Source organism: Pleurodeles waltl, chromosome 10 (genome assembly GCF_031143425.1).
Source record: "Pleurodeles waltl isolate 20211129_DDA chromosome 10, aPleWal1.hap1.20221129, whole genome shotgun sequence".
Taxonomy (NCBI): domain Eukaryota; kingdom Metazoa; phylum Chordata; class Amphibia; order Caudata; family Salamandridae; genus Pleurodeles; species Pleurodeles waltl.
Window position 1 is genome coordinate 1,012,667,634 of NC_090449.1, and position 417,176 is coordinate 1,013,084,809.

The 417,176-nt window shown below is 44.7% G+C and overlaps 1 protein-coding gene and 2 long non-coding RNA genes across 4 annotated transcripts; 1 reads left to right on the forward strand and 2 right to left on the reverse strand.

Moving 5' to 3' along the window:
• Positions 1-4,544: 4,544 nt before the first annotated feature.
• Positions 4,545-262,055, reverse strand: LOC138262134 (prostatic acid phosphatase-like). 2 transcript variants are annotated; one of them, XM_069211912.1, is made up of 11 exons: positions 261,469-262,055; positions 160,465-160,560; positions 149,257-149,343; positions 136,430-136,582; positions 85,066-85,164; positions 80,967-81,065; positions 58,814-58,946; positions 43,134-43,216; positions 22,207-22,313; positions 17,779-17,954; positions 4,545-7,499 (listed from the first exon to the last, which is right to left on the reverse strand). In XM_069211912.1, the coding sequence occupies exons 1-11, from the start codon at positions 261,583-261,585 to the stop codon at positions 7,378-7,380; spliced, it is 1,272 nt and encodes a 423-aa protein (XP_069068013.1). In that variant the 5' UTR covers positions 261,586-262,055; the 3' UTR covers positions 4,545-7,377. The 2 variants fall into 2 exon arrangements, with proteins under 2 accessions (XP_069068013.1, XP_069068014.1); XM_069211913.1 differs by lacking the exon at positions 160,465-160,560 and having other exon boundaries at positions 261,469-262,047.
• On the forward strand, positions 232,972-248,626 carry LOC138262138 (uncharacterized). Its single transcript, XR_011199204.1, has 4 exons — positions 232,972-233,030; positions 233,231-233,323; positions 233,412-233,487; positions 248,037-248,626. It is a non-coding gene; the product is annotated as an uncharacterized lncRNA (long non-coding RNA).
• A 131,193-nt stretch (positions 262,056-393,248) lies between the features above and the next one.
• Positions 393,249-398,195, reverse strand: LOC138262133 (uncharacterized). The gene is made up of 3 exons (XR_011199202.1): positions 397,098-398,195; positions 395,555-395,657; positions 393,249-395,031 (listed from the first exon to the last, which is right to left on the reverse strand). It is a non-coding gene; the product is annotated as an uncharacterized lncRNA (long non-coding RNA).
• Positions 398,196-417,176: the final 18,981 nt, after the last annotated feature.

The following is a 417,176-nucleotide window of genomic DNA, read 5'->3' on the forward strand; positions in this document are numbered from 1 at the left end:
ATTGGCCTTGGGTACAGAGAACAGAGGAGAGGCTGCTGGAGAACACAATGGTCTGATTAGATTATTTGCCAAACATTGATCAAGATATTCCCGTAAATATTGATTTTCTTTTTCTGAAAGAGTGTAAATTCTACAATTAGGAATTACTGATCCTGGCATTAAATCGATTTGACAATCATAAGGCCGATGAGGTGGTAACGCACTAGCTGCTTGCTCACTGAATACATCTGCGTAAGGGGTATATTGAGAGGGTAATGTTATTGCTTTTTCTGCAGCTGTAGCTATTTGTTGAATAGGCTGTTCAATGGACAGGCAAGTTCTGGAACAGTAAACTGATGAGAAGGTTAAAGTATTCTTTATCCAATCTATGTGGGGATTATGTAATTTTAACCAAGGCATACCCAAAATGAAACCATATTGTGGGGCTCTGATTATATCAAATTGTAGTTTTTCTAAATGCCGATGACCATGAGAATTGTGACATGCCATTTGAATTGGTAAAGTGTTGGAGGTGATTGGACCCCCAGCGAGTTCACTGCCATCAACAGCCTGTACGCTTTCGGGTATTGTCTTTTTTTTACATTCAAACTGTAATCTTTGCGCCATCTGATAATCTACAAAATTACCTGTAGCTCCTGAGTCTATTAAGGCAAAAGCCTCTTGCCATTTATCCAAAATCAAAAGCTGTACGGGAATACGAAAATGTCTATGATGTTGACTTGAGCAGGAATGTATAGAAGGGATTGAAAGAATACCCAAGGGATTCCCTTCTCTATCTCTTGGGTTCATTAGTTTTCCTTAATACTGTCCACAGAAGCTACCTGACTTTTGGTACTAATGAAAGAATCTGTTTTGTTTTTGGGTTTGACTGCACACTCTCTTACAAAATGTCCCTTTTTCCCACAATATAAACACAGACCTTTGCGATGTCTTAGCTCTTTTTCTTCTTTAGTGAAAGGTTGACGAAGTGTACCAATTTCAATGGGTTCACTAACAGTATCCGAAGAGGTGGAAGGAGAGGGGCGATATTTATCTTGACGCCAAGTACTAGGATCTGGTCTTTTCTTATCTCCTTTTCTTTCAGAGAGCCTATGATCAAGTCTTAAAGTTAGATTTATCAAATCTGTACATGTTTTTGGCTGAGGATCGATTTGAGGAGACATGGTGACTGCTCGTCGGTCAAAAACCTTCTCAAATTCGTCTACAAAACAACGCCAATTGTAGAGCAAAGGACTATCTTGTCTCACACGAGGAACTGCCCAATTGGCGGCATCACCAGATAGATAGGAGATCAGAAAGGCAATTCTAGACTGTGGGTCTGGGAAAGCAGCTGGACGACAAGTGAAATGTAACTCCACTTGGGTAAGGAATATCTGGACTTTGTTGGCGTCTCCAGAAAACCTTTCAGGAGCGGCTAAAGGAATCTGCGTAGGAACATTAACAGAAACATTGGTAGGAGATGGAGGCAGACGTGGCAAAGGTATACCACTTTGGGTTGTAATTGAGTGACTTTCGTGACTAGAGCTGCAGTGTCGTTCCTTGAATCCTGTAACTCCTTTTGTAATTGCGTTAAAGCTTGCATCACAGCGTCTAGGGTAGCCATCTCGTCAGATATCGTGCAGATCAAGAGAAAAGAAAACTCGTGGGCTTCCTATTCTGTCAGGCGGTCCAAATTCTCGGGATCTGTACGATGCTGAGAAATGACCCCACTTCCAGGCAACACCAAGTCAGATGCCATTATGGCGCTGAACTTTGGAGGGGCCCGGCCGCGTGAAGGGGTAGTCGGGAAGGATCAGCCAGGAGGGAGATCTGAAAAGGAAGAGGTTAATACAGAATATACAAGTATACAATAAACGAACATGCAACAAGAAGGCACTTTCTCACAATGATCGCACTAGTTTCAAAATGTCAGCAACAGAAACAAATATCTTATAAAGAAATTATAGAATGAAGATTTGTACTATTCTTAGATCAGATTACTAAAGGTCACTTAATAATGCGTCTCTAAAAGCAAGAACTCTAAATCAAACGAGAACCTTTCTCAATAGAACTTGCTGGTTTCTCTTTATGGATCACTAAATACAAACTGAGAACTAGAGTTTCCTTCAAAACCTCCCGCACAATGAAAAATTAGTAAGTAGTCCTTTTGTTTTCTGGCTGAGAATTCCACAAGAAAATCCTAATAAACAAATAAGAAAACAAAGCTTCTATGTTACTTTCTTTCTTGGCAAGAAACAATGTTTTTGCTACTTTTTAACTTCACAGCTTGAAACAGTGCACTAAGGCGCGAGGCAAACAATAGAGTTCACTCAGCAACGTAGAAATCCAAACATTCATGTAGCAGAATTTAAAAGAAAGAGCACGGAAAAATCGCTACTTTGAATCAACAAACAACCAATTGAAACGATGTTGCCAAGCAACACAATTGGAGCTTTTCAAATATCCAAAGACTCCGAATACGGAGTTCACGGTAAGGGCAGGAAAGCCCAGAAAAGGAATTATCTCACCGCCGCGAGCCGGCCACTCGCAAAGAAAGGCAAGTCTGACGGACTCACGCAGCAGCACAGGAAGACAAATGCTCACGGTAGAAATCCGGAATAGGAAGCATCAGTTAAAGGGTGTGGCAGGTATTTATAGCCTGACCACACCCAAAATGGCTGTCATAGGGAAACCTGGGAAATGAAGCTCCTCTAACTTCCTGATAGCCTTCATTAATGTTCAAAGGCAATTTTGATAGCAATGAAGCCACCAATGGCCCGATCGTCTGGGCAGGTGACTTTTACCGCAAAGGGAACGCGGTTTTTCAGATATTGCAGCTGCAGAAAATGAGCGGTTGCGCCCACGCGCTGGTGGGGTTCTGACAGAAGGCTTCCTCCTCCTTTTCAGTTTCTGCCCCTGACTTGATTTGGATTTCCTTTTCTCCTCAGGGTTACTCTCTGCTGTCTCTCCACTCTCTAGCAAAGGGTAAGCCCAAATAGTCTTGATAACCTCTTCACTCCACTTTTTCTGTCTCTCACCATCCTGCACATTGATCCATGAGTAAGTCTTTTTGCGGATTTTAAATGCAAACTTCTCCATTTCTTTTCATTTGCCTCCTGCTTACAGAGAGTTAGAACCTCAAACTGTGTGGATCGTGGTTCAGGCTTCAAATCATACATTCTCTGTTTCAAGTTTTCTATTCTAGGAATATGGAAAGTTCCGCTTAGTGGGAACCGTAGTTCTTTTGTCTTTGGACTCATATGTGTGCCATTGGCTTGGCCACATACACATATGTAACCCTTTCTCTGCATTTCCCTAGCTTGTGTGACTTTAGGAGGGAATTTATCTTCCTTATTTATGTCTTTTTTTTAAAAAAAAGGGATTCCCAATGTTGACACACTCAATCTCTCTCTGCTCCAATCTCACATGCTCTCTGTGCTGTTGTGTTCACAGCTTGCCCACCAATACCAGCGTCTCTCTGTCAAAGTTCACACTATAGCAGCGTAGCTTAAGCAGCCAACAGCCAATCGCTGGACAGCACAAAAACGATGCGATGCCCGAATTCAGCCAGCATTCTCTGAACCACTTTTCACTTCAGTTCTTCATTTGTCTGCTTGGTCTAAACAGAATTCTCCATAACAGCAATAAGACTACCTACTTTCACACAACAGTAGATACTCAACCTGCAAGAGTCCCCTTACCCAGTGCAGTCCCTTCTGTGCACTAAAGATGCTACAACCCTATCTTGGTGTGACTCCTAACACCTCACAGTCACCTCACCTTACCAGACAATTAACAATTCAGTACTCTAACTTGAAGTATCTCTCTCCACTTTATACCATACATATAACACCTCACACACTTGTCAGACTCAAAAGTCAAAGAATGTAATCAAGAACGCAATAGGTACCATTCCCACAAATCCAAGAACTAAAGCCACATAATAATTATTCTCAAAATCCATCCAGTGCATTACACCATAATACAGTTACTAAAGTTCCCAACATGTACTGCCTTGCAGCTCATTTCTCATTCTATGTTTGTGTGCGCACAGAGCCATATTGATACTCACGTTGTTCTTCTCCAGCCAACTCATTTTCCGGAACAAGAATCTGGTTGGGACTGGTCAATTTAAATTTCGAAGGACAACCGTAGTGACCACAAAGGAGCAGTAATTGGTTCTAAAGCCAATTGGGTTTAATTAGTACTGATCAGATCCAGTCGGAACAATCCGCTATGGTATCAGATCTGTTGACGCGCAACTCTGTTTCACATTATCTTGCCAAGTGCATGTCAACGGTTTGGACTGTGGTGGTGTAGTCCCTATACGGACTTTGGTGCACTCTGATTGGAGTTGTCTCTAATTTCAATGGTTTCAAATCAATAGTAGGAGTGATGACATTCTCAGTGAGAATGACAGACATGGATCAGGATTTTAAGGAGTTTATATAAAAAAATTATTCATGCATGAAATCTATCATAAGAATGGTTTGCAATAAAGAATACAGATCAAAGGTACAAATAACTCAGTAAAGTTCAATGCAAAAATCCAGCATAGAATCGCCTTAAAAAGTGGCACAATAGGGTTTTTTATTACAGAGGAAAAGTATGTCATTTTATAGGACTTTAGATAAAGGATTTTATACATTATTACGCATATTCATGGCTCTCAGGATTTGCACCAATAAGGAAAAAGCAAGAAGAAACATTTTCTACAAAATACATTTAAGTATTCTCTCATCATATTATTGCATTGAGTTCTTGCAGTTTATTCAAGCACTATAATTGACATATTGTATGAACGATAGTCTGAGACAGTTGAGATGCCCTTGGTTAAGTATAACATGCTAGGAAGCCTCTGGGAATACTCACCGTCTTCTAGTGTGACACTTGTATTTATTTAGCTACAGCGAAGAAGTAACAACAACAACAGTGATCACGTGGTGTGGTACAGCATCATTTCAATATGGAAGACAGTACATCTTTGGTTATGTTAGCACAAGTATGATTTCAAGCAATTTTAGAAGCATAAAGATGAAACAACGTTCACCCTCACAAACTCACAAGACAGACAATGTGATGTTCTGCTTACTCCCAGTCCCATGCTTGCAAGTTACATCTGCTTATTGGTACGCGATCATAGAGTACAACTGTGTATGTGTAAAAGGATTTTGTCTACCAGGTGTAAATAGAGCAATTGTTTTGATGATCTGCAGATTACATTCAGAATTAGTACTTTGGTGATGGAATTTGATTTAACAATTGACCAAAATCAATATACACCATAAAACACTCTTTTTTAGATGGAAGGAAACATTCAAAATGTCAGAATTAGTTTTTGTGCTTGCTCACCTTATGTTTCCAAAAGTACCTGCTGAAGAATTACTAATTGATGACATCTCCTTTGTGGAGTCCCTCTTAATTCACCTATTTTTGTAATCCTGTTTTACATTTATGGTTACCCAACATTGGCTGGAAACACAGATCTAAAGACTGCAGCGTTTCCACTATAGGAGTGCTAGGTTAAACCTGGCTCTTGCAAAGAAGGTGATATACAGACCTCAAACCCCATATTACCAACTCTGCGCAAGTCTTAAAATTAACACTCAGGGCAAGGTGTTTGTACTGAATGCATTTTCAAGCCAGGTGGCCTCTGACAAGGGAGCAAGAGATCATCCTGCCTTGGGGTTGATCTGCAAGGCACACCTCCTCAGGGGACAACATGCAGCTGTTGGTAGCTGCACTGGCAGAATCCTTTCACCTGCCTTTGGTAGAAGACCCTTAGCCCTGTTATGCATGCTTTCTACTAGGGGGCACATTAGAGAATTGACTTGGTAGCGGACTCAGTATTACTGAAAGTGGTCACCAGCTAATTTCTGTAATACCACCAGGGCAAGAAGTCTTGCGCAAACTTAAGGAAATTACTGCTACACATTTTGAAGTAATTCCCTGTTATATTTTCTGAGGATCACCAATTATTAATTTACTAATGAACAAATGTATACATAAGTAAATAAATACAAAGCCTCTCAGATTCTCTTTGTATAGGCAATGATAAACTCAAAATGATTCTTTATTTTAAGCACACCGGTCAGATTTAATAAAACATTTTAATTGTGTAAAACTTTTGTATAAAATAAATGGCTGGTCATTTGTACAATAGAATCAAAATTGCAAACAAAATTGTGATTTTTCTGGTAAATACAAGGATATTTGTGTAATATTTTCTGAACAAGGTATGAAACATACATTTATTGTTTAAGAATAGTTCTTATGGTGCACCAGAAATGTATAAAAGCTTCATAGGGAAGAAGATCTAATTGCATATATCCCAGGACTTACATCTTGTAGTCAGTCATGCCACAGAGAAAACCATTAATGGTGGCCAGAAGAGGACCGTGGGTCTGATGGTGATTGCCAGGAGAAAGAATCTTTTTTGTTGATGAAACAGTGGGTTACTCAGCATATAATTATTTTACTTGTGCTATACGGTTCAAAACTACTTTTGTCTGCTATTTTAATTTTATTTTAGTCTAGTTTTTGTGCAGCACTGCATGCATTCTTCCAATGGCCTCATAGTGCTTTCCAACGGCCTCATAGTGCGTTCATAAAGCTGATAGTTATGGGTTTAGTCCTTAAGTCTTTGGATATTGCAATCTTCCAAGAAACCTTCAGTTACATTTGCCAGTGAAGAATTGGTGCCGGGTCCTTACTGGTTGCTAAGTGTCCAGTCATCAGCTGCTGGACATTGATTACCTGGGCACATCCGCTCGACTCTGTGTTTAGGGCACAGCAAGACCCCCTATTTTGAGATCAATGCTGGGTTTTCAGGCATTTTTAAAACTTTCTTTAATTTTAACTCAGGCCTGGGTGTCACAGTGATGGGGCTCAAGTGAGTGAAGCCCTGACAGCATGAAGACTTACCCCAACTCATTATTAGGTTGTCCCGAAAGTACAAACCCAAAAGTCTGTTTCTTGTAATGCATCGTCCAGTGAAACATCAGTTCACGAAGTTAAAAATCATCATTGCACGAAATTTGTGCATAGGGAAAGGTCTAAAATGGGAGCACTGTACAAGAAAGTCGCTCAGACACATTATGCTGGACAGAGTGGAGACAAGTCTTTCTCAAATTCAGTGGTTGTTCTTCTTACAAAGAATGCCAAATGAAGATGCAATTAAAAATCATATATATATATATATAATTGAGATTAGTTTTTTGTGTGGAGTACATTGGGTGATTACAGCCAAGTCAAAGGTTGCCACAATGTGCTCATAACTAACAGAACAATCCATCAGAGGGTCTTTATATGTCCATCCTGAGGTACTTCTAGAAGCTCACTATGTCCCTACAAAGATGATGCGATGTAGTTTCCCTTCTGAGGTTTCATACCACATTTTCATGCTGTTGCAGTCTGACATCTTGAAAGGCATTCCGGGCTCTTGCGACAATATAGGATGAGCAGTATGATGATAATGAGTCCCATCAAGCTTACAGTGACTGCCAAACCTATAATTGTACCTGAAAGTAAAAATACAATACCTTTGTTATGTACGTAAAAGTGCTCTCATACCTACACTATTTGAGCGTCACTCAAAAAACTTTGTCCGGGTCTGATGCGACTTCTACAAGCATCAACTATACTCAGATGTAGATCCTGCAAGAACTGTACATGCTGTCTTGGCAGTAAACCCCTTTGAGGCAAAAACTGTAGGCTGCTAACTCAAGGTACATGACTGACACAACAGTGATGATCTTAACAGTAAATCAAAGAAAGAAGCTGCCACACAAATTCTATGGAGGCAGAATAAGATCCAGAAATGTTAAATCTATAGAAAAGTGAGAATGGAGCACACGGAAGGTAAAGTCCCTCTATTATCAATAGTCAAATAGTCATTGCACACTTAATCATATAAGGAAAACATAATATAAATTTCCACTAAAGTGGTATCAGTGCAAAATGTAATCGTTGCAAAGTTCAGAAAAGCAAAAAAGAATTTTAATAGGTGAATCATAGACATTGAATTTGATGTAAAAGAAAGTTATTTCCATAAAAGATTAATGACAACAAAAACTAGAATTTTATAACAAATAACCTATACACATATATACAAACATTCAACCGACATAGAACAAAATTGCATGTTTACTCAACAAAAGAGTGGTTTATCCCATAAAATGACCATTCAAAGTCCAAAAGAGAGAAAAAATGGTTATGGGGTAGAAGTTGTCCACTCTGGAGATTAAGACAACTTCTACCCCCATAACCATTTTTTCTATGTCGGTTAGTTTTTGTTGTCATTAATTTTTTATGGAAATAACTTTCTTTTACATCAAATTCAATGTCTATGATTCACCTATTAAAATTATTTTTTGCTTTTCTGAACTTTGCAACAATTACATTTTGCACTGATACCACTTTAGTGGAAATTTATATTATGTTTTCCTTATATGATTAAGTGTGCAATGACTATTTGACTATTGATAATAGAGGGACTTTACCTTCCGTGTGCTCCATTCTCACTTTTCTATAGATTTAACATGTTGGCACGGGTATTCCCTGTCCCGATACGCATGCTGGACAACAGGCATGTTTTGAATGTATGAGCACCCAAACAATACTCGACACTATAGGAATGTGCGGCAAGTCTTAGGCTTTCTGTTGTACAATTCCTCCAATAAGATCCAGAAATGCTTGGACCCTTAATAGTTAACATCCACTGTATCAAACACTAGAAATGATAGTGGAAATGTTACAGAGCCATTCTGGAACAGCAGTGTGGTAGAAATGAAGTGAAAGGGGAACTCTAACATCTCAGTGTCCATGCCATGGACTTTGGATGGGATGGCGTAGTCAAGCATGTGACAGTCAGTGGCCTAGAATACTGGAGCCTATTCTGCCACAACAATTTACTAGTGAACTACAGAGAGAGGTACTCCGCTTTTTTATGCTTACAATATAGGTCGGCCGGGCGTACATACATGGACCACTTCAAATGGATGTCAGCTGGCAACTTATTGTACAATGCACTAAGGTCACAACAGAAAATGGATTCCCCTTTGTACGTTTTGAAATCACAACAAGAAGGTGCATTTAGTATCTGATTTGCTATCATTTCAAATAGATTATTTCTGTTGGGAGGTGTAGGATCTGAGGGTTAATTAAACACGAGGATCCTGAAGCAGAAGATGACTCATTATTGGAAGGGAACCAGTGCACATTCTAGGAGGCAGTAGTCAACTTAGAGAATCATTTGTTGAGAAATAACATGGCCATAGAAAGACACTAATTCTGTATATGGTACTAGGGCAAAAACGCAACTGCATGTATGTATCATTACCCTGGGTAGTAGGGCAAAAATGCAACTCTGTATATGTATCATAACGCAACTGTGTATATGTATCATTAACCTGGGTTTTTATTGCCATGAGTTGTGGTTTTTGCATTAGACAAGCTTATGGCAAACACATACTGTAAGACAGTCGTTCCCAACCTGTGGTCCGGGGAACCATGGGGGTCCACGAAGCCTCCTCAGGGTGTCCGCGACTGCTTGGAAAATTAAATAATCTTGACACATTAGGTCCCCAGCTTTAAGTAATGACTCAGGAGGGGGTGTACGGATTCCAATAATGATTAAAGTGGGGGGGTCCCTGGGTTCCGGTAATGATAAAATGGGGGTCCACAGAAGTCACAAGGTTGGGAATCATTCTGTAAGAGGTTTCAAATAAGATTGCTGCTTGTGGGAAACACTACTTTTAATGAAGTATTCACCATCGAGAAATCAACAGGAATGAGTTAAAGGCACCACGAAGCTGAGAAAAGATTACCCTATTTTTTACAACAAAGGGGAAGAGGAAAATGTTGGATTATTTGCAGTTAAAAGTTAAGGAGACTAACAAAACTTGAGTAAAGTGCAGAAAGGATAAACTGAAGAAGTTGTGGAATGCTGTCAATGTGGCCAGAATCATAAAGTGTGCTTCAAATTGTGCCTACAGCTTTAAAAGGCTGGTACATGGAGAATATAGTAAACAGTGGCTATTTCACCAGAATTTGTAGGCTGAAGCATGGCAGAGGTAGAAAGGAGGAAAAGGGCTGCATTAGTTGTGTGGGAAACAAGAGGGATCATGAAATAAAGAGGCATGAGCTGTGGTGCTGTCTGTGAACAAAGTGGGGATGGATAATGATATTCTAACTTGCAAGATTTGGTTGGTAGGTTGTGATGAGGAGTTTTCGGTGGATTAAGAAGTTTCTTGGGTTACTGAATGAAATGTCCTCCTACACAAATATTGCAGCTTATTTGTCAAGAACCCAAATATTATGACGGTAAGTATGTATAGATAGGTAAGTATAGATGTATTATTCTTAACTCCACATCGATGTAACTTGAGGATGTGTGTTGTCAAAATATATATGCAGAGTCAACGCTTCTTACATTCTTTTACATACTAAAGGCCTGATTTAAGGAAAGTGGTGCTGCACCCCGTGTAGCACCACTTTCCTTGCGCCCCTTAGCACCCCACTTATGCCACCATGTGTGCGCCGTATCTAAGAAATGGTGCACCATGGTGGTAGTTAGGGAACCAGCGTCAAAGTTTTTGACGCTAGTTCGGAGCTTTGCAAGATTAGCATAAAAAATGTTGACGCTAATCCTGCAAAGTCCACTGAGGCTCATTGTAAACAATGGTGTGCCTCCTTTTAACGCCTGCTGTGAGCAGGCATTAAAAGTGCCAAAAAATGGCACATAGAAATCAAAGAGATTTCTTTGCGTAATTTTTTTGCCCCCGCTAACGGGGGAATGCCCCCTTTGCATACATTATACCTGGTGCAGGCATAATGTGGCGCAAAGAGTTACTGTAGGAAGTTGTCTCTGTATATACTATCTCAAAGTGAGAGATAGTGTGCACAGAGTCCAAGGGTTCCTCTTAGAGGTTGATAGTGGCAAAATTAGATCATTCTAAAGCTTTAATTTGTGGTAGTGTGGTCGAGCAGTAGGTTTATCAGAGGGTAGTGTTAAGCATTTGTTGTACACACACAGGCAATAAATGAAAAACACAAACTCAAAGACTTAACTCCAGGCCAATAGTTTTTACATAGAAAAATATATTTTCTTAATTTATTTTAGAACCACAATATTCCAGATTTGAAGTAAATACATAAAATGCAAGGTACTCCACACAGGTAAGTAGGGAACTTTGAATTAAAGCAGTAATATACACAATATAGGTTAAAATAGCAATAAGCTATTTTAAAAGTGGACACTGCAAAAATAAACAGTTCCTGGGGGAGGTAAGTATTGTTAGGTTTCTCAGGTAAGTAAAGTACTTACACAGCCAGTCTCCAGGGCATAGGCAGCCCACCTTTGGGAAATCAAGGCAACCCCAAAGTCACTGCACCAGCAACACAGGGCCGGTCAGGTGCAGAGGTCAAAGGAGGGCCGAAAACACATAGGCACCTATGGAGAACAGGAGTGCTCCGGTTCCGGTTTGCTGGCAGGTAAGTACCTGCGTCCTCGGGGAGCAGACCACAGACAGGCACACAAAACACACCCTCAGCGGCACAGGGGTGGCCGGGTGCAGTGTGCAAAGTTGGTGTCGGGTTTGCAATAGGAAGCAATGGAGGGAACCGGGGGTCACTTAGACGATGCAGGCAGGGCACAGGGGGGCTTCTCTGGCCAGGCACAGACTGGGCTAGGAACAGGGCCGCCTGCTTGTCACTCCTGCTTTGGAGGTTGGTTCCTCTAAGTCCTGGGTGCTGCAGGTGCAGTGCTTGGTCTAGATTGTCGGGTTCCTTGTTACCAGGCAGCTGCGGTCAGGGGGAGGCTCACACTGGACCGACCACAGCTGCGTCCACTTCACATTCCGACGCGAGACCTCCCACCTCCGCACTCAACCCATTCCTCATCGACAGTGGAACAAGATCCCTGAAGAGCAACTCTTCTCCGCTCTCGCCGCCAACCAACCCACCCTCACCACCGACCCCAACGACGCAGCTCTCAACCTCACAAACTGGATCTCCAACTGCGCTGACAACCTTGCTCCCCTCAAACGCACGCATCGACAGACCAACACCAAAAAACCTCTCTGGTTCTCTGACACCCTCAAAGAATCAAAGAAAACTTGTCGTGCCCTTGAGAAGGCCTGGCGCAAGGACCACACCGCTGACAACATGACCGCCCTCAAGAACGCTACACGCGAACACCACCACCTGATCCGCACTGCCAAAAGGAACTTTTTCACCGACAGACTAGACAAAAACAGCCACAACAGCAGAGAACTCTTCAGCATCGTCAAAGAGTTCTCCAACCCCAGCGCCAGCGCCAACGCCGTCACGCCCTCACAGGATTTGTGCGAATCCCTCGCCACTTTCTTCCATCGCAAGATCAGCGACCTCCACGACAGCTTCGGACACCAGACCCAACCATACACCACTGAACCCGCTTCCCCGGACATCACCCTCAACAACTGGACCCACATCAACACGGAAGAAACCAAATCCATCATGAACTCTATCCACTCCGGCGCCCCTTCGGACCCCTGCCCGCACTTCATCTTTAACAAAGCCGACGACATCATCGCCCCGCACCTCCAGACCGTCATCAACTCTTCTTTTTCTTCTGCTACCTTCCCCGAATGCTGGAAGCACGCTGAAGTCAACGCCCTACTAAAAAAACCTACGGCTGACCCAAGCGACCTGAAAAACTTCCGCCCCATCTCTCTTCTACCTTTCCCAGCCAAGGTAATAGAAAAGACCGTCAACAAACAGCTGACCACCTTCCTGGAAGACAACAACCTGCTCGACCCTTCACAAACCGGATTCCGAACCAACCACAGCACGGAATCCGCCCTCATCTCAGTCACAGACGACATCAGAACCCTGATGGACAACGGTGAAACAGTCGCCCTCATTCTCCTCGACCTCTCGGCTGCCTTTGACACCGTCTGTCACCGCACCCTAATCACCCGCCTACGCTCCACCGGGATCCAAGGCCAGGCCCTGGACTGGATCGCCTCCTTCCTCGCTAACCGCTCCCAAAGAGTTTACCTCCCTCCGTTTCGCTCAGAACCCACCAAGATCATCTGCGGCGTACCTCAAGGCTCATCGCTCAGCCCGACACTCTTCAATGTCTACATGAGCCCCCTCGCCGACATCGTACGCAAGCACGACATCATCATCACCTCCTACGCCGACGACACCCAACTTGTACTCTCCCTCACCAAGGACCCCGCCAGCGCCAAGACCAACCTACAAGAGGGTATGAAGGACGTCGCAGATTGGATGAGGCTCAGCCGCCTAAAGCTGAACTCTGAAAAAACGGAAGTCCTCATCCTCGGCAACACCCCGTCCGCCTGGGACGACTCCTGGTGGCCCACGGCCCTCGGCACTGCACCGACCCCCGCAGACCACGCCCGCAACCTCGGCTTCATCTTGGACCCTCTTCTCACCATGACCAAGCAAGTCAACGCCGTGTCCTCCGCCTGCTTCCTCACTCTCCGCATGCTCCGTAAGATCTTCCGCTGGATCCCCGCCGACACCAGAAAAACCGTGACCCACGCCCTCGTCACGAGCCGCCTGGACTACGGCAACACCCTCTACGCCGGGACCACAGCCAAACTCCAAAACCGCCTGCAACGCATCCAAAACGCCTCGGCCCGCCTCATCCTCGACGTACCCCGCAACAGCCACATCTCCGCACACCTGAGACACCTGCATTGGCTCCCAGTCAGCAAAAGGATCACCTTCCGTCTTCTCACTCACGCACACAAAGCCCTCCACAACAAGGGACCGGAATACCTCAACAGACGCCTCAGCTTCTACGTCCCCACCCGCCCCCTCCGCTCCGCTGGCCTCGCACTTGCTGCCGTCCCTCGCACCCGCCGCTCCACGGCGGGTGGGAGATCTTTCTCCTTCCTGGCGGCCAAGACCTGGAACTCCCTCCCCACCAGCCTCAGGACCACCCAGGACCACTCCGCTTTCCGGAGACTCCTAAAGACTTGGCTGTTCGAGCAGCGATAACCCCCCCTTTCCCCCCTAGCGCCTTGAGACCCGCACGGGTGAGTAGCGCGCTTTATAAATGTTAATGATTTGATTTGATTTGATTTGATCCTCTCTGCAGGCTTTGCTGTGGGGGTGCAGGGGGGTCGACTCAGGTTACCCACGTAGTCGCAGTCACCTGGGAGTCCTGTCTGCGGTTTTTTGATTCTCTGGAGCTCAAGCCGGGGGCGTCGGGTGCAGAGTGCAAAGTCTCACTCTTCCGGTGGGTTAGAGTGAGTTCTTTAAAAGTTGCTTCTTTGTTGCAAAGATGTTGCTGTTGTTGAACAGTGCTGCTGTTCTCAGGAGTTTCTTGGTCCTTTGGGTTCAGGGAAGTCCTCTGAGTCCTCAGAGGTCATTGGTACTTGTCGGATGCGTCGCTGTGCAGGTTCTTTGAGTCTGGAGACAGGCCAGTAGGGCTGGGGCCAAGTCAGTTGGTGTCTCCATCGTCTCTGCAGGGCTTTCAGGTAAGCAGTCCTTCTTCTTTGTATAGGTTGCAGGAATCTGATTTCCTGGGTTCAGGGTCGCCCCTAAATGCTGAATTTAGGGGTGTGTGTAAGTCTGGGGGGCAGTAGCCAATAGCTACTGTCCTTGACGATGGCTACAACCTCTTCGTGCCTCCTCCCTGAGGGGAGGGGGCACATCCCTATTCCTATTGGGGGAATCCTCCAAAACCATGATGGAGGATTTCTAAAGGCAAGGGTCACCTCAGCTCAGGGCACCTTAGGGGTTGTCCTGACTGGTGGGTGACTCCTCCTTGTTTTTCTCATTATCCTCTCCTGCCTTGCTGCCAAAAGTTGGGGCAGTGGCCGGAGGGGCGGGCATCTCCACTAGCTGGGATGCCCTGGGGAGCGGTAACAAAAGGCATGAGCCTTTGAGGCTCACCGCCAGGTGTTACAGTTCCTGCAGGGAGAGGTGAGAAGCACCTCCACCCAGTACAGGCTTTGTTCCTGGCCACAGAGTGAAAAAGGCACTCACCCCACGTGGCCTGAAACTTGTCTAGCTGTGGCAGGCTGGCAGAAACTGGTCAGCCTAGCACTAGGAGTTGGACTGGTATTCAGGGGGCATCTCTAAGATGCCCTCTGGGTGTATTTTACAATAAATCCCACACTGGCATCAGTGTGCATTTATTGTGCTGAGAAGTTTGATACCAAAACTTCCCAGATTTCAGTGTAGCCATTATGGAACTGTGGAGTTTGTGTTTGACAAACTCCCAGACCATATACTTGTTATGGCTACCCTGCACTTACAATGTCTAAGGTTTTGCTTAGACACTGTAGGGGCATAGTGCTCATGCACATATGCCCTTACCTGTGGTACAGTGCACCCTGCCTTAGGGCTGTAAGGCCTGCTAGAGGGGTGACTTACCTGTGCCACAGGCAGTGAAAGGTGGGCATGGCACTCTGAGGGATGTACCATGTCGACTTAGTCATTTTCTCCCCACCAGCACACACAAGCTGTGAGGCAGTGTGCATGTGCTGAGTGAGGGGTCCCCAGGGGACCATAAGCCAAGCTGCAGCCCTTACAGACCTTCCCTGGCAACAGGGCCCTTGGTACCAGGGGTACCATTGACAAGGGACTTATCTGTGTGCCAAGGCTGTGCCATTTCTGGGAACAAAGGTACAGTTTAGGGAAAGAACACTGGTGCTGGGGACTGGTTAGCAGGGTCCCATCACACGTATAATCACAAATTGCATCAACAAAAGGCAAAAAGTCAGGGGGTAACCATGCCAAGGAAGGAATTTCCTTACAGTTACAAAGTGGCACAAATTGGTGCGTTGAGTTTTGGCCTCGGGCCACATTAACGTAAAACAAAATGACACTAATGTGGTGAAAGGAGGTGCCAGGAGCTCTTAAATCTGCCCCTTCGATTTACAAGACGACTAAAGCAGTAGATGGGTTACGACATTTAAGAGCATAACTAGAAACACATGAGTTGGAATTTGTGGCTGTGTTAAAAAAATTCTAAGACAAAAGGTAAGTTTCTGTGTCCTGAGACACTTTATTTAAAATCATGATAGTTCCGTGTACACCTGATTACCCAAAGTTTACTAAACTAAACAGATGACTCAATAAGTTAATGCTCCCCACTGACATCTGTGGCGATCTTGCAGGTAGTGAGTGTAAATCCCAGTAGGGGGAACTCAACCCAGTAACTTTGCCAAGTTAGTAAATTGAATTCAATTAAGTTGGGTAATAGCAACATCTGTGCTGATGCGTTTTACTCTGACAAGATAATATGGCAGTTTTATTTTAATGTGCAGAGATTACGTGTAGGTGTTAATGAAAAAGAGATGCAAAAATTGTAGTAGGAAACCATATTTACTCGTACCTGGCCTGAATAGTTAAAAGAAATGTTGTCTGGGGAGCTGAAACGACGAAAGAATACTAACATAGCACAAAATGTTTATTTCTTGACCTTTCCATGGACATGTTTTCCATAATGAATAAAAGTGGCATAAAATATTTTCTTCTAATTCTGCTATTGTTTCTACTTACAAAAAAAGATCACTGTGTATTAACGAATAGAGATTTGTTATTTAGTGAGGTAATTAAGAATTTCACACAAGCGGATGCAACATTTCTAAGGGAATGAATCATGAGAAATCTAAGGACATTTTATTTGAGAAGACATTGTTTCATTTGACATTGCCATCAAAGTGCCTGATTTACATATTGGTGGATAGGTTACTCCGTTACAACGGAGACAGATATCCCGTCTGCCAAAATCTAAATCCCACAGGAAATAATGGAATTTAGATTTAAACTGACGGGACATCTGTCAGTGTTGTGACAGAGTAATCCATCTGCCAATATCTAAATGAGGCCCTAAGATCTATTGTGTTCCTGGTGACAAGACTTGGAGTGATCCTGTTCCCAGGGAGGTTATAAAAGATGATTGGATAACCTGAAGAAGTATAAGCAACAAGTTACAAAAAGCTTTAGTTTTGTGTATCTATAATAATGCTCCCTCTAGAGTAGATGTGCGGTCCCCTGCTTACTTGCTGGCTGGCTATTATTTACATTTTCCCACTTATCCAGACACCTTTGTATTTTGCTGGAGATTCTCCTGAATTTCTTGAACCTCTCTTCATGAGAAGTTGTGATTTAATTGATTGTGAATTATTGAGCTGACTTTTGATGTTGAAGGTTTATGCTTATGATCTCTCTCTCTCGAATCAGAAAACTTTATCTATTTTTTTAACTGTCACCTCTTCATTTCCATTCCTAGAATCGGGATTCTTTTCTTTATGGAACAGGCTTATTACATTCATTTATGATTTATTGATTGTTTATTGATTATTTGAATTTCAACTGAACTCTTATAAACTGAGAGTAATAACATTTCATTCTGTAATCTGAATAAAGATGATCTATTAAAACGATTTGAGAAATAAAACGCTTTAACTCATGCCAAACTCTCATTGAGGACTAATATAGGAAAATTAAATGATTTATTGATTAATGTGATGTGCAGCTCCTGGTTAATCTCAGCCAAAATCAAAGATCCATCAACCTGAAAAAAAACAGCATGGAGTTTCCCTGAGGAGTGGTATCCTTCTGTAAACCTGATTTTAACTGAGATCCCCGCTCCAGCTCCTGTTATTTACAGTGCTTAGAAATTCCAGAAGTTACACTAAAAGAAAAACCAAATTCCTACAATTATATTTATTAGTGCAGTTACTGATGGCTAACAGATACTATTTTGAGCAACTGTGCGGTACCCAAAACATGCGGACCTAAAAGGAAGAACAGAGAAGGTGAGCATACCGTTTGTACAGTTTCCATCTTGAATCCCACACTCCTTCTTCCAGTCTTTTACAATAATTGGAGACACCAGGTCAGAAAACCGCTGGAGGGTGCAGGGTGTTCCACAGCCTGGCAGAAGCAATGCATGGGGGTTTGTCCCCGTGTGATTGCGATAAAACATGTCAATGCTATATTGCCTGGTTTACAGGAAAGAGGAGAAAGTTAGAGCAGGCAGCAAATTGAAAGTATGGTTGAAAACTTAACCACACTTGTTCCTTGATGACATCAACAATAACATCATGTTTGTTATATTGATTACATGCGCTTGAAAGACTGTCTTTCAAGCCATAAAATTGCAGTACCAATGAAAGTTAACAGATGTCACTTGTGCATTCAGTTGCAAGCTAGACCAAACATGCATGGTTGGAAGTGTGTCCAATGCAACATGGCATCTAAGGGAGGAGGCTAATGCCATGCCTGAGGATCTAATCAATTCCATGAAACAAGTTGAATCATCTGCTCATGGAGCAGTTCATATGTATCTGCATCTGAAGCATTATTGCAGAGTTCTACATAGTACTAATATGTTAGTTTCAGCCCCTAAGTGCTGTTTTGGAAGAAAGGATGCACCTCTACAACCAATTATCTTGTGCACTGTCACAAATTACATGCAGTGAACAGGATGAATTGTGCGCATGTAGTCAAACAGTTCAAGTACCATTGAAGGTAATAGATGTCTTCATAAGTATGACATGTAGGGGAAAGGATGCAAGTGTGCGCACGCTAAAACTGATGTCCTCACAGTAATAAGACAAAGTTGACAAGTGCTGTTTCATTAACATGAAATAGGTGTCCATATATACAGGGAGTGCAGAATTATTAGGCAAATGAGTATTTTGACCACATCATCCTCTTTATGCATGTTGTCTTACTCCAAGCTGTATAGGCTCGAAAGCCTACTACCAATTAAGCATATTAGGTGATGTGCATCTCTGTAATGAGAAGGGGTGTGGTCTAATGACATCAACACCCTATATCAGGTGTGCATAATTATTAGGCAACTTCCTTTCCTTTGGCAAAATGGGTCAAAAGAAGGACTTGACAGGCTCAGAAAAGTCAAAAATAGTGAGATATCTTGCAGAGGAATGCAGCACTCTTAAAATTGCAAAGCTTCTGAAGCGTGATCATCGAACAATCAAGCGTTTCATTCAAAATAGTCAACAGGGTCGCAAGAAGCGTGTGGAAAAACCAAGGCGCAAAATAACTGCCCATGAACTGAGAAAAGTCAAGCGTGCAGCTGCCACGATGCCACTTGCCACCAGTTTGGCCATATTTCAGAGCTGCAACATCACTGGAGTGCCCAAAAGCACAAGGTGTGCAATACTCAGAGACATGGCCAAGGTAAGAAAGGCTGAAAGACGACCACCACTGAACAAGACACACAAGCTGAAACGTCAAGACTGGGCCAAGAAATATCTCAAGACTGATTTTTCTAAGGTTTTATGGACTGATGAAATGAGAGTGAGTCTTGATGGGCCAGATGGATGGGCCCGTGGCTGGATTGGTAAAGGGCAGAGAGCTCCAGTCCGACTCAGACGCCAGCAAGGTGGAGGTGGAGTACTGGTTTGGGCTGGTATCATCAAAGATGACCTTGTGGGGCCTTTTCGGGTTGAGGATGGAGTCAAGCTCAACTCCCAGTCCTACTGCCAGTTCCTGGAAGACACCTTCTTCAAGCAGTGGTACAGGAAGAAGTCTGCATCCTTCAAGAAAAACATGATTTTCATGCAGGACAATGCTCCATCACACGCGTCCAAGTACTCCACAGCGTGGCTGGCAAGAAAGGGTATAAAAGAAGGAAATCTAATGACATGGCCTCCTTGTTCACCTGATCTGAACCCCATTGAGAACCTGTGGTCCATCATCAAATGTGAGATTTACAAGGAGGGAAAACAGTACACCTCTCTGAACAGTGTCTGGGAGGCTGTGGTTGCTGCTGCACACAATGTTGATGGTGAACAGATCAAAACACTGACGGAATCCATGGATGGCAGGCTTTTGAGTGTCCTTGCAAAGAAAGGTGGCTATATTGGTCACTGATTTGTTTTTGTTTTGTTTTTGAATGTCAGAAATGTATATTTGTGAATGTTGAGATGTTATATTGGTTTCACTGGTAATGATAAATAATTGAAATGGGTATATATATTTTTTTGTTAAGTTGCCTAATAATTATGCACAGTGATAGTCACCTGCACACACAGATATCCCCCTAACATAGCTAAAACTAAAAACAAACTAAAAACTACTTCCAAAAATATTCTGTTTTGATATTAATGAGTTTTTTGGGTTCATTGAGAACATGGTTGTTGTTCAATAATAAAATTAATCCTCAAAAATACAACTTGCCTAATAATTCTGCACTCCCTGTACATAAAACAGCCAGCACTCCACTCTAATATGCAATGCTCTTTATAAATCTCAAATCATAAGCCAATGCGTTTCGACCCTGCCACCGGCTTTTCTCACTGCATCAGTGAAACAACAGAGAAAAACATTAACGTTTATTAACATGTCATAGAAACAAACAAAGTACAATACTAGAGATAAATAAATTACTATATTTGAAAACAGAAAGAAGGATGCAATGTTAATAGGTTGCCAGTACGGGACTTAATCTTGTCCTTTTACAATAGATAAAGTACATAAACAATATGCTATTACATAACTGATTTATGATGTTCATTTTATGAACCTTGCACTCAAAGTATAAGACTTTTGCCATTTATTGACACTGATTAATCAAAATACCCTCATATGGGCTACATCCATCAATTGTGAGGTCCACTTCTATATCCTATCCATAGTTAAGTCTTGTACAATGTTAAGGAGCTGTTTTTGTCAACATACCATGTTACTTATTGGGCCTAATCATTGTTTGAAACATTTTGTAACATCATACAGACAAAAAAAGTACATGTGGACTATTCAATTAAGCAGTTTTTTACCTTCAAATCATTTTGTGCATTGGGCCTAAGTTACAAGTCTTATAAAAGTTCCCCAATTGGGGTACTCGAGAAGCCTTTACGTCCATTTCCAGCCAATATAACTGCCTTTTCTGCAAGCAAAGCCCCAGTGGGCACATTACACAACGCCCACACTGTCGTAGCACAAACCTTCACACATTCATAATGTCTTCTACATTGAACTTATAATAAAAAAATATTATGAAAACATCTCAATATCCATTCCTCATCATTTTAGCAAAGGTATTTAGTCCAAGGACAAGTAGCTCTATGTTCCCTAGTATACCTTCAATACAAGTACCAAGGAATAATATCATCATGTGCTGTGCAGTGCTTGTTTCATTTCCATGAGGCATTTGAGAAACAACTCTGGGGCCCCCTCATATTAGATTATTGAAAGATTTAGGACATGGGCGCAGAGGCCCCATGTCTTGTAATGGTGGCCACAATATTTCTGTTTGAATTGTGCCCAGCCTACCAAGCGCTCAGTACCAGTCCTGCAGGACCGAGATGGTCGACTGGAATTAAAATCCTTCCCAGCCAATCTGATTGCTTTATTTTTTAATTTGTGGTACCGCAGGACTGCTGTGGTACTTCTGCTGGACCAACCATCCACATATCAGAAAAAGCACATTTTCTAAGTGAAGATTAAGCATCCTGCCAAATTTGATGCAATTCTGTTCAACTCTTTTTTCAGTATCCCTTCCCAAAATCCCTAAGGTAATTTTCTATGGTAAAATAAAATTTTAGGACCCCCCCCCCCTCATTTTTCTTGAGGCCTGCTGGACAGATCACTTCAAAACATTCCAGGAAGATTTTGAGGTGGATGAGCTATTCTTTTTTAATGTTTTGTGAAGATTCAGTAGAAGGTGCCAAAGTTATTATCAAAACAAAAAACAAGGTTCCTATGGAAACTCTGACCTAACTACAACTACACAATGGCGAGCGCCACCGTGTAATTTATGTTTATTGTGGGTTACTCCTGATTGTGGTTGGATCTGGCAGAGCGCATGCTATTCCTGTGCTGTACAAAATTAAACTGTCAACTTTATTTATGTACTCTGGAGGTGTTTTGCAAGGTGCAACTTTATTTTTACCAGTGACCTGATCAATCAATCTATATCTGTCTGTCTGCCTGCCTGCCGGTCCGTCCGTCCATCCATCCATCCATCCATCTATCTTATCGATCTACAACTAGGGCTTCCCCAGTGTACTAACTGTGGTCTTCCAAATGCCATAAGAGTTAAGAGTCACAGATAACATCATTGTTTACATCACTAGTTAGTTCACATATGACGTTGCAAATTTGTTATTACTTATGCCCCTTTCACATTCAACAAATTTACATGATAATGTTACATACAAGTTTTAGATGTGAGTTGGTATGCAGTGTGCACTATATATAAAAAATCTCTTTGAAGATACATACCCGTTGTCTTCCTGATGCAACTCAAATATGTGGCAAGCAGCATATGGAGGAAGCTGGTCATTGAAAACATTGAGCGCTATCTGGAGAGCTAATAGGGTTGTGTCGTGCTGTAGAAGTAGAAAGGGATACAAATTCAATTTGTAGACTTGGAGGATGCTTATTGTGACATGGAGCCACTCTATGCACACATGTCCTCTTCCCTGATCGTGGTTCACATCTCTGGAGGCCGTCTATCCACGCCATAACAGGTTGAGCCTAACTGCTACATTCAACCTTGTTTGCATTTTAGATGTTTATTTTCAACTTATATTCTAAACCTTTATGAAAATAATAATTGTACAGTAAAGAGTATATCAAATATAGATTTTGTTAATGCTCTACCAAACCACATGATGAGCACACACTATAGAGAGGAATATATCTTAGGTAAAGACGGAATTCAAATATCAAACAGTGAAGTTATTCAAGCTGAGAGAAGTAGAAGTACCATGCCGATACATTGAGCATCTCAAACAGAATTAGGGGTACTTCAAATTTGCCTCAGAACATGTTTTAAGAAAAGATGGGTCCAGCTGTGTAAATCAGTTGTGATCGGGCGAAGGTGTTGATTGTGAAAGCTCTTAACTTGTGGTATTTATAAGAAATCACCATCTTTTGCATGGTACACCTCCTATTGTTTCCTATCTGTATTTGGCAGCTGTAGAACTCTGTGCACCTCATCCCTGCTAACCATTAGTTGTAAAGATTCCCTTTTTAGCATGGGTAAACTGGTATACTTCTCAATGCCATATTTACCATACCAATAAGTCCCTACTATATGGTACATGGGGTACCCAGGGCATTCAAGTTAAATTCCATTAGTGGACTGCAACAATTTGACATGTCAAAATAAACCCATTTGCAGGTCAAAACCTTCCTTTCAATTGTTGAAATGTCAACACTATGTAGGCGTTATAGCCCATAAGGCAGGGTGCATGGTATTTCTAAATAGGATATGTAGAAGGTTAATGTCAAACATATCCTTACAGTGACTGGCACCTGAAATCTACTTTCACTGTTGCAAAGCAGGCTGTTCCACAGAGAAACACTGGAGTGCACTATTAAAATTTTATAATGCTATTGTTGGGTAGGAAGCAGCTTGAAACCTCATTCCAGGACATATTGTAATATCTGTTAGAAAACCAATTACATTTTTATTTCAATTTTGTAATAAATATTAAGGAAAATGTATTTTTTTTTAGAAAATGACCTATTTTCTGCCTACTAAGGATAATTTACATTATCCTCCAGATGCAGCCGTCTGAGTGCTCAAGCCCTGAATCAGGTATGAAGACTGCTCCCAGAGCAGAGGCAAAGACCTGAGTGTGGGGAGCTATCTTTTATTCCTCTGGCAGAATGACCGTTTGGTCTGTGCTCAGGAACTTAATTTACTTCAAAAGTCCTCCTCTGTCAGAAGCAGATGTCAGAAGACACCTAGGCAGGCCCTTCTTTTGTTCCCTCACTGAAGTAGGCACCAATCCCAGTGAACTATCCCCAGAACCGGTTTAGAGTGACCACAGAGGAAGAGTTGGTCATTTTGCTGACCACACCTCTAGGGAATATAATATAAACCACAGAGGGTAACCCTGCAAAACCCAAGAGGGGCTGGGTAGAAATTAATGTCAACAGACTACATTGCCCACTCTTGGATCAACTCTAACACGAAGAAAACATTAGTATGTACATGCAGCATCATAAGACAAAATATAGATAAACTTCTTCTATTTACATACAGAATTGAATTGCAGATACACATCCAAATACCCCTATCAAAAAAATATTAAAGAAGGACAGAAAAAGTGTCAAAAGAACAAGTGCTCGTGTTCAAGAAGAAAGAGAAAAAAGTCAATCTCACACCTAACCAAATAAAATCTGGATTTGTAGGACAGCCTGTTGGTTCAACTTTTAACACATTGAATCTTCTAGTATAATTGTAGGAGTATTAAATCCTCAATATAGTCCTTCTTGTATCCTAAAAACAAAATACACATCCAGGCTCAAAACATCATCGTCAACGTTTCGACCCCCTCTGGCTCTAGGGCTAATTCCGGGCTCACATACGGGTCTTCATCAGGACTAAAAAGATAGGGGACCACTAAAAAATGATCCAAACAAAAATAATTAATCTAAATGTGCCATTGATTCAAAAATTATAATGCTGCTGTACAACTATATACAATCATACTTAGACTTATTATAATTCCATTCTTAGGGCCACAATCCTCTTCAGTTGAGTTTCACAACGCCTCATATCTAAAACATACTACCAATAACTCTATAGCAAAAGCAATTTTTATATATATTATTCAATGTATTTGCATACCATGACAAATCTCTTACCCCAATTATTTTTATTTGGATGTGTATATGCAGTTCAATTGTGTATGTAAATAAAAGAAGTTTATCTATATTTTGTCTTATGATGCTGCATGTACATATTCATGTTTTCTTCGTGTTAGAGTTGGTCCAAGAGTAGGCAATGTAGTCTGTTGACACACACCTCTAGGGAGGGCACACAGGCTCTGCACTTGGCGAAAATGGTTTCGCAATCTTGAATTTAGGGATAGATGGGCACTGTGGGATTGTTTGCAGTAAGGCGTGCAGGAGACGCTGCAATAGTGTGTAGAGTAACTCTTAGGAACTTTGCTTAGAGAGGAGACAAGAGTAGCTTCTGCCCACAAGCTGGTGCCAGGCATAAATGTGGGCTTGCCAGTACCCTCCTTGGAATACAACTAGAACTGAGGAAGATCAGAAAGACTGAACCTGCATCCTAAAACTTGAGACCTGTTCAAGCTACAGGGACACACAAGCTACAAGAGGCCTTACCAGCAACTGACCAATTCCAACTTGATTAGGACTACACCCTACTGTGAACCTCTATCGTAGTTAGTCCTGACCCTCATGCACTGTTCCTGAGGTCCTAGAAACCTGGACTGTGTCTGGATGATCTTCTACTACTCCTGAAAACCTTGGATATAAAATGTTTTTGGCTCTACAGACCTCTGGAGGACCAGGACAAATCCGCATTTTCATCTGCTTTTTCCCAACATCAAATCTTCATTGGCAAGTTGGCGCAGAGATGGTATCCATCCTCATTGAGCCCTCTTTGGCTACAGCCTGCATCCTAGCCCCACTGGAGGCATCCAAGCTCCCTCCAAAAAGTGACTAAATAAGAACAAAGAAATCTTGACCGGGTGCAAACTTTGAAAGTATCTGGCCAGGTAGGGGAGTTTTCCTGGGCTCAAAATTCGAATTTCTCCTGCTCTGAGCTTTTCCTCCAAAAACAACGCCTTCAAGGACACCTCATCCAATGGCTATGAGGCCTCATTTGTGTTGAAGTTTTTTGACTTCCATTTTTTAGACTAAGGTCTTCATTACGAGTCTGGCAGTCACTAGACCGCCAGACTCATGGATGAGTGCCTCATCACAACCCTGGCGGAACCGCCAGCTACACCGGGGTTGGAGATCCCGTGGTCTGGAGGTGGTGGCAGTCCTAATCCGTCTTGGGGATTATGACACCCTTCTCCGACAGCGGTTTCATGGTGGTACCACCGCCATGAAAATGCAGGTGGAGAACGGGTGCAGAGGGCCCCAGGGAGGCTCCTGCACTGCCCATGCACTTGACATGGGCAGTGCAAGGGCCCCCCTTACCAGCACCCTGCGCTCTACAGCATTGCCGCTGGCTTGATTATGAGCCGGAGACAATGCTGTAGGCTGTTTCCCGCAAGACCAGCGGGCAGAAACTCAGGCATCCGCCCACTGACCTAGCAGGAAACTTTTAATGGGGCCGACGGGGAGGTAGCCAGTAACTCAGAATGAGCTCCTAACTCTCAAAGTAAAATCTCATAACAGATTGAACCTGGTTTCTCTGTCCAAACCACGTTTCATCTCTGTCAGCCTCAAATTGGAACTAGGTCCCGATCTACCATAACCTGATGACCATGGTTGCCACTTAACAGTTTTTGGCACAATTTTCAATTTAAACTTTGAAAAATGCTATCACCAGTTCTCCTTTTTGATTTTTTTCATGTCGTTGTCATTGTATTAATTACAATTAATTTATTCTATTTTTTTTAAGTTGGATTCAGAGTTTTGATGTGTTGTGATTGAACTTTATTTCTGCTTTGGTACTGCATACATAATTTACACACTGTCTCCAACTTGAGCCTGGCTGCTCTCTCCCATAGCTACCAGGGGATTGAGCTCAGGTTAATTTAGTGACTTTGTGGCTCACCCTGGCAAGGAGTGTGCCTTTTATGTAAGGGAAGTAGTCGCCCCCCCTTTACTAATACCTCAATTTCTTAGATATGTTTTAGTCAGTTTGATGCTGCTAAGGGATGAATTATAACACATTGGCTTGAAGATAGCTTGTAACTAGGGCAAAACCTTCTTAGGTCAAACTATTGTATTTTTGCATCTCTATGAACATTACTGCTGTAAGAATGTTTATATTCATCTGAGTCAGAGGGTTCTGTAGTTGTTTATACTGTCAGGGTCTTTGTGGCTGCATCATACTTTTCTACTGGAATAAACCTTTAACTACAATCCAACCAATGGAGTCTGATCTGTGGCACACAGATTGTTTTAGTGGAAACGAGGGACTGGCGATCAAAACTAAAGAACTCATCTGTAGCTTTTCCTTTTGTGGATTAGTGATTGTGAATACTATAGACAGTGATGCCAATCTCTTTGTACAGATTGATCTTGTTATGAAGTATTTATTACAAGAAAATATTACAGCCTAAAACCAAAACCTTAAAGCTGAAATTCATCTAAAACTTGTAATTAGATTAGCAATTAGATTGACTGTAATGTCATACTCACAATCCAACTGCATGAACTGACTCTCATTGCTGCTCAATAATGCAGAACCAAAAGTGCTTTATTTCCAAGTGTGAAATAATAACGCACATCACCCCTGGTGAATCAAATGTTCAAAGTGAGCTGTGAACGATGCAATGAAAGCCGAACCAGTAAATGTGATTCACCACGATCAATCACGACTAGATTCGTCTGCCCTGTGGTTGTGGAGTCTGTTTCTGTGGTGGACTTTGGGATATGTCATGAAAATAGTGAAAGGACTAATGAAATCTGGCCTTGTGCTACACAGAACACAGTAATAAAAATGACTATTTTTTGCATACACTAAACAACAACAGTGGCTATGTTTTTTTTTTTTAAATAACAAATTTGAATTGTTTTTCAGCCTCAGAACAGTTCAGCATACAGAGTATAAATCAAGTAGGTCTACATATATAACAAAATTGTGATCAAGCGATCTACTTTCCAGACCTACATATGTGTCTGAGCATTTTTATAATATTTAACATTGATGATGAACAACAAAACCCTATCCCTCTCTGCCCTCCTCACTCCGCTTCCGTCATTTAATTATAGGAGTTAAGCAATATGGGTCGCAGTTAACAATGAGCTTCTCGGGAATACATCTCCTTGAAGGGAGGGCCGACGTATGTAATCTTCTTAAGAACAAGACCTTGCAAGACCTATGCAGGAAAGGTGAGGATGAAAGCTCTTTAGGTCAAAATATGTTTAACAAAACAAAAGGATGATGGACTGAGAGTTGAAACTTTTCAAACACTCACCCCCAGTCACAGATCTGGGTTTAATCCATTGTTCTTTTGTTCACCATGCCACCCCAGTTTGGACCCAGCCATATGCAAATAAGTCTTGACCCGAACTGCCAGGCCAGGTCCTCCCTGGACCGGAAACAAGCATCCTAGGACCGGTTTCAGGGTATCACCCTTCATCAGCCAGGCTAGCTTGAATCCAGTGGCAAAGTGAGCAAGAGACCCACGTCTGGGCATACCCTTCAATAACAAACAACAACCCTACCCAAAACACGGTCCAGCATGGACAACTGTGTTCGACCAATGCAACTAATACAATAACACTGTATAAACATGAAGGTAGCAAGGCTTTCGCTAGTGGGGTGCCGTGGCTCATATGCCAAGCTATATATCTGCACTGCAAACATAACACATAATAAAGGTCCGGACCCAGGTGTCATCAGTAATTAGTTACTCACATAAGAATCCCCAACTTCAAGCTGATAATACAAGGATATCACACGCAGATGGTAAAGTGCAAATGTAATGACGGTTGATAACCACAAGGCCATCAGAGAGGAATCAGTGTGGCGATCCAGGCTACAGTGCGGTGGGATGGACGTACCCTCCAGCATCGTTCACGGGATCCCTGAAGTGGAGACGAGCAACGATAAGGGCAGCCCTTTGTATTTTCATAATTCATTAGCGGTCTGTGGCGTAACAGTGGGAACAATGCTACACTGCCCTCAGTTTCAGATCCGCCAGCTATGGATGACTCCGTGCTGGACCTAGCAAGTTGGATGGCCTCCAGCTGACTTTTACACGGCTGCCGTGGGGACGGGCTTCCTCCACCTCTGTTGGCGGTGTCCTGTTTACGGTGGGCACGCCGATTTCGATGGTCCGAGTTCTGTGATGTAAACTCCTGTTGTTGGTCACTCCGTGTACCCTGAAAGTTTTGATCTAGCCATTCTCTGGCTACCATTGGAGAATCAAAGAAATGAGAGCGTTGTTCACATATAACTTTCAACTTCCCTGGAAAGATGAATGCATATACAAGGTGGTGTGCTCTGGGGTGTTTCTTAACTTCTTGGAAGGTGACGCTGTACTAAGATCGTGTAATCTGGATAAAGAGATACTCTGGAGCCATCAACCGCGATCGGCATCCGTGCCCACGCAGCCCAGAGTAACATGTCTCTGTAGTTCAGTAATTTCACCATTACTGGCTGCGGCGGGCCCCTGTGATGGGTCTCTTGGCCCGCACACAGTGCACCGGGTCTACTGTGAATTGGGCGGACAGGCCATCAGGCACCACCTTCGACTGTAGCCAGGTGTAATGAGTGCGGTGATCTCGCTCAGTGACCTTTGGGATGCCCACTATACAGATTCCTGTGCGCTCTGCCTTCAGCATCCTCGGCTCGGTCTCGTAGTTGTCTGCACAGTTGTTTCAACATTGAGTCATGTTCTGCTTGCGCCGGTGCTACGGTGGCCAATATTTGCTTTGTCTATTTGACTCTGTCCTCCAATTTGAGCTGGTCATCTTTCAGCAGATTGAGGTCTGTAGTGCTAGCACCAAGTCTCTGTTCTCTCTGCTCTGGAGTCACGGATTTCCTGTAAAATAAGATCTAGCTTGTGCCCTGATGTCTCTGCCCTCATTGAGGAACACATTCATATAGCGTGGAGGCAATCGAGTCCTCTAAGGGTGGGAAGCGCTGCTGCTCATATTCCTCCAACCTAGGAGGCTTGGTTTTGTTGCACTCCATCTCGATGATGAACTGTCCCTGTAAGGTCAGGGGCCCCCTCATTGCTCCAGATGTTTACCCCCTAACATTTTGTATAGGACCAGCTCCTAGCAGCGTATGACAGTTCCCAGTGCATTCGTCGTCCCTTCAGGGTGTGATCGGATTGAGCCAGCCATAACTTGGGTTGGGCTCTCTAGGGCAGGCAGATCCGGTAGATTCTGGGATTCCACTGCTTGCTACAGGTCTCCGCCCCTTCTAACGTCTCGTTTCTATGACTGATCGGGTGCTAGCTTCCAGGCTGTTCAGTCCCTCTTGTCCCTAGACGTGGCCACTGGTTTCTGCTGCCGGGCCACCCCGTGAATCAGCACATTATAACCTGCTATAAGTCTCTGTACCGCAGCGCAACCCCACACGTCCCACCACCGTAGCGCCATCTCTCAGCAAACCCCGCGCGCTCACCTCTGCTGCTTTTTGACTCAGATTCAGTTTGCTGTCTTGATTTCTTCTGCATCACTGGGTCATATTCAGGCTCCCCCACAGCCCCTGCTGCAACCTCAGTGGGCCGTGCCAGGCAGCAGACCCTCTGCCAGGCCTCAGTTAGAGTTCCATTCCAGCCATCAGAGTTAGCGCCAGGCCCTCCTCCAGGCATTTGGGGCAGGCAGCCGCCGCCACCCCCAGGCGATACAACAGGCCTTAGCACACCGCGCATAGAGACCCACGCCACTCAGCGGGCCTCCCGCGCGCTAGACCCGTCCACACGGGCCCCCGCAGGTGTGCGGGCACTGCTTTCCTCCAGCGTTTCGAGGCAGTTGGGCACCATGCCTGGCTTCCACTAGGCCCGGCCTCCCCCGTCAGTTACCAATCCGCATCAGACATCCCGATCCCCCACGGGTCGCTCGGCGGTAGGAGGAAGCAAGTATTTGGCGGGAGGCCTCGCCACAGGCCGCCGCTGCCCACTGCCTTCACCGTGCAGGTACCGCCACTCCTCAATCTGGGCGCTGCCTCTTGCCTAGAACCTCTCTGGCTCTCTACGGTGTGCACTGTGGCATCTCTGCAATGTTGGGGACGGATCACGGGTAGATTTTACGACCCAGGTCCAGAGCCACTGAATTAGGTGTCCGCCATTTGGACGCTTGGCCACACCCCGTCACAGTGGCTATGTTAATGTAGGAAATTGGGTTGTTGGTTGACTGGGGTATGACTCCAATTAGCTGAGCCAGAGAAATTGAGTTTTAAAGTTTTTAAAGAAAATAGTGCCAAAAGGCATAGTGCACCAACTGTGGATATCTGGTTGCACCATTTAGGCCGACCACAATGGAGCGCAAGCTGGATTAAGGGACCCAGTTAGGCCCACTAAATAAAGGTACCATCAATCCTGGTTTGCCGAGATTTGTGTGGATCCGCATTGAAGCTGCGTTGCGCAGCTGAGGTGATGCATCGGTTCCGGGGTGTGGGGAGGCCTTGGTGCAAGGTTCTGTTGTATCAACATTGAGGACCCCATCGATGGGGGCTTGCAGTCCGGAGTCAGGGAAGTGTTTCGCAGTCTGGTAGATGCATCGGTTCTAAGGAGCTGCAATGCAGAGTTTGTCATTGAGGCTGCCGTTCAGGAGTTATGCGAGGGCCTGCGCTGGGGATGTGTCACGCAGCAGCAGTTCTAAAGGTGATACAAGTTGCCTCAGCGATGGAAGTCTTTGCGATATGTCCAGTCCACGCTGTGATGGCAATGCATCAGTTCTACTCAGGTTTGCACCACGCAGCAGAGGAGATGCTTCTGTTCTGCTGGATCTGCAGTCTGGCAGAGCAACTTAGGCCCAAATTCAAGGGTCCAGGACTGGGATGGCACCACTTGGCTGGGCAGACTCACAGATGGCAGAGTCTAGGTGTAGTTGCAAGGTGGTTGGAAGCGTCTTATGTCCCTGAGGCTTCAGACAGGGAGGCCAGCCAACTAGCCCTAGGAGTCACTCTGGGTTCTAGGATCAAATGATGCAGGTCCACTCCTTCTCATCCAGGCAAGAAGGCAGCAGGTCAGCACAGTACAGTGTACTGAAGTGGCGGTGTCTAAGGCCCATCTTTTAAACCCTGGTGTTTGTGTCCCGGAAGTTGGGAAAAGCTTCTAGACACCTTCTAGACAGACAGTGGTGTTAAAGTGCAAGGAATTCCCTGCCTTCCCTGCCCTAGCTTCAAGCTGGCTGGGGAGAAAATGCAGGGTTGTGTGGAGGCAGGACACAGCCTATTCAGGTGTAAGTGAGGCTGGCTCCAGTTCCTCCCTCCTATCCTGCCAGCGATGGCCCATCTGGTCACACCTCTGCTCCCACTGTGTGTGGGTGTCTAGGAGGAATACACAAATTCCAACTGCCAACTATACCCAGTCATGTGACCAGAGACAGGCTGCAGGCACCAATTCGCTAAGTCAAGAAAATGCCAACTTCCTAAAAGGGGCATTTTCAGAATTGCAATTTAAAATCCAACTTCACCATAAGTTAGGATTTTAAATTGTGAGTCCAGAGATATCAAAATGAACCCTTATCAAGAGTTATTCCCCTATCAGAACATGTCAAACCTAAATGTACATGTCCTACCGTTTAAATACATTTCATCCTGCCCTTTGGGCCATCCAGTGCCTTCACTAGGGGTGACTTATATGTGTCAAAAGCGAAGATTTGGGCCTGGCCAGAGGTTTATTTTGTCAGGTCAAAGTGACAGTTTAACTCTGCAAACAAGTTCTACAATGGCAGGCCTGAAACATGTTTAAGTGGCTACTTAGGTGGGTGTCACAACCAGTGCCGCCGACCCACTAGCAGCATTCAATTTACATGCCCTGGGCACAGGCATTACCACTTTCCAAGGGACTTATAAGTAAATTAAATATGCCACTTGGGGATGAGCCAATACTACCATGTTTAGAGGAGAGAGCACAATCACTTTAGCACTGGCTTTAGGGCCAACAGAGTTGGGTGTTAAAGATAACTGGCTTAGGGTCAGTTTGAGAAGAGCTATTCTGATTGTATTCACTGCTCTTGTGAGATCCAATTGTTAACTGACTATGGATTATTTACTGGCAGATAATCCATCTCCACATTTCTTATTAGTTGCTGAAAAATTTAATAAAGCTGCCAGGGATCTGATCAATGAGAGTCGGAGACCTGTAAGGAGCCCTTGCCCAGGTTGGTTTGACAACTCATGCAGAGCTGCCAATAAAAGGTTGCTCCTGGCACTTAGTTGCAACCCGAGGAATAAGGCTAATGTGGCAGCTGCTAGACTTGAATATAAGGAGAATTTTAGAAATAGGAAGTCAGTGATCAAGATGGAAATGTCGAGAATCTAGTTGGGGGATATGAAAGAAAAATACTAAGAAATGTTGGGATATTGTGAACAAATGAAACCTTAGCAATGTAACCACACAGGGGTTAGGGTCCAATATTACCCCCGAACTTTGGCCAGAACACTTCAGGCAGATCTACTCCTATAGGGATAATATGGGGAATGATGAGAGGGCCGACACTCCCCACTTTCTCCTACAAATTAGATTTTAACTTGAAGAAGTGGTAATGACCATCAAGGGCAGTCCATCTAATAAGGCACCTGGTCCTGACAGGGTACAGATGGACCTCTACAAAGAAAATATTCCCCTGTGGGCACCCATTATTACTAATGTTCTCAATGCCACGGTCTCCTAGAAAATAGCTGCTTCATGATAGACGGCCTAGATAGTACCTGTTTTTAAGAAAGGCAACAGGATAGATTCCCCATGTTATAGACCTATTTTACTGTTGGACTTGATGGTCAAGACCGTGGGGCACTTATTTTACACACAATTGAGGGTTGGACCCAAGAAATAAATAGTCTCAGTTTTGTGCACTATGGGTTCCGGGAAGGGCTGGGAACATAACAGCAGTATTTAAATTTACATCTCTTAATAGAGATATATACGATTGCTAAAAAGGGATCACTATGCCTTGCTTTTATGGACCTTAGCCATGCCTTTGACTGAGTGAATCACTCTAAACATACATATCTTACATAAACTAGGTCTGCCGCACCTGATAGTTGAATGTTTACAGGTGTTGCATAAAGGGGTCAGGGCATCAGTCAGATATGGTTTGGAGGGGGATTTCCTTGAATCTTTTAATCTTTTTAGGTGTGTTTGACAGGGATGTTTTAGCTCCTATTTTATTTCTTCTGCACATTAATGTGCTGTCCCCTCATTTGGTGTCACAAGAGAAGAATCTCCCGAAAGTAAAAACTCAGTATGTGTCAGTTCTCCTATATGCAGATGGCACGGTCCTTCTTTCGCAAACACCTAACGGACTGTGGAGTTTTAGTGAAGCTTTTGTTAAATATTTGTATTATTTAGCTCTTGAAGTTAACATATACAAAAGTGACTACATGGTGTGTGGTAGACCTCAGTGTAAAATGGGGTCTATGGTGAAAAAAGGACAAACTATCAGGCGAGTGAATGAGTTCTCCAATCTATAGGTAACTTTTGACTCTAGCGGTAGTTGGCTGTGTGCTTAGCGAAGTGCTGTCATAGTTTAATACTTCCATGGGGGCTGTATTTGGGCTGGCATCTAGAGTTGGTTATAAACGGATCCTGCCCTTACTGAAGGTGTATGAAGTTATGTGTTTACATATCATAACTTATGGGGTTACCAGGACAGCCCTAGTTCAGAACAGGAAGAGAAATGTTTTTAGAGACGATTGCTTGGGGTTGGTCCCGGTAGCCTCCATTTCCTTTTACACGAAGAATTGGGCATGGGTTTTGTAGAAGATCACATCAAGCTTGCCCCACTTCTTCTCTGGATTGCGGTGTGGGTGAACGCACACGCTAAATTCAATAGGGAGATTATGGCCCTCATTACGACTTTGGCGGTATTTTTGTAAGATCACCAAAGCTACGGGTGCCGGAAGACCGCCAGGGCTGGTGGTCTTAAGACCGCCCTATTACGACTGATTTCTGAATTCCGCCTGAAATCGAGGTAAGTGGATCGTCCGACAGGAGAGGGGTGTGTGTCTGTGTGTGTGAATGTCGTGAATGCGGGGGGAGGGGTTTGTGGGTGCGTGTCTGCATGTGTGAGTGATTGTGGACGGAGTGAGGGGTGTGTGTGAGTGTTTGTGGATGGGGCGGGTGTGAGTGGGGTGAATGCGTGTGTGAACGATTGAATGCGATTGAGCGGATGGAAGGGGTGAGTGCGTGTATGCGGTGCAGGGGGGAGGGGTGTGTGAATATATGTATGCACTGGTGAGAGGGGTGTGTGAATGTATGTATGTGCTGGGTAGAAGGGGGAGTGAATCCGTGCCGTGAGTTCAGTGTTTGTGTGTATATATACATATATATTAGTGTGAATGGGGCTGTATGACGCTAGTGCGTGGGCGAGTGTTTATGTGTGAGAGTATGTGGGTGCAGGTGTGCAGGTATGTGGGCGTGTGTGCTAGAGTATCCTTGCCACAGGAATGTTTATTCCTGTCGCCAGGATGCAAGACCGCCAACTTTTTCTGGTTCTGCGACCGCCAGAAAACTGCTGGCAGTCTCCCACGTGGTAATACCGCCAGCGGTATTACGGCATCCGTTGTGCTGGACGTCCTCACCTCCAGCCTGGCGGACCGCTGAAAAGAGGTGGGACAGACAGAGTATCAGCGGTTTGGCTTCAGCCAAACCACAAACTCGTAATTTGGCGGTCTTCATCGCCAGCTCGTCTGATTGCTTGCCATTTGAATTGTGGCATAAAACCCCATGGGTAAGGTATATTGAGAGCACTACGGCCGGAGTTGTTTTTCTCCTCATTCGCTGAGTAAAACGGAGGCAAGCCTAGCTAACAAGGAATATTTGAGATGTGCATCTGCTGCTAGAGAGGCGAGGGAACTAGAGAAACTTTCAATCAGTGTTTACATAATGTTTAAGACATGCAGGGAACTGAACTCTATCTCTCACTGGTCAGTAATGTCTGGGAAAGATCACTTTTGTCCAGGTTTTGGCTAAGCTCTATCATATGCAATTTCTGTTTCCCTTTGGGTCAGTTTGATACAAAACCTATCCATGTATGTCCTTGTGATGGCACCTCCCTTCAGACATGTATGCACTTTACTCTCTTCTGTAAGTACTTTGAGCCTTTTAGACATAGATTTTTATGACCAATTTTGAAAGTTCAGGGCTTTCGATAGTGTATGCCAGCATTTTATTATCTATGTAAGTTGCCTGACCCTGACGTATGTTTATCTGTGAAGGCCTTTTTCAAAAATGCAAAAAGTTGGCGTAATGCTGTGATTTTTTAAGTACTATCACATGTATTTTTTATTTTTTTATGTTGATGTTTTATCCTGTATCCTATTGTGTGTTTTATTTGATGATTGTTCTTTTATGATTATTTATTAATAATCAAATAAAGGTGAACTAACCGACGGGTTAGCAGTGGTAAAGTGTGCACAGTCCTAATACCGGCATAATGAGGTCAGAAAAAGTGGGGGAGGAAGGCAAAAAGTTGGGTATAGGCCACCATATGGCTGACAGGTCTAAAAGTTTATTATTTTAATTTGTTGCTTATTGTAATTGTCAATTAACAAAAAAATATCAAAATCAACAGCGCTGACTACTTTGTTTTATACTAAATTGTCACTGACACACTAACTACAAACATTAAAGTTGTAACTGACACCAATGACTAATTATTTTAATTCCTTATTTATCACACAGGTGTTACCATACTTATCACAGACTGTAGAGTTATTTTCCTAAGGGTCAAAATTTACACTAATGACTACTTTTATTATTTATCACACTGATCCTGCATGCAAATATTCAACATTGTTGCATTGCTAATTTTAAGACATTTTGGGTCTATTATCAATTACATTATTGGTGTGTTATACAAATGAGGGTATTGTAGCACCTACAACATTCCTGCAATTCTTGGAGAGACAGTAATATAATGAAAGGATTAGTGACAGGCATTACAAACCTATTTAGAAGCTATTTATGAGCAAGGATTTGTGGCACAAATGAAGTTAGCTTTACTAAAACATAATTTGGGTGTGGAAGGAAGAAAGCTTATCAAAAATGTACCCATGCTATCTCAGATAGAGGATGCTGATATGGAGTTGCAAGAGAATGATGACTATGAGAAGGCCTTGAGAGTTTTAGAGGAGAATTATGGAAAAAAATAAAATAAAATGTGGTGATAGAACGTCATAAGTTGTTTTTTCCAGCATTCAGATGTCAAGGGCATACATTTAACATTCTGTGGGACATTGACATTTGTTAACTTCTACTTCTGGATTTAAAAATTGCAGGAAGAAATTGTAAGAGACCAACTAGTAAATCGGACATCAAATTTAAAAATTCAAGAGTTTGAGCATGAAAAAAAAATATGTGACTGTTGTTAAGAGAATTAAAAGCATGTAGTCTTAAAAGTATTTAAACCCAGATATACTGTAGAAAACCAATATGTTGGTGTGTTCAAGGAATCATCTAAAGATATAAGTGCTGTGCCCAGTATGAAAATGGCAATCAAAGTCATACATTTGCTGACACTTCTGATTCAAAAAACAAGGTACAGTGCATTAGATGTGAGAGTTAGAAACACGTAGGGTCTGATTTGAAGTTTAGTGGAAGGGGTTATTCTGTCACAAACATGACGGATAGCCCATCCGCCGTATGAAAATTCCATTACTCCATATAGAACTTGTAATATCGCAGACAGGATATCCGTCATGTTTGTGACTGAGAAACCCCTTAGCCAAACTCTAAATCAGGCCCATAGTGTTTTCTAATGGTTGTGCTGCAACTGGACATTATTCATGTGTCTGCCGAAAGTTCTGATTTTAAACTTAAAAACAAAAGTGTGCAATTAGTGGAATAAGATAGTAGTGAGAGTCATGAAGTCTTGGTTGTGAGAGTCAATTTGACTATATTCTATTTGGAGGTGTACGAATGAGTGTGTTGCCAGTGCAACTGTATACACCCCCCAAGTGTACTGTTTCAATCAATGGTGTGGAAGTAAACATGTGGGCAGATTTATTATTCCATACAGCAGCAGTCAGGATGTGTACTCCGAAGCAATGCACAAGTTAATCCTGCAGGGAAATGTTGAATCCAAGTACTGAGTTAGTTTGAATTGGAATTAAGTTGCAAAGGCAGGGAAATTGTTGTAGTGGTTTATGTAGTTCAAAAGGTAAAATGTTATTGGGAAGGAGAGAGCAGAGGGGCTTAGGAATCCACCTGGTCCTAAGAATCCTGAACAGGTAGTAGTTTTAGAAATTTTGGATGTGGAACAATGGAAATCAGAGTTTTTTAAGTGTTCCAACTGGGTTTAGTTAAAATGGAGAAGTTTTTCACACTGTATTAGTTTGAAGAAAGGCTCACTGCCCAAATGTACAAAGTCAGGTCACTACATTTAACTTTAAAAGATTTGCTTAAGAATGAGTTGAAGTTGTTGTACGAGGCGGGTGTGGTTGACCCAATAGAGTCATCAGACTGATAATCTCAATAGTTGTGGCTCAGAAGTCCAATGGAAAAATGTGTATGTGTGCTGACCTACTAAATTTGAATTAATGCATTTGGGTGGACCCGCACTCGCTCCCTGACATGAGTAAAATGATGAGTACTTTGGCAAGGGGGAAGTTGTTTTCTACTTTAGATTTGTCTAGTGCATATCGTCAGACAGAACCTCAGGTGCCAGAGGGGCCGTTTAGGTATAAGAGCATGCTGTTTGGATTGGTCTCTGCATGAGCGTTTTTTCAGCGCATTATGCAAAGGGTATTATCAGTAATGAATAGAGATATGGTTTTTAAAGATGATATTCTAGTGAGTGGTAGAGACACTTTTAAGCCTGATTGTGTTCTGAAGGAGGCATTCGAAAGGTTGAATAGTTTGGAATTAATAATAGATGCTGAAATTTGGAGTTCCTGAAGTGAAATATCTTGTTGACATAATCAATGGTGAAGGCATTAAATCAAAATTGAAGCATTTAAGGGTTACTGAAGATACTCCCAGCCAAACAAGCAAGGACCAGTTGAGGTCATTTTTGCCTCTTGTCAAATATTACAGCACATTTGTAGATCAATGTAGTAAAAAATAACAAAATAGGTGAGATTTGAATGGTTGGAGAATTGTGAAGACATTTTTGGACATAAGGAGAAGTACTGCACACACTGATGTAATTAGATCAAGGTCATGGGAGAGTACTGAAATTTGCAACCAGGACGCTGAAAAATTCAGAGGCTTGCCTGTGGAGGATTCAACAGTGTTGGACATATTTCTGTGGCATAAAGTTTAAACTATAGACAACAAAACTGTATTGGACATTTTTACAACAAAGGAAGAAGAGAGGGCTACACTTCGCATACCAAAGTGTCTTTTTCAGGTTGCAAGAATTCACATTTGCAGTTGAGAAATTGCAAGGCATAAGAAACATAAGTGCTGATTGTTCATCAAGGTTCTTATAGACAGAAGGAAGAGAGAGGAGAGCAACCTTCAAAATACCTCACTACAGTAACATATATACACACCAAATTCTGTAGGTTGATCTGCAGGGACTTCTAAATATGTCTGCTTGTATATCACAAGGATCTCATGAAATTGGAAGAGAACACCTCAACCACATATTTTGTGGCATGCTTCATTATCCGCATCCTAAATGAAGTTCACAGCAGGTTGACATCTATGAAGACTAAAGCTAGAATTTGGGGAGGTGTGTGAGAGAGTGTTTGGAATACATGCAGAGTGACAAATCATTGAGAGAGTGACAGTCAAGGAGTCCCTTATTGTACCTCTTAGATTTTCTGGCAGACCTTGGCAAAAGGATGCTGTGGATATCTGTCGACTTTTTGGGTACAGAGGGTTGGGGAGCAAGTTTTCAATAGTACTGATGAACTATTATTTAAAAAGGCCAGAGGTAAGAGTTGTGGATGATTTAAATGCTGAAATAATTATTTTGTTTTTAGGGACATGTTCATTAGAGAACGGATCCCAGAAGATATAGTCACAGATAATGATTCCCAGTTTGTGTCTGCAAAAATGAAGGAGTTATTATTTGTTCCGGGCAATAAACATTGCTTGCCGCCGTTGTATCATTGGAAGGAGCACATCGAAAGGAGAACAGTCTAGTTGGAAGGTTTAATCACGTTATGGGAGGTTGCTTACAGATGTCTGTGAGAAATGCAATAAATTTGAAGGCACAACTAAAAAAGTGCTTTGGAACTACTGCTCTAAATTTCAAACACCTTTTTGTGTTATTGCTGGAAAGGAAATTGAACATGGATATTTCACTGGGATGGATGACAAAATATGCTCAGAATAATAGTGTAATTTATTGAAATGTGTAGAGATGAGGCAAAAATATTATTGTGAAAGACCCAACAGCTGAATTCTTGCGATCAAGGTTGGCGACTATGTGAGTGTCAGAGTGGGTGGTATTTTATCAATCAATCATTCAAAGTTTTCTGAGATCAAAGATACAAAACCTGTGGTAGGTTATACTGTGCTTCTGGAAATGGAGAAAAGTGGAATATTCAGAGATTAGCTTATTTCAAAGTTTCCTTGAAAAGCAAAAAGAATTGAGGAAACAGCCCATCCAAAGTGGTTACAGAAATATGTTGCATGGCTTCTTATATTATTCATTCAATATGTTATTAGTGTTTAAGTAGTGTTCATTCTACCAGTATTTTAATATCATTCTTGATATGTACTTGTCTGTTTTTTCAGTAAATATTTCTTATTTGGTTTACTTTTAAAGAGAGATAGATGTATTGTACTCCTGTGTCTTTTAGAATTGAACATTCTTACACCTGTAAGAATGTTTAGCTTTATCAGGGTTGGAAGGTTCAGGTGGTGGTTATTCTGTTGGTGGCTATATTGTACTTTCCTACTGGAATGAATGTTTAACTATACATCAGCCTGTGGAGTCTCATCAGTTGGACACAGACCATTTTACAAACCTCTTCAGAGTGACGGATAAGGACTCATATCCAGGCGGTCTAATACGTTAAGCTCAGTGACCACAACAGTGCTTGATCAATGGACTCTCTGCATCTCACAGCATCATTACAATTCTTCAGCAGGTGGGGCAAATGGGGGCTGAAGATGGATGTTGGATCTCACATCTCCCATTTTACTGTTGGGGTAGTGATAATAGCTGACGTCTCAGAGGCTGAAATTGCTGTGATTGTCCTGTCATCTTATTACCCTCTGGAGATTGGAGGAGTGATGGGACAATCAGAGATCAGACAGCCTCTACCAGGGAAGAGTGACCTGAGAAGGGGAGTTAGCCAACTTTGGCCTACTTGTTTGTTTGAACTGATTCTCTATTGCAGCCTCTCTGATTTCCTTTCACCCCTAGGACCACCATGGGCTCGAAGTTCTTGGATTTTGTTTTTCTGAAGCAGTGACTTGGTGAGGTATGATTAAAAAGGGCTGAGTTAAATATTTTGAATGTATTACAGTAGTTTTGAGGTGATGGTTTTTGCTGCACTGTGTTTTCTTTGTGATGGATATTGCCAATAAAAATATTATTTAAAACTAAACTTTTTGAAAATTGCAATAGCGATCTAGTTAAAAGACATGACTTATTAATATAACTTGAGTGCACTGCACCAAGCTCAGCCTTCCATTCATTTCCTTTTCATTCATTCATTTGTGTGTCTAAATAGAATGCTCATCCTAAAGTCCTTTGTATTTGCAGAGGTTGAAAACACTAGTTACATCACAACATTGTTGTGCATCAAAATGTGCTCTTCTTAGCACCTACAATACTTAGCTTTATGACATTTCTGTTGGTATTGCCTTTGGAAAACACGAACAGTCAATTTGTGCAAGCATTCAGATCCCCAAACAGCATAATGGTTAATGATATCCTTGAACAAGATGATCACATTTTTGTTGATTCAATATTGCATATGACTGCAATGAACATGACTGTCAAACATTTTCATGTGGCTAAATTCTTACGAGGGAGAAAAAAAAAACAGAAATCTGCAGGTACAATTTCTAAGTCCGGAGCAACAGAATCAGGTTCTATTGAGATTTATATCTACAGGTGGAACCTTTCAGCTGGGGAAAATAAGCTAGTAGCAGTGCCGGCTGCCGCCGATCAAGGGTTGTGAGGCGAGGGGGTTAACAAATAATATATTTTTTTTAAACGTACCTGCCTGCCACTCCTGGCCGCCTCCGTTGCTCCTCTTTTCCCTGCAGTCACTGGGGCACAGGCTCCCAATCCGGATGCTGCTCTCATGTTAAAGCAAGCGTGAGAGCAGCACTGGGATTTGCCAGAGCGGGCTGCTTTGACACTTGCTCAGGCACAGGAAGCCTGTGCCATTTCTCCATCCCGGCTGTGTAACACAGCTGGGTTGGAGAAATGTAAGTATGCATGTCGGTTTGGCCAACCTAAGATGGCTGGCCAAACCGACATGGACACTTTACAGTGCCCACCCCTCCTCCTCGGCTTGGCCCCACCCGGCCTAGACATGCTGTCAGACAGTGACAAATAAATGATAATAAAATTATTTTATTATCATTTTATTTGTCACTGCCTGTCTGACCAGGGGGGTGACGCTTCTCCACCATTACGGAGGAGCCACCCCTAGCTAGTAGGGTATATTTTCCATTGCAGAACATTAGAGACAGGATGGGTGCCTGGAACACCACCAAAGCAGGAACTTTTGGGCTGATACTATTTTGATTCGCAAATCAGGGATGCGCAATTTGCGCACTGACTGGTTTGCAGATGGAAATGCAAATCACAATTTGTACATTCGCCTAGGAGTGTAAAAACAGGATTTCTTAAAGCACTCTGTAGGCATTAAATTGACCAGTGCTGTTTTTAACAAAAGGTTTCCTGTTTGGGACCACATTGGGGAGTGCTGCAGTGGTCCTAGGGACCACTGCCTACTTTGAGGACACCGTCATTTTTTCCAAACAGGAATATGTACCATGGGCACTACTTCCCTACTTGCAAAGTGTTGGTATCTAACAAATGGTTTGCGACCGTAATTGAAGTGACAAACCATTGATAATTTTCTATCTGAATCGTAGATTGAAGGGGGATGCCTCTTTCATGCCCTCTCCTATTTGTAATTCGGACATGGTCACAAAAGCCCTTATGTGAGTCGAAAATGCTTCTCCAACTCATTCAGGGCTTAAGTAAGTAGTAAAAAGGTACTTTACAGTTGCACAATCTATTATTTTGTGAATTTCAGCAAAAACGTGTGCATCACTTTACAAACATTTTGTAAGATGATATTCAACCTGTAAAACGTAAATAAATATACTCTACATAAAGGGTTAGCATATATGTCTTTATATGGTGGGAAAGGTAATGAAATACTCCCAGAATTACGGAAGTTCAAGAAAAGAACTTTTTTCTTGCAGAAAAAAGACCCAAAAAGTTTGATATGTGTATTCATAAATCTGATTATACTTATATGAGCAATTGTACAGAGCAGAAGTACTCCATGAAATCTACAAGTTCTAGTTATTTCCTTCAGTTTCTTGTAGACATTTGCAATGCCCTATAATTCACTCAAATTGTTGGCATAGATTTGTGACTTTTAAAATAAAATTTCTAAATCACCCCGATAGTCAACTTATACTTACGGCTGAATAGATGATCATTTTCCTCTTGGTGGGTGTTGTGACAAAATCTGTGAAATTTTTCAAAATGGCATCCACAAGGCGTCCTGGAACAAGAGAAGAGAAGAAAATGATCAGGCAGGATCCGTGTACAACTTGTGTGCAAATTGCACACTGACTTTGAGGGTTTTCTCTGCACATTTTTTCCAGGTATAACGTGGTGTAACAAAGTCAGCATTCTGAGTAATGCACCTCAGAATGGAGCAAAGCATGCAGTATTACTGAGTTACCCCTAATTCGACCTGCAGAACTCTTAATGATGTGTTAAAAGTGCACCATGTAAAACAAATAAAAATGGCTTCAGTAATATACTGTAAGCTATTACTGCATTGTTTTACTGGGGCCCTCCGAAAAGGCACCCTTGTTCCTTTGCACAAACCTGTGCAAACTATAGAAGAGCAGCTTTCTATTTCAGACTTATTTAAATTACTAACATATAATTTTAGGGCGACAATTATACAGTATTTGGTGGATTTTGTAGTACATGGTTTTTACACTTACAATTGGCCTTTATTCTGCATACTTCCAACTAAGATTTTGTTTTGAAGGAGAGTTTTTATAATTAAATGAAATTGCAAAATGATAGACAACACTCAGAGCATTGACAACATGCACTGACTATTTTACCAAATGAAAGTTTACATTTTCAAAACATATTTTTCAGCTATGTTATTTCAAGAAAATAAACTCTTTCACCAATATAGGAAGGCAATAAAGGATTGATATTCTGATCTGATATTGAGTCAGTTATAAAACGCAGATGACAATCACCTTCAGTGTCAGTCATATTTGGCATGCCTACTCATTCCTTATCTGTAGACCTCCGGATGCACCTATCCAGTTTCATACATTTTAAAATAAAGGGCGCAACAGAAGGGGAGCTCAAAAGAAAGAAAAACCCAAGACAGCCTATTTATTATTATGGTCCAGTATACTTCGCTTTTACAAATAGTGCACTGCAACTTTAACTTCTTTTTTGTTAAGAAAAATGAATCGGAATGCGGTGCTCAGAGAACTAGATATGGAATAAGAGGGATATAAAATTAAAATTCTGCTACCGAATGTCACCTCCTGCATCCCTAGTCTGATTCAACACATCATTTTAGATTCCTTGATGAAAATTGAATTTTTTTACACCTGTCAGGAATCCACAGCTGGATTTCTCAGAGGCAAAAATGGTTTTACTGCAGCAGATTTCTTTGTCATGAGTGTGTACAATTTGTATCAAGGGCGGCCCCTTTGTTATGACGGAGGAGCATCTACCCACTGCTGAAAGGCACCAGAAAAATAAAATGATAATAAAACTATTTTAATATTTTATTTTTCACTTCTCCTCGGCCAGTTTGCTGAGTGTAGGGTGGGGCGGGCCATCCACATCACCAGGGGGAAGGAGGAGGAGTGTGCACCCTAACTGTGCAAGTAGGTTTGGCCGTCATTCCTAGGCTGGCCAGACCCGGGTGAAGAACCAGTGCAGGCTCCCAGTCCCCAACTGAGGAGCATTTCAGCCCGCTCACACCAATCCAGGCACTTCTCTCACGCTGGTTGACAGCATGAAAGAAGCGTCTGGATTGGGTGGGGAGAGAAGGAGTAGAGAAGCGCTGAGGAGGCAAGGAACACAGAGGATTTTTTTTAATTATTCCCCCTCCCCTGTGTGAAAACCCCTGCTCTGAGCTCCCCCCCACGCAAACCGCCCCACTGAAAGTTATTGCCAGAAGCCGCTGCTGATTTGTATCAATGTTCATTTTTCATGCTAAGAACCGGTTGTAAATGCAATGGTGCTGCAACAATTTGCTGTCACCAATGTTATGTCACGGAATTTATAAGGACACTGAAAATTCCAAACGTTACACAAAGAACAAGTGTAGCAAAGAAGCAAGGATCATACAACAGAAGACTGGTAGGGGAGTAGTAATGTGTTCTGTGGTACATTTTAGAGCACATTGATGCAAATATATGACTACAGCACGGAACGGCAGGGTACTGAATTTAAATCATCACATTTTCCACTGAAATCATCTCTTGATAAGGCCACTAAATGTGCATCAGACATGCAGGTTTACTCCTATATATACAGTGCAGAAACAATAGAAATTTGCTTTATACAGCGTTTCCTACATTGTACCGATATGCAAAGCCACGAATTTCCAAAGGTGACAGGGAATAGGAACTTCACAACTATGCAACTAATGTGCCTATAATTATGTTTCCATTACCTTAATGAGGCCACTTTCAACTATCCTATTAACACTGCTCAATTATTCAAGCTTTGTCAGACACTTTGAATTGTACACTTATTTTGTTATGTTTTGCTATATTGATTAGTATAGCGCACTTATCACTGGTGCTCAGGCAGGTGGGTAGGTTTGTGGTCCCCAAGGTGCTTATAGGAAGAGCCAGGTCTTCAGCTGCTTGTGGAACTCAAGAAGTGAGGAGGCTCTGATGTGCTGAGGGGGGTCGTTCCATGTCTGAGGTGCGAAGTGGATGCAGGGAATATGTGTAAGTGTGAAGCAGAGCGTAGGTGTCTGGTGGGGTGGTGAAGGTGTATGCGGCTGTTCAGGTATTCTGGTCCTGTGTTGTGTAGGGCTATGTATGTGTGCATGAGAAGTTTGAATTGGTTGCGCTTGTAAATGGGGAGCCAGTGAGGCTTCCTTGGGGCAGTGTGATGTGGGTGCAGCGTGGGAGATCAAGTATGAGTCTTGCAGCAGTGTTCTAGATGGTTTATAGTCTGTGTAGGAGTTGTGTGGAGATTCTGGTGTAGAGAGTGTTGTCGTAGTCCAGCCTGCTGGTGATGAATGCTTTTGTGGCGTTCCATCTAGGTTCTGAGGCAACCATTTGAAAATCTTTTACAGCATGCGTAGGATGTAGAAGCAGGAGGTGCACGCTACATTGTCTTGAGCCGTCATGCTGAGCTTGTCGTTTGTAGGTGTGGGTGTTGTTCCTAGCTCCAACAGACACCAGGGGGGTTATTCTAACTTTGGAGGAGGTGTTAATCCGTCCCAAAAGTGACGGAAAAGTGACGGATTTACCACCAGCCGTATTACGAGTCCATTATATCCTATGGAACTCGTAATACGGCTGGTGGTATATCCGTCACTTTACCGTCACTTTTGGGACGGATTAACACTCCTCCAAAGTTAGAATAACCCCCCAGGTGTTGTCCCAATGGGAGGTCTTGTTGCCGAAGACCAGTACTTTTGTTTTTTCTCAGTTTAGCTGAAGGCAGTTGGTTAGCATCTAAGTCTGCTAGCATGTTAATGAAGTTGGTTCAGGCTGTGCTTGTTTTGTCTTTCATGGAGAGAATGAGGTGGGTTGTCATCGCCATAGGAGATTATGGTGAAGTCTTGTGATCCGATGATGTTGGCGAATGGTGTCATGTATATTGTGAAAAGGGTGGGGCTGAGCGACGATCCCTGTGGGACTCTGCATATCAATTTCTTGGTCTCTGATGTGAAGGGTGGCAGGGTGTCCCTTTGGGTTCTTCCCATAAAGAAGGAACAGATCCATTTGAGGGCAGAACCTTGTATGCATATATCATGGAGTTTTTTGATAAGGGTGTTATGGGAGGCAGTGTTTAGGGCTGCAGAGAGGTCGAACAGGATGAGGGCTGCTGTTTCTGCTCTGTCTAGGATTATTTGAATGTGGAAGGCCGCTAGGTGTGCTGTTTCGGTGCTGTGGTTCTTTCTGAATCCTGACTGAGTGTTGCCTAGAACATGGTGAAGTTTTAAGTTTAAGAATTTTGAATCTGCAAATGTCCAAGCGTCTTTTGTTTTGAGTAAATTTCTGACTTTTTTGGAATCCACAAAGAACTCTAGGAGTACTCCTAGGAACCTGTGACTGTTAAGGAATTGTGGTAGTACTCACACACCTAAACATGTAAGCATGTGGAAATGTAACAAATCTACATTTAAACATTCGGGAACACAACATAGAAGTGAATATGCACTGCTCTGTTCACATGGAGTATATAATTTCCTTGGCAGAAATCCTTGCTCCACATCTCCATAGATTTGGGAGGTATTCACTCCCCATTTCCACCCTGAAAACTGATTTACTCCTTACTCTTGACAGGAGAACATATCCCCATTTCCAGGCTTGAAAAATACCAGGAAAAAGTATGTAAATACCCACAAATTTGAAAATTTTGGATATTCATCAACTGTTGCAGGTATAAACGCCCAAAACCTGCCCCAAGGAGGGATTTCACTGAAAATTCAGGCATCAGCTTAGTTGTACAAACATGCCTTTTGTGAATCAGTAATTTGAATTTGTACTCATAAATGATGATATTTGCACACCCAAGTGACACATGGGTTTGACAGTGATCCTACATTGCTCTTTCCACAGTTGATAACATGGCAGTCTATTTTGTACAGCACTTCTAACAATGGCGCTGCTTGTCCTATGTCCAATCTATTCCAAAACTACTGATGGTGCACTTAGAAGAAGATCACCCTATGCTTCTTAAGTTCAGTGACTAATCACTGATAATCACTTGTACATGTATAAGGCCCACATCAAACATCCAGTCCTTTAAATCAATGTCCAGATTTTGATTCCATTATTCAGCCACAATTAAGTGTTTCTTTATTATTTGAGTCTTGATTGTCCAATTACATGATATTCAGTCATTGACCAACATCCAAACCCTTTCTTATTTGAGTCTTGATTGTCCAATTACATGATATTCAGTCATTGACCAACATCCAAACCCTTTCTTATTTGAGTCTTGATTGTCCAATTACATGATATTCAGTCATTGACCAACATCCAAGCCAACACGTGTTTCGTCAGGGTTGTACCCCATGACTTTCTCAGGGCTGTAATTAATACATATATATGCAATTATTTATACAGTATCGTATAAACCACAACAACAATAAAAAAATAATTATTATTCATGTTCATCCCTCATGTAAATAGGGTGTACATACTCATTTCTCAATCCATGTCAATTTTACAGATTACAGTGTGGTACACCCAATGTGCAAGTATACATGAATAAAAATGATAATTAGTATTTACCAAATGGTTAACTAAATGAACTGACAAATACATTAATAAACACTACTACAGAATAAAGAAATATCTGAGTAATAGTGATACTGAATATAAATAAAGGACAATCCTCCACCTCACATTCAATACCTGCTTGGTCTATAATTATAGTTCTCTTGAGTTTCTTGTAGCTATCGATCGATGAGTCCTAAAAATAAAGTCAGTGTGAATAAGTCAGCCCATCTGTATCCAAAAACCTAAGAAATCTGTGCTTTGGTATATACAAGATCCATTGCCCACTATATTTTAATGTATGAGAAACCCATCTATTGATGTGCAACCACCCCTTCTCTACACACCGCCTTCCGTTACTAAACCTTTATACTATTCTGTCCTTCATATTGTGCCTCCCATGTTCAGTAAATCGGTAACTCTATGCGGCTCTCCTCATAGTTCACTTCCCCGAGAGTCCACTCTCAACAGCACGTGTGGACTATTAATATTAACAAGCTGCTATCGAATTACGAAACTCCCCACACGTTTATTACCCAAGTTTTTACAAAAACTTTGTTTGCCCAGCACCAGTATCTTGCGTGTGTCTACAATCTTAAACACACTGTTTTGCAACAATAATCGCGAGTGCGCCAAGTGTTATTATTTTCTTTCCATCTGGACTGTTAACTCGACCGAACCGCTTTCAATTTACAAAAGCTCTCCGCAAACCTGTTTCACGCTAAACTAAAAACACACTAATTTTACCCAATATCGATGCCTGGGAAACCTCCCGTATACCTTCGTCTTTAAACACGCTAACTTAGAACAATATAAAAATAAATAAGGACACAATAATTACAAAAAAACATAGATTGCTTACCGCATTACCGTTATCGTCGCGAGTACGCTAGTGTTATTTCTTTTAGTCCGTTTTTCTAATATCCCTTTTTAACGTCTAGCTCCAACATCGACATAGAAATAGGACTGTCCTTCGACCATACTTATCATCTGCCATATTACTGGTCCAAATTTTGCTTTCACAGTGTGTTAATTCGATCCCACATTTTCCGAGTACATTTACTATAATTCTAACAGAACAATATAATGTAAATAAGGACACAATGATTACAAAAAACTATAGATTGCTTACTGCATTGGCGTTATCGTCGTGAGTATGCTAATGTTGTTTCTTTTAGTCCGTTATCTAATATCCCTTTATTATCCTCTAGCTCCAACATCAACATAGAAATAGGACTATCCCTCGACCATAACTATCGTCTGCCATATTACTGGTCCAAATTTTGCTTTCACAGTGTGTTAATTCGATCTTACATTTTCAAATGAAAATGTCACTTACCCAGTGTACATCTGTTCGTGGCATCAGTCGCTGTAGATTCGCATGTTTTGCATAGCTCGCCATCTGGTGTTGGGTCGGAGTGTTACAAGTTGTTTTTCTTCGAAGAAGTCTTTCGAGTCACGGGACCGAGTGACTCCTCCTTTTGTCTCCATTGCGCATGGGCGTCGACTCCATCTTCGATTGTTTTTCCCCGCAGAGGGTGAGGTAGGAGTTGTATTGTAGTAATAGTGCCCATGCAATGGAGTGACTAAGTATGTACCTATTTAAGGTTAAAATAATATATACAAATAGTTGAAGGTACCTTCCGAACTGCTACTGGCTCCCGGGGAGGCGGGTGGGCACATGCGAATCTACAGCGACTGATGCCACGAACAGATGTACACTGGGTAAGTGACATTTTCAGTTCGATGGCATCTGTCGCTGTAGATACGCATGTTTTGCATAGACTAGTAAGCAGTTATCTCCCCAAAGCGGTGGCTCAGCCTGTAGGAGTGGGAGTAGTCTGAAACAATGTTCTTAATACGGCTTGACCTACTGTGGCTTGTTGTGCGGATAACACGTCTACACAGTAGTGCTTGGTGAATGTGTGAGGCGTAGACCATGTGGCTGCCTTACATATTTCTTGCATTGGGATGTTTCCTAGAAAGGCCATGGTAGCACCTTTCTTTCTGGTTGAGTGTGCCCTTGGTGTAATGGGCAGTTGTCGTTTAGCTTTAAGGTAGCAGATTTGGATGCATTTAACTATCCATCTGGCTATACCTTGTTTTGATATTGGGTTTCCTGCATTAGGTTTTTGGAATGCAATAAATAGCTGTTTAGTTTTCCTGATGCTCTTTGTTTTGTCAATGTAATACAGTAATGCTCTTTTGACATCTAAAGTATGTAGTGCCCTCTCAGCTACGGAATCTGGCTGTGGGAAGAACACTGGAAGTTCCACTGTTTGATTTAGATGGAACGGTGAAATAACTTTTGGTTGAAATTTAGGATTAGTCCTTAGGACGACCTTATTTTTGTGTAGTTGTATAAAAGGTTCTTGTATTGTAAACGCCTGAATCTCGCTTACCCTTCTTAGAGAGGTAATGGCGATGAGAAATGCAACCTTCCATGTTAGGAACTGTATTTCGCAGGAGTGCATGGGTTCAAAAGGTGGACCCATAAGTCTAGTTAAGACAACATTTAGGTTCCATGAAGGAACAGGTGGTGTTCTTGGTGGAATAATTCTTTTAAGGCCCTCCATGAATGCTTTAATGACTGGTATCCTATATAGGGAAGTTGAATAGGTAGGCTGCAGGTATGCAGATATTGCTGCAAGGTGTATTTTAATGGAAGAGAAAGCTAGGTTAGATTTTTGTAAGTGAAGCAAGTAACCCACTACATGTTTTGGGGTTGCGTGTAATGGTTGGATTTGATTAATATGGCAGTAGCAAACAAACCTCTTCCATTTACTGGCATAGCAGTGCCTGGTGGATGGCCTTCTGGCTTGCTTTATGACTTCCATACATTCTTGGGTAAGTTGTAAGTGTCCGAATTCTAGGATTTCAGGAGCCAGATTGCTAGATTCAGCGAGGCTGGATCTGGGTGTCTGATCGTTTGGTTGTGTTGTGTCAACAGATCCGGCCTGTTGGGCAGTTTGATGTGGGGTACTACTGATAGGTCTAGCAGCGTTGTGTACCAGGGTTGCCTTGCCCAAGTTGGTGCTATTAATATGAGTTTGAGTTTGTTTTGACTGAGTTTGTTTACCAGATAAGGAAGGAGAGGGAGAGGAGGAAAAGCGTAGGCAAATATCCCTGACCAGTTGATCCATAGGGCATTGCCGTGGGACTGCCTGTGTGGGTATCTGGATGCAAAGTTTTGGCATTTTGCGTTCTCTTTTGTCGCAAACAAGTCTATTTGAGGTGTTCCCCAGAGCGTGAAGTAAGTGTTCAGAATTTGGGGGTGAATTTCCCATTCGTGGACCTGTTGGTGATCTCGAGAGAGATTATCTGCGAGTTGATTCTGAATTCCTGGGATAAATTGTGCTATTAGGCGAATTTGGTTGTGAATTGCCCAACGCCATATCTTTTGTGCCAGCAGGCTCAATTGCGTTGAGTGCGTCCCCCCTTGTTTGTTTAGATAATACATTGTTGTCATGTTGTCTGTTTTGACGAGAATGTATTTGTGAACTATTATTGGTTGAAAAGCCTTTAGTGCTTGAAAAACTGCTAGCAGTTCTAGGTGATTTATATGCAGTTTTGTTTGATGTACGTTCCATTGTCCTTGTATGCTGTGTTGATCGAGGTGTGCTCCCCACCCTGTCATGGAAGCATCTGTCGTTATTACGTATTGTGGCACTGGGTCTTGGAAAGGCCGCCCTTTGTTTAAATTTATATTGTTCCACCATAGAAGCGAGAGGTAAGTTTGGCGGTCTATTAACACCAGATCTGTAAGGTGACCCTGTGCTTGTGACCACTGTGATGCTAGGCACTGTTGTAAGGGCCTCATGTGCAGTCTTGCGTTTGGGACAATGGCTATGCATGAAGACATCATGCCTAGGAGTTGTAATATCATCTTTGCTTGTATTTTCTGTGTTGGATACATGCGTTGTATGATGTTGTTGAAATTTTGAATTCTTTGTGGACTTGGAGTGGCTACTCCTATTGTTGTGTTTATTATGGCTCCTAGGTATTGTTGTACCTTGCGCAGCAGAATGTTGGATTTTGCGAAGTTGACTGTGAACCCTAGTTTGTAGAGGGTTTGTATGATTTGATTTGTGTGGTGTGAGCACGTTATTAACGAATGGGTCTTGATTAGCCAGTCGTCTAGATACGGGAATACATGTATTTGCTGCCTTCTGATGTGTGCAGCGACTACTGCTAGACATTTGGTAAAGACTCTTGGTGCGGTTGTTAAACCAAAAGGCAGTACCTTGAATTGGTAGTGTATTCCTTTGAATACAAACCTTAGGTATTTCCTGTGCGATGGATGTATTGGTATATGGAAATACGCGTCTTTGAGGTCTAATGTTGTCATGTAGTCGTGTAGTTTCAGCAATGGTAACACTTCTTGTAGTGTGACCATGTGAAAGTGGTCTGATTTGATGTATGTGTTTAGTATTCTTAGGTCTAGGATTGGTCTTAGCGTTTTGTCCTTCTTTGGTATTAAGAAGTACAGTGAATAAACTCCTGTGTTTATTTGTGTGTTTGGTACTAACTCGATTGCGTTCTTTTGCAATAGTGCTTGAACTTCTATCTCCAGGAGCTCGGAATGATGTTTTGATAAATGTTGTGCTCTTGGTGGTATGTTTGGAGGGAATTGTAGAAATTCTATGCAATAACCATTTTGGATAATTGCTAGAACCCAAGTGTCTGTAGTGATTTCCTCCCATGCTTTGTAATAATTACCTATTCTTCCCCCCACTGGTGTTGTGTGGAGGGGGTGAGTGACATGTGAGTCACTGCTTAGTTGTAGGGGTTTTGGGGCTTTGAAATTTTCCCCTATTCCTAGGGAATTGCCCTCCTCTATATTGGCCCCGAAAGCCTCCCCTGTACTGTCCCTGGTAACTGGATGGTGTTGCCTGTGAGGTGCTGGCTTGTGTGGCCTGACCCCGAAACCCCCCTCTAAAGGGTGTTTTGCGGAAGGTGCTGTAATTTCCTCTGCTCTGCGGGGAGTAGAGTGCGCCCATGGCTTTAGCAGTGTCCGTGTCCTTTTTAAGTTTCTCAATCGCCGTGTCCACTTCTGGACCGAACAGTTCTTTTTCGTTGAATGGCATATTGAGAACTGCCTGCTGAATCTCTGGTTTAAACCCAGACGTTCGTAGCCATGCATGCCTTCTGATGGTCACAGATGTATTTATTGTTCTTGCAGCGGTGTCTGCTGCGTCCATGGAGGAGCGTATCTGGTTGTTTGAAATGTTTTGTCCTTCTTCAACCACTTGCTTTGCCCTCTTTTGTAGGTCTTTGGGTAGATGTTCAATGAGATGTTGCATCTCATCCCAATGGGCTCTGTCATAGCGCGCAAGAAGTGCCTGTGAGTTAGCGATGCGTCACTGGTTTGCAGCTTGTGCTGCGACTCTCTTTCCAGCTGCATCGAACTTGCGGCTTTCCTTATCTGGGGGTGGTGCGTCCCCAGATGTGTGGGAGTTGGCCCTTTTCCTAGCTGCTCCTACAACGACAGAATCTGGTGGCAGCTGCGAAGTTATGAAAATAGGGTCTGTAGGAGGCGCTTTATACTTTTTTTCCACCCTTGGTGTGATTGCCCTACTTTTGACCGGCTCCTTAAAGATGTCTTTTGCGTGCCGAAGCATACCAGGGAGCATAGGCAGGCTTTGGTAGGAGCTGTGGGTGGCAGAGAGGGTGTTGAATAGAAAGTCATCCTCGACCTGTTCTGAGTGGAGGCTTACATTGTGGAATTGTGCTGCTCTAGCCACCACCTGAGAATATGCAGTACTGTCCTCTGGTGGTGATGGCTTTGTAGGGTATGCCTCCGGACTGTTATCTGACACAGGGGCGTCGTATAAGTCCCATGCGTCCTGATCCTGGTCACCTTGGCTCATGGTGGTGTGAGCCGGGGAATGTGATGGAGTTTGTGCTGGCGAGACGTGAATTATAGGTGGAGGAGAGGGTGGCGGAGTAACCCTTTTCACCATTTTTGTTTGTGGTGTTTGGTCAGTTTGAAATTCCAGTCTTCTCTTTCTCCTAATAGGGGGAAGGGTGCTTATCTTTCCTGTCCCCTGCTGTATAAAAATACGTTTCTGCGTATGGTCTACATCGGTGGATTGCAGGTCTTCCTCAAACCTATGCTTTCGCATTTGGGAGGTCATTGATTGCTCTTCGGTATAAGAGCCTGAAACTGGGTCGGTTGCAGGTTGTTTCGGCACCGAAACCCTGTCTGCATCTTTTTTCGGCTCCGAAGTGGCTTTTTTCTTTTTCGGAGTCGAAACATCTCGGCGTCGATCTTCATCGGTGCCGCTGTCTCGGCATCGAGCCGTGTCTACACCGCTATCTCGGTGTCGATGTATGTCTCCAGCACTTTCTCGGTCCCGAGAAGGCTGCGTGCCGGTGTCTCGACCGGAGTCGGACGGTCTCGGCACTGATTGGGCCTTTTTCGGTGCCGACGGTCGGTCACCGAATTTATGGGTGGAGCCATGGCCTGGTGGCAGTGGCGTCCCCTGGGCCTTGACAATCTTCTTATGAGTGCTTTTCGACGTCTTACTCACGGTTCGTGGATCGTCGAGTTCCTCGGAGTCCGATTCGTGTATCGAAAAGGTTTCTTCCTCTTCCTGTACCTCGAACTCTCGGTGCGCTGTCGGCGTGGACGCCATTTGAAGTCTTCTTGCTCGACGGTCTCGGAGTGTTTTTCGGGACCGGAACGCACGACAGGCCTCGCAAGTGTCTTCACTGTGCTCAGGTGATAGGCACAGGTTACAGACCAAGTGTTGGTCTGAACAGGGGTATTTTTTGTGGCATTTGGGACAGAAACGAAACGGGGTCCGTTCCATCGGCGTTCTTCTACACGCGGTCGGGCCGAGCAGGCCCCGACGGGGATCGAAAACTACCCCGAAGGGCTCCGGAGCTCTTCGATCTTCGATGCGGTGTTGATTCTGACTACGCCAATCCCGAACGCAACAATACCGATGAAAATCTTCCGAAATTTAGCTGTTTTTCCGTTCCGAAACTCGGAGCGACAGGAACACGTCCGAACCCAATGGCGGAAAAAAAACAATTGAAGATGGAGTCGACGCCCATGCGCAATGGAGACAAAAGGAGGAGTCACTCGGTCCAGTGACTCGAAAGACTTCTTCGAAGAAAAACAACTTGTAACACTCCGACCCAACACCAGATGGCGAGCTATGCAAAACATGCGTATCTACAGCGACAGATGCCATCGAACATATATTTACTATACATCTGACAGAAGACAAATTGTAATACCAATCTAAAGAAAACAATAATGTGAAACTAAAAGTACAACTATTCTAATTTGCCTACCTCCAATAATTATTTCGTAGATCCCATAGTTCTCATAAATTAAGTATTTGCATAAATGCAAGACATATGTGTAAAAGGTTAACAGTCCAGACGGGCAGAAAATAATAACTCTTGGAGCACTCGCGATTATTGTTGCAAAACAGTGTGTTTAAGATTGTAGACACACGCGAGATAATGGTACTGGGCAAACAAAGGGGCATATTTATACTCCGTTTGCGCCAAATTTGCGTCGTTTTTTTTTACGCAAATTCGGCGCAAAACTAACGCCATATTTATACTTTGGCGTTAGACGCGTCTAGCGCCAAAGTATGAGGAAAGAGCGTCATTTTTTTGCGTGAACGCCTTCCTTGCGTTAATGAGATGCAAGGTAGGCGTTCCCGTCTAAAAAAATGACTGCAACGCAAATGCGTCGTATTTATACTCCCGGGCAAAAATCACGCCCGGGAGTGGGCGGGGCAAAAAACCCCGCATTTGCACCTCTTTTTAACGCCTGGGTCAGGGCAGGCGTTAAGGGACCTGTGGGCTCAAAATGAGCCCAGAGGTGCCCTTCCATGCCCCCAGGTCCCCCCCCTGCCACCCTTGCCCACCCCAGGAGGACACCCAAGGATGGAGGGACCCATCCCAGGGACATTCAGGTAAGTTCAGGTAAGTATAAAAAAAAATATATATATATTTTTTTTTGGCATAGGGGGGCCTGATTTGTGCCCCCCTACATGCCACAATGCCCAATGACCATGCCCAGGGGACAGAAGTCCCCTGGGCATGGCCATTGGGCAAGGGGGCATGACTCCTGTCTTTACTAAGACAGGAGTCATGTAAATGGCGTCTGGGCGTCGTTAAAAATGGCGCAAATCGGGTGGAGGCGATTTTTTTGCGTCAACCTGACTTGCACCATTTTTAAGACGCCCTAACGCCATTTTTCCCTACGCCGGCGCTGCCTGGTGTACGTGGTTTTTTTCCACGCACACCAGGCAGCGCCGGTCTGCTAGCGCCGGCTAACGCCATTCAATAAATACGGCGCCCGCATGGCGCTTCAGAATGGCGTTAGCCGGCGCAAAACTTTTTGACGCTAAACTGCGTTAGTGCAGTTTAGCGTCAAAAAGTATAAATACGGGCCAAAGTTTTTGTAAAAACATGGGTAATAAATGTGTGGGGAGTTTCGTAATTCGATAGCAGCTTGTTTCAATTAACAGTCCACACGTGCTGTTGGGAGCGGACTCTCGGGGACGTGAACTATGAGGAGAGCCGCATAGAGTTACCGATTTACCGAACATGGGAGGCACAATATGAAGGACAGAATAGTACAAAGGTTTAGTAACGGAAGGCGGTGTGTAGAGAAGGGGTGGTTGCACATCAATAGATGGGTTTCTCATACATTAAAGTATAGTGGGCTATGGATCTTGTATATACCAAAGCACAGATTTCTTCGTTTTTTGGATACAGATGGGATGACTTATTCACACTGACTTTATTTTTAGGAGTCATCGATCGATAGCTACAAGAAAATCAAGAGAACTATAATTATAGACCAAGCAAGTATTGAATGTGAGGTGGAGGATTGTCCTTTATTTATATTCAGTATCACTATTACTCAGATATTTCTTTATTCTGTAGTAGTGTTTATTAATTTATTTGTCAGTCCATTTAGTTAACCATTTGGTAAATATTAATTATAATTGTATTCATGTATACTTGCACATTGGGTGGACGACACTGTAATCTGTAAAATTGACATGGATTGAGAAATGTGTATGTACCCACTCTTTGCATGAGGGATGAACACAAATAATAATTAATTTTTGATTGTTGTTGTGGTTTGTACTATACTGTATAAATAATTGCATGTATATGTATTAATTACACCCCTGAGGAAGTCATGGGGTACACCCCCGACGAAACACGTGTTGGCTTGGATGTTGGTCAATGACTGAATATCATGTAATTGGACAATCAAGACTCAAATAAGAAAGGGTTTGGATGTTGGTCAATGACTGAATATCATGTAATTGGACAATCAAGACTCAAATAATAAAGAAACGCTTAATTGTGGCTGAATAATGGACTCAAAATCTGGACATTGATTTAAAGGACTGGATGTTTGATGTGTGCCTTATACATGTACTAGTATTTTGTAAAGCACCGCTTTATGCTGAAAGAATTTTATGTTACTGATATCAGATGATTATTGTTACTAAACTCAGAAAGGTGAGCTGAGAAAGATGAAAAGCTAAGGAAATGTACAGGGACCTGCACATGAGACTGCTTGGCTAAGCAATGTCAAATGTTGTGGATGCAACCAGACAGGTTCATTTTCTTTTTTTGAGAGACTGTCTTCTGATTTTTTCCCTGGTGCTTCTCTTTCCATTTTCAGAGGTTTCGGTGTATTGGCATACGTCGACTATGCTATTGCTAAGATGTTTGCCCATACTGTTTCTTGATATCCTACAGAGACTCTGCCCAGTTGGCCAGGGCCCTTTATCTTCCCATGGCCTTCCCACCATCTTCACTGATCACTGAATATTTTATGCAAAGACACAACAGATGTGAGCAACATGAGTCCTGTGGACTTCATTGTAACATCACAAGTATTTGAAGGGGAGGGACTTCATCAAACCAGTTACTGCACCAATTTGAGGAGCAATATCATAAGCAAGATATCATAAAAATCTTCCATTCCTTTACGATAATTGCATGAGCGGCTTGCGGTGCTCTTTAGGGGTGGGCTGATGCGCCAGGGGGGCGGGGGAAATAATGAAAAAATGGGGAAAAAAATACTTACCTTGATCGTCGCCACCGCCGCCACCACTGCACTGCCTCTCTGCTGCAGGCACAGGCTCCCCGCCTGCCCTGTGGCCAATGCTAGTGCTGCTTAGAAGAGCGTTAGGATTGGCTGGGAGCGCCCAGCCAGAGTGCTCCCAGGCACAGTGGGAGCCTGGGCCTGCTCTCTCCAACCCGGTAGCACAGTGCCAGGTTGGAAAGAACCCTCTGCGCATGTGTGTTTGGCTGGCCCGAGACAGCTGGCCAAACATACATGCACATTGATAGGAGTGCACGCCCCTGAGTGCTCGTCACACAGCCAGTGGCCCAGCCTCTTTTTCTACAAACCGATAATAAACAGTTTATTATTGTTTTGTAGTAAAAGGTTTGCAGCTGCTGCTGGCTGGGTCTGGGGGGGGGGGGGGGGGGTGTTTGCACGACGCTCCTCTGCCCTTGTGGAGGAGCCGCGCCTGGATAATTGTCCTTCTGAGCCATAGCGTGTGCTTCCCTTACTGATGATACTACAGGGTATATCACTGGTTTGACACAAATACATGGAACATGCAATAACTTACCTCCTTGTAGGCGTGATTTCTCCTCTTGCTTGTAAAGACCAAATAGGGCCTTCACTAAGATTTGTGAGACTTTTAATAATGTGGCCCGAACGTCTGGAGTAGCCCACGTTGGTAAAGCAAGTTTGTGTATCTCCTACAAAAAGGGTACAATAATTATGCTTTGAACTGCTCAACAGAGGTCTTTAGCACTATTTCCCCACAGTACAAAGAGTGACATAGACACTTTAAAATATATACATAACATTTTATTAAATTGCCTCTTAACAATAGTTGAACTCTAATAGAAGCAGTAAAATGTTGACATCAATAATGAAAAATGTATTTTGAAATTTCTCCAAGTCCTATAAACATTTACAGAAACACAAACCCAGTCTGGGGAACATTACAAAAGTGTCCAACTAAAGGGTTAACATTACAAAAGTGTCCGACTAAAGGGTTTAAGGCAAGAGTCACAAAAAAACTTGTAAATCTATATTCCTACACACAGGAGTAGATTGGTCACTTTTGGAAGTTCACAAATATTTCATGTAGTGTGCCTGGAAATCTGTGCCCAACACAGTTTCACATGTGTAGTACTGGTAATGGTATGTAACATTTGGTGTTATTCGTAAGGAAGCGTTGTACACAGGGTACAATTGTACATTGAGCAACGCAGACTCCTGTGCAAAATTGAATTGGTTTGTTTTGTTTTCTTTTTTCCCTTCACATGGAAATCTGTTTGTTTTGTCACAAACTTTGTGAGTGTGGCATTCCCCTTACCACCTTCGAAGACGACTTACTCCAGCTCTCTGCTGGTGTAAATATCCAGCTATTTAAACGTAGGAAAATGTCAGAGGTAAGGTTGAGAATATTCACAAACTCACCAGTTTGTAAGGGATCACAAAATCTCACAGTAAACCATGCTGAATCCACCCCGCAGTTGTGCGTCAAAAATGTTAACGCCGGCTAACGCCATTCCAAAGCGCCATGCGGGTGCCTTATTTATGGAATGACGTTGGCCGGCGCAGCTGACTGGTGTGCGTCAAAAAAAATGACTCACACCAGGCAGCGCCGGCGTAGGAGAAAATGGAGCTTGGGCGTCAAAAAATGGGGCAAGTCAGGTCTGAGGCAAAATTTTGGCCTCAACCCGATTTGCGCCATTTTTTTAGACGCCCAACCCCCATTGAAATGACTCCTGTCTTAGCAAAGACAGGAGTCATGCCCCCTTGCCCAATGGCCATGCCCAGGGGACTTATGTCCCCTGGGCATGGTCATTAGGCCTAGTGGCATGTAGGGGGGCAAAAATCAGGCCCCCCTATGCCACAAAAAAAAAAAAAAAATAATACTTACCTGAACTTACCTTAAGTTCCCTGGATGGGTCCCTCCATCCTTGGGTGTCCTCCTGGGGTGGGCAAGGGTGGCAGGGGGTGTCCCTGGGGGCATGGGAGGGCACCTCTGGGCTCCTTCCGAGCCCACAGGTCCCTTAACGCCTGCCCTGACCAGGCGTTAAAAAATGACGCAAACGCGGCTGGACGTCATTTTTTAAGGCCCGCCCACTCCCGTGCGTCATTTTTGCACGGGAGTTTAAATAAGGCGCACATGCCTTAGAGTCATTTTTTGGAAGGGAACGCCTACCTTGCATATAATTAACGCAAGGTAGGTGTCCACGCTAAAAAATGACGTAAACTCCAAGATCTTTGGCGCTAGACGGGTCTAACGTCAAAGTATAAATATGGAGTTAGCTTTGCGTCGGATTTGCGTAAAAAAAAAAACAACGCAAATCCGGCGCAAACAGAGTATAAATATGCCCCTTTATGACCACAAGTGAAAGAAGACGTGGCAAAGCCAATAGGTCTGGTACTGGTCCAGGCCTTTTGACTTGTCAATGTTTGTTTTGTAATGGTTTTTGCACAACATCATTGTTGGAGCGTCCCTCACCAATCATTTTTTTATTTTTTTAATCAATCATATTTTTTGCCTCAAAATCATCCATTTCCATAGTAGTTCCTGCCACTGAAGTAAAAAACTTTTTTGTGTGTATTTGGTCCTGGTAAAAGAGCAGAACGCAGTCACTCACAGTGAAGTTAGCCAGTGGCTGAAAGCTGTATGCTCTAGTGGGTGTAAGAAAAATGTAAATGGCATATTATTATGTGTATAATTGTAGTAAAATCAAAAGTCTTGGCTAACGCTAGAAGAAGAATGAGCCTGTTTCCTCTTTCGGCAAAACATTGTGAAAAACTTCATTTGGTCATCCCAAAAATCTGAAAAGCACTAGATTTAAAAGTTATGGGTCACACTTCATCCTGAACCACCAAACCGTTGTGAAATGAGAACAAATGTAATTGGTTAACAACACTGTTTTTTAATCTACTTTCACTAGGTTACATTTAATACGGTTTATTCAGGCTGCCTAACCAAAGACACCTCTTGGGAGAAGATAGAGGATAGAGATCAGCAGTGAATACACTGCACTGCAATGCAATGCAGTGAGTGAATGAATGACGTGTAACAGGGGTAGATGAAACAAAAATAAAAACAAAAGGATTCACTTTGGTAGCAGTATAAAAGATTTTATTAGCAGGTGTTAGGAAAAAATGTGGTCTTAATTGAAAAGGGCAGTCTTGTGGGTCAGTGGACTAATGCATCCCCTGCAGGGATTTATATTTGCCCCTAAAGTCACACGTTCAGATCTCAGCCTTTCATCCTTCCAAGGTTGATAAAATGAATAATATTGAGTTGGGCAAAAATAAACACCTGCCAAGAGGGCTTCTTAGGGGTGAGTGTTGCACCCTCTAAAATGTTCATGTGAACTGACAGGCGATGCTCAAGATTGCTTTCCCCTGCTTGACGGTTCAGAGGCTTCATGAAGACAGGCCCTTGGTTACCAGACACAAGCATCTGTAAAGGCATGGCTGCTGATACAAAGACAATAAGACAGGGGACAATGGCATGATCTCGTCCTGTATGTATGTGACACGAAGTGCAAACCTAGCTACAAAGCAATGAAGTGCTTTACGTGATGGTGGTTATATAGTGGGTAAAAGCAGAGGTATAAGTGAGAGAATTGAGGGGGTACTGTTTAAATATATGGGCTCACAGAAAAAATAGAAGCGGCTTGTTAGGGCTACAAGAGGGAGCTGTGATACTAAGGGCGTATACAACTGTTGTTTCTGATAAAATATGAGATATAAGGGTCCACTTTCTTGTTCGGAACCAGGTGTGATGACTTTTGTCGGTATTGCTTCGATGGTTGCTAAGGTGGATTTGGGAATCTCCTTTAATATTGGTTTGAAAGGTAGCAACCATAATATGTATTAGTATAACAAACAAAACATCCTTAGAAGACTGCTTGGTTTTTCTTTTAACAAACAATTTGCAGTTCTGTCTAGCAGATAATATATCTACTCATACATTTAAAAACATCGTTGAGGATATTCTAAGCGCAAAAAATGTACAATGCTTAAGTTCTGAAACTGTTGGAAACATCTCCCTGACAATGCTGCTGCCAAAACGCAAAGCAATACACAACTTGATTACATTTGACGATAACAAAGTTGTAACAACAAATATAACCACTAGATGGCAGTGCTCAGTAGGAGGTTTCAGGGCCAGATTCGCAAAGCTAAAATTACACTTTTTTGTATGTTTACAATTCACAAAGGATTCTTTTTTTTTAAGATGTTTTTTATTGAGTCAAATACCAGAACATTAACTTAACATTGCCAGGACAGAGATATGCTGTTGTGAATATATGTGTATAAAGAATATTGTACTTATAAATGCATATTAAACATGTAAATGAATTAGGCATATACAGCAATATAGTATCAAAGACTCCAAGTTTGAATAAAGAAAGAAGAAAGAGAAAGGGAGAGGGAGAAGAGGTATAAGGATAGAAAAGGGAATCAAGTGATAGCCATGTGGAGAGAGAGGTAATAGGCATTAGTTATAGTGAATGTAAGATGAAATAAGTATATATAAAAAGAAAAACAGGAAATATATTGACATTTTTAAAAAGGAGGAGAAAAATCAATTTCCTTCGCAGTGCGTGAGAGATAGTTACTTAATGGCAACCATAGCTGATGACGTTTGAAGAAAGTTCCTGTTGAATCAAGCTTGTAACTGTCAAGTCTATGATGATAACATACAGAATTCCACCACTGTCTGAGAGTAATGTTCTCCGAAGATTTCCAGTTAGAAGTAATAATAGAGATTGCAATAGAAAGCAAAAGGTCCACCAATTTTCCAAGAGGCCTGAATGAACTCCAGATATTGTGTATGCCACCCAAAGACAGTAATTCATATGACATTGGTAAGGAGATCTGAGCTATTGCTGAAATGAGAGACCATATTGAGGACCAGAAAGTAGATAGAGATGGACAAGAAAAAAACATATAAAAGTCAGTACCCTGCTGAGTGTGGCAGCGCCAACAGTTGTCATTTTGTGCAAGTTTGAGTTTTTAAAGGCATACAGGAGTGTAGAGAAGTCTATTATAAAAAAAATATAGGGTCTGCGTGAGGCTTGCAGTGCGTGCAGTGGAATGTATCCTATACCATATTCTATCCCATAAAAGAGTTGGCCAAACAACAACAAGATCTGATTCCCACAACGTCTCAATAGGTGATTTGAGTCTAGGTGAAACAGACGTTCTTAAAAGTTTATAAATTCCAGCTGCCCTAGGATAATTAGAAGTTACGATCAGGTGTGGAGATGATGCAAGAGAAGAATGATTATAATGTATAAGTTTATTGAGGGCCTCTTGGACCAAAGTAGAAAGAATGATATATTGAGATTTCATGCGAATAGGGAGATTATAAATTGCTGCGAGAGTAGTAAAAGGGACGAGAGAGTCTTTATGATATAATTGGGAAATGAGAAGAATACCTTTAGTCATCCAAGCCTTCCAACACAAGGTTTTAACTTGTTTCCTAAGAGAACTATTGTGCCAAATAGGACTGTTAAAGAATTGATTAATGGGGGTAAGATGCAAAATACAAAAAGGTTTCAGTAAGTTGACTGAATGGGAGATAATGCTGGGCAATCAGAATTTTGGGGGGTTAGACATAAATATAATGTGTTTATGGGAACAGGGAGAAATAAATGTTTCTTCCAAAGAGAACCATAGCTTTTGAGGGCCATCATTTTAGAGTACTATCTTTAAGGTTTCAGAGCCTCCACATGTAAAAAGATAGTGCTGTCCTGTATTTGTGAATGAGGCCCCCAGTAGTGAATCAGCACAATGGACGTCGTTAGAAAGAGAGGCAAGTTGACTTCAAAGACAATACATTTTTAATGTATATATTTTGTATTTATAGCACAGACATTACCCAAAGGTGTTAGAGCACTTTACAATAAAACAGGCTTTATTACAAGAGATACAAAATTACTAACAGTAGCTAGTTACGATCATTACAAAAGGCACAAAGTGGTGGGTAGAAACAAAAGGATATTTTCTTGTTCTGATTTTTACAAAGGATTGTGCCATGAACCCTTCCTCTGTAAAGTTCAGAGGCTCTAACACCATAGCTTCAGCATTTTGCGATGGGCTGGTGTCTCCCAAAAGCTTCTGTTTGTTCACTGGGTAGTGAGGAGTGGATCTATGCAAGGCCTAATGGGTGATACAAGAAGTCTTACATATCATCCTGGCTTCTATCGGGAGTCAGCGAAGAGTGATAAGCATAGGTGAGATAAGGTTGTTTCTTTTCACCCAATGCACAAGGCGAGTTGCTGAATGTAGAACTGATTTCAGAGGGGTGAGGTTAATCTTGGAGAGACCTGTCAAAAGAGAGTTACAATAGTCGATTCTGGGGAGAACCACTGATTGAACAAGAGATTTCAAATCTTGGTCAGCAACGTAGTGGCGCATTCCCCAAAGAAGATGCAGTTGATATCGTGCATTCCAGACTATGATGCTAATTTGAGTTTGAAGGTTGAGCTTTTTATCCGGAGTGTCTTCCAGACATTTGGCACTGTCAACGATGATGAGTTTGCCGTTATGTTGAGTGTATCCATCCAGGATTGTACAGGGGGGTGCATTCAGAGAAGAAATGGGGAGGAATTCAGTTTTGGAAGGGTTCAGTTTTAGGTTGTGAGAAGTCAGCCAGTGTTCAACAGAGTTTAAAGTGGTGGGAAGAGGAGAGATGTAAGTTGTGGATGCAACTTTTAAGTGGAGTTGGATGTAATCTGGAAAACTAATGAAAGAGGATCCCAACCTTTCTAAGTACGACACCTAGAGGTTCGATATCACAGTTGAACATGGTAGGAGCAAGGATAGAACCCTGTGGCACTCATTGATTGACCGCCTTCAGTAAAGAGAGACAGCTGTCAATTTTAATCTTTTGTGACCTACCCCGGAAGAAGGATTCAACCCATTTTAGGACCATACCATCATACCCATTCGATTTTTTTAGTGTGCCTAGAAGCCTACAATGATTTACTGTATCAAAAGCTCCCAATAGGTCAAGAAGAATAAGGAAGCAGGAGCTGTCTGAGATTAGGGCTCGGAGAGCTTTTTCCACTACCTGAAGCAGTGGTTTCAGTGCTGCACCCTTGATTTTATATGAAAGGGGGTGGCAATCTGATAACCCCTCTGATGCTAGGGCATCTATAATATATAAGGTGCTAACAAGGGGATTACTTGTGAGGTTATTCTGACTTAAAGTTACTAAATGGCAAAATGAGTTAATCTAACGTCTAGCATGCATTATTCATTCAATAGGAGAAAACAGAGAGAAAAAGAGTAACAGGCGTACACAAAAACTTACTACGACCAAATCATATATTGAGTTTGCATTCAAAGAAATCAAAGTTGTAGGCTACAGTAAGATAAATAAAACCTGGCATACAATCATCTTGTGTCTCAAAACAAAACACTATCCAAAATTCATAGATTAATGCATGTAATGTCCACTCTCTTGATAACTTAGAACAGTCCTTATTCCATATCCATCAATTCAGAGATCCAGACAGTAACAAATCAGAGGTGGAACAGCGTGGACCTTTTAATCTCCTAAGTCATGAGTACGTAAGACCATCCTCAGGAACATATATATTAATGTGGTTTCACGATGACCAAAAGCAATACAAGAATGTTACTGCTGTATACCAACTTAACCCATATAACATTAAAGTGGCATGCTTCATCATTGGGTTTACTCCCGTTCTGCTGCAGAACGGGGCAAGCTACAACCAACGGAATATGTGGGAGCACTGTTGTAGTTCAATCAATGTGAATACTAGGAGGGTTAGGAGTGGTGGGGTCTTAGGTGAGTTAAAAATACCTGCCTCTCGATGGTATTACTAATTTAATATGTCTCACAGGGGTGGTATGGTTAAAAGAGGTGCGTTGAAGGTGGGGTATATTATCTACCTTACCTCCTAGTCGTTCAAACGTTTCTTCTTCCTCTTTGTTAGTATACCAACTAAACCCAACACTTATTAATTGGGCAGAGTGACTACATAAACGAAAGTCTAATTACACGAAAAGTCACAAGGAAGGTTAGTGATAAGTAAACAGAGCTCTGTCGAACGATCAAGCATGAGTGAATCCTTGACTGGAGCCGGATTGGAATTTGGCCAGAAGGTTGTTGTCTTTGATGTGTTGGGTGAGTTGCTCAACTACACATCTTTCAACGATGTTTGCAAGAAAATGCAGGTTGGTGATAGGGAGAAAGTTATTGAAGTAATTCGCATCTGCTGAGGGTTTTATAAGAAGTGGAAAGACTTGACCAGTTTTGAGGGAGTTGGGAAATGATCCTTGGCTGTGAGAGTGATTCCACAGTTTTTCATTCCAATAGGAATTAAAATTGCTTCTTTGGAGACATAGGAACACAGCACTAAATATGTTTTGACACAGGGCCAAAATTACTATCAGTAGTAATGCAAGAGGAAAGGATTTGGCCATCACCAAAGCTGCAGACTTTGGAACAGGGGAATCCAGTTCGAGTCTCAGCGTCGACACGGAAGGGGATACTTCGTCATAACGGTGATGGATATCCTGTCTGCCTAAATATAAATCCTATGATATCCTACTGTGATGCGGACGTTGCTGCCGGGTGGCTGTTGGCAGTTGAGCGAGGGAAGGCAGCCGCAGTCGCTGCTGAAGGTGCCGAGCCTCTACAAGGGGGCTTCAAGGCGTGGCGGTCCCCAGCGGTTCCCTGATTTGAGGGTGTACAAGGGATCTGCGTGGTGCGGCAGTGGCTGTTGGCAGTCGAGCGAGGGAAGGAGAGGGAAAGCAGCCACAGTCGCCACTGAAGGTGCTGAGCCTCTACAAGGGGGCTGCGAGGCGCGGCGGTCCCTGGTGGTTCCCTGATTTGAGGCTCTACAAGGGGGCTGCGTTGTGCGGCAGTGCCCAAGCGGTCCCCTCAACTTGAGGCACCGCTGAAGGTGCTGTTGGGCTGCCAAGCGCTACAAGGCCCCGGATTTGAGGCACTTCAAGGGGTCTGAGAGGTGCAGCAGCCCGAGAATTGAGACTCTGAGACGCCTCGCCAACAGGAGATTGAGGCAGCAGATCTCAGCTGACCGTGACCTTGAGTTGGCCAGAGGGGGACGGAGTTTGGAGTAGGCAGGTGGTGTCTTGTGTCCTGGGTCCATCATCCAGCAACCAGTTGCCTTGTGGTCGTGCCCCTGTGGTTGATGGCCCTGCTGCTCTAAAGGCAGGAATCCAGGATGGTGTCTGGACTGGGACGCGCTGGCGTTGGTGTTTGTTCTCGGCATCAGCGTTGGTGCTGCAGTAAAGGAAGAGGAAGCGGGCAGCAGTCCAGGCCTCTGAAGTGAAGTTTAGGAGCCCGGGAGTCCAGGAGTTTACAATGGGCCAAGCAGCAAGTAAGCACTAACCCTTTTTCTGAGAGCATTACTGGCCTACACAGAGTCTACTAAGTAGGTCCAAGTTAGTGGGGAGCAATGGCAGGCCACACTTAACAAGCAACAAAATAGCAACTCGGTGCCTGGTGCTAGATGATAGGCCAGGCAAGAGGGTATGAGTTCTTCAAAGGCATTAGGCCGCAGCTCGCCTTTTTCGTACGGAAGCAGCCGGTAATAGACCGGTGCAGCTTGGGCTTAAGGAAGCTGCTAAACTCCTCTATACCAGCACAAATATCTTAGCATTGATTGAACAGCTCTGACACAAGGATGGATATCGGCCAAGAAGCAAGGATGACACTAACTTAGGGAGGAAAAAAGCAGCAAAGAGGCACAGACAAGGTTTCCTAGGACCAACAAGGGAGGATCTGATTGAGCAATGGAGCGTGTCTACCGGGAAAAAAGCCCCCATAAAACCAGCAACCTCTAAGAAAACCTCTCTAAAAACAGCAGGCCAGGACAAGAAAGAGGGATACAAAATCACTGACTTTCTGATAAACTAAGACAGTTTAGAATCCGTTTGTGGCCTTGAATGGCCCTGTGCCTTCCTTCCCATTGTTGGCCAGCGACTTCGAGACAATTTCTGCACAGGTTGCGAATCCCCACCAGGATATGGAAAGGCCAGGTGTGGGCCCGGTTGCCAGCCGCTCTTTAAATCCATTTTCCACTAACCCAAGCATTACAACTAAGGCGGAAGTCCATTACTGCTACCAATTCGATTATTTTTCCACTTTAAATCTCAGTAACTGGAACATTTGGAGTCAGAGCTCCCCCTTACATCTAGTTCAATCACCACAGGGCGGAAATGATACTAACTGTTTAATGATGGAGGACCATCCATTAACCGACCTTTCAGAGCCTTGCTCAGATACACTTTTAAGTAAGAAGGTAGCCAGTGAGGGACCGATAACTGCGGGTCATAACTCAAACACCCATGCTAGGCAAGGAGGGGAGGGAGGTTCCGAAATCCTAAATGTCATCTTGACCTAGGGTATTACCCGCAGTAGTAGTTCACAGGTAAAGCCAGACCCCTCCATCAATATAAGGAGTCTTAGGAGCTCAGACACGCAGGTAAGCAACGGACACTGCATCGGTCCGTCCAGAGGAAACCAATGTTCAAGCGATCCCTTTAACAGGAGTTAAAGTTAATGTGAAACTGCCAGCAGCTGGAGCTCTGTGGAGGGCTCTTTTATTGACCATAGACGCGATGCCTGCAGCTATTCACTTTCAAACCGACAAACAGGACACTCAGGTAGAGTTACTTAATATCTTGGCAGTGCACGTAGTGAGTATCAATAAGAAACTTCAAGTGTTGAATGATTTGATAAAAAGGGCCTGTAAGGAAATGCCTTCCTTGGCATGGTTACCCCCTGACTTTTTGCCTTTTGTTGATGCCAGTTATGAGTGAAAGTGTGCTGGGACCCTGCTAACCAGGCCCCACAACCAGTGTTTTTTCCCTAAACTGTACCTTTGTTCCCACAATTGGGACAGCCCTGGCACACAGACACGTGCCTTATGAATGGTACCCCTGGTACCAAAGGCCCTGTTGCCAGGGAAGGTCTCTAAGGGCTGTAGCATGTCTTATGCCACCCTGGGGGCCCCTCACTCAGCACATGCACACTGCCTCACAGCTTGTGTGTGCTGGTGGAGAGAAAATGACTAAGTCGACATGGCACTCCCCTCAGGGTGCCATGCTCAACTCTCACTGCCTGTGGCATAGGTAAGTCACCCCTCTAGCAGGCCTCACAGCCCTAAGGCAGGGTGCCCTATACCACAGGTGAGGGCATAAGTGCATGAGGATTAGGCCCCTACAGTGCCTAAGCAAAACCTTAGACATTGTAAGTGCAGGGTAGCCATAAAGAGTATATGGTCTGGGAGGCTGTCAATTACGAACTCCACAGTTCCATAATGGCTACACTGAAATCTGGGAAGTTTGGTATCAAACTTCTCAGCACAATAAATGCACAATGATGCCAGTGTGGGATTTATTGCAAAATGCACCCAGAGGGCATCTTAGAGATGCCCCCTGAATAGCAGTCCGACTCATAGTGCTAGGCTGACCAGTTTCTACCAGCCTGCCACAACCAGACGAGTTTCTGGCCACATGGGGTGAGTGCCTTTGTCACTCTGTGGCTAGGAACAAAGCCTGTACTGGGTGGAGGTGCTTCTCACCTCCCACTGCAGGACCTGTAACACCTGGCGGTGAGCCTCAAAGGCTCATGAGTTTTGTTACAGCACCCCAGGGCATCCCAGCTAGTGGAGATGCCCGCCTCTCCGGCCACTGCCCCCACTTTTGGCGTCAAGGCTGGAGGAGATAATGAGAAAAACAAGGAGGAGTCACCTACCAGTCAGGACAGCCCTAAGGTGCCCTGAGCTGAGGTGACCCCTGCCTTTAGAAATCCTCCATCTTGAGTTTGGAGGATTCCCCCAATAGCAATAGGGATGTGCCCCCCTCCCCTAAGGGAGAAGGCACAAAGAGGGTGTAGACACCCTCAAGGACAGTAGCCATTGGCTACTGCCCCCCCAGACCTAAACACACCATAAATTTAGTATTTAGGGGTGACCCTGAACCCAGGAAATTAGATTCCTGCACCCTATAAGAAGAAGAAGGACTGCTGACCTGAAAGCCCTGCAGAGACGATGGAGACGACAACTGACTTGGCCCCAGCCTTACCGGCCTGTCTCCAGACTCAAAGAACCCGCACAGCGACGCATCCGACAAGGACCAGCGACCTCTGAGGACTCAGAGGACAGCCCTGACCCTAAAGGACCAAGAAACTCCAGAGAACAGCGGCACTGTTCAAAAACTGCAACAACTTTGCAACTTTAAAGCAACTTCCAAAGAACTCTCCCTTCCCGCCAGAAGCGTGAGACTTCACACTCTGCACCCGACGCCCTCGGCTTGAGTTCAAGAGAACAAACACTGCAGAGAGGACTCCCAGGTGACTACGGCGACGTGGGCACCCTAAGTCGACCCCCCTGCACCCGCACAGCGACACCTGCAGAGAGGATCCAGAGGCTCCCCCTGACCGCGACTGCCTGGTAACAAGGAACCCGACGCCTGGACCAAGCACTGCACCCGCAGCCCCTAGGACCGAGAGGAACCACCTACCAGTGCAGGAGTGACCAGCAGGCAGCCCTCATCCTAGCCCAGTCGGTGGCTGGCCGAGAAGCCCCCTGTGCCCTGTTTGCATCGCCTAAGTGACCCCCGGGTCCCTCCATTGCTTTTAATAGCAAACGTGACGCCTACTTTGCCTACTGCACCCAGCCGCCACTGTGCCGCTGAGGGTGTGTTTTGTGGGCTTGTGTGTCCCCCGTGCTCTACATAACCTTCCTGGTCTGCTCCTCGAGAACGTAGGTACTTACCTGCTAGCAGACTGGAACCGGAGCACCCCTGTTCTCCATAGGCACCTATGTGTTTTGGGCCCTCCTTTGACTTCTGCACATGACCGGCCCTGCGTTGCTGGTGCAGTGAGTTTGGGGTTGCCTTGAACCCCCAATGGTGGGCTGCCTATGCCCAGGAGACTGACTGTGTATGTGCTTTACTTACCTGAGAAACCTAACCAAACTTACCTCCCCCAGGAACTGTTGATTGTTGCACTGTGTTCACTTTTAAAATAGCTTATTGCCATTTTAACCTAAACTGTGTGTACTACTGTTTTAAATCAAAGTTCTCTACTTACCTGTGTGAAGTACCTTGCATTTTATGTGCTACCCTCAAATCTTGAATCTTGTGGTTCTAAAATAAATTAAGAAAATATATTTTTCTATATAAAAACTATTGGCCTGGAGTTAAGTCTTTGAGTGCGTGTTCCTCATTTATTGCCTGTGTGTGTACAACACATGCTTAACAGTACCCTCTGATAAGCCTACTGCTCGACCATACTACCACAAAATAGAGCATTGGTATTATCTAATTTTGCCACTATCAACCTCTAAGGGGAACCCTAGGACTCTGTGCACACTATCTCTCACTTTGAGATAGTATATACAGAGCCAACTTCCTACAGAGCCCAAAACCATTCTCATACTCAGCAAATGTCATGTCAATGCACCTCCACAGGCGATAACTCTCTCAAGGCCACAGAAATTTTAAACAATATCTTGACAGAAGTAAGGACACAAGCCCTCAGAACTCAAGATCACCTCTGCAGGGATGACATGGTGCACGGTAACCCTCCAGATAAGAAAGACACCCTCTGCTAAGTTGAGATACTACAAGAAAGTGAAGAAAGCAAAAACTCACAGGATAATCATTCTCCAGAACACAAGAGGAATCGGTGTCTATTTGAGTGTAGCCCAGGCACCAGTACCGAAGAGACAAGTTTCGCCAGGGGAGGGAATGTGGAAGAAGTTACCAAGGAACCCGCAGTGAACGAGGCCTCTCTTACGAAAAAAGAAAAGAAACAGCAAAGGAAAGCACAAAAAAAGTTTAAGGGGATCCAGCAAAACTGCATATGGAAGTATTTTGCTAAATCCATTGGCACGCTGGGCAAGGAACCAGAGGGGATAGACAAGGGAAATAAGGCGGAATGTAGGTCAAAGTCCACACGGCTGATGGAAATGCAGCATGACAGTCAGGATAACCCCGTGATAGCAGCTTCTGTACTCAGAAGTCATTGAAAACAGCAAAATCAGTTATTCAGGGAAAAAAGTATAATTATTAGCAGCTGTGGGGGTGGAAGCCCAGATCAGCGGGAGGTGGCAGTAAGCAAATCCTTGGAAGAGGAACCCAACAACTGCCAGCATCCAGGCCAAGGCAATCAATGGGACAACGCCAGGTTGGAAGCCAGTAACTATTGGGAAGATAACCCAAAAATTGCAGAATTGTCTGAACTCTCAAAACCATTTGTGGGAAACAATATGCTGATCATTGGCAATGAACAACACCCTAGGCCAGAAAATTATTAAAATAGCCTGGCATTAATAAGATCGCCAGGGCACCAGATAACGCATCATAAAGTGGCTCTGGGAGATAACAAACTACTCTTAATCCCTTGTTATAATTCAAAGGGGTCTTTTGATATTTTACAGAGAGGAACAATAATCAAACTCATAAACATAATTCAGGCAGGGACAAATAGGCAACTCTAACATCTTGGGCCTCATTTGCCATTGTGGACCAAATTCTGGTACATCAATATACATTTAGCTTATGGGACATCGAGTTACAAAGACTAGAACCTTCTCCATACCCCAGTACCTTGCTCCCAGAAAAAAGGGGGTCTCTGTGTTAAAAGAAGTGGTTGGAGCTGATATCTCCCCAAGCAGACGGGAAAATCTACTATAGTAAAGCGCCAACGTATGCTCCGTCAGGGCATGATCCAACAAGTATTTGTTGGCAGGCCTCCGATCTGCAAACAGACAGAAAGGCAATCTTTAATCCACTACTGTAGCAATCGATTCTGACAAAAAAACAATAAGGCAAACATCAGCAGATGACAGCATTTATATATATAACTCCCACGGTCTGAAACATATGGTAACCGACGCGGAGGCATTGATGTTTCTACAGCAGTTTGATATTATCATTGTAGGAAGCTGGCCTGGTGTGTGGTGGGTACCTTATACCAGGTATCCCCTGTGTAGGCAGTGCCTAGAACCAAGGCTCTCTAGAGGTAGGAGACATGGAGGAGACATGCAAAGCTCATGGAATACCACTACAGTCACACAGTACTTACACACAAGAAAGAAAACACTTGGTTGTACAAAAATAAAGGTACTTTAATTTTGGAACACAGTATCAGAAAATACTAGAGATGCAACCCTCCAATAGGAGGTAAGTAAATACACTATATCTATATATAATATATGTATATATATATATATATATATATATATACACACTAATAAACAGTAAGAGGCATAAAAATGTTGGAAAAAAGTGTAAAATAGCAATAGTAGCCCTAGGGGGAGCCCAAACCATATACTAAGAAAGTGGAATGCGAACGCAGGGCCCCCATCTAGGTAAGTAAATCGTGTAAAGGGGAGCATTGAGTACCAGGAAACCACACACGTAAGTAATGCAGTACCCCCCAGCGACCAGGAATGCAGGAGTAAAACACTGGATTTCCACAAAACTACTCCAAAGGATAAAAAGAAGAAAAAGAAGACAACCAGAACAGCCTGCAAGAAATCAACATAGGATTATCGAAGATTGAGACCCGTGGAACGAGGTGACCACATCCAGAAGTGCCTGTGGAGTCAAATTCGCGATTGGAGGAAAAGAGGTGCTGGTGGGAACCAGCAAGGCCCAGGAGGACTCTACCCAGGAGGGGTAGTCACAGGGGAACCTCTGCGTCGCCCACAGGCCCACAGGAGCAGAGGCAGCACAACAGGTGTCCCACAGGACAGGGACACAGAATTTGATGAAGCAGCCCACGCAGCACAACAGAAGTTGCTCCCACATCGCCGGAGGACCACACAGAGGCCCAGGTCTTGCAGGAAGGAGTGCTGGGGCTGGAGCTACACGTTGTGTGAAGTTCCACTCGGAGGTGAAGCAAACAGGCCTTGGCAGCTGTAAAGGATGCGGTGCACAGGTGTGCTGTTTTGCATGGAGTGTAAAGGACTTACCACCACCAAAGTGTGACAGCTGGTAGGGAGGACCGAGGGGACCCCTCCGGACCACCACCCGTGATGCAGGATCCACACCACTCAGGATGAGGGGAGATGCACGCAGCCGGCTTCTTCTTGTGCAGGCTCAAGGGTCGCAGCCTTCTGAGGATGCACGGCCGAGAAAATGTTGCAAAGCTGGCAGGAATTCTGGATACAATGTTGCAGAAGAGTCTGCAGCTTGTATGTTCCTGGAGGGTCCAGTCGCAGTTCCGGAGGCCAAAAGTCGAAGCAGAGGTTGCAGAGGAGTCCTGCTGGAATCTTGCAAGCCGGATCTGAGGACCCACCCCAGAGGAAGACCCTATGTAGCCCAACGAGGGGGCTTTGTTACCTAACCAGGTAACTACCTATCAGAGGGTGCCTCTGACGTCACCTGCCTGGCCACTCAGATGCTCCCAAAGTTCCCTGCCAACCTTGGAATCAGAACCCAGGGACCCTCAGGAGGAGCACTGGGCACCACCCATGGGGTGGTGATGGACAGGGGGGTGGTCACTCCCCTTTCCATTGTTCAAGTTCGCGCCAGAGCAGGGACTGGGGGTCCCTGAACCGGTGTGGACTGATTTATGCACAGAGGGCACCAAATGTGCCCATCAAAGCAACCCAGTGGCTTGGGGAGGCTACCCCTCCCAAGCCAGCCACACCTTTTTCCAAAGGGAGAGGATGTTACCTCCCTCTCCCAAAGGAAATCCTTGGTTCTGCCTTCCTGGGCTAGATCAGATCACACAGCAGGAGGGCAAAAACCTGTCTGAGGGGTGGCAGCAGCAGGGCTGCCCGGAGAACCCTGTAAGACTAGTGGTAGCAATGATGGGGGTCCTCCAAGGAGCCCTCAGAGTTCATGGAATCTTACTTGCAACAGTATTGGGGTATGATTCCGACATGTTTGATACAAAACATGCCCAGGTTCGGAGTTACCATTATTTAGCTGGACATAGGTAGTGACCTATGTCCAGTACACATATAAAATGGCGTCCCCGCACTCACGAAGTAAGGTAAAAATGTGGCTGGAGGTCGTAGGGGCACCTCTGCTAGTGTAGGGGGTGCCCTCACACACAGGTACCTGCACCCTGCCCTCTGGGCTGAGAGGGCCTACCACAGGGGTTCACACAGACTGCAATGGCAGGCCTGCAGAACCCTTTGCATGGGCTCCCTATGGGTGGCAGAATAACTGCTGCAGCCCACAGGGATCCCCTGGAGCCCCAAGGCCCTGGGTACCTAGGTACCTAGGTACCATATACTATGGTTGGGGCCTTCCCAGTAGTCTGTTGAACAAAATGATGGATCTATACTCGGGTACTTGGCCGCAAGTTAAAATTGGAGAGGGTGGCCAAGTTACCAACAGAATTCAAACTGCGAATTGACTAAAGCAAGGATGTGTCTTAGCCCCTATGCTGTTTAATCTATACCTTGCAGACTTGGCAGATGCCCTTGCACCGGTAAATAGTCATCCGCCGGTTTTGGCCCAGGAAGCAATAGCATGGCTACAGTATGCAGATGACATAGTACTACTCAGTCAAACACCAGTTGGACTGCAGCACACCATTGATTCGCTTACCACTTATATTGTTAAGCAAGGTATGAATTTGAACTTGAATAAAATAAAAGTAGTCCGGTTGCTTGACTCAAAGTTCAAATCATTTGAGTGGTTCATTCATGGAACTCAGGTGGAGGTCGTCCCTTCATACTAATACTTGGGTTTCATAGCGGATCATCACTTGACCTTTAAACTTCACCTTGCTGCCGCTCAAGCCACGGCTCAATCCTTGACCTATGGATTTAAGTTATTAAAACAGAGACTGAGTTGCCGATCTTATAACCATCTACTCTTTGTAATGTCAGCACGGTTAATGCCAACTGTCACTTACGGGGCTCAAATAAAGCTGGGCAAGGAAACAGCTTTTTACAACCAAATTCAAACGAAGGCCTACATAACAGTGTTCCATATTCCAAGCTCAGTTTCACCAGCTCAGGTACGCTTGGAATTCAGGCTGAAAAACTATGAGTATCAGAGCAAAAGTGCTTACATTAAATTCTATTGGAGGCTGTGAGCAGAGGAGCCTAGAACCATCAACAATCTATGTTGGATTGAAATTGAGGAGCAACAGCGTTGTAATGAGAACAGCTCATGAAGTCATTGCCTAAACAACTCTTTAAAGGAACTAGGCTTGCAAGTTGCATGGAGCATGAGCTTGGGTAAAGTGGAGTTTTACTGGATGGCAAATGCCTCCACTTGGTTACAGTCCTTAATTACAGACAAAAACATGCTCTCCACAAGACGACATGCCTGGCCCATATTGACATAATACAAATCTCTATGGGCTCAGGAATATGCAGGATATCAACATAGTATACATTTACACACAATTCATCTATACTTGAATCATTTATATAGTCAGTAATTATCCAGGGCACCTCAGTAATGTAATAAACTAGGAGATGCTACATCCCTTAAGGAACTTGAGTGTACCTGTAGATATATCTACTGCACTTAGTAGTTTGCCATGATTTATCTAGTGTTTTATCTATTCAGGCCAGTGAGTGAAAGAATATCCACCATGTTGATTCATTCATTGTCACTAACAACATTCCCTACGACAGGCCATAACTTGAATGATGATACGTCTTTAGAAACTTTTCTGAAAAGCCTTGCCCTATTTTTGACCAGATGGTCAATATGTTGACATGTGAATGCCAGCAGACTGCTTGGAAGTACACTAAGGGCCTTATTACGAGGCTGGCGGTCCAAAGACTGCCAGCCTCGCAGTGGCAGTAACTTCCGTGGCTGTGGCGCTCGGATTGCCACATTACGACGTAGGTGGACAGACCTCCCAACCTACCGCTGTCCCCATCAGGATGAGTGATCCTGATGGGCTGACAGTGGTCCTGGTTGTAATCAGCCAGAGCGGCGCTGAACTCAGCGCTGCCCTGCTGATTACAACCTTGTTCTCCGCCAGCCTTTTCATGTACGTCTGACTGCCATGAACAGGCTGGCAGAGAACAAGTGCAGGGGGCCACAGGGGAGCCCCTGCACTGCCCATTCCCATGGCATGGGTCTCCTATGTCTATGAAAAAGGAAGTAACTCATTATGGGCCTGATTATAACTTTGGAGGAGGGTGTTAATCCGTCCCAAAAGTGACGGATATCCTGCCCACCGTATTACGAGTTCCATAGGATATAATGGACTCGTAATACGGCGGGTGGTATATCCGTCACATTTGGGACGGATTAACACCATCCTCCAAAGTTGTAATCAGGCCCTATGTCTTTTCCGATCCAGTAAGGACTCCTCTGCTAATATGTTATCTGTGAGTTTCCATTCCATCACGGCAAATTAACTGCCTGTGGTTCACTTCCTGCTTCCTGTCTATTTTCGTTCCTTGTGCCTCCCTGTAAGAGGAGTTGGAACCATCAGTACCATGTGTCACAAAATCTCGGGTATCTCTTGCACTGTGTGTTCTCTTCTAGTTAAGTTGCTCCTTGTTTCCTGTTTTTTCCTGCAATTAGGACTCTGGTTATCTTAAGGGATTTCCTTCAACTACATCTCCTAGAATCCAGTTCCAGTCAGACAGGCCTTCATCTACTCTGGTCCAGGTTTTGTGAGCGCATCCAGTATTTTTTACTTAGATTGTTGCTGCCCCCCTGTAGCGGTTACCGCCATGGTCATCTGCCACTTCTCCACTCCGACCGCCAGGGTGGTGACGACCGTTGGGCTGGAGACTTCGGTCTCCAGCCCGGCAGCCATCACCAGTCCGCCGGCAGTATCAGGACAATGCATACCGCCATGGATTTCGGGCGGTTTGGAACCACCACAAAATCCATGGCGGTAGGCACTATCAGTGCCAGGGAATTCCTTCCCTGGCACTGATAGGGGTCTCCCCCTCCCCCACCCCGAGTCCCCCCCACACCCCTGACCCCCCTACCATCTCCCAAAAGTGGCAGGACCCCCCTCCCCACTCCCACCTCCAACAATATACACCCCCACCCCCAACATCAACATACACCCCCCCCACACGCACACATACACTACAACAACACATACCCGCACACATACAAACAGACATGCAAACAGACCGATCCGCACACATTTTCCAGACACACACCACACCCCTGCATGCATACACGCACTCACACACCCCCTCTACATACTCACACGCACACCCCCATGCACACACACAACACACAACACCCCCCTCCCCTAACGGACGATCACCTTACCTTGTCCGGTGATCCTCCGGGAGGGGACAAGATCCATGGGGGCTGCTCCGCCGCCAGCTCCCTGTAACCAGAACACCGCCACACCGAATCCTGGGTTGGGATTCGGTGGGGGGTGTTCTGATGATGGGGCGGTGGAGGTGGAGCAGCCTCCACTTCCCCGCTGACCGCCAGTATGGGTGCTGGCGGCTCTCCGTCCGAAAAAGGACGGAGGGGTTCCGGCAGTCATGATTCGCTGCATGGAAAACCGCCTGCACTGGCGGTCTTCAGCACAGCGGTACCTCGCCGGTCTTGGAAAAAGACCGCCGAGGTTGAAATGAGGCCTATAATGTTTAAATACATTATTGGACAAGCAGGGTGCATGGGAGGGGCCAAAGAAAGAAAGCACAGTATTTTGTAAAATAACCAATATTTTTTAGGGCTTTCAAAACAGAGAGGGAGAGAGTGTGTGTTTTTGTCCAGGCGTGGCTCATCCGCTAGGGTGGAGGAGAGTCGCCCCCCGCCAGCACAGGCTGTGACGAGCACTGAGGGGGGTGCACTGTGCACTCCCCTCAATGCGCATGTACGTTTGGCTGGCCGTCTCGGGCCTGCCAAACACACATGTGCAGTAGACTCTCTCCAGCCTGGCACTGTGTTGCCGGGCTGGAGAGAGTAGGCACAGGCTTCCAGTCTGCCTGGGAGCACCCTGGTAGGGTGCTGTCAGCCAATTCTAATGCTGCTCTGAGCAGCGTCAGGATTGGTGCAGGGCAGCCTGGAAGCCTGTGCCTGCAGTCGACTAGAGGATGGCGGAGTGGAGCAGTGCAGCGCCGAATTAAGGTAAGTTTTAAAAAAATATATATTTTATTTTATTTCTTCCCTCCACCTGCCGTGCCGCCCGCCCCTTTTCCCTCACAAAATATGACTGACATCTCACAATACCCGACTGAAAAAACAGGTACCCAACTATTTATCAGAACATTTATTTATTAGGGGGGTGTAACACCCCAGACACACCCCTTGAAGTTACCCCCCTGGATGGGTGGATGGATATGTTGGTGGGTTGATGAAGGGCTGAAAGGATGAATGGACTGCTAGATGGACGGAAGTGTGGACAGGTGAACAAATCAATGGATGGATGAAAAGATGGGTGGAAAGGTGGATGGATAAGTGGACGGGTGAAGAATGCATGGAAGGGTGAGGGGCTAGCTGAGTGGGTGACTGGTGGGGTCAAAGGACAGGCCACAGAAGGTAGGGTGGAGGGGTGAAAGAAAATCTTCTTGGAGACAACAGCACACTCCTTTTGCTCATTCGGTGCCATTAGGGTACAGTTGAAAGAGGCTAGAATTTTATTTTTCTATCTTCTCGTCATTATTGTACTATATAATAAATGTAAACAAGGTGCGTTTATAATCCTGCTCTTGCTACATTTCATTTTTGCTTTATTATTTCCATTTTGTTTTCTTTTTATAATGAACCACAAATGTTTCACAATAACACCCATATACAAGTCTTATGCTGGGCCATTAGCTCAAGGAAGATGTCGATAGTTGGGTAAGCCCAGTGCTAAATTTGTAAAAAGAGTGCTGGTGCTCAAAGCTCTGCTCAGGAGCCCACAGCCATGCAATTAAACACTGGTGCATCAAATACTGAGGCTGTTAGCTCAAATCCACCTCTGGCTCTTCCATCCACTACCAGACACTCCCTGCCCCTTTATGTTGACTTGTGCAGGTTCCTGCTTTCTCCTTTCTGACGATTTTTCCATCTTTCTCTTCCTCCATTTTTCTATTTTGTTTGTTTTTCCCTCTTTAGATCTAGAGAAATGTCTGGTGCAGAAAAATAAGTGGCGTTCCCAAAAAATAAGTGCCGGTGGTCACCCCCGGCAACTACCGGGTCAAATTAAGCACTAGTTAGGATGATAAATGTGAAGGGACGAGGTGCCACATCTCTCTGACTACACTTCACCTAATCGCTATAAATAATTGACATTTCTCCATATTATTTCCGTACCTAAACATAAACCTTGCCCATTATTTGGTTGGACTACATTGCTTGATTAGTGCATGCTTCATATTATGTTTAAATATTTAAGGCGCGTTTACTATCCCGTAAGCCTATGGAGAGGTGCTCTTGTGTTAAAGCAAATTAACTCAATCTTGATTGGACCTATTTCAGAACAGTACTTAGGGGACTGAGGTAAAATAAACCTGGATACATTCGTCTAGTAAATAAGAATCAGTGCCAACAAATGCAAAATGTGAAGCCAATGACCCTAATTTTGGTTCATGTGCAATCACAAATGTTTAAATTTCCCACTCCGTAGGGATGTGATGATAGTAGAAATTTCAGTGGCTTTTTGAGAGCTTAACACTTACTCTTGAAATAAGAGGATTTTTCATTACCAACTAACTTTAAATTAAACATGGTGTTGAATTCACCCCAACTCCTCGTTGAATTCTCAAGATTTTTTTTTTTTTAATAAAGTCAACAATGATATGATATGGTAGAAGTCATACCTCACAGAGTAACGTGTCATACACAATCCATAGCTTGCCTTTACTGATCAGGAAGTCCTCAGAATATCCTGTGTCATTGATAAGCTTCTTAATAAAGTCCTGAAATACGAAAATAAAAGCATATGAAAATTCCAACTATCATAAACAAATAATTTATTTCAAATTTAAATCCCCCGTCTCTGAATTTTAATAGGTAAGACAGGTAAATCACATTTGTTGCCTGTTCCCCTGGATATCTTTATTTCAGATTTTGGTGGATTTACAAAGCAGCAGCGCCCTCTGCAAATGTGAAGGAGTAGTGTTTTTTTTAGATAACCCTGGCCAGAAAACACAAACAATAATACAAAAAAGAAGCCTTGATGGTTTCAGAACTTTAGAGTGATAAAGGTTAAAGGGTCAAAACTAATCACTGCTGGATTACTACTATAATGACGATGATTCACCACCTGGAAAAGGATCCTTGTGTGAAGGAATGCTTGATTTTCCTAAGAAAAGAATGTAGAGTTACTGACTGAATGATTTCTGCTCTCTCTTGAAAATAATCTTTCAAGAGCCATTCTCAGAGCCAGGAGAGATTTTCCGTTGAATACCACAATAAAATGAGGGGACTCAGAGCTTATCACTGAAATGCCAATATTGCTGATCTAATCCTTGTACAGAAAATCAACATTTCCAAAGGGACTGGACATTTTCCTGTGTTCCTCAGTAGAGAGAGCTGAAAAGCCAATTTCTCAATCAAATCTATCGTTTTTGACCTCTAAAAAGAACAATATCTTGAAGTTGGAAACATTTATATCATCAGGATAGCAGTCACATAAGTTTTTGCTATGATTTCTGAACATTGAGACATTTACTTTCAAAAGGTTGTTCTGAAACATGAATACTGGCTGCACGTGAGGACAACTGTGTTTTTAAAGAGACATAGGCCATCATTACAACCTCCCGAGGCTGCGGGAGACAGGATACCGCCAGTGACGGTGGTATTTCTGGCTTCCTATTATGACTTTTCTGCTGGGCCAGCGGACGGTAACAGTGTTACCGTCCGCTGGCCGAGCGGAAAAGTCACATCAACATTGCTGCCAGCTCGTAATAGAGCCGGCAGCAATGCTGATTTGCAGCAGGTGAAGTAGCACCCGTCGCGCATTTCACTGCCCGAATTTCGGGCAGTGAAATGCGCGACGGGGCTATGCCTGGGGGCCCCTGCACTGCCCATGCCAAGTGCAGGGGCTCTCAGGGGCACCCTAAGTCCCCCTTACCGCCAGCCTTTCCATGGCGGTGTTTACCGCCGTGGCCAGGCTGGTGGTCGGGGATTATGACCGCCAGGCGAAAGCCTGGCGTTATAGTAGAGGGGCATGCGGTATGGCCATGGCTATTGCGCCACAGTCACAATAGCTGGAGTAACACCGCCAGCCTGTTGGCGGTGTTATCTGCAGCTTACCGCAGGCCACCAGGGTCTTAATGAGGCCCATAATGTCTTTCTCTAAAAACTAAACTGCTATAAAACTCTTCTCGGTGTGCATTGCCGACTCCAGCACTCAACAAAAAGCACACTATTGACGCTTATGGCCATTGTTATAATAGTACAGTCAAGTCACTTTTGTAGTGAAATTCATACATCATACATGCTTTAAGTGCAGAAAACATTCAGAATTGTGTTTGCCTATTTCCTCACCTCTCCTTCAGATTGGCTTCGTTTTTATGGCAGGTTAACCATTAATGTGTTATTCTTAAGACTAAATTGGTTTGAGAATTGTAATGTATTTACTGCTAATCTTTAATACTGCTTTCTGTGCCTGGATACCCTCACGGGTGACAAATAGCGCTCTACAAATCTACTGACAAATCTATTGATTGACTGATGTTCATGATAGTCATTAGATTGTTTAACTGACTCGGAGATCAACCATACAGCTCATGTCAAGACTGAGGGCCCTGGTTTGAGTTTGGCCGTGGAGGCCACCTGCCAAACTCATTCGGTTTTCTGCTCGCTGGCCCTATGATGAGTTTCCCGCTGGGCCAGCGGGCGGAAACGGATGGAAAACTGCGAGTACGGTTTCCTGCCTGCTGGCCCTATGATGAGTTTCCCGCTGGCCCAGCGGGAAACTCACCACAACACTGACGCTGGCTTGTAATCGAGCTGGCGGCAATGTTGTGGTGCATCAGGTACAGCAGCGATGCAAACAGTGAAAAGTGCGACGGGGCTGCCCATGGAGGCCCTTGCACTGCCCATGCCAATGGCATGGGCAGTGCAGGGGCCCCTGTGAGGCCCCCAGAGACCCATCACCGTAAGCAATTACATGGTGGTGAAACCACCATGTAACCTCCGGTGGTGAGGGGACTCGTAATCCCCAGGGCAGCGCTGTGTGAATGTCGACCAGCAGCAACCTGGCGGTCCTTATGTCGTGGCAGGCTGGCAATTTGGCAGCGGTCCAACCACGACCGTGACCCTGGCGGTCTGGTGGCACCAAGGTCATATTAAGGCTCTGAGTCCCTGTTCCCCCTTAGATATCAATCCAGTTCCCTACAGGGATGTATAGCAGGAAAGGCACATTGACAGAGGGACTGGCCTCTCCCCAATACACCCGGATCTTGTAGCCAACTTTGACAGAGCTGACCACAAAATCCTATTCACCTAATTGTATAAAGCCACAGGAAAACATCATATGGCACACAGATGGCTTTTATCTTACCTGAATATCTGACATTTAGGCCCTCGTCACATTTGTCCCATTCTGTTCCAATCCCTGTGCAAATTCCTGTTTGTGTTGAGGTCAGAATTACATGTTTTGCAGTACCTACTGCATCCTCCCCCACAATTTTTCCCAAGCACATTTGAGCCGGTCAAACCTGCTGATTTTTACTGCGGGAAAGTGCCAGGTAAATGCCAGTGCATATGAAATTTGGTGCAAAAAGCACCCAAATATGCACAAGATGCCTTGTTTTACAGCGCTTAACTTGCAACAGGTAGCAATTATTGTACTTGTCAAATTCCAATCCATGAGGGAATTTTGATGTTAACAGGTGGGATCATTTTGGCACCTCTGAGCAGGCCATTCATAATGCAATCCTAAGCAGGGATCATGGGAGACAGCTTGTGTAGCCCTCAATTTTCTTCTCTCAGCTCAGTGTAAATTATGATTATTCAATGATACTGACATATACTTAACTTTTATAGTTGGCTCCACGGTCTCCTTCATGTTCCCTCCTTGGATCAAATACATCTCTAACGGATATATTAACGTTGACTGTATTTGAATGTGAAAACTCTGAAGGACATTTGTAAATGCACCCACCCTTTCAATTTCACCTTTTAACCCAACTAAGTACAGAGCTCTAGCCACACAGCGCGTTGTCCCCAAAGATAAGAGTCACGGGAAATTTTTTAATCATTATCTTTCCTTCAAGCCTCAGATCATCAGCGATCAAATCCACAATGCTAAAACTCAATTTGCTGACAAACTCCCACCTGTCGTCAAATTCTGCGACCACTACCCAACCTGATGACCAGAAAATCATATTCTAGCATCTATAGAAAAAAAAGGTGAACTCATCAAAAACTTCATTAAACCCTCTGGGCCTCACCCATACAGCAATCTGTTTTCCCCTCATGAAAAAGAGGATCCATTTCATGTTCATCTGCTTTAACACACAAGACTGGGTCTAAAAAAGGCCTCTCTTTGTACCTTAAAAGTAAGGATAGCCTTCTGCTTTGCTCTTTCCCTATTTCTAAAGGACCTAGATGGCAGACTGAGTCTTGATTCCCATGAAGTACTCCAATGAAGAGCTCATTTCACAGTACACCAAACCCATACGTCATCCAATTGCAAAATAAATTAAATAACTGCTTCTTCCATGAAGCCCTAATTGAGTCTTAACCCGTCCACATGTGGTGCATTATTAACAAACACGTACTGTATTATCTCAGTTTTGCACATCTGGGTTAGTTGATGCTGAGCTCCCTTTCTATCACTGCCAACAGTTATTGCAGGAAGGCTGATACTTTATGAGGATGAAACTACTCATGCTTAGGTAAAGCTGCCCAAACATAATCCACAAATGGAGGAATAGGAATCCTTTCATATGTCCATAAGCCACTTACCTGGTAGGGTTTGATTAGAGTTTGAAATTGTGTTGATTTTACGGTTTCTTTCAAGAGTTCCTCGAAGCGGGGACAGTTTCCAAGAGTAAAGTGCAAAAACTGAAATAAAAATAAAGGTACACTCAGTGTATTAAATAATAATAGGTTTAGGGATCACATACAAAGTCCTTATTATGTTCACATTAGTATTGTATTCTTAAAGTGACAAACAATGCTGTTGGATTCTATCACTTTTATAATGCATCATGTCTTTTCAAAAAGCAGATGAACTGCAGCGTACAGGCTTCTGGATTGTTAGAGTCACATCCTTAATAGCATAATGGCAAAAAAGATGGCATCAGCAACAGAAGAGATCTGACTCACCAACATTACACTGTAATGCAAAGTATGTGCCCAGAATTTACAGCACTCTAATTTGAATGTGTGCAAGTGTGTACTTAACAGCAGATCTATGTCACTCTCCCTAGATATTCAAATGTGATTAGTGCTTTAGGTAGGGATAACCACATAATAAAGAAATTCACATATTCATAAATAAATATATTTCAGTCCTTGCTTGTGAGTGCAGATGATGTTAAATGCATCGAGATCACAGGGAAGGCACACTATTCCTATATATTTTTTACATTCTTTTGTGAACATCACACCCTGGCTGGTTTAAATGTTTGTCATGGACCTCAACTCCTTCTCAAAAATTATTTTACATTATTTTACCCTGCAAAATAATTGAGGGTCTTCTGATAAATCAATGCATGCTTACTTTATTATTTGTGTATTTCTGAGCTACATAAGCTTTGCTTTGCTCATAGGATTATTAGCAAGAAGCAGGGACATGTATGTTGGGGTCAGCGTAGCCCCAGTACCACCAGAAATCAGGCCTACAGCCAGATGTGGCGATAAGAAGATTTGGTACTGCACATATGGAGTGAAGGCAGGATGCCAATATTGAAATGCATTTGCAGGGGTGGCAGGATGGCTGCACACCAATGCCACTGAGATCCTGCAAAGATGGAGAGAGGCAGCATGCTGGCACTACTTCTAGAATCGGAGCAACAAGGACGTAAGCGAGCACAAAGTCTGCCAATATTTAGGTAGGAAAAGCCTAGGGAATCATAGGAGATGGAGTTTTTTTAGGAATATGCGTCAAGGGGTCGGGGAACTAAAAATGGAAAAAATAACAAAGTGAGGTGAATCGGATGCCAACTGATGAACTGTTTTAACTTTATCAAGCTGAAACAATTTAAAAGACAGCCCATTGCCTGTGTGTGTCTTTTATTGTTATCTTTCTTTAAGGGCCATCCTCAACTTAGAAGTACCTGTCCTCCATACTCTTCAATAATCTGAAAGGAGTGTCTACATGGTGATTCCCATGGAGAAGGTGCTGTAGTTGTGCGATCTTTTCCAATTTTCCTGCCAACCCACTTACCCCAAAATCCACCCATCTGGATCTTGTGTTTCTTCAGCTCTCGAAATCTTTCTGAGGCATCATATCACTTCCATGATTTTAAATATCGGTGCTGATCAAAACGGATACAGAAGTCCATGACAGCTTCTACCTTGGACTCTTGAGAGCCAGCAACCAATACTTGAATCAGTGGTGTTCCTCCTTAGTTACAGCAGGTTTCATTAGGGACACCTGGAATACAGAGTGTATCTTCCAACTCTATGGTAATTCACGTTGCATAATAGATCATCTTGATAATCCTAAAATGGAACACGGCCCAACAAATTTCAGGGAAACTTAAGATGGGGCCCTGACGTATGGAGCTACTTGGTGGGCAACCATACTTTCCTTCTTAATTTGTACTCAGAAGCAGGCACCTATGTTAGAGTTTGGCAGACACATTATTCCATCACAAATGTGTTGACTATTTCATCCACCTTATTACAAGTGTGGCATATCATATGACACTTGTAATAAAGTGGATAGGATATTCAACACTTTTGTGATGGATAATCACAACTGTCAAACTCTAAATCAGGCTCCAAGTTTGCGATATCTGCCCATTTTAAGTAAGTACTGATATGCCTTAAGAATGTACTGATATGCCTTAAGAACGTAATGATATGCCTTTTTTCTATTTCCCTGATGGGCTTAAAGGAGATAGGTGGCAGAGGGGAACTGTAGTAAGGGAAAGATAGGCAGAAAAGGTGGATGGGTGTATACCCTAAAAACGATGGAAATCAGAGGTTTCATGGAAATGATTATGAATTTACTCTGCTATGGAAATCCAGTTTCTTCACTCTTCATTAAGAAGCAACAGAGATATTGTTTAACGGCTTGGTTTAATCTCCACATCTATCCTTCAGTGTGTGGATGATAGCGCTATTGAAGGAAAATGTTTACCGCCAGTGGTCTTCATTAATTCCTTACTTTAATTGGCAATTATTTGTGATCCTTGGCTTGTGATAATTACATCAAGTAAGCCACAAAGCTTAAATACATGGCCAAGGAAATACTGTGCTAGAGCTACAACAGCTACAAACAATGATATGAAATGTCACATCTTAGTGAAGTCATCCACCGCCACCAAAAGTGTGTTGAATCCTTGTGACAGCAGTAATTCCACTACCAAGTCCATGGAAATCGTGGCCCACGGCTGAGTGGATTTTGGAAACGGATGCAGTACTTCTGTAGGTTTTGCCTTCTATTTTTTAGCCAGTACACAGAGCATTGTTTACTGTATTTCTGTGTAGACATATTGGGTCACCAAAAGTGTCTTTTTAACAGATCTTGCATCCTCCATTGTCCAGAATGTCTTGCAGTTAGAAATTCATGAGAACATTTCATTGCTTGCCATGGCAATTCCTCTTGGGGAAAATAAAGAGCTTCTTTCTTGTACAGGAGCGGTCACAGAAGTCACTTGTCATTGTCTAGCTGTCCCTGTCTAATGATAATCTCATCAATAGGTTTGTTAGCATTATCTCTTTCCTGAAAGATGGCTAATAGGATATTAGGGTCTACCCTGGTCATCCCCATTATTCACCTTGTTGGTAAAAATCATCTGGTTTGCTGGGTCAACCTTTGGGTCAAATCAATTCAAATCAATCTTTATTCGGATTTTACTCCATAAAAGATAAACAATCTCTTTAAAATGGTAAAAATATACAATAAGATACTTAAAAAAAAACATTACTGATAAATAGATAAATAAATAAAAAGCCTTTGCTACTACAAGTTGAACAGTTATTCATTCTCATACCGGAGATTTTCTAAATACAACAGCTTTTTCCTTTGTTCTATGGCATTTAAGATAAATTTTATCACTGCATCACATTTCTCATTGGTATCCAGTTTACATAGGTAATTAAAAGCTTCTCTACAGTAAAACAATTTGTTAATAACAAATAAAGGTTTTAAAAATTGCTTCCTAATATCGTGATAAAATTTACAAGAAATAATAAAGTGCATTGTGGATTGTGCAAATCGTCCCACACAGGGGCACTTCGGTAGGCTTTTAATCCAGATCCTCACCTTTGGGAAAGCTACCAAAAAGTGCAACATTCTAAAACGCATTCGGGTCAGATAAAATCTATCCTGAGTGTTTGCTACTGTCAGCAAATAATTTGGCATTACCTCGTTATTTTCAGTCATATAAAGTGCTACTGTTGACTTCCTACATTCTCTATTTTCTCTATCACTAACCCTCCATGCCATTAGTTGATTTTTCAATTCTTTCTTGCTAAATTGGAGGATAATACCTGGATTGTCCAAATTTGGAGCTAGATTTATACCTTTCAACAAATCTTTTAAATGCACGAACCATGGGATTCTATCCCAATATTCTAGTGTAAGGCAATCTTTAATAATCTTTTGGGTAAAATGTGTCCCTTCTTTAGACCAAATGCCATGCCAAGCTAACAGCGCATTAGTATATATTAGATCTTCCACATAAGGGCAACCCAACTCCTTGTGTACCATAAATGTGGAGGTGGTATTTGGCACTGCAAGTAGTCTGCAAAAAAATGTATTCTCTAGCACTTGTAATGAATGGATCTCAGGCATCAAACCCCAAAGGGCAGAACCATACATAATGCTGTTAATTGATTTGCTTTTGTAAATTTGCAGCATTTCCCTGAGGGGTTTATTGCCAATTGTTTTAGAAAATCTAAAAACAGCCTCAGTAGTCCTAACATACTCCATAAATTCCACAAAGCCCTCAATTAACCGCTGTAGCCCATTTGCAGTTTGTGACAGCAGTACTGCATCATCTGCGTATAGAAGGACTGGGATAGAGTATTCTCCTATTTTAGGAGTATCAATTTCCATATTTTTTAAATGGGCATCTACTCCATTTATGTAAAGGGAGAATAGAAGAGGCGCCGAAACACAGCCTTGACGTATTCCTCTCCCTATCCTAAGACCTGGGGTACACTCGCCATTTCTTCCATATCTCTCCCGCGCTGTTAGATAATTATATAATTGTGCCAAGAAACTTATTATATCTAAGGGCGCACCCATATCTGTTAAGACTTTCCACAGCTTAGCATGGTTCACCAAATCAAAAGCACTGCTAAGATCTGCAAAACAAAGGAACATATGACCCTTCCTTGCTATTGTATATTTGCTTATTATTAAATTAAGGTTTATACATTGTTCTAGAGTACCAACCCCAGGCCTAAATCCCAATTGAGCCTCTGTGAGTATATGGTTTTTGGTTGCCCATAATTCTAGTCTTTCTAGGAGTAATTTTCCCAGCAATTTGACAGAGGTATCTAGAAGTGAAATTGGCCGATAGCATTTGGGGTCACCTCTAGCTCCCTTTTTGAAAATAGGAACAATTATGCTTTCAGTCCATGATGTTAAAATATATCCCTTTGTCACACTCAGAAAGACTTGGGTCAAAATAGGGCACCATAGGTCGATGTGTGTCAAATAGGCATCTACTGGCACCCCGTCAGGGCCTGGTGCCTTCCGTTTCAAGCATCTTCCCATAGCAGATTTCACTTCCCCTATGCTAACTGGGTTAAAAAAGAGTGGCTTTATCTCAATTATCTCAATATTTGATGTGTGAATAATCAGATTATCTGGGTTAAAAATTGACCCAAAATGAGAAAGCCATTCTGATGATGGAACGTGTACTGTTATTTCGGGTACATCATTATTTTTTAGGAATGGTTGGTTAATTGTTTTCCAGAATAGAGTACTATCTCTTAGTGTCGTTGCTTGCTCCAGACTAGCCCATGCCCTAGCTCTCAATTGTGCCTTCCTGGTCATTAATGCATATTTGTAGTTAGAGCGTTTGATAATTACCTCTTCCCTATTTCTTGGTTGAGCCTGTAGGGCTTGTTTTAATTCCTGGCTTGCTAATGAACAATTATGATCAAACCACCCCACTTTTTCACTCTTTTTGTTCCCCGATGTTCTCACTAGGCTTCCTGCAATGGCATTTCTAAGCTAGTTAAAGGATCCTAGGATCTCATATGGGCTTTGGTTATATTCTGTACATGTGAGAATTTCTTGACGGTGTCGTGTCACAACTTTTTTCATCACATCTATTTCTATTACCCCAGTCCATTTAATTACAATACCATTTTCCCTTCTTATTCCTATATTCATTGCCAATCGTTCGCCTATATTAAATGGTTTAGCCAATCTCATAGTTAATAACAAGGGGTGATGATCACTATAGATGGTTGGCTCAATCTTTAGGGACTCGACCATATCCATATTACTCTTAGACATTAATATATGGTCAATTATTGAGGAATGTCCTCTTCCTACAAACGATGGAAGCTTCGTTCCTTTAAGCCCGTCTTGTTTCATCAATTCTAAATCATTTCTTTTTTTTTTTTTAATCTGTTTATTAATCATTATGCACACACAACAGTACATTTTGCTATTAATAATTTTGCAATCTGTTTACACACATTTATAGCGCAGTGGAGTGCTAAAAATACAACTTGAAACTGTCCGACAAGTGATAAGTCACCTGGTGCTGGCTACACCAATTGGAGGGTGGGGGGGGGAGAAAAAGATACAACTACTATGTATGGGGGGCCGTGGGGTCGTAGTTGAGGTATGGGTTGTGGGGCAGGAAGAGGCGCGGAGCCAATGGAATAATGAGCAAGGCTAGGCATGGGTTACATAAGAGCATATCCGTAGGAGAAGCACCCTGAAATGTTACGTTGTTGCATTAAGGAGGGAAGTGAGGAAGTTAGTACCGAGAGTGAGTGATGGGGGGGCAACTGGGAGTAACGTGATGTAGATATTGAACAAAAAGATAATACATATACCGTTGTTAGTTTAGGGGGGGTATGTGTCATCCCTAGCTTCTATTGCTACCACAAAAGTATCCCAGACTTTGGGTCCATCTTGTAGTAGGCCTTTATGTTGTAGTAAGCGTAGTGTCTGAGCTTCGGCTTGTGAGCGACTATGCAAGTCGCGGAGCCAAGCAGAATGCGATGGAACGTGTGGGGCCTTCCAGTGCGTAGCTATTAGGCGCTTAAAGACGACAAATGCTAGATCGATAAATCTATGTGTATGTTTATCGCTTTTGGTTCGGTGATGCATGCCAATGAAACAAGAGTCTGGAGTGGGCAACAGAGTGTGGGACAAAATGTCTGCTGTGACGTCCGTAACGCGGTGCCAAGCCGAGTTTATTGAGTGGCAACTCCAGACCATGTGGTAAAAGTCTGCTGTCGGAGTAGCGAATCTGGGACATGTCGGGTTTGTGCTCGGGTATATTCTTTGGATGCGGGCCGGGGATAGATATGAGTGGTGAATATAATTGAATTGGGTGTAACTCAATCTGGGATTGTGGGATATTGACTTAATCATTGTGAGAGCCGCAACCCAAGTTTTTTGTGATAATGGTGAAGGGAGGACGGAATCCCAGCGTGCTTTAGCGGCAAGGGAGAGCAGATTTCAGCTAGCAATTCTTTATATAATTTAGTTATGATGCGTTTTGTGCTACCTATGGTAAGGATAGTGCTAAGTAACTGGGACTCGGGTGGTTCACTGTTGCCAGAGCCCCAGAGGTTATTGAGTAGCCGTTTAATGGCGCTATACGTCAAAAAGGCTCCAGTGTGCATAACACCAGCGGCCACTAGTTCCGCAAAGGTGCGCATAGTGGAGCTAGAGTAGTAATCGCCCACATTCAATGTACTTATGTCACGTGTATCATGGTGTAATGAGAGTATTTGGGTGCCCGGCAATTGAAACAGCGGTAACAGAGGGGAATAAGGCGGTGAGAGAGACTTGCTTTGAATGTATCTACGCCAGCAGAAACAAGCTGCTTCCAACAATATGAGTTTTGACGATAGGCGGTTAGTGCCGGATAAAAGTGAGGATAATATAGTTTGCGGGGCTATATATGCTTGCAGCATTATGCATTCGGGAGGAGGAGTTTCCCTGAGCCATGTGGATAGCCACAACAGCTGGGCAGCTGTGTAGTATATTTCAAAGTTAGGCATGCCCAGTCCAACCGCTTCTTGCGGATATTGTGTTATAGCTAACGCTACTCTTCGTCTGTCTTTGCCCCAAAGCAGGTCAGTTAACAATGAGTGCAGTTTACAAAAGAACAAGCGTGGTAAACATAGTGGAAGGGCAGTGAAATAATATAAGAACCTGGGAAGGATGAGCATTTTGGCTATTGCTACCCGACCCATGGGGGATAGGGGAAGTGAACTCCAGAACGACAATGAGCTGTGGGTAGAGCTGAGTGCCCTGTCAATATTACCTTCTTTCAGATCGGCAATGGAGTGATAAATTTGTATCCCGAGATATTTAAAGGTGGTGTGTGACCATGGCAGTTTATATTGTGGTAATACCGTGTGAAAGACGGTTGGTATGGGGGTAAGGGGAAAAATACTTGACTTGGACCAGTTGACACGTAGACCAGAGGCAAGAGCAAAGGAGTCAAGCATTAGTAACACCCCTGCCATGGAGGTGGAGTGATTACGCAGGTATATCAGGGCATCATCTGCGTATAAGGATATAATATGATGTGTGTTAGATTCAGTGATGCCCCATATGTGTTCGTAGCTGCGTAGCTGAATTGCAAATGGTTCCATGGCTATAGCGAATAATAAAGGGGATAATGGACAACCTTGTCTGGTACCTCTGCCTATGAGGAATGCTTCTGAGATAGCACGACCATTTTTAACTCGAGCTGTGGGTTTGGAGTAGAGCGTTTTGATCCATCTAATTAAACCAGGGCCGAATCCAAACGCTTTGAGTGTACGTAGAAGATAGTCCCAGCTCAACGTGTCGAACGCTTTTTCAATGTCTAGGGAGAGGGCCACCGCTTCCGATTCTGTATTGCTGTGCATTATGTGGATCAGTCTTCTAATATTTCAAAAGGTGCTTCTCCCTGGAATAAAGCCAGACTGATCAGAGTGTATTAAGTTTGATAAGTAAGGGAGTAGCCTATTTGCCAATATTTTCCCCAATAGTTTGCAGTCTCTGTTGATGAGAGAAAGCGGTCTGTATGACTTGATGTCAAGAGGATCACGGCCCGCCTTTGGAAGGACAACTATTAGGGCTTCACTCATGGAGTCTGGCAGTTGTAATTTATTACACGCTTCATTGAATACCTCTATGAGTGGTTGTAGGAAGTGAGTAGCATGGGAGTTAAAATACTCTACTGGTAGGCCATCTGAGCCAGGGGTTTTGCAACGTGCCATTTGTGCCAGAGCTGAGCGCAATTCTTCTATAGTAATGGGACCCTCTAAAGTGGCGGCATTGTCAATAATATGTTGGTTTTGGGAGACAAGTGATAATATGTCAGCTAATTGCTGCTCCGATGGGGGGGAGAAGGCGTATATAGGGCACGGTAATATGTGGAGAAGGCATCATTAATTCCTACTTGGGTGTTAGTAAGGACGTCGGAGTTCAAGCGTCTCGCACCAATGGGTGATGATTGCGAAGGTTGGCGAGTCAGCCATGCTAACAGTCTACCTGATCTATCCCCCTCAGCGTGTTGTCGTGTCATGTAGTGTCTGTAATCATGCTTACATAGTCTGGTGTCTACTTCTCTATGGGCAGCTCTAAGCGAATTCAGTGCTGCTAGTGTGGACTCGTTTCTGGAGACCTCAACCTCTACTTTGCGGAGTTTAACCTCCAGGACTTGTAGTTCTTTGGTGAGTGTCCTTCTTACCCCCACTGTGGCCGCGTGGCATTGTCCGCGTATTACCGATTTGTGGACATCCCACTCTATAGCGCGAGATGATGTTGTATTTTTATTCAGTGAGAAGTAATCAGCCAGTCTCTTGGACATTTCTGCGTGAAAGAGGGGTCTAAGAGAGCTTCTGTCTGTAATTGCCATGTTGGTATGCGAGTGTGCATGTGGCCCCATGCCATTATTGCGCAGAGCGGGTTATGATCTGATATGGTGCGTGCCAGGTATTCGGTCGTGCACACTTTCTGGATTACGACTGCGGATACGAAAATCATGTCTATTCTGGTATGTAACTTATGCACAGAGGAGTAATAAGAATATTCGCGGTGGGAGGGGTGACCGACCCTCCAGATGTCTCTCAAACCGTTATTGGAGGCCCAGTTTGCTAGTGCTTGTGAGGCACGATTGGATGGAGCCGTGGCGAGTGGGGGAAATGAGCGGTCTATTTGAGTATCTAGGACGCTGTTAAAGTCGCCCCCCCATATACTCTAATGTGGGGTCGCTAAGATTGCCAGTGGTGAGCGGACTCAGGAAGTCGCATTGATTTGAATTTGGGGAGTGTAGCGCTACTAGTGCTAAGGGGGACCCGTCAAGGATGCCTTCTAGTATCACATATCTACCATTTGGGTCGCATTGTGTACGAGATGTGTTAAGTGGGACCCCAGGAGCAATCCAGATCGCCACCCCACGAGCAAAGGACAAGGAAGTGGTACCGTGCAATTGTCCTTTCCATTTTGAGCGTGTGCTTTCCAACGTGGATTTAGAGAGGTGTGTCTCTTGTAGTAGGGCTATGTGTACCTGATATCTCTTGAGAAATGTATGAATCATTTGCTGCTTACGCGGTGTTGCCATACCTTTGATATTCCATGTGAGTTTCTTATATTTCAAGATACCTTGTTGAGTTTGGGAGGCCATGAGGCAATTTTAGATTTAACAAAACCGGAGAAATGAATGCCCTCCGTCCCCATTGTGGAAATATTGTGCCGTTTACCCTCCAAGGCTAGCCAGTTAATATCCTTAGTGTTGTTAAATGTAAACCTATTGATAAGGTAGATGTGACATGCGCATTTGTCACTGTGTTTACGATTAATTAGCGTGTGACAAAACCAACAACAGAAAAAAAAGCACCCAAGAACAATAAATAACATCAACTGAAATAATGAAAAATGTAAAAAAATTCCAGCGATTGCTGGCTTGGGAGAACAGTCCATATGGAGCAGGGGGGTGCCGAAGGACATTAGTTCAAAGTCATGGGATTACCCTGCCCTAGTTACTCACGGTGCGGAGTTTGCCGCCCGAGACCACAAGTGGGCAGCGCGCTACGATGGAGGATCAGTGGGGCCGCCAGGCCATTTCTGAACAGCTTGGGGAGGGAGGCCATATTATTGTGTAGAAGGAGCGGAAATAGGTGGTGCTTAATTGTCCTAGCAGATATCGTCTGCTGTACGCGGCGTGAGAGTGGGTCCCCATGCAGATTCTGCCGAGTCAGAGTTTACGTTGTGATCTGGTTCCCCGTCAGTTTGAGTGGACAGGGCTGTTGGCGACGTGTTAACAAATCTAGATGTGGCCTGCAGGAGAAGAGAGCGTTCAGTTTGTGACTGTTCAGGTGAAGGTTTAGTGCCTTGTTTTTTGCGTTGCCTACGCCTTTTCTTGGGAGAGGACCAATTTTCACCCGGAGTGCCTGTGTCTATCAGGTCGGCGAGGCCCTTGGCATGTAGCCAGGTCCAGGCGTCTCCTGGTGTAGTGAAGAAAAGTACTGTGTGTCATCTTGTACCCGGAGTCTGGCTGGGAACATCAGCGTGTACTTGATGTTGTGTTTGCGAAGGCATTCTTTAACACTATAAAAAGAACTCCGCTTACTCTGAACGTCTGCTGTAAAGTCTGGATAAGCTGTGATCACTGCGTTTTCAAAGAGTAGCGGGCCAGATTTGCAAAATAACTGTAGGATGAGGTCTCTGTCACGATAGTTAAGGAGTCTTGCTATCACTAGGCGAGGCTGTGCACCAGGTGGAGGGGGTCTACCAGGGACCCTGTGGGCACGTTCGATGGAGAAGAACTTTGGGATATTGTCTTTAAGAATCGTGTCCGTGAGCCATTGTTCTATGAATAATTCTGTGCTGGGGCCTTCGACACGTTCAGGGAACCCCACCAAGCGAATGTTATTGCTCCGGAACCTTCCCTCTGCATCTTCAGCTCTTGGTTGTTAAATGAGACAATTGCGATTGGAGATCTTTCACGGTCCGGGGGAGGGTTGCAGAGTCTTTTTCTAGTTCAGACACCCTGTCGGCCAATGCGTGTTGATCCGTACGGAGTATGTTGAGGTCTTCTGTCACCGAGCCTATTTTGGCTTCCAGGGTGGACTTTGTGTCTAGAACGGCTTGCAATATCTTTTCAAACTGTGACGTGTGTGATTCTAAGGTAAGTTCCATTTTCTGCAAAGCCAGTTGCATGGTGACGTGGGCCCTTAGAGGGGAGGGGGTGACGGGGTCCATTCTGCCCGGAGGTGCGCGTGGGGTTTTTGGTTTGACAATTTGACAAGTGCAGTTCCAAGTGGTCACTAACGAAGCAGGACCAGTTGGAGGCGATGCGGGCAGGGCGAACAAAGAAGCAAGCTGCGGCGTAGTACAGTCTCAGTTCCAATGGGCTATGGATTACTGTTGAAGGCCAGAAGCGATATACTAGAGTCGGTAGAGTGTTTAGCGAAGTTTGGGAGACGTCACCCCCACTTCCAGGCCAATTATACAGCGACCAGACCAGTGCCTGGTGGTTAGTAGAATACTTTAGCGCTTCGTCGTATGCCTACCACGCCACCCGATTCCAAACAGCAGAGGAGCCAAGTGTGTTGTGTACCTATATCCACATAAAACAGCGAAGCCCAGTAACCACACAGGGGCGACGGAGCAGTAGAGGAGCAGGAAGAGTCAATGAAGAATGATAGGTAATGGTCTAATATATTAGCAGTTTCTTGTGCGGTTTGGAGGTAGTTGCGCTGATGGGGGGTTATGTGTAGGGCCTGGAGGGGCAGAGGCAGTACCTCATGTGCCTTGTTGGGGCCCTTCAGCAACTCCGTGTGACTTGGTCCGGAGGGAGGTGGACATCACATTTACGCACTGCGACTCGATAAATGTTGCCGAAAGGCTCACCTCACTTTTACCTTCGCTTCAACTTCCTTCCGCGCCCTTGTCCTCTGTCTTCATTCCTTTTACTACACCACTCCTGTGGTGAAGCTCAGACTGGTACCAGGCGAGGCCTCAGGTCTGTGGAATCATTGATAGTGATTCAGGCCCAGGTACTGGGCTGCAGGTCCATTGCACGACTACTTCAAGGCCTCTATTCTGAGAGGCCTCAACCAGGCAGGCAACGACTTCCCCAAGCCTCGGGCACAGCAGGGCATCAAGCGCGCCTCCTCCAAGTGAGCGGGGGAGCCGGGGCGCGGATTTCCGCAGCAACAGCCTCGCTCGAAGGTTGGTGAAGATTTAAGCCCGCTCCAGCAGGCATCCACGGGCGGGGCGCAGCGCCGCGGCGGGTCAGCTCTGCATCAGCGCCGCCACCCCGTAAAGCAGATAGGGGCAAAGCGCCCGCCTCGGCACTGTTCGTGGGGCCGGAGCTCCTATGTCTCGGCCTCCGGTCCGGGTGCAGGTCCGTCACCCGGCGCCAAGCCCCAGGAGGCGGCTTGCGGCTCCGAGCGGCGAGCGTGTAGGCCTCAGCCGCGGAGCCGGCAGCACAGCGGGCCGCTCACTGCCCAGAAGGCGCCCGCGAGCTCCGGTATGTAGACGCGGCCGCCAGTGTGAGTCCCGGGCAGCTGGGTGGGCGACGCTTGTCACCTTTAAGGGAGGTGCAGGCGCCGCAAACAGGATATTTGTTTGGGCCAGGGATCGGAGCTGCAGTTTCTGCTGCCGCTCCGGTCCCCATGTTGGCCACGCCCCCAATTCTAAATCATATCTAAATAATATTTCATTCAGTACAATTCCATAATTATTATGCAAAAAGTGCAGTTGTGCACTCCCTCCATCGTCGACAAATCCACATGTCTTTTCTATAGTATTCTGGCATGTCCCAATATGAAAATCTCCAACCCATATTATTATGTAGCTTGAAGTTATATCATTTACAAAAGTCTGTAAATCTTCCTCAAGAGTCGATGCCACTACTCTATGGGAGCCGTCAAATTTATTATTGTAGTAGTTTATTAAAACAATTCCTAAAATTCCATCTATCCGAAAATATAAAAACTGATAGTAAGGGGCGTCAAGGGAGGATTTCACCAACCTTTGGGTCAAAAAGTAACTTTGTACTGCAACTGATGGAAGAATAAGTACCATCTTTCACATTCAAACACTTCATTGTACTGGAACTGGCAGAAGAATAAGTACCATCTTTTACATTTAAACACTTCATTGAACATAAATAAAGAAGAGTTTTATGGACTGCCCAGACCGCAATTTCGTGCTTGGCCCTTTCCAAATAATGTTTCCACTATCTAAAAGCCTCTTTAATCAGTAGGCATTCTTTGTCATCGATTGTGTAGTTACGATGTGAAGTGGGGAGTGTTCTGGAGTAATAATCCACCGGGGGGACTACTTCTGTCTAAGGGTCCCTCTGCGACAGAGGCACCTCAGTAGTAAATACTGAAATGTCTGTTTCTTCAATGAAATGCAGATGAATATTAGCTGTCTGAGAATAAGAGATGTTGTATTTATCAATTGCACATGTGTGACAAAGTCTTTAATGAAATGTGTATAGAAGTTTTCAGAACCCAAGTATCTTTGGACTGTCTCAGGGGCTGCCCATTCTAGTACAGGTCTGACATTTTCAACGTGCATGCTTATACTCTTCTCTGACATTTGAAATCTAAGATAGGTGACATGGTCTGTTTCAAATATACATTTTTTTCTGACTATGTATACGGAGAATGTTTTCTTGAACAAGACAGTACTTGAACATGACCATGGTTATGGTTTGGATCTTGTGAGTATGTAACATTTCCAGAAGATCTCAGAAAATGTAAATCACAAAATGCTGTAATGCAGCATTGACATACGTTGAATGCTATCACTAAGTACTTATGATGACCACAGTGGGTACTGGACAGCGTTTCCACTCCAATCTCTCAGTTGATTGTAGGCCCCTCTGAAATGCAGCTTGGAAAATGTCTTGGCCTCTTTAATTTGGTCTAGCAGCAGTGATATTGGGGGAGTGGGTATCGATTTCTGATGGAGTTCTCGTTCAACAAACGATGAGCAATGCAAGGCTGGTATTCACCAATGGACCCACGATATAGAAAAAGTGGGGCTCCTGGAGTCAACATGGAATAGCAAATGAACCCCTTTTCCAGCTTTTCTTAGAAAAATTGTCTTAAAATGTAATCTTCTTTCACCCCAAGGGATATATTCTTCCAAGGAGAAAGAGCGTCCCACGTAATAATTCTACGGCATTGTAATTTGGGTGATGTGGTGGAACAGTGGCTGCTCCTTTATGACAGAAGACATATTTGAAATTCTTATAAGTCTCTGGGATCTTTGTCTCTTCAGTAGTCTCCCCTGCAGATGAAGTACTGATTTCCCTCATTGCTAGCAAACAGTTTAAGGTCTGAGTAGTATTCACCACCTTTCAGGGAAAGCAAATGTTAGTACAATGTTCTGAGGCTGAGAGCAAGACGTTCCTAGTCAAGCTTTGAAATATGTTGCATAAGCCAAGAGGTTCCCAGTATTATGACGAGAACTATGACAAAGCTGGAACATCAATAACGTCCAAAATCACAGCCTTCACATGGATAGATTGAAGAGGCACGATCACTCTATTCTTTCCTTGCACACGGCTTCTGATGTGACAGGTGTTCTGCTGATTCCTTGAATTTCTTCTAATCTAACCTCATCCTGTATAGGAATATCATTCCTTTGTTGAAACTTTCTATCCATAAAACATCAGAGTCAATTAAGGCATAAATATATTTTTTTAAACCTTAGTTGTTGAAAGAACCACATCAATGTAAAAAATGTCCTGTAAGTTGATAAACAGATTTGCCACAGTTAAGCTCAACCTCTAGCTTTCCTCTAAGGGTGAGCTTTCTTGTTTCCTGACAACATTGAACATATCATTCTCAAACATCACTACTTACTGTAGTACAAAACTAATCCCTTTTACATCTCTAGTCATTCTCTTCAACTGAAAAATTTATTTTTAATCCACCCAATTGTGCATATTCTACTTAATGGTTCTTGCTCTCAGAATCTTTCACATGTGTGTTCCATTGCACCTTCTCTGGACCTTGTTGCTTTTCACATTTATGATTGTCTTTATGGTCATCAGTTTGAAGGGCTAAATCAATGAGTGCAGCCATGGTTAAAAGACAGTTAACAACTAGGGACAAAGCATCTTTCAGCTCTTCCTTTGATCTGTTGTTAAATGCAGCTGTTTTATCTGACCACAAGGCGTCAACTGAGCGATCAAGAGCCTGATTTAGATTTTGGCAGAGAGGGTACTCGGTCACAAGTTCACCAGAGTACTCTCTCCGCCAAACCCTCAGTACACCTGCTATGGATGATCGATTTTCCCTGATTTACAGGCAGACAAACCTAAAGTAAGTCAATGATGGAGGCTACTTCAGCACCATTGCTGAAATTCTCCGATGACTGCCCGAAAGAGTATGGGCCATTAGAAGTTTACACACAACACCATCCGCTCCACTGGACTGGATTATAGGTCTTTTTTTGCTGTTCAGCACCATTAGGTAAAACCTGGTACAGTACAAAAATAACGACTCTCACACCATGAAAGATAGCTCTTATGGTGTAGAGGTCATTAGTTTTTGCTTTCTTAAAAACAAAATCTTGCTATAGGACTTTGTTTTAAAAAAAAGCAAAACCTTGTTAATAGTTTGATGGGGGCTGTCATGTTTGACAGAACTATTCATCAAACTTTTAACACACTGACAAGAATCGTCATAACGGTAGTTCGTGCCAATAACTAGACATGTCCACAGTGATAGTGGACATCTCTAAATACGTAGCATAGCTCCTCTGTCAGGGTGATAGAGTATTGTACTCCATTGCTCTGATTGAGTAAATACTATACTCCACACCTTAGATCAGGTCCTAAGTCTTAAGTGCCCTGTTGAAGTGTTAATAGCCCTACATGGGGGTAGTTGTTTTGTCTCTTCAGACACCATCTGGAACTGTTGGATAAATTGGTCATAAGCATTTAGCCAAGGTCTCCGGTTTAAAACAAGCGGAGTGGGCCATATTAAGGCATCTTTTATTAAGTATTATAGTTTAGAAGTTACTTTGGATGTATTGGTCCAAACGATTTTTGCCTTTGTTTTAACATGTAGTCAGCACTGGGCTAAGAAGGTTTGGAGCAATCAAGATTCTATAGTGAATTTATTAGGTGGCGCTAATCTACTCAGACCTGCAATTTTCATGCCTGTATCAATTCGGAGAGCAGAGTTTGAAACTACTCCATTGCTTACGCCTTCTGTGGTTGTACTGGCTTCACTATGGGGCATATAGGTAGTATCAGTATCAGGAAATGATCACTGATGTATCTCATTTGATGAGAATTTCTTGTCTTGTCTAGTGGTTTCTAGCTTGCTTTTGGCTTTAGAGATGATTTGAGCCATGCCCCATTACAGATTGGGAGCAGAATCTATTGTGGGGTGTGTTGAAAGGTGGATTATTGGTAAGGGCAGGTAGGTACCTAAACCTAGCAATAGGCCACAAACCCCCACTTGGTCCAGTCAAAGTCTCAGTACATTAATCCTTGCTGAACTCTTGGTAGCTTGACCCATGAGCAGTTAGGCTTAACTTAGGAGATAGGTGTGTAAAGTATTTAACATGAAAAAAACAGTAAATAAGTAAAACACAACACAACATAAAAACCCAACACCAATTTATAAAAATAGGAAATAGTTTTATCTTTAAATGACCCCAAAATGACAAAAATCCAATGGAGGGAACCGGAGATATGAATTTTTTAAGATTAAATTAAAAAAAAGCTTTCTAGCACCTAAAAACCAAAAGCGCCAACTGGGGACATCTGGTGGCACTCAACTGAGGGAAACTCAAAAGTTTAGCCCAACCGTGATGGAGCCCTGCTTGGATACACTGAGCAGGAGGCCTTGTGAAAGGTTTACCTTCACACTTAGAAACCTTTCTGGAGCTTTTCTTCCTCAATGCCATGCCGTCCCCCTCAGCAAGTCGATGCAAAGTCGTCGGATTGCCTTTCCGCGAGCCCCTGGTGAAATCCTAGAAGCCTGGTTCTCCGGAGCTTTCGGCGGGACAAACCTGAAATTCAGGCCGGGTCGCAGTTGAAGGTAGCCGGCTTGACTCTCAACATCGGGTCGGTCCAATTATAGAGCTTTTTTTCAAAGTTGCTCCAAACTTCTGGATCTTCTTCCAGAAGTCCTTTTTGGGTCCTCAAAGTGTCCACAAACTTGATTCAAGGTTCCAGAAGCTCTGAGTTGCTCTTTGGAAGCTGGGACTACCGTTCCCAGAATGCACCTGGTGAGAATCCTCAAATGGACACTGAACGCTGGTCAGTTGGGCTATTCTTGCAGGACTTGATGCAGGGGACTCTGGTCAGCTCATTTGTACCTGTAGCTTGCAGGGAGTCCACTCCTGGAGTTGCAGCAGCAAGGCAAAGTCTTTTTCTTGTTGAAGCCCAAAGTGTCCAGCTGGTGCAGTCCTTGTGGGTGCAGTATCCAGGTGCAGACCAGGGGTCCAGCAGGGAAGTCCTTCTTCTCCTGCATCTTCTTCCAACAGGGATCAGAATTGTGGGGCAGCTCTGCCATATTTATCCTTGCCCCGGGGGGTGGGAAGCAGGGGGCGTGCTCCTGTCAAATAGAGTGCAGGCCACCACCCTCTTGGGTGACCACTTCTGGTGAAGTGTGGCAAATATCAATCCCAGGGAGCAACATTCTCTAAAAATCAAAGATGGCAAAAATTCATCCTTAGAAGTTAGATCTGGCTGAGTCCACCCGCTGGTGTGGCTAAGCCTCTCTTGACAGACCCCTTCCAGCCCCTCTCCTAATCTAATCAGAGGGGCTCCCATGTGTCTGTGGGTGCAGGAAATGGGGGAGGTCCAGTTTCTGTCCCAAGTGGCTTTCCCAACTTTGAAGACCAGTTCGGCTACTCTTCCCCCACCTGCTCTGCCATCTGCTGCAGCAGTTCTCCGGCCACCAGACACTTCTTTTGTGTCAGCCCATGCCACTAAATACCTCATTAAGGTAGCCTGGCTCAGGCTGCCAGAGGCTGACAATCAGGAAAGGGCACTACAGAGCTGAATTCGGTAACTTTCAGAAAACTCTTTCCTTGTGCTAGTTATATTAAAACCAACATTGGCAAGTTGTTGGATTTATTAGAACATTTAATTTGGTACCACACTTGCTATATTTAGCTAATCTCTATGGAAAATAAGACTTTGGGCCTGAATACTACCTTGGTAGAGGGGTTTACTGTGTCACAAACGTGAAGGATATCCTGTCTGCCGTATTACAAGTTCCATAGGCTATAACCCTCGAGGTGAGCTCCAGAGAGCGGCATCGCTGGTGTCGGTTGCGGAGTCGGTGCTGGAGTCGTCGGGCCCTTGAAGTCACGCGTGTTGCAGATCAAACTCTGGGCTGATGAAGACAGGAGCGCTGGCGTGGACGGCGTCGGGCTGCGGTGTGAATCGGGACAATGAGACGTGCGGTGCCCACAGGTCACGGTGCAGGCAGCGGCTCAGTGACAGGGTCCAGCTGCGTCGATGAGACCAGGGCTGCAGTGTGAAGCGGGGCGAGGCAGTGCATAGTGTGGTGTCACCAGGTCACGGTGCAGGCAGCAGCTTCGTTGTTGCTGCAGCGCTGTCATTGGTAGGCCCAAGCCAGCGATGCAGGATGGGATGGTGCTTTGTGACCCTCACAAGAGATGTCCACAAGCCACGGTGTAGGCAGGGAGGCCTGATGACGATACTGGAGTCGATGGTGCTGGCGTCGGTGGACTGGGGGATGGGACGGTGCTTTGTGTACCTCACGAGCGGTGTCCACAGGCCACAGTGCGGGCAGCGGCACTGGTGTCAGCAGGAGCGTCGTCATCGGGGAGGCCCATGTTGCGGTGTGAGCAGATGATGCCCGAGTGCGGGCCCACAGGTCTCGGTGCGATCAGCGGCTCGGTGAAGTCGTCTGATAATGGCGTCGGTGAGACCAGGGTCCCGGTGGGAAGCAGGGCAGTGCAGCTCTGTGCGGCATCATCAGGTCACGGTGCAGGCCAGCGGCTTCGTTAGCGGTGTTGCAGTGGTTTCTCCTCTTGAACAGCACAAAACATGCAATTCCCAGTGCTGGAGGTCGAGTAAACTGAAGTCTTTGGTGTCCCTGAGACTTCCAACAGGAGGCAAGCTCTACTCCAAGCCCCTGGCGAACTTTCTCAAGCAGGACCCACAGCAAAGTTCACCCTTTGCCCTCTTTGCAGGCAGAAGCAGCAACTGCAGGCCAGTCCACCAAAGCAACACAGCAAAGGGACAGTACTCCTCCTTCAGCTCTTCTCCTGGGTAGAGGTTCCTCTCGATTCCAGAAAGATTCTAAAAGTATGTGGTTTTGGGTCTTCTTCTTATACCCCTTTCTGCATTTAAAGTAGGCAGACTTCAAAGCAAAGTCTTAAGTGTTGGTAACATTCTTTCTTGTCCTAGCCAGGCCCCAGATACACACCAGGGGGTTGGAGACTGCAGTGTGTGAGGGCAGGTACAGTCCTTTCTGGTGCAAGCGACTTTTCCTCCCTCCACACTAGCTCAGATGACCCATCAGGATATGCAGGCTACACCCCAGACCCCTGTGTGTCACTGTCTAGAGGGAATTCACAACAACCCAACTATCAAACTAACCCAGACGGGGAATCCACAAACAGGCAGAGTCACATAATGGTTTAAGCAAGAAAATGCCTACTTTCTAAAAGTGACATTTTCAAACTCACAATCTAAAAAGCAACTTCACTAAAAGATGTATTTTTTAATTGTGGGTGTTCAGAGACACCAAACTCCAAATTTCTATCTGCCCTCAGATGGAATCTGAGCTTTAAGGTTATTTAAAGGCAACCCCCATGTTAACCTATGAGGGAGATAGCCCTTGCAACATTGAAACCCGAATTTGGCAGTATTTCACTGTTAGGACATGTAAAACACACCAGTACATGTCCTACCTTTTAAATACACTGCACCCTGCCCATTGGGACACATAGGGCCTACCTGGTTGAATTGGCAGTTTAAACCGCACACACAGACACTGCAGTGGCAGGTCTGAGCCATGTTTACAGGGTTCCAACCGATCCATGAGCTCATCAGCTCTGGGGATGTGGTGGGAGTCCGTTTTGGTGAGGGCATTGAGCCCCCAGGAGTCAACACAGAACTGAAGTTCTGGTGTGGCACCAGGTACAGCAGGCTTGGGTACTAAAACCACTGGGCTGGATCAAGGCCTGCTGGAGCGTGCAATCACCCCTAAAGCCAACATCTTGGAGACCTCCTCCTTGATGCTGGCCTTCACTCGGTCAGCCAGCCTCTAAACCTTGCTTTTCACAGGCAGGCTGTCCTCCGTGTCCACATCATGTGTGTATAGATGGGTGCCACATGGAATGAGTAAGAACAGAGTGTCAAAGTGTCCCAGTAACTGGCGACACTCACTCTGCTTTTCTCGAGTCAGAGAAGGGGAGAGGACTACGCCTTCTACTGACCCATCCTGCTCCTTGACAGACAGGAGGTCACTCTCCTCTTTCACCCCATCATCAGTAGCCAGAAGCATGGTTAACTCAGACCTCTCAAAGTGGGGATTGAGGCGGTTCACATTGAGAACCCTCAGGGGAATCCTTGTAGTCTGCAAGTTCACCAGGTAGGTGACATCACTCTTGTGCTACTTCACCTCAAATGGCTCTGACCACCTGTTGTGCACAGCACAAGGCTCTACCAGGGCCATAATCCAGACTTTCTGGCCAGGCTGAAACTCACCAGAGTGGTATTCTGGTTTCTGAAGGCCAGCATGTAGTTAAATACATCCTGGGGTGGCTTCCTAGGAGCTTGCTCCAAGCCTTCATTCACCAGACTCAGAGGTCCTCTGACCGGGTGCCCATACAGCAGTTCAAATGGGCTAAAGCCAAACCCCTTCTGCGGTACTTCCCGGTAAGCAAAGAGAAGGCATGGTAAGAGGATGTTCCACTTATGCCTCATGGAGTCTGGCAGCCCCCGAGTCATACCTTTCAGGGTTCTGCTGAATCTCTCAACCAACCCGTTACTTTGGGGGTGGTAAGGAGTGGTGAATTTGTAGTTCACTCCACATTCCTTCCACATGGCCTTTATGTACACGGACATAAAGTTGGTACCCCGGTCAGATACCACCTCCTTGGGGAACCCCATGCGGGTAAAGATCCCCATCAGAGCCTGGGCCACAACAGGCGCCATCGCTGTCCTCAGAGGGATAGCTTCCGGGTACCGGGTTCATGGTCCACCAAGACCAGGATGAACCTGTTGCCTATGGCTGTCTTGGGGTCCAGAGGCTCCACTATGTCTATGCCCACCCGCTCAAAAGGGGTGCACACAACAGGAAAGGGTTTGAGGGGGGCTTTACATTTCCCTCCACTTTTGCCACTTGCTTGGCAAGTCTGACAAGATCTGCAGAACGCATCTGTATGCTTTCTCATTTGGGGCCAATAGGAGTGGGGGACAAGCCTGTCAAAGATCTTGCCCTGCCCCAAATGTCCTGCCAGAGGCACCATCATGAACCAAACCAAGTAAGAAGGTTCTGAAGCACTGGGGTACCACCAGCACACAGGCTGCCCCAGGCTCAGCAACCTTAGGCTCGCTATACCGGAGATCATTCTCCAAGTAGATCAGGTTACCCTTGGGCTCAGCGCCAGCTGCCTGGTCCTCGGCCTGCCGCCTAAGACTCACAAGAGTATGGCACACCTTCTGCTCTGCGCGAACTCCTCCCTGGTGGGACCCCCTTCTTGCTGCCACTGAGTCAGCTCAGGTAGTTCTCCCAGCTCGGCCACTTGTTCCCCTGTAGGTGCCGGGGCCTCCCCCTTGAGGTCAACCTCCTCCCGGACCGTAGGAACCTCTGGGGCAGGTTTCCCGCACACCTTGCCCTTTCCCTTGGTAGTCACCTGGGCCACTGTTTCAGTTTCCAGGTTTGTCTGATCACCTTGTCTGGCTGCCATGGACTGAGTGATCACGCATGTCCACTCTGGCAACCCCAACATCCCCAAGTGTGACCTGAGCTTCACCTCCTTCCAGGTGGAAGTCTCCAGGTCGTTGCCTGGCAGACAGTCAACTGGCATGGTGGGACTCACTACTACCCTCAAGGAACCTGAGACCCCTCCCCACTCAAAGGGAACCTGCGCCACCTTACACTCTGAGTTGTCCACTGCAACTACTTGATGGAATGCACCAGGGACTATTTGCTCTTCAGACACCAGGTGACACCGGACCGTTGGTCACGCTGGCTCCAGTATCTCTAAGAGCTTCTACCCTCTGCCCATTGATGGTTACTCACTGCCTGTATTTCTTAGTGTTATCAGGCATTAGGTTTCTCTGGACCATCTCATCGTCCCCTAGTGAGACAAGGGTCATCTCTGTGGGATCCCCACACCCACCTGGGGCCACCTACTCCCCAAGCACTACAGTGGCCAACCCCTTGGTCTTCCCACTGCTGGGAGGCGATGTCCACTTGGGACATTTGGGATCTCCCTGCCTGGTCACATGAAAAGCACTTACGGTGCCCTGCCTCTGCAGGCTTTCCTGAAGAGGCCCAGGGTTTCTTCTCTCCTGGAGGGTAGGATTTCTTACCCAGGTTACTAGATTGGGGCCCTTTGGAATACTCCTTTTGTTTACCCTTGTCTTCCCCACTCTGCTGCTGGGAACTCTACCCAACTTTGGCAGAATCTCCCCATATAACTTCTTGTGGACTCTGGTACTCACCCAGCAGCCTGCCTCCATAGCAAGCATCCTAGGGTCAGTCAGCTTACTATCAGTCAGGAGCTAGCACAGCTCTGCAAAACACAGACTAGACAAGTGGTCCCACGAAATTAAGTTGTACAGTCCCTGAAAATCTGTCACACTACTGCCCTTCACCCAACCATCTAGTGATCTGCAGGAGTCTACACATTCTAACCATGTCTGGGAATCAGTTTTCTTACTCTGGCTAAATTGATCCATGTACTTGTCAGAAGTGAGACCATACCGAGTGAGAAGGGCCTCCTTCATGTCAGCGTAGGTGAGGTTGTACCCCTTACCCAAAGCTAGCAAAGTGTCCCTCATCTCCTCTGTGAAGTGGTGCCACAATCCTGCCCCCCAATTCTTCTCAGAGACCACATTCATGTGGATGGATGCCTCATATCCCTGAAACCACCTCTAGAGGGTATTTGTTTATATGTTGTATAATTAGTAACGTTGTGTAAATGTAATTTCAGGTGTTATGTTTAGGTGTAATAGGGGCAGTTTGTCTCTTTGTCTCTTTGATTATTCCTGTCACTCTATTTAATTATATATGAATAAATACGACAAATAAATAATTTTTCAAAGAGGGTATTCATCTCTTCTCTTTTTCGAAAATAGAATAATCAATCCCGGCCTCTTGACCAATTCTGTATTATTAGATGCTCTTGACTGATACATGATATCGTTGGAGCTCACTTGAACTCATGATCAAAAATAGGTCAAAGAAAAATAAATCAAAAACAAAAATCTGTGTGTGGTACTTAGTGGTCTGCGATATAGAAGGAGTGTATACCAACTACTGTAGCTCATCCATCATGTAGCTTGCATGTTGCAAATGCAAGTCCTATCCTCACCGCTGACAACATATGTTAGAAATGGGGTCTTTACTTGGCATTTGGTTTGCACCATGTCCAAGTAGGGACCCTCACTCTATTCAAGATAAGGGAGATACCCGTTCAGATAACCCCTGCTCACCCCCTTAGAAGCTTGACACGAGCAGTCAGGCTTATCTCAGAGGCAATGTGTAAAGCATTTGCACATAACACACAGTAATAAATGAAAACACTACAAAAGGACACCCCAACAGTTTTAGAAAAATAGCCAATATTTATCTATATAAAAAAAAGATCAAATAGGATGAAAATCCAACATACAATAATAAAAATATGAATTCTGCAAGATTTACTCAAATAAACAGTTCCTTGAAGTCAATAGCTCCACCTGGAGCTATCACAGCGTCGTAATTAACAAAACCAACGGTTCATGCCAGCCGTGCCGTCGAGGGGCAGCTACGGTGTTGGGAAGACCCGTAAACAGTACCTTTGGAATTGCAGGGTGTTGTGATCCCCACAGAGAGCTCCGGAGAGCAGCGTCGCTGGTGTCGCGTATCGGTTCCGGAGTCGGTGCGGGAGTCATCGGGCCCTTGAAGTCACACGCATTGCAGATTGAACTCCGGGCTGCTGAAATCAGGAGCGCTGGCAGGGACAGTGTCGGCACTGCGGTGCGAAGTGGGACGATGCGACGTGCAGTGGCCACAGGTCACAGTAAAGGCTGCGGCTAGGTGACAGCTTCCAGCAGCGTAGGTAATACCAGGGCTGTGGTGTGACCCGGGGTTGTGCAACGTGCGGTGTCACCAGGTCACGTGCAGGCATCGGCAGTGTCGTTGCTGAAGCGCTGTCATCGGTAGGTCCAAGCCAGCTGTGCAGGACGGGACGGTGCTTTGTGACCCTCACGAGCGGTGTCCACAGGCCACGGTGCTGGCAGGGATGTCTGATGATGACACTGGAGTCAATGATGCTGGTGTAGGTGGACCAGGGCTGTGGTGCGGGACGGTGCTTCGTGTTGTTGTGTAGCTATTTTAGCCATGTTTTAGACACGTTGTTTTAGCTAACTAGGCCTGCAGCTGTGCACTTTAATGCAGTTACATTTAATTTAGAGTTGCTTTATTTAGCTAGCAATAGTTACTTTAGCGGTGCTGTTTTATTTTCTCTATCTCGTTCTTTCGTCTAGGAAAGCATCACGTTCTTAGTAGGACATTTATTTCACTTTGTACTTTCTTCAAGGCTACAGTCAGATAGGATTGCCGACAAACGTGGTATGCTGTGTCTCCACCATTCACGTAAAAACACACTCATACGTGGGGACCATTTCTTAGAATGTTAGTTGTTTTATTATTAAAACACCCCTCTGTCCCAGATATGTTAGAGGGAGATTCCAGCCAGATGACCACGACTGTATGCTGATTGCTGTAAGCTTCACTACAGCTACCTGCTTAGACAACCGAGTCCTGATCCAGATGGGGACGGTGTCTCTTTAGACCTCAGGCCTCTCTTTCAGGTATGAGGGATAAAATTCTCCCAGGGAAAACCCAAAGGGTCGATTGGGCTTAGTATGCTTTGCTCATACTTAGTGTAGGCGAGGGACTATACATAGATCCACTCCCCTGTTTAGACAGCATGGTAGGACTGTTTTTATGTTTTACACTTTTAGGCGGTCATTCTGACCCTGGCGGTAAAAACCGCCAGGGCCGTGGTCCACGGGAGCACCGCCAACAGGCTGGCGGTGCTCCTTTGGGCATTCTGACCGCCGGCTTTCCGCTGCCCAGGGGAATCCTCCATGGCGGCGCAGCTTGCTGCGCCGCCATGGGGATTCCGACCCCCATACCGCCATCCTGTTCCTGGCGGTTTCGGCCGCCAGGAACAGGATGGCGGTGTGGGGTGTCGTGGGGCCCCTGGGGGCCCCTTCAGTGCCCATGCCAATGGCATGGGCAGCGCAGGGGCCCCCGTAAGAGGGCCCCACTTAGAATTTCAGTGTCTGCTTAGCAGACATTGAAATTCGCGACAGGTGCTACTGCACCCGTCGCACCCCTTCCACTCAGCCGGCTCCATTCGGAGCCGGCTTCCTCATGGAAGGGTGTTTCCCGCTGGGCTGGCGGGCGGCCTTTTGGCGGTCGCCCGCCAGCCCAGTGGGAAACCCAGAATGACCGCCGCGGTCTTTTGACCGCGGTACGGTCTTCTGGTGGTTCCCGCTTGGCGGGATGCCTGCTCCTATTGTTTTTCATCATCCTCTAGGTGAGGGGCTATAGATCCACTCCCCTGTTTAGACAGCATGGTAGGACTGTTTTTGTGTTTTACACTTTTAGTCACATGCCTGCTCCTACTGTTTTTCATCATCCTCGTTATTGCTATGCATATGCTTCTATCTAAGATGCATATATTTTAATAAATGTTTATTTAAATATAATCTGCCTCTGTTGTCTTTACCTGAGTGAGATCTTGGTAACTGAGAGAAAGGGATGCGATCTGATGTACCACGATTCCCTGGGGAGTCTATTTTACCATGAGCCCGGTTGCCACAATTATCTCGGTCAGAGATGGGGCGCTACTAGTTAGCCGGAAACCCCAGATTAGGCCGACAGGTGTCCCCTGGTGTGGAACTGTACTCAGTACCCACAATCCAGGCGATCCTACCACCCAAATCAAGTAGCCTCATTACCCTAATGAGAGCCTCCGCGACATGGCGCCACCAACGTTTGGTCAGGCACGAAAAATTAGATCCTCCTAAGTATCTCTGTCTCATGGAAGGCTAAAGACACCTTGATTCTATATACGGAGACGTCCGTGGTATTGATTTCCTCCTCAGCTAGGTAGGTGGGACCTATCCTGAGCTGTAGGTTGTTCAAGCTTGAACCATAAAAGGATTGATCCCCAGTTGGTATCCTTATCTCTGAATGCATAAATCAGTAATATGGTGAACCCTCAATGGGTGGTAATAGCAGTAAATATGAGAGTCCCCTCTACTGCACACTTATTGGCAAGTGGCCTAACGGCCTAGGGAGGTCCACTTACATTTGTTGTAGAAGCACATGCAGCCTACAGAACATAATTTTTATATTCTTGGGTCACCTTTCCAGCAGTAGATGGGAACACAAATAGATTTCATAACTATACACATGTAAATGTGCCTGCACAATACAGAGCTTATGTATACTTAGAAATACCTTTATCTAATCAAGACCACAACAATTGGCTTGATGGCGCCCTACCCCATACAATTTTACCTGTTAGGTTAGGTTAGTTGAGTAATGCTGGCCCGACCTGGCCTTTATTGGCTACATATACACCACGTCCTGATGCAGCAAGCTTGGCGGTACCTGAGGTCCGCCACTTATATACAGAAATAATAACAATATATAGATTGTTAGTACAATCTGTTATGCAAATATTAAACACAAACCAAGGGCGAGCTGCTCCAGCGCAAGCACATGCTGCAGCACCAGGCATTAATCCTGCAACTGTACATTCAAGCATGGGTAAAGTACCTGCCAAACGGGAGAAGATTCCGTTATGGTTAGCTAAAAAAATAAATGCACTGGAAGCAGTCTTTCCCCTTACGGGACCTCAGGAGAAGAACAGAATTTTGACGTGTTGAAACAAATCCAAGATGAATACGGGGCTGCCCCAGCCCTAGATTTGGGGATACAGTTAATAGGTAATTTTGCCACTGTATCTTCAATAATATTAAGTAACATTAAAGGGTAAGCAGTTGCACTAACAGTGCGCATGCGGCTCCGTGACGTTCTGGCACAGGATCAAGAACGTGAGCTGCCAAAGATTATCGCTGAAACATACTCCAATATAGGTCGAGACATCTGGGAGCCAGGCCAACTAAGCCAAAAGTGCAAGGTAGATCTAATAAGGATGCTGGCAAACAAACACCTGAGGTTTCTAAAAAATGCTGGGATAAAAAACAACAAACACCTAAAAAAATGGGGGAGAATCTCTACATTCGGAGACCCCACAAAATAGATACAACCTTAGAAACAGGGATTATATAAAAATGCCTGATAGATATCAGTATACTGATACACGCCAATCTCGTTCCTTTCAGAACTCACCGGAAAAACGCAGTGAGAGAGGTGGGTGGTCAGATCAGCGGACTGAGTATGTGAAACCGAGAAAAGACTCACAAAACTCGTCAGACGTTTCTGTTAAAAAAGAAGAGAAACTTCCACAACAGAAACCACAATCAAAAAAGAAAAAAGTGGAGGCAGTTGCAATATGACATGCCACTGAAGAAGAGGGCTTTACTAAAGGACAAGAAGTGGGCGCTGGCACTGCTAGACAGTGCACCAGAAGTCACGATAGTTTGCCGGGATCTTCTAGAGCATCTGGAGATGAAAGCAACTGATGACTATCTACAAGTAGAGACTGTGGGCATGAGTGTCTCCACACCAGGCAGGGTGTATAAAGTAACTATTTAGTTAGAGGGGGACATTGAATGCATAATAGACGCCAACTTTTGGGATTGCGTCATCTCTATTTATGATATTCTGCTAACCAAAAAATATTGCCCACCGGTAGTTGTCCGCGATTTCCCATATGGTGAGGACATCATTAAAAAAACTTTTTCGCCCCTTATTCTGAAAGAGCTTGTTGAAAAATACACCATTGATTGCGCGGTGGTGCAGGCACCTGCACTATATCACAAGCATGTAGGGTGGGAAAAAGATTCTCCCTACCACATAATACCAATAAAATCCCAACCTCAATATCTAATTAAACACAAGGCAAAAGCCCCAGTGAGGACAATCTTCATAATTAGAGTACCCAGGTGTCATTGAACCCTCAGACTCATCAATGATCAATCCATTATTACCAGTCGCTAAACCCGACCACTCATACAGAATAGTGTTAGACTATAGGCATTTAAATAACCACACAAAAACATATGCTATACAAAACGCACATAGTACAGCACTAATGAACAACACTGTGCAAAGAAAATACAAAACAACCCTGATATATCCAATGTGTTTTTCTGCCAAAACATAGTGCTTGAAAGTAGGGACTTAACAAGTTTCAGCACTTCAGGCTCTCAGAAAAAAAATTGCAGACTCCCACAAAGCTACAAGAACAGCCCTGGACTGTTCTTAGCTTGTGACACATCAATATTACACAACATAAACCCTGAGGTGTTGTCCTATGTGGATGATATTTACCTCACGGATGATGATCTCATACAAAATTTAAGATGGGTAGTCTGCGTTGTTGTAGGACTCGCCGAAATCAGCTACAAATTTTACTTAAAAAAACAAAGATAGCCTTTCTCAGTGTCCTGTTTCTGTGATATGAGTTGTCGGATGAAGGCAAGAACATGGCACCCCAATTTTTAGAAAAATGTGCACAACTACAACCACCAAATATAAAAAAAAAAGACCCAATCAGTGTTGGGTACCTGAATTTTGGCAGAATTTATATTGCAGATTATGCACAACGCATTAATCCATTTTATGACCTAATACGTCCTGACTTTCCCAATAAATTCTGGACAGTTGAACACACACATTCTCAAAGCACTACAAAAAGACATACTTGAAGCAAAAACATTTGCACACAAGGGACAGCAAAAAGCATTTGGTTATCAGAGTAATTGCTGGTGCCATTGGTTTCACCTATGTGACTTTCAATGAGGGTGAGACCGTCCCAATTGCATATAAACCACACCTATATTCTACAGTAGAACAACACTTTGCTCCCACTGAGAAAATGTCACTGCTGTTCAGATGGCGGTCCTTAAAGAGAGACCTCTGGCCCAAGGGAAACACATTATTGTCGTATCCCCAGTCCCCACCCTTGAGGCTGTTACCAAAGCAAGCGTTCCAAACGCTAAAGCATTACATCCATGTTGGATTCAATGGGCAACGTCTCTGATGGCCACTGATGTTGATTATCCGTTTGATTCCAAATTACAGGCCCAAGAATTCCTACAGTACACACTTTAATATCCAGTCCCAGCAAATACACCACCTATTGAACAATACAAAACAATATTGTACACTGATGGTTCAGCACAATCTGCTATAGATACCAAACACCAATACTCAGCTGCTTGCACAGTTGTGAGTGGGTACATGAAGGATGGAAAGTTCCATCCAGAAAAAAACATACAACCAGACTTTAGGGGACTGTGCAGCACAACTCACAGAGCTTAGGGCTCTGGTGATGACACTGGAACATACGGATCCTGAGCCGATGACTCTGATTGTCTGTGATTCATACTACTGTGTCCAGTCCTTCAATGAATACCTGCATTACTGGCGACAAAATGGGTTCAGAGATTCAAAAGGCAATACCATAAAACACAGACTTAAGTGGGGGAAGGTAGCAGATCTGAAGGAAAAACTACCCAATGTCCATGTTGAACATACACTAGGACATCAATGTGTTGGAATACATGTTGAAGGCAACACTTTGGTTGATAAAGCAGCAAAGTCGGCAGTCGCAATGGCTTTGATCATGGCAGTAACACGCTCTAGAACAAGAGTGGATGATGGAACATTAGCAGTTATAGGAGCAACGGCTGAGGGCACACCTATGCCCAAAGCCTATCCTACTAAATATTCCTACCAGATGGGAGGCATGCTTGACTCAGAAGTAAAAATTCCAGGCGTAGGGGTCAGGGTGATTCCCAACAAAGACCTAAGACAAGCGTTAGTCAAAGCAGCGCATGAGCGAGTTGCATCTGCACATGCTGGATTGGCCTCTACAATTTCAATATTGCAATCACGCTATTGGTGGCCAGTTCTTTAAAACAGGCCAAGCAGTATGTCCTTTATTGTGACATACACTAACAAATAAAAGGTTTGAGTGTTAAGCACCCACCACAGACACAACCGTCTTAATTTCTAACAAACCTTTACAATGTGTGTACCTGGCCACAACGCTCTGCTGACGCTCAAACTGTTATTAAAGATTTGCAAGTCTCTGTTGGTACATATGCTGTTGGGGCTTTCCATTCTCACCGGGGCCCTGCTTTTGCTGCATGGGCTTACAGGGATACCATGGCTTCGTTAGGGGTCCAACTGCATTACTCGTCTCCATTTCATCCCGAGGGAAATGGTGTCATGGAGCGACGGAACTACAATCTAAAGCAATCCTTAACATCTAGGGTATTAGGCATGGGTTGTAGTTGGCCTACACACCTGTAGGGAGTTCAAAGAGCACTTAATAATCTACCTAGAAGGTCCCTAGGAGGGCGTGCTTCATACGAATGCCTGTTTGGAACTCAAATGTGTGTTCCAAATCTTAATGGTCCTGGCATGGAGGCAGCGGATACCCCTTTTGACATAAATGAACGTGTCACTGTCTTGCAGGAGTTACAACAATTCTGTGATGACATCACATCTGCCAGTGCTGCCTCCTCTGGAATTAGGGATGTACCAGTAACATCTACCAGCTGGATTCCCAAGCTAGGGGATCTAGTACATGAAAAGATTGCTGTGAAAAAGGAGCATGGTCCTTCTTATTGTGCACTGGTCCCAGTCCTGGGAATACACGGTACCAGAACTGTCATTCTACCACCGCTGCCTGGTGCGAAAGAGAATCGCTTTGTCTCAATCGCAAAGTCAAATTATACCATGTGGTCAATCCTGCACAGCAGACCTAGGAGACTCCAAGGTAGTACCTGAATCCCTCGCACTACTAACGAGGATCTTCCCCTACAAGTCATCATCAACAAAACTGATACCTCTCCGAGCTTGGGGAGGGTAGAAAATGAGCTTTCATTGGTTCCACTAACGACTACTACTTCATTTATTTCTGATAATTTGGGGCAATCTTCTACAAATTCCAAACAAACGGATGTTGCAACAAACTACACACCACCGAGGGAATCTTCAGTAGCTTCTCCTCTTCCAACTACACCTCCAGCATTTGTTTGTACAGATGATGGTTACTTCCGCGATGTGGACGGCTTTTCTTCGGACCCATTCGCCTCAACAGTGACTGAACTGTTAAGAGCACGTAAGCGAATACATTGGCTAAAAATTAACTATCTCACTCATCCATGGAACTTTCTATGGTTATCGCTGACTGTGGTTGGCTTTTTTTCTTTGGATTGGGTTTGTCATTGTTATCTTTCTTCTTATACATGGTCACTACCTTCCCGATAGCTCTACAGTTGAACTGGTGGATGAAGCCTTAAAACCACATTTTCTTCACATAAATAAGCACAGACTTCTCCCTAGTGAACGTTACAGCAGTGCCAATTCCTGATGGGATTGTATGGCAAAGTCTTATTCGACATATATGGTCCTACAGAGATCATTCAAATTCCTTATGTGTTCAAACTTTCATTAACTGGTGTAATTACACCCTGAGTGATTTCTGAGGACTGGAATGTAAAAACAGTTGATACTATGATGTCTAATCAACAGTATTATACTTTCGAAAATGATGATGTGTACCAATTTAAAGGAAATTATGGATATGTTCTGTTATAATTATTATGGACATCATTTCATTCACAGAGCTAGTACCCCAAAAACTGTTCTTAATTATGCACAATGGGAACACTGCCCTTACACATTACAGGGTGATTCCAGCCAGGGAACCACAACTGTATGCTGATTGCTGAGTGCATCGCTACAGATGCTAATGCAGACCACATGCCTTTGCTCAGGTATGGGGGTTGATGTCTTCCCAGGGGAACCTGAAAGGCAGAATTAGAGCTTAACATGCTGTGCTCAATTACAACGTAGATGGGAAATAGTCAATCGATCATAGTGACAATATGATAGCGTTGTTTTTATGCTTCACTCTTCTAGTCACAATTTTAATACTGTCATGTTGTGTCGTCCTGGTTATTGCAACTCACGCTTTGCTATCTAAGATGCAGTTGTTTTATTAAATTCATTATTGAAACATATACTGCCTCTGTTTGTCATTTATAAATGAGACTGAATTGTAAATGAGAGAACCGGATGCGACCTGAGTGACCATGACTTCCCTGAGAAGCCTAGAATGTCATGCGCTCGGCTGCCCGATCATCACTATCCTTTGCTAGAGATGAGGCACTGCTAGTTAGCCGGAGCAAAATCCGGACTGGAGCGACAGGTGTCACCTGCAGTGGGTTGGATTCTGCCGCTCAAAATCCAGTAGTCTCATTGTAATAATGAGAGCCTACGCGACAGGGTGAGAGCCTTTGTGCTCTCTGAGGCATCTCCCCCTGCAGGAACTATAACACCTAGCAGTGAGCCTCAAAGACTCAGGCTTCATGTTACAATGCCCCATGGCACTCCAGCTAGTGGAGATGCCAGCCCCCCCAGACAAGCCCCCACTTTTGGGTGGCAAGTCCAGAGGGATAATGAGAAAAACACGGAGTCACCCCTCCAGCCAGGTCCACCCCTAAGGGGACCAGAGATGAAGTGACCCCCTCCTTAAAAAATCCTCCATCTTGCTTGGTGGATTAGGGCCAATAGGGATAGGGATGTGCCCCCTCCCCAAAGGGAATGGACACAAGGAGGGTGTAGCCACCCTCAAGAACAGTAGCCATTGGCTGCTGTCCTCTAACCCTAACACACCCCTACATTTAGTATTTAGGGGCAACCCTGAACCCAGCTCTTCAGATTCCTGGCGACCTCAAGAGAGAAGACGGACTGCTGAGCTGTTAACCTCACAGAGAAGATAAGGAGACAACAACTGACTCGGCCCCAGCCCTACCGGTCCGTCTCCTGCTTCAAAAAGCTGCAAAAGACAAAGCAACGCATTCTGCAGGACTAGCAACCCCTGAAAAGCCCCCAGGGGACTGCCTGCATCACCGAGGACCAAGAAACTGCCGTGGATAGCGAACCTGTCCAACAAGAAGGAAAGAAAGCCATCTTTAAAGGGGCTCCCTCCTCACTCCAGAAGTGTGAGTCCAAAACTAATATGCCCGTGTCAAGAGGAATAAACCAGCCCGAGAGGATTCTTAGTCGATCCCGACTCCGTGTCCACCCTGGGCCGACCTCTCTAGACCCCCGCGATGACGCCTGCAGAGGGAATCCTGAGGACCCCCCTGACCGCGACATCCTGGGACGAAGATATCCGTCACCTGGAGAAGCACTGTACCCGCAGCCCCCAGGCCCAAGAGAAACCGACCACCGGTGCAGCAACGACCAGCAGGCGGCCCTCACCTTTGCCCATTCGGTGGCCTATGCAAAGTACCTTTCATTTAATGTACTTACCTGCAAACTGAATCTTGTTGTTCTAGAAATAAATTAAGAAAATATATTTTTCTATATAAAAACCTATTGGCCTGGAGTTAAGTCTTTGAGTGTGTGTTTTCACCTATTGCTTGTGTGTGTACAACAAATGCTTAACACTACCCTCTGATAAGCCTAACTACTCAACCACACTACCACCAATAGTGCATTAGTATTATTTATTATTGCTTCTGTCAAGCCTCTTGGGGAACCACTGGACTCTGTTCACACTGTATCTCATTTTGATATAGTATATGCAGAGCCAGTTTCCTACAGTTATGAACATTGGGTTAATTCAACTGATTTAATAAGTGTGTGGGGAACAAACAAATTGCAAATTCGAGGTACAGAAGCTTTATTTATAGCTTGTATGATTCCTGTTCAGATGATATTCTTAAATGAAACAATACAACAAACTAGATGTTTTGGCTTAGCAAACAATAAAGAACTAAATGCGCCCAGTATTCTGGTCCCTGCAAAATTTAACAAATGGCAAAAGTATATAAATGCATCTGAAGATCAGCTTAATGAATGGGTACAAAATGGGACATATAACACGTAATTAGCACATCCTGGTTGGTGGTTATTGTGGCCTGTAGACACCAGTGGGTGCCATGTGCATTTTGTAAACTCCTTGGGGGGTTTTAGAACTAATAGGCTGGACCCTCGCTATATATCCTTAGAACACTCGGGTATTGTGACAACATATAGGGGGTGATTCTGACCCGCCAGGGTCGGCGGGAGCACCGCCGACAGGCCGGCGGTGCCCCGCAGGGCATTCTGACCGCGGCGGTTCGGCCGCGGTCAGATGCGGAAAACCGGCGGTCTCCCGACGGTTTTCCGCTGCCCTTGTGAATCCGCCGCCATGGGGATTCTGACACCCCCTACCGCCATCCTGTTCCTGGCGGGTCTCCCGCCAGGAACAGGATGCCGGTAGGGGGTGCCGCGGGGCCCCTGGGGGCCCCTGCAGTGCCCATGCCAGTGGCATGGGCACTGCAGGGGCCCCCGTAAGAGGGCCCCACCTTGTATTTCAGTGTCTGCACTGCACCCGTCGCACCTTCCCACTCCGCCGGCTCAATTCTGAGCCGGCGTCCTCGTGGGAAGGATGATTTGCCCTGGGCTGGCGGGCGGCCTTTTGGCGGTCGCCCACCAGCCCAGGGCAAATCCCAAAATACCCTCAGCGGTCTTTCGACCGCGGAGCGGTGTTTTGGTGGGGGAAGTCTGGCGGGCGGCCTCCGCCACCCGCCAGACTTAGAATGACCCCCATAGTGTAGGGAAACTATGCCAGCAATGGATGAAGGTCTCCTCACTAGATGCTGTTAAAGAATATCTTGGTCTCCTGTCCAATAACACAGATTTACAGGACCTCCTGTTAGGCCCCAGAAGACAATGCAGAAACGCTTCATATATGAAACATATAATGAAATTTGGAAACTTTTCCACCAAGAAGCGGCTGCCCGGTTAAGGCAAATAGATCAGGAAAACTTACAGAAAGCATTAGCCGTCGTAGATAATGGAATTAACACCTTGTCCGACCGCATTTACACCCTAAATAACATTGTGTCTTCTGCAATAGATATAGTACAGAGTGATGTGTTGTTTCTACAGTTAGGTTGTACACTACAAACACTGAAGGCAGGTCGCGTCCCCTGGCAAAATGTGCGCGCAAGGGAGATTTTTTCAACATTTAATTGAACGCGACAGCAAAAAATGATGGGTAAGAATGAAGCAACATATATCTTGTTGAGAATGGAGAAATTAGAAAAGTTGCCTTTTACTGTGGCTGAGGTACCTTCTGCTGAATGGTTAATAATCTGCTAGTTCATATCCTGCAGATATGAAAGGCTGGGAGATAATTACGTACACAAGGTGTGGGAGCTTCCCTTTTCGTACAAATGTTTCAGTGGCATAAAAGTTCCTAACAGGAAAACGAGCTGCACTTCAAAAAAAACGAAACCTTTAGTTTCGGTTTTTTTTCAGGGCAGGGAGTGGTCCCTTGGACCACTCCCTGCCCTGAAAAAATAATTTGGGGTCCAGTCACAAACTGGAAGGGGTCCCCTGGGGACCCCTTCCAATTTGCGAGTGGGTTACCATCCACTTGAAGTGGATGGTAACTGCGACTCCATTTGCGACCGCGTACGCGGTCGCAAATGGAATTGCATCCCACTGCGAGTCGCAAATAGGAAGGGAACACCCCTTCCTATTTGCGAGTCGGAAATGCATTTTGCGAGTCGGAGCCGACTCGCAAAATGCATTTCTGAATGGCAAAGTGGCTTTTGCGCCTCGCAAACGGCGATTTTCGCCGTTTGCGAGGCGCAAACACTTTGCTACATCTGGCCCCTATATGCCTTATTTTTTATAAGCCTTATTTCCGCATTAGCTTTGAACCACCTTTGACCAGCAAGGGGAGGGTGTTGTGTAGCTATTTTAGTGATGTTTTAGACACGCTGTTTTAGCTAACTAGGCCGGCAGCTGTGCACTTTAATGCAGTTACATTTTATTCAGCATTGCTTTATTATTCTAGCAGTAGCTAATTTAGCGGTGCTGTTTTATTTTCTCTATCTCGTTCTTTCGCCTAGGAAAGCACCACGTTCTTAGTAGGACATTTATTTCACTTTGTGCTTTCTTCAATGCTACAGTTAAATAGGGTTATCGCTAAACGTGGTATGCTGTGTCTCCAGAATTCACGTAGAAACACACATACATAGGGACCATTTCTTAGAATGTCAGCTGTTTTATTATTAACACACCTCTTTGTCCCAGATACGTTAGAGGCAGATTCCAGCCAGATGGCCACAACTGTTGGCTGATGGCTGCATGCTTCACTACGGCTACCTGCTTAGACAACTGAGCCCTGAACGGTGTCTCTTTAGACCTCAGGCCTCTGTTTCAGGTATGAGGAAAATGTTCTCCCAGGGAGAAACTCAAAGGGCAGATTGGGCTTAGTATGCTATGCTCATACTTAGCGTAGGTGAGGGGCTCTCGATCCACTTCCCTGTTTAGACAGCATGGTAGGACTGTTTTTGTGTTTTACACTGCTCCTATTATTTTTTATCATCCTTGTTATTGCTTCATGTGCTTTTATCTAAGACGCAGATATTTTAATAAATGTTTTTTTAAATATATTCTGCCTCCGTTGTCTTTGCCTGAGTGAGATCCTGGTAACTGAGAAAAAGGGATAAGACTGATATACCACGATCCCCTGGGGAGTCTATCTTACCATGAGCCCGGTTGCCACAATCATCTCGGTCAAAGATGGGGGTGCTGCTAGTTAGCTAGAAACCCAGGATAAGGGTGACAGGTGTCCCCTGGTGTGGAATTGTACTCAGTACCGACAATCCAGGTGATCCTACCGCCCAAATCCAGTAGCCTCATTACCATAATGAGAACCTACGCGACCGTGTACCTCACGAGCGGTGTCCAGAGGCCAGGGTGCAGGCAGTGGCGCCGGTGTCAGCAGGAGCGTTGTCGTCGGGAGGCCCAGGTTGCGCTGTGAGCAGGCGATGCCAGTCTGCGGGGCCCACAGGTCGCGGTATGAGCAGCAGCTCGGTGAAGTCTTCCGATGATGGCATCGTTGAGACCAGGGTCGCAGTGCGAAATGGGGCAGTGCAGCTCCGGATGGCGTCGGCAGGTCACGGTGCAGGCCAGCGACTTCGTTGGCGGCATCGCAATGGTTTCTCCTCTTGAACAGCACAATACACACAGTTCCCAGTGCTGTAGGTTGAGGAAACTGAAGTCTTTGGTGTCCCTGAGACTTCCAACAGCAGGCAAGCTCTACTCCAAGCCCTTGGAGAACTTTCTCACGCACAACACACAGCAAAGTTGACCCTTTTCCCTCTTTTCAGGCTGAAACAGCACCTGCAGGCCAGTCCAGCAAAGCAACACAGCTGTCATTCTTCTTCAGCTCTTCTCCTGAATCTTTCTTCCTCTTGATTCCAGAAAGATTCTAAAAGTCTGGGGTTTTGGGTCTTCTTCTTATACCCCTTTCTGCATTTTAAGTTAGCAGACTTCAAAGCAAAGTCTCAAGTGTTTGCAAAATCGTTACTTGTCCAGGCATGTGTGAGGGCAGGCACAGTCCTTTCAGGTGTAAGCGACCACTCCTCCCTCCACTCTAGCTCAGATGACCCATCAGGATGTGCAGGCTATCCCCCACACTCCTTTGTGTCACTGTCTAGAGGGAATTCACAACATCCCAACTGTCAAACTAATCCAGACAGGCAATCCACAAACAGGCAAAGTCACAGAATTGTTTAAGCAGGAAAATGTCTAATTTCTAAAAGTGGCACTTTCAAACACAGTCTAAACAACAACTCACTAAAAGATGTATTTTTCAATTGTGAGCTCAGAGACCCCAAACTCCATATTTCTATCTGCCCTCAAAGGGAGTCTGCGCTTTAAAGTTATTTAAAGGCAGCCCCCATGTTAACCTATGAATGTGATAGGCCTTGCAACAGTGAAACCCGAATTTGGCAGTATTTCACTGTTAGGACATGGAAAATACATCAGTACATGTCTTACCTTTTAAATACACTGCACCCTGCACATGGGGCCACCTAGGGCCTACCTTAGGGGTGCCTTACATGTACCAAAAGGAAAGGTTTGGGCCTGGCAAGTGGATACACTTGCCAGGTCGAACTGGCAGTTTAAAACCACACACACAGACACTGCAGTGGCAGGTCTAAGGCATGTTTACATGGCTGCTTACCTGGGTGGCACAATCAGTGCTGCAGGCCTACTAGCAGCATTTGATTCACAGGCCCTTGGCACCTCTGGGGCACTTTACCAGGGCTTGCAAGTAAATTAAATGCCAATTATGGATAAACCAATCAACAGTACAATTTACCTAGGGAGCACTTGCACTTTAGCACTGATCAGCAGTGGTAAAGTGTGCAGCGACAAAGAAACTGCAAAAACGGAGTCCAGTAAACCATAAAAACAGGAGGTCAGAATGCAAAAAGACAGGGAAGACACACCAAACATCTGCCAGGTCTAACAATGCCCTACCATATACTACAGGTAGGTTGTCAGAGCCAATTATAATTAGGTCTAATTTACATTTACCATTTTACACAGAGCACTGGCCCTGGGACTGGTTAGCAGTGCTCAGGGCACAGTCAGAGTCAGTAACCATCAGTATCAGTCAAAATGTTTGGGGGTGGTGTGGGCGTAGGGGATGACTTTCCCACAGGGTGGCATCACAGCCTGGCAAACAGTCAGGATCTGAGATTAAAGGTAAAGCTTCAAAAGGAAATAGCTGGCAATACCAGTTGTCCACCTGTTCCAGCCAATTTGTAACACCTGAGACAGGAACTCAAGGTAAATTTGGTGGAGTGAAAAGACATCTGAGACACTGGTTCCAAAGCTACCAACTGCAGCCTCAGAATATCAAAGAAGCACTACTCTGTAATATTCGAAAAGAGAGACACAAAGAAACAATATGAAATTAGAATAAACAAAACATACACACAGGCTTGGATCATGAGTTTGAAGGTACTATGGTCTGGTACTGTTATAATGAGGTACATCTGCCCAGTACTATCCAATTACCAGTTAAACATACTGGAATGGCGAATTACCTTGTGGGTCAGATTGTCATAGTTGTAAAAACCACAAAGGAGTCCCAATGCCATGGCGATTAACGCATATATATGCCACCTGCTTTGAGCAGGTAGCAAATGTAAGTATGGACCTCTGAGTGGTAGGGGGAGGGGGTAATGGGCGGAATAGGGGAGGGAAGGGAAAGGTAATTTCTTGTGAGAGGACCACTGGGTGCTCCCTCCACCAAACAAAAATGGAGAATGAGGCTCGGCTGCAGCTAAAGTCTCATGTGTTTTACCTGCCTGAATTTACCCCCTGGAAAAACTGGGTATGGTGTCCAATACTGGGAAAATACATTGTGGAATTACCTAGAATAGTGGTTCCCGACCTTTTGACTCCCGAAGACCCCAACCGAATATTTACTGGAAGCCAGGGACCGCCAAGCAATTTGTACGATTTATATTTCAAAAGTTAAAGCAATAATTTGCAAAAAATACATGAACAAGTACACACCAAACAAATACTCAAATTACTAAAGATATAATTATTTTAGATTGAATAAATATGCAAAAATTTTAACATTTTAATGGGAAGATGGTGCTGCATCTTGGAGACTAACATTTCAATGTTTAGTTTTATTTAAGAAAGCTGAATCCTCAGGTCAGATTCAACATTTCCCAAGCAATTTCTGTTTTTATACTTTAGGTACAACATTTTCACATAAATATGTGGTGGGGAAAGGAAGTAAAACGATAAGGGCCTCTCATCTCTCCATAGCCTCTCTGTCACATGTAATTCATTTGTTTTATATTACCTCTCATACCAGTGTAGGGTGTTGGAGCACTATGCTATGAACATAAAATATTGTTCTGTGTATGATACACGTTCTTTGCAGCAGGCATATTAACCAACTGTGCTAACTTTGAGTCAAAGCTGTCACTAGACAAAACTCCCATCTCTCTCCAGCAGCTACATTAATCAATAGAGTTACCTTGACTTTTTTATTTTTGCATGAAAGCTGCTAGATGTACAAGGAACTTTGCAGTGAGTTTAAAACTGCTGCACCAACTAATTATAAATATTAAAACAGAATGTGTTTGTCAGAGGTACAGGTGGAGAAGTGCCTTCCTCCCAACCAGGCCGGCGAACCCCCTGGGAGTGTGTCACAGACCCCAGGGGGTCCACGGACCACAGGTTGGGAACCACTGACCTAGAAACGTATAAGGAGGCATTGCAGAATTCCAAGAGTTACTTCTGCTCCACCTCACTTGTAATCAGACCCATACATGGACGTCATTTGAGACGCCAAGGGTCGTAGGTGCGACCCCTGGATTGCCCCTTGAGGCCACTGTCACTGTCTGCGTGACCCCTGACCTCAGAGGTGACAAAATCAGTGCAGGTACACAGGGGCAGCTCATCCTTACAGACGTCAACTGGGGCCTCACTTTCCTTGTTTTTTGTCATTCTTTTATTACACTAATGGTGAATAATGATATATTATTCATAATTAGTGTAAGGAAAATAGAGTTCAGTTAGCTGGAATATGACCCTCCCTGGGACTTGGCATAAGCAAAAAACGCTTTTAAATGTATGATGTTTCTATGGGTGAGAGTGTGTTTTTGTGAGAAGGTGTGTGTATGTGTGAATGTGTGTGTATGTGTAAGCAGGTGTGCGTAAGTGAGAGTAAAGGTCAAATGGCTCATTTGATGTCGCTTCCGCTAACCCTGGCATTTTGGTGAATTTACGTCAATGGACCCATAGCATCTAACACGTGGTTATTACAGGGAGTGCAGAATTATTAGGCAAATGAGTATTTTGACCACATCATCCTCTTTATGCATGTTGTCTTACTCCAAGCTGTATAGGCTCGAAAGCCTACTACCAATTAAGCATATTAGGTGATGTGCATCTCTGTAATGAGAAGGGGTGTGGTCTAATGACATCAACACCCTATATCAGGTGTGCATAATTATTAGGCGACTTCCTTTCCTTTGGCAAAATGGGTCAAAAGAAGGACTTGACAGGCTCAGAAAAGTCAAAAATAGTGAGATATCTTGCAGAGGGATGCAGCACTCTTAAAATTGCAAAGCTTCTGAAGCGTGATCATCGAACAATCAAGCGTTTCATTCAAAATAGTCAACAGGGTCGCAAGAAGCGTGTGGAAAAACCAAGGCGCAAAATAACTGCCCATGAACTGAGAAAAGTCAAGCGTGCAGCTGCCACGATGCCACTTGCCACCAGTTTGGCCATATTTCAGAGCTGCAACATCACTGGAGTGCCCAAAAGCACAAGGTGTGCAATACTCAGAGACATGGCCAAGGTAAGAAAGGCTGAAAGACGACCACCACTGAACAAGACACACAAGCTGAAACGTCAAGACTGGGCCAAGAAATATCTCAAGACTGATTTTTCTAAGGTTTTATGGACTGATGAAATGAGAGTGAGTCTTGATGGGCCAGATGGATGGGCCCGTGGCTGGATTGGTAAAGGGCAGAGAGCTCCAGTCCGACTCAGACGCCAGCAAGGTGGAGGTGGAGTACTGGTTTGGGCTGGTATCATCAAAGATGAGCTTGTGGGGCCTTTTCGGGTTGAGGATGGAGTCAAGCTCAACTCCCAGTCCTACTGCCAGTTCCTGGAAGACACCTTCTTCAAGCAGTGATACAGGAAGAAGTCTGCATCCTTCAAGAAAAACATGATTTTCATGCAGGACAATGCTCCATCACACGCGTCCAAGTACTCCACAGCGTGGCTGGCAAGAAAGTGTATAAAAGAAGGAAATCTAATGACATGGCCTCCTTGTTCACCTGATCTGAACCCCATTGAGAACCTGTGGTCCATCATCAAATGTGAGATTTACAAGGAGGGAAAACAGTACACCTCTCTGAACAGTGTCTGGGAGGCTGTGGTTGCTGCTGCATGCAATGTTGATGGTGAACAGATCAAAACACTGACAGAATCCATGGATGGCAGGCTTTTGAGTGTCCTTGCAAAGAAATTGGTCACTGATTTGTTTTTGTTTTGTTTTTGAATGTCAGAAATGTATATTAGTGAATGTTGAGATGTTATATTGGTTTCACTGGTAATAATAAATAATTGAAATGGGTATATATTTTTTTTTGTTAAGTTGCCTAATAATTATGCACAGTAATAGTCACCTGCACACACAGATATCCCCCTAACATAGCTAAAACTAAAAACAAACTACAAACTACTTCCAAAAATATTCAGCTTTGATATTAATGAGTTTTTTGGGTTCATTGAGAACATGGTTGTTGTTCAATAATAAAATGAATCCTCAAAAATACTACTTGCCTAATAATTCTGCACTCCCTGTATTAGCTCACCTTTCACTCCGCGGGAAAGTGCTGTGTCATGTCCCATTCCTACCAGAAATCAGGCCTAGAGCCGGATTAGCCAGTGAAGGCAGCATGGTGATGTTGGAATGTGATTCAAGTGGTAGCAGGATGGACACAAACATTCACTGCCTCTGTACTGTAGAAATGGAGAGAGGTAGCACAAGTGCAGTACTTCTAGAAGTGGAGCCACAGCGTGGTAAGGGAGCACAAAGTTAGGAAGAATAGATGAAAGAAAAACCCAGGGAATCATAAGGGAGACAGAGTTTGAAGGACAGGGAACCTTAAAAAAGGCACTAGACCATGGGTTAAAGTTAGACAGTGGCTTTGTCCCGCTTCCAGTCTCTTAAAGGTACAATAAGCACTGACTGTGCAGTTTTTCTTCCCCAAAAAAATGAGTGCCTCATTTCCTTGGATTCTCTCCTCTTCCAGGTCTCAGGAATGACAGTCCAAAGAAGGCAGGTCATCTTGGGCCCCTCTTTGGCTTTGTGAGGCCAGCAAAAGGCCAGATTCCTTTTCCCACAGAGAGTAGACTTTAATAGGAACTGCGCTCGGTCCTTTCCCTGACCGACAGGAATTTTCCAATAGTTGTCTTCTGCTTCTTTTTTCCTCAGATTACAGCGGCTCTCAGAGTTGTGAGTGGAATCAACAGTGGTTTTATAAGACTGAACCAGTGGTTGAATTCCATTCATGAACCTAATTATTTCCAGCACAAACTGCATGTCTCTTTTGTTGCTCCAGTGTGATCAATTCCATAAGACTCATGAGAAGAACACATTCCACACGGGCATATTCCATTGTTTTTAAAAAAAAAATAAAGAGGGCCCTTATCTACGGTTCCTTTTCTCTGCTTCCTAACTCCACACAGCAGCTTACCCCCGCCAGGCCTTCATGATCAAAGACATCCAAGCACCCCTATATTATCTTCATCATGGTAGGCTCACAGTTGTCTATGTGAGGACCAAAGTCTAAAAGAGTCTCCTGTGCTTCTTTCCTGCTGACATCTCTTTGTGAAACAACAGGTAGGATACTTGTTGAGAGGGCTGGTCTCCAGCAGGTGGAACATTTCCCATGCCACGAGATTTCCAAATCGAAAGACAAAGAAAACGATCACTTCTTTGTCACAGCAAGCCTTTCATCATGGGCATTCTGATTTGACCGAGAACTGCCAAAAGCAGAAGCACTGGTGTCCAGAAAGCTCAATGTCTTGGGAGAAACCTTATATTGATAGGTCTTTCATGCCATCTCATATGTAATTATGTCCTAGCTGCAGGGATCCAGGCAAGCAGCAACACCATGCACTACATTCAAACTGGATCTATAAAAAACAGACTGTAAAACCCATCTAATAGGCATTCTTGTGAGAGATAAAATAATATAGAATAGTAACTAATGTGTTTCAATCATGTCAACTACTTCGGCTTGGATCATGAGGCTATGCGGATGCTTCCCAGCCCATGTGCTTTGTTTCTGCCCCCTGCAAGACTGGTGAAAGCCATGCTAACAGCTGACATGAGGTGTTCGACTTTCATTCAATCTGAGCAGTAAGGACACGCTTATGGTGGGCTTATTCAAAATTCAAATATGAAACATGTAGGCAAAATAGTTATGTTTAAGAATGGCACATGTACTGATAGCCGTTTGTAGCCTCACCTATATCCTAACATATATTTAGCAATGTAAATTTTGTATCCTAAGGCCTGGGGGCGCTCCTACTGCAGTCTTTTAATTTCATAAGAGGATTATTTCTGATGCACAGCAATACTACCTGCCCTGCAGAGTTCTTTTTTTACCCCCTGTGCTGCAGAGTGCTTATTTGAGCAGAGGCATAATGCAAGCATCTTTACTCCAGTGATAAAGGTTGGCCATCCTTCAGGCCAAACCCAAAGAGCCTGAGGGACTGTTCACTACTTTCACCGGGGGTCCCATCATTTTGCATTATGCCGCTTAGTTTGAGTCCTTCCTGCCTGTGACTATTTCACAACTGGGACTTGAGATCAAGGTAAATAAAGGCCCTTCACAAATCTGGCTGGACGAAGAACCTAATTTAAGAATGGAGACGATTACTACAGGGCGTCATTTGCCTTCTTGGCTTCAGTAACAATCTAACTACTGGATGAAGGGTTTGGGAGGATGAGGTTCTGGGCATCCACTAGGACATAGAGATATATTTTCCTGGAAGACATACATTGTGTTTGAATTAGAGAAGTGGAGACATGGCTTAGAAGAGGTTTTAGTCTCCAGGAGACACGCCTGCTGTTTCTGTTTGGACAGGATAGGAATAGTGGCAGTTTTTGACAATATTCTAAATCTAACAGGTCTTGGACTACATCAGACTGTACTGTAATTAGGGGGTCCCCTTCAATAGCATCCTAGTTTGACTTCACAATAAACGGGTATGTTGAACCCATTCTCCCTGGTACAAACCTTCAGAATATAACAAGGTAAATATTCCTCCTTCCCTTGTGCTACCCTAAGGACTTGGTTACATCAGCTAGCCTCCTGGTGGCCTTCCATGCGAGCCCGTGGTGTTTGCAAACCTCTGCTAATGCCTGCCATTCAAGAATAGATTTCTTAAGAGCTGGGAGGTCCTGGATTCCAGGAGATTTTACAGCCTGCTGGCTGCCCTCATGGGAACATCATAAATAATTTGTTGCAGTTGTCCAACTAGTGGTCTTTTTCCAATAGTTTTTCCAATAGTTATGCTGTATTGTGTGTGCTACACCTAATGAGTGTAGATGTAGCAGAAGCCCCATAGGTAGATACTGTTGCTTTAGGTGGAGCACAATATTGTTGCCACCAGAGAAAAGTTGATTTCTCGGTACCAGGAGCAAGGAAAACCAGTTGCCCTCCTCTACGGACCAATAATTAAATTTTTATGAAATCCATCTACTTGAGAGCTGTCCATTGTGTGCCTCTACACCCCTAGCCTGAGGCTGTGAAGACCTAGTGAGATGCAAGTGTCTGCATTGTCCTATGAAAGCCAACATCCCTGCACTGCAATATGGATCTTGGAAGAGACCTTCTAATGTGTTCTCCAACATTGTGGAAACATCGTCGGATGAAGCCTTTAGTTTCACTCCACTCAGAAACCTTAAGGCACATAAGAACAATTAAGTCAGATGTAGAATCTTACACCGATACAGCCCTTACCTCATTCAGAGCAGGTTCACTCAGGGATCAGTCAACGAACCCCCTGAACAGAATGTGTCATTGTTATAGGATATTTGCCTTTTCCTACTGTCATGAGAATAAGAGTGGTCTACACTTGTCTTATCAGGTGGGGTGGGAGCTCGGACCCAGCTGGCTAGCTCTCCATGGTATGCCATGCAGACTCCCAACAGGAGGTTTCATTAACGTTTGAGGATACCATTGGAAATGACCCATTTGACAGCAACTCGCTCCTTTGCATTGTAAGATCTTTCTTAAGGTGGGAAGCAGTGTTAATATTAAGATCAATGTGGTGCTGGTTGAGTGATTAATAGCATTAATAACACAAAATAATTCCTGGGCCAAGTGGCAGAGAAGAGGCAGTGCCACCCACCTTGCAGCAGCGAGTAACTCCATTAATAACAGGAAAAGCCTGAGCAACCAGTTTTGCTTACAAACTATGACCTAATTTACAGACTGGGTGATATTTAAGACCACGAGAGGCCAAGCCTACAGAGTGCTCTCCTTCAGCTGTAAAAAGTGCATTACACACCTTGGAACCCACACGGCCTGCCCACAGGCATGGCACTGTTCACTGCCCTGGGGAAACAAAAGTGGTGCCATGTGTGCTGTGACCATGGAGGCCACCTTGTATTATCTGAGTGAAAGAAGACAGAATGTTGTATTCAGTGGAAAGTCAGAGAACCATTAGGGTCCAGATTAGGCATGTCAGAAGCATAACATAACATAACATAACATAACATAACAGAAGTAACATAACACCCCACACCACAAGATAACACAACACAAAATAACAAAACATAAAACACCACAAGATAACATACCACGACACAACACACTACAAGAAAACATAATACAACACACTGCAAGATAACACAACACAAAATAACACAACACACCACAAGATAACATAAGATAACGGAACACACAACAAGATAACATACCATAACACACCACATGATAATACATCATAACATAACACAAGACAGCATAACACACCACAAGATAAGACAACACAACACACCACAAGTTAACATAACATAGCATAACATAACATAACACAACACACCACAAGGTAACATAACACAACAACAGACTTACAACTGATGTGTGCTAGTTTGGAGGAGCATCCTGCTTCCAGCATAGCCTTTCGAGGTCACTGTGCACCGGGAGAAGTGGTCCTTACAGCTAGTGCCAACCACAATTTGGGCAGTCCCATGGATTATTGCTTTTAAAACTGCTCAGTTTAAATTCAAGAAGCCCTAACAGAAGGACATTACTGTACTCAGTTGTGTTAATAACCTTGAATTGTAAGACATACTATAAGGGTAGGTCCCACTGGCCCTAATATGAGTTTCCGGCTGGACCAGCAGGCGGAACAGCGTTTTGCCCCACTGGCCCAGTGGGAAACTCACCACAACATTGGCACCAGCGCATCATCGAGATGGGGACAATGTTGCGTGCGTCGGGTGCAGCAGCACCCGTTGCGCTTTTCACTGTCCGCTATTTGGGATACCGTTTGGTATAGGGTATTGAGGAGAGCGGTGGCTGTGTGTATTTACATCTGCCTTTTCTGTATAGGATTTAGGAGTATATTGTGGTCTATAGAATTTACTGTTATGGAAAGATTTTCCCCAGCTTTCTTCTACAGACCGAGAACAACATGTAAAGTAGCAGTTTGGTGCAGTGGTCTTCTTTGAAGCTAGATTGGAGGTAACTTACTAGGTTGCTCTCCAAGATGTAGTTTTTATTTTGAGCTTGTTCCCAGGTCTCCAGTAGTTTAGCCATAAGTGGAGGACTTGTGAAAGCCATGTAGTAGTTTGGAACACTCGCATCAACACCTGTTTTTTTTTATGTAACCTTTAGATAGTCTCTTTCAGGGTGTGTGGTACCCTACTTCTGGTTAGGAGAACATTTATGATGCTAAGCTAAATTTCTTCTTGTTATTTATTCAGCTAAGAACAACAGGATGGTGTCATCTATCTATGAAGTAGGCTTTGTGTCTCCTATCACTTTGTGAAAGAAGAATCTGTCAATATCTATAAAAGACACTTATTTAGTTCCACATTTATGTTTGATTTCAGTTGTTGATGTTTACACGTTCAATAAATCAATGTCTACTCTAATATTCTTTATTTTATCTGAGGAAAAAAAAAACTCCCAACTTTACTTAACCATCAGTTGAAGCTGAAGTGTTGGGATGTATCTTTTTTGGGGTCTTTATTTGGTGTGGCTGATTTGGTTGTTAATACCTTTCTCAAATATATATTCTTTTTTAATGATTTCTTACTCTCTCTAAAGAAGCGGAGATTACACACAAACACACATTTTTTTTTTTAAGCATGCCACTCCAGTCTACTTATTTATTTTCTTTGGGTACCTAATCATTTGGAATAACATAGGACTGAATGCTTAGTTTGCTTTCCTTTCTTCTTCAGAGGAACAACAAAGTGAAGGGCTAAAATCAATCGTCGATATTGTGTGAGGCTACATACATTGTTTGTTGAGCACCTGGAATTGTATTTTTTGGTGATCACTGATCTCAGTGTCACTGGATTAGAGAAGTGAATGTCCAGATATAATATGTCTTTGATTGCGTCCTGACCTTATGGGAATTGAAATATGATGGGGAACTGAAATAATTTGTGATTGGATTACCTAACTTAAAGGGGCTTTGAGGCCTGAACTCTGTCTTTGTTGATTATGATAAAATCCTAGCTACTGCCCTTCATAATCGTGGGGTATGAAGAAAGTTGAACAAGAACATTCACTTCCAAGACCTTTCTGATACAAGATATATCTGGAACCTTTTAGCATTCTCATTGGAGATTGGAAGTATACTTAAAGGTCTTTTATCCACCAAAACGCCTCAAAATTTCAACTACGAAATACCCAAGCTGAGCTGTATCCAGTGATTGCCTCAAGGAATCAATAGGTTTTTCACTTTGTTGCTGGCACTGCACATAGAACAATCCTTGTGGGAAGGGGCAAGAATAATGGCAGCCACCAGCCAAGCTCTTTTACTACCATCTACTTGTAGTCCCTACAAGAATAAAGGCAGTAGTTTAAAATAAGCATACCCAAAATAAGGCAACCAACAATGGGACCAAAACAAAGGCTTAACACATTGATAAGGGGAGTCGACAAAATAAGCTGCACAGCACAGCATAGTTTATGCCAATCATGGCAATAGCAACCATGAGACAAAACTTTTGGAGTATCTGTGGATGAATTTGGAGCTGGGTTGGAGTTAACATTAGGTCCTTTTTGTTTCCTGTAGCAAAATAAATTGAAATTGCCCAATGTGGTTAAAAATATCTTTAGTGGACAAGGGGCACTGAGGCCCTAACATGTTTCACGAACTACATAAATTCGATTTGATTATCAACAATGCAATCTATATCTTGGCAGTCAATAGTCTCGTTGTGCCCAAAATATTCAAGCTTGTGCAGCCTGCCTCATTATCCTGCAGAAATCAGCCTCATACTATCATTTTGTCCAGTTACATTTAGGTTCTGTTTGTTAATGAAGTGGATGCTTAGGGTCACTGTGAGAGACTTGAAATGTCCACTTCAATTTCAATGGTGATTTCATATTTAAATATTGATTGGAGTTGTGCAAATGAAATCATCCTCAGGATCTTTTATATAATGACTCAAAGCTGAGGAACGGAAGACAGCATTTACAATAATTGTGAATAATTAAGTGGGTTCAGTATTTTTTAATGGAAGAAACAATGTACTAATCAGTACTGACTCAGTATCAATTATTGTAACACAAACGTTTGTTCATGCCCTTCCGTACATGTTCATTGATATAATCGCCATCATTTCAGCATGATAATATAGGTTTCCTTCAGGGGTAACCAATTCCTCTTTTCCAGATGCTGGGCAGATTTGATATCAATAATTTGTACCATTGATTTATTTATTTTGATGGAATGTTTATAGCCCAGTGAAGTATTAAAATGCTCGATCGCTGCATATATTTTTGGAGAGGGGAGATTGTCTTACATTGGTGTTTCTTATTACCACCATCAGGCATTGACAGGTGTTCAGTTTGGCTTATCTACTCCTCGCTTTGCATTACTTTTTTCAGGGCGTTAATATACAGAGGGAGCCAGTGGCCCATGCACTGACTGTATACATGGTAAGCTAAAGACATTTTCATCAGTTTTGCCAACATCTAAGTGATCTTTAAGGAGAATTGCAGAAGTCTCCAAAATATTGAAGACCGGTTATTGCACAGCATATTGGTCTTCTTAGGATGCTGATTGTCATGGCAGTGGTTATGTTCATTAGACACCACACTGATGTTCGTTACTTGAATTCTCATCAGGAGTTGCATTGGGTGGTAAGACTTCTGATTGGTTACATTTAGGTTGAGGGAAGGGTGCATTGTATCTACTCTATCTTTGAAATATAAGATCAAATTTGGTTCTAAATTGCTCACCAATAATCATTTATATTTCCTACTCCTTGGCCATAGATAAAAACACAAAATCCAATGGTCTTGAGGCACTTTAGGTAAAATAACCCTGTTGTTATTACTGCCATTGCTAGCATGGATCCTACCCTGACCAGGGACCACATATGTGTCAGTGCCTATTTTAACAGGGAAAAGAAATGTGTACATACATCTCTTTAAGGTCATTGATAGTAACTGAGATACTGATTGTCGCAAGATAGTGGCCATTGATAGTACATGCTCCACTATTGTTGCAAGTGAGTGGCATGTGTGTTCATTTAGTCAGTATTATTATTTCCCAATTTGTGTTGTTGTTGACTCGTATCAGTCAAAAAAGTCTCACCTCTTTATCACGGATGTCGTTGTTCGCAGTGAGTCCAGACATAAGGCTCCTGTCGTGATTGGCTCGGTGTTAGTGCTACATTGAATATTTGGTGCTTGGAGTCTGAATGTTGGGTAAGTAGGGGCAAGATGGCAAGGGAAATAAGCCAAAAACCTAATGAGTACTAGTACCCCAATGTGACTACTTGTGCCCTTCTACTTGTAAGTTTTTGTCTTACTGCAAAGACAGTTAGAAGCAGGGTACCCATGGTCTACCTCTTAGCACAATGCAAATACATAAACAGAAATAACTGGAAACTGCTCAGGAGCAATGTACATTCCTTTTCATTCAAATACACATGGACTCATGCAAAGGTTGCATATTATACTGAACCTGTTTTTGAAGCAGCCACCACACTCACCTGCTCCTCAGACCATGACACACTATGCACTGGTATGGGCTGCCAAAGTAGATTTGGGTTCCAGATCTGCTTCCCAGTAGGCGGATACATTCCTGCCAGGTTTGTCTCTGCACTCATCAGAGTTCGATCCAAGTCCGTGCTGCACACATATATCTGCGTCCAGAGTATAAATAATGTGTTAGTAGAGAGCCTGTCATCTTTTTGTTTTTATTTTTGATTAACGCTGTAGGTAATTTACCCACAACATTTAAGACTGACACAGCCTGGACCTTATTATTACATGTTTTAAAGCAAACTCAAAACCTCGACTCAACTCAAACCTCATCCTCAAAGGGTTTAGTGTCTGATTTAGAAAATTGTGGTAATGTAAAGTCCTCCAAAAGGCAGTGGTACATGCATCCATATGTGACGAAATAACCACGGTGATTTGGATTGTACTACCTCAAGCAATGAATCCTTCCGTGGTAATTATACTGGATGAAATTATGTCAACACTACTGTTTAAAGGATTAAATGTCACCTCACTGCAGCTAACGTCTGCTTTACATGGCCAAAGGCAATAAGCAGTGGGGACTGGATGCAAGTGAAGTTGGGTGCAAGCAGTGGTTAGTGAGCAGGTACTGCAGCCAAGCCCTGTGCTCAAGGCAATGGCTGTGCACAGTGGGGGATTGGCAACACAAGAAGTTGGGAAGATAGTGCTGCCATCCTCATTTACACTTAGCTGAAGGCTGTGCATGCTGTAGGTTGACAGCAAAGGAAGATGCCTACAGAGTCTGGTTACAGGCCACATCCTACTGCCAACCCAAACTGTGTACAGCTGAAGGCTGTGTCCAGTGAGGGTCTGCTTGAAACAGGAGGTTGACTGTAGGGACTAGCTGCAGTCCAGGCCCTGTGGCTAAACCCACTGTGGAAGCCTAAAGGCTCTGCAGAACAAAGTGGTTGCCACAAAGTGAATCAGTCACAGGATTGCCAAAGGTATGGCACATCAGGTGTATGATGGTGGTTGTGTTTGTGTATGGTGGTGGGTGTTTGTGCTTATGATGGTGGATGAGTGGCCATATTATAGTGGGTGTTTTGGCCATTTCAAGTTGGGTGTGTGGAATGTAAATGGCAACTATGATAGTGGCTGTGTGGCCATATTAATGTGGCTTTGTTGGCATATCATTGTAGTTGCATGGTAGTCAAATACTGGCTCTGTGGATCTATGACTGTAGGTGTGTGATCATATATAATGGTGAGCTTGTGGCCTAATGATGATGTGTGAATTGGAGTTTGATATGGGTTGGTGGTGTGTTGTCTTCCTATGGTCTGGGTTTGGGATGTCTAAAGGTGGGGGCACAGACATTTGATGTCGGTGTGTTTGTTTATGATGGTGGGTGTGTGGGCATGTCATGACAACTGTGTAGGGGTATGATGGTGGGTATGTACCCATCTAACGATCACTAGGTGGGTGTATGATGGTGGATGGGTTACACTATAATAGTTGGTGTGTTTTGGTGTATGGTGTTGACTGTATTGATATGTGGTCGTATATGATAGTGATTCTGTAGCCTTATAATGGTGTTCATGTTATGGCAAAGTATGTTGGCTCCGAGGGCCTCTGATACTGAATGTGTTAGGGGTGTGAAGGTGGTTGTGGGTTCTACGAACATAGATGAGTTGGGATCTCATGATGGATGGATGGGGGTGTGTGTGGTAGGTGTGGACCTATGATCATAGATTTGTGATAATCTTATTGCAAGATTGTGGGCATATTATAGTGGCTGTGTTCATGTATGGTGGTTGTATTATGAACATTGTATGGGTGTATAATGAATGGTGTGTGCACATGGCGAGTAGTGTGTGGGTGTACGTTGGTGGGTGTATTGGCATTTGATGGCATTTGATGGTGGTATTATGTGAGCCTGATGGTGGACATGTGGGTGTATGATGGTAATTGTCTGGAAATGTAATTGTAGGATTAAGGAAATTGGATGGTAGATTAGTGGTCATATGATATTCGGAGGGTCGGATGATGGGTTTGTTGGTAACTGATAGTGGGTGAGTGAGAATTTGATGGGAGAGTGTTGGCACAGGATAGTGGGTTGTGTATATCTCTTTATGCTACTGTTCTTCATGCTGTTCACCTCTCTTTGCCTCTCTTACTAATACTGTGTCTCTGTTGCTCACTCTGATCCTGTCCCTCTCTATTTTGCTCTATCCCTCATTTTGTGCCCTTCGGCAACTGTCCCTTTACCCCGTCCACTGTCCCTGCCTCTCTAGCTCTCTCTTCTCCCACTGTTACTTTACCCCTTACCTCCATCCTCTCTCTCTACGTATGTTGCAATCATCCTTTTCATGTCTCTTTGTGCCTGCCCAGACGCTCTGCCCTGTTCCTCTGTTTCTGCCTCTGTTCCTCTATTTGTGTCCAAGCCCTTCTGTCACTCTTTGCATTCATTCATCTCTGCCCTATCCATGTCTTTGTCCAGATGTTCATGTTACTGAGTCTATCCTTGTCTCACTCTTACTATCCATGTAATTGTGCTGGTGATGGTAGCATCTTTGCTGAGATTGGAGTTTTGGCAAAATTGTAATAAAAAAGATATTAATGCCACTCCCCTTGTACATAGTTGGGGTCTGTTTCCCCCCTCCACCTTTATTCAAGTCAGGAGGGAGTCAATTTTTTTAAAACTCTCCCCATATTATTCCAATACCCCCACTTTGCCTAGAGAACGGACAGTACGGGTCCTCTCCACATTCTGGCCATCGAGGGGGTGTATGTAGTACACCATCTCCTATTTGCGCAATGACAAGGACAGTGTGTGCATACTTACTCATCCTCCCACCTTGCTTAGGGTTGGTGTAGTGTACTTTACCAGCTACCCATATCTTGTATGTGTGAGTTGGGTAAGTGTGGCTCCCTTATCCTCACTACTTTGTCTAAGAGTGTGGGGGAGGGATATCAATGGGCTCTCCGAGGGCCTGCTAGAGTTACCTGAAAGTAAGCTGAGATTTTCTGAAGGACATATGGGATATTTAAGGGTGAACAGAGGGATGAGCAAAGTATCTTATGACCGAATGGGGTTATCTGAAAGCCAACTGAGCCTTTTGGGCATGCTGAGGGCCTCTGAGAGCAGGTTTTAGGTTTTTGAAGGTGAGACAAAGATGTCTGAGAGTTTGAAGGTTGTTTCTGAGGCCACACCAAGTGTCTTGTGCGCATAGCGGTGGGATCTCTGACAGCCTGCTACGAGTGTTGGAGGTGATGCCAAGGGTCTCTTAGCCTTGATGCTATAGGACCATCTGTTAGAAATGGGATTTCCAGTTGGGTAGAGTAGGCACCTAAGCCAGGCAGAATGCACCACTCTAATCAGGGTAAGGGAGCTACACACCCAAGATAACCCCTGTTCACCCCTATGGCAGCTTGGTCAGAGCAGTCAGGCTTATCGCAGAGGCATTGCCTAAAGCTTTTGCACAAATCAGACACACTCCAGTGACACAATAAATACACCACAAAAGAGACTCCACACAAGGGTATATGAAAAGAAACTGTATTGCATATAAAATATAGACCAAAATGACATAAACCAATAATTACTCTGCAAATGAGGCAATTGTCATGAAAAATCTCACACTGTGATCAGAAGAATTTACTTTTAGGTCGCAATTAGCATGAAAAAACCTTTTTGTACATACAATGCAGTCCCTGAATTAGTACTCATTATCCTGTCAGTGCAAAGGTAAAGCAACATATATATAATCACATCAGGGCACAAAACGAAAGCATATAGATTTACCAAAGCATACCCCTGTACACATCAGTACCATACAAATCACCATAACATTATAGGGCACAGTTCTCCTGTGCTCTTCTTAGCACAGAAAACAAAATGTGGGGCCAGAGGTATCCGGGCTTCTACTAGGTATTATGCAGTAATTTAGATGCCCAATGTAGGGCACTACTATTAAACAGTATATGGTAACCCAACAACAACTGAAGGGCTCCAAGGCTCCTGCGTGCCTATTACATGTACCACATACCTAGGGAAAATCCAGATTCTGACCTCTGTGAGGACTCACCCTGCCCTACCACCGAAGTCCAGTGGCTCTGAGGTATGTCCAACATGAGGGAGTATGCCACACTGTAAGATTCGGTTGGAAGACCTTGCTGGGTCCCCGTGCACCAGGCCAAATCTCCACAACCTTCCTCAGTCTGAGAGGAACTGCTCTGGGGCAGCAGCATGTCTGGAACTCTCCGGGGCCCCCCGGACTGCGGCTAATCCACAATTGAGCCCGCAACAGAGAGACCTCCTGGAATCTCCTTCTCTGGGACCACAAAAGTGTTGCTAGTCAGCTGCCTGCTACATTGCGGCGCAGCAGTCGCTCCTAGCGCTCTCCTGCTCAGCCATGCTACCCTCCGGGGGCCTGAATCAGGGACCCCAGGCCAATGCTGCAGCATCGCATTGCTCGCTGAATATGACACAATGCACACTTCTGGCTGGGGAGACGAAACCAGGGACACGCTGGTTCTGAGAGCAGTTCTTGGATGGTCTGCCCGTGTAGGGAGGAGGGGGGCGTCTGACGAATGAGGCCCACACTAGTTGAGCATTCCCCATGCACCTCTTTGCCGGTTGTGAGAGACGCTCTTCTCACGGCCTTCCTTTTTGGTTCCATACGAGGCTGCAGAAAAAAAAGTGCTCACCACGCACTTCTTCCTTGGCGCAGGCTGGGATCATCATGGGGAGAATCTCCAGTCTTCCAAAGGAACAGGGGTGGGGGGAAGCAGACCACCGACCCTTGGAGTGCAGGTTGGGGGGGAGGGGCACCAAGGCAGGAAAACAAGCAGCAGGCCAACACGTAAGGCAGCAAGGCAAAGTGGCAGTCACCTCTGCAAGCCAGCAAGTAACAGGCAGCAGACCAATTGCTCAAGTCCAGCAGTCCAAATGGTGGTTCCTGCCTGGCAACACAACAGTCCCAAGGTGCACATGTAGAGCACAGCAGGGTCTTGCTACAACCATCATGCAGTGTCTAAAAACATGGGGCTACAACCCCTGGACTTATACTCAAAATGTCTTTGATCTAGGGGGCACTTCAAAAGAACCTTAGAAGTGCACAACACCCTCTTTACATCCCAGCCCTGGTTGCAGTCATCAGTAGTGAGTAAACATGCCCTTTGTGTGAGGGCAGGACAAGACCTATACAAATGCAAGTGCACCCGCCTCCCTCTCTCCCAGCCCAGGAACACCGCTCAGTATGCAGATGTAATCTTGCTACACCTCCACCCTCCCTGTGTGATGGCCCTCTGGAAGTGTGCACAAAGTCCAGCTGTCTCTCTACCCTAGACGTGGATTGGAGTCAGGCTGCATCGCACCAGAGTTATAAACACAGGGAAATGCCCACTTTCTAAAACTGCTAAAAAACTGATGGATTAAACAGAGATCTGTGACAGGGGGTGAATGTTTGATTTGTTCTGCATTCCGTCCATCATCTGTTGTTTTTGCACATTCTAAAATTGCAATTTCTAACACAGTAATGAAACATTCACCGACACCAGTAGGCATGACTTTTCACTACCATTCCAAACATGACAAACATGCCCACGCTATTCTTCACAGACCAGACATTACCAACTAGACATATTTAAGGGAATTCTCAATACAAATCTTAGGGAGGAGCAGCACTCACAGCAGTGAAAAACGATATAGGCTGTTTGTCACTACTAGGACATTTAACACATAACCATATATGTCCTACCTTTTACATACGCAGCACCCTGTCCATAGGGCTATCGAGTATCTAGGGCCTACTATAGGGTCGACTTAGGTGTATTAAAAAGGGAGTTCAGGCCTTTGCAAGTAGTATGACTTGCCAAGTCAATGTGGCAGTAACACTGTGCACACAGGCTCTGCTGTGGCAGACCTGAGACAGGTTTGAAAGGCTACTTCTGTGGGTGACGTCAGCTGTGCTGTAGGCCCACTACTTGCATTTACTTCACTAGGTATATAGGATACCACTGTAAAAGGGACTTATAGGTAAATTAATTGTGCCAAACAGGTGTAAGCCAATCATAGCAAGTTTAAAGGGGAGAGCACATGCACTTTAGCACCGAGGAGCAGGGGTAAGGTGCCCAGAGTCCTAAAGCCAACAAAAAGAGGATCAGAGAAATAGGAGGAGAAAAGCAAATAGTTTGGGGATAACCCTGCAGAAAGGGCCTGGTCCAATACCATCTATGTATGTATGATACACAGTGAAGGACCTCTGACATGAGACTGGGGTTTCTAGGGAACTAAGGGTATTTGAACCTCTCAGTGGACAGCCCCGGGATGGACAAGCTACGAGTTTCGGAAGCATGGTCATTTCAAGGGGGACAACAAGGTAATTTTTCCTAAGCTCATTGAATTTCAGGGCCCCGGGTCTGAGACTAATTTCATGACTCCAAAGGGAAACAGAAAGGAAAAACCTGGGCATGTATGTTGTTGATGTATGTCACAGTTAATCCATGTTTCTTTAAGTTTATGTCTTCACAGGGCTTTTTTATTCACTCCCTGTCCACCCACAGTACTATGAGGAATCTAAAAGATCTTGCTCAATCACTAGAATTGTGGGCAGTATTACAGCCCACCACTTTCAAAGATCATCAGCCGCCATTACTTTGGTACCATACGAGGCTGCAGAAAGTACTTATTGCTTTGAAGTAATATTATGGTTTTAGAAGTTAGCTGTAGTGTCTATAAGAGAACCAAAACATTTTATTTTGTTTGTGTCCATTTGCAGTATAGTCTGCTAAAATGCATCAGGAGAACTCAAGCCCCCATATTAAGTGTTACTTTTATCTTATCAGCTTAAGGTGGTTAACAATGCACAAGGCTGTAAATTAGCCTTTACATTCTACACTTGTACCTATATATAGTGCTTACCTTTCTGCTTTGTATTTCCATTTTTGACCTAACTCCTCCGGAGTATATCTGACATGCACACAGACGATCTATGCACCCAACAGGACCAGGGCATTTTATATTATATCCCCTCCAACCCTAACGTTCCTGCAATCTTGGTGCCATCCCTGTCCTGAATAGGCACACTTGCTTATACATTTGAAAATCTGTGTCTATCAAGATTACTACATTGCTGTATAAATCGTATGCCCTTCCTTTACTTGCATTTCTGTCTGCTTTTTCTTTTACCCTGGCCTGTGTTTAGTTTGAATCACAGCAGTGAAACCATCTATTTGTCTTCCATTCATTTAATCAATTCCATTCACATATATCTACATTTCAAGTATTGGTATACAGTGATGTTGGACTTGGCCCTTTCTTCAGGATCAGCCCCAAACCTTTTTCCTTCACTCTTCACATTTTTGCTGGATTCGTTTATGTTAGCCTTACAACTCACAGCACTTTACAACTGATGACCAGTGCTAAAGTGTGTGTGCTGTCTCCTTAAACTTAAAACATGGGAGAGCTGGCTTATACTGAACTGGCATATTTAATTTACTTCCGTGCCCAAGGCCTTTAAAATTAATGCTGCTAGTGGGCCGGCAGCACTGATTGTGCCACCCTCTTAAGTAGTCCTTCACACTTCTCAGGTCTGCCACTGCAGCCTGTGTGTGCAGTTTGAACTGCCATTTCGACCTGGCAAAATAAACCTTTTCCCAATCCTAACCCTTCCTTTGTAGTACATATAGGTCACCCCTAGGTAGGCCCAGGACAGCTCGGAGGGCAGGTCGCAGTGCATTAAAAAGCTGGTCATGTACTTTTAAGTTTTACATGTCCTTTTATGTTATGTGGGTTTGTAGAGCATGGCAAATTACCAGTGAGGGTATCCAGGTGCTAAGTAGGGGATGAGGCGATCATGCCTGCTTCATCTGGAACAGCCATGTCAGAACTCCTTGAGGGAAGGAGAGTTTCTGAGGTGTTGCAGGAGGTCGTTCCAGGTCTTGGCTGCGAGGTGTAAGAAGAAGCACCCTCCGCTTCTGGTCTTCTTGATGTGACAGAGGTGTGCTCTTGCGTGGGATGCAGATCGAAGGTGTATGATGGGTTTGTAGATGTTGACGCAGTGGTTGAGGTACGCTGGATTGGTGTTGTGGAGAGCTCTGTAGGCGTGGGTGAGTAGCTTGAACTTACATCTTTCCAGAACTGAGAGCCAGGGGAGATTATTGAGGTGTGGAGAGATGTGGTTATTTTGCAGGATGTTCAGGATGAATTTGGTGGCGGCATTCTGGGTGGTTTGGAGTCAGTGTAGAACATGGGCTGGAAATTCTAAGTAGAGGGCGTTTGCATAGTGAAGTCTACTTGTGATAAGAGCATAGGTGACTGTTCGTCTGGTGTTAAATAGGATTCATTTGAAAACCTTGCGTAGCATTTGCAGGATGTGGAAGCGTGATGAGGCGATGGTGTTGATCTGTTTGCTCATGGAGAGGTTGGTGTCCAGGATGATCCAGAGGTTCTTGGCATGGTCTGCATGAGTGGATGGGGGGCCAAGTTCAGAAGGCCACCATGGGGAGTGGTTGTTCCCGAAGATGAGGACTTAAGAAATGTCTGTGTTGAGCTGGATGTCCTGGTAGTTGTGAGAGCTCGACCACTGACCTGAAAAGTAGGTCATCTGCAGGGGTGATGACTGTTTCCCGTCCTCCCAGGACACCTCTCAGCACTGTCGCTCTTAACACGGGAGTCCCAGCAGGTGTCCCCAAAGGGAGGGGGTTTTGGATGACACAGAGAGAAAGAGAGAGATACTGCCACTGCTTCCTGGTCCAGCCGGGCCCCTACTCTTGAGGGTGAAGGTAGTCAGTGTCACTGCATTGTTGAGGAGTCAGGTTCTATACAGGAAACGAAAAGGTATGAGTGACGTGCTGCCCACTAAGGGCCATATGTACGAAAGCTTTTTCCCATAGACACAGAATGGGTAAAATCCTTTGGTACATCTGGCCCTAAGCAACTAACGCTAACGCACTCACTCAGACTCCTAGATAATCACCAGTCACTCAACTCGCTTCCTTGTACTTTCTCTCCACTCCGTAGGGCTGGCAGGAATGCACCACTATTGCCTGGGACTTCTCTCTGTCCTAATTTGTGTTAAGTAATCACTCTTGACGTTGTTGCACACACTAAACATGTAACTTAACTAAAACACAGAAAACAGGAATATTTTCTTACCACAAGCAAATATGCATAAGCACTGGTTGAACAGTAAAGCTCAGAAGACTTTCAAGACATGACTGCCCCATGTTCATTTCTGTGACAATCACTGACATTGAGTATGGATCAACGCTGAAAATAATTTGTAGGATTTTGTGATGTTGTTAGTAACAGATGGCACACAAACAATTATGAGGGTTATATTCTTACAACAGGTTTTAGGTGTGTTGCTTTCTTTCAGAGGTCACAAGTGAAAGACAACAAGCTGTTGAATAAGAGTAATAATACAAATAATCAAGGCTAAACAGTCTTTCAGACATTCTTGCTAACCACCTTGAATGTCTCTCTTTCTGAAATGACAGTCACCATTTGTTTTTTTTAAATACACTAAGGATTGGTTCAAAAGCATTCACACTCCTGTGAGTGCCTTTTATTTTGTCACTTAGCTTTACTGGAAGAAGTCCTGGATCCTGGTTGTCAGGCAACAGTGAGAAAGCCTTGGGGAATTCGATGCTGGGCTGTCTCTCAATCTCAGCTTAGTCTTTTCCCTGGTTACCGGACAACAAGGAAGAAGCTTGGAGGAGTTGGCTGACCCTCTCAGTCTCAGCTCCGCAGAAACAGGAAACAAAGCCAAGCACTGTCTGACCTGTGTGAGGCTATTATAGTCTCTCTTTGAAGAAGTCATGTGTAGCACATGGCAAACAGAAGAGCAGGAGGGTGTTGCCTAGCAACCAGGACAGCAGCTGTCTAGTAAGGTGCAGAGACTCGGGTGCTCACAAACTGGCCTTGTGGAAGTAGAATAAAGCAGAATAAACAAGCCTTGGCAATGGCAGCTGTACACATTAACAGCAACAAGTAACAAGCCTTGATTAAACCCAGCAATGGCAATTCAATGCAGTTGACCACATTTATTATTTAACGTAACATGATTGAGCCAGCACCCCTGGGGTAGCTAGCTGCACACAACACAAGAACTAGACCTAGAGGAGGGAACCACAACAGTAGTGAAAAACTCTTACATTTGTTTTTCACTACTGCAAGGCCTAGCCCTGCCATAGGACAGTATTGGAGTTACCTTATTACCAGGGGCACCAGGTAAAATATTGGACCTAAGACAGCAACTCTTCAGCATACTTCTGGACCTGTGCATACTCTGCCAGAAAGAAAGACTGCTGTGCTGCCACTCTGCTGCTCTGAAGGACTGCTGCCCTACTGTGCTAACCTGATGCCCTCTTGCTGGGTGAGAAGGACTGGACCTGCATTTCTTGAACGTGGAAGCCAGAGTGACTCCAAGGGCTAGTTGCCCGGTCTCCAGATCTGAAGCCTCAGGGACACAACAGGTGTCCAACAACCTTTCACCAACACCTAGAATCTGCCATCTGGGAGTAGTCTACCATGCCAAGCGGTGCCACTCTACTCCTGGACCCTTGGAAGTGTGCTTAACGTGCTCTGTGGATCCAGTGGAACTGGCATTTCCTCTGTTGTGTGGCACAAACCCAAGCAGAACCCAAGCATTCCAGCTGCTGCATGGATTGGCCCTGTTGCAAAGACCTGCATTGCCTCTGCAGGTGAATCAGAACCCACACTGCACGATGCATCCTTGGCGCAGGCCCTTGCATCTGTGGTCGACAGCAGTCTAGATGATGACTCCTGACTCTGCATCGCAGCCTCGCAGCTTCTTGGAAACTGACAAGTCCCCCGACTGTGTGCCGCGTCCTCGATCTGGGACACAAGCCCCATTGACAGGACCCTTGATGCAGGGCCTTTGCTTCGCACCCTGCCGTATCTTGGAACCAACGCATTGCTTTGGCTGCTCGACACATCTTTGACGTGGATCCTCGCAAACCATTGCAACCAGGATTTAAGGTACTCTGTTCAGCAGCCCCAACTGGGTCCCTGTAGCCAGCCCATGCTTCACTGTGGCCGACCTGAAACATGTGACTTTGTTCAGGTCTGGCACAACCAGATATCTACAATTGACTTCATGCCTTTTGGCTCAATTTTCACTAAAATCTTTAAACCCGAATATCTCCAGTTCCATTGATTGGATTCTTGTAACTTTGGTCTTGGTCTATTTATTAAAGAATGTTCTATTTTTCTAACTTGGTGTAGGATCCCTTTTTGTGATGTTTCCACATTATTATTATTTGAAGTGTTGCACAAATACCTGAGTTAAGCCTGGCTGCTCTGTGCCAAGATACCAGAGGGTTGTCCTCAAATTAATTTAGGATTGGCTTGTGCCTCACCCTGACAAGGACTGTGATTGCTGCTTGACCAAGGTTAACACCCCAGTCAACCAACACCCTAATTTTCTACAAGTGGCATTACTTTTATCTATAAAAACAGTTCCTAATATTGTGCAGCCTCTCCAATAAATTTCCACAGTAGGTTTGGGAGATCTGAGGAGGACGCATGTCGGTGGAAGTGCACCTGCTCAGAATTTATTCACATACTATTACTAAGATCGTGCTGCACTTAATCATATAAATATTTGTCTAACTATTTTAAACTGGATACTTTAGGTCTTCTACTTACCTCAGTCTGCTGTTTTATGACTGATCGATTCCTTGTAGGGGTAAATTACCGTTTTTCATCATGCAAGCTATCGGCTCAGATGTTTGTGAATAGGACATTCGTGCAGGGAAATATATACTACTACCATAGAAAACTAGTAATGGCTGTTGGGGAAATCCAAACAAATGGGGCTGATGTTAAGCACACATGAAGCAATTCTTGATAACAGAAAAGCAACAATTCATAAAAGGTGCCACAAGCCATTGCTTAGGATGGCTTGCTGCACATTTGACTTGTTGTCTCTCTTTGACTTGATGGTTTCAGTCTCTTCATTCATGGAACCCTCACTGTTGCTTCAAGTCTTTGATTGTAGTCACTTCCACATACCTTCTGTCTATGTTTCATATTACATTTTTAATTTTTAACTTTTTTAAAACAGCATAGAGTAAACCAATGGGAGCAGCATTCCTCAAAGACTGTGAAAATTAGTATACCATCCTCACACCTTCTTTTATCCTATCTCATCACTTCGAAGTTCTAACATCTGATTTTGAATATGTGTAGTTCAAGTTCAGGCATATATGACCTGAATATGGATAGTCCAATTCCTTAAGCATCTTTATCAACTTTCGGGTGCCATATTGTCATATTAGGAGTGAAGGCTAAACTCATTAGAGACCCACCATTTTGCAACAAAAGACATATTTTTAGTTTTGATTGCATTAGGTGTTTTCTCTCGCCTAGAAGTACATAGCAGAAATTAACTTCTTTCTAAAGGACCATATTTCTATGTGGTGTCTACAACCAGGAGTAGGGAAAGATGCAGCTGGAGTTCAGTTTGGAAAAGTCATGTGATATCCACCTCCAGTTTCAAAGCAAGTCATCTGTTTACCTGGGTGACAGGGGAGGCAGATTCTGCAACCATGGTAGGTGTCATGCATAACACATTTATATAGGTACTTGTGTGTTTGGCTGTGGTGGTAAAGCATGCCTCTTGCAAGGGAGCCCAGGGCCTGATACGGGAAGGCTGGAGGATGGGTTATCACATGCAGTGAGGCTGTCCTCAGTCAGGTGGTGCCATCCTGGAAGCTTTAAAGTAGTAGGCCAACCAGATATTTCCCCCATTAGGTTAACGTTCAATCTCCCCTTGGCCATACGCGTAGAGACAACAGCAGCTGTTTTTCCTTTTGTATTGAAACTTACCTCATCACGGTTGTAGGTGGCACTCAGGAATCCCTGATACCTTTTCTTTAGATACTGTCCAAGTTCATAGTGCTGCTGCATTCCAATCTACATGGAACAATATAAAGCAGAAATCAGTATCAGTTTCAGATACATGCAAGACTGTCCCTAGGCTTGAAGCAAGAGAGGGAACTGGTTCTTATGTACTCATAATCCTTGGATAAGTCAATAAAAATCCCTGTGGTCTGTGGTGAGCAATAAAGTATCAGGATCTGTGCAGCACATGGTTAGGCTTAGTATGCAAACAAATATAATATATAAATACAGACAACAAAAAGGAAAACACCCAGCTTGTGAAGACACAATTTCTGTAACCAAGAAGCCCCTGGAGACTTTGCCGGGTCTCCATCTTTCCTCAGTTTTTGTGGCAGCTCTTTTCCAATTTTGCTGACGTGTTTGTTTTCCCTACTTCGCAATTTCAAACTTAAAATCGAGTGTTAGACCTATCTTTCATGCTAAGGCATTAGAGACCAGATTAAAAAGAGACTCATCACCCGGCTAGGGATGGAGGTGTTTACAGGTAAGACCTCTTAGTGATATTTTTTAATAGTGATTTCTCTTTTCAGGTGACACTGAATCGTGGGTGCCTGCTGAACAATCTCAAGATGTGGTGGTGATAATCCCAGATGGTGTGCAAGGAGTTCCCAAAAAATAAAATACCCTCCCCTTTGAACAATGTCTCAAACAGCACTGAAAGCGAACCTAGCAATTTTGTGGAAGATTGCTCCTTCAAGGGAATTCCAAAATTCTTAAATTCCCTTCCTTCCTTCTTCTCAGATCCATCCATCCATCCATGATCCTTTCCTTTTTATCCATTCTTCTTTCTCTGTCTTCTTCCTTCCTTCTTTCATCCATTTATTCATCTTTTCTTCTCACCAGCCATCTTTCTTTCCAGCCACCAATCTACCATCACTATCTTTTATTTAAATCCATTCATCCTTCTCGTTAGCCATCTTTCTGTTGATCCAACATCGATTCATTCATCCATCTGTCTCCATCCATCCTCCTCGCCATCCAACGATCTCAGTATCATCCATCTCTGAAACCATCCTCTCTGTATCATCCTTCCATCCTCCTCCCCATAAATTTCTGCACAAATTCATCCATATCTCCTTTCATCCATCCATCCTATTTCCCTTCTGAACAACACTCTCTCCCACCCACTGCAAGAGGTTGTATTAAGGAACAACAACTTCAATGTTTCATGTTTTACAGAGCTTCCAAGTGGCACCCACCGCCCACTCAAGCTGCTAAGGATGGGGGTGACACCTCCGATGGTGATTTATGTTACAGTACATGCATTAACAGATTATTTTAAGTTATGGCCTCTGTTTTACATTCCCTTAGGCCCGCTGCTCCCATTCAATGTAGCTATCCAGCAGGTGTGAAGCCACCACTACCAAGGGCTATTGCTACCCACCTGCCACTTTCTCAGGCTACCATCGTCCCATCACATTTTACCCAATGGTGAAAATCCATGCCCAATCTAGAGATGGATGCAGAAGTCTGGCTGTGATGGCAAATGACCTTACTGTACCACCAGTTCAGTGCTGGCAGAGCCCAACCTCTGCAAATTACTCTACCCGCATATGCACATACAGCTGCATGGGGGAACGCCCCACAGCTTGGAAATTGTGGCTGGAGAGAGGAATCTTCGGCTGGCTCAGAGTTCAGACCATCCTTGGTTACACCGCCAGGAAGATTAGGCCCATCTGCTCTTGCAGAAATATCAGCTAGGTGTGTGTACTTCCACTAGGAATGTCCATGGCAGCCCAATTTTAAAATTACATCTTGGCGCAGCCTCACAGCTGTCAGGACAAAGACTTGCTAAGATAGGTGTTCATATGATGAGCTCAAAACTAGGTAATATATTACAGGTATGAAAACACCACATCAACTTATGGCCCTTAAAAGTCTTCATCTCAACTACTTTTCCAGCATAACCCACTCTAGAGAAACAAGGCTCCTTAATTCCAACATACGAACATTTAAACCCTCCGACAACTGATTTATAATGATCTGTCACCTTTTGGAAATCTGCTCCACCACAACTCCCAATCTCCACATGAAGCATAATGCAATGACCTCATCGCCATCTTTAGCACCAAAATCAACATTAGAACAATTCATTTCCACAAGCCAGTGTTCCCACTGACTATCCCATCACATATCCTACCACCATACCTTCCCCTTCACCAAACCTAAGACTTCACTGCTGCAAACACCTGTGCAAATTAAAAGTGGTTCTTGTGCCCTTGACCTCAGCCTTTGCAGATGATAAAGGGTTGCTACCTACCTTGAGCCACCCTTGTGTACCAGATGTGCTGCATCCTAAACAACTATTTAGCAGAGGGAAACTACTGATCCAGCTGAAAGAAGCCAGTATTAATCAGTATTCACAAGTACATGCTCATCTTGTCCAGTGCAAACACATATTTGCAGATGTTTATTTTGACTTTCCTATGCAAAGACCTTAAAGACTTACAATCCACCATATAGGCCAGCAGCACTTCCAGTGCAACCTAACAGGCAATTTGGAGTTGACCTTCTGGTCCCCATGCAGCACCAAAATGGTGTCACACACTTTCCTGGAAGAGCTGCTGACCACTTGTAATTTCAGCAAAGCACAAGTATTCATCTTGCTATATTTTTCTGCTGCATTAGGTACCATTGGCCCCGTAATCTACAGATACTCCTTTTAAGACCATATCAATCTGAATAGGATAGTCCATTCTCTGGTCTGGTCTAAGCTATTCTGAAAGACCGATTCAATGTTAGTTCATGACTGCCACTGCTTCAAATGCCATTATATCCAGCAATATCTAGCAAAGCCAGAGACTACTCTCCCAATGTGTGCTTTATGAAACAAAGGTGGAACCACTGTTGTTGAACCCCTGCTGTGTTTCTGTGTCACAAAACCCAATTTCTAACATTAAAAACTAAAACGAAATCATTTAGACTTCAGAGTTACACTACATCTGCAATATGAAAGTAAGAGGGGGTCAGCTGGGTACCTTATGGTGGAGCCTTAGGGATCCTCGATCTGGTGGTCCTCCCAACACAGGACCACCAAGTCATAGTGGCACTCACCAATGCACACCGACGGTCATGGATGTTTCCTAGCTGAGACCATCATTGCGTCCATGGAGGTTTTGGTAGACAGACTGCGCAATGGATGCCCCACACAGGGAACAAAACTCACTGCACATCAGGGTCATTGTTGTTCTGCCTTGGGAGTTTGTTCTTGCATTCCCAAGGTGAATTATGAACCAGTTTTTCATACTGCTGAGCACGTGAGAGGTGGGACTCGCATCTCCTGCTAAACAGAGTTTACCTATGCAAGCCGAGGAGTTCACAATAGGACTATTTGCATGTCAGCACATCACTACCTCGATGTTCCATGTCACTGCTTTCAAGGTGATCTGAATCCAAAACACAGCAAAGTGTTGTGTCTTCCCTCTTCCTACCAATCCTGCGTTTCCCCTTCAGAATCTGATACTGTAAAGTGCAGACTGAATGAAATAAAGTGAAATCAATGTTTGCTCTTTCTGTGTAGCCTTAGCCAACATCTTTTGAATTTACTAAAATTATGTATACACTATGCTTGCTTGTAGGGACTTTCAGCCAGCGCTAACAATCCATTGGCCTGTTGTGGTCCCATTCACATTTTCCTTTCGCCCACTACAGCATACAACACGGGGGAGTGTGTCAGCCCACTTCAGCTATTAGCTAAATTCACTGTGAGTGACCGCATGCTGCTTTTTCACAAGGAACACATCTGCACACAAAGTAGTTTCCTTCAGTGCCAGAGACTACACTACAAATGTGTGCTGTAGGAAACAAAAAAAAGATGCTTTTACTCCATGTTATATAGACTAGTCCCAGAAGCTCCACTTCCAAAACAGTTTTACAAGAACCATTGGGCTGACACCCAAAGCCAGACGTATTAGCTTTGCCAATGTTTGTTCCTAGTCATTCCTTTTCCTTTCACATAATGAATTGTACAATAAGAAGTCCTGCCTCGAAAAGTGTATACATTTATTTTTTGCCCCTTTCCACCACCTTCTGGCTACCTTTCAAATACTGTTATATGTATAGATTGATTCTCCCTGTAAAGAAAGGATCTGTTTTATTTCCATTTTAACTGTCTTCAGGAAAGAAACACAGTAGGCCTACTAGTAGCTTAATAAAGGTCTTCATCTCAAGTTGTTATTTTGCTATTTTTGAAAAATCAAATAACTTTTCAGCCCTCTTCAAATTTCTGGATTTTTTAAATAATATTTGTAGGAATCCCAGCATTGCAATGAAATAAAAGGATCAAGCTACCTGAATAATTAGGGATAACTTTGCTTTTCAACCCATTATTTTCCTTCCTGCTAGTGTCTAACCCCAAGGTGGAAATTAAAAGTGATATAACAAGATGAGCCTGGCCCTAAATTTGAGATTTGGAGTAAGTCAAATACCTTAACCCCTAGGCCACAAGGAATGCTCGACATTTGCATCCATCCCATATTGGAATCTCCAACAGGGTAGCAAGAGAGGACCATGAAACAGGCGCTAGACTGGCAGCGTAAGAAAGAAGCATTTGCAATGCAGTGGGTCTCGGATTTGTTCAATTTAGAGCTATTAGTGTTGTAAAGTCTTTACCAGACTTTTCTTGCCACATAAACTGAAAATGAAAAGTAATACAGTTTCACATTAGCAAGCCGCTTCAATGCGCCTCACCATGAGCATGAGCGTGAAAAACCACACAAAAGGAAACAGAAGTTCGCTCACAGTCAAACGTATCAGCAGTTATGCAATTATCTATGTAACAGGGTCGAAGTTATGCAAACCGCTCAACTACTGCCCAGTAAGATCACGCTGTGTAGGAAAGAAAAATAAAAAGTAGCCAAAAAGCCATGTGGAAAACATGGAGCCTCGTATGCAGTAGTTTACCCGTACTGTCAAGGAGGGCTAAACACCGGAACAAGTTAATTTTAAAAGGCAAGCCCACGAACCAACAAAACTGATGGGTCGTGACAAAGGCGTGGTTAAGAGCCCACAGAGAGATTATAACAGGGGCCAGAGCGCTTGCTCACTCAACCCTAAAAAAAAGGGGATTGAAACAGGAGGTGAGGGAGATCACAGATAACCAACTAAACGTGGCAGAGCTGTGCTGAACCACAACATGATGGAGCACTGCAAAAACAAGTTTAATCCAAGATGGTGTTGAAGCACCACAGAGTGATTCCAGCAAATGGGCCAACCCACCACATGAAGTTGTGCTAGCAATTGAGAGGAGCCAAGCCAGCACAAAGTACCATAGCGAAAGCAATCCTTGCCTAACATAAAGTGAAGTAGCCTCACCTCCACTCTCGAGCTGAGATAGAGAGCTGGTAATGCCTGCCGTGGAACATGAAGAACCCTAGCAGCTCCTTGTATGGTAACTGCTCTGAAGATCAAGAGAAGAGGGAAGCCCACCACACAGGTCCATAAGGAGATGGGCATCCACCAGCCATGAGGGACCTCCGTAAAAGAAGACAACTCTTCCTGGAAGAGCAGGAAAATTAAAAGAATCCCCCCTAGTAGACAACTCTTCCTGGAAGAGCAGGAAAATTAAAAGAATCCCCCCTAGTAGACTACCAAGGGAGTGTCTAGTTGAGCCATCTTGGGACAGCCATAGAAAGCGGGCATCTGATAACACAAACCCTACTTTCCTTGTGTCCGTTGCAGATTGAATATGGAATTAATCACACTTGAGGGAGACACAGAAGCAGTCAACTGACAACACACGGGCAAGCATTACCTTCCAAAGGCTGACAGTAGCCCACTGACCCTTGTCTAACTAGGGCCGAACCAGCCATGATCCAAAAAATATCTGTAGATCTGGGCAGAGCAGACAGTCTGTCTTGATCAGAAGTCTGTCCTGACATACACAATAACAGGATTAGGGTTATCTCTGACCATATAGTGCGTGTAGTAGGAGGCAAAGCCACTCACTCTGGGGACTCTGGGGGGCATGTTTACAAGCCCCTTGCACCGCCCTAGTGTCATTTTTTTCTTACAATAAGGAGGCGTTGAGGAGGCCCCTACCATGCGCCATATTTACAAAGTGAAGCAATGCATGGATTGCGCCACTTTATAACCCCTTGCTCCACATTCTATCTGCGGCAGGTATAATGTATGCAAGGGAGGTGTTCCCATGCAGGAAGGCAAAAAAAAATGGTGCTGTGAAATTTACATGATTTCACTGCACCATTTTACCCCGTAAAGTGATGATCCCATAATAACCTATGGGCCTCCCCTTGCTTTCCTGGGCTAACGCCATAATTTATGACGCTAATCCAGCAAAGCGCCACAGTAGCATCATAAATGATGGTGCTAATGTGCTAACGTGTGCCATGGTGCACTGTATAGTAAATACAGTGCTACCATGGTGACATTAGGCGGGGTGCAGGACCTGACACGGAAAGTGGAGCATCAGAGCTGATGCGCCATTTTCTTGTAAATATGCCCCTGGATGTTTTAGGTGGCAGTGAGATGCCTCTCTGTGAGGAATTCAACTTAGGTTAGTAAGTAATGGGACGGAGAAGTTAATGAGGAGGTAATAAAGCTTTTATGCCTTTTCCTCTTCTCCTTTACTTCAAAGATGGGAAACCTAGTCAGGACACTTCTTCCTCTGCTGTTATGTACCTCATGTTGTGGGTCTATTATATGAGCATAAGCCTAGACATTTGCGATGTAACCATTCCCTTTTATTATCTTAGTACCAATTTGCATGAAGAATGATGCTGCATCACCCAACACTCAACCCAACACTCAAGTCAAGAACCTCAGGATCATCATCAACAGCAAACTTAACCGTCAAAGATACTGAGGAAGATTTTCAAATGGCTCCCAATCAGCACCCGAACAAGTGTTACACATGCCCCATTGCTGTACTATGGGAACACCCTCTATTCCAGGATCAAGAAAAAAACTCACCAGAAGGCTCCAGACCATTCAGAGCTTTGTGGTCAGAATCACTCTCAACCTCCCACGCCGCATTCACATCACACCACAACTGAAAGAGCTCCACTGGCTCCCCATTCACAAACAAGCACAATTCAAACTTCTCACCCACGCTTTCAAGGTAATACATAACCCTGGCCCAGCATACCTCAATAATCACATCTGCTTTCACAAACCTTCCAGACGCCTCCGCTTGTCCGAACTGCTGCTTGCACACATCCAACGCATACGGAAAACCAAATCGGTTGGCTAAGCCTACTTCTACATCGCTCCTAAAGCGTGGAATGATCTGCTGCTACACAGAAGAGCCTTTTCCTCAATTCTTCAATTCCGCAAGAAGCTGAAGACCTAGCTTTTGAGTAGTCCCTTTAGGCCCTATGTATGCCTAGACTCACAACTACTCAGCAACAGTATAGCCTCCCCCTTGGTAGTGTGCATGCCTAGACTCACACCTACTCAGCAACAGTATAGCCTCCCCCGTGGTAGTGTGCATGCCTAGACTCACACCTACTCAGCAACAGTATAGCCTCCCACGTGGTAGTTTGCTCTACAAATCTGCATAACATAACATAATACATTCCATGTCCTGATCATTATAACAATATTAGAGAAAGTGGCTGGTCATATATGTTGTGTGTCTTTTGCAGCTGATATTGCTTCTGTATTCCAGTAGCTGAATCCATACCTTACAAGTCATCATGCTGATGTACTTTAATACACAGATTCCTAAGATTATGTTCTCTGAATTGCAACTGGTGTGCTTATTGAGTTGCCATAGTGTCCGTAGTCCCATGTCAATGGATTTAGTGATATTATTAAATATACTAACACCACACCTGCCACATGGAAAGTGACCCCTCACCCATAGTAAACCCCATAATGTGGTAGTCCTAAATTCAGTGTAGATGGTCATGTGTGTACCAAAATGTTGTGCAAACTGTTTTCTCTTTAAAATGAGAACATAGGTCTCTGCAATATAAAGTGCCAGCATCTAGGCTGTGCCATTGCTTGTTAATGGCTTTCTTCACACTGTTAAATAGTATGATAGATGCTTATACATCTCGTTCTGCTATCTTCTGCTCTTGCTATGTTTGTAATAGAGTCTCTAGATTATTGTTGTCTGTTACAAATGCTCTGATTTCATTAATAACTAGGCAACCAGGGCCATTGACCAACAGAACTCTCTATGATTTAAATTAAGAAAGGGTAGCCACTAATTGATGATGCTTTGCAAAGTGTATACTGCAACTCACAAAGACATTTGTGAATCACACATTGTGACTTAGGGTTTTGTGGTCACAAAGCCTTTGATTATGCGAACTGCTGTCTTTGCTCCAGCAAAACCATTTGACACATCGGACCTCTACATTTTCAGTCAGCCTTTCATCACTGAGAAACAATCAGGAAATTAATTGTGCTCCATAGAAGAAATGACAGAATAGAATAAAAGTTTGACTGTGATTAGCCATGGTGGGTCCAACTTCCTGAACTTCATCTTAGCATGTGGTAGGCTGGGAAATTTGGTGGAGTAGCTGGTGGGTACCCTCTTTCCGTATGAACTTCTGCAAGAACTCAACCCCGTTGACAGATTAGACTACTTTAGTATGCCCTAAATGCAAACATTGTTGCTCCCTGATGTGTCTTCTAAGGTTAGAAGAATAGTATTTATGTATCCTTCATAGATGTCATCATGTACTCTTTCATTTGTTTTGTATGGCTCTCTTGTGCCAACTGGAATGTTCACATCCGTGACAGTACAATGTCGAAAAATATATTGCAAAAAATGATTTATTGATCGACACTTCATTGAGATCTACTGTTTGTTCACACATTCGCAGTCCGCCTCTCATATTTCGAAGCATACATATTAGAAACAAAAAAACACAAGGGCTTATTTACAAACATCTCGCGCCTCCTTTCTCCTCAGTGGCATCATTTTTTTAATGCTAATGTGGTGTTCAGGAGACAATTTTCCCACACTATATTTACAAAGGTGGGCAATGCATGCATTGCGCCACTTTGTAAACTCTTGTGGCACATTATGCCTGTTTCAGGCAAAATGTATGCAAGGGGGACATTCCCACACAGGGAGGCCCTAAGAAGCAGTGCATTGAAATTTACAACATTCCACTGCACCATTTTTGGCATTATTTCTAATGCCTGCTCAGGGGGGCGCAAGAAAAGTGGCGCATCAATGCTGATACACCACTTTCTTGTAAATATGCCCGTAGAATCCATGAAATGAATGCAGGTGCTCTAGGAAGTGCTTGGTCTGCGCAGTTCAGAGTGCTGCTAGATGTGCGAAGCGCCACATGAAATGCATTCAGCAAATGCCATCACCTAACCTTGTTGTGCAGCGCTCTATTTCTCTCTGGCAGAGTTTGAACTTTCCACATATATAGATGAGGATTGATCAATTGTTTGATTAGTGGAAAAAACGTAAAAACATACCTATATTATATTCAGTGACACATGGAACGCCAAAACAGCTGAACCGGTCACAGAAACTGAAAAAAACACAGTACAGAGGAATTTGTCCACTAAACTATAGAAATACTGTGTTTGGCGCTAGATCTGGAAGCAGGAACGGCAGCACAATTACTGATTGTGCTGGGCTTTATCTCCTATTTTTTGGGAAGATGGGTGGTACAAGAGTTACTGACAACTTATTCTTATTTTTTGTCAAAATAACTTCCACGGGGGCTGCTGCAGGTGATGGTCCTGCAGATTTTGCACAGAAGGCGGAGATTTATTTACATTGCACCACAAGAGGTAAAGTGACTTCTAACCTGAAAATGATGCAGATTTCAGGTTTCGTGCAACGCTGCTATTTGAACAAATCTATTACACATTTAAATCTAAATGAGTTTATTTCTGCAACGAATCAAAACATTTAAACTAGCAAACCTTGAAGTGAATATATTACTGCCACCCATCTATTTTATACCGCACTTTAAAACGACTCCGTAGTTTAAGTGAAATAGCAGAAGAGAAGGCCTGCGGGTTAATTATCTCTCATACTCGGTACCTAATTGTTAACCGTGGGAAAGCACAAACCCCGCTCTGCAGCATTTGTCATTTTCATGGCTCGGAAACAACCCTTTCCGGGTTCTGTTGGAAGTCATGAGTGATGGACCCGCCTCCTCCCAATCCCCATCTTTGTTCCACTGAGGCCTTCCTGGAGTACAAGTATGAATGATTATTACAGGACATGGCTGAGATAACCTCATGACCTGGCTCAGGGCCGGCTTTAGGGCCGTGCGAGCGGTGCGGCCACACCGGGTGCTGACCTGGATTGGAGGGTGCTGACCTCAGGGGGGCGCTGTGTTTAGCAATGACTTACGATTTAAAAGCACCTGCTGAAAAGTTCCTTGTGTGTCCAGCCTTCAGGAAGCAATTAAAATGTCAAGATACCTCCTGTGATTAATATTCCTGCTAAGGAGAGAGATGGAGTTTTGTCGAGAGCAGCTTTGACTCGCCATAAAGTAGCGCAGGGGGTTAATATGCCTGCTTCAAAGAACAGATCTGTATTTTATGTGGATAGTTGAGTGGCTTAGTAAAGCCAGCTTTTAAAAGCGCTTTAATACAAATGAAATGTGTGTGAGAGAAGCGCTATGGAGAGATAAGTGGTGCATTTGCCGGGTGTTAGTGAGTGAATCTGAGGAGGTGGTCATGGGGCTGGGGCTCCAAAAAAGACTGTCACACAGGGCGCCACCAGCGCTAAAGCCGGCACTGGCGTGGCTAGTGTTTTTGCATGAACAATTCACCGTCGATAATGAGCTACGTGCCAATGATCAGCACACAAAAGAACACAATATACAGTATAGCCATCAACCCAACATCGTTAATGAATGAAGAAATACCATTATATTTGCACACAAAACCAGTCAGAACCACGCCTCCGCCACATAACCACAGAGCCACATTCATTCACCCACATACAGCAACATTCATTGGTATAAGCTATAGCAAATAGCTGCAAAGTCATTAACCTATTCATCTATACACACACACTAATTTATTCACCAACACACCTACAGTTACGCACTCAAACACACACAATAGTACACTCACAACAAACATAATACCAAAGAGAGATATAAATATATAGTTTCAAATAAGATATACGAATAAAAAAGTTCTTAAATTAAAAATAATGGTGTCATTCAAGCAAACCGTTGAAAGTTGCCCATATCCCTGTGGCCAGACATCTTCTTTGTGCGGATTATTAGGATAGCTTTCCCGTGCACTCCTGTCGCCATGACGATATACCTGGTGAAAGTTTATAAACATACATTATTATAATGAATAATTACCTTCCATCTGTAATTTTTTTAATAAGGCATCAGTATCACCGTATTAGTCTCCTCAAAGTAAGTATGTAGAATGACACACATGCTACAAGGATCCTGCCTTCTGTTGCTACAAGCGACAAAGGCCATTTTTGTCAAACATTCCTGCGCTCAGATGTGGAAAGATGTGGAAAGTGGGTCTATAGAAAAAAGCTATTTACAATTAAAACACGACTGAATGGCTGAGGATGTGGATTTTTACTCACAAAGGTGGAAATCTGTCAGTATTTATAAGTACAACGCATAAACTACAGTAGCCACATACACTAACCCTCACAACATACACTTGCATGGGCTTTGGTGACAAAACCGTCAAAATCTGACTGCACATTGGCGAGATGCTCTCAGCCAGTACCAAATACTTCTAGTTGGTGAGCGAGGGAACAACCTTTAATTACAGAATAGTGAGAGGAGATCTTTAAATGAGACCTTCTCTTTTTTCTGCACCAATTACCCTTGTGCAGCGTACAGACCCTGTACCAAGGGTGCTATACTTCAGACGATGGTTAAAAGGGCTGACCTCTGCTTTGCACACACCAGGCTAGGGCTCCTAATGCTTAAATGATGTGTACACTCAGAATCACATCTTTAAGCTGCATCCTCCGGACGTGGAGCACTATGTGTAATGTTGTTTACTCCTACAGCTTACATCCTTCTTTATACAGCTTACATCCTCTGACTGCTTGCTATCTCAGAAAGACTACTCCTGATATATTCCTAAAATCCTTCAAGAAAAAGTAACCTTGATGTACTTCTGCTTGACTCATCTCCTTTCTTTCTTCAGTGACGCACCCTCTATGATCTGCATGAATTATATTCCTGGAAATAGCCTCTTCTCAGTCTCATAGCTGCCTTAATCCTTCTTATTGTAATTCCAAAATTGGCTGATACCTCATTTCATAGATCACAACCTCTCTACTTTAAGACACTATGGTGGTCATTCTGACCCTGGCGGTCTTTGACCGCCAGGGCGGAGGACCGCGGGAGCACCGCCGACAGGCCGGCGGTGCTCCAATGGGGATTCCGACCGCGGCGGTAAAGCCGCGGTCGGACCGGCACCACTGGCGGGGTCCCGCCAGTGTACCGCCGCCCCATTGAATCCTCCGCGGCGGCGCAGCTTGCTGCACCGCCGCGGGGATTCCGACCCCCCCTACCGCCATCCAGATCCCGGCGGTCGGACCGCCGAGATCCGGATGGCGGTAGGGGGGGTCGCGGGGCCCCTGGGGGCCCCTGCAGTGCCCATGCCACTGGCATGGGCATTGCAGGGGCCCCCGTAAGAGGGCCCCTACATGTATTTCACTGTCTGCTGCGCAGACAGTGAAATACGCGACGGGTGCAACTGCACCCGTCGCACAGCTTCCACTCCGCCGGCTCGATTCCGAGCCGGCTTCATCGTGGAAGCCTCTTTCCCGCTGGGCTGGCTGGCGGTCTGAAGGCGACCGCCCGCCAGCCCAGCGGGAAAGTCAGAATTACCGCCGCGGTCTTTCGACCGCGGAACGGTAACCTGACGGCGGGACTTTGGCGGGCGGCCTCCGCCGCCCGCCAAGGTCAGAATGAGGGCCTATACCTGTAAACTAACATTACCTAATCTCCACCAGCCTATCTATGCCACCCAGCCATTTACCATAAACGCATAGCTGCCACTAATAATCACACTTAACTTGTATTAACATAATATATATCACAAAGTAACTGGAGCAAATGCATGCAATGTTTCTTAAGAGCACATGAATAATCACAATAATCAACAATAACCACTATATTAACCACTAACATTGGGTTCCAGACTAACAAGCTACTGTCCGTAAAGTGCTTCAACACCTCGTCAGAGTTATTAAGCGCTATATAAATAAAGTACAATATGTCGTAACTGCCACACTCGGATGTTTAGGGCAAAGGGTAGGATTGCGCTTGTTTAAAGGACTGAGGATGAAGGGGTGGGAGTTGCAAAATACAGTAAACATCTACAAACTCGTGTTATGTGATTGTGCTGTTAAATAATGCTTGAGTTAAATGTGTCTAGTTAGCATAACTAGGCTTCAGTAAACATGACTAGGCCCAGTTAGCCTGCATTGACATTCATTTTAGAGTGCCAGAGAGAACTGTGCTTTTAAACTACAGGGACAAGTTTCTTTTCTGCTAGCACGTTTCTCTTCTGTGTCTTTCCATTTTGGAAAATAAGCAAAATATATTCAATTACACGGTACTGTTTAGTTGTCCATATGAAATGTATTAATTTGTTTTCCCACCGAAGGAAGCCATGAGTAGAATTTTTATGTATTTGTAACAAATGTACGTTATTTACTCGAGTCGGCTCTAGGAATCATTCATCAGTTGTACTGTCTATAGATTTTATTTGTTGCACAAATAACATTGTATTTCCTTCATTTCCTATCTACAACTTATTATAATTATGCATGAAAATAGGTGTTTTGAAATGTTTCTTATTTGATGTATCATATTTTTTTAGAAACCATTAGTTTACATGTATATGTTGTTATTAGTAACTCCCTATTATATAAGACCTCACAATGTCGAGGGTGTGGCTATCAGTGCCTAAAACCTATAAAATTTGCCCTTTTTGGAAGATGTTCTAGACATGTTTCTTATTTCTCAAAGGGAGACTCCATGTTGGTCAGTCTGTTGATTTATATTCAGACTTTTCTTGCTTTACAAACTAGGCAGACTTTGTGTTAGTCTGTCTAATGATTTATACTTAAGACTTCTCTTGACTTTTGAGCGGAGCAGATATTATGTTCGTGGAACTAATCTTTGGTTCTGCTATTTACTTGCTTTGACCACAACCTTATGTTGATCCTCTCACATTTGTATTATTTGATACATTATTGATTCTGATTTGAATTTGACTAACTTCATTTTGTCTACTGTATTTATTCTTAAATTTGAAAAAACATTTATGGTTTTGACTTTGATTTTTGTCCTGTAAAGGTTTATATTATTTATGAGACTCATACGCCCCTGATCCTGAATCTCAACTCTTGATTTATTAATTAAAACCATGTACATTCTCATGACATTCTGAGATTGTGAAATATGTAACTGTAGGAAGCTGGCTCTGTATATATTACATCCAAATGAGGTATAGAAAAGTTAGTAGCATTGTCAGGTAAGTACACAACTTACAGTTTCTGTCTCCGGGTGTTAGGAAGTCCACCGGTCAGGGTTCAAATTAACCCCAAACACCCACTACCAGCAACACGGCGCCAGTCGAGTGCAGAGGTCAAAGTGGAGCAAATTTAATGAGGGCTCCTATAGAGACAGGGAGTGCTCAGAATTAGGCCTGCCTGCAGGTAAGTACCTGCGGCTCGGAGGGCAGACCAGGGAGGATTAGAGGAGCACTGGAGGGTCCACAAGTAGGCACCAAACACACACCCTCAGCGGCACAGGGGCGACCGGGTGCAGGGTGCAAACAGGACGGCAGGCTCTCAATGCTGGTCTATGAGGTTACCCCGGGGGTCACTCAGATGCTGCAGGCGAGGTGCAGGGGGTCAGTTCGGACTGACCACCGGCTGGACGATGCGGAGGGCTGCCTACTGAATGGAACTGCACCGGAGGGCGGACTGAGAGCTGCGGGTGCAGTGGTCCTTTTAGGCATCGGATATCTTCGTCCGGAGTGGTTGCAGTCAGGGGGGTCCTTGGGATTCCCACTGCAGGTGTCATCGTGGAGGACAGGAGAGGTCAACCCAGGGTGGGCACTTGCTCATAATCTCCTGGGGACTCTCTCTAGCTGGTTGGGCCACCTGGACACGGGCCGGAGGCGTCAGGTTCAGGGTGGTCAGGACTCACGGATCTAGCTCCTGAGTCCCTTGTTGGAAATTTCTTTGTGGACAATGCTGCAGTCCTCAGGCATATGTAATGCAGGGCAGTCCTCTGTAACTTGGCAGAGGTTGCTGGTCCCGCTGAATGCGTCGCCTTCTTTGTGCAGGTTCTCTGAAGCAGGAGATAGGCCGGTAGGGCTGGGGCCAAGTCAGGTTGTGTCATCCTTCTTCTCTGCTGGGGTTTCAGCTATGTAGTTCTTGTTCTTGTGAGGTCGCCAGGAATCTGACAAGCTTGGTTCAGGGGGGCCCTTAAATCCTAGATTTCTGGGTGTTTTAGGGGTCAGAGGGCAGTAGCCAATGGCTATTCTCCCTGAGGGTGGCTACACCCTTCTTGTGTCCACTGCCTTTGGGAAGGGGGACACAATCCTAACCCTATTGGTCCCTGTCCTCCAACTCAAGATGGAGGAAACTGCAAGGAGGGGATCACCTCAGCTCTGGACACCTTAGGAGTGGTCCTACCTGTTGGGGGGGCCTCTCCTCCCTGTGTTCCCTAATTAACCCCCCAGACGTGCTGCCAAAAGTGGGGCTTGGCCCGGGGGGGCAGGCAACTCCACCTCATGTGGTCAGAAACTTGTCTGAAAGTGGCAGGGTGGCACAAACTGGTCAGTCCTGCACTAGCAGTTTGGCTACAAGGGGCACCTCTAAGATTCCCTCTGGGTGCATTTTTCAATAGATCCCACACTGGCATCAGTGTGGGTTTATTGTGCTGAGAAGTCTGATACCAAACTTCCCAGTATTCAGTGAAGCCATTATGGAACTGTGGAGTTCGTACTGACATACTCCCAGACCATATACTCAATATGGCTGCATTGCACTTACAATGCCTGAGAATGGACTTAGACACTGTAGGGGCATATTGCTCATGCAGCTATATTGCTCATGCAGCTATGCCCTCACCTGTGGTATAGTGCACCCTGCCTTAGGGCTGTAAGGACTGCTAGAGGGGTGACTTACCTATGCCACCGGCCTTGGTTTGTGGGCATGGCACCCTGAGAGGGGGGGCATGTCGACTTTGCCTTTTTTTCCCCACCAGCACACACAAGTTGCAAACGCAGTGTGCATGTGCTTGGTGAGGGGTCCCCCAGGGTGGCATAATACATGCTGGAGCCCGTGGTACCTTCCCTGGCCACAGGGCCCTTGGTACCATGGGTACTTTTTTACAAGGGACTTAACTGTGGCCAGGTGAGTGCAATGGTGGAACAAAGGTACAGGTTTTGGGAAAGAACACTGGTGCTGGGGCCTGGTTAGCAGGATCCCAGCACACTTTCAATCAAAGTAGGCATCAATATCAGGCAAAAAGTGGGGGGTAACCGTGCCACCAGTCGCACTTTCCTACAGTAACCATTGGAAGATAGATCCTGACTGAGGTTATTGGAGAGCTGTGTGCTGTTAAAGTACTGAAATAGAACTTTAACCTGCCAACGGTACATGGATAGGACACAAATTTGGCTCTAGTTGGGCAATCATACACAAGGAGTTATCAAGAAAACAACCAGGTCTCTAGATGTTTGTGGAGGGCCCTGTTGTAAGATATTACTTGTGGGAGGGCTGGAAAGGAGGTCTAAGACATGGCTGCTTAAACTGAAAAAGGTCGGACGCGTAAGCGAAGTTTAAAACACCTTCAACCTTTCAGCTGGAATCCATTAGACAAATGGAGAGGACATGGGGTACACGCTTCTCAAAGGGGCTTATAAGAAAGGCCAGCTTAAAGCGGAGAGGTAATTATAGTAGGGGAAGGATGAAGGCAAGGATGCCTGTCGTATGTGAACTAGGTGATCAATCGACTTGAGAACCAAGTTAAGTGGGGAGGATTTGATTAAAAAATAATAAAAGAAACTTTAAGGGGTGCTGATGGTATGGTTCGCCTTTCATCGTGGCTACTCCAGGCCACTCCTGGATGCAGGGAAGAAGTCCACAGGAGTGGGAGCAGCAAAGAGGATAGAAAATCAGCAAAGAGGATTCTACAGTAACAGGGTGAGATGAACACGAGAGAAGTACAGGAAACAGGCGCAAAGTTAATGAGAAATGCAAAGGACAGCAAAGAGATGCTGGAGAAGAGGTACAGGAATGGCTAAGTGCAGGGAAGCAACTGGTGCAGAAGGACAGTGAGAAGTGCAGAACAGAGGTAATGGTTGTAGGTGAAAGTATGAAGGGCAAACGTGAGTGGCACAGGGATGCTGGAGAGAGTCCAGAGGTACATGTGAAAGATGCAAGGATACTGAGGAACTGCAGTGGAGATTAGAGGGGCAGGGAAGAAGAGAGAGGTAAATGGGTAAATCAAGTTGACAAAATATTTAAGCAGTGGGAAGAGGTGCAGGGAGAATGTAGAGAAAAGAGTCAGGGGTAGGAAGGCTCAGTGAACTAAACACTTCAGGCTAATATGGGGTTTTGAAGTTCATGTGTTTGAGCCCCATGCAAAAGCAAACCTATCCTGGCATCGTTCAGAGGTGGGTAAATTGAGTACCATTAGTTTGGGGTGGTATTGGGAGCTACATGGAACAGTTGTTATTAGTGTAAAACAGAGGGGAAAATGAATGGAAGAGAGAGCCTCAATTATATTTCTGCAATCATAATTAATGTAATCCTTCTCTTTCTCATCTCATTCATATACATTTGAGGTATTCCTACCTTCCTCACCAACCTTCTAAAGCCAGGCAGTGAAGGAGAGCCCCTTTCACCTACTGAGCACTAAAGGCATACCCTTCTGTAATCCAAAACAGGTGATGCACAAGTACTTGGGGAAGAATGTGTGTATGACTGGGAAGAGAAGATCTAGGAGTAACGAAGATTACCAGTAGGTAATACAGGCATTACCTCCCTGTCCCTCTTTCTTGTCCCACTCATAAATATTTGAGGATTAGCAAAGCAAGAACCAGGTAATCAACCCATCTTAATAAAATTACATGAAAGGATGATAATGCTTAGTGCTGTGAATTTAATTGTATTATCAGAAAAGCATACATATTAACATGCATTTTAAATGAGAATAGAGTTAAAAACTTTCACACCAAATTTCGGTCATCCTTCTTAGGGCCTTGAACTCTATAGTGGTGAATGAAAATATGTTGAGAAGCTTAAGTAGCTGTCTGGTAAATCTCAGAGTGAGCAGGTCCTCTCACTGTAGTCCAGACAACTGTTACACCTCTGGGAGAATGATCTAGGATAATAGTCGGAAGAGTAGCATCAGCTGCGGATTAAGTGAGCGCAACTGTAGAGCGAATCTACTGACCTGTTGAGACACAGTAAGCTTTGTGACTCATACCTATTGACTCGAAGTCACATCTAAATCGAATTCTGAAGATTTAAGCTGGTTTAAGCGAGTCAAAAATAATATAGCTGATGTTATTGACTCTTGAAGAACCATCATTAAAAATGAGGAATTTTAGATCAGCTGAAGAAAAAAGCTCAAAGGGATGTTTCTGCACCAAAGGAGGATAGCAAGCAGGTGACAAAGGGTAAATGGTTGGACAAGTTGGGACGAATCTCTTTAATAGGTGATTGAATAGGTAATTTTCACCAAGGTTCTCCAAATGTGTTGATAGCAGCCTGTTGGGTTGTAGGGCTGGGGACTATCCAGATTTAACAAGAACAAACCCCTGAGAAACTGTAGGACATTTTCAAAACCACAAGAAAAATTATACATCTTTTTTTGCTAGTCACCATTTGTGAAAGCTACTCCAGTGGAGAGAGGAAGTTTGTGGTGTTGAAGATCCTATAGATTGCTGAATACCTAGGGCTAAGTGGGGCGGGAGGACTTTCTAGTGCAGCCTCAATCTTTCTACCTCCAAACCAAGAGTGCTAACCTAAGTAGTTTTGAGAGTGGCTGCAATACAGGAGATAGCAACAAAGGAGGTTTCCAAGGTGAATGATTTCCCAGGGTCTGTAACTGGGGAAACAAAGCACTTTTTGGTCAAAACGCCACTACCATGATTACTGCTATTTCCTCCACCCAAAACTTGCCAGAGCCTGGTAAACTAGTGCAATTGAAGGAACCACCTATGGAAGTTATTTGGGCCATGGAACTGAAAGAGCATTTACTCCCTTTGCTGTTCAATTTGTAAAGCAAGTGCAATATTTCTGTACCACCGCATTTTCACAAGATACTAACATTTTGAAAGACGGAGCCCTAAACTTCCTGCAAATTGTCTTGAAAACCTAAGGACACCTGACTATGTCCCTAAGAAACAGGGAACACCCAATGAAGATTATCTGCCAGAACACTGTCTGAATATTTGTGGCCCTCAGAAAAAGGGGGTGATATTCTGCCCAGTATCAGAACTGGAAGCCAAACCTCCTAAGAGACTGGGACCTGGAATACTCCTGAAAATCGGTGAAGGTCACTGCCACCATATAATTAAATCATACGAGAACAGCTTTGTCTCTGATCAATAAAAGCAATTCCTGGGAGCTCTGTACTGCAACTGATCATCTTCTGTTGGATGATCTGCAACTCTACTTCGGATACCAAAGACTTGAGTTGAATGATTTGACAATGTGGCTCTCCAGATGCGGAGGCCGCTGCAAATCTCAAGGGATGGGCGGGGGAAGAAACAGGGATGGGGGAGGGTAAAATAATTGTTTTTTAAAAACTTACCTTTTGACTTCACCTCCTGCCACATTGCTCCTCTTCCCTCGATGTGGTGTCCCAGCATTCACTGGGACACCAGCACAGGCTCCCCAGCAATCCTGGCACTGCTTACATGCTAAATCTAGAATGAAAGCAGTGTCAGGATTGGTCTTAGGGGCTGGGATTGCTGCTCAGACACAACCCTGGTGTCTGTGCAGTTTCTGCAGCCCGGCTGTTCAACACAGCCAGGGTGGAGAATCCTAAATACGCATGTGTGTTTGGCCGGCCTGACATGGCTGGCCAAACACATATGCGCACTTAGATGCACTCTCTCCTCTTCCCTCTCCAACCTCCCTTGGCCCAGCCGGCTCCTCCCTTCACATGCTGCTGGCTGAGCCAGCAGCTGAAAGATAAAACAATAATGAAATATTGTTTTATCTTTCAGATCCTGGCTTAGCCAGTGGGGCGGCGCTCCATCACCATTGCAAAGGAGCCGCCCCTGCTCCCCAGTCCACAGAACTGGCACCTGGCATGAGTAACAATGATAGGGCAGGTTGCAGAGGAACTCCACCCAGAGAATTAGAAAGATGAAACCTCCATCCTTTACACGTTACCATTGTGCAAACACATTTATTTTTTACATTAAGTTTACCTTGTGTCTTAAATAACATGAACGCATATGAACATTTAAATTCATTAAGGAAATATAACCACTGAGAAACTGAAGCTTTATAAAAGAGCATTGATGTTCATTTGAAAAAGCTTTCATGTATTCATATTCATGCTTTATATTTACACTTCATTAGTAAACATGCATTTTCTTTTTCATTTTTTTCATTTATTTTTAAAGGAAATGCACATTAAATGTCTAGTTAAAGTTAGCCTGACTAAAGGCCTTTTTTTTATAAATGTATTTTCTTTGGTTAGAGTGTTCTTTCTTTTGCAGGTGCGTTCTCAAAGTTAAATTAGTTTGCAAAAGGAGTATTGTTACAATGGATTAATTTATTGATAGTGAGATCTGAGAAGAGACATTTTTGCAATAGACGTGAAGACCTAATGAGCAGTTAAAGCCTCCTATTCATTGTGTACCAAGAACTGGGGATATTCAAAGTTGCAGTAAACGTCTAAGTTCTGTTGGATGGGAAATTCAGGTGATGTTGCAAAGGCAGAACACAGGAAAAGAGATGATTGATTCCTAGTGAAGTGGGAAGAGACACAATTGTTACTGAAGGTTCTGTTTGTTTTAATTAACGTTCTCTCTGTTAGAAGTAAGAGCAGATTCCCTTATGACTTTGAGGGGTACGGACCTTTCTACTTCCTTTTATTCTTGCAATTGTGAAGCTTCATGTTAAACACTTATTCAGATTCTGGAAAACATTTACTGGAGTCGTCACTATGCTGACACCTTTTGCAAATTTCCCTAAGACTTCATTCAAATCATCCTTACTTAAATCTCTGATTACTTGATTTTAGAATAATTTCATGTTTAGAAGAGAGCACGCGAGTTTCTTTATGGAACGCCTATTTCTAATTTTTGGTGTCTTTATTGCAGTGGCTGTTACTGCTTTGTATTTTAATCTACTGAGACTGAACCAATTTAGATATTTCAGCATTCCAGCTGTAATCTTGTATCTTTTAATTATTTTTCTGACAAGTATACATATTGGACTGATTACTGATTGGCAATAACATTTCTTGACTTCAGTGATCGATTCCTGGTCCTTATTGTGATTGCAAATGGCGTCACAAAAATCAAATCGTTTTATAGTTACTAATTCAATCACTAAAAAGATCCATTGGATGAGAGATTGTAAATCACGCACCTGCGCACTGTCAAAGGCATGTTGACCCACTGATTTGGACAGCTCATGAACACAAAGAAGAAACTAACATCTTGCCTTAGGCACAAGAAACACCGTTGAATAGATACTCTGACATCTATGAGGCCATGGAACAGGCTTAATGGCATTTGTGACCAGCAAGCTGTGTAATGTTTGATTCCTGACCTGCCTCTTCAAGCTTTGCGAAGACAAGATCTGGATCACTTCTTATTCTAGCACAGTGGTAGAAAATGTGATGCTGTAACCTGATTAGATTATCTTGAGAAACCTAGAATATGAAATAGATACTTTCCCAGCTTGTTGAAATTTCTCAATTATACCTCCCACCAGCCATTGATGACCAGGGTCAACATAGTCAAGCATTTTGATTATAAGGAGCAGGAGAAGAATCTGGACACTGCTTGCAGGGAGGAAGATACTCTTTCCCTTTATCAAACCCTCAAACGTCGTGAGAAGGCAGCTGATACTGTGATGGCTGTCTATGAGTACTGCTCTGGCACCATGAATCATGAACATGCGTAACACACCACATGACTTGATGCCACAATTCAGGACACAGTGATGTTGTCTCTGGCCTCAACACTACCTCTCCGCATCCATCATGGCTGTTCTCTTAAATAATCGGAACTTGCTGCCAATATTTTGCATTCTGATTGGAAAGGAACGGCCAGCTGAATAGTGAAGGGAACAAAACGTAGGTATGACAGCTAAAAGAAGGCATACTGAAGAAAGTAAATTTCTGAGACTTGCCCAAAATAACTATGTTCTTATATGTTCTGTTGATCATAGTGCAAGTGCTTCTAAATTTCCTCTTGCTCCCCCATGTGAGCGTAGCTCATTACATCTTGCATGACCCACAGGGAAGAGTTAAGGAAGACAAATGGAACCACTTTCACCTTCAGGCTATACACACTAATGCCAGGTGCTATTTGTTTTCTTGAGAGGAGAGAAGTGTTGGGTAGATCAACATATGTACCTAAAGTTCGTAGGGTAAGGCACATAAAAAAACTCCAGTAGTAAACCATCTAAGTTACTTATCCGAGCAATAGCACTATCACTTCAATCAAATATGCTCCGAACATATGGACAGGATTCACTCTGGCAGGGCAATGGAGTACTCGCCCTGAAGGAGTACCTGCCTGCTAAATTTGGAGATGTCCACCAGGCCTCTTAAGTAGAGTATACAATATGTTCGCCATGAATGGAACGAGCACCATAAAAATCAAACCCAAAAATTAAATAACTAAAACTAAAACCTAAAATAAACTATGATCTAAAAGTAGTGTAGCTAAACTCACCAAAGATTTGTGTTCCCAGGAGCACACGGTGCATATGCATGTTAAACACCATTAGCCAATAGTTGGGCCTTTGTGTGGTCTATGTACACCAAAACAGACAACATACAAGAACAAGTAACACACCGAAAATTAACACACAGATTTGTGCACAGAAGAAATGCCCACAGTCATCCACAGACACTCATCCACATAAATGCAGGCATCACTGCATTCAGGCTAACCTACAAAGAGGCATCCATTCAAACAGAGGTCACACCCTGCCAAACTCAAAGCACATAAGAAGTTAGATGACCACAGAGATAAGCCACGTGTTGCTACATACACATGCCATCTCTTTTAATAATTAAAAGGTGCACTGGCTTTAGGTACGAAGGCACATGGTGTAGGAGGCTGGAAACTTGTCCGACAACCTATTGGCTGCTTGCACGCCATCTGGTCTTTTGTGCATTTCTACACTGTGAGGCTTGAAAGGGCCAAAAGTTACAATTACTCAATATTATGGATGCTGGTGTAACGGAAATTGAGGGAAGCCCATGCAAAGTACATGGAGGCCCCCCCTCTCTGGACTCACTAGGAGCTCTCAGGATAGTGTGCTGAGTCCCCCCCCCCCGGGGCTTGGGGGCCACCCCGCAATGCAGGGACCTTTGTTACACCACTAATTATGGACCTGATTATGAGTGCCCTGTATTGGATAATTTGTTGCATCAATAAATACAAACAAGAGACATTACTCTAACTACAAGTTTCACTCGGGAAAAGTACATCACCAAATTGTGCATGAACCTGTATTTTTGTGTCCTTGAGGCCCTAGTAAATATCAACAGGTTTGACCTGCCAAAATTTAGCAAGGGAAAATTGCAGGTGTGTGGCATTTGTAGCTAAACTCAAAATTGTGGTACATAAAAGGAGTTACCGCACATAATGCAAATAAGCAAAAACCTCGATATCAGGGACTAAGATTATTTTAATGCTATTCTTTATTGACATTTCAACAAGTAACAGCCGAGTACTGTCAAATCAGGGACTATGATACTTATATTGTTGATCTAAAAAATAGCAAAAGGCTCAGCATGCCTTACGGCAATTTTCACATGTGATCACTGCAAGGGTAAAAGGCAAACATGAACTCTCTGAGCCAGCCTCAATGAGTCACTCCAGTTGGGATTTTTTCACTGGTGCTGACACTGCATGAAGAGGAGTTAGTTATTCATTACCTGTAGTGCCTCTCCTAGTCCAGCTTATGTAGCATATGTTGGTAACCTTTCAACAGAACACATTTCTCTGAATCCACTGAACAGATAAAACAGCTGTGTTTTGAAGAAACATTGTGCATGTTCAATATCAACCCCAGAATACTGATGGGACAAAATATAGAGGACAAAATATTGAAAAAAGATTTCAACATGTAAGTAAGCTTAGATTTTCCGTACTTTCCTCCACATATATGTAACTGTGTGGTACACATATCGTCAAGGTACACAGAGGTGGAGGTAGGAATAGTAAATCTATACAGCGCTATATGCACTTACTTTTTGATATTTTGACCCACGATATTCAGTCCTCAATTTCCCTGTACCATGATATTCTGGTGGCCAATATTCAGTAGTAAAATCAAAGACGCATGGACGATGGATGTTGTATCAAGGGTTAAAGTTGATTAAACATATGTATGAGGTCAATGTATTTTATCTTAAGGAGAAAGATCAAGAGATCATGAAATCAGAAAGGTCTGATCATTTCAGAGAATGGATTGACACAAACACCACAGGAATATTGCATAATTTTAGTGAATATCCCATTCTAAGAAGGCCAGCACATCAGAAGTTAAATTACCTTGCTTTAAGTTCATTCTAGGCACTTTCGGTCTCATACCAATTTCAAAAGTAAGCTTGAAATAGGCAGCCAACAGGGTTTGTGCCCCTTTTCAAATTCTGAATGGCGCGGAAAACTGCGCTTTCACTCTGGGATTTTGACCACGCTAATTCTTCAAGGACTGACCTAGAGGCATTTTCACACCAAAATTAAAGCATAAAGTCTAACACCATGTGGTAACAGTGATCAGTAAAATCGGTTTTCCACGATTCCCCATTTCCCAAAGGGACCTGCCGCAAATAAAAACAGCTGCAAAAAACAGCTGGGAAAATGCCCACCAGGTGGTAACGGTGCATGGAGATGTCTGGTTACAGAATGACAACGACAGCACTGACTGTGGCACATTTGTGGCACCATTGTGGTGGGAAGTGAGTGTCAGAAGTTGCTTTCAAATAGTGTCCACTTTACTGGTATCTTCTTCCTGGAGTCTATAGCATGGAATATGCAATGAAGGCAAACACACAGCTTAGTTCAGAGACCACCTAATAGTAAAATAGTAAACATTGCACTTGTATAGCGCACTACTCACCTGTTAGGGTCTCAAGGAGCTGTACGCATACCGCTGTAGAACCCCTCCTGGCTTTTCCCTGTGAGGCACCCATTCCTGGCAAGCCCCAGGGTGAAGCCAGGCATCCAAGCACTGTGAGGGCCATTGTGGAGATTAAGCAAGCTATTGCCCAGAGTGGGACACATTAATTAGATTTGGCACTGAGGCGAGAATTATCTGGTAAAGGGGAATTGAGCCCAAGACCCACCGAGGTGGGAATTGAACCCTGGTCCCGGGCCAGATCTCTGCATCAGGGTCTGCCGCTCTAACCATTGTGCCACACTTCTCCACATTTCTTACAAACTTGAGAATCCTGAGAAAGGATAGTGAAATAGTGAAATGGATAACAAACAAAAGTTGAATGTCTTTGGAACACATTTATTATTATTCATCAAACGGCCATCCAAAAAGAACCTAATTTCTGTGTTTTAGCTTGTCGCCAGCTAAACTGCAGAGAATCCTATGTTTTGCTGTGGCAAAGAGATTGTTATAGTGCTGATCACCCGTGAGGGTATCCAGGCGCTTGACCATTTATTTGGCTCCAACCTAAAAGGCTGCCACATTTTAATATTGTTTTACTTCCTTATGAAGTTTCACAATGTTTGGAATGTGAAGATCACAGTCAAACATCTTGGGGGTGGGGGTAGTTCCAGTGAAAGCCAATGTTAGAAATTTGTTTTTTTTTAACTAAGCAGCTTCCAGATGGATAGTGTCCACATTTCAGAGAGCACCCCCGATATGATTAGTTTTTATGATGCGTAGTTGGCTCCTCTGTACATAGCTTTAGGAACAATATATAGACCATCAGGGAAACACTTCTGGCCTCAGTGGGCGGCCAGTGAGGGGTGATGTGGTCTGATCTCCTGGAACCAGAAGCTGGACCAGTGAGAATGGGAGCGGGTGTCACACTTTAAAGGTAGCTCACGTCACTGCCATATATGTTCTTTTTGCATATATTCCAGGCTCAGCAGGCTCTCAGGAGAAACAAGGTACACTTAGCATGTCACTTCACAAACTAACCAAGAGATCATCCGATGTAAGAACGCATTAACTTTCTCAGGATCCTCAAGTCTGTAAGAAATGTAGATCTTTGGGCGTAATTACGCTAATAATCTAACGTATATGGCACACATACAAACTACATTGTTTCTGCAATTTAATAAGCCAGGTGAATTACAATCCTTGTCAATGGTACTCATTGTATTAAGTTTACAAAAATGGTAGGCCTGCTCTGAGATGTAACCTATGGCATCACCTGCAGCTGAGATCCAGACATACCTTGAGATAGAATCAGAAATGTTTTGTTGCTCTGTCTTGTCTCAGTGGTGAGTTATGTATCATACCCTGTCTTATCACAATGTGTGCTGGTTCTGTGGTCACTTTTGAGCTGGGGGTCTCACTGCTCATTAGAGCACAGAGCTGTTCCATTTGCAGAGTGCATACAAGAAAAGATACAAAACGCACATACAAACCCAAGGACACACAGACAAGCAATGAAGACGTGTGAGAGAAACTAAGCACTGCCCTGGCAGGCCAGTGTAAAAAATATAACATACTGTGTTTAAAGAAGATGGGAGGTGCCTCTAAATACAAATTCTGGTCGGTGAAGCACAACCAGCAGTCATTTAACTAAAGACAGATTCTCCCACAACAATGTAAACAATACAAAATCATGAAGAAGAAGTTCTGCAGTGAAAGTAAGTAGTTAATGATCAAACAGAGCAATAAACTCAGGCAAAACACAGAGAGAGTCAACGTGATGAATCGAGAGCTATTAGAAGCAGTTTGAGTAGCATAAGTGGATATCTTCCATTAAACTTTGACAGGTACCACCCCCCGTGATGACGTAGGCAATGCCATAGGCAATGACGTAGGCAGTGACGTGGGTGCCCCACCCCGTGCTGACGTAAGCCCTGATGTAGGTGTGGGTGTGTCATGTGGGTTGTAACATCATGGGGTCACGTGCTAGTCATGTGCCAGGGTCCTAGCCCCTGTGTCTAGGTCTATGGGATGTGTAAAATGAGGGCCTTGCTGGTGTGCAACCTCTTTCATAGCCTAGTAGTGCATGTCTAGACATGTCAGATATTCAGGACCAAGTGGCTGCTTGGGGGCCTCCTCACAGGGCGGAGCATTGGGAGTGTAAGGCCAAACCTCCACACTGCTGGCTAATCCAAAAAGAGGGGCTGGGCAAATGTTGTATATGTTACAGCCAGCCAATCAATTTAGAAATGCAAACCTAAAACAGATGTATCCCTAAGTGTTCCTAGGCCATGGTTCAAAGGTGCTCAGCATATGTCAGAGTATAAAGTGACCATTCAATTTAAAAAAAAAATTTGAAATGGACGGAAGAAAAGCAATGCAAACCTAAAACAGATGTAGCCCTAAGTGTTCCCAGGCCGTGGTTCAAAGGTGCTCAGCATATGTCAGAGTATAAAGTGACCATACAATAAAAAAAAAAGTTTTGAAATAGACAGAAGACATGCAATGCACCCCCTAAAACAGATGTCTATTTGTAAGCCTAACCCTCCACAAAACCTACGCATAATTAGCACAATGAGGCCCATATAAAAACACCCCCACATTCACAGGGCTCTTTTTCTGTACTACATATTTGAAGTCTGCGGTGAGCCTGGGCTTCCAGAACCCCTCAAGGTGAAAAATATGAAGGGCACAGCACAGACTGGTGATGCTAAATCTCTTCTACTTAACGTCTGTAACTATGTGGTGGTATATGTTCTATTGTAGTTTAACATAGACGTTATCCCCAACCTTTTTTTAGCTACACCTAGCAGAGCAAATTGCATGTGTTTTTGTACTAGTTGATCTGAGACATACATTTATATTGTGTTGAAACAGCAGTTTAATTTGTAGAGGTGTACAGTATGTTTAAAGGCGTTAAAACATTGGTTGTGGTAAAAATAGAAGTGTCTAAATTTATAGGACGATATACACGATGATTAAATGTTTTTAATATTGTAATCCTTAGCTATGTAGTTTAGGCCCGCACAATTTTATTACTCTGTTGTTTTTTATAAAATAGGTTTATCAGACCATGTATATTTTTAAAAGGTTATTAGCAGTGTCTGCTTTAGGATTGGTAATGTTGTGGATTGAGTGGCGATGGCCGCACAGGGTAGCTATGTTTAGCAATAACTTATACAACTTGCAATGTAAAAACACATACTGAATATTGTCTTTAGGATGCATTTATAATGTCGTGATACCGCTTGTAATTAAAGTTTATGCATGAGTTATGCATCGAGGCAGCTTTGACTGGTCATAAAGGAGCACAGGGGGGTTAACATGTAAGCTGTAAAGAACAGAACTATGGCCCTCATTACAACCCTCACTTTGCGTGACAAGTCGATCGCCCAGGTTAATGTCCACCTGATTAAACATGGTTGCAGTGGGATAGGCGATCGGCGCCACTTTAGCATCGACCTCTATGTTGGTGCTGTTCGCTTTTGTTATTTGGAAGACGAGGTGCAGCAGAGTGTTGTTGAGATCCAAATACATATCTGTGGCCCCCGACACATAAAACTCTATCGGCGCCAGAGACGTCAGAGCGGATAGAGGCGATACTTCCATGAAAAAATTGTTCTCGATGCTGTCTGTGTGGGTTTTAGAGAAAACAAATCTAGCTCGGATTTGGCACATTCACCCGAGGCGCAGTTTACAAAGGCCATGATAGCTGATATTCGCACTAGAGTGTGTTCTCTTCTTCTTCTTGGAAGATCTCTTCCTTCTTACGACTCTTCTTTTGTGTGGGCTTTTTGAAGAAGTCCTCAATTTTTTATAGGGCATTGGCGGGCCCCTGTGTCTCGAAGCCCTTCGCTTCCTTTTGACACCCGCACGCGCCTTGTACAACAACCCAGCTCCTTCTTGGGGCTGTTTGTTCATGCGCTCTGCGACAGCTGACATTACAGAGCCCACAACGTCATGGGCTATGTTCGTAGCCGCCACTTTAACGTGAGGTTTTGCAAGTTCGTACCCTCTTCTCAAGAAAGGTATAGCTCTTCAAAACAAACTCCAAAAGTAGCCCCCCAATCTGGCCCCGTACAAAACAGGGCCCCCTTGAAAGTAAGGCGGTGGTCCTCCATAGCCGGCCTGAACTCTATAATAGTCCCTGTACATAGAAGGGTCTCCGTATGTTTTCACAATGATCATCGCAACTGCCTAATAGTCACCGTCGTGGCGCGGCCTTAAATGAAACTTAACAATAACTTTCCCGTATTTAAAGGCCACCGTCGTAGACCATGATGGTTCCAGTGTCAAAATGTTTTTTCGAAATTGCCACATAGTCGAGTTTGTGATGCTGCATATTAACCATTGTGTTATTTTCTCCCTTCACCGAATAACTATCGCCTATCCTCTGAGGTTCTACGATGTCGCTATACACGTAGAGTGTATAAAATCTGCTGTTAATATAGGGACATGTGGGGTCTGGATCCACCTGCCTTTTCACATGTTGTACAGTCCCTAAAACCCTTTGTAATTTACCAGTACATGTAAACCTGGTATCGAGCTCTGGGGCTTTAAGAAACACTTTTCTTCTAACGTTATCCGACACCAAATGTATATTCGCACACTCTTCAACACCGGCTATGGCTCTGTTGATGGCGTCGACCACTGCCGCGACGGTGGTGTAATACCCTTGCGGGAAACTCACAAGAAAGCTCAAGAAGTCCTGAGAGCGCTTTATGATAAATTTAGGCTCATTCTTTGTAAGTGTATTCCACTTTCTAGGGTACTGTATCTCCGTTAGGGCCACCACCCAGGACCCTTTCAGGTCCACTGGTTTAGCCAGTTTAACTGTATAATTAGAAATCTGATTGTCGGGGAACATGTCCTTCGAGGTGTTGGACGGCAGCGTAGTATAAAAAGGTGACTTCTCCATCTCAGCACCCTACAGCGCGAACTAACACCTTGTGCAGCGAGCTGTCCAAAACCCAACTGTTAAATTTCTCGGGCCACCCCTGCCATTTGACCAGCGCCTGTCTCTTAGCACCGCTGCCTTTCCTTTTCAGAACCTTTTCAACCCTGTACACCCTGTTTGCATTGTAGGGCACCCTTTGTAGCTCTTCGTTGTAAAAGACACCGGTTACCTTTTCCCTGTCGTAGTCCTTCAATGTGTAAGTATATACCCCTTCTTTAAACTCCGCACTTTCCACTATAAATATATTGTTGCTAAATGTCTGTTGGTAGCCTTTGGTGAAGACACCGTTCAACTTTGAAACCCTGACATGATCCCCTTCTTTTAAAACAGGTTTCTTGACCCTTGCCGCTAGACGACTCCTGTACACTGTTCTCCACACCATTAACAAATTATCAGCCGTTACCTCCACGGGAGACATTTTTATGGTCCTATGGTAACTGGCATTATAAACATCTATAAAAGCCTGTAGAATATCCATGTATCTGTAGGTATTGTTAGCTGTGAAATATCGCCACATCTTTGATTTTAAAGTTCTGTTAAAACGCTTTAATACTGCCGCTTTTACCTCAGTGTGCGTTAGAAAATGTTCACCAGCGTGCTGCTTTAATAATTTCTGAAAAGGTTTGTTTAAAAATTATTTTCCACCGTCTTTGTAGTTTTTGAAGTACTCGCCCACTCGCGAAGATGACTTTAAAGGCGGCTGTGACGCTAGTACAACTTTTGTCATTTAACGCTTCTGCATAGGCGTACTTGGACAATACGTCTATGACTGTTAATATATACATTGCGCTGTTGTTATGCTTTGCTAGATCTTGAAGACTGATTATGTCCACCTGCCACTGATAATCTAGCTGCACGCTAACAACTGTTGCCCTCCTCTTAAAACGCCTCCTGGCTGGTTTGTGGAGTTAATACGCCTCTTCCCCCAACAACCAAGTCTTCACCCCGGACCGCTTTACAGATTCATTTTCAACTCGAGCCCTTCTAAACAGTGCTTCGGCGTTTCCGAAGCTACCAACCCCTAGTGTATCGTAATAAAGCTTCCTTAACACGTCCTTTCACATGAAAGCTATAGTTACAACCCATAAAGTGAAAGACGCCTGTTTTGTGTAAGAACATTTTATTAAAAAAATAAGTGTCTCAGCACAACATAAACAGTGTACTTGACATTTCACAGTACATAGCTTATCGCTGGCAAGGATGCTGGACACTGTGAGGCCTTTTGACTACGTATACATAGTACAACACCTGTTAGACATATTACTCAGAGCTGTTCCTTTTACGAGGTCTCAGCGTCACAAGCGTTGATATTTTTATAGCTATACACTCAATAGCTCCAGACATGACTTCCTGCTCCCCCGCCTATAAATCTGTACGCTCAGGATACTGACAGCATTCAACAGTTCATCCAGTTCTAGGTCGGACAATACAGATCCTTTATTTGTGAAATAATCTTCAGTCATGAGTTCCAAAGCACAGTGTAGCCCAGTCAATGGTGAAAGTCTTAACTCAACAGCATGGTCTTTGTATGCGCTCCAGGTTTTTTTCCTTTTCGGGTAGCCATGCGTTGATACACCAGTTGGCGACTGTAGGAAGTTGGCTCTGTATAGGCTATCTCAAAGTAAGAGATAGTGTGCACAGAGTCCAAGGGTTCCCCATAGAGGTAAGATAGTGGCAAAATTAGATAGTTGTAATGCTCTATTTTGTGGTAGTGTGGCCGAGAAGTAGGCTTATCAGAGGGTAGAGTTAACCATTTGTTGTACACGCACAGGCAATAAATGAGGAACACACACTCAAAGACTTAACTTCAGGCCAATAGTTTTATATAGAAAAATATATTTTCCTAATTTATTTTTAGAACCACAAGTCCAAGATTTGAAGAAAATACATAAAATGCAAGGTACTCCACACAGGTAAGTTAGGAACTTTGAATTACAGCAGTAACATATACAGTTTTTGTTAAAATGGCAATAAGCTATTTTAAAAGTAGACAGTGCAAAAATCAACAGCTCCTGGGGGAGGTAAGTATTGGTTAGATTGTGAAGTAAGTAAGACACTTACAAGTCTCAGTTCCTGAGCATAGGCAGCCCACTGTTGGGGGTTCAGGGCAACCCCAAAGTTACCACACCAGCAGCTCAGGGCCAGTCAGGTGCAGAGGTCAAAGAGGTGCCCAAAACACCTAGGCGCCTATGGAGAACAGGGGTGCTCTGGTTCCAGTCTGGCAGAAGGTAAGTACCCGCATCCTCGGGGGCAGACAAGGTGGGTTTTGTAGAGCACTGGGGGGGACACAAGTAGGCACACAAAACACACCCTCAGCGGCACAGGGGCGGCAGGGTGCAGTGTGCAAAGCAGGCATCGGGTCTTGTATTGGATTCAATGAAGGGATCCGGGGATCACTCTAGCGGTGCAGGCAGGGCACAGGGGGGCTTCTCGGGCAAGCCACCGACTGGGCTAGGCAGAGGGTCGCCTGGGGGTCACTCCGGCACTGAGGTTCGGTTCCTTCTGGTCCTGGGGTCTGCGGGTGCAGTGCTTGGTCCAGACGTCGGGTCCCTTGTTACAGGTAGTCGCGGTCAGGGGGAGTCTCTGGAATCTCTCTGCATGCTTTGCTGTGGGGCTCCAGGGTGGTCATCTCGGGCTACACACAAGGTCGCAGTCACCTAGGAGTCCTCCCTGTGGTGTTTGTTCTCTGGATCTTGAGCCGGGGGCGTCAGGTGCAAAGGGTGAAGTCTCACGCTTCCGGCGGGAAGAATGGACCCCTTTAAAAGTTGCAAGAAGTTGCAATATTGTTGCTGTTTGTTGAGCAGAGCCGCTGCTCATGGGAGTTTCTTGGTCCTTAGGTTCAGGCAGCCCTCTGAGGCTTCAGGGGTCGCTGGTCCCTGTTGGATGCGTCACTGTTGCAGGTTTTCGAGTCAGGAGACAGGCCGGTAGGGCTGGGGCCAAAGCAGTTGTCGTCTTCCGTCGTCTCTGTAGGGAATTCAGGTCAGCAGTCCTTCTTCTTAGTTCAGGTTGCAGGAATCTGATTTCCTGGGTTCTTGAGTGACCCTAAATGCTAAATTTAGGGGTGTGTTTAGGTCTGGGAGGGAAGTAGCCAATGGCTACTGTCCTGGAGGGTGGCTACACCCTCTATGTGCCTCCTCTCTGAGAGGAGGGGGGCACATCCCTAGTCCTATTGGGGGAATCCTCCAAAACTAAGATGGAGGATTTCTAAAAGCAGGGGTCACCTCAGGGCACCTTAGGGGCTGTCCTGACTGGTGGGGGACGCCTTGTTTTTCTAATTATCTCCTACAGCCTTGCCGCCAAAAGTGTGGGCAGTGGCCGGAGGGGCGGGCATCCCACTAGCTGGAATGCCCTGTGGCGCTGTAGCAAAAGGGGTGAGCTTTGAGGCTCACTGCCAGGTGTTACAGTTCCTGCAGGGTGAAGAAGCACCTCCACCCAGTACAGGCTTTGTTCCTGGCCACAGAGTGACAAAGGCACTCTCCCTGTGTGGTCAGCAACTAGTCTGTTTGTGGCAGGCTGGCAGAAACTGGTCAGCCTAACACTAAAAGTCAGATTGGTATTCAGGGGGCATCTCTAAGATGCCCTCTGGGTGCATTTTACACTAAATTCCACACTGGCATCAGTGTGCATTTATTGTGCTGAGAAGTTTGATACCAAACTTACCAGATTTCAGTGTAGCCATTATTGAACTGTGGAGTTTGTGTTTGACAAACCTATCTTATGGCACATATGTTCTCACCTGTGGTATAGTGCACCCTGCCTTAGGGCTGTAAGGCCTGCTAGAGGGGTGACTTACCTATGCCACAGGCAGTGTGAGGTTGGCATGGCACTCTGAGGGGAGTGCCATGTCGACTTAGTCTTTTTCTCCCCACCAGCACACACAAGCTGTGAGGCAGTGTGCATGTGCTGACTGATGGGTCCCCAGGGTGGCATAAGACATGATTCAGCCCTTAAGAGACCTTCCCTGGCATCAGGGCCCTTGGTACCAGGGGTACCTCTTACATCTGACTTTTCTGAGTGTTAGGGCTGTGCCAATTGTGGAAGCAAAGGTACAGTTTAGGGAAAGAACACTGGTGCTGGGGCCTGGTAGAAGGGCCCCAGCACACTTTCAATCATAACTTGGCATCAGCAAAAGGCAAAATATCAGGGGGGAACCATGCTAAGGAGGCATTTCCTTACAGTGATACACACAGGGCTGTCGCACTACAACGTAGCCGGAGGTTCCGAAATGTTCAGATAACGCAGAGTCACAGGGTGTATTTCAGCTATTCTTTCTTTAACCAGCACATATATCAATCTCCCGATACAGATGTATCCTGGGTGTAAATCACAGACATCTTGCACCGCGACACTCTGATTCTCGTCCTGAAAGTGAGTATGTATGTTAAATAACACAGCTATGGTCTGCTATCGACGACCTCTGTTTTTTTTTTTTTAAACAACTTTAGTGGGGCTAAAGATCTCATTCTTCTATTTTTTATAATAAATTTCACACATTCGTCTTTCTATCCAGCTTTTGTCAAAATAGGTACACAGCCCCTACATACATTCGAGTTTTGAGCAGGGCTCAACAGCGTATTGGATCTCATTGACCACGGCTGCCAAGACCTTAATCATATCAGCGTGGACACCTTTCTTCACAGCTGACAACCCGTACACAATCCTTAACAACTTATATTCCCTGTGTGGGTCTAACTGGCTACATATGTGTCGACTTGTTCTTACAGTGTACAACTCGTATAGACAGTCGTGAGCCTCCTGCTCTGGCTCATTAATTTTATGCCCGTAACACAGGTTATATTAGTCACGTTTAACACATATGTTCACAACAGTCGCCGCAAAACCTTTAACAGACCATATGGTGTCATAGGGTACGCCCAGAGTTTCCTTTTCAAAATCAATGCTATTGTAGGTGTAAACACATTTCTTACGCTGCTGTTTGTTCTGGCTTGTAATATTTTCAGACTGTCTGGAACAGCATAAGCAGTAAAAAGTTACGTTGTTAACCTTTTTTTTTTTTTTATTATTTCTTTTTATAAATTTTTTATCAAGATCCAGCATAGTAAAAAAAAAACATTAAAACACAAAACAGAAACACAAAAACATTACAATGCCATACTTTGTCTTAAACATCCTTCCCAATAATGTCCAGTAGGATAACTCCAGATAAATACAATCAGGCTAGATAGCAACCCAGATTCATTTTGTAATTAAACCTGAGTATAATTACGCATAATTGTCTTGAAAGAATTCACCCCAGATCCGGGAAAACCTTTTACCGCCGCCCACTCTCCTGGCATATCTCATTTCCTGCTTTCTGACCTGTACCATTATACTCAGCCATTCTTGAGGGGAAGGAGTTAGATCGGTACGCCAGTTTCTTAACAGGAGAGATCTAGTAATCACACTGGCACACTGGCAATAAAAACTAATTTTTCCCACCTAGTTGAAAGCCTTACCCAAGGGTCATAGCCCAAGCCCTCCAGCCAGAAACTGGGAATTATAGTTATCTGAGTAATAGTTGATAATATCTTAAACACTCGATCCCAGTATTCCTGAATAAATCGACATGTGCCAATCATGTGTGTCCAACTAGCCACCCTTGCTGCCTTACAACGAAAACAGAGATCAGGGCAACTGGGCACCATCCGGGATACAGCTTGCGGAGTGCGAAATAATGAACATTTACTAAACAATATCATGCGGTGCCAATTCGCGCCTTTGACTACTGTAAAATTTAAATAATTGAGCTTCTACCAACACTCCCTTGACAAGTAAAAGCCTTCATGGCGATCCCATTTTCTCGCTGCTTTTGTCCAGAGATCGGTCTTTGGCTGCTCTAGGAGTAGCCTTCTCCATGCACCCGCTCACCTTACCCTGGGAGGGTCTACCAGTTCAGTGACTAATGTCTGTATTAATAATTAAATCGATATCCAGGTCCCTTCAACTGTAGAGCATAATACTATAGGAACCCACCAGGAAAAAGTAATTTTGGACGACCATCTGAATATTTAACAGAGTTTCCCAATTGCCATTGATGCGAAAATCCCCAATTTTACTAAATCCTGCATTGTCCCATCTCCTCGCTATCTCTAAATCAAGCTAAGAACCAGAGCGCAACGTAAACTGTGTGAGAGGAGTAAGAAAGTGCAAATATGGGATTGAATATCTTCTCAAAAAATCATATTTTCTTCTAAAGAGTCATTTAAGAATCTTGTATCGAACTTTTTAACGTTGTTAACCTTTGGCGTAGACCCCTCTAGAGCATCTCTTTCTGCAGTTGTTTTCTACGGTTCAAACAGAAAGCAAAAGACAAACTATTAGTTAAAAGTATGATATCAGCGTATATACGATAATTGTCTTTAGAGGTTTTACTAACCTCAGCATTTTCGCTGCACTCAGTGGCTGCTCTGAAATCTTGTGAGTCGCACAGGTCCATTGGTGTATCAGCGGCTTCGGAGTTTACACTGCCTCTGGATCAGGGTCCTCCTGAAAGCCCTTGTCTTCATAGACTGGCAAATTCGGTGGTGCTACACCTTTTTCATCATCTTCAGTGTCAATGAAGTTGATTGCATCACTCAATTCGTCTTCCGAGGCTTCGCTGCCGCTACTGTCAACCTTAATAGGGGATTTCAGTTGCAGCAAATCCTTGAGGTTGAGCTTTTCAAGCCGCTGGCAAAGTTCCTCTTGAAAACTAGTAACGTCGGAACCCCCGTCTTTAGGGGCAGCCTGCTGTGCATTCTCATCCAACAGAAGAGGTGTTAGGGTCCGATAACATCTACTGATAGTGTTCTGGGCCCCTGAGGAGGCGGCTTTTCTGGTGAGCGGATTGTATCTCTTCATAGTGCCTTGACAACCTATTTCAGCAATGGTTCACGGTTTGGCATGCTGCTCTAGCCAGCTCCTTATATGTATTTTATGGTTCAAAAAGGGTGTACGCCTCTACAATACAAGTGGTCACATGCTCTCCTTGATGGCTCTGATACGTTGATGGGGATACACTTGACGCTAACCACATGTCACAACCTTTGCAGCATTTGCCCAGACCCTCTTGTTGGATTAACCAGCAGTGTGGAGGTTTGGCCTTACACTCCCAATGCTCCGCCCTGTGAGGAGGCCCCCAAGCAGCCACTTGGTCCTGAATGTCTGACATGTCCAGACATGCACTCTTAGGCTCTGAAACAGGTTGCACACCAGCAAGGCCATCATTTTACACATCCCATAGACCTAGACACAGGGGCTAGTACCCTGGCACATGACACATGACACACCTACACCTATGTCAGGGCTTACGTCAGCACGGGCGAGGCACCCACGTCACTGGTTACGTCATTGCCTACGTCATCACGGGGCGTGTGCCTGTCAAAGTTTGATGGAAGGTATCCCCTTATTCTACTAGTTTGCACCTGAGAAAACCAAGGCAATTGACATCCGTGGGATCTTTTTTGTACCTGAATATTTTGCAGCCTTCCATGGATGTAATTTAGGAGTCGCCAGGGGTCACAGTCACCACCCCTGACTTGCTCTTTGCGACACCTGGCCTCAAAGGTGGCAAATTCAGTGCCAGGAACACAGGGGCAGTTCATCCTTATAGACGTCGGTTGGGAATCCACTCTCTTTGGTTTCTGTCAATTTTTATTACACTAATAGTAGATAATAACACATTATTCATTATTAGTGTAATAAACAAGGGACAATTAGCTTAAATATGCCCTTCCATGGCAGCTGAGGAAAGTAAAAATACATTTAAATGTGTGGTGCACGCGTGTTTGCGGGTGAGAGTGTGTTTGTGTGAGAGAGCTTGTGCGTAAGTGTGAATCTGTGTGCATGTTTAAGTATCTGTGAGTGAAACTGGAGGTCAAAGGGCACCTGATATCACTTCGGCTACCCATGGCATTTTGGTGAATTGATGTCTATGCTGCCTTGTCTGCCCATGAAAACAATCTATCACTTATGTGAGGCTGATATGTAAATTGTTTCATCCTGCGAGGCAGTATGGGACTGTGTGGCATCAAGTGGTTAGTTTGAGCCGGTGCTGCTAGTGGGGCCCAACGGCACTCATTTTGGGAGGCCAGCATTACCTTTAATCCCACATGTTCTGCCGCCTGCCCCATCTTTGCGCTAAATTGAGGAGGAAGGCAGAAAATGTACAGTTTTAGTAATTGTAAATGTGGAGGCCTAACCTGCCCAGACTCCTGTCCTAAGAGATAGGAGCTAAGTGTCAACGTCCAAGAAGGACAAACATATAATTATGGGCTCTGATACAATGGGAAAAGGGAAACATTTCTCTTGCCAAATACGTCCGGTGTATGCCCAAGAACACTGCTTTCATGGCACGTTCCATCTAACTTTGACGACTGGCTGTGAATCATGTTCATTACTTCCTGTCCTCCATTCATAGTGTATATTTCTCTGCTTCACATTTAAGCATTTTCATGGCTTTAACAAGGAACAAACTTGGAAATTCCAGTTAGTTCTAAACGCTTCAAGCTTTTGAATAGGTGTGTACGGTCAGTTTTTCTGAAGTATATGGCTTGTTATTCTATAAAGCTTCATGCCACTACCTCGCCATTTCTAAACTTTGTGAAAAACACGTGTGTCGATGCCCTTCCATAGGGCGCACAGCTGATCTGACCTTGCCATTCGTTTGAACTTGCAATCTGCTGGTCGTGCATGTTTCAGCGACGGAAACTTAACTTGCTGAGCAATCCAGCCCACTGAATGATAAACCAGCATACAAATGATCTCAACTGCAGTTCATTACAAATACATTGGCCTCATACTTGTTTAATGCGGAAACCCTGAAAGCCTATTGTGTTCACATTACTGCTCAACAAATATGTTTAGCTCAACAAAACTCAACTTCAAGTCATTTCACAGAGCAGCTAAAAAGGTGCATAAGATATACGATAACAAGAGATTTAGCATAAAATGAGTATCTTTGACCGGTGTACCAATGACTAGTCAGTACAGTGCTCGGCCTTTAACTATAAGTAGTGCTTAATTTGAGCCGGTGGTTTCCGGTGCTCAGCACAAGCACTTGTCAGCACTGGCACTTATGACAGTCTGCCCCCTGGTGGCGTTGACTATCTAATGTAGAGATGAGCCTAACAACAGTTGTTTATTAATTAAATACATATTGAAATGACAAATACCTGCCTCCAAAGCCATTCTTATAGCTTTAAAAGCCTGGAATTGTCACGCTTGTAGGAGTGTGATGGTAAGTAGTTGTGCTGGTAGCACTGGCAGGTGCAGTAGTTGTGCAAGCTGCAGTGGCCGTCTGACGAGGGCCCTGGCACTTAATTTGTTTTAACAAACTAAGCACTCACTATAAGCACTTTATATATATGCTGAATTCTTGTTACTTTCTTTTACAGCTATGTACCATAGACAGAAGAATGTCCACAGCGCTTAGAAAATAGACAATATATTTCCAGAGCCCTCTGAATTCGAACTGAATGAATCTTGCACTTTAGCTTCAATCCGTTGCACAGTTCTCGGGGGTAGCAGTCAGTCATGGACAAAGATAGATGAATGTCCATTTTTTGATTATATTGTTCCTTTAGGCACTCTGAGGAAGGGCCCTTGGAGTACTTCATGGTCCATGCACGCTATAAAAAAGTGAACACGGCTGTAAATGTGCTAGCCTATCTTGGGCCACACAAGCATTAAGGAAAACAAGAAAGAAAAAAGTACCCAAATCCGAGCACATGCAGCAGAAGCACATAAGTAAAACAATTAATCGGTACTTGGTCCGTGCTCCATCAAAGGGACAAACTCACAAGAGAGTGGAACCACTGTGCTATCAAAGGGACAAACTCACGAAGAAGAAGAACGTGGAAACAATGTGCTGACCAAAGAGAAGCAAGGAATTGAGAGTAAAAGTGAAGCCAACCAATGGTAAGTAATGAATGGATTACTTACTGGTGATACTCATTACCCTTAGAATAGTCCATCATAGCCCTAACCTATAAGGCCACCTCTCGTTTCGACAGGGAAATGCTACCAAGCTTTCCTTTCTTTCTATTAAAAACAACCTCCACCAATAAGGTAAAATGTGCCTACCCCTAAACACTTTCTGTAAGTAAAATTGTGTCCCAGGAAGTGTTGGGGAGAAAGCTGCTATGATGAGGAGGACTATCCTAAGGACAATGAAGATTACTGGTAAGTAATCCATTCATTACCCATACGTCTGACCTCATTGTCATAGCCGTAACCTTTGAGGATTTATCCAAGCAATGGACAACAGACACAATTGTATGATGCACAAAACAGAAAAAATTTATTTCCAGAATCATTGCAAAACAGACTTAAGCATAGAAAAAACAAAATTGTCAGTGTCGGAAGAAAACATGTCCAACTTACTGTGAGTAAGAAAAGCATGTGGCATAGCCCAGGTGGCAGCATGTCAAATTTCCTGCAGGGAAACACCCCCAGCCTCAGACCAGGAGGCTGAAACTGCTCTAGTAGATCTGGTCAAAACCTTTCTGTGTAACTGCAGCCCCAGAAGGTCATAGGACTTAGTAATGGCCTGACGGACCCACCTACTGATGGTAGGGGAAGAAGCTTTCTTTCTCTTGCAAGCCAAACCATAGGAGACAAAAGGGGAACAAGAGGAACTAAAAGGTTTAGTCTTATCCAGATAAACCATCAAGGCCCATTTCACATCCAAAGAAGATGGAACATTCTGATCTGAAATGAGAACAGGAAGAACTATCTCCTGATCCGTGTGGAATATCAACAGGATTTTTGGCCTAAAAGCTGGATCCGGACACAAAACAGCCCTGTCCAGAAAAATCATTAAGTAAGGGTAAGAAATGATACGCCTGACAACTCAACCAACCTCCAAGCCACAGTAATAGCCAAAAGAAAAGCTACTTTAGGCTATAACCAAGACAGATCAACTTGTTCAAATGGCTCAAAAGGTTCCCTCTGTAACCCTTCCAAAACTACCAAAAGATCCCATGAAGGCAGAGGAGGGGATATATCAGGTGTCTTAACTCGGAAACTTTTAAGAAGTTTCTGAACAAGAGAGAGAATATCCACAATATCCCCCCAAGGTTAAATGGCCGCTGACTAGGAGGCCAAGATGGAAGGAGCCAGACTCTTAGGAAACCTATCCCTCAAAAAGTCCAAGATCCAAAAAGGATTTCCAGACACAGGATCTAGGTTCTTGGTTCAGCAACCAAATCACAGCTCACAAAAGCACATTTCCAAAATAAAAGAACTAGAACCCAAGTGCGTGGCTGACCAACACGGCTCACATGTGAGCATCAAGACCAGCAAAACAGAGTGCAAATGGGACCGCTCTCACGGCCAAGAGCCAACAGGACACACAAGCAGCACAAGGCTCCCCACCCCAGCTTAAGCACCTAAGAAAGGAGCGTGAGTCCTGGCAACAGCACCAACGGTAAGAGAAAAGACCGTAATGGGAAGAACATACAAGCAAGCTTAAGCAAAGAAACAGTGGCTTACCCGTATGCCTAAAGTTTGGCACTATCCACGATTGGAAAGATGAAGGGACAGGAAGTGTTTAGAAGGAGGCACCTTTTACCTTATTGGTGGAGGCTTTTTTTAATAGAAATAGAGGAAAGCTTTCGTAACATATCCCTGTCGAGAGGTGAGGCAGCCTCATAGGTTATGGCTATGAAGAGGAGGACAGACTTGGGGTAATGGGCAGGCTAAAAGCCTCCTTTTAGAGTATTTTTAGGAAATAATAGATCCTTTCATGCGCAGCATATGCGCTGTCCCTGGAGGTACCTTTCATGTCAAGCCTAGAGCAAGCGCTATGCGTAAGTCTTTTATTTGCTAAACCTTTGCAGGTATTAAAAGTAAATACCAACAGCAGTCAACATTCCACAATCAGAACTAATGGTCAGTCCATATAACCCTTCATTAGGGTCGAGCCTGCATCGCATGCCCTTCGCTAGGAATTAAAAAGGGCTCGGAGCCCCGTCCACGTCACGTCAGTGTCTTTCATTGGTTCGTGGGCTTGCCTGTTAGAATCTGCCTGATTTCAGTAGTGGAAGGCACGCATACGTCATGCCTTTTCCGGTGATTAGCCCTCCTCAAGCGCATCGACCAAGTACAGAAAACATACGAGGCTCGCTGTTTTCCGTTCGGTTTGTGAACTACTTTTTCTCTATTTTCGCATCGCGATCTCGCTTAGCAGAAGTCGAGCGCTTTACATTTTTAAGATATCATCCATTTCGAAAAATGCTGAACGACAGTGATTACTCATACAAAAAGCAGAACTAAAGCGTGAGAACATGCCTATCAAATCACAAAGTTCCCAGCATTAAAAAAAATACAGACTGCACGACGTACGTGACTCTGTGAAGGAACACCATGAACCATGTATACGTTGCTGACGTTGACTTTTTCATAAACATCTCGACCCACGTTTTATCAATGTGCACATCCTACCGAGCAGAAGCTGAGGAAACAGATGAAGTGCAGAGTGTGCCTAATTCTGAAGAACCACTTCTTTAAGTCTTTATTTAGATATGTTAATATTGGAATTACTCTGAATCTTTCTTGTCTTTTTCAACAAATTACCAAATTTTAAAGATTTTTCAGTCAATTAAAATTAACTAAGCCCATTCTTTTAATTAGGTAGCTGTTACCGAGGTCTCTTGCAACTTTACAAACAAAAAAAACTATTATGATATTGTTACTGAATGCAATCATTCATTTCTTAATATGCGCCAGCAGGCCTCGGAAATGTGCATTGCACATTACAGTCATGGACTGAAAAGCACACATTTTGAATTTGTGCATGTTGCAATGGCAACCAAATGACCTCACCATATCCAGGCTTGTAAGGAAGTGTACAAATGGTTTGCGACCCTCATCTGGTAGCAAAGCATGACATGGCCACTAAACTGCTAAGACCGGCTGGTTGGTAACCGTTCACAAAGTGTAACCTGTTAATTTCTGACAGTGTATATACTCTCAGGGTCTGCAGGCTGCCGGCTTCAGGATAAGCAAACCGTGTCTGCGAGTGCCCTCTTTTCTATCTTTCTGTCTCTTTTTCGCCCTGTTCTGATTTATAACATCTCCTCTCTCCCATGTACTCTCTCCTGCATCTTTTCATGTTCCATCCTACTTTCTCCTGCACTTACCGATGCATTCTGTTCTTTCTTGCTCTTCTCATCGTTTCACTTTTCATCCTGTCTTGCCATCTTCATTCTTTTTCATTTTTTTACACTCTCCATCATTTCCTCCCACCTTCTTCCTCATCACCTACTCCAGCCCACTTCTGCCTTTTTCACTTGCTGTCACCATTCTCTCACTCTCAGTGAGATGAACAATGGTCTCTAAGTATGCAGGAGTTGTTCAAGTGATCTCTTTGCCGCTTACGTCTTACCATTCCCTCTACCCGTTAATTTAAAGGGAGTGAAATAGGGCACTATTGTCTTTTGTTGGCATCTGGATATGGCTAAGTAATTTGAATATTAGTTACTTGATCATGAGTCCTGACAAGGCTGGCTCAGCCATTCATTTTCCTGGATATCCTTAGCGTGAGTGCCACAACTTGGCTAAGAATATCTGTTCAATGATGCATTCAAGAGTTAACAAGGGTTAACAAATATTTAAAATGTATCCTTATGGAGATGATTGTGGAGTAACACTTAACGTGTATTCATGGGAATTCGTGGATATAAATTCACCAATTGCCAGGGATAGTGACATCATTTTTAGGGTCGAGCCACAGTGGCATGCGCATGTGTATCGCTTGCGAGACGCTGTAGTAGTTAGAAAAGGGCTCGGAGTCCCGCCCATGTCACGTCAGTGTCTTACATTGGTTCGTGGGCTTGCCTTTTAAAATCTGCTTGCTTTCATTAGTGGAAGGCATGCATATGGCAGGCCTTTTCCGGTGGTTAGCCCTCCTCGAGCGCAGCGACCAAGTACTGAAAACATACTGGGTTCGCTGTTTTCCATCCGGTTTGTGGACTACTTTTGCTTTTTTTTCACAGCGCGATCTCACTTGTTTAGCAGCGCAATCATGCTCATTTGTTTTCCATTCAATGAGGCAAGAAAAGTCAGGTTGGGAGTTTACAACTGCTAATAACTCTAACTCGGAGAAATGCGAGACCCGTTGCATTGCAAATGCTTGTTTTTCTTTGCTGCTCTCCACAGTAAAGTTATTCCTTTCACAATCTTTGTTTTTTTATTGTTTTTGATTATTTTGATATGTATTTAATGTATTTTGAGGATTATTTGTTAGCTATGAGGTACAGATTCCTAATTTATAGGATTTTTATTTTTAACTATACGTGTTTTTTTGTGACAGTGAAATGTTAAACAAAAGGGGAAGAAAATCTTCAGCATATATGTACAAAGCGGGTAAGCTGTGCAGTTTTTCCACTTAATGTTTTTACTTTTAGCTGGTAGAGTGGCCAGGTTGCAAGAGTTTTGAGGACCTGTGGAAGTTGATCATTTTGCGTTGCATCGGTCAATTCATTTAGTGGGGTATTGCAGCTGGAGGACCAGTCCAAAGGTGTAAGTAGTGGACACTTCCATCAAGATCGGAGGAGGGTCAAAGGTTATGACATCTCTCTGTTTAGCAAGATTCAGAATGCTTTTGAAGATTTGGAGAATGAGATGTTAGATAGTGTTAATAATCTAATTTGGGTATCACAACCCTGGTTTGAACTACTGAATATGGACACCAACAATATAATGGCACAAGAATATCAAGGATAGAATATCAGGGGACAAAATGTTGAAAGATAAGTGAATATAGGGAAGTACAGATTTACAATTCCTTGCTCACCATCTATGTGCATTGAAGATAAATGTACATAATGGGTACATATTGTGGAGTTAGGTATAGAAACTCTAGACTTACAAACCTGAAAACTATTTAAAATATGTAATGGTTCTCGTTGAATTGTATTTCATCATTATAATGACAGCCCCAAAACCAATTTTCAGCGCTTCACCATTGTCAGCACTACTAAGATTAAGTGGCATGAAGGACCACATTATGAGGCAAGGTCATCTAAATTACATGGCAAAAGTGCAAATTATGGAACTTATTCTGGATGTCTTATTTTCATCCATTTGAGCTAGAAATCTTTTTTTCTGAAACCTACAAATTATGTGGCAAAAAGATTGAAATGATATTTACATGGTTTCACGTTATACATCTATAAATACATATATATATATATATATATATATATATATATGTTTATCAAGCAATAAATGCCGAGCTCAGTTCCAGTAACTTCCAAGCATTTATTCTCAGTAGAAATGGCAGCATGTACAAAATCCTAACGCATTTCAGCAAAATGATTTGATCACAGGTGAGTGATTTAAAGTATACACAGCACAGGTGCTTATCAATCAAGTGTCTTGTGACCCTACAGTAGGAGCATACATCTCCCATGATGCACCAATAGTGTTTTCATAATGATTCTTTAGACTGTAGTATATTATTCGATCCTGCTTAATAGCGTCCAAATTACCACAGTCACATTTCATATCTATTACAGTGCATACAGTTTATAGTAAATAAAGTTACCGTGTGCGTCTCAATAAAATGTATCTGCTCATGTGATTGGCTTTAGAAAACATCACTGGTAGTTGCTGCCGCCAAGATTATCTTTCCAATGCAAGGAAGTCTGTAAACTGCAGAGAAAGAGGAAAACCTCTCACTCATCCCTTTCTGTCACGTTATAAACGTTTCCAACGCTCTTAGGAAAAGAAAAAATGATTTTGCTATGGAAGCAGGGATGTGGAATTCTATCTTGTTTGGGGTCAAGGGCAACAAGTTTTTATGTTTACTTCGTCCTTGGGACAAGTAGGCCCAACCCCCTGCAGCACAAACCCTTTGGCTGCCTGTTTACAAAGAGTGGAACTCTCTGCAGTTGAGGTAATGTGTTTCCAAAAGATAACGCTGTTCGAACTTGTATTTATGGTTCATTATTTGAAAGCCTTCATTATTAGGGTGCGTGCTGTAAATAAATGTTTTAAGGTCACACTTCACTACTGACGTTGGTTCCAGTACAAAAAAAAAAAAACGTGTACACACGTTTGAAAAGTTTAGGCTAAGAGGCTAAGTATAATGCTCCCAGAATGCTCTCTGATTATATGCAAATGAAGTGTCATTTAGTAAAATGTGTTGATGCATGCTAGTATTTCTCAAAAATATTACTAATGGAAAATCAGTGTAACCATTTTCAACACGATTATGGGAAGCATGAAAATAAACAAACACTGACAAAGCCAATTGATCTGACATATTTTTATAAGTCTTTTAGTTTCATCAATGCGTGTCATGTTTTGACATGGCTTTTGTAACACTTTATTGTTGTGGGAGCTACCAGGCTCTCAACATTGTAACAAACATTGGCAAAACCCCCCCAAAAAGTTTTTGAACTCTTAAAGCACCCGTTGCCACCAGCGGCATAACAAAGGCCCCGCAGCCGCCCTCCAGGGGGCACCTTCAGCACAGCACCTGCCCTGAGTGAGTCTGGAGAGGGGGCTCCTCCATGTTCTTTGCAAAGGGGCACCCTCCAGTTTCGTTACGTCACTGATTGCCACTGTAGTTCCTGACACTGAACAAAACTACTTTGTGTGGCAATATGCTCCTTGTGGAAGAGCAGAATGCGATCACTCACAGTAAAGCCAGCCGAAAGAGAGAGAAATAGAAGTTTAATAAAAACAAAATGTCTTTGTTAACACCAGACCTAATTAGGGACCAAGACCCACATGTAGGTAGCTTTTTGCATGTCGCAAACAGCGACTTTCGCTGTTTGCGACGTGCAAAAAGCACATTGCGATGCACAAACCCAGTTTTGCGATTCAGTAACCTGGTTACCGAATCACAAAACGGGTTTGCGACTCGCAATTAGTAAGGGGTGTTCCCTTCCTAATTGCAACTCGCAGTGCAATGTAGGATTGTTTTGTGACCGCGGGCGCAAACCAATCGCAGTTTGCACCCATTTCAAATGGGTGCTAACACTTTCGCAAAAGGGAAGGGATCCCAATGGGACCCCTTCCCCCATTGTGAATGTCACTGTAAACATTTTTTCAGAGCAGGCAGTGGTCCTGCGGACCACTGCCTGCTCTGAAAAAATGAAACGAAAACGTTTCATTTTTCGTTTTTGTTATGCATCTCGTTTTCCTTTAAGGAAAACGGGCTGCATTACAAAAAAAAACCAAAAAACCTGCTTTATTGAAAAGCAGTCACAGACATGGTGGTCTGCTGTCTCCAGCAGGCCACCATTCGCGAGGGGGTCGCAAATTGCGACCCACTTCATGATTATTCATGATGTGGGCATTTGCGAAGCCCTTGCGAATCACAGATGGTGTCAAGGACACCATCCTACATTTGGATTTGCGAATCGCAATTTGCAGGTCACAAATCTGAACCTACCTACTTGTGGCCCCAAATTCTTAAAGAAAGTCACAAAAGTGCACCCATGGTATATGTCATACCCCTATAAAATATTTGTGAACTGTATTTTAGCATGGGTAAATACGATGTGTAGATTTGCTCATGTGAAAATCTATTGAGCATTTGCAAGTTCATTTTCCCTCCAGCCACTTTCTTCCCAACCCTGGAAGAAGTTCTAATTCTGCCATTGTCAGGAGTAAATGTCCAACCTTTCGTATTATGGGAAAATATTAGAGAGAAGCTGGTAAAAATCTTTAAAACATGCAGGTTAGTAGGTTTGCAGACTCAAAGGCATTCCAGCCCTGGAACTATTGCTTACTGCTTCCTCCAGCCCCAGTATGCAGATCTGCAGAAAGGTGGCAAAATAAGGAAATTGCTACAGTAGGGATTGAAACTCCAAGTATTCAAGCCCTACTATAGTAGTAGCCCTGGCATAATCAGAGAGGCTATTAATTGCTGCCATAACTTGTCGCCACACTACATGGCACCAAAGGGACAAGTAGATCATTTTACAGGACAAGTAGATTTGAGAAGCAACCTGTCCCCTGGACAAGTAGATATTTTAATAAATTCTACACCCCTGTGGAAGTAGGTCCGAATTATAGTTAAGTAGTGGTGACCGCCGCTGGGTAATATATGTGTGCCGTAGTAGTGAAAATAAATGTGGCCCAAGAACACATTATTTACAACAACGGCACTAATAAACACACATTTATTAGTACAGTTCAAGGGCCAGTTGTGAGCTTATTGCACAGTATGGGAAAAGTAGGCATGAGAAAATCTCTGTCTGCAAGTAAGAATTACTTCACACTTGGAAACAACTACAGACCTACTGGGTGTGATTTTACCTTGCTGCACAAATGTAACCCCTTGCATCCTGGTTTTGGATAAATACACTGACATGGCATAGGCATATATGCAGATGCGCAGAGGGCGGTATGCTATTTCTTTCCTTCATGGAGAGATCGGAAGGGCATCATTACTCACTTGTGCTTCCGCCTCTCGTGAGTTATGAAATGTGAACGATGTTTGGAATTCCTTAAGACTGTAAAACATTTGTTGTTAGTACGCTCCGATTGGTTGACACTACACAGAACCTCATCACTGCCAATATTCTTCAAAAAATTTAACTACTTTAAATGAAGCTCTGATGTACCTTTTGAAACCTGAGGACAATAACCGTGCACAGTGTGGCCGCACATTTCTTTTACACGTTTCTAAAATGGTTAATTAAATTTAGTGAATCTGCTGAATCGTGTTTATGAAATGTCAACTGCAGTTTTAATGGTGTTCTGTTATGTACTCCATTTTATGAGTACTCTTGTATTTGAAAGAGGGTATCTAAATTAACTTTTTTTACAATTATTTATGTGCACATCACAAAATATGGATGTTTTGTGAAAACAGAGAAATAGCTCCTGTCAGAGACACCAGGTTGTCCTGGTTTCCACGGTTGGGGATGATGCACAAATGCCCTGGTACTTCTCTTCCCTGTGGGGCTTTGCTCCTGGAGTGTCAGCTTAAGTTAAGAGATTTATTTTATGCATAGAACAACCCCATGTCTTCAGCACAGTTCACAGATCTACATCCCAGAAATTGACTATGCGAATAATACTTACAACATAACACATTCCAGCCCCAGTAAAGAAATCCGCTTTTTAACACATTAAGGATCGGTCTAATTATTGTCCTTCCTCCCACTCTACTAGTTGCCATAGCCCTATAGTAAAGCACATTTTGCCTAGTTGCCTCAATAAAAGTGATCTACATATTTCTTCAATTTGCACAATGCCACATTGTGCAATACATTTGCTCCAGTGAACACACGATTAATTGACAAAAACAGACAAGTAGGCACACAGACACAGAGGCGGACGTGCACTAAGGTGAAAAAAGGCAGGCGCACAATACATCGAAGCACAAAAATAGCAGGGTGGCCAACTATCCCACATGTTTGCACTTTTGTACTGCAGTCGTGGCTCATGTCCCGCTGACTGCACAAAAGCCCTGCGGGATGCCCATCAACCCAGATATTAGTACCTGTCCTCCAGTCAGTCTGGGTCTCCCAAAATAGAATCCAGAGTCTTGCATGCATTGTTACCGTTGGCACACATACACAGTACACCCATGCAATCACAGGTGCGCTGCACAGCACTACATACTAACTTGATTTAGGCCAAAGGCGAGTTAAGCACACAGCATAGGAGCTTTACATGTGTGAGCCTGCAAGTCTCACTCCAGTTACACAGGTTTAAAAAAAAGGCTGTTCACTCCTACTTACCACTACACTGTATGCTGCCACCACCTCGCTTGTACTCTTCGACTCCTGACGAAGGCACTAGCCTTCGACCACCATGAGATTAGTGCTTTGGGTGCCCCCCTCGGTCCAACAAGACCTCAATCTGTGAGACAGGTCTATGTCATGGTGCACACACCTGATCCATGTTCACCCATGACAACAAAAATGATCACCAGGGATCCAGACATCATTGCAGTTGGGGCACGCAGGGCAGGGTTACACGTCTATCACCACGTAAGGTATTTTCTGTCCCAACAAACGCCCCTCCCAGATCAGACTACCAACTCGTAATCCGGAAAGGTTGGGTGGTCAGATCAGTTAAACTGTCTGGAAAGTCCATCAACATTCCCGTGGCTCAATCCGACTCTGTGCTCCACTACAAAATCTTGCAAAGAAACAGACCATCTCGAAAACTTGGAATTCTCTCCCTTCATAGCCATCAACTATTTCAATGACTTATGACCTGTTGGCATCACAAACTCAGTGCCAAACTACAAAAGGCAGAACTTAGGCAAGGCACACACTATGGTAAAGCACTCTTTCTCAATAGCCGCCCAGTAGTAAACCCCTACTAATAAAGGCTATGGGTCACTCTCTACCGTTGTCATTCAGTTGCATTAACACAGCTTCAACTCATCTGTTAGAGGAAGCTGCCTGTTCAATGAAAGGCAGAACGTAGTCAAGCGCTTTCAGTACCAGTGAAGTGGCTAGTGCCTTTTTCAGTTCCTTAAAAGCCTTTTTTCCCTCTAGAGTCCATATTACCTTCCTGGGCTGCTTCCAAAAGGTCAAAGCAGTCAATGGGAAAACTATACTTCCATAGTTGGCCACAGTTTCTGTAATACCCAGTGAGTCCCAAAAAGGCCCTCACTTCAGTCTGGTTAGTAGGCACTTCTCACTCCATCATACACTGACTTTTGTCATGGGAAGGGTGAATCTTCCGTTTCCTGTCTCATGCCCAAAGTAGAATACAGAGGACTGTGCCCCCTGTCTATAAAAACTATTAGTAAAATTGGAAATAAGTTCTGAGGCACAACTGTAATTTTTCTTACAGGTGCATACTCGGTAAAAACAAACTGCCTCTGCGGTCTGTACAAGGGTGGGGTTGGGTCGATGCCTTATTTGGTGCCAGGCAGAGCTGAAGAAACTAGAGACGACTGAAAAAAATCCCTTTTCACAGCCAGACTCGCTGAGACATGCAAGCTGGCAGCGTGCCGGCTGGTAAACCTGGGTACTCACTTCCGTGCTGGTTTCCTTTCACAGTCAATTTTTCACAGCCCTTTTCAGTGAACGCTCATTTAAGAACCTGTCCCTATATTTTAATAAGAAAATACACACTGAGAGAAGCGTGGCTGCCAAACATCGATAATGGGCATTTATATGTTTTTCCTTATGAGAACCCACCAGGGGGGACTGCCAACGACCCAGAACACAAAATTCTTTTTTTTTTTAAAGTGACTGACCTTATTTGATTGTTTTGTCGAGCATTCCATACTTGTTAACATTCATTCCCCCTTTTGCAATTTTTAAAACCAATATTTAGTTATAATGACGCTACTGGAACATGACCTCTAATAACCTCTTACCAGTAGATTGCATTATGGGAAATCGCCTTACAGTAGAGCCAAATTAGAGGAAAGAACTGACGTCTGCATGATGTTAACAGCATTTAAACTCAGGTTTCTGGTAATTTCCAAACCAGCTGTAATAAATGTAAACATGAACACTGAAAGCATGATATAATGCTGCATGTTTACTTTCCACATAAGTATTTTGAATAACAAGTTTCCTGTGTTTGCATTACGGACCGGTATGGGAGTACTTAGAAATTGCCTATATGTCAGTATAAAGATCTATGTAAACCATCAGACATTTCCACTTAAATTTCAAATAGTGACTGCTGAAAGCATATGTGCAATGTTCTGTGTCTCAATATGTATGTGAGGTGGTCGAGCACAAAGGGGAAAGAGGTCTGTGTACAAGGAGAGAAAAAGGAGGAGTTTAGCTGTTAAGGTTACAGGAATCAAAAACAAGCATTTTCAATGCAACTGGTCTCGAATTTGCTTGAGTTAGAGGTATTAGCGTTGTAAACTCCTAACCTGACTTTTCTTGCCACACAAATGAAAAGAAAAAGCGATCGCGCGGCATGAAAAATTAACAGATAAAGTAGTCCGGAAACCTGGGCTGAAAACATGGAGCCTCGAATGGTTTCAGTAGTTTACCGGTGCTGTGTAGGTGGGCTAAACAACGGAAAAGGCATGATGTGTGCATGCCTTTCACAAATGAAAGCAAGCAGATTTTAAAAGGCAATCCCATGAACCAATGAAAGTGACTGACGTGACATGGGTGTGGTTTGTAGCCCAAAGAGAGACTACAGAATGGATGGAGAGCTTTGCGCTCGCCCATAACAATGACTCTTGCGCTTAATTGCTGCAGACCGAATGATAGATAGGTGCGTATCTGACGGAAGCTGTCTGGTTGTTCAGGGTAATGGCTCGAAAATAAGTAAATATGGATGGATTTGTGTGAGACACTAAAACAGCGACCTTCTGACTTCGGTTGCCCCCCAGTGACTCACAACCGGAAGTCAGGGACCTAAGCCTTTAGCAATGTCTGCGATTTGAACATCAATGCCCTATACAAAATACAGCAACAATTATATCAAACAAAAACACAAGCTACAACTTAATTAAAAAGAAAAATCAGATTTTTAATGGAAAGTTGGAGTTTTCCATATTTGGCTTCATATAAAATGAAGCAATATGCCAGACTCTAGCATATCTCTTTGCCTTTTTTCTTATAAGGCATGCTCTGTTTGCCAGCGCAACCAGTGCTTTATTTGAAACCAACAATCGTCCATACTACTTTCTGTTCCATGTACTTGTGCTGCTACCAAGAACCAAGCTATGGATTCCAGCTTAATTTATAGTTTCCGATTTCAAATCCCTTGACTTTACAAAGCGTATTAAAATGTTCGGTGTTGCTTTTTTCTGTATGTGTACTTTATTAATCTGCTAAAATTACTTAGTTTTCTAAACAGACAGTCCCTCTGAGTGGGTGTATGCGACCCTCAGGTAAGGAACCACTGTCCTAGAACACTTCTGTACCATATCAAAAATAATTTGAATACATGTGGATCTGGCAGGCTAGCTTAGTCGATAAAACGTAGCCACAACAAACGCTTCCAAACAACAACTTTCATTGTAAAGTTCTATTAATCATCATATCTTAAGCTAACACCAGCACGTTATTACGGTCAAAGCAGTTTTGGTAGCATTAGTGTGAGGGTTAATTTGCACCATTCAGTAAAGTATACCATGGAAAGGCACACAAATGATTTTCTAAACCATCAATAATTCATTATAAATGAGCAAGGCATCTGTCACTGCTTGTAGAAAAATAGTTTTGTGGCAAGGTAAGGTTGAGAGCAACATTATGCTTGCATTATGTGTCGACCACTCATTTTATTTTCTATTTTAATCATTTTACTGTATCGCAGGCTGGCAGGATGATGCCAAGTTCAAACGGCATCAGTGCAGCGTGCCTACTGCAGGTTAATTCTAAGCCACAGTGTTGAAAAGTTCTTGTAAACAGAAAAGTTGTTTATGAGGCACTATTAGACAGAAGGAGAGTGCTAATGGAGGGCTTGCATTTGCAAAGTCCGTAATTCTGCTTTAATGTGCTGAAGCGTGTAAACAGAGGCAGAGAGAGGCATTTGGCATATCTGAATGCAGGAGCACACTCAAGCCAGACATATTGGATTTGCCAATGCTTGCTTCTCATCTCCCACTCTCGCCTTTGCTTCTAACATGACGTTAGCTACAGTGTATAACCTCTCGCCTCGGAGAGGAATAGGGACTGCTCTCAACTAAAGGACAAATGTTTCCAGCATGAGTCAGGGACACTGCCTGCTATCTCCACACATGGGCGCTTACTGGTTCATGCCTTCAGTTGTCCAGCTCTTTTGTAATTTCCTCTTTAGTGACAATATCCTATTTATAAGTATTTATGGGGGGTTGGAAGATTATCTTTACGTTTAATTACATGCAGAAAAAAATGAACAAAATATAACAAATTCGTTATAATAGTTCATGACTTATAAGTTTCTGTTATTACATATTATACAGAATCCATTCACGTTAATGATTTAAATATTTATGTTATGCACATAAGTCTCTAGGTATAGTCATTTTTCGTACAGTATTTTCTATTTAAACACATTTAATAGCTTTTATTTAATTCATGACTTGAATAATATTTTTTCAAATATTGTAACTAATTGTGTCCTGCTTGTGTACTAATTGACGTCCTGTGTTTCTTTGAGCTGGCTTTAAGCACGTCTAAGGAGGATGATGCAGGGCGGGTGGTTTGGTGAAGCAGTCTAACGAAAACAGGGCAAAGCAAAAACATGCCTAAATCTTGAACCCTTGACCTCAGCAGTAATAACAACAATCAGCTCCGGGTCACGTGAGGAATGATCAGGCATGCACTCGATGGTTAGATCAACCCCACAGAGAGACTATTATGATATTAAATGCCAGTCACGTCAATAATTGCTGCCTACACACAATTATGCTTAAAAGGGGGTAAAAGGTGGACACATATTGTACATTTTACATTTGTATTAGGTTGACAAAGGGTGAAAACCTGTCTAAGTAATGAGGTTAATGCGTTTCACTCATCTCGGCTTAAGAAGTCTACCAAGAAATATGGGGCGCACAGAAGACAAACATTGAACACTCCGCCTGGCGTTTGATCCTAGCCTGCATTAATGATGGCTCCCATGCCCATGAGAACCACAGCTACGTGATTCCCAGTTCGACAGCCCTAATAACGTTCTCATTAGAAACTATTTAGCTATTAGGTTCTGGCTCTGACAGCTACACCCAGCCCAGAAGAGGGTCATTTTGAGGATTCTGAAAGATGGAATGTGCTTCATGTCGGCAAGAATGAGCCTAATTCCTCATCGTCAGCTGCCACAGAGCTACTGTTCCTCCTGAAACGACCATCTTGACGTAAAATATAAACAATTGTGACATTGTCCTTTTCAGATCAAGCTATTACAACAAGCATTGGCAATGCCAATAGATGTCGAATATGCGAGAGCTATTGTAATTGTCAATATTTTAGCCACGGTTTACAGCTGTAGCGCTGCTGTGCAGCCTGGCTGAAAGTAAAGAAAAATAAGCGCTGTGACGCGGTCAGCAGTGCCCGCTTCATAGTGCTTTCTTTTTCCTTTACTTCCAGCCATGTTGTACAGTAGTACGACTGCCCTACAACATGGATAAACAAAACACTGACAATACCAATAGTTTTTGCAAAGGCGAGACTTACTGGCTTTGCTGATGCTTGTAAGCAAAAGCCTTTCCCTCTCAACAAATACCTTCTCTGTCAAGCTGCCCCATCGCTTAGTGTCCCCAACACACCATGAAATACATACCTTCCCCCCTTACACTACCCCTGCCCCTTCAGTAATCATCAGAGCGGGCACACCCCAAACACTGACGTGTTAGAAACTGGAGCCTCCAGAAGGGTCTTCCTGCCTTGGTCCTTTTATCACAACGTTTTAAGTGGAAAAAAGGAGGGGGGTCGGAGGAGGGATTGAACAATGTGGTTCGCAGGGAGAAGCACACATATGAGCCAGAAATACTAAAAGCACAAAGGATCTTTCCTTTTTCATAATTTTTTATCTAGCGCAAGTTAGAACCGAAGGTATCGGAGCGCTTTACATGAGCGCCAATTGCATTATGCAAGTTCACATTATTTTTTTAGCGGAGAGTGCATGTTCTGCTCATAGGATGTTGCAGGTTTTGCAGTGGTCTCCCTTGTATACTTCCCTCCACCATTCTCTGTGTCACTCTGAAGCACCGTGTGCTTCTCTGCACCCTCGTGGTGTACAAGACAGACCACTGCAAAAAAATGCAATATCCTATAGGCGAAACACGTAATCTTCTCCTGCCTAAAAAAAAAAATTAATATGAATTTATGTAATGTATCTGGCGCTCATGTAAATCGCTCCGATACCTTCGGTTTGAGTTCTGCTGTGTAACAAATGATGAAAAAAAGGAAAGAATAGTACCTCGATCACAGCGAGAACAGCACAGGGAGACTAATTAAGGGAAATCAATCGGCACTTGGTCCATGCACCTCTGAAAACAAGCATTTGGAATGCAATGGTGTCCTGTTTGCTCGAGCTGGAGCTCTTAGCGTTGTAAATTACTTACTGCACTTTTCTTGGCACACAGACTAAAAATAACAAGAGGAAGAGAGCAGAGGGAGCTGGCCCTGGAAAAGCCTCCCTCTGCTGTTGGTTTATGTTTACAGAGGGAGCCGGTGGGGGGGAGGGGCTGATTATACACCCACAGTGTAAGACAAACAGGCCAATACTGAAAGAAAAAGTCCCCTTCAGAAGATATAAACAGGACACAGCATAATTAGACAGTAATTTGTGCTTCCCAAAGAGAAAAAGGCAGGACAAAGAGGCAGAACTGACCACTAGCAAGCAAGGATTTTTGAATGACAGTGGAACCACCAAATGAAATCACTGGAACCCCAGTATAAGTATACTTACAAAGTATACAACATGTCGAACGCTACGCTCGACCGAACAACAGATCCAAGCTTAAATCCTGGCTTTTCTTCTTGAAAGAATTGTGGGATCTTCGGCACTCCAGCTTATAGGGCTGCTTGCAGAAACTGCAGAGCTTTTACAGGTCAGTTCACTGAAATACAAGAGACTTGTGCAGAGGAGAAGTGAGGGAGAAGGGAACGATTCTGGGGTGAGTTAGGAGCTCAATGGCATGACATGAAACAAAATCCATGTATCTCTATTTATGAGCTATGCAGAGACTTTCATTTCAATATGTACTAACCAGATTGAATACAAGGCTAGGATGGCATAGTCGCCTTGGTTCTCCACTGCCCTGCCACCACCCAGGGACTGATCCTAGAGAGCTCATGGTACTGCTACAGACCCTCTCCTCTGGCCAGCACTTCTGATCAAAAGAATGGAGGAGGATAAAGGGGGTGGGCCAAATGTGCAAGGAGCTGTGGTATGGACATCTAGGAAGCACATATTTACAAACAGGAACCTCCACAATGCATTCTCTTTTCTGTAGATAAACTGTTGACTGAAATTGTTCAGTGGTTCTAGCACTCGGCGGTCTGGTTCTGGGCCAGATTTACAAGGCCCTAGCACCTCCTTGTGTCACACTAGTGTCATTTATTTTACGCTAATGTGGCTCAAGGAGGCAATTTTCTCCACACCATATTTATAGATTGGCGCAATGTATGCATTGCTCCACTTTGTGACCCCTTACGACACATTATGCCTGCGTCAGGCATAATGTATGCAAGGGGGCATTCTGGCGTTAGGAGGCGGGCAAAAATGGCACAGTGAAATCTACAAGATTTCACTGCACCATTTTTGGCATCATTTTTAACGTCTGCTCAAAGCAGGCGTTAAAATGACGCACCCATTTTAATCAATGGGCCTCTTTGCACTTTGCTGCACTAGCCTCAAAAGATTTGAAGCTAGTGCAGCAAAGCGCTACAAAAGTGTGAAAAATGTTGACGTTATTGGGCTAACATGCACTATGGTGTGCCGTCTTATAAAAACAGCACACCCATGGTGTTGATAGATGGGGTGACACAAGAATACTGCCGCATCAGCACTGATGCGCCAGTTTCTTGTAAATATGCTCCTCTGTATTTTGTGGCAGCCTCTGAAAAAAGCTGTAGGATGATCAATGTAGAATGCTTGGCGGTAGGCCTAGCTGAAAAGCAGTCATTTATCACTTAACTAGACGGGTTGGAAAGTATACAGTTACCGTGGCAGCATAACTCACAACCCATTAGCCCTTGGTAGGAGACACCTGCCTGTAAGGAGAGGACTCACACCAGCTCACTCACCAGCCTCCTTTCTTCACCCGCTTTGCTGCAACAGTTTTGGACAAATGCTTAGATACAGGACAGACAGCTTTGAACAATCTGCATATAACTCGTTTTATATAGTGCTTCATGCACTGAAAGTAACACGTCACCCTATTTATGGTACTCGACTTAGCCCAACTCGTGACCCGACAGCTCCTACTGATGAATGTTTAACTTAATCAACTATCCTTCAAGCGGTCAAAAAGATAGTTTCACAGCTGGGAGAGCAGTGCAGAAAGATAGAGCTCATGTGTGTAAGTATTACTACTTTGATAAATATACCATCACACTTGAGTCAGTGTTTTTACATTGTGCTTTAAAAAGACAAGCCAGTATGTAAAATAATGTTATGCTAAGGTAAAAAAATAGTCTTCTACCAAAATTAATTTTGCAACCCACCAAGCTACTACCGAAATCTGGTGTGTCACAGGAGTGTGAGTATTATCTTGGGTATTGTGCCAGAAGAGAGTGCACTTACACATGCAATAGGTTTTGCCTCTTCACAAAAGTAGGCCTTGATATTTTAGGTCCCCAATTATTTTGTTCTCAATATCCTGGATATAGATCCTCTTCTCCCACCTAATGGGTGATATACTGAATCTGCAGTGGTGGTTTTAAGGAGGGACAAAATAACATGCAAGAAGACATTGTCTGTGTACCTGTATCTGATGAAACTTCCAAATTCATTCCACATACAGCGTGATTATGGTAACTTTGGTAAAGCATCAAAGCAGGCTGTGTTACATCTCATACTGCAGACAACACGATGTCTGTGTAACCAGAGGATGTACAAAGAAGAAGTAGATGGTACAGCAGTGGCCCCATTCCTGGCACATACCAGAGCCAACCTGAAGGAATAGCTGAGGTTTGACAAAGTAAGTTCTACTAAACTTGTGAAATTCTTTTCGGCTACTTTGGATCCTGACTATTAATGACCTCGAAGTCCAAGACTTTGATTAAAAAAAACACAAAATGACCTAAGAACTTCCTGAAATACAAAGTTTCAAATTAAAGGGTCCACTTAGGCATGAAAAATATACACATCAGAGAAAGGCCCCTTTATATTACCTGAAATCAACTCCTGACACTTAGGGTGTCTGCTTTTTACTTATTAAAGCTATTGGCATCAGCTTCCACCTTTGTTCTTAGCTTCCATCTAAGGCTCCATCTTATAAAAATGGCAGAAAACGGCTTAGCAAGGCATCTCAACAAATGACAACTACTTGAAATGTGCAGCGTTCATCACTTTTATAGAGGGCTTTAGACCAATCGATCAGGGATCACCAGGCATAACAACTGAAAGGCTATTAAGCTTTAACCACATTTTACTTCTCAAAAGATGGATTAATCAAAGATTAGTTTTGAGAAAACAGAAGTGGAAATTGATTACCAAATTACCTGCAGTACGACAAGGTCTGAATGTAGATCAGGAAGAGCATATGTTTTTTATGTTAAACAGGTATTAGAGGCAAAAAGTCGCACAGTTTGTTTTAGTATGAATAAGGCATCCATAAAAGTTAGACTGTAAGTCTTTTTTTCAGGTCAATGCAAAAGATAACATATGTTTCTATCTTGAGTGCAATCGTCACAAAGTGGGATCTATTTTTAAGTGGTAAACTCAAAATGTCAAAAGGTGACAGCGAGTGCCATCTTTAGGCGCAGACTTACAAGTAAGTGGCGCATCGGTCCCAATGCACCATTTTTCTTGCGTTCACCCTACTGCCACCTAACGACACCATGGTTGCATCGCATTTATAATACAACGCACCATGGTGGTCGTTAGTACAACAGAATAACATTTTTGTGCCCTATTGTGGCGCTTTGCTGCACTAGCATCAAAACGTTTTACACTAGTTCAGCAAAGCACAGGGAGGCCCATAGGTTACTATGGATGCGTCATTTTAACACCAGCAAATGAAGGAAAAAATGGTGCAGTTGTAAATTTCACTGCACCATTTTTCGGGCATCCCTGCGTGGAAACGCTCCCCTTACACACATTATGCCTACCGCAGACATAATGTTGTGCAAGGGTTTACAAAGGGGGCCGGCCAAACACACATGTGCATTAGGCTCCCTCCAACCCCGCAATGTGTTGCCAGGCTGGAGAGAGCAGACAGACTCCCACTCTGCCTTGGACCAATCCCAATGCTGCTGTCATGCTGCCAGCAGCCTGACACCAGCATTCAGATTGGCCACAGGGCAGGCTGGGAATCTGTGCAGCAGCAAAGGCAAGAGGAGCGGCATGGTGGTGGCGGCGGCGACGACGACGGCGATTCAAGTACATTTTTTTTTTAATGAATTCCCCAGCCAACCCCCACCACTCCCCCCCATTCACCCCTCACCCTCCATCACCCCTATCTCCAAATTCCGCAAGCCCCTCCTGGATTTAGAGAAGGCGTTATACTAAATTTAGGAAACAAATTGTAATGGCTTGCTCAGAACGGTGCCAAACAAAAAACCAAGATTAGTTATTGTAGCTTTTGATTTTACAATGATAAAAAGTTTATATCTAATTTATGAACATGTTTGAATACAAATTGCTTTAAGTGGTGTCATAAATGTAGCTTTGATAAAAAAGTATGAATGTTTGAGACACGTTTTGCAGAGTGAAAGGCAGTGCTTAATTTGAGCCGGTGTTTGCCAGTAAGAGTGGGGGGCACCAGCACTTTTTTCCCCCACCTAAGACATTTATGAGATCAAGAGAGGAAAAAACACACAAAACAGAAAGACAGAGGAGCAGAAAGACGAAAAAAATTATGTTGATTTGTAGAGCGCACTAATCACCTGTGAGGGAATCCAGGTGCTTGAGCAAAGTGTGTGCATATGTTTCCAGCAGAGCCAGGTCTTCAGCTTCTTGCGGAACTCTGGAAGTGAGGAGGAGGCTATGATGTGTTGTGAGAGGTTTTGTATGTGATGTTGGAAAATTAACGACTCGACAATCGCAGTTGATGTTGGACATTTTCAAAGTATTTTCTCCATTGATTCCTATGGTGCATAATTATGCACAAAAGACTATTTTTTTAATAAACTTCAAAAATTCATAACTGATTTTGATGATCTTGGTCTTAAAAATGTTATAAAAATCTGAAGTATTTTTGTAAATTGGTCTTGAGGTATTCTTTTGAGTGTGTGTCTTGCTTTATTGATTCTGTGAGTACAACAAACGCTTTGCACTTCTCCAAGATTAGCCTAACTGCTCAACCAAGCTACTATAAAAATTAGAACATTACATGGTCTAGTTTTTACCTTTGTAAACCAACATGTGGTTGCCTGGACCACATGCACAGTGTGCCTCATTTTGCACACTACATTAAGGGCCAGCCTCCTACAGTTGTCAACTCTGCTTGTGACGAGTACTTATGTGACAGTTCATCTGGTGCTTGGTGGCACCTACTTGAAGATCTTTTGTAGCATTTCTAGGATGTGGAGGCAAGCGGTGCTCATTGCACAAACTTGTGCTGTCATGCTGAGCTTGTCGCCCATGATGATCTCTAGATTTCTGCTGTGGTCGGTAGGTGTTGACCCTAACTCAGTCAGCCACCAAGTGGCGTCCCATGGGGAGATATTGTGTCCGAAGACTAGATCCTCAGTCTTGCTGGAGCTGAGCTTTAGTTGTTTCTCATCCATTCTGCTACCATGGTCATGCATTTGGTGACAAGCGGTGTCATGTGGACATTGAACAGGGTGAGGCTGAGGAATGAACCCTGGGGACTCTGCAGATTAGGTTGTTAGCCTCCGATGCAAAAGGGTGGCAGTCTGACTCTTTGGTTCTTCCCATTGGGAAGAAGTAGATCCAACTGAGTGCAGGTCCTTGGATGCTGATCTTATGGAACCTTATGATAAGTGTGTTTTGGGAGACTGTGTTGAATGCCACAGAGAGATCGAGCAGGATGAGGGCTGCGGTTTCTCCACGGTCCAGAGTTGTCCTGATGTCATTGGTGGTTGCAATGAGTGCTGTTTCAGAGCTGTAGCTCTTTCTGAATCCTGACTGAGTGCTGTCCAGTAGGTGGTGTAGCTCAAGGTGGCTTGTGATTTGCTTGTTTACGGCCTTCTCTATCACTTTGGCTCAGTAGGGGAGGTGGGAGATGGGATGGAAGTTGCTCAGTTGGATGAAGGTTTCTTGAGGGGGGGGTGTTAACCGCTGCATGCTTATGGTCTTCTGAGAAGGTGGCAGAAGTGATGGGAGTGTCCTGATGTGTGTGAAGGCAGTGTCAATTGGTGATGCACGGGGGCTGTAGACGTCATAAAGGGAGAAAACAGGAGTCTGAGATAAAGGGGCAGTAAGTGTCAAGAAGTGGAATAAGGAGGTGCAACATGGAATAAAGACTAAGCAGCCTTGGTGTTTGGCACACAGACATTCAACTGCACCGATCACGGGCTTCAAAGCAGAACACTGGGCACCAGCACTCATTCTTTTACAAGTTAAACACTGGTAAAAGGCAATTTTTGTAACAATTTGAGATTGAGTGAGTTTAAGTAGAGAGGCATTGCAAACTCTTTGATAAATCGACCTTTATATAGGCGATCATCACAAAAAAGAAGATTTAACAGGGAAACTGTTCTCTGGGGCATATCCGGTAGGATATTTGATAAAAGACAGTAAATGGTACATCACTCATCCCATCTTCAGATGTGAAAAATATATCCAGAGGATGTTCCTGAACTTTTGTTGCATTGTAGTATTAGAAGGAATGAGACTATGATCTAAAGCCTTGTGCAACTGCCGATTTAATACCATGCCTCTGTTGAAGAAATCCATCTTTGGTGGACTGCTTTCTCTTTGTAGCCCCCGGACACTAATAATAACTTCCTGGATCCTGACAGAAGGTAAGAAGTTACAGAGGGATTAATCTTTAGCCAATTGCCTTACCTTTCTGTAGACTACTTTTTCAACTTTTCAATCATTTGTCATTCTCTTTCTACTCAGACCTTCTAGGTTAAGCTTTCTTCCTCTGATATTCTTCTATTCCTGCCATCCCAACTCTTCTGCTCATATTGGTTTCCACCAAATATGAGATGCTTCTCAAGGAGCTCAATTATTACCACCATCTACTAGCCACACCCACCATCTCCCACCATCTCTCACTACATTTCATGCTTTATAATGCTCATCGTATCCCTGCCACCCGCGGCTTCTTGTACTCTGAGCCTTTCCCTCTCCTTCGTTCTCCTCTTTTCTATCAAGTACAGCTCACCATATTTAAGCCCTTCTTAATCGTACCTACTATATCTCTACCCTTTTGCCTGCCTCTTCATCATCACTTCCTTTTCACTTTTACTTCCTCCATTCTCAGTATTCCTGTCTTTCTTCTATATATGCATATCACATTCCTAGAGTAAGAAGCAGCATGCATGGTCTTTCAATCCAGTTATTGTTTCCATATGACATGTTATTGTATTAGCTTACAAAGTGAGAGATATTTCTCTGAATGTATTAGTTATGTATGAAGCATGCTGGTGCCATGTTAGTCATGCTGTGCTATGCAAACATGCAACCAAATTAAAGAAATTAAGTATGAGTTTTGAGCTAAGATTGCACTCTGCAAGCGTCTGCAACAAATTATGCAAAGATTAGAGTATAGAAGGGGCACACATGGTTGAGGGCCGTGGGCAGCTAGGTTTCCCACTTGCAGGGTGCCCACAGTTGAATACAAAATTAGAGTCCGTATCTATGCCCATCTAGTTAAAGCATTCTGGTGACAAGTAAATTCCATGAAAACATTCCTTCTCCTCCTCCAGAGGACATAGATCTCATTCTCGTTTTTCTCATAAGGCTTTCAGCAGATCAGGCATATTCTAGGCCGTGTCTAATCTGTAGATACCGGAAAAATTGAGATCTATGGAGATTGAAGTTGATTAAATATTTTTATCAGTTTGTTTCCCAAACATCTTGCACCAAAAAGATCCCAATAGTGTCCCACCGGGAAAAACCCAACATCTGGGGCACATATGGGAGCCATTTATCCTGCAAAAGTGGGTGTCCTTACTTATCCTACCATAACCCCATATCCTTCAAGGCCTAGTGCCTACACCGTAAGGGTTAGCCCAGTGACCTGTGACGGGCCCCAGCACACCCTTATCCATACATCTGGGACACCACCAGAGGAGTCTTCATTGTCTCAACCACCAGCTTTACTGCTGGGTCCACCCTGCCCACAAACAGCTGATCATTTATTGAGAGCAGTTGCACCGCCGGATAATACCAAACAAAATTTGCAAATCCCAGCCCTTATTCAAGAGAAATTACACACATTTACTGAAAGCCACCCTAAGGGCTGCTGCCCCAGACCACAAGTAACTTGTTATTGATGCCTGAAAAGTAGTGAAAAGTCAATGGGAAGTGCATAAGAATAACTTTGGATTGCATAAAGATTTTTGGGTTGTGTGATCATTTTAAGCAAGGCTTCTTTGCCCATTTTGGAGACCAGCAATTTACTCCAAGCTTCCATTTATGTTTTGACTTTATGAATTAGAGGAGCAATGTTCAATTCCAGCATCCCCCAAAGTCTAGCGATATGTGTATGCCCAGATATTGAAAAGAATTACTCATCTTTAGTACATTTTCATCTCACCATGTTCCTGAGATGATTGCACCCTTCAGTGGCACTAATGTGGAATTCTCCTAGTTCACCAAGAGGCTTGACTCCTTTTCAGATATCTTGAACGTTCCTTGGGGATCAATCATATTTTCTTTATTGCTCAATATCTACCTTACTAACTTACCACATCTGATCAAATCATACAATCTCACCTGTTACAATTATGCAGATAACACCCAAAGCATTTAAAAAACAAATAGCTCCGAAGACCTCTACCATTCACAACATGATGACTGCCTTTGTGCCATGAACACATATATGATGAATAGCCATCTGAAGTTGAATGCGCAAAGACAGAGATTATGACCTGCGGACAATGGCAAATCTATCACCCTACCACCATAAGGCCGAAGGACTTGAAGCCCCATCAACAACACAATGAGAAGTTAGAAACCTAGGAGTAGTCATGGATTCAAACCTATCCTAGATACTGCATGCTAATGTCCTACAGAGTGCTTTTTACACGACCTTCCCATACCATACCTAATTCATTATACCTACAACTCATCAAAAATGCTGCAGCAAGGCTTCTTTTCTGTCTTCGCCCAAGATAATGCATAACTTCAATCCTGCAATCGCTGGACTGGCTGCCCACAGCTAGAAGTGCAATGTTTAAGGCACTCTGCATTGTCCGTAGAGCCTCCCAAGGAAAAGGACCCCTATGCCTATAAGGTAAATTCAAGCAATACAAGCCAAACAGAACACTACACTCCAGGTCTGCACCACTTCTTATCATACTACCTTACCATAAGAAATCAGTTTAAGTCACTGTTTTCTCAGTACAGGACACCAAGCTCTGAAACTCATGACCAGCCAGCATTAGAAGCACCCAACAGCATATACACTTCAGAGGAGAGTTAAAACATGGCTATTTCCTAGATAATTGCATCCTCTACATCCTGAAAACAGAGAATAGAAAACAGTTGCACCATCGAGCCCAATCCTAAGCTTACAACACACTAATTGCAAACAACTCAACCAGCAAGCTGCACTTGATATGCAGGTAAGTTAAGAAGGGCTAATATATGGTTTGTTGTAGCATGATATACTTATATACTTCCATATATGCTGTTATGGCCCACAATAATTCTAAAATCACAACACACAGTGGTCAACAACAAATTGTGACTTATACATCTGAAATTACCATAAGACATATCTGCTACGAGGGTTGCCCATCACCAGTGCTGCACAGCCAAAGAAACAAGCTTCACCAAATGAACAGCCATGGAATAACTGAAGGGATCTTTCACACATTGCTGGACAATTTGGAGGACTTTAATATAGTCCATCATTGCAGGTGCCAAATATTTATACAATCTGACCACCTCTATAGATCTCACAAAGACACTCAGATATGGGATCATAAAAATGCCTATCACAACACTTTTCTCTCCCTCTAACCATTTCAGCTCAGGCCCACAACCATACACAACATCTCAGATTGAACAAACCAGTTGAGTAAACAAACATAGGTAATACCATAAAGGGACCTACAGAGAGCTGTCCAAAGCTGCCAGCTTATTGAAAAAAACATAAAACTGCACGGGAGTCTCATACACATCTTCATCCAACACACCGTTAAGCCCCATAACAAAATAACCACACTTTAGTCATCACGCATGACATGGAAACCCATCCTACAATGGATCAAAACAAAGACAACATCCTTCCAACTACACACCTTACATGGTATCGGATGCTACTTGTGTAGGCAAGTGCTTCAGTGCCACACACAGAGGTAGTAAGCTCTGTATAAATACTGAAAAACAACACAATATGTATTCTCACATTATTGATTGTACCCATAAAAAGACACAAGAAGCTTTGCTACCATGAAGATAATGAGAATTATAGTAAACTATAAACTGGTTTTGGGGTTCCCTTAGTTTTCTGGACCAGTCTATTGATATATTTCTTTGGAAGGAAAAAAACTGTTTTTATCCTTGTACCATGAATACTGCTTTGGTCTCTGAAGAAACGCTTTTTACATTTACATAGTGGACACACCAATCAAATTGTTGCTTGGCTCCATGGTAGGTGTTGTTACACAAGTCAAGATACTTATGTTCATATCAGTAGAATGAAATGGTGCAACATCCATACTTGTTTCAAACCAGTGACCTCCAGAGTCCCTACTGACTTATCCAGCAACCACACAGTCCACTGAGCTATACTATTAATGTTCCACAAATACCTTAGTTCGCTGATCCATGTTTTTGACAAAAACCTCCTTCACTAAAGAAGAGGTGTGCAAGGTTTATAAAGTTTTTTTTGGTGCATTTCCAGAATATCTTTGTCAGGATATGGTCTGACGTAAACATATCACTTACAAAAATATTGCCACCATTGAAGTTCATTACAGAAAATCTACACCCAACTGTACAATATTTTTGTAAACAATATTTAAGACACAGTATTTATGCCAGAGGACAATATTGGATGATTTACAGTGTGTCTCTTGATCCAATAAGTGTACCATGTCACATTCCTTATTATCTCAAACACAGCACAATAACTCACCAAAATGTAGATTGATGTAACATCCCTCTTACTGTTAGATTTACTACTCTGGAATAAAAATCCATCTTGAAATGGAGACTTTTGCTTAATGCAGTCATTCACTTACAGGGAAAGTGATCCATTCTTACTAGCAAAATGCCAGAAAACTTGCCAGGTTTTCACTGTTTGTATACCAATAGGAATTGTTAGAATTATACCAATATTGTTTGCCATAAAATACTTCTTTTGCACTTGTGAATGCTTATTTGTAGCTCACCCAATGTAGTTGAAAGCTCTGCATGAGGCAGGTAGAGAAATTGAATCACAGATAAATCCAGAATTAGGCCCAGATTCACAAGCAGCCTGCGCCGCCCATGCATCACTTTTTTTACGCTTTGGAGGCACAGGCTGCTGACCCGAATCTACAAGGCCACACAAAGCCACTTTGCGTGGCTTTACATGGCCTTGTAGATATGGAGTAAGTCAACACAGTGCAAGGGCCAGATTTACAATGTTTTTGCGCAGGGCAGTGCTGCAAGCCTTGCTGCTGCACTGCCCTGCATCAAAACAAAAGGGCAGAAATGTATATATAAGAGATACAGCGCATTCCTGTCCTTTTCCACTGCGCTTTCGCACAAATTGCTGCCTTGCGCCACCGCAGGCACCCTTGCAACGTGGTGCAAAGGTGCCTGCATTGGGGGATTATTGTTTTTTTGCAGGTAGGGGCAAAATGCAGCACACATAGAAAGAGGAAAAAAATAGGAGAAATAAAGCTATTGCTCCCCATTACGTCATTTCTACGCCATCCCTGTGGCAACATAGGGTTTTGACACACTCCCAGGTTTACAAAACCTTGTAAATCTGGGAATGCGTAAAAATCCATGAGTGTTGCATGGGAACACCCATGCAACACCTGTGCTTAATTTGTAAATAAAAACGCGCCGGTGCCCAAAGCACTCCTCTTAAAAATGATACTCCTGCAATTAAATGTGGAAACATGGAATACTGAGGTAGTGTAATCCTGAAGCCATCTCGGGCCTCTTTAATCCATTTACAGCCACTCCCTGCCACTTCAGCTCACCCTTGCAGCATTCTGCTTTCTCCCAGTATGACGCTTTTGCGTTTTTCTCTTCCTCCTTCTTTCCTATATGTGTCTTTTGCTCGCAGTAAATGCTTGAGACAGAAAAATAAGCACCGGCCCTCAAAAAAAAAGTGCCAGTGCTCTGCACCTGAAACAACAACCACAAATTAAGCACTGCGCAAAACCCATGGAAACGCCTCCCCGATGCAAAGGCAACGCAGTGACTTGCACTGCGTTGCCTTACTCCATAGCTACAAGGCTGTATAAAGCCACGCAAAGCAGCTTTGCGTGGTCTTGTAGATATGGTTCACCAGCCTGCCGCCAATGCGTCAAAAAAAGTGATGCATCGGTGGCGCAAGCTGCTTGTAAATCTGGGCCTGAGTGCCTGCTTTTGTCTGAGTAGCGGACTCAGTTTGTACCCATGGTTCCAATCTAGGAGAGTTGTTCCCCTTTTTCTACCTAACAAACTACTATGGGCTAGATTATATGTCTGGCTGGGCAGTGTGCCTGGGTGTGACACTGCTCTGCTCAATCACAATAGACCCTGTGTACCCACACCTGGACTTTTTGAGTGAAGGAAAGAGGGTCTGACTTTACAGGCCGGTGTATCATGTTTAGACAATCACCCGACTTATGCCCCTCCTATGGCATAAGGGCCACTGAATGCTCCCGTTACCCCTAATCTTCTCCCACCTCATCACACACTCACCACCATTTGCATACCACCCTCCTTTAAAGGGAGCTATATGTTTTGTGGTGGCATTCTCTGTGTTGTGCCTGTGATGTGTGTGCATGAGGGATGTTTACTGAGCTATAGTCTATGCTGGACCAGTGCTATGTAAGGGAAAACTGCACAGCAGCTCCTTGGGCTGTTCCTGTGTTGGATGCGAGAAGAGTACACTGCTATGCATGTACTTTAAAGAGGGAACTGGCATTGCCTCTCCTTATTGTATGTGTGAAGGAAACCTGCACATTCGCTTATGCTGTACCTGTGCTATGTGTGAGGGATTAAAGTGCTGCTGTCAACACTGATCCACCTGTGTTGGGGGGGGGGGGTGTTGTACACACATACTGCCAGCCAGTGATGTATCTGTCACATATTTAATCTTCTGATATTACATGCAGGGAAAATCCTGGCTCCTTCTGTACTATAATAAAAAAAGAAACCAATAAATTAATATACAGTTAAAGCAAAACAATCCTCTTCTAAATTCAGATGCAGTGTAGTATAACAAGAGTAATGACCTTCTGTGATTTAAAGTGAGTAAAGAAGTGAGGAGTAATTTAAGTAAAGCATACAGAAATGATAGTAATACCTAGTAAATTCTGCTGGATAAAGTAAACGGAGTAATCACCTTCTGCAGTATAATAGACAAATAATCAAAGTATTAGTCTGTAATACATTTGAGGAAAGGATATAACATTAGAAACCTAGGTTCTAGTCTTGGCGTCAGCATTTTGTGATTTTGGGCAAATCACTTAGGCGGTCATTATGAACATGGCGGTAAACCCCGCTCCCCACCGTGGCGACGCTGAACAGAACCTCGCCATTGGCAGTGAACAGAAACCCGCCATATAAAGATGCAAAAATCTGAAACCGTCAAAAATGTCCCAGCGACCAGTCACCGCCAGAACTTTGTTGGCAAAAATGCAGGACATCCCACCCCACCACCGCCGAGCACACAAACTCCCCGCCCTCCAAATATTGATGCACAAATCACTGCAGCGCTCAGTGGAAGTCGAGCGACCATTGGTGGTACAGACCGCCACGGCCAGCAATGAGACCCAAAAGTAAGAATTGCACACCCCACAATCCTTTGCCACACCATTAGGACAACTGAGATTGAGAACTTCACAAGCAGACACTGAACGCCACAACACACGAATCACACACCCAACCACACAACAGCACCCTCACCTAGACCCACACAACACACCAATCTCAACACACACCATGGCACCACCCAAACACCCACGTTTCAAAGAAAGGGAGCTAAGGACCCTGGTGGACGAGATACTGAAGGTCGAGCCACAATTATTCGTGGCACAGGTCCAGCACACACCCATCGTCAGGAAGATGGAGTTATGGCAGACCATTGTCAACAAGGTCAATGCAGTGGGACACCATCCACACACGAGGGATGACATCCGCAAGAGATGGAACGACCTGCGCAAGAAGTTGAGGTCCACGGCATCCCGGCACAACATTGCAGTCCAGAAGACTGGGGGAGGACCTCCACCAACACCACCCGACTACACTGACTGGGAGGAAAAGGTACTGGCCACCCTGCACCCTGAGGGCTTCACTGCAGGAATGGACTCAGGTAAGTCGTCTACAATTATGTAATACACCTGTAATGCATGCACCACCCCACCCCTCCAACATCCACCAGGACCTCTATCCCACCCAGGCCACAATCACTACATCCAGTCACCCTGCATGCCCACAAACCCTTACCCCCTGTAATCCAGAAATGTTGTAGTGGAAGTGACCTCATACCGCTAGCGGTTGACATGATAGCGTAAGGCAGTGTTCACCTCCGTGCGACCAATCATTGGTTAACATGGTTGTCAATAGGGATTATTAGCGTATCATGATCGCCCGCTGCGGTGACGGTGTACACCGCCGCAGAGCGTACGCCATCTTGTCACCCAAACTTCACTTGACTCCCGGATTACGGACATACAGGTACTCCACTGAGTGTGCTGCTGTGTCCTGCCTCTGGTCCTGGAAATGGCACATTTGGCAGGGGAAAGGGCCCCGGCTTTCACCACTGAGTAACTGGACAAGCTTGTGGACAGGGTCCTGCCCCTATACGCCAAGCCTGGATGTGTGTAATGGTGGTAGATGGCTGTAAACATGTGTGCTCGTTTGATACTGTACATTCGTGGGATTCATGACATGCTGCGTGTGTGAGGTCCTGTTATGCTGTTGTAAGTGTCAGTCCCATAGGGGACGTATAGCCAGCTGAATGTAATGGGCATAGTCTGACTTCTGTGTTCCATTCTCTGTGTGTCCCATATGAGTTGTAAGGGTCAGGTCTGCAGTACTTCAGGTCCTTTAGTGATGTAGGAAATGGCTGTAGAGCAGGGTTTTGGCCAATAGTCAGGGGCATAGCCATGTGTATAGCGGTAGGTGCTGCATGGTGGAATATTTGCAGGGTGGGTGTATATGTGAACCAGTTATGCACCTCCATTCAGCTATTTACAAGTGTCTCTCCTGTTTTGTCTCCCCATCCCTGTTCTCTTGTGTTGTCTGTGTACATCAGCATCATCTGGCGAAGGAGCGGAGGCACCGGTGAGTGGGGATGCAGCGGCCCACGGTTCCATGGAGGCAGAGTCGAGTGACGCCAAGGGGACCAGTGGGTTGGAAGGCGAGGGGAGTACCACGGGGAGGCAACTTCCACTGGAGGTAGTGACTCTGATACCTCCTCCGATGGGAGCTCCCTGGCGGTGGCAGACCCTAGTGGGCTCACCCATTCTGTGTCATCTTCCGCCACCACCATACCCTCACAGCCCTCCCATTTGTTCCCCACCGAGTTGCCCGTGCCTGCTCACCCAGAAGGGTGGGTGTCTCCTTCGCCCCAGGCACGTCATCCCCTGCCCCAGTCAGCCCTGCTGCCCTCACGGAGGAGGCTAATCACCTCCTGAGGACCATCTCTGTAGGGCAGACAACCATCATCAATGCCATTCAGGCTCTAGCATCAGAGGTGCAGCAGACCAATGCCTACCTGGATGGCATTCACGGTGCCGTGCCTGGCCTACAGAGATCTTTTCAGGCTCTGGCCTCCTCTTTGACGGCAGCCAGTGTCCTTGGTCATTCTGTCCTCCCTCCAACCACCTCTATGGCTTCCAACACCCCCACTCCCTTCACCTGTCCCAAGCACACATTCTGACAGCCATGCACACACCTCAACACACAAGAAGCACACTGCAAAACACAAGCACCACACATCCCACCACAGGCATACACACAGCCAACATACAAAGACACACACACCAACATCCACTTCCCCCAGTGTGCCCCCCTCTTCTGCCTCCCTGTCTGTCACCTCTACATGCACACTCACAGGCACTGCACCCTCATTCACTGTTGCTGACCCCATTCTGGCAGTCACCACAAAATCAGACATCCATTCATGCACCCCAGACACCACACCCGCTCTCACCACAATGACTTTGGTTGACACGTGCAGCACACTCACTAAACTTGCAGGCACACAGACAACATTCATTTACACTGGCAGCCTGTCTTGTCCCACTGTATCCACCCCTCCTCCTCCCAAGACACTCAAACGTTCCAAAACACCCACCCAAAACACATCCACCACACCTCGGCATACTGTACAGTCACCTGCACCCACGTCACGCACACCTACACCTGTCACAACAACTCCCTCTACCTCCACTCCTACGCCTTCCTCCAGGTCCACCCCAATTGCCCCTAAAAAACTTTTCCTATCCCATGTTGTCCCATTCAAACCCACTGGCCCACCCCGTCTTGTCCCTAAACGTGCCCACCTCCTTGCCCTGTCCACTCCTCCCACGTCACAGCTGGCCCCTGTCCGCCCTTCCCATTCCTGTGCTATCTCCCCTGTGAACAAGAGACCCCGTGCTGGCCCAGGGACATCTGCCGCACCCCAGTACAAGGCCGCTCCACCAGCTTCTAAGACCAGACCCAAACCCCATCAACTTCCAAACGTAAAGCCAAGCCCCCCCAGTCGTAAGTACCCACCACCACCTGCCCCTGTTCCCTGAGGTGCCTGGATGCCCCATAGTGGTCCCTTTGAGGTGGAGTAACTTTGCACTTGTGGGAGTCAAGTTGGGGCCCTTTGGGCCCATCGGAATTAGGAATATGGACTGGCCATTGGCCTTCTGTTGCGCATGGAGCTTAATTAAAGTTTGTGTGGCCAGTGTTGGTTTTGGCACACTCTGGATCCGTGGTTCATCGTTTCTTTGTGTGGGGGTGTTGTGCACATGTGTGTACTTTGGACAGGCTTAATATGCCTTGTGTCGGGTAAGTACCTCTTGCTGTGGGGTGTATGGCTTGTGCTGTTGTGAGGGGTTGTGGTTGGTTGTGGGGTAGGTGGAGTGGGTGGGTATGTAACTTGTGCCCTTTCTTCCCTTGTTTAGTAGGTTACTGCACTTACCATCGTCGTCTTCGGCGGCGGTCTCAGTCGTGGAGGTATATAGCAAGTAGCAGAACTAGCATGATTTGCAACTCTCTCTCCATGTCTGCTTTGGTGTGTTGTGTGAGCATACGGTGAGTGTTTCCTTTTATTTGGTTTGTTTCCACCTGGCTTTGCGTGGCGGTGGTTCCCACCCTGGAACTGACGCCGATCTAGTGCTTCATTATTTGATGGGCGGGTAGGGCCTTTCCGTCGGCCTGTGGGCGGCTTCTGCCGTCATTGTCGGCACTCCTCTGCCGGCGGTGAGTGGTTTTCAGGCTGCCTGTTTTTCAGGTGGTTCATTATTTGGTGGGCCAGACCGCCTGACTGTTGGCGGTAGTTACCGCCATCGCCAGCGGACCTGTATTTACCGCCATGTTCATAATGAGGGCCTTGATCTCATGGTGCCTAAAAATCCAGAAAGAAATTGTCCTTCTGTATTGTAAAGGGTGCTCATGTAAAGCACTCCAACACCTGAAGGTTGAGTTTGCACTATGGTATATAAAGCAGGGTAATATAATGAATAATTTCCTTTTGTTAGCAGAGGCAGGATAACAGAATTGTCACAATCACGCTTTTCAAATAAATGCAGGGAAAAATGTTTTGAGTAATCTCCCATGAAAACATTATACTTAAAGAAAGCAGAGCATTTGGTAATCAAGTGCTGGGTAAAGGAATTGAGCAACTCACTTCCCTACTGTATTACAGAATAGAGGGCATTATTATGACTTTGACGGAGGTGTTTCCTCCATCACAAATGTGACGGATATCCTGTCTGCTGTATTACGATCGCCATCACATATCATGGGATCATAATACAGCAGGTGGGATGTCGTCACATTTGTGATGGAGGAAACCCCTCTGTCAAGGTAGTAATAAAACCCGGTGTTTTGGAGCAACCATCATTTTAGATCAAAAGGAAGGTAAAACAATCAAATTAACTGACCAATTCATGAGTAAGAGAATCAAAGTGTTGTCTTACCGTAGTTAAATGCAGGAAAAGGTAATCACGAAAACAAATAATTCTTTAATATAGTTCTGAGTAAATTAATCATAGTTATATCCTACTGGAATCCTAAATCCAAACTAGCTGACATTGTCAATTCTTGTTTTAAAATGGATTTCAAGTCACAGAGTAGGCATTATTCTTTTTTACAATAGGATTATTTGAGTTAATTTCAACCACCACGTTATATTAGTTGTAAATGTTAATTAAAACATACTGTTTTAAACAAACAAAACCACTGAAATTCACCAGTTACAGTAATCTCAAATAATTGTAACTCAAGCCCTAAAGTAACTATAACCTGCACCCCCACTATGCACAGTGTTGTCATCAATGATGTAGTTCCAGATGTTACAGTCATGTTATCAATGATGTCTTAGAACATCATGAGTAATGTAATATGGGAGGTTAATTAGCAGTGCATGGCAATGGCATGTGACTCCCCTCCCAGAGCCTTTACAGGCCACGTGCCCCCATTAACCTAGGCTGCAGTGTTTCATAAGAGGAGTGGGGCATGAGGACCACCTTCCCAGAGTCTTTAGAGGCCGGGTGACCCCATCCCCCAGGCCGTATTTTTTATTAAGGGGAGGTGTGAGAGTGCCCCACCTCACCAAACCTTTACAGGCCCTGGGGACACTTTCACCCAGGCCTACGTAGGTGCCCCAGAGCCCTGCCTGGGCACCCACAAGTCACTTTTTGCTTCTCCTGCAGCCCCGTTGACTCCCCTGAATGTACCAATCCTGGGTGCAGTGGGAACCAGCAGAACTCCCATATGGCAGAAGCAGGTTTTTTTCTATGCTACCGCCAGGCAGGAAAAATCTCAGTTTCCCTCTCGACAAGAGCTTGGGCAGAGAAAAAAAAATTTATGTTCCCACTCAGTGGGAGCATTTGTGCAGCTCCCACCAGGTGGGAACCCACATCTTTTCCCCTGCCAGTGCTCTCATGGGCGGGAAAACTGTGTCCAAGGCATGGGCTTCCCAGGACATATTTGAGCTGGCACTGGGGGATGGGGCAGGGCCACATGCCTCCCTCCTCTAAATATGTAAATGTGCCCCCAACCCCAGGGCCCTGGCAGCGTTTTTTTTTTTCCGAGCACAGAAGACTGTGCTTTTGTTGCCGCTGTTACCCTGTTCTACCATAAATTTGAGACAGAATTAAAAAAAGAAAAATGTTTTTGGCCCAGATGGTCTCTTACGGATCCCCACCCCAACTAGGCCTATGCGGGCAGAGTATACCTACCCTGCCCACTTATATCTTTATTTTAATTTTATTTTCAGGACTCTGGACTGAGTCCCGAGTCCTTAGATGACTGCCGTCACATTGTTGTTGAGGTAGTAGCAGGCATGTGCTAGCACTAGTGAAAGGCCTACATTTAAAATTTTCTAGAAATTCGATGTTCATTGTTCATTTGTTGCTGACCCTACAAACATTCTGCAATGTTTAAATGTTTAGTTATTTAACATCCTGTGTGACTTGTACGCTGTGGAAAAATGATATTCCTTGCTTTTTGCATTTGTTCCTTCCTGAGATAATTAAATGTTCAACAATGGGCTTCAGTGCTCAATGTCATGTTCTATAATGTGTAACAATTGTATTCAACTACAGAAGCTGGTGACCAGAGACGAGAAAAGACAAACCTATCCTGGGTACAGAGAACAAAAAGAGATACATCTGGAGAACAGATGAAAGTTTATTGGCTGTGTACTAAATCACCCTATAGTCTTATCCAATAGAAGATTAGCTAGTTACTTTTTGGGACTTTAATTTAGCAAGGTTTAGGTGATGTAGCTTTAGTTCTTCTTTAGTTTCTTGTGTTCCTGTTCTGATTCTATCAGTTCAGATATATTAAGGCCTAACTTTACTGAAATGTTTCCCCATTCATGTTTCAAATACTGATGCTGTCCAATGAAGACCAGATGCTCCGCTGATGAAAATATCACTGCCTTCTGATCTATTTAGGAGAGGTATAACAAAATGTGCATTTGTCGTTCTTGCAGGTTTTTCTGTTTCTCTCTCGTTTAGGAATTCCAACCGCTTTTTGGTTAGCGCTATAGCTAGTTGTTTTCCAAATTAATTTTTGTCTTCTTTTTCTTTTTTGCATGAAGTCCAAACATCTTCATCTTATTAGAGTAGTAGTCAGAGATGCCCATTCCAATATCTAAATTTGACTGCTTTATAAACTGATTGTAAATAATTCATCTGTGAAAGTATTCAGTTTTTATTTTTCATCTATTATTGTTGTTATTCTGCATTGTTATTCTGGAGTGTTTAATAATAAATTCTCTAGCTATATTGAGATTCTTCAAACGTTTTGGCTGCCTGTGCTGTTTTCATATGTTTCTCATTTGGTCTTGAACATGATTTATGTGATCTTAGCATTGTTAATCTAAAGGGCAATAAACTTTACTTTACTTGTGTGGTTATTCATGGCCACAGTGGTCATGGTGTGTATAAATTACTGAGTCTGAATTGAATCTTTGATGTTTATTGGTTTAATATTGACTGTTAGAACATTCTCTTACTCCTGTATGGGTCCAAAGGTTTGAGTCGACCTCTAAGGGTAATAGATGACTTACCCTATACGTGACACCTTATCATAATAATATAAAGAATATAAGATCAGTCACGCCCACATTCGGGACTAGAAAAGCAGACAGTAGAGTGCCAAGTCCTTCTGTCAGTGAGGCACTTTGACATATGGTGCTCAGAGGATGGATGCTTTGGGTGGGACCATGGAGGAGGTGTCAGTAAGCTTTGAAGTTGTAAGCTCCAGGTTTTCCAACTATCACGCTGGCATATCAGGGTAAAATACATATATGACCAGTAGGGTGCAGGAGAGGGGCTCAAGAGGCAGTGAAAAGGGAGAGGAATCTGGACTGACAGGGGCAGTAATTAAGAGAAAATAATGTTTTGTAAAATAACCAACATTTTAGAAGACTTTCAAAGCAGAGAGGGAGAGTGTGTATGCGTGTTTGTCTGTATTTATGTAGAAATTCCTGGTGAAATCAGACAGACACCTCACCATACCCGACTTAAAACTCCTGTATGCAACTATTTGCCAGAAAACACAATTATTAGCGGGGTGCAATACCCCCAAAAGAGCCCCTGAAGATACGCCCCTGGTGGGACCCAACGCTTGAATTTAAACATTACTTATGCTTGGCCGGTATATTGCAGTATGACTTCAATCACTGCACAGTCAGAGTGCAGCTGGAAGAGGTGGACTGTTTATGTCAAATACATCGAGGGGCTGCTTTTAAATGGGGCTGCTTGTCATTAATTGTATTTGTAGGACGGTGTGACCAGTGCGGACCTGACCAGAACCATATTGTATGTGGATAGCTAAGTGGATTAGTAAAACCAGCCTTTACAAGCGTTTTAAAACAAATGAAACGTATGTGAGAGGGGCTATGGAGAGATGAGGGGCACTTTTGACGTGTGATAGTGAAGGAATCTGAGGAGGTGATCGTGGGGTGGGGGACGCCAGAAAAGATTGCTGCACTGGGTGCAATCAGCGCTAAAGCCGGCTGTTAAACCTTTCATCCTTGGTGTGGTCTCCCTTAACTATTTGCCTCTGTTTCCCAGGTTGTTGATGTGTGCTGGACTCTGTTTTTGCTGTTTTTGTTACTCTTGGCACTTTACCACTGCTATCCAGTGCTAAAGTGCAAGTGCTCCTATACAAAATGTGTATGTAATTGGTTCATCCATGATTGGCATATTTGATTTACTGGTAAGTCCCTAGTACAGTGAACTAGAAGTGCCCAAGGCCTGTAAATCAAATGCTACTAGTGGGCCTGCAGCACTGGTTGTGCCACCCACATCAGTGGCTCTGTAAACATGGCTCAGACCTGCCACTGCAGTGTCTGTGTGTGAAGTTTTAAACTGCCAATTCAACTTGGCAAGTGTACCCACTTGCCAGGCCTAAACCTTCCCTTTTCTTACATGTAAGCCACCCCTAAGGTAGGCCCTAGGTAGCTCCATGGGCAGGGTGCAGTGTATGTTTAAGGTAGGACATATACTAATGTGTTTATATGTCCTAACAGTTAAATACTGCTAAATTCGGTTTTCACTGTTGCAAGGCCTATCCCTCTCATAGGTTAACATGTAGGCTGCCTTTAAATATGATTAAAGTGTAGATTCCCTTTGGGAGCGGATAGACATGTAGAGTTTGGGGTCTCTGAGCTCACAATTTAAAATTTTAAAAATACACCTTTTAGTAAAGTTGATTTTGAGATTGTGTGTTTGAAAATGCCACTTTCAGAAAGTGAGCATTTTCTTGCTTAAACCATTCTGTTACTCTACCTGTTTGTGGGTTCCCTGTCTGGGTCAGTTTGACAGTTGGGCTGTTTGCACCTCTCTCCAGACAGTGACGCAAAGGGAGCTGTGGTGTAGCCTGCATATTCTGATGAGCCATCTGTGCTACGAGGGAGGGGAGGAGTGGTCACTCACACCTGAAAGGGCTGTGCCTGCCCTCACACAATGCAGTCTCCAACCCCCTGGTGTGTGTCTGGGGCCTGGCCTGGGCAAGGCAGATTTCACAAACAAGAGAGTCTTTTCTCTGAAGTAAGCCTGCTTCAAAGGGCAAAATGGGCATAAGAAGGGCACCCAAAACCACAGACTTTAGATCACTACTAGAAACCAAGAGGAACTTCTACCTGGAGAAGAGCTGAGAAAGAAGAGCTGCCCTGCCTGTGCAAGAGGACAAAGACTGGACTTTTTTGTGCCTTTCTGCTTGTGAAGAACTCTCCAAGGGTTTGAAACTGAACTTGCCTCCTGTTGAAGTCTCAGGGACAGCAAAGACTTCTCTCTGCCAGCACCTGGAGCCTCTGCTGAGACTCCTGCCCTGTAAAGTGGTGCCCCACCCAGTTCCTGGGGCCTTGAAAGGAGAATCTGGCAGGCCAAATTTGAGAAATCCACGCACAGATCGCAGTGCGGGGAAACTTTCGACGCAGCCTCCGGAAAAACAACGCCCTGCAGGCTTTGTAGCTGAAGTCTGGAGAAACGACGCGCAGCATCGCTGACCGAGGTTGGTGAGATCGCAACCCACACTGCGCGTTTTTTGTATAACCGTGCAGCAGGATTTCTGATGCAAACATCGCTGGGCATGTAAAAACTACGCAAAGCCTGCCTGGACCCGAGAGTGCTTGTCCGGATCGACGCATCGCTCTCTCGCGGAGAGAAGAAACAACGCACGCCAACCCGACTGAAGGAGAAACGTCACACGGTCTCGCTTGTGAGTGATACTGACGCATCGCAGGCTTCTTTCAACGCACACTTGCCCCTGCGGGGTTATTTTTGACAAAACCCAGGTACATTTTCACGCTAGCAGTGTTGGCGTTGTGTTTAGAAGAACATGAAGACTCTTTTTGCTTTTTAATTAATAACTTGACTTGTGTATGTTGGATTTTTGACGTTTTTGGTCTTGTTTTGTTTAGAGAAATATTTTCTATTTTTCTAAACCTGTGTTGTGTCATTTTGTAGTGTTTTCAGTAAGTTACTGCCTGTGTTGGTACGAATACTTTACACCTTGCACTCTGAAGCTAAGCCTACCTGCTGGTGCCAAGCTACCAAGGGCGTGAGCGCGGGTTAGCTGAGAGTGATTCTCTTTTACCCTGACTAGAGTGAGGGTCCTTGCTTGGACGGGGGTAACCTGACTGCCAACCAAAGACCCCATTTCTAACACCGGCCCTGCCTGTACTCGGAACTGGGGTATGACACTGCAACAACACAATACAGGGGGTGCCTCATTTTAAAGTTATACTCTAATTTACCCAGTGCAGCAGGGTACACATGACACTAACCTCACTGCACAATACAGGGCAGAGTACAAGGTGTGGGCTATGTTTAAGGCATGACCTTTCATCTTTTAAACACAGATATAATTAATGCCGTTGAGTCAGGTTATACCCTAGTGATAAGAACACTTTATGAGTGCAGTGGGATCGTAGTACAACAGGAAGCTGAGCTCAGTGCATGTTTTAGTGGGAAACAACTTTCTTCCTCTCACGTAGCTTTTCACTGTCAAGTAAAGTGTATAAGCTTTGATGCTAGGAAAGGTGTAGGAGGTTGGCTCTGTATATACTATCTCAAAGTGAGAGATAGTGTGCACAGAGTCCAAGGTTTCCCTTAGAGGTTGATAGTGGCAAACTTATATAATACTAATGCTCTAGTTTGTGGTAGTGTGGTCGAGCAGTAGGCTTATCAGAGGGAAGTGTTAAGCATCTGTGTACACACACAAGCAATAAATGAGAACACACACTCAAAGTCTTAACTTCAGGCAATTAGATTTTTATATTGAAAAATATTATTTTCTTAATTTATTTTAGAACCATAAGATTCAGAATTTAGGTAAGTACATAAATTGTAAGGTACTTCACACAGGTAAGTATGGAACTTTGAATTAAAACAGTAATGTACACAGTTTTGGCAAAAATGCAATAAGCTATTTTAAAAGTGGACACAGTGTAAAAATCCACAGTTGCTGGGTGAGGTTAAGTATTAGTTAGTTTCTCAGGTAAGTAAAGCACTAACATGTTCAGTCTCCTGGGCATGGGCAGCCCACCGTTGGGGGTTCAAGTCAACCCCAAACACCCAGCACCAGCAACACAGGGCCGTTCAGGTGCAGAGGTCAAAGTAGGGCCCAAATAACATAGGCACCAATGGAGAACAGGGGGGTTTTGTAGAGCACCGGGGAGGGGGGTCACAAACAGGCACACAAAATACACCGTCAATGGCACAGGGTCGGCCGGGTGCAGTGTGCAAAGTAGGTGTCGGGTTTTAGGTTGATATCAATGGAGAGACTCGGGGGCCACTCTGGCGATGTAGAAAGGGCACAAGGGGGCTTCTCGTGCCAGCCACCGACTGGGCAACGATGAGGGCCACCTGCTGGTCACTCCTGCATCAGTAGTTGGTTTCTCTCGGGCTTGGTGGCTGAGGGTGCAGTGCTTCTCCCAGGCATCGGGTTCCTTGTTACCGGGCAGTGGCGGTCAGAGGGAGCCTCCGGATTGTCTCTGCAGGTGTCCCTGTAGGGGTGCAGGGAGGTCGTCTCAAGGTGTCCACGTCGTTGGAGTCGCCTGGGGGTCCTCTCTGCAGTGTTGGTTCTACTGGACACGAGATGGGGACGTCGGATGCAGAGCGTTGGGGACTCACGCTTCCGGAGCGAGGCTGGAATCCCTTTAAAGATGTTTTTTTTGCTTTGCTGCTGTTTGGACAGAGCCGCTGTCCTCTGGAGTTTATTGGTCCTTTAGGTGCAGGTCAGTCCTCTGAGGTCACTGGTCCCGATGGATGCATTGCTGTGCAGGTTCTTTGAGTCTGGAGACAGGCCGGTAAGGCTGGGGCTAAGTCAGTTGTCGTCTCTCTCGTCTCTGCGGGGCTTTCAGGTCAGCAGTCCTTCTTTCTTCAGGTTGCAGGAATCTGATTTCCTGGGTTCAGGGTCGCCCCTAAATACTCAATTTAGGGGTGTGTTTAGGTCTGGAGGGCAGTAGCCAATGAGGCAATAATGGCAGCAATGACAAAACACTTTTTCTTCTTTCAGGGAGAGTTCTATGTAAAAACGAAAGGAGTCACCATGGGTGCTACATTTGTACCGGATGTAGCAATTTTTTACATGGATAATTATGAGCTGCATTTTATATTTGACAAATCACTGCAATATTGTGAACATATAACCCGATGGAAACGATATATTGATGATGTATTGATGATTTGGACAGGACATCAAAGGATTTGCTCGATTTTCATAGATGGTTGAATGAAAGATCCAATGATATACAATTTACTATCCAGTATAATTCGCTAGAAATTCACTTTTTGGATATGATTGTTAAAGTGGAAGAGAATCGTTTGTACACCACCGTTTATAGGAAAGAAAGTGAGAAGAACTCTTAGTTGCAATACAGAAGCCATCATCCACGTAATTTGAGGGATAATATTCCCTATGGACATTTTCTCCGTCTCCGGAGAAACTGTTCTCGTAAACAGGATTATTTCAAAGAATCGGATGATTTAATTGAGCGTATTGTATTGAGGGGTTACCCTAAATCTTTGGTGAGGAGATCACAGAAAGGAGCTTGGTTCTGTCACAGAGAGGGTCTACTTGAACCTAAGGAACAAATAAATACAGGGAACAATAGGATGATTTATGGTACCACATACTGCACGAGGAGTACTGAAATCAAAAAGATCATTAATAAATACTGGTCCTTGATTTCGGATGAGCTTGATACACAAGATACCCCGATGTTTGCCTTCAAGAGGGGTAAGAATATAAAAGATTGGGTGGTGAGTTCTTTTTTGAATATACCCCCCAAATTATCTTTACTAACAATATGGAATTTACTGAAAGTGTTGGGCCATTACAAATGTGGAAAATGTAAAGCTTGTACACGTTGCATGGAAATTAAAACATTCCAGTATAAGAAGGTGTCTGCGACACTTAAAGAACATACTAATTGCAATAGCACCAATGTAATGTATGTAATTACATGCCCTTGTGATTTGATATATGTGGGACAGACGAGACAAAAAAGTGAAAGTGCGCATTTTACAAAATTGTAGCCGCATAGGATGTAAGGTACAGGGTGCACCTTTGGTTGACCATTTTGTGTCAATGAATCACTCGGAAGACTCTCTGTGGTGGGGGGGTGTTTGGCAAAGTGACTGTAAATCCACGTGGAGGTGATATAGGGAGTATTTTGAACCTGCGTGAATGGATTAATTTTTTGGATTTGGTTTCCCAGGGTTTGAACGAATATGAAGAAATAGCTAAGCAAACAGCGAGTTTATCAAATGGTTGAGATATATGATATATATCAGAGGGTGCTCCTTATGAGGGTGAATATATTGGGAATGATGATGAGTATTGAGATATAGGATAACCCATAATAGGGTTCAAGTTGAGCTGTAAAATGTTTGGGGGGTGCGACAAGATTTGTATTCTCTTCTGATCCCTTTCAGCATAGTTTAATCCATGTGCCGGCTGAAGGTTTATCAATACGAGCAGTGACTTTAGAACCTTAGAATGATGTTGAGACTTTTTCGGTAACGATAGTACAAATGATGAGGTGGGGTTTAATAAATTATCAGGCCATACCCTAAATTTTAGGAAAGTAAGATCGTTGTATATTTTCAACTTAATTAAAGTTTGATATATGATGTTTCCGTGATTTCTCACGGTTCACCATTTTTGTAAGGAATCAACATGTAACCTTTATGGTAAAAGGGGCATTCTTTTTTCTATTTCGTAACAAATTGGCTTGTTTGGGACAAGCCCACCATGCACGAATATAAGCACTATCGTGTTGAGTAGACAAATTAGGCAGCGGGAATGAGGAAGGAACGATGTGACGTTTGCATTCCTCGCATAGTTCTGCGCGTCATACGCCGAGACGCAGCGGGACATTATTTAAATGCCGGCTTGGCCCGGGTTTCTTTTTACTTGGAAAACAGAAGACGCGAGGCGTGTGCCGCTGTCCTGTTAAATAGTGACTTGATTTCACAGGTATTCTGGGAGCCAGTCGATTACAACTTGGCAATAGGGAATAAGACTTGGTATTTAGTTGCTGTTACGGCCGTTTGCTTTAAATTAGATATGGTCTCTAGGTGTGATATGTTCTTTAGGCAGAGTTTTTGAAAAATTATGTGGTTGTTAATGGAAGGATAATTGATATAAAATGCTTTTTGTATATATTTGTGTTTAAGGGCCCCATTTAACGTTTGGCCAGAAACAGATTTCCATTAGATTGGGTGGAAAGAGTATCCAGAGAAATAATATGGATTATGAATAAGATTTGGGTAAGAGCTTGGTCAATAGTGTTTATTTTTGACCATGTTGGAGGTGAAGGATGGAATGATGGGTTAAGGTTATCTTTATCTCTCATAGATCGGAGTACTGTGGATGATATGGTGGAATATTGAGTACAGAAGATGTGTATATTTGGAGGTTGAGCAAGTTGGAGGTGAGTATTGTTAGGAGTATATGGCAGCATGGAACATAATGGATTTATTGGATATTGGGTTATCAAATATTAATTTATTTTGTGTTTGATTTTGTGGAATTATTTAGATGTTTCCTACCTCTCAGTCCTGAGGAAGACCTGTGTGGGAGCCTGGAATTTGCCCTAGAGTTACCAGTGGGTCGAAATGTAGACAGGATCATTTTGTGGGCCTGGAATGTTTTTGTTTTAGTTTTTTCCTTTATTGGAAATTACATAAAGGACTAAAATGGGGAGATGTACCCAGATGTAAATAAGGGTTGATTCATTGACAAGAATGGCTTACTATCAGGCTATATTTTATAACTGTGGATGATAATGGATATGGGGTTGATTTATTCTTGTTTTTATGATTCTAAATTTCAAGCACTTTTTTCTTTTGGCACCTTTCTTTGTCCTTCTTTGTTTGTATATATTAGGGGAGGTTCTTTGATGGTTTTTGTGTAAATATTGAAAATATATTGTATACAGAAGTAATAATAAAGAAGATATTGGGAATGTTATTTATGTCTGTGCTGTACATTATATTGTCTTTGAGTAACAAATGTTTGGTTATCTGAAATGTATGATTAATGAAAATAATTGTTACCGGATGGATCGTTGTTGTTTGGTACTGTTATTAGGTGTCATGCAGAAGGGACTTGCTTGGCTACAGCAGGGCAAGGCGAGTTGGGGGGAGGGAGGGGATCAGGGATGGGGGCATTCCCCCCTCTTCCCTATAAGCTCCACCGCTGACTAGGGCTAAGGCACCCTGAATAGCAATCTTTTTCAACATCTGGTAACAAAGGTGTAAGGAAATGCCTCCTTGGCATGGTTACCCCCTGACTTTTTGCCTTTGCTGATGCTAAGTTTTGATTGAAAGTATGCTGGGACCCTGCAAACCAGGCCCCAGCACCAGTGTTATTTCCCTAAACTGTACCTTTGCTTCTACAATTGGCACAGCCCTGGCACTCAGATAAGTCCCTTGTAATTGGTACCCCTGGTACCAAGGATCCTGATGCCAGGGAAGTTTTCTAAGGGCTGCAGCATGTCTTATGCCACCCTGAGGACCCCTCACTCAGCACACGCACACTGCCTCACAGCTTGTGTGTGCTGGTGGGGAGAAAATGACTAAGTCGACATGGCACTCCCCTCAGAGTGCCAGGCCAACCTCACACTGCCTGAGGCACAGGTAAGTCACCCCGCTAGGAGGCCTTACAGTCCTAAGGCAGGGTGCACTATACCACGGGTGAGGGCATATGTGCATAAGCACTATGCCCCTACAGTGTCTAAGCAAAGCCTTAGACATTGTAAGTGCAGGGTAGCCATAAGAGTATATGGTCTGGGAGTTTGTCAAACACGAACTCCACAGTTCCATTATGGCTACATTGAAATCTGGGAAGTTTGGTATCAAACTTCTCAGCACAATAAATGCACACTGATGCCAGTGTGGAATTTATTGTAACATGCACCCAGAGGGCATCTTAGAGATGCCCCCTGATTACCAATCTGATTTCTAGTGTGGGGCTGACCAGTTTCTGCCAGCCTGCTACAACCAGACGAGTTGCTGTCCACATGGGGAGAGTGCCTTTGTCACTCTGTGGCCAGGAACAAAGCCTGCACTGGGTGGAGGTGCTTCACACCTCCCCCTGCAGGAACTGTAACACCTGGCAGTGAGCCTCAAGGGCTCACCCCCTTTGTTACAGGGCCCCAGGGCATCCCAGCTAGTGGAGATACCCGCCCCTCCGGCCAATGCCCCCACTTTTGGCGGAAAGGCTGGAGGCGATAATTAGGAAAACAAGGTGGAGTAACCCACCAGTCAGGACAGTCCCTAAGGTGCCCTGAGCTGAGGTGCTCCCTGCCTTTAGAAATCCTCCATCTTAGTTTTGTAGGATTCCCCCAACAGGATTATGGATGTGCCCCCTCCCCTCTGGGAAGAGGCACAAAGAGGGTGTAGCCACCCTCCAGGACAGTAGCCATTGGCTACTGACATCCAGACCTAAACACACCCATAAATCTAGTATTTAGGGGCACCCCAGAACCCAGGAAATCAGATTCTTGCAACCTGAACTAAAGAAGGACTGCTGACCTACAAATCTGCAGAGACGACGGAAGACGACAACTGCTTTGGACCCAGCCCTACCGGCCTTTCTCCTGACTCGAAAACCTGCAACCAGCGACGCATCCAACAGGGACAAGCAACCTCTGAAGCCTCAGAGGACTGCCCTGACCCCCAGGACCAACAAACCCCAGTGAGCAGCGGCTCTGCTCAACAACCTGCAACAAACTTGCAACTTTTCTGCAACTTTAAAGACCCCACTCTTCCCGCCGAAAGAATGAGACTTCACACTCCGCACCCGACGCCCCCGGCTCGAGATCCAGAGAACCAACACCACAGGGAGGACTCCCCGGCGACTGCGACCCCGTGAGTAACCCGAGACGACCCTCCTGGACCCCCACAGCGACGCCTGCAGAGAGAATCCAGAGGCTCCCCCTGACTGTCACTGCCTGTAACAAGGGACCCGACGCCTGGACCAAGCACTGCACCCGCAGCCCCCAGGACCTGAAGGAACCGAACCTCAGTGCAGGAGTGACCCCCAGGCGACCCTCTGCCTAGCCCAGGTGATGGCTGGCCCGAGAAGCCCCCCCTGTGCCTTCCTGCACCGCTAGAGTGACCCCTCGGTCCCTCCTTTGAAACCAATACAAAACCCGATGCCTGCTTTGCACACTGCACCTGACCACCCCTGTTCCGCTGAGGGTGTGTTTTGTGTGCCTACTTGTGTGCCCCCCAGTGCTCTACAAAACGCCCCCTGGTCTGCCCCCCGAGGAAGCAGGTACTTACCTGCTGGCAGACTGGAACTGGAGCATCCCTGTTCTCCATAGGCGCCTATGTGTTTTGGGCACCTCTTTGACCTCTGCACCTGACCGGCCCTGAGCTGCTGGTGTGGTAACTTTGGGGTTGCCCTGAACCCCCAACGGTGGGCTGCCTATGCCCAGGAACTGAGACTTTTAAGTGTCTTACTTACCTCCCAATCTAACCAATACTTATCTCCCCCAGGAACTGTTGATTTTTGCACTGTCTACTTTTAAAATAGCTTATTGCCATTTGAACTATTCTAATTCAAAGTTCCTAACTTACCTGTGTGGAGTACCTTGCATTTTATGTATTTACTTCAAATTTTGAACTTGTGGTTCTAAAAATAAATTAAGAAAATATATTTTTCTATATAAAAACTATTGGCCTGGAGTAAAATCTTTGAGTGTGTGTTCCTCATCTATTGCCTATGTGTGTACAACAAATGCTTAACACTACCCTCTGATACGCCTACTGCTCGACCACACTACCACAAAATAGAGCATTAGAATTACCTAATTTTGCCACTATCTTACCTCTAAGGGGAACCCTTGGACTCTGTGCACACTATCTCTTACTTTGAGATAGTATATACAGAGCCAGCTTCCTACAAAAGGTCAGTGACTTAAGTACTCAAAGTTGCATGTGTGAGCATTTTGCAGTCCACAAATCTAAATTCATAAGGCTGGTTCAACTTGTCACACTTCGAAACCCATTGCAGAATTGAGTCATTAACACCCTGTTACCTACAGCGGTAAGGAACAACAAATCTGATGTGGTGAGCGCTGTATAAAAATATTACAATCATGTTAATATTTCTGTATAGCACCAAAGGCTCTGCTGAGCAGTAATCGCAGCTACTGAAAATGCACTTTTGTTTCAAAACTGGGTTGCTGTGGCCGAAAAGTGCGGAACATACAAAATTAATTTTATTTTCTTCACCTCCATAAAATGAATAGTGCCTAGAGGCAAACCAGTTCACAATGTGTACTAAATGTGCTTTTCTTTTGATGGGCATACTTGAGTCAGTACCTCGATGTCCTGCACTATTGGGGCTGTGTTTGCCTCCCCGTCAGGAGTTGTTGTCTAGGTACCGCCTCCTCCCGTTGCTAGGGAGGAAGTTGCAAAGTGTGGTCGCCACTCACCAATGTCACTAGTTTAAGTTACCGCTTGGAGGCGCCCCTGGGAAGCAGCTGCAGCCAGAGGCCGCCCAGCAGCAGCCAGCACCGGACGGGTGGAGCCCAGCCCAGGGAACCCTCCATGCTGCAGCTACAAGGAGGAAGATAGACTTCACACACTGACACAACAGAGGAGGGCGGAGCTATTCTGTGACCTCAACCAGTGCATGGATGTGTGCCGAGGAGGCTTGTGTGACTGGCTCTGTGTCAGAGCATTTCTACTTTCACCTCCACCCATCCAGTTCAAGCCTGGCATGCCTTAGGTTCATGATGACGACCTGTGGGAAGAGTGTCAGAAGTCTCTGAACCCTTCAAATTACAAGTTTATTCTTATTGTCCTGTGAACTTTATCTAGTTAGCGATGTGTTTAGCGCTACGAGTTGCCTTTCGCTTACTTCATAGCTGTGTATAAAGCAGAAGAAAGCACTGACAAGCAAAATAGTCCATCTGGCGTTTTTATGTTATTGTATAACCTGGGTCCTATCACTATTGCAACCCCCACCACCACCCGACCTTGCCCACCACCTCAATCATGGAGCAGAGCGATTGTTTTTATGTGCCTGCAATGTTTAAAGTCAATTCATTTCCTTAACCTTATATTTCTTCGAGTAGGTGTATTATTGTAGACAGCAGCATGAATTCACTTTACCTTCAGCAAGCGAACAAAGACAGGCACAGGGGTGCTGAGTCAGCGTCGTCCATCGCGATAAGACTCCACTTTTCCAAAGAAAATGAGGGGCATATTAACAAGCTCCTAGCACCTTCCTGCATCACATTAGCATAATTTGTAAAATGCTAATATGGTGTTAGGAAGGCTTTTTTGCCGCACCATATTTACAAAGTGGGGCAATGCTCGCATTGCGCTACTCTGTGTAGAGAGCCACTCAAGCTCTTTCCTACAATGTTGCCAAGTGCTAGCCTGAAGGCCGGGCCCCGGCCCGAGGTGCTACATAAACAAGCGTGTGGCCGCAGAGGGTCTTTTGCTGCTCAACTAATATACTAGTGTGGTGTCCAGTTTGTTGGCGAGCCGCATACGTACTTGAGGCCTTTGCATCATCACACTGGTGACGAGGACGGAGCGTCCCACAGTGCCCTTCCCAGCTTGTCCGCTGGAATACCCACCCGATACGGTCCACCTTCCCCTGCTTGACCAGCAGTGACGTCGCGCCCACGTTCGCTGCACCCGTGATGGTGCAGCGCATTCCCCCTGCCAACCCCGCCACCACTGGGCCGAAGCAGAGCTGGAGAAGATGGACCGCACCACCGTCCACCCATCATCGGAGGAAGTGTGGCCCAGATTTTGTCTGCCTGGCGCCCTGTCATGCAATAGTGCTGTCGCCTTTACACGAGAAGTGCCGCAGAGGACTCACCGTAAAGTGACTCTGGCGGTTTCGGCGCCCTGCCCGCAGTGCTGCTTCTCTGCCAAGCGCGATGCCGCTACGCCGCCACGACCTGCAGATCGGGCCTCCTCGCGACTGGTATACCACCTGTTTTCTACAGAGACTGTTTCCTGCTTCAAGGTCCCCCCCCAACCCCAGTAGCTGCCCTCTGTTGTGCCTGCTGGATGACAGTGGACAGAAAAAGGGGGATATACCAGTCCATATGGGCACACTTTCAAAAGCTACAAGCTGAGTCCGGCATTTTACGAGAAAGCAGTACAATGAGCTCCTCACCAAAACATGATCAACCACGCCCTATGTCCAACACCGGAGCTCACTCGTCAGTCGCTGCGCTGCCCCCGTTCAGTCAGTTGGCAGATTCTGCCACAGCTGCACCACAATGGCATCAATGGCTCGGCCGGCTGCGACACTATTTTCGTGCCATTAGGAAGACGGATGATGCCATTCAAAGGTCCCTCATGATGCACATGGGAGGCAACAAACTCTATGAGCTATTCAAGACGCTGCCTAACACTGTCCGCGACGACGACTTCGACCCTGCAGTGGCGGCCCTCAACCAATACTTTGATCCCCAGCTCAATCCGGATTATGAGCAGTTCAAGCTTCACCAGGCAGAACAGACGGACACGAAGTCTGTGGAAATGTTTTACACCACGCTGTGAAAGCTCGCAAACACCTGTGGTGGGTCTCAACTAGCATGAAGAAATGCGGGAGCAGATTATCCAGGGGTGCTGCTACAATATGTTGCACAAGCTCATTTTGAGACAGCCGGGCACCGCACTGGATAAAATCCTTATTCTAGCCTTCTCGCAGAAGCTTTCTGCCAGCTTGGCGATGACATGGACGCTGCCCACGGCCAGCCCCAGTCGGCACATGGAGCGATGAAGCAGGTCGTAGTGAAAGAGGAGCAGGTTGAAACCCTTCAAACGTGTCAAAATCCCCCTTGCCCACCACAGCCCCAAATGCTGGACCAAAAGGAGTGGGGAAATAGTGGCCTTGTACACAGGGTGGCGGTACTGCCCGGCGAAAGAAAAAACCTGCTTGACGGTCGGAAAGCTGAACCACTTTGACAAAGTCTGTTGAGGGGGGCGACCCAAGTCTAAGGCGGCACCAACCAGGGCGGCAGCTATGAAGCAGCTGGCTTCTGAAGATGGTGTGGGAACGGTGACCGGTGAGACCTGCCCCAAAAGTGCCCGATATGAGGACAAAGATGACGAGGACATCTTCGTCATTTCATTTGCTGGATGGCCTGAGCAGAAGCGGCGCCCGCCCCCCATATGCACTGTGGACATCAACGGTGCGCCGATGACAGTCCTCATCGACACCAGCGCCTCTGTTAACGTTATGGACAGCGGCCAGTACCACTGGCTGTTGCCCCGACCACCCCTTCCGCCTGCAGTACCAAAATCTATAATTATGGAGGACTTGACCCTTTGCTCCTCCAAGGGCGATTGAAGTGACCGTCACCAGTGCGAATCGCTCAAAGAAAGCGAGGTTCCACTTTGTTGAAGGGAACAGAGGAACCCTGCTAGGATGTCACACCACAGAGGACCTTAAGCTCGTGTTTTTTGCATGACAGAGCCATGATTCGCATGCCGAGGTCGTGCTGGAGGAGTTCCCACGGCCCTTCAAGGACTGGGGAAACTAAAAAGGAAACAATTCCAGCTACACATCGACCTCACAGTGAGGCCCATTGCTCTGCGACACAGACGAGTACCGTTCCACCTGAGGCCTCTCGTGGAAAAGGAACTGCCGACCCTCGAGGAGCAGGGAATGATCAAGGTGGTCATGGGCCCCACTCCATGGGTGTCGCCCCTTGTAACTGCTCCAAAACTGAGGCAGCCGGGTGCCATCCGCCTGTGCGTGGACATGCAACTACCCAACAGCGCCATCAAGAGGGAGCAGCACATCTCCCCAACAATGGATGACATAATTGCAGACCTCAGTGGAGCCCAGTGGTTTTCTAAGCTGGACCTGAATTCCAGCTACCCTCAGCTGGAGCTGGCACCGTAGACCGGCAACATCACCACATTTTCCACACACATGGGGCTTCGGCGATGCAAGTCGCTCAGTTTTGGGGTCTCCTCAGTAGCTGAAGTATTTCAAAGCACCATACAGGAAACACTCCCTGGCTTGGTAGGTTTGATGATCCTCAGCGATGACATTTTCATCTTCCCCGAAACATTAGAGGATCACCATCGCCGGCTGCAACCCACACTACAGCCACTCTCCGACATTAGCCTCACCCTGCACAGGAAGAAATGTGCTTTCTACCTTAACTCTATTGTTGTATTTGGCTACATATTCTCCCGCAAGGGGCTACAGGTTGATCCCAGAAAGACAGATGCTATCCGGAGTGCACCCATACCGCGAAACTCAATGAAGTCAGATTTTTTTTGGGAATGGTGACCTACTGAGGGGGATTCTTTCCCCGGCTGGCCACCATGGCCGAATCCCTCAGGCAGCTTACACGAACAGACACCAAGTGAGAATGGAGAGCTGAGGCTGACAAGGCATTCCACACCATAAAAGGGGCACTACTGAACAAGGTCACCATGGCATACTTCCACCCCAAGAAGAAGACCAAGGTGGTGGTTGATGCCAGCCCCGTCGGATAAGGTGCTGTCCTACCGCAGAAGCAAGAGGACCAGACGTGGCTTACGCAAGCAGGGCCCTCTCAGTAACGAGGCTAGATAAGCTCAGATTTAAAGGGAAGCTCTCAGCATTTGGTGGGCCTGCCAGCACTTCCATCTGTATCTGTGCGGGCAGGAGTTCAAGCTGGTCACTAACCACAAGCCTCTAGTCTCCCTCTTCACGGGAACTTCCCGACTGGCTCCTCCATGAATTGAGCGCTGGGCAGTGCTCCTACAGCCGTAGCAGCTCAAAGTCATCTACCGACTGGGGGGTCAACAATCCGGCTGACTAGCTGTCGCAGCATCCCTTGGAGCAACAGTGGAGCGAGCCCCAGGGAGAGGAAGAAGAGCATATGGAAAGTTTTGTTAGCATGGTGGTAGAGACGATGTGCCCCAGGGCCATGATGATACCTGAGATTGCAGAGGCCTCTGGAAAGGACCCTGTCATATGTAGGGCCAAGGAAGTGCTGGCAAGGTGGAAGTGGAAGCAGTTCCTAGGTGGAACAAGGTGACTTGAGCCTGTCGGGCGCACGTCCCTTCAGGTGACGTAGGAGGTGAGAAACAAGCTGCCTGTAGGTAGTGAAGGTCTTCTGTTGCGGGGACAAAGGACAGTACTACTGCAATGTCTGTGAGACCATGTGGTCGAGCTCGCTCACCAGGGCACCAAGGGACAGCCAAATCACAAGCTCGCTTCCAGAGCAAGTTATGATTCCCAGGGATGGATGCCCTGGATGACGAGCAGGTGAGGAGATGCCACTCCTGTGGCATCAATGCCAAGGATCAGCCCTACTCCTCTGTTCAGTAAAACGCCGTGCACCAGGCCATGGTCTAGGCCGAGTATGGAATTTGGGAGTTTTCCTGATAGCCAGCTGACTACTGTACTGATTGATTCCTGCGCCCGGTTTCCAGTGGTCAAGCTGGTGGCATCCACATCGTTTGAACACATCAGCCAGTGCTGGAGAAAATGTTCGCTATGCTCGGCCTCCCTAAGGAGATCAGTACAGACAATAGTCTACCCTTTCATGGGCAAGAATTCCAAGAGTATCTGGCTCAGCTCACCATACGCCATCGCTGGATCACTCCCCATTGGCTGAAAGCGAATGGGGATGTGGAATGGTTCATGAGGACGCTCAGCCGTGCCCTTTGGATAGGGGGACGGAGGAGATGATACTGAGTGGTCTCTTCACAGGTTCCTAAGGGCATACAGGTATATATCTCATAGCACAACAGGCTGTGCCCTGACAGCTCTGCTGTTCTGGCAGCCCCCACGCAACTTCATCCTAGCTGATGTGCAGTGGCAGCTAGCGGCCTTGGAGGTGGAGGCAGCTCAAGAGAAAAGATGGCAGACCAACCAAAAGACCAGCGAAAGAAGGAAAGAGAGGCACCCTGATCTGCTGGTAGGGTATCTGGTCATTGTGAAGGATTGCCACCCGGGATAGACTCTGTCTGAACCCGAAGTATGGAGGGTGGACACAATCAATGGTACTATGATAACAGCCCAAAGGAGTGAGCAATATGTCACCTGCAACATTTCCTGGTTCACACGAGTGGTGCCGTGCGACAGTGGCACCTCTGATGATCTCTCCGAAGGGTGGGAAGAAGACGCATGTGGAGAATCATCTTCAGAAACGAGGAGGGGGCGAAACCCGGGCTGATGAAGACAGAAGCACCCGATGGGACCAGAACGGATCTGGGCCTACCAGGCTGGACGGTGGGCACATCGAGAAGCCGGCTGGTCATAGCGAGAGGTATAATCTGCGACCTAACCCGACTCCCAGCCAGCCGCTCAGACTTTTTTTGTGCTAGTGTCAAGAAAGGTATCTGTGCTAGTGTTACTACTGTTGTATCTCTCTCTCTTCTTTCTTTTCTAATTGTTTACCCCACATGGTAGTTATGATTTTTTTTTTTTATTAAAACAGGGGAGGGATGTAGAGTCACTTGGGCTCTTCCCTACAATGTTGCCAAGTGCTAACCTGAAGGCTGGGCCCTGACCTGAGCTGTTAAATAAATGAGAGCGCAGCCACAGAAGGTCTTTTTCTGCTCAACTAATACCCTAGTGTGGTGTCCAGTTTGTTGGTGAGCCGCGGGTGTACTTGAGGCCTTTGCATCATCACGCTTTGCACCCCCTTGCACCACATTATGGGCCTCATTATGAACATGGTGGTTTACACACCGCCACGTTCATAATGAGGGCCTACGTCTGCACCAGGGATAATGTATGCAAGGGGGGCGTCCCGGAGCAGGAAGGCTCGAAAATGTAGCGCAGTGTAATCTGCAAGATTTCACTTACCATTCTTGTCGTCATTCTTAACACCTGCTAAGAGCAGGTGTTAAAAATGATGCACTCATTGAAATCAGTAGGCCTCCCTGCACTTTGCTGCACAAATGTCAAACTTTTTGATGCTAGTGCAGCAAAGTGTCACAATAGTGTCAAAAAGTTTGACACTATTGTCCTAATGACTGCCATGCTGCGTTGTATTGTAAATACATTGAACCCATGGCATCGTTAGGTGGGGCAGGGGTGACATAAGGAAACTGGTGCATCAGTGCTGATTCACCAGTTTCTTGTAACTTTACCCCTTAGACTTCATATAATTAAATAAAAATGCTTACACCGCATGGTAGCTCACGCCACCTCAGTATTCTGTGACAAAAGTTTGAGGAGCGGAGTGGAAGAAACTGTCTGCCCCTCGCCAGCTGTACTACCTTCAGGGGTGCAACTCAAAGCAAAGTTCAGGGTGGGGAGTAACAGGTGAACCAATAGATGAGAGGTTATTGTCTTTGCCACTGCTTCTTGCCTGTTTTTGCCAGTTCCTTCTGTGAAATGACAGTGAGCTAATTAAATATTTTTAATTCCATCTTAAGAAAGGCGCTCCTGCCTGACGGTTGCCCAAATGTGCCTTTTCAGTCTTCTCACCGGAATGTTGCAAAGTATGCCTGTTTGCAGAGCCTCCCCCTCCTCAGATAGCACCCATGTTGATGAATAAAATGAGGTAGCAAGGGGACCATTTTGTGTCTACAGGTCAGTCGCGGGGTGATTACACAGGGTGACCAGAAGTTGAAAACCGAAAACGGACACATTTAGCAAACACAGAAGATGGACTACACTTATACATAAGCCAAGGGGTGCAAAATTACTTAAATGACAGCGCACAGACAACAAGGCACTAAGGAACTAAATTAAAAGCAACTTTTAAACCTAGTAGGGTGCTATTTAAATTGTGGTCTGAGAAGAGCTGCAAACTCGTCCTGCCTCCAAGCACATAAAAACTTGCCTCTCTAGGTTTTCAGTCGATCACTAAAAAAATAAAAAATAAAAAGGACAAGCTAAATTTCTCAAAATCTTCAAGGACAGCTGGTGAAAAACTGGGACTGTCCCTGCAAATCTGGAATGCCTGGTCACCCTATGATTACATCAAAGCAGAGAGTGGTCTCTGAACAAAAACAAGCCTGATTCATTTGCAGCTTAGAATCATCATGCTGCTGCCAAGTTGTGTGCGGTGGATGGAGCTTTTGCTGCTCGACAAGACGGGTGAGAGGAAAAAGGGAGGGGTATAAAAGGCAGTTAATGAGGCATAAAATGTGGTATAAAGTGGTACCTGCTGCAAATGAAACAATATGATTACAGGAAGTTTAATCAGAATCACTGTCGCCAAAAGAGGGATGCTGCTGTCTGTAGAAGCATAATGCAGACAGCCTCCTGTGCACCACTGGAAATTGGCACCCTGGGCTTAGCTTGCCCCCGCCAAAGACTGGCACTGCTTGTTTGAGTACGCACACGTGTGCAGGTCTGAGAATTTTAAGCTTACTGGGTTAGAGCACCTGATTTCGGGATGCGTGGCTGGCAAATCATGGGTCTGACTCCCAATGCATCTTCCATTCCTCCTGAGACTGAATACATGAGTGCCAATCACTTAGCAATATTACTTGAATAATAATGACAATGGCAGGAATCTGCAGTGCCCTAATCAAAATAAAGTAGTTGTTGTTGGCACTCCACATTGAGATGACTGAGCTGCATCTGTGCAGGAAGGCACCACGACTAAAGAGCTGGCTATAAGGTTTACATTGAAATAACTTTGCAATGAATGGTGTTCTAGCATGCAGAGGATATGAGTATTCCTTCATGCTTCAGAACATATAGAATGTGTGGCTGATGGGCAATGTTCTGAAAAGACGTCACTCCAACAGAAACTGTGCTTCCTAATAGGGTGTGCTATGTTTGAAATGTTTTGGTGTGTGCATCAGACTGGAACTGCTGAAACTGTATTCCAAACAAGCAAGCAGCTGTATTTACTCTTGGGTGTAGGAGAATCATGTGATTTGACATGGCTGCACAAGTCATTACAGCCATGTATGGAATAGTCTGTGTCTATACAATTTGGACCACATAGGATACGGGGCTAACAAATCGCAATGAGTTGAGAGGAACTACTAATAGGAGGTGGAAACTCAAGGAGAGTGTATCCAATCAACCACAAAACAGTCTTTCAGGAAGGAAAAAGCTATCTGAATGTCACACTACAACAGGTCCTACAACACCTAAAACATTGTGCTTAAGGCAACTATTACCTGGTGTTAGAAATTGGGTCTATAGTGGGCAGTGGTATGCACCCTGTCCAAGTAGGGACCACAATCCTAGTCAGGGTAAGTCAAATACAAAACCAAAATTAATCTGTGCTCACTCCCTGGTAGCTTGGCACAGAACAGGCAGGCTTAACTTAGAAGGCAATGTGTAAATTATTTGTTCAAGACACACACACTAATCACAGTCAGAACACTACATAAAGAGTCCACACACATGTAGAAAGATAAAGCTTGTTTATCTGTGTAAATCAAGAACAAAATACCAAAAATCCAAGCAGCAAATTATGAGATATTCACTTTTTAAAGATATTAAAGTGTTGCTCTTAGCAAAATATGTGGCTCAACACGATGTGAAGAACCCTGCGATGTGAATGCGGTTCTCTTAGAGAAAGTACAGTAATCAGTCCGGTCGCGCTTCTCTCTGTAGAACGGCGGGGGCTGCAGTCTGGAAAAGCCCCAGTGAGACAAGGTAGATGTCGCTTAGGCCACGGGGTTTAACAATAAGTGTCGGTAAAGCACTGCAGAATTTTATGGCAGTGGGGAGACAGGCTGTGCAGAGTGGAGGAGCCGTGGTCACAGGCAAACCGTAATTCCCTCTGACCGAGTTCAAGCCCCGTACCTCCTGAGACATTGTTTGTGGTTGCGCAAAGCAGGATGCTTTAGCGGGAGTCCAGGGAGCACTCTCTATGGCTGGAGACTGGGTCTGGGTGCACCATGCAGCAGCACTAGTCAAGCACGAGTACGCGGAGAGCTCTCTGGATACCAAACTGCTTCGTTTACCATGCAGGCCGCATCTTACCACAGAGTAGGCTTGTTGGTTCTTGGTTTGCAGGGCAGAGATCAGCAGGCAGAGGGCAGCAAAACAAGACAGGGCAGCAGTACCTGGGAATGGTCAGTCCTGGCAGAGTGGCAATTCTGGCACAAAGCAGTCTTTACTCCAGCAGAGTTGCCTTGTATCCAGAAGTGTACTGTCTTTAGGGGGGTCAGAGACCCTGTATTTATACCAAAAAGTGCCTGGGGGCAGGAAGGGTGACATCAAAAGGTTTCTCTGAAGTGCACAGGTCCCCCTTTCAGCCCAGCACCGGCTACAGACTATCATTGGGAAGTAATCAGCCCCTTTGTGTAGGCTCTGGCCACTACCATTTGAAATTTAAGTGGGATCCCTTCCCAACCTCCTCCCCAGGAAAACCCATCGGTATGCAGACGAATGCAGGGTAAGACCACCCTAAGGATGCAGGTCTTACACCTTTGATCAGGAAAGCAGGTAGGCTTTGATGGATCAGTCATTAATTAGAATCATCACTAAAGCCTGATGACAGAATATATCATATTTTTATTCAGTTTATGCCTGATGTAATCAATCGGTTCAAAGCATTAAGATGTCGTGTAGGCTCTCATTATTCTAATAAGACTACTGGATTTTGAGCAGCAAGGTTGTCCACGGTGTGGGAGACCGAGTCTGACCCACGGTGGGTGACACCTGTCGCTCTAAATCCGGGTTTTGTTCCGGCTAACTGGCAGTGCCTCATCTCTACCAAAAGATAGGGATGAATGGGCAGCCGAACGCATTACATATTAGGCTTCTCAGGGAAGTTGTGGTCGCTCAGGTCGCATCTGGTTCTCTCATTCACAATTCGGTTTTATAAATGACAGACAGAAACAGTATATGTTCTAATAATTGGTTTAATAAAACGACTGCATCTTAGATAGTAAAGCGTGAGCTGCAATAACCAGGACGATACAACATGACAATATTAAAATGCTGACTAGGAGAGTGAAGCACAAGAATAACGCTATCACATTGTCACCAGAATTTATGGACTATTTCCTTTATAAGTCATAATCTGAGCACAGCATGTTAAACTCTAATTCTGCCTTTCAGGTTCCCCCGGGAGGACATCGACCCTCATACCTGAGAAAAGGCCTGTAGTCTGCGTTAGTATCTGCAGTGAAGCATTCAGCAATCAGCATACAGTCGTGGTTCCCTGGCTGGAATCCCCCTCTTAACGTGTAATGGGACTAGGAAGTGTTTTTATAATAACACAGCTGATGTTCTAAGAAAATGTCCATACGTAAGGATGTGTATTTTCTACGAATGTTGGAGACTAAACTTCTACCACGTTCATTGGCAATGTACCAAACTGTAGCCTTGGCTGAAGCACAAAGTGATCAAGAATGTCTTGTTTGAGAACACAGTGCTGGGCTAAGCAAAAACAGTTAGATAGATGAAAATAAAACAAGATCGTAAAGCTTGTTATTGTAAAAATAACAATGAGAAGCCGAATAAAATATATCTAGGTCAGACTGCACAGCGGCCTAGTGTGTTAAACTAATGTGCATGGAGCTATAACTAAAATGGCTACACAACAAAGAAAATAAAACAAAGCAATGTTTCTGGACTATCTGTGCTTTGAGCCTCTTAAGAGTGGGGAAGCACTATACAAATGACAATAAAATACAACACTGTCTCTATCCTGATGGATTATTGCATTCTCCGTCTTTTGTTGAAGTTAAAGTGTGGTGACTCCCCGTGCTGTGTGTTTTTTGATGTGGTGGGATCTGATAACTGGGCCTTTCATCCAGTTGAGCTATGCACAGGTACTTTAAGTAGCCCAACATGGCCCGATAACAAGTTGCACTGTGCTGGTATGAAGCAAACTCCATACCAGTAATAACAAGTATGTTGCGGAAGAAGCCCATCAGTGCTGTGCAATTATGAGTTAAACCCAAGGGAATTGGGAATTACTTTGCAGACCTGGATTTACTAGTCAAGATTATGCGCAGTATTCCCTTTTCCGTAGAGTTTAATACACACATTTGCTACCAGCTCTGAGAAGTTGGTAAAAGTGTGGTGCAGGCTGTGGTAAAAGGATGTGGCATGGGCTGTTTGAAGGCAGGGGTTGTAGGATAGAATGTGGAGGGTGATGGAAGGAGTGAAGAATGTTGGCTGGCAGAAGCAGCATGTAATGAGCCCTTGCCTAAGATCCTAGCATGGGTTAAGGAAGGGTTTGGGCTACAATGCAGCCATTTCCCCCAGTGATTTTCCCTGCTGAATTTTCCAGACACAAAAATTGGGTTCATTGTTTGCTCACCCAGTAAATCCAGGTGCAGGAGCAGCTTAAACATAGGACCTTGTGTCATTACGAGAGACAGAATTCCCCTCAGGAATTCCTCGCCACAAAGTTCACATTTAGGGCTTATATTTTTTATGGGCACCTTGCAAGTGGGCAGAATAGGCAGACACAGAGTGATACCATGAGGTATGAGAAGCAATGAAAAAACAAACAAAGCCTCCTCTACTTGTAAACGGCTTTTGGGTGGCCTTACTGGTGGAACTGGGCACGATCTACTGAAATTATGTTCATAGTCTTTTTTAATTTTACAATACCAGTTCCCAGACTGTTTTGAAAAAACAACTGTTCCTTAGCAGATAATGCTGAACATCAGGTGTCTCTGACTGAAAGGGAAGGGAAAAGGTCTCCTGTTCCTAGAGGTAGGTGAGCCACTCAAAGCTTGAGCGAGATGTCTAGCTCTGGCTTTGATTTAGGGCCTCTTCGACCCTTGAGCCCAAAGTGAGCCAAGCTTCTATTGCTTTCTACTTGCCACGCACCCTCTAACCTCATGCACAAATCATAACTAAACACAAAGCAGTGACCTTAGATGTAAAAAAAAAAAAGAAACAGAAAGAGATACCCATCTGTTGGCAGAATTGCACAATATGAATCAGAATGCCTCGGATGAATCCCGGCTTCCCCGCTAGACCAAACTGAGATTCTATCTAAAAAAAAATCTTCCAGGCTTCCTTTTGCTTCATTATCACATAAGCAAGCTCCTCTAATACATGAGTTTGGGATGTGTGCTGTGCAAAAACCTCTTGTGTTTGATTTAATAAATTATAATGTTGCTCCATGAATAATAAGAATCTAGGCCACATATAAGGTACACATTACAATTGACTTACATCTTAACTCACTAGTGGCATTGTTGTTATGGCTAGGAAGTGTTGGATATGAATGTTTCTCATTTCTTGTTTAAATATCACTTTTAATAAATGCCTCTCAATGCAGTTATATAATCTGATGTACTAAGCGGAAACACTTCTGCATGTTAAACAAATACACTTTTCTACAAGATAGCTGTTGCTTGATTTACATGCTAAATGTTTTCAAGGATCGGCTGATGCAAGGGCTCTTATAACCAAATCAGACCAATCACTCAGATCTAGCTCAGCTCTACTGTTAACTGGTTGACTTGCTCATCTCTACCTCTGTGAAATCAAGGGAGAGGAAGACAGCGAAAGAAGAAACATGCCTCCTCTCACCAGGATGCCTGGCAGAAACATACATGTTTGCAATTAGTTAATCAGTAAATGTAAAGGCTTCTTGGGAGCTAGTATAGCATTTTAATTGATGGAGGTATTTCAATATGCATGGTGATAAAGGTTGATTTGTTTGAGAGGTAATGTCAGGGTGTTATCAGCAGAGTTATGGAATACACTTGTAGGAGGCTGGCCTGGTTTGTAGTGGGTACCAAAGGTACTTACTCCTGTCTAGAAGCCAGACTGTCCATGGGTAGCTGTAGCTGAGCAGCCAAGGCTTATCTAGGAGACATGCAAAGCTCATGCAGCATCAGTGTAGTCACATAGTACTCACACACATAAAATAAAATACTCAGTGTTACATAAATAAAGGTACTTTAGTTTGGTGACACAAATGCCAAAAATACATTAGAGACTATACTCCCTTAGGAGGTAAGTAATATACACAGTATATAACTAGAATGCAGTAATAGCTTTAAAAACAGTTAGAAAACAGTGCAAATAGTGAAAATCACAATAGGTAGAAATGGGCCTAAGGGGAACACAAACCATATACTGTAATAGTGGAATGCGAAAGTCGGTTTCCCACCTAGGCAAGTGTAGTGTGTAGATGGGTGCAGGGAGTGTAAGAAAACACCAAAGGTCAGTAATAGAACCCACCCCAGAGCCCAGGAAAGCAGGAGTAAATCACAGAAGGTTTCCTGAAACACACAAGAACACGTGATAGAAGATTATGCAAGAACCAGAAGAGACTGCAAGACACCAACAATCGATTTCTGGACCTGAAGACATGTGGAAGAAGGGACCAAGTCCAAGAAGCACTGAAGAGTCCAGGGAGAACAAGAGCCCCTGCTAACCCGGATGATGATGCAAAAGAAGAACCACTGGTGAAGAACAGTCAGTACTGCACCCAAGAAGAAGGATGCGGATTCCTGGTTGGTGCAGATGATGTCCCATGCCGGATGGATGATTGCAGTCTGGTTTGCCTCGCTGGATTCTGCCAACACGCCTTGGCACACGCAAAGCTCGCGGTTGGAGGAAAATGGCGCTGCCCGGAACCAGGAGGAGCTTGGTGGCCTCTACCCTGGAGGGGGAGCAAGAGGGGGCTCAGAAGACCAGGCAGCACACACAAGAGTCCCACAGCACGGGGACAAGGAAGTTGCAAAAGGAGGCCCACGCAGCACTACACAAAGGGAACCCACGCAGCCGGGGAACCAGTTAGGAAGCTGTGTATCACAGGATAGAGTGCTGGAAGCCAGAGCTGTGCTGTGCACGAAGAACTTGGTGGAAGGTCGCACATAAGCCTTGGCAACTGCAAACCATGCAGTGCGCGGGGGTACTGTCTTGCGTGGGGAGGCAAGTTCTTACCTCCATCAAAGTTGGACAGCTGGACCGTAGGACCATCGGAACCACTTCAGTCCACCACCCATGTTTCTGGATACTCGCACTTCATCAGGAGAGAGGACCCACGCCACCGGTCGTCGCTGCAGAGAGGTGCCTGCTGAAGCAGGGAAGTGACTCCTTCATTTCAAAGAAGGTTCCTTCGTTCTTGGTGATTGGTCAGCTACACATGTAAGCACCTATCAGGGGAGGGCTCGGACGTCACCTGCTGGCACTGGCCACTCAGATGCTCCCAGAGTGGCCCACCACCTTGGAATCCAAGATGGAAAAACCCAGGACACTCTGGAGGAGCTTTGGGCACCACCCCTGGGGTGGTGATGGACAGGGGAATGGTCACTCCCCTTTCCTTTGTCCTGTTTCTCGCCAGAGCAGGGACTGGTGGTCCCTGAACCAGCATAGACTGGATTATGCAAGGAGACCACCATCTCTGCCATTCAAATCATTTCCAGAGGCTCTGGGAGGCTACCCCTCCCATGCCTGGAACACCTATTTCCAAAGGGAGAGGGTGTAACACCCCACTCCCAAAGGAAATGCTTTGTTCTGCCCTCATGGGCTTGAGCTGCTTGAGCCACAGGAGGGCAGAAACCTGTCTGTGAGGTGGCAGCAGCTGGGCCTGCCTGGAAAACCTCAGAAGGCTTGTATGGCAGTACTGGGGGGGTCCACTGCGGAGCTCCCACAGTGCGTGGAACTATACAACCAATACTAAAATCAGTATTGGGGTATAATTACAAGATGTTAGACACCTTACATGGCCATGTCGGAGTTACCATTGTGCAACTGGACATAGGTATTGACGTATGTTCAGTGCACGCGTAAAGTGGCGTCCCTGCACTCACGAATTCTGGGAAAATGATCCTGGACGATGTGGGCGCACCTCTGCTAGTGCAGGGGTGCCCTCACACAGAGGCACTTTGCACCTAACCTTCAGAGTTGGAAGGCCTGACATATAGGTGACTTATAAGTGACCTAGTGCAGTGTAATTGGCAGTGAAATGGTCCATGCACCATTTCATGCACGCTGCAATGGCAGTCCTGCAGAAGCCTTTGCTTGGGCTCCCTATGGATGGCAAAAGAAATGCTGCAGCCCATAGGGATCCCCTGGATCCCCAATGCCCTGAGTACCTAGGTACCATATACTAGGGATTTAAGGGGGTACCAGTATGCCAATTATGAGTGGAATACTGTGTTAACAGTATCCAACAACCAAATTTAAGGGGGAGAGAGCATAAGCACTGGGGTCCTGGTTAGCAGGATCCCAGTGACACAAACAGGCCAAAAATGGGGGTAACCATGCTAGAAAGAGGATACTTTCCCACAACACTCTTCTAAAGGAAACGTTTGCGCTACTACAATCTGATTGCACATTACCAAAAATATATATTTTTAATATACTTGATTTATTTTGAACATGAAGGGGCAGATTTATACTAAACACTAAGGGGCAGGTGAAGCATGGGCGTTCCCATGCATCCACCCATGGAGTTTGATGCATTCCCTTATTTACTAAGGTGAGTATATTTGGAATTACTCCAAAATGCTATGATGGGGCCTTACAGAGCTATGAATACAGGTTACTATTCACCTGTGCATGAACCAAGATTTAGTTTGGGGGAGGGTTTGGGGGGAGGGGTCGGTCTGAAGCCCTTTTAGCCCAATGGGCATTGCTTGCCTGTCTTCATAAATAATACCAATAAGGTGAGGCCTTGGCTGACAATTTGCCACCCTAGTCACAGGAGCCAAGTTCACCAAATTATTTGGGGGGCCCAGGACATATGAGCAGTTCCACTGATGTGAGATTAAAAGTGTGTCTCGAAGCAAGCACTTACTGTAAACTGTGGTGCTCCACGGAAAAAAACAGGGATTAAAGATCTCACCGTGACTTAAGAACAATAAATAAGCAATGTATTTATCAATTTTGTGTAGCGTTGCACAACTAGTGCTGTATACCCAAGCTTGCCATCCCACTGAATACCCAAGCTTGCTATGGAACTTGGTGGGCAGGGACCAACTGCCAGAAAACAAATGGGTGGAGAATAATTAGCAAGGGAAATGTGCATTGATGTCATTTTATCATTGGAAGAACTCTCATAACACTCTTGAGATACCCTTTACAGTCATAGGTGCGGTAAACACATATCAATGTGTATTATTATAAATACAAGTAAATACAAGGTTTACAGTTCACATGTAATTTATAGATCACATGCAGGAAACTCAGGGGTTTAAGCTCAAGTACAGTTTTTATTGGTGCCTTGAAGAAGCCACCTGCCTTTTTGAGCTAAAACAAAATATAAAAACTAGCTACTATGTCAAATGGAAATGTGAAACAAACAGTTCAGTTATAATACCTATTGTAAGTGACATTCACATTTGAGGAGTCGGCTGCATGAATAAGTTGAAAGGAAATTTTGAAACAAGGTGGTGCACTTGCTTGGTGCATTTAAAAAAGTTAGTTTTTCAACAAGTATAGTAAATGTTCTTCCATCAATGTTATAATGCTTGAATGAAAACGGGTTGAGAAGTAAAAGATGGATTCAAATTGCAGCCTAATGTGTATGTCTGGCATCCCACCACCGCCCTTTTAGAAAGGCTGAGCACTCTTTCCTAAATGGCTTTTTAGAAAGCAAGCATCTGGCAATACATCAACCTCACTTATATACAGCCTTTATCCAACATGAAGGCCTTAGCCCAACCCTTTGGGCTCTTATCATAAATTATTGGTGGGGCCTAAGTCCTTATAACCTAGTGCCAATGATCATGGCTTATCCCTGGTAAGTTTATGCTAGGGGTTCAGAGTAGGATGGGCTGCATCAACCAACCAGGCCCTCTGCGAACTTATTCTAGCCACTCGCTCCTTCAGTGTACACGTTTTTTTACAATTTTGCCTGGGTGATTTTGGGTTCCAATCTAGCCCTGATATAGGGCCAAGATGCTCAAACATCCACCCTGTTGGCTATTTACTGGTATCACACTCAGTGTCAAGATAGTCATTGTAATTTAATACCTGGCAGAAATGTTTTACGTAGGATGGCAAACTTACACAACCCCTCAGTCCACGTGGCTTGGTGCAACTATGGGCATAAATAAAAAACAATAAAAAATAAAAAGACTCATATCAGGCACCCTGCCACACCACTCGAGTCAGAACAGTGGTGTCCAAGAGCTTAGCAGTTCATATCACCTCGGTCTTCGGTAATCCTCTTTCGAATACGCAGTCTGAGAATGCACACTCTGGAAGTGGTGTCCCTGTGGTGATGACACTAGATTCCCTTTGACTTATCCAAACAGTTCATGTTCATTATAGTGATATGTCCTTTCCAAAGGCCTGACGTTTTGGTGTGAGCAATAGGTTCTTTCTTCAGATCTGGACACGGATGGGAACAGGAGTGGTGTGCTGAGGTCAAGTACTGGGCCAATTTTGGGAAATTCAGCATTCATTAGCTCTTCACTATCAGTAGCTTGACTCTCAGGGGAACACCATCTGGAGGGATGGTATCAACAGTGACTTCAGAGTGCAGCTCGGGATCAAAGTAATTGCTGTAAACATGGGCAACCCAGTAACCCCTTGAGAGCTTGGATAAATATAAACCAAATAGCAAGAGGCTGACAAGGGGATCATTCAAACCCTAACTCAGAAAATATAAATAGATTTGATCAACATTTCATAAAGAGAGAGATATCTCTTAGTACTGAACATCAAAGTGATAAAGAAAATAATTCAACACTGTCGCATACAAGAAAACAAGGGGCAGGTTTAAGAGCCCCTAGCGCCTCCTTGCACCATGTTAACATCATTTTTTTATGCCAATGTGGCCCAACGAGGCCAAAATCACCATGCTAAACTTACAAAGTGGAGCAATACATGCACTGTGCCAATTTGAAACCCATTGCGCAACATTACACCTGCGCCAGGCATAATGTATGCCAAGGGGGCATTCCCCTGTTGGGGGGGGGTGAAAAAATGGCGCAAAAAAATGTAAGAGATTTATTTGCGTCATATCTTTTGCCACTTTTAATGCCTCCTCAAAGCAGGCATTAAAAGGTGGCACACCATTATTTACAATGGGCTTTGCAAAATTAGCGTCAACATTTTTTATGGTAATCCTGCAAAGCTCCGAACTAGCGTAAACAATTCTGACACTAGTTCCCTAACTACTGCCATGGTGCAATGTATCTTGGATACAGCACACACATGGTGGCATTAGTGGGGGCACAAGAAAAGTGGCACTGCACTGGCTGCAGCACCACTTTTCTTAAATAAGGCCCCAAATGTTTTTTACTTAAAGTCCAGATGGTTTTAGTTGGTCACCAGAACATTTTAGGTTTAAGGTCAAAATTGGAAGTCCTGGAATAGACCACATTCATTCAAATAAATAACATTTGCTGTTTTCAGGAACTTGGTCACTTAGCGATGTGGACTTTGATGGGTATGCAACATTCTGCACAAATCCCACAAAAAAGGGAAAGGTAGGTCGAAGGTGCCCTGGCAGTTTGGGCATCAACAAATATCTGCACAAGCAGATTAGAAAAACATGAAGGTAATCCAAACATTTTCCACGTAAGGGTTGCCAGTGATATGCACACAATTATTATCATTAACACCTGTGGCCCCCCTGGAGCTATTAAGAACTATCTTGCGTACATTAAAGAATTGGAGCTGTATATTGCCAACAAAAGGAATTAGCTTTCTGACGCGATGTTTCCCTTTAGTGAAAGCAACCTGTCTGTGGAGATTAAACACCGACCCACATAGACTTTTGATGAATGTGGAGATGTGCAGGCAGGAGTCCATATGGGGCCTTCACCATCTGGATGTCCTTAAATTAAGATCCTACAAGCGTGGCAGAATCCTACGCGACTTACAGTCTCTGAATGGGCACCCTCCATCAGACTGTCCTGGACAATAAACGTTCTGAGCAAGTGAACGAGCCAACTTGATCAACTACATTTTTATGGACATGGAATCCTGCTACGCTATTACTATGCTACGCTATTACTGACATGACCATCATTGGGAAGCTAGAAAGTGATCATGACCCCTTCGTGGCAACTTTAAACCTGTGGTTAGAGCAGGAGCAGACAATATAAGTGGTCAAAGTCTACAATCCATCTAATTTCATTGTGGTGCCAAGCAGGAAAGAAATCATGCGGCAAGCTAGCCGCTTCTCTAAAAATTCAACAAATCATGCACGATTAATTGTTGGAAGCAAGTATGTGACAACCTTCTATTGCTTTTTGACCAAACTGATCCAATTGCATTAACTAAACTGGCAAATATTTTAAGAATAACTTAGGTTAGCTTTGGTTAGTAGACCAATCACGCATTGTCAGCTGGCATCCAAAGACAGCACGAGAATCACATGGTTTGATGATGAGTGCCTTACATTAAAAACAGCTATGGCTTCAGCTTTATGTTCAAGAAAGACCTCTGCTTTGGTGAACTACGTTTCCTGTCGCAGAGGAAAGAATATATGCAACTGATTACATTTAAAAAACGCAGCATGCACTTAAAACCTGGTCTAATCTCATGGGGACAATTCAAGGAAATAATACAAGATTGTTGTGGAGCCCTATTCAGATCGGGCTCAGAAGGTGCCCTGAGAAACCTTGAGTCTGACATCACGGCTCAGGCTTGGATCAACTATTTCACCAGTGTGTATAATCCAACAAGGTGTAGCCAGCTGAATGAAGAGGGAGGCTCAGTCTTTGAATGTTCCCAAACAATTTGTACTTGACAACATTGTGACTCCATTTTTGGCAGCATCTGGAATCACAACTCCAGAATTTGTGGAAAGTGCATTTCAAGCCCCCATTTTGAAATGGGAAAGTCCTAGCTTCTCAGAGAGCCGCAGTTATTGTCCCAATACACAAAATAGGTCCCCGGAATTTACCAGAAAAGTATTGTCTATTCTCTGTCCTGGACAGTGTGGGAAACATATCAAAAACGAACTATATGCTGGTCAATTCACTGCACAGTTTGAAAAATTCGTTCAGAATATATCATCAGCCGTTAGATTGGGCTGACTGCTAGGATTACCTAGGGATAAGGTTCAATGCCAATTTAATTTGAGGCAAACAGATGAAAAAGGGTGAAATGAGTGTGCTCCAGCAGTCAAATGCTCTCTTTGGCTTCAGCAGTAGTGTTGGGCGGACAGCGATTAAGCCAGTGCTCTAGGCCTATTAAGCCAAAGCACACACTGCCGGCATGTATGGAGCAGAGATTTGGAGGGCCGGAAAGGCATCTGGCCTCCAGAACATCGAAAAACAATTGTTACATCACTTATTACAACTTGGCACTGGAACCCCCAATGGGAGCAACATGAGCTGGGCTTGAATAACATCGAAGCTATTGCAGCATTAAAGCCACTTCTCTTCTGGCATCAAACCTGGTCCAAATCGAAATTATCAACCTACCTCAAGCCAATTAAACTTTGGCACAGCAGCAACTCTCATAAGCTACCATGGCTTAAACAAATTGCAAGCACTCTCAACAATATTGGTTGCTATGAATAATGGACCAACCCGGAAGACATGTGACCCTCAAGCACAGACAGGTTAAAAGGGAATTGTTGGTCGTGGTGCTCTGAACAGCAACATGGAAAAGTGTTGCTCACTTTTACGGGAAGTTTTTCTCTTAACTGGTTTTGAGAATTACATTGGCCATTTATTTCCACCACTAAAGAGAGCACTGTTTATAACATTCAAGCTAGGGTGTCTTTCTGTAAAGTCCTTCACTCAGAGCAGGTCATACTCAAGTGGCGATTCAATCTACCCCTACTTGCAAGGTGGCGATGAGACCCTCATGCACTTTATGATGCTACGCTCATTTTCTCTGCCAGCAAGGAGATTTCTTCGCCCTCTTTTTATAAAGTGGGGTATCAGAAATTGCAACCCAGCCATGTATTTGTGTAAGAAACGATATTGACTATTTTTTTTATAAATATTTTTATTTGTGTTTTATACAAACATATCAACATCCCCCACTGGGCTAGGAGACAGTAAAAGCGATGGGATATATAGTTAAAACAGAAGTTCTTACCGGCATTGCTCAGTCATCTGTCATATAAACTGAGGGTTGAGTTACTCGGGCAGTCACGCCCGTCGTCCCGACCAATCAACGTACCAGTATTTGTATAAAGTATGCCATGATATGCCCTCCAGGGACCTCATACCTTGATACATTTCCTTGGGCAACCTCGGGCTTGGTAAGTCACTTTCTCTGACATCATGTAAAGGTCCATCCCCGCCCTCCATTCCGCCAGCGTGGGAGTCCTAGGAACTCCCCAATGTTTTGCCATGTCCCTCTAAGCCACCACCAAGCCCAAGTTACTAAAGAGGAGTTTAGGGCACAGCAAGGCTATGTCTGTTGGGATGCCAGCAACACATAACAGGGATCAGCCGTGATCTGCACTTCGAGCACCTCACCAAGGGCCACGTGTACGAAGCATTTTGCACGTCGCAAACGGCGAAACAGTCTGTTTCTGACATGCAAAATGCAATTTGGGATGTATAGACCCATTTTTGTGATTCGGTAATCTATTTACTGAATCGCAAAAAGGGTGTGCGAGTCGCAATTAAGAAGGGGTATCCCCTTCCTAACTGCGAGTCGCAGTCCCATGTATAATTGTTTTGTAACTGCGAATGCGGTCGCAAAACAATTGCAGTTAGCACCAGTTACAAACTGGTGCTAACCCATTCGCAAATGGGAAGGGGTCCCCATGGGACCCCTTCCCCTTTGTGAATTGCAGCAAAAAACTGTTTTTCAGAGCAGGCAGTGGGCTCTGAAAAAATGAAAAGAAAACTTTTCATTTTTTGTTTTTGAAATGCATCTCGTTTTCCTTTAAGGAAAATGGGCTGCATTTAAAAAAAAAAAACAACAAAAAAACCCTACTTTATTTAAAAGCAGTCACAGACATGGTGGTCTGCTGTCTCCAGTAGGCCACTATCACTGTGAGGGCGGCCATTCCCAATAGGGTCGCAAATTGCGACCTACCTCATGAATATTCATGTGGTAGGCCATTTGCTACCCTCTTGCGAATCTCAAACAGTGTCATTGACACTGTTGTACATAAGGTTTTTGACTTGCAATTTGCGAGTCTCAAAACCTGTATTTCGTACATGTGGCCCCAAGTTCTCCCAGAATGCTGGAAAAATATATGCTGCATGTGTGAGCTTGAGCACATAAAGCGCTAGCATTTAAATTGTAAAATACACGCAACTTTCATGATCTTATCAGGAGTCATTGCAGAAGGGCTTTGCTCGGGTACAGCAGGGCAAGGGGAATGGTCCCCTCTTCCTTCTAAGCTCTGCCACCGATTAGGTGTAAGGCACCCAGAGTAGCAATCTTTTTCAACATCTGGTTGCATGTGTGAGCAGCTTGCAGTCCACAACTTTAAATTCATAAGGCGAGCTTAACTTGTCACACTTCCAAACCATTTTCAACATCCAGCGGTACGAAACGACAAATCTGCTGTGGTGAGCACTGTATACAAATGTTCTAATTACAACATTTTGTTTGTATAGCGCTCAAGGCTCTGCTAGACAGTAATACCAGCTGCTACTGAAGAGGCACTTTGGAGTCGAAACCGGGTTGCCCTTGTCCAAAAGTACGGTTCTGGAGAAATTGCTTTCGTGTCTTTTACCTTCACAAAATGAACAGTGTCTAGGTGCAAACCAGTTCACAGTGTGCACTAAATGTGCTTTTTCTGATGAGCATACTTGAGTCAGTACTGCGCTGTCCTGCACTATTTGGCTCTGTTGGAGTCCTCAATAGGAGTTGTTGCCTAAGTGCTGCCCCCTCCTATTGCTAGGGAGGAAGTTGCCAAGTGTGGCCCCAAGTTCTCCCAGAATGCTGGAAAAATATAGGCTGCATGTGTGAGCTTGAGCAAATAAAGCGCTTGCATGTCAATTGTAAAATGCATGCATATTTCCTGTTCTTATCAGGCGTTATTGCAGAAGGATCTTGCTCGGGTACAGCAGGGCAAGAGGAGTTGCGGGGAAGGGACATGGACCTCTTGTCCCTATAAGCTCTACCACTGAGTAGGTCTAAGGCATCCTGAATAGCAATCTTTTTCAACATCTGGTAACAAAGGTCAGTGACGTAAGTACTCAAAGTTGCATGTGGGAGCAGCTTGCAGTCCACAAATCTAAATTCATAAGGCGAGCTTAACTTGTCACACTTCAAAACCCTTTTCAACATCCAGCGGTACGAAACGACAGATCTGCTGTGGTGAACGCTGTATACTAATATTCTAATTACAACATGTTTTTGTATAGCGCGCAAGGCTCGGTTAAGCAATAATACCAGCTGCTACTGAAGAGGCAGTTTGGAGTCGAAGCTGGGTTGCCCTTGTCCAAAAGTGCAGTTCGGAAGAAATTGCTTTCGTGTCTTTTACCTTCACAAAATGAACAGTGTCTAAGTGCAAACAAGTTCACAATGTCCACTAAATGCACTTTTCTTTTGATGGGCATACTTGAGTCAGTACTGCGCTGTCTTGCACTATTTGCCTATGTTTGCGTCCCCGACAGGAGTTGTTGCCTAGGTGCCGCCCCTCCCGTTGCTAGGGAAGAAGTTGCCAAGTGTGGTCGCCACTCACCAGGGTCACCAGTTTCAGCTTCCGCTGGGCAACGCCCCCGGGAATCAGCTGCAGCCAGAGGCCCCCCAGCAGCAGCCAGCACCGGATGGACGGAGCCCAGCCCAGGGCACCCTCCATGCTGCAGCTGCACGTCCTATCTGAGCAGGAAGATAGACTTCACACACTGACACCAGAGTGGGCGGGGCTATTCTGTGATCTCAACCAGGGCATGGATGCCGAGGAGGGTCGTGCGACTGGCTCTGTGTCAGGACATTTCTACTTTCACTTTCACCTCTCCAGTTCAAGCCTGGCGCAGTGCACTGCTGGGCAGGTTCTAGTGTTTCCACCAGCCACTCCTTGAGGGCTGGCTTCCACACTCACCCCAAACACATCCATCACAGGCGCCTCCAGTCAGGGGACCCTGCCAACAAAAAGGGCCGGGCGCACGTGCCCTGGGGCCAGTTCCATGAACTCGCAATGCCGGACGAAGAAAAGAGGGCGAAATAGCGCTTTCAGATAGGCTCGAGGCGCCGCCATGGTGCTGAGGAACTGCGGGTATCTCAGCGAGCGTCGCCTCCAACACGGCCAGGCAGGAAAGGCCGCGAGGAAAGAGGCAGCGCTAGGACCGCCGCGGCTGCCTGCACGTGCGGCAGCCGAGCCGTTTGTGTCAGGGTGGGAGGCGCGGCCAACGACCGCGATGCGGACCCTCCTCCCCGGCAGGGGCAACGGAAACTGCACGTACCTGGGGGAGGAGCAGAGGAATGGAGAAGCGCTGCCCCATGCGCCTCCCCTCCACCCGCCACAAAGATAGTAAATCACTAAGGGCCGGCCGCTGCCAGAGGGTGGTACGGCATTACACTCTTAATAAAAATTGAGCAGCCACCTGCTCTGAGCGTCGTCAGGGGCTGCAGACGAGGGCATCATGCTCCCCCTGGCAACCATCGGCCGCCTTGTGCCGCGGTGAAAGCAGAGTTCTGCAACCGCCGGAGCCGGCGAACCGGCAGATGGATCCTTGCCCGGCCTGCTACAAGAGAAGAGCAGGGCCCTCCAGAAACAGTGAGGCGGCAGTGCCACCCAGTGGCCGTAGGTGGTTACTGCAGCCCTTAAAGGGGAAAATACAAATAACAAGCATTTGTAATGCACCGGGCCTCTCGTTTGCTCGAGTTCGACCTATTATGGTTGTAAATTCGTAACTGGAATATTCTTGCCACATACATTGAAAAGTAAAAGAGTTGATAGAAGCCAGCCAATTCAAAGCGCCACTGCCGCCATGAGCGCGAAATGTATTTGCTCCCTGCCTGAATGTTTAGAAAGGATTGCGACTGGGATGAAAGGCACACCCAAACCAGAGGGGGGCTATCACACCCCATAACAGGAAGAAGCTTCACATACTGTGATGGGCAATAAAAATCTTCACTGAGCTAAATCGCCTGGAGATGGAAATCAGCACACAAAAAGGAACATTTCACAAAATGCACCAATAAAAATGCAGCATTTAAGACGAGCACAACAGAGAATGAATAGCAAGAGTGGGTGTGGTTAAAAGCCCACCGAGAGATTACAACCGGCTAGAGAATTTGCGCACTCGACCCTAAAAATTGATGGCAATTTCAAGTTTGTTGGATAACTTAGAAGTCCTGTCTGCCATAAGAGTTATTCATATAGGGAGGGGGCGAGACAGGGGTGCATAGAGATTGCTACCTGCACCCTGGAGGTGCACGGATAAGAGAACTGAGTCTCTCTGGGAACTTTCAAGAAGTGAGCTATTTTCCGTAATGGTCTACATATTTATATAACGCCTCACTTGCCTGTTTCTCAGCACTCCCAGTTTTGACAGTTGGGAACTGATGCTCAGGCATATTAGGTGATTCACCAGGAGCACACAATACGGTCAAGTACGTCTTTGCTTGCATATCAATCTCTATATGTAGCTCCTAACTATACATTTTGATAGGTTCTCAGCACTCCCTGTGTTGACAGGGCCTTACCTCGTCCAAGCTCAATTATTATTAGTGCTTAATTTGTGCTTGTTGTTTCCGGTGCAAAGCACCGGCACTTATTTTTGAGGGCCGGCGCTTATTTTTCCGCCTCAAGCATTTACAGCGAGAAAAAGACACATACGGAAAAGACGGAGGAAGAGAAACCGCGAAAAAGCAGAAATACACAAGAGTGATCTTAAGGGGCAGGGAGTGGATGTTAATGGATTAAAGCTTCCCTAGATGGCTTCAGGATTACGCTGCCTCAGTATTTCGTGTTCGCACATTTAATTGCAGCAACCGCATGTTTAGAGGAGGGCTTTGGGCACTGGTACGTTTTTATTTACAAATTAAGCACTGGGTATTATGCGTCATAAGCCATTGTAAAGTTATGTTTCAACGGGAATTTGCAAAATGCGATAAACCACCGAAGGTATCTAGCCGCTATGGCTGAAGGAAGGGTTAGTAAAACAAGTGAGTTAAAATGAAAAAGATAAGCTAATAGGCGTTTTCTGAAAAGTAGGAGAGATTAACATTTGCATCTTGAGACTTTATTATTTTCCCGTTACACATGGGGAGCCACATGCCCTAAAATTAAAACGGAAGAAAAGCCTAGGACTGGGCAAGCAGCTTGCCTCTGACGTAGGACTCCTTGAGAGCTATAGGGAGGGAGGAATACGAACAGGTGAGTGGGAAGCTTTTTGCTGAAGGTTGGGGATGGGTTTGATCTGAGTGGATGCTATCGGGGGTGGGGATTGGTCAGAGGGGACCATTGCAAGATTGGCATCTAGGCACTTGTAGCTGAGCTAATGTTGAGCCTGAGACACACTTCTGACAGAATCAGCATTAAGAGTGGTCTGAGGTTTACATTATTTGCACTAGCGCTGTCCAAAATGTAGAAATAAGCTTAAAGTAATCTCTGGCCTGTTAACAGGAGATACTTTCTAGACCTGTGTTTCATAAATTGTCATTGAACCTCCAAAGCACTTCTCTTCCAGACGGTTTGCACTGTAACCAGTTTGTAGAATAGACGGTTGCCAAAAGAGCGTCCTAGAGATAAACCCGGACCAGGCAACAGGAAGTGTGATGCATCTTATGACTGAAATGCAAACAATTTATTTGAAAAATATAAGCTGCCTGTGTGAGCTTGAGCAAATAAAGCGCCTGAATTTCAATTGTAAAATACAAGCAACTTTCCTGATCTTATCAGGCATCTTTCAGAAGGGTCTTGGTCGGGTACAGCAGGGCAAGGGGAGTTGGGGGGGAGAGGCATGGACCCATTTTGCCTATAAGCTCTACCACTGACTAGGTCTAAGGCATCTTGAATAGCAATCTTTTTCAAAATCTGAGTACAAAGGTCAGTGGCGTAAGTACTCAAAGTTGAATGTGTGAGCAGCTTGCTGTCCATAAATCTAAATTCACAAAGCAAGCTTAACTTGTCACACTTTGAAATGCTTTTCAACATCCTGTTATCTACAGCGGTAAGAAACGACAAATCTGCTGTGGTGAACGCTGTATGCAAATATTCTAATTACTACATGTTTTTGTATAGCGCTCAAGGCTCTGCTAGGCAGTAATACCAGCTGCTACTGGAGAATCACTTTGGATTAGAAACCGGGGTGCCCTGGACCAAAAGTGCAGTTCGGAAGAAATTGCTTTAGTGTATTTTACCTTCACAAAATGAATAGTGCCTTAATGAAAACCAGTTCACAATGTGCACTAAATGCACTTTTCTTTTGATGGGCATACTTGAGTCAGTACTGTGATGTCCTGCACTATTGGGCTGTGTTTGCGTCCCCCACAGGAGTTGTTGCCTAGGTATTGCCTCCTCTCATTGCTAGGGAGGATGTTGCAAGTGTGGAAATGTGGTTGCCACTCACCAGTGTCACTAGTTTCAGCTTCTGCTTGGCGGCGCCCCCGGGAATCCGCTGCAGCCAGAGGCCCCCCAGCAGCAGCCAGTACCGGCCAGACGGACCCCAGCCCAGGGCACCCTCGATGCTACGGCGGCGTGTCCTATCTGAGGAGGAAGATAGACTTTACACACTGACCCCACAGAGAAGGGCCAAGCTATTCTGTGATCTCAATCAGGGCATGGATCTGTGCCGAGGAGGCTGGTGTGACTGGCTCTGTGTCAGAACATTTCTACTTTAGCTTCCACCCCTCCATTCCAACCCTGGCATGCCTTAAGTTCATGATGACGACCTGTGGGAAGAGTGTCAGAATTCATTGCGCCACTTTGAAACCCGTAGCACCACATTACACCTGCGCCAGGCATAATGTATGCAAGGGGATGTTCCTCCCCTGTTAGGGGGGCTGGAAAAATAGCACAAAGAAATCTAAGAGTTTTCCTAGCGCCATTTATCTGCACTTTTAACGCCTGATCAGAGCAGGCATTGAAAGGGCTCTATTTTTATAATGGGCCTATATGTACTCGGCAGGAGTAGCGGCAAAATGTTGGCGCTACTCCTGCAGAGTACATCAATAGCGTCAAATAAAATTACGCTATGTCCCCCTACCCTGCACCATGGTGCACCGTATTTCAAATATTGGGCACACAGAGTGGTGGCTGGGGGGGCGCAAGGAAAGTGGCGCTGCACATAGTCACATTGACCCATTGCCCCTCCAAGTCATGATTGAAGTGACCATCACCAGTGCAGATCGCTCGAAGAAAGCGAGGTTCCACATTGTTGAAGGGAACCATGGAACCCTGTTAGGATATCACACTGCAGAGGACCTTGAGCTTGTGTTTTTTGCACAACAGATCCACGATTCACATGCAGAGGTCCTGCAGGAGGAGTTCCTGCAGCTCTTCAAAGAATGGGCAAACTAAAAGGCCTCTGGTGGAAAAGGAATTGCAGATCCTTGATTGAGAAAGCACGGGCCCCACTCCATGGGTGTTGCCCCTTGTAATTGCTCCAAAACTGAGGCAGCCGGACGCCATCCGCCTGTGTGTGGACATGCACCTACCCAACTGCGCTATCAAGAAAGAGCGGCAAATTACTCCGACAATGGATGACATAATTGCAGACCTCAATGGAGCCATGTGGTTCTTTAAGCTGGACGTAAATTTCGGCTACCATGAGCTGGAGCTGGCTCCCGAGAGCCAAAACATCACCACGTTTTCAAGCATGTGGGGCTTCGCAATACAAGCGGTTCAGTTTGGGATCTCCTTGGCCGCCGAAGTATTTCAAAACGCCATAAGGGAGACACTCCCCGGTCTGGTAGGGGTGCTCATCTCAGCGATGACATTCTCATCTTCTCAGAAACATTAGAGGATCACAATCACCACCTGCGAGCCACGCTCCAGCGACTCTCTAATGCCGGCCTCACAATGTACGAGAATAAATGTGCTTTCTACTGTAACTCTATTGATTTCTTCGGCTGCATATTCTCCCGTGAGGGGCTACAGGTTGATCACAAAAAGACAGACTCTTTCCGGAGTGCACCCATACCACTAAACTCAACGGAAGTCAGTAGTTTTTGGGGAATGGTGACATACTGCAGGAGGTTCATTCCCCAGCTAGCCACCATGGCCAAACCCCTTCGGCAGCTACGATGAACAGACACCAAGAGGGATTGGAGCCCCTAGGCTGATAAGGCATTCCACACCATAAAAGGGGTGCTCCTGGACAAGGTCACTGTAAGGAAATGGCTCCCTGTTGCAATTACCCCCCACTTTTTGCCTGATACTGATGCTGACTTGACCTGCGAAGTGTGCTGGGACCCTGCTAACCAGGCCCAAGCACCAGTGTTCTTTCACCAAAAATGTACCATTGTTTCCACAATTGGCACACCCCTGGCACACAGATAAGTCCCTTGTAAAAGGTACCAGTGGTACCAAGGGCCCTGTGACCAGGGAAGGTCCCTAAGGGCTGCAGCATATGTGTGCCACCCTAAGAGATCCCTCACCTAACACATGCACACTGCCATTGCAGATTGTGTGTGTTGGTGGAGAGAAAAAGGCAAAGTCGACATGGCCTCCCTCTCAGGATGCCATGCACACAAAATACTGCCTGTGGCATTGGTAAGTCACCCCTCTAGCAGGCCTTACAGCCCTAAGGCAGGGTGCACTATACCACAGGTGAGGGCATAGCTGCATGAGCAATATGCCCCTACAGTGTCTAAGTCTATTCTTAGACATTGTAAGTACAGTGGTGGCCATATTAAGTATATGGTCTGGGAGTTTGTCAAAAACAAACTCCACAGCTCCATAATGGCTACACTGAATACTGGGAAGTTTGGTATCAAACTTCTCAGAATAATAAACCCACACTGATGCCAGTGTTGGATTTATTAAAAAAATGCACACAGAGGGCATCTTAGAGATGCCCCCTGTATTTTACCCAATTGTTCAGCGCAGGACTGACTGGTCTGTGCCAGCCTGCTGCAGAGAGACGAGTTTCTGACCCCATGTGGTGATGGCCTTTGTGCTCTCTGAGGACAGAAACAAAAGCCTGCTCTGGGTGGAGGTGCTTCACTCCTCCCCCCTACAGGAACTGTAACACCTAGCAGTGAGCCTCAAAGGCTCAGGCTTCGTGTTACAATGCCCCAGGGCACTCCAGCTAGTGAAGACGCCCACCCCCTGGACACAGCCCCCACTTTTGGCGGCAAGTCCAGGGGAGATAATGAGAAAAACAAGGAGGAGTCACCCCCCAGTCAGGACAGCCCCTAAGGTGTCCTGAGCTGAGGTGACTCTTACTTTTAGAAATCCTCCATCTTGTAGAAGGAGGATTCCCCCAATAGGATTAGGGATGTGCCCCCCTCCCCACAGGGAGGAGGCACAAAGAGGGTGTAGCCACCCTCAGGGCCAGTAGCCATTGGCTACTGCCCTCCCAGACCTAAACACACCCCTAAATTCAGTATTTAGGGGCACCTCAGAACCTAGGAAATGAGATTCCTGCAACCTGAAGACAAAGAAGGACTGCTGACCTGAAGCCCTGCAGAGAAGACCGAGACACCAACTGCTTTGGCCCCAGCCCTACCAGCCTGTCTCCCCACTTCAAGAAAAACTGCAACAGCGATGCATCCCCCAGGGTCCAGCGACCTCTGAAGTCTCAGAGGACTACTCTGCATCTAAAAGGACCAAGAAGCACCCGAGAAGAGCGGCCCTGTTCAACAAACCTGCAACTTTGCAACAAAGAAGCAACTTTTAAAGACCACACGTTTCTCGCCGGAAGCGTGAGACTTTCCACTCTGCACCCGACGCCCCCGGCTCGACCTGCGGAAAACTAACTCTACAGGGAGGACTCCCCGGCGACTGCGAGCCCGTGAGTAGCCAGAGTTGACCCCCCTGCGCCCCAACAGCGACGCCTGCAGAGGAAATCCAGAGGCTCCCCCTGACCGTGACTGCCTGCTTCAAGGAACCCAACGCCTGGAAACCACACTGCACCCGCAGCCCCCAGGACCTGAAGGAACCGAACTCCAGTGCAGGAGTGACCCCAGGTGACCCTCTGCCTATCCCAGGCTATCCTGAGGAGCCCCCCCTGTGCCTTCCTGAATCGTTGAAGAGACCCCCGGGTCTCCCCATTGGTCTCTTTTGAAAACCCGACGCCTGTTTGCACTCTCCACCCGGCCGCCCCTGTGCCGCTTAGGGTGTACTTTCTGTGCCTCCTTGTGTCCCCCCCGGTGCCCTACAAAACCCCCCTGGTCTGCCCTCCGAAGTCACGGGTACTTACCTGCTGGCAGACTGGAACCGGGGCACCCCTATTTCCATTGAAGCCTATGTGTTTTGGGCACCAATTTGACCTCTGCACCTGACTGGCCCTGAGCTGCTGGTGTGGTAACTTTGGGGTTGCCTTGAACCCCCAACGGTGGTCTACCTTGGACCCAACTTTGAACCCTGTAAGTGTTTTACTTACCTGTGAACTTTACATTTACTTACCTCCCCCAGGAACTGTTGATTTTTGCAGTGCCCACTTTCAAAATAGCTTATTGCCATTTTTGCCAAAACTGTACATGCTATTGTGATTATTCAAAGTTCATAAGATACCTGAGTGAAATACCTTTCATTTAAAGTATTGATTGTAAATCTTGAACCTGTTCTTAAAGTAAACTAAGACTAGATGTTTTTCTATATAAAAACCTATTGGCCTGGAATTGTCTTTGAGTGTGTGTTCCTCATTTATTGCCTGTGTGTGTACAACAAATGCTTAAAACTACCCTCTGATAAGCCTACTGCTCGACCACACTGCCACAAAATAGAGCATTAGAATGATCTCTTTTTGCCACTATCTTACCTCTAAGGGGAACCCCTGGACTCTGTGCATGCTATTTCCTTACTTTGAAATAGTACATACAGAGCCAACTTCCTACAGTCACCATGGCGTACTTCCACCCCAGGAACAAGACGGAGGTGGTGGCTGATGCCAGCCCCGTTGGGCTAGGTGCTGTCCTGCAGAAGCAACAGGATCAGGAATGGGCCCCCGTTGCATACGCAAGCAGGGCTATCTCAGCAACCACGGCTAGATATGCTCAGACTGAAAGGGAAGCGCTCGCCATTCGGTGGGCCTGCCAGCACTTCCATCTGTACCTGTGCGGGTAGGAGTTTAAGGTGGTCACGTTCACAAGCCTGTAGTCTCCCTGTTCGCAGGTACAGCCCAACTGGCTCCTCCACGAATCGAGTGTTGGGCAGTGCTCCTCCAGCCGTACCAGTCCCAAGTCATCTACCGACTGGGGGATCAACTATCCAGCCGACTGCCTGTCGCAGCATCCCCTGGAGCAACAGCAGAGCTAGCCCCAGGAAGAGTAGGAAGAGTGTATGGACAATTGTGTTAGCATGGTGGTCCAGACGGCATGCCCCACGGCCATGATGATACCTGAGATTGCAGAGGCCTCTGGAAAGGACCCTGTCATATGTAGGGCCAAGGAAGTGTTGGCAAGGCAAAAGTGGAAGCACTTCCTGGATGGGACAAGGTCACTGATGAGCCCATGTTCATGCAGGTGACATGGAAGGTGAGAAACAAGCTGCCTGTAGATAGTGAAGGTCTCCTGTTGGGGGGACAAAGGATAGTACTACTGCGATGGCTGTGGGACCGTGTGGTGGAGCTCGCTCACGAGGGACACCAAAGGACAGCCAAAACAAAAGCTCACCTCCGGAGGAAGGTATGGCTCCCAGGGATGGCTCCCAGGGATGGACGCCGTGGTGGACAATTGGGTGAGGAGATGCAAGTCCTGTGGCATCACTGCCAAGTATCAGCCCCCTGTTCCCCTGCTCACCGAAATGCCATGCACCTGGCCATGGTCTAGGCTGAGTATGGACTTTGAGAGTTTTGCTGATGGCCAGCTAACTGCTGTGCTGATTGAGTCCTGCACCTGGTTTCCGGTGGTCAAGCTGGTGGCATTCATGGCGTTTGAACACATCCTGCCAGTATTGTAGAAAACGTTTGCCATGCTCAGCCTCCCTGACGAGATCAGGACGAACAATTGCCCGCCCTTTCACTGGCAAGAATTACAAGAGTATCTGGCTATTCTCACCATACGCCATCGCTGGATCACTCCATATTGTCCCCAAGCCAATGGGGACGTGGAACAGTTCATGAGGACGCTTCAACCGCGCCCTTCAGATAGGAGTGGGCCCAGGAGACGACGCTCAGTGGTGTCTTCACAAGTTCCTACGGGCATACAGGCAGACACCTCATAGCACGACAGGCTGTGCCCTGGCAGCTCTTCTATTCCAGCAGCCCCCATGAGACTGCATCCTGGCTGGTGTGCAGTGGCAGCCAGCGGCCTTGGACGTGGAGGCAGCTCAAGAGAAAAGACGGCAGACAAACCAAAAGGCCAGCGAAAGAAGGTGAGCGAGGCATTCTGATCTGCAGGTAGGGGATCACCACCCGGGATGGAAATTCAGGACTCTATACGAACTTGAAGTTTAGAGGGTGGACAAAATCAATGGGACTATGATAACATCCCTAAGGAGTCGGCGATATGTCACCTGCAGCATTTCCTGGTTCAAGCGAGTGGTGCCGTGTGACAGTGGCCGCGCTGATGACCTCTCCGAAGGGTGGGAAGAAGACGCATGTGGAGAATGATCTTCAGAACCGAGGAGGAGCGAAACCAGGGCTGATGACGACAGGAGCACCCAAAAGGACCAGAACAGATCTGGGCCCACCAGGCTGGGTGTCAGGCGCCTCGAGGAGCTGGCTGGTCGTAGCGAGAGGTATAATCTGCGACCTAACCCGACTCCCAGCCAGCGGCTCAGAGACTTTGTGTGCTACTGTCAAGAAAGGTATCTGTGCTAGTATATTACTACTGTTGTCTTTGTCCCTTATTTCTTTTCTAGTTGTTTATCCACCTGGTAGTTATGTTTTTTTTATTTTTATTAAAGTAGGCGAGGGATGTGGAGAGCCGCTTGGGCTCTTCCCTACAATCAATAAAAGGTTTCAAAGCTTTATTTTATAACCTCAAAGCCAAAGTCACGTAGATAGTGTTCAAAATCAAATTGTAAAGGTAAATAAACACCATAGGTTGACCAAGTGGATGAACCAGGTTTAATCTACTCATCATCAACACCATTAAACATTTAAGAATAATAATGCATATTATTGCATATTAATGCAAATTAATAAAGCAATCACTTGTGAAACAGAAACATGTTTCAGTTCAGACTGTGAATACTTTAGTCAAATCAGATTGTAAAGATTCAGAATTCAGGACTGGGACATAGGCTCTCCCTACTACCAACCAAATTAGGACAAGCATGTGGAAGAGAGGGACAATACATGCGTGCAAAAGTATAAAAAGAAAAAAGACAAAAAATAATTTGGAAAAGCATCTACCTCGGGCTAAGTTAAACTAACTAAGAAAAATAAACAAACACTTGCAATGCAAAAGGACTTGCATTTTTTGATTTAGAGCTATTGGCATTGTAAATTCATAATTGGACTTTCCTTGCCACTTAAATTGGTCAACCCTGCCTCATAATTTCATGTTTTCCTGCCATATAATTCCAGTGGCCCAGCATTTAACTAGAGCACTTCCATTTACCTTTTTCCTCTATGTTAAAACATAAACAGTTATCATATAAACCTTTATCAGAAATAAACTTTTGGCACTAGAGTGTACTGCTCAAAAACCATAACAAAAATATCATTTGGGATTGATTGCAGGGTGAAAGGAAAGAGGGAATCGGGAGTTAAGATGGAGAGTACAAGTGGCATAGTAATGGTGTCATGGGCCCTAGAATAAGAAAGGAAAATGGTTGACTGCAATTTCGGTAGGAAAATACAGCAGTAATTCAAGTTGAGTGAGGTCCATAGGTCTCTGGGCCTTGGTGCAACTATACCTGTTGATAACTAGGCCTCAGGAGAGGAAGCAGATGGGGCAGAAAAAGAGAAGCAAAAGGAATACAACAGACAAAAGGAAGAAACAGAAGGGATTGCAAAGAAATAAAGGAAAGAAGGGAAAGAAAGAACGAGAAAATGCAAACACAACTAAGAGGAGAAGAAATAGAGCAAGCATGTGAGGCAAAGGAAAAAAGGGAAGGAAGCTTGCAAATGAAAGGTAAAGAGGAAAAATAATGAAAGAAGTGTGAAAAGAAAGAGAAAAATGAACATTAGAGAGAAAAAAAGAAAGGTGGTTGGAGAAATAAGCAGTGAAAGAACCAGGGCATGTATGTACTGACAAATTTCTCACAGACACAGAATGGGAAAACCACTTTGACGCTTCGGGTCCCGACAAGTAACTTGTGGCTTCTACGTACAGACAAGAACAAGAGGGATTTATAGTAAAACGTGACTTGACAGATAAAGATAAGAAAAACAACAGAGAAAGGAAGAAAGATCTAAAAAAAAAGTGAAAGGATCATACCAAGTCAAAGGAAAGAGCAAACAAAAAAAACAAAGAACGAATGAAGGGAAGAATAGTGAAAAAATGAATGATGAAGAAAAAAGATGAACGAAATAAAGAAAGAAATAACCACGTTTTTGCGAGTTTGAAAGTGGTGATAGCAAGAGGAAGAGGGAAATAAAAAAATAAAAAAAGGGAGAGGAGTAGAACTAAACAGTTGAAAGAAAGAGCAAAACTGTTACTGTGTGGATGTTAAGAGCTGGAAAGAGAAAAGTGGGGGAGAAAGAAAACATTGAGAGTAAACAGAGTAAAGGAAAGAACAGAGTGAGATAGGTGAAACCGACCCTCTAAAATAAAGATGGCAGCTAAGTATAGATTTAATTGGATCCTCCCTGTCCTCAAACAGAAGTTAGAGTGTGGTACAGCAGGGGGCCCCTAGAACAGCAGGAGGTGCATTAGAAGAGTTGTATGTGAACCCCAGTACAGCAATATTGGGGCACTTCAGATCAGAATTGGGGGTATTGACAGAGCTGTGTCCCAATCCAGTGCTGGAATAACAGAAAGGCAGGTGAGGAATGAGAAACAGAGTGCTTTGTAATTCCTGGTATTTGAATAATGGGACGCTGCAGGTTAGGGTTGAGGTGCACTGACAAAGTTGTATGTGGGCTGCAGTACTGGAACAGTAACGGGCACATAAGGTAAGAAGTGAGGTATGTTAATGGAGCTATGTGTGGAACCTAGTGTTGGCGTGACAGTGTAACCAAGTGTTAGGCTGGAGGTGCCCTGGTGAAGCTGTGACTGGGGAACACTATGGGAGTGACATTGCCTCTGAACCATAGAAGCAGTAGTCCTGAAGGGCGTGTGTGAGCCTTAGTACTGAGAAGAAATATGCACTGAATGTTAGAATTGATGGATTCTGGCAGAGCTGTGGTGGTTCCCATCAACAGTGGAATTGGATGTTAGACTTGAGGTGCACTGGCTGAGCTGTGTTTTAGTCTTTTGGGTCCAGTATTGGCTTAGCAGTGTGACTGAATATTCGAATTGAGCTGCTGTAATGGAACTGTATGTGAGCTGGGTCCCAGTATAAGAAAGGAAGTGACCTCGAGGGGTAGAGCTGAGGTGCACTGATGGAGCTGCGCCTGAGGTCCTAGTACTGGAACAGCAGAATGGACTGCCTGTAAGAACTGCAGTGCTCTGTCAGACAGCATGTGTGGGGTTCTGGCACGGCTGAGGGCTTAGAGTGTGTGAACTGAGGTGCACTGATCGAGCTGCGCTTGAGGTCCCAATACTGGATTAGCAGAGTGTACTGACTGCAAGAAATGAGGTGATCTGGCAGACAGCGTGTGTAGGGTTTCTGGCACTGGCACGGCTGAGGGCTTGGAGTGTGTGAACTGGGGAGCACTGATGGAGCTGTGTCCGAGGTCCCAGTACTGGAGCATCAGAGTGTATTGACTGCAAGAACTGAGGTGCTCTGGCAGGCAGTGTGTGTGGGGTTCCTGGCATTGGCATGGCTGAGGACTTGGAGTGTGTGAACTGAGGTGCACTGATGGAGCTGTGCCCGATGTCCCATTACTGGAGCAGCAGAGTGTACTGACTGCAAGAACTGAGGTGCTCTGGCAGACATCGTGTGTGGGGTTCCTGGCACTGGCACGGCTGAGGGCTTTGAGTGTGTGAACTGAAGTGCACTGATGGAGCTGCAAGTGGGATCCCACTATGGAGCAGACGTGGGCACTGTATCCAAGGATTGTGGAGCCCTGGTAGAGCTGGGTGCCTAGGTTATAAGCAATTACAAGCAAGCCTTCACCCTTGCTCTCAGCACAAAGGCAGGCACACTTGGTAAAGAAAATCCAAGCCAAGGAAGGGCGGGAGCCAGGCAGCTGAGAGAGGGTTCAGAGAGCCCACGAAGACCAAATGTGACCAAGATAACAGCCTGGTTTATAGCCTTATTTACATCTAAGCTCAGAGGATGAATGCTCTGCAAATGACAGGGGGGCTTCCCTGGACAGGAGCAGGAAACACAGTAAAAAAAGTCCCCTAGAGACCAGATAAACAGGAGAAAGCGTAATTATACAGTAGTTGCTCCCTGCTCCTACACAGAAGAAGGAGGGACAAAGAGGCATGACTGACCACTAGCAAGCAAGGATTTTTAAATGACACTGAAACTAACAAATGAAATAGGTGGAAGCCCACAGAAGTAGTATACTTAAAAGTGTACACAAGGTCCTAGGCTTGACCTAAAAAGGCAGGTGTCAGCATTCTAACTTCCACTCAGCAGAGCAGGTCAAGAGAAAATAACATTTGCATTAGAATATACCTCTCCTAGGTTCAGCATTCAATTTCAGTTTAATCAGCAAAGCATGTAGGTCATCAGAAAAGTCAGTTAGAAGCACCATCGGGGGAAAAGTGCAGAACACGTCTGCACATGGAAATCAGGAAACATCCAATGGGACAAGTTAACACAACAGGGTTCCAAAAAGGGACTGCCACTGAGCTCACAAGTCAATCCCTAATTGGGAACACTCTAACCAGTTCGATTGTTCAGTTTAATGAGTCCACATTACGCAAATTGGGCAATGTCCAATAAGAGTTATAGCACAAATCAAATTTGAAACATCCACAGAAGTTTCCAGGTTTGGTGTGAAGTCATCTCTCCTTTCCATGTGACTCCAGTAGTTTAACAATTTGTACCTCACTTGTTGCAATCCACATTCCTTCCCATGGCACAAGACAATTTCCACTGTTCTCATGAGAACGGATCTGTTAAACAATAGTACTAATATCCTTTCAGTCATCAGGTTCTAATGTAGTGATATCTAAGGACACTTTAAAGTAAAACTTATACATAATACAATAGAGTTTTTGACTAGTCATGTGAAACAGCCTAGTAAAAAAAAGTCATGTTAAAGGGAAAGAAATGATTCAATAATTTTTCGCTGCTGCAAATATGAAATCTTCAGGCCTATTTATGCTAACACAAGCAATACAATGCATTAACATTGCCATTAGTAAAATACACATAATATGCAAACTTCTGACTTCAGCATTAATAATCTATCATCAGAATATGTAAAGCATTTAATTAATAATTGCAATCTTTTGTTAGAGCATCACATCAAGTATGACAGAGATGTGAATTTATTTTTCTGCACACATCTAACTTTACACTAATAAATAGCATTAAACATTATAAATCAAATTCATTTCTACTGATAATAATTCATTCTAATGACTGAAATATATTTCAACATTGTTATAAATCATGTTAGCACATTGTCACTTCTGGTAGGCACAACGTCTGTCATAAAATATAAAATGTAAACACTTTTAATATACCTGTCAGTGCAACCTGCAGACCGTGCTGGGGCCTGCGGAATGCAATCTGGGCTGGGGCCGACAACGAGCATCCGATTGGGCTGGGGCAGTGCTGGTTCGGCCCCCACCCGCGAAGTGATACCACCTGTGGTGGAACTGCGCAGCGGTCCGGGTCGGAGGCCTCATTGGCGACCCTGTTGCCACTCTGGTATCTCCTCTGGGTCCTCTCTCGAGATATCCCGGTGGCCATCACGCGTTATGTTCACATGAGGGAACCCAATGCGCGAACCCGCGCTGGACTGAGGAGGCCATGCGGTGAGGCTGGGAGGGCGAGTGGATAATCATAGGCCTCTACTCGCATCTAGGAGGGGGTGGCGTAAGTCAAGGCCGGGCACGAGACAACAGCCCAACACTGGCGCTAATAGCCTTGGACGTATTTATTTTTCTGCACACATCTAACTTTACACTAATAAATAGCATTAAACATTATAAATCAAATTCATTTCTACTGATAATAATTCATTCTAATGACTGAAATATATTTCAACATTGTTATAAATCATGTTAGCACATTGTCACTTCTGGTAGGCACAACGTCTGTCATAAAATATAAAATGTAAACACTTTTAATATACCTGTCAATGCAACCTGCAGACCACGCTGGGGCCTGTGGAATGCAATCTGGGCTGGGGCCGACAACGAGCATCCGATTGGGCTGAGGCAGTGCTGGTTCGGCCCCCACCCGCGAAGTGATACCACCTGTGGTGGAACTGCGCAGCGGTCCGGGTCGGCGGCCTCATCGGCGACCCTGTTGCCACTCTGGTATCTCCTCTGGGTCCTCTCTCGAGATATCCCAGTGGCCATCACGCGCTATGTTCACGTTAGGGAACCCAATGCGCGAACCCACGCTAGACTGAGGAGGCCATGCGGTGAGGCTGGGAGGGCGAGTGGATAATCATAGGCCTCTACTCGCATCTAGGAGGGGGTAGCATAAGTCAAGACCGGGCACGAGACAACAGCCCAACACTGGCGCTAATAGCCTTGGACGTATTACTGGAGGGAACACCACCCTCCCAACCACCTTAACTCGGGACAGTATAGGATGCCCCCCCTCAATTTTAAGTGGAATTCCCTACAAGCGTCACAGCATGCATTGGTGGCCACACCCAAGGGCGCCTCGCTGACGAATGAGAAATTAACTGTAAACACAGATCATAGCAATCGCATCACCTGCCACAAACAATCGAGTGAAGAAGAGTACCACTTGGGGAACGTTGCTGCCTGAGACTCAGATTCCAAGGTGAGGACGTGCGGTACAAATACTGCGTGCAAGAATTGATCGGAAGGCATGACAGTGATAACTAAGGCCGCCAGATCGTCGTCACAGTGTGATCGAGAGGGACCACTCGAGTTGTCATCAGCGACCTTAATCCCACTAACTCTACAGCACTTGGAGGCCAACTTACAATCGCACTCGGGACAATTCGAGAAAATATTGCACGCTATCATGGACACTAAATTTTCCTTAGAGAATAGAATAGACTCTGTTTCCCAAGATGTTCATTTACTTAGAGCCGACCACTGTAATCTGACAGACAGGGTAACAGTGGTGGAGTTGAACATAAATTCCATGGATCCCATTGTCTTGGAACTGCAGTTTCATGTGAAGCGACTAGACTCGAAAGCGAAAACTCTACACTGAAGAGCAGATGCTTAAGGGAGATCTCGCCGTAATAATGTACGATTCATGGGATTCCCAGAGAAAGAGGAAGGTCAGAGCGCAGAACTTTTTCTAGAACATTGGCTCTTGAATACAGTGCTGAAAGGGTCAATACCAAAAATGTTCTCGTTAGAATGGGCCCATAGGATTCCTGGAAGGCCGCCGCCCCCAGGGTCACCTCCACGCCCTCTTATAGCACGCTTTCTTAACTACAGAGATAGGGACATGATACTGCAATGCTTCCGGAACAGTGGTCCCGAGAGTTGCGAGGGGGCCTCCATTGCGGCCTATCCAGATTTTACGGCAGAGGTACAGCACCAACGACAATCCTATGTAAAAATCATACAATGCCTCCAGGAACATAATATCAAATATGCTCTGATGTTTCCTGCTAAACTTCGAGTATCTGTTGATGATAGAATTCACATCTTCCCCACGCCTGCGAATCCCTGGACATGGATGCATGCTAAAGTCATCGCCCAATCCACAATGGAAGAAGAGGAACAAGGGGAATGGCTAGCTCCCACCAGCCACCGGCAACCCCGAAAATGATTTCAAGCCAAACCTACTAAAACGCAAGTAGCTGCAGAACGCGTGAGGGCGTTGCGTGACACAGCACTCCACACTGAAAACGCTTTCACACTGCTGCCAGATAGTCCACAGATGTCTCCAGATTCAGACACGGGAAGCTCTAGATCAACGCTCCTAGATGTGACTAAGGGCCCAGACATCACCCACCCCGGGGTTCAGTGTTATTGTTGGGAGGGTGGGGGGTCACACAAAGTATACTTCAATGGGTTGCACTACAGTCAATTGCAATGCAATGATCATGCATGTACGTCACACAGATAGGAAAACATGCTCTCATTGACGAGAATACACCAGGTTACATATCGCCAAGAAGTCTCTTACAGCATGGGTACCCACACTACAAATAATATACAGAGTTATAATGTCTTATCATGGAATGTGCGCGGTATGGCTACACCAGCTAAGAGACACAGAATTCAGTCATTCCTCATGCGCTATAATGCCCACTTTGTTATCTTACAGGAGACACACTTATTTGACAGTGAACTGCAGAACCTGAGGAAGCATAGGCGAGGTCAGATACACGGTACCTCCTCCTCAGCATATGCCAGGGGGTTATGATATGGATTTCACCAGGGGTACCTTATGTTCAGCATGCCCAGAGGGTGGATACATGGGGACGTTATGTTATACTAGAAGGGCTGTGGACGGAAGACCGCTATCGATTGTGGGGGTTTATGCTCCCAACTATGCTCAGGGTGAATTCTTCAAGACACTCACTACTGCCCTCCTGGGAAACCCACTGGCCTCTGGCCTTTGGGGTGGTGACTTCAATTGCGTACCTTATGTGGAATTAGACCGTTCATCCCCTCCCCTAGATGGTGCAACAAGCAGGAAAGCCTCTAGTTGCTTGGAATCCTGGGCAATGGACAATGGACTACATGGCATGTGGCATATTGGCCATCCAACACATAGGTAATATTCCTTCTACTCCCCAATACATGATCTTCATACCAGGATAAATCAGATTTTGGAAACCACCTCAATGGGACACATAATAATACACTCAGAATATCTTGCATGAACGATTTCTGACCATTCCCCACTGTTGCTCACTATACAATGGGGCTAACTGTTTTCCACTATACCTACGTGGTGAGTGCAGCCTGAGGCACTCTCAGGCGCCCCATTCAGAGAGGAACTAGCCAGTTGTATTAGACACTACTTGAGGGTAAATAATGGCTCTACTGCCCTGCGGGCCATGGAATGGGACGCGTAGACAGTAGTAATAAGGGGCCAATGTCTATCGGCCATATGGGGTGTACGCCGGGCTTTACGCAGGGAAGTCATCACACTGGAAAGGGATATGCGGGTTCTGGAAATAGATGTTGTGAACCGCAGAGTGCCATTTGAGCGCCTTAGAGATATGCGCAAACTATATGACGAGGCAGATTGCCGCCTACGCGGCCATGGTTATCAATATTATCTAACTCGACTTCATACAGAGGGCGATCGCTCTGGCAGACTTCTGGCATGGCTAGTCCATAACAAACGGCAGCATACCCCGATAGGAGCAATCAGGCTAGCTGATGGTACAATGGTTTCTTCCCAAGCTGCTATTAATGACGCCTTTAGAAATTATTACACAATGTTAAATCAAGCGCAATCAACACAGGATAGCCAAAAGCTGTAGCTATTCTTAGATGAGACACCACTCACAAAGCTCTCCCCGCTTAATAGGGAGGCACTTGAAGAGCCCTTACAATTGGAGGAAATTAAATTGGCCATCTCTCAAATAGCTCGCAGTAAAACACCTGGTATGGACAGCCTACTGAGAGAATACTATCACATACTCAGCACATCTCACCCAACCCTTGCTGTCTGTGTTTGAGGAAGCGTGAACCCGAGGGGTGCTCCCGGGCTCGCAACGAGAGGCTCTGATAGTAGTGCTCCCCCAAACCTGGCCGTGAACTCATAGACGTAAGATCATACAGACCTTTATCTCTCCTCAACCTTGACTGCAAGATACTGGGCAAGATTCTTGCAAATAGACTTGCCCCCGTCATTCATACCTTGGTTCATGAAGACCAAAATGGTTTCATACCAGGCCGCAACACGTTCCTTAACATACAGAGACTATTGTGCATTCTTTATGATACACCACCCACAGCATACAACAGCGTGGCCGTATGTCTGGATACAGAAAAGGCATTTGACACCCTAAGCTGGGAATTCTTATTTGTACAGTAAGGCATAAGGGGTTTGGACAGGGATTTGTGAGATAGGTGCAGACATTATACGCCAATCCATCTGCCAGTGTGAAGACAGGAGGACTGATATCTGAGAGTTTTCCAATCAGCAGGGGAACTAGACAGGGCTGCCCACTGTCACCCCTGTTGTTCACGCTTGCGATGGAACCTCTTGTTGCTCACTTACGCGTGAGAACAATGCCATGGGGTGTCCGGAGGATGGGGGCGTATCATATCATATCACTTCATACGGCTGATGCATTGATCTACCTAGAAGAAGGCAGGGAAACGTTCTCTGATGTGAGGTCATTATTGGACACCTCTGGAGCAATATCGGGCCTTTGGGTTAACTGGCCCAAATCTTGACTTTTCCCCCCTCACTAAATTGCCAGCTACCATTATGGAGACACTTCCTACTTATCGATTGGAATGGTGTTTGGACTCCTTTAAATACTTGGGCATTCAAGTGTATCACACGATAAATGCCTTGAGAGATGGTTACTTGGGTCGCGCGCTTCGGATCAATGATAGGATCGCTTCAGTTCTGGAGTTCATTACAGTTTTCACCTCTGGGCAGAGTGGCGATAGCCAATATGCTGATCCAACCAAGGTTATTATACTATTTTGCAGCACTGCCCATAATCGTTCCCAGGAGTTTCTTTCGTGAACTAAATAGCTTGCTACTGGGACTCATGGGGACACAATAGACACAGAGTGGTAATTGCAACCTTGCAGTGCCCACTACGGGGGGGATGGGTGCACCTAATTTCGAACTTTACTACACTGCATCTCAATTGCCATGGCCTGTGTGTTGGTTGGGTGCTCCTGACAGTAAGGAAGTGACATGGGTGCAGACATATCTGGGAAATACCCCCTTATATACTTTGCTATCAGAACGCACACAAATGCGATCAGGAGATAACATTTTATTGAGAGCTGCTTATACAAGCTGGCGACGATATATACAGGGCAGAAAGTCATCCCCCCATACTCACCCCTAATCCCGATAGGACATATACCGGGTGGTACACATTTGCCCAAGTCTCATTCCATTACTGCCTGGGTGGAAGCGGGAATGAAGATGGTAGGAGAATACATCAAGGATGGCGTCTTAATATCACTTGAAGCTATTATGGAACTTACTTCTCTGGGACCGGGACATTTTCTCACTTATCATGCTATATGCCGAGTAATCAGAACAGCCTGCGGACAAGGAGATAGGGAACCTCTGTGCTCTCCTGCCCTTCGTACTCTATTGACAGGCATCAGTTCGAAAAAGGTAATAACTACCCTGTATAGAGCATTAGGGAGAACTGAAGTTACACAATCAGAGACGGCACTTACTAGATGGATCACAAATCTCCCACAGCCCCTGACACCCAAATTGTGGGCGGAAGTTCTCCAACAGGTAAAGAAGGTGTCCCGTAACCCTAGATTTTGATACACACAGTTTAATTTTGTTCACCAGACATATTTATCCCCATATCTTATCCAACACATGTGTCCTGCCTCTGATACTAGCTGTCCTCATTGTGGGCTCCCTGCGGCTCAGTTCTACCACATGGTGTGGGAATGTGCCTCGCTGATGAAGGTATGGCAAGTAATAGTGGCAGACATCTCTGATATCACAGATCACACATTTGCCCCCACCCCAGAGTCCTGCCTTCCGGCAATTTGCCCTCGTCCCAAAAAATACAAATATCTCCACAGATTTGCTGATCTGGCGTTCATTATATACAAAATATGAATTGCTATGTGATGGGAGGCACCTATGCCTCCAGAGCTCTCCAGCTGGCGCCACCTGATACTAAAATTGACATGCACAGAAGTACACACACTACGATCCCTCCGCAATAGTGGCCAGCTAAGCACAGGCTATGACACATGGGACATGCTAGTGACAAAACTAGAGGGCAAAAATGACAAACGCCCACTTGAAAAGTCCTATGGACTGCCGGATCATTGTATTATATATAGCCATCCCTTATTTCCCCAGAAGGATCCACTTACAGCCAGTCTAGTCACACCCCCACAATAGGACATAGTGAAACCTTCCGGTGTCCTTTATTGGGAAAAACACCTTATATTGATTCTAACCGTACTAGCGGACTGGTAAGACTGGCTTGCCAAATCTGGGTCGGGAAGGAAAAGCGAAGGCGATATGTTTATTCTGATCATTTGTGTGCCATGACAATTTACGATGACAAATGTTATTGTATGTGTAATTACTACTTATGGGGGAGCCACCCAGCAAATGAGATTGGTGTCTATGGATTACAACACATTGGGTGTTCGTAGAGTAATGCAATGTATGGTAATAATGTTATACGTCATGTATCAAGATCCTTGGATACTATATTTCACTGTGATGCATAGTAAACCCGTTTCTGTAGTTGCCACAGTTGATATGTTTTTGAAACTAATAAAACAGATTTTATATATATATATATATATATATATATATATATATATATATATATATATATATATATATATACCTGTCAGTGCAGCTTTTTCTCTATTTTAGGCTTTTAAAGGTGAATATAAATGTCACCAAATGCTGATGCTGGCTTCTGGTGCACCAAAAACATTACTAAAATTTAAGCTCCAACAATGACTACAATAACATTCTTATCATTCTAATTTTTTGCAAATGTATTTATGTATTGGAGACATCCTGGTTAAGTCCTGAAGTGCTTTGGCTGGGTGCTTCTCTGTTTGAAATGCCATAATACCTGTCAGTCGCCCCACCAGTTTCACATGCTGCTGGCCCCCACTGGAACATTGACAAGGGACTAAAGAGAAACATCCCTCCATGCAAATGGCAGCCCAGAACGTTCAAAGGAGGACAGCTGAGCCATGATGGAGGTAAAACCAGGGTTGTGTCAAGGTTGAGATTCTAATGGCTATTCGGCCAAACTTGAGCCAAAACATAGACTTTTTGTCAAATGCTTTCTTGCCAAAATGATTATTTAAAGTCGATTTAGGTAAAATGACTTAGGGCCAGATGTATCATCTAACCCTTTTGCGATTCGGAAATAGCGATTTTTAAGAAATCACTATTTCTGAGTCGCAAAATGGTATGTATCATATTTGCTATTCGGTAATAGCGATTTCTTAAAAATCGCAAATGCTATCACCGAATCGCAAATAGCGATTCTGAGCCCATTCACACCTATTTGCGATTCTGTAAACGGGCTCGCAATTTTAAGGAATCACTATTTTAGAGATTCCTTAAAATTGCATTGCCAATGCCTTTCATTCATACTGAAAGGCACTTTTGCATTCGCAAACGGGCATTCGCACCGTTTGCAAATGCAAAAAGGCTTGATACATCTGCCACTTAATTTCCGAAAAGCACATTTTATTAATTGAATTCAAATTGTTGCATGCTGGTGAATTGTTTGATACACAATTTGTGCTCATCCGCATATCATAGTTTGAAAGAAAGTGGAGATGTTGAGTTATAAAAAAATAGACTGTTCGGTTATTAATGTTTAGCATGGGTCGTGTGTGATGCAAAGCAGTGCAAATTGCAGCAACAATCAACTTTCACACGCAAAAGAATTTGTTGCTGAAAGTTGCTGAAAGTTGCTGTGAGCGCAGCACTAAACAACTTTGTGTTATGTAGTGGAACCACCCTCTCCCTTTGGTAAATATAAATCCATATTTTGCTTTACTTAAATTCTTTACCAACTACTCGAGATTACGTTAAAATACTGAAATATATCCTGTACATCGTTAGGTAAAAATCCTCAAACCCGGCCAACTTCCCATAAAGCAATCAAAATATTAGAAGCACTCTCACCTGTTAGGGTGGGTTACCAATTTTTTAGTGGAAGCTAAAACCGTTTGATTTGTTTTTGTTAGAACTGGTGATAACCAAGACCGTTTGATTGTACAGAAATTATATGTATAATAAACTTAATTATATGTTTTTTTTAAGCAGCCCTCGTCATCTATTGGCCTATATTGTGTCATTCGTATTTTTCTTCCACACTCTATAGCCTACAACATGGGCGCTTGGTCAGCCTACTTCAGCAATTATCTAACTTCCCTGTGAGTGAAACATTCTGCGCTTTCACAAGGAGAATAACCACATGCAATGTAATTTCCTTCAGTTCCAAAGACTCCAAGGGAAATGCTTGCTTTTTAAGAGTAAAAAAGCATTTGCTCTTTGCAATTTTTTTTAGATTGATGAGGACCTGGCAGCTTCCTCAACAATAAAGTTTTGTAAAAACCATGGTAAAACAAACATTGAAAAAGCCAAAAGGCTGGCAGCCAACTCCAAACCTGCTAGCCAGCACAAGTGTTGTCTGTTGCAAGGGCTTACCAAGAACATGCAGTGGCTTGGAGCCGACCTGTAGCTTACCTCTCATTTGCTTGCTTCTTATTCAGTGGTTTGCCTTGTCTATCCTGTGTCTGTCCAGCCCACGGGGCATTGCAAATTTACTTGTGTCCTTCAACTGTTCACTTTTAAGGATGTACATTATTATTTTGTCTTCAGCACTCTGCAAGAGTACATGTATTTTCCTAACTTCCCAGTGTGCTACTCCTTCTTCCTATATGCTCCATGCCGCTCGCTCTCCTTTGTGTACTTCTCCTTCACCTGATCCATGTTGCTCCCTCACCAGCTGCTTCTCCTCCCACCCTCACCCTCCTGCCCTTCTCCCTTGTCCATTGCTTTTCCTTCCCACCCCAATATGTCCCCAGTGCTTACTTACCATGTACTCATGTACTTCTTCCCCACCAGCTCCATGTTCCTCTCTCACATGTTGCTTACCTGTAAGTTGCTTCTCCTTCCCACCACCTCTGTGTTGCTTCCCTCCCCAACTGCCATCTGTGTTGCTTTCCCCACCCATGCTCTTTCTCTTGTTTGTGATCAGGGCATGCATGATGGTTTCAAGGTGCTGACTGAGAGGCATTTAAAAATCTTTCTCAGCTTCTTTAGGGCATGGAAGCATGAGGTGGTGACGGCATTGACTTGGGCGGTCATGTTGAGTTTTCTGTCAATGATGATCCTTAGGTTCTTGGAGTGAATGTTGGACTCGGTCCTAGCTCTCTTGGCTACCAGGTGGAGTCTCACTGTGATGTGTTCTTCCCGAAGATTATAATTTTGGTCTTGTTGGTGTTCAGCATTAGGCAGTTGGTCTTCATCCAGTTGGCGATTTCAATCATGTAAGCGTTTAACTTGATTTGGGTACTGGGCGTCTTGCCTGTGAGGGAGAGAATGAGTTGTGTGTCATCAGCCTAGGAGAGGATCTTGATGCTGTGACAGCGGATGATACTGGTTAAAGAGATCTTGTGGAACTTCACAGATGAGGTTGCAGGTGTCCGAGTTTTGACTGACTGATTGATAGTCAGTAAAGAGCAGATCCATTAGAGTGTGTGTCCCTGGATTCTGATGTTGTGTAGGTGTTGGATGCAGATGGGGTGGGAAACTGTGCCAAGTGCTGTGGAGAGATCAAGGAGGATGAGGGCTGATGTGTCTCCTCTGTCCAGAGTCATGCGTATGTCACCTAGGTGGTGATGAAGGCAGTTTCCATGCTGAGGTGGGGTCTGAAACCAAACTGAGTGTTGTCAATGAGTTGGTAGTCGTTAAGGTATTTAATTAGGTGTCTGTTAATAATTTTCTCTAAGACCTTGGTGGGGAATGGTAGCAGGGAGACTGGTCTGTAGTTGACAAGCATTAAAGGGTCCGCAGAGGGTTCTTTAAGGAATGGGGGGACAGTTGTGTGTTTTTAAGTATCTGAGAAGCTTGCTGAAAAGGTGGAGGAATTCATTGCTTCTCCCCAACCCAGCCTTCTGTGTTCCTTCTGTTTCGCCCGCCTTGCTTCCTTCACATTCCACCTGCCGAATTGCTTCACTTCCACTCCAGTCCTTCTTATGATTGCTCCACACTAGTCTCCATTTCAGTAAAACAATATTGCTTGCACGTAGTGCATGCATCAACAAATTGACGCAACTGTAGCGTCATATTGCCTTTTAAAAGTTTTTTTTCTCCAAAAGGCCCATATGGGTGAGATCTATTGGCTTTGCCAGTACTTGTTTGTGAAGCAGCTTGCACTACAGCCCGTCTGCACAGTGGAGGTTATCATCTGTCATAGTTTAATCCCTCTGCAGTGCAATGAGGGAGGAGCTAAGCCTGTTTTCTGAGCACAAGGGCATTGTCACTTTGTTCCCTTGCAGCACAGCTATCCTGCTTTCCCCCCACATCACCCACACGCAGAGCCAAGGTTGTGGCAGGGTATTTTTTCCAGCAGTGCCTTAAAACTGCTTTTCTTCTATTATCAGCACATGGACATCAGTAGCTCGCATGCCCATAGTACATGAAATATTTTGCGTGTCACAGGTGTATACAAAATAATGTTCTTTATCCTTTGTGTGTGTGGTTACCACCCATTTTAAATACTTCTGCGGTATTTAAAACACACCGGGGGGAGGAGAGGCTGCAGCTCTCCTTTCACAATTAAATAGCACAGACATTCAGAGCTTGAGTGTTTATTTGTAATGTTTTTACAGTGATTTCCTGCTTATGCTTCACTGTATGCTGTTGAGCAAGAAGTGCATGTTTTAATAGCATCTGTGTATTCTTGGTGAGTGCATGACTTTTCAATACTACCCTAATACTCCATTTACCCTCTCAACATGTATGGTCTATGTTCTGAAATGGATCGATAAGAAAAACATTAATATCAAAATGAAGTATTGTGAAGCAGTGGTGGGCAGTAATTCTAGCAGGGAGGGGGCAGATGGGACACATGCACATATACACACTCACAACTATGCATTTACACATGCGCACGTACATACACATCCATTCACAACACTCACTACTAAATATTCATACAGGCATGCATGCTCCAAACATCATATAAAAAAGAAATCACACTTACCTGCAGCTCTGCCTCAGAGGACCTAGGAGAGTCTGGTGCCTTACCTTAATGGCTAACCTTAGGTCAGATATTGTGCATGTCTAGCTCCTAGCTGCCTAACCTGAAAATAAAGAGTGTCTGTCAGGCTGACCTTTGCTCAGTCTGACAGACACTCTTCTTGATGGGCAAAAGCAGCGGGCGTGGCCCCTCAACCCTTATGGATGGCCATGGCTGGGTAGAAGAAAAGTTGATTTAGAAAGTGGAAGTGCTTATAGCAATTTATTGTCTGCCCCTTCCAAAAAAGTAAATTTGTAAAATAACATGACTGCTGATAATTTTTTGGTAACGAGCAGGGGAACACATGAGGGAGGGAGCAACAAGGCGGCACGGGAAGAGAAGAGTGCAGGGAGAGAAAAGCATGTGGATGACATTGAGCAAAACAGAGGGGGAAAAGAGGCACACAAGGGAGACCACTGGAAAACATGCACTCTGATGGAATGCTCACGCAGTGTAAGGACACAAGAAAAAAGGCTATGCACCAGAGGTTAGAGAAACATAAGATAGACAAGACAAGCCATTGAATAAAAAGCCAACAAACAATAATGACAATAAACTCAAACAATGGTAACCAGTGGTTGGGCTTTAAGCATACTGTAAGTTCTGGGTAAGCTAATAATAAGTCTTTAGGATACCAGGCAGCTTGCCCTGTTGGGTAGGTTCCAACTAAAAAGAGAGAGAAAGATTTTTTGCTTCACATATGCAAAACACATTTGACAAGTGCATTTACAACAGTGACAGGCACACCATTCTAACCGAGTAACCTTACTGGTTTCAGTGAAGCACACTGGAAATAGAAGGGTCAACAAAATATCACCCTTCAGCAAAAACTGCAGTAGTTAATTATTAGTCATAGAACAAACTAGTAGACAATCTGAAAGGGATGAGAGTTCTTTTTTCTTTCTTACAATCTGAACTTGTCTTCGAGTAGGACAAGTGTAAGGAAGGATTTGAGACTATGTTGAAGCTGTAGGAGGGGATACATTTAATGATAAGCATAAACTTGCCATGCTTAAGCATTGTTTTGGAAAAGAAGGGAGATAAATATTAGAACATTTACCAGTGCCATTGGTTGATGAGGAGGAAGATTAAGAATTGGATGATAATTAGACAGCTATAAGAAACCAGGAAAATTAAGCCTCGATTTAGAGTTTTGCAGACGGGTTACTCTGTCACAAAAGTGACGGATATCCCATCCGCTGTATTACAATTCCCGTAAGATAAAATGGGATCGTAACACGGCAGACAGGATATCTGTCACATTTGTGAGGAAGTAACCCCATCCGCCAAACTCTAAACCAGGCCCTAAAAATTGCAGAAGTGGTAGAAAGAAGTTGCTTCCTTGGAAGGAGATAAATGTCATGTTAATTCACAGATGATGCTATTGCACCATTAAGAGCTGTGGCAGCATCGTTTACTTATAGATTCTTTGTTAAAGAGATGATATGAGATCAACTGGTACAGAAGATACAGGAAAAGCTCTTGTTGGAGAAGGGCTTGACATAAGGCAAGGCTGTGGAAAACGGTAAAATATTTCAATACATGTCTGAGTTAGAAACAAGTGTGAGCAGCCAAGTAACTATTTAGCAGGTGAAGTCAAAAGGGGTGAAGAGGTATACCAGTGCTGCAAGAGGGCGTATGCGTAAATTAGAGAGTTATGGTGTGTGTAAGAATTTGGAGTAGTGGTTTTGGGGAGTGATAACCCACCTCAAATAATAGTCACAATCCTTGTCGGGTTGAACCACTAGAGTCACTAAGTAAACATGTGCTTAACCCTCTGCTAGCTTGTCACAAAACAGTCAGGCTTAACTTAGAGACAATGTGTAAGGTATTTATACTGTACTCAAGCAGTAATAAAGGGAAAACACAGCACAAGAAAAATCCTCAACCAATTTAGCAAAATAGAGAATATTTTAATAAATAAATTGACACCAAAATGACCACAAATCTAAAAAGTAGAAACTGAGATATGGTATTTTAAAGTTTAAATTAAAAATAGCTCCTAAAAGCACAAAATGCCACTCACAGTGATCTGGTTGAGCTAGATTGTGTCAAAATCAAAAATTAAGGCCAATCACAATGGAGAGCTGGTCCAATACAGGAACCATGTTTGTCTCTGTGGAAAGTTTAGCTTCTGTCTTAGAAACGTTTATGGAGGAAAAGTGGTTGTTGATGAGCCATCAGCAGGGTAAGCTACAGGCTGTATCTGAAATGGGCTTGATGACGACAGATTGCTGAAGAGTGGGGTCCCAGTACATTCCTCATCGAAGGTCGGAAAAAGTGAGTGTAGTCTGTGCCCTCAGATATGGCATGGCGTTGGTCCCGGTGAAGCCATCTGCATTCAGACTTAGACGTTTTGTGGAAGTCAGATCCTCTTTTTCGGAGAAAACTAGCAAGCTGAGGCTGACCGTCGATTCGACATTGAGGTTGCAGGTTCAACAGCAATCATGGTCTCTGTCGGTTTCCCAGCCAGATAGTTGGCAAACATTTTCTAAGTCCAACTACTTGCAGTTTTGTCGACAGGAGGAGTACACTGTAACACCAACTAAGGGTCCAGGACCTGGGGGGTACCATTTGGAAGTTAGGACTTACTCCAACAGAGGCCAGCAGCAGGGTCCAGGGCAGGTGTCATTATAACTGGTCAACTGGGCAGTTGCAGGGAGAGAGGCCTCTGGAAGCTTGCTGTTATCTTGTATCTCAAGGAGAAGGCCAGCCAACCGACCATCGGAGTCACTTCAGGTAGCATGGGTTCAAGGAAAAAAGGTCCAGTCTTCCTTCAGGTTCTTCATATAGCAGGGCAGTCCTTTCTCTGACTCTTCACAACTCCTTGAGTGTTTCTTATGAGAGGTTCTGGGGCTGCCACCTTTATACCTAGTGCCAGTTCTTGGTCAAGGGTAATATTTTGTTCAAACTCTAAATCATTTCTTGTCAGTTCCTCCACTCACTCTGGGTTTGGTACCAGCCTGACTAATCAGGCAAAGGGAAGGCAGGCCTAGATCTGAGTTTCATCTGTCAGTGACAAGGTAGGCATAATTTGAGGCTCAGGAAGAGGATGGACATAGCTCCCGGGCCATCCTATGAAGGGAAGGCTCCCGCTCCTCACACCTAGAGCCCTTTGTCCACTGCCTGGGAGCAAATCATATCTCACTGCAGGGGACCCATCATGGCTGAGGTAACAGTAAAGACATTTTTGTTCACAGCAGGAAAATGAGAAATTTCTAACTGTATAATTCCTAAAATAGTAATAAAAAATTTGACTGAAATATTAAGTTTTATTTTTAATTATTTTAAATTACTATTAAAACAAGTCCTTGAACCATTTTTCTAGAAGTACGCAAACTGAATCTAGTACTTCAAAATATAACTTTATTTCAGCAAAAGCCATGAAATTTTCCATTAAAAATACAATAATATACAATTATAAAAAACAGCTAATTGAAAGCGAGGAAGTGTCACAATTGTCACATTAAGTCCATTAAAAAATAGATTGCGCCCATAAGATTGAAAATAATGCAACTTCCATGAACTGATAAATCCAATATATCACAGTAATAAAATCAATACTAAAGACACAGTTATTTAATGGCAGTTCTTCTTTTCACCCATATCAAGCCCAGAAATGTTGGTACCGCACAAACATACAATGAACAGGAATCTGTTCTCAGTAACCTGAGAGCGACACAATGGCTAGATGTACCCAGTTGTCTACAGATGGGTGCCAGCGATACAGAACGTAACGGGGCATATGCCAGGCACACAAACAGTACGTGCGGTACAGACTCGGTTTGATCAATGCAAAAAGGATAGACTGCAGGATCAGATCCCATCCATTTTGCAGTAAATGACTTCAAGGGGAGTGTCCCTACCCTGAATTGATGGTAGAGATTCCTCTCTAGTAGAACTGTGATCAGGTTCCAATACTTCTCTAGACCATGAACAGATTTAAAATTCATAAATTTCCCTGACAATGACGTGCTCTCAACGTTTTGCTCCTCCCTGCATAGTATGAATGCCCAGTCCTGTTTTTTTTCAATACACCCTTAGAGGGGATTTGTGCTACAGTGGCATAGTGCCAACAATCACCAAGGTCCAAATATTTTTTTTTTTTAAATCAAACTCAGCCAAGGGATTTTGTGGAATCTAGCAATCTTGATGATGTCTTGTAGGGCATCAGCATAATAGGCAAACTCTGGGGTAGCCCATTTTATTTGCCAAAATCACAAAGGGCGTAAGGGCACCTTAAGAGCTACCTTTTGGATAACCATATTCAAAAATAGGCAAAAGGGAAGCTAATGATCTTAAGAATCGGTTCTCTGAATGCTCCAACGCAGAGGCATCACTAAAGCCCCCACAACTCAGAGCCATATAGCGCGGCACCAAGGGCCTTGGCCTCATAAACCTGTAGAGCTGGAGCTATCGGCTTTTGTAAAGGAGGCACAATATTCATGAAGTATAGCGCCAACAGTCTGTCTATGTTTCGAAGAAACCTTATTAATGTGTGGGCACCATGACATATTTGAAAATAGTTTAATGCCCAGGTAATCAAACAAAGCAACACTCTCTAAAGTCGTATTACAAACACTAAGCCGCCCCTAAACTTTTTACGGTAACTAAGGGCCAGATGTAGGTACAAAAAATTTGCGACTTGCAATTTGCGAGTCATACCGTCTCGCAAATTGCAACTCGCAAAAGTGCATGCAGAAAGGTGTCTCAGACACCTTCTGCGACTCGCTATGGGGTCGCAAAGACCCACCTCATGAATATTTATGAGGTGGGTCGCAAATTGCGACCCCATAGCGAGTCCATGCACTCACAGGGATGGTGGCCTGCTGGAGACAGCAGACCTCCATGTCTGTGACTGCTTTTTTAAATAAAGCAGTTATTTGTTTTTGAATTGCAGCCCGTTTTCCTTAAAGGAAAACGAGTTGCAGTTCAAAAAAATAATGAAACCATTTGGTTTCATTCCTGCTCTGAAAAAATATTTTCTGCGACATTCACTTCAAGTGGGTGGTAACTGCAAGTTGGTTTGCGACCGCATTCGCGGTCACAAAGCAACTCAGCATGGCGATGCGGTCCTAATAGGAAGGGAACGCCCCTTCCTATTTGCGAGTCGCATCCCCAAATTGCGAGTAGGTACCGACTCATAATTTGGGAATGTGCATCGTGTTAGGCTGTTTGCATGCTGCAAACTGCGTTTTTCGCAGTTTGCAACATGCACACAGCTACCTACATCTGGCCCCTAAATGCCATAAATTTAGTTTTGGCTCCATTAACTTCTAGGCTGTGGTCCTGACAAAAGACACTAAATTTATTAAGAAGGTGTTGCAGACCACTCTGAGTTTTCAAAATTAGGAGAGTTTCATCTGTGAACAGCAATATGGGTTGATAATCAACCAAACCATTTAGCTGTAGGGAGAAAAGGGTCGGGCTAATACACATCTTTGACGAACACCTTTAACACCAGAATCTTGTTAGTCAGTTGGCCCTGTGCTCCCCATCTGACCTGGGAATTTTTTACATTGAACCCTAATCAACAAAGATAGTTGTTGTGAGGCATGCCCATCACCTTCAAAACCTGTTACAGTCTCAAGCACGGGACTAGGGCGAAGGCAGATTTTAAGAATTGACAAATGCAACATATAAGTTGCCTCTGCGATCAAAACAGTCTTCCAGTTGATCAAAACAAGCCGAAAGACCTGGTCGATCTTAGATGTCTTATGATATCACTTCCTGATATCCAGACTTGAATTTTTACCAGAACATATGACAAAATATTTTTGTATGCAGTCCATGAGACTGATGGGTCTATAATTAGCTGGTAAAGACTTATCACCCTTTTTATACACCAGTATAACCTCGAATCCTTTCCATGATTCAGGGATAGGAGCACCCAACTCAATCACATTGGATAGAGCTAGTATGTACTCAGCCCAGACGTCCATATCATGTACAGAAACATCTACTAGCAGACCGTCTGGGGCTGGAGCCCTACCTATCAAAATGTCAACAGAGAGTTGACGACATCCTCTGTAGTAAATGGTGGGATATCAAAATTCTGGAGGCTGCATATATATATCAGGGGTCCCTCAGTTGTGGCAACTACCCCCTCAAGATGGAGGGCTGAAAAGTGAATAAACCATTCAGAAGATGGGACATGGTTTTGCGGTTCAAACCCCAAAGAGTTCACAACACTGGCAGCCACCTTCCCAAAGCGCTAATAATCCCTGGACGAACATGCATCTGCCAAGTCCCTCCATCTGTTATTATCCCACTCCTTCTTATCTTGCAACAAACCACGCTTATATTGCTTTCTGGCAACCTAATCATAGATTCATTTTTCATCCTAATTGCCCTGGCCAGGGTGCGCCTTAAATACCAACAGTCCCTGGTGAACCAACTATTGCTTTTTGGGGGGCACTTCTTCAAAACGGCAATGCACTTGTGCAAAACACTAAGGCCCTCATTATAACCATGGCGGTCGGTGACCACCAGGGCTATAGTAGCATTCGTACCGCCAACAGGCTGGCGGTACTGGACACCACATTTTGACAGTGGCGGTACCACTGCGGTGACAAAGCCGGGACCGGCGGTATACCACCATGGCAGTCCCGGTGGTCGTAATCCTCCAGGGCAGCGCTGCAAGTAGTGCTGCCCCAGGCATTTCTACTCCCCTTACGGCCATGGAAAGGCTGGCGGTAAAGGGACTCGGGGTGCCCCAGGGGGCCCCTGCACTACCCATGGGCAGTGCAGGGGCACCCAGGCATAGCCCCATTGCGCATTTCACTGCACTGCAATGTTGAGGTGACTTTTCCTCTGGGCCAGTGGACGGTAACACTGTTACCGTCCTTTGGCCCAGCAGAAAAGTCAAAATAGGAAGCCATTCATACCGCCAGCAATGGCGGTATTCTGGTGCCCGCAGCCTCAGTGGTCTTCTGGGAAGACTGCTGAGGTTGTAATGAGGGCCTAAAATGTACAGTGTCTTCCTGCTTTACCTCAATTTCTATAATCGTGGTCAATGTCACCTTCACATTCTTCCTAATGTTTGAAAGGATTTCTGGTTTTGTGTGACAAGGGGCTCAAAATTAGTATTGAAGTCCCCAGTGAGAATCAAATTTGTATGTGTCCGATGCATGTCCAAATATGCTTCAAGATATTGAATAGTCGCAAAAGCACATCCACCTTTGACCCAGCTTGCATAAATATTAAAAAACATCACACTGTGGTCTCCCCCCCGCTAACTTCAAAACCTATTATATCAGAACAGTCAACTTCTAGTGGATACATTTTACAGATTGAAGATGACTTCACCCAAATTGTTAGGCCACCCAAGGCCTCCCAAACCTGCTCAGCTTAGCTGGAATTTGGTATGAAAGATACCCCACTTTAAATAGGGGTTCAATAGACCACATTTCTTGGATTAGGCATATGTTGTGTTTATTGCTAAATTCACACCATAGGGGTTGTGTCAACCTGGTCCTGACACCAGGCACAGCCCAAGAGACATCAGTGGTCAGTGATGGAAGATGAGTTTTAGAGGAGCTCACTGGCAGATGAAAATTGCCTTCTTGCTCCGTAACTGCACTACTTACAGCAGTGGGGACTAAAAAATCACTACCAGTACACAATAACCCAGATGAATCTAAGTTATCGTAATCAGATGTCAAAGAAAGACCATGTATTTTCAAGCCAACTGATTTAGGATGGATGTTAACAAGGTTTGGGAGGATGAAATCCTGAGCAGCCAGGCTATGTATGGGTATGGGGGAGCTAGAGACAGAAGCACAACTCCCCATAAAGCTGGAGACTTGAAAGACATCAATCAAGACAGGCATGAGGGGTGGCTTTGGCACACTTTTGGGAAGCCCTATGCTATCCAGGGATGCTGAAGCAGTGCGAGTAATGCTAGGGAAAGTGTTAAATGGATATACAGGGTCCCTAATATCTGATACCTTGGCAAACTCGCACTTTCCCACCTATTGTCAATCGTTGTCCTCTGGGTTAGAGAGGACCATAAACCTATTTCCATAAAGGGGCTCGTCTGTATGCTGTGACCAACAGTGTGGATGAAAGTGATCCTTTCTCCTAGTTTTAGGGGCTAAGAAATTATCAAAATAACCCTGCGGCATAACATTTATTTGCCCAGACTGAGCTGTGCTGAAATTGGCTTGACAGGGAACCTCTTCTGCTATTAAGGGCCTACAAAAAGTTAAAATGATGCAATTCCCTTGTGTTTGACTGGGCTCAGCCCTAATCCCCCAACTCTCTGTACAAAAATAATATCCTTGTGAAGATTATGACCACTTCCCACAATTCTATACATCCAGTGTGTCACTTTATTTTTTTAACTCAAGGGTGGACTCTGTGATCCGGGGTGCCAGACTTGGGACATTGGCTAGAATAGCCACATAGGGGCAAGAAGCTGGGGGTAAATTTATCACGGGAAGGGATTTCCAACTAGTGTAGTCCCTAGCTACAGGAGGGGATATTCTGGCCTTCCTCTATCTCTAGTGATTAGATTGGGCATCACGTTTATGGACATGTGGGGTGTCAGAGGGAGCAGATGCACTTAGAACTTAATTTTTCCCCCTGTCATTTGTTTCATTAGAGCTGATCCCGGTTGTAACTTCAGCAATAATTGCATAGGCTACTGGTCTAATGGCAATCATCCTCAATGATAGTAAGGCAATCGTACAGATGAAGGAGTTTGAGCTCAAGTAGGTCACTCACCGACCCGCTAATAATGTTCCAGGCAGTTCTATCAGAGTTCAGTGTGCCAGCACTAGCCACATGGGATTTGATATTTCCCAGCTTAGGCTTAGATGCCCTCTTTTATGTTTGGCCACGGGACCAGATTCAGTGGAGAATATGGTCCTCATTATGAGTTTGGCGGTCTTTTGGGAAGGCTGCCACAGTGGCGGCTGCCAAAAGACTGTCAAGTTTGCGGTAATCCAACTGCTGTATTAAGAGTCACTCTGTGAAGAACGCCAAAATACAGCCAAAATTCCGAAACCGCCAGGACACTGGAGGGCGGGAAAGAGGTGGTCCGATCCCACCACCAGCACTGCCAGCCCAACACAAATCCACCCACCAGATTACAAGCCACAAATCAGCACAGTGGTTCTTCCATGGCGGAAACCCATTGGCAGTGCGAACCGCCACGGTCGGGAACTCACATCAGTCAGAACACCACACCACAACATATTGGATAATTTGAATACCCCACACCTGACACACATCCACACACCTGACACACCTACTTACTGCACTATATAACACACCCTTACACAACCCACAATCCTTTGCAACACAAACGCCATTGAGATAACTAGAGACAAGGACAAAATTATAGGTGTAGCACCTTAACACAATTGCCACACATACACATCACACTCAGCACACACCCCACATCAGCACAAATGATGATGAATTGAGAGTCATGGTGGGTAAAACTGTCAGGATAGAGCCACAACTGTTTGGAGAACAGGTCCAACAAACATCGATTGCCAGGAAAATTGAGTTGTGGCAAAAGATAGTCAACAGGGTCAATTCAGTAGGCAGCCATCCACACACAAGGGAGGACATTAGTAAGAGGTGGAACGACCTACAGGGGGAGGTGCATTCCATTGCATCACACCACCGGATTGCCATGCAGAAGACTGGCTGTGGGCCCCCACCTTGTCCCCCACAGTTCACATCATGGGAGGAGAATGTCATGGACATACTAGGTCCTGAGGGCCTGACTGGAATACCTGGGGGTCTGGAGTCTGGTAAGTACCCACAACAGTCATGTCACACATCTGTATTGTCCTGCATGCCTCCTCACCACCCAAATACTCCCTAAATAACTAAATGTCCCACTACACCTCCTTCCTAATCACCTAATGCCCCTCGCCTGCATGCCACCACTCCAATCAGCCCAACTACCCTCACATGCCTTGCCTGGCTAAATATATAACTACTGGCTAAATATATCACGCACAAAACCATTATAGTGAAAACCTGGAATGTACACAACACGTCACATGTAATGCATGTACAACTAAAGTACTAGCTATATCATCTAGATTGTTCTAGTGAGGACCAGTACATGGCAATGACAGCAATGCAATGGCACACTACAGCTGAGTGACCATTCCTAATGGCCACTGATCAAATATCCCAAGCCAGATATAGACCAAGCTGGGTTGGAAAGTAAGAAGGCTGAGTCGATGCACATGCACAATGTCTAGATATAGGACTATTACCATTGCATACTCACATACTTTATTCCCACTAGGACACCATTCTGCATTATGCAGCTTAATTGTGTGACATCTAGCATGCCTGACCATTCACTAGATAACAGAGGTGAACAGTCATGTCAAATATCAGACAAAACCAGAACCCGTCTGCAGTGCAATCTGTACCAAACTTGTATGACAGCTCCCAACATGGAGTATGGAAATCAAGTCACAGAGTTGTGTGTACAACAAAGGTATGCTGTGCAGTATCTGTCAATGTAATTGCAGGGAAACATGTTAAGCCACTGTCTGCATCTCACAAAGAGGTAACCAAACACACATTCTAACCAGAACTCTGTGTCTCACTTCCTCCACAGGTAACCCTGCCATTGCCACCATGAAGAGAATACCTGAGACTGCCAGTCCCCTTCAGGATGAAGGCTCCAGTGAGGACAACACAACTGGATGTCTGGACAATGACAAAAAACCTGGCCCATCTGGGACGCCTGGTCAGTCAACAACTCCCTGCCTCACCTTGCCCATATCAACATCCCCCACCCCTGATGCATCCACATCACAATCAACCAATCTCCCCCAAACCTGTGTCCCAAGGACAGTTCAATCAATTGTGTGCCCCATAGTACAGGGACCTGAGTCGAACCTTGACATCCCTGTCAATGAAGGCCCTACTACCATCGGGAGAGGGCACACTGTGCCAGGGGCACAGGCACCTGGGGGTAGGTTGTGTGGGAGGGATGCTGTGGGCCAGAGGATGGGGCCTCAAAGGGACTCCACTGACCAGGAAACCATCTCTCAAGTCCTGGGAGCATACCAAAGTTCCCAGGATGGGATGGGCCAAATAATCACCATGTAGAGGGAAAATCAAAGGCTGCAGAGAGAATACCACCAGGAAATCATGCAGCAGTGGCAGGGCAATAATGCCACCATGGCTACCATTGCAGGGGTGCTGACGGACATCAATACCACCCTCATTGGTTCTTCAGCACACCATCAGGCCCCTCCCACTATCAACAAAACATCTGTCCCATCTACATCTGTGGCAGCTAGCCAAATGGAGGCTTCGTCAGGGGAACCACATGCCTCAGACACACCTCCCTCTACAGCTCAAGACCTCCCACCCTGCAAACGTGGACGTCCACCCAGACATCCAGCTGGAGCAGATGCCAAGACTAAACCCACTGCCAGGAAGTAAACCTATCCTGATTTGTCACTCTTGTGTGCCACTGAGACACCCTGTAGACTGTTCTGAGACATGACTCCATTTTCCATTGGACCTGTGTAACCAACTGGTGTAGCAACTACTCTGATGAATCCATCTACCATGACCTCAATCATCACCTTAATATTCATTTGAGCACTTTTTATTTTGACCCTTAGTATTCTGATATGCACAATAAATCACCACTGAACACATCTACTGTATGTGCGTCTTTTATAATACATCAACAATTGCCATGCTTGCCAACTGTGGTCTGGTCATGTCCCCCAGCATCGAACAGCCAGTGCAATGATCATCAGACGGATGCTTCCTCGGAAGTAGACACATGACAACAGAAATGTCACAGGACAGATGTCAGAGAGGCTGAAATCCAGGGCAACACCATAGTATAGTCAGTATTCCAATCTGCAAATAGAGCATGATAAAGAGTAGTATCAGGATGGAAGGCATGGTGGTATACAATGCACAAATACAGGTAATCGACGTCATGCCCATGGTAAACCACCTACAAAGCAAGTAGGGCCACCCAGATTGGACCCATATGTATCACCAAGTACAGACTCTTTGCATACCCATACCATAGCTACATGATCACATATGTCATGGAACACACATAGAACATCACTGAGGAACCCAGTACTTTAACCATGCACTGACATAAGTCCCATACCTGTAGGATTGTTACTCATCTTTGTCACTATACAGTTACCTGCACCTTGGACAGCAACGTCAGAATACAAATACAGCTAGGTCCCATGATCATCACAAAGTCCCCACCCATTGTGTATCCAGAGGCCATGATCCAATCATCGCACATGGGCCACAAACTTCAAATGACACGTAATACACCATTTTATGTCTCCTCAACACCACTGTAAATAGGAAAATACTAAGCAGTCACAACCCCACTTGTATGAAGTTAGTACAAACAAGCTACCATCCCACTGCAACTATATCCATTTTACCAGTATCTCCTCTCTTGTCTGTCAGCAATTACCATTGCCTACTGACAATGACTGCCTCAAGCCATAGGTTGCAGAACCAAACACGAAATAGCAAATTCAGTAAGTGGAAGGATAAGAGGATAGGAGAATGCAAGAAACATACCTCAATACTGAGTAGTCCATTACAGAAGTGTTACATATGTTAGGATTAGATGTAACAATACATGATAGAGCAGGCCATTTTCTACTGTACACATTAATAGTGCTTAATTTGAGCCAGTGGTTTCCGGTGTGGGGCACCAGCACGTATTTTTGAGGCCCGGCTCTGATTTTTCTACCTGAAGCATTTACTGCAACAAAAGGCATATATGAAAAAGATGGAGGAAGAGAAAAACGAAAAAACGTCAGAAAGGGAGAAACCAGAAAGCTGTACGAATGGGCTGAAGGGTCAGGAAGTGGCTGCAAATGGATTAAAGATACCCGAGACGGCTTTAGGATTATGCACCCTTAGTTTTCTGTGCTCGCAGATTTGAGTGTAGCAGTTGCGTGTTTCAGGGAGAACTTTGGGCAGCGGCACATTTTATTTACAAATTAGGCACTGTACATTACAATCTATCAGTTTGCATCCACAACTCACACATAGGCATTGGAGCACATTACACCCTCACTGATGAATAAAGTCAGGAGGTGTAATGCCAGCCATCTACTTCAAGCTGTGCACATTCAAACAGTTCAAAAGGTCCACTTCACATTCCTGTACGTCAGTGGAAGTGTATGAGTGGGTCTGTGAATGGGTGCGTAAGTGTCTAAGTGGGTGTGTGAGAAATTGATTGAAAGAGAGACAGAAAGAGAGAAAGCAAGTGAGAGAGACAAAAATAGAGTTTTTAGGCTTTAATATCTCATATACTTAGAATGAGATATTTTTGTTAGATTTAACAAAATTTGTATTTAATATATTTAATTTAATTTAAAAAAAAAAAGGAAAATGAGTCCAGCTGGTTGCGAACCCCTATAGCTCAGCGTGGAGGTCTGTGACCATCACACTGAGCTATGGGGGGTTTCTATTTCCTTTTTTTTTTTAGCCCTTTGGGCTTTGTAGTGAAACAAATATATAAAAAAGTAGGCACCGTGAGTAGAGCCCCTAAGGGCTCTCCCGTGGCCCCTACTTAAAAAAAAAAATGTATTCAATTTTTATTATAAAGCCTTTTATGGGCTATGTGGGACTGCGAGAGAGCCCTCAAGGGCTCCCGCCGCGGTTCCTACTTTTAAAATATTTTATTGTTTTAAAACAATACCCTTATGGGCTATCTGGCACTGCTGGGGAAACCCTAAGGCTTCCCCCGCAGTGCCAATGCTTCAGCAAGCACAGAGCTGCTTTGACAGCAGCTCCCTGCTTGTAGAAGTATTTCATTGCGCAGGGGACAGAGGTAAAACTTTGGATTTTGACTGTGGGACCTGCTTTAAATGTCCTGCTGTCAAAACCCAAAGTGTTGGCTGTGGCTTGGTTGCAGCTGGCACCCCTGGGACATAGCAGGAGCCAGCCTTGGGGGTGGTGGTGGTCCCAGGGCCATCAGAGGCTCCTCGAGTGGCCCCTCTCCAACTAGATCTTAGCCCCGAGGGGTGCTGGTCCCCGGGGCAGGGGTGTATCATAGGAACCCCCTTTAATTTTTAAAACATTTGCCCCAGGGGTGGGGGTCCCTGGGGCAGCAGAGGGGCCACAGGCCCCCCCTGCTTTAATTATAAGATTGCCCCAGGGAGGTGGTGGTATCAGGGGCAGCAGAAGGGGGCCAGGAGGTCCCCTCCCTATTTTACAATAATGCCCTGGGGAGGTGGTGGCCCTCAGGGCAGCAGGGGGGGCACAGGCCCTCCCTGCATTAAAGAAAAAAAGAGCCTTGGGGAGGTGGTGGTCCCCGGGATAGCAGGAGGGGGTTAGGAGGCCCCGTTTTTTTTAAAAAGCCCCCGGGACATGACCCACCTGGGGGCATTAGACTAACGAAGCGCTTTGTTTTTTTGGTGATTTTACGAGCGGATTGGCGGATCCACCGATAAAATTGTTTTTTGCAAGAAACTCGGCCTATTGATGATTTTTGTGTTAATATTTTTCACACTATGCAGTGCAGCTCTTCCATCTCGACCAGGTAGAACTAATGGGGAACTTAGCCATTGTGCTCTTGATAAAACTAATAGGCCTCTCTACTAAAAGAATACATTTTATGTCCAATTTTCAATTGATGGTATTGCAGATTCCCTACTCATTTAATGCTTTTTTGGTTAATTTGTATATTAATATCTTTGATGCATTGTGTCACAACTGTAATTAATTGCCTTGATGAGAATCTGATGAACTTTCAAAATAGCCACAAAAAGAAGTCCTTATTAGTTTAGGGATTTTAATATGAGATTGTGTGGAAATAGTGTATCCTCTACCTGTGGAATAAGAGTGCAGGAGGGGACAGGTGATTTACACTTCCAGCACACTCCTCTTGGCGTTTGCCAAAGAGTTTGTGGCAGATATTGCACCACTTCCCCCCACTTATGTTGTGTCCGATACTCGTAGTGAGATTGACTTTATTTTACTGTCCTTGGATCCAAATGTATTATTGTTGGAATATAAAGTTGTTAGCTCTTGTGTAAGTGACCAGAATCCACCTGTCTTGGTCCTCAAGATGTCAACCATGATTATTTCAACTTGGGAATGGGAGGGGTCAGACATTTCCTGAGTAAAAACTTTCACCTATTTAGGCATTCCCCTACGTTCTAACTTAAGTTGGAACTGTTTATTTAATACCAGGACTACCCAATGTGATGGAGCTGTAGAGTCGGTATTTAGCTTTGCCCATCAACTCGCGCATTAGCCTGTACAACAAATGGATTATATCTTTTTATCTTGGGCGAACTATGGAGCTGGTGTGAAACGGGTGCAAGGAGTGGGTCAACTACAACCGGTTGAAAACAAATTTCTGCAATGACTTCTAGCAGTCCCTCAATCAATACCAGACTTTGGCCCTCATTACGAGTTTGGCAGTCAGCAAACCGCCGCAGTGGAGTTGGCGGCCGCACCGTCTCGGGACTGGCAGTGAAGACCGCCATATTACAAGCCCTGGAAAGGTACCTGTAGAGCACAGCCAAGTCACCGTTCGGCCTACCACAGCAGAAGTGCCGGTGCGCCAGGCAGCAACCATATCCAGCCAATGCTGACAGGCAGCATCCCACGTCCATATTACGAGGGTGCACACCGCCAGGATTTCTGGGGCAGAACCACCGCCACCAAAAGCCTGGCGGAAACTAACAATGTAAAGGGAACACCCACCTTCAGAAACACAGGCACGTCCGTTGGCGCCATGGCATGCAAAATGCAACTCCTTCCAATACTCTACCTGGTCCTGCAACTCCCAGACCGGCAACAGCGACCAGACACCAATCAAAAGTACACCAGCCTAGCACACACTGGAGGGAACGAAGTTAGTACACATGAAAGCCAGGACTAGGTAGGAAACAACTACACCAACGGTGTAGTGCTGCATGATAACCATATCATATGATATAAAATGTATGTACATACAGGGCCAAGGGCCAGTCCAAATTCCATAGTGCCCCGAGCACACTGGGCACAAAATGACACCCAAACTTGATTCCTGACCGCAAAGTGCAGACCTCCACAGGGCAGGGGCATTAATGAGGAATGCAGGCACCTCAGGGGTGAGGGGTGTCCTCGGGCTTGGAAGGGGGTCCTTCCGTCTGGGCCTGGAGGGGCGGTTGTTAGGGGTGCCCTTAGATGGGGGTCCCTGGGCTTGCCCTTGGATTGACTTGGCTTAGTAGTGGGCTGTGTTTTGGGCTTGCCCTTGGATGGCGGGGGCTTAACAAGGGGTGTGGGCATGGGCTTGGCCATGGAAGTGGAGGGAGTGGGCTTGGCCTAGGCAGAGGAGGAAGTAGGCTTGGGTTTGGGTTTGGTAGCATGAGCACTGGATTTGACCGGGCGGAAGTGGCAGGTAGTGGAGGGGCATGGGCAGAGGCAACGGCAACAGCAGACTGGGATAAGGAAGGCTGGGCCTGAGGAAGGGTAGCAGGGTGCTTGGGAGGAACAGAGACTGGGTCAGTGGTTGGGAAAATGGAAAACTCGTGCAGGAAACGTTTTTTGGGTACACATGGGAGGTCACTGGAAAAATGTTTGGGAGTGGAGGGAGTGGGAATGGTTGTGAGGTGTGTACGTGGATGGCCCATGGGTGCAGGTGCCTGGGTGGATGAAATGTGTTTGCTGGGGGACTGTTGGGTGGGTGAGTGTGTGCGATGAGATGTACTGGGAGGAGGTGAGGAGGAGATGAAGGGGGATGGCAGGGGGAAGTGTGAGTGAATGTTGGGGTGGTGTCTGCAGGTATGGTGGATGTACTGCATGTGGGTGTGTTGACAGTTGTGGTGTCTGCGCCATTGGTGTATGGGATACATGGATGGGAGTCAGAAGATGTGGCGACGGTGACAGTGAGGGCACAAGTGGCAGGAATAGTGACTGATTTTATGCTGACTGCATGTGTGAGTGCTGTGTCGACTTTGAGGTGGGAGGTGGATGGGGAGTCGGTGCAGGGTGTGAATGCTGACATGTCTGCATGGGTATGTTGGTTGTGTGTGCATGGCGGTGATGCGTCTGTGGTGCTTATGTTTGTCCTTGCGTACCGTGGCTGTTGATATGGATGCATGTGGTTCAGTAGGTGTGCCTTGGATGGGTGAGGGGAGAGGGATGTGGGATTGGGAACAGGTAGCTGGATGGGGGATGGAAGAAGAAGGGACACTGGCTGCCTTCAACGAGGAAGCCAGAGCCTGAAATGATCTCTGTAGGCCAGAGAAGGCACCGTGAATGCCTTCCAGGAACGCATTTGTCTGTTGCATCTGGGATGCCAGTCCCTGGATAGCATTCACAATAGTTGTCTGCTCCACCGAGATGGACCTCAGGAGGTCAATAGCCTCCTCATTGAGGGCAGCAGGGCTGACTGGGGCATGGGAAGAGGTGCCAGCAGCAAAGGAGATACCCACCCTCTGGGGTGAGCGGGCACGGGCAACTCAGTGGGGAGCTACAGGGAGGGCGGTGCTGGTAAGGGAGGTGGCAGATAAGGATGGTGCTGGGATGGTCCCAGATGGGTCCACCACCGCCAGGGAGCCGCCATCGGAGGAGGAATCTGAAGATGCAGTGGTCGATCCTGTCTCCCCCATGCTGCTCCCCTCGTCCCCTGTCCCACTGGTCCCCTTGGCTCCACTGGTGTCAGCCTCCTGGGTCCCGTGGGCTGCAGCTACCCTACTCGCCGATGCCCCTTCTCCTTTGCCAGATGAAGCTGATACAAACAAAGACAGAGGAGGACAGGGAAGGAGAGAAAGAGAGACAGGGTGAAATTGGTCATTCTAAGCACAACCTTCACACAGGGTAGAACATAAGCATTTGATGCCATTACATTATACATGATGCCCACCTCTAAACATCCTACTACTTGGTGACAGCATGGGGGAAATTGCATCAATGCACATGTCAACTGCTGATGGTCTGACTGAGGCAATTATCTACATGAGGAATGTCATAACTGCCACCCCTGTCCAGCACCTGCCCACACCCATGACCATTGATACAGGCATGCACTCTCGACACCCAAGAGGATCCTGCATGGCTAGTTGGCAGGCCCCCTTGGCTTATGTCAAGAAGCATTGTCACCACTTTATGCACCCTTCCCACCATACATGCAGTGCCTGCCAGCTGACTGTGGACATGGCTACACCCCTGGCACAGTGGTTGGTCAGGACCAATCACAATGCCCTGACACCCCAGCTCGGAAGATCCATTTGCCATGTGCTGGTAAGCAGGTACAGCAAGTGGATGGCCACACAGTTTTGATTTAAGCAGTCTGGCTGGCTACCACTGACAGCATGGCATCACTTACACCTGTGATGTAAATCCTGCCCAGATGGACACAACCCATGGTGGACATCAGTGTACTTAGCATCCACGCCACAGCTACCCAATGATGCCCACCCAGAGCCACCATGTCAAAACATGTCACAAGTGACAGTGAGTACTTACCCTCTTGTGGCTGCTGTGCTGCTCTCAAGCACCCATCCACCTTAGGGTAAGCCACTGCTAATATGCGGACTATTAGGGGGGTCAGGGTCTGACAGGCACCTCTCCCTCGTTGGGAGGAAGTCCCCAGCTGGGCCTCCGCGGTCTTCTGTGCCCAGTGTCTCAGGTCCTCCCTCTGCTTTCTGCTGTGGGTGCTCTGCCAGGCATGGACCCCCACGGTCCGCACTTGCTTGGAGATGTCAAGCCAAATCCCGTTATTCTGATGGGCGCTGACCTGCATGGATGACACAGACAGAAGAACAGAGTCATGTAGGGTGGCATTCCTGGGACAGTAGTGGACAGCACACATCACACTTCTACAGCCACATGTCGTCAGCCAACGTAGCCCTCGGCTCCTCACCCATGTCCATGCTCCAGTCACACTGCCACCTACCAAGGGCCCCATCACCATGCACACAGCTCACATACAGGACAATGACAATGGGCTCACCTGCTGCTCTGGTGCCCCATACAACTGTCCATACAGGGGCAGGACCCCGTCCACAAGCCGCTCCAACTCCTCCTGGGTAAAGGCTGGGGCCCTGTCTCCTTCTGGACTCAGCATCTTGGCTACCAGAGTCAGTACATCACACGTAGTGGAGGTCTTAAGTGCACGAAGTTCAGGAGTCAAGTGAGTATGAGCACATGAAATGGCGGTCACATCCTCCGCAGACATTACCATCACCTCTGGCGGCGATCACCATTGGCACCAGCCTCCCATTGGCAACAGTGTGAGCCAATGATGAGTAGCATACCACCTACCGCCATGATATGTTACGCCGGCGGGATGATCTCACTTACACCTGTCCCATGCATGCAGACAGGTGGCAATCATTTCACATTTAGAAGGTGTCATGTGTGTGAAATGTAATGCGTCATACGTCTATGCTCCACGACACGTTAACACCTCTCCCCTGTTCCCAGGTACAATGCAAGGTTGAGGATGAGGAATGCACCAGTGTACATGCCCCTAGTTGACCTTGCCACCCTGGAGGAGCGTCACATGATCCAGACCTATCGCCTGAACCGTGTCACCATAATGGAACTAGTGGCCTAGTTGGAGCCGGATCGGTTGCCTGCCATACGCAATCCCAATGCCATCCCTCTCACAGTGCAGGTGTTGTCGGTCCTCCACTACCTTGCCTCAGGCTCCTTCCAGGTCAGAGTGGGCCTCGCAAGTAGAATGTCGCAGCCCATGTTCAGCTCCGTACTGAAGGATGTACTGTGTGCCCTGATTAAACATATGTGCAACTACATCCGGTTCCCCCGAAGTGCAGATTTGCCTACTGTCAAGGCTGCGTTCTACGCTGTGGCACAGGTCCCTCATGTTATTGGGGCCATTTATGGCACCCACCTTGTCCTTGTGCCACCCAGGAGGAATGAACAGGTGTACAGAAACTGCAAAAACTTCAATTCGGTCAATGTGCAGGTGTTTTGTCTCACGGATCAGTACATCTCCCAGGTGACGGCCAAGTACTCAGGCTCTGTGCATGATTCCTACATCTTGTGGAACAGCAGCGTCCTACACATGATGTCATCACTCCAGAGGGACCGGGCCTGGCTCATCGGTATGTACCCCTGCATATGTGTGCCCCTCAGCTCACTGCACCCTTGTGTCCCTGCCCTATTGCCCTCCTGGTCCTGACATGCATCTTCCCTCTATGCACACAGGCGACTCTGGCTATCCCAACCTGCCCTGGGTCCTGACACCCGTGAGGTGTCCAACCTCAGCTGCAGTGGACAGTTACAATGAGGCCCACGGTCGTACCAGACCGGTCATTGAGAGAAGCGTTGGTTTGCTGATGGCTAGGTTCCAGTGTTTGAATGTCTCCGGGGGTGCCCTGCTCTACAAGCCACAGAAGGTTTGCCAGATCATTGTGACCTGCTGCATGTTGCACAATCTGGCCCTGAGGCGTCACATCCCATTGCTGGATGCAGAGGAGGGGGTAGCTGTACCAGTGTCTGATGAAGGGGACATGGGAAGTGATGAAGAGGAGGTTGATTAGGATGCAGCTGACTCCAGGGCGGAGCTGATTCGACATTACTTCCGCTGAGATGCAGGTATATGGAAACTGTGTGGTATATGTCCTGTACAACTGTTTGCCTTCTCTCTGATGCCACATGATGTCTGTGACCACTGGCGGTGATGGTTGCAGATCAGACTCTGGGTGGGTTGGGGGAGTCACATTTGCACATGACTGAGGTAGTCACAGTGTACAGGTCAGGCCCATGGTCAGGCAGGTGTTGTGCTGGTGCACTAGTGTCATCAATGTGTAAGTGTAACGTTCCCTGATTTGCCACTGCAGATGCTATGCCCTTTCATGCTGAAACCTTCTGCCTGATTTCTCCCCTACTTTCCGCTCCCTTCCTAGATTAACTGAGTAGGGATTTGCCTTCATGGGATATTGGATCTGCTTTAATTTATTTTGAGACAACCTTATAATAGTTTAGCTCGGTAGGTTGTTTCCCTTCATCGGATAATGAATCTGCTTTGATTTATTTTGAGACAACTTTATAATAGTTGTCTTTGCCTATAGGATTTTTAATAGCTTTGGATAATATTGACTAATGCATTCATGTTTTGACTACTGATTTACAACTCATTTGATGATTTGAAATTCTAACTTTGCAAATCCTTTAATAAACCACCATGTTTTGCAAATCCAACATTCTGTGTCATTTTTATGGGGCTAAATGTGCTTCACATGTGTTGGCCTCGGTCGGAACTCACGGTCCATCTACTGGAGTGCAGCTCGTACCTGAGTTCGCACCTGAGATTTATATGGTGCAAAATGCTGCATCATCAGTGTCTCCTCACCAGAGTGCTCTAGCTACTTCATCACCATTGTACTTGCATATGTCACTGCATCTTTTGTAATGTATTCTTGTGGGTGCTTTAGAAGTGCATGTTATTTGTACACTAAAATCATCATCACTTTTTCTTTCTGCAAGAGCATACTCTATGCTCTCATCTTTAGCCATTTGTCACAACCCATATAATTTTGTGCTGAAAAACAGCAGAAAAATAACTTGATCTTCCCCAAAGGTTCCCACAGAACATGAGAACCACAGTTCCAATGGAAGAGATGAAAGTAGGAATTCCTAACGTGTTTGACAGTGACAGATGGACATAGAATGTCATTAGACAGAAGAAAAGGCATTCTCTTACATTCTTTAGGTTCAGAAGCACAATAGATAATTAGATCTTTGCCAAAAATAAAAGCCCCCATTGATGAAGAGGAGCATGACTATTATGTAGAAGCCATGGTGAGATCTAAAGCACATTCTAATCCTACCATATGTACCACATTAGAAATGTTATCATTTGTTCACAGGCAGAAAGAAGGAGTGTGAGACATTTCATGAGTTCTTGACTGTTTTAAGACATTTATCTGACACCCTCAATTTTGGTAACACTGCCAATGAAATGGTACCTGACCAGTTAAAGGTGAACAATAAGAAATAAGTTACTTACCTGTAACTGTAGTTCTCCAGTATTGAAAGCTTTCATAGATTCACATGCTTTAATACTTCCCCATCGTCGAGATGGGAGTCCCCTGTGGAATATACAACCTAGGCCTAAATATGTACATATACAATACATGGTCTAGGCCTCAATAGAATAAGCTAAAATAGTTGTTTTGTAAAATAGACCCAAACTCAAATTTGAGCCAATCAGATTGCCTCAACCCTTAGAACCTCCTGTGAGGAGCTGCCTTCCCTCAGATTTTCCAAGCATAAGTGCTGTAATAATGAAGAACACTGAGAAAAGAGGGAAGGTGAGCTCCCCTGAGGAGGTGGGTGGGTCGCATGTGAATCTATGAAAGCTTCCAATACTGGAGAACTACAGTTACAGGTAAGTAACTTATTTCTTACTCCAGTATTGGAACTTTCATAGATTCACATGCTTGAATAAGACTAGCAAGCAGTAACCAACACATTTTCTGTACTGACAAACACTGTTCATCTCATCATAAAATATCATTTGCATTAAACAGGTAAATGCAAAGCAACAAAGTTACCAAAGTTAACCTTCTGAAACATAAATGAATATGCATAAGAGATACGTTAATACTGAACAGAAAATGTGATATTAGATCAGAAGCGGATGGTGGGAAAACAAACAGCTCACCTTATCACCTTACCTTATCTTAACAAATGTCTAAGGGCTGCATCTCGGAGCGCCTCAGCATCCAGACAGTAATGCTTCATGAAGGCATGTGTCGTTCTCCATGTTGCTGCTTGACAGATGTTCATCTGTGACACCCCAGAGAAGAGTGCACAGGACGTAGAGACTGCCCTGGTAGAATGCGCACGTACTCTGGCATCCAGGGGTCGACCAGCCCTTTGATGGCAAAAGGCTATTGCGCTTGGGATCCATCTAGAAATAGTCTGTTTAGTAACAGGATGCCCTCTTCTGGGCGCACTAAATGCCACAAATAGTTGATTTGATTTCCGGATCGAGGATGTTCGCTGCAGATAAAATTTAAGGCATTGTTTGACGTCGAGGGAATGCAGTGATCTTTCTGCCCCAGTCTGAGACTGTGGAAAGAAAGTCTTTAGCACCACTGACTCATTAATATGGAAGTCTGACAGCACTTTGGGGATAAACTTAGGGTTTGTCCGTAGGATCACTTTATCGTCTGCAAATCTCATGAAGGGTTCCTGGATGGTAAACGCTTGGATCTCGCTTACTCGACGAGCAGATGGTAAAGCCAAGAGGAGCGCTACCTTCCAGGGGAGATACTTAATGTCTGACATATGAATGGGCTCGAATGGTTCCTTCATTAGTTGACTGAGGACTGTATTTAGCTGCCAAGCTAAAGGCGGTGCTTTGACTGGAGGAAAAGATCGGAACAGCCCTTTCATGAATTGCTTGATAAGCCAAGGAGACCAGAGGGATGGTCCTTTAGAAAGCCGTCTATATCTGGAGATAGCAGCCAGATGAACCTTAATAGATCCATGCGCGAGCCCACAGCGTGCCAGATGAAGAAGATACAGTAAAACCTGCTCTGGAGCAGATGTAAGCGGGTGAATGCCATTAGGGATGCACCATAAACAAAACCGTTTCCATTTTAATTTGTACGTTTTACTAGTGCTATCAGCACGTGCTTTAGCTAAAATAATTTGGCAGTCATTGGGAATATTCAAATGGCCGAACTCATTGAACTCAGGAGCCATGCACATAATCTGAGAGACTTGGGATCCCGATGCCTCACTTGGCCCTGGCTGATGGTTAGTAGCTCCGGTATAGGTGCTCACCTGATGGGACGACACGAGGACAGCAATAGAAGTTCTGTGTACCACGGTTGACGTGGTCAGGCTGGAACAATTAGGATTATCTGGCAGGGTTCTGATTTGATCTTGCTGATTACCCGCAGAAGAAGAGGTATAGGAGGAAAAGCTTCAGCATAAATCTCTGACCATGCTATCAAAACGGCATTTCCCCACGACCCTGGTTGGTGATGCCAGCTTGCATAAAACCGGCACTTCGCATTCCGGGACGTCGCTAAGAGGTCCATGTTTGGTTTTCCCCACCTGAGAAATATTGTGTCCAGCGTCCTTTGATTCAGCTCCCACTCGTGGGAAGATGTGCCGAGCCTGCTTAGTGAGTCTGCTGTGGTGTTGCTTACTCCCGGAAGATGTTCTGCTCGTATGTGCACTGAATGTTGAATGCACCAGGTCCAAATGGTTTGAGGTTCTCTGGACGCTTCACTTGTTTCCTGACTTTCCACAAAACAACATCTCCACTGTGTGTGCTGCTGTGACCTGTGTCTGGAACCTGCCATGGCTCGTGCTACAGGGGAAAGGGCTCCAGCCTTCACGTCTGAGGAGTTGGAGTGCCTCGTGGACGGGGTCCTACCCCAGGATGGCCAGTTGAATGGGCCTCCAGACCAACAGGTGAGTACACCATGGGTACGGTACATGCAACATGACTGCATGGGTATGTGTGTGTGCTGGCAGTCTGTCAGGGTGGGAGGAATGGCTGGTGGCAGCGTCAGTGCAGGGGTACGGGTCATGTGTGTGCCTGATGAGGGGAAATACTTTTGTGGACCATATGTGTGACAATCTGGATTGTCAGATTTATGGTGTATCGCCTTCTGTGTTTCCACTGCAGGTCAGCGTCCATGAGAAGAAGGGATTGTGGTGTGCCATCACCAAGGACATGTGGTCCCTGGGGGTCCATAGCAGCAAGAGCACCCACTGCAGGAAATGGTGGGAGGGCCTGAGACGCTGGACCTGGAAGACCGCGGAGGCCGAGCTAGGGATGGCCTCCCAACGAGGGAGGGATGCCCGTCAGAACCTGACCCCCCCTGATGGCCCACATACTGGCGGTGGCTTACCCAGAGCTGGGTGGGCGCTTGAGGGCCTCATAGCAGTACAGCATGTATGTCAACCATCTCTGTTGCCTGGCATGGGATTTGGGTGCAGGGTACTAGTCAGTGAATGCCCCAATATGCCAGTTCAGATATTGCTGCATGGTCCTGCTCAGGATAATAGGGTTAAAAAATAGGGTTAAAAGCATGTATTAGATTTTTAGGTAGGTGACGTCCCATGTCAGGCAGGGCTTAGCTGGTCACAGTTGGTGAGTGGCTGGCAGGGTTTGGCTCCTATCTGCTGTGGTACTTAGCCAATGGTATGCCAGTGTGGTCCATACTGCCCATTCTCAGTCTCAGTGTGTGACAGTGATGTGTCTGCCATCTGTGCTGTTGGTGCTGCGATTGACACTGTGCTCCCTTTATCTCTCTCCCCCCTCTCTCCTTTTGTCATCCTGTCCATGTGTGCATTAGTATCATCTGACAAAGGAGCAGGGGCACCGGCGAGTGAGGGAACTGCAGCCCACCCAGGAGGCAGAGTCCACCAACGCCGAGGGGACCAGTGGGACAGAGAGCGAGGGCAGCACCACGGCGGGGACAGAATGTGACACCACTGACTCTGAATCGTCCTCCTATGGAAGCTTCCTGGTGGTGGCGGACCCCTCTGGGACCACACCAGCTACAGGTTCTACAGCCACCCCATACCAGCACACCCTCCCAGTAGCACCCCTCCGACTTACCTGTGCCCGCTTACCCAGGAGGATGGGCATCTCCTTTGCCCCAGGCACCTCAGGCCCTGCCTTAGTCATCCCTGCTGCCCTCAGTAAAAGGCTATTGACCTCCTGAGATCCATTTCTGCAGGGCAGTTAACCATTTTGAATGCCATCCAGGAGCTGGTAACCCAGATGCAGCAATGCAATGCATTCCTGGAGGGCATCCACAGTGGGCTTGTGGCTCTACAGAGATTATTTCAGGCTCTGGCCTCTTCATTGATGGCAGCCAGTGTCCCTGTTTCATCTATCTCCCCTCCTACTACCACTACCCAGTCCCAGTCTCCTTATCCCCAACCCATCCCACGCACACATTCTGGCAAGCATGCACCCAAAACAACACACAAGACTCGCACAGACCAACAAAGGTGGCACACTTCAGTCCACAAGCACTCACACAGCCAACACCCTGATGCACAAACAACATCATCCACTGCCTCCACTGTCTCCCCCACCTCCTCCTCCTCCCTCACAGTCACATCCTCACTCACACCTGCATGCACTGCATCAACATTCCCAGATCCTGCCACCTGCACAGCCTTGTACACAGTCACCACAACAGCAGACCCGCAGACATGCATCCCACACACCACATGCGCAGTCACCACCACCACCATCACCATCACATGCAGCACATCCACCTTACTTGCATACACCACTACAACATCCATCCACACGTCATGTTTGTCCTCCCCCAACCTGTCTCCCCCCCCCAGTAACACACACATGGTCGCATTCAGACCCCCAACAGCCATCCACCTCACACACACACACTTTCCATGCACCTGCACCCAAGTCCAGCACACCTCCACCTCCTCCTACAACTACTCCCTCTACCTCCACTCCCATCCCTCCTCCCACCCCATTGTCCCTAAGAAGCTGTCAGGAAAACTATTGCCAGCGTTGTTAAGTTCTTCCCTCAGCAAAAATGATTCCCCTTTTCCTTGTACCCACATTGGTTGCAGCGGTGTCCTCACTCCTGGTGGCTCTTGAGGAGGCTGTTCTTAGAACTAGCTTCTTCAGGTTTAATTGCCACTCAAGATGGTGGCGGCAAATCCTTGTAAGGTCAGTGCTCTAGTGGTTTTACCTTAGTCTCGTGCTGTAGCTTCCCTCCAGCTGTTTCTCTCTGGGAGCCCTGCACTTCAGTTGTCATCCTGAGGAGAATGAGCAGTGTTCCTGATGTGCTTCGTTCCATAGAGAATTCTTCCAGTTTTGAATAATTCATTATTTTTCTTGTTAGTGTGCACACCAGCTACTTTTTCCCTTTTGAAGAGCTGAATTTTTTCCTTCTTCCAACAACTGGCTATCGGGTTTCTGAGGAGAATGGCTTAACAGAACTTCAAGCAACTGCAGTAAGGAACCCTTTTGTATGATTTCCAGACTTGCCAATATAAATATGTACATATATATTCAAGAACTCTTTGCTTTACTGACTTGTCAGTCTCAGAGACAAACCTCAGTGCTCAGACTAATTCCTAGAGACCTTTATTGAGGAAACTGAACCTTGAGCAGGAGTTTACCTTCCTGCAAAATACATTAGTAGTTGTATTTTTTGTGAACTTTTGAACTGTTCTCCAGAGAACCTTGAAAACCTCTGACTCCTGGAGATAAGAAGATATTAAGTTAACATTGTTCTCTTAGGGAGAGGCTAGTCTCTCAAAAGATTCAGGTTAGGAGAACGATAGAATTGGGTGAATATTGGGTGAATATGAATGGTTGAACATTTGAATGCGTAATAGGAATGTGCTTATCTATGCTCTTATCACCAGACTGCAGGTCCTTCCTTTAAAGAAATCCCAATAAGAAGAAAAGTGCAGGTTTTCAGAGACACACACTGAATATCCTATCTTCAAGTGGGCAACACAGGCTGGAACTGGATCTGGAGGCGGTCTCACTTTTTGTGTTCCCATTCCCCTTTCCCAGTAGCGGATGCAGGGTTCATATAATCAGTTAAAGTCTGAGCACGAATCTGTTGGAGGGAGTTGGATAAAAGGCATCTGTTCCTGTGGAAGTTTGATTTAATGGGTAATCTTCTGACAGATTGAAGTGCCTAAAAATACTTATTTTCACCCGAGCAGAATGGCTGAATGTTTAGAATTTAATGCGTTGGCGGCACTTATGGACGAAATGCAAAAACATTTAACCCTTACCCTTGATGAGAACAAAAACTTGAGAGAGGAAATAAAAAGATCCCATGTTGAGACCCAACAGCTCATTGACAAATTAAATAACTACACTTCTGAGAATACCGTGGGGTTTCAGGTAAAACCTTCCCTACCTCTACCTCAGAAATATCCACACAAGTCATTCATTCCATCTCCCCTGTCTTTCCCCTGGCCCCACCTGAACATTTTAGTAGAGATCCTTACAAGGCGCAAATATTTTTAACCCAGTGCTCCTTACACTTCCTTTGTCATCCCGTTATTTTTACAGAGGATCAGTCAAAAACAGTGTACATTTTGTCTTATTTGAGTGGAGATGCAGCTTCATGGTCCATGACTTTGGTGTCACGAAATGACCCAATACTGTATGATTTTGAAGTCTTTAAAACCGAATTCCTTCGAATCTTTGACCGCAGAACAATTTCCAAGACACAGATAATGAATTACTAGAATTAAAACAAGGTAATAGGGATTTGCTGCCAGATGTATCAAGTTCCCGGTTTGCATTTCTTAAATAGCAAATTATAAGAAATCACTATTTTAGAAATGCAAAATGGGATGTATCAAAATTGCGATTCCATAATTGCGATATCTTAAAGTTCACAGACACAATTTGCGATTAGCAAATACCGATTTGCAAATAAATAGCAATTCGGTACCTGAAAATCGCAAATTGCGAAAACGGCAAATCAGAACAGCCTAATGACATCACAACAAGGAAATGAGTCAGCCAATGCTGTTTCCAGGAGCAACACCCACAGGAGCAGGGAGAGAGACACAGCCCAGCACCAGGGAGCCAGCTTTGCGAGCCTGCCAGGACCAAACTGCAACATGGCCAATGATGGGGAGGTGAAGGACAAAGGAGACAGGAAGCGCAAGCTCAAATCCAGTGAGGAGGAATTGGAGGTGCTCACTGAGGAGGTAGTCAGGAACCACGACAAACTCTTTGGGAAGAACTCACTCCAGGTACCTGAAAGTGAGAAGAGGAAACTGTGGTCAGATACCCACACCAAAATATGCGCAGTTGGTGTTGCGCAGCGCTCTGTTCAGGAGATAGGCAAGCAATGGAATAACTTGAATTCCTGTGCCAAAGAGAGGGTAGCCAGCAGGCTAACAGGGGCAAGGAGCACCGAAGGAGGACCACCTACCCAGACACTGTCCACACCAATGGAAGACATGGCGGAGTCCACACTGCTACCTGAAGCTGTCAGTGGTGTCACTGACATTGACACCTCAGGGATACCCAGCACCAGCAAAGGTAAGGCCAGCAATGAGGTGTATCCCCATATGTGCATTTACAAATGCACCTTAGAAGATAGCTATTAGTTAGATGCATTGTGATAAGTAGTCCATGCCACATCTTACATACAACGCAACTGTGCCTTATGGGAGTGGTAGTCCACAACCCTAAAGTCAAAATGCCACAGAAATAGCAAGTTTGTGTTCAGCCACATAGAGAAACAACACACACAACTCACAGTGATACGATGTCAGTGTACAATTTTTACTATTGTGCAACGTCTTGTGATATATTCATAAATGGCATGCTGCACATTGCCGTTGCAGATGTCCCGGGCCCTACTGCAGCAGAATGTGGTAATGTGCAGGATGTCGAAACACAGGTACAATCCGACTCAAACACCAGTGAGTCTTTTGGTATTGCACCACCTAGACGCAGGGCAAGGGAGTTACCACTCCCAGAGTATAACCTGGACTCAGATGAAATGCCAGATGAAGTCCCCACACCACCCCCAGAGGATAGATCCACAGGAAGACAGCAGTCCCTGGCCCAGCATCAGTCAACTCCCATCAGGAGGTGTCATAAAGCAGGCATGCAGTGCACAGATGAAGGAGAGAGCCCATCAATCTTTGGCGGCCTTGAAGCTTCCATGCTGAAAGTGCAGCACCTGCAATGAAAACACATGAGGTCAATGTACAGGCAGTTGGTGTCAATTGATCTGAACATGGGTGCAATGCACAGGAAGTTTGAATCTCACAATGACAATATGGGAGTACTGCACAAGCAGATGGATGCACTCAATGAAAACATTGGATCAATGCACAAGCAATTGGAGTCTCTGAATGAGGGACTGCAAACAGCAGCAGAAAACACAAAGGAGTTGACAAATACCATTAGGGACCTCTGCACTGAGATTCAGCAGGAACGTGTGAGCCACCGTAGGGCCATCACCAATTTATGGGAAGGTTTGATGGGTTCTGCAGATCGGTCAATCAGCTTGCTAGCTCAACTGCCTTGATTTCACGAATTGCTGTGGGCTTAGAGGTGGAGATGGCACATTGCAGTTGGGACGTTGCACAGGGATTGGTGCAAAAAAACAATGTTCTGGATGCAATGCAGACAGCACGCAGTGCTACAAATAGCGAACTGGGTGGTGGGGATAGTGAGGAGTTCTCTAGCCTCAGCAGCCTTACAGCTCCTGTGATGGATCCTAGGCGTCGCAGTACCAGACACAGTACTGCCTGTGAACCCGCTACAAGAGGTGCCAGTGAGGCCAAGTAGATCTCCCTTTTGTTAGATAGACACCACGAGCTGCAATCGAACAATAGCATTAGGTCTTCATTTCTACCTTGGGACAGCAAGTGGTAGGACTCCTTCTAATCGTAGGGGCAAGCTTATTTTTAAAAGGCTTCCTCAGTATAATTCATTACTTTTCGGTTAAAGTTACCTTCTGGCCCTTTTGTTAAGGATATGACTAGACCAGGTATTGGAAACCAACAGATTCAAGCCCTTTCCTCGACTGATAGAGGAATTCCATCTCCACCCTACACAGGAGTGGAAATATCTGCAACTCCAACACTGCAAGGGCCAAAATCCTGACGTTATTCATTGGGGTCTGCAACCCTCACCCATAATAGCCTATCTGAAGACATGGGGAAAACACAAGGGCGTTATGGCTGGACTGTACGAAGTCCTTGTCAGCCACCTATTTTCTCGCCCTGTCCTGGATAAGCTACGGCTGCAATGGCAAGACCGCCTCCAGCTGACTATCGAGGAGGAGGACTGGGCAAATACAGTGGAAGCGCTGGACAGAGGGTCTCATGAGGCTCGCCTAAAGTTTTGCCTCTTCAAAATACTACATGATTGGTATTGGAGCCCGATGAAGCTGCATAGGGCCGGCCTCCTTCCACATGCGTCGTGCTGGCATTGCACGGAAACGCGCTGTGATCTACTCCACGTGCGCAGCAGCTGCCCATCGGTGCAGCCTTTATGGAAGGCGGTGGGGCATGCCCTGGCTGATTCAATGCTGCTCCCAACCCCTTTGCCCCCTTCACTGCTCATGCTACACAACATGACCTCCCTCCCGGCCTTATCACAACCTCAAAAACGACTCCTACACACAAACCCTGGCAACTGCAAAAATATGTATCCTGTGACACTGGAGATCTCCGACGCCACCCACGCCCGAAGAATGGACGGTGGCTATGTTCACCATGGCCGCACATGAGAGGGTCATTTACAACCTTCAGGATCAGGCTGCCATCCCTTCCTCCCTGATGTCTAACTGATGTCACAATCACTACAGCTGCTCACCAGCTGGCCCCACGCATGTGAACTCAGTTCTTTTTTTTTTTCCTCTTTCTTCCCTCCCGCTACCCTTACCTTCTCCCCCCTCCCTCCTTTTCCCCCCCCACATCCCCCCTCTCCTATCCTCCCATTTCCTACCATCCCAATCCTTACCTTCTCTTTTGTCTCCCTAGATCTGGGACCAATGCACCTGACCGACTGGTTCTCACACCCCATCTCTTAAGTCCTCCCTCTGTCCGCCCCTCCTGTCTATCTATTCTTTTTTCTTGCTGTCCCTCCTCCTTCCACCTCTCCTCCCTCCGACACCAGGTTCCTTTCTCCTTCTGTATTCCCAACCCTCCCCTCTTTTTCTTCTTCTTCTTCATCTCTCTCTCTTTATTCTCCCTTCTTCCTTTCTCTCTCCTTTTCTTGTTCTTTTTTCTTCCCCTCTTTATCTTCTTTTCTCTCTCTCCTCCCCGCTTTTTCTCCTCTCTATTGTCTCTTATCCTCCTCCCTCTTTCTTTCCCCCCCGGCCTAACACTATAAGACTTGGACACACCGCTCTCCTACCATCCATGCCACCGCAACCCCTGCTATTACATCATCCGACTACTATAGAGCAGCTTTTATTATCACCACTTATGCAGCCTCGGATAGCTCTTACCACTCTGGGAAGGATACTGTCCGAGATAGACGCAAGCCTACCTATTTACTTCAATCAAAAGCCAGGTAGTAGACGATAAATATATACGTCGGATTCATAAATGGCAGACAAGCTCTGGAAAATTGTCCTAATCCGACAGTTGATCTCCACTATCTCCTCTCCCTTCCCCCCCTTTTTTTTCTTTTATGAAAACAGACACCTGATTGACCTGAGTTCTTTGCCCATCCCCACCCCTCCCTCCACTTCCTATCCCCCTTCCCTATGATTCCCCACCCTCCCCTCCTCTTAGTATAGACTAGTTCCCTGATTTGTTGCTTGCTGGCAATTGTTACCGATGTCATCATTATTGTTACTATCACTACAAGCACCTTTTTTCTTTTTGCTATCATCATTATTACTAGTGTTTACTATCCCTCATTGATGGCCCCTTCTGTTCTCCCTCTTTCGTTTTTCTTCTCCTTTTTCTTTCCTCCCTCCCCTAAAAATGTTAGGTTCCGCAACCACAGATATATATGCCAAGCACCTACAGCTGTGCCTTTAGAGACACCCATGTACCCTCGCTAGACCATGTTACCCACGAACTGTTGTTCTATAATATAATTCATGTGGATTATCTACCTTTTTCGTTATAAAGGGCTGTACTATGTCATATTGAAAGGGTTGACATGTTATATACTGTTAAAGGCAATAAAAAACTACAACACAAAAAAAAAAGGATATGAAAGATTTGGAGAGGAAGGACAGTGACCATAATGCACTTTCCCTACATTTAGAAGGGTGTATGACTCACCAGCCTGCCCACTATGGCCACAGGGCTCTTGGGGAGGTGTCCTATTCAAACAATGGTAAAACCACCAGATAGAAGTGGGTGAGGAGAAACTTCGAAGTGTTAGAATGAGTCATTGAATTGGTTAGAGAGGGGGTAGAGAGGCTAATGTTAGTGGTGTAGTAAATACCTCTGAATCAGTTTTAGAAGTGCATGGCCAACTATTCAACATCAGGAATCTTCTTGCTAATAGGAAGAATAGTGCTAAACAAGATCCCTTAGGAACACCGTGGTATACCAAATCATGAAGGCTAGCCAAAGCTAACCTCCTTGCTGCAGCCAAACCTGGCTGTAGACATGAATTGGTGAAATCAAGGCAACTTTATAAGAGGGAAGACATTAAGGTCAAGAGAGAGTGGGAAAATTCCCTTTGAGCCTGTCTGCAGGATGCTTTGGTTAATAAGAACACAAAGGCATTTTGGAATTCTGTTTCAGTTTTCAAAAGGGGGACAAATAGGAGTGTAGAATTCAACACCCAACCCCAGCAGTGGATTAACCACTTTGGTAATCTCTTCAGGGCAAGTTGTAGTCAGGTTGAGATAGGTTCAGGGCAGCCCTCTAATCAGGCTCACTTAGTAAAAGGTGTGCACCCAGTTCTGGTTTTCTGCCAACTCTGCCTGTTTAGTGGCAAAGGCCCTTGGGCCAGATATATTACTCAATGATCTTTATTTAACTAATGTAGAAGTTTGGGGAACCTATATACGTTTATTATCAAACACAATTTTAGCTGGTATGGAAATCACCAAATCCTGGATTCTGGCAGAAATAATCATGCTATCTAAAAAAAGGGGACTGCTCTGACCTGGGGAATTACAGGCCTACTAGCTTGTTTGATGCCCCCAGAAAATCTTTTGCAAGCAGATTCTCGTCCTTCTAAATGAGTGAATTGCAGATCATGAAGTACTATCTGACCTTCAGGTGGGTTTTAAAAATAAAACTAGTACAGTGGACTAGGTCTTTTGATTTATTTCCATCTACTGGAAGACAGCTCTAATCGACCTTTGTCGATTTGCGTGCTGATCTGGTCCCTAGAGCAAAACTTTAGAAGGTGCTAGAGGAGATGGGCATTCCAGCTAACCTTTTGAATATACTTATACGGATCCATACAAAAAATGTTCTGCAGGTTCAGCGGGGTAATCTTGGCCAATCAACCAACCCCTTTGGTATTTTTCAAAGGGTTGACCAGGGAGTGTACTTGCCCCCACCCTTTTTTCACTGTATATAAATGGGGTGGTGGAGTATTTGAATAAAGATGGTTGCGATTCCCCAAAGTTAGGCAGTGGTAGTGTTCCAGCACTCTTATTTGCTGAAATACTCTGTTGCTGTCCAAGTCTCCTCAGGGCTGCACCAGCTCCTAGACCACTTTATTATGTTTTGTTCTGAGAGGGGGTTGGAAATAAATAGCACCAAAACAAAGTTTATAGTTTTTGGCTCAGCCAGGCAAAGAAGAACCCTGAGAACAATGAAAGAGGGTACTAATGCAATTGACCAGGTACATCATTTTGATTATTTGGGGTATGAGACTTTCTCACAGCTTAAATTGGGGGTTACAGCTCCAGAAGTCGCATGCAACACTTATTCAACGTTCAGCCCGATACTAAAGATTCACAGGAAGACCTTTTCTAGGAGTATGGCCCCAGCCCTAGAAATATGTAATATGAAATCTAGGAGTGCAGCTCTTTATGGATGTGAGATCTGGGGCTTTGGTAACAGCCAAGTACATACTCCAGCTGAGAATAAGTTTCTGAGGTCATTGTCAGGTATTCCGGCAAGTACCATGATGGTGCCCCTCTGTTTTGACCGGGCCCATAGACACCATCAAAATAAAGTGTAGAATTCTTATTTACTGCACCAACTGTGGAAAACAGTAGAGCTCAAATCTTACTGTGTGGGGATGAAAGCTTTGATGTCCGCAAGCAGGGTATATAAAATCATTATGCCTGCTCTTGGGAAAATCGGTCCTCTTAAGATTTCGAGTGTCTCCTGAAGAGTTATGTTCATTGTCAAATATCAGACTCAAAGAAATTTATTGGGAATATGTTGTTTCTCAAGTAAACTAGTCTGGCAGCGGCTCTGTGGTAAGGGACTTTCATGATGTCAAACCACTACCGTACTCAGAGATCTAAGTGGCTAGTTCCTCTGTGTAGGAACCTGGGCACTAGCCGTTACATGGAGGCTTTTAGAATTCTTTCCACAGATCTATGTAGAGTAGCAGTATTTTCGATGTCTAGATTCCTTTTGTTCAGTATGGCTCAGGGGCACAAAGTCTATTAAAGCAGCCCAGGATACTGTAGATGGTTGCCCAGCTCCAGAATAGCAACTGGCTGGCAATTAAAAGCCATACTTTGTAAGTCCCAGTCGCTTTTTGTCTATTTGCACATTGTTGTTTCAGCACTTTATTTTAATTTGTGTCCTGTGGCCGGCCAAGTTTTAAATTGTTTACTTGCACTTTTTGCGATTTTGCACTGTACTTTGAATTGTTAGTGTTTACACTGAGCTATGTGAAACTGATTGCTATAAGCCATATTATGCTTGGCCAAAGTTTGCCACAACAATTATGCAAACTACCGTGAACGAGCATTTTGAGCTGGCTAATGTAAGCAAAAAATCCCTCACATTGGTACTAGGTTTATAATGTTTTAACATTTATATTAATTTTAATCAGATTGATTTTATTGCTGTTATATCTGTTTCTGATTTATACAAGTGCCACAACACCTGTTATGAAATAAGCATTTTAACTGTTGCTAAACCTTGTTTGTATTTGTGTTGATGGTTTTTATGTGTTTTGTACCTTTATGGTCCTGGAGATTGAAATAACTTGTGTTATGATGATAAATTGATTTACTGATTGATGGACTTGTAACTTTTACTAAACTAGTAATAAAACCTTTATTGTTTTGACACCAGCTTGCTGTCGTTTTTGTGGAGTCAAGTTGGTTTTACAATAATTGTATTTGGTGTTGATGATAGGTCCTTTTATACACTTCCAGTTGATAAAAAAATGTCCATACGGCCAGTGGTGTGTTCCCTACGATGACTACAAGAAGGTACACCAGATCAACTGGTAGCAGAAGATGATTCGTCACTGAAGTGTAGGGAGAAAGAATCATTCCAGAAAAGATCGAGAACTTCTCCAAATCCAGTTTATGTCCTTAAAGTCCATGGCCCAATTTGAAGTTTTAAAGGTGTTTCTGAAGGAGGTTGCCGTGTCCGAGAAGTCAGCACAGGCAGGGTTGTGCATTGCCAATTGTGTGTGTCAAACGTGCGGTGTTTGTGCTGACATTGTGAGTCTCACGGTGTGATGTTAGCTATAGGTCAGAAAAGGATTCCAAGCTGGACCGAAGAGCTAATGTGCTTTTAAGTAGATTGGCATTCAGGTAAATGCATAACTGCTTGTTTTTGAGAAGTAGACATTGTCATCAGACTTGTTGCACTCCACAATTCTGGGATAGTTAATAAGAATATTGTGATTTAACTTGGCTGTTAAGGTTTCTGGTGTCAGTCTGTGAGGTATCATTGGCCGCACCATTAACATCAGGGACCAAAGCTGATTGTACTAACAGTGATTGGTATTGGTAGATCCTGTTGCACAGAAGAGAAGCTGCAGTAGTCATGGTGATTTCACCTGTGTGTGTGTGTGTGTTTGTGTGTGTGTGTGAGATAAAGTTGGAAAGCGTTATTGCATGTTTATCCCAATGAGTAAGTGATAACTTTGAATTTATCTACAGGGACAGACAAGAATTATTTGTTATTTGTGCTTGCTTTGCTGTTTTTATAAAAGATCTGCTCACATGAACATATTGTGCAGTTGGGGTGCTGCAAGCCACATCATCTGGTGCTGGTTGGTTGGTGTGAGTGCTGTGCTGGGATTGCTCATTGCATAATCATATGCCGGGTTGTGAAAGCCTAGCATAGAAGGTGCTGCACTGGGACTGGATACTGGTATTGATACCTACTGCATTGTTGAGGACTGTCGGAGGTTTAAACGGAGATTCTTTACTCCTAATTGTCAAAACACACTGTAAAAATGAAATGTTTCAAGGTATTGAGAGATTTTGTGATAAGTGATTTGAGGGTCCCTGTCGGAGAGGGGAAGGAAGCTTCTCTGGAGGGAACACAGGTCATTGCATGGCCAATAATGTCAGGCTCCACACATGTATTTGGATTAACCAATGGAACAAGATCAATGAGAAAGTAGGATCCTCGCAGTTTCTCCAATGTAGTACCTTTACTCTGAATATAATTTAGCATTTAAGACATGTTATATGACATGAACCACCTACCTAGAGCCGCATCATATGAGGTTTTGAACTTTTGGGAGCATGCTACAGAAGGAGAAAGAGAAGTATCCATAATTGGGCAGATTCTAAATAGGATACTCAACTGCAGGTGTTGAGGAGAGGAAGGGGTTGAGGAAGTTCAAATGTACCCAGTGTTGACAAATGCCACACCTAAGAAGAAAGCTCACAGAGAGAAGGAGGCGAGTGCCTTGTCCGAATTTAGGTAGTGACTCTACAGATGATTTTCTGGAGGATTTGTTGTCCTCCCAACCACCTCCATACATTATAGTCCAAGCTACTGGTGGAGGTACCCCAGATGATGATGATAATGTGAGCGCACCCGTTAGTCCTGCTCAAACCCAAGGCTGAGGGCAAACTCTGACAATCCCAATGGTGACAAATGTGATTCAGACAGCATTGTGACAGTCCCAATGACAACAACCTTGACAATCCCAGTAGTGACAATCCCTGTTTTAACGTCCCTGACTGCGACTTTTCCATTGTGACTGCCCTTTCTGTGATAGCCCCTGTTCTGGTAGTTTCAGGTGCAACAGCCGGAGTTCCTGTTACCACTACTGTCCCCACAACTCAAAATTCATGAATTGTTGTATGGAATCCCAGTACTTTAGTAGGTGCCTTTACCCCTGAACCATTGTTACTGTTTACTAGACCAGTTCTTTAGGGAGCTACTGGATTCTTGGAATTAATAGCACAGCCTGAATAAAGGAGACCGGAAAAACGGAGGAGGTTGAAGACAGTTCACTAAATCAAATAGCCTCAAAGCCCTTGGAAGTTATTTGGCTAACTGTGAAATGGGATGAGCTTATTAAGGGATATTTGGATGCAAGATATGTTGCTAGGTAGCCCAATGATGAAATCCTATTGTTAATTAGGCAAGTCATTTGATGAGCTGTAAAGGCACATGAATTATTGGCAGAATATGCAAATGAATACAATATCAACTTATCTAAAAACCAGGCCTTACAGAAACGTTTTATGATGCATGTGAATGAAGAAATACTCCCTAGTATGAGGACTCCTGGGCTGAAAGTACACATTAGGAAATTAGTTGTTAGTATACAAAAGTGGAGTAATGTGGATAAAGTTGGGGACAGGCAGGTTAAGAAGGAATTGAAGAGAAAGATGAAGGAGGACATTTAGGGGACAAGGAAACGATCCGTCAGAATGATGCAGATACAAGCGCGTTCCCTTTAGGGGAATTACATTGAAGGGGATATGTGCATTTACCATGGAGGCAAGGTGATCTTTCCACATTTACAAACAAATTTCCAAAATTGAGGGAAAATCCTGACTTGTGGTATACCCAGGCTGAGTAGTTTGTGAAGATTTCAAAGGTGCAGTGGGAAGATTTAAATATCTTTTTCGATAATGAGGTTCCTAGTGACTTATGGGTGAATGCAAAGTGCTAAAACTAGCAGCGGCCCATCCATAAGGGTGTAGGAGCTACGCCGCACCTTTTGGACATAAAGAGTGTCTGTCAGGCTGAGCAAAGGTCAGCCTGACCGACACTCTTTATTTTCAGGTCAGGCAGCCAGGAGTGAGACATGAGCTAAATGTGCAGGCTCCTGGCTGCCTGAGCTGAACTTTGCTGGGCTGAGATCACAGCTCATGTGGGCATGACCTCCTCAGCTCAGCAATGGTCCCTGAGGAACTCCCCCTCCTGATGAGCGAGAGTGTCAGTGATAGCCTTATACGTGGGTGCTTCAGGTTTAAGCCCTAAGAAGATAAGGGTCGAGTGTCTATCACTGATACTTTGTCATAGAGTGGATGGGGTCAGCAGTCTCTCTGACCCCATCCTACTCTGTGACAAGGTAAGGACTGCTGCCTCCCAGCAGTTCCATCCCTTCTGGCACCACCAAGGCTTCTCTTCCAGAGAGCTGCAGCAGGTATGTGTTGTCTTTTTTATTGACTGTTTAGTGTATGCATGTATGTATGTCTTTTTGTGAGTGTTGTGAATTAGTGTGTGTGCGTGTCTGCATGTGAATGCATGGGTGTAAGTGAATGTGCATATGTGTGTGCACCTCCCCTCTCCTGCCCCCTGGCCTTTTGTTCTTACCGGCTGCCACTAGGTAATTCAGTGGCCGAATGCAGATCCACAGAAAATAGTATGAATAAGTGATACATTTTTTTAAAGGGAAGATCCCACAGAAAGAATTTGACTGGCTGAACATTTCACAGAGTACACAGGAAATCACAGACTACACAGGAAGCTAAGGAATCAGTGCATGCCTATTATGAGTGTTTGATGCAAGTATTCAGACAACATAGTGACGTTTAAAACTCTCGAAGTGGGCAATATGAACAATTTTGTGTTGCAATTCTTGGGTTGTCCGGAGATTAGTTCACACATAGAACATAATGCAATTTGTTGTCAAGGCAAGACTTTCGATGAGATACTTCAGTATGCAAAGTACTATAATGACTAATTGGAGATAAAGCAGAGAAAGCTCAAGGAAAATGTATGTTGGCTCATACAAGGCTTGCCTAAAAGGTATTTCAGGGTAGTTCATATATGGGAAAAGTTGGTGGTGGTGGAATACAGGGAGTTGGATTTCAAGTCGGAGAACAGGTAATGCATAGCCGGAATGGTGTGTCGCAAGGCAGAGGTCCGGCAGTTCTGACTGACCAGAACACTGGAATAGATGTGGTGACATTGAAGGGGTCTAACTAATGTCATTATTACAACAAGTTGGGTCACTGGAAGAGGGAGTGTAGGCTAAATCCAAATAGAATGTTTGGTGATGATCAAATGCAAAAGGTTCATCCAATGCAGATGCACAATGTATAGATGCAGAGACCCCTGCACCCTAATATGTGATAAGTCCCGATGCTACAGGTTCCCCAAACCCCAATATCCTTGCAGAATATGGGAAATCCGAGGTTCAACGAAAACCAGTTCCTAAGAGCTACTTTGAACGCTTCTGAGAATCAAGCCAGCATCCAACAGTTCCCGGTATTTGATGTTTACGGAGACTATGGGTCTGATCAATCACAATGATGGTGACTGAGAGGGGAAGAATAATATTACATACTTGGAGGTAGACCATAGTGGTCCATTCATGGAAGGGGAGGGGAATGGCCACTAAGAGTCTTTTTGAATTGGCACTGGAGCAACCAGGTCCTCCATTAGAACAGTGGAGGTCCCACACCTGCCCCTCTCCGGAGAACAGATCCAAGTTGAAAGCATTGCAAACAAACAGATTACCACTGTTGTGTCAGAAAAGGTCCCTGACAAGATAGGTTCTTTTGAGGAGGACCATCAGTTTGTTGTATGTGATTCAAGTCTGAGCAACCTGTTGGGCCAAGATTTATTATGCAAGTTGAATTGCATAATTTATGGTACATTGGAGGCTGTTGAATTTCAAACCCATTATGAAGACCGGGATTTCAAAATAACCAAACAGAAGACGGCCATTGAGTTGTTTTCCATGATGACTGTTGAATCCATGATACAGTAAGAGATCTTGAAAGAGATTTTAGGGAGTCCATATAATTCCTTATCAAGGGACTGCAAAAGCCTAGTACTGCATTGTACAGGATTTAGAAAGATTAATAATATTGTTGGTCTGTGTTGTTCTGTGGTACCGAATCCTGCTACAACACCCTCCGCATGCTTCGCAGAGTTTACAAATGGATCCCAACAGAAACAAGAAAAACAGTAACCCAGGCCCTCGTCAGCAGCAGACTCGACTACGGCAATGCCCTCTACACCGGTATCTCATCCAAACTCCCCCAACGCCTCCAACGCATCCAAAACGCCTCCGCCCGACTCATCCTCAACATCCCTCGCCACTGCCACATCACCCCCCACCTAAGAGACCTTCAATGGCTCCCCATCAACAAGAGGATCACCTTCAAACTCCTCACCCACGCACACAAGGCACCCACAACACCGGACCATCATACCTGAACAACAGACTCAGCTTCTACACCCCCACCTGGCATCTCCGCCCCGCTAACCTCGCCCTCGCCTCCGTCCCCCGCATCCAACGCAAATCTTCCGGTGGCAGATCATTCTCGTACCTCGCCGCCAAGACCTGGAACACCCTCCCGCCGGATCTACGACAGACCCAGGACCTTCTTTGCTCCATAAAACTACTCAAGACTTGGCTCTTCGAGCAGTAGCAGCACCCTCCCTCCCTCCCCCCAGCGCCTTGAAACCCTCACGGGTATGTAGCGCGCTTTACAAATTGATTGATTGATTGCTGTGATGCTGTTTCAGATACCCTGTGAAGCTGATTGGTTTACAGAGGTTGATTTGTGCAAGTGTTCTTTTCCATACTATTACAGCAAGAGAACCAGTTTCTCTTTGTGTTTTTGTTCCAAAATAAAATATTGCCATGGTACTGAATTCCACAAGAATATCCAGGTACTCTCTTGATTTTCAACCAGGTTTTGAAAAAGAATATGGAGACTTTGAAGCTATAGTGTAACTTAGTTCTTGTGCAGTACATTGACATCCTGTTGGTAGTGTTGATGTTACAAGAAGCATGTAAACAAGGCACAGTTGCCTTATTAAATCATTTAACTGAAAATGGACATAAAGTGTCCCAGAGCAAACTGCAATATTGCCACAAGCAGGTCCTGTATCTAGGACACCACATTGAGAAAGGAGCAAAAACGGCGTCACAAGGAAGTATCGCTGCTGTTTTTAATTTGAACCCTACACAGAGAGAAGTCAGTATGGCTCTGGGAATGGTGAGCTTCTGTTATAAGTAGATACACAACTTTTCCCTAGTGGCAAAATCTCTACAGATGCTGACACACAAGGATGTGTCTGATACGATACCATGGGACAACAAAAGCATGAATACTTCTAGATTTGAGAGAAAGCCACTACTGTGCCCTGGCTCAAGGAGTGCCAGACTCCAGTAAAGAATTTATCTTGCATTGAGTGGGAACACTCTCTCAGTGTTTACACAAACACATGGTGATTCTCAAAGGCCAGTGGTCTATTTCTCAGCCAAACTTGACCCAGTAGCCATAGAACTGCTGGGTTGTAAAGGCTGTGGCTGTGGTAGATGTCAGCATCTAACAAAGTGAGAGCATTATAATGGGCTATCTTCTTATAGCGATGGTCTCCCCACTCAGTTGAAGTGCTCCTCACTCATACTAAGACACAATACTTGACTACCAGCTACCTTACATAGTTTGAGCAAATCATACTGGTGGCCTAGAACATAACTTTAAGAAGGTGGTGTTGTAGTCTGAAACCCACCACATTGTTGCCATTGCCAGAAAATGAGATGGATGGGGGAGAAAGAGCACAACTATTTCACTATAACTTAAATGTACATCAAGCCAAGACAAATCCTTAGCAGAGCCTGATTATGTATTGTTTGTGGACGGCTCATGCTTATGAGATGATGGGAGACATTTGAGAGCAGCCTTTATGGTCTGCACTTACAATTTTTAGTGGAAGCTTCCTGACTGCGTAATGTAACCTGTGCCCAGGTGGCTGAATTTGGCGGGCTTACTAGAGCTTGCTGATTCTCAGTCCAATTATGTCATGAGATCTTTGGAAGTGCTGCAAATGTTTTAAGAAATTGCAATGGTAAAATACACAGTACATAGAAGTGGAAATATTTATATTACTTTATGCTACTGCTGGAAATCAGTATGTGGATGAAGTTGCTTTGTATTGTGCTCATGGGTCCTGTGCTTTTGATGGGGAATAATCAAATTAATCTGAGAATGGAACCAACTTTAATTTGTTGTTGCCCACTGCTGATACGTTGGAGGAAGTCAAGAGATTGCAGGAAGAAGCACCGAAGACTGAACAGCAGAGTTGGGTCAGAGCAGGTTGCGTGAAAAATTAGAATGAGACATCGATTTCAGCAGATGGGAGACCTGTATTGCTAGACAGCTTGCTGCCATCAATGGTCAGACACATTTGGGGTCTTGCACTTCTAGGGAGAGATGCAATGTTGACATTGTTCAGGCACAACTGGTTTAACCCCTGCTTCAGAGTGAATGCTGAGAATCGTCGTCACTGATGTGTTACATGCCAGCAACTGAATGTAGGGAAGAAAACCCCAGTAAAACTGAGACACATCTGGAGATCGTCAAACAAGTGAACAAGTGACTAAAGCGTGTGTGGCTACCTCTCTGAAGTGGTTAGATGCTTTGCCCTTGGTGTTGCTGAGTCTTCGGAGTACTTCTAATCAGCAATCAGGATTGTTGCTCTGTGCAATCCTTAACGGGATGGCTATGCCGCTGCCTGATGTACCTACTATTTTGCTTGTGAAAAGTTTTAAAGTACATGGCTGTCAACTGCTGCAAGGGACTGGCTGATATGGTGTGTTCTGTCTTTCCCCAGGTTGAAGCTGCAACTGCCCTTCCTAACAAGACGCAGTGCCATGACCTTAGTCCTGGGGACTGAGTTCTGGGGAAAAAGCATGTCAGAGAGTTGTGCCTGGAACCCAGTTTATGTGGTCCCTTCCAAGTGATCCTGGTGACATACACAGCCGTCAAATGTGGTAGATTGTCTAACTGGGTGCCCAATTCCCATACTCAACAAAAGAGGCATCATGATGATGTGGTGACATCAATGACTGAATGCACAGTCATACTCTTGATCACCCAGAAGGGGCAGATGGGGTAAGGGGAGAACCCAGGTACTTCAGAGTCAGTAAGCGCTTCAAAACCATGATGTGACACAGGATTGAACTGAGGCAAGTCCTGAGCCTGTGATGAGTGAGTCGAGTGTAGCCACAGTAAACCCACCTAGTGCACAAGTGCCACCTAGTGCACAAGTGAACGATGGTTCTGATCCTGGGGAAAGGTCAAGTAATATGACCAGGAGTGACTGTAGAATAGAAGGCAGGCCAAGGAGTCATGAGAGATTGAGACTGAGTGTATCTATGGAATGCATTCCAAAAGCTCCCACAAAAAAGACAGAGTTGAGTGGACTAAGTGTCAGTAAAGATGAATAGCTAGAAATCCGGAAAATGCAGTGAACGAGGGTACCTAGTTGAAGGTACTCAGCCCCAAAGTGGATGTAGTGGACGTACTTCACACAAGGTGAATTTGATCCTATGTACTATGATTTGCATGGGGGGAACTGGCACTTATTTTTGGGGACGGGCACTTTTTTCCCATATGACCCAGAGCAAGAGAGAGAAAACACACAGATCGGAAAGACTGACTACAAGAAATATGGCAAACTCTCTCAAACAGAAAGCAGGAACCTGCAAGTGTGAGAAAAAAGGGTAAAGAGCGTCTGGTAGTGGATTAAACCCTACGAGCCTTGGTATTCGGCTTGTTGAGGTTTAAATACACCTGCCGCAAGCTTCTGAGCAGATCTATGGCTCTCTATTTTTCACAAATTACATGTTGCATCGGATTAACATGTAAGCCCTTTACCGATGCCCTTCCAGTAGAAGATAGTCATAGGGCCTGATTTAGAGTTTGGCGGAAGGGTTACTCCATCACACACAGGACGGATACCCAGTCCACCGTATTATGATCTCCGTAGGCTATTATGAGACATTGATACAGTGAACAAGGTATCCGTCATGTTTGTGATAGAGTAACCCTTTTGCCAAACTCTAAATCAGGCCCTTAGTTTTGACCTGAGAACTTTACACAAGGATGCTTCAGAAAGAAATTTGTCTTTCTTCCAGTGTATTTTTCAAGTTGTGAGATCTAATCTTTCGGTGCCTATATTTAATCTAATGTTGGACAATAATTTGGTTTAGAATTTGTTTGTTGCTTGGCCTGATAACTCTATATTATCTTTAAAATTACTAACAACAAACTTTGTTCTTTTATGTTTGATTTCTTTCAAAAGTCTTTTTGATGTTTTTGATGTTTTGAGCTACAGATGTGTCTGGATCAATGCACACCTAAATGCATTTTTCAATGTTCATCTAATCACTGTGCATTATCCATATTTTTCTCTCCAACTTAAACTCTGTATGGAAAACTGTTTGAGGGTGCACATATACAGAAACAATGAATTTGAGAATGTCCTCTTCAGTATACCACCTTATTACTATCAGAAGGTGCCATAATCCAGTCTCATCTCCCTCCTTGGCTTGTTGGGTCGGATGAGTCTGGATCAAGCCAGCCTTAAGAGGAGTACTTTAGGTGTTCATGCTACTAGAGCTGTTGTTTCTAAAATTTTCTGAGCTGGAGCTAGCTTATATGAGATTCTATGATCAGTGGTTTGGTCCAGTGTTTGGACTTGCAGAACTTTGTAATGCAAACCTGTTTCTCGTGTGGATAATTCTCTTGTGTCTATGCTTGAAATGAGCATAATGGGAGCTTCTGGTTTTGTAATAAGATGCAGTTTTTCCTAGCTTTAGTGAAGGAAATTATTTATTTTATTAAGAACCCGAGAGAAGTAGTATGCCCTATTGTTTATATTATTACTACCCTCCCTTTTTCTGCTAGTGTCTTCCGAAACAACTACCAGATCAATTTAACTTGGGTACTCGTCCAGGAAATACCCGGGATCCTCTCTGGTTTTGCAAGGGACAAGGTTCTTCTAGAAATTACAAAGTAATTCATAAGAAGACTCCTTCTATTAGGGCACTATGTCAATAGCCTGTGGTTCTGGACCTTACTAAGGAATATTTTACATTGGTAATTTTCTTTTCTGTTAAATTGATCATTGTTCCTATGTTTCATTATATCTGATCTCACTGTTCTCTCAAGAAAAGAGGACTTGATGAACTCACTCAAGAGTATTGGTGGACTGCCTACCTTCTTTTTAGTTATCAATGATCGGAACTTCATTAATAGTCTTGTTTCCTTGTGATCCATGGCAAATGTAGTTGTTATATTTTGTTTGCTATGTTAGTAAAGACAAGAAAAGAAGGCCTTCCTTTTCAACATTTTAGTAGCAACTCCAGCTAAAATGGAAAAAAGAAAAGGAACATTTGTAATGTAGGTTTGAAGGAACTTTACAGGTAATTGTCAATACCAAGCCTATTTTTTATGGAAAGAAAAGATTCCAGAGAAAAGGAAAATCTTTTTTTCGCTGGCTAAAATCTTCATAAGCTGAAAAAAGAGGTTTAGCAATTTCGGACACTATCGATTCCTACCTGCCTTCCTGCAACAGAAAGATCAAAATCTAATTCATATTTTAAAAATAATCAAGCTTATGCTTCCTGCACGAAGCTGGTTGCAATCACTTAATCAGATATCTTTAAAACATTCTGCAGGAACAAAATGCATATTCTGCCTTGTTAATTCAAACTTTAAATTTATACTAACAATCTTGCACTCTATTTGCATGAAATGCAGCCCTAGCTTATGAGGAGGTGCTTCAATGCCTACAACCGATGGCAAGACACAGACCTTTAAATGACTGTCCCTTAAACCCTGGCATACTGTAGATGACAATGGGAAAAATGTTGTCTATATAAAACCTTCAAGATTGGCCAGACGGTATACTCACATATTTTTAATATATTTGAGTAGATGCAGAATTCATGCCCTTATTAAAAACAGTTCTTCATGTCTCTATAATTAGGTTTTGTTATTGAAACTCACACCACAGTTTTTATGAGATGTGAATTTATGGCTCCTAATTTCATGTGATTTTCACACCAAATTGGATTTCTCGTGTCTCAGGTGCAAAATATGGGACCGATTTTGATGTTGGTGGATGATGTAATCTCTGTTGGCCTGGTGGAGGACTTCATGTTCACCAGGCCGAGACTACACAGCCTGCCAGATTTGTAGATGACTACCAATTGGGAGTTTACTTATAAAGCATTGGCAGAAACTGCCATGACGGTGGATCCTGGCAATACATTTTCCGGTTTGGTGCAGTTCACTTTTTTATTTAAAAAAAATAATAATGAGCTTTTCATTTTGAAAATAAAATGTAAAATGCATTAAGTTGTTGGTTATACAATGTGTGGCCAATGCATCGAACCACTTTTGTAGACCTACTGATGTAAGTGCAAGGACTGCTGAATCATCAGTGTATAATATTATATTTATAAGCCTACCATGATTTTTTAAGGGTATCAGCTTGCATATTTTAAGCAGGCTGGAAAAATTGCTCAAGAACGGGGAAAATAAAAGGGGTTTAGAACACAGCCTTGCTTCAACCCTTTACAAGTATCAGTTTTCCCTGTTCTATTAGCATGAACACCTACATGACCCTCAGCCGAGGTTCTTCACTGTGATGCAGCAAGGAATAATAACAAGCTATGGGAATGCCCATATTAACTGCCTCGGACTACAACCTATTATGGTCTATGTTAGAAATGGGGTCTTTGGTTGACAGTCAGGTTACCCCCTGTTCAAGCAAGGACCCTCACTCTAGTCAGGGTAAAAGAGAATCACCCTCAGCTAGCCCCTGCTTACCCCCTTGGTAGCTTGGCAGAGCAGTAGGCTTAACTTCAGAGTGCTAGGTGTAAAGTATTTGTACCAACACACACGGCAACTCAATGAAAACACTACAACATGACACAACACCAGTTTAGAAAAATAGGAAATATTTATCTAAACAAAACAAGACCAAAACAACAAAAATCCAACATACACAAGTCAAGTTATGATTTTTTAAAGATTAAACTAAAAAATAGCTTTTAGAAACAAAAATGCTTCGATGAGATGTTAACACGGCGTCGTGACGGAGTCGTTCCGTACAAGCCTACACCAGCGGCGACGGACACGGAGTTGTGTAGACCCCCAAGTACAGTACCTTTGGTGAAGAGTGAAAACAAGCCGATGCGCAAAGTCGGGGATCGTGGCGTCTGTGCGAAACGTTGAATCCACGCACTTCGAGCGGCGTCGGTCACCACGTGGTGTGCCGACTTCCACGGAGTTGCAGACTTCAGCGGGGCTGCAGCGGCGTCGGGCCTGCGAAGAGCATCGCGTTCCAGCGAAGGTTACAGCGTCGGGTGCAGGCGGCGTCACCGGATTCAGCAGCGGCGTCGGTCCGAAGACGATTTCCTTGGATTTCCACCAGCTTTCCTTTCAAGGGCCCAGGGACTGGATAGGGCACCACTTGTCAGAGCAGGAGTCTCTCCAGAGACTCCAGGTGCTGGCAGAGAGAAGTCTTTGCTGTCCCTGAGACTTCAAACAACAGGAGGCAAGCTCTAACTCAAGCCCTGGGAGATTTCTTCACAAGATGGAAAACACACAAAGTCCAGTCTTTGCCCTCTTACTCTGGCAGAAGCAGCACTGCAGGAACGCTCCACAAAGCACAGTCACAGGCAGGGCAGCACTTCTTCCTCAGCTATCAACTCTTCTCCAGGCAGAGGTTCCTCTTGGTTCCAGAAGTGTTTCTAAAGTCTGTAGATTTGGGTGCCCTTCTTATACTCATTTTAGTCTTTGAAGTCACCTTTCTTCAAAGGGGACTCACACCTACTTGTGAAATCCTGCCTTGCCCAGGCAAGGCCTCAGACACACACCAGGGGGTTGGAGTCTGCATTGTCAGAGGCAGGCACAGTCCTTTCAGATGAGAGTGACCACTCCACCCCTCCCTCCTAGCAGAGATGGCTAATCAGGAAATGCAGGTTACACCCCAGCTCCCTTTGTGTCACTGTCTAGTGTGAGGTGAAAAACAACCCAACTGTCAAACTGACCCAGACAGGGAATCCACAAACAAGGCAGAGTCACAGAATGGTTTAAGCAAGAAAATGCTCACTTTCTAAAAGTGGCATTTTCAAACGCACAATCTTAAAATCAACTTTACTAAAACATGTATTTTTAAATTGTGAGTTCAGGGACCCCAAACTCCACATGTCCATCTACTCTATAGGGGAATCTACACTTAAATCATATTTAAAGGTAGCCCCCATATTATCCTATGAGAGAGATAGGCCTTGCAACAGTGAAAAACGAAGTTGGACGTATTTCACTGTCAGGACATATAAACCACATTACTATATACCCTACCTTTTCCATACACTGCACCCTGCCCTTGGGGCTACCTAGGGCCTACCTTAGGGGTGCCTTACATGTAAGAAAAGGGAAGGTTTAGGCCTGGCAAGTGGGTACACTTGCCAAGTCGAATTTACAGTGTAAAAATACACACACAGACACTGCAGTGACAGGTCTGAGACATGATTACAGGGTTACTTGTATGGGTGGCACAATCAGTGCTGCAGGCCCACTAGTAACATTTGATTAACAGGCCCTGGGCACCTCTAGTGCACTTTACTAGGGACTTAACAGTAAAACAAATATGCCAATCATGGAGAACCAATAACATACACATTTTAAACAGGAGCACTTACACTTTAGCACTGGTTAGCAGTGGTAAAGTGTCCAGAGTAATAAAAACAGCGAAATCAGAGTCCAGCACAGAGTCCAGCACACATCAATAACCTGGGGAACAGAGACCACGCCAAGGATGAAAAGTCTAACAGTCTACAAAGGTAAACACAGATTTAAAATCCACAAAGCAGACCATTTAGCTTCATTCTCCTATGGCTTTCTGCATCATATAATTTGATGCAAAAATATGATGCAGTATGGTTTGACCTGTATGCCTTGCTCTAATATGATCAGAAGGCTACCTATTGCTTACTATTCAAATACATTTAGGAGGACTAGAAAACATTTTAGAGGAAACAGCAAGCAAAGAAATGAGTATGTATGTCATTGGATATTGTGATTCCCTTTTTAAAAATAGAACATATCGCAGGGAATGTGACTGGGCGTGCCCCAAGATGGCCATGTAGCCTCTGGTCTCTCGGCTAGTTTATGTCTCTTCTATCTACTAAGTCTTCTGGTGACAACCAGTGGGAACCAAACTTGGTGCCGCAACCTTTAATAAACTGAGCCTATCAGCATTCTTTGATATGTCGAGGAGGGAGCAGCTCGAGTGGAGATACAGTGATGATGGTCCTCCAGTCCCTGGAGTGGAGGGAGAGTTGCAGTCTGCAGTAAAAGAGTGAGGTTTGGGGAGAACAGATTAATGTTCTTCCTGGGACTAAATTTAGACACTTTGCCAAGGAAGAAAGGACTTTGGGTGGTATTGGAGTGCAAACCTGTGTCTCATTTACTTGCCTGGTGCGCTCCAACAGCTTGGATCGGGAGTGATGTAGTCACTTAACAGTCTTCGGTGCTTCCGTCTCTATTTAATTTCTCATAAACCTGTAAACATTCACAATTTGAATGACAGACAAGGACTAAAGTTACTCTAAGTATACAAGTACAGAAATGCATGAGCTGGGCCATCATTCAATTATGCATATAAGCATATACATCAGGCAACACACGAAGAACCAGTAAAGTTCTGCAAAATTTCAGCATAGATTTGCCTTTTTAAAAAGGGGAAAGCGGGCCATACAACAAATGAACAGCAGGTCCCTTAGAACTTTAGACAAACAGTTACAAACATTTACTACACAGATACATGGTTCCCGGGATTTGCATAATTGGGAACAAGAGAGGAGAATTATTTTACTAGAGAATACATTTGAGGATTCAGTCACATTTTAACTACATTAGACTCAGGCATTTCCAGGGACTATTTGTGTGACATGACTACTTACATAATATGTTATTTGCTCTGAGACAGTTAGGTTGTCCTTGATTAAGTACCAGTGGCGTAACAAACCTTGAGGGGTACTCGCTCCAAAGTACATGGAGGGTCCGCCTCCCCACCCAGTCAGGAGCTCCCAGGCCAGGGGCCTGCCACCTATGCACTGTGTACTGCACCGATGGGGCCCCCTAGAGCTCAGGGGTCTCCCACATCGTGGGGACTGTAAGGGCTATTGTTATACCAGTGTTAAGTACACTGAGTTCAGTGCGATGAGGAAAATCTCCAAAATGGGAAAAAAGTGCAAAGTTGCCTCAAGTTAGAGAGAGCTTGATTTCTCATATGTCAAACACTGCAAATCAGGAAAACAAATCCCCCAACGGTCAAGGGAGAGATGATTATGAGGATGCTGACTGCATCAGTGGACTTCCCTATGAGACTAAGGCCCTCATTACAACCCTGGCGGTAAATCCCGCTGACCGCCGTGCTGACGGCCGCCAATATACTGTGTCCACGGCGGAAATCCACTACGGGTATTATGACCCACATTGAGAATTCCGCCACTATACAGACACCCACACAAGTCTGCCACACCAAAGGTCAGTGATAAACTGGCGGTACCAAAACCCACACCATTACGCCAACAGGAATACGCCCACAGTATCATGACCCACGAATCAACGCGGCGGTCTTTCAACCACGGTAAACCATTGGCGGTACACACTGCTGCGCTCAAAATACACACACACTTACAAAACTACACCACATTGGACAATTCAAAATACACACACCTCACACACATACACACACCACACCCACACACCCACACCACTATAAAACACACACCCACATTACACACAACCCCTTATAACGAAAATGTTTAAAGAAGCACAGAGAGAGAAAAGCAAAGACCACACCAGCATCCAGAGGCACACAACACCATCACTCATGCACCATCCACGCACATCACACCACACACCCCAACACATCACCCCACACATCACATCAACCATCACCTCACACATCACTCACACCACATCATGGCACCTCAAAGACACCCCAGGTTTTCTGAGGAGGAGCTCAGGGTCATGGTGGAGGAAATCATCCAGGTAGAGCCACAGCTATTCGGATCACAGGTGCAGCAGACGTCCATTACTAGGAAGATGGAGCTATGGCGGAGAATTGTTGACAGGGTCAACGCAGTGGGACAGCATCCAAGAACAAGGGATAACATCAGGAAGAGGTGGAACGACCTACGGGGAAAGGTACGTTCCGTGGTATTGAGACACTAGGTAGCCGTACAGAGGACTGGCGGTGGACCCCCACCTCCTCCCCCACAACTAACAACATGGGAGGAGCAAGTCTTGGCAATAATGCATCCTGAGAGCCTCGCAGGAGTAGCAGGAGGAATGGACTATGGTAAGTCAAATCTTTACTACTTTATCCCCCATCCCACCTGCATGTCATCACATACTCCCACCCTCACCCTCACTCCCATGACTCCACCATCTCCCACACACCCAACCATCACGCCCCACCGCCCACAACCAAGCCCTGCATGCAACAACAATGCATGGACACCCATCACAGACATGCATGGACACCCATCACCAAAGCATGTCCAATAGAGAGACTCACTCAGGGCACACAATCACCACTCACACAAGGGCCAATGCGATAGTGCACGCACAGTAATAGAGGAAAACACACCTATTGCACAAAATGCCACACACAGATAAAATAACAATGCATTTACACACCAACAGGACCCCTAGCCAATGTCACCAGACAGGGGGTGCCAGCCATATCCAGTCCCCCCACATAAGAGGCCCCCAGTGGCGACAGCAGCTCTGCACGCCTGGATCAAGATGACCAGCCTGGCCGATCAGGAACTTCTGGACAGTCAGTTCCCTGCCACAGTCCCAACCCACCACAGAACCTCCCCCCTCAGGAAACACCAGCACAGTACCCACCCAGCGGGCCCATGCCACTGTCCCCAGGACACATCAATCAGCAGTGTGTTCACTACTACAGGGACCCCAGGCAATCCCACTAACACAGGATGATCAGGGACCTGGGGTCAGTGGCAGTGGGCACACGGTTCAGGGGTCAGAGGCACAGGGCAACAGGGAAGCTGGGAGGACTGCTGTGCGACAGGGGGAGGACAGGCCCCGGGAACCCAACCCTCTACGAGGCACTATCAAACATCATGGGAGCATACCACCATTCCCAGGAGACCATGGGCACGGTACAGGCCAAGTTGCAGGAGACCCAGCGGCTGCAGGAGGGACAGTACCTGGGGATCAGGGAGGACTTGAAGGACATCAACACCACCCTGGTCTCCATTGCAGGGGTGCTGGCTGACATAGCCAACACCATGAGGGAGGCAGTGGCACAAAAAAGGGCCCCTAACACTAGCCAAACCGATGAACAGCCTTCCACCTCCGCCGGCGCTAGTGGACAGGAGGCCCCGCTACAGGACCAACAGGCCACCAGCACCCTCCCCTCTGCAGAAGGAGAACCACCCCGCAAACAGTCCCTGCGAACCAGGCACAAGACAGAGAACATTGCCAAGACCCCCGCCAGGAAATAGAACCCTCCTGATTGTCACCCTTCTGTCCCACTATGTCAAACTGTCCACATTGAACTGCCATTACCCCCCTTCCTATGCCCCATTGGACAATGCACCTGTGATACCAAGAGACTGGGCTCTACTATGGACCTTCCTCCACCATCACCCGAGCCCCTTCCACATACCCCTATTCACATTAGCCCCTAAATAAACACCCTTGAATCACAAACCAATCTGGAGTCAGTCTGATCTTTCACAAATGTATTATTACAACATCACCAACAAATATCAATGTAAATGTTAATTTGCTCATACCAATGTTTGACAGTTGTTGGGCAGCAGTACATATAGCAGAAGGCAGAATGAGGTACCCAGATCTGAAGAATTGAAAGGCAAAGTGAACTGTCAGTGTCCATAGACAGAGGTTAAGAGGCTGACTTATACAATGTCCTACAGTATTCAGAAATGTGAGGAGTACTTACAGTCTCTTACCTGTGTGTCACTGGAAGTACTGCATGATGATGTTAGTTCGGTTGTCAATCTCTTCTTCCTCTGCCTCCTCTTCCTCACTGTCCACAGGCTCCACCGCTGCCACAAGACCATCATCAGGCCCATCCTCCTGCAGAAAAGGCACCTGGCGTCACAATGCCAGGTTGTGCAACATGCAGTATACCACGATTATCTGGCACACCTTCTTCGGTGAGTACTATAGGGAGCCACCTGTTAGATGGAGGCACCGTAATCTGGCCTTCAGGAGGCAGAACGTCCTCTCAATAATACGCCTAGTTCGCCCATGTGCCTGATTGTAGCGTACCTCTGCCCTTGTCCTGGCATTCCTCACTGGGGTCAGTAGCCATGAGAGGTTGGGGTAACCAGAGTCACCTGCAAATGTCGAGGGATAACTGTTAGACACACACTAACCCTTAGGGACTACCCCATACCCAGACACCTACTTATACTGTGTGGGGACCTTGGGCTCACCTATTAGCCACACCCGGTGCCTCTGGAGTTGGCCCATCACATAAGGGATACTGCTATTCCTCAAAATGTAGGCTTCATGCACAGAGCCAGGAAACTTGGCATTCACATGGGAGATGTACTGGTCCGCCAAGCACACCATCTGAACATTCATCGAATGGTAGCTTTTTCAGTTTCTGTACACTTGTTCAGTTCTGTGGGGGGGGGACAAATGCCACATGTGTACCATCAGTGGCACCAATGATGTTAGGGATATGTCCCAGAGCATAAAAGTCAGCTTTCACTGTGGGCAAATCCTCCACCTGGGGAAACACGATGTAGGTGCGCATGTGTTTCAGCAGGGCAGAAAACACTCTGGTCAACACGTTAGAAAACATTGGCTGAGACATCCCAGATGCCATGGCCACTGTAGTTTGAAAGGAACCACTTGCCAGGAAATGGAGCACTGACAGGACCTGCACTAGAGGGGGGATTCCTGTGGGCTGGCGGATAGCTGACATCAGGTCTGGCTCCAATTGGGCACACAGCTCTTGGATTGTGGCATGATCAAGTCTGTAGGTGATAATGATGTGTCTGTCTTCCATTGTCACTAGGTCCACCAGGGGTCTGTACACCGGAGGATGACGCCATCTCATCATCTGGCCCAGCGGATGTGCCATATGGATATGGAGAATGGTGAGCAGAGGGTTGTGTACCACATAGGTTGCACAAGTGTGTTTGCATTAATGTGAGTAAATCCGTGTGTGGCGTAGTTTGTCCGTATATCTGCCAAATTGTGCTGTGACACAGTTAGGTGACATGCCATGTGCCCCCCTGAAATGGCAGCTGCCTGACTTGTGAGGAGGGACAAGGGGAAATGAGGTAACTGCGCTGGCGTTGTGCAGCGTCGCGGTAGGCAGTCAAAGAACGCCGCGCAATTCAACATTGGTTATCATTGGGCCCTATGGGTTCCAGGAGCCAATGACGATGTATGCCGGCGGTGACGGTACGCACCGCCGCGGACGTGACCGCCATTTTCTATCTGTTCACTCACTTGATAACTGACCTTCAACAGGAGAGGACCTACACTGCAAGTGCTACTGTGACCTGAGTCTGGAAGCGACATTGGCTCGAGTGTCTGGGGAAAGGTCCCCTGCCTTCATTGCGGAGGAGTTAAGGCTGAGGCCTGCATGTGAGGATGGGGAGTGTATGTGAGTCAGGGCATGGGTGGGAACTGGTGGGCAATGAGTATGACGGTCCGGACGGGTGAGTCATTTCTTTTTCTCCTGTATCTTTCCTCTAGGTCAGCGCCCACCAGAAGAAGGGTATTTGGCGTGCCATCACCAAGGAAGTGCGGACCCTGGGGGTCTATCATAGACGGAACATCCACTGCCGCAAGAGATGGGAGGACCTGCGCAGCTGGAGCAAGAAGACGGCGGAGGCCCAGCTGGGGCTGGCCTCCCAACGTGGAAGGGGTGCCCGTCGCACCATGACCCCCCTGATGTTCCAGATCCTGGCAGTGGCATATCCGGAGTTGGATGGGTGCTTGAGGCCATTACAGCAGCCACAAAGGGGTGAGTACAGTGTCATTAAACTGACTCTGCGCGCTTTACGAAGTGTCTGGGTGGGGGATGTGGGCTGTGGGCTCCCCTAGGCCAGGGCGAACTTGGTAGGGTTGGTCCCTTGTTGGGCATGCTCTGAAGCACACCAACCCCAATATTTTTAGTGGGCATCTACAACTGGGCAGGCTCCTGTGGGTTCCAGGTGTGCAGCAAATGGTGTTAGGCATTGTACCCCATGGCCTGGTGAATTTCCTACTAACTGCTAGTGCATGGCCTAGTGCATAGGGCTGCTCCCTGTGTGTTGTGTCCGCCAACGGTAGTGGTGTTGCTGGCATTGACCATGTGTGTTTTCTGTCTTTCCCCCATTCTTGTTTTGTCACCCTGTCCTTGTGTGCATTAGCATCATCTGGTGGAGGAGCAGAGGCACCATTGACGGAGGGAGATGCATCCCACATGGCCCTGGAGGGTGAATCCACAGAGGGTGAAGGCATCAGTGGGACAGAGGGTGAGGGGAGATCCACGACTGGGACAGGAGGGGATACCAGCGACAGCGACTTCTCTGATGGAAGCTCCCTGGCAGTGGCGGACACCTCTGTGCCCACCCCAACAACTGGTACAGCCGCTACCCCCCCTACCAGCACCGCCCTCCCAGCAGCCCCTCAGTGTGTTTCCCGTGCCCGCTCACCCAGGAGGGTGGCCATCTCCTTCGCCCCAGGCACCTCAGGCCATGCCCCTGTCAGCCCTGCTGCCATCAGTGAGGAGGCTATTGACCTCCTGAGATCCCTCACTGTTGGGCAGTCAACCATTCTGAATGCCATCCAGGTTGTTGAGAGGCATTTGCAGCAAACAAATGCATACCTGGAGGGCATTCATTCTGGTGTGGCGGCCCAACAGAGAGCATTTCAGGCTCTGGCCTCAGCACTGATGGCAGCCATTGTCCCTGTGTCTAGCCTCCCCACTCCAACTTCCACTACCCAGACCCAATCCCCTCTACCTCAGCCTAACCCAAGCACACCATCAGACCAGCATGCACACACATCAACACACAAAAGTGGCTCAAGCTAACATAAGCACCACACATCCCGCAGGCACTCACACAAGCACCATACCCATGCACACATACCAACATCCACTTCCTCCACTGTGTCCCTCTCCTCCATGTCCTCCACCTCCCTCCCAGTCTCATCTCCACTCACACCTGCATGCACTACCTCATCAGCCACTGCCTCCATCACCAGCAAGCCCATCACTACACACCGCTCACGTGCAATCATCACCCCCACTACCATTCACACGTCCCCTGTGTCCTCTCCCAGTGTGCCCTCCTCCCAAATTACACAAACTCAGGCACACACCCACTCAACAGCCATCCACCTCACAACAGCCTCCAACCCATGCACCTTCACCCAAACTCACCAGACGTACACCTCCTACAACCACTACCTCTTCCTCCACTCCCTCACCCCTTCCATCTTCCCATCCCAGTGTGTCAAAAAACCTTTCCTAGCTAACATTGACCTCTTCCCTACACCTCCCCCCCCCATCCTTACCCTAGGGCCAGGATGTCTAGATCCCAGCCCAGCACCTCAGCCGCCAAATCTGGTCCCTGCTACACGAGTACAGGCTAAGGGGGAATCCGTTAGAGCTGCCAGTGTGCCACCAACAGAAAAGAAGGACCACCCTATTCCACCACCGGCAAAGGTCAAAAAGGGGCTGGCTTCCAGGGGGGGACAGTCACACCACCCACCCAGCAAGGCCTCGCCCAAACCCAGAGTGGACAGTGCCAAGGTTCCTGCAGCGACTGTCACGATGGGGAAGGGCCACAAGCCAAAGGGCACATCACCTCTGGGCACGATGTCTCCTGGTGAGGGGCTGGTGACCACCAGATCATCAGGGATGGCAGCCACATGCACCACAGTCACCACCGCTGCAATGACCGCCACCTGCGCCGCCGCTGCCACATCGTCAGTCAGCAGCATCCTCCCCAAGGATCAGCCATCCGAGGCTGCCGGAGACGGTATGGTGTCTCCATCCACCACAACAGTCACTTGCACCATGGCCAGCACTGGCAGCATCTCCGCCGCAGACACCGCCACCTGCACCACCATCAGCACCGCCGCGTGCACAGCCAATGCCACTCTGTCAGACCTCAGACCCATCCCAAGTGTGCAACCGTCAGAGTCTGCAGGTGACTTCCTGGACACGCTACTTAAGACATCACCTCCAGCACTGACAAGAACCAGCAATTGGCACCCAGTCCTTTGCAGAATGAAGCACTCTGGGCACAAAGCCCCCTCCAGAACCAGTGGAGAAAGGCATCCATTTGAGAGACTGTGGCTTTGCACTCCCCAGGACCAGGCAGTGGGCGGTGATCCCACTTGAGAGACTTGTGAGACTGTGGCTTTGCACTCCCCAGGACCAGGCAGTGGGCGGTGAACCCACTTGAGAGACTTGTGAGACTGTGGCTTTGCACTCCCTAGGACCAGACAGTGGGCAGGCAAACCACCCACTTGAGAGACTGTGGCTTTGCACTCCCCAGGACCAAGCAGTGGGCAAAGCACCCACTTGAGAGACTGTGGCTTTGCACTCTCCAGGACATCGGTGTGGGCATGGAGGCCCCTCGAGGAGTAGTGGCGTCATCCCATCTTCCGGCTGAGGTGCCCCCCTTTCCTTCCCCCTAAGGTGCCTGTGTTTTTACGACCTGATGCCCCTGCACTGTTCTCTCCGTTTTGAGGCAGGTGTCATGTGTAGGCTTGGCCCATGCTTTTTGGGACCACTGGTCCACGGACATTTCATGGGACAGTGTACGGACTTGTGTACTTGCTGTAAATATTTGTGCATACTGATTATTTGCTGTTCTCTTGCTCTTTCTGATTGTCCCAATAATACACTAGTTACACTCATTTCGTTTGGTCCTTGCGTTGTTCCAGGGGGTGACAGGGTGTATCTGTGATGTTATTGGATATGTGTGTGTGTATGTTGTTGTGGGTGGGGGGTGGAGGTGTTGCGTGTCGCGTGTGTATGTCACTCTCTTTTCTCTCCTCCCTTCCCCGTGTACTAGGTGCAGTACTCACCGTCGTCGTCGCCGCCGCCGCCTTCTTTCCACTTCGTGGTGTATTAATAAATACAGCAACATGAGCAGGATTTGCAATTCAGGCTCCATGGAGCCCTGGTTCTTCCTTGGGTGTCGAGAGGTGAGTGGTTTCTCTTCTGTGTTCTGTTTCAGCCGCGCTTTTGATGTCGTTGGTACCGCCCCGGAAAAGCTGGTGCATTGGTGCCTTGTAAGACCGTGGGAGGTACATTGTCTTCCGCCTGGCTGTTGGCGGTAACCGCTGCGGTGTTTGTTGCTCCCGCCGTGGCGGTCGGAGTGTTAAAGTGGCTATCTATGTTGGCGGTTTCCGCCATGGTTGTGATCCCATTTTTTTTACCACCGGCCTGTTGGTGCCATTACCGCCACTTTAACACCGACTGCCAGGGTTGTAATGAGGACCTAAGTGTCGAGCACCAGAAAAAGTGATGCATTTTTTCACAAGCAGAGTCAGATAGGTGTTTTTGGAGCAATTGTCTGGGTGAATGCTATCTTGTTTTGGTCACTACATATTAGGGTTTAGTGGTTCTGGTAATCTGGGTTCTTTGGTTTTGGGTCCATCATGCCTGGGATTAATATCATTTTTTGTCTCTCTGTTGTCCTCCTCTTACCCCCAATTGCCCTTGGGGGCATGGGTGATAAAGTTTCCAGTGGTGTTTCTGTGTATGACTTTATATTGGAAGTCTGTGTAAGATGAGACATTGGACAATGAGGTTAAGAATTACGATACAATAGCCTAAGGTGTATGCTCCCTACTCTGTGTTATATTAAGGTTGAATTTGCCTCTTTTAAATGTATATACACACATACACACACACACACACACACACACAGACAATACCCCCAACCCCACCACCACCACCTTTGGACTTTGAAGACTGGCTTGAAGTTCTAAACTTTCCTTTCTTCTGATTAATCTTTACTCTCTCCCTTTTTCCACTCTAAATACACTCTAAATGCACTAACAAGTGTCTATTGTTGGTTTGTGAAATGAACTTTTCCCCACTTTTTAGGTGAAAGAGTTGAATTAGACATGTTTATAGAACTTGGTTGCATCTTTAAAGAACAGAGAAACCATGTGTGGTTCCGTGGTGCTGTATGATTGTAGTGAGCGGTCAGTGGTATCATTTTGAGCTGGCTGGCCACAGGGCACAACCACTTAAATTGTATATTTTAAATTGTTTTTATACGGCGCTTACTCCTCCTGAAGAAGCGCTCAAGCACTTTACAGCGATTAACTGTCAGTGTATTGTGTAATAAATCTCCATTTATTTATGCTGTAGGTGCCTCATAAATTGGTGCAAACCCATTTTTTTTAAAACCATTGTTTCAGCAACTGAATTCAATGACTTTGTTTAGGCCAGGGGTCTCCAACCTTTTCGGTAACACCAGCTATTTATGGTCCATAAAATCATCTTGAGCTACTAATATTAGTGATGCAATGGTGACCAGCCATTCTAAGATTGTCAAGCGTGATCACATCAGAGCATCACGCATGGTTGCCAACATTAAAGTAAAAACATCATTATCAATTTGGAATGCCTCTAAATTGGTAATGTATAGCAGCCATAGCTGCAATGCCCCTGGCACCAAGATAATAATATGAGCGATAACTGTCCAGTGCCACATGATTTATTAGGTAGTAATACCGTTAAAGACATTTTAGAAAGTCAACCATTTTTCTCCTAATAGCTCACAAGTTCTGAAAATACACACATTTTCATCTCAAATACATGCTCTTAATTGTTGATATACATACATTAATTCAACCAAGCAAAAGCCTCTATAGCAGTTGGCTGGGCTGCAGACCGGCAAGCTACTTACAGATAGCTGGAGAGCTACCAGTAGCTCACGAGTTACTTGTTAGCAATGCATGGTTTATGCACATATTGGATCCACTCACATGGAGACCCACAAGATATCAATATTAGTCCGAACTGAACACGTTACCAGGATATACATACTACTTAAGGTCTCAATTGACGTATCACTATCCAAACGATGTAAGACATCTGTTGTTTAGTTTTAGAATTATTACTACTAACGGCTATGTGGAAGCTGTTAGGCTCAGGGTTTCAATACTGTTTATTATTTGTTTTAATTTTGCTGTAGTAGGGATCTTAGTTAAACTGTTCGGTATACAAGAAAGACACAACTCATCAGAGAGAATTCCCACTGTTACTCATGGGCCAAAGGATCTTTGTTGATAGTTGAGATTAGCCAGGAGCTATACATTAAATTAAATTGTCATTACAATCTCTAATCTATTTTCAGTCAATAATGGGAGTTTGATGTGAATTTTGAAATTTGTATTAATCCAATCTTTTTAGTATTTCATCTTTATTGTAATCAGCATATAAATTCATCAATATCAGTCATTAGTTTTGTCAATAATCAAAATGAGCAATCCATAGATCATAAAATAAGAATTGTGCACTTTCCATAGGGGAAAGAATCCTACTCTAAGAATGGGAGAGAAAAGGTGTCAGTCTCAGAACCCACACAGAGTTCTGAATTCGAGAGGGATCAATAAGCATATCGCTTCAGCATCAAATACCGGCTCAATCATTCAATATGCAGTACTTAATTTGTAAAATAAAATGCCAGGTCCCTTGTCAGGAGGCCACTGCAGTTTGCATCACACATTGCACCTGCCAGAGCTGCCAATGACAGTACCAACACAACTAACCATCACACTCACATAAGTGTCACAATTCAGACTTAGAATATACATAAATAATGACTAATGCATGCTGCTCACGCTATTTTTATAGCTTTGGCTGGCATGTATTAGTGATTTTAATTTATATTTAAATATTAAACAACTTTTATTGTGTTCCTCACAAAAATATACAAACAGAGTCACCAGGTTGTTTTAAGAGCTGGTGTTGAAAATAAAGTGTTGGTGCCGAGCACTGGAAACCACCTGCTCCAATTAAGCACTGTCAGTATGCAATCAAAGCAGAATTTCTGAAGAGAGGTTCAAGAAACACAGTAGAGTCTCTGGGTGCAGAATCTAAATGGCCAGGTGGAAAGGGTCAGATCTGTCCTGCCTTAGGAACACGCACTATTATAAAAAACACATATTTTCAGTGTTTCAGTTCGTGGTGTCTTCTTTCTTTGGTCAGTCAATCAGCTGTCAATGCTCTCATGGGAACGGTTTCACTCCCCGTCTTCCCACTGGAACACAATAACCTCAGATGGCAACACCACAACTATCTGTTATTAACTAGCTCCCTATCTTGCTTTATCTTAGTATTCATTCTCCTGTTCAAAACTACATTTCTATGTGTGAACTTTCATATCTATCTTTCTAAATAACAAGTCTATTTATTAGCTAGAAGTGGTCTTTGTTTAAGTAGAAACAAAGGGCTTTTTTTTTTTTTTTGTATTTATTTATTTATTTGCATTTTTATATAGTACAGTCATTACCCAAGGGTGTCAGAGCATCTTCAATTAAACAGGTTTCATCACAGGAGATAGAATTTTACAAACAGTTACTAGTTATGGTCATTACAAAAGGCACAATGTGGCAGGGAGTTACATACGGACAGTTGCTCATTTAGAATGTTACAAAGGAATGGACTTACAATTGTTAGAGATTGGAGTTGGTATAGGTAGAGGTAGCAAGGTTAGGTGGAGTGGGAGAGGAGTAGTGCAGTTAATATCAGTCATAGGGAGGGTACATTATCATCAAAGCAGAGGTTGGCTATGGGTACAACTGGCCAAAATGTTTATGTAGATGAAGGGCTTTCAGCTCCGTTTTGAAAATCGGCAATGAGGTGGTGGTGCATACTTTCGGGGCTAGGGAGTTCCATTTTCTTGTTGCGCTGCCCGAGAAAGATTGTGCCATGAGTCATTCCTTTTTAAATGTTGGAGGCTCTAACAGCATCGTTTAAGCATTTTGTTATGGTCTGGTGCCTCCTGATAGCTTTATTTTGTAGGTAGCAAGGAGTGGATAAATATAAGGCATTGTGAGTGATACAGACAGACTTATAGTCAGTGAAGTGTGATAAGCATAGGTGAGATATGGACGTCTCTTTTCACCCCATAGACTAAACGTGCTACTGCATGTCGAACGGATTTCAGAGGGATGAGGGTGGTCTTGGGGAGTTTGTCAGAAGGGAGTTACAGTAGTCCATTCACGGAGAGAACCAGTGATTGAACAAGAGATTTCAGATATTGCTCAGGAATGTAGCTGCAAATTCCTCAAATGAGGCATAGTTGATATTTATGCATTCCTGGCCATGGTGCTGATTTGGGTCTGAAGACTGAGCCTTTTATCCAAAGTGAACCCCTGGGATCGTGCACTATTGACAACGATGGTTTTGCTGTTGAGGATGCTGAGTGTATCTATGCAGGTTTGTACAGGAAGTGGTGAATTAAATCAGGAGGAATTCAGTTTTGGCAGGGTTCAGTTTTAAGTTGTGAGAAGTCATCCAGTCCTGGACAGAGTCTACATTAGCGGCAAGATGAGAGATGTCATTAGTGGATGAGACCTTTAAGTAGAATTGGGTGCCATCTGTACATGGATAATAGAGGAACCCAGCCCTTCTTAGTAGTAGTCCAAGGGGCTCAATATAGAGGGTGAACAGGGTAGGAGCAAGTATAGAACCTTCTAGGACTCTTTGATCGACAGCCTACAGGGAAGAGAGACAGTCTCCAAGTTTGGTCCCAATGATGTTTTTAAGTAAGACTTCCTCGCCGATTATGCCAAAGGTTTGTCATGTGTTCTTGGGCTTTGTAAACCTAGGGGTAGGATGTTGATCTTGGCACAGGAGTGATTTCACTGTGGAATAAAAAAATTGGATGAACTCTTGCTTTCTTGGAGGGGTCATCAAATGTGATGGAAGTGAGCAAGGAAGGTCTACTGACTGTTTTGATCAAAGAGTTGTTTAGGTCAATTCATGACTGAGTCAAGGAGGGATCTAAAATGATTTGATTTTTCTTGACATATTTTCTTTTGGTATAATGATATGGCATTACAGAGGCAGGCCAGACTAGTGGTGGAAAGTGTCTGTCCAATTTTTTTGTACTGAAATTTCAAGCCTTTCCCCTCTTATAAGGCCTTCTTAAGCCATGGAGCAGTAGGTGTTGGTCTTTTTCTTTTTGCTATGGAGTAGGGTTGCCTTGCCAAGTAAAACAGAAAGACTGATGTAGCAGTAGGCAGTTGAGATCTGTGGTGGGACTAAGGGGGGGCTTCTACCTTATTGTGCCTTTGCTGAGTGTGTTGATGTCTGTCTTCTTGATGCCGCAAAACCAGGAAATTGGTATTTTTGATTGGCCTCTCATGGAGTGAGAGAGTTGCAACGAGAAAGGAATAAGAAAGTGGTCAGACCAGTCTACTGGCAAGGGTTCATCGACTAAGAGGAGATCACCTTTGGAGATTATTAGATCCAGTATAGAGCCTTTCATGTACGTTGATTTAAGATTGTGCTTTTTTAGGTGACAAGGTGATATTATCAAGCTTGAGTTTGAGTTTCTGCAGAGAAGACGAGTATTGAATTAAGTGAAAATCATGTAGTGTTTTTGTCATTGGGGAGAGTTGTCATGGATGGTATTCATGTTTATTATTGGTGAGCTAGTATATTGTGTGTTGTAGGAACTGTGTATCATTGCATTGGAACTGTCAGTGATATGTGGGGAGAAAACATGGAGTGGGGGAGTAGAGTACGTTGGGTGGGCTTTCGGTGCATGGGGTGCATGAGAAGTGGGGTCTTGACATGAGGTAAGAATGGTAGTTTAAGAGAGTAGAAGCCTCGGTGGGGATGATTTGGAAGCAGGGCATGTTTGTTGGGGAAGGCTTTCAGTATGCGAGGAGAGTTGTTTTTGTATGATAGATCAAGGAGGGGGAATGCACAGTGGTGTGAGAGTATCAGATTGTGGGGTGGATTCCATTGTGACAGGTGAGGTTTGTTGTTGTGTGTTTGAGTTTTGGTAGTTTGTAAAAAAAGTAGAGTGGTCCCAGAGGGATTTCATCATGAAGGGAGGATATTTTGTGATATGATGGGCGTGGAGAGGAGTTACAGTTGTTTTAAGTCAAAAGGGCATGGGCAGACGGAGAGTAGTGAGAGGGGGCAAGAGCGTGAAGACAGTAAGGGGATTTGAGATGTCACAGAGGGATTTTTATAATGGCATGAAGGTACTTTTTGATGTGAAAGAGGCGGGGAGGAAAGTATATGGGCAGAGGGGCAGTAGTGAGCATGGACCACGAAGTCAGAGTGCCTGAGGCTGAGCCACATCATGTGCGATTCGATGAATTAATGTGAAGGAGCCAGTGGGGTGAATGAATGTCATATGGTAGATTTGGAGACAGCTTCTTGAGTGGTAGAGCAAGGAGGAGAGGAGTGGTAGTTGTTATAGGAAAGAGTCAGACCATGAGTTTGTGAGTATTGAGAGGAGTGGTTGGTCGACTATGTAGGTGAGAATCGTCAGAGTGCATGAGAGTTGGAGTTGTACCAGAGTGCTCCCACAGTTTCTGGATGAGGTCTTCCTTGAGTGTGATGTGAGGGGGTGGGAGAGGTAGATGCGGCCATGGGAGGCGTACATAGGGCAGTGTATGTATGGAATGTGCGGACAGGCGGGTTTGGGGGGATGGCAGTCCTTGTTGTGAGGGCAGTCTCAGGGATGTCCCAGTATGGTGCTTGGGGTGGGATAACAGTATAAGCTCATAGAGGTGGTAGGCTGACAAGATGTGGCCTGTGGAGGAGAAAAGTGGGTATATGGGTAGTAGAGGTTGAGAGGGGTGTTTGGGATGGAGATTGAGTAACGTATGTGGTGTCATCTGGCGTGTTAGGATGAGAGGCATGAGGGCATGTTGACCTTGTTTTAGGGTGTTAAAAAGGGAAGATGGTTGAATAATTATCAAACCACTGTTATATATGGGGATGGTGAAGGATCCATTGAAGAAGGAGGAGGGGCAATTTTGACATTGCAACCATACAGAATGTTGCATGATGATGTGACATAAAGGCCCATATTTATACTTTTTGACGCTAAACTGCGCTAACGCAGTTTAGCGTCAAAAAATTTAGCGCCGTCTAACGCCATTCTGAAGCGCCATGCGGGCGCCGTATTTATGGAATGGCGTTAGCCGGCGCAAGCAGACCGGCGCTGCCTGGTGTGCGTGGAAAAAAAACACGTAGACCAGGCAGCGCCGGCGTTGGGAAAAAATGACGTTAGGGCGTCTTAAAATGGGGCAAGTCAGGTTGAGGCAAAAAAATCGCCTCAACCCGATTTGCGCCATTTTTTTACGACGCCCAGACGCCATTTCGGCCCGTATTTATACTTTTTGACGCTAAACTGCGCTAACGCAGTTTAGCGTCAAAAATTTTTGCGCCGTCTAACGCCATTCTGAAGCGCCATGCGGGCGCCGTATTTATGGAATGGCGTTAGCCGGCGCAAGCAGACCGGCGCTGCCTGGTGTGCGTGGAAAAAAACCACGTAGACCAGGCAGCGCCGGCGTTGGGAAAAAATTACGTTAGGGCGTCTTAAAATGGGGCAAGTCAGGTTGAGGCAAAAAAATCGCCTCAACCCGATTTGCGCCATTTTTTTACGACGCCCAGGCGCCATTTCATGACTCCTGTCTTAGTAAAGACAGGAGTCATGCCCCCTTGCCCAATGGCCATGCCCAGGGGACTTGTGTCCCCTGGGCATGGTCATTGGGCATAGTGGCATGTAGGGGGGCACAAATAAGGCCCCCCTATGCCACCCAAAAAAATTTAAAAAATATAAAAAATTATACTTACCTGAACTTACCTGAATGTCCCTGGGGTGGGTCCCTCCATCCTTGGGTGTCCTCCTGGGGTGGGCAGGGGTGGCAGGGGGGGTCCCTGGGGGCAGGGGAGGGCACCTGTGGGCTCATTTTGAGCCCACAGGCCCCTTAACGCCTACCCTGACCCAGGCGTTAAAAAGTGGCGCAAATGCGTGGTTTTTTGACCTGCCACCTCCCGGGCGTGATTTTTGCCCGGGAGTATAAATACGACGCATTTGCGACGCCGTCATTTTTTTAGACGGGAACGCCTTCCTTGCATCTCATTAACGCAAGGAAGGCGTTCACGCAAAAAAATGACGCTATTTGCCCATACTTTGGCGCTAGACGCGTCTAACGCCAAAGTATAAATATGGCGTTAGTTTTGCGCCGAATTTGCGTCGAAAAAAACGACGCGAATTCGGCGCAAACGGAGTATAAATACGGGCCAAAGTGTGCTCTGGAAGATGTCAGTCAAGAATGAGATGTTATGCCAGGACACAATGAGGTTGGTTTTGAGCTTCCCTTGTCCACCACCGTGGTATTGATCAACACACAGGGTGTTTGGAAATTCTTCCAGGGTATTGTGTTTCTATTTTTTTACAGACGCTTTAGAGAGATTCTGATAGTATATAATCTTATATGAGTTGACTTCTGCTTTCTCCAACTTATATGGCATTGTTTATAGCTTTGTTGATAGACTGTGGTGTTGTGAGGTAAAATTAAGAAGGGCCTGGAATAATATGAGGCTACAAATTGTATTTATCCATGTATTCGCTTCCAGACTCAGAATGGGTGGTTTGAGTGTGGCTCAGGACAATCGGTCGGTAACATAGAAAAAAAAGTGTGTTTTTAGGTCTCTTTTGATGAAGGATATGCTCCTCTTCCAGGAGTTGTGAGTTTTACTAGTTTAGTTACAATTAAGGCTTCTTATGACAGAGGTATTTGGGGAGTTGTGAGTTTGGTTGGTTTAGCTAAAATTAAGGCTTTTTTTGAAAGAGTTCTGTTTACTTTCTGAATCAGCTTGAATTAAAGGGTGGGCAGATGGATCTCTTTGTTCTTCTTTGTTAGGAGGTTGTGTTTAGTTTGAGTCCCCTTTCTATGTAAGCCTGATGGACCTCAAGGATAGCAGATCTAGTGGTTGATCAATAAGTCCTGTCTCTGTGTATGGTGGGGCGAAAAGGCTTTTGCATTCTGCTCAAGTTGCAAATGTTTTGTGAGCTTATCAGGAAGCCACAGGTAGCATGCGTTCTGTGGTAAGACATATTGATATATAGTAAGACTTTTCTCAAACGCCTGAGCTGCTGGAAAGACAGACACGTCACCTTGGAAACCTGATGTTCTAAAGAAAAATCTGAGCCAAGACAGATGCTAAGATTTTGTACAGGAAATTAGCTGTCATACAGTGGTGCACTGTTTTTAGGGCAGGGAGATGTAGACAGGAGAATATGTGAAACAACAGGGTCAGGCAGACTAGGTTAAAGTTCTGAAAGCTAAAAAACAGAGTGTGTATTATATGAACACATTTAGAAGAGATTTGCCGCAAAGTCTAAAAATTGAGCCAAACGTGACATGTAGACATTAAATAATAGAAGTGAAAGGTGTGGTTCCGAATGTGAAAGGTGAAAGTAAAATGGTCCTTGTTTGTGAGGCGAGAAAAGACTCAAGCCATTTGATGGGCTGTTGCTTGACTGCATGTGTTTCTGTACATGTGTGTTTGTCCCCATTTGTGTGTTGTATATATATGTGGCCTGTATTTGTGTTTTCTCTTAGCACATTCAGACATATCACGCAACAACATAAGGATAATGTAACAAAGAACTCATGCACCCAGCACAAGGGACAGCTACTAGCTTTGCCAGTTCTTGTTTTATAAGCAAAAGTGTTTCTTCATCAAATGGCAAGTGTGTGTGGAATGTGGATGGGTAAATTATTATTACAAGAAAGCATCATTGGATGAGTGTGGATGCATATAGACTGAAATTTGGAAACACCTATAAGAAAGAGTTGGAGGGAAAAACATAAGGGGAGTTTCTTTCCCTAAAGATACTTATTTTAGAAGGGAAGAGGTTTTAAAAAAGAGAGAGAGCATTTACATAGCATTTTTGGTTTTGAACAATTGTACGTTTTCTGTCTAAATAAGGAGTGTTGACATATATTTTGGGTAAATCAATCCACAGCTCTCAACCATTCTACAACACCATTTGGAGGGCTCACCTCCTACCCATCTTCACTGTCTCAAGATACCAAATGCTTTCTAAAGACCACAATATTTATACCAGGCCTGCAAACTATCTCACCCTCCAAGCAATTGCTCACATCCATTGACTACAATGAGGACAGTTGTATTAGCTTTGGACTGAATGTTACTGTCTATGACTTGATGTGAACCCATCCCGTAGGCTACATGTATGACGGGAGCTACAGGTATTTCTGTGCTGAAGTGAGCGTTCCAGGGAAAGCATCTATTTCTCAAACGTGAATAAAAACGCTGATGAAGTGTGACTAAAGAGACTAAAGACCACTTTGTCTGGTGCCTTGAACCTGACGTCTGACAACTCGGAAATAGCTGCCATGTGTGCTTGGATTTTATTAATTTAGGGCTTTGGTAAAGTCAGATTGTTCATATGAGTGGGGATTTCAGCCCTCCTGGTAGAATATTCTTGCCTCATATTGGTACCACGTGAAACTCCAGAGCAGAGAAAACTGAAAGAAATTCACTGGCCTCCTTTGTGGATACAGTATAGGATAGAGCTGTCTGAAGACTGTACACACCTGCCTCTTCTATGTTTGTAAACAGAGATCCTGTTCAGTTCCGAAGTTTGTGATTGATGTGCCAGTGAAACAGATGGACGCAAGTGATTGAGGACTGAGGACAACTGAAGACGGTGGATGACCTATCTAGGTGTTATCTTATACCAAGATGGCTAACAGTGAGCATCACATGTGTGCCATAACGTTATCATACCATGTTGTTAAATGCCGTCTCATTACTAGTGAAATAACAGCCAAAGCATCATGTGCCTTCTGGCAGCACAAAGTGAGTAGCTCACTGGAGGTGCCAACATGGGAAAACCATATTCACAAACCACGGAGTACTTTGTTGTTTAGTCTCAATCACAGGCTGTGCTGATCCTTCCATGCAGAACACCTCTTATACTCATGTATGGGTGTATGTGGGGAATCTGTGGCATTGCCTGTCCATTCCGTAAACCGTCTTATGTTGTGAGTATAGGAAATAACACTAATAACTAGGATTACCCTACTGTCACATTTGCAAGTATTTTGTCTCTTACATATTTGCCAATAGCCTGTGTAAGATAGCTGTATGTGCATCTGCCGATTCTTTTCAGAAAAACTGAGCAACATTAAATCATATAAAGTCGTGTGGCAGAAATGTATAAACCCCATTAGGACTTCTAATTTTTCTTAACATATTCGAAGGTTGCAAATTAGTATATTTCTGTAGGAAATTTGTTGCCAGTCAGTTGACTTCACTGGACAGTTCATATCCCCCCAAAAAATGAAAGGCAATTTTAGATTTCTGAAAGTTTGTTTTATACCCTTTGTCTGGCTAAAATAGTCACTATTCTGTCTGCCCTTTCTAAATGTTCACCTAAGGCATCGTCATTGAAATATATTTCAGCAATATATGACAACACGTCAGAATCGTCTGAGATAAATTCCTTTACTGTCACTGCAAATACACCTGTACTGTCTTTAAAAGCAGTTTGTATAACCATACTGAATACCACCAAATGTGAACGCACTCACAAGTTATACTTGTCTCTGAGATTCTCTGACACTAAGGAGGAAAACGCTTCTAGTACTGCAATAACGGTTGTCAGTCATCCTCTGCTAGTAAGGTATCATATCCAACAAATATGACAAACAAAATACTTTTAGAGTTCACAATAGGTCCCTCTCCATTTTTATTTCTACATTAACCATTATAAACTGTATCGTGGGATTTACATGTCCGTCTGGTGTTTCCATTAAGTGCATTGGAGTGGTGACTAGATGCTCCTTAAGAGTCTGACAAACTATTGTTATTTCTGCTGCTCTGACCAGAGGTGCTGGTGTCTATGCCCCATCCCTCAAAAGGACTCTTATTCTCAGAGGCATGTCACTTTTTGTGGTCAGACCTTTTTCTTTTTTCTTTTTGTAATGAGATTTTGAGTCTAAACCTTTCTCCTCTTACTACACACTGTGCCCGGAATCCCTGAATTGCACCTTTTCAGCTTTCTAATCTCTTTTACGATGCTTAGTTTGGCATGTCCTTTTGTCTGCAGAGTAATTCTCCAAGCACCTACTCTCCTCAGACTCTTTTAGAGAACATGAAGAATGCTATCAATGGCTATACTAATGCCAATCAAGATTTTTTATTTCATCAGAGGCCCTTAAGTTATGACCTCACTCACTGAACTAATGCTTTTGTGGAGACCCAGTTTGTGTTTCCTATTTAACCTTCTGTTTCTTTTTCCCATCAGAGGGTGTTTAGTCTTTCTGTACCCACTCTACCTCAGCCTTGGGCTTAAGTTGTGGTTTCGAAGGGCAAGTACCTTTGGTGTCTTGCCTATTGAGGTCTAGTTATTTTGGGTAATCAATGCATAAAAAGGGTATGTACTAGCAAATAAGTTTACCCAAGTACTACATTCTTCAGTGTTAGTGCAAGTCCCATAGAACACACAGTCAATATTCCATGTTTGTCTTGGGGCATTCTATGAGGACCAACTCTAATTGATCAGTTTTACAAGCAATCCAAAACCGGAATCTGGCTCATTTATTGGGAACTTTGCCCATTACTGTATTTATGGTCTATATACATTGCCAATTCTTACAACAATTGGCATCATTGATTTGCATTCAAATTTTGTGTGGCTGGTTGCATTGTGCATCCTGCTAACACTGGCCATGAAGGTCAAGAAAGACTTAAAGGACCCATTCTAACTGATTTCACTACACGTTGATTTCCAGTATGGTGTATGGTTTTGATAAGTTATGGCTTTCACATTGAATTTATAGTGCAGGAATACCTACTGGTTTATATATAACAAGGTTTCCACTATCAAGCATCCTCAAATGGTGTAAACTCTACCCGTGAGTAAAATATTTCGAAATAATAAGTTAGACTAGCTGTGATTACCAGAATGAGTTTAAACCCAGTAGAATGAAACACTTGTGCTATGAAGTGATTTGTTAATGAACCTGTAGCATTCATTGTTATTTGTACAGTCCCATCCATTTCAACAACAGATTCCACATGCTAGACGCGCTAGAGACTTTGGCAAGGGACTACATATCCCAGGCTGCTTTGAGGCCACAGGAGGCGGCCATTTTCACCAGCACCTGCACCCCCTTGACCAGACCAATGAGCGCTATAAAGCGTGTGGGGGCACTTCACGGCGCGGGATGCGCTAGAGACTTTGGCAAGGGACTACGGGGGTCATTCCAACCCTGGCGGTCAGTGTTAAAGCGGCGGCTAACCCGCCAACAGGCTGGCGGTTAAAAAAATTGAATTCTGACCCTGGCGTAAACCGCTAACAGAGACCGCCACTTCAACACTCCGACCGCCACGGCGGGACAAACAAACAGCGAGGCGGTCACCGCCAACAGACAGGCGGGAGACAATGTACCGCCCATCCTATCACAACCCACCAATCCGCCACCTTTTCCGGGGCGGTAGCCCCGCCGATAAAAACATGGCGGAAACAGCCATTTCGAACGGAAAACTCTCACCTCCATACACCCCACGAGGAATCTGGACAGCATGGAACCCGAACTCCACATCCTCCCAGCTATTGTCTTCCTGCTCCTCTACCAGGAGCACAAACGCCAGCGCAGAAGACAACGGTGAGTACTGCACCTACAACACAGGGGAGGGGGGAGAAAAAAAATTACGGGGACACACATACGCGACACCCCCACCCTCACCCACTACAACACACACATCAATGCATAGCAATACATCACAGTTACCCCCCCCCCTTCAAACCCCCCGGAAGAATGCAAAGACAAAAGGAAATGATCATAAACAGTCGAATATATTGTATCACTGGCTTATAAAAATATCACACATCTGAAACTATTATATACATAAATATTAAAAGTCCGATAATTTTTGCAGGCATTGTCCGTGGACCACTGGGCCCAAATCACATGGGCAAAGCCCACACAGGATACCTGACACCAACGGAGAGAACACTGCAGGGGCATCAGATAGCAAAACTACAGGCACCTCAGGGAGAAGGGAAGGGGGGGCACCTCAGCCAGATGAGTCCACAACGCCAGATCCACAAGGGGCCTCCATGGCCACTGTTCCATCCTGGGGAGTGCAAAGCCACAGTCTCTCAAGTCTCTGCAGTGGGTGGGTTGCCCACTGTGCCATCCTGGGGAGTGCATCGCCACAGTCTCTCAAGTCTCTACAGTGGGTGGGTTGCCCACTGTTCAATCCTAGGGAGTGCAAAGCCACAGTCTCTCAAGTCTCTGCAGTGGGTGGGTTGCCCACTGTGCCATCCTGGGGAGTGCAAAGCCACAGTCTCTCAAGTGGATGACAGTCTCCACTGGTTCTGGAGGGGGACTGGTGCCCAGAGTGCTTCGTGCAGCCCTGCCCGACACAGATGAGAGCCTGCTCCTTCTGCCAATGGGCCAGCGGTGCTTGAGATGAAGGGCCCAGTTCAGCGGTGCTTGAGACGAAGGGCCCTGTTCAGCGGTGCTTGAGACGGCGGTGCACTGTTCAGCGGTGCTTGAGCGAAAGGGCCCTGTTCAGCGGTGCTTGAGATGAAGGGCCCTGTTCAGCGGTGCTTGAGACGGCGGTGCCCTGTTCAGCGGTGCTTGAGACGGCGGTGCCCTGTTCAGCGGTGCTTGAGATGAAGTGCCCTGTTCAGCGGTGCTTGAGACGGCGGTGCCCTGTTCAGCGGTGCTTGAGAGAAAGGGCCCTGTTCAGCGGTGCTTGAGATGGCGGTGGCCTGTTCAGCGGTGCTTGAGATGAAGGGCCCTGTTCAGCGTTGCTTGAGATGAAGGGCCCTGTTCAGCGGTGCTTGAGACGGCGGTGCCCTGTTCAGCGGTGCTTGAGAGAAAGGGCCCTGTTCAGCGGTGCTTGAGACGGCGGTGCCCTGTTCAGCGGTGCCTGAGAGAAAGGGCCCTGTTCAGCGGTGCTTGAGATGAGTGTCCAGGTCAGCGGATCCGGCCATGGCATGTGGCTGGCGGGGCCTTCCTGCCCATCTGTCTGGTGGCTTGCGGGGCCCTCCTGGGCTGCAGTACCGGGCCTGTGGGTGTCCTCCTGCACACCCGGGATGGGGCTGGTGGGGCCCTCCTGGCCAGCTGGCCTGCTGCCGGACTTGTCAGGCGTGCTGCCCTTCCCACCCTTCCCTGGTCGCTTGTGGCCCTTTCCCACCTTTGGCGGTGTGCCAGGTGGCACCCCACTTCCTGCCGGAGCCATGGTTGGGATTTTGGTCCCTGGTGTCTTTGGCCTCTCGCGCCGGGCACTGGCCATCTTCGGGTGCTTTTCCGGGGGTGGGCTGGCTGTGCCTTGGCTCCTAGTTGAACTGGCTGCCCTTGAGGGTGGGGGACTCCACAGTCCATGGCAAACAGTCTTTATAGGTCCTGGTTTTGTGGTGGCTGAGGTGCTGATTTGGAGCCTTATGAGATGGACGGGGTGGGGGAGTTGTTGGAAAGAGGTCAAGTTTGGAAAGGAAAAGCAATTTCGAAAGAGAGGGACGGGTTGGTGTAGTGGGTATGGGAGTGGAGGAAGAGGATGTGGTTGTAGGAGTGTGAAGTCTGGTGTCTTTGGGTGCAGGTACTTGGGCTGGAGGCTGTCGTGAGGTGGATGGCTGTTGGGTGGGTGGCTGCCTGCGTTTGTGTAGCTTGGAAGAGGGGGTGACAGACACACTGGGAGAGGACACAGGGGACGTGTAAATGGTAGTGGGGGTGGTGACTGCACGTGTGCGGAGTGTTCTGGTGGGTGTGCTGGTGATGGACGTAGTGGCTGAAGATGTTGTGCATGCAAGTGTGAGTGGAGACGTCACAGGGAGGGAGGAGGGAGACGAGGAGGAGGGGGACACAGAGGAGGCAGTGTGTGTTGTTATGTCTGCATGTGGATGTTGCTTGTGTGAATGCTTGTGTGATGTGTGGTGCTTATGTCTGGATGAGCTTCCCTTGGGTGTTGAGGTGTGTGCAGGCTGGTCTGATGGTGTGTCTGGGATAGGCAGAGGTACAGGGGATAGGGTCTGGGTGGAGGAAGTTGGAGGGGGGAGGCTAGAGACAGGGACAATGGCTGACGTCAGTGCTGAGGCCAGAGCGTTGAACGATCGCTGATGGGCAGCCTGACCAGAATGAATGCTCTCCAGGTATGCAATACTCTGGTGCACCTCCCTTTCTACACCCTGGATGGCATTCAAAAGGGTAGACTGCCCAACAATGATGGTCCTCAGGAGGTCAATGACCTCCTCACTGAGGGCAGCAGGGGTGACTGGGGCAGGGCCTGAGGTGCCTGGGGCGAAGGAGATGCCCACCTTCCTGGGTGAGCGGGCACGGGGCAAACGCTGAGGGGCTGCTGGGAGGGCGGTGCTGGTGCGCTGGGTGGCGGCTGTACCTGTTGTTGCGGGGGGCACCGATGTTGCCGCCACCACAAGGGAGCTCCCATCAGAGGACGAGTCGCTGTCACTAATGTCCGCACGAGTCCCCGCTGTGGAGCTCCCCTCGCCCTCCGTCCCACTGGTGTATTCGGACTCCGTTGCATGGCCCTCCAGGGCCATGTGGGATGCAGCTCCCTCGTGCTCCGATGCCACTTCTCCTCCGCCTGATGATGCTAATGCACACATGAACAGGAAGACCACAAAAAAGGGTGGGGGGGGAGAAATAAAGACATGTTGAGTGCATGCATAGGCGACACCGTTGGCGGAGAGGACAGACACAGAAGCCCCCTGCACTACGCCGCGCACTTGGGGTCCACTACTCAATCCGTGGGACATGGCCTACAAGCCTATGGACGACAACTGCACACATAGATGACACAGGGCCATGGATACCTGTACTTGGCACCCTACAGAGGTGGGGGGCGGGGGCACAGGGCCATGCCTTATGGAGGGGCCTAGCCTACAGAAATCGCCCTGGCCTAGGGATACCCACAGCCCTCCTCCCCCACCCAGACACCTCCACTGCGCGCAAAGTCAGCAGAATGAGAGTGTACTCACCCCCTTGTGTCTGCTGTGATGTCCTCACGCGCCCATCCAAATCAGGGTACGCCACTGCCAGGATCCGGGACATCAGGGGGGTCAAAGTACGACTGGCACCCCTCCTACGTTTGGAGGCCATCCCCAGCTGAGCCTCTGCCGTCTTCCTGCTCCAGCGTCGGATGTCCTCCCACCTCTTCCGGCAGTGGGTGCCCCGTCTGTTGTGGACCCCCAGGGTCCAGACGTCCTTGGCAATGGCACGCCAAATAGCGACTTTCTGGTGGGCGTGACCTATGTGACATGTACAGGGAGAGATAAATAGTCATCACCTTTAGCATGCTCGATGTGAGTGGCCCCCCACCCCCACCCTTGCCATGTGGCACATGCTCTCATCTGTCGTTTGATGCATGCCTCAATCGCTCCCCTCCCCACCATCTTTCATCCACCCCACTCAACACAGGCATTGCCCACAAAGCATGGTCCCAGTGTATTTACCTGTTGGTCTGGAGGACCGTAGAGTAGCACATACTGGGGGAGGACCCCATCCACAAGTTTCTCCAACTCCTCCGCAGTGAAGGCAGGGGCCCTTTCCCCAGTCGCATGAGCCATTGTCTCTTCCAGACCGAGGTCACAGCAGCACTTGCAGTGTAGGTCCTCTCCTGTGGAAGATCAGGTATCGAGTGATTAAGCAGATAGAAAATGGCGGTCACGCCCGCGGCGGTGCGTACCGCAGCGGTGCGTACCGCAGCGGTGCGTACCGCGACCGCCGGCGCACATCGTCATGGGCTCCTGAAACCCATAGGTTTCAATGTTAACCAATACGGCTTTGCGCCGCGGTCTTCGACCGCCTACCGCCACGGTGTGCCACGCCAGCGCACTGACCTCACATCCCACTGTCGCACTTCACAGGTCAGGCAGCCGCCATTTCAAGGGCCCACATGGCTTAATTTCTACTGCGTCACACATACCTAGGCCTTGCATCAACACTCATACAAGCCATTCAATGCATTGGGAATCGTGTTATGTGCAAGCTGTGGTAACGTACCTGTGGGTTGATTGACTCTGTGCTCACTGTTGTCCTTCATAGGCACCGTCCGCTGGGACATGCGAGGAGATGGAGGAATCTTCCCGTGTACAGACCGCTGGTGGACCTGTTGACAATGGAGGAACGACATGTCATACTGACATACAGGCTTGACCGAGCCACTATACAGGAACGGTGTGCCCAGCTGGAGCCAGACCTGATGTCACCCATCCGCCAAACCACAGGGATCCCCCCTCTAGTGCAGGTGCTGTCAGTACTCCATTTCTTTGCAAGTGGGTCATTTCAAACAACAGTGGCCATATCATCAGGGATGTCTCAGCCCATGTTTTCCAAGGTGTTGTCCAGAGTGTTGTCTGCCTTGCTCTAACACATGCGGAGCTACATCATTTTCCCTGAGGTGGGGGATTTGGTTACAGTGAAGGGTGATTTCTATGCCCTTGGACATATCCCCAACATCATTGGTGCCATTGATGGGACACATGTTGCTCCCCAGCAGGAGTGAACAGGTGTACAGGAACAGGAAGAGTTATCATTCGATGAATGTACAGATGGTGTGTTTGGCAGACCAGTACATCTCCCATGTTAATGACAAGTTCCCTGGGTCAGTGCATGACGCCTACATCCTGCGGAATAGCAGCATCCCATATGTGATGGGTCAACTCCAGAGGCACCGGTTGTGGCTATTAGGGGACTCTGGTTACCCCAACCTGTCATGGCTACTGACCCCAGTGAGGAATCCCAGGACAAGGGCAGAGGAACGGTACAATGAGGCCCATGGGCGGAGTAGGAGGGTGATCGAGCGAACCTTTGGCTTCCTGAAGGCTAGGTTCAGGTGCCTCCATATGACAGGTGGATCCCTAATGTACTCACCAAAGAAGGTGTGCCAGATCATCGTGGCCTGCTGTATGCTTCACAACTTGGCTTTGCGACGCCAGGTGCCTTTTCTGCAGGAGGATGGTCCAGATGGTGGTGTTGTAGCAGCTGTGGAGCCTGTGGAGAGTGAAGAGGAGGAAGCCGAAGAGGACAACATAGAGAACAGGAACACAGTAATACAGCAGTATTTTACACACCGGCATATTACATTTACTTAAAGACTTCTACCTCTCTACTGTCTGACTTTTTCCCCCAGTGTATGGTAACTGTGTTGTGACTTTCCCTTCCGTTTTCAGAGATGTGGGCCCCACTGCGTGACATCTGCTTTGTTTCCCCATGGACTACAGCTGTGTGACAGCGGTTTGTTGGCATCACAATGTGAATGAACATTTTGGCACGGTCATGTCTAATACATTTGTTCAAAATCACAGCCAGACTCCAGATTGTTTATGTGCAATAAGTGTGTTTATTACAGTGCTCTAAATTGGATGGGTGGTTGCAAATCGGTGAGGGGTGATGGTGGAGGATTGTCCATGGCAGAGTCCAGACTATCAGTATCACAGGTGCATTGTCCAAATGCCTGTGGAAAGTGGAGCAGGGGCAGTTTAAGGTTGGACAGGGTGACAATGTGGGACAGTGGGATGACAATCAGGGCGGTATCCTTTGCTGGCGGGGGTCTTGACATCTTACTCTGTCTTCTTCCTGGATCTCAGGGCCCGCTTGCGGGTTGGTTCTCCTTCTGCAGGGGGTGGGGTTCTGGTGGCCTGTTGGTCTTGTGTCGGGGCCTCCTGTCCACTAGCGCCGGCGGAGGTGGTAGGCAGTTCTTGGTCCATGCTACTGTCAGGGGCCCTTTGCGGTGCCACAGTGTCCCGCAATGTGGTGACTACCTGATTCAGGGCCACTACGATGGTACCCATGGCGGAACTGATGTTTCTTAGTTCCTCCCTGAACCCCATATACTGTTGCTCCTGCAGAAGCTAGATCTCCTGAAACCTGGCCAGGACCGTCGCCATCGTCTCCTGGGAGTGGTGGTATGCTCCCATGATGGAGGAGAGGGCCTCGTGGAGAGTGGGTGCCCTGGGCCTGTCCCCCCCCCTGTCGCACAGCAGCCCTCCCAGTTCCCCTGTTTCCCTGGGCCTCTGTCCCCTGGACCGTGTGCCCACTACCACTGCCCCCAGGTCCCTGTTGTTGTTGGGGTGTTGGGTTAGCCTGGGTTCCCTGTAGCGGTGGACACACTGCTGATTGACGTGTCCTGGGGACAGAGGTATGGGCCCGCTGGGTGGGTGCTGTGCTGGTGTTCTCAGAGGGGGGGAAGGTCTGCTGTGGCCTGTGGCTGTCTGAGGGGAACCGACTGTCACGAGGTCCCCGATGGACCGGGCTGGTCATCTAGATCCAGGGAGACAGAGCTGCTGTCCTCACTGTGGGCCTCTTCTGGGGGTGGAGTGAACATTTGTGGACCCTCCTGCGCGTTGACCTGGCGTTCGGGTCCTGCAGGGGTACAAAAGTATGGTTATTGCTTCTGTGTGTGCCATGGCGTGCAATGGGTGGGTGCCCGTGTACCCCAGTGCTGGCATTCCTTTGTGGGGGCTGTTGTGACAGTGGTTTGGGGGGGGGGTTGTATGTGTATGTGCAGTGGGCATGCTTTGGTGATGGGTGTTCATGCTTTGTGGACGCATGCAGGGCTAGGTGTTGGGATGGGTGGGTTGTGATGGTGAGACATTTGCAAGGAGTAGGTGTGATGGGGGTGGGGGTATGAGTTGGCATGCTGGTGGGGTGGGGGGGATGAAGTAGTGAAGATGAGACTTACCAGAGTCCTTTCCTCCAGCTACTCCTGCGAGTCCCTCAGGATGCAGGATGTTCAAGACCTGCTTCTCCCATGTTGTAAAATCTGGGGGAGGAGGTGGGGGTCCGCCGCCAGTCCGCTGCACCGCGATGTTGTGCCTGGATACCATGGAACGCACCTTCCCCCGTAGGTCGTTCCACCTCTTCCTGATATCCTCCCGATTTCTTGGGTGCTGTTCCACAGCGTTGACCCTGTCGACTATTCTGCTCCATAGCTCCATCTTCTTGGCAATGGTGGTGTGCTGCACCTGTGTCCCGAACAGCTGTGGCTCTACTCGTACAATTTCCTCCACCATGACCCTGAGTTCATCATCAGAGAACCTGGGGTGTCTTTGCGGTGCCATGGGGTGGTGTGGGTGATGTGTAGGGTGGATTGTGTGGTGCTAAGTGTGGTGATGTGTATTGTTGTGTTGTGTGAAGTGCGTGCAAATATTGCTGGGTGACAGTGAATTGGGCGTCTGGGTGCTCGGATGTCTTTTCTCGGTGCGTGTTCACTAATCTCTAGGAGTGGAGGTTTGTGGGTGATGTGGGTGTGTGTTTTATATTGTATTGGGTGTGTGGGAGTGGTGTGTGTATGTGTATCAGGTGTGTGTATTTTGAATTGTCCAATGTGGTTGTGTTTTGTAAGTGTGTGTGTATTTTGAGCGCGGCGGTGTGTACCGCCAATGGAATACCGCGGGGATTCGTGTGTCGTGATAGTATGGGCGTATTTCTGTTGGCGTGACGGTGGAGGTTTGGTCATCGCCAGTTTCTCGCTGGCCTTTGGTGTGGCGAACTTTTGTGGATGTCTGTATTTTGGCGGTTTGCCTGTTGTGGGTCAGAATGACCATGGCGGTTTACCGCGGCCGCGGCAGTGTTCTGGCAGTCTTCTGCACGGCGGTAAGCACCTTTTACCGCCGAGGTTGGAATGAACCCCTACATATCCCAGGCTGCTTTGAGGCCCCAGGAGGCAGCCATTTTCACCAGCACCTGCACCCACTTGACCAGAACAACGAGCGCTATAAAGCGCGTGGGGGCACTTTGCGGCGTGGGCCACGCGTGGGCCGTGCCCGGGCCAAGGGGGGCCGTTCCACACCCATTGGAGCCCAGAGAGGGCTGTGCTGGGCCACCCCCCTAACATTTACCTCCAAGTAGGCATTGTTGACTCTCATTTTTATTATTGTTCCTCCTGCAGGTTGTATCATTGAACTAACTCTCTATAGAACACTTATCCACCAATTACAGTCCTTTGATGGGTAAAAGGAAAGCAACAGAGGGTGGGGCAGGGGAGGTGTTAAAAACTAAGCGGAAAAGACATGAGCATGCAGCTAATAACTGTGTTATGGACAGAATTGACAACCTTCTTGGTGAATGCGAAGAAATTTTCACTTCTTCCCCGGATAATGGCCCGAACAAAACTGGGGGCGAGTGCTCCCCTGTTAGGAATGGGGCGAGTCACAAGATAATTGCTGACATATTTGTAAAACGTGGCCAGCAGGTCACAGCCACTACAGGGTAGGGGGAGGGTAGGAATGTCATCACCCACGCTCCCTCACTATCAGCGAATGAGCCACCACTGGATCTTAATGATTCTATTCAGTGTAGCAACCGCTTTAGCCCTTTAAACAATGTCCCAGACCCCATGACGACCTCTACCCAGGTACCAGGGTGGGTGGGTCAGTAGATGTAAATGTGTTTTCAGCTCACATAAATGCACAGCACATCTTATGCATACAAGAACTAAAGAGGGAGGTGTCAGAACTCAAGTCTATGGTCAATTCCTTAACCGCAATAATCAAGCAGCTAATTCTTTCAGACGCCATGACTATCATAAATCATATCCATTGTCCAATGCCAAACCCATTAGGCACCTCGATGAAGTTGCCCAAATCGTCAGCAATCAGTTGTGATGGCCAACTTTTAGCTGGTGCTAAGATTATGAATTCCTATCAGCCTCTCCCATACAACAGCTTAGGCATAGGAAAGGCATCTGATGCCTGCTACCAAATCCCCAAATTCATGAGTGACACTGTCCCTAAATGCTCTGCACAGCCCGCCATTGACCGGCTTCAATCTAAAAACACTGTTCTAATGGTCCGTGTTCCCTAGCTACACCCACTGGCACAAAGGGAAGGGGTAGACTCTATCAGAAAGAAGGCAATTCATTGGATTCGCCACGTAAGAGGTATTTACTCTGTAATACGTGAGGATATACTTGATGCAGTCAGAAGGCCTGATCCAGGCACACACTTTGACATGCTAAAATTTACATTTAGGGACAGGACCATGGTGGATAACCTGGTGGCCCTTGACTCAAGGACAAGTGCTCCAGGGCAATCGTGCATCCTGTTCAAATATCCTAGGCCACCTGTGCACTATGGGGTCCGACCCACTCATTGTTCAGCAGGTAATTTATCTGCTCTCAGTGAGAACAATTGACTTGAAGTACCATCTGAAACTCATGATGAACCACTCTCTGAGTTACATAAAACAACTGTCCCTGGTTTGGCTGTAGTCCCTAACATTGTCACCACAAGCACTCATGTTCCTCCTCATAACAGACCCCACCAGACCACCCATGATTTATTGCACAACCGTTATAACATCGTACTTTCCCTTTCCCAGGAACATCACTTACCAATTCAAGAACAGACAGCCGAGCATGGGAACACCTCACCTAGGGTTAGGCTAGCTCCACTAGATGGATGCCACTCCTCAAACCTGGATCTGCTTGGCAATAGTGATAATGATTCTTACCCCACTCAACCAACTCCACCTGCCAAACCAACCTCTGGTAGCTAAACCTTCAAACACCAGGTTAGTGGACAGGTCAGTTCCTCCAATCACTGGGGTACGACTTGTCTCAAGGAATGAGGCAGGTTTGTGATCTATCTTTACCCTCCTGTCCTTTACCTCCTATAATGAAGAACACAACATATGTCTTCTTCAGGAGACATGGTCGACTGATCCACTCTTCCGAACTGGCTACTCAAATATTTATATCCCTGCTTTGCCCAGTATCAGGGGCAGGCCATCCGGGGTTTAACCATTTGGACTAGAACGTCACTAAACTGCCGCATATCACAGCTATCTATTGATCCCCCCGACCTTTTAGGTCTTTGCCTATCATTCGGGATAGACACAGTTGTGATTATGTTTAATGTCTACACCAGAGGGGTTAGGGGGGTCGGGTCTCCAAAACCCTCTGTGTTCTGGAGGCTCTTTTGCAAAACTGTCCCCGGCATCACAAAATCATTGTGGCAGGTGACTTCAATGTCACTTTTGAACCTCCTGACTGGGACGATCTCAGGTCCACCCACGAGGAGGATCAAGCATTGTCTATCCCTGCCCTGAATAACCCACCCATTAAGAGGTGGACGCAGGTTGCTGTCCAAGTAAAATCACTGACCATGGAATTTAAACTCAGAGCACTTAACGGCAGGACCAAATCAGACATATAAGGCCTGTCACACATTTAACAAAGTCAATCATACCAGCAGAAATGACTACTGTCTAGTCGACATAAGACTATGGCCCCTGGTCATTGACATGATGGTTATTGAAAGATCTGAAAGCAACCATAATCCTCTTTCAGTCCCTATGTCAGCCTTGTGTAACCATTCGACCATGATTAGCACCTCAGTAATAGCACCAGAGGGAATTGCTCTGGCTAATGACAAACGTCGCCTAAAGTGGAATAAGGTTTTAGCTCGACCCGCACTCAGTGATGCTGCTAACAAAACCTTGAGGACCACATTGATAGATTTAGATACCCAACGAGGAAATAAGCTTAACTCACACCTCATGCTTTAAGGGTATTGCGGCCCACTTCTCAGTAGATATAGCTCATGCTGGCAAAAGACCTAAGGGTAAGCATTGCTGGTTTAACAAAGAGTGCCAGTCCTTAAACAAGCATCTAATCCAATCTATTAAATCCAAGAATGTTAACACCATTCACTCAGCTAGAAAGTGTTACAAGTCAGCTGTCCGCAAAGCCAAGTGTGAAAAAGATGGTAAGTGGTGGGCAGCACTTAGTGACGCTGCACGAGAGAGGAACTGTAGCGAGTTCTGGTCCCTGGCAGCGCACGGCCCAGGAAATAGCGAATTGAACATAACAACTAATATTGCTCCAAAGGACTGGGTAGACCATTTTAGTGGGTTGTACTCTTACGATCATGATAGTACAACTTCTGAAAATAAGGGCCCTTGCTCAAATATTACTCTAGCACCCACCCCTCCAGTGCTGCAACTGTTCTCTCAAGTGGACATAGCATATTCCCTAGGAACCATAAAGCATGGTAGGGCACCTGGCTCTGATGGTGTTCCAGCAGACCTATTCTTAACCAACATTGCAATCTGGTCAAGATACATCACCATGATAGCGAAGGCAATAGTATCAGGGGCGCCAATCCCCGAGTCCTGAAAGGGGGCCATTGTTGTCCCAATTTTTAAAAAGGGTGACAGAGCTCTCCCCTGTAACTACAGGTCAATCAGTTTAATAGATTGCGTGCAGAAAGTGTTCTGTCACTGCCTCTTGGGAAAGATTGAAGACTGGATGACTGAATATGACATCCTTAGTCTCCTCCAGGCAGGTTTTCGTAAAAAAATATCTACTATTGAGCAAGCCCTTAGGTTCCTGCTTTTATACTGGAAAACTGTTTTTATTGGCAAAGGGAACCTGTATGTTGCTTTTGTGGATTTGAAATCCGCTTTTGATCTAGTACCCTGCAACAAGCTGCGGGAAATCCTTTCCCAAATGGGAATCGCCGAGCACATTCTTGTACTATTAATTCGGCTCCATGAGGGTAATTATGCACGTGTCAGGTGGGCCAACAAGGGGCAGCTAACTGACAGAATCCAGGTGTCAAGGGGTGTATGGCAAGGGTGTGTCCTTGCCCCCACCCTGTTGTCTCTGTACATTAATGACATCATCCCCTCACTACTTAGAGGCTAACTCACCATCGCTAGGTACACAGAAAATCCCGGTCTTGCTCTTTGCAGATGACACACTACTGATATCCAAGACCTCAAGCGGACTACGGAAACTCCTCACGTGCTTTGAGGAATTTTACTCCACGCGGGGACTTGAAATTAATGCTTCCAAAATGAAATTGATGACCCTCAATCCCCAGAGATCCTTCAGAGGGAAGTTCATTCTTGAGGGTACCCCACTTGAAAAGATGGATACATTTAGTTACCTGGGTATAGCGTTACCTGAAAAAATTTAATGGAAATCACACATTGCAAAGCAAGCACTAAAACAAAAGCAAACAACAGGGGTTCTAATAAAGGATTTTTTCCTCTCGCACCCCAAACCAATACGCCCTGCCATCCAGATATATGAAGCCAAGGCCGTGAGCTCAGCGCTTTAAGGGGCTGAACTGTGGGGCTATGCCAAAGCCCAAGAAATAACCATCTCTGAAAACAACTCCCTAAAAAATCTTGTGTCGCCCCCGCCAAGTACTCCACTGTTCCCCGTTTTTAAGGACCTAGGAATGAAACGTATTGGCCATAAAGCCCGCCTATGTCCCCTTTTTTTACTGGCGGCATCTTTGGACTACCCCAGAGCTTGTTTCCTTTACTGCAGCCCTGCAGGTCATTTTAGAAACTGACCAGTCTAATAGTATCCCCATGCTTAAACACATTAATGGGCTACTTTATATGCTTGGGCTCAAAGAACTCTGGGATTCTCCAACCACTACCACCTTTCCTTCAAAAAGCAAACATAAAAAATTGTATTGGCATATGCTGGGCTCTGAAGATCTGGGGGTTGCACTTCACCCTACACTATCATGTGATTTTGCCAACCTAAAAGAGACGTGCGAGTATGAGGCCTTCTGGGACATAATCACAGTGCCAAGAAAAAGGAAGTTGTACTTCCAGTTCCGCACTGGCACCTTGCCACTAAGATCATTTACCAGTCGCTGGTCACATTAAGATACAACCATCTGCCCAGCTTGCAAAGCACCCACTGAGAATCTCGCTCACGTCTTATTTGTCTGCCCTGCATACATTGCCTCTCGCAGGAAATGGCTGGCCACGGCTTGTAGACTGCTGGGAGTTCGCAGGTCCGAAATAGCCCTCCGAATTCTCAGATCAGACACCTGCCTGACGTTAGTGATTGCTGTTGCCAAGTTCCTTGGGGCAAGTTTTATTGTTAGAGGAAAACTTTTATCTGTATAATGGTTTTAATAAGAATGTATCATTACCCTCTGGGAGTGTACTTAATTTTCATTAAATTTTTATTCCATCTAGTTATATGTATTGTACATATTTTATATAATCTTGCGTATTTATTGCTGCTATGTGCTTTTATGGCTCGAGTAGCCGAAATACAGTTTTCTTGACTTGACTTGAACAGATTCCACAACGGTGACCGATATCCCATCCACAGAAATATAAATCCCATGGTAAATAACAGGATTTATATTTCGGCTAGCGAGATATCTGTCACCTTTGTGACGGTGTAACCACTCCCTGAAAATCTAAATAAGGCCCTAAGCGTACTCAGATAACTAGTGCCATGTTGGCCAAAATGTTATATTTGTACAAACATTATGTGAACACGATTTGGTAGATCCTTAATGACCCTTGGGCATGCACATGTATGAGTCAAGTTGCCAACTTGCCGAGCTGAAATCTATGGATAAGTTATGAGCCACATATCTTCCTCAACCTACTTTGAGATAAAGCGCATTGGGCATATTGCAATTACAGAGACAATCAGACTTATATTTTTTGTTGCTGTGAGTACTGCACACATACAAACAAGAAATCCACACTTATTTTTAAAAGGCTATACATCAAGCATTGTGTAGTGTGGAATAATATTAATCAAAATAACTTCAGTAATAAAAAATCATAATGATAGTGTAAGCAAAAAATTCAACTATTATGAAACCAGGCAACATACTATACACAGTGCATTTTAAGAATCCCTAAAAGTCTAATACGTAAGCAACAAAGATTGCTATAATGAGGATACAGGCTTTTTAATAGAGCAATCCCACTTTCATACTTGAACTTCAGTGTGTGTCCAATTTGCTTCATAAGTTCTGTCTCTATTGGGAATTTTTTTTGATAAAACAGATAGGGCAAAATATATGACCCTTCCTGCGTGATTGCTGTATCCCTGCAAATTGATGTAGTTGCAAGGGCAAGCCTTTCTACAGATCTTCTAAATGCCTGTATGCTGTTATATGTGTGTCGTTGTCTACGTCTTAGAGCAGCAGAGTCACCGACATTGACTGGCAATATGGCTGCCCTGTCCTACAGCAGGCTGTGAGCAATGGCCCAGTTGCTAATGTGATCTGCGTTTTTGAGATAATGGTGCTTGTATATGTATGTACCTGGGTGGCAATTCCGTATTTGGATCAGCTGTTTGGTGTGTAGATGGATTTGTACTCCTGTGCACAAATTCAGGGCTGATCACATCTGTTTAGGTAGTATTGTGGTTGGCCGAGGACATGTCTATATTTTTAATTACTTTTATAGAACTTTAGAGTTATGAAACCATTTTTAATAGTTCGTAATAATAATGTTTCCTATTTCAATTTTTATTTTGCCTATATATATATATACATATATATATATATATATACTTCAAGCATACGGTCCTCTACAGCGACGTGCCTAACTGCTGGTGCTGCGTTAGGGTAAAGGACCAACCCGTAATATTTTCAAAGAGAAAGGAGACGCTGCACTCACAGAGACTGCAATAGACTTATCATTTATTCCTCTTGATTTTAAATGAGGCTAATATCCAGCATCATGTAATAAACTTGTCATTGAGTCCTCTTAATTTCAAATGAAGCTAATGTCCAGCACCACGACGCGTTTCGACACATCTGTCTTCTTCGTAAGTCGTAAGTCATGATGGCAGAAACCATTTGTAGTAAATCCATTCAGTAGTTTTTGAAATATTAAAAGAAAACCAAATTTGTATTCCTGGAGGCACAAAGGCTTTGCAAATATTCCTGATCTTGTGCAGAGATCTGATTGGTTGCCAACACTTCAACCAGGAGGTGTTGGCAGCCATTTTGAGACTCAGCTTCAAGTCTTGAAAATAAAATTGAAAAGGGGGCACGGTACTGTTACCCTACCCCTCTAGCCTTGGCTCATTGGACCCCCGCAAGGCTTAAAATCATGGTGAAAATTGCGGCAAATCTACAAATTGTGATTTAAAAAAAAAAGCAATTCCGGTCTCCTGCGTTAATTTGTTTTTGCCCCGGGTGGGCCAGGACCTGGTAGATAGCATAAAAGGTGGGGCACACAGGGCCACCCTCCTAGGACTTATGAAAGCCCCAGGAACCGCCACCTCCCCGGGACAAATCTTTATAAATCTATGCGGGGGAGCTCGCAGCCCCTCCGCAGCCGCAGGGGCAAATTATCATAAATGAATGCGGGGCAGTCCCCTGCTGTCCCAGGGACCGACACCTCCCTGGGGCAAAACATGTTAAATGAATGTGTGGGGGGGTCATTTGCTCCCCCCTCATCCCCTGACACCGCCACCTTCCCGGGGCTAAACATCTAAAATTAAGGCAGGGGCCGCGTGGCCTCCCCACAGCCCCCGGGACCACCACCTCCCCGGGGCTGAATTAAACAATGGAGGGGGCTGCGAAACCTCCCTCATGGAGCCATAGAAGGTCCTGGGGACCCCCAGCCCCCAGGGCCGGCTCCTGCTACCTCCTGAGGTGTCCACCCTCAGGAGGTAGCTGTTTGTATTTGCTTGGTGGAAGCTGACAGCTCTCACCAAGCAAAAGCAAACATAACTCTGCTTTCTGCAAGCAGGAGCTGTCAAATAGAACCCGCTTGCAGAAAGTGGAGTTTTCATCTGTTTCCGTGCACGCAAACATGAAAACATTGCTCCTGCAAGCAGGGAGCTGCAATTTAAAGCAGCTCCTTGCTTGAAGGCTGAAAGCCGTGTGTGGCATGGGGTTTGGTGGATTGGTGCCGCAGCAGTGGCTGAATTAATGTATAATAACTAAAATTGCTTTATGTTAAAAACCATAGACATTCACCCAAAAAAAACAAAGGTTACAGGGATGCCTGCCCCTGCAAACTCACAAGGGCTTTCATGAACTGTAAGCGGAGGCCGCCTGGACCCCCCATCCCCCTCAGCGCCAGGGACCGCCACCTCCCCAGGGCTTTAATGTAAATCTATGTGCGGGGCACATGGCTTTCCTGCAACCCTGGGGACCACCAACTCCCTGGGGCTATAATGTAATTCAATCTGGGAAGCCTGTGCGTCCCACCCCCACCTCCTGCAGCACTGGGGACCACTAACTCCCCAGGGCAAACTGTAAAAAATTGAAAGGGGGTTTCAGACCCCCAGGCCCGTGGACTACCACCTCCCCAAGGTTGTTATCGTGGGAGGGGCCCTCCTCAAGGAACTACTGATGACCCTGGGGATAGTCACCCCCTGGGCCAGCTCCTGCTGTGTCCCGGCGTGCCCACTCCGGGATACAGCTGTTTGCTTTGACAGCTGCCACCAAGCCACAGCAAACACTCCGCTCCGATGAAGGGAGAGCTGTCAAACAGCTCTCCCTTTATCAGAGTGGAGGTTTCCTCTGACTGCTTAGGTTTCCGCTTGCCAGCCAACCGTGTCATGCTTGTAAAGCTTACGCAGTTCAATCAGAAACAATATCTTTGTTGCAAACACACATTATAACACATGCCTAAATATCGGGACACCTCCGAGTCCATGTAAGCAATCTTATCAAGTTAGTACATTTCACTTAATATAAGTGCACCATACTCTCTCAGTAACTTGCGTGCACTGCTCACAGCATGAATATACTATAATCAAACCCATCTTTTGTCGTTTCTAATACATACTCACCTATTTTGATGTACCTCTAAGTTCAAAAACATTCTCTAGCCTCAGTCACATACCTGGAAGAGTGCTCCGAATCCACACAGCATATTGCCCAAAGTAATATGAAACTCAGGTGCCATCTTGAAGTTACCTTTTATATCGTAAGCAGCCTAAGTCGAGTAACAACAATATAGGACTATGCAAAGCAATCGTAAGTAACATAGTTGTATGAGTATGTAAATACTTATAAACTCCTGCCATGTTGAACATCCAAAAGTACACAAAGTCGTGATCAGTTAGTGAAACTATTTCTCAGAGGAGCTCAATATAAATAAAATACCAAGATGTAATACACAGTAACAATCAAGTATTAGTAAGGTAACAGGATGAAATGTAATACGTCCTTTTACATTGCGACATGGATATGTGACTATCTGTATGGTCTTTCACTGTTACACAAACTCTTCTGTTTTGGCTGAGAGTATAAGTGCAGAGAGGAAAGGAGTATAACGCCAGTTGAAAAGAGAGAGTACACCGAAGAGTTAGACAGAGTGCAACCTGTGTAGAAGTAAAGGAGTCATTGCTAAATTAAGGTATAAAGAATGGAGACTCACGAAGACCAGATTCAGAACTAAGCACTCTTAATATATCAGCTCTGCCATGTTTGTACATTGTGTAGGCAATCAAAATCCATGTGGTGGTTCCCAACTTATACATTATCATCATTAAACAATCTTATACTTGATGTCAATATAGATGACTTAATATAGTACATATAACAAATATTACCATAACATATTCCCATAAGTCAGTACAATATTTTAACACTATTAATATGAGTACCTAGTAATGTTAGTCTAGTAGTCCATACAGTGCCTACATTTTATAATCCAAGTTAAATATGTGTCAGTGTATATATGATCTATATACAGTGATGATTACTACTGGTAGTGTACCTTCATCAAGGTTAGATCTCCTCATAATCCCTGGTCTAAACTTTAGGGTGAATATTATCCCCTAAAGTGGTTCATAAGCCTTTTCACATTGATCTGTACATATATGTATAGCTTAATCACCCAAAAATAATGTAGTTCATGTTCAACAATCAGAACTTCCTCTACTGGAATGCCTCACATCATTGTAATTGTAATTCACGGTTGCCACCTCTTTTGCTTGGTTGAACAATATCTATACCATGATAGTGTAAGTTCTTATGAAGATCTTGTTTTACACTTGTTTGAGTATGGAGGGCAAACACATGTCTATCATCTCTTTGTTTGACCGCTCTAAAATGCTTTGCAATTCTCTCTCTAATAGCCATGATAGTACTTCCTCCGTATAATAAGTCACATTTACAGATCAGGACATATACCACATATTATGAAGTACAACTGATATTCTCTTTTATATAGTATACTGGATCAATTCATGTATAACTGCTTTTCAAAAAAGGTACAGGAAAGGCTACTAAGTTGCTCTATAGTTTTGAATCGCATGATGGCTTAGGAGTGTGGGGTATTCGGAGCATGTTCATGCTGTAGAAATTAAGGGCAAAGTCATTAATGTTCAACACAAAGCTAACACTTTTTGTTTCAGGTGTGGATCTAAATCACATTTTCGCAACTATATGCAATGGTCTGCAGCAGGTAAATGATGCACCAAGTGCAAGAAACTAGGGGCCAGATGTAACAAAGATCTGGTTTGCATTTCTTAAATAGCGAATTTTAAGAAATCGCTATTTAAGAAATGCAAAATAGTATGTATGACTTTTGCGATTCGGTAATAGCGATTTCTTGAAATTCGCAAATGCTATTACCGAATCGCAACTAGAGAATCCGACCCCATTTGCACCTATGGGCCTCTTGCGAATGGTTTGCATTTCCCATATTGCGAATTCCAGTTAGGAATTTGCAATTTAGGAAATGCAAATCTCAGGGTGCTGGTTGCCTAAGGCCCCCTCTGCTGCACCCCAAGAATATTTTTACAGACATGTGTAGCACACACATGCCTTAGGGGGCAAGTGTGTGCTACATGTCAATTTTAAAAATGCATTTCAAATGCATTTTTTAAATTTGCACATGGTTACCACCAAACTTTAGTTTGTGGTAATTGCATTTCCTAAATGCCCAATTCGCATTTAGGAAATGCTTGATACAAGTGCTTAAGAAATCGCAAATAAGGATTCCTTATTTGCGATTTCCTATTTAGAGAATCGCAATTTGCGATTCTCTAAATGGGGTCGCAATTTTAAGGAATCGCTATTTTAGTGATTCCTTAAAATTGCACTGCAAATGCCTTTCATACATTCTGAAAGGCATTTTTGCATTTGCAAATGGCCGAATTTTGCGATTCGCACCGTTTGCGAATGCAAAATCGCTTGATACATCTGGCCCTAGGTCACTTTACAGTGTTTGCGTATCATGTAAACACCCGGCTAAAGTGCATAATGAAGGGGATTGCCCTGTGGATTTATCAAATACGGTGCTGAACCATGAGATTGATGCTGTGTCTACACACAAAATTGAGGGAACCTTAATGTCAGGTTACTTTAGGTTGGAAAATAACTCTTAACATGATGTGTTACTCAGGTGCACTCAGTACTATCATATCTGACAGGGCCCTTCCCCCTGTGATGACCACTTCCTGGGAAGTGTGGCAAAAATCAACCACATGGAGCAACATTCTTCAAAAATAATCCATCATGGCTGAAACTGTTTTTCGGAGGTTACATCTGACTGAGCCCACCCACTGATGTGGCTACAAATCCTAAGCACACCCCTCGCCTGCCCTCTCCTAATCTAATCAAGAGGGCACCTAATTGACTGGGGTTGCAGGATCTGAGGGAGGTATTGGGTTTCTCCAAATGACCTTCCCTGCCATTGAAGACAGGTTTGGCAGCCCTCCCCCTTCCTGCTTCTCCATCTGCTGAGGGGAGTTCTCCTCCTCCCGGCACATCTCTTTGTGTTCAGCCCGGGCCACTTCACACCTCATCAAGGCAGCCTGGCCAGGCTGCCAGAGCCTGGCCAATCAGTGAAAGGCTCTACAGAGCTGAAGCTGGCAACTTTTCAGATAGAGTTTAAAACTCTTTACCTGAACTAGTTATATTAAATCCAACAACTGTAAGCTGTGGGAAGTAATTTGATACTAAACTTGAGTCATCTGACACTTTAGGGGACTTTGTTAATTAAAATAAAGTCTCCCCATTTTAGCCTATGGAGGCCATTTACTACAATGAGGGAAAAACTAATTTTCTGTTTTACCTCACCAGGGCTTATAAAACTATTTTTATAAGGTCCCTGCTTATAGTTACATGTACCTCACCCTATGGGCACATAGGGCACACCTTAGGGGTGACTTATATGTAAAAATAAGGCAGTTTAAGACTTTGGAAGTACTTTTAATTCCAAAGTCGAATTTGCATTGAACTTTAATTTAAAAGCAGCCAGCTTTGCAGGCCTGCCTTTAAAATGACCCAGGGCACCTCAGCAGTGCACCTATGAGTGCACTACCTATGTTGGGGTCCCTAATTCTACATGGCCTACCATATACTAGGGGTTTATAGGTAGGTTGACATAGCCAATTATAATTAGCCTAATTTGCATACTTATTGTATACAGCGCACAGGCCTTGGGACTGGTTAGCAGTACCCAGGGCACCATCAGAGTCAGAAAAACACCAGTAAAAAGTGAAAAATGGGGCAAAAGGTTAGGGGGCCACTGCAATCAGCCTTGTTTTTTCACACTGTTCCAGTGGAGTGGGAAGTCACAGCTTAGAAAGGCCCATTGTTCCCTAATAAAGAGATGTACCTAATAGACGTTTGTGAACAATGGATACTAATAGACCTACCTTTATGTAATCTCAGTGAGGAAAAGTGTTTCCACAATGTTTCTGCTCAGCGGATACTTTTGAGGTGTGAATCAATGTCTGTTCCATCAGTCTTCCTGAATGTCCTGATGACATTGCATTTCTGCAGAGAGAGATACGGTGTGTTCTGATTCGTTTGTTCACACAGAATTTCAGGGCAGTTCAAGGAACTTTCCATTCTTCTGAAAAGGATGTTGTTGTTGATACAAGAATGAGAATGGAGCAAGAATTTACTGAATCGCTGACCCACCACAGGAGTACGAAGGGAGAAACAATATGGGCCCCTGACCCATCACAGATACTTCTCATGCAGATGGGTGAATTTTTTTAATCTGTTCAAGGACGCTGAGATTACAATGTCTTGGTTGCTAGTCTTATCGCGATAAAATACTGGGAAAAGGGCATCTGCCACAAATCTATCTCTTCTTGAGCTCTTAGTTGAGAAGATGGTAAAGCAATCACTGTTAGCAGAAACAGCTCACCCCATAAACTATCCAGAACCTTTTCCTTGTGCCCTCTGGGTGATTTCTAAGGAAGAAAAATGCCATACCTACATAGGCACTTGAAGTAGGGGTGCAGAGGGTGCTGCAGTCCCTCCAAAATGGCCATTCTGGAGTTCAGATGGTGAATGAGTAATACAGATGCATTTAAATGTTGTTTCTATCTTGACACATTAGTGGTGCGTTCAAAATATATCAGCAGTTGGAAAAGCCCAAACAAAGCATTTATTTTGTAATTCTGAAGTGTGAGAAAAACTAAGATGTTGAAAGAATCAAAACAAAGCAACACACGTAAATGGATGATGTGCAAACAAAATTGATTGTGCGCTATAGCTTTATCATTAAAACTGCATGTCAGTGTGAATTTTTTGGCCATTGCAATGGAGCATGTGCTGTCTGTAAAAGTAATAGATTTTCGGCAGAATGCTCCAAAGTGCGCTACCTGCTACCAACCACACCCTTACCAGACTCTTGCTGAATGGGCATGGCTAATTTGCAACACCCATTCTTTGTGTGACACTTCGGTGATGTAACATTGTTGGCAGCACCCGCACTCTTGAAGATGTTCCAGCCCCAGTGCATACCTATTGCTGCAAGTTGCATACATGCAATCCATTCATCAGAAGGCATCCCTTTGGTACCATCTGTATATTGTATCCTGTGCACTGAATGTATCGGGCCCAGATTCAATAAGGGCTTGGTTGCCGTACCGTCACACAAGGAGACACAAGGCGACTCAGGCCCTTATGTCACACTCACTATGTCACACAGAGGCGCCTTCTGTGGCTCTGTGTGGTATAGCAATCTGTAGTAACGCAAACCAGCACAAGTTGTTCCCTTGTGTTACTCTTCACAGGCCTTCCATGGGCAGAGCTTCGGCATTCCCACACATCCACCTATGGTTTTTGGTGCATTAGCAGATTTGCTAACCCTAATAAAAATGCTACACCTTCCCAAGTGAGGTGTAACAAGGAGAAATATGTTTATTTTGCCTCGTTTTTCCTCTTTGTACAAGTGCTGCATTCTGTAGCACACATAGAAAGAGGAAAGTGCCTCAGAGGATTGTTTGTGCAAGTAGGTGCTTTTCCTGCACAAAAATAATCCTGCCTGTAACACAGACACCCTTGCACCATGGTGCAAGGGTGCCTACGTTGGCGCTTGGCAGCACTCAGTACACAGGTGCTGGGAGAGAGCAGGAATGTGTCATATGTAAGTAAATGTGGTGCATTCTTGCCATCATGCTGCCACACACTACAGGGCAGCAAGTTGTCTTGATGTGTTGCTTTGCATGACTTGTTAGTAAATCTGCCCCCAGGTCTCTAGCCCTTTTTATGTATCTTTGTAACCTAACAATGCAAAATGCTGTCACTTTGTAGTGACCATAATAAAACAAATCATAATTGAAATACATATGTAATAATCTTCATGCTCACATTCCAGCTATCTTTGACACAGTCAGAGTGCGTACCCAGAGTTGTTAAACGTCTGTGACTTAGACCACAATGCCAGCTGCAATGGAAGACAATAGTACTGGCAACTGACTTCCAGAGCACCAAATTCTGGTCAAATCTATTTCCAGGTAAACCCACATACTGTAGTTCCCTACTCATCCACATGATGTTGCAGATCATTTTCTCCTGCAGCTTCAATGACATGCTACGTTATCGAGCTGGTGGTTGTGTGCCCATACACAGTGCCTCATTAAAAGGTGCCTTCTCCTTATTCCAGAGTTAAAGATGTCTTGCTTGGTCCCAGATCGACTGAGTAAGTTCCAGTTATCACCATGAACCAGTAGACAGGATTTCTTCCACTACCTGCTCGGAATGACCAGAGCCAGACGTTTCTTCTTTCTAGGTGAGAACTCAAATTCTTTCATGTCCTGTCTAACTAAGGTACTCTTCACCATGTAATGAAACCAATGTACCTTGTTAGGCATTCCGACACCTTCTCTGAACCTTAGAAAGGGGATGGAGATTGTGTCCACATAATAACCAGCAAGGAGTGGATGACTAAGTAACTAGCCAAGCCCTGAAGGCTGGGGCTTACAAAATAGGAATTTTAGTGCAGCATTAAAGACCCATCTGCTAGGAGAATGTTTGAATCAGGTGGTTCAGGATGGACAGCCCTAAATGGGGTTGTATTCATCCCTGTTACCTTCTAGTTATCTTGGGGTTTTGTATAGATGTGTCCTGATGCACCAGATGGGATGCTTGGCTATGCGTGATAAGACAACATTCCGTAATACAGCATAACATAGCGTAATACATTCCAGAATTACTGTTACCCGGGGGTCCTGATAATTGTGAATAGTAAAAATGTGCCCTCAGCATATTGTAGTACTAAAGATGTACTTGCTTTTTTCCAGATTCTCTGTTTTAGTACCAGCTATCATCCTGAACTCGGGGTTGGGAGATAATGAGGATTACAAGTTTTTTGGGCAAAAAAATGGGGGGATTTGGTGTTTCAGTGCAGATTCCCACATGTTCTGGAAGCCTAAATCTCCTTTTGAAACACCACAACTTGCAATCCTTATGGTGCCTGTACCTCAAGTTACCAGCTCCTCAAGGGTTTATGAGCAGGCATAGAAAGAGAGTGAGGAGGGATACATAAGTTGGTACTTTAAACACTGGAGGTGTGAAAGCAGAATTAATTACTAATACATTTGCATTGATTAATAGTTAAGAATTTACATGAACTAGGTTAAGATAGTGAAAATCCTTTATCATGTAGAGGCTGAAAGGCTGACATCTTCAATTATTGGCCGAAATTGTTTAGAAGCTGACAATCTTCTACTACTGGTTGAAATTATGTAAAAGAGAACTTAATGATCAAGTTATTGGAAATTATGTAGTACCAAAAATGTGTTCTTAAGAAGTAGGGGTACTGGATACAGCCATATGAAGTTACAATCAAAATGAGTGAGAACATTTGTAAACAGTCTTTTTATTCTAAATTGATTTAGTAAAAAGAAAAGTGATTTACAACCGGATGTCTGAAAATTAATTATTTTTGCTTATTTTTGTTCTTTTGAAATTCACTTATGCAATTGAATTACTTTCATGGTTATACAAAATACCAGGTTAACAATAAGATTCATAGTAATTTGTGCTTGGTGTGCTCCGCTATTATATTGTTTTAAAGTATGAAAATACTTTTTTTTTTTAAGAATAGTTCTTGCTGTGCCCCAGAAATGTATAAAAGCAGCATAGGGAAGAAGGTCTAATTGTATACATTCTAGGACTTACATTTTCTCCTCATCAGCCATGCCACGGAGAAAACCATTAATGATGTTCAGAAGAGCACCATGGGTCTGATGGTGATTGTCAGGAGAAAGTATCTTTTTGTGGATGAAACAGTGTTTTTTTTTCTCTACTTTTTACTCAGCATATAATTGTTTTACTTGTGATATACGGTTCAAAACTACTTTTGTCTACTATGTTAGTTTTATTTTAGTCAAGTTTTTGTGCAGCACTGCATGTCTTCTTCCAATGGCCTTATAGTGCTTTCATAATGGTGATAGTTATGGGTTTAGTCCTTAGGTCTTTGGATATTGCAATCTTCCAAGAAACCTTCAGTTACATTTTGTAAGTGAGGATTTGGTGCTGGGTCCTTACTGGTTGCTGAGTGTCCAGTCGTCCATTGCTGGACATTGGTTACCTGGGCACATCCGCTGGCCACTGTGTTTAGGGCACAGCAAGCCCCTCTATGTTGAGATCAATGCTGGGTTTTCAGGCATTTTTAAAACTTTCTTTAATTTTAACTCAGGCCTGGGTCTCACAGTGATGGAGCTCAAGCGAGTGGAGCCCTGATAGCATGGAGACTTACCTTTACTCATTTTTAGCTTGTCCCAAAAGTACAAAAGCAAGAGTTTGTTTTGTGTAATGCATCATCCAGTGAAAAATCAGTTTACAAAGTTAAAAACCAATGTTGCATGAAATTGGTGCATAAGGAAAGGGCTAAAATGGGAGCACTGTACAAGAAAGTCTCCCAAACAAACTATGCTGGAGGGAGTGATAGCGCGCCCAGTCTTTATAAATTACCTGTACTTGGACACGCCGGAGGTCGGTGAACCTTTTAACCGAGTTGGGTTCTCCTCATCCAAGAATAGTCGGATCACTCAAATCAGTAATCAATAACCATTGTAATCAATATCCAATACTTAATCAATAGATCAAACGACACATTCGGAATCAATAACAATCGGTATTTTGACGCACCATGACCTTTCAGTCATGAATAACCACACCAGTTTATTTGAAGTCAATTAATTTATTTCCCTATATTAACAAAGCTAGCATGATATAAGTGAATCTCAAAATCAAATGGTATATGTATACGAACATTACTAGCTGTCCATAGCGGCGGAAGAAACGCAATCTACGCAAAATCTGAATTATAATGCACTCGGTTATAGCAATGCAAATCACTAATATAAGTAACTGAATTTGACTAATTGCATATATCGGTCAGCATAACAAGATTTCAATTTAGCATGGTGCATCGAGTGAATACCTCAACTAACCTCTAATTAGCATTGGCATGTGGGGCTTCATGCAAAACTAATTTAGTCAACACATATTTAGACAATTTCTAGCTTGGGCCCTATCAAAATAAGCAGTTGGTACCTAGGAAGGAAAACACAATGCATAATACAATTATCCTTTCATATTTACCAAATACAATCAGCATACAAGGAAAAGTCTTCGGCCTTCAGGTACCGGTTTGATCAGCATGGGGCAGATTTCAAGGGGGCAAAGTTAAGGGCAAGTTCCCTTGCGGCAGCAAGGAAAATGGGGCAAAGGTTACTGCATGGGCAAGACAGGGCAAAGTTAAAGTTAAAGTCTCTAGGGTGAGAATTCTTTAAAGTCTCTTTCTCTGCGACAGAGAAAAGGCATTGAAGATATCGTCTAAGATGGCTTCTTGAATCAGGCTTCAAAATGGCATCAAAGAAAATGGCTGACTTCTCTTTGTCCAGTGGGTTTAAGTAAGAAACATTCCAAATTCTTCAGGGTCTTCCATTGGAGGGTTCATAGGGTGGCTTCAATTTGAACAATGAATAGTGTCTTTCTCCTAGTACTCATTTATGCATACATTGTCCTTGGAGCCTTGGAACACAAGTTGCAACAAAGTTTGCCAATTATTTTGGTATCAGTGCTTTTATTGTCCGCACCTGCAGGAGCTAACCTTGCATCAAAAGGGATGCAACCAGCCTAGCACGAAACCTTGAGATAAGTGTATTAGTCATTTCTACTGGAAAAATACAACCTTTAAAGTGAAATAATATGTCCTTGTTAGTGCAAGTGAAAACCACGCAGTTAAAATTTGAGACCAGGCAACTAGGCAAAAGCCTCTGCTAAATTTAGGCTAAGCATAAAACAGTTTCAACAAGAAATCATAGAATACATTTGCAATTATGACAGATTACTACATTTTCAATTCTTCATGATTAATTAAGCCCGTTTCTAATAATGGCGAACTACCCCATGGGCACAATTTCCCACGTATATTATTTTTCATTGCTAAAATCACACTACTTTATACGATTTTGATTATATGATATATGAATATTTGTTAGTCCTTCTTTTCTGCGTCATCAATCCCTCCTCTGATGACTAATTATGTCACCACATCAAATCTTCCCACAAATGTTATTCCATTAAAATTCTGTCTTAGTAATTTGGCACTTCAGTCAGCTCCCTCTTTCTTTTTGTTCCCTTTGATTTTTCTCTGTATATTTCTACCATTTTATTTTGTTCTTTCTCTTCTCTTTTCCTTCTGTTTCTTGTTTTCAATATTTTAATAGCTTTCCATATTCCCCAAATACCTAATAATTCTTTTAAATCTGTACTCTTGTTAGTTAAATTTGTAAGCATTTTTCTAATTTGCCCACTGTTGTCTGGAATATAAGAACAACAGTAAAGTGCACTAAACATTTTGCAAACGCCGCCATCCTTTGCTAAAAGAATGTCTAAAGCAAGCCGATTTTGAAGAGTCATAGCTCTTTCTGCAGCAATTTCAGCATCCATCAGGATTATAGCTCCTGAGAACTTTGTCAACATGTTATCCACAATAGTAGACAACTTTCGTATTTTAATTGAATTCAATATGACTCCTACTGAAGGAATCATTGCTCCAAATATATCTCCTACCACACCAGAAGCTGTCTCCCTTTTCTGAACATGATGTGATTCAGACAGCTTTGGAAGATTCTTTAACTTGTCCAATTGATAAATCTTTGGAAATACTATTCCCAAATAACATCTCCCATACCATCCCTTTGGAAGACGATAATAGGCGTAAAGTCCACAAATATAATATACCCCTGGAATAACATGGTCTAGGCCATTTAACATGAACGTCCATTTAGCTTGAAACAAAAACGTATGTTTACATTCACTCGTTCCCACAAAGATTGTGTCATAATATGATTTAGGTCTATATACACAAAGCCTCCCTACTTGTATTGCATCTAAAGCTAGTTTCCCTTGTGTCTTTATCGCGGCAAAAGCATAGTTATCTACAGATTTCCTTTTGTGTAATTCCCTTTCTAATTTCTCCTTCCCCTCTATCCTCCTAGCGTCAGTGTGATCTAAAAAACTTTTCTCCATCGGTGAAAGCAAGCATGTAAGGTTTTCTCTGTGAGCGTAAGGTGTGTGAAAATGTGACAATGGCTCAAAGAAACCCCTAACTAACTTTATATAATAATCTCTTGCTACTTTACTCAGGTACTCAATTATGGGGATATATGCAAATACAACATCATGATTGGAATAAAAGTAGTGAATATACTCCTGGCCATAAAATCTGGTCATTAATAAACTACATGAAATTCCATACGTAAGAGGCATGCTATGATATGTCACTCCTTCTTTTACTGAGGTAGGTATTTGTGTGCACACATAACAATCTTTCGCATCCATTGTCTAAACATACTCATTCAGTAAGCGATAGAAAACGTTGGAGGAGAGATCTTTCTTATCGTGTAAATATTTCTCGTCTTGTTCGAGTTTCTGCTGAGGAGTTAATTCAGTAGTAGGTTTAGAAGTAGAAGCATCATTTTGTCGCGTGGGCTCTCATTATCCTAAATGAGACTACTGGATTTCTAGGCAGCAGGATCGTTCACGGTGTGAGGGACTGAGTCGGACCCACTTGGAAAGACCTCTGTCACCCTAAACCCGGTTTTGCTCCGGCTAACTAGCAGTGCCTCATTTCTCCAACAGGGAAGAGATGATTAGACAGCCGAGCGAATGACATCTTTGGAACTTCTCAGGGAAGTCGTGGTCACTCAGATCCAAACCAACTCTCTCATTTACAATATGATCTCATATACAAATGACAAAGGCAGTGTAAGTTTTATATAATGTTTTAATAAAACAACTGCATTTTAGATATTAAGGCGTGAGCTTCAATAACCAGAACCATACAACACAGTAGGATTGAAATAGTCACGAGGAGAGTGAAACATAAGAATAACGCTATCATGGTGTTTAACAATTTCTACTCTCTCTCAGCTAGTTCTATTTCGAGCACAGCATGTTAAGCTACTAACTTGCCTTTCTGAATCCCTGGGGAGACATCAGCCCTCATACCTGAGCAAAGGCCTGTGATCTGGTTCAGCATCTGCAACGAGGCAGTCAGCGTCTAGTTGTCGTTGTAGTTTGACGGGAGCGCCAATATGGGATCTTGTCGCGGTGGGACAGCCATTGCGGAAGAACAGCAGCAACAGTAAAACCCCAACCAACAAAGCCAGAGTAATCGGGAATCCCCCAAAAATGCTTCAGAAAATAGAGTGAATAGCCGAAGGTATTAAACCGAATATGGAAGAGAAGGTGTGAGCAAAACCAACACCGACGGCTTTAAAAAAATGTGCAATTCCAGCAGTGCTGGACGCATTAAATATACGTCCCACAAGTTCACCAAAGTGACTCAGAAAGTTAGTATTCAAAAGGGACTGTATTTCGGCCGATGACCTTGCCACGTGAAGTGCGTAGGTCTCGCTAGCAGATGTAAGGGCCACATGCTTTTGAAACAATAGAGCCTTTAGTCGACTCAACTTGTCGAAATTTACCTTGGAAGTAGCAATATGAGGCCAGATGTCCGCTACCTCCCTAATTTGAGTGGGGGGAAACAACACATTCCCGCAGCACGTAACGGCCTTGGTGACAACGACCACGTAAACTATTCCGGCACGCATGCCACAACAGGGTTCACTGTTAAGAAGGACGTAACTGCCGTTTGAAAGCACCTGGAAAGTGTTTTTAATTACTGTGACTGGAACTCCCTTAAGATAACAAGCTAAGTTAGCAATCAAGGCATTACATGCCCGTGCAAGGACAGCTGTTTACAAACCATGGAATGGCCGACAGAAGTTTCGCATTCGCTACCGCTAAAAAAAACCTCCCTCAAACCATTAATACATCTGTATAGAAAGGGAAGCTCCCACACCTCATGTATGTAACTGTCTCCCAACCGTTCATATCTATCCACTGGAATGTGCTTTAAACAAGAAGTAAATTGCAAAGTGGAGATAGGCAAATTAATAACCCCATGAATCAACCACTCAGCTGACGGAATCTCAGCAACAGTAAAAGGCAATTTTTCCAACTTTTCAATATTTAACATAACATATGTCGCTTCCTTCTTAGCCATCAGCTGTTGTTGACGAGTCAAATTAAAGGAAATAAATATCTCCCTGGCACGAATGTGCTGCCACGGAACGCGACCTGCCTTCAAGGTCTGTAGAGTCCAACCCAGCTGCATGATGGACTGCGTTTGACTCTGCCCATGATATAAAGAAGACATATCCGATTTAATAATGTCTATAGCAGAGGAAACGATGTTGTCTATTGTGTAAACACGGTCTGAAAGGGTATGCATCCCATTATCCACAACAGACAAAGCCTGTATCAAATTGTCCTGATCAATCTGTCTCAACCGGGCCGCTGCCTCCTGTTGTGAAAGTTTCCAAATCTCATTATATACTTCATATAGAAAACGTTTCTTCTGCGGCATTCTTGGTCCTGACAAAAATTCTTGTAAGTCAGTATCATTAGACAGTAACGTGAGATGTGTCTTAACTGCATCCAGCGTGGATGACTTCAACCATTGCTGACAAAGCTTTCCCACGCTGTATGTAGTAATGATATCAGCATGCTCTGGTGATATGTAGCGAGGGTCTGCCCTACTAGTCCTGAACCCCCCCGAAGAGGTGACAAAACGCTGATGACACCCATTAGTGTCTATGGGCCATAATAACCATCCGCCCGGATGTATCAATGAAGTGTTAAGCGTACCATTCTGGACCCAGTGTGTAAGCTCACTAAACGTGGCATTAATATATCGCTGCCAATTGTTCAATTTGGAAGGGACAGGTATACTAGGCAAATTCAAATCTCCAATCGTTGCTAAGCCCATACAGCTAGTCTGTTGCACAGTGTCATTGAGGAAAATCATTTGGACAGGAATAATACACGCCCTAAATAAAGTGTCCCTGCCCCGCATTTGCCAATTTTTCGTTCCCCAGACACTTTTCAAGTCAACAGCTTTGGACCAGTATTCATACCCCTCAACCGAAAGTTTAGATACAAACAAATTTGAATACAGTAATTTAGTGTCGGTCAATAACATTTGCTTATTAGCATGCGGAGTAACTTTAAAATAGTAAGACTTAGCATTCTGTTGATTATGCCCAGAAAAATATGCAAATTTATCATAATACGTTTTAGAGCTCCCCTGTGGAGGAGTCGGGCAATGTTCCCATTGCATATATTCAAATATCGACTTAGGGCTACTAGCTTTATGAATAAAGTGGTGTCCATAATAATTGTAGCAAAACATGTCACCATTATTATCTCTAAACAGGTAAGCATCTTCATCGCCATAGACAGTATAATATTGCAACTCTGCCAACATAGAATCTACTGTCTTCACATCCCAATCATCAGATACAATGCCTGGTATAACGATATCATTCATTGATAACTTGAGAACATACAGTATTTGAATCAATTCAGTGGGACCATATATATCAAACATCACTCTATCCCACACAATCCCATCCGGAATTGGCACTGCAGAAATGTTCACAAAGGACAAGTCTCTTCGAACCATATGAGACGAAAAATGTGGTTTCAACACCGTCTCCACGTGTTCAATGTCAGATCGTTCAGGAAGAAAATGACCATGTATTAACAAAAAAAAGGTAACCACAAATCCCAACCACAAGAAAAGAGTCATTACAGTCATAAAAAGCCACAGATAGTTCCAAGGAAAAACAAAATATGTGTGTTTAAGCCAATACAGCAGCTTACGTGGACCCCGGGCTGAAGATAAAGAGGACGAGGAGTCCGACTCGGTATCGTCAGTGTTGTTGAAGCAGCCAGAGGCAGTTGTCGCAAAAGGTGCAACCGTAAACAAAGAAGCAGATGGTGGTTCTCGCCTTGGCACGCTATAAACCACATTCTCTATAATGTCAGTAGAACGTACAGCAATCTGATCAAAAGATTCTAAGGTATTCGCTGTCTGTGGAACAATCGCAAGATCATCTTCCACCCTCCCCAAGCTCAGAGAGGAAATAGCGTCGGTGCAAATCACCTGCAGCGGGACTTCTTCCCCAGTAGTGAGAGGGATTCCGGAACTACTGGGTGTCCCTCTTGGTCTGCTGTGCAGAATCAGCCACATGTTGTAAGTTGACATTATCAATGGAAACAAAGCGATTTCCTTTGGCTCCGTGCAGCAGCGGTAAAATTACAGTTCTCGTGCCGCTAATCCCTAACACAGGGACAGGCACCCGATAAGAAGGACCAAATTCTTTCTTCACTGCGACCTTTTCACGCACAAGATCCCCAACCCTGGGAATCCAACCAGTAGGCGTTACTGGCTCATCCTTAATTCCTGTGGAAGCAGCACTTGCAGAAGAGTTATCTTCACGGAATTGTTGTAAATCCTGCAAAACAGTGACACGATCATTTATGTCAAAGGGCGTATCCGCTGTCTCCACACCAGGACCATCTAGATCAGGAACATACATTTGTGTTCCAAACAGGCACTCATTTGAAGTAAGACCCCCCAGGGACCTTTTAGGCAAGTTATTAAGTGCTCTCTGTACTCCATACAGGTGGGCTAGCCAACTACGACCCGTACCTATAATTCTGGCCGTTAAGGATTGTTTTAAATCACGATTTAAACGCTCCACGACAGAATTTTCCTCGGGATGAAATGGAGACGAGAACTGGAGCAGGACCCCCAACGATGCCATGGTTTCCCTGAATGCCTTAGAGGCAAAAGCAGGGCCCTGGTCCGAATGAAAAGCCGCAACTGCAAATGTATCGACAAAGATGCACAAATCCGAGCGCTGTGGCCAGACCCACACAAACCTGGAGCACGAATCTACAGCAACCAATATATATTTGTATGCACTATCTGGCGTCAGTGGGCCACAATGATCCAAGTACACACACTGTAAAGGTTTATTTGAAATCAGAAGGGGCGTCTGCTGTGGGCGTCTAGCCGTTGAAACTTTAATTTGTTGACAGACGTCACAACAAAGGACATACTGCTTTGTCTCTTTATGGAGACCAGGCCACCAATAACGAGCCTGTAAGAGTGAAATCGTGGCAGCCACACCAGCATGTGCAGATGACGCCCCTGTAGTGCTTTCCTCTTATTTAGTTTCTAAGCACTAACATAACACAACAGAAATGCACTTCTGAGGTCAAAGAAGACTTTTATTGTTGTTTTATTCTTCCCCAACGACAATGTTTATGAATGAATGACGAATTAGTAGCTTTCAAGTCCGCGTTAATCAAACAAAATATATCAGTTTGCAATATACACAGCAGGTTATATTTATAAGATATTGAATGCAAAGCAAAACAAATACTTCACCGTGTAGGAACTATTTACAGCTACATCTTTCTAAGGTCTGCAAGCTGATGACCCCTGTCAGCCGCGAGAAAGAGTGTCATCTACCCACACGGGATGCTGGCAGCTGGCGCCAAGCTCCAGCACGAGGTCCGGCAGATTCGAATCTCACTCTCTGCAGCCTGTTACATTAGTTACAAAGGTGTGCCCCCTCCTCTCAGACCTGGGAAACTGAGCAAGCCTTTTGGAGACTGGCCAGGTCTCCAAGACTACTCCTGTTCCCAAGCTCAAGGGAAGAGAAACGACGCCCATGTACTCTCTCTTATCAGGTCTAGTCTACTGTGAGAGCAAAACATCTTGGTTCATCTGGTGCAAAAACACAGCTTGGAAAAATACAGCTTAGATTCTCAACTGCCATGTCTAACTCCACGTTAAAGGCAATGGGCAGCTAACCTAAATATCAAATGCAATGTCATGTTAAAGGCAATAGGCAGCTAACCTAAATATCAAATGCAATGTCTTGTGTCATGTCAAAGCCAATAGGCATCTAAGCTGAATACAAAATGCAATGTCTTATATCATGTCAAAGCCCATAGGCAGCTGAGCTGAATATAAAATGCAATGTATAATATCATGTCAAAGCCAATAGGCAGCGGACCTGAATACAAAATGCAATATATAATATCATGTCAAAGCCAATAGGCAGTTAAGCTGAATATCATGTCAAAGCCAATAGGCAGTTAAGCTGAATACAAAATGCAATATATAATATCATGTCAAAGCCAATAGGCAGTTAAGCTGAATATCATGTCAAAGCCAATAGGCAGCTAAATTGAATACATCATGTCAAAGTCAATAGGCATGCAATGTCAAAGCCAATAGGCGGCTAGACTGGATACAGCATGTCAAAGCCAATAGGCAGAATACAGAATGTAATGGCTAATGCAATGTCAAAGCCCATAGACGGCTAAACTGAATACAGAAAGTAATGGCTAATGCCATGTCAAAGCCAATAGGCGGCTCAACTGAACAAAACATACCATGTGCTACTGGTGAACATTGAGCAACTAATATGCGCAGTGGTGAAACACAAAGTCATTGGTCAAAACAAACTTTATCAAATGGCAGGACATTCCGCCCTTTGACCAATGATTTTTTGTTTCACATATCTCATATTTCAAACAAAAAAAAAAAAAAAAAAAAAAAAACATCAGCACAAAAAAAAACATTATGATCAAAGCAATCCCTGTAAAGCAATAGAAGTGAATTAACACATTGATCTCATAACCTTTCACATCAGATACATCTACATAGAAAAGACTGGGCAATTTTTTTTGTTTTTTTTTTTCTGAATGAGTCTCTAATTCAACAGTGTTAGCAATTTGATGTGGCATGAGTTCTGCTCATGTAAAGGTGCACGGTCCACCTGAAAGGTTTTCTGGAAGGTAAGCAAAAGTCAGAGTTCCATACGAGAGGGAAAAAAAAAAAAAAAAACACAGCAAACAAGTTGAACTTGAACTGAAGGCGCAGTTTGCGCAAAATGGATCCATGGTGCTGGCACTTTACTCAGCCAGGTTCAGGTTGGGGATTCGGTCCCTTCCCCGACCCCACACGCACACACCGGAAGGGGGACCACACAGCGCACTCAGGGACAGTGGCGAAACGTGGTAGGATCTGCAAAAGAAACAAGTATGACTTTTCTTGCAAATAACATTTTTCATTTAAACTGCACCCTTTCTCTTTCTTTCCCTGTTTTATTATCAGGACGTTTTTGGGGCCCTTTGTTATATTTTCTGCAGGTTCTGGAGGGTCACTTGGGGCGTCAGCCCACACATCAGCACTGAGGTTTTTATCTGCTGCACCACAGCTTCCCTTTTCTTGCACTGTCAGAAGGGCTGGGGCAGACTCCTTCTTTACCAAACCTCCATTCACTGCATTTTTGCCAAGTTGGGCCATTCTGTCTCCAATTTGTATGAATAAATCAGATTCTTTTCTAGGTATCAGCATAATTTCGATTTTTCCTTGGTAATTTGCAACAATCACTCTCCCTAAAACCTGATCAATTTGCCATTTCTGTTCTGGTAACTTTCCTCTCCCCAACTGCTCTGTGACTGCTTGCATGACAGATTGCTTTTGTGCGTGCTGCACAGTTTTTATCAAATCTAGGGGAATGTGCATCTCTCTCATCTCTGCCCACCTGTAAGTGGCCTTTTCACATTTCTGGGGCACCCACATAGCCATCCCCACTAAGGCAGAATTCTGGGTGAACACTTCTCTCTCTGCATTTTTCTCATTAACATCTGCAAGGTAATTGAACCAGTTAGGTGCTAAAACATTATCAAAGAACCAAAAATCAGCATAAAAATGACACATCTCACGTAGCTCTTGCTTTAAAATCTGACACACATTATACAACGCTGTTCCTTCTACTGTGCCAGAAAGCAACATTTCAGTCAATGAATCATTAGTAAAACAAACATGCTTTTTATCTTCAGTAGACACGAATTCAAATGGTGCACACAATTTCATTGATAATTCTTTTACCTGTGGTACTCTAGCCCTGTCTTGCAAGTACCAGATCCATTGTATGATTCTAGCTAGGGGCACTATTTTCTTTCCTTGTTCTTGATTTAAATATACATAAGTATTTCCTTCTTGCACTGCGCAGAAACCTAAAGTCTGCATTATTTCATTTGCCAAATCACAAGCGCGCAGCTGCATATTATTTTTCACAGTGACCATGTACAAAAGTGTTAGGATTTCTCTCAAATGAGGGCTATTCTTTTTCCAAAAATCAAACAAGCTAATGAAACTCGGGGTGTCTTGCTCTAAAATCTTTCGTTTTACTTGTGCATTTTGCAACGGTAACTCGTAAACCTCTCTCCTCCGTGTTATCAGTTAAGGAATGCATTTTGGCTGCCAAAAACCCTGGCTCACACGGAAACTCAGTGCAGCTCGGAGCTGTCTTAACCCCCTCATTACTGGAATGGGACAAGAAAGATTCTTCAAAAACAGCCCTTTTATAACTTTCAGTCTTATTTTGAATTATTGTATCCTGGCTAATTTGCTCACGTAAATTCCTATTTTCATGTTCCAACTTCCTACATTTCTCCTGCATTTCTCTGTAAGCAGATAAAGGTATCCAGACCTTTCTGTCATCATTACTTCCAAAAGACACGTTTTCTACATATATACAACAGGAATTATTTCTCCAAACAACATCAGGCATTTTAGCTACACATGCATTTTCTTCTGTAATTCCCCAAACAGAAAACAATTCACAGTTTTTCTTATCACCATCAGGCAGTTCATCAACACATGTATTCTCAGACATGGTCTGCCGTGCTACTGTGATTCTCCAAACAGAAAACAATTTCTGTAATTCTCCAAACAACAAAAAAACAATTACACTTTTAAAGTGTGCACTTAGAAATCTACTAACTCGTCAAACCCCTTCTTAATCACCTCTTAATGACCGACCCCACGACTCCAGGTACCAATTGTAGTGCTTTCCTCTTATTTAGTTTCTAAGCACTAACATAACACAACAGAAATGCACTTCTGAGGTCAAAGAAGACTTTTATTGTTGTTTTATTCTTCCCCAACCACAATGTTTATGAATGAATGACGAATTAGTAGCTTTCAAGTCCGCGTTAATCAAACAAAATATATCAGTTTGCAATATACACAGCAGGTTATATTTATAAGATATTGAATGCAAAGCAAAACAAATACTTCACCGTGTAGGAACTATTTACAGCTACATCTTTCTAAGGTCTGCAAGCTGATGACCCCTGTCAGCCGCGAGAAAGAGTGTCATCTACCCACACGGGATGCTGGCAGCTGGCGCCAAGCTCCAGCACGAGGTCCGGCAGATTCGAATCTCACTCTCTGCAGCCTGTTACATTCGTTACAAAGGTGTGCCCCCTCCTCTCAGACCTGGGAAACTGAGCAAGCCTTTTGGAGACTGGCCAGGTCTCCAAGACTACTCCTGTTCCCAAGCTCAAGGGAAGAGAAACGACGCCCATGTACTCTCTCTTATCAGGTCTAGTCTACTGTGAGAGCAAAACATCTTGGTTCATCTGGTGCAAAAACACAGCTTGGAAAAATACAGCTTAGATTCTCAACTGCCATGTCTAACTCCACGTTAAAGGCAATGGGCAGCTAACCTAAATATCAAATGCAATGTCATGTTAAAGGCAATAGGCAGCTAACCTAAATATCAAATGCAATGTCTTGTGTCATGTCAAAGCCAATAGGCATCTAAGCTGAATACAAAATGCAATGTCTTATATCATGTCAAAGCCCATAGGCAGCTGAGCTGAATATAAAATGCAATGTATAATATCATGTCAAAGCCAATAGGCAGCGGAGCTGAATACAAAATGCAATATATAATATCATGTCAAAGCCAATAGGCAGTTAAGCTGAATATCATGTCAAAGCCAATAGGCAGTTAAGCTGAATACAAAATGCAATATATAATATCATGTCAAAGCCAATAGGCAGTTAAGCTGAATATCATGTCAAAGCCAATAGGCAGCTAAATTGAATACATCATGTCAAAGTCAATAGGCATGCAATGTCAAAGCCAATAGGCGGCTAGACTGGATACAGCATGTCAAAGCCAATAGGCAGAATACAGAATGTAATGGCTAATGCAATGTCAAAGCCCATAGACGGCTAAACTGAATACAGAAAGTAATGGCTAATGCCATGTCAAAGCCAATAGGCGGCTCAACTGAACAAAACATACCATGTGCTACTGGTGAACATTGAGCAACTAATATGCGCAGTGGTGAAACACAAAGTCATTGGTCAAAACAAACTTTATCAAATGGCAGGACAGCCCCCTCATGTGCTGCAGATATTAATCGAGGTCTCTCAACTTTATTGGGCACTTCACGTACACCAACACCTGGGATTTTAACCACAGATCTCAGCATACCACCCATGCAGTACCTATATTTAGAAGGGAATCCTTTAGGAAATGGCGTGCCATCAGCCGTAGCTTTTATGGCAGCCGAAATCTCTGTGTCTGATTTGGAACTCGAACAAGTCACTGCGGCCACAGTGGCAACCGCCACTGCCGATTTTGCGGCTTCATCAGCCAAAGTATTTCCAGCAACGTGTATTCCAACACGCTGGTGTCCAAGTGTATGTACAACATGGACCTTAGGAAGCGTTTCTTTCAGATTCCCAACCTTCCCCCACAGCAATTTGTGTTTAATGGTGTTGCCTTTGGAATCTCTGAACCCATTCAACCTCCAGTAGTGCAAATATTTATTGAAAGACTGAACACAGTAGTAGGAGTCACAGACCAGCAAGGTAAGTATCGCCGGATCCGCGTGTTCTAAGGCTAACAATAGAGCTTTGAGCTCAGCCAACTGTGCTGTACAATCTCCCAAGGTCTGTGTATAAGTATGTCGGGGGCAGAACACTTCCCCCTCCACAGTGCCGCTCACCACCGCACATGCAGCAGAATACTGTTGTTTAGTCCCAACCGCTGGCTGCGCAGAGCCATCTGTATACATGACCACCTGGTACCGGTCAATAGGCAACATGCCAGCGGGAACTGGGTACTCCATTTCATATTGAAAAAATTCTTGAATCTGCAGTTTAGGGTCAAATATGTAATCTACATCAGTGGCTGTCAAAGACGCCCATTGTATGCATCGCGGGTGTAAAGCTTTCGAATTAGGAACAAAGGCTTTTGTAACAGCCTCTAAGGCTGGAACCGGGGAAACAACAATGATGCGTTGGCCCTGGGCAAGAGGTCTTTCTTTAATCACAGCCATCTGTACAGCAGTGAGTATTTTCTCAGTTTGTGCAAATCGTTGTTCTGCAGCAGAAAACAAGTGGGACCTGTATGCTATCGGGACTGTCTCACCCTCATTAAAGTTGACATATGTAAACCCAACGGCACCAGGTATTACCCTGATGACCAGATGCGTTTTATTGTCCCGAGTGTGTAAATGTTTAACTGCTAAGAGATCAGTTTGTAGATCTCGAAGAATATGTGTATGCTCAATTGTCCAAAATCTACTCTAAAAATTAGGGCGAATCAACTCGTATAAGGGTTTTATTCGTGAAGCATAATCAGGAATGTAAGTTCTGCCAAAAATCAGAAACCCCAATAATGACTGGAGCTTCCGAACCGTATTAGGAGGCTGCAATTGAGCACATTTCTCCAAAAAATGTGGCGCTAAGCTCTTGCCCTCATTCGACAACTCATATCCCAGGAAAATGATGCTGAGGAAGGCAATCTTTGATTTTTAAAAATTAAACTTGTAGCCAATTTCAGCAAACCCCACAACAATGCGTTCTACACGCCTTAGATGTTGCAGTAGCTCATCGTCCGTCAAATATATATCATCAACATATGATAATGCTTAAGGGTCCAACTCGTGCAGAATTTCAGTTACACGAGCCGAAAATAGTCCTGGGCTATTCTTATACCCCTGAGGCAGACGACAAAACTTTTTTTGAGAGCCAAACGCACTAAAACTGGTATAGTCCCGACTTTCGGTCGCTATATTTTGGCAGAAGAATCCATTCGAGATATCTAATGTTGTTTTGTATTTCTTACGCACAATATTATTCATAAGCGCTGCGCTGTGTGAATTTTGTATTGCATATGTGAGTGCATGTCCATTTAAGTGTCTGTAATCCACCACTATCCTATATGAATGGTCTTTATATAATAATCTCTTGCTACTTTACTCAGGTACTCAATTATGGGGATATATGCAAATACAACATCATGATTGGAATAAAAGTAGTGAATATACTCCTGGCCATAAAATCTGGTCATTAATAAACTACATGAAATTCCATACGTAAGAGGTATGCTATGATATGTCACTCCTTCTTTTACTGAGGTAGGTATTTGTGTGCACACATAACAATCTTTCGCATCCATTGTCTCAACATACTCATTCAGCAAGCAATAGAAAACGTTGGAGGAGAGCTCTTTCTTATCGTGTAAATATTTCTCGTCTTGTTCGAGTTTCTGCTGAGGAGTTAATTCAGTAGTAGGTTTAGAAGTAGAAGCATCATTTTGTCGCGTGGGCTCTCATTATCCTAAATGAGACTACTGGATTTCTAGGCAGCAGGATCGTTCACGGTGTGAGGGACTGAGTCGGACCCACTTGGAAAGACCTCTGTCACCCTAAACCCGGTTTTGCTCCGGCTAACTAGCAGTGCCTCATTTCTCCAACAGGGAAGAGATGATTAGGCAGCCGAGCGAATGACATCTTTGGAACTTCTCAGGGAAGTCGTGGTCACTCAGATCCAAACCAACTCTCTCATTTACAATATGATCTCATATACAAATGACAAAGGCAGTGTAAGTTTTATATAATGTTTTAATAAAACAACTGCATTTTAGATATTAAGGCGTGAGCTTCAATAACCAGAACCATACAACACAGTAGGATTGAAATAGTCACGAGGAGAGTGAAACATAAGAATAACGCTATCATGGTGTTTAACAATTTCTACTCTCTCTCAGCTAGTTCTATTTCGAGCACAGCATGTTAAGCTACTAACTTGCCTTTCTGAAATCCCTGGGGAGACATCAGCCCTCATACATGAGCAAAGGCCTGTGATCTGGTTCAGCATCTGCAACGAGGCAGTCAGCGTCTAGTTGTCGTTGTAGTTTGACGGGAGCGCCAATATGGGATCTTGTCGCGGTGGGACAGCCATTGCGGAAGAACAGCAGCAACAGTAAAACCCCAACCAACAAAGCCAGAGTAATCGGGAATCCCCCAAAAATGCTTCAGAAAATAGAGTGAATAGCCGAAGGTATTAAACCGAATATGGAAGAGAAGGTGTGAGCAAAACCAACACCGACGGCTTTAAAAAAATTTGCAATTCCAGCAGTGCTGGACGCATTAAATATACGTCCCACAAGTTCACCAAAGTGACTCAGAAAGTTAGTATTCAAAAGGGACTGTATTTCCGCCGATGACCTTGCCACGTGAAGTGCGTAGGTCTCGCTAGCAGATGTAAGGGCCACATGCTTTTGAAACAATAGAGCCTTTAGTCGACTCAACTTGTCGAAATTTACCTTGGAAGTAGCAATATGAGGCCAGATGTCCGCTACCTCCCTAATTTGAGTGGGGGGAAACAACACATTCCCGCAGCACGTAACGGCCTTGGTGACAACGACCACGTAAACTATTCCGGCACACATGCCACAACAGGGTTCACTGTTAAGAAGGACGTAACTGCCGTTTGAAAGCACCTGGAAAGTGTTTTTAATTACTGTGACTGGAACTCCCTTAAGATAACAAGCTAAGTTAGCAATCAAGGCATTACATGCCCGTGCAAGGACAGCTGTTTACAAACCATGGACTGGCCGACAGAAGTTTCGCATTCGCTACCGCTAAAAAAAAACTCCCTCAAACCATTAATACATCTGTATAGAAAGGGAAGCTCCCACACCTCATGTATGTAAGTGTCTCCCAACCGTTCATATCTATCCACTGGAATGTGCTTTAAACAAGAAGTAAATTGCAAAGTGGAGATAGGCAAATTAATAACCCCATGAATCAACCACTCAGCTGACGGAATCTCAGCAACAGTAAAAGGCAATTTTTCCAACTTTTCAATATTTACCATAACATATGTCGCTTCCTTCTTAGCCATCAGCTGTTGTTGACGAGTCAAATTAAAGGAAATAAATATCTCCCTGGCACGAATGTGCTGCCACGGAACGCGACCTGCCTTCAAGGTCTGTAGAGTCCAACCCAGCTGCATGATGGACTGCGTTTGACTCTGCCCATGATATAAAGAAGACATATCCGATTTAATAATGTCTATAGCAGAGGAAACAATGTTGTCTATTGTGTAAACACGGTCTGAAAGGGTATGCATCCCATTATCCACAACAGACAAAGCCTGTATCAAATTGTCCTGATCAATCTGTCTCAACCGGGCCGCTGCCTCCTGTTGTGAAAGTTTCCAAATCTCATTATATACTTCATATAGAAAACGTTTCTTCTGCGGCATTCTTGGTCCTGACAAAAATTCTTGTAAGTCAGTATCATTAGACAGTAACGTGAGATGTGTCTTAACTGCATCCAGCGTGGATGACTTCAACCATTGCTGACAAAGCTTTCCCACGGTGTATGTAGTAATGATATCAGCATGCTCTGGTGATATGTAGCGAGGGTCTGCCCTACTAGTCCTGAACCCCCCCGAAGAGGTGACAAAACGCTGATGACACCCATTAGTGTCTATGGGCCATAATAACCACCCGCCCGGATGTATCAATGAAGTGTTAAGCGTACCATTCTGGACCCAGTGTGTAAGCTCACTAAACGTGGCATTAATATATCGCTGCCAATTGTTCAATTTGGAAGGGACAGGTATACTAGGCAAATTCAAATCTCCAATCGTTGCTAAGCCCATACAGCTAGTCTGTTGCACAGTGTCATTGAGGAAAATCATTTGGACAGGAATAATACACGCCCTAAATAAAGTGTCCCTGCCCCGCATTTGCCAATTTTTCGTTCCCCAGACACTTTTCAAGTCAACAGCTTTGGACCAGTATTCATACCCCTCAACCGAAAGTTTAGATACAAACAAATTTGAATACAGTAATTTAGTGTCGGTCAATAACATTTGCTTATTAGCATGCGGAGTAACTTTAAAATAGTAAGACTTAGCATTCTGTTGATTATGCCCAGAAAAATATGCAAATTTATCATAATACGTTTTAGAGCTCCCCTGTGGAGGAGTCGGGCAATGTTCCCATTGCATATATTCAAATATCGACTTAGGGCTACTAGCTTTATGAATAAAGTGGTGTCCATAATAATTGTAGCAAAACATGTCACCATTATTATCTCTAAACAGGTAAGCATCTTCATCGCCATAGACAGTATAATATTGCAACTCTGCCAACATAGAATCTACTGTCTTCACATCCCAATCATCAGATACAATGCCTGGTATAACGATATCATTCATTGATAACTTGAGAACATACAGTATTTGAATCAATTCAGTGGGACCATATATATCAAACATCACTCTATCCCACACAATCCCATCCGGAATTGGCACTGCAGAAATGTTCACAAAGGACAAGTCTCTTCGAACCATATGAGACGAAAAATGTGGTTTCAACACCGTCTCCACGTGTTCAATGTCAGATCGTTCAGGAAGAAAATGACCATGTATTAACAAAAAAAAGGTAACCACAAATCCCAACCACAAGAAAAGAGTCATTACAGTCATAAAAAGCCACAGATAGTTCCAAGGAAAAACAAAATATGTGTGTTTAAGCCAATACAGCAGCTTACGTGGACCCCGGGCTGAAGATAAAGAGGACGAGGAGTCCGACTCGGTATCGTCAGTGTTGTTGAAGCAGCCAGAGGCAGTTGTCGCAAAAGGTGCAACCGTAAACAAAGAAGCAGATGGTGGTTCTCGCCTTGGCACGCTATAAACCACATTCTCTATAATGTCAGTAGAACGTACAGCAATCTGATCAAAAGATTCTAAGGTATTCGCTGTCTGTGGAACAATCGCAAGATCATCTTCCACCCTCCCCAAGCTCAGAGAGGAAATAGCGTTGGTGCAAATCACCTGCAGCGGGACTTCTTCCCCAGTAGTGAGAGGGATTCCGGAACTACTGGGTGTCCCTCTTGGTCTGCTGTGCAGAATCGGCCACATGTTGTAAGTTGACATTATCAATGGAAACAAAGCGATTTCCTTTGGCTCCGTGCAGCAGCGGTAAAATTATAGTTCTCGTGCCGCTAATCCCTAACACAGGGACAGGCACCCGATAAGAAGGACCAAATTCTTTCTTCACTGCGACCTTTTCACGCACAAGATCCCCAACCCTGGGAATCCAACCAGTAGGCGTTACTGGCTCATCCTTAATTCCTGTGGAGGCAGCACTTGCAGAAGAGTTATCTTCACGGAATTGTTGTAAATCCTGCAAAACAGTGACACGATCATTTATGTCAAAGGGCGTATCCGCTGTCTCCACACCAGGACCATCTAGATCAGGAACATACATTTGTGTTCCAAACAGGCACTCATTTGAAGTAAGACCCCCCAGGGACCTTTTAGGCAAGTTATTAAGTGCTCTCTGTACTCCATACAGGTGGGCTAGCCAACTACGACCCGTACCTATAATTCTGGCCGTTAAGGATTGCTTTAAATCACGATTTAAACGCTCCACGACAGAATTTTCCTCGGGATGAAATGGAGACGAGAACTGGAGCTGGACCCCCAACGAAGCCATGGTTTCCCTGAATGCCTTAGAGGCAAAAGCAGGGCCCTGGTCCGAATGAAAAGCCGCAACTGCAAATGTATCGACAAAGATGCACAAATCTTTAATAACAGTCCGAGCCTCAGCCGAGCGCTGTGGCCAGACCCACACAAACCTGGAGCACGAATCTACAGCAACCAATATATATTTGTATGCACTATCTGGCGTCAGTGGGCCACAATGATCCAAGTACACACACTGTAAAGGTTTATTTGAAATCAGAAGGGGCGTCTGCTGTGGGCGTCTAGCCGTTGAAACTTTAATTTGTTGACAGACGTCACAACAAAGGACATACTGCTTTGTCTCTTTATGGAGACCAGGCCACCAATAACGAGCCTGTAAGAGTGAAATCGTGGCAGCCACACCAGCATGTGCAGATGCCGCCCCCTCATGTGCTGCAGATATTAATCGAGGTCTCTCAACTTTATTGGGCACTTCACGTACACCAACACCTGGGATTTTAACCACAGATCTCAGCATACCACCCATGCAGTACCTATATTTAGAAGGGAATCCTTTAGGAAATGGCGTGCCATCAGCCGTAGCTTTTATGGCAGCCGAAATCTCTGTGTCTGGTTTGGAACTCGAACGAGTCACTGTGCCCACAGTGGCAACCGCCACTGCCGATTTTGCGGCTTCATCAGCCAAAGTATTTCCAGCAACGTGTATTCCAACACGCTGGTGTCCAAGTGTATGTACAACATGGACCTTAGGAAGCGTTTCTTTCAGATTCGCAACCTTCCCCCACAGCAATTTGTGTTTAATGGTGTTGCCTTTGGAATCTCTGAACCCATTCAACCTCCAGTAGTGCAAATATTTATTGAAAGACTGAACACAGTAGTAGGAGTCACAGACCAGCAAGGTAAGTATCGCCGGATCCGCGTGTTCTAAGGCTAACAATAGAGCTTTGAGCTCAGCCAACTGTGCTGTACAATCTCCCAAGGTCTGTGTATAAGTATATCGGGGGCAGAACACTTCCCCCTCCACAGTGCCGCTCACCACCGCACATGCAGCAGAATACTGTTGTTTAGTCCCAACCGCTGGCTGCGCAGAGCCATCTGTATACATGACCACCTGGTACCGGTCAATAGGCAACATGCCAGCGGGAACTGGGTACTCCATTTCATATTGAAGAAATTCTTGAATCTGCAGTTTAGGGTCAAATATGTAATCTACATCAGTGGCTGTCAAAGACGCCCATTGTATCCATCGCGGGTGTAAAGCTTTCGAATTAGGAACAAAGGTTTTGTAACAGCCTCTAAGGCTGGAACCGGGGAAACGACAATGATGCGTTGGCCCTGGGCAAGAGGTCTTTCTTTAATCACAGCCATCTGTACAGCAGTGAGTATTTTCTCAGTTTGTGCAAATCGTTGTTCTGCAGCAGAAAACAAGTGGGACCTGTATGCTATCGGGACTGTCTCACCCTCATTAAAGTTGACATATGTAAACCCAACGGCACCAGGTATTACCCTGATGACCAGATGCGTTTTATTGTCCAGAGTGTGTAAATGTTTAACTGCTAAGAGATCAGTTTGTAGATCTCGAAGAATATGTGTATGCTCAATTGTCCAAAATCTACTCTAAAAATTAGGGCGAATCAACTCGTATAAGGGTTTTATTCGTGAAGCATAATCAGGAATGTAAGTTCTGCCAAAAATCAGAAACCCCAATAATGACTGGAGCTTCCGAACCGTATTAGGAGGCTGCAATTGAGCACATTTGTCCAAAAAATGTGGCGCTAAGCTCTTGCCCTCATTCGACAACTCATATCCCAGGAAAATGATGCTGAGGAAGGCAATCTTTGATTTTTTTAAATTAAACTTGTAGCCAATTTCAGCAAACCCCACAACAATGCGTTCTACACGCCTTAGATGTTGCAGTAGCTCATCGTCCGTCAAATATATATCATCAACATATGATAATGCTTAAGGGTCCAACTCGTGCAGAATTTCAGTTACACGAGCCGAAAATAGTCCTGGGCTATTCTTATACCCCTGAGGCAGACGACAAAACTTTTTTTGAGAGCCAAACGCACTAAAACTGGTATAGTCCCGACTTTCGGTCGCTATATTTTGGCAGAAGAATCCATTCGAGATATCTAATGTTGTTTTGTATTTCTTGCGCACAATATTATTCATAAGCGCTGCGCTGTGTGAATTTTGTATTGCATATGTGAGTGCATGTCCATTTAATGTCTGTAATCCACCACTATCCTATATGAATGGTCCGGTTTAGCAACTGGAAATAAGGGATTATTCATCGGCGAGACACAGGGTTTAATTACTCCATGGTACTCCAATTGTGTAAGAATTTTCCTTACCGATGCCCTTGACCTCAAACTCTATAGGATACTGCGGCTGCGGCTGAGGTTCGCCTTTTATCGGAATTACATGATAAGGTGATTGTCTATCCCACCCCACATGATTTCTATATAGGGCGGGGGCCTGTGCCAGAGCCCATGATTTACTATAGGACTCCGCGAGTTCTCCCAGAACAAGTGGTGAGAATGAAGGTGTAATAACCTCCTCCCCAACTGGACAGTCGCGAACAAAGTCAGGTGGCCAATCGTGTTCGGCCAGCAGAACGTCATACAATTTTACCACATGGTCCCAAAAGATGGTGTTTACAGTGCGGTCAATGTCCCCTTCTAATTGTAAAGTTACTTTATATACTCTATCGGGATCAGAGACACGCATATCTGCTGTTTTGACCTGGATGAAGTCATCAGTTGCTTTCACCTCCAGATGCTCTAGAAGATTCCGGCGAACTATTGTGACCTCTGCTGCGCTGTCTAACAGTGCTAACGCCCATGTCTTGTTCTTCAAGAGAACTCTCTTCTTGAGCGGCATGTCTAACTGAGACTGCCGCCACCTTCTTCTTTTTAAATTGCTGTTTCTGTTGGAGCGGTTTCTCTTCCTGTTTAATAGAAACCTCCGTTGAGCGTTGTGATTCCTGTCTCGGTTTCACGTACTCAGTTCTCCGCTCTGATCGCCCACCTCTCTCACTTCTTTTGTCCGAGGAGTCCTGAAAGGAACAAGATTGGCGTGTATCAGTATATTGATATCTATCAGGTGTTTTCAAATTATCCCTATTCCTGAGATTATACCTGTTCTGCGGGGTCTCCGGTTGCGAAGACTGCCCCCGTCTTTCTTAGGTGTCTGTTGTTTTTTCTCCCAGCGCTTCTTAGTACCCTCAGGCTGCTATTGTTTAGCAATATCTTTATTATTCTTACCCTGTAATTGGGGTTTTTGCGGTCTAGCCCCAAGGCTATCAAGACCGATACTTGAATGTGTTTCCGCTATTATTCTCGGCAGTTCCCGCTCCTGATTAAGTTGCGGTACGTCTCGAAGACGCATACGCACGGCCAGCGCCACTGCCTCTCCTTTGAGATTACTCAAAATAATAGACGAAACTGCGGCAAAATTGCCCATGAGCTGCATCCCCAAATCTAAGGCCGGGGCAGCCCCATATTCATCTTGAATTTGTTTAAGCACTTCCGGTAGATTAGCCAATGTTGGTGTACCGTGTGCTGTAGTGTAGAGCGCGGCAAACACTGTGCCCCAGGTATTACAATGGTCCACAGTAGGAACCATTCCATACGGCAAACACATCGTCAATATTCTATGTTTATCCTGAGGTCCCGTATGGGGAAATACTGCTTCTAGCGTATTAATTTTCTGCGCCAGCCAAAATGGAGTTTCCTCACGTTTAGCCGGTGCCTTACCCATAACGGAGTCTACAGTGGCCGGATTGATACCCGGAACCACTGCTTGTGGGTGCGCCGGACCAGCATGCGCTGCATTAGTATTTAAAGTCTGCATGACAAACTGAACCAGTCTTCTATATGTAGTAGCTAAGTCTATATATAAACGGCGAACGTCAGCCACTGCCAAGTTAGCAACCGCAGGATATGGTGTGTATGTAGCCAATAAAGGCCAGGTCAGACCATCATTACTCAGTGGACCTAACCTAACTTGTGCTACTGTGTGTGGGAGGGCGCCATCAAGCCAATTATGGTGTTCTTGATAAGATAAAGGTATCTCTAAGTATGCATAAGCCCTTTATTGTCCAGGGACGTTCGCAACAGTGTAGTCATGAAAAGTGTTTGTACCCCCATCAACTGCTGGAAATATGACCCAAGAATAAAAAAGTTCTGTTCTATAGGCTGCATGGGCGTCCACCACAAAAGTGACCGGACCCCCCTGGATCGTCAGACCATGTGCTATCAGATGTCCTGTGAGCGGTTGGCGCATATTAAGCGCTATATTCACTACTTGAGGATTCGCCATTTGAAAAAATAGCACCAGGGCAGAGAAGGCACACCAATAACGGGGTTTTCCTTTCAAAGTTCAAGCTTGAACAACCGACCACTAAGTTATAGGATGCACCTAACCCGTGGTGGCAGAAATCCTCAGCCTCACGGACGTCTCCGCTTACGGAACCGAGGAGTCAATAGATATATGAGACCGAGAGAGTCAGCCGGACCCAAAAATTAGAGCCAGACCAATCGTTGGCGGCGCCATGTCGCATGGGCTCTCATTATCCTAAATGAGACTACTGGATTTCTAGGCAGCAGGATCGTTCACGGTGTGGGGGACTGAGTCGGACCCACTTGGAAAGACCTCTGTCACCCTAAAACCGGTTTTGCTCCGGCTAACTAGCAGTGCCTCATTTCTCCAACAGGGAAGAGATGATTAGGCACCCGAGCGAATTACATCTTTGAAACTTCACAGGGAAGTCGTGGTCACTCAGATCCAAACCAACTCTCTCATTTACAATATGATCTCATATACAAATGACAAAGGCAGTGTAAGTTTTATATAATGTTTTAATAAAACGACTGCATTTTAGATATTAAGGCGTGAGCCGCAATAACCAGAACCATACAACACAGTAGGATTGAAATAGTCACGAGGAGAGTGAAACATAAGAATAACGCTATCATGGGGTTTAACAATTTCTACTCTCTCTCAGCTAGTTCTATTTCGAGCACAGCATGTTAAGCTACTAACTTGCCTTTCTGAATCCCTGGGGAGACATCAGCCCTCATACCTGAGCAAAGGCCTGTGATCTGGTTCAGCATCTGCAACAAGGCGGTCAGCGTCTAGTTGTGGTTCCCTGGTCGGAATCTCCCTCTTGCATGTATTGGGACAAGGAAGTGTTTTTATAACTAACATGTCAGCGTGATCACAAAATGTCCCTATGCAGGAATGCCAAAGACTAAACACCTACCACGTCTATCGGCAATGTACCAGACTGTATCCTTGACTGAAGCACAGAGTGAACAAGAATCTGTTATTGAGAACTCCAGTGCTGAAGTAGGCTAAACAGTGTGATATAAAAAAATAAAACAAGACCGTAGAACTGGTTATTTGAAAAATAACAGTACGAAGCCGAAAAAAAGCATTTAGAGCAAAGTGCACAGAGGGTCTAAGCTGCAAGCAAAGGAATAAAATACATCCAGGGCAAAATGCACAAAGGCCTAAAGCCTGAAGCTAATGCGCAAAGGATACGGAAAACTGACCACACTACAATTTGCGTCTCTCTCATTCTTCCCATGCATTCCAAGAACTATTGCTATAATTACTAGTACACATGCAGTTATTAGACATATACACATGTATTTACAACACTTCATTTTATTTCCCTTTGTAGTGTAGCCTGTCATGATCTATATAGAATCAGAAAGTTGATGACACTTTATCAAATTAGGTTTGCAGATATATATAAAGCTGAACGAGTTCAATGTTCACACAGTTTTCTTTAGCAGCTTAGTCTCTTATCGGTTTTAGCAGCTTTGTCTCAAAATTGGTTTCAAAGTCAATCAGGTTGTCAATGTCTTATTCGGTAATGTTCATGGAATTTTACTTTTCAGGTACCAAAGTGACGTTCTGCTTCTTCGTTCTCAAGACTGAGAGATAGGAATTCGTCTGACCAATCGTTAGTGGCTATGTATGCCCACTCTGGACCAGAATATCTTCTGCTCAGTATTCTTTTCCTTTTCAATTTTGCATCTCCTTTTGATTCTCTCTTGCTGGTGCTTTGTTCCTTGGCTGGGTCTTTCCCTTCACTTGGTGTTGTTATTGCGACAGACACTTAATTTCTCTTTCAACTTTGGCCGTTCACTTTCGTTTAATATTTCTTTAGTCCTTAATTTCACTGGCGATATGCTTTGTCTCCGTTTTGCACTGTTTTCAACTGATGGACCTGCAACCGGTTCTGGAAGAAGTTGAACGATTTCACTCTGTTCCGTTTTGTCTTCTCCCCCTAGGAGGTCAATCAGGTTTTCCTTTTCTTTGCCTGTATTGTCTGCTTCTGGGAAAGCTCTCCTCTGATCAGGCTCTCCTGCTCCTTCACCTGTCGCAGGCTCTTTGTAACCTTCGGTATCTTCGTCACTTCCTGAGGCTTCTCCTTGGTCCTTCTGAAATGGATCAGCGGCTTCTTCCTCAGAAAATATTTCCCCTTCCTCTATTTCTGTTTGTTCGCCTCCAGGTTCTCTTTGTCCTGTCTCGGTGCCTGTTACTCTTTTGTCAGTCGCCGGTGATTTCAGCGTTTCAACTTCCTTTTCTGTGGGGCACGTCACCCTTTTCGTGTGACTGGCGTGAATCTAGTTGGGAACTCCCGCACATTTCACAGCGGTTGTAGTTGTCAGAATCACTTGGAAAGGTCCTTTCCAACAGGGTTCCAGACACGACTTCCTCACGTGTTTCTTTACCACGACCCAGTCACCTGCTTTCAGGGCGTGTCCTGGATCTTGGATCGGTGGCAAGGTGGTTGCCTCCAGCTGGTGAGAAAAAGAGCGGACCACATCAGCTAGACCTTTGCAGTAGTCCAATACCATATCATCGGTAATATTTACAAGTGCATTTGCAGGGACTGCTGGGAGTCTCATGGCTCTGCCCATGAGAATCTCATGTGGTGACAGTCCAGTTTTTCTTATTGACATTAACACCAAGGGCAATGCGTCAGGCCATTTCAAGTTTGTTGATGCACATATTTTCGCCATCCTCGACTTCAATGTGCCATTAATTTGCTCTACTAGTCCTGATGCTTCCCCTGATGCTTCCCCTGATTCTAAAGAGTTCGGGAATCCGAAACGTGGTATTAGTTCTCTCAGGAGTAGTTTTGCAACTGTGAGACTGTCATTTCTGCGTGTAGGGTATGCTTTCGATCCAATGACTAAAAATACACACAATCACCAACACATACTTCAAGCCTGCATGCGTAGGCATCTCAATGAAATCCATGTGCATCCTGCTGAATGGCCCACCTGCTCTTCCAATGTGGCTCAAACTTACTACTGTTCCCTTCCCTGCGTTCAGTTGACGCAGCGATGGCAAACTGCTTCAGCAACTTCAGCAACTTGACGGAATTTAGGATTGAACCAATCAATTTTGAATAGCCTAATCATGGCACCCCTTCCAAGATGGGCTTGTCCATGATACAGTCTGGCCAATTGCATTAAAAGACTGTCTGGTAGAACCAATCTCCCTTCACTTGAAACCCACAAATCATCTGGTTTCTTTATGCATTGTAGTTTGCTCCATGAGAGTTTCTCATCCTTACTGACATTATTTTGTAGGAATTTCAATTCTTCAATTGTATCTACAACCTTTAGGGCAAAGGCTTCACTTGGTTCAAGTTCTGGCTCATTTATTAAGTTCCATTTGTCTCTGAGCAATATACAGTTCAATGCGCAAAACCTTGCGACTTGATCTGCATATCCGTTTCCCAAAGAAACAAAGTCTTGTGATTTCGAGTGTGCACTGCATTTTACCACTGCTACTTCCCCTGGTAACTGGATGGCGTGTAACAATTCTCTTATTCTTTCACCATTCTTCACTGGTGATCCTGAAGAGGTCATGAAGCCTCTCTGTGACCACAGTTGTCCAAAATCATGCACTATTCCAAATCCGTACTGACTGTCAGTGTAAATGGTGACTTTCATTAATGCGGAAAGTTGGCAAGCTCTAGTGAGGGCTACTAATTCTGCTACCTGTGCAGAATAAACTCCCTGAAGCCAAGATGCTTCCAGAACACCTGTTATTGTACATACAGCAATTCTTTCAATGCTTTCAATATTCCTAGTACATCTCTTGAACATGAACCATCAACAAAAATAATTTGATAATTTCTTCCAATCGGGTGTCTTTGATATCAGGTCTTGGTTTTGTACAAAATTCAGTCACCTGAAGACAGTTTTGCTTGATGTCTTCAGTGTTCTCAATTTCGACATTTTCACTGGGAAACAAGGTTGCTGGATTCAACGTAGTGCACCTTTACAGCTGCACATTGGGAGATCCCAAAATTATTGTCTCGTACCTTGTAAGCCTAGCACCGGTCATGTGCTGTGTTCGGGAACGTGTCAAAAGGATTTCGACTGAGTGAGGGACCATAACTGTTAAAGGATGTCCCATCACTATTCCTTCACTCTGATTTAGGCTCATACCAACTGCTGCTACAGCATGGAGGCATCCTGGCAAGGCTGCTGCGACTGGATCCAAAGTAGCTGAAAAATATGCTACTGGTCTGTTTACGCCACCATGGGCTTGAGTCAAGACGGACAAGGAACATGCATCACGTTCATGACAAAACAATGTGAAAGGCTTTGTGTAATCAGGCATACCTAAAGCTGGAGCTCTGCACATGCATTCTTTTAATTCAATAAAAGCATCCATCTCATCTCTTTTCAGCACTATTTCATCCAGCGCATCTTTTTGGGTCAGTTTCAATAAAGGTTTTTCTAGAGCCGAGAAATTGGGAATCCATTGGTGACAGTAGCTCACCATTCCCAAAAACTTTCTCACGTCCCTCCTCGTTTTGGGTGGACTCATTTGAAGTACACGTGTTATTCTTTCTTTCATGATTCTTCTCGACCCTTTCTCTATTTGGTGACCCAAATATTTCACTTTCTTCTGGCAAAATTGCAATTTCGAAGGGGACACTATGGGGGTTATTCTAACTTTGGAGGTGTGTTAATCCGTCCCAAAAGTGACGGTAAAGTGACGGATATACCACCAGCCGTATTACGAGTTCCATAGGATATAATGGACTCGTAATACGGCTGGTGGTAAATCCGTCACTTTTCCGTCACTTTTGGGACGGATTAACACCTCCTCCAAAGTTAGAATAACCCCCTATGTGTCCATTTCTTCCCAAATGGTTCAACAGAGCAATAATGTCAACCACACAGTCATTTTCTGTCTTGGATGCGATCAGTAAATGGTCAATATACTGTACTAAGGTTAATTCAAATGGTAATTCCAATGATTCCAAATCTTTCTTTAGAATCTGATTGAAAATTGATGGTGACTCCGAAAACCCTTGAGGAATTCGAACCCAACTGTAGACTCTGTCCAGGAATTTGAAACAAAAGAAAAATTGGCTGTCCTCATGAAGAGGCACAGAAAAGAACGCTTGTGACAAGTCGATGACTGAGAACCATTCTGCATCACATGGAATTTGAAACATTAGCACAGCTGGATTTGGCACCATTATCACAGCTGGATTTGGCACCACGGGACAGCATTTGACTATTATGTCATTTATTTTTCTCAAATCCTGAACAATTCAGACTTTTCCACTCTGTTTTATTAATCCCATGATTGGTGGATTACATGGACTACTGAGTACTTCTTTCAGTACTCCCTGTTTCACAAACTCGTCTATGAGTTGGGCAACTTTCATGAGAGTGTCTTGCGACATGTGGTATTGTGGTGTCTGGGGAAAATTTACATTGGATTTTACAGTCACTTTTACTGGTTCTACTCCTTTGACCAATCCTACCTCTTTCCCTGTCATATCCCACACTTCTTTTTCAACTGTTTCCTGTAACTCAGCAGGAATATCTGCTTCAGTGAGCATCGGATAAAGAGTAATCAAGGGATACTCTTCATCGACAGTTTCCACTTCGTCCCCTCCTAAACTGTCCTCTTCTTCCTCATCACTGTTTCTCTGTATTTTAATTCCATCATTTGAGCACATAATTGAGCACCCCAATTTGCACAATAAATCTCTCCCCAATAGGGATATCGGACTTGAGTCACACACCACAAATTTATGTGACCCCTGATAGTTGCCAATTCTGACTTGCACTGGATCTGTGATTGGGTTTGTCAGATACCTATTTGCTACTCCCACTACTACTTGAACTGTTCTCCCTGAAAGTGGCAAATTTGGTACTTCGATGCTTCTGACTGTAGAGCGTATAGCTCCGGTGTCAACCAAGAACAAAACGCGGTGACCCATAACTCTTCCTTCCACATACGGCCATTTTGATCAACTTCTAGAGATGCTGCAAGGATACAATTTACATCCTCATCTGAACTTTCACTCTCCCATACATTGTTTATTCCATTCTCACTGTGTAATGGGAATTGGTGTACTGTGTCATTTTGATTCATTCCTTGACCCGTGACCTGTTGAGGAAGCATTACTTGTTGCTGATTCATTGGTGCTAAGGGTATTTGCATTTGCTGATTAGGTACCATAGGAAACTGCTGTTGCATTGACTGCAACTGTGCCATCTGTACACAGGGCATTTGCACCTGCTGTGGTTGTACGGGTGGTAAACCCTGCATCTGATTCACATTATTTTGAAAATTTGGATTTGAACCTCTCATTTTCGGTCCTCTCATATTCTGAAATGAATTGACATCATTGTTTTGCTGACCTACACCTTCCTGCACCAACATTGGGCACTCCTGTTTCCAATGCCCGACGATTCCACACGTGTGACATGGCATCACCTTCTTCATTGCCTGTATACCATTTGGAACCACGACAGTATTCAAATCAGGACCATTATTCACAAAACCTCCTCGGCCTCTGCCTCTCATCTGTGGCTGAAACATAGCATTTCCCTGCTGTTGCAGCTGCGGCAACTGTTGTTGAAAACCTTGCAAACCTTGCAAGCCTGTCTGAGCTGCTCTAAACTGCATCACCATCACCTTTTCCTTCAACTTTTTCTGCTTCGTCTCAATCTCATCGCTGCAGTATTTTGCATAATTCAACACCTCATCGATCGACTTTGACTGCCAAAAAATCAAATGCATTTTAATCATCTGGCTGATTTCAGGTCTCAATCCTTCCACAAATCTGAACACAAAGTGGAGCATGTCCTTTGCCTTAATCGTTTCCGTGCCACTGTAATTTTTAAACGATTTCAACAATCTCTCATAGTATGCATGTATCGACTCTTTAACTTCTTGTGCTGTTGTGTCAATTCTCTGCCAATCCACATTTTTCGACGCAACCTTTTTTTTCAAATGCTCGATCACCTTATGGTATAAACTCATTACCGTAGGTGATGGTGCACCTGTCTCCCTATCTTTCTGGTTCACTTGTTGGCCAACCTACAGCCCTTTTACAATCTTCCCACAAATCTGCCGGAACCACAATTTCGAATAGGGTATTCAGGTCTTCCCAAAGACATTTAGCGAGTTTCACAAATCTATCTGTTTGTTGATACCATTAGATTGGTTTCTTTCTGAATTTAGGGAAATCATCCGTAAAGGATTGAATATCGCACCTGTGCCACGGTACATGTACAAGTTTTCCTCCTGCCGTTTCTCTCATTGGCAACATTGTTATCAGATCATCATTCTGTTGTACTTTCTCATTCCGGTCTGGGGTACTTTCTTTCTTTTTGTCCTTTTCTTAACCCACCTGCTTTCCCACTTATCTAGACATCTCCAAACCTGCGTGCTTTGCAGTATCTCTTTAAGGTGTGTTTTCATTCCTGCAGATCTCATGTGTTCAAAATCTTTTGTCTCAAAGTCCAACCTGTAACTTCTGCTCAAGTGTTTGGTCTTACCTATATCGATCTTGTTTCTGTCCGCAATTTCTTGTAACTTCTTATGTATGCTGCTTACTTCTCTTGCAATTCTAGGGCACATGTATCTCAGCTCTTCTTCCGTGTATGATTCTAACCTGTTCAGACCCATCGTTCCCTCTACTAGTTCGTCTGCTTCCATACCCAATCTTATTTTATTCAAATATTCTTCACCCTTTCCGCTGGGTGTTCTCTGTGGAGAGTTCAGGCTGTTCAACCATTGTATTAACTGTTGCGCGTTCAGTCCCATTAATGTAGCACTTACATTGACTGCTACTGATGGTTTCTGTAATGTTTCTGTTTTTGAAGTTAGTGGTACTATTAGTGGTGGACCTGACCTTACCACAGTTGACGAGACACAAGCTGGAAATTGACTAAATTCCAACAAAGACCTGAGAAAATGTACATAAAGTTAATCATACACCATAGCTGCTAGGCATCTGTTTATCTTTATTATGTTGCCATGTGCTCGACAGAACTTCCTGAACTTTGATGATTGACCTTGTGCTCGCAGCCTTGGGCTGCAATCTGCTTATCGCTGCTATATTACTTTTTCCAATTACAGTTCAGAGAATTGTCGTGCTTAATCAGTAACTGCCTGAACAAGTTTGTACAGGTCGTTGCCACCTCCTGCCAGCTGCATCTGTACCTTCTCCCACCACATGTGTATCCCTGAAATATTCTGAAGACCGCAGAGGA

Excerpts from the sequence above, each read along its gene's own strand:
- LOC138262134 (XM_069211912.1), bottom strand. The coding sequence starts at position 261,585 with ATGGAGGGTGCCCTGGGCTGGGCTCCGTCCATCCGGTGCTGGCTGCTG. Across the intron at positions 149,344-160,464 it reads GATATGGGCAACTTTCAACG|ATTGGAATGCAGCAGCACTA; the intron begins GTTTGCTTGAAT and ends TGTTCCATGTAG. Across the intron at positions 136,583-149,256 it reads CCACCTACAACCGTGATGAG|ATATATGTGTGCAGCACGGA; the intron begins GTAAGTTTCAAT and ends CTCTGGACGCAG.